The 576,716-nt window shown below is 41.7% G+C and overlaps 1 protein-coding gene, 1 long non-coding RNA gene and 1 pseudogene across 3 annotated transcripts; 1 reads left to right on the top strand and 2 right to left on the bottom strand.

The window, feature by feature from the left end:
* The first annotated feature begins 119,424 nt into the window (after positions 1 to 119,424).
* MED13L (mediator complex subunit 13L) lies at positions 119,425 to 572,046 on the top strand. 2 transcript variants are annotated; one of them, XM_048821992.2, is made up of 31 exons: positions 119,425 to 120,265; positions 173,050 to 173,287; positions 329,338 to 329,422; positions 341,803 to 341,886; positions 459,758 to 459,903; positions 461,199 to 461,393; positions 461,799 to 461,987; positions 472,075 to 472,237; positions 475,143 to 475,247; positions 478,606 to 479,334; positions 480,903 to 481,125; positions 482,788 to 482,893; positions 483,368 to 483,492; positions 486,822 to 486,921; positions 489,675 to 489,895; positions 499,453 to 499,658; positions 503,244 to 504,190; positions 504,934 to 505,113; positions 506,810 to 507,033; positions 518,991 to 519,183; positions 521,666 to 522,110; positions 525,760 to 525,979; positions 530,409 to 530,597; positions 534,131 to 534,354; positions 534,796 to 534,938; positions 538,680 to 538,838; positions 540,216 to 540,392; positions 559,933 to 560,087; positions 567,083 to 567,244; positions 569,519 to 569,631; positions 570,914 to 572,046. In XM_048821992.2, the coding sequence occupies exons 1-31, from the start codon at positions 120,194 to 120,196 to the stop codon at positions 571,044 to 571,046; spliced, it is 6,651 nt and encodes a 2,216-aa protein (XP_048677949.1). In that variant the 5' UTR covers positions 119,425 to 120,193; the 3' UTR covers positions 571,047 to 572,046. The 2 variants fall into 2 exon arrangements, with proteins under 2 accessions (XP_048677949.1, XP_048677952.1); XM_048821995.2 differs by lacking the exons at positions 119,425 to 120,265; positions 329,338 to 329,422; positions 341,803 to 341,886 and having other exon boundaries at positions 173,268 to 173,287.
* On the bottom strand, positions 218,826 to 219,950 carry LOC125623129 (actin, aortic smooth muscle-like; annotated as a pseudogene).
* LOC125623130 (uncharacterized) lies at positions 532,251 to 549,054 on the bottom strand. The gene is made up of 4 exons (XR_012665175.1): positions 548,671 to 549,054; positions 542,048 to 542,178; positions 532,673 to 532,736; positions 532,251 to 532,371 (listed from the first exon to the last, which is right to left on the bottom strand). It is a non-coding gene; the product is annotated as an uncharacterized LOC125623130 (long non-coding RNA).
* Positions 572,047 to 576,716: the final 4,670 nt, after the last annotated feature.

Genomic DNA, 576,716 nt, shown 5'->3' with positions numbered 1-576,716 from the left:
TACTACAAAATTTCGGACCATTCTTGTAGCATTTTTAATAATGGTTCCATTCTAGTGATATACCTACGGGAAGGAGACCAGGGTCTGGGAGCAGTTCAGCACTTTTATATTTTCGAGCTAGCAGAGGCTATTTGCATTATGGGGAGGGTGGAGGTGATAGGTGAAGTTACTGGTTTCTAGAGAGTTGTGTAAGGACAATGTTGCATCTTGAACTTTAAAAAGTAGAGAAATTTTGCCTCAGAATGGAAGGGATGGGGTGTTTTGCTGAATTCTACATCAATATCCTAAGCAATCAATAGAGTGTGGGTTTAGTTTTACTTCTTAAATGGAGCAAGTCAGCAGGGGTTAGAGGGTTAATGTATTTAACTAAAGCTGTGAGAATAATTTGCAACATTAATCTATCCAATTTGCTTTGCCTTTTTCTTTGCTCACAAAGTGTCATTGATCAAATCGCTATTTCCACACATTTGTTTGTTAATTCAAAAGTATTTGATTAAAACTTCTGTGAAATTTTGTAACTCTCTGATTTGATTGCAGGCAGTTTTCTGCAGTTATTTGATATTCAGAATTTGAGCTGTGCCGCTAAGTGGTGTTGAGCCACGTTATGGTTTGTGTTCGCTGATTGGACAAGTGCTCAAGAACTTATGCTACAGAATTTTGCACATGACAATTTAAAAGTCCTTTTCCACAAACACGTGGGCCAACAGAGCTCAGCTGCATGCATATTCACAGGAAACAAACAGAAAATGGATATGAACACAACTGATGCCAATTCATTTAAATATAAGCAGAGCAAAATTTTTAAAATTGTGAAAAAATGTCATTGAAATCTCAAAAATTTAAACCAGCTTTAATGTGAGCAGATATTCAAGCTCTCCCTGGCCTTTTTAAAAACACTGTTAATAAAGCTTTAGCACATAAGCCTGGGCTACACTAGGGGGGCGGTTCGAACTAAGATACGCAACTTCCGCTACGCTATTCGCGGAGCTGAAGTCGAAGTATCTTAGTTCGAGTTACCTGGCCGTCCTCACGGCGGCGAGTCGACCGCGGTGGTTCCCCTGTCGACTCCGCTTACTCCTCCTGCCAAGGTGGAATACAGGTGTCGATTTGGGGATCGATTTATTGTGTCTAGACGAGACGCGATAAATCGATCCCCAATAGATTGATCACTACCCACCGAGCCGGTGGGTAGTGAAGACGTACCCTTAGTCTCTTTCTAAGAAACAGGAAGGGTTAATTTGTTTCTACATGTTGGCTGAGATTTGGGGTGCCTCTAACTCAGTCTCCTCTTGCAAGGTAACATGTTTCATTTTGATCCGTCTTGCCTTTGCAAGAGATCAAAGAATCAATGGCTACATGTCCTTTGAATTCTTTAAAAGGAGTTTGTTTGATTTGAGCGTCCAAGGTTCAGCACAAGCAAAAGTGATGGAGACAGAAGCACAGTGTAAAGTATTAATCTGCAGTTAGGAACAAATCCTGCTGTCTCTGAATGGGACCTTTTGCAACGAACAACTATGTTCCCATTGTGCACTGGGAAGAACAGGATTTGGGAGTCCATGGTTGTATGTAAGCCCCTTGCCTGTTTGAAGGTGTCTGGTGGGTGGGGAAGGGGAAGGGGTCTTGTGGGCAGAGTAGGGTAGGGGGGTCTGCCACTACACAGATTCATTGGGCATTTTACCACACATAGGTTGAAGATGATGTGGAGTCTTCTCCAGACCAGAGGCCCAAGTAGCAGTTACAGAGAAGCTCTGCTCTGGTGCTCCCGTGGCCTGGCAGAATGAGGATTTACGTTGCCCTGGCAGTGCAGCACACAGCTCTGTTGCTAAAAGTGTACGCTGGGGTTAGGGTTTTGGCCTCACTGGAGGGCTAGAAATGGAGGGGGGGGGCAAGGGGGAATGGAAAAGCTTTGCTGCAAAACTGGATGAGTTCTGGGCAGTGTTCTCTCTCACTGCCCCCTGGACAGGTCGTCTACCTTCCTCTGCTCATTCACTCTCTGCAGGCAGCTCTAATTCCATGTTGCCAGACTGGGGCTGATCAAGAATTTACTTTGCAATCTTGTGGGATGTGGCCTTGATTTTCTGAGAGTTATTCTGGGAATCCAGAAGGGCATGGGGAAGGGGCAAGGGAAACAGAAAAGTGCGGGTTGGTTTTTAAAAGGACTTATCTATTAGGGGAAAGTGGAGGAAGGCTCAGTTTTAAGAAACTGTGAACAGTGCATGAGGCTTGAGTGTAAGTAACTGCTGCTGGCAGGGCAGAGGTTTATTTTGGCCCAGGACTGCCCTGGGAACAGCAGAGAAGCTAACACTCTTGGAATTCTCTCCCTTTACAATTCACTCAGCAACTTGGCTTCAAAAGACAATTGGGAGGGGGGGAAAAAAAAAAGGGAAATGTATCCAAATATCCAAGCCAAGGTTTGTATGTGAAACTGTGAGGAGGAGATTAAAGATCCAACAAGGCTAATCTCAGACTGAAGTGTTGGGGGAGGGGTGTGTGTCAACATTTGGGATATCAGCTTGGATTGTAGAGAGCCTGTTCAGTCCTGGGTAAAAGCTGTTTGTGATCTCTGGGAGGGGGCCACCTTCTCTCACCAAGCGCACACAAGGGTTGTAGTCTCTGTGGTGGGGGCGGGAATGGTCTGGGGGGGCAGTAGGGAACCAAGCTGCAGACCCTTTTTCTTTTTATGCTTCCAAGTTTGCAGGGTTTTGTGTTTTTGTTTTTAATTCTGCTGCTGTTTCCCCAGGGTCACCCTCTGGTTTCACTTCCCAGAAGCTCTGTTGCCCCTGGGTCTTAACGCTCCTCCCATGCATAGGCAGAGCAGAGTTACGACATGATGACAAGAAAAGAGATGAAGTTGAGTGGTGGCACCAAATGCAGCAGTTGTCTGATGAAAAGTCACAAAGCACATAATTAACAGAAAACAGGTTAGGGTTGTAACGCTATGCAACAATGCTTTTAAAAGGCTGTTTCTAACTCTGGGCAGCAATTCACATGGGATCTAGTTAAGTCCATGTGCATACAGTGGGATATTGTAACTGTTCAGTATTGCTATACATTGTTGTTTATGTGTTTTTCACAGAGAAGGTGGGTTGTAGTAATCTGTATAAGATGCCAGTTTAAACACGCAACCATGTAATTCACTAGAAACCTCTGACACTATTTTATGGTGGAACCATCAGGCTATGAGCAGGCCAGTCTGGCTGGTTCTTGCTACTGTAAGGGTGGTGTAAGGCCAACCCCAACCTCACAAATTTCTGCAAGCAACAATGCTATTTGCAGTCTAAGATTTTCATGCAAAAACAGCATTTTTGCTCATTGCTGTTTTTTTCCTTGGTCCCAATTTGGATGATCTGTCATCCTGGCCGTGTCTGTATTCTTCTCCACAAGATTATTTGTATTATAAACCAGGCTGAAAAGTCTGTGCTGCTTTAAGATATTTAATTTTTACTTGACCTTTATAAAAAGTCAATTTGTGCTTTGTTTGTTTCCCAAACATGAAATCTAAAATGCCCTCCAGTCACTTCTGCACAGTATTCATTTTTTACCATCAGCAAAACAATTCGGCTGTCGCTCTTTTCTGGAACAACTAATGCACAGGAGACAGACAAGCCCTTTTTTTCTCCCTTTCATTTGTTGGTTTAGGAGGAGAGTTCAGGTTTCAAAATTCTGGTGTCACCCCCATAATGCCATTCGTTTTGGAGTTATTCTGTACTTGGAAATGTTGATATGAACTCAAATTGAGTGCAGCATGGTATAACTAAGAAGGGACTGGAAGTTGTGAGTTCTCACCTTGGCTTTGCTGCAAACACTAGTGGGTGTCCATAGGCAACTTACTTAGCCCAAAGTGACCTCCAGTTTTGAGTGTGTCTATGTTTAAGATCCCCATTTGAGAAACCCTGGGTCTGATTTCTCAGAAGCACTAAGCACCCACAATTCCAGATGGAAGGCAGTGGGAGCTGCAAGTGAGCTGCAAAACTCCTTTGCTTCTGTGGAAGATTTGCCAGAGTAAGGAGTTCATGGACTGTAGTGTTTTGAGGATTAATTTGTAGAGGTTTTGAAAGCACCAACGGGGGGATATTTTCATGCTGTTTAGGTACCCAACTCCCATTGACTTTCAGTGGGAGTTGGATGTCTGTCTGCTCTTTGTGCCTTTAAAAATCTCCCTTTAAGTAATTATGATCAAATAATCTCGCTGGTTATTGGTGACTTCCAGTCATATGATTGGAATACAGCAATTAATCAGAAGATTGTAGGGATGCAGAATTATTTTTAAAAGTGTCTGCCTGTCTCTCTCTCTAGGGCTCAAAGGGGTGTACATTATTGCACCATACTCACACTTCCCAGTAGAAGGCAAGTTTTGAAGGCACATGTCCTTTGGCTTTGTTCTTTACACCACACCCAGGGCATGTATTTCTGGACACAAATATGCATGTCTTATCATGGCAGCTGTTGCTTAAGAATTCACACGAGACAATGTTTCCAAAATGAAGATGCTGGAGTTTGTGAGTGCTGATGAAGAAATGTAGGATTCCCGCCAATTGCAGTAATTCAGCCCACTGCCGAGTTTAATTTAATTTACTGTTATTTTTGTGGTATACGAGACTGCCTATGAAAGAGTTAAACTGCTGGAAACTGGATAATGCCCTGGCAGTATGATCAGCCAGAGGGAGTTTTCTCCCATTTTGCAGATGGGGAAACTGAGGTACAGAAAGGTTCAGTGACTTGGGCAAGGTCCTAGAGGAAGTCTGTGGCACAGCCAGGAATAGAAAGAATCCAGGTCTCTGAGGATCCTTTGCTTTTACCACATAATCTTCCTTCCTCACCTATGACTTTAAAAAAAGAAAAGAGATGTATTTTTCTTTGTAATTAGATGTAATAATTAGAATATAGAAACAAATCTGTGGCCTCCCAGTTGTCACAGATGTCACTCTATTGCCTATCATGGACATTTACAGTTTCAGGGCAACACTGGAGATAGAACTCAGATTGTCCTGCTGCAATAGCACAGGCTTTTGCTAAAGGAGAATCGTCACTAGCTGTTGTCCATACAGGGCCCATGACATTAATAACTGAGGAGTTCCAGTTCTATTCAGTAGAAAAAATGTTATGTGATCTTGTAATTTATGCGAACACATGAAGGATACAGAATTAAGGTTGCATGGGCAACATGAATTCTCACTTTTCCTTTTGAGTGCCTGACTTTGCAACCTTAATATTTTTTTAATGCAGCTGTATGTGAGCAATTATATGTATGTATGTTATATAGATTGTTTCTCCTTCATAGAGGCCTGTTGTCCTGGTTTGCTAGAGAGACCCTGTAAGTTTCCTCTGTGCGGTGGAATTGCAGGAATTGTTTTTTTCTCTTTCTGCTTTGGTTCCTGTTTTCAGCCGCCTGCCTGTCATGACTGCTGTCTGCTGTGCCAATGAACAGCTTTCCAATGGGCCTTTGCAAACTGGGTTATCCAATTCTTCTAATCTGTCAATCTCATCATTCCAGTCTCACACACCCACTGTGTCTGGGAGTTACCTATGTCTTATTTTTTTATACACTCTGCATGGATTAAAAACTTTAAAGATGACTTACAAATTGTTCTTAACTTGCACCCCTGCATTGGCTCAGTGCATAGAGTATATAATTACTAACATGGAAGGTTATACATATAATAATGTTATGTTATAAGGGTTTTATTGGCATGAGGTCAGAATGGCACATTATTCATAAATGGCAAAGCCGTGAGCGTATTATGCAGGTAATTCCAAATAAGTACTATTTAAAACTATAATCCACACAATTATCAGTTCCATTTATGCCACATATTTAAATATTTGAAAGTTTTAAATATTTTTATTGATTCTCTTTTTCGTATCTCTTTGTATCTGTAAATCCAGATTGCTTTATTTACCATGACAGATTTTCAAAGCAGTCTAGTCACATCTTCTATCTTTCATTAAAATTAATGGAAGACGTATCTAAATTGCCTAAACCGCTTTGAAAATCTCAATCCATGAGTCCAGCTGTGTAGGACAGGAAAATTATAACCAGTAATATTTAGAGTTGTTAAAAATGTATCGATAATAGGTTTTCCATAGTTAATGTAGAAACATTAAGGTTATATGTCATGATTTGCCAGGGCTTGAAGCAAACATTTTATATCTCGTTGGAAAGCAATGGATTTCTCTATGACAGCGTATGTGCCTTGTCCCTGTGGGGTCCGGGAAAGGGTTTAAAACCCTTCACTAGGCTGAAAGGCGTAAACTGAAACATTGCCTGGGCTTAGTCCTGGAGAGATGACCTGGCAACTGATAGGCTGCTGGGAGATGGAGCTGACAGCTGTGCCAGCCTTGTCTATACAAGGAAATTTACCTGCACAACTGTACTAATGTAATTATACCAATATAACTCCACATATAAAAGTGGCAGAGTCCTGTGGAACCTTATAGATTAACAGACGTATTGGAGCGTAAGCTTTTACAGATCCAGACTAACACAGTTACCCCTCTGATACTCCACATATAAATACTCTTATTCCAGAATAAGAATGTCTACCTGGGGAGTTAAACTGGTATAACCATAGCAGTGTAATTATACTGCTATAGTTATGCTGATAAATTTTCCTGTGTGGACAAGCCCTTTAAGTAGGGAAAGCCATAAAAGGGAAGCAGAGGTAGCTAGTGTAGAGGATTACGGGAGAGGTGTTCTTTTTCCCTAGGGATGCTTGGCTATCTCCCGTACTGGGTATTCCCTATGGGAATGAGTGCCTGGGGGTTGCCCCCTGCTTTGAACTCAAGAGGACTGTATTGCTGTGCAGAAACTGTAGCCACAATAAGAACTGGGTTTTTGTTATTTGTAGCGGAAAGAAGCAGCACTGTGTTAGTGGACCCTGGGATCAGATGGAAGATTTTTTTCCATGGGACCTGTGGCCACAGGAAGCTGCCATGGGGCTTGCTTTTGGTTTTGTTTTTTTCATTTGCTGATATTGACACCTCTTTCCCTCTCTTCAAGGGGCTGTGACTCGCAATGGGGAAGTTGCTGCATAGCACCCACTTCTAACCCTTGTGGATTTTGCAGTATTGGGCCTTTAAAATTGTGAATAGTGCAGGACTGAATGCTATCCATCTTACACCTCAGACCAATATAACTGTGGGGGAGAAAATAAAAAAATCTACCAGAGAAGTGTTTCTTCCTCCTCTCTTTGAAGTGGCAGCTGTTTGGAACTGCTCCCAAACTTTGGAATGTTAGGAGAAATCCTCAGGGAGATGGATTAGCATGTAGGGGGCAGGTGAGGTGGTCAGGGGTGAGTGATAAAATGCAACTTGTATCCTGGCTAGGCAATTTATCATATAGGTATTGCCACCACTTAATGTGTGTGAATTTTGTCTATATAAATGGTGTTTACTGACAAGTGTTGTATTATTGCTATTCATTTAACTGCTCAGCAAAGAGCTCACTATCTGTAGCTATCAAATAAATTTAAGTAACTTACTAAGCCTCCATTGTGGCTTTTGGTTGTTTTAAGCTGGCTCTGTTCCTGCCTCACTGACAGGTCTCAGAAGGTAGGCTGGGTGTCATTTGCATATTGCAGCCTGCACTGTTTCAGGCTCTCCTGATGGCCTCCTGTACGGGATGAGGGACAAGGGAAGTGATGAGCTCTTTCCCTCTTGGCATCCTCAGGGGAGAGCCTTTGGGGAAAAGGAGCAGCTCCCATCATGGACCCCTACGTAGACCCTATCTGTGATTGTAGCTAACAAAAAGCAAGAACATGATCACGAGAAAACAAAACACAGCAATAGTTAATACCCCACCAGACATACTTCTACCCAAGGTTATTCTGTGAGCACCTCTGGAGCCCCAGTCCTACTCCCACCAGCTTCAGTGAGAGCAGGCTTAAGTCCTAGGTATGCAGCTCTTCCCCAGTGGAACCTCTGAGTCTTCATATTTGCATAAGTCCTAGTTTTCTTCAAGAAACCTCTATGTCAGTGTAGCATATTCCAGGTACCAGTGTACCACTCAAAGGGCTTGCCGACACAGGAAGTTGGTGCACAGCAAGCTAGGGTATGAATTTACAGTGCACTAGGTACTCCATACTAACTCTCTGTGTGGACATTCTTACTGCACACTAGAAGTGTCCTTGGTCAGTTTAGCTTGGTACACTTTAAAATGTGTTAAGCTAACATGCACAAAGGCACTTTTAGCGTATGGAGTGTCCACATAGTAAGTGCAGAGTAGCAAGGGCACTGTAAATTCACAGCCTGCTGCACACTAACTTCCCTGTATAGACAAGCCCTAAGCTCCTGATCTCAGAAGTGGCCCTCTCATTTTAGAAGCCCACCCCAAATTTGAAACACCCTGGTTTATAAAAATGCAACCCCATCACCAGTTTTCCCCCATCCACTTACAGAAAAAAAGTGAGAAGGCTAGCCATCAAAGAGAGAAAGAAGCAGACACTCTGTTCACACAGAGTATTCCGTTTAGCGCTATGTTCCCAAATCAAGAGTTGTAGAAAAGAAACTGGCATAGCCTCTGAAACAATAGCTTTCTTTTGTTAACCACTGTAGGACCCTCAGGGAAAGACATGAAAAAGAGGAAGCCTCAACCTGTCCTCTTGCTCCACCTCCACTTTCAGGGAGCCACAGAAAAACAAAGTCTTCTGCATCAGTGGTTCTCAAACCAGGGCCGCCACTTGTTCAGGGAAAGCCCCTGGCAGGCAGGGCCCATTTGTTTACCTGCTGCGTCCGCAGGTTCGGCCGATTGCGGCTCCCAGTGGCCACGGTTCGCTGCTCCAGGCCAATGGGGGCTACGGGAAGTGGTGCAGGCCGAGGGATGTGCTGGCCACCCTTCCTGCAGCCCCCATTGGCCTGGAGCGGCGAACCGCGGCCAGTGGGAGCCGCGATCAGCTGAACCTGCGGATGCGGCAGGTAAACAAACCGGCCTGGCCTGCCAGGGGCTTTCCCTGAACAAGCAGAGTCCCTAGTTTGAGAACCACTGTTCTACATCATCAATAAATATGTTAGTACCTAGGCCACAAGATAATACTGAAATAGTCCTGAAAGACAGTTGTGATAAATGAAACGGGGGGGAGGTAGCTCCCTCTTATGGACTCAGCCAGCCAGTTAGCTATAAAATCCCTCTTAGTTGTTCTCTACTTGCTTTACCTGTAAAGGGTTAAAAAGTCTCCATGCATAGGTAAAAGGAAGGGAGTGGGCACCTGACCAAAAGAGCCAATGGGAAGGCTAGAACTTTTTAAAATTGGGAAAAAACTTCCCCTTTGTCTGTGTTGTTCTCCCAGAGAGAAGGGACAAAGCAGCTATGCTGTAAGAGCTTGGGCCAGGTATGAAAAATCATCAAATCATACCTAGAAACTACTCATTTGAAACCCCAGATATGTAAGTAGATCAGGGAATGTCTAGGAAGACACGATTAGGTTTATTTCTTTTTATTTCTTTGTCTTGTGGACTCCTCTGTGCTAACCCCAAATGCTTTGTTTTGCTTGTAACCTTTAAGCTGGACCTCAAGAAGGTTATTCTTGATGCTTAATTTTTGTAAGTGGGTTTTTTAAATCTAGCAATAGCCTGAGTTTTCAAATGTATTTTCTTTCTTTTTGTTTTTAATAAAATTTACCTTTTTTAAGAACAAGATTGGATTTTGTGTCCCTAAGAGGTTTGTGCACATGTTGTTTAATTAGCTGGTGGCAACAGCTGATTTCCTTTGTTTTTTTCTCAGCTCTTTCCTGGACAGGGGGATGAAAGGGCTTGAGAGTGCCCCACAGGAAGGAATTCCCAAGTGCGCCTTCCTGGGTTCTCAAAGGGGTTTTTGCACTTGGGGGGTGGCAGCATCTACCCATCCAAGGTCAGAGAAAAGCTGTAACCGTGGGAGTTTAATACAGGCCTGGAGTGGCCAGTATTAATTTTTAGAATCCTTGCGGGCCCTCACATTCTGCACTCAAAGTGCCAGAGTGGGGAATCAGCCTTGACAACAGCTCTACTCCTTGTCCTTTTCCATCTCACTAGGCAAGAGGCACATATCCCTTCACATTCTTCCATTTATATGATGGCGAGGATACGCCACCACCTGTGTAAAACACCGAGAGGTCCTTGGATGAAAGGTGAAAAGTATCACTGTTTTCCAAGAGTCTGCTTCTTTAAGAAGGTTATATGAAGTTAATTGCCCACTGAGTCTGGCAAATGTTTAATAAGCAGAGTTTCTTATTCCAGTACAGCTAAGTCACTTTTGTGTTAACAGAGACTGCTGCTTATTAGATACAGTGCCCAACTGGTCAATGCATCAGAGAATATTCTGATAGCCAGTTACAGTACCTCAACGCACTTGTAGTAGAGAGGCAATAGGAAATGTAGAGCGAGCCCGAGCGAGAATTAAATACATTGATCATTTGGGTGCATGACAGGCGTCATGGTGGCAGAGAAGTGACACCTCAAGGAGCAGGCTGCTTCCAAGTGCTATGCAGCGGTTCCTTGATGAGGGCATTCCGACTGGCACGGGCTGACAGCGCACCGGCTAGCTGCAGACGGTTCTGCCTCAGATTCTGGGAGAGTCCTTGGAGGGAAAGTAGTTTCATTTAAAGAAAGCTGTTGGTAATAAGCAGAATTGGGTTTTAATGGGGTTCGTACGGATAGAACTGAAATCAAATTAGGGTCTAATTGGCATGCACGAGTCGGTAGGAGAGGCAGAAAGCACAGAGCTGCAATGGCTGTCATGTGCTTATGCAACCAGTCTCCATTAAGTCTCTATCCATAATGTATGAGACTTGTAAACCCAGGGGATTTCCCAACAAAAGGAGGAGACTCCTCCAAACTACCCTTCAGAAGGTGATGGGCCTGCTGTCCCAGGAGGGGCTGTTCTGGAGAGCAGTTTTAGTAACTAATGGTTCACTTTGGCCGCAGAGGTAATAGAGCACTAATGCACTCCAAGCCAAGGACTGGCTTCTCCTCCACTGCACTCCTGCTATTCAAGGATCACTGCAAGGGGACAAGGCATTTCCCTCAAAATAAAATAAAAATGACAGCAATTATTATGAATGAGTGAGAAGAATTGCAGGAAGGTATTCTCTGGCCTGAAAGTGCTTCTGTTGGGAGTAGCAACTTCATCCTTCAGTTGCTCATTACTTACTCAGGGCTAGGACCCGGACCCAAGTCACCATGGGTCAAGCTGCAAAATTCAGATCTATATTTCAAACAACCGAAAGTTCTAAAGAATTCAGATCTGGGATTTTGGTTCAGCCCATGAATGTGGGTGGGCAAGAGGGGGCAGCTAGCTAAAACCCTGCATTTGGATTTTATTCTCTCTCTCCCCACTTCTTCTGTCCTTCCTCCCCCCCCCCAAATATAGAGGTGTTTGGTTTCAGAGTTCTAGTTCTGGCCCATCTCCACTATTAAATTTCTGGGTGCTGCTTTACATACCTGGCATGTAGAGCTACAATATTGTTCTATGTGCCAGTTAACGTCTCTTAGCCATATTACAAAATCATCTTTGCAGTTAGCACTGCTGACTATGGTTTCAGCACAGAATGCAACATGTGAATGGGCATGAGACACTGAACTCTCTCACCCTTATTGTTGGTCCTGCTGGGACAGTACTTTGGCATGTTGGCAGGGTAATGATGGGAGTTGTGGAGGTGAGGAACAGTTATTCTGCTGTTGGCCATGCTGTTCCTTTCTGTGGACTTCAGAGAAGAGGGGTTGTCAGTCTGCTGACAGTAAATTAATTTACAACAAGCTGAAGAGGCCTAGAGAACAGGAATCTGCATCCCAGGCTTTACAAAGACCCTGACTTTGCTTTACAGTTTGGCAGGCAGATTTCTGAGGAATGCAAATAAGGAAACAGCTAAAATATGTGAAAACTATGGAGGCCAAATTTGCACTCAGCTAAGCAGCCTCTGCTACACTGAAGTCAACAGGCTGTGTCGCAAAGGCTAACAGTGAATTTGTTCCTAGGGCATGAGGAGATGCCAGTTTCATCTCCAGTTTCATCACCAGCAATGCCTGCTGCAACCCAAGTGGGATTCACTGCAAGTGGTAGGCCAGGAGAGGATTCTCTTGGTGTGGGAGTGACAGAGTCTGTCCCAGAGTGAGGCAGAGAGAAGGCTCAGAGAATTATCTAAACTTTCAGATTCTTATCTGAACTTTTTGTGGCTCAGCCATTACTATCTGATATATAATGACAATTATTAGAATAGCATTTATAGAGCATTCTTCACTTCAAAGTGTCTTGCATTGATTAACTATACAATAGGCCCCCTAATGGCAGCATTAAAGTAATAAATAACTAATATTTATGTGATGACTACACCAGATAAAGATACAAACTTGTACTGTTAACAAAAAGAAAAGGAGTACTAGTGGCACCTTAGAGCCACGTGAGCACGAAAGCTCATGCTCAGATAAATTGGTTAGTCTCTAAGGTGCCACTAGTACTCCTTTTCTTTTTGCGAATACAGACTAACACGGCTGCTACTCTGAAACTTATACTGTTAACGTATTTTTTTAAAACTTATATTTTACTGTAGATGAACAATGTGAAACATTTTTTCTAGTCTGGTGTCAATGATCAGAAGAGGGTATTTTCCATTTTGGACAAATCCAGCAAACAGGAGAGAATCTGCAAATGGTATCCATCCTTTTCCTGCTGCAAAAGCACAGGATTCTATTCTTTGCCCAAGTCATTCATGCAGAGCTAGATCTTGCCTTTGGGCACATCCCTGGGCAAAGGGTGATGCATACTCTGCTCCCCTACCCCCCAGGATTATCCCTGGAAGGCTTGGTGTCGAACAGACATACCCAAGTCAAAATTCTCTCTCAATTTTCTCCTTGCTAAGGGAAATAGTAATTTGCTGCTGGCCTCCCCCCTCATACAGACTCAACTGCACTCGCAGGTTGTAAGGACAATTCATAATCAGGAGCCAAGGTTCTGCCCCTTCCCTGCTCACCTGCAATGGGGAGGGAATAAGAGGTTGTGCCAGCAGCTTACTACTGCAAATCTGAACCAGAGATCCAGGTAGCCAATGTGGGGATAAAGGGGGAGTTCTCACTCTCTTGCATAGATATGTGTTATAAGCAAATATCTAGACAGTGAAGCTGAACCACAACTCAATGGGACAAAACACCCTTAGGAAACCTGTTCTAGGTAAGTGTAATTACTAATCTGTTCAGACCACATGTTCGACTTGAGTTCTCCTAGCAGACATTCATCCCCATTTTGAGTGTGTTTCTGTCTGGATCCCCTGAATCCAAACTGAAGGCTAAACACTGCTTTCCCTGGCTTTAACGCAGCTGGAATGTGTGGGTGTCTTGGGTAGTTTTCTGTGGAACATCATCCATTCAAATGGCAGGATGTACAGGTAATTCCAGTTATACTGCAGGAGCCACTTGCTGGGTACACTTTATAAATCAGCAGTGGAGTAGTTAATTGTATGTCCTTTTAAATGTTTATACTGTATTTTTTTACATTAACACCCTATTAGGATGAATGGGGGAAGTTTACACCTGTCTTGGTGCTGTGATTTAAGACTGAAGATTCAATAATTTAGCAGTTGCATCATTTCATATTAGGGAGGCAGTCAGGAGTGCTGAGAATTCATTTTAAAAACTCATAGACCTTATATTTCAGAGAATGCATCATCCATGGGATGAACCACAGTGGGCAGAACTGATGGATTCCTTGTCCCTGTTTGTACTGCCTTATATGGAGTTACCTGGGGCTGCCCTTTTATGATATATCTTTCACCAGAAGGGGGCTGCATTTAGTGTATTCAAGGAGAAGCTTCCTCAATTCTTGCTAGTCAGCATTCTTGCCCTGTAATGACTTTATCAGATGTGCTGTTCAGCTGTGCTGAGGTTTTGTTACTTTCAGTAAACAGAGAAACAGAATGTTGTCTTGTAGCAGCATCCACGGGAGCCAGAGGACCTGCCATGTGACATGAGTGACCTTTTGTAAGGCCAGGTCACTGCTGCCAGAAAATAAAGACCAATCTTTAACCAACACTTCATGTCATACTGTTGTTACATACCTTCCTTTATCCATTTATCATACATTCATTTAACCCAACCCATGGGTCAACAGTAAGGATCATCATCTAAACTACCCCAATGCCTATAACAACTCACTACACAATGGAGATGACATGCCACCCACTGTATCATTAGCATAGCATCCATTCATACGCCGCCAGTGTTCCATTTTCTGGAGCCTCAGTGGGAAATCTTCCCTACCTCAATAATAATAATTAACAGTAAATAATTAATAATCCACCACCCGCAAATTCTGGTGGTGTATGTTAGGAGGCTGAAATGCCAGTTTTTATCCTAGCAGATTCCTTACAGCACTTCTCTTTAGCCATGTGAGACTTCTCCGTTTTTTAATAAGGCAAGGACTCCTCTTTACATGCTCACAAATGTCATGTGTGTCAGGCTTGCAGTCAGGGCACATTAGGTCTGTTGTTCATTATCATAATCATCCTCTCAAGGCAGCTTTGGCAAGCTCCCAACAAGACATCCACTGCCCTATTGTGGATTATCTTGCTCTACTTCCTGGTGGTGTCCATATGGCACTTGGGTCCTAAGCCAATGGGATCCTTAGTAATGCACAGCTCTAGCATCAATTTGCATGAGCTTGTGTGATGGGGTCTATCAGGCCGTCTGTGCCCCCTGCTGGAGGCATTAGCACCCTGACACTCCCCACCCAAGGAAAATCCATTTGGACTGGGTGACCAACAAGACAATCTTCCAAAGGCCTAGAAGGGTCAGGAGGAAATACTGACCAGTCAAGAACCAGCAGGCCAGTTAAGAAGGCTTGCCTGCTTTTGCTCAGGGGCAGAGCTGGGTGAGACTAAGGCAGGGGAGGAGTGAGTCAGGGCTAATGCAGAACCCGATGCCTTGCCCGAGCTCCGCAATGAAGCACTTGCATCTGAAAAAGTTTTTTTCTCTGTTTAAAGGTACGGACTGATGAATCCTGAGTTGCTATTTTGTTACATGGCTGTTTAGAGACTGATGCCAAACTTACAGCACTGGCTACCCTGCCCCCAACGGATGGCCAAACATTGCAGACTAAAGTGGGGAGTGCCTGCAGTACCCTATGTGACTCTGAAGGGGGCACAACAGAGAAGTCCCATCTCCCACAGCTTGCTTGCCCGACTTTCTGATGTCCTGCATTACTGAGTATTTCCATTTGACCTCCTCTTGGCCTTACTTGTTCTTCTCACTCTGCACCCTGTGACCTGCTTGTCTTCTACCACCACAAACGTTTGTCTCTAACAGTTCCATCCTTTGTTCCATTTGTCCTCTTGATCATCATGCTCTTGGCTGAGATCTTTCCCAAGCTTATTCTTTCCCTTGGTGAAAGTCTGACTGCACTAGTTGCTCAGATATCCCTATCACCATCACAATTATACAAGGATTGAATAACCTCTGCTTAGCTCTGAAGGAGTAGAATTTCATACTGTACCAAAGGCTTTCCTGTCTGGTGCTATTATGCTCTTTTTCTCTGCTCATGCAGCTGCGCTATGCAGCATATCCCCTCAATATCTTACTGAGATTATATACTCTTCAGGGCAAGGACCATCTTTTCACTATATGTATGTACAGTGCCTAGTACAATGCAGGCATGATCCCTGATTGGGGCTTTAAGGGCTACCGCAAAGTGTTGACAATCTCTGTTTTCAGTCCCACATGATGTGCAATTGCAGATATTATACTTCTGTGCACACAAACAGCAAAACATGCATTTTTAATCTAGATTACTTTTGTTTTTAGATTAAGGGAAAGCAACAAAAATGAATAAATATAAAGTTTCCATAAGAGGGCACACAGTGTGTTACCCAGTATAACATTATGCATCTGAACTGAAATTTAAATGGAAGCAGAAAGAGTGTGTGGAAAGGTGTAGTACTCAGAAAACAGAATGCCATCATTCACTGACATAGCTGCATATGCACTGCAACAGGGGAGCGAAGCATTGGTGATGATGCTGTTACAAGTGGACTGGAAATCCCTCAAGCCCAACCTACCTTAAAATTGTTATAATCTTGCCGGGAATTTCCTTCAGGCTCTATTAGTATTTTTAAAAATAGCTGTGCAGTTAGTCACCGAGAATAAAAATAATAAACACAACGGTTACAATTTGTATAGGACCTAAACAAAACAATATATTGTGCTTTACTGCCTCAGAACCAGCAGAGGGAGTGAAAGTTAACTAACAAACCATGTTCCCTAGTGCTGAGCTGAGATACCAAGGATAATGCTGGTGTACAAACCAAATAAACATCATATTAATTTCAAGTCCCATAAGAAATGAAGAAATAATCTGTCTGTGAAACAGAAAAAGATGATACTGGTAGCAAAAAACATTTTAATTCCATGCTTCTAAGTGGGTATTAGCAACAATAACATTAAACAAAATTAAACCATAAAAAAGTACTCAAGAGTGTCCTATTCATAGTCAGTGTATAGAATTTGATGAGGCTTTTGATAAATTCTCTCCATTAGAGACACTAGAGTGAAAGAAGTGAAAAATCTATTTGTTGCCCTTGGCTTGTTCAGCCTGTTGTTCAGTTCATTTCTGTAATATTTCTCTCTCTCTCTCTCTCTCTCTCTCTCTCATTCTCTCTCTCTCTTTAATAATTTGGGGGTTTCAAACACTGTTTTGCTCAGCCACGCTGGGAAATGTTTAATGAATCCTCATGAATATACATGAAATGCTGTTACTGTTATGTGGTGAGGTAGTAGCTGTGGCTTTCTTGTCTCAGGTCCCAGCGTGATCGCTCACTGTCTCTCTTTCTCTCTTTTAAAAAAGGTAAACCATCCTGTGTTGTAGCATGTGTGCTGTACATCCATAGGGCACTCAAAAGGAGGATTCACCTTTAATAGGGTGACAGGTAGGTGGCTGGAGGTGAGGTAGAAGAGCTCTGCTCCCTGGCTTCTAGGCCAAATCAAAACTGAGGCTTAAGAAGGTTTATCTTAGACCCATATACATCCACTTACAGGTGAGTACAGGGATCTAAGTCGGGGTATCTTGTATGCTGAAAGGGGTATTTGGAGTACTTATTTAACATTTATATTTAGGTAGCACCTAAAGGCCAGCTGCATCAGAGCCCTATTGTGTTACATGCTGTACAAACATATAGTACTGAAAAACAATTTACTTAAATGCATAGATTTTTTAGGCCAGAAGGGACCACTGTGATCATGTAGTTTGACCTGTTATATAACACAGGCCATAGGGCTTCCCTGAATTAATTCCGGTTTCAAGTCCAATAGCTGTTGTTGAACTAAAGCATAAATTTTGGAAAAACATCTAATTATGAGAATCCACCAGAAACCCTGGCAAGTTCTTCCAGTGGTTAATATTATCCATACTCTTTTAAACATGCCTTATTTCTAGGCTGAATTTGTCTAACTTCAGCTTCCGGAGTTATATCTTTGCTGGATTGAAGAGCCCCCTATTATCAGTGCCAAATATAATCTTACGACCCCCTACTCAATATTCCCCTGTTTCTTAAAGGAGAGGGAAGGGATATGATAACAGTTTGCAAGTATTTTAAAGGTACAAACACCAAGGAGGTGCTGCATTTCTATGGTGATGGATGGCAGTATAAAACCATAAGGATGGAAAGGAAGTGTTTGGGATGGTCCAAGGGGGGTAAATCTTGGCGTAATGGGATGAACTTGAGCAAAGGAAAATGTAGACCGAGTATCTGGAATAAGTTCCAACTGTGAGATCAGTGCACAGAGGAGTACATTCCTAAGGATGGTGGTAGAAACCCCATAATTTGATTAACTCAAGACTGCACAAAGTTCTTGAGAATACTGGCCAGGACTAGATTAGATGATCTTTTCCATCTCCAACTGTTGTGATCCTTTGAATTTGCTTACTGTTGCAATATAGTCTAGATAACAACACTTATAGAGCACCTTTCACCAAAGGCTTGCAAAGTGTTTTAATTAAACCTTACAATTCCCCTTTGAGATGAGCAAGTAGTAGTTTACCAGTTAAATACAGATTGGCAAAGTGAGGCACAGAGCATGGAATTCACCCCTTTGCACAGGGGCCTAAGATCTATGCATCACTTAAAGTCACCCCAAGCATTAAGTTAAATTAAAAACACAAGATCACCTGGCCCACATAACTAACTATCCCAACCTGCATTGTGAACAATAAACTGTCCACAAATGGTCAGAAGAATTCTGAATAACAAATACATTTAAGAATTTGGCAACCAATTGGAAAAGAAAGCAAAATGAATTGAAAAAATTATTCTTTGGGAATACTTTCCTCAGCTATAATAGGCAGGTTTACTCAGACACCCTGCTCTGGTTGGCATGGTCATTTAACCCATCATAAACATGTTTCTTAATCAGCGGCCTAAATTGTCACATTGGCCCAGAGTATCATCTCAGTTAGACCGGATAAAATCCAGAGTCACCCCAATGAAGAAAATGGAGATACTCTGGGTTTATGCTGAAGTAAATGAGATCAGAATCTGACTCAGTGTTTGAAAGAGATCAAAGACTGTTTTGTGTGCTTTGACACCTGGCACAGTATCCAGGAAAGGTTTCCACTTCCAGTGAATATACTGACCTAGGCCTTGTTTCTTACTTCAGCTATCCAGGGGAGTAAATCTCTCCAATTGCCCCAAACTGCACTGATATACAATATCAAATGGAATGTGCAGCAGAACGGACGGATATAATGTGAAAAATCTACTAGGCTGAACATAAAAACTAAATACCCCTCTGGTTTGCACGCGTAATCCCATGGTGCTGCTGACCCAGAATTGTAATGCAAATATTGTAGTTCAATCAGGCTATTTTAAGATAGGGTGGGAATGAGGCTTCTGCTTTCCCCAGAAGCAATGTACATCATTGCTGCTTCTTTAATTTCCCTTTGATTAAAAAAATATCAGACTGTCTGAAGAATATGTGGTATCTTTCCTGTGTGCTGTGTGAGAGGAGAAATCAAAAGGAATGAAAAATACAGGTGAACTTGTCAATTCAGGTTCAGTGGGAAAAGCTTAGAACTTTTTGCTAGATGCGTTTTATATGGTTTGGTGTGGCTGACTATGAAATTCAGAAGCTTTTTCTTTTTTTAAACCTAAAGTTCTGTGATGCATTGTAGGCAACCTAGACAAGGCATAGAGGAACAAGGCAGGCTGCATTAAGCTTTTGTGTATTTCTCATCTCTTTCCCTCACATTGTTTAGGATCTTATATGAAATGTGTAGCATATTCATCAATCTGTTAGCTAATGAGACGCATCTTTTGCTCTCTTTTAATGTATGTGGAAGCTAAAATACATTGTGGATTTATATTCTGGTGGATTCATTGGTTTGACTGATTCCTCTTTCCATTGCAGCTGGGCAAAATAAGTGGAGAAATGTTTTATTGTTGAATTTTGCCAGCTTTTCAGGTTTATGGAATGTTTGTGAAATTGAAGCAAGTCTTAGAAAATTTCAAAATAGGTCAGTAAAATTTTGTTCTTGGGGTCACTGAGGATGCAGTGGCAAATTTTCATGTGGCCTTTTCCATTTTGGAGCCATATTGGCTGGTTGGCTATGACTGGTCAAACATCGCATGATATTGGTTCTCGCTTCTATGGCTAAGCCCCAGGAGATTTAGCAGAAGCTGTTTTGACTCCTTTTCACATTTTGTGCATTCTGTCAGAGACAGTCCCTGATTTATGAAATGTGGTTGACAGGGAGCAGGCTTTGATGGGGGCAGTGGCCCTTCCTGGTAGCCCCATGAACTCATCAGAGGGTAGAACCAAAGGTGATGGGAGTGGGTGGCAGGCCTTCCTTACAAGAACTTAGCCCGAACATTCTCTAATTATATACGTTTTTTTCTCCTCTTGAATATATAATATTGTATGAATGTGTCTGCAACTTTCTACATGTTGTTCTATCACTCCCAGTCTTCCATCCTGAAGCCAAAATGGACAAAGATAGTCATTCTGGTACTTGAAAATGAAATTTTGAAAATGTGAAATGTCAACCTAGAAGTAGATTTCAGAAACTGATCTCCCCCTAACACCCACCCCTCAAAAAAGGTTCTTTAGATTTACCTAAAAAGTGAGAATTTTCAAGGTATTAAAAACTATGTGAAATTAAGGGGTGAGGGGAATTCATCCCCAGTTTTGCTCAGCCTTATCTATCTGTCTTGATGAATGGGTGGATGGATAGAATATTCTTTACTGCCATAAGTTTGTGTGTGCTTAGATGCTACAGTGATAGGCACATTAAAGCTGGTTAGAGAGACAGAATTTGTCTTTAGATGGCCAAGTGGCACCATCACGAGTGAGAAGTGTTGGTTGTTCCAAACAAGTAGCAATAAAAACTTTTCTGCACCCCACCCGTCATGTATTTTCTTTATGCTACTTATTTTGTTTGATCTTTGTCATTATTTTTTTTATTTTATTTTTTTAGCCTTCATCCCATTTTTCCCTTTTGAAATGCATTAGTTACTATAGAAACACTGCTGTGATTGGTATGAAAAGAGCTTAGACAGCCCCAGCAGTACATTTGAAGCCACTTTATGTAATGGCTTGAGATTTATACCATGGTTTTAAAAATAAAGGCGTTTCTGTGGTGGTTACCATGGCCACATATGTGGTATAAATATATATATATATAGCACTCTTAGATCATTGTTGGTAATTACCCTCTTCTGCCAACCTCCAAGGGGTGGTAACACCCCTGCCTGTAACTTTATTCCCTAGCTGTAGCATTTTGAATTATGCATCCAAGTGCTTCAGCAGCATCAGTTTTAACCCACTGAATGTGTTTAGCTGTTATGGAAAATGATCTGCACACGTATGTATGTACTCTGCATTTATAATTAATTAGGCTTAGATCTACAATAGATCATCAGTGAGAGTCAGATTTTTAAAGGTATTAGGCAATTACTCCCAGTTTATTAAAATTCCCAATGTTACTATATTACTTCCCACCAGTATGAAAGCTGTAGCACTTTGCGCTATGATCCTGTCAGGTCTCTCTCCTAAGCAGGGATGGTCGGGGTCAGTAATTTAATGGGTGAACTCCACGTGTTTCAGGAAGTGGTATTGGTGATTTTAGTAGGGAACACTCTTTTTCTCTCTGAGTCAGTACTGACCTCTTGCCTCGGCATGGCATTAAAAGACACTATGGAACAATGTGTCATCATTTGGATTCGATGTATTGAAAATCTAATATTCTTGTCTCTTGTGATCATCAAAGACCCCTTAACGCTTGTCACAAGAGTAGGCGTGTTTAACCCTTGTCCTGGATAAATTCCAACTTCAGTCATTGTATTCTATCTATTTACATTCTCCCAGAACTTTCAAATGAAAGCAGCGCTGTTCATTACTTCCTGTCCTAACTTCAGTGTCGCCAACTCTGTGATTTTACTGCAGGTCTCATGATAGTTGATGTGTTTTTTAAAGTTCCAGCTCCTGGAGTCATGCGAATAAATAAGAAGATCAACTTTCATTTTTAAAAAAGTATGTTTTTAGCCCTCATGTTTATAGAGGAAAAGGTTGAAAATACAAAAAGACCACACAGTAAAGACTCAAAATTCAAAAGGTAAATAAATTAGAAAAATCCAAATGTATTTTTTTAAAACTCTCATGACTTTTAAGTCAATGCTTTTTGAGGAGCCTAGCCCATGAGTTTTGAACACTTAGGTTTGTCTACTGACAATTTTTTAACTATTAGCTATTGTAATTTTTGTCTAGTTTTGCTATGCACTGTTAAATAGCGACCAAGTTGCACCCCTGAGATAGCCATATTCCAGTGGTGGGTAAAGTGATCCCTGACTCATCCTTACATACATACAGAGAGCTTTAATTAGATAACACCTGTAAAGTGCTTTGTGATCCTCGGATCAAAATGGCTGTAAAAGGCATTAGTAAAATAAGAGCAGTTAGAAAAAATAACCTTAAAATATACTCTAGTATGGAAAGCAAATTAAAAAGTGGGTTACTTTATTTTTCTAGGTACACTTTATTCTCCAGCATTTCTCTATAGGTGTGATGGCAGCAGTGTAGTGTATGCTGGAGCATCATAATGAAAAAGAGGAAACAGTCACAGGGGGAGGAAGGTCTAGGCTTTGCTGAGCCACAGAAAGGGAAAAGGACATATAATATAAATATGCAACACTTACAAAGCGCTTTGTTTCTTCAAGGCACTTCATTAATTGACCTCACAAAACCCCTGTGAGATTATTAATCTCATTTTTAAAGATTAAGAAAATGAGACACACAGAGAGGGGCACTTTCAAGACAATTGCAGAGCCAGGAACAGGACTCTAGGAAAGATCTAGCCTCCTGCGCCCACGCTTAGTCCATTGGACCATATGGCCTAAAGTTTAAGGCTAAAATTCGTCCCTATACAGAGGCACATAAGTAGTGTGTAGGCCTTGTGCTGACCTACTGCAAAGGGCAAATTGCACCTTAAGTGAAACAAATGTGATTAAATGCCCATTTTTCTCTTTGTGTGGGACATTCAGAATCTACTGCTAAATTTGCTTTGCTTTTCTCTGTTGTGCTGAGTCACTTTAAGTAGCTTTATCTCTGGCATGCCTCCTGTTGCTCTTTGATCGAACTAGTGCAACATGACTTTGCCAGTGCTCAGCATAAATTGTCTCAGTCTACAAGATGGGTAGTGTCAAGTTCACATTGGATAGCTGAACTACTGAGCATCCCTAGGTCTGCGTTAGGAAGCATAGGGCCAAATACAGATCATAAGCCAAACTGATCCTCCACCTCCACCAACTATGTGTGCTGCCTTGATTCCCCATTCCTTACTTACACTTATTCCATGATAATTTACCTGTTATTTGAAAAATGTGACTTTGTCATATTCCAACTACATCATTCAAGTTGATTAAAAAAGTGGATTGGGCAATTATATGGATAATAAGAATAACTAGCGTTATAATAATGATACAATTTTAAAAATAAAGTTTTAGAAGGGATATAAACCCTCTTGCTTCAGGCCATAAGCCAGTCTTTAACCCGGGGCTAGGAAGAAACTTAGCCAGTGAGCAGGTTACTGCATAATTAACTGCCTTCTGCAGGGTTTCTTGGCACCTCCTTCTGCAGCATTTAATACTGGCCACTATTGGAGACAAAATACCTCACGAGGCAGACCACCAATCTGAACCTGTGTGGTATTAGCAATGTCCAATATTCCTAAATTCCATAACAGCGTGGCAAATGCAGATTTGTACATCTTCCTAGGGAAGGGTGTTGTCTCGAGTGGGCAACATTCCTCACTCTGCTATAGCAAGATGTTTGTTTCAGTGGCATGAGTTGATGGATTCCTCTAATTTGGAGCCTGGAGAGAGGGGAAAAAAACTAAAATGTTTCCACACAAACCTCTGGGTACAAAGCCTGGTAACCTCTCCAAAGCTCTGTCATATTTCAGCCAAGTAACAGGGGAGATTTGGAAGCTTGCTTGAAGCAGACCCAGGAGGAACTTGCATTGTTCACATTATTGCTGGCATTCTCCACTTCCTGGACATCAGCCAACAGGAAATTCCTGGGATAAATCTTTCCACTCAGTCTTTTTATTATTATTATTTTTATTTTTAGAAAAAAAAAGAGAGTGAAATTGAGCTTGATAGAACAAAGAATTCAACTTTAACCCCAAAACTCATATATGTAATGTTTTATACAATTGTGCCCCTTTATCGTTGTATTCTTTTCTCTGAAGGATTTATGACCTCACACTCCTTGTTTCTGTGACATCACGTGGTGTTGCCATGGGCACCATTTTATTGTCAAAAACAAAGAGATTTTGCAGCGCTCTTTAGCAGCACAGGACACTAATTACAGAGCAAAAAAAGACCTTTCCCCCCCCAAAATGATCAATCTGTTTTATTAGGCCCATGGATATTTAAGAGCCTGTGGGTCCAATTCAGCGCTGCTATGAGCATACATAATTCTGGTGAAGTCAGAAAGTTGCACCTATTTATCCAAGGGGTGAATTTGTCCCTGCATCCCAAAACCTTGGGATTTTCCTTTCCAGTTCCAGGCCTCCTTCCTCCTCCCCTGCAAATGACTGATAGGTTCCAAACCTTTTATATATATTATTAAGTGGCAATTTCCTCATATTAGCTGTGAGGCAGGGAGGGAAGCTTTCTGGGCAAAAGTAAACCTTCTGTGCTCTGAGTTGTGAATGCTGGATGCTCTAATACAACAAAGTGCATCATCAAAAGGTGCACGTAGAATAAACCATTGAGCATGAATATATTTCTTATACAATTCCTATAAAGTTAGAGGAAATGGGAGTTCTGCAGCTCATGTCACTAAAAAGAGACTTCTCAGGTGGCTGATGGAATAGCATTGATGTGCTCTGAAGGAAGGTCCTACCCTTCCTCAGCTGGAATGATGGTGGTTCCACCACAGAGCACTGGGAGAGGGGTGTAAAATGGTGTGACTCAGAAGCATTGAAATATGGAAGGATGTTTATTCTATAAACCTCTGGCTGTGACTCGAGGCACAGCCAAGGGGAAGAGAGGAGGCAGACTTCCTAAAGGTTAATAGGCACACAGTCCAGGGGTTATATAAGTACACACTAATAACAAGAACTGATAAGCATCAAATGCAAATCCATATACCTACACACACACACACACACACACACACAATTTTATCATAAATTAACAGTGAGAGGGCATAGGTTTCCTGGACAAGAGTCAACACAGATCCCTAAAGAAAGTAGTTAAGAGAAAAAAATTAAATTTCCTTTCCACACATGTATACTTCTTCAGTTAAGGTTCTGCAGCTGCTAAATTCAGTGCCCCAGCTCTGTTATGAATTCCAAAAGACAAGTGATCTCCTGGCCATATATTTGCTAGAGCAAAAAAACACCAGGGGACAGGTAGGTTAAATGCCATATGGTTAACCCCAACATTTGTTTTAAATTATTCCTTGTATTTGAGTGTGTATCACCTTCTTGCTGAGTTTTGCTAATCTTTTACTTTGTAACAAGCTAATCTGGTGAAGTGGAAGGAAATGATAACTTTAACTAATATCTGTTTATATCTGTTATCTGTCCAATCCATCTTTTCAGAGGTTTCCTATAGACCTAACCAACTTAGAAGAAGATCCAAGAGAAAACCAAGAATGCAGAATCCCAGCATGGGAAGGAGAAGGAAAGTACTGTCTTAAAATCAACATACGGCCAGATGTAGTGCGTTTGAACATTGATATGGACTTGTTCACACTTGTCAAATCATACTGTGCTTGCTATTGTTGCATTTTTATCAAATACATTAGCCGTCTCTCGCTCTCTCTTTCCACTCTTTAGCAAACCTCTTCCCTTCATTTCTCCTCTTCTCATCCCTCCCTTCATTCTTTGTTCTTTTTCTGGCTATCTCTTCCCATCTGATTCTTTCTCTTCCCTTTCTCCCCGCCTTCCCCCCCCAAAAGTTCAATCCTACCTAATCTGCACTTTACAAAACATGTAGGTTAGAAGGTGCCTGCCTGGAGGAGTTTACAAACTAAATTTGATATACTCAGTACAGGCCATAAAGAGGCTGATAGCGAGAGTGGGGCAGCTCATTGTTAATCAGAAATGGGAGGATACATGAAACAAGTTGTTTTTTTTAAGGACAGATTTGCAGGAGAAAGTCGGGGGAGGGATGCTGCCCAGGGGTTAGCGGCTGGTGTTAAAAAAGGCATGGAGTCAAGACTAGAAGAAAATGATGACAAAGAGAGCAGCTTGGGTAGGGCATTAAGATGCAGGTGAGATGGCAGTAGGGGTGGTGATCTTCAAAGGTGAGGATGAGAAGCTGGTATTTGCTGTGGAAAGAGAGATGAGGCTAGTGAAAGGATTTGAAAGGGAATGGCTTGGTCAGAGTAATGGGACAATCCTATTCCTATCCCAGCTCTCTCTACTCCTCAAATCTATGTGACACAAGAAAGTGTATTGTTAATTCCTCTGCCCCCGCAGTGTCTCTTCCCCCTGTTACTGGAGGTTGAGATTGACACAGATGGATGGCAAGATTGGGCAGTGAACTGAGAGTGGCTGATGTGGATGGACGGCAGCAGCATGGAGGAGATCTTTGCTGAGGGCAGTTCTGTGGGCTGTGAATGGCTGACATGGCTGACTGACAAGGAGCTGTCCTGAAAGGCTTCCATCTAGCCGTAAACTGGGGATGGCTGACATGGCTGGGCAGACAGGCAGCCCCATTGCCCTGCAATGGGTTGAGAGCTCCTGCTATGGGGAGATTATCAAATGAATGTAAAATCTCTGGGAAGATGACCCTCCCCAGAACCTTGCTGTGAGAGCTGTGTTAATGTCATGTCTGTCTAGTTCGTATTGTAAGCTTTTAGGGGCAGGTATCTTGCTTTTATCTTTTTGTTTTTACCAGCTTGCAAAGTTCTCTGTGCACTCCTGGTGAAAAAGGGCTAATGGGTCAATCCCCAAGAAATCCTTAATAAGCCCTCACTCTCTTCACTCGGGCAGCCCTTCCCCTCCCATTAACCTCAAAGCATATGGCTATACTGCACAGTTAGCTCAGGTAATCAGTGCCCAGGTCTGAGCACCCAGGTTATCCCAGCCTAGGCATGAGGATGCCCACTGCAAAGCCTTACCCACATTGCTGTGTCCTCACTGTTTCTGTGCTCCCCCATATGTGTCTAGGGGCATATCCCATGGTTCTCTGTACTGAGATACTCTAAGATTCTTTCCCAGTCAATTGTGAGTTGTGGGAGAACTTGCTTGTCCTTCACCGGGAGCTGCGGGAAGGGCATTGGAAGAGTACCAGCACTCAGGTGATTTTGCCTGCATCCTCATTGAGAAGTTAATGGGTTCCAGCCCCAGTGAAAGTAGCACCTAGGCTCTAGTCTATACCCAGCTGGATAAACTAGGTTGGGCTTAAAACACCTCCAAACCTGGGGCAGAGGTTTCTCTGTGTGGATGGTAGAGGAATTTGGGCTAAAATGGGTTGGGACCCAGATTTATTATGCAGTCTGGACAGACCCCTGGGGAGTTTTGCACCTGGGCAAGGATTTCAGGATGTGGTCCCACTGTAATAGCTGACCTGTGTAACAGGACTACAGATTGCTAAGGAAGCAGGGCCAGACAGAAACAGCATCAGTTTAGTCTCCTTCACGCCCTGATCCTATCCACCAGCATGGATCACAAGACATGACTAGCGCCGTGGTCAGTTTCTCAGAATTTCTTTTTCTTTAGAAAGATCCATCTTTTAACTCCTTTTATTACTCACCTCATCACAATGCTCTTCATTCATGTCCACAGAGCATAGGGCTAGATTGACCCTTGGTTGGATGGGGGTCAGAGGGACATGGCTGCAGTGAAAGACCAGGAAGAATGCAGGCTGATTCAGCTCCACCATGGATGCTGCATGACGTTCTTCCTGTACCACAGCAGTGGGGAAAGGGCCAAGGCCCCACCCTAGCCTCACCTGCTCACCCTCGCCCTAGGAAGTCAAGTTCTGCCACTGGGCCTAGCATGGAGCAGTGACTTTGCTCCCAAGCCACATTTCCTGGCTCCTCTGTAGAGACCTAAGTGAGAAAGGAAGGCAAGTGTCTTTGCACCCCACCCCCCCATTCTTTTGTACGTCATACAGGGTCAGACACAATGTGGCCAGTGACATTTGGGGTCCTGCACATCCTATGTGCAGTACAAGATCCAAAGTAAACCGTTTCCCCCCCTCCATTTAGGAAGGGGATAGTTTTCAACTGTATCCTTACCACAAACCTAGAAATAAAGAGCCTAAGTCAAGGTCATGGCTTTTGGGGTGCCTGACTCATGATTTTTGTACACTGTGCCCTGGTCTACACTAGGACTTTAGATCGAATTTAGCAGCGTTAAATCGATTTAAACCTGCACCCGTCCACACAATGAAGCCCTTTATTTCGACTTAAAGGGCTCTTAAAATCGATTTCCTTACTCCACCCCTGACAAGTGGATTAGCGCTTAAATCGACGTTGCCGGCTCGAATTTGGGGTACTGTGGACACAATTCGATGGTATTGGCCTCCGGGAGCTATCCCAGAGTGCTCCATTCTGACCGCTCTGGACAGCGCTCTCAACTCAGATGCACTGGCCAGGTAGACAGGAAAAGAACCGCGAACTTTTGAATCTCATTTCCTGTTTGGCCAGCGTGGCAAGCTGCAGGTGACCATGCAGAGCTCATCAGCAGAGGTGACCATGATGGAGTCCCAGAATCGCAAAAGAGCTCCAGCATGGACTGAACGGGAGGTACGGGATCTGATCGCTGTTTGGGGAGAGGAATCCGTGCTATCAGAACTCCGTTCCAGTTTTCGAAATGCCAAAACCTTTCTGAAAATCTCCCAGGGCATGAAGGACAGAGGCCATAACAGGGACCCGAAGCAGTGCCGCGTGAAACTGAAGGAGCTGAGGCAAGCCTACCAGAAAACCAGAGAGGCGAACGGCCGCTCTGGGTCAGAGCCCCAAACATGCCGCTTCTATGATGAGCTGCATGCCATTTTAGGGGGTTCAGCCACCACTACCCCAGCCGTGTTGTTTGACTCCTTCAATGGAGATGGAGGCAATACAGAAGTAGGTTTTGGGGACGAAGAAGATGATGATGAGGAGGTTGTAGATAGCTCACAGCAAGCAAGCGGAGAAACCGGTTTTCCCGACAGCCAGGAACTGTTTCTCACCCTAGACCTGGAGCCAGTACCCCCCGAACCCACCCAAGGCTGCCTCCTGGACTCAGCAGGCGGAGAAGGGACCTCTGGTGAGTGTACCTTTTAAAATGCTATACATGGTTTAAAAGCAAGCATGTGAAAGGATTACTTTGCCCTGGCATTTGCGGTTCTGCCTTTGCAAAAGGTTTCTGGGGAGGGCAGCCTTATTTCGTCCTTCATGGTAGGACACTTTACCACTCCAGGCCAGCAACACGTACTGGGGAATCACTGTAGAACAAAGCATTGCAGTGTATGTTTGCTGGCATTCAACCAAAATCCGTTCACGCGGTGGGAGGAGGCAAAATGCGACCTTGTAACGAAAGCACATGTGCTATGTATGTAATGTTAACTTTCAAGGTTTACCCTGAAAGAGTGTAGCCACTGTTTTATAAAATGTGTCTTTTTAAATACCGCTGTCCCTTTTTTTTTCTCCACCAGCTGCATGTGTTTCAATGATCACAGGATCTTCTCCTTCCCAGAGGCTAGTGAAGCTTAGAAAGAAAAAAAAACGCACTCGCGATGAAATGTTCTCCGAGCTCATGCTGTCCTCCCACACTGACAGAGCACAGACGAATGCGTGGAGGCAAATAATGTCAGAGTGCAGGAAAGCACAAAATGACCGGGAGGAGAGGTGGAGGGCTGAAGAGAGTAAGTGGCGGGCTGAAGAGAGTAAGTGGCGGGCTGAAGACAGGGCTGAAGCTCAAAGGTGGCGGCAGCGTGATGAGAGGAGGCAGGATTCAATGCTGAGGCTGCTGCAGGACCAAACCAGTATGCTCCAGTGTATGGTTGAGCTGCAGCAAAGGCAGCTGGAGCACAGACTGCCACTGCAGCCCCTCTGTAACCAACCGCCCTCCTCCCCAAGTTCCATAGCCTCCACACCCAGACGCCCAAGAACACGGTGGGGAGGCCTCCGGCCAACCAGCCACTCCCCCACAGAGGATTGCCCAAAAAAAAGAAGGCTGTCATTCAATAAATTTTAAAGTTGTAAACTTTTAAAGTGCTGTGCTTAAAGTGCTGTGTGGCATTTTCCTTCCCTCCTCCACCACCCCTCCTGGGATACCTTGGTAGTCATCCCCCTATTTGTGTGATGAATGAATAATGAATGCATGACTGTGAAGCAGCAATGACTTTATTGGCTCTGCAAGCAATGATTAAAGGGAGGAGGGGAGGGTGGTTAGCTTACAGGGAAGTAGAGTGAACCAAGGGGCGGGGGGGTTCATCAAGGAGAAACAAACAGAACTTTCACACTGTAGCCTGGCCAGTCATGAAACTGTTTTTCAAAGCTTCTCTGATGCGTACCGCGCCCTCCTGTGCTCTTCTAACCGCCCTGGTGTCTGGCTGCGCGTAACCAGCAGCCAGGCGATTTGCCTCAACCTCCCACCCCGCCATAAACGTCTCCCCCTTACTCTCACAGATATTGTGGAGCACACAGCAAGCAGTAATAACAGTGGGAATATTGGTTTCGCTGAGGTCTAAGCGAGTCAATAAACTGCGCCAGCGCGCCTTTAAACGTCCAAATGCACATTCTACCACCATTCTGCACTTGCTCAGCCTGTAGTTGAACAGCTCCTGACCACTGTCCAGGCTGCCTGTGTACGGCTTCATGAGCCATGGCATTAAGGGGTAGGCTGGGTCCCCAAGGATACATATAGGCATTTCAACATCCCCAACAGTTATTTTCTGGTCTGGGAATAAAGTCCCTTCCTGCAGCTTTTGAAACAGACCAGAGTTCCTGAAGATGCGAGCATCATGCACCTTTCCCGGCCATCCCACGTTGATGTTGGTGAAACGTCCCTTGTGATCCACCAGAGCTTGCAGCACTATCGAAAAGTACCCCTTGCGGTTTATGTACTCGGCGGCTTGGTGCTCCGGTGCCAAGATAGGGATATGGGTTCCATCTATAGCCCCACCACAGTTAGGGAATCCCATTGCAGCAAAGCCATCCACTATGACCTGCACATTTCCCAGGGTCACTACCCTTGATATCAGCAGATCTTTGATTGCGTGGGCTACTTGCATCACAGCAGCCCCCACAGTAGATTTGCCCACTCCAAATTGATTCCCAACTGACCGGTAGCTGTCTGGCGTTGCAAGCTTCCACAGGGCTATCGCCACTCGCTTCTCAACTGTGAGGGCTGCTCTCATCTTGGTATTCATGCGCTTCAGGACAGGGGAAAGCAAGTCACAAAGTTCCATGAAAGTGCCCTTACGCATGCGAAAGTTTCGTAGCCACTGGGAATCGTCCCAGACCTGCAACACTATGCGGTCCCACCAGTCTGTGCTTGTTTCCCGAGCCCAGAATCGGCGTTCCACAGCATGAACCTGCCCCATTAGCACCATGATGCATGCATTGTCAGGGCCCATGCTTTCAGAGAAATCTGTGTCCATGTCCTGATCACTCACGGGACCGCGCTGACGTCGCCTCCTCGCCCGGTATCGCGTTGCCATGTTCTGGTGCTGCATATACTGCTGAATAATGCGTGTGGTGGTTAATGTGCTCCTAATTGCCAAAGTGAGCTGAGCGGGCTCCATGCTTGCCGTGGTATGGCGTCCGCACAGAAAAAAGGCGCGGAACGATTGTCTGCCGTTGCTCTGACGGAGGGAGGGGCGACTGACGACACGGCTTACAGGGTTGGCTTCAGGGAGCTAAAATCAACAAAGGGGGTGCCTGTACATCAAGGAGTATTTCAGGCAGGACTGCACGGAGGGTTCCAATAAGAAATGGTGCACCTAAGTTATCGTTGTTATTGGAACAAGGAGGTTAGCCTGGCCTCTGATTGATACATGGCTAGATTTACCTCGCTGCACCTTCTCTGTGAGTGACTGCAGTGTGACCTAGAGGAATGAGTCCCCTAGACAGGGGAGGAGGCAAATGAGTACAAAACAAATCTGGTCTATTTCTTGTTTTGACCCACTCCATCTATCTTTTACATCTTTGGCTGGCAGCAGACGGTGCAGAAGGACTGCATGCCATCCACATCTCATGGCTGCTCGGCAGAAGATGGTACAGTACGCCTGCTAGCCATCCCCATCTCTTGCCTGCCTGGCAGAAGATGGTGCAATACGACTGCTAGCAATCCTCATCTCTTGCCTGCCTGGCAGAAGATGGTACAGTACGACTGCTAGCAGTCCGTATCGCCTGCCTGCTCACCATAAGACGGTTCAATAGGACTGACTGCAGGACTAAAGAGAATGACCTGGTCAAGTCACTCCAAATGTAGTCCCTGCGCCCATGTCTGCCCAGGCGCTCCCAGCCGACGCGGCCAGGAGCACCTCGGACACGATGAGGACGACTACCAGTCGTATTGCACCGTCTGCTGCCAGAAGGCAAGGGGTTACTGCTACTGTGCAGCAAAGCCGTACCGCGTCTGCCAGCACCCAGGAGACATAGGGTGACGGTTACCTGAGCGGGCTCCATGCTTGCTGTGGTATGGCGTCTGCACAGGTAACTCAGGAAAAAAGGCGCGAAATGATTGTCTGCCCTTGCTTTCACGGGGGGAGGGAGGGAACGGGAGGCTGACGATATGTACCCAGAACCACCCGCGACAATGTTTTAGCCCCATCAGGCATTGGGATCTCAACCCAGAATTCCAATGGGCAGCGGAGACTGCGGGAACTGTGGGATAGCTACCCACAGTGCAACGCTCCGGAAGTCGACGCTTGCCTCGGTACTGTGGAAGCGCTCCGCCGAGTTAATGCACTTAATGCACTTAGAGCATTTTCTGTGGGGACACACACACTCGAATTTATAAAACCGATTTCTAAAAAACCGACTTCTATAAATTCGACCTTATTCCGTAGTGTAGACATACCCTGTGGATTGTCAAATACTGGGATAAAGAAAACTGAAGTCAATCGGAGTTACTCATACCCTTTAAAAGGTTGGGAGATGATTCACACCCAGAGAGTGGAAACACCAGTTTACTGGCTCTCTCCGGCAAAGGGTATGTTGATCCTGCCAGATGCTTAAGCACAGAGCTAGAATGCTTAGAGTCTTGCAGGATCAAGTTCTATGAACACAAGGGATCCCTCTAGCCTCTTCTCTCTGCCTCTTTCTCCTTTAAACAGTCACAGATGAGCAGCTAAAATCATCTCAGAATAAACATGGTCAATGCTAACATATTTTAATTACATTGCTGGTTACTTTTAAGATAACACATAACAACACCCAAACCAAGAAACTTTGGAAACCATGTATCTGAAGCACCAACATATTAACAAGCAAAACACAAAAAGAAAAGGAGTACTTGTGGCACCTTAGAGACTAACCAATTTATTTGAGCATGAGCTTTCGTGAGCAAAAGCTCACTTCATCGGAACACAATAAATGTTAAATTATTAACAAGAAAAACACAATAAATGTTAGATTTTTAGTACTCTCATAAAAAACATGCCATATAACAATAGCACCAGGAGGCAATAGTTCAGACTGGTTCACCACGAAATATCATCCGGCCAATGACAATAAAAGGATAATCTTGAAACCGCTGTCAGGGCTAATATTCAGTAAGGATTTCTTATTTGATTTTCACCCCAGATGAGATATTACAGAAAATCCCCATTCCGTAACTAGAGGAATTCTTTTGCTTTCAGTGGTACTTCTCCATGTGAATCAATTGCACCCCATCTCCCTCCTTTACTGAAGGATATCTATATCTGTCCCTAACCTTTTACTTTTGTACCCACAGACACAGTGGTTCTCCTTACGCCAACCAAAAATCCAATACAGAATCTGTGGGAGGCATATTAATGATAAAAAAACCTCAAGGTTGTGTTTGTATTGTTCACAAGGAAAGAGGAAATTACAAGCAGCCACAGGGTGCAGGAGTGTTTGAATCACCCCAGCTGTTTTCTAATTCTGAAAGGAAAGTTTTAAAACCTTTCTCCTTGTGAACTGGTGACATAAATGGTGTCATGCAGCCATGGGCTGAGGATTGCTTCCCCACCTGTTGCTTGTAGCCTGCACTATTACAGATCATCTGGAAACCATAAACCTCCCATTCCGTTCATTGTAAGTCTACACTGGTATTGTTAATTTTTTTCTACCTTTTTTCTTTTGGGATATTAACAGTAAAAGTTCTTTCAGCTTACCCCACACAGCCTTGCCTCTTAAAGAACAGGGAAAATCCATTTGCAGAATAATGCATTTAGGCCCCACATCTCCATTAATGATAACCCACCATGTTCAATTTCTCTGACTTTCTGATATGAAGTTTTTAGTTGCCTATCCTCAATCAATCTATTTTCATAGATCTTCCTCTGACATTCAAACTGTGCTATGGGGAGGGCCTTACCAATTTCATGGGCCATTTTGGTCAATTTCACAGTCATAGGATTTTTAAAATGGTAAATTTCATGATTTCAGTTATTTAAATCGGAAAGTTCACTGTGTTTTAATTGTAGGGGTCCTGACCCAACAAGAAGTTGGGGTGGGGGGGGGTCACAAGGCTATTGTAGGGGGGGGTTGCGGTACGGCTACCCGACTTCTGCGCTGCTGCTGGCGACAGTGCTCCCTTCAGAGCTGGGCAGCTGGAGAGCAGCGGCTGCTGGCCGGGAGCCCAGCTCTGAAGGCTGAGCCGCTGCCAGCAGCAGCGCAAAAGGAAGGGTGGCCTGGTAGGGTGTTGCCACCCTTCCTTCTGCGCTGCTGCCTGCAGAGCTGGGCGCTCGGTCAACAAGCGCCGCTCTCCGACCACCCAGCTCTGAAGGCAGCAGCGCAGAAGGAAGGGTGGCAATACCGTGACCCCACTAAAATAACCTTGTGACCCCCCCTGCAACTCTCTTTTGGGTCAGAACCCCCAATTTGAGAAATGTTGGTCTTCCCTGTGAAATCTGTATAGTATAGTGTAAAAGCACACAAAAGACCAGATTTCATGGTCCGTGACGTGTTTTTTTATGGCCAAGAATTTGCTAGGGCCCTAGCTACGGGCCGGCATGTCTATCTTGAGATATTAGGGCATGCTATAAAAGGGGGAAGAGCAGAGTCCCCTGTATTAGCAAAAGCATATCTGAAGGTGGGAGAGGGTAAAGCAGGGGCTACTGACAAGATAGACCACTGGGATGATTTGGCACTTTGGGGGTGGGAATGTTTTTTTGTTTCCCATGTTTCTCATCTTTACATTTAATTCTGACATCTAAAACCCATCCATCTCTTTGAGCAGAGAAGTAATCATTTATGAATAGGACTCTAAAGATGCATCTGAGTGGGATTCTGGTTGAGACTGCAGTGAATAGTTAATTATAATATTGAAGTTACTGCAGTAAATAACAGCAGCTCTACAGTTTGTAACATGCATCTATCCTCAATTAATTGAAATCTACAACAAATCTTTCACAAAGCACTGAACCCCCCCCAAATTATATATTGATTTAAAGCTCCAGGTTTGTGCTTTTTGGCAAAATAGTACGGTCACCCAAAAATTTTAAGGGGGCAGGGAAACTTCGCAAATTCGGGTCAAATTTAGCAAATAGTTTTGGCCGAAAAAAATCAGAAATGTTGAAACATTTCATTTTGATATTTTTGAAACAAACTTTTTTGACATTTCATTTGAAAATAACATTTTCATAATTAAATTTCAATTCAAATCAAATCAATATTCAAAATGTTTTGTTAGACCGGAATTAATTTTTTTTGGTTTTACGTTTCAACGAGAAAACCTGAAAAAAATCAATTTTAGGTTAAAATAAGTAAATACATTTTTTTATTTTATTTTTCAGTTTGGGCACCAAAACTGAAGTCTGGGGATGCTGCAGGTCCGGCCTGTGCTGCACTGGAAGAACTCTCTGTGGATCCTCTACTTGAACTCAAAGGTGCTGTAGGCCAGGGTCACCGTGCACCAGCATAGCTAGGTGTAAGAAGTTAGCTCATTACCTGCCTACTCTCTGCCTGGCTCTGTCAGCTTTTAATACAAGTGAGCTCTACATATTCGTCTAATCATTAAAAAGGAGAGGGACAAACCTCGCTCTGGGGAGGGAAATTAAATGAGAAAGCAATTAATAGAAGGTAGAGGAGTGAGACTGGCCTTATCACCTTAGTGCTGGCCTATCAGAGAGGGTGCTGACAGATTTACCACCACTGTGACATGCAGAGAATTCTCAGCTCCCAGTGCCAAGGGCTCCAAGTACAATACACACCCTTCTGTTTGGGCTCCAGCCCAGTTTGGCACCAAAACATTTCAGAGGATCCATTCTTTTCATTTTTAGGCCTCTGTCCACCTGCCAGACTTCAAGCCACCTCAATACAGCAGCCAGCTATTGCCTAGCTTGACAAGTCAGTTCTAGAAAAGGAACCATTTGACTCTATGTCCAGAACCTGTACCATAGTCCCACTTCTAACTACCTGTGAGCTTCCCTTGAGCCTGTGTATCTTTAGACATAGAGTTAAGTCGGGAGGAGTTTCCTTATGTTCTTGGTCTTCTTTCTGTTGCATCCAGTCTGCTGCACTACTTCCCTCCGGAAAAGTGACTTGTGGTTCCAGGTCACTTGTGTTGATTTCAAAAGGGGATCATAGTTTGACGCACACATACGCGCACACACTGTGCTTCGGGGGTTTCCGATTTGGGCTGCATGAGCCAACTCGGCTGCATACCTAGAACTGGAGACTTCCACTGCATCAGGTTCAGCTTGGGTACGAGGCTCAGCCAGCGGGACAGTATCAGGATTGCAGCTTAATCTCTGTGCCCCTCAGAGTTTATCATGGATCCCTCCCTTGGCTGGCTGGCACATACAAGGCATCTGCAGAAGAGCTTTCGCAGCAGTCAGTACTCGGTCTGAGTGAGGGGAGTCTCTGCAGAGCTGTCCTCCGCTTCTGTGCTGAGCACTGACCTCAGTCAGACATACCCTCCCCAACAGCTGTCCCCAACACTGTTACCTGAAATTAGGCCAGCTAGTAAGCTTAGGGAAGACTAATGACCCACCAGAGTTTGGCAGAAAGCAGCACATTTATTATTCTGATAGCTAAGCTCAAAAGAAAAGGCGGGGGGGGGGGGGGGGAGTGAGGGGAGCGGTCACACTTGCATACTCACGCTCCCAGGACAGGCACGGCACTGGAGATGTCAGATTCCTTCCAGATAAGTGTTCCACAGTGCAGCAATGGATGGTGCGATGAAGGTAAGTCTTCCCGGGGCATGATGGAATGCAACGCAGCGGACCACTGGCCAGGCGGTCCGGGAGAAGGGCCTTCATGGGAGGTACAAGCTTATGAGTGGATACTTGAGCACATGGCCACTTCCGCTTTTAAGGGCCTGCTCCTCATGGCCTGCGACTAGAGATGACTTGGTGGCATCTGGTTGGTCACACTCCACCTCAGGCAGTGTCCATGCATTGGGTGCGTGATCACTGCCTAATTAGAGTCCCAGACACCTTGTCTACCTTGGAGCTCTTCTGAAGCAGCCCATTCATCCCACAAGCATTCCAGGAGGGAGAGGGAGCGGGAAAGCCACTTCACAGGTATTCAAAGAGGGAGAGGAGACAAAAGGAGAAGTGGGGGGGAAAGTGTAACAGACCTTTTGAGCATACAGGTTATACATAGCATAGTCATACAGAGCATACAGATCATTGCTGATCCTACAACAAACACCACTCTTGATTCCTGCTTGCTCCACTGATGTAAATCAGGAGTGACTCCACACGGGTGATACACTGCTGTAAAACTGATGTGAGATGAGAATCGGGCCCGTTGTTTGCATCAGGCAGCTCCCCTCACATTCTTTAACAGGAATGGAGCTGACAGATAAATTCATTCATCCTGTAGACCTGGGGCTTAAATGGCTGGTTTCACACCCTCCCCTGCCCCCCATGTTGCCTTTTCTACAGCAGTTGCTCCACAAACAGCCCTGCGTGTCTCCTTAGTTGCAGGTTAGAGGAGAAAAATGGCCCCTTTTCTGCCAGAAAGTAGCACTCTGGAGTGTCTCTCAGCTGGTGCCTCCAGTCTCCTGCAGCACTTTTATCAATTTTGCACAACGCAAGAGGGTAATTTTTACCTCAGAGAGAGCAGGAGCCACATGGTGTACCTCAGGCTGGGAAAGCGCCAGCTGCACTTCAGATTCCAGGCTACTCTGCTCTTTCAAGGGATGCTGCCAACTAGGCTTCACAAGTGACTCGGATTCTTAACAGGTTTGTTGTTGGTTGTTAAATACAAATGAAGAGCTTTAACTTCTGGGGGGGTTCTTTCTAAAACAGATCCTTGCAGCCCAGAAGTGGAAACAGAGTAAACAAATACACCAGCTATCCTGTGGGCCATGGAGACTGTGTCTGCTGCACTCCTCTAGCCCTGTCAGAGCTCCTGACCGCCCTCCTGCACTGGCCATGTTGGAGATGGACTCTTCAATAAACTGCTTTTACTTGGAAACACCCTTCATGTCAATGGAATAAGCCAGGAGCTCTCAGCTGGCTTGCTAAAACCTTTGTAACAATCAGAGCCAAATCCTGCCTCCGGTTACACTTGCTTAATCCCAGGATTTCAAACTAAGACATCAAGAGGTAATTTTAGATGTAACTGAGGGCCATATCTGGTGCTTGGAGCTAAAAAACCAAAGAGATTTTGTTCCTGAAAACTTATAAAGCCTGTGGTCAAGTTTTGCCCCCTTCCTTGCAGCCCTTTCTGGAGTTTGACAGATGAGATGACTGGCGCATGGGTTAAATTGACTCTGAGGGACATCTGAATTCCTGCTCTCTGTGACAGCAGGCATCAGGCACTCTGGAGACCGAGTATGGAGCTTTTTTCCTGAGTTGTGTTAATATCCATCACATGAACAGATCTCAAAAGTGCTCTACAAGCACTAAGTAAGCCTTACAGCACCGATGTGACACAGATATTTATTGTTTCCATTTTACAAATGGGAAAACTGAGTGGCAGGGAGATTTGATTTCCCCATGGTCACACAGGAGATCAGAGGCAGACTTTCACTCTGCTGCTCTGACCATTAGAGCATCCTCCTTCCTGGTCACACAAGGGATCAGTAGAATCTCTCTCTTGTTCTGTCTCTCTGAAACTACTGGTAAAAGTGCCAAGACAGCAGTCCCCAACAAAAGAAGTTAGAGATGATGAAGGGAGGAGAGGGAAACAGCATTTAGTCCTAGAATGAAGAAGTGAACATTGTTCATGCTTGACTGGGCACCAGCCTTGCAAACAGAATGCTTAAAAACACAAGGAGCCTATAATTTAAAATGCTTCTGTTTGAAAGAAAGCTCACTTTGAAAGTCTTATTGAAAACATTACTACTTTTCTCTAATTATTCACAGATTGATTCAAATCCAGACTATGAGTCAGGATCTCCAAGTTAGATTCCAAGCTCTGCTACTGACTCACTAAGTAACCTCAGGCAAGCCACATCACGCCTACATTTTTGAAAACTCTACACTAATGTGAGGTATCTCAGCTTTCAGGTGACCAATCTGAGACACCCGGGACTTAATTTTCAGATATTTTGCAGCACTCAATGCCAGCTGAAGTCAATCAGAGCTGTGTGTGCTTAGCATCTCTGACAATCAGGCTCAAGGTGAAATAATTTGAGCACCAGAAAACTAAAACACAGAAAATTAGTGGATACTTTTTGAAAGTTTAGAGCTTCCCCTTTCTGTTTGGACATCTATAAAAGGGAGTTAATAAGCGTCTAGAGCTGACTGAATTGCAAATTAGTTACCCGACTGATTTAGCCCTTTTTTCTGTCACTCACTCAGGAACTGATCCTGGTTACTGCATACATGTCCATCCAATGGCTTGTGCCAACAAATTACAGCCTACGAGTGGTTTTGTGAACTGTTCCCTTTGACTGTTGATTTTTTGTGGTGTTTGTTTGGTTACTAAGTTACGTAGTATTGTTTCTGCTCCCTGATTGGATGGTGGGAACTTTTTAAACAGGAGAATGATGGACTCGGTTTGGGTACAATTTTTTTGCTCATTCTCACTTTCATAAAGAGTGAACATTATCACATGTAAACCAGCTCCAATATGGCCAACCCTGAGTATTCAAAACTCATGAACCAAGCTCCCCCAAATCAGGAGATTTAAAAAAATAACAAAACTACCTTTTTCTTTGCCTTTTGGTTTGTGAGTCTTTACAGTTTGCATTTTCCAGCTTTTCTCCACAGCCACAACAGCAACATATTTACTTTTTTTTTAGATGAAAGCTGAGTTTCTTTTGGCCTTTGAAATTGGGATTTTAAGAAAAATATGATGGTGAGACTCATGGTAAAACCATGAGCACTGGGAATGCTGCAATACTCATCAATAATAGGACACCGTGAATAATAGTGGAGTGAGCTTGCCATATTTTTCACAGATCACCTTGTTCAACCTACTTCCCAGTTCACTAATGTTTGCAAAGTGCTTTGAAATCCTCAGTGAAAAGGCAATACATTGTTATGCAGAGTAACATTCAGAGATTCCAGGGCAAACAAGCTTTGTTAACAATAATAATAATTAATAATCCAATGAAAAATTGCAGTGGTTACTGATCTGTCTCTTATTTCACTAAACTCTTGCTCATTTTTTTCAATGCCACTTCATGTCCCTATTTCCTTCGAAAGCTTAGACGTATTTGTCTGGATAAGTGTGCTGTGGCTCTCTAAGGATCTCAAAATTACTTGTTGCTATTTACTGGGGCAAAGAAGGTGTCTTTTCCACAGGCTATAACTGCAAAGGGCTTAGTCTGGTCCTGGCTTTAACAAGCCAGCACAGATTTCCAGAGGGTGTACATGCACTAACAAAGCATTTTGAGGCCTTTTGATTTCAGCTCCTGTCCTGTTAGCATTACTTAGGTAGGTGTGTGAGCATCATGCAGCTGCCAAAAGAACAGTCAAAGTTGCTTTTCACCAAAGACCCGAGCCTGGTTACATAAAACATAAAAACTTTCCAGGTTTGACTGCCATTGTCACCGCAGAGACTGTGGTGAAGCGGGGAGAAGAAGACAATCACTCTGTAAAGAACTGAGAATGTCAACCAGAGTTACATGGCAAAGAATTAGCAGCAAGTGCTATTAACCCATGATGTCCACTAGAGGAAGGCAAACAGAATGAACAGGGCATAAAGGAGGGCAGTAGCAAGCACCTGATTCTTTGAACAGACCCTGTCCAAGGGTTGAACAAAGAGTGCCGTGACCCCTTTGCTTGATGAAGCATTAGTTCTCCAAGTGATGGCCGTGAAGCACACTTTTCTTTTTAAAATAGGGGGAAGATGAATAAGTGTGAATGCCATCAGCGGTGTAACAGGAAGCAGTGGGCACCTCATGCGGAGGGGTGTGAGCAAAAGAGGGAAGGAGCGTGACTTTCATCCACTCCACCTTGAGTGATTCTCCCAGTTCTCTCAAGCTATGTCAGAGCATCACTGTCTCCAAGGCCTTGAGTTTTAAGAGTTACTCTGCTGGCAGAGCATTTACCAGACTCCCCTGGCCTTCCTCCCATCCTTGAACTCTAGTCAATATGCAGCACTGAGCAATACAGTTCACCTCATCTTTACTTCAGATTACAGAGCTCAGCTCTTGCACTGTTCCTTCATAAACACACCTGTTTCCCATTTGTGTCCATCCAGTACTCAATAGACATTACAGGGCACAGCTGTGGTGGCTCTGTCCTTTTGACCACTGCATCGTAATTGTTAACCCTCTAGTGCACCCCATCACATAAGCACTAAGTATTTTTATATGTTTAATCCACGTTCAGTAAAATCTATATAAGATCCATTCAAGGCAACCTCCTTTCTTAAGACCACCCCAAAGTACCCCTGAGCATCACACTGAAAATAAATCTATTCCATCTTTACTGGCAAATCACCTCCATTAATAACTGATTTTGTTGGTCCATTAGGTTTCTTTCTTTCTTTCTTTCTTTCTTTCTTTCTTTCTTTCTTTCTTTCTTTCTTTGTCTGTGATTTTCCTCTCCAAAATGAATTTGTTACTGTAGAATCAGGATGCAGCTGTATCATGGCATCCACAAGTGCAGGATAAAGTCAATGTACATAATAGTTTGGAATTTATATTATGTTCTGCAAATTGAAGGCATCCATCTGCTGGGCTTTGTGATCACGTGTCAGGTATAAATACTATGATTTTTTCTTGTCTGCAACTTTTTTAAATCTGTTAATGAAAAATAAATCTATTTGTGAGGTGCCCTCAGCCCTTTGGTAACCTTATCGAGCTAATAGCCAGCTGTTGACATTTGCCAGTAAGGTGCCAGGTACTTTGAAGGCAGAACTACAATGTCATTCTAAGGCTGCAGAATACAGTCTTGCCTCTGTCCTCACTCCTATGTCGTTTCCCCTTTTCTTCTCCCCACTTTCTCTTCTGTTTTGGGCTTTGGCAGGACTCATTCCTTAATTGATCAGGTGAGTAGGTGTCTAAATGGAGAGGAACGTGAGGGGGATGTCTGTGGCTGGAATCTGTTTTAGTTGGGTTTGAAAATCCACTACAGGATTTACCTGTGACAAATAGAGTGAAAAATGTTTGTTTACTTAGGACCTGATCATACCGAATGCTGAGTGCATCCTGTGAAGTGCTGAGCATCCTCAGATCCCAGTTGAGGGCACTTAATAGTTCACAGACAACCTGAGGATTCTTTTTGTCTGTTTATCCACTGTCACAAAGGAGAGGAAAAGCCTGAAATGGACCATTCCCCAGATTCCCTCTAAAATTCATCTATTAATTCACATGTTCTCTCTCTCTCTCTCTGTGTGTGTGTGTGTGTGTGTGAGAGAGAGAGAGAGAGAGAGAGAGCATGTAGCTTTTGTACCATGTGATATGGAAGTTGCTCCGGCAACTACGCAAGGCTTATTGAATGCCAAGGTAAATAATGGCAAACAACATGCATACATTATTATTCCCATAATTTCCTGCTGCCCCGAGGCTGTAATAACTTACACACCCTATTTTCCAAATGTTTCTAATTTAATTCTCATGAGCAGAATTATCTCATACGTAAGGCTCCTCCCTCTTTGCAGCTAGCCAGGCCTTATTTTTTTAGAATCTGCACAGTTGAGGAGACCAGCTGAGGGGAAAGACTATATCATGTTTACAGTTTCATTAGTGAAACAGAATGACTAGAGCCAGGTCTAAACGCCCCACACAATTCTGCTAGTTCATATGTGAGCTGCAGATTCCCTGTTATTCCAGCACTGGATCTCCGTTCAGTTCTGTAAATGTACTTAATAGCTGGCTTGCTGCATACATAATATTCCCGAATTACAATTCCATATAACTCCTGCTATTATATCTCAACCTGAAACTGCAAAACCCCTATTATTCCAGTCCTGAGCTCCGCCAATAGATCTGTCAGGGCACCTTGATCCTCATCGGCAACATGTCATGCATATCTGTTACTAAATTTCTTTTGAGCAAAGAGTGGCATAAGGAGACAAACTTGCCAGATAATCCCTATTATTCAATGAGACAATGACATACCTGCTGCCCTCCAACATCTCCTGTGTTCATAGCCACATAGATCTTTCCCGTGGATTTGTCCCCTTTGTTTCCTTCTGTATTTCTGGGTTTTGAGAAGGCAGCAAGGATGGCTTCCAAATCTTTGTAAGCATAATAGAACCCAAATCTGAAGATCAGACCTTGTGGGGAGAGAAAACAGTATAAAATAAAAACACAATTAATAAAAATACAACAGAAAACTAGTTCAATAGACACTTAGGTTAAAATGTCTTTTGAAAAAAAATTCCTAACCTGGTTTACAAATTTCACATTAAGGCTCCAATCCTGCAGTGAGATCCACTGACAGAGACTCCTGCATCTGTGAAGAGCATCACTGATTCATAGACTTTAAGGTCAGAGGGGGACCATCATGATCATCTCATCTGACTAGATGTTAGACTTTGTCGGGGCACAAAGAACAAATATCTACTCTCAAGGTAAAATTATTTTAATTTCAATTTAAGGTAATCCACAACAAGAAATAATGATGTTAATGTCTCTATGAGAGAGCACTGTGGGTATGTCTCCTCTGTAATAGTCTGAAGCAACTCTAGGAACAAATGTATATGTCTCTGCACATATACTTCATACTTTGTAGAAACTGAAAGGAGATGTATACAGAAATGAAGACACAAAAGTTTCATAGCTATATATGCCACACTTATCACTACTTATTGCCACTATTTATTTATTTGTATTACTGTCATGCCTAGGAGCCTTGTCATACATCAGTACCCCATTGTGCTATACTGTTTGCATTCACAGAGCTCAGACAGGGGAACTGGTAAGTTTCTAGCCATTTTCACTTTCTGATCCCAATGCACTAATAGAATGCCCTGGTAATTGGATTGCAACAGTTCTGAGGAGAGGCCTGAGAGGCAGTTCTCACAAGAGTGAGTGAAATGAGCAAGCTGTTTTTAGTAGCCTGGGGTCTGGGATGTAGTGGGAAGAGTATTGTGATTTTGCTATCTTCATGCTATTGTACTTCCCTCCCCAGTTCGCCTCCCTTTACCTTCCTGAGAGACATGCACTGGCCAGTTCTGCTGCCTCCTCCCTTCCCAACTTAACTAGTTCTTTTCCCTGCCAGCTGGCTAGCAAGCATGGGTGGTGATGGTGGCAGCTGTGGGAATGGAGCAGTGGGAAGGGAGGAGGAGAGTTTTCCATGGCTGGAGCGGCCCAAAGAAGTAACTGCAGAGGAAAACCAGTTCGCTTCCTGCAACTCTGCTGGATGCATGAGATTCCAGCAGAGCTGTGGGAATGGCTAGTGGACGGAGGAGAGGAGGAGGAAATGTGTGAAGGGATGCACTCAATCCGTGACACTGGGATGGGAATATTTTACATTTTTAAAACATCTTTCCATTTCTGCCAATATTAAGTTTATAAATCCTTTTTCTCCCCCCTTCAATGGCTGCATTTTCATTCTAAACTCTTTGAGTGTCCTTTTTAAAAGAACCTATTCACATGAGGATTTAATTTAGGTTTAAGACAGTTTCCTCTGTGCTAAATAAAACACCAATTAATTATTAATAACATACCTTTTGTGGCTGAGCCATCTCTCTTGTAGCTGTTAAACCCCAAGACAAGTTTTGCTTTTTAATAATTAATTTTTATTCATTTCATGAGCATACAGTAAGTGCCTTGTGGGAAAGTGGAGGAAGGATGGTCTTGTGGCTGATGCACAGGACAGGGGTTAGTAGACCTGGATTTTATTCCTGGTTGTGCCACAGATTTCCTGTATGGTAAGGGCCTGGTCTTTAGACAAGTCACTTAACCTCTGCCTCAGTTTCTGCCTCTGTAAAGTGGGGATAATACTGCCAGTCTATCAGAATTATTACTAATCATCTTAAGAACCTTCATTTAGAGGGACAGACAGACACTGCCCTTTGGTGAGTACATGGAACTAACTTTGAGATGAAAAATAGATTCTGAAATCAATAGTAAGTCCATCCATTGGTAAAGGGCACTATGTGGACCCTAATGCAAAATCCTGTGTATTCTACTTATCTGTCCCCAATGATAACTCACGAATCCTGGCAATAAAACCCCAAGATGTTTATATGAACTGAACCCCTTTAGCTTGCATCCGGAAAAACTGTTTCTTTTAGCCAGTTTATTTGCAAAGGTTTAACAGATATTTTTGAACTTTGGTAAAGGGGAAATTTTATCTTTGAACAAATCCTCATGCGCCAGGCTCTCTGTAAACAGGCACTGCCTCAAGCCCTTTTCTCCAATTATTCATCTGGTCTGTACAGAATGGAATCACCTTGGTGTATTCCGCCGGACAAACTGACTTTACATTCTACAGCTGTGCTTTTTAAATCTGGGCTTTGGTGCTAGAAACACAGCACGAACCAGTGAAGGGAAGAATTAGACTTAGCTGGTGCCAACAGTCTATGCTGCTACCATGTAGAAGTTACACTAGTAAAGCAAGAATATTAGGAGATGGATAGTGGGATTGGATAGGTGATGGTATTCTTCCCTTCTGCTGCATTAGGGGGCATTGCACTGCTGAAAATGCCATCTTCTTTTATGAGATATAAAAGTACACCCATCTAGACCACTCATGGTCTATTAGCAATTTTGGCAAGAAATGGGGTATTTGTTAGCCCCAGGTGGCCAGATTCCAGTCTGCACTAACTGCTTATATTCTCCCTACCTAAATTCCCTGTGTAATTTCAATTGGATTTGGTATTCTGTGCTCCTTACCCTAAACTGTTGTTTAACAGTGCATAGCAACTTTACACAGCTATTAGTCTCCATTCCAGATAGGACTACACTTAAGTGGTGAGTAAAGGGATTTCTCTGTGAGTACGTATGTATGTGTACCCATACAAAAAACACAGGAGAGGGGAAGTGGAAGGGGACAGGAGACAGAGAAAGAATGTGGGGTGAGGGGAAGAAGAAGTGTGGTGAGCCAAGGAAAGACAGAGACCAAGAATAAAGGAGCTGGGCAAAGCATGGCAAAGCAGAGAGTAGGAGGTGACAGAAGACAGGATTTTTCATAAGTCTAAAATATGTTGAAAACAATTGTTTTTTTTTTAAATATTGATGATGGGTTCAAAGACTAAGGCTGCATTTTTTAAAGATGCCTAGGAAATATGGGTGCTTATTTCCCATTAATTTTAGTGTGTCCATCTAAAGCTCTGGGCAAATGTACACAATATTAATAAAATCCACATAGTTTAGACCAGCGTCCCAAAACTTAACAAAGGTTTGGCAGCCCCCAAAACTCTCCTACCTTTTTCCCATCCATTCATCCCTCCCCTCCCACCTCTCCCAAAGAACCCTGGGAAGATAGATATGACATGAAGGAAGGTATCCATGCTCTGGTGGACCGAAGGTTGGCGAGCAGGGCAATTGTTCCACAAAGGAGAATCTTTCACTGAGAATGCCCTGCTGCCAGCCCCCAGGCATCTAAACCAGGGGTCTGTTAAACCAAGTGCCGCATCCTATTGCAGTCTGACACAGGGATTAGGTCAGTCTCTGAGGTAGCCAAGGCCCAAATCATCTGGGGACTGACTGCTAAAAAAATAAAATAATGGACACCTTAAATATCTTGAGGAAATATTCTGTAAATTAGGGAACTAGGAGTAGATAGGAAGAAGTACTTCACACAGAGGATATTAAATTACCAGTGAAGGCACTGAAGCAGACAAAGCAAGTAGGTGTCTCTTGAACATATTGTAGTTTTGTTTCTGGAGGGATGACATTTAGAAGGCCTAGTGAAAAACAAGGAAAGTGGAATTAAGGACAAGCAAAACCAAGAAGATATATTGGGTGAAATGGCCCTTTTCTGTTCCAAATATTTAATACAGTATTTTGTTACATTGTTGGTTAATAAGTGGTCGGGCTTTAATTAATCATGTTTATTACAGTAGTCCCTGCAGACCAAGATTAAGGCCCTGTTGTACAAACAGAATAGTAGACAACACTTCCTACCCAAAAGAGTTTACAATCTAACTAGAGAAGACAGACAAAGGGTAGGGGAAAGGGATATAACTTACAAGCAGAGAGATCAGTATGACAGCAGCAAAATCATGTTATTGCCATGATTTTGGGAGGCGCAGGGTGAGGGGAGGAGGGTAGTTAGGAGAGGATTAGCTAAATGGAAAGACAAGAAAAGGTAGACAGGTGAGGAACACAGAGCAGGTCAGAAGAGAGAGGGGAGGAGGAACAGGCGTGGAGTGACACTGAAGAGAACGTACAGTGAAACAAGGCATGTGGGATTTAGAATAAACAGCCAATCAGAACAAGGCAGAAAAAACCAGTCAAAACTGTAGTAAATATTATCAGTGTCCCTGCTTAAGCTGCTTCTGCAGCTGCTCTGGTGTCTTCATTCTCCAGCTGACTCCTCCCTGAAGTTTCTTTTTCCCAGCCCCACAAGGATAACCTATTCCTTATGGATTATGGGGAAGATGTGTGTTGTTTATTACACAATTCTCCGATCTCATCAGAACTCAAGAAAGGGAGGATTTCCCTCTGAAATACTTGCACACTCATGTGATCTTCAAAGGGAACCTCTCTTCCAACTCCCGCCCCACCGCCCTCCGGAATGCAATTAGGATATGGATTTCTTATTCTTCTTTGTTATTTTTATTTCTTAGAATAAGCAAGTGAATTTAGTGCTTGTAACAGTGAGGAATTATGGCAGCATGGGGCGAGTACGCAGGTGCACGCACGCATACGTGTGCATATGTGATATGTGTGATATCAGAGTTCAGGTCTCCAAGGCTGTGTCTACACTGCCGCTGGGGACGTGTCATTTCCAGCTCAGAAAGTTCTGTACTAGAATTGCAGTGTGGCCGTGATGGCACAGGCAGCAGATTGGGCTAGCCATCCAAGGGCGTACCAAGGATCTTGGATGGGGTTGTACTTGGGTGGCTAGCCTGAGCCGCCACCAGTGCCACTGTGGACATGCTGCCATTTTTAGTGAGCTAGCGCGATCAGAGCGAGCAGGCATACGTCTATCCAAGCTGGCAAATCACATCTCCCAGCTGCAATGCAGATGTATCGTGAGTCTATTTTCCTTGTGGAGAGCTGGCAGCTTTCTGAAGACAACAAGGCCAATCCCTTGTTCGAAGCAGCACTGTGCATAGTCATTAAATTGCCTCCCTGTCCATCTGAAGGAGCAGTGTTGATAAGACTCATGCTCAGTCGTCCTCACCAGAGGCCATATTGCATAGCCTTTGAGGAGCAGAGTGGCAGAGTGAAAAGGGGTGGAAATAGGGATCGGGGAAATTCAGGGATCATCTCTCTGTTACGTGTTTGTACAGCGCCTAGCACAGCGGTCCCCTGATCCATGTCGGGCACCACCATAGTGCAAATAAATAATAATAATTAATAATTCATACAGGGCCCCTAAAAATAAAATGAGGAACTGTTAGTTCTGACTTTTGGCAGGCATTTGTGCAAGTGTTTGCTGTGCAGGTTTTCCCACACAACTCTGCCAATGCATGTCACGTTTGACTTATAACAGCTGAGGGGCTGGATTTCAGCTTCCAGTCCTGGTCTTCTCTTGCACAAGAGGCTTTCATTCATGTAAACAGGTTACTTCTGTAATGTCCACAAATGGGGACTAGAGTGAGATTCTCACACCCAAGATTTTGACCTGGGGTTTCCAGCGGTGAAAGACTAATGCACAAATTCACCTCAGCACTTACTATTTATCATTTTATTTATTTCTGGTAGCACCCCCAGTGTACTCAGTACTTTCCAAAGAGAAGAGAAGGGATTGTCTCTGTCCTAAAGAGCTCCCAGGCCAGGCAGCTGTAGGGGAAAGGAGTACAGTAAATAAACTGAGTCATCAAAGGGGTGATTGGCTGCATCGTAGTCATTTAAGATTAAATAACCTGCATGCGTCACCTTGGAGCTAGGATTGTTGAATGGAGAACATGACCCCAGAGGAGTTAGGCATTTCAGAGAAATCTACCCAGTTCTTTGCCATCTCTTTCTTGTTATAGAATTATGGGGACTAATATGGTGAAAGTATTGGGATCTGAGGTACAGCAGGATAGTTTTTTGCAGCGGGGGAAGGGGCTAAGTTTACTTTTTTACAGAATATGCTAGCTACTAAATCTTTTCGGACAAGTGTGTGGTATCCCAAACCTCATTTTGGGAGCCAGTTCTGTAATAATTAATATGCATCTTCCCAGTGCCAGCTCTGCCCTCAGGTGCTGAATTCTCCCAATGCCAGCATTGTCCACTTGGGTATATTAGACTCTCCTCATGCCAGCTCTGTACTTGGTCTTCCCAATGCCAGCTCTGCCAATCAGAGACTGTGTCTTCCCGAAGACAGCTGAGGTTGGAGGGCTCTAGAGCGTCCCACGTATCATGCAATGCTGAGACACAGAATCACTTTGAATGCCTGCTCAACACAGTGCCACAGGATGACCCGTGCTTCCATTTTTTTTTTTTGAAGATGAAGTGTCTCTTGTATTTGCCTGATTTCCCTTCCCCCTACAATGCTAAAGGTCCTTCCTGCCCCTATTTATGCATGCACAAGACCTCCGTCGCATGGCTTGCTATCATTTGAACGGCCAGTCCAGAGAGGGCTTTATTTCATTTTTGTGTATGCATATTTTAATGCTTTTCTACTTGTGAAAACGAGCGCTATTTACATTGTTTGGAAAATGCTTGTAAATGTGGTTCTGGAGCGCAGTGGATATCTCTGAGCACTGAAGTTATGCTGTAATATCCACTCAGCAGCAGGGATGATACTTTCCAGGGGGGTGGGAGGGAAGAGGAGGCAAAGGAATTGGTTTTTAAAAATGCAGTGCATGACTGGAATGAAAGTGTGGGGTAACACTGGTCAGTGAACTCACAGGTGCAACATGTCTAGAATTTATATTATGGGGGTGGGGAAACAAGAATATTTCCTTCCTATGTTCAGCCCAATTTAATTAGCATTATGCAGTTTGAGAGGAGAACAAGGGCTGTAAGAATGGGGAGAGAGGAAAATGCCTCTCCATCTGCTATGTCTTTCAGCTTCCAAGCTTGCCTGCATACAGGGGTCTCCTCAAGAGACAGAAGTAGCTGTGTGCTGTTGAAGCAGTGAGAGGAGTAAGTTGTGAGGAATCACTGGCTAAAATCCAGCAGCATAACTGTTGCCAATTTCACCCATTTCTTCTAAGGGAATAGCCTGCCCTTCCAACTCTTTAAAAAATATATAATTATGATTTTATCTCATGGCTTAATCACTTGATGATTACCTGTTCTGCTCATTCCCCCTGGAGCACATGGAATGGGTCACTGTCAGAAGACAGGATACTGAGCTAGATGGACCTTTGGTCTGACCCAACATGACTGTTCTTATGCAAGCTGAATGTGGGGATAAGCTGAAACATCCTAAATCATGGCATTCTTCTCTTGATCTAACTGGAACATGTACTTTCATCAGAAAGAGGGATAGCATTTCCAGGCTTTCTGGCCCACAGAATGAAGGCAATCACAGGCATATAGAGAAATTTCTCCTTGGGAATCTGTTAGAATCATAGAATATCAGGGTTGGAAGGGACCTCAGGAGGTCATCTAGTCCAACCCCCTGCTCAAAGCAGGACCAATCCCCAATTTTTGCCCCAGATCCCTAATGGCCCCCTCAAGGATTGAACTCACAACCCTGGGTTTAGCAGGCCAATGAGCTATCCCTCCGCCCGTTCTATGCACTATGCAGAGTGTTCTATGCACTCTGCCGTCGCTAACCATAGTGAATGAGTGATGGATCAAAAATGCTCTGAAACATATGCAAGGCAGAGAACTGGCTACAGTAGTGATCTGGGAGGTGGTGTTCCAGCAATTTGGAAATAGTTGTTGAGAGTTAGAACATTTAGCTAAGGAAACACTTCCCTGAAATGAGATGTTAGGGCACACCACCTCCTCTTTCCCCTCACTGATTTTCCCTGGTGTATTCTATTAAATAATGTGGGAAGGAATAAAAGAAGTGAGGTCAGGTCAGACTGCATGGCAGAGAGGGTCAGACAGGGTTAAGCAGGTCAGGTCACTTTTCTCTTTCGTCCTTGGTTCCTCAAGGCTTGGGATCATTGCTTAGAAATTGTGCTATTTAATCAGCTGTTAGCAATTTGAGCATTACACCAGAATGAGTGAAATCAAAGACGCTTCCTAAAGGGGAAAGGAGGAAAATGATTATAAAGGAAGGAAAAGGAGGAATGAAGGAAAGCCATTATATTTTTTAAAAAAATACAGTAATCCTTAATTTTATTTCCATTTGAAATAAAGTTCTCATGATCAGTCAGAACAAGAAAAGCGGCTTCAGCTCTGTAACTGGAAACGCGTGAATTTACTGCCCTCCAAGAAAAAGAAGTGTTTTGTCCAGAGAGAGTTGTGTGTCAGAAAGGGGAGGATACAAGACTGAGATAGCTCCAGAGGGTGCCGTGCTGCTAGAGTTTGGCTAGTCACTTCAGAAGGAGCTGTTACGTCCAAGCTCAGAAGACAAGAATAAAATAATGATGATGGACTGATAAAATAACTTTTATTCAGTGTTCTCAAAATATTTTACAATTTATTTATTTTTAAAAGAACACCATCAAGTAATTTTATCTCCATTCTGCACATTGGTAACTTGAGACACACAGAGGTTAAATAACTTGCCTAAGGTCAAACAGCAGATCAATAGCAGAGCTGGGAGTAGAACCCAAGAATCCTGGTTCCAAGTCCCCCTGCTCTAATTACTAGACCACAAATAAATAAAACAGGGTGGATAAGTGAACTTCTTGAATGCTGAAGATGTCAGTAAAGTCAAGAAATGGGGAAAGAAACTGATAGCAGGAGCTCTGAGCCAGTATCTTTGGGACAGGTTGCTCTTTCCCATGAAAAAAAATCCATGGGATTAGTTCCATGGGAACTAATATAAAGTTCCCCTCTGGCTTTTCTCCAGATCATTGAGGGCTGTTTTGTGAGGCAGTTTGTAGAGCTGGACTTTTTTTTTTTTTTTCTTGGCAAATAGTTTACTCACTGAAAAATACAGTTTCAGGTCATCCAAAATTGTTCATGAATTCTGGTCAAGTTTGGTAAATAGTTTCAGGGGGAAAAAATAGGGAAAAAAATCTGATAAAGTTAAAATGTTTCATTTGGACATTTTTGAAATGAAACATTTAAACCTTTCATTTCAAAATTATGTTTTATTTAGAATTTAGCTAGATTTAACTTTTTTTAAAAGCACCCAAAAATTAAATGAAATTTTTTTTGGCTCAGTCACTGAACTGAAAAATCAATGATTCACCCAACTCTAGTCATTTGGACCTGTTTTCAGGGGCTCACCTCACTTTGTTGTGGCACGTTACACCTCCCATGATCTGGGCCAGAGCTCCCTCCACTGCTGCAGTATTAAATTATTTCCTTCTCCCCTCACCCATTTGATATTGTCCTTTCCCTCTGAGCAGTGCCCTTTGACCAGTGGCAGTTCATAAACAGAACACCAGCCTCACTGAGTTGATAGGCAATGATCACTCCATCAGTTCCATAAAGTCCAAGAGCACCTGTATTCATACAAACTCAGAAACATTCTTCATGTGCCTTTATGCAGACGTGGTTAGATCTGATCTTGTATCATAACTAGTACAAAGGAATGCGTAGCAAACACACAGAAATATAGTTATTAAAGCACGCAACTGACATATAATTAATATAAACTAACTGTAAATACCATAAAAATGCAATGCTACTATAGTATTACAGGAAAAAGCTCAATAAATATCCTAAAGAATAGCTCTGTGTAAGCTCAAAAGCTTGTCTCTCTCACTAATAGAAGATGGTCCAATTAAAAAATATTATTTCACCCACCTTGTCTTTCTAATAAGCCATAGAGACATTTAATTAAAAGCAAAGTTATCTAATTCTTGGTTATTGAGCATTCTACTGTAGTTAGGGAAGAATGAAGGGCCTTGGAACAGCAGAGAAGCTGCAGCTGCTAGAAAAATGTTGGCAAAAATGTCCATCACCTTTCATCCTTCTCCATAAAAGGGAAGGGAGTCTTATAGGCGCAGAGAAATTTGGTGGGCTAACCTCACTGTGTCTCCCCACATCCCAACAGTGCAAAAATGTTAAAAGCACCACTGGAATTATTAGACTTCCTTCAAGCAAGACAAAACACCACCTTGTCCTTCATGATACCATTCTCCTCTCGGGCAATATCAGTGTGGACGCTCTACCTATCATTCCACAGTGTATCAGCCTCTGCTTATCCTGTGTGGTCTTTCTTCACTCTGCTGCGCATGAATCAGGGATACAAAATTTGCTAGTGTAGACATGGCCCCTGTGAAGTAGTCTGTATTAATATCCTTATTTATAGACAGGGAAAAAGATGTACAGGGAAGTAAAGTGAAGTCTTCCTAGCTCACCCACACAATGAGCTAGTGACAGAGTCAGGATTACAATTTGGGAACCTTTGGCTCAAGTCCTGGGCTCAGACCACACTCTGGACTCCGGACGGCTCTTGTGAGTTCTGTCACTAAAGGAGTGGGGGAAGGGCAGCCCACATTTGGAAGTTGGGTTCTATTCCTATCTTTTACCAGGTGGCAGTAGAACAGCCATTTTAGTGTTTTCCTCTGAGCTATAATAGATAGATGCCTGAGACTCTTGTTCTCCAGGGCAGCTGGTTTTCCATGGTTTATGTAGTGTGTATGTTTGTTTCTCCTCCATGACAGTATCAAAAGCAGCTCCTTTAACAAACAAAACAAAACAAACTTACATTCTATAGCATCTCCAGTAGCGGGGGTGAGGGGGCAACAATAAAGATTAGGCCAAAAAATATCTTCATCACATTAGGTCAGTTGGGCCTCCTGCAGACTAGATGATACTGGTCTGGTGCCATCTAGGTTATCATGGTCTTAGTGATGTTGGATGTTTTAGACTGTTTGCTAGTATGTGTCTACTCTAGAGATATTACCATGCTAGAACTGTTTGTTTTTCCTGGCCTGTTTCCTTGTACTTTACAAAAGTGTTCCAAACTGCTTACAGTCATGCCTACTGCTACTAATTAGATTTGCTTTCAGCAGGGTTGAATGTCATTTCATCCTGTCCCACTTTAGAACTAGTGGGGATGCAGACTAGCTGAAACAACTGATCTAGCCCTCCCATGGTGCATCAGTGGCCTTGCAAAATCTCCCAGGATGCACTGCTTCTGGGGAATGTGCCAGGAACTGTGACATGAGTTTCCCGAGAGCATTGCAACTGAAATGTTTTAAAACAGCACTAGTAAGGATATGTGGCAAAGCTGCAAGGAATTCTGTGTGACGAGTGTGCATACACAGAATTCTTTGTGCTTAAGCCAGTGCAATATACAACAGATTAAATTACCCATGGTTCATTTTTTTTAGCTCAATAGTTCTGAAAACTTTCACACCTACCCTTTAGAGATACTGGCAGGAGGTCAGAATGACTAACAGTATTGTGGTAACCCTGGGTAAAATTCATTTTACCCTCATAAAGCATGAATAAACAGGTTTTATACAAGGGGACTGAAAAAACAAAATCCTTATCACCTAACCTGGAATCAGAGCGTAAGGTTGGAGCTTACAGTTCCTACAACCAGTGCTCCAGCAGATGAGCTGTTAGAAAGGGGGCTGCATTACTTACATCAGGCATTAGGGCCATTGGATCAACTTAGTGGTATGAATTCCAGCACCCCAGGTTTCAGTGGTGCAGAAAGCTTAATATGGGTCCTCTGCCCTGGGGTGAATTTCACCCATCAGAACAACTAGGTCATATCTGCTGTTATCATAATCGTGAAGGGTTTGGGGGAGGTGTTGTTTGTTTTTGCTTTATTCACATTTTTCCTGTGGAATGTCTTTCCTTCTTTTGAAGGATATTTCACACCATTTTACTTTTTCCCATAATTCTGTAGTGCCCCAAGCAATTATCCAATTTAAAACAGTAACGAAAAAAAATATTGCACATGCACAAAATATTTATAATCACTCATAAATTTGTTTTAAATTTAAATTTAAATTTAATTTAATTTTAAATCAACATGACATTTGAAGCTTTGGAGTTCAGGTGTTTTTAAGTCACCATTCAAAAAGCAGGCTTACATTTCTATTTTAAACAGAAAAACGTGTATTTTTTCCGGCTCACCTAACTTGAAAAGAACAAGGGGATTTTATACAAAGTTTAAAAAAATGCACCTTTGTGCTGAGACCAAGCAGGAAAGTTTTGTTACCAAAAGAAAGGTGCAAGAAAGTGAAAATGGGCTTAAGATGAGTTGTCTTGCAATCTTAACTGTAGAGTTGTGACTGCAAAATATTATTTCATATATAGCATGCATAGTAACTGAGGTTATGGATTGAGTGGAGATGTAAATAGAACTGGACAAATAACATATTTTTCACTTTGTTGGCAATTTTTAAATGTAAAAAAAATCATTTGGGGTCAGATTAAAAAAAATGTACAACATTTTTGGCAAATTGAGATGTTACAAAATGTGTTCAGGTACCAAACATTTTTAAAGGATTTTGAATTTCTTAAATAATATGAAAGGAAATTCTGAGACAAATAGCATTTTGAACCCCAAAATTAAATTGTTGTGTTAAAAATGTTAGTATTAATTTTTCATTTTTTTCAGATTTTTTTCAGAATGAACAATTCAGCAAAATCATCAGAAATTTGTGAAAAGTCTCAGTTTCATAGAGTATGTCTTTGTCACTGAGAAAAGTATTGGTCAAAAAATGTCACCCCACTCTCGATGTATGTGATGACACGTGGTGCAAAGCAATAGGTAATCGAGCCTGTGATGTCTGTCCCAAGGAGTTTACAATCTAGTTTTAGATACAGCACAGTGAGTGAGGGTAGCAACAGTAGGGAAGGGATATGTTGGAGGGGATGGGGTGAGGAAGGGCAAGGATTATAGCAATAAGAACACACAGTTACTCAGTATAAGCAAGTACCACTAAGATATGCATTTACCAGATTAACATTATTTAGTGAAAAGAACAGGAGGACTTGTGGCACCTTAGAGACTAACCAATTTATTTGAGCATAAGCTTTCGTGAGCTACAGCTCACTTCATCGGATGCATACAGTGGAAAATATAGTGGGGAGATTTTATATACACAGAGAACAGGAAACAATGGGTGTTACCATACAGACTGTAACAAGAGTGATCAGGAAAGGTGAGCTATTACTACCAGGAGAGTGCTGGGGGTGGGGGGTGAGCCCTTGAGGAATTCCACCATGATTTCAACAATTTCCATCCCACCATAAACCTCAGCCTGGACCAGTCCACACAAGAGATCCACTTCCTGGACACTACGGTGCTAATAAGCATTGGTCACATAAACACCACCCTATACCGGAAACCTACTGACCGCTATACTTACCTACATGCCTCCAGCTTTCATCCAGACCACACCATTCAATCCATTGTCTACAGCCAAATTCTACGATACAACCACATTTGCTCCAACCCCTCAGACAGAGACAAACACCTATAGGATCTCTATCAAGCTTTCTTACAACTACAAGACCCACCTGCTGAAGTGAAGAAACAGATTGACAGAGCCAGAAGAGTACCCAGAAGTCACCTACTACAGGACAGGCCCAACAAAGAAAATAACAGAATGCCATTAGCCGTCACCTTCAGCCCCCAACTAAAACCTCTCCAGCGCATCATCAAGGATCTACAACCTATCCTGAAGGACGATCCCTCACTCTCACAGATCCTGGGAGACAAGCAAGTCCTTGCTTACAGACAGCCCCCCAACCTGAAGCAAATACTCACCAGCAACCACACACCACACAACAAAAACACTAACCCAGGAACCTATCCTTGCAACAAAGCCCGTTGCCAACTGTGTCAACATATCTATTCAGGGGACACCATCATAGGGCCTAATCACATCAACCACACTATCAGAGGCTCATTCACCTGCGCATCTACCAATGTGATATATGCCATCATGTGCCAACAATGCCCCTCTGCCATGTACATTGGCCAAACTGGACAGTCTCTACGTAAAAGAATAAATGGACACAAATCAGACATCAAGAATTATAACATTCAAAAACCAGTCGGAGAACACTTCAATCTCTTTGGTCACTCGATTACAGACCTAAAAATGGCAATTCTTCAACAAAAAAACTTCAAAAACAGACTCTAACGAGAGACTGCTGAATTGGAATTAATTTGCAAACTGGATACAATTAACTTAGGCTTGAATAAAGACTGGGAGTGGATGTGTCATTACACAAAGTAAAACTATTTCCCCTTGTTTATTTCCCCTCCTACTATTCTTGTCAACTACTGGAAATGGCCCATCTTAATTATCACTACAAAAGGTGTCCCCATCCCCCCACACCCCGCTCTCCTGCTGGTAATAGCTCATCTTAAGTGATCACTCTCGTTACAGTGTGTACGGTAACACTCATTGTTTCATGTTCTCTGTGTATATAAAATCTCCCCACTGTATTTTCCACAGTATGCATCCAATGAAGTGAGCTGTAGCTCACGAAAGCTTATGCTCAAATAAATTTGTTAGTCTCTAAGGTGCCACAAGTCCTCCTTTTCTTTTTATGGATACAGACTAACACGGCTGCTACTCTGAAACCTGTCATTATTTAGTGATAATATTACTGATTCACTTGTGGGCATCACAAAGATCTGAGCCATAAGGAAGGATTTGAAAGAAGCAAGAGAGAGTGGCTTTTTGGACCAGAATTTGGAGATCATTCCAGATGCAGGGGGTGGCGTAAAGAAAGGCACAGATATTATTGTGGTTTACAGTTATGATAAACAGAGCAGCTCACAGCTTTCCCAGGGTGGAGAGAACAGAGATGTGCGTAGAGGGTACAGGGGGAGAGAATAGAAGGGTGGTACGCAGGCAGCATTAGTGAAAGGATTGAAGTTGCAGGGAACGAATGCATATGTTAGTGTGGTGAGGTGTCATGCCAGCAGAAGAGTATGGGTTAGAGGAGTGGTTCTTAACCAGGGGTACACAGAGGTACATCAACTCATCAAGATATTTACCAAGTTTTACAACAGGCTACATAAAAAGCACTAGCAAAGTCAGTACAAACTAAAATTTCATACAGACAATAGTTTGTTTATACTGCTCTATATACTATACACTGACGTAATACAATATTTATATTCCCATTTTTTTGTTTTATAATTATATGATAAAAATGAGAAAGTCAGCAAATGTCCAGTGATAGTGTGCTGTAACACTTTTGTATTTTTATGTCTGATTTTGTAAGCAAGTAGTTTTTAAGTGAGTTATAACTTGAGGTTATGCAAGACAAATCAGACTCCTGAAAGGGGTACAGCAGTCTGGAAAGGTTTAGAACCACTGGGTTAGAGGGATAAGGGGATGGAAAGAAGGCAGCAGAGGGATCAGGATGCTGGCAGAGGGACTGTGGAAAATGTAAGGGCATCACGGGAGTTGTGGAGTAGGTGGAAGAAGGGAAGAGAGAGGGTTCCAGGGGAGACAAGATGTACCATATAAAATAAGAAACAGAACTGTGACAATAAGAGGCTGGATAGAGTGAAGGGAGTTGCACCAATGAATTTTCAGTGTGCCCTGCACACACAGTATTTGTTTTTATTTCCCTCTGTTAATTATTGAAGCCAATGGCTGATAAGACAGCAGGACCTCCTGCTGCAGAAAGTCAGCTTTATCTCCAGTTTTATAGAACTGTCACACTCTAATAATGGAGATAAGCTGATGGGTGGAGGCTGATTGGACAGTAATTAAAAACTGTGCTGAGATTTATAAGCAAAAATTCAACTATATTGATATCAAACAGAAACAATGCAATAATTAAAAGAGACAAGATCAGCCTAGGTGGCCAGATGGCACTGCTCATCCACTCTGGGGGCTGCTTCTTCTTGTCTTACCTAGAGGTTTAGATAAATAAATAGTTAATGCTCTGGCAATCCTCAAGAAGAACCCCACTGATTGCACATTGTGATCAGAGCAGGTCTCCTTACTTCAGCGGAGCTACTCCCAGTTTATACCGGCATTGCTAAGAGGAGAATCATGCCTGTATACTTTAACAGATTTATTTACTCTCCATTCTGTATCAGAAGTAGCTCTTACTCTGGAAAGGAAGGCAATGGATTAGATTTCAAAAAGTTTCATCATTGTGCCTGAGGCGAACAAACCTTCCAGAATCACTTGATACCATCTGTTTGCAGCCTGCATTGGGATCTGGATTCAGGTGTTTGGAATCAGCAGAAGCAAAAGGATCTGGAATGGTGAAAATACCACCCTTACCACCAGCCTGCACAGAGTAGCTTTAGCCCAAGGTTTTAGAGGGAGTTAATCCATCAGCCTCACAGCTGGAAGTCACCACATGGCATGGCTACAACATATGGCACTGCTTTGTAGGCTGTTCTTGTTTGGCAACTCTGAATCCATAGCCTTCTGAAACTACAGTGATTCGGGGGGCTTTAGGGAAGGGGGTAGAACAGAGGCTATGTCAGCGTGGAGGTGAGGGAGAAGTCGTTATCTCTGAATAGTGTACGATGGAGGATGCACCGCTGCAGAAGTGAGCTTTCCCTCTGGCAGGAAGGGGGTAATATAAGGGCCGGGGTGGGGCATGGATTTGTGTCTGGAGGAAGGTACGGCAACACCAATCTACAAAACCGGCTGGTCAATTAAAAGAGCAGTGGGGAATATTCCCCTTTGGTGGCCTCATGCCTTGACTCATCCCGCTGAAGGGCCAAGGCCATAATGAGTCCATTCGTCCTGGGGAGTGAGAGCGATGCAAAAGATGTAACACAGAGATAGAAAGAACCTTTGCTCCAGTGCTTTGGGACCTTCCAACACTAAAGATTTTTAGAAACCTGTTCTGCTGAAATGAACAGACATATAGCTGTACAGAGGTCACATGCTCCATTCCATTACATGCAAGCTTAAATGTGATACTTCAACAGATCCTACCACATTAAAACTACAACATCAACTACTGCTGGCAGGACCATATCACTCTGCAGCAGCAAAAAATACTAGAAAGTAGGTCGTGGAATTAATCCTGCTGGTTCCCGTAATTAGAGTATACAATGGGGTCGAAAGTTCAGACTGAGTGGGGGAATGCAGCCGGAGAGACTCTTCTTCCTGAGTGCTGGACACAATGTGTTCTCTCTGTGCTGCTGCTGAAGGGAGGATTTCTTTTAATTGGGACATTGCCATCAGCTGGGCTCGATAAAAAATGTAAAGTGTACAGAGTTCTTTCTTTCCGGGAACCTTGTGTCTTCCTCCTTTGCGAAGGACGAAGGTCTCTGGAGCTGGAGAAGGGAAAAAACAATCTTTGTTAACTCTTAGTTTTCAAAACTGGGGTATCCCCTTGTTTAAGCTCCACAGATAAGAGGTATCCTCAGATTCTTGGGCAGATCAGAGATGATTTGCCAATACTCTGTCCAAAAGAGCCCATCAGGACAGAGGGCTGAAGGGAAGGAAGAGGAGGTATTGATTGGATCGGGATTAGGTTTTAGCTTGGGTCCGGGTTTGGGTTTGAAGCTTAATACGGGAAGGGGCTTAAACTCTGTACCCAAATGGTGGAATTGTCATAAGAAACTGTTCTTGTGGAATTTCTACTCTCTCACATCACAGTCTTGCAAGATCAGTTGTCATCATGAGATTTTGGTTGCATCTGAACCAGAACACAATGCCCTTCTAGTTGTGGATTGATCCACAACCTAAACCACATGAGCAGATTTGGATCTGGAGATCTGAATCCAAAATTACTACCTCACTTTGAATAAAAATTAGAGCATCTAATCAAAACCCCTTTAATTTCATAACAATCCTCAGCCATGTTTCTAAGGGTACATCAACACTGCAAGTGAAGATGTGATTGTAGATAACAATAATAGCCTAGATCTGGTGGCATGGGTTTCAGCATGGGCTAGTAATCAGAATACATACCCACGGTCCCCAAAGGCCTTGTATTCTGGTTGCTAGCGCATGACAGCATATGTACACTGCTGTCGTTACCTGTGGTAGATTGATTATGCCTACCTGTCTTACAAGCACACCTTCACTTCTAATGTACACATATCCTAAGTTTGAAAAACAATACTCTAGTGACTAAAAGCACAAGTCTTGTCACTGCTACAGAGTCTTTCTGTAACTGTATATAAATCATTATATCTCCTCACCTCAGTGTCTGCTTTTGTAAAATGGGAACACTTCCCTACCTCATCAGGTGATTAATCTTTTTAAAGTGCTTTGAGATCCTCTAGCAGAAGGTACAATAGGAGGGGTAGGTGTTACATCAGTATTTAAAATGTTGCATACAAAATCGTTTGCACTTGTGTATGCAAGTGACATGAAATTAGGTCATGCTCATTCACAAATACCTTTGCATGCAAAATTATGGTCATTGATTAAAAAAAGCATTTTTGGGGAAAAAATTGGTCTCCGCTAAAAAACATGTATGAAGACTGTTACATAAGAAACACATACTGGGAACCCATTGAAAACATGAACTGGTTTTAAATGAGAAAGGAAGTTTTTTTCCCCACATATTCATTGCATCCCCTGATGTATCTCATGTCATACAACATCATTATCATTCCTGGCCCAAATGAAAGATTAATTTAAAGTCCTATGCAAGTATTTAAATTTTAATTCATCTACTTTAAGTCTTTTTTCCCTCACTAAGTCTTTGAAAGAAAGATTAATATTATAAGTAAAGAGTTTAATTGGCCACTTTTTAGTCATATCATGTTCCTTTCTTACAGGTTTGGTCATTGCTGCTTTCTTAATCTTTGGAGCTTATTTTTCCATGCCTTGAAGAGACTTAAACTTGTCCATTCAGATCTTTTCATTTTACCTGATTCAAATATTCTAGCCAGTTTCAGAACAGAATAATGATGAATATGATTAGGATCAGAGCTTTATTAAGTGTTCTGAAAAGCTCCTTTATTTCAGCTAGGGAGCTATATCACCTCTCTAGCACATAGTGTCATGATGACAAAGAGAAATGTACTGTAACCTGATGGCAAAATAACATAATCTAACCATATTGACGCAGTAGGAAAGAAATACATACAACATTCAAAACAAATGTCGGAAGGAGGGGTTTGGTTTTGTTTTTATTCTTTTCTGAAGCAGGTAGTTGTGTCTGAGCATACCAAAGTATCTCTAGTGCCCAAATCTGGTAAATCCCATCCTCTGGTTTTCTCACTGATAGGCATTTTGGCCCACATGTAGCAATGACAGGCAAGGAGAGAATAGTGAAGAGCCAGATGAAGCAGAAAATATACCTGGATTCCGTTCTGCTGACTTGTACACACAAAAACTGTGAAAAATCTGTTTCTGCAGAGTAACAGATGGATTACTGTTTAAAGACAGAACATAAGATTAGTTCTCTAGCCTGATGAGATTATGGTCTAAGGCATTGGTCCCCAAACTTTTCAGGATCATTCCCCCCAACCCCTGTTGCCCCCTCACCCCCCTAAGCTGAGCCAGAAGTGGGGCCCTGGCTCCTGGGCAGGGGGAGAGGACACAGAGAGGCATAAGGGAGCCAAGGCTGAGGCTGCAGCTGGGGGCAGGTTTGGGGCCGGGCAAGGAGCCGCGACCAGGGGCCAAGGCTGGGGTGGGGCCAGGGCTGGGAGCGGTGCCACGGCTCTGCTGCAGTCGGGGGCTGAGGCTGGGTGCAGGGCTGGGACCCAGGGCCGAGAGCCAGGGCCGTGGCTGGGGCTGGAGCAGAGCTGGGAGCAGAGCAGGACTGAGTGGCGCTCCCTCCCCATCCCCCATAGGAGCTGGCCTGGGCCCTGCCGCACCCCCCCGAACTTTCCTCTGTGCACCGGTAGGGGGGCATGCCCCACAGTTTGGGAGCCTCTGGTCTAAGGGCCAAATTTTGCTGTGAGCTATATCAGTTTAAATCTGGACCGTCTTCATTGAAGTCAACAAAGACTGGATTTATACAGGGATAGCTGAGATGAGAATCTGACCACAGATCCAGAACACAGGTGCAGACAAAGAGGAGGGAAATGGAATGATGAAAGGCAATGTCTCTGAGCAGTGATGTGAAGCACAGGGCTTGTGGTTCCATGATCTTTGTTTGCTTGTTTTTGCCTGATACCCTTGGTTTGCCGAAACAGATCCTGGAATGAGTCACAGTTCACAGTCTGTTGGGCTGCCCATCTGAAAAGCAATGGGAATTGCCTGAGGCTGGGGAAGGGCCAGTGTTTGCAGGTGGTTTTGAATGTGCAGGGTTTGTCAGATACCTGTATAATTTCATCTACCAGGGGTGCATGTATCGGTTAGGCCCTCCCAGAAGAGTAACTGATAGAAGTAGAAGAACAGGCCTACTTGGATCATGTGTTATGAAATCCTGTGTGAGGTAGGAGAGGCTCTTCATTTTCATTTCTCTCAAAGATTTATTGAAGAAACAGGAGCAGAGTGTAAAGATTTTTCACTGAATTTAATTTTCTTTTTAGCTGTTGCCATATTACTTTCTTAAAACGAGTATTGTCTCTGCAAAAGCTAGCTCCGTAGAAATCCTACAACCACTGCTGCCAAAGAACCCTGCTGTTCTAAGCAGTGCGGCTGGTGATTCCATTAGTGCAGCTCTTCCCTTTAAGGCAGTATTGCTAGAAAGCACATTGCTACCAAAGGAGCCAAATTCCGGTTAAGATCATACCAAGCTTACATTGTAGCTATTTAGTAAGCATAAGTACCAGGTTTTCAGCCCGAGTACTAGGGGTATCAGCAAATGTACCTATTCCCGATCCTTAAGTGTGATTTCAAAATGGCAGGAAATTACATGTTAATTTAATAATCAAATGCTTGGGGGAAGGAGAAACATATAATACCCTCTTAGAGGCTAATGTTTGCTTACTTCCCCACCACCCATCTTTCAAATTCTGGAGGATGCAATAAAGCTGGAGTCAATATCCACAAACTGCTGTAGCTACTGCTACAAAGTTTAAGGTCCTAACCACTTGTGGTCTTTAAAGATCCCAATGCCATTTTTCACAATCTTGAGTTAAGATATTAGATCTGCAATTCTGGCCAAAATTTGAACGTGGGTAACTGAATTCTGCCTAGCTACATTCCAGCCTGTAATTTCAACACTTACATTTCTGCACAGTATTCTCCACTTCTTGTCCGAAACTGCTGTGTAATGTTGCTGTGCTTTTATCCATTCCCTGCGTCCATTAATGCCAATGGCAAAGCTTCCACTGACTTCACCTAGACCACTAGTTGGCCCTTGGTATTTTACCTTTCAGCCCAGATGTCAGCTGCATTTCACTGGGGACGAAGTAATCTTTGTCCATAGAATAAGTATGTAAAGTAGTTGTGCGCTATAAATGCAAAATATTTATTTCTCCCCATGTTATTATTGTAATCAACTCACATTTCACAGGGGTTTAGAAACATGCTCAAGAATGAAAGAGAACAGACAAAGGATTTTTTAAAACTGTTTTACAAAATGGGAGAAAAGTTGGGTTTTGCTACCTTTAATTACCATTGAGCTGGATAACAAATGATTTATCATTTTCCTCACTTATGTAACTCAAAATAGTTGTGCTTTTTAAAAAAATGAGATTTGGCATTCAGGGCAATATTCTCTTCTTGGATCTGCAATGCAGATGTCTTAGCTGCAGAGCAGATTTCTATTGCCTTTTCTGTACTCATTCCATGCGTAAAACTCCCATTGACATCAATGGAAGTTCCATGCATGGAATCAGTGAAGACTACACAACAAAACAGGCCATAGGGAGAATTTTCCCTTAATATACCATGAGCGTCTGGACTAAGGTTGAACCCATGCTGGCAACAATTGTATTTTAACACTTTGTTGCTCGAATGTTTTTCCTCTGCCCATTGTGGACAGAGATTTCTCTGAGAATCATATTATAACCATGTTGTAGGCTATCTAATAGGGAAATCTATAGCATGGTTTGTTTAGTGTGGTTCTGAGAAAAATATCCCTTTTCACATTGATTGAGGTAATAATACAACAAGCCTGCTTGCTACAACCAGTCATAGAGACAAATTCTCATTACAGTCCAGCTAAATGGGTCATGTGCGCTGGTGCTTCACGGTTGTGGTAGGGATTAATCTTCTCACAAGGCAGCCTCCAAGGTTGCACTGTCCCCCTTCCATAGGCAAGGAGGCTGTGGTGGTTTGCTAGCTGATCCATGTAATCACCAATCTTCCAGTCCTCCCTCCATCACCCTGCCATTCCTCTATGTGAAAACCCCATGAAGATGTGAGCTATAGAATGCAGTTAGTGCAGATCCTTGTGCTGGCATCCCCCTCCCCCCGGGGTGGTGATGCACCTTTCCAGTGTTGATTGTGCCTTCTGTGTCCCTAGAGAGTATGGAGGCAGGTTTTGCCCTTTACATTGTTGCTAATTAGCAAAAAATGAACACAGCAAAATAGCATTAGCAAACGTTCATTGAAATAAAAACCACCTAGACATATTTGCAACCCATTTGATTTGTTTTCTGTGAACAGTCATGCCAGTGATTTTTTTTTTATTTTTATTTTTTTGATGAGTGCATAAGAATGCTTGCTGTAAGTAAAAATCTTACAAAAGCTAGTGCAAATGTGTTTGTGTGAAAGTTTGTGCTGGACGCAATTATTCAGCCATCTTGAAATCTCACTGGTTCCCCCCCTCCTATATAGGACAGTTGCCTGCAAAGAGCAAAAAACGAAACATACAATTTAGTCGCCCAGTCCTATGCCCCAAATTATCAAAGACCTGAGTTAAATTTTCAAAAAAACCTAAGTGACATAGAAGCCCAAGTCACATTTTCAAAAGTGACTTAGGCTCTTAAGATTCTCAGTGAAAGTCAATGAGACTTAGGTGCCTCAGTGACTAGATCACTTTTGAAATGGGACTTAGGCACTTTTGAAACTCGTACTACTTCCAGTCATAGAAAATAGTTTATAGGCTAGAATCTGTCCAGAAAAAGTGTTCAAATAAATTCACAATAATCAATCTGTTCATGGATTGCAAATGGAAGGAAGGGCTAAATTCATCAAATAAATTGGCTGCTGCAAATAATTTGCCCAGCTCTACTGCTTGCACCTTTTCAACCATAGGCTCTAATTCTTCAATCAGACCAGTGCATGTGGATCTTATGCCTACTTGAGTCCACACTGATTTCACTGGGGCATTGCCTGGGCCCGAATGTCTGTCGGTGTGAATCCAGTTTCAGGATGAGGGCCAGAGCTGCTTTCAGTGTTCTAAAAAAAATAAAAAGGAAAAATACAGGTATTTGCATAGATCACACAGCCTAACTCCAGTAAAGGCAGGCTGTCCTTCCCACTGTAATCACACAGGAGGAGAATAAAGGGGAAAAATTCCTTTTCAATATTAGTGTCTGACACAAACCCATAGAAATCAGGGAATTTACTGACAAGGGTCTGTCCCTACCCTTGATCCTTGATTTCCTACTGAGAATTATTGTCCTTAATTTGCAGTGTTATGGGGGGGGGGGGCAGGAGGAAATATCACTGGCACCTTTAGCTGGAAATTTTCTGACCTTTCTTGGAAGGCAGTCTTAAATTTAGATTTTGTATTTAAAAGAAAAAAAAGGTCTTGGAGAGAGGGAGGATGGCCTTGTAGCGAAAGCAGCTAACCTGTTGTAGAGCCAAGAATAGAAACCAGAATTCCACGTGTGACCTTGAGCAAATCACTTTACAGTAGTGCCTCACTTTACCCATCTGTACAATGGGGATATTTATTTCATTCATGAGCACTTTGGTACAGTGACCTGTTTTCAGTAACCTTTGGGCACTATAATAAACAAGGATCTATGTGGCACTTCATTCATTAATAGTTAGTTGTACTTTGAGACTCGAGGTGGACCTTTGATCAGAGGTGTCATATAAGTACAAAGTATTAGAGGTTCAAGCCCCAAAATTTGATTTGACTTAATATGGTTTAACCCCCCCCCACCCATTTCAAGTATATTTCTCTGTTAAATAAATGTTTCTGATACTGAGAAATTAAAACCAAAACAGAAGCCAGTCAACATCTTTCTGTAAATCAAGCGGCAGCTTTAGGCATAGCCTGGAAAAGCAGCCACAATGCAAAGGGCACCTTGGAAACTCTGAGGATTGTTACATCTCAGGGTGAACTTTGACAGGCTGCACGCAGCCTGCAGCCCACAATGGTAGTGTCCAGCTGCAGGTCTTGAAAGAAATACTTCACACTTCTGAGCACGGGGCAGAAACATCTATAAACAACCACTAAGAGCCCTGGGGAGTAGAAGGAAACACTCAGAAAGGTGTTTAAGAAATAGAGGTACAGTGGGAGGGGAGAAGGACTGCATGGAAACCAGAGGAAAACGAAAGAGATGCAGAAGAGGAAGGGCAAAAAAAGAGAGGGGAGACTCAGATGGAAAAAGAATATGAAGATTAGATTAATTAGGATGTGGGACTCAGGAGAAGAGAGGAAGAAAAAAAAAGAATAGGGTAGAGTAGAGGAGGTGAAAGAAAAGAAAAAAAACTGAATGCAGGAAAAAATAAATAAGGAAATGAGATAAGTTTCTATTGATGTTTCCTCCGTTAGCCCTGCTGAGCCATTACAGCCAAGAGAAAGCAAACTAGACTCTCTCTTCTTGTGCTTCCCCAATAGAATTATCAACTGCCTGTCAGATAAACCTGTGGAAGCTCACTAGAGGTGTCAATGAGGGCCTATCTTGGCCTCTATGACCTTTATTACAGATGATGATGCGCTAGAATAAACTATCATAGCTTGACTCTGAGTCAAGTTGTTTGCAGGAGTCCTAGCTAGGAGAAAGGTATGGGTTTTTTACTTGTACATATATACATAGAATATCAGGGTTGGAAGGGACCTCAGGAGATCATCTAGTCCAACGTGCTGCTCAAAGCAGGGCCAATCCCCAATTTTTGCCCCAGATCCCTAAATGACCCCCTCAAGGATTGAACTCACAAGCCTGGGTTTAGCAGGCCAATGCTCAAACCACTGAGCTATCCATCCTCCCCTAAACAGAGCATATTGGATCATTGCAAGACAATAAAACTAGAACACACATTTTGAGTTTTAAAAACCTTTATCGCACCTGTACATGGCTCAGCCTCATACCACAAAACTGCAAAGGTTATGAGTTAGTTACTGGAGTCCCACAGGTACTCCTCTGACTTCACTCCCAGCATTTCACTTATTCAGATCCCAGCCCCTATTTAACATACTCAGTGACTTAGTTGCTTACAGAAGTTGATCACACAAAGTACTGAAAAGGAGTTAAGATGATCTTTTCCTTCCTCCACCGTAGTATTATAACCTCTTCCTAATTTGGAGCAGCTCCAGGAGCTGCCCAGAGGTGGAACCTGCCTGTTAACCCTGCCCCCTCCTTAGGCTTTGGAAAGAGTTTCCTGGAGTGTGTGTGTGCTGTTTTCAAGGAAGCAGAAGGAGAACTTTCATCAATCACATATTGTAGACTAGAATGCAGCGCTAATAATTCACGCTGCTCTTTCAAGGAAAGAACCTACCACACCATGCACCTGTCCTTATAGTACAAGGTAAATTATAAAATAACAATGGCCTTACATCTCACCCCAGGCAAATTCTAAGAAAGAGGCGGCTTTTTAAAGATGGGACATAGGATATAAAACTGAGAAATGGGATTAAATTAAGAAAAGAGCAAGGTAAATTAAATATCAGGAATGACTCTGATGTCTAGTAGCCCCTATAAGAGTCATAGGAAGCCATCATCTGCAACTCTTAAAACTACATCCAGTTGCATTGGAGAATATATTGTAGGGGAAAAATCTTGTGCTGGTCCCAGGGAGCTGGACTAAAGGGGACCTAAGAGGCATAGGGGTAGCTCTTGTGGAAGTGATTTATGCAGTGGTTTTGATATTAATCTTTTTGTTTCAGAAAGGAAGGGACTATCAAAATATCCTTTGGCTAAGGCACCAATATTCTTAAATATGGAACTGGTCTAAGAAGAAAAGAGCTTTCTCTTCTGACAGTGTAATCAACATTTAGCTAAAAACCACTTCCCAGAACTGTCCACACACAAGTTTATATGATTACTGATTTTGATGTGCAAACGAGCAATCCAAACAGAGCCATGTTGGCCACTATTCCAGTGCAATCTGTATACAGCATAACAAGTTATACTGGAAGCTCTTATGATCAGTTTTTCTACTGGAGCATGTTTTCGTATTCCTAGCACATTACTATATTACTCAAGGAATCTCCACCCCAGCCAATAATCCTGGCAAGCATTACTTGGCCAGAGTGAAAGGATAGTGATACAGTCCAAGTTAAAAGGGGGAGAGGAGGAGGATGAGGAGAGAGATTAGCCAGCTGCTTTTAAAGCCCATCAATGTAGACTGTATTTACTGAGATGGGAAGTAAAGCCAAACTTCGGTTCCATTGTTTTCTTTCTGGATAAGGCCTGTGTTGTGTTTACGCATGTAGGTCACCTTGTCTTGCATTTGTGTGCTATGATTGGCGTATTGTTTAAAGACTACGAGGGATGATCTTGTGCTCTAGAGGAAGTTGGCAATAAAGTTTTGCTCTATAAAAAGAAACATGTGGTTAGGATACAGGTTCCTATTCTGCGTCAAAGCGGAGAGGATAGTCAGAAATTCTGACCCAGAGAGTCAGGAAGGATTCCAGGACTTCTTGAATCACAACTGAAACATGTAGCCATTCCCTACCCCCAAACCCTGCAACCGCCCGGCCTCTATTCTACTGGTCTTACTACTCAGAATTATTTAGTTCACTTCATCATATGGGTGGTTCTTACTATGAACATATGCCTTATTTTCCCCAGGCTATATCCTCTCCCATGTTCATATGGGCACCTCCTTCTCCTATTAGGACCAGAGTTCTTTTAAAAAAAAACAAAAAACACTCTGGGCACACAATCAAATGCTTTATCTGACTTGGGAGTCCCTTTTCTTACCAGAGGTATGGTAGCCATTGGAACGTAACCTAAGTTTATTAAGATGCCAGTTTTGAAAAGACCCAAATGTCTTTACTGACAATGTTTCATGCACAAAATAAAAAGCAATAATACAGTGATAATCTATTTATAGCATATTGGATTTATTCCCAAGCTTGTTTCTTCTTTAAAACAACTTTGTAAAGAAATGTTCAGCTCTTTTATTCAAAGCAACTTGTTTTTCTTTAACCAAGATATGAACAGCCTAAGAAACAGAAGGCATTTGATTTTCATAGTTTTTAGCTCATTTATGACAAAGGCAGAAAATAGTGCAGCATTATCCAGGTTTGTAAAATATTTGCTTATGGTCTAAATTCATTGCATTTTACAGACAACATTTTATGACTAACGGATGATTTTCCCCATTTCCTTCTCCTTCCACCATATACCACCCTGATACATATGGAAGTTTGGCAATCCTGACCTGAGCATGGGAGAAATCTCTCAACCTGCCACAGCCTAAAATTAGGGTAACAAAAGTAGTTTAGGAAAGTTTGCAGGAGCCGGTATTAATCACTTCAGCAGAAATAGCTGCATACTCCTACCTTCTGATGGTTTCATACTCCTACCTTCTGATGTAAATAATTATAGAGGTGAGAACTCCAAATTTACTTGAAACAAAGGCAAATTAGGTATAAAATGGGGGAATCCCTCATGAGGAGGGGCAACTGAGAGGGATGTTGGATGAGGTGGAGATAGGGAGGGCTTACTCACCTGGATGGGTCTGCAGAGTTTATGATATGCGGTCATGTCAGTGTTCACCTTTCTAGATAGCGTAATTGGGCACACACGAGGTAAGTATATTCTTCTCCACCACCGTTCAAATGGCAGCCGGAGTGGTGGAATGTTCAAATCTGAAGATTCCATGGCAGTTGGACACCTGCAAGGAAAAGGGAAAAAAGTCATCATAAGTGCAGTGTGAGAACAGCTGGAAAGGGGATAAACAGGGAAGCAGACAGCGGAAGGGAAGCTAACAGGAAATCCAGTGACGTGTGTGAATGGAACAGATTCAGGGAAGGGTTATCAGCCGCCCTGGCCCAGGAATCATGCCTTCTTTTCTTAGAAAATGTCTAATGCATTGTAATAAAGTGAGATGAAGAGAGGCAAAGGAACTGAAGAAGAAAGACTGGAGGGCCAGACTGAACTTCCATCTGCTGCTCTGACTGCCATATATTGGGTCAACAGATAGAAAATGAACAGAGGCCCTCAGTTCCCAGGCATGGACAATACAGGAGGACTGTGATACCAGACTGTGATGCAATATTTCTGAGCCACACAGTTGTGCCTGGGCCCTAAAGTTCTCCCGCAGTTGGTCCAACTTGCCTGACTAGCACAATAGGAAAGGATGGGTGCTGAGCTCTTCTGAAAATTGGACCCTCTGTAGCTGAGGACCAGAGAATGGAGAGACCACACCTGTAGATATACAGCAGTTTAGCAAAGTTTTCTCTAGGGGGGTGCTTTTCATGCCAGGTGAGCAACCTGACAGCTCTCTGAGTTTTGCCTAGCTAAAGAGGATGGTGAATTTCTGCCATAATCACAAACTTCTGATCGCTCTCTGCTTTTAGGAGGTTGGAGGGGAGGCATTAAATTTTTAGGACCTGATTCTCTATGGCCTTGCAGCTTGTCATCATTTACACCTGTCCAACGTAGGCAGAAGATGCTACTGAATCAGAGTGCTGGCATCTTACACTCACGTTGTGCAGGTTTAAATGATTGTGCAAGGCAGTGGAGAATCAGGCCCTTACTGTCCTTCCAGAAAAGCCTTGGCCCCAAAATTACCATGGCATGCTACAGAGGTCATCTAAACTTTCCCATTTAAAACCATTAAAGCATGCGGACCTTTCTTGCTTATTTTCCCCTTTGCCATGCAATAGCCCACAAATGAATCTATGCTTCACAAGATTTACAGCTGTGAGGATACACCTGGGCATGCAAGGAGTGGCAGTCTTTTTCCCACCTCTGCTATTCAAGAAGCTGCAGGTGGTTTTGGATAATGAACCTTTGGCATTAGAAGGGATGGAATGTTTGAACCAAAAGGTTCCTTGAGAGTTGGGAACTACAGTTTGGTAACTAATGAGACTAGACAAACATTAGAGAAAGTGGAGTGACAGCAGAAGAGAAAAGAGAGAGACATGGGATGGAAGGTAACAAGATGCTGAGTAAAGAATAGGAGTACTTGTGGCACCTTAGAGACTAACCAATTTATTTGAGCATGAGCTTTCGTGAGCTACAGCTCACTTCATCGGATGCATACCGTGGAAACTGCAGCAGACTTTACATATACACAGAGAATATGAAACAATACCTCCTCCCACCCCACTGTCCTGCTGGTAATAGCTTATCTAAAGTGATCATCAGGTTGGGCCATTTCCAGCACAAATCCAGGTTTTCTCACCCTCCACCCCCCCACACAAATTCACTCTCCTGCTGGTGATAGCCCATCCAAAGTGACAACTCTTTACACAATGTGCATGATAATCAAGTTGGGCTATTTCCTGCACAAATCCAGGTTTTCTCACATCCCCCCCACCCCCATACACACACATGGGGGTGTATGGGGGTGGGGGGGATGTGAGAAAACCTGGATTTGTGCTGGAAATGGCCCAACCTGATGATCACTTTAGATAAGCTATTACCAGCAGGACAGTGGGGTGGGAGGAGGTATTGTTTCATATTCTCTGTGTATATATAAAGTCTGCTGCAGTTTCCACGGTATGCATCCGATGAAGTGAGCTGTAGCTCACGAAAGCTCATGCTCAAATAAATTGGTTAGTCTCTAAGGTGCCACAAGGACTCCTTTTCTTTTTGCGAATACAGACTAACACGGCTGTTACTCTGAAACCTGAGTAAAGAATGTGAGCTGAGTTGGGAAAAGTGAAGTGAAAGAAACAGTGAGAGAAAGAGTCTGAGAAATTCACCTGGAAAGGTAAGTAAGCCACTGGTTATTGCATTTCATTGCAGGGGAGGAGGGAAGGTTTAAATTGCTGCCTGACCTCTTCTGCTTAAATATAAACATCTTTCTTCATTCAATCAACTTCTATTTCCAAGCTGGTAACTAGGCTTAGGCACTGATACTACGAGCAATGAGACTTGTGAGGTTTCGGTATTGCAGCTGTAACTGCCAGGATAACAGAGGGCTTTGTGTCCTCCCAGCTCCTTGTGATGGGGATACTGGTCTTTTGTGCTCCTACCAGGGCCCTGCAGCCATGATGCACTCTCTCTCCCCTGGAGGGCCCTTAGGAGCCAAGCAGTATTATGAAGATTTTAGGATTGAATCCTGAGGGGAGAGGGTGTTGGCTGTGACTCCCTAGGCTGAGGTAATCAGCTGCAGGCAAGTCTGGCTGGGCTACTTTTAGGTAGGAAAAAGAAGAGGTTCTGCTATCTAGAAGCCAAGGCAAAGAGAGGTTAAATTTGCATTGGTTGGTGTTCATATATGATTTGTTTTAGGAGTTCAAGAATTTAAGGGAATGTGGTGGTTTGTGTTTTGATTGCACAAATTGAAACTCTGGAGAGGTTTTTCTGCCTAGCCTGGAACTCCTGAACTTTCTCTCCAATTTACATGCATTGAGACTCCTCCACACATCCAGTAAAAGATTTACGGCTAAATGTGGCCTGGAAAGACAAATATTGCAAAACCCCAAACCCACTTGCATATTTCCAGAAAGTGGAGAGGGAAGTCTCTGAACTCGTAGGCCTATTTTTGTCATGTGCTCCTCTGGTGAATAATCAGATGATGACATTCACTCCACAACTGATACTAGTACATACCTTTACTGCCACTTTTCATATCTTGACCTGAATTTGAGTGCTCCTCTCCCTCACCCTTCCTTGAAATCACATTTGCCTCTTCTTTGTCAGTGGCTGGGGCACAAATTGTCTGCATGTGCAGTTGCTTCAGAGGATAACCAGTTCACTTTCTCCTTAGAACTTGAAAGCATAATGTAGTACATGCCACAGCCAGATCCTTACATGGATACTTGCTATGTGAAATGTGCTCCTATGCAATTTGCCCTTGTGCCCAAAGTATGCACTTACTTGGGTAACCGTAAACCACAGATCTTTCATCACTCTGAGATTCCCCTCCTCCTAGTTCCATATCTAAATCACTCCACAACATGACAAGCTATATTGTGTGGTGTCATCTCAGACTCTGATGATGAATGTAAATGGCATAAAGAGCATGAGGAACAGATGGAATGAGACACATATAAAGAAATAAAGTATTTGCAAGGGAAGTTGGCAGGGACGTTGGAATGCTTCAAGCATTGTGCGGGGGTGGGAGGAGTGAGGCCAGGATGAGTCGTGTGTAACTGCACTCTAGCAATCCATTTCTTCCAGCAGCAATGAATGACCTGTTTCTTTATTTAAACTAAACACAGCATCAAAAATCCCTTTTATACCACCTCCTAGTACCTTCTCAATGTAGTGTGGAACTTCACTACTGCTTCTGGTTGGAGAAATATTTCTTTGATTAAGAGTGAAGTGACATTGTCTTTTCTCTTGTCATTATCTGAGTGGCTCAGGGATGGGGAGTGAGCACACATTCAAGTGTAAATGGAAATAGGATAATGCTCTACATTCAGCAATAGGGTTCTTATTTTTATTATTACCAAAAGCAAAGCACCAGGACTGTTGTTGTTTATTTCTGGCAACTAATTGAGTTCAACTACCTGACCATCAGGGCAGAGCTCATGCTCAAATAAATTGGTTAGTCTCTAAGGTGCCACAAGTCCTCTTTTCTGTCTGGTGTGTGTAGACCACCATGTGTGTAGTGCTGTAGGAAGGCGGGGCAAGGGGAGGAGGAGAAGTGAGCTGTAGCTAATTAACATGGTCTAATATTGGGACGTCATTCTGAAACAGGGAGGCACTAATGGTGGATTATTATTTCATAGCATCCAAGATCCTATGAGGGTGGCACTTCACTAAAGACATGGTCAAGGTTTTAAGAAGTAGCTAGTTATTTTGGGTGCTGTAGTTCTTGGGTGCCCAACTTGAGACATCTCAAAGGGGCCTGATTTTCAGAGGGTATGTGTCTATTATTTTCTGAAAATAGGTCCCTTTTGAGGTGTGTCACATTGTGTACCCCAGATCCCTAGTCATTTCTGAGCATCTTTGTCATTGATCCCTGCCTGAAATCTTAGATATTACTCAGTGAAGGAGGTTGACACAGGGTGAGAGAAGTGGAAGAAGGGGGTTACAACACTATGGTAATGTGGCTATTTCATTTGGTTGTATGCACACCTGTAGATTCATTTTTATTTGTTTTTAAATATAAAAATACCACTGAATATGAATTCATTTATTATGAGTATTGCAGGCATTGCAATGGTAAAATGTTAGGGGGGAGAGATGTAAGACGGCTATTGGCTTGCCAGACCAGAGAGAAATAAGGAGGACATGCCATATGTAGGGATGGCATGGAAAAAAGCCAGAGGAAGATTTAGTGAATGTAAATTGTCTGTCTTGTAAGACAATTGTAAGCATCCTTTAATCTCGTGTTGTCTGTGAGCAGGCTGGGGTCCAGCATTTTTGGTCAGTCCATGTCATATGGCCTTAATCTGTCTCTGGCACTGCTGACTTGCTTAGAATGTAGTTGGTAGGTAGTATATTTGATCTACTTTATGCCATCAATTACACATGATCTCAGATATAGAGCTGTGCAAATAACTGATTTTTTATTTTTTTTTGGTTTTCTGGAAGATTAAAAGAAAAATTTTGTGGGGGTGGGATGGAGAGAGGTCAAAAAACTGGAAAACTGAATTTTGGGTCCAATCAAACATTTCACTTGACCTGGATCTAAAACTGAAAAATTTCAGTGTACATGTTCAGGCTCCGGCTCCCCCTGTGAGGGTGGAGGGTCCCATTCAGGCTCCGGTCTGAGCCCAAGCATCTGCACAGGAACTGTTAGCTCCATGTCCCGAGCTGCATGAGCCAGTGTCAGCTGACCTGAGCCAGCCATTCCATGGGGCTTTTATCCCCATGTAGATGTACCCTCAGTACTAGGGAAAGGCAGCAGCTAATGCTGCTCTCTAGAAGCCCCCTTGCTGATTTAGTCATGTTGCTGGACTCTAAAGGGCACAGCATCAAGTCACCCTCACCCAAACAGAGAACCTGAAACAATGATGAGGACAGAGGCGACAAATGAGGGCTCCCTTGAGAGCCATGGAGAGCTCAAATTACCCTCCCTTCCATCCTTAAGGAGAATATAAATACCCGTTATGACTGTGCATGACTCTGTGCATGACTAATCTACTTCTAGTCGCTAATTGTAATGACTAACACACCTTACAACAAATCAAATATTAACTTGCAATACCTGAACAAGTAGATTTGTAAGTGTTAAGTAAAAGTACAAATAATTAACAAATGCTAACTGGTGTTATCTCCTAATTAACTGTAAAGACACTTCTTACTTCAGAGAAAAATAGACTCTTTTTTAGCCAAGTCTGGAAATAATTGGCCCACAATAGCTGGATCTCTTGAAAAAAGGCTACAGTGAGATGAAATGTAATTTTCACAAGATTAATTTAATCATACTTCCCCTGATGACATCAGTCCAAAAAAAGTACTTTGTGCCTGTTCTATCTGCTGGGTCCATATGTCCACTGGGAAGAATTTGGCAGGGGTCTCGGAATAGAAGTAATTGTCAGAGTCAGGAGGAGCTATGCTGATAGCACAGGGAATTGTTTCATTCTACACTGTCTAGTGTACTTGACCCCTACTAACAAAATTTGGTCTGAAAGGATGTTGACACGAGAGAAAATGCTTAACTGACATGCAAAGCATTTTGCATTGTTGGTCATGGGTTTCATTTAAACAAACAATTAAAGGGCTGCAGTGATTTTTTTTTTAATGTGGTTTATTAAGGGATTCAGATGGTGTGGGAGAAAAAATCAGGTCACCAGAATCCTGAAACCGAATTCTGTTTAACTCATCACAGCACAGTTGTATTTTCAACATTTAGATTTAACAATCTTCATTTTAAAATGGAATGTAACCAAACCATTAACTGCTGATATATCTTTAGAAATGTTGCAAACTACTGCAAGTTACTAGATGAGTAAACATTAGGGTTGCCACCTTTCTAATTGCTGGTAACAGGACCCCTGAGGCCCCGCCCCCTGCTCTACCTCTTCCTCCCCAAAAGCCCCCTTCGCTCACTCACCCCCCCCCCCATCACTTGCTGGATCATCTCAAGGAGCCTGCCTACAGGTAGGAGGCAGGCCCCAGATGAGCAGGGACTGATGCAGGTTAATGACCCAGAGTCTCCTCCCACCCCACAGTAACCAGACTTTTGGTTTGGGTGCCATTTTGGGTTGCCAGCTCCCCTTATCAACCAGACTTTCCAGTCAAAAACTGGACACCTGGCAAACCTAACTGGCAGCAGGACACAGAAGCCAAAAAACAGACTGTCTGGGTAAAACCTCAACTGGGGCAGCCCTAGTAAACATAATGAGACTTGAATATGACTTCGTTTATTTGAACCACAGTTCAGAGTTGATTTAGTTCACTTGAATCCCAGTTTTCAAAATACCAATGTAACAGAAATCTATCTGCTAGATTATTCAAACATTAAATTTGTTGAGTGGGGTACAATTCTCAGAAGCAACTAGGTCCTATTTTCAAAAGTTACTTAAGAGCCTAAGACTCCTTGTCTTTCACTATGAATTAGGTTCCTAACTGCCTAAGTCACTCAAGTAGTTTTGAAAACATTACTTTAGAATAACAACTAATATAGCACTTCTCATCTTCTTCAGGCCTGAAAGTGCAATAAAAAATATTAAACGTATCTTACGGAAACTAATTCACCAAGAGGCTAAATGACTAGCCCAAAGTCACACACTGAGTCGGGTTAATGTTGGGAATATTACTCAGATCTCCTATGCCCAGTCCTCTTCTCTAACTACAATGCCTTCCTATATTTTGTTGTATAGCCTCAGAAATGAACATGGTGCTGTACATTAGGGAGAATATGCATGAAACAGGATAGCAGGACTCTTCTGTTAGAACCCTATATAAAACTGCTGACTTTTTGCTGACTTGTTTGGCCGGTGTGACTTAATTCCACCTGGGATATAAAGGACCTAGTGGCTCTCTAGGGAGAAGGAAATAGGGAGCTAGAACAGAGGAGGTCCTGGAAGGAAACACTATGGAAGGCCATGCTCAGGAAAGAGGCTTAGATTGATGTTTGTCTTATTTTTGAGTTACCAATAAAGTCAAACCCCAGGAAGGGATTGAGTTTGGATAGTAACTCAGGGCTGTGCATTCTGTTACTGTGCAGGGACACTGCACTTTCTGTACTAGACAAAAATATAGTTTATTTTATTATTCATTCATTACATCATAGCTGCTTAAGGTAAAAAAACTGGTGAACTAGAGATGCAAATGACATTCTTACTATGAATATTCCCCCATTCCTGACACACCCATTACCAAGTCGGGAAAAACTAAACAACTAGGATTTTAGTTTAGATTTAAACAAATATTTCTTAGATATCTGAACTTGGAGTGCAAAATGTGTTCTGGCAATTAAGACATTGTTTTGGATTCCTAGAACAGAATTTGGACATCTAAATGCTTGTGGCCTTGAATGGTTCAGACATTTCTTTTTTAAAACCTCATCAGAAATGCACAGCCTATCCCTGATGATCAACCTTTCAAAATCAGGTTTTGTGGTGGTGGGAAATGTAAAATAATCAGCAAGCACAAATCCTATTCATTTTCTTGCATGAGGGGAAGAGTTTATTGAATCGAGACTCAACCTTTGCCCAGGTTAGATTAGGACCAGGCTAACAACTAGCCAGAAAGCGGAAGGTTGTACCTAACTTATATAAAACAGAACTGATTGCAGACACTCTTCTCTTTAATATACAGATATAGCCTTCCGGGACCACAATGCCCAACATGCAATGCTCCATTTTGAGCCAAATAGGCACTGAAAGGTGAACCAGAAGAAGACCACTCTTATTTGCTTTGAACCAGAAAGCGTGTTGCTTAATGTGACCAGGTGTTCTACAAACCCTCCCATATAGCTCTGCCAATTCACTAAAATCCTGACCTGTTGTTGCACCTGATATCCTAATCCAGGGACTTGATTTAACAAAGATTATTAGATGAGCTGATAACACTTGTGTGCTGATTTTGTGATGTGGCTTAGATGAAACTAAGAGACCTAAGTACAATGGGGTAAATACTTTAACCTACTAGAGGCCATTTAGTTGATCATTTCACTCTTTAAACAGCAAAAAGCACCACATTGATTTCTTCCTGGGATCAGTGGCTCTTGCTGGAATCAAACCTAAGAAAAATCAACATTTACTGAGCTAGTGCTGAAAAAAACTGGAGGATGATCAGATATCCTTCAGTAGGCCTAGCAGGCTGAATGCTTGGTCTCCTTTTTAACAAATATTTCAAGCCATTATTGGGATTTTATTATTATTATTTTTATTTTATTTTTATTTTTTTTAAAGAAATTGAATCATAAGCAGTTGAAATATTTTATCCATTATAATTCCTCATCAGGCTAATATTTTAAATTGTCAGTAGCAGCAAGTGGTAATAAAATAGGATTTCCTGGCTAATCCCTTTTTAAAGTTAGAGTTTATGAAGGCTTGAAGTCACAGGGAAAGAAGTTGTTTCATTTACTGGAACTGGAAAATTGGGGTGCCAACACAGGGAGTTGATGGAATCTTTTCTTCCCCATTCTGTATGTCTTGAATTCTTTTCTTTTCTCTCTCCTAATCCCAGCAAAAGCTCGCAGCATAAGTTTATCAACACTTGATTAATCACTGCATGCTTTATAAACAAAGAAAATGTACTTCAAAGCTATCCAGTCAATTCTTTTAATAGCTGGAACTTGCACAAAGTACGGCATTACCTTCTTATGTTTTGTTTTCTATACAAACGAAATTTATATGTATTTCTAATACAGCTTTTAGCTGTGAAATAACATTGCCTTTTATTCTTAATATTCATTATAACTGAGCTGTAAGTGAATATGACAGCTTTGTAGCTGAAGAGAAGTGCAATACTTTATGTATCAAGAACCCTGAGAATCAAGATCCAGAGCAAAGGGCCTTCATGAGGCCTTAATGAGGCCAGAGCAGTAATAGAATATAAAGCAGAACATTTCTTTTTGAATATCTCCATTATGAGTGGGTCTCAGGTAGGTCTGTTCCAACTGTTCTCTTTCTCATTTTAGGGAAAGACCGGACCAAACTGTGCAATTGTCAGATAATATAGGAATTGTATCAGCTATCTAAACATCTGTGCCTGTCCCTTTCACCACACACAAATGTATGACCATAACCCTTTGAAATCTCTGCTTTGCATCTTTGGGGAAACACCTACGGGTAACTAGACTGTTTAGTTTATGGATGTGTTTTATTTCCAGAGATATGAGTTTGAACCTTAATCTCTCTCTAAGTGGTGAAGTCTTTCTTCAAACTCGTTCCCCTTCAACTCATAAATTTTCAGTGACTGCTTGTTTTAGTCTGACTTTAGCAGGAGCAGCCCCACTCTCCTTTGCAGATACAAAGCTTGTTGTGTGTTCTCTGCCCACATGGGTTTGTCACAGGCTCTTTAACCTCTCAGAAATCTTGAAGTACAAAATGCCAAAGTGCCACAATAAAAAGTTCACTTCATGAGAGAGGGAAAAAATCTTAAAGAGAGGAGAAGGGGAAAAAAAATTAGGGAATCATGTTTAATGGAGCCCGTAAAGACTTGGATATAAGTTACATAGATGTACAGCAAAATCTCAAATGTGTCCTGACTGCACACTGCTATTAAATACCTGAAGTTCCGAGTACTGTTGTCAAGAATTAGCATTTTGTACATCATAAATTTTGTAAGGATTGAAATACATACAGCTTTTAGCTCTAAAGACAAGCTTCAGCTTATGTGGATAACCTCTTTTTCAGTTTTCTAGAGGATCTTGTTTTTATGAGGTTTTTTATCAGTGTAACATTACCTGGTAATGCACCCTACTGTCTGAGAGCAATTACCAGAACACAATCCAAATATCCCTTTACCAATTACAAGGATTTATTGGGACCAAACCCTCATTGAACTGTTTTTCAGTTATAACTGCATAATCAAGTCCCTAATGTGATGTCATTACACCAGTATAAGATCAAAACATCCCAAAAGCTGAGATTTACCAGTTCCTTCTCATGGAGTTTAATAGGAACACCATCATTCCATTAGGGGCTTTTGAGTCCCTTCATAGTACTGCACGATGGACCTTGCAGACGGGCTGTTGTATTCATTAGATGTACTTACTGCCATAACATGGGATATAAATAGTCTGAAATAAAGAGAACACAAGCAGTCCAGGAAAAGGAAGTGTATATGTATATTTAAGTGGGGGAGGAGGCAGATAATAAAAATAGGCAAAAAGAAAGCAGAAGTATGCTGCAACTTCTTCAACACCAGCTCTGATGTGGTCAAAGTGATCTCAGTCCATGAAGCTCATTTTTCATTTGTCTCTACTATAAAGTAGCTTATATCAACTGCACAGATATGATGTTAAAAGGATCTGCGTGGTAACTGAAATATTATATGTTCTTCAAGTAATAGTATACATATTCTACTGTTGGTGGCTCTTCTCGTCAGCAGTGTCCTTTGGGGTAGTGCATCTATTCCTCACGTCCGTATGTGGCCAGTTGAGGGCATAAAGGGTGGAGCAGTCTGGACAGCACCCCCGTTCCTTCTCACTGCCTATGGTTACAAGTTAGAGAATGTCACTTCTCTGAGTCTTCTTGCAGCAGTGTGTGTGTATAAATAGATTTAGTATAAATAGTTAGTGATAGCATTTCCATTTATTTTATCATCAAGGTAGGGAACACTTTTTAATTTTTTCTTTTTGAGTTACACTTGGACTGGTCTAGCCATAATTATGTACAATAAATCAGTAGGCTTCAAACACTGCCCATCTTCTGAGGCGGTAATGCTTTTAAATGAGGGCCACACATGATGTTTATTCTGCCTCAGGGAGTTTCACATCCATAACTGATGTAACATTTTGCAGATTGTTTTCAAAGTGGACTCTATGAGCTGAGTCATGAGTCTTGTCTGGGGGCTTTCCTCCTCAACTCAGCCCCTCACTTCCCAACTTCAGAGGTCACTAAAATCAGAGATCTTCAAAGTCCAGCCCCTGTAGCTTCATCATCCCTATTTGCTGACTTACCTGGCAAGGAAACACCTCCAGTTAAGCCGAAGGACAAATCTCACAGGGAGCATAAAGAAAAACTGCATAGATGTCCTACTCTTGGTCCTGCTGTTAGTTCTCACAAAACTTCCTGGTCTTCTGACACTGAGTGCATCAAAACTTTGAAAGAGTTCCCTGAGCTGGTACTGGTCAAGTTGAATCAGACTTGCCTTGGATTTCTCCTTTAGCCATACTGACTTCATCCGTACCAAGGTCTTCTGAATGAGCCTTGGGAACACCATGCCTTCTGTACTAGTACCTAAGTCACTTTTGAAAATAGGATTTTGACTTCCAAATCACCTCAGTAGCACAAACCTCAGGAAGTTCTTATGGCAGGGGTGCATAGAAATATACACCCTGGAGACTGAGAGGAGCATGCCAAACCTTTATGTTTAGGGATGTGATGATTGAAGTTAGACATACCATTCTGAATTTGAACTTCTTGGTGTAAACATCAAGCTCTCTGGGATCTAGAATAGGCTGAAGTCCCCCTTTTTTCTTTGGAATGAGAGAGTACCTCAAATAGAACCCGCTCCCTCTCAGATGTTGCAGTACCACCTCCATTGTACTAAGTGTTAAAAGAGACTGTGCCTCTTGGTCTAACGTGCTCTTCTGAGACAAGTCCCTGAATAGGGATGGGGAAGGAGAGGGGGATATGGAGAGGAGATCAGTCAGTGTCAGATGCATTTCTCTCCCATGGACTCTCCCATGGACTGTGTTTGTGCATTTGCCCATATTCTCCTTCTTTCAAAGTAAATAATAATGATCAAGCAAGAAAGAGCCAAGCTAATCTTAATACTCCATAGTCAAGGCATATAAGATATGTGGACCTTCAGAGCCTTTCAATACAACTACCAATAACATTACCTGTCTCCAGAGCTGCTTTTTCAGGACTTCAGAATGTCTGTTCACTCTGTCTAACAGCATGGATACTCAGTAGCTGACTCTTGCAGAAAGCCTATTCAACTGTGGTGCAAGGCATACTCACAGTGAAAAGACTCTACCAGATCCGCTTACCAATCAAAGTGGAAGAGATTTTCCATTAGGTCTCATCAGCAACATACAGCTCCATTACAACTACAGATCCAAAATATTTTGGACTACCTGTTGCACTTTAAGTAATCTGCTCTATATCTTAGTTTATTATTTGTGCATTTAGCTTCTGTATCTGTCCTATCTATTCAAGGATCTTCAACCTTTCCTCACCTGATGGTGAAAAAATATCTAAAGTTTTCCCTGATTAAAGAGTCAACCACAACATGAGATTTAAATCTCATGCTATCAAAGCTGGTGGATGCTCCATTTGACCATACAGTTATGTAGCCTTTTCCATATCTTTCTATGAGATTCAAACATGTTTCAGGTGGTTCTTCGAACGATTTGTAACACATGGATCCAAGACCTAAGGACTTAAGACCTCTGGCTAATTCAAAGTATATGGACCCAAAAAAGAGGTAATTGGATTCGAGCACATCAGCTGAACTGCATACTATCCAGTTACAGCGCATATTCATCCAGACCCGCATCACATACAGGATCCAGCTACATCCCAGTGTTCTTCAGCTAAGAGACTAAGATGGGACACTGATTGGAAGAGATCTCCAGAGTCCATATTTTCACCACTTAAGACTCCAGTTGCTCTCTGAGAGGCCATATCACTACTCTTCATATTTCAGATCCCTACTGTGGTTATCTCTCCTATTGTTTCAGTATCTGATCCAGGATCAGATCTGCAAACATGTTGAGCTTCATCTGACACTTGTATTTAAGACTCAACCTCTTCCTCTGAAACAGAATTTTGCTCCTCAAACAAACACTGCTGGATAGCCTATGTATCAAACGAATGATAAGATTAGGGTAATTATGCCACTCGGGATGCCCTGGCCATATTGGCCAACCCCTACATACCAATACCACTCAAGAAAATTGATTCTCTCATTCTGAAACAACTTCCGCATGAATCTATGGATCCAAGTTGTCCAAAAATGAGATGCCCAATCCAACAGGTAGGGAACATTCCCCTACCTTAGTGCAAGACAGACACTCTGAAGAGTACCAGGAAAGAGAGACCTCCTAAGTCATGGTTAATCTCCTTTCATGAGCTAGTGAATGGGATGGCATACTGTATTAATTTAGATGGACCATGTGGAATCATAGTATTAACATAACCCAGTCATTGTCCAACATTATATAATGTTTAAACGAGATTCGAGGTTTGCTATTCGGAGACCTCAGCCTGCTTAATATCTAGAGCCCTGCGCGGATACAAAATTTGTATCTGCATCCGATCCACAAAAATAATCTGCAGATATCTGCATTCAGTAGATTTGCAGGGCTCTATTAATATCATGGCAAAGACACCATTAAAAATCCTTTTAGCCTTTTATTAAAGAAAAGAGGGGAAAACAGTTCTAGCATTTGAAATGTAAAGCATTAAATAAAACTTTCATTTTAACAACATCCTTTGTTCCCTTTCCTTTTAGCTGGAGAGAGCTTTTAGAAGGAATTCCCCTTCCCTCTGTCTGCCAGTTTCTTAGGGTATGGCTATACTTGTAGATGTAGAGTGCTTTGAGTTAAACCAGCCTTTGTAGAACGCAGTAGGGAAAGTGCTGCAATCTGTCCACACTGACAGCTGGAAGCGCACTGGCGTGGCCACATTAGCAGCTCTTGCAACAGCCACAGAGAGCAGTGCATTGTGTTAACTATCCCAGCATGCAAGTGGCTGCAACGTGCTTTTCAAATAGGGGGGGTGGGGGTGGAGTGTGACAGGGAGTGTGTTGTGTGTATGTGGGGGGAGAGTGGGTTTTTGGGGGGCTGAAAGCATGTCAGCATGCTGTCTTGTAAGTTCAGACAGCAGCAGACCCCTCCTTGCCCCCCAGCCCCTCTCTCTCTCTCTCTCTCTCTCACACACACACACACAGCCTTCCACACTAATGGTTGCTGAGCAGATAAGCAGCCGGCTGTCAGAAACAGAGCTTTCAAAGGGCATTTCCACATTCCTAGGCGAGTTCAAAACAATGAGAAGAGTGGCCACTTGACTTAAGGGGATTGTGGGATGTTTTTGGAGGCTGATCAGAGCGCAGTAATGCAACACCTCATTCACACGGACGCCCCGGTGTTTCAGCCACTACGCAACAAGCGTTAATCTTCTCGCGAGGTGGAGCACCAGCAGCTCTGTAGCCGTGGAGTCAGAGCACTCTAGGTGCCTTGCAATGTGGACGGGGAGTGAGCTAGGGTTCCCGGGGCTGCTTTATTGCGCTGTATCTCACAAGTGTAGCCAAACCCTTAGATGGTATCAAAGATGGTACTAACTGTCCTTTTGGGGAAAAGAGAAGTTAGTTAAGATGGGCTGGAGCTGTCTTTGTTACTGGTGGTGTTAAAGTCCAATCCCATTTCATCTCAGATGGTGTTTGGGATTCAGCTGGAGCCAGTAGAGGTGGTGATGTCCCTTTGGTCCCCCTCCCTGCCCTGGTCTGGTTAGGACATCTCTCAGGATCAGGATGATGAGAACCCAGGGTCCCAGGAGATGGTGGGGACGGCAGCCATGACAATGAAGCTTGCTCCAAAAGCCAATTTTTCTCCCCAAAGCCTCCTCCTTTAAGAATCCAGAAAGGGAACAGTGGGTGGAATAGTCCATCACCTTGCTATTTTGTCCATCAGTTAGGCTTAGTTTCTGACGCACCAATTTTGGTTCATTGATTCTAGTTCCACGCTTTTCTTGTTTACCAAGTATGATCTTAACACAGTCCTTGAATTATATCAGTAGGCCTTTTTTGTTTAGACTAATTCAATCTTTCTGTCTCCCTTTCATACCATGTCCCATGAACATTTGTTGTGGGTTATTGTGACATCTTATAAACTTAGTTCAACTGTAAGAAAGGAACATAACAGTTAAGATAAGGTTGTAGCCCAAATTATCACAACAGGCATCAACTTTAAAATTACCATCAGTAGCTATGGAAGAAGCCAGGCATCCAGTTTTTGACATTTCAGTTCTATTGCAAAGAGTAAAGTCTCTTTGTGTATGTTACAAGGTCTTTGAGCAGCAAAATCTCTGCCCCCAAATCATCTTCACGTCAACTGGTTTGAAAAAAGACTGACATTGTATCAGATTCTATATGAAAATTTTCCTGCTTTCATGTATGCCCTCAGCCTGACTCTCTTGTTTATCACCATTAGTTCAAAGATCTAGGTCAGGTCTTGAACATTCTACCCTTTACTACAAAGAGGGGGAAATACTGGATTTTCTAGAGAGAAAATTGTTTTCAGCTTCCTTAAATGTATGTGGGCAATTATCAAGTGATCATGGCCAGGTATAATTTTCACTTGTGGGAGAAGATAATCCTCACCAAGAATCTTCCAGAGAATCAGAGAAAGTTAATAGTTCTTATCAAAAAGGGCCAAAATGTGGCTAAGCATGCCCTCTGGGCATCATTTGATGTCTCAGTACTGCCTCAAGATCTGTAGCATCAGCAATAGCTCTCCTTAGGCATGCATAGCTACAATCAACTTCTCTACCAATGGTAATAAAATCTAAAATAGTCCATCCCCTTCAAAGATTCTCTATTTAGTGAGAGAACTGATGAGGTATTGGAAAAGATGGAGACATGCTCCACTAAAAGATCTCTGGGGTTACTGCCTCATTATAGAAGGAGAGCACCTATGCCTGTGTTCAGGTTTCACGAGCAATACTTTCCACCTTCATCCACTTTTACTAAGAGACAGCAATACTATCAGCCGGAGTACCACCAACAAATATCCTCTCAATCACAGGAGAGGAAGAAATCCTACAAGCCTTGGACAAGAACAAAGAACCTGCCTAATGACAGGCCACAGGTTTGACATGAAGATCAAGAGCTTCGAACTCAATTTCAGAAAATCCTATCCAGATTTCTAGAGGCCATCTGTCCCATTTCTATGATTTCATAGACAAATGTCACCTTAGAAGACAGATGGGCTTTAGACACTGTAAAGGAAGGTTATACTATCCAGTTCAAATCCCTTCCTCCATGGAAATAGTTACACAGATGTGTCCAAGATTGGGTTGGTGAGCACATTTCTGCAACCTTTTCACTCAGTCTTTGGAGCAGCAGAGAATCCCAACTGCACATAAATGTGTTAGACCTGAGGGTCATCCATCTGGCTCTCAAACCATTTCTTCTGCAGGGCAGAAAATAGTAATTCAGTGTGGCTACAGCCAACATGTCTATTTAAACCAATAGGAAGGCACTCAACTGTGCAATGAGGCAATCCTGAGAGATGTCCTGACCAGACCAAGGTAGGGAGGGGGACAAAGGGGACTAGTGTATCCTATACAACTTGTACGCAATTGGCTTACATGTAGCAGTAGAACACAACAACACTGAGGATCGACTGAGCAGGGAGATGAGTGGCCTCTAAAGGACTCAGTGGTTCAGAACATTTTTGAGCATAGATCTATTTGCCACCAGATCCAATACAAAATGCCCCTGTTTCTCTTCAGTCAGTCAATCACTGACTGATGCATTCCTCCTCAGTTAGGAAATGGGTCTAATGTATGCATTTCCCGCATTCCCTCTGATCCTAAAAGTCCTAAACAAAATGATAGGATTCATCCAGGGTAATTTCTAGTTCGTCCTGCATAGAATCATAGAATATCAAGGTTGGAAGGGACCTCAGGAGGTCATCTAGTCCAACCCACTGCTCAAAGCAGGACCAATCCCCAATTAAATCATCCCAGCCAGGGCTTTGTCAAGCCTGACCTTAAAAACTTCTAAGGAAGGAGATTCTACCACCTCCCTAGGTAACTCATTCCAGTGTTTCACCACCCTCCTGGTGAAAAAGTTTTTCCTAATATCCAACCTAAACCTCCCCCACTGCAACTTGAGACCATTACTCCTTGTCCTGTCCTGTTCTACCACTGAGAATAGTCTAGAACCATCCTCTCTGGAACCCCCTCTCAGGTAGTTGAAAGCAGCTATCAAATCTCCCCTCATTCTTCTCTTCTGCAGACAAAACAATCCCAGTTCCCTCAGCCTCTCCTCATAAGTCATGTGTTCCAGACCCCTAACCATTTTTGTTGCCCTTCGCTGGACTCTCTCCAATTTATCCACATCCTTCTTGTAGTGTGGGGCCCAAAATTGGACACAGTACTCCAGATGAGGCCTCACCAATGTCGAATAGAGGGGGACGATCACATCCCTCGATCTGCTCGCTATGCCCCTACTTATACATTGGTCTTCTTGGCAACAAGGGCACACTGCTGACTCATATCCAGCTTCTCGTCCACTGTCACCCCTAGGTCCTTTTCCACAGAACTGCTGCCTAGCCATTCGGTCCCTAGTCTGTAGCGGTGCATTGGGTTCTTCCGTCCTAAGTGCAGGACCCTGCACTTATCCTTGTTGAACCTCATCAGATTTCTTTTGGCCCAATCCTCCAATTTGTCTAGGTCCCTCTGAATCCTATCCCTGCCCTCCAGCGTATCTACCACTCCTCCTAGTTTAGTATCATCTGCAAATTTGCTGAGAGTGCAATCCACACCATCCTCCAGATCATTTATGAAGATATTGAACAAAACCGGCCCCAGGACCAACCCCTGGGGCACTCCACTTGACACCGGCTGCCAACTAGACACGGAGCCATTGATCACTACCCGTTGAGCCCGACAATCTAGCCAACTTTCTACCCACCTTATAGTGCATTCATCCAGCCCATACTTCTTTAACTTGCTGACAAGAATACTGTGGGAGACCGTGTCAAAAGCTTTGCTAAAGTCAAGAAACAATACATCCACTGCTTTCCCTTCATCCACAGAACCAGTAATCTCATCATAGAAGGCGATTAGATTAGTCAGTCATGACCTTAGAATCGTAGAATCATAGAATATCAGGGTTGGAAGGGACCTCAGTAGGTCATCTAGTCCAACCCCCTGCTCAAAAGCAGGACCCATCCCCAATTAAATCATCCCAGCCAGGGCTTTGTCAAGCCTGACCTTAAAAACTTCTAAGGAAGGAGATTCCACCACCTCCCTAGGCAACGCATTCCAGTGTTTCACCACTCTCCCAGTGAAAAAGTTTTTCCTAATATCCAACCTATTCACCTTCCCTTGGTGAATCCATGCTGACTGTTCCTGATCACTTTCCTCTCATGTAAGTGCTTCAGGATTGATTCTTTGAGGACCTGCTCCATGATTTTTCCGGGGACTGGCCAAGGCAATAGTGGTACATTGAGTTATTCCATGTATCCAACAACAAATACAAAATGCTCTTGTTAACAATGGAGTCATTGTTCCAGCAGGAGGGGAATGTCTTTCACCCAGATTCGCAATCATTACATTTGATAGCTTGGGTGACGGGCCTTTGACAGACCTAGAAAAATCACACTCTGCTCAGGTGCAGCAAGTTCTGATTAGGAACATAGAAAACTATCTACTATAAAAAATTACAATTCAAAATGGAAAAGATTTGTTCTATGTGTGGCTGATATGAATGTTGACCCAGTTTCAGCTTGTAGGTAACTCATTTTTGAATATTTATTATGCTTAAAAGCAATGGAATTATCTTTTTTCTTCATGAAGGTCCACTTAGCAGCAACAGCAGAGTTCCATACTCAAATTAATGGAAAAACCAGTTTTTCACATATGCTGACAAAAAAAACTTTTTAAAAGGCTTTTTTACCCCCTATCTGCTAATATGGGACCCTGTGACTCCATGGAATTTGAACTTAATTTTAACGCAACTTAGTCTCCCACATTTGAACTTCTAGTGAGCTGTTCTTTGTTTCATCTTTCTATAAAGACAGCTTTTATAATTGCAGTCACTTCCACCAAAAGAATTAGTGAGCTTCATACCTTGATGGCAGATCTCCACCATATATTACTTTTATAAGGACAAGGTTGTCCTTAAACTGCATTCTAAATTTCTTCTATAGTGATTTCCTAGTTTCATGTAAATAAAAGTATTAATTTACTGGTATTCTTTCCAAAATCTGAAACACACAAAAGAGAATCTAGGTTATGTTCCTTAGATTTAAAGAGAGCACACTCATATTATCTGAACTAAAAACTTCAGATCCTCACCTGCATAGAAGATAAATAGCCTGACCTTTAAAGTTTCCTAAGTTATTTCCGCACAGTCCCTGCCTCGATAGGTTAGACAGTGTACTGAAGAGTGCTATAGAGGAGCTTCGTGTCCTCTTAGAGACTGTTTCACAAAAGCGGTTGCTGTAGCCGTAGCATACTCTAAAGATGTATCTCTTGTTGAAATATGCAAAGCTGCTACATGGACTTTGAGTCACACTTTTGTGAAACATGATGTATTAGATCTGGCAACCGGGTCTGATGCAATTTGGCAGATTGGTGCTCCAGTCATTGTTCAATGAGAACTCCACCTTCATCTAACTGTACTGCTTACCCAACTATCCCAAGTGGGAATATGCAGAGGGACACTCAAAGAAAAAATGAAGGTTACTTACTTGTAACTGGAATTATTTGAGAAGGACTCTGCATAAACACACTCCTTCAGAGTCCTAATTTTGGTATTACTCGATATTCTGCTTTAGTGAGGGAAGGAACTTAAGTGGCAACAGGCACCATGCCTCCTTCATCACACCTTCTGAACACACTCAAATACATACGGTGAGGGTGGGAGGGGCTCATGATCACTCCAACAGGCATTGCTATCAGGAGGTTGCACCAGTCGGCACATCCCAAGAGTGTGAACATGCAGACTCCATCTCAAAGAACTTCAGGTACAAGTAAGTAACCTTTATTCTTTGGCATGTATCTGTATACATGTTCCATGACTCACCCTCCATTCCTGTTAGTTTGAGGACTCCAAAGTATGTTCTCTTGATGTCACGAGGGAACTGGAGTATGATTGGTGTGGCTCCATGCTTTACACCAGGGGTGGGCAAACTTTTTGGCCCGAGGGCCACATCGGGGTTGCAGAACGGTATGAAGGGCCGGGTAGGGAAGGCTGTACCCCCTAAACAGCCTGGTCCCCGCCCCCTATCCACCCCCTCCCACTGCCTGCCCCCTGACTGCCCCCCTCCCAGGACCCCCCACCCCTACCCACCCCTCAGGACCCCATCCCCTATCTAAGCCCCCCTGCTCCTTGTCCCCGGACTGCCCCCCTCCCCGAACCTCCACCCCATCCGACTGCCCCCCTCCCCGAACCTCCACCCCATCCGACTGTCCCCTGACTGCCCCCGGGACTTCCTGCTCCCCCCTCCCCCGCCCCCTTACCAGGCCGCTCAGAGCGGCAGGACAGGCTTGCTGGGAAGCCTGGGAGGTGGGTGGGCACAAGCCGCGCAGCCTGAGCGGTGGTGTGGCTGCAGGGGAGGGCAGACAGCGGGGGAGGGGCCAGGGGCGAGCCTCCCTGGCTGGGAACTCAGGGGCTGGGCAGGACGGTCCCACGGGCCGTAGTTTGCCCACCTCTGCTTTACACCCTTGGCTGGACACCTGAGAACATGAAGAGTGCATGTGCCATCCCAATGGATGCTGCTGCATAGAAAAGTTTCTGTCTTGAGAACACTGGAAGGCCACCCAACCAACTGTGGAATATGTATACAGAGTACACAGCTTAAACATCAATTATTGTATGGTCATTCCTAAGATCTCAGGAGTCCTGACCAACTTTAAGGGTGCGGGTGAAAGAAATCTAAAAGAAAATTTACAATAGAAAAGAAAAAAAATTTCTGTTGGCCTCTAGAGTTATTTTATTTACCAGTTGCTATAGTCTGCCTGCACTTTATCTAGAAATAGCCATACCAGTTCTAATAGAATTTAAAAAGTCTGGGCTCCAAAATAAACCTTGCATGCCAGCAGGATAAATCCATATATATTCCAGGGCTATATTTTTCAATTCTTTTTTTATCTACCATAAACACCGTATAATGGCAAAGGAAAAGAGGATTTTAATCCAGATAAAATAAGATTTTTTAAACCCTGAAAACGGCACTTAGATTTATGGGCGAACTTTAACATCTAGCCAAAAGCTGCACATTCACATATGCAGTATGGGGTGTTGCCTGACTTTGAGGAACATAGCACACCAAGTTACAGAGATCCCTCATAATCTAATGAGAAAATAACTTGGGTTCATGTTTTCAAAATGTGTTCATCAACTGATATTTCCATACTATTTACTTTTGCCCTTAAATCAAAACTTTCTGATCCCACCTCTTCCCATTGCAGTCATATTAGGCTGAATCTTATTCAACATCTTTTTATTAAAACTGAATTCTTACCAAGCAAGTACAACAAATTTGAAAGATCAGATCTATCCTTTTGATGATGTGTGTGTTGGGTCATGGTTTCATACCATCTGCCTAGAGGGCTAATAGCAACTTCATACTACATTATTAAATCCGTCAGAAACTCAGGTAGGGTTATTTGTAGCTATAGTGGGGTATCTGACTGATAGCATGGTTGTCTTAGTCAAATTCACTGAAGTGCAAAAATAACTTACTATTAAAACTTTTAAAGATACCTGTGGGGTTGTTCTGTCAAAGTTACCTTTCCTCTTTATTCCCTTGGTAGTTTAAGTTGCCATTTTCTTTCTCTCTAGCATTCTCTAACTCGTATATAAAAATTGTTCCACTGAGGATTTACAGCTGTGTCCCATATTAACCAGCAGGGCATGTTGGTGCACAAAACTCTTCTTTGCCTCAGACTAAGAGTGAACCTAACCCTTCTGTCTCCCTCTGGTAGTGAGTGGCCTTTATTCTTGGAACTGTGAGGATCACACGGCTCAGCCCACCCTTACCATGAAAGTCCTGTTGCTCACATTCTGTTTCCCCAAGAGAACCCCATGGCTCAGACCTAGTCTATTTTCTTTTATAAAAAGCAAACTAACTTTTAGTGCTTTACTACCAGCGTTTTGACTGCCAAAGGGGCACCATATGCAACCCATAACTGTATAATTGGTCAATACCTAGCACCAACTTTAATCTTTTGTGTTATTTTGGACAGTTTTTAAAAATCAGTTATATCACTAACTGAACCCTATCATTTCTATGCTTTATTAATTAAACCATTATCTGAGTATAAAACTGTTTTTTTCCCCGGGAAATGTGTGTAGTTACCTATCATAGGTTCATCTGTCTCCAGAGAAATGGGTTAGAATTTGCATTCTGTTATAGTTTTCTTCTGCCCTGAAAGAGAGAAATCCCTTCATTTTGTAGCTGGAATGTGTAAGTATTACCATGATGTGGGGAAGAGACTTAACAAATCATTTCTATGATGATCACTTAGAAATCTACCTCTTTACTCCTGAACAGTCTCCCTCCTTCTATCTAAAGGTATGTTTTAGACAGCCTCACTGACCTCTCATCGAGGATGGTTTTTCAGCAATTTAAATTTCACAGGGCAAAACTATGCTCTGGGGTTTTCCATTGAATCCTTCCCCACTTTCTGTCACAAAGTACCACCACTATCAAGTTATCATCACAGATGAGTGCAGCCATACCAGTCCAGAAGTAGGTTGCTATTGTTATCTGGAAGCTGGCTACTCCAGACTACTATAGGCCCATGGCTAACAAGTTGAGGTTGGCAAGTCAACTGTCAGTGCTGTGGTTGTGTGATATTTGAGGCTATTAATCCTGCAGTTTACCCATGCATGGTGGGCATAACTAATGTGCCTGAAATAATAGTTAGGTTTCAGAGAATGGGCTTCCCAAGCTGGACTAGACACATTGCAGTTCCTGGGCTCATTCATAGCCCATCCACACCGAGTTTTCTAATGGCTGCCCTGTCAGCAGGATGTACTAGTGGTGAGGGTAGACTCTGGTTATTGGTGATGGTGCTGAAGCCAGTGTTGGAGTTGGTGGTAGGAGGCTGTGACTGGAGCTGATGGTGGAGGGTTGCATCCCTATGGCTATCAAGGTGATCCATCACCCTAACAGTCTGGTCAAAGAAACTGGCCACCATTCTTTCCTCTCGCTTCCTCTCCAATTCCTCCTCCTTTGCTTTTCTGGAACTTCAGGAGGCTGCCCTAATCTCCCCTTGTCTTGTAGCAGGTCATCTCAGACCCTCTCCCTTTTCTCGGGCTTGTTGAAGCTCCTATCCCCAGGTGTCATAAATGGTGCAGCTGAGGTGGAAGAGCCTGCCAATAAAATTAAATAGCATATTTTTCCCCCTGGGGATGGAGGAGTAAAAAATTCCTCCATTTCACATTGTGCATCAAGACAAGAACACAGTTTGATACATTTATCAACCTGGTATGTTTTTAATTTTCTCTCTCCAGGCTGGTCTATTCCAAAGCTCCTTCCAGCAACATACCCAGACCAAAAAATTACCATGGTAAGAATTTCAGATTGAATTCATTTAAAAAAAATGGTGGGGGTGGGGGGGGGAGATGTTAGGGAAGTCAGATCAGGAACCTGTTACCAGTATTGGTTTCAACATTTAGTTCAGTCCAGCAAAGCCCTGAAGGACATTATTGTTCTGGACATCCCAGTATGTAAGAAGGACCAAATTTTCCAGGCTATAGCTGGCATTCCATCAGTCTGTGCAAAGGAGATTTTTGTCTAATTTCTCCTGCATGAAAAATTCTCAAGCATCACCAGCCGAAAATGGGAGAAAATGTGTGGGGAACATTTAAGAGGATGATGAACTAAGATTCAGACGCTTGCTAACAGCAGAACTCAGTTCCGCTAGCCTGGACAGGGTGCTGTGAGTGGACAGCCAAGAGGTCCTCAAGGGACTCTTCCACTTAATACAGCTACTGGGATTTATAATCCATACTGTCTGGGACAGTGCTTTAATGGTAGTAAGACTATAATTCTAAGTCTTTCTACCAGTGTAGCAGAATTACAAGCACAATGGTATATACCGAGAGATGCACTCATGCTTGCTAAGTCTCATTTTTTGAAAAATAAGTGCAAAGATAGTAAAACTAAATCACTAGTTGCATGTTCAGTTCCCCCCCCCACACACACACACACTTCAAATTAATCTCTGATTACACCTGGTGGGGAAGGAAGGGGGGAGGAGAAGTCAAGGTAAAGTAGTGGCTTTCACCCTCAATTGAAACTAAATGCATGCCATTGCATGTAATATCATCCATAACAATAATTTTATTGGTTATAACCCAGAAATCTCTCCCACTTACACTACATTTTCCCCCATGATAATTAAGAGGGTGGGTACCACTTAGTCAGCTGCATATCCAGTTCCTTCTTCTGTGCTGCTCCCTCAGTACGTTGTTTCCCAGGTCCATACCCAAACAAGTCCTTCAAAAATTCATCCACAATGCTCACTAGCCCATCAGGTTGTAAGACCTGATCCTTGGCTTCCAGCACTACTGTCTGGTTCTGGGATTCCCCCCATCCCTTTTGTCATGGACTCCTCCAGTGCCCTCTTCCTCCAATCTAATGTCAGTTGCTGCTTAGAAGAATGTTAGGACTGCTTGGGGCATTAGCAATCACCCAGTTGAACTCCTCATAAAGAGGGTAGGTAGGAAGAGTTGACAGGTCTTCTGTTGCCATCCTTAGCCTTGTGTGAAGAGTGTCTTTAAGTGTGTGATGTGCTTCCTGTAGAGTTGTTATCAATCTCTACCAGCTTCTTTGAGGTTGACTAATTCTAGCAACAGATTTTGGGTGCTTCTCCCAAAATCATGCTCTTTGCTGTACTCACACCACATCAGGCCAGCTGGCAGCATGCTGGATGGTGGGCATTTTGTAATGCTGTTAGACAGAGCTGGACTGAGTTGTGAAGAAAATGCAGTCGGCTCCATAGAAATGAAGTTACATTGACTGAGGGTACAGCAACTGGCAGGTAGCTTCTGGTGCAGAGGGGCAAGGTGGAAGTCAGTAAATAGAAGGGCAAGAACAAGTGCGCCAGGAATTGTAGGATGGCACTGGAGGACTATTGCAACACATGCTTTAGCTGTCTCCATGCAGTAAAAGAGGCGAGGTATTTTGAGCTTTGAGTGATGTTTCCCGGGGTACCCAGGCTTGTGAGGCACCACACTACCACTTGCCCTTAGCACGAGGAAGCCTTGTCTGTCCCTTCCATGGGTCAGCTCCCCAACTCCACTGGCCATGGGCAGCACAAGTGCTCCTCTCTAGGCTTTGCTGTTACTCTACTGGTTAGTGATCGGCATGCTCCAAGCCTCTCCCTGAACTGTCCAGCCCCATGTCCACTGGACACAGTATTCATAGATTTGCTGCTTCCAGAGAGATGGTATATACCCCTGCTTATCAGCTTCACCTCAGATCAAGCTCTGCTTAACCTGCAGCACTTTGAAATGTTTATAGTGAAACTTATTTAACAAAGCACAGAGACTCAAGTAATACCAATAGAAGTATTGGAAACAAATGGTTACCAGGGCTGTCAAGAGATTAAAAAAAATTAATTGTGCAATCAATAATAGAATACCATTTATTTAAATATTTTTGGATGTTTTCTACATTTTCAAATATATTGATTTCAATTACAACACAATACAAGGTGTACAGTGCTCATTTAATATTTATTTTTGATTACAAGTATTTGCACTGTATGAAAACAAGAAATATTATTTTGCAATTCACCTGATACAAGTACTGTAATGCAATCTCTCTCATGAGTTAAACTTACAAATGTAGAATTATGTACAAAATAAACTGCATTCAAAAATAAAACAATGTAAAATTTTAGAGCCTGCAAGTTCTCTCAGTCCTACTTCTTGTTCAGCCAATCGCTCAGACAAACAAGTTTGTTTACATTTGCTGGAGATAATGCTGCCCACTTCTTGTTTACAGTGTCACTGAAAGTGAGAGCAGGCATTCTCATGGCACTGTTGTGGACCTTTCTTGCAACGCTGCCTACATCCTTTCTGTTGTGCTGGGCCCAAAACGGGACGCAATACTCCAAATGTGGCCTCACCAGTGCTGAATAGAGAGAAATAATCTCTTCTCTCGATCTGCTGGCAATGCTCCCACTTTTGTAGACAGTGTTGCAAGGTATTTACGTGCCAGATGTGTTCAAGATTCATGTGTCCCTTGATGCTTCAACCACCATTCCAGGGCACATGCATCCATGCTGATGATGGGTTCTACTCAATAACAATCCAAAGCAGTGTGGACCGACGCATGTTCATTTTCATTATCTGAGTCAGATACCACCAGCAGAAGGTTGATTTTCTTTTTTGGTGTTCGGGTTCTGTAGTTTCCGCATTGGAGTGTTGCTCTTTTAAGGCTTCTGAAAGCATGCTCCACCCCATCCCGATCAGATTTTGGAAGGCACTTGAGATTCTTAAATCTTGGGTTGAGTGCTGTAGCTTTCTTTAGAAATTTCACATTGGTACCACCTTTGCATTTTGTCAAATCTGTAGTGAAAGTGTTCTTAAAATGAACCACATGCGCTGGGTCATCCTCTGAGCCTACTATAACATGAAATATATGGCAGAATGCTGGTAGAACAGAGCAGGGGACATACAATTGTCCCCCAAGGAGTTCAGTCACAAATTTAATTAATGCCTTTTTTTTTTAATGAGCATCATCAGCATGGAAGCATGTCCTCTGGAATGGTGGCTGAAGCAAAAAGGGGCAAACGAATATTTAGCATATCTAGCACATAAATACCTTGCAATGCCGGCTAAAAAAGTGGGAGCGTTGCCAGCAGATCGAGAGAAGTGATTATTTCCCTCTATTCAGCACTGGTGAGGCCACATTTGGAGTATTGCATCCCATTTTGCGCCCAGCGCAACAGAAAGGATGTGGACAAATTGGAGAGTCCAGTGGAGGGCAACAAAAATGATTAGGGTGCTGGAACACATGACTTATGAGGAGAGGCTGAGGGAACTGGGCTTATTTAGTCTGCAGCAGAGAAGAGTGAGGAGGGATTTGATAGCAGCCTTCAACTCCTGAAGGGGGGGTTCCAAAGAGGATGGAGCTAGGCTGTTCTCAGTGGTGGCAGACGACAGAACAAGGAGCAATGGTCTCAAGTTACAGTGGGGGAGGTCTAGGTTGGATATTAGGAAAAAACTATTTCACGAGGAGGGTGGTGAAGCACTGGAATGTGCTACCTAGGGAGGTGGTGGAATTTCTATCCTTAAAGGTTTTAAAGGTCAGGCTTGACAAAGCCCTGGCTGGGATGATTTAGTTGGGGATGGTCCTGCTTTGAGCAGGGGGTTGGACTAGATGACCTCCTGAGGTCTCTTCCAACCCTAATCTTCTATGATTCTAAGAAAAGAGCAGCATTATCTCCTGTAAATGTAAATACAAAAAAGAAGCTTACAAGAAGTGGAAGATTGGACAAATGACCAGGGATGAGTATAAAAATATTGCTCGGGCTTGCAGGAGTGAAATCAGGAAGGCCAAATCACACCTGGAGTTGCAGCTAGCAAGAGATGTTAAGAGTAACAAGATGGGTTTCTTCAGGTATGTTACCAACAAGAAGAAAGCCAAGGAAAGTGTGGGCCCCTTACTCAATGGGGGAGGCAACCTAGTGACAGAGGATGTGGAAAAAGCTAATGTACTCAATGCTTTTTTTGCCTCTGTCTTCACGAACAAGACGGAAGAATCCAATGCACCGCTACAGACTAGGGACCGAATGGCTCGGCAGCAGTTGTGCAGAAAAGGACCTAGGGGTGACAGTGGACGAGAAGCTGGATATGAGTCAACAGTGTGCCCTTGTTGCCAAGAAAGCCAATGGCATTTCGGGATGTATACGTAGGGGCATTGCCAGCAGATAGAGGGACATGATTGTTCCCCTCTATTCGACATTGGTGAGGCCTTATCTGGAGTACTGTGTCCAGTTTTGGGCCCCACACTACAAGAAAGATGTGGAAAAATTGGAAAGAGTCCAGCGGAGGGCAACAAAAATGATTAGGGGACTGGAACACATGAGTTATGAGGAGAGGCTGAGGGAACTGGGGATGTTTAGTCTTCGGAAGAGAAGAATGAGGGGGGATTTGATAGCTGCTTTCAACTACCTGAAAGGGGGTTCCAAAGAGGATGACTCTAGACTGTTCTTAGTGGTAGCAGATGACAGAACAAGGAGTAATGGTCTCAAGTTGCAGTGGGGGAGATTTAGGCTGGATATTAGGAAAAAAATTTTCACTACGAGGGTGGTGAAACACTGGAATGCATTACCTAGGCAGGTGGTGGAATCTCCTTCCCTAGAAGTTTTTAAGGTCAGGCTTGACAAAGCCCTGGCTGGGATGATTTTAGTTGGGGATTGGTCCTGCTTTGAGCAGGGGGTTGGACTAGATGACCTCCTGAGGTCCCTTCCAACCCTGATATTCTATGATTCTATACAAACTTGTTTGTCTTGGCGATTTGCTGAAGAAGGAGGACTGAGTGGACTTGTAAAACTTCAGAGCCTACATTGTTTTGTTTTTGTACATTTTTTTATTTCAGGTACAATACAAAATACAATATATATGAAAGTATAGAAAAACATCCAAAATATTTAATAAATTTGAATTGGTATTTTATTTTTAACAGTGGAATTAAAACTGTGATTAATTCAGATTCATTTTTTTAATTGCGATTACTTTTTTTGAGTTAATCGCATGAGTTAACTGCGATTAATTGACAGCCCTAATGGTTACATACAAAATAAAATAATAATACACCTTCTAGAGCTAAGATTTAATTAATAAGATACTTTCTTGTCTAGCCAAGTATTGCTCACCCAAAATCCTTGCAGCACTTTACAGCCAGGCTGGCTATGACCCCAGGAGACGTGCTCGCTGTCAGCTTGCCTCCTCAGTGATGGACCCCATGTGCTTCCTTGCATCCCAAGATATACCAGAACAATCCTTTTTCTTTATTCAGAAACAGGAACCCCTGTGCTGTTTGTGTCCTCCTCTAGATTTTGCAATCCCATTTTGCCTGTGACTCAATATGCAAATAGGCATACATTGTGAGGCGTACAATACACAAATGACCACAAAAGGGGAGAGGCGTCTGTTATTTCTTGCCTGAAAAGAACATTTTTGAGATGTCGCCTCCTGATGATGTGCCATACTCCAAGACATTAAGAACATAATTTTTAGTATAGATATATAACTCCTTAATTATTATCTGTACATACATTTCACAATGATGATGATAACCAGTGGGCTACTGTCTCTGATTAGAGACATCACATGTCATCCTTCAATGAACTATTATGCAGATACCCAAGCCAAGGGATCCCTGTAAAAATCCTATGTGCCCTCTGCCAGTTGGCATGAAGAGGTTCCTGGGTCACACCTACACAACACGTTTTACTCCATACCAGAAGCTGAGCCTGGATTTCACATGCCCATGAGCATGTGCTTTACAGGTTTTATGTGTGCATGATAGGGGAGTTTGAGCAGAAACATATGTCATAACACATGGCAAACCTGCAATGTAGAGATACCCTTAGTGGAAGCAGGATCAAGCCCATATGTCTGCCAAGAAAGGAAACAGTCTCCCCCATTCTAGAAACTTAATTAGGTTGCTAGCCTAATATGCAGTATCCTGCAATCTTTTATTTTAGTATTTCCTATAGCACCTATCACCATAGTATTTGGAAAGCACTTAGATGTTTTTAACCTCTGTGATGAAACTAGTACTTTTACTATGTAGCCAGTAGCAGATCTGAATAGAAACTGGAGGACATAACTAGTCAGTTTCACTAGTTAACTTCATTTGCAGGTTCTAATTTACTAATCTAGCACTGTACTGTTCGGTTGCATATACTAAACTTTCTTAAAGTTTTTGATTTAATGGAAACATTTACATACATCTTAAATTCTGTAAAATCTTTTTTAAAAACTAAAAATTTTCAGTCTACTATCTTTGGGACTCTATTAGATTTCTGTGTGTTTGTGGTAGTAAATAGGGAAAGGGATTTGCTTTGAAAAATGTAACAACTGGAAGATTTTTATGCATCTTTATTTTGAACAAAATATTTTTGTTTTAGTTTAAATATTTACCTGACGTTGCTGTGAACCCAAACAATTTGCTAGTCCACAAGAAGCAGCCTAACAAATATGAAACAACTCAGTTTAGTTTTATTGTCCAAGCTGAGCAAAATGAGAAAATAAACTGTATAAATGGTGAAAAAGAAATTAGACTTCTATTTTTTCTTTTCAATTCTAGAATCCTAGATGAAATTATGAACTGGGATAAAGTTTATTTAAAAGTGACTTACAAAGAAAAAAACAGCTTGCCCTCTTTTGTTGCTTTATAATGTATAAAGAAAACAGGATTTCCTCCTCTGTTTTTACATTACTCTGAAACCTTTTTTTACATTAGTAATTCAAGTCTGTTTTTTCTATAAGATACTGTGGACAACTGGAAAACTTGTGAGTTTGGCTATGACCCCATATGTCACAAACTATGCATGTGACATTTATCTAAGTGAGAGGGAAGGTGATCTTTATTCACACTGCAAACATGAGAATTTGTTTTTCATCACCATAGTAATTAACTCAAATCTCTGAAAAACATTTAGGAGAAATGTCTTTGAATATTCACTATCCTGCCCCTTCAGCTAAGCGCTGAAAATGCTCACAAATCACATGAGACCTCCAACAAGTTCTCTAGCAAAGCCAAGCAAGTTCCGACTTTTACTGACATTTCTAAAGGTTTTAAAAAAAGCAGCAGGAGGAGGAGGGGAAAAGGCCCTCTAACATCAATGAAACAAGAGCACAAACCTATGTTTTTCTTTTGGAGGTTACTCTTGAAATACAAGTTAGGTTTGTAACATCCCTTTAAATCAATCTGAATTTATCTATAACCAATAAACAAAATTTGAATGATCTATTTTTTTGTTGTCATCTTTGAAGTAATTTGGATTTGATTGTGCCTTTGTGAAATCAGATGTCAAAAACATGTCTAATTTCTATGAATTCTCTAACCTGTACATATATTGAGATGCAGAATCATAAAGTCTGTGGCATAACCATCATTTCTGCCTTGAAAGATACTGTATTTCAATTAGATCTTGGACACGATCTTATATGAAATGTGGGCTTCTGACTGACAGTATTCATTTTTCTGGGAATGACAATTTGCAAGGGGAAAGTGTTCATTTCAGTCTAGCCTTCTCACCCTCTGTCCTCATTAAAAAATGAGTTGTATCTGACACGGTATGTCAAAGACTGTTTCCATTAGCACATACTCAATCCAGGTTGAATAGTTTGGGTGCTGGTATAAAGAAGGGCCAAAATAAGTTGAAGTAGTAGAAAGGAGCCACGTTTGATATTTAGTGCCAAACACAGCTACATTCCTAGTGTAGACACTGAAAAGGCCTAGGCTCTCGTTTTCAGAAAATCGGATGTATTGCAAACTGTTGGAGAGTTGACAGTCTTTAAGGCCAAATAAAACCAACAAAACTAATTGAAATTTTCTTCAGAAAATGTTTAAATTTTAGTTCTGCTTTAGACTTTATCCTCCTAGCGACCTGTGTTTCTGCCGCACTTAAGTTTGAAGAATAAGCAACACTTACCGGTGGAAACCAGGGCTGTGATATGCTCAGACCATCCTTCTGATGGTACAGGCTTGATCATTACTATAAGCTTTGGATAAATTGTTCTGGACTGAAGCAGTCTTGCCCATGATACCATGACTGTTTGGAATCTAATTTTCAAATTTGTCTGGAAGGGCAAGCAACTGGCTCCTTCTCAGAGTACTTATCAGTTCTGCATGGTGAAGACTAGTGTGACACAGCTGATCTCCAGGAGCCTGGGAGCTCCATTCCACTCCTGAACTTAGGTCTGGTAATTGGCAGTGTAATATGTCGGCCTAAGGAATTAAAATGTTCATAAATGTTGCTTTTATGGAAAAAACCCCACACATGAGATTAAAGCAGGAAATCTGATGCTATTGTTTATGCTTCTTGATCAGGGTTTAAAGCAAAGGAAGAAAACAGGGAATCAAACTCCCTGGGATAGACTGAGTTGGGAAACACGTTCCACCACATACCATCTAGGATGATTATGCACTTGCAAATGTCAATGGAGTTTACATTTGATATCTGTACATGGACCAATTTTGGTTTAAACAATGCTACTATTAGAAAAATTGCAAGGGAATTTTCCTTTTGTTTGGTATTGAGAAGTGAGTGATTAGATTATAATGAACTTGCTTGTCAATGAGGGACACAATGTGTAAATAATTGACCTCCTTGTAAAACCACAAATAAAGCACAACTCAAAATGTGCTTTGAATTATCTGACTACGAACATAATATAAATCTGGTCACTGGCAAGTCATCTATGGGCTGCTATATTTTCCAATTTAAAAACCAGCTGAGTTTGGCAATGCAGAGCATTGCAACATATTTTATGACCAATAGCCATCATGAGCTGCCAGTAGCAACTCCTCATAACTTTTGAATATTTAGCTACTGTGTTTAAATAATTACCAAAAACTCAGCACAAATAAATTCAAGGAAATAGATTTAACCTTTCACTAGTTTAAATTTTTAACTTAATTGCTAAGAGGTGATCAATATGATTGAAAATTTGAATAAATTCTCTAGTCAAATACTTTCCTAAAGAGTTTATACTATTTTTTTTTTTTTTTAGTTGAGACTCATGTTTATTTTTACATGGACAAGAAAATTTGAACATTGAATTCTGGCTGTCTCCAAATTTCAGCCTGAGGCCTAACCTATGCTAAAAAGTTATGTTGACATAGCTGCATTGGTCAGGGATGTGAAAAGTACACACCCCTGAATGCAGTAGCTATGCCAGCCTAACACCTCCCGTATATACAGCTATGTCGACAGATGAATGCTTCTGTTGATGTAGCTATCATTGCTCAGGGAGCTGGTGTTCCTACACTGATGGGGAAAACCTCTTCCCCCAGCGTACGCTTCATCTACATTATGGGATTATGCTGCCATGGCTATGGTGACCTAGCTGTGCCAATATAGTCTCTGTAGTGTAGACAAACACTCAACACCAAATCAATAATTTGCCTCTCACTGCTTTTGTCTTTGTGAAATGAATTAGATGGATAGGTGTTACCACTGAATCAGCAAATTGCTCTTCTATATGGAATAACTTGTCCACAATACAGTGGAGGCTGGACACTAAGAGTGATTTGCTGTGTGATGATGCTTAGATAAATATATGTTGTGTGGCCTGTGAGTGGTGATGGACCAATTCATTATGCCCTATAGAAAGCTGTCCACTGTGCCCTTCCACTGAAATAAGGTGTAATTTAATCTTTAAATGTAGTGAGACATTTTTAGTGGAATGGGGCTATTTATTTTTATGTGTGGAAAAGAGGGTTTAAGCAGCACAGCGTACAAGTAAACTAGCATTTGCCTTCTTGAAAACTGGTTTCATATAAGCATTTGTCATGCTAAAAATCTTGCATGATAAGCAATCTCTGCTTGAGAGGTCTAGAAGAGGAATTCTGAGAGGTGAACATGTGGTGCATTGGGTGAGTAGTAAGTGGAAGAAGCTTGAACACCAGCCTATATTCAATCTAACTCTACTCAACATGATTCTTTTAAGCATCAAACTGTCACTTGCATCTGATTTAAAAATGGTTCTAAAGTAAGAAAATGTTCATAATTCTATACTAAAAGTGCTCAACATACTCCTGATTCAGGGATGGTTAAAGGTGCTGGAGAGACCCATGGCATAATTTTGGCAGAGTGGGCTGTCTAAGTTTTAGAGAACAGGGTAGCCTGCAAATGTCATTAATTAGTTTGTGGGGTGGAGTGGCAATTCTTACCTGGCTGTATCTGGGGTCTTTAGAGCCCCTGTATGCCACTCTGACCTTTTTTACCTGGGGTAAAGCAGCTGGAGCAGGTGACAGTTCCATCCCCTCACTTAGTGCAGACATGGCAGTTCCAATTTTTTAATCCCTCTTAGAATCATAGAATATCAGGGTTGGAAGGGACCTCAGGAGGTCATCTAGTCCAACCCCCTGCTCAAAGCAGGACCGATCCCCAATTTTTGTCCCCCAGTCCCTAAATGGGCCCCCTCAAGGATTGAACTCACAACCCTGGGTTTAGCAGGCCAATGCTCAAACCCCGAGCTATCCCTCCCCCCTGAGTGAGGTAGATCGAAGGTTTGCTCCTGGGGTTTACCTCTACCAGTCACAGGTGTTAAAATTGTAACTTTCATGTCTATATTAGGATTTTAACACCTGCTAATATGCTAAAAACCATCATTTCTTAATGTAGACATGGTCTCTCTGAGAGAAGTTATATTGGACATGATGGTCCAGGTATTCTCTACTCTTTTGAGGTTGTCATATAGTGCACTGGTTAGAATGCTTCATCAATGGCCCCTATGGATAGAATGTCAGTAATACTTGGAGTGATGTCCCTGTAGGTGCTCCATGTTAGGTGTTTGTGTGCCCCTGTGCTCGTAGTGCCAGGTTGGGTTGCACATGCGTGGTGTCCATCTCGCGCTGCTTCAGGCAGTTAACTGGCACTGTGAGACCAAATCCCGCTCCATCCCCCCAGTTCCTTCTCTACCGCTTTTGGCTTTGAGTCGGAGCACTTAGCAGCAGCTCGCTACTTAGTTCTTTTAGCCTATTTACTACTGTTGTTTATTTAGGATAGTACGTTGATTAGTTTCTCTTTGTCCCTGTCGCCTCACTTAAAAAAAATTGTTTTATTATTCTCCTCATTAGAAGCTAGATTTCAGTTGAACCTTTAGGATAGTCAGCCTCTCTGGGGACAAAATCCTTCCCTGACAGGAATGCTCAGTTCCCAGGGTTTTAAATATTGCCTTACCTGCAGTCTCTCCATACCAGTTTCGGACGGACACGCTCAGTGTGTTTGCTGCCCAGGCAAAACACACAACACAGTAGTGTCCTCATTGCCACAAGTTAATTGCCGAAACAAGAAAAGCTAGAGACTTCCAACTAAAACTCCTCTCAGACTGAGCCCAAAGCCTGGGTGGTGAAGGGGGGACCCTTATTAGAAGCCATCATTGGCTAGGCTTGTCCAGCTAAAGTCATCTCAGTCTTTCACCGCAATCAACCCATTTACCTACCAATGTTCTACCCCAAGTCCCACGAGGATAGAAGGCAGTCCACACTTCATACTCTCGACGTAAGGAGGGCAATGGCCTTTTAAATAGATGGAACAAGACCATTTCGTAAATCACCCAAACTGTTTGTCTCCGTCACTGAATGCTCCAAAGGGAATGCCATATCCAAACAGAGGCTTTTCAAGTGGATCTCTGATTGCATAAAACTATGCTACCATCAATGTGACTGACAACTCCCCATGGGGATTTGCACACATTCCACCCGAGCTCTATCGACCTCCATTGCTTTATGCAGCATTATGCATCAGAGCAACAGGCAACATCTGATGCCTTTTTCAGACTCTCTCTGTACTGTCTTCGGAGTTGAAGTCATGACAGAAGTTGCCTCCTTCCCCTGGAGGGCACTGCTCTGAAGTCACCTAAAGTGGAGCACCCACAGGGACAGCACTCGAAGAAGAGAAAGTTACTCACTTTGTGCAAAAAGAAAAGGAGTACTTGTGGCACCTTAGAGACTAACCAATTTATTTGAGCATGAGCTTTCGTGAGCTACAGCTCACTTCATCAGATGTTTACCGTGGAAACTGCAGCAGACTTTATATACACACAGAGAATATGAAACAATACCTCCTCCCACCCCACTGTCCTGCTGGTAATAGCTTATCTAAAGTGATCAACAGGTGGGCCATTTCCAGCACAAATCCAGGTTTTCTCACCCTCCACCCCCATACACACACAAACTCACTCTCCTGCTGGTAATAGCTCATCTAAACTGACCACTCTTCAGGTTTAAATCCAAGTTAAACCAGAACATCTGGGGGGGGGGGGGGGTAGGAAAAAACAAGAGGAAACAGGCTACCTTGCATAATGACTTAGCCACTCCCAGTCTCTATTTAAGCCTAAATTAATAGTATCCAATTTGCAAATGAATTCCAATTCAGCAGTTTCTCGCTGGAGTCTGGATTTGAAGTTTTTTTGTTTTAAGATAGCGACCTTCATGTCTGTGATTGTGTGACCAGAGAGATTGAAGTGTTCTCCGACTGGTTTATGAATGTTATAATTCTTGACATCTGATTTGTGTCCATTTATTCTTTTATGTAGAGACTGTCCCGTTTGACCAATGTACATGGCAGAGGGGCATTGCTGGCACATGATGGCATATATCCCATTGGTGGATGTGCAGGTGAACGAGCCTCTGATAGGTTTCAGAGGAACAGCCGTGTTAGTCTGTATTCGCAAAAAGAAAAGGAGTACTTGTGGCACCTTAGAGACTAACCAATTTATTTGAGCATGAGCTTTCGTGAGCTACAGCTCACTTCAGCTGTAGCTCACGAAAGCTCATGCTCAAATAAATTGGTTAGTCTCTAAGGTGCCACAAGTACTCCTTTTCTTTTTGCGAGCCTCTGATAGTGTGGCTGATGTTATTAGGCCCTGTGATGGTGTCCCCTGAATAGATATGTGGGCACAATTGGCAACGGGCTTTGTTGCAAGGATAAGTTCCTGGGTTAGTGGTTCTGTTGTGTGGTATGTGGTTGTTGGTGAGTATTTGCTTCAGGTTGCGGGGCTGTCTGTAGGCAAGGACTGGCCTGTCTCCCAAGACTTGTGAGAGTGTTGGGTCATCCTTTAGGATAGGTTGTAGATCCTTAATAATGCATTGGAGGGGTTTTAGTTGGGGGCTGAAGGTGACCGCTAGTGGCGTTCTGTTATTTTCTTTGTTAGGCCTGTCCTGTAGTAGGTAACTTCTGGGAACTCTTCTGGCTCTATCAATCTGTTTCTTTACTTCTGCAGGTGGGTATTGTAGTTGTAAGAAAGCTTGACAGAGATCTTGTAGGTGTTTGTCTCTGTCTGAGGGGTTGGAGCAAATGCGGTTGTATCGCAGAGCTTGGCTGTAGACGATGGATCGTGTGGTGTGGTCAGGGTGAAAGCTGGAAGCATGCAGGTAGGAATAGCGGTCAGTAGGTTTCCGGTATAGGGTGGTGTTTATGTGGCCATTGTTAATTAGCACTGTAGTGTCCAGGAAGTGGATCTCTTGTGTGGAGTGGACCAGGCTGAGGTTGGTGGTGGGATGGAAATTGTTGAAATCATGGTGGAATTCCTCAAGGGCTTCTTTTCCATGGGTCCAGATGATGAAGATGTCATCAATATAGCGCAAGTAGAGTAGGGGCTTTAGGGGACGAGAGCTGAGGAAGCGTTGTTCTAAATCAGCCATAAAAATGTTGGCATACTGTGGGGCCATGCGGGTACCCATAGCAGTGCCGCTGATCTGAAGGTATACATTGTCCCCAAATGTGAAATAGTTATGGGTAAGGACAAAGTCACAAAGTTCAGCCACCAGGTTAGCCGTGACATTATCGGGGATAGTGTTCTTGACGGCTTGTAGTCCATCTTTGTGTGGAATGTTGGTGTAGAGGGCTTCTACATCCATAGTAGCCAGGATGGTGTTATCTTTGTGCAGTAAGAGAGGTTCTTCAAGATGTGTGTCCCTGTGGATGCTCCACAACCCTCCCTCCTCCCCTCTAACTCGGAGTTTTATCACTTTTTTCTGCCGTAGAGAAGGAACGGGGGGTGGGGGTGGGTTGGTCGCACAGTGCCAGTTAACTGCCTGATGCGGCACGAGACTGGGACCGTGCATGTGTAACCTAACCAGGCAGAGCTACCAGCAATCTCTGATTATGAGTGCAGGGGCACATGAACACCTAAAATGGGGCATCCATAGGGACACAAATGACAAAACCCACATTAGTGCACAAGGTGAGTAACTTTCTCATCTGTGCAGGTGAAAATGTCACCTTCTAATAACTGCAACCTACAGAAGATGCAAGCTGTAATATTGTATATGACATTATATATTAATGTATACAATACATACTTATATAGTGTGTGTGTGTGTATATATATTATATAACACAATATATATTAAAATGTATACACTTGGACTGAGACTGAGATGGAAATAGGACATAGACTTGTTGAAAGTCTCTGAGTAAGGATAAAAGGAGTAAAAAACAAGGGTGATGTGATGGTAGGGGTCTACTACAGACCACATAACCAGGAAGAAGAGGTGGATGAGGCTTTTTTTAAACAGCTAAAAAAATCATCCAAAGCACAGGACTTGGTGCTGATGGGGGACTTGAACTACCCAGACATCTGTTGGGAAAATAACACCACAGGACACAGATTATCCAATAAGTTCTAGGAATGGATTGGAGACAATTTTTTATTTCAGAAGGTGGAGACAGCTTCCAGGGGAGAGGCTGTTCTAGATTTGATTTTGACAAATAGTGAGGAACTGGTTGAGAATTTGAAAGTGGAAGGCAGCTTGGATGGAAGTGATCATGAAACGGTAGAGTTCATGATTCTAAGGAATGGTAGGAGGGAGAACAGCAAAATAAAGACAGTGATAAATATCAAGAAGGCAGATTTTAGCAAACTCAGGGTATGTCTACACTACGAAATTAGGTCGAATCTATAGAAGTCATTTTTTTAGAAGTCAGTTTTATATTTTCGACTGTGTGTGTCCCCACAGAAAATGCTCTAAGTGCATTAACTCAGCAGAGTGCTTCCGCAGTACCGAGGCTAGAGTCGACTTCCGGAGTGTTTCACTGTGGGTAGCTATCCCACAGTTCCCGCAGTCTCCGCCGCCCATTGGAATTCTGGGTTGAGATCCCAATGCCTGATGGGGCTAAAACATTGTCGCGCGTGGTTCTGGGTACATATCGTCAGGCCCCCGTTCCCTCCCTCCCTCCCTCCATGAAAGCAAGGGCAGACAATCGTTTCGCGCCTTTTTTTCTGAGTTACCTGTGCAGACGCCATACCACTGCAAGCATGGAGCCCACTCAGGTAACCGTCACCGTATGTCTCCTGGGTGCTGGCAGACGCGGTACGGCATTGCTACACAGCAGCATCAACCCATTGCCTTGTGGCAGCAGACAGTACAGTACGACTGGTAGCCGTCATAGTCATGTCCGAGGTGCTCCTGGCCGCGTTGGCTGGGAGCGCCTGGGCAGACATGTGCGCAGGGACTAAATTTGGAGTGACTTGACCAGGTCATTCTCTTTAGTCCTGCAATCAGTCCTATTGAACCATCTTATGGTGAGCAGGCAGGCGATACGGATTGCTAGCAGTCCTACTGTACCATCTTCTGCCAGGCAGGCAAGAGATGAGGATGGCTAGCAATCCTATTGTACCATCTTCTGCTGAGCAGCCATGAGATGTGGATGGCTTGCAGTCCTTCTGCACCGTCTGCTGCCAGCCAAAGATGTAAAAGATAGATGGAGTGGATCAAAACAAGAAATAGACCAGATTTGTTTTGTACTCATTTGCTTTCCCCCCTCCCCCCGTCTAGGGGACTCATTCCTCTAGGTCACACTGCAGTCGCTCACAGAGAAGGTGCAGTGAGGTGAATCTAGCCATGTATCAATCAGAGGCCAGACCAACCTGCTTGTTCCAATAAGAACAATTACTTAGGTGCACCATTTCTTATTGGAACCCTCCGTGAAGTCCTGCCTGAAATACTCCTTGATGTAAAGCCACCCCCTTTGTTGATTTTAATTCCCTGTAAGCCAACCCTGTAAGCCATGTCGTCAGTCGCCCCTCCCTCTGTCAGAGCAATGGCAGACAATCGTTCCGCGCCTTTTTTCTGTGCGGACGCCATACCAAGGTGAGCATGGAGGCCGCTCAGCTCACTTTGGCAATTAGGAGCACATTAAACACCACATGCATTATCCAGCAGTATATGCAGCACCAGAACCTGGCAGAGTGATACCAGGCGAGGAGGCGACGTCAGCGCGGTCACGTGAGTGATCAGGTCATGGACACAGATTTCTCTGAAAGCATGGACCCTGCCAATGCATGCATCATGGTGCTAATGGGGCAGGTTCATGCTGTGGAACGCCAATTCTGGGCTTGGGAAACAAGCACAGACTGGTGGGACCGCATATGTTGCAGGTCTGGGACGATTCCCAGTGGCTGCGAAACTTTTGCATGCGTAAGGGCACTTTCATGGAACTTTGTGACTTGCTTTCCCCTGCCCTGAAGCGCATGAATACCAAGATGAGAGCAGCCCTCACAGTTGAGAAGCAAGTGGCGATAGCCCTGTGGAAGCTTGCAACGCCAGCCAGCTACCGGTCAGTTGGGAATCAATTTGGAGTGGGCAAATCTACTGTGGGGGCTGCTGTGATGCAAGTAGCCCACGCAATCAAAGATCTGCTGATATCAAGGGTAGTGACCCTGGGAAATGTGCAGGTCATAGTGGATGGCTTTGCTGCAATGGGATTCCCTAACTGTGGTGGGGCCATAGATGGAACCCATATCCCTATCTTGGCACTGGAGCACCAAGCCGGCGAGTACATAAACCGCAAGGGGTACTTTTCAATAGTGCTGCAAGCCCTGGTGGATCACAAGGGACGTTTCACCAACAACAACGTGGGATGGCCGGGAAAGGTACATGATGCTCGCATCTTCAGGAACTCTGGTCTGTTTCAAAAGCTGCAGGAAGGGACTTTATTCCCAGACCAGAAAATAACTGTTGGGGATGTTGAAATGCCTATAGTTATCCTTAGGGACCCAGCCTACCCCTTAATGCCATGGCTCATGAAGCCATACACAGGCAGCCTGGACAGTAGTCAGGAGCTGTTCAACTACAGGCTGAGCAAGTGCAGAATGGTGGTAGAATGTGCATTTGGATGTTTAAAGGCACGCTGGCGCAGTTTACTGACTTGCTTAGACCTCAGCGAAACCAGTATTCCCACTGTTATTACTGCTTGCTGTGTGCTCCACAATATCTGTGAGAGTAAGGGGGAGACGTTTATGGCGGGGTGGGAGGTTGAGGCAAATCGCCTGGCTGCTGGTTACGCGCAGCCAGACACCAGAGCGGTTAGAAGAGCACAGGAGGGCGCGGTATGCATCAGAGAAGCTTTGAAAACCAGTTTCATGACTGGACAGCCTACTGTGTGAAATTTCTCTTTGTTTCTCCTTGATGAAACCCCCCGCCCCTTGGTTCACTCTACTTCCCTGTAAGCTAACCACCCTCCCCTCCTCCCTTCGATCACTGCTTGCAGAGGCAATAAAGTCATTGTTGCTTCACATTCATGCATTCTTTATTCATTCATCACACAAATGGGGGATGACTACCAAGGTAGCCCAGGAGGGGTGGTGGAGGAGGGAAAGAAAATGCCACACAGCACTTTTAAAGTTTACAACTTTAAAATTTATTGAATGCCAGCCTTCTGTTTTTTGGGCAAGCCTCTGTGGTGGAGTGGCTGGTTGGCCGGAGGCCCCCCCACCGGCGTTCTTGGGCGTCTGGGTGTGGAGGCTATGGAACTTGGGGAGGAGGGCGGTTGGTTACACAGGGGCTGTAGTGGCAGTCTGTGCTCCAGCTGCCTTTGCTGCAGCTCAACCATACACTGGAGCACACTGGTTTGATCCTCCAGCAGCCTCAGCATTGAATCCTGCCTCCTCTCATCACGCTGCCGCCACATTTGAGCTTCAGCCCTCTCTTCAGCCCGCCACCTCTCCTCCCGGTCATTTTGTGCTTTCCTGCACTCTGACATTATTTGCCTCCACGCATTCGTCTGTGCTCTGTCAGTGTGGGAGGACAGCATGAGCTCGGAGAACATTTCATCTCGAGTGCATTTTTTTTTCTTTCTAATCTTCACTAGCCTCTGGGAAGGAGAAGATCCTGTTATCATTGAAACACATGCAGCTGGTGGAGAAAAAAAAAGGGACAGCGGTATTTAAAAAGACACATTTTATAAAACAGTGGCTACACTCTGTCAGGGTAAACCTTGCTGTTAACATTACATACATAGCACATGTGCTTTCGTTACAAGGTCGCATTTTGCCTCCCCCCACCGCGTGGCTACCCCCTCAACCCTCCCCCCTCCCCGTGGCTAACAGTGGGGAACATTTCTGTTCAGCCACAGGCAAACAGCCCAGCAGGAACGGGCACCTCTGAGTGTCCCCTGAAGAAAAGCACCCTATTTCAACCAGGTGACCATGAATGATATCTCACTCTCCTGAGATAACACAGAGAGATAAAGAACGGATGTTGTTTGAACGCCAGCAAACATACACTGCAATGCTTTGTTGTACAATGATTCCCGAATATGTGTTACTGGCCTGGAGCGGTAAAGTGTCCTGCCATGGAGGACGCAATAAGGCTGCCCTCCCCAGAAACCTTTTGCAAAGGCTTTGGGAGTACATCCAGGAGAGCAGTGAATGCCAGCGCAAATTAATCCTTTCACATGCTTGCTTTTAAACCATGTATAGTATTTTAAAAGGTCCCTTCTCTGCCTGCCGGGTCCAGGAGGCAGCCTTGGGTGGGTTCAGGGGGTACTGGCTCCAGGTCCAGGGTGAGAAACAGTTCCTGGCTGTTGGGGAAAGCTGGTTTCTCCGCTTGCTTGCTGTGAGCTATCTACAACCTCATCATCATCTTCTTCTTCGTCCCCAAAACCTGCTTCCGTGTTGCCTCCATCTCCATTGAAGGAGTCAAACAACACAGCTGGGGTAGTGGTGGCTGAACCCCCTAAAATGGTATGCAGCTCATCATAGAAGCGGCATGTTTGGGGCTTTGACCTGGAGTGGCCGTTCGCCTCTCTCTGGTTTTCTGGTAGGCTTGCCTCAGCTCCTGAAGTTTCACGCGGCACTGCTTCGGGTTCCTGTTATGGCCTCTGTCCTTTATGCCCTGGTAGATTTTGACAAATATTTTGGCATTTCGAAAACTGGAACGGAGCTCTGATAGCAAAGATTCCTCTCCCCATACAGCAATCAGATCCTGTACCTCCCGTTCAGTCCATGCTGGAACTCTTTTGCGATTCTGGGACTCCATCATGGTCACCTCTGCTGATGAGCTCTGCATGGTCACCTCTGCTGATGAGCTCTGCATGGTCACCTGCAGCTTGCCATACTGGCCAAACAGGAAATGAGATTCAAAAGTTCGCGGTTTTTTTCCTGTCTACCTGGCCAGTGCATCTGAGTTGAGAGTGCTGTCCAGAGCGGTCACAATGGAGCACTCTGGGATAGCTCCCAGAGGCCAATACCGTCAAATTGTGTCCACAGTACCCCAAATTCGACCCGGCAAGGCCGATTTAAGTGCTAATCCACTTGTCAGGGGTGGAGTAAGGAAATTGATTTTAAGAGCCCTTTAAGTCGAAATAAAGGGCTTCAACGTGTGGATGGGTGCAGGTTTACATCCATTTAACGCTGCTAAATTCGACCTAAAGTCCTAGTGTAGACCAGGGCTCAGGGAGCTGATAGGTAAGATCCCATGGGAAGCAAGTCTAAGGGTAAAAACAACTGAAGACATTGTTAAGGGCACAAGAGGAAACTATCGCACTGTGTAAGAAAGATAGGAAGTATGGCAAGAGACCACCCTGGCTTAACCAGGAGATCTTCAATGACCTACAAATAAAGAGTCCTACAAAAATGGAAACTAGGTCAAATTATAAAGGATGAATATAAACAATAACACAAGTATGTAGGGACAAAACTAGAAAGGCCAAGGCACAAAACGAGATCAAACTAGCTGGAGACCTAAAGGGTAACAAAAAAAAAATTCTACAAATATATTAGAAGTAAGAGAAGACCAAGGACAAGGTAGGCCTGTTACTCAATGACAGGGCCGTATTAAGACCTTTAGAGTCCCTAAGCACTGAAAAGATTATGGTGCCCCCCATATGTAATTCAAAATAAAAACAATACTATACCATAAAATTTTATTTTTTGAAATGACACAACTTACATGTATACTGAAATTAAAATAGCTTATTTCTAGATTTTCTGATTGCAAAATTCTGGATAAGTTCCTCAGAGCTGACTCGAGGAAGCATGTCCGCTTCCATACACAATAGGGAAAGTGAATCAAGTCTGTCCTGACACATTGTTGTTCTCTGAGGGTTTTTTATGCTTTTCAGTTGAGAAAAAGAGTGTTCTGCGGAGCAGTTGGTAATCATCAATGTTAGAAAAATACGTAGTGTGATCTCTACATTTGGAAATATACATTGTATTCCATCTTTCACTATTGTGTCATGAAGATCAATGTGACTGAATTTCATTTTTCCTGTTTCATTAAACTTTGCGCACATATAACAGTAGAACTGCCGTACTTCTCCACAGAGATTCATGTTCAAGTCTACAGGGTATGAGTCAACTAGCTTTTGGGAACCTTGTGAATATCGTTCGTCAGATAAGTCCATATCGTTTAGAAAAGAAAATCTACTTGATACTACTTTGTACACTTCACCTCTCCTCTTCATATGAGCTTCAAGTGTATCAATTATAGCGCAGTAAGTAGATACACAAAATTTGTCTCTAGGATTCAATATTGTTTCTGTTGCACTGCTATCATTTGCTTGTTTTTTCATGATTCACTTGTGGGACTGGCTTCTTTGTAGTTAGTATCAGGCAAGATATCTTTTGATATGTCTTCAAATCTTTCGAAATCATTCCTCAAAGTGTGTAAGTTGTCTGCTAATGATTGACAGAGGTCTGCACATGTTTTCAAATCCAATTCTTTTTCTTGAAGAGCTTGACTTGTGTGGTAAAAGTGTTGTAAAATTTCATTCCACATGGTCAACATGAATACAAACTCTAGTTCTTGCATCTTGTTTGCAATGTTTTCTGCCTCTCGTATAGTTTCTCCCTTTTGTGTTTGGTCTTCAGCTATACTTTCTAATGCATCCACAATCTTTGAGTAGGACTCCAGAATTGCACTTGTTGCCATTGCATGTGCCTCTCAGCGAGTATTAGAAAGAGATTTCAACACACGATCATTGCCCAAATATGTTTTAAGAACTGCCCATTGGTTTGTTGAGGCAGAGAAAAATGTATAAAGTAACTGGACTTTTGAGAAAAAACTTACTGCCACCGGACAACAATCAACAGCACTGCGGCCAACAAGATTGAAAGAGTGGGCAGCACATGGTGTGAATATGGCATATTTGTTCTGTTCTAAAAGCTTCTTCTGCATTCCTCGATAACGCCCTGACATGTTGGCAGCGTTGTCATAAGATTGATCTCTGCACTTTGAGAAATCTATTTTGCAAACTTGGCACAGATAATGCAGTACTTGATTTGCCATTTCTTCAAATTGAGGAATATTATAAATAGTTCAATTGGTTTTCCATCTGTGGGAGACGCATATCTTAATACAATATTCAATTGATCAATATGTGAAAGAGCAGGTGTAGAGTCAACAGATAAACTGAAGTACCCAGCAGTACTTATTTCATCCACAATAGCTGAACTAACTTTGTCACTCATTAGACCAATGAGTTCATCACATATTGTCTTGGATAAGTATGATGGGTTACCTTTGCCAGCATTCCCATATTTTGAGATATGGCCTGCTAAAAATGGGTCAAACTGAGCCACAATACATGACAGGATCTGATTTCCTTGCATTATTTCGATCTACGTTAGTAGGATGCCCCTCTGGTTTAGGTGGGGATAAGTAATAAAAAGAGAACAGAAAAACGGGGGAAGAGTTTGTAGTGGAGTGTAAGGAAGTCTAACGAAGTTCTGATTTTTCCTATGATGACTACTTCTATGCTTTTTAAAAAATATCAAATATCAACCCCCCACCCCTTTTTTTTTTTTGGTGCCCTAAGCATGTGCTTAGTCTACCTGTCGGATAATCCAGCCCTGCTAAATGAGGTGGGAAAAATAACAGAAAATGTGGAAATGAGACAGGTGCTTAATGACATTTGTTTCGGTTTTCACCACAGTTGGTGATGACTGGACATCTAACATAGTGAATACCAGTGAAAATGAGGTAGGATCAGAAGACGCTAAAATAGGGAAAAAACAAATTAAAAATAACTTGGACAAATTAGATGTGTTCAAGTCACCAGGGCCTAATGAAATGCATCCTAGAATACTCAAGGAGCTGATTGAGGAAATATCTGAGCCATTAGCGATTATCTTTGAGAAGTCATGGAAGACTGAAGAGATACCAGAAGATGGGAAAGGGGCAAATATAGTGCTCATCTATAAAAAGGGAAATAAGGACAACCTAGGGAATTTCAGACCAGTCAGCTTAACTTCTGTACCCAGAAAGATAATGGAGCAAATAATCAAGCAATCAATTTGCAAAGATCTAAAAGATAATAAGGTGATAAGTAACAGTCAGCACGGATTTGTCAAAAACAAATCCTGTCAAACCAACCATCTCCATCACTGGAGACTTTTAAGAGCAGGTTATACAAACACCTGTCAGGAATAGTCTAGATAATTAATCCTGCCATGAATGGAGGGGAGTGGACTAGATGACCTCTCACAGTCCCTTCCAGTTCTATGATTATTACTGTTAGTGGAGTTTGTCCTTTGTTGCTGGAGACCAAGAGTCTAAGTTCCATCCCAAGCGTTGCATGTGTGCAGTTTAGATAGTAGCTGTGTGGCCTGTATGTGGCTATGGATTTGTTACACAAGTTTTCTTCCAAACAAACATTCTTGACCTACACTCAGTTCTTCTCTGTTAGTGTTATAAGATAGATGCTAATCGTTACAACAAATTAAAAGAGTAAATTTGCTTAAAAAAAAAAAGTGTGATGTAGAAAGCTTCCATCTTGACACTTTGATACAAAGCAAGACTGAGAAAAATCTCTTTTCTTACTGAAAAACAGATCATTTAAAATTGTGGTACATTCAATACTTTTAAGCTGTAATGTGGGTTGCTAAGTGAATGTAAATTAATCACACATATTAAACACTAACACCACCACTCCTGATACCTTCTGGTAGCCAATGAGAAATCCAATTAGTACAGTCCTATTCTGCCTGGACAAATAAGGCTTCTACGGTAGTATCAAAGGGTCATTGTGAACTTGAGAAATGTTTATAAACTGAAAAAATATTTAAGTTGAAACATCAAATATTCACATCTGGCTATTTATGCTGTTTGTTTTTGTATTTTTTTTTATCCTAGGTCCTGAATTCCCTTGCAGTCCGTTGTTTATAGTCAGTTTAACTTTCAGGTATACTCAAGTTCAGTGGAATGTTTAGTGTAAACAATACAGACAAATGTTTGCTATAAAAACTTTCCAACAGCACAAACCTAAACATGCAACATTGGGCCTGGACTTTTGTAAGAATTGCTGTTTAAAAATATAGTAAAAATGGCATTTCTTAGAGCTGGTAGTTCTCATTTTATTGAATGTAGATACTCAGAATAGCTTGTATTTTTAAAATAACTTTGGAGTTTCTTTATATACGCACATCATGTGACAAATATTTATTTCTCTCTAAATATGAAAATTTCCTTCACGTTACAGGTTTAAAGGGGAGAAGCAATGCACCTTGCCCTCTCAGTGCTAGTTCCCTCCTACCATAGAGAATCTCATATGTGAAATTTGTGTGTGGGCAGGTGCTCTGTAGCCACTCACTCGTTAAAAAAAAATGCTACTTTTGTCTACACCACTCAGTATTATCATAGACAATGACTTCGGACTATTTCTGTTATTATAAGCCCTCACTGTAAGAGACTGTATTAAAAAGTCTGAAAATATGAATTTGAGATAATAAGGTGAAATATTTATGGAGCATGGACTGGCTGTTCTAAAACATATTATCCCCATTTTATGGATGAGGAAGGAGAGGTTCAGGGAGGCTGTTTGCTAACTGCTTTCCCTGCTGCTATTGAGTGTGGGTAATGGGAAGGACTAAATTACAGGTGACCTATGTCTGGCTATAGCCATTAGTTCCTGAAGCAGAGCTTCAGAGTAGCCGTGTTAGACAGTATTCGCAAGAAGAAAAAGAGGACTTGGGGCGCCTTAGAGACTAACCAGTTTATTTGAGCATAAGCTTTCATAAGCTAACCAGTTTATTTGAGCATAAGCTTTCGTGAGCTTTTGCTCATGAAAGCTTATGCTCAAATAAACTGGTTAGGCTCTAAGGCGCCCCAAGTCCTCTTTTTCTTGAAGCAGAGCTGTAACATAGGTGTCCGCACCAGCAGTACCCTAACTAAGGACTAGAGGGGGAGATAAGGGCTCTATCGCAGCTCTTGGCACTCTTGCCTAGTAGCTGCACTGGCTTTGCAGCTCTGGGCCTTACTCCCAAGCCCTAGCTGAAGTACTGAATCTTGGCCCTGCTCTTCTGTAGGAGGTGGGTGTGGAACCACCTGCTGCATGGGAAGCGGGCCCTTAGGTGCTGGGGGCCCACCCAGTGCAGCAGAAGGCGGCGTATTCCTTGCTCTACAGCGCCCCCAGTGGAACGTCTCGGAGGCAGCGGGCGGGGGGAGACGGAGGAGGGAGCTGAGCGGTCGCTTCCCCCTCCGCTCAGAACGGCTCACGTGGTACGGCGGCGGCCAATGGCGAGGCGCACTGTGCCTGGCGGCCGCCATTGCTGTCAGAGTGGAGAGGCAGAGGCGAGTGTGTGAGGAGGAGCTGGCGAGCGGGGCCGCCGGGCGGGCAGGGCCAAGCCGAGGGCGGCGAGGACGGGCAGGGACAGCGCGCGCGCTCTGGTCCGCGGCTGCCGCCGGTCGCCCCCAGCACCGGGAGCCCCGCGCGGAGCGTAAACAAGGCGGTGGCGGCGGCAGCAGGAAAACACCATCCACCCACCGCCAGCGGCGGCAGCAGCGAGGGGCGGCCGGGCCGGGCGGGGAGGGGAGGAGACACGGCCGCAGCCGAGACAGCGCCCCCCGTCAGCAGCCGCCGCCACTGCCTGCGGCCCGGACCAGGCCCCCCCGCTTGAGCTGCCCCCTGCAGGGGCCGCAGCTGGGCCGCGGGAAGAGACCCCCTGAGGCGAGCCCCGCACCGGGGGCCGAAGCGGCGCGCGGAGGAGCGGGGCGGCCGGGGCTGGGAGCGCCGGGCCGGAGGGCGGCCGGAGCCCCTTGGCGGCGGGCCTCGGGCCGGTCGGCTCGGCTTGCCGTGGATTATTTGGCAGGGGGCGGGTAGGCGGATCGAGGCCCCAGTCTGTGGAGCGCCCCCTGCCGGTCACTGCCCCGTCCTCGGGCTGGTGCTTGTGCTGGGGACACAGCGAGGGGCAGGACTGCGGCGGCGGCGGCCCCTGTGACAGGCGGAGCGGGCTGACCCAGGGAGCCCCGGGCGCTTCTTCCTTCCTGCCGGGCCCGTCTCCTCAGACATGCCCCGCTCTGGTGGCCGGGCTCGCCGAGGATCATGACTGCAGCGGCGAACTGGGTGGCGAACGGGGCCAGCCTGGAGGACTGTCACTCCAACCTCTTCTCGCTGGTAAGTGCCCGGAGGGGGGTGTGAGCGCGAAGGCCGAAGTCCGGCTGGTCGGGGCTCACACAGGGACCCTGCTGCTCCTTCGAGCAGCGGCGCAGCAACTTTGTCTGTTCGGTGCAGCTGCCAGGGGCTTTATAGCCTGGGCCCGTGGGGCTGCTCCCTCCCGCTGGGCCCGTGGGGCTGCTCCGCCGCTAGCCCCTCCCCGCGGCTCAGCTCCGTGTTTATTTTGCTCTTTAACATCGTTTGTTGCAAGCGTGCGTTCCCCACACAGCTGCATTGATCTGAATACGAGATGTCAAGGCAACGGATTGGGTGTCCCCTGCCTGTGCTGCCTGCATGTGTGACCATCTCCTGGGGTAAACAGTCTTCTCTCCCCGCCCCTGCCTGCTTTGGCACTTCATGCCCTTGTGCTTTGTGCCTCTTCAACTGCGTGTGGGTTTTTTCCCCTCATCTTTCGTAATGACAAACGCCATTTCAGCAGCAAACAGTTCATGCAATGTGGTTATCTGTAGGACTTGCACTCCGGGCTCTTGTGTCTGAACGTCAGCTGTCTTTATGGTTTTACAGCCGTTCCCCCGCTGCACCGATCGGGGGGGGAGGGCGGCGGAGACTTTTTCTGGCCTTGCAAGAAAAGCATTAGCTGAAAATGCAACATGCTGGGTGGCTTGATAACATAGATGATATCTTCCCATCTCACTGGTAGCTGACAACTTTCACTTTGTACTTAGATTGCATGGTTTAATCTTACAACACTTAAGGTATCAATTGTTCAGATTGAACAGTTGCAACTAACTACAGATTTTTAATCTTAATTAAATATGAATAGAAAGAACAATTACTTGCTGTCTGTATTAATGACATTTTATTTGAAATGCCTTTTTGCTTTATTGTACGCTATAGCTGCAGGGACGTTAGTGGAGTGAAGGGGAGAACTCTTGGGTCCACAATAGCTACCCAAGGGGGAGGAGGGGTAGAGTATAGGATGTTTATTGGTGAAATGGTAACTCATAAGATAAGGTGGAAAGCAACTGGGTATAGCCTGTATTCCAGGTGGTGTGGGAGAGGAAATAAAAAAAACAAATACACCCTCTTCCCCCGACACCCCCCCCCACCAAAATAATAGAGTTCAGGTTTACTTTTCTCAAGAGGTGGAAAAAAGAATGTGAATTGTTGAGTAGGAAATTTTTAAAAACGCTGATGTTAAAATATGGTTAACTCAGAACCTTCTAGTTATGCATATTGCTAGCCTCTGTAGCCACATGATGATATTCTTTCTTTAATTATTGTTAACCTCAGTCTTTCTTCCATGCACAATCCTCAATATCTTCCTTTGGATTGTTTGTTCCTGACATGTTGTGCCTTGTCTTTAATGAGAATATAATTCTTTTGGGGAAGAGGTTTTATTTTGCTATGTGTTTGTACAGTGGGATCCTGATCCTCCTGACGAGGCTTTTGGGTGTCTGTTAATAACAAATACCATCCTTTTTGGCTTTTTATTGAGTTATAACCACTTTCAGAGCTATGTAACATTATTGAAACTTGCACTTATGCTAATGTTTGCAATGCTTTTGTACCCCTAGTATATGCCTGCAGATACAGCAATGGTAAAAAGTGGTTTGTGCACACCAGTCTTGCATTCTAAGAAAAGCTAACCAGTGAATACAAGAGAATCAACTGTATCAGGAAAGATTGTCACCAGTAAATTAAAGAACAGTTAATATTAGTTTAAAAAACCTACCAAACAAAAAAAAACCCCAAAACCATAACAACTTCATTCACCTCTTTTGTTTAGGAAATTGATTAATAAGTTTTGGGAGGTATTTTCGTGGTATAGTTGTTGTCCCATTGACAGTCCATCACAGGTAAAATAATTCTTGGTATATGGTAGCATGAATTACAAAGCTTAGATTTTCAGATTTTTTTTTTTCCAGAGCTTATACTAACTAACTTCTATAGAGCAGCAACTTTTTTTAATTGTATGCATAATGTCAGTGAAAGAAAAATACAAACATTTATGGAGTTTGCTTTTAAAAGTGCTCTTGCATTCAGACTGATGTATAAAAGCCTCTATACAATCAGATTATGCGAAGGTTATTCCACTTCAAATTTGGGCTTTTAAAACCACCTTATCAGTTTCCCAAACATTTTTTCTGTAATATCTACAAACAGTTGTTTAAATGTTATTTGATATGTTTTTATTTAACACAAAGTAGTTTGCAAGGCATAATTTGGCTTAAAATTTGTAGGTGTGGGCAGTACCTAACCGTTTTTAAATGGGTCACTTAACCAAGGTAGAGTCATTTTCATGCTTTAGACTTTAAACATGTTGTAACGGGATCAGAGGACAGCTGTGTTGTAATTGTTTTGTATTTTGCCTAGCACAATGGGGCCCCAACATGGTTTGCCTCTAGCTATTACTTGAGCGTAAGTGTGTGTGTGTGTATATATATATCTCCTAGTTTAGTGGTATTTTTTTTGTAATATGTCTGATTCTGCAGACCCTTACACATGTAAGTAATTATTGGAGATATGTACGAAATAAGGTGTTGCAAAGTATAGTCCTTAAATAGTAACTTTATAAGTGACAGTAGCATTTTATAGAGCATAGCTTGCAGTATAATCAGCAAACTCAAATATTAATGTGATGTTCCATTTTTTCAGTTGCATTACTAATTATTAGAACTTTATTGATAAATGTACCATTAAAGAGTATTGACAAGGAGAATATTAATTAAAAATGTTTGGTCACAGGCATTGACATTTTACCCTCAAACTGTTAAATTTGTCAGAATTTATGAAGTATTAAAACTACAGTAGACCAGATTATAAACTACAGGAGCTCTTGCTGGTAGATTATCTTCTGAATACAACAGAACAAAATATACAGAATTGTTGTGTATTGGTTTGGTTCTTGTGAAGCAGTGTAGTTCTTAGGAACAAGACTAGTGCAATATTGATTTAAGACTACCCAGTTATTAGAAGAAGTGTAATTTAGCTGTACCATGTTCATTTTTACCTTAGTCTTGCATTAATCTTTGCCTTAAACAGAACATGGAATTCTTGATGGAATAATTACAATAGTGAAGTAGCTACAGAAGCTTTACAATATTCAAAAAACCTTCAGCCTCTTTTTTTTTAATCCCATAATTAGCATGTGACTTGTTAACTTAGTGTTTTTGTTGTTTGATATAAAATTAGCTTTTTGAACCTTTGTTTATCATGTGTAGATTATTTTTAAGGAGATTGATAGGCATGATGATTTACTTTGAATCCTTGTACTTGAAATTATTGTTTTTTAAATAGAGATTTTCTGATAGTTCGTGGTTTTGCATAATGAGCTCAAGGATGGAACACAGTGTTTTTCCTATGTGGTGATGCTATAGAAATGACATTTCATTCAAGATCACTGAAATTAGGACATAGTAATATTTATCTTGAATTATACTTTTTCTTAATCTCGATGCAGAATGGTTATCCAGAGCTTGGTTGTGATCTCAAACATACCATAGCTAATGTTGCATGAAACTTGTCCATAATAGTGGTATGAAGGACTGTTATTTGTGTGTGTGTGTGTATTATGTTATATATATCTTAACTAACACACACAGGCACGCAATCATATTATTGCTGAACTTAAGCAGAAATTCACAGTGCCACAATGTTAGCATTCATATTGCCTATCAAGTGAAAAACAAAACGCCCCACAAAGTCCACCATTTTTATGTGTTTTTCCTGAGAACTTAGTAGCTCTGCTCCCAGTGTAGGCAGATATTACAATAAAAACAACGTTTTATACATTTGTCTTCAGAATGCTGATAAAAGTGTGGATTTTTTTAGTATTTACAGTATAATCTGTTCTGTGTGAAAATAGTTTAGCTTACTGAAACATGTTTTTGTTTAGAATCCTCTTGTTTATAGCACATGGTGTTAGAGATTTTATTTTATTAATAACAGTGCCACACAATGACTGCGATATCTGACTCTTGCAAGGAAACATGTCTATGTAGGTAGTAATATATCTATGTGGAATAATGTATGAGTTTAGTATGTTATTGTTATAGCTGGCTAATACTTTTTTGAAAGAGCAAATATTCTGAATACAGTATACCAAAATGCTACAAATGTGGGCTCAGTTCTGCAGCCCTTCCTCACATGCGTAAACCTTACTCATGCAAATAGTCTTTGAAGTTAATTGACTGTGAAAATGACTAAGGATTACTTATGTGGGAGTAAGGGTTTTTAGGATCTACTCTCTATATGACTAAAATGCAATAGTTATTGATGTTCTTTTAACATAAAATATCTTTTGTGGACAAACAAAAAAACCCCCCCAAGATACAGATCTTGTTTACTAGTGAAATGAAGTAATAAGAAGTATTTATTTTAGGTCTAAAATTCACCTTTCTTAACTTCATTGCACACATAGCAAAATAATTTAATCATTTGAAAACAAAAAATAACTTTATGCAGCATCATGTGATTCAGAGATGAACAAAAAAAGATTGTCCCCTACCCTGTTTCCCTTACACTTCTTTTTTGTTTTTCTCTCCCTTTTCCTATGATTGTTTTATAAAGGGTGGGTCTTTTATTGAGCCCTGAAGTCTAGTAAGGTAAGTCTTTGTTGCTCTAGTATTAGAAGCAAGATTCAGAGTTTAGGAAACTTGAGCTAGCAGCAAGGAGTTTACCGAAGTGCTTCTGCTATGGGCCATTGCCTCATAGGAGGAGAGACTAGAGTCACCAGTGGGAGAGGTGCTGTGAGCTGTTACTGGATGTTGCTAGTGGGAGATGAGTGATTATTCGCCAGTGGTACTGGATCTACTATATGAAAGGTATGTTCAGAAGAGCAGTGGAAGAGGGGCAGTAGTGTGTATAGGACACTAGGCAACTGTGGAGCACCTGAAGAGGCAGACTGAATGAAAATCCAAAACAGTTTGATTATTCAAAAACGATAAAACCGTATAATTAGAGAAGTTAAAATACTTCTGTGCTTTTACTTTTTTGAGTAATCAGTTATTGGAGCTGCTGCAGGGATATTGTGAAATAATTAACAGACTCATGATAGGAAGTGGGAGATAGTCCACCAGACTATTTCTCTATTGAAACTTGGTCTGTGTCATGCAAATACGGTTCACCTTTGCAATAATCCATTCTGGCTGTGACAAAGGCAGAGGTTATTGTAGTGAAATCTGGGTCCATGAGAAAACATTGCAAACAGCTTATAGGATGCAGATTTAAAAAAAGGCAGATGGCAAAGAGCTGGCAGGGGAAAATCTAATTTACCAACTTCTTGAGCAAAAAGTGGATAATCCCCTCTAAGCATCGATGATGAAGGCAAGACTCACACCTGCTATATTTTCAAGATCTTTTCCCAATGTTTTCTGCTCCAAATGGAGTTTCAGCCAATTTGTTCTCACCTAAGTTTCAGTTTTATTGGGAATTCTGACTTAATAAAGGACCTGAGTGTTTTGCCCTGAGAAAGCATAGATGATAAACATAGGATTGCATTTGATGAAAACAAAACATAAAGCTGATTATGACCACAGTGCAAATCATATTGCAGACCTTATGCACGTTTAGGAGATCAGATGGAACTTCATAGAACCTTGCAGGAAAGATATTACATTGTTTTGGACATGAGTAGTTGCCCAAAAGGATTCTTTGAGAGATCCTCTGCAGGAAAGAGCAGAATAGTTGGAGTGATATCACTCACTCCAGTCAGAGTTCACAAGCAAACCAGCAAACTCTCATGGTCATTGGTATCAAAGAATACTAATTGACTGACTGAAAAATATCAACAGGGATCACCTACCATTATCATCATTAGAAGGAGATCAGCCAATGTGCGCAGTCTCAGTTAACATTCTGACACTAAAAACCAGACTTGTTAGGGATCAAGGAAATCGAAGAAGTTCAGATGGTGGCAGATTACTCAAAACAGGCTTCTCAGTAGTTTTTCCTTCAAAAAGGGAAGATAAGAAATAAGGTGATAGCTGATGGAGATACTCAGGAAGTCATTTCTTGACACTGACTAGAGGTCAAATGACCACTTGCTGAAGGTCATTTGATGCCCTACCCACTCATAAGGAGTTGCTAACAATTTAACCAATACAACACCCTACTTGTAGCTGTTTACCATAAATGCAGTGATTCAGATTCCATATTGTTGGCCAGCATAGTGCTATCTCCACAACATTTAGTGAGTTATATCTACCATTCAGTGATGGCGTGCTTCGTAGGTGTTACAGTATGCTTTATTATGTGTCTAAAGTTCCATCTAAATTTAGTCAAGATGATTTTATATTATCTAAAAAATCTTCTAGTTTTCTACGCTAATTTAGGACATACAATATAAATAGTAAGGTATAATGAGCTAGAAATGGAAGTAGTTTTATTAGTTACCTTGATCATTCTCTGCAAAGGAAAGATTGTTTCCAGTTTTAAGTAACTCTGATGATGGGCTTCCACAATTTCCCATGGAGCTAATTCCACAGTCTAATGGATCTCTGTTAAGGGTATGAGTTTTAAAAACTTGGTGAATGACCAGTGGTAGAAATGTTTGCTTAGTGCTTCCATTATTGTAATTATAAATCTAATACGTCACAGGCTTATGAACTAACCTATGCCTATAGAATTATTCCATGTTGTAAATAGTTTCAGGAAAATGTTAAAAACCTTAAAAGCAAGATTTAAAAACATACAGTAGTTGTGAGTTTGCCATTGATTTCATTAGGAGCAGGATTGGGCACATGATTTTAGTTTGTTATATCCACTTTTTAACAATGAAAGATATAAAATGTCTATTTGCAATACTTTTAAAAATACACTTAATAGTGTATAACTCCATTTCCTTTATACTGTAACTCCAAGTTGGATTTTAAAATTTGGAGTTGTTAATTTTGGCCAAGATTTTGTGATTTTGTTTTAAAAATATTTTTGGGAAATTAAGCTATTGCATATAAGAATGTGATTATTACATAGTTTAAAATAGAATTTTAGGAGATTACTAGAATACAGGTATCCATTTCTTTCACTGAAGCAGATTTTTAGTTTAATCTGAATCTCTAACATTTTCTTAAAATAAAAATGCGTTCCATTTGGGAAAAGCAAATGCAATTTTTGGTTGCATTAACAGAGGCATAGCATGCAAGTCATGGGAGGTGATACTGCCACTCACTTCGTGCTGGTTAGGCCTCATCGAGAATACTGTGTCCAGTTTTGGTCACCTCTGTATAGAAAGGATGTAGAAAAAATGGAATGGATACAGAGGCGAATGACAAAGATGATCAAGGGGATGGAATGCAAGCTGTATGAGCAAAGGCTGAAGGAACTGGGTAGATTTAGTTTGGAAAAGAGTAGATTGAGGGGGAATGTGATAGCGGTCTTCAAATACTTGAAAGGCTGCCATAAAAAAGATGGACAAAAAGTGTTCTCTCTTGCCACAGAGGGCAGGGCAAGAGGCAGTGGGTTCAAACTACAGCATAGCAGATGTAGATAACATTTTAGGAAAAGCCTAATTGGAAGAACAGTAGGACAATGAAATAAATTGCATAGGGAAGTTGTGGAAGCTTCTTCTCTGGAGGTTTTCAAAGAGAGGCTGGATAGCCATGTGTCTTGGATGGTTTATACCAGTGGTTCTCAACCAGGGATGCATGTACGCCTGGAGGTATGCAGAGGTATTCCAGGGCGTACATCAACTCATCTAGATATTGGCCTAGTTTTACAACAGGCTACATAAAAAGTAGTAGTGAAGTCAGTACAAACTAAAATTTCATACAGGCAGAGTCCTGGGGGAGCAGCGACCGCCAGGGGTGCCCTCTGCTGGGACATAGCCCCTAGCTATCCCTCTCCCTGCACCCTGAGTTACCCCCCTGTCTGCACACAGCTGCCTGCACCCTGAGTGGGGTTCAGACTTTTTGAGCTGAGTGCCCCCCCCCTTTGAGTTACGAGTTTTGGTTGTGTCCCCTCCCCTTCTCCCTCCCCCCCCAACCCAGACAGGCTAGGGGGTGGGCTGCTGAAGGTGAGTCAGGGGTAGAGGTGGTGCTCTGTCCCTGGGCACTGCTGTGCGGCACTGGCCCCCTCAAATAGAAGTCAGACTACACCTATGGAGGGCCCCACCCCCTGCCTGGTGCCCCATGGGGCTAAAGCCCTCATCCTCCTTCTGTCTGGTGACTGAAGCCCAGAGCCCTGAGGCATCCCCCGCCCTCTGGGTCTTGGCATTTTTTTACCCTTTTGGAGGTGGGGGTATCTCAGGAAAAGGTTGAGAACCCGATGGTTCTAGGAAAATTTATTTCGTTATATTGAAGAGTCAGTTGTGAGAGATGTTGGCATTCAAGCTGTTTCTTTGGTACTTTCAAGAATGTTTATTAGAATGATCTGAAGTTCTGTCATCTTGCACTGATGGATGAATTCACTTCATTACATTGAGGAGATACTTAGTTTTTTCCAATATTAACAAAATAAAAAATAATTTGTATCTATGAAATGTGCATTTTCTAGGATCGAATCTCACCAAGGGACCTCTACATTATTTTGTAGGTATCAGTTTCTTCACTTGCTGCACTTACTATATACAAGGATGTAGAAATATTTTATGTTGGGAGTTCATGTTGTAGTCACAATCCTGACTGGACGTGGAGTGATGATTTATTATGTGGGCTTTTTTCATTCAGTGAAGTAAGATTAAAAAAATGTATTTATTACCCAATGATAATTAAAGAAATGCCCCAAATATTCCAGGTTATATTCTGTGAATATACCAGTGAGATACTATGAATCTTTTCACTGAAAAATATGCTATATAATACATTGTGCTTCTATGTCCTCCCTCTTACCAACTTGCATATGCTTCTTTTGGTATATCTTAATCTTTTGAATAGTCAGGCTATATACGATTGGAACAAATGTACTTTGCAATAAACACATAACTAAACACTCATCTTTTATATGAAAGAGCATTCCTTTGTTTACTAGATTACATGAGGTTGTAACTCTTTTTTTATTGTAGTTATCATTTTGGTATTACAATCCTGCCAGTTCTGTGTTGCATCCTAGTCCCCCATGGTTTCTCCTTCTGCAGTCCTCCATCCCTAAAATAAATATTCTCCTGTCACTTTCCCTCTGGAGTTACTAGCTACTGACAGGGAAGGGGGAAAACCATTTTTTAAAAATGAGCTTCAGACCAGGTGGAGACAGATAAACTAATACAAGTAGCCTGCTGTACTGTAGCTATTTCATTTACCACATCACCAAAATGACATTGAAGCTTTGTGGTACATTCCGTCTGCATACAGACAATCAGAAAATAAGCACCAGAGGCATGAAAGGCATGTGATACTAATAATGACAGCTAGTATCATGTTTCTATTGTGACTTCAGTTACTTACATCATCTTACATTAGCATGAGTCCTATGCTGTGGGATATCTGAAAATAAGCTTTCTGACACCTTCTGGTAAGTGTTTGGTTTTTCAGTGCAAGGATTTCAGTTTAGCTTTTTATTTGTTAAGCCAGACATCATTTAAGTTTCACACAAATCTAAAACAGTTTAGGCAAACTTTCCTTGGGATTGCTGCCATATTTATGACAATATTTAAATTTGAATTGTTTTGGTATGACTGTAGATTATTACAGTTTGAGGGAAATACCATGTTTGCAATCCAGAAATCTTCATTGTTATTTGTATGATCTTTTTATACAGCTGGAATCACATGAATGACTTGACTATTAATTCTGAAAGAACCCACTTAAGAAAGTATCTGTGGGTTGTTCTGTTGAATAATTGGTGGTGTGGCACTGATGTAGCAATTATACTTCAGGTCTGGACACAGTTATACTGACCTAACTCCCGGTGTAGACAGCACTATGTTAATGGGAGGGCTTCTCCCATCAGTGTAGCTGCTGCCTCTCAGGGGGTTGGAGTACCTACGTATATGGGAGAAGCTCTCCCATTGGTGTAGTCCTCTTCACTAAAGTGCTACAGTGGTGCAGCTGCAGTGCTGTAAGTGTAGACAAGCTCTAAGTAACTTAGTTTTAACAAGCTTCTCCCTCCCCCTCAAATCAGTGCTAGTATCTCCACAGGCTCTTCTTATCAGGTTCTGTCATAAAAATAAAGGGAAGGGTAATCACCTTTATGTATACAGTGCTATAAAATCTCTCCTGGCCCGAGGCAAAGTCCTTTTACTTGTAAAGGGTTAAGAAGCTCAGGTATCCTGGCTGGCAGCTGACCCAAAATGACAAACGAGGAAACAAGACACTTTCAAATCTGGAGGGAGGGAAAAGGCTTTTGTCTGTCTGTGTGATACCTTTGCCAGGAACAGATAAAGGATGCAAGCCGTCCAACTCCTGTAAAGTTAGTAAGTAATCTAGCTAGAAAATGCATTAAGTTTTCTTTGTTTTGGCTTGTGAAATTCGCTGTGCTGGAGGAAATGTGTATTTTTTTTTTTTTATAACTTAAGGTTTTACCTAGAGGGATTCTCTGTTTTGACTCTAACTGCCTGTAAGATTATCTTCCAATCTGATCTTAGAGTTGTTCTATTATCTTTTTTTGTTTAAGACTCTAATTTGGTTTTTTGGATGTTAAAAATCCAAGGCTGGTCTGTGCTCATCTTATTTATTCTCAGGCCTCCCTAGGAAAGAGGTTGTAAGGGCTTGGGAGGGGAGAGTTTGGGGAATTAGGAACTCCAAGTGGTCCTTCCCTGACTGGTGGTTAAATCACTTGGTGGTGGCAGCCTTTAACTAATCTAAGGACAAAACCTTTGTGCCTTGGGGAAGTTTTAACCTAAGCTGGTAAAAATAAGCTTAGGGAGTCTTTCATGCAGGTCCCCACATCTGTACCCTACAGTTCAGAGTGGGGAAGGAACCCTGACTTGGTGGTAGCGTGGTGGGATCATTTTGAACCAGAAGCACAGACCTGAAGTGGTTTTTTGCTTTAGTTTTTTTTTTAACTGAGAGCAGCTAGAGGGTTTTCTGTCTTTGTTTGGAGGCAGAGGTTTTAGTTTTTTAATAAAAGGATTTTTCTGTAGGCTGAGAACAGCTATCAGAGGCAAAGGTTTCAGGTTACAGCACAGCGAATTGGGAATTCACAATTCAAGGTTTTTTTTCTTTCTTTCTAACTCTCGGGTATGGCTAGTTTAATCACGAAGCTAGGAGGACAGAAAGCAATGTCCAACGGAAACTGGAATTAGCCAGATTGGAAGCTGAGGAAAGACAAAAGGAACATGAAAGATGGGTAGAACTCAGACAGATGGAGATTGATGCACAAAGCAGCCAAAGAAGAAGCCAGGGTGAAGGCAGAAGCTGCCCACAAGAGAGCTATGGCAGCAAAAGAAAAAGGGCAAAGACAGAGGAGTCTGCCCAAGAGTCTACCCACAGGAGAGCTATGGAGGCAAAAGAAAAAGAAATGGAGGAGAGGGAAAAAGAGAGGAAGCATGCACTGAAGATAGAGAAGGCAAGGGCTCAGCAGAATATACCGAATAACCCTAACAGTCCTTCCCAACAATCCACAAAATGGGAGGGACTATGTCCATAGTATGATGAATCCAGTGATATTGCTGAATATTTTCTCACCTTTGAGAGACTGTGCACACTCCATAAAATTCCTGACGCTCACAAGATGACCACATTGGTCGCAAAATTGACTGGAAGAGCTCTGGAAATATTCAACAAGATGCCTATTGTTATTGATGAGGCTTCTGACTATGATAAAGTCAAGGATTTGGTTTTAAAACAATTTAAAGTTATACCTGAAACGTAAAGTAAAATTTCGAACCCTTAAGAGAAGGCCTGGACTAAGTAATGTGGCTTATGTAAACCAGATGAGGGATCTGTTTGATAAGTGGCTCAAAGGACGGGATGTAACTAGCTTTGGAGGAATGCGGGATTTAATGATACAGGAGGAATTCCTGAATATGTCCAAGGATGATATAAAACAGTGTTTATGGGATAAGAAAATGGACTCAGCAGAAAATCTTGCTTCTTATGCTGATCAATACGAGCAGTCCTAGACCGCCAGAGAGGTGGGGCAAACCGGAACAAAACAGGTGGAGGGAGGAGAAAGGAACAACCCTGGTGGCAGTTTGAGCGGATACCAAAAGGGACACCCTCAGACCATACGCTACTCCCGGGGGCAGCCCAAGGCCCCAATTACACCCCAAGGAACACTCCAGACACCTTATCATCCCGCCACACTGTTCTCCAGCAACCCACCTCGCCCCAGTGACCAGTCAGCTGGGCGATGTTTTAAATGTAATGAGCTAGGGCATGTAAAGGCCAACTGCCCGAAGAACCCCAACAGATTACGGTTCATTGCACCAGAATCACACCAGAGGTCCTCAGGCCCAGATGCCTCCCAGATACCCTCAGAGCGGAGGGAAACTAAGTGTGGGCAGGAAGAAGGTTACAGCTTGGAGGGACACTGGAGCACAAGTGTCGGCTATCCACCAATCCTTAGTGGACCCCAGCTTCATTGACCCAGAGGTCCAAGTGACTGTTCTATCATTCAAGTCAAACTCTTTTGGGAAGAGCATCTTCGCAAGCAGGCTGGCTAACCTAGTTTGGAGGGCTTTAAACTAGGTTCACCGGGGGAAGGAGACCAAAGCCCTGAGGTATGTGGGGACGTGGGATACCAGGAGGAAGCACAAGCAGGAGAGCGCGAAAGGGGAGGGTTCCTGCCTCATACTAAGAAAGCAGGACAAACAACAAGTTATCTCAGGTGCCTATACACAAATGCAAGAAGCCTGGGAAACAAGCAGGGAGAACTGGAGGTCCTGGCAGTCAAGCAATTATGATGTGATTGGAATAACAGACTTGGTGGGATAACTCAGATAAATGGAGTACTATCATGGATGGATATAAACTGTTTAGGAAGGACAGGCAGGGCAGAAGAGGTGGGGGAAGTTGCACTGTATGTAAGAGAGCAGTATGACTGCTCAGAGCTCCGATATGAAACTGCAGAAAAACCTGAGTGTCTCTGGATTAAGTTTAGAAGTGTGAGCAACAAGGGTGATGTCGTGATGGGAGTCTGCTATAGACCACCGGGCCAGGGGGGTGAGGTGGACGAGGCTTTCTTCTGGCAACTAACGGAAGTTACTAGATCGCACGCCCTGGTTCTCATGGGAGACTTCAATCACCCTGATATCTACTAGGAGAGCAATACAGCAGTGCACAGACAATCCAGGAAGTTTTTGGAAAGGGTAGAGGACAATTTCCTGGTGCAGTGCTGGAGGAACCAATTAGGGGCAGAGCTCTTCTTGACCTGCTGCTCACAAACTGGGAAGAATTAGTAGGGGAAGCAAAAGTGGAGGGGAACCTGGGAGGCAGTGACCATGAGATGGTCAAGTTCAGGATCCTGACACAAGGAAGAAAGGAGAGCAGCAGAATACGGACCCTGGACTTCACAAAAGCAGACTTTGACCCCCTCAGGGAACTGATGGTCAGGATTCCCTGGGAGAATAACTAACATGAGGGGGAAAGGAGTCCAGGAGAGCTGGTTGTATTTTAAAGAATCCTTATTGAGGTTACAGGGACAAACCATCCCGATGTGTAGAAAGAATAGTAAATATGGCAGGCGACCAGCTTGGCTTAATAGTGAAATCCTTGCTGCTCTTAAAGACAAAAAAGAAGCTTACAAGAAGTGGAAGATTGGACAAATGACCAGGGAAGAGTATAAAAATATTGCCTAGGTATGCAGGAGTGAAATCAGGAAGGCCAAATCACACCTGGAGTTGCAGCTAGCAAAAAATGTTAAGAGAAACAAGAAGGGTTTCTTCAGGTATGTTAGCAACAAGAAGAAAGTCAAGGAAAGTGTGGGCCCCTTACTCAATGAGGGAGGCAACCTAGTGACAGAGGATGTGGAAAAAGCTAATGTACTCTCAATGCTTTTTTTGCCTCTGTCTTCACGAACAAGGTCAGCTCCCGGACTACTGCAGTGGGCAGCACAGCATGGTGAGCAGGTGACCAGCCCTCTGTGGAGAAAGAAGTGGTTCGGGACTATTTAGAAAAGCTGGACGAGCACAAGTCCATGGGGCCGGATGCTCTGCATCCGAGAATGCTAAAGGAGTTGGCAGATGTGATTGCAGAGCTATTGGCCATGATCTTTGAAAACTCATGGCGATCGGGGAGGTACTGGACGACTGGGAAAAGGCTAATGTAGTGCCCATCTTTAAAAAGGGGAAGGAGGATCCTGGGAACTATAGGCCAGTCAGCCTCACCTCAGTCCCTGGAAAAATCATGGAGCAGGTCCTCAAGGAATCAGTTCTGAAGCACTTAGAGGAGAGGAAAGTGATCAGGAACAGTCAGCATGGATTCACCAAAGGAAAGTCATGCCTGACTAATCTAATTGCCTTCTATGACGAGATAACTGGCTCTGTGGAAGAGGGGAAAGCGGTGGACGTGTTGTTCCTTGACTTTAGCAAAGCTTTTGACATGGTCTCCCACAGTATTCTTGCCAGTAAGTTAAAGAAGTATGGGCTGGATGAATGGACTATAAGGTGGCTAGAAAGCTGGCTAGACTGTCGGGCTCAACAGGTAGTGATCAATGGCTCCATGTCTAGTTGGCAGCCGGTATCAAGTGGAGTGCCCCAAGGGTCGGTCCTGGGACCGGTTTTGTTCAATATCTTTATTAATGATCTGGAGGATGGTGTGGATTGCACCCTCAGCAAGTTTGCAGATGACACTAAACTGGGAGGAGAGGTAGATACGCTGGAGGGTAGGGATAGGATACAGTGGGCCCTAGACAAATGAGAGGATTGGGCCAAAAGAAATCTGATGAGGTTCAACAAGGACAAGTGCAGAGTCCTGCACTTAGGATGGAAGAATCCCATGCACCGCTACAGACTAAGGACCGAATGGCTCGGCAGCAGTTCTGCAGAAAAGGACTAGGGGTTACAGTGGATGAGAAGCTGGATATAAGTCAACAGTATGCCCTTGTTGCCAGGAAGACCAATGGCATTTTGGGATGTATAAGTAGGGGCATAGCCAGCAGATCGAGGGATGTGATCGTTCCCCTCTATTCGACATTGGTGAGGCCTCATCTGGAGTACTGTGTCCAGTTTTGGGCCCCACACCACAAGAAGGATGTGGAAAATTTGGAAAGAGTCCAGCGGAGGGCAACAAAAATGATTAAGGGACTGGAACACATGACTTATGAGGAGAGGCTGAGGGACCTGGGATTGTTTAGTCTCGGAAGAGAAGAATGAGGGGGGATTTGATAGCTGCTTTCAACTACCTGAAAGGGGGTTCCAAAGAGGATGGCTCTAGACTGTTCAGTGGTAGCAGATGACAGAACGAGGAGTAATGGTCTCAAGTTGCAGTGGGGGAGGTTTACGTTGGAAATTAGGAAAAACTTCTTCACTAGGAGGGTAGTGAAACACTGGAATGCGTTACCTAGGGAGGTGGTGGAATTTCCTTCCTTAGAAGTTTTTAAGGTCAGGCTTGACAAAGCCCTTACTGGGATGCTTTAGTTGGGGATTATTCTTGCTTTGAGCAGGGGGTTGGGCTAGATGACGTCCTGAGGTCCCTTCTAACCCTGCTATTCTATGATTCTATGCCTACTGCCAAGTTGCCGGTCCAGTACAAGGGTTGGTCAGGAATGTGGATCTTTGCAGTCTGTGATGATTATCCCATCCCCATGCTGCTGGGGGAAAACTTGGCCAACCATGTAAAGCTGGCTAAGAGGGTGGGAATGGTCAGGCTAAGCAAGTTGTCACACCCAGCTCTGTTCCTGAGACTTCTACCAGGGCCCAGTCCATGTTACCAGAGACCCAGACAGAGGTGACGGAACCGGACCCCATGCCAATGTCTGCGACAGCAGTAGTGGATCCAGTCACAGAGACCCAGACAGAGCCAGTCTCAGAACCTTAACCGGCGGAACAACCAGCACCAGAACCATTGCCAGCACTGAATCCAGTGTTTGCAACACCAACACCAGAGGGCCCCACCGAACATGCACTGGCAGCAGCAGATAACCCTGCACAAGAGGCTCAGCCGGAGCCTGAACCCCAACATAGTGCACCAGCGGAGAGCGGGTCACAGTCAGCGGAAACAGCCCCGTCCCCTGCATCGCTTCCAGAGGGATCAAGCCCAGGTCCACAATCCAATGGGGAACTGACATCTCCAGCATCAAGGGAACAGTTCCAGACCGAACGGGAAGCAGATAAAAGCCTCCAGAGAGCTTGGACGGCGGCACGAAGCAACCCACTGGCTCTCAGCTCTTCTAATAGATCCAGGTTTGTTGTAGAAAGAGGACTTTTATACAAGAGAGAGAGCTCTTTCTGGTGGACGCCAGGAAGACTGGCATCCGCAGAGGCAGTTGGTAATTCCAACTAAGTACCAGGTAAAGCTCTTAAGCTTAGTCCACGATCATCCTAGTGGCCATGCTAGGGTGAACAGAACCAAAGACCATTTGGAAAAGTCGTTCTACTGGAAGGGAATGGCAAGGATGTTTCCACCTATGTCTGGTCTTGTGAGGTGTGCCAAAAGGTGGAAAACCCTCAAGACCAGGTCAAAGCCCCTGTGCAGCCACTCCCCGTCATTGAGGTTCTGGGTCCTTTTCCAAAAAAGACACCCAGAGGAAAGCAGTACGTACTGACTTTCATGGATTTTGCCACCTGATGGCCAGAAGCAGTAGCTCTAAGCAACAGCAGGGCTAAAAGTGTGTGCCAGGCACTAACAGACATTTTTGATAGGTTGGCCCCCCGACATCCTTACAGATGCATGAACTAATTTCCTGGCAGGAACATGGAAAGCCTTTGGGAAGCTCCATGGGGTGAGTCACTTGGTTGCCACCCCTTACCACTATCAAACAAATGGCCTGGTGGAAAAGTTTAATGGAACTTTGGGGGCCATGATACGTAAATTCATAAATGAGCACTCCAGTGATTGGGACCTAGTGTTGCAGCAGTTGCTCTTTGCGTACAGAGCTGTACCACATCCCAGTTTAGGACTTTCACCATTTGAACTTGTATATGGCCGCGAGGTTAAGGGACCATTACAGTTGGTGAAGCAGCAATGGGAGGGATTTACACCTTCTCCAGGAACTAACATTCTGGACTTTGTAACCAACCTACAAAACACCCTCCAAACCTCTTTAGCCCTTGCTAAAGAAAACCTAAAAGATGCTCAAAAATAGTAAAAAGCCTGGTATGATAAACATGCCAGAGAGCGGTCCTTCAAGGTTGGGGCCAGGTCATGGTCTTAAAGGCATTCCAGTCCCATAAAATGGAAGTGTCGTGGAAAGGGCCATTCACGGTCCAAGAGCACCTTGGAGCTGTTAATTATTTCATAGCATTCCCCACCTCAAACCGAAAGCATAAGGTGTACCATATTAATTCTCCAAAGCCCTTTTATTCCAGAGAATTAAACGTTTGTCAGTTTACAGCCCAGGGAGGATATGATGCCAAGTGGCCTAAAGGTATTTACTGTGAAGGGAAAAGTGATGGTGGCATGGAAAAGGTAAACCTCTCCATGACCCTTGGGCGTATGCAGTGACAGCAGATCAAGGAGCTGTGCGTTAGCTACGCGCCGATGTTCTCAGCCGCCCCAGGACTGACTGAATGGGCATACCACTCCATTGACACAGGTAATGCTCACCCAGTTAGAGCCCAACCTTATCAGGTGTCTCCTCAAACTAAAACTGCTGTAAAACGGGAGGTCCAGGATATGTTATAGATGGGTGTAATCCACCCCTCTGGCAGTGCACGGGCATCTCCAGTGGTTCTAGTTCCCAAACCAGATGGGGAGATACGTTTTTGCGCAGACTACCGTAAGCTAACTCGCCCAGACAACTATCCAATGCCATGCACGCATGAACTATTGGAGAAGCTGGGACGGGCCCAGTTCATCTCTACCTTGGACTTAACCAAGGGGTACTGGCAGGTACCGCTAGATGAATCCGCCAAGGAAAGGTCAGTCTTCATCACACATGTCTGGCTGTATGAATTTAATGTGCTCCCTTTCGAGCTACGAAATGCAACCTGCCACCTTCCAAAAACTTGTAGATAGTCTCCTAGCAGGATTGGGAACATATGCAGTCGCCTACCTTGATGATGTGGCCATATTTTCAGATTCCTGTGTAAAACACCGGGAACATCTACAAAAAGTCTTTGAGCACATAAGAGGCAAGACTAACTGTTAAGGCTAAAAAGTATCTCATAGGCCTAAACAGAGTGACTTACCTTGGACACCAGGTGAGTCAAGGAACAATCAACCCTTTACAGGCCAAAGTGGATGCTATTGAAAAGTGGCCTGTCCCAAAGTCAAAGAAACAGGTCCAATCCTTCTTAGCCTTGGCCGGATATTACAGGTAATTTGTACTGCAATACAGCAAAATCGCCGCCCCACTGACAGACCTAACCAAAAAAGCCAGCCAAATGCAGTTCAGTGAACTGAAGAGTGTCAGAAGGCCTTTAACCAGCCTAAAGTGACACTCATGTCTTATCCTGTGCTAAGGGCCCCAGACTTTGACAAACCGTTCCTAGTAACCACAGATGCGTCTGAGCCTGGTGTGGGAGCAGTTTTAATGCAGGAAGAACCGGATCAAGAATTCCATCCTGTCGCGTTTTCTCAGCAAAAAACTGTCTGAGAGGGAAAGCCACTGGTCAATCAGCGAAAAGGAATGCTATGCCATTGTCTATACACTGGAAAAGCTACGCCCATACGTTTGGGGATGGTGTTTTCAACTACAAACCGACCATGCTGTGCTGAAGTGGCTTCACGCCGTCAAGGACAATAATAAAAAACTTCTTCGATGGAGTTTAGCTCTCCAAGATTTTTATTTTGAAATACAACACATTACAGGAACTTCTAACAGAGTGGCTGATGCACTCTCCCTTGACGGTTTCCTAAAATCAACTGGTTAAAATCGTCCTTGAAATGTGGGAAATATTGTTAGTTTTTATATAGTCAATAGTATATCTAAAGGTGTATGTGTCTTATTAACTCTGTTTTCTCCTAGAGCTCCAGGAAGAAATCACAGCCACTGTGGAACTGGCTGTCCGACACTATCTGTGATTTGAGGAGCGTGTCATAAAAATAAAAAATATATACAGTGCTATAAAATCCCTCCTGGCCAAAGGATAAGTCCTTTTACCTGTAAAGGGTTAAGAAGTTCAGGTAACCTGGCTGGCAGCTGACCCAAAATGACAAATGAGGAAACAAGATACTTTCAAATCTGGAGGGAGGGAAAAGGCTTTTGTCTGTCTGTGTGATACCTTTGCCGGGAACAAATAAAGGATGCAAGCTCTCCAACTCCTGTAAAGTTAGTAAGTAATCTAGCTAGAAAATGCATTAAGTTTTCTTTGTTTTGGCTTGTGAAATTCGCCGTGCTGGAGGAAATGTGTATTCCTGTTTGTGTCTTTTTGTAACTCAAGGTTTTGCCTAGAGGGATTCTCTGTGTTTTGACTCTAACTGCCTGTAAGATTATCTTCCATTCTGATCTTAGAGTTGTTCTCTTATCTTTTTTTGTTCTTCTAATAAAGTTATTTAAAAAAAAAATCTAATTTGGTTTTTTGGATGTTAAAAATCCAAGGCTGGTCTGTGCTTATCTAGTTTATTCTCAAGCCTCTCGAGGAAAGGGGGTGTATGGGCTTGGGAGGGGATAGTTTGGGGAAATAGGAACTCCAAGTGGTCCTTCCCTGATTGGTTGTTAAATCACTTGGTGGTAGCAGTGTTTAACTAAACCAAGGGCAAAAACTTTGTGCCTTGGGGAAATTTTAAACCTAAGCTGGTAAAAATAAGCTTAGGGAGTCTTTCATGCAGGTCCCCACATCTGTACCCTACAGTTCAGAGTGGGGAAGGAATCCTAACAGGTTCTTACAAGGCTGAACATCTCAAACTCCTGCAATAAAGCCTGCAGCCCTATGTAGTTTGTACAGAGTTCTAAATAAGCTATATGAAAACCATTGCAGAATTATTTTGAACTGGTCATTTAAATCTCCTTTTATGGAAAATCTTTTCTCTGCTAGCAGAATAATTTAGCTTGTGTAATGAGTTCACTTTAGGTTTATTGCCTATTTCAACTTTAGACCATCTTTTCTGGTAAAAGTTGATGAGTTGGGATCTTCCAAGGTCCCTTCCATGGGGGATTTTGGGTCTGTCATGCCACCCTCCTTTCCACATCTATGTGCCTAATCAGGTGGGGATTTATTTGCTTCTATCTGAAGGGAGTCTTGAGAAAGTTTATATGTATCACACTAAGGCCCTTTGTCAAACCATCTAACTCTTCTTTGATGCCAGTGTTCTAGACAGCGTTGATGCTAAATGACTGCGTCTGATTGCATTTCTGCGCTTTATGGCCTTGCTAGCTTGAAGCTAGGAGTCCATGTCAGGGCCTATTTGGTCTCAACGTACTTCAGTGATGGACACATTTATAGTGACTGATTACATGGGCTGCACTCTATTCCCTAAGTGCTTTGGCTTGGTGTGTGTGGGAGTGTTCTTGCCTTGATTTCCTAGACACACAGCTCTGTGTCAAAGGAAGAGAAATTTAAACTTCTTCCTCCCTGCAGTTTTGTTTGTTTGGGATGTCCCAATTTTCAGTTGGCTAATGTTGGATCAGTTTCTTTAGGAAGTGTCTGATAGGTCATTGAGTGGCTACCCCTTATGTTCGGGGAGATATCCTTCCTCAGTTTAACTCCCCTCTCCCCCCTCCCCCAAGGTTAAGGAAATTCTTGCTTTCTATTCAAGGGAATTGGATGGAACATTTTGAGAACCTTGTGGCACCTGCAACTGAAGCCCACTCAGTATGGCAGTGGCTGAGACCTGGCTTATAGAGGGTCAAAAATCTAAGAGCTGGGCAGGTTTGCCACATGTCTTGCTCAGGAGCATGATCCCCACAACAGAGAATTTTGCAAGATACTTTCATGAAAGTAACAATCCCTTACCTGAGATCAGGGTTTGTAAAATATCCGTGATACATACTAGTCTGAGAGAAAAATAGCTGTATTACCATGCCCTGTATTTATTTTTTATTTTGGCAGTTCTTCACTTCTCCCTCCCTCAAGTGAATCAGCTCTGTTCCTCTGTCAATTCTTTCCCAATTTTACCCACTCCAACTAAAAATGTGTCCTCCTTCACATTTTTCTATGAATCCCACTTATGGTGCTTGTGTGCCCAGGACTGGAATTTTTGACTAGTAGCGTTCACTGGGGCTATGCCGCCACCGTGAATATCCTTGTTGTATTTCCTTTTCACCTCCAACCAAGAACATGTATGTCATAGTGGCCCCATCTGCCTCTCAGTTCTTACTTGGTACCCAGAGCAGTACTATATTGTGGTTTCTGCCTGCTACCCCATATTGCCTTTTTTGGACATAGTCCTGTAGTCAATTGTATGTGTATATATGTATATATATCTGTATATCTAAACCAGTTAGTTTAGAATATTTCTCTGTCCTCTTTGCAGCCTAATTTTTTGTGCGGTTTTAAATGCTCCTTAAATTTCATACCTTGAGTACACTTGAGGTGAAAGCACTTTCTCATCCAGTGGTTGACCCTGAACCCTTTGGTTTCAAGCTGTACCTGTTATGTGGTGATCTTATCCCTCTAACTGATGGAGATAGTCTGTGTCCTCTCTTGGTGAGAGCCATGTCCTGGACTGATGCTTATTATGTTGGTCTTCTTCCATCACGATTTGCTGATCCAGAGGTACCTGAATAAAGCTGTGCCTGCTGGACCAGTCCTTGAGGGGAGCCTCAGACTCAGGAAGCTGCTTACCTTACTCCAGAAAAGGAATTCTCTTCTCAGAGATCCCACTTCTTTAGTGTCCCTGTAAGGAGAAAATCGACAAGAGTTCCTGATGCTGGTCCCAAGAAGGGACCTGTAATTTCCTTAGCCATTCTAGGCCTTCCAATCTGAGATTGATATTGAGTATGAACATAGTGCAGAAACTTGGTACTGTCTCCACTGGGTGGAGCCAGTGCAAATATGAGCACCGCTGCAAGGGTGAGCCACAGTACCAACTGTCCTCTCTTGAACCGAAAGAGTAAAGAAGCTAAAGAAAAGTCATGGACTCTTCCAAGCCAAAAGCACAGAGTTCTTACTCCCTAAGGAATCTAGTAGGGCTGTCACCCCCTCTCCTGCTCCTCCTGGCCATCCTGCTCAGAGCAGATCTTGCTTCTTCACTGAACTGAAACTTGGTGTCAGTAAAATCTTTCAGATCTGTCACTGACCTTCACCTTTGAGCCCATAGCCGCGGTCATGATATTGATACCTCTGGTTCTTATCTCTATGGCACTAGAGAGAGTTGAACCTTCAGTATTGATTGTCTCACATTCTATTTCTGAGATGTCAGTATCACTCCTAGGTCAAATCCACTCCTCTAAAACACTTCTTCCTCTGCCTGTTCCTTCTTTCCAGAATTCTAGCATGTTCCTTTCCCCAGAACCAAGGCATTCTCATAAGGAGTAACTCATTGACTTTAACAACAGAAGGGACCATTGTGATCATCTAGTCTGACTTCCAGCACATGGCAGGCCACAGAACCTTGTCCATCTACTCCTGTGATAGACCCATAACCTCTGGTTGAGTTACCGAAGTCCCCAAATCATGATTTAAAGACTTCAAGTTACAGAGAATCCACCAATTACCTTAATTCAAATCTGCAAGTGACCCATGCCCTATGCTGCAGAGGGAGGCAGTCCCCCTCCCCCACCAGTGTGTCTCCCACTCATACCCTGGGGAAAATTCCTTCCTAACGCCAAATATGGCAATGAGCAAGACCCACCAGCCAGACACCTGGGAAAGAATTCACTGTAGTAACTCGGAGCCCTTCTCATCTAGTTTCCTGTCACTGGCCATTGCAGATATTTGCTGCTGGCAGTCGCAGATCGGCTTCATGCCATTGTAGGCAGTCTCATCATACCACCCCCTACACAAACTTATCAAGCTCAGTCTTGAAGCCAGTTAGGTTTTTTGCCCCCACTATTCCTCTTGGGAGACTGTTCCAGAACTTCACTCTTCTGATGGTTAGAAATCTTTGTCTAATTTTAAGTCTAAACTTGTTGAAGGCCAGTTTATATCTATTTGTTCTTGTGTCAACACTGGTGCTTAACTACTCTCCCTCTCTGGTATTTATCCCTTTGATGTATTTATAGAGAGCAGTCTTATCTCCCCATAGTCTTCTTTTGGATAGGCCACACAAGCCAAGCTCTTTGAGTCTCCTCTCATAGAGTAGGTTTTCCATTCCTCTGATCATCCCAGGAGCCCTTCTCTGCACCTGTTCTAGTTTGAATTCATCTTTCTTAAACATGGGAGGTCAGAATTACACACAGTGTTTCTGATGAGGTCTCACCAGTGCCTGGTATAATGGTATTAATACTTCCCTGTCTCTACTGGAAATACCGTGCCTGATGCATATTAGGACTGCACTCGCCTTTTTCGTAGCCACATCACATTGGTGGCTCATAGTCATCTTGTGATCAACCAGTGTAACCAGTTCTTTCTCCTCCCCTGTCACTTCCAACTGTAAGGTCCCCAGCTTATAGCAAAAATTCTTACATTTACCTCTGTGTCTTTGTAACAGGGCATGACTCACCACTGCGGCACCTCCTGCTGGCTGTCCTGGCAGTTAGCTCACGGCCCTTCCAGTCCGCCATCAGCTAGTGGCGTCACGCCTGCTGTCCCTGCTGTCTCCACTCTTCGGACCAACCTTGCTCCCTGGACCTCAGCGTTCTTTTCTGGGCACGGTCCTCCAGCTGTGCCCCCACTCTGGTATTTTCCCCCCTCCTGGGGGACTGGCAGTCGCTAGTCCCGCCACTTGCCTCAGCAGCCAACTGCAGTCCAAGGTCCCGCACCTTGCCTCAGGGGCAAAGTGCAGTCTGGATACCGGCCACTCTCCTCATTGGCAAAACCTTACAGGAGGTACAAGAGGGGGAGGGACCCAGGCCCCATCACTACTCTGGATCCCTATAGCTGGCAGCCACCTACTGCCCTCCTCCAACCTGTGACCTGTTTTCCCTGGGCCATATCCCCTGTAGCCCTAGCACCCTCTCAGCCCTTGTAGCAAAGCCCCAGCCTGGCAGTGGTCAGCCAGCAGCTCATCCTCACACTCTGCTGCCCCTGTCCAACACTGGTCTATCTATGGCGCTTCTTCAGGCAGCCAGTCCTCCTCCCTTGCCTTCTAGGGAGAGACTCCATTCTGCTCTGCTGAGCAGTCCTTTATATATGGCCCTTGCCAGCCCTGATTGGTGGCTCCAGCAAGCTTTCCCCTGATTGGTGAGCTCAATAAGCCCTTTTCTAATTTAGTTGGGTTCTGCACAGCCTCCCCAAGGCTGCTTTAACCCTTCTTCTGCCTGTGTAGGGCAGCTGCCCCACCACAGTCCTTAACTACTTTCTCTTTCAAAATTTGTTCCAAGGCCATACATGCAATTGAGGTCAAACTAATAGGCCTGTAGTTTCCTGGATCAGAGGATGTTGTGAAGGCCAGGACTCTAACAGGGTTGAAAAAAAGAACTAGATACATTCATTAAGGATAGGTCCATCAATGTCTATTAGCCAGGATGAGCAGGGATGGTGACCCTAGCTTCTGTTTGCCGGAAGTTGGGAATGAGTGGCAGGGAATGGATCACTTCATGATTACCTGTTCTGTTCATTCCCTCTGGGGTACCTGTCATTGGCCACTGTTGGAAGACAGGATATGGGGCTAGATGGAGCTTTGGTCTGACCCAGTATGGCTATTCTTATGTTCTTATAATTTTTTACCCTTTCTTAAAAATAAAGACTGTGTTAGCAATTCTCCAGTCAAAGGGTACAACCAGTGGTGAGCTGGAGCGGGTTCGCTGGAACCGGTTGTTAAATTTAGAAGCCCTTTTTGGGACAACTGGTTCTAAAGGGGCTTCTAAATGTAACAACCAGCCAAAAGTGGCGCCTTAGGCACTGACTCCGTGGGTGCACTGGGGCTGGAGCACCCACGGGGAAAATTTGGTGGGTGCAGAGCACCCATCGGCAGCTCCCCTTCCCGCCCCGCCCCTGGCCCCAGCTCACCTCCGCTCCTCCTCTGCCCCAGAGTTATGCTCCATCCCGCTCTGCTTCTCCATCCCCCCACCCCCCTCTGGCTTCCTGCAAATCAGCTGTTCATGCAGGAAGCCTGGGAGGACCGAGAAGCAAGCAGCGGCTTCGCGCTCAGGCCCAAGGAGGTGGAGCGGAGGTGAGCTGGGGCAGGGGGGGTGGTGCAAGGAGGGCCACCTGCGCCTCAGCAGGTAACCCAGGGAGGGGGGTGTAGGGGAACCGCTCCCCGCTGCAGCTCGTCTCCGTCTCCCTGGGCCTGAGTGCGAAGCTGCTGCTTGCTTCTCAGCCCTCCCAGGCTTCCTGTGTAAACAGCTGATTCGCAGGAAGCTGGGAGGTGGAGAAGCCAAACCGGGGCGGCACGTTCAGTGGAGGTGAGCTGGGGCCGGGCGGGGAGCTGCCGGTGGGTGCTCTGCACCCACCAAATTTTCCCCGTGGGTGCTCCAACCGCAGAGCACCCACGGAATCATAGAATCATAGAATATCAGGGTTGGAAGGGACCTCAAGAGGTCATCTACTCCAACCCCCTGCTCAAAAGCAGGACCCATCCCCAATTAAATCATCCCAGCCAGGGCTTTGTCAAGCCTGACCTTAAAAACTTCTAAGGAAGGAGATTCCACCACCTCCCTAGGCAACGCATTCCAGTGTTTCACCACCCTCCTAGTGAAAAAGTTTTTTTTCCTAATATCCAACCTAAACCTCCCCCACTGCAACTTGAGACCATTACTCCTTGTCCTGTCCTCTTCCACCACTGAGAATAGTCTAGAACCATCCTCTCTGGAACTACCTCTCAGGTAGTTGAAAGCAGCTATCAAATCCCCCCTCATTCTTCTCTTCTGCAGACTAAACAATCCCAGTTCCCTCAGCCTCTCCTCATAAGTCATGTGTTCCAGACCCCTAATCATTTTTGTTGCCCTCGCTGGACTCTTTCCAATTTATCCACATCCTTCTTGTAGTGTGGGGCCCAAAACTGGACACAGTACTCCAGCTGAGGCCTCACCAATGTTGAATAGAGGGGGACGATCACGTCCCTCGATCTGCTCGCTATGCCCCTACTTATACATCCCAAAATGCCATTGGCCTTCTTGGCAACAAGGGCACACTGCTGGCTCATATCCAGCTTCTCGTCCACTGTCACCCCTAGGTCCTTTTCCGCAGAACTGCTGCCTAGCCATTCGGTCCCTAGTCTGTAGCTGTGCGTTGGGTTCTTCCGTCCTAAGTGCAGGACCCTGCACTTATCCTTATTGAACCTCATCAGATTTCTTTTGGTCCAATCCTCCAATTTGTCTAGGTCCCTCTGTATCCTATCCCTGCCCTCCAGCGTATCTACCACTGCTCCCAGTTTAGTATCATCCGCAAATTTGCTGAGAGTGCAATCCACACCATCCTCCAGATCATTTATGAAGATATTGAACAAAACCGGCCCCAGGACCGACCCCTGGGGCACTCCACTTGACACCGGCTGCCAACTAGACACGGAGCCATTGATCACTACCCGTTGAGCCCGACAATCTAGCCAACTTTCTACCCACCTTTCTACCCACCTTATGGTGCATTCATCCAGCCCATACTTCCTTAACTTGCTGACAAGAATACTGTGGGAGACCGTGTCAAAAGCTTTGCTAAAGTCAAGATACAATACATCCACTGCTTTCCCTTCATCCACAGAACCAGTAATCTCATCATAGAAGGTGATTAGATTAGTCAGGCATGACCTTCCCTTGGTGAATCCATGCTGACTGTTCCTGATCACTTTCCTCTCATGTAAGTGCTTCAGGATTGATTCTTTGAGGACCTGCTGCATGATTTTTCCGGGGACTGAAGTGTGGCTGACTGGCCTGTAGTTCCCAGGATCATCCTCCTTCCCTTTTTTAAAGATGGGCACTACATTAGCCTTTTTCCAGTCATCCGGGACTTCCCCCGTTCGCCACGAGTTTTCAAAGATAATGGCCAATGGCTCTGCAATCACAGCCGCCAGTTCCTTTAGCACTCTCGGATGCAACTCATCCGGCCCCATGGACTTGTGCACGTCCAGTTTTTCTAAATAGTCCCTAACCACCTCTTTCTTCACAGAGGGCTGGCCATCTATTCCCCATGTTGTGATGCCCAGCGCAGCAGTCTGGGAGCTGACCTTGTTCGTGAAGACAGAGGCAAAAAAAGCATTGAGTACATTAGCTTTTTCCACATCCTCCGTCACTAGGTTGCCTCCCTCATTCATTAAGGGGCCCACACTTTCCTTGACTTTCTTCTTGTTGCCAACATACCTGAAGAAACCCTTCTTGTTACTCTTAACATCTCTCGCTAGCTGCAGCTCTAGGTGCGATTTGGCCCTCCTAATTTCATTCCTACATGCCCGAGCAATATTTTTATACTCTTCCCTGGTCATATGTCCAACCTTCCACTTCTTGTAAGCTTCTTTTTTATGCTTAAGATCTGCTAGGATTTCACCGTTAAGCCAAGCTGGTCGCCTGCCATATTTACTATTCTTTCGACACATCGGGATGGTTTGTCCCTGTAACCTCAACAGGGATTCCTTGAAATACAGCCAGCTCTCCTGGACTCCTTTCCCCTTCATGTTAGTCCCCTAGGGGATCCTGGCCATCCGTTCCCTGAGGGAGTCAAAGTCTGCTTTCCTGAAGTCCAGGGTCCGTATCCTGCTGCTTACCTTTCTTCCCCGTGTCAGGATCCTGAACTCAACCAACTCATGGTCACTGCCTCCCAGATTCCCATCCACTTTTGCTTCCCCTACTAATTCTTCCCGGTTTGTGAGCAGCATGTCAAGAAAAGCTCCCCCCCTAGTTGGCTCCTCTAGCACTTGCACCAGGAAATTGTCCCCTACACTTTCCAAAAACTTCCTGGATTGTCTATGCACTGCTGTACTGCTCTCCCAGTGGCGCCTAAGGCGCCACTTTTGATGTGATCAGTGGGGGGAGCAGCCGCTACCCCCCAGCTACGCTACCCCACCCCTAGGAGCCAGAGGGACCTGCTGGATGCTTCCCGGGAGCCACCCCAGGTAAGCACCCCTGGGACTCCCCACCTTGCCACCTGGCTCTTAGGGGCTGGGCGAGGTGGGCACCCACTACCGTGGCCCACGAGACCCTTCTGCCCGGTTCCGGGGGCAGTCAGAGGACGGGGAGGGGGGTGGATGGGGCAGGGGTCCCCGGGGGGCGGGTCAAGGAACGTGGGGGGTTGGATGGGGCAAGAGTCCCAGGTCCCAGATTTTGGCAGCTCATCACTGGGTGCAACCCCCGAATTTACAGATTCATTAAAAATCCTTGCTATTGGGCTTGCAATTTCATGAGCCAGTTCCTGTAATATTCTTGGATGGAAATTATCCAGCCTCTTCATTTAGTCCCATTGAGCAGTTTGAGTTTGACTTCCACCTCAGATGTGGTAATTTCTACTTCATATCCTCATTTTTTATTCGTCACCCTGCCACTATCCCTAAACTGCTTATTGCCCTTATTAAAAACTGAAGCAAAGTATTTGTTTAGGTGTCAGGCCATGTCTAGATTATCTCTAATCTCCATCCATCCTCAGTGGTTAGCGGTCCCAATTCTTCTTTTCATTTATATGGCTCCTGAATTATCACCCTAATCTATGCAGTCTGACTCTAAGGGCTTCCCTCATATTTCTTGTCCTAGAACAACTAAATCTCTTCTTGGTCCTGACATGCCTTGGCAGTCTTTTCCTTGGATCTCAGGACTCTTGCATCCATACCTCTTTTTAATTTTCCACACTGACCTTACTACACATACTTGGGTTGCCCATATAGACCTTTTAGGAACTGTTTTCCTTCTCATTCCTCCCATAGATGACCTAGGTCTCCACCAGTTTAGGTCCCTGACTAGATCACCCAGTGGAATAGATTGCCTTGAAGAATGAGAGAGGGTGTGAAGAGAAATCGTGAGTCTCAGGAGATAGAGAGCTGATATAATCTGATTCTGAGTTCCACAAGAGGCTGCTATTAATCCCTCCCAGTAGATTGTACTGAAGGATTTGTTGTCATTCTCGCCTGATTAGACAGTGACTTGTGCTCAAATACTATCTCCTAATGACTTCAAAACCTTACAGGATTTATTGGAAAGAACTGCAAACAGTTTAGATATTGAACCATCTGTAGTGCAGGAGAAAGCTCGTAAATACGTTGACATCCTATATGCTCTTTTCCCAGCTGATTGATGATGCCTAATGAGGTGTCTTGGAGCCTGTAAGAGAGATGTAACAGTCCTGCCTTTGCTTACTTGGCCATAGGAGGAAAAAAGAAGTTTCTCAAATGCTTCTGATTCTGTGGTGGTTTCAGCAGCACAGGAAAAGCCCAAATAAGTAGGGCCATCAAAAACTACTCCCTAGGATAAAGATCCTGGGATACTTGAACTTTAGGATAGGAAGACCTGCTCCTCAGCATCTGCAATTATGAATAGTAAATTATCATTCTATTTGTAAAATATGACTAATTTGGGGCAGAATATCATCCATTATTGAAAATCTCCCGCAGAAATATAGGACTGACTCAAAATCTATTATCTTGGAGAGGCAATTGATAGCCAGGATTTTGCTTCAAGAAGGTTTGATGTTCATATTGAGAGCCATATTATCAGTCCCTCCAGAGCTTCCTTCTCCCCTGTTTTCAGTTGTCATCTTTATTATTTCCCCTTGTATGGACTGGGATTACCTCATACCAATGGGTACTGGAGATAATTTCCAAAGACGACGACTCACTTTCAATTTGTTTTGCTCTTTAAAACTAAGGGTGAATTATGAGTCATTCCTCACTTCCACTCAGTTCAGTCTGCAAAGAAATTCCTAACGCTAGACAGATTTCAGATGATAATGTCCTTGATTTCCACCTCAGGGAAAACCTTGCAAGAACAGCAAGAATCTGTGTCAAATTATTGTCACATAGTGTCGTGCACGAATGTAGTGCCTCTTGAAAGATGTCACCTCTGCCACCTTCAGGACTGGCTGAGATCTGTCAACCAACTTGTCAGGCACTGTATGGATGCTCCTCCCTAGTCTCAATTCAAATTCTAGGCATGTGATTCTGAAAAGAGACCTTGCTCCATATCTTTGTGCTGGAACTTAGGCTATGTAGGCTTGTCACGGTGGCTATTCTACCACAGTGAAGATCTTGACAGACAACACCTCCTCAGTGTATTATATTAATAGGCTGGGGTTTCCTGTTCATGCCCCTCTGTCATGAAGCACTTAAGCTGTGGAAATGGTGACATATTCGTGAGAGAACTATTCTGGGTCTTTATGAATCTACTAGAAATATGCAATGAATTGACAGATTACCTCAGTAGACAGTACTCAGCCAACCATGAGTCACTGAAGGACTCTATCCTAACTCCTGTATTCAACAAATAGGGTTTTCCTGTGGTAAACATCAGAAACAACAAATCCTCTCACTTTTGCTCCAGGGCAGACATCGGTCCAGGGTCCATACATGATGCTTTCTTCTTTTCTCTCATCTCAAGATCTTCATGTCTTTCCTCCCATTCCTATAATACTAAAAATCATAAGATCAAGATCTAACCACACTGATACTCTCGGCTCCTTATTGGCCTGGACCAGTGGTAGGTAACCTGTGGCCCCTCAGAGTAATCTGCTGGCGGGCTGCCAGACAGTTTGTTTACATTTGCCTGGCTGCCCACAGCTCCGAATTGCCGCGGTTTGCTGTTTCTGGCCAATGGGAGCTGTGGAAAGAGGCGCGGGTTGCAGCTCCCATTGACTGGGAATGGCGAACCATGGCCACTGGGAGCTGCGGGCGGCTGTGCAAATGTAAACAAACTGGCAGCCTGCCAGCAAATTGCCCTGGTGGGCCGCAAGTTCCCCACCACTGGCCTAGACAGAGTTGCCTGAGGATATGTCTACACTGCATCTCGGAGCATACCTGCCAGCTTAGGTAGAGAGACATGTGATAGCTCGAGCAAAGCTTGTGCTCTAAAAATAGCCATGTGGATGTTGTGGCATGGGCTAGCTACCTGAGCTTAGACCCATGGGGATGGGCAGGTTTGTACTTGGCTGGCTAACCCATGCTGCTGTTCTTACCACAGCATCCATTCTGTTATTTTTAGTGCACTGGCTCTGCTTGAGCTAGTGTATGTCAGTCTACCCGGGTTGGAAGGTATGCTCCCAGCTGCAGTATAGACATACACTCATAATCCCACAGCACTATCAATACAGTAGCCAATCTGCTAGATTTGATCTCCCAAGATCGAGGGCAAACTTTTCACGCAGATCTCATATCTCTATACTTGATTGCATGAAAGTTGATTGGTTGAGCATGAGGAAAGAGTACTCTTTCACAAAAGGCCAGGAGATTGTGATATGGAGGAGACAGTTTCAGGTACACTGTTACAGAGCACAACACAGGGTTATTCTTTCAATTATTTATGGATTGATTGATTGCAAGAGGTTAAGTATTTGCCCTTCTGATCACAGGAAGGTGCATAGTCAGTGCCTGGGGAGATAAGAAGAAGATAAAGCACAGTTCACTTGAATAAACCTGGTGGAAAAACCCCAGAGGTTGAAAATAAGACTGTCAAATTCTTCTGACAGCTGCACATTCAAGCTTGTAATGAGAAAAATGGTACAGAGCTCAGTTGTACTTATTTACAGATGTTGTAGTAGATTCATTGTTAGCTACGGTGCAGTTTTTCAATTGGCCATGTGAGGGCCATGTCATTATTGAAATTTCAATATGTTCTTGTTCTCCCTTTTGTTGTTGTCCTTTAAAAAAGAAAAGTCATTTTGATGTATGTGTTTTGGCTGTGCAATTCTTTAAGGATTTGTTTAGACAGTGTGCTTGAGATGGCTAGCAGAAACCTTGTTATGAACTTTAAACACAGCTGTTTCATTTTATGATGTGGACATTTTTTCATTGCTATACAATTTCTCCTTGTAGTAGGAAAGAAGAGTCCTGGGAAAAAGGACCACAAACCATGGACTTCATCATAATAAGGATGGAGTGGGCTATGTCTGTTCTTATTCTAGTAAGATACATAATTTGAGAGGGTTGAGCTGTGCCAAAGTATTTTTATTTTTGAAAATTAAGGCAATTACAATTGATCCAGAAATAAGATGCGTATGTCTAGCAACTTACAGATCCTTGGCTCTTTGCCAGTCCTACTAGGAAACTTGTGCCACAGGAGGGCGGGCAGACACGCACGCACCTTTCTGTGGTTTCAGGAATAAACTGACTTGTATGTTTATAGCTACTTTTAACATGCAACAAAATATAATTTTTCCCTTGTTACACAACTTCACAGATCTCTGTGCAGTTCTGCATTCACTGTTAAATATTTAATTTCTGAAAAATGAGATCTTAGTGTTTGTTTCCAAAAGCATATGCATGTTTTTCAAAGCATATTTTATACCTCCTTTACTTGTTTACTTGAAGAATCTGAAGAGATAGTGCTATGAACCCAACTAGACAAAATTAATCCATTGTATGTACATTACTTGAGTGGATGTTTGAAAATGATACTTTGTTGCTCTGTGAAGATGAAGTAGTGAAACTGAGCACTGCAGATAAAACAGATGTTGCTAATTTTGTGTCTGCAGGATTTTATAACATTTAATTAAATGGTGGTGTAATTCCCATGACACCTTACTTTAACTAAAGTTTACATTTTTGGACTATGAACTAAGGGCCCACCTTTTGAAAACCTTTACTCGTGTGAGTAATCCTTGTAGAAGTAATCCAAATGACTTCAATGCAGTTTAACTGAGTAAGGGTTTTCAAGATTGCCCCCTAAATTGAAATGCTGTATACACTTACTGTTTTCATATCTTTTATGTTCAGATTTGAAAAGAAAAGCAAAGATAGAGGTACATAGTTACTATGCTCCACACACATCCTAGGTTAGAACAATATTATTTAGGTAGTAAAGTTAACTGACTCAGAAGCTAGTGAATAGAAAAGTTTGTCACCTGTGCAACCTTATTTTGGCCCCTTGTGTGCACGCATTATGATAGTTTGTAATTATATGGTTGTATGCTATTTTTTTCCCCATGGGACTGCTGGCTCATTCAGTGCACAGAAAGGACTATGTTTAGGGAAAGAAGTAGCTATTTAATGTTTCTCTTTATCCTCATTCAGTGTGTGGCCCTGTATTTTGTTTACTGCATGCTATCCAAACTCTCCTTTGATATGGAATTTTTACGTGGGCTTTTCTGTTGGTGCTTAACACAGTCATGTCTCAGCATTTTGAACACCAGTGAATTTATTCTCACAACTTCCCTGTGAGACAGCAGAGTATTATCACAATTTTACAGATGGAGAACTGAGTTACGGGGAGAAATACAATCAAACTTTGAAATGTCTCCACTACTTTTGTGTGCCTCAGTGATTGCACCTCAAATTTAGAGACCTAGGGACCTAATATTTCAGAGTACCCTTTTTATCATAGTACCTTTATATGTTTAAAGCACCGCTCAACATTAACTAATCTACACAAACCCTTTGGCAGGTAGGTGGATATTTTAATCCCCGTTTTGCTGATGGGGAAACTGAGAAAGACAGACTAACTTGTACAGAATCACATAGGAAGTCTGTGGCAGGGGCAGGGATAGAAATGATATCTACTGGGTGATATTCACTTGTCTTATGCAGGAGATCACACTAGTTCTTACTCAGTTCTCTGTCTCATTTTGTGCACACTTTTCGTCTTCAGCACAAAGGGAATGAGGCAGTGGTTCTACATATAACAAGGCTCATTCACTGTGTGGGTCTGAATCTTTCACTGGCCACCGTCTATCCTGTGCACTAAATGAGGCAGGAAAAATAGTATGTGATCATACTAAAACTGTGACCAAAATTGAATGGAGGAGTAAAATTCTAAGAAAAGGAAGGAGTGACAGCAGCAGAATAAGGACAATGAACTTCAAAAAAGCAGACGTGAACAGATTTAGAGATCTGGTTGGTAAGATGCCATGGGAAGAAAATCTAAGGGATAAAGGAGTTTTCTGAGTGATAGTCCCTATTGTATTCCTGAGGGTTATGCATGTACAACATGTATCTGGTGCCAGAGAATTTGCATGTAGTAGTATCAGTTGGCTTGCGCATGCGCCCTTGCTTCACCTCATTGTTTTGTCCGAGTTGATAAAGGATGGGGTGGACAGACTACATCTCTAGTTTCTTCTCACTATCACATGGTATCACTTGGAGCTCCTAGTGTCCTCTCATGTGTGATGCACCTTAAAAAGTGTAGAGTTCTATATAATTTATTTTTTTAGTAGTATTTGGAGTAGAACTGAGATTTTTGGGGAATCTGTTTGTGGGTTACTCCCACCCCCATAGCCACATATGAATGCTGGACTATGCTGAAGATGCCAGGATTTAAAATCTGCGCCTCCTGCCTGCATTCCTTCTCGATCAGTGATGAACATCAATGCTGTCTCTGCTGCTTGGGAGAAGCCCACATTTTGTCCAGGGGCAGTATCTGCCAGCCTTTCCAAAGCTGCACCTGAGAAGACTGGGCTCTCTGCCGTAACAAGCACCTCAGTCGGACCCAGGCTAGGGAACTCCCTCTCCCCACCCCTGTACAGGAGCCTGAGACAGCCAGGAGTGCACATCCAGTTACGGAGCTCAAGTCTGGCTCTGGTAGTACCACTGCTACGGACCCCATTCTGCGGCTTAGTCGGGAGGTTAGGAAGCATGTACAGAATCATGGCAATAAGTCTTCCTCCAAATTGAAGAAAGGTGTTGCACCTTCCACGAGTTCCAGCCACGGGAGTGCACTCCAAGATGCACAAGCGTGACCAAAAAAAAACCCCCGCACAAACTGGCAGATCCACCTGTACTGGGTACTGAGTCGCGCACACCGTCAACGTTGGCTTTCATTAAGACAAGGAATCCATTGGTTACGGGAAAATCCTCTGCTCTGGCACTGGTTCTGGCTACGGAACGAGTACCATTAACACAGAGGAGATCGGAAAAAGCACCAGAGCCACATGAACTGTTTGCCCTGGGAGAGCCATGCCTTCCACTAGCATCCAGATCTAGGGAGGCCAGATCTCCCATTCAGGACATACCATAGTCAAGACATGCTTCACCACAACCTTCAGTGGTTTACACACTTCCACTGGCTCTGATGGTATTGCCATTTGAACTGGGGCCTTGTCCTTGGAGGATTTGGATGGAGTGCAGGGGCCACCCACCCCCTACTGTCACTACCAATAACCAAAAAGTCCATGGCAGTATCCTCCTCTCCAACCGCAGAGGAGCCCACTGGTTTCCCATGTCCTGGGGCCTTCTGCAGTACCTGCTGGATCTATTCTGCTGATCCTACTGGGGATCCTTGCCCCAGTGCTCACTCTCAGAACCTGCCAAGTCTGCAAGAGAGGCTTTGCCTCTCTCCCCGTGTTGAGCACCCTTGAGAAGACGCTCTGAACTGGCTATAGAGAGAGAACTGCTCAGTCCAGTTCTGATTGTACCACTGGAGCAAGACCATTTTCCATTGTCCTCTCCAGATGCTTCAGTGAGTTCGGCTTTCCCCCTCACCTCCAGATGGCTTTTGGCAGTTCCAAGATCTTCTGTGAAGGGTAGTGGGCAAATTTCATATCCCCCTGGAGGAAGTACAAGACAAGCAAAATCAGCGCTTGGACATCCTTCTTTCCTTGGTACTGAGTAGGGTTGCTCTACCGATCAACAATGCCATTCTGCATCCAGCTTGAATAGTTTGTCATACCCCAGCCACTTGCCCAAGGGGACAGAAAAAGATGCTGTTTACTGGCAAGGGATCTGAGTTTCTTTTCTCATCCTTTGCACCCAATTCCCTTGTGATACAAGCAGCAACTGAATGGTGCAGACAGCAACACCTGTGCTCCACCCTGGCTGATAAGAAGGGCAAATGATTGGACCTTCTGGGACACAAGGTCTTCTTTCCATCTAGCCTCCAGTTTTGGATTTTGAACTACCAACCGTTGTTGGGCAAATATGACTTCCTAAACTATGGCAAACTGGAGGACTTTACTGAAAAGTTGCTGCAACAAGATTGAGCTGGGTTCCAGTCTATCCTGGAGGAAGGGAAACTGGTGGCAAGGACAGCGCTTCAGTCCGCTGCAGATGCAGCAGACCCCTCATGGCGATCATCATCTGTGTTCCCTCTAAGTTATGTGATGGGGTGGCCGCCCAGGAGAGATTCAAGTGCTGCGCAGTTGATTAGCAGAGCATGCACATTCGGCAGTGTGTGTTCAGGTGCTCCTCCCCCCACTGCTTTGCAGTAGCGTTGCTCCTGCAGCTGCTGCTGGGACCCTCTGGCTGGCTCTGCAGAGCAGAATGGGGGAGGGGGTGCTGATGTCAGGGTGTCCCGCTTATCCTGCCTCTGTACCCCATCTCTGCAGAGCAGGACTCGGAGCTGCTGAGGTCTGAATTACTCCAACTTCCAGGCAGTGAGTGAGTGCCTTTCTTAAAGAGACATTGCACAGTCTTTGAGACTTCCCCAGCAGCCAGCTGTCTCTGGGTCACACACACACTGTCTCTTTCACACTCACCTCCCAACACATACTTGTATTGTTGTTGTTTGTTACTTGTTAGTGCTTCCTGCAATGCTCATATATTCTCTCTAATTTTATTCTTTCAAAGTGTGTTATTTTAGTCTTCTGACTGGTTTATGCATTTCATAGTCTTTATTTCTCTTACACTTTTTAAATTTAATTCTTTGAGTAGTGAGAACTAAAATGCCTAACCTGTCCTGGCTGGAGTAATTATCTCTATGGTAAATTTTAAAAAATATATGTTATATCTAGGTTTTTTGTTTCTACTGGTGGCGCACATCTGCACATACCTCGGTGCACATAACAAAATTTATTCTGCACATGGATGGAAGAAAATAGAGGGAACATTGATTGTCATATGGAGGGAATCGTAGCTTCATTCATCTGGTTTCCCCCAGAGAGGTACAATACACCATTTGATGAAACACATCTTTTTAAGCAGAAAACCGATTCCCTCCACACTCTCAAGGATTCAAGAGCCATACTTTGGTCGCTGGGTATCTACACACTTGCACTCAAGTGGAAATTCTGCCGCCCGCCACCTACACAGTGATTCCACCAAAGACCGTACGAACCACCATGCAAGCGCCAGAAGTCCCTTCACAGCTTTCATCCTCACACATACAACCCTCTTAGAAAAGGTATTTCTGAGGTCCACTAGAGAGCTGTCAACCACTGTGCCTAATGCCATACAGCCACCCCACCTCCTTCAGGGGCCGTCTAGCACTTTTTTTTCTGTCAGCTTGGAGTTCAGTGACAATGGACAAGTGGGTGCCAGATGTCATCCGCTATGGCTATACAATTGAGTTCACCATGCTACCTCATCATGCTACCTCTGCCCTGATCCCTCTTCAGGGACCTCTCTCACGGCAGCACCCTCTCCCTGGAGGTAGACTCCTTACAAAGAGGGGTGATTAGAGCAGGGTCCTCCAAACTATCAAGGGATGGGGCTCTATTCAACTTACTTCCTGATATCCCAAAATAAGTGTGGTTAGAGACCAATTTTGGATCTCTGTCGTCTCAATCGCTTCATCCGCAAACCCAAGTTTGTATGGTTTCTTTAGCAGCCATCATACTGTCACTAGAGGAAGGCATGTGGTTTACAGCTCGCAATATGCAGGATGCCTAGTTTCACATAGACATCCATTCAACTCACAGACAATTCCTGAGGTTCATGGTGGGTCCTCAGGACTTTCAATACAGGGTCCTGCCATTTGGACTCTATGGCTTCTAAGGTCTTCACCCAAGTTTTTTTCTGTCGTAGCAGCCAACCACAGGCATTATGAGGTCCTTATATTCCCCATCTCGATGAGTGGTTCCTAACAATGTGATCCAGAGACAAAGCTCTGATTTCAACCTCCATGTTGCTCAGACTCCTTTCCACCCTAGAACTCAGAGTCAATGTTGAAAAATCAACTTTGGTTCCCACAAGGTGCCTAGACTTCAGAGGGGTTTCCATCAGTTCAGTTACAGCATAAGCTTACCTTCCAAGGGACAGATTCCAGACTCTGCAAGAACTCGCCACCAAGTAGTCAACAGTCCATCTGTCCTGGTCAGAAGTTGCCTATCCCTGCTTGGCCACAGGGCAGCCTGCACGTACATCACCACTTCTGCTGCTTCCAGATGTGGCTCCAGAGAGTTTACATGCTCATGTGGCAAGCCACAGACCTTCTGCTGACAGTCCACACCCTCCCCCTGAGGGTGCTCTCTTCCCTCTAGTGGTGGATGGACCTGCGACACATCTGTGTGGAGATTCCCATCCTCCCTGGACAGGACAGACATATCAGATGTGTCCCATATAGAATAGGGAGCACATATGGGAGACCACATGACACAAGGCACATGGACCCCTTGGGCATCCTGGATACACATCAATATCTGGGCAGGATGGAGAGCATGTCAAGCTTATCTCCCAACCATCCACTCCCATCATGTTCTCATCATATTGGACAACACCTCCACCATTTATTACATTAACAAACAAGGGGGCACAAAATTGACTGCTCTGAGTATGGAGGTGGTCCATTTGTGGGATTGGTGCGTTGCCCACAAAATCCTGTTATTGGCAGCCTATCTTCCGAGGACTCAGAACATGATTGCGGACTCTCTTAGCAGAAGATTCGTGGCCAATCACAAGTGGGAACTCCACAACACCGTAGTAAGCAACATCTTCAACCAGTGGGGGACTCCAACCAGAGACTTCTTCTTTGCCTCCTGTGTTACCCCCTCCTCCTCTGGAGCAATTTGTGCTCCATTTGTGGTTATCGGTCCCCACTCTCAGGGCAGTGCTCTCGTGCTCTACTGGTTGGATCAGATCAACTAGGCCTCCCTTCCTCTACTACTCCTGCCACATGTACTCCATGAGATCAAGCGGGAAAGAGCTACAGTCATCCTGATAGCCCCATTCTGCCCAAGACAGTTCTGGTTTACCAGTCTTCTCCGCATGTCAGCCCATCCCCTTCCCATTCTCACTTTTCCCGAGCTGCTAATGCAACACAGTGGCAAGATCAGACGTTCTGATCCTCATATGCTTTACCTCAGAGCATGGTATTTGGATGGACATTTTCTCTAGAATGAGAGTGCTCGTCAGAAGCACAAGACATCCTATTGAGCAGTAGGAAAGAGTCCACTAAGCGTTCAAGTGGAAACACTTTGTCTCCTAGGCCCAACAGGAAGGGCTTTCCCCAGAGAAATTGCAGATTCCCCTCTTTTGGATTACTACTTGTCCTTAAAGATGTCAGTGCTCATCCTAAACTCTTTCAAGGTCCACATAATAGCACTCTGCGCCTTCCTCCCTCCTGTGGAAGGCCACTCTGTATTTACATATCGGTTGACTATTTGGTTTTGGAAAAGCCTCCTGAGTACTTTTCCACCCATACAACCTATTGCTCCCCAGTGGGATATTAACCTGTCGACACTAATGAAAAACTCCTTTGAGCTGCTGGCTTCATGCTTTGTGTCCCTTCTTTCCATGAAAGTCACCTTCCTTGTGGCTATCACTTCAGTGAGAAGGATAGGGGAACTTGGGGTCATGGGGGTAGGACACCCTTCCACCCCTCCCCCTTCACCACTTTCCATAAAGACAATCTCCTGGTGCCTACATACTAAGCTTCTACAAAGGTCATCTCTGTTTGGTCTCAAACAACCCATCCACCTACCTACTTTCTTCCCAAAGCCTCATGCCTTGGAAGAGGAGCAATGATTTCACTCCTTTGATGTCCGGTGGGCCTTGGCCTTCTACATGCAGAGGACAAGATCAATCAGAAAGTCTCCTAGATGGTTTATTGCAATAGTGGAGAGAGTTAAGGGTAAGCAATTTCCACACAGAGAATCTCCAAATGGATTTCCTGGTGCATTACACTATGCTATCAATTGTTGCGACTATCACCATCCCTTGGGGTGAAGGCTCACTCCATGAGAGCCCAGGCATCTGCTACAACCACCCTCCACAATGTGCTGCTTAGGGACACATGTAGGGTAGCCACATAGTTTGGCATATGCCTTCACTACACATTACACCTTGGTGCAGAACTTCATAACGGATGTCTCATTTGGCACGTCTGTCCTCCACTCAACCATTCCATTCTCATCCTTGTACCCTCTTCCGAATTAGTACTGACAGTTAATCACCCTCAGTGGAATACAATAGGGACCATCACTTGAAGAGCAGGTTACTTACTTGTAACTGAAGGTTCTTCAAGGTGTGTGGGTGAAGCAGCAGAGGTGAAGAAGGACAGGAAGTGGAATACAGACAGGGGTCTGTATTCCACTTCCTGTCCTCCTTCACCTCTGCTGCGGATCTGTCGGATTTGGGGTGGAGAAGGAACCGGACATGCGTATGGTCCGCCCTGCCCTTTATCACATCAGATGAAACCATGAGGCGAAACAAGGGCACCTGTGTGGACCAATGGACACTACTACTTTCAAATCTCTGGCTCCAGATACATGGTGTGCATGCGTAAACCCTCAATGGTATACAGATGGGGACCACACATCTCAAAGAACCTCCTGTTCATGAGAGCTGGCAGTTTCTCAGGGACAGTATTAAAGACACTACTGCAAACTATCCTGATGTGAAGGAAAGATAGAAAGAATAGTAGGAGGCCAATATGGCATCATAAGAGGTCTTTAATGACCTGAAAATCAAAAAAGAGTCCTATAAAAAGGTGGAAATGTGGACACATTGCTAAGGAGGAGTACAAAAGAATCGCATGAGTATGTATAATCGTATGAGTATGTAGGGACAAAATCAGAAAGGCACAAAATGATCTACACCTTGCAAGGGACATAGAAGGCAATAAGATGAGGTTCTTTAAATACATTAGGAGCAAAAGAAAGATGAAGGAAAGTGTAGATCCTCAAGTTAGCAGGGAAGGAGAGCTAATATCTGATGAGATTAAGACGGTTGAGGTGTTTAATGCCTATTTTGCTTCAATCTTCAATAAAAAGATTAATGGTGACCTGATACTCAACACAATTAATATAAGCAACAAGAGGGAAGAGAACACAAGCCAAAATAGGGGAAAAAACAGCTTAAAGAATATTTAGGTCAGATAGATACCTTCAAGTTGGCAGGGCCTGATGAAATTCATTGTAGGGTACTTAAGGAATTAGCTAAAGTAATGTCAGAAGTGTTAGCTATTATCTTTTGAGTTCTCATGGAGGACGGGTAAGGTCCCAGAAGATTGGAGAGGGGAGACATAATACTGATCTAAAAAGGGGAACAAAGCTGGCCCAGGGAATTATAGACCAGTCAGCATAATTTCAATACCTGAAAAGAGACTGGAACCAATTATTAGACAATCAGTTTGTAATCGGCCTGAGAATAACAGAATTATAGGTAAGGCTACCATTATGTCATGGAGGTCACGGAATCTGAGATTTCCATTGACCTCTGTGACATTTTCTGCTCCAACCCTGCAGTTCCCAACCTCTGCCCTCGTGGGGGGAACCCTGCAGCTGCCCAGCTACGGTGGGGGGCTGGTGGACCCTGCAGCTGCCCAGCTGCTATGTGGGGCGGCCAGGGGACCCTGTTGTTGCCCAGCCGAAGCGGGTGGCAGGGACTCCCCGTAGCTGCCCAGCTACAGCAGGCGGCAGGGGGACCCTGGGGTGAGGAGACCCCGCAGCAGTCGAGCCCCATGGGCAGGGGAATCCTGGAGCTCCCACACATTGCAGCAGTGGGTGCTGAACCCGCCTCTACCCTTTTCATCAGGGATATTTTTAGTGAATGTCAGGACAGGTCATGGGCTTCTGTAAAAATATCAGTGACAAAAACGTAGCCTTAATTATAAGGAATAGCTAGCATGGATTTTTTTAGGTTGATCTGGCATAATTTGTTCTTAATTTCCTTCTTTGACAGGGTTACTGGCCTATTAGATGTGGGGAAGCAATAGACGTGATATATCTTGATTTTAGTAAGGTTTTTGACACAGTCCCACATGATGTTCTCATAAGCAGACTAGGGAAATGTGGCCTATATTAAATTACTATGAAGTGAGTGCACAACTGGTTTAAAGACTCAATAAGTATTTATCAGTGGTTTCCTGTCAGAATGAGAGGGCATATCTAGTGGGGTCCCACTGGGGTCATTCCTGGGTCTGGTACTAGTAAGTGTTTTCATTAATGACTTGGGTAATGGAGTGGAGAGTGTATTTATAAAATGTGCAGCTGACACCAAGCTGGGAGAGGTTGTAAGCACTTTGGAGGACAAGATTAGAATTCAAAACAGTCTTGATGAATTGGTCTGAATTCAGCAAGATGAAATTCAATAATGACAACTACAAAATACTTCCCTTAGGAAGGAAAAAACAAATGCACAGCAACAAAATGAGGAATAACTGGCTAGGTGTTAGTACTGCTGAAAAAGATCTGGGGGTCAACAATGATGCAGTTGCCAAAAAAGGCTGCTAATATTCTGCGGTATATTAACGGATGTACAGTAACTCCTCACTTAAAGTTGTCCCAGTTAATGTTGTTTCCTTGTTATGCTGCTGAACAGTTAGGGAACATGCTTGTTTAAAGTTGCGCAATGCTCCCTGTTAACGTTGTTTGGCAGCCACCTGCTTTGTCCACCTTTTGCAGGAAGATCAGCCCATTGGAACTAGCTGGAGGGGGCTTAGAACCAGCGTGGACTGGCAGCCCCCGCCATCAGCTCCCTGCTCCCCTAAGTTCCCTGTGCGGCAGCCGCCCAGCAGGCTATCAATTGCCAGCAGTTCAGCTGTCCCTCCCCCCCCCGCCATGTGCTGCTCCTGCCCTCTGCCTTGGAGCTGCTCCCAGGAGCTTGCTGTGCAGGGGGGGAAAGAGAGGGGCTAATGTCAGGATGTCCCCTTCCCTCCCTGCTCCTGCCCCCCACTTACCCCATCTCTATAGAGCAGCGGGGGATATGACAGGGCTCAGGACGGAGGGAGCTTGCTGGTAGCAGCTGCTGTTTCAACTTGCTGGCCTACTTAAAAAGGCAATGTACTTAGAATGGTGGTCAGCGTACTTAAAGGGGCAATGCATCACACACGCGCACACACACACACAAATATGGTGTGTGTCTCTGTCTGCCATGCTGCCTTCCGTCCCTCCATTTTTGCTGCGTTCTAGAGTGTGAGGCTACATTAGCAACAATGTGTTAACCCTTGAGGGCTCAGCCAAGTGCTAGTTCATCATTTAGCAGTAAGGCATTCCGTGGGAAATATCTCACCCTCTTCAACCCTTTAACTCCATCACCTCAACCAATCAAGCCAGCTCTACATTTCTGTGATTATTTTGCAGGACTCCATTTTACAGATAGCATAGTCAGGTACAAGACACTCTTTCTGACAGGCACTACAGATAAGTGGCTGTGACTTGGGTCTGTCATATTAGGGATTCAGATTCTGTTCCTAGCTTGTGTGATGTCCCAGTGAGGCATGAAGCCTGGGTTGTGAATAGTACAGAATTATTAAATAAATTGGAAAAGTTAGTTTAGAATTGCTAATCTCTGGGTTCCCAGTGCAGTGCCGTGCAGTGTCCTATAATCCAAAGAATATTTTGATGGTGGGTAGCCGGAAGAGGAGGTTGAGGATCTGTTTTGTACGTGTCCCATCTATCTAGATTGCAGAAGTGAGGGATTGTGGTGGTGCCTGCACAGTGCTAATTGAATCTTCAGGGTTTCTGGTCATCAGCCAAAAGTAAGATGTGCTGCGTGAAACCTTAATGGGGAGTTGTGATTTTTTTCAGCAGCCAGTAGCTCTGCCAAATCTGAATGGATTTTTATGAGGCCAGTGAAAAGGATGCTTTGTGACCCCAAGACTATCTCCCAGCCAAATACTAAAGTCTTGCAGCAAATCAAGAAGGTGTAAGATTTTAAAAAAGTCAAACTTTTTTGTAACAAAAAATACTGGGAATACAGGGATTGCTGTCATTCCCCTTACAATGTGCTCGTAGTAATTTTATACAAAATGTCAAGGGAGGCACGTTATACTGGATAAGTGTTGTTCTCAGCAGTGTGTCTGCAGTTAGCTGTTTGTTTATTACTTCTGTTTCAAACCTCTGTTTTGTAGTATTGAGCTGGTTTTAATTTAGAAATTGGCACAAAAACACTCAGTTCTCAGAGTTCATTGTTTGCTGTAGTGGCAAGCAGAAAAATAATTGTTTCAGTTTACACATCAAATAAAAGAAATGCATGTATACTATGCTATAAGTGCTTTTCACAAATGCAAGCTATATAAACATCACTAAATCCAACAACTCATCCTTATCCATGCTGACAGAATTAACTAATCAGAAAACTAGTAATACAAAAGTACCTATTCCTCCCACAAGCCCCCACCCTCGCTGTGCTGCCCTTCCCAAAGAGCTGCAAAAATCGGTGCCTTTATTTACTCATGTTAATGTAGCATATTTTAGATTCTTCTAATTTGAACATTGTTTAAAAATTAATATGGAATAATATGATGTTACTTTGAAGACATTGGATTTTCTACATCATATTCCATAGTGTGATGACAGGGTAATTATGGTTTTGTATGGAGGCCTTAATTGTTAAAGTGTATTCTTGATATGCAGAACATTGGGAGTTTTTCATATGGGTAGAGTAATAATGGCGTATTAACCTTCATAAATCTGCAAATCAGTATCTTCTTGTGGGAATGAGGCATAATGGAACATAGAGTGCTTTAAGGAAGGATGTTGAAGTTTACAATTAAGTCAGGGAAAGTGTTAACACATAACCCCAAGTACATGTGATATCTGTCCATCCTCAAACCCTGTTTTCAGATTGTTATGGAGAAGTGTGTTGCCTTGAAATGACTTTTGAAAGATGAAACACCACTGTTACCGGAGATTCATAATGCCCTTGATGAGATGGTAGCACTAGGCATGTTGCCAATTTTTTTTTGTACATGGGGTGGGTTTAGTTGTATTGTTAGAACTAGATTATCCAGTCCCCTCTTGCAAATATATAGCTCAAACAATAATTCAACAAGTGTGAATGTTGCTGCAAACATCATTTATATCATTTACTGCTCATCTGTGGATCCAAAGTACCTGTAATGATCCGAGGCTGTGGGTCCTCTCTTTCAGTGGGTCTAGACCCAGGGCTGTGGGGGCTCTGGGTCTTGGACAATCCCTCGTTGCTACTGAGCAGGTTAGAGGGAGCAGTACCTCATAAATCCTGGATGGTCAGGACCCACAGGAAATTCTGTCGGAAAGTCTAAGGTGCAGTTGTCTGGTAGCACCTACTACTTGAGCCAGGAGGTGATTTGAGGTGGACTGTACAAGCAACTGTGCAGACTCTGTTGTGCCATATCAAACGCTGCCGTTGCTTGTGTCCTACGATTTCCAATCCCTATTCCCAGTTCCTGCTCCACTTCCATTCTGGTCGTGTTCTAGATTCCTGTGCCACTCCTGCCGTTGTCCTAATTTCTTGCCTTGCTCCATGCTTGATCCTTGTCTCTTCTCTGACTCCTGTCTCTGCCTCTGGTCCTGATCATTGGCTAATTAGCCCTAGCTCTAACCCCAGCTCATCTTCTGGGTAGTGACTCTGACTTGTGTCCCAATTCTGACTCATAACTCTGGCTCCTGCGCTGACCACTAGGTAGGTATGACTCCCTGTCCCCCTGTTCCTTAACAGTATCTTTGCAGTCCTCCTTGCCATAGTGTAGAGACAATTTACTAAATCCAGTAATAGTTTATGTAAATCCAGCTACTCACTAGATTAGCATGAATTTTATAGATGGGCTGCAGTGCTATGGTATGAGAGTTTGAGGAAAACATAAGATTTCAATTGTTCCAGCATTCACAGAAGGCTGATTGTCCAAAAAAAAGTTTTGAGGGAGTAAGGAGACTCCCATGCTAAATAGATACTGGCAATGGAACACTTTTCAGTGGATGAAGTATTTGGAAATGCGTTAGAGAATGCAGTTGCTGAACTTGTTGGAAAGAAGCATTATGATGTTCTAGCCCAGAGATTCAATGGAAGGAAATACTCATCCTTTCCCAGGAGAAATAGGTCCTGGATGCACCAGCACAGATCAATGAGGGTTGTGCTTCATTGCCCAAATAAGGGGAAGGAAGGAAGGAATACATGATCTCTAAGCTTTTCAGGACCAAAGCCTAGCCCTCTCCTGGCTCATTCTTTTCATTTTGTTTCCTGTCTTTTCCGTGTAAATGAACAGGAAACCCAGTTTTGTTGCTAGTTGCTGTTTACTTCCTTCTTTACCTCTTTGTTTGTTTTAAGAGAGCTTCTCAAGCTCGCTTGACTCTGAAAAGATGAAGCTAAAAAAAATTCACATACTATGTTTGCAAAGATTTTGCAGCCTTCTGCTCCTATACAATACAAAGACCTTAGACAAGCACACTGAGGCCTGGGCTACACTGGTTGTGTATAGCGTAAGTTTTTTCCAGACGCCTACCTTCAGCCCATGCCATAAGAAGCTGAAGAATTGCCAGATATCTAATTTCTTGCTTTTCCCTTACTTGTATTTGAGACCTTTTGGCAGTTCTTCTCTATATCCCTTCAACTGCTGCAGGCAAGCTCTTTGAAATCAAGTTCATTGGCTATCAGTTAACTTGGGTTAGCCAACCTGTTTGTACATTCTAATCTGGACACTCCTCAAATGTGTTGGCTAATTTAAGTTAATTGGCAATTGATTAACTTGATTTAGAAGAAGAAAAAAACCTCCATTGTAGATATACATTCAATTTTTCTGACAAAATATGTGACAGAGCGAGTGCTGGATGTGTAGAGATTGCAGAACCAGAAGTGTCCTTGGCTTCCAAGATGCTGTCTCTAGAAGAATGGGAGAGTAATTAATCAGATGGTTGATATCCTTAAAATTAAATAGATGGTAGAGTGAATTGAGATCACTGGTGCCTCTGTTTTTAATGGAAGATCCAGAAGAGAGAAATCCTTGCCTTTCTAGTATTGGAGTGGACTGTTGCTACACCATAGCTGATTATATGGTGCCTTGCTCATCAAGTGCACAAATAGGGATACTCAGTGGGAGGGTGGAGGTTGTTGACCCCTCTCTCTTGGGAGGCTTTTGTACTAAATCTTCACTGATCCTTATCAAAACACACATTACCCCGAAAGACATTATGAAATAGATCTTATCAAAGGAGCTTTATACAGGAATTGCAAATTCTAAAGTCCTGTTGTGTAAACCATAGCTCCTGAATAATTCTCGGGGTTAAGATTAGCTCCGATCCATAATAGACAGCTATGCACTGTCTTCATCTGCTGCCAGAATAAGGAGTATCCTGGTGGTAAGAAGTGTCAGACATATCTTTGTAGAAAAGAAATGAGCAGGTAATTCCTCATTTTCCTTCAGTGCAGAAGAAAACATCTACACTGATCGCTACGATGCATACACTGATCACTACTACATACTTGTCCCTGAAAAAACTGAAAGGCTTGGAGTCTGCCCATAATAAATTTCAAATATTATCCAACAGTATGCTTTCTGTAATAATAAACAATCTTGTATTTATATTGAGACCATGATAGTGTTAATATTGTCTCTTTTATTTTTCTGTTTTAATAATAGTGTACGTAATCACATTCACAGCACACATTGGTTTTTAATTTAAACATCACTTTGAAACAAGTTACATTCTTAAAGCAATATTTGTGTTTTAATTTAGTAAATGTCTCTAAAATAACCTTAACTACCTAAAAAAAGAACAGGAGTACTTGTGGCACCTTAGAGACTAACAAATTTATTAGAGCATAAGCTTTCGAGGGCTACAACCCACTTCATCGGATGCATAGAATGGAACATATAGTAAGAAGATATATATACACACACACATACAGAGAAGGTGGAAGTTGCCATACAAACTGTAAGAGACTAATTAATGAAGATGAGCTATTTATTATCAGCAGGAGAAAAAAACTTTTGTAGTGATAATCTGCCTCTTACAGTTTGTATGGCAACTTCCACCTTCTCTGTATGTGTGTGTATATATATATCTTCTTACTATATGTTCCATTCTATGCATCCGATGAAGTGGGTTGTAGCCCTCGAAAGCTTATGCTCTAATAAATTTGTTAGTCTCTAAGGTGCCACAAGTACTCCTGTTCTTTTTGCGGATACAGACTAACATGGCTGCTACTCTGAAACTTGACTACCTAATAAATACTGTAAATGCACCTGAATTTGTAATTTGTATTTTGCTTAAAAAAAAAGTTTATATTTTACATGTTTTGCTTCTCTCTTTGTATCCAGTTTTTGATGAGTAAGAATCTACTTTCCATGTTTGAGTGAACACCCAAAAAAGTGGAATTGTCATATCCTTAATAATGTAATATTTTGAATAAGCAACGTTCCATCTGAAGGTTGACCTTAGAAACTCATATTGAAACTTTAACTCAGCTTCCATTATATATCTAAAATATCAAGTGTGAATGTAAAAATATACATAAATGTTTTTTATACCCCCTTGTTGCATCTTGTTTTAATACAGAGGGCAAAGGCCTCTGACCACTACTGTAATACAGATAATAACAAGTAAGTCTAACTAGAGTTTGAGTTAAACCTTCCTAAATATGCCTCTGTCAACAGGTGAAATAAAACTTGTGTTTTAAAGGAACTTTAATTTAATTTTGTACTAGTCTCTTAATTTTTTAATAAACCTTACAAAAAAATTCATTAGTCCTAGCATGCACATTTGTTTTTTATACCCCTGGAACCAGTGTTGATTCTGCTGTTTTCAATCAATCCTCTCCTTTTTGTAGAATGTATTTCTTTACATTTGACAATAGGTGAGGTGATTACCAAGTGTTGATTACACTTTTATCATGTGAACAGGGTGTCCAATAATGTTGCAAAAATTTGATTTATTTTGGCAACAGCTACAGGGTATTTTGGGGGATTTACGGAGATGCAATGGAAATGTTGCATATCAATAGCTTTGCTGATTTTAAACATGATTTAAAGTGTAATTTCTGAAGGGGAAGAACTACATAAAAGTGAACTGAAAGCAAAACTTTTTTAAAGTTCAGAATGTTAGTTTTTCATCTCTAGTGTCATTAATACTATAATTCGTCATTGTGGAAACTTCTATAATACAGAAATGATGTTTGAGAAAAATGTACTTGTATATTACTATATATAATTAAAATTTATAGTAATTACTAACTTGACCTGGTCTCTATCAAGCACTACTACTTCTCTGACCTCTCTGTTGCTGAGTTTTCTATCTCAGATTTCCATCTGCAACAGTACACACCTGCTGCCCCCATCACCTTGCGTTGCCATTCAATTTTTCTGTGACTTCAGTCCATCAGTATCTTTTGTTCTTGGTCTCCTCCTCTCTGTCCTCTGTTCCTTTTCTGTCATTGACTGAGGCCTTGTATATGCTCAAAAGATTTGCCAGTATAGTTATACTTGGAAACCCTCCTGGTGTAGATGCAATTATGACTGCTTGTACACTAGGAGGTTTTGATAGCATATCTATGTTGGCAAAAAATCATACTCCATCTAACATAATTATGGTGGCAAAACTTTTAGTGTAGCTAAGATCTTAGTTGTTGCTTTCCTCCACTCCCATGTCCCCACCACCCTTAACTCCTTTGCTGCTTTCTCTTGTTACAAGGTCAGCCCTGTTGGCAGCCAGCTTACTCCCAACATCTACTTTTTTCTGTTCTTGAACTCATTTTGCTGAACATCTCTGGCAAAAGTTCTGAGGCCATGCTAACTTCCTACAAATTCACTGTTTTTGTTGTTTTCTGTTAGCTGCTTAGCTAAATAGCAATACTTCTTTGCCCTCATTAACTCCTTCACTGTCAACGCAAGCCACCTTTCCCCATCACCTTTGATTCTCTTTTCAAACACAAGCCTCCTTCCTGCTCTTTTTTGTCTTTGCAGGATTTTGCAGATTACTTCCTAGGAAAAAATTTAATATCTGGCATGGCCTCCCTATTCCTTGCTCTGCACTTTTCCTATTCTCTTCCACACCTGTAGTCAACACTGAGACTATCCTCAAGCTGTTGTCCAAATTCTTTTCTCTTCATCTTCAAATGCTTTGAATGTGCGGTCTGCAACTGCTTTCCTCCACTTCCATCTTTGACCCACCCCAATTCCAGCTTTCACCCTTGGCTTCCCACTGAAACTGCTCTCACCAAAGTCTAAAGACTCCTTTTTGGTCAATCTCCATGCTGGATTCTATCCTTATTCTCCACAACCTCTCTCTAGTTTTTGTCAGCCACTCCCTACTTCCTGAAATCATTTCCTGCACTGGTTTTGTGGCTTCATCCTGTCGCCTTTATTGCTCTTTTAGTGTCTTTAGTGGGTCGTCATTCTCTTCTATCCTCGCTTTCTTTTCCTCTTGTTTATCTTTAGGCCCTATATCTAAGTGATTTTTTTTTTAAATGTGGACCTGACTTTGACTTCCATTTTACGGCAATGACTCATAATTCTGGCTCTCTACTGTCATACTATATGTTCCTCACTTCAATCCAGCATCACAGACTGTCTTACATCCATTTGTGGATATGCATTTGTCATCTTAAACGCAACATGGCGAAAACAGTCTCTTGTTCTCTTCTTCCCCTGCTTTCTCTGTCATTGTGAGCAGCACCATTGTCCTTAATTCAGCCTTCTCTGAAAGCCACATATTTTAGACAGTGCATGCATCTTGCCTCTTCTTCCTATACAGTATTTCTAAAATCTGTCCTTTCTTTGCCAGCACAGCATAAACTCTTGTTCATGTGTTCATTGTTTCATGTATTGACTACTGCCATCTCCTCCTCCTTTCTGGGTTGGACTACTGCAGCCTTACTCTTCTCAATTTGATTAAAAATACTGTTGTTACAATCAACACTCCTACCATATCAGCATCTTATTTAGTTTCTGTGTTACCTTCCCTTTCCCCTTTATATCGAGGTTATGGCCCCATATCCATTATTTTTGCCTTAATCACTTTTACCCTTTCTTCTAGACCATCTCCTCTCCATAGAAAAAGACACCCCAAAACACATTTTCAGTTACTACTCTATTCTCCTTCATATCCCTTCTTAAGTAGGGTTGCCAGGTGTCGGGTGTCCAACCGGAACGCCAGGTTGAAAAGGGACCCTGGCGGCTCCGGTCAGCACTACTGACCAGGCTGTGAAAAGTCCGGTCAATGGCGCAGCAGGGCTAAGGCAGGCTCCCTACCTGCTCTGGCTGACTGCGGCTCCCAGAAGGAGCCAGCGGAGAGGCCAGGGGGCTCTGTGCGCAGCCCGTGCCCGCGAGTGCGGCCCCTGCAGCTCCCATTGGCTGGTTGCGGAGCCGGTGCTCAGGGCGGGGACAATGTGCAGAGCCCCCTGGCCCCTCCGCCTAGGAGCCAGACATGCGGGCTGCTTCTTGGACTCGCGGAAGGGAACCTGCCTTAGCCCCACTGCACTGTGGACCAGGAGCCGCCTGAGGTAAGGGCCGCCTGGCTGGAGCCCGCACCCTGAACCTCCTCCTGTACCCCAGCCCAAGGTCGGAACCCCCTCATACACCCAAACTGCCTCCTGGAGCCTGCACCCCCTCCTGCACCCCAGCCCTGAGCCCCCTCCTGCATCCCAACCCCTCATCCCTGGCTGCACTCTGAACCCCTTGGCCCAAACCCGGAGCCGCCTCCTGCACCCCCGACCCGTCATCTCCAGCCCCACCCCAAAGCCTGCATCCCAACCCCCAGCCCAGAGCTTCTTCCCATACCGTGAACCCCTCATTTCTGGCCCTCACCCCCAGCCGGAGCCCTCGCCTCTTCCTGCGCCCCAATCCCCTGCCCTAGCCTGGTGAAAGTGGGAGAGAGTGAGTGGAAGGGCAGAGCCTCTGAGAAGGGGGGCGGCAGGGGTGGGGCCAGGATGTTCAGTTTTGTGCTGTTAGAAAGTTGGCAACCCTGTTCTTAAGACTCATCTTTGACATGAGGCTTACAAAATTCTGCCTGGTTAGGCAGGTGATGAGGTGTGACTTTGCTTTTTCCATTTCTTATTCACTTGCTCTTACTAATTCCTTTGTAACTGCCATTCTTTGCTTTACATATACCCCTAATTAAAAGTTTAAAACCTATAATCAGCAAGCCCTGTAACTAACAAAGCTGTTCCAGTTCTTCAGTTTTCATTTTCATTGCATGTTTCATCCCTATTCCATACCCTTTCCCCGTTTGTGATTTTTAGGGCTTGTCTTTACTGCGGACTAACTTGGCACTGCTGCAGTTGATGCAGTGGCATTGATTTAGCGGGTCTGGTGAAGATGGAATAAGTCAATGGGAGAGTACTTTCCCATCGACCTCAGTATTTCACCTCAACAAGAGGTGGAAACTATGTCAACGGGAGAGCGTCTCCCTCTGACATAGCACGATGTAGACACATGGTAAGTCGATGTAAACTACGTCGAGGTAAGTTACGTAACTTACATCAACTTACCCTGCAGTGTAGGTAAGGCCTTGGATTGTAAACTCTTTAGGACAGGGATTGTGTCCATTTGTACAGTACCTAGCACAGTGGGGACCGTAACGGAGACTTCAGTAAATGTTTTGGGAAATGCAGTGAACCAGCTCGACATGATGACAACCTGGTTGTTGTGAAACAATGAAGGGTTTTACTATGTTTTGCTCCTAAAAATGTTTTATTCGCTCTAAAAGCTTGTTTGTTCCTTGTTTTGTTAGAACAATGGGGAAGCGGGGCTGCCCGTTGACGTGTTTAGCCACAGTGGCAGTAATTTTACCATTGTCAATTGAGAAATGAAACACAGGAATTAAAGTACAAAATCAGAAAGAAATAATATAAAACCATGAATATAAATTACATTTAAAGCAAAATAACTTAATGATTTTTTTTTTCCTTCATCAGGCTGAACTCACAGGCATCAAATGGCGTAGGTACAATTTTGAAGGTCATGGGGATTGTGGCCCCATCATTTCAGCCCCAGCCCAGGATGATCCAATTCTGCTCAGCTTCATCCGCTGCCTGCAGGCCAATTTGCTGTGTGTGTGGCGTCGTGATGTCAAACCGGATTGTAAAGAGTTATGGATATTCTGGTGGGGAGATGAACCAAACCTAGTAGATGTGATACATCGTGAACTACATAGTAAGTTGTTTTATTCCTTGTAAATCTCTAACTCTACAGTGGAAGGTTTTAAAGTAACTTTTGCATTTGACTTAGTTACAGTTTATGTATTCTGAATTCTGAAAAGCATGTAAATTCAACATTGCAGGTAGTACTCATTTGCAAATGAACCACAAGACAAGAATTGAAATGGACTTGGGATACTTGTAGTTTGGCTTGTGAATGGTTATGTTTTAGTGCAAACTCAAATGTGCTTGTAAAGTTAATGTAAGTACAGGTTTAAATAATTTAAAATATAGTATAAGGTAATTAGAAATTAGCTGATAGAACAAAGACACCTGCCCTGTAGAGTCAACTCAAGCCCATGGCATCTCATTTAAATCAGTGGGGTTCTTCATGGTTGCCTAGTCTGCCATGTTGATATCATTACACATTTAGAGCCTAAATGGAGAAAAGATGCAACAGGTGAGTATGACAGACAAAAGGAAGGAAAGAGATAGGGAGGAGAGAAGGGTAACAAAGATCCCACCTCTATTATTTAGGTATTGGACGCCTTGATGATTCTTGGTGGTTCCCAGTGTTTTGTTTAGTTTTTAAAGAATAAAATTGGCTATTCCTGCCTGATGCACATACATGGATCAGAAAAACCCATTGTGATATTTAAATCCCAAGTCTAAATTGCAGGGCTATCAAGTAGAAAAAAATATCATATGGTCTTTTTAGTTTAAGTTAAAAGAAAAGGAGTACTTGTGGCACCTTAGAGACTAACCAATTTATTTGAGCATGAGCTTTCGTGAGCTACAGCTCACTTCATCAGATGCATACCGTGGAAACTGCCATCTGATGAAGTGAGCTGTAGCTCACGAAAGCTCGTGCTCAAATAAATTGGTTAGTCTCTAAGGTGCCACAAGTACTCCTTTTCTTTTTGCGAATACAGACTAACACGGCTGTTCCTCTGATACCTTAGTTTAAGTTGAAGCTTTAACTTACATCCTTTTAATTATACACCACAACCAAATATGCTTTCCCAGCTTCTTGTCCTCAAAGAATGCAAACCTGGTTTCTTAAGAAATATAGTTGAGATTTTTATAGTTGACTACTCCCATTAATTTCAATGGAATTTATATGGTTAAATCTCTAGTCAGCTTTGAAAATCTCAGTGTAAGGTTTTTGCATTCCTTTACTATTAGGGGACACTTTTTAGCTGTTCCTTAATTTTCTCCTTAATTTTTTCTACATTGTGTTTTTTCTCCTATTTAACTATTATCCATTTTTCCTGTCAGAGATGGACTTTTACTCTTTATATACCTAATTTCCCTAGTTCCATCAACTGTTTAAAAAAAATTGTTCACATTTTCAGGGTGCTCAGTTGCCTAATTCTGTAAACCTTGTTTGAAGGATTTTCAGACCATTTTGGAATCAAAAACGTACAGTAAGGAGGAACTTGCCTCTTGCCATAAGTTCCTCTGTCTGTAGTCTTTGCCACCAAAACAACTATAAGGCAGTAAACCTTGCAGACTAGTGCAAATGTACACTTTGCTGTGTTTGTCCACTGTGCATAGTTGTCCTGTCCCCCCGCATGTAATTTTTGGGGCGTGGCCTATTGTATTGCTGTACTACTTTTATCCTGTTTTGTAACATACTAACATTGTCATACTCACGTCTTTACAGAATTCATGTTTTCATGAATACCAGATTGTTTACTTGGCAATGTAACCCGTGAAATCTCAAAACTGAGGTGCCTTCTGTGTGTCTCTAGCTCTAGGCCTGTTTCATGCAGGTAGCAATGAAGTCATGTATAATTAAAGAGATGGCTCAGAAGTGCTGCATCAAGCTATTCCACTAATGTTAATTTTTTATGAGGCACCTGTTCGGAGTGAAGGCACGCGTGACATTCCTACTTACCCAGCTAAGCTTTAATAATATATACTTATTCCCTTTATGAAATGTCATTTATTTAATATTTCAAATGCAGTGTGGGACTTAAGTGAGTTAAGTGATCTTTTTATTAGAAGGAAATTGCAGCTTGCATTTTCCATTTTTATTGTAAAAGGGTATAGCTGATTTACACATCATGTTATAGGTAACAACATTATAGTAGTTACTGCTTCCAGAGATAACAGTACCTTGAGACATGTAATTTCTGATGAGCTTGTTTGATATGGTTTGGAATAGCATATAGCAAAAAGAAAATATTATCACTTTGTTGTGGATTTAAATTTGGCACAGGATCAAGGGAACTGTGTTGTCCAGCATTTTATGAAGCGACCAAGAATAAAAATTTTTAAGCGTGATCTAGTCTGTGAATTCTGTACAGTGGCACCTTTCCAGCAGCAGTGTCATACTGACTAAGATTGTATGTATGTAGTCATTTTCACACTGCCAGCATTACTAGGAAAGTGCAGTTGTACTGGAGTACAGCCACTATCACTTTGGGTGATCGTTCTTCTTTACTGCTAAAGATGCCTCAAACAAAAGGGAAAGAAAGGAAGCCTCTGAAACAAAATGATTGTAGGGAGAGATGTGTGGAAAGAGAAGGATGTTGAGGTTAGTGAAGGGGAAAGTAGGAGCAGTTCATGCATTTTCAGTGGAGGAACTACATGGAGACTGAATATGGAAGAGAAGAGAGACCCTGAGAAGAGGGGACAGAAGTACTTCCACTGATTGGATGGGTAGTTGCAAGAAACTGAGAAGTTACACCCACTGCCACATTTAAAAAAAAAAAAATTTATACCAGTCCCTCGCTAGAACACGGGATTTGGGATCCATGCGCTGTACCGTGTTAAAATGAATTCCAATTAAAGTAATTACATTTGGGATTCATGGCCATGACCGCATTATATGCAAATTCGTGTTATATAGACGCGTGTTCTAGCGAGGGTCTGGTGTATTTATTTATTTGGAATCTTCATCTCCATTTGTAAGAGTATGAAATCACTGCTGTTGGGATTTTGTGGTTCCCAATAGCTTTAATGTGCTTTTCATACATCACAAGCAAGTTTATTACATTCTGCTACTAATTGTCCTTAATTATACTTATGCTGCTTTAATTGTTCAAAAAATACAATATATTGCTATTGTAGTGTGCCATTTAACTACAGTGATTGCATGGTGACTGTTCATCACCTGTCTGGAATTGCAACATCCATTACAGAAAGGAGTCATTTCTGGGGTGGAATACCTGCAATTGTTTAAGAACACACACTAGAACTACAAAATAATTTAAGACAAAAGTAAAGAATCTTATCAACACTGCAGGAGAATTTGCATAGAATGCAATTTCCCAAATTAAAATTGAGACAAGACACTGAGATTAGCATACTGCTGACGAAAGTTCCACTGGATCTTTATTACTAAGTGATCAGCTTTGTACATATCACCTAAAAGATAGCAACTCTGGAAGCACATAGACCCTTAACAGCAAGGTAGGCCACTGGTTCATTATCGACTCTGATAGAGTCATACAGATTTTAACATAAGACCATTGATTGTAATCATTTAGTTTTTTTTAATTAGCCAGACATTGCATATTGTTTTAAAGAGAATGGAGTGATTTTAAATCATGATCTAAAAATTGCATATTAAAAATAATCCTGTGCAGGTTTTGTAAAAATGAATTTGAGAGTTTGTGCTACTGCAACTTTAGATAAAAATTTATAATTAACCAAATGATACTTTTTTAAAACCCACATCAGTTAGATCTTCTTTGAATTTTACAAAACTGCTGTATGAACACATTTTTGTTCAAAAACATTTTTTTTTTTTTTTAGAATTAGAGCCCTAATCCTGAAAACCATTAAGCAGGTGTGTAACTTCAGTCACATGAGTAGTCTCATTGACTTCAATGGACTATGCATATGCTTAAATTGCTTGGATCATCGGGGTTTAAAATTGTATTTTCATTAAATATTCTTCTCTTAGTGGACTAATATCTTTGTCACGTTATAACAAAATCATTTTAGTAGTAACAATGAAAAGTTATGTAGACTTTCAATATGTTAATAGAGTTAGTTATTGTGAATTTTTAGTATACACTGACTGAATTGTCAATGGAAAGTTAAAGTTAAGTTCCTAAACTCTAGTTAGGCAACTAAGGGTGGGATTTGCAAAGGCACTTAAGTGATTTGGGAGCACAGTTCCCATCAACTTCAAACTGCAGACCCTGTATGGAAAAATATAATCTGGTTGAAGTATTTTAGTTTTCTTGACTTGTGGAAGTTCAGTATATCAGAAACTGGTATTGGTTGGAGTAATGGTGCACGCCATTTATCAGTTTTGAGTTTTTCTCCCCACAGTAAGGGTATTCGTGAGGTCCTGGGGATTTTTATTTTTCAGAGTAGAACGAACATTTTCAGTATGAAATTTCTTAGCAGAAAATCTTTGTGTAAAGTCTGAAATTCTACTAACAGGAAACCAATTAAAGAAACAAGAACAAAATATCTACTCTATCAATTTAGGGCTATAAAATAAAAAGTAAAGAACTAGCAACATCTAAATAAAATTGATGTAAATAAATATGTGATTTAATAGAAAAACTCCCCCCCCCCCCATGGTTTTTATCCATCCTGGTTTGAAACAGAGGAGTTAATTTTATAGAACATTGTATTATTGATGCCACAATCATGCTTCTAATTATAATAGTTAGTAGAAAGCTTACATGAGGAACTCTTTTTTAAAAGAGCTTTTAAAATAGTGAAGACATGCTTAATATATCCTTGCAGGAGGGAATCCGGTTTTGTTGAAAATTTTCTCTTGATTTATGAGTTTGTTTTTGTAATGTAAGTGCTCTTCTTTGCTTTCACTTATTTTTGGAAAACTGGTGGATGAACATGTAGATAGTTAAATGCTGCCATCAAATAAATAGTAAAGTTGTTGCTTTTAAACTTTATGCAATGTTTTTATGGATTATGGAGTAGCAGTTGTGACTTTTTTCCCTATAAGTTTGTTTGCACACACCCCGACCTCCTCTATACCAAACTGTTTTTTAAACATTGCAGTCAGACTATAGATACGTATCTGTGGGGAGGAAGGGAAGATAACTTTTTTTCTAACCCTGTCTTTAAAACAAAACAAATTAACTGACATTTTGGGTGGGTGGGAGGAAATTAGATGTCATTGCAAGTTTGAAAACTTTCAAATTCTTTTTTGTCATTGGATATCTTCAGAAAGAAAGAGGGTCTGAAAGTTCCAGTTTAATTTATGGATTCCATTTTATGTGTTTGTGTCTTTTGACACTGTAAATCCAATAAAAAGAAAAGGAGTACTTGTGGCACCTTAGAGACTAACCAGTTTATTTGAGCATGAGCTTTCATGAGCTACAGCACAGACTAACACGGCTGTTACTCTGAAACCTGTAAATCCAATGTTAATTAAAAAAAATGTTCTGAAATAAGACCTTAAAGTTCCTTCAGCATCTGGCAGATCTCTCAGGAACATAGTGTGTGGCAGCCTCTGTGTATCTTAAAAAGCATGTAGAAGTCCATAAACAACTTATTTGCTATCTGTTGCATAGGTCCTGTGCACTTTTTAACCCCATATTACCTCCTCCTCACCTTAGGAAATAGGTATAAAGTTCACAAATGAGCATGTTAATAGTCTGTAGTAAAGCAAAACTTTTAAGATTTAATGATTTGTGAAAGGGTTAACTCCCCTGGAATGTCTTGTGGCTTTGTCTATGTACTTTTAAGTGTGCAGCCTACTGATGTGGGCATCTTAAACCTTGTCCCCCACTGTTTATGTGGTATAGCACTTATATGAACCATGGGAGCATACAGGGTTTATGGTGTGCATAGTCACATAGAATAGAAACAATGCTGCTGGATAGGTCCTTGATATCTATATGAAGTTTAAGAGTAGGTATTTTGTATTGCTGTTCGAAGATGAATTGGAAGGTACGTGTCTGTTTTTGTACATTTTATTATGAGTAGATGATGCATACACTGATTGTACTGTGCAGTAGTGATATGCTACACACATCATGGTTGAAGCTGTGTGGTGTAAAGTGTGTGTAGGGAAAGGGGGTCAGAGTTAAGTTTGGGTTTGATACTTCAGTGGTGCTTGATCATAGGTGCACTTAGCTTCTAATTTGGTGGTTTAATTTATATTACTGTGCCTTTTTATACAAAGCTGTGTAAAACTGTTAATTACCTATATGCAGTATGGGCTTCCATAGCGTTACCACAAAAGCTGTATGGCTAGATTCATGGTCAAGAGACCTTACTGTTAAGATTAGGCTGGCTGCTCTTATTTCTTGAGGTCTGATTTGTGGGAATTCTGAAAGTGAATTTAAAACAATCACCCAACACAACAGTGGGTTTGTTTCTTTAACTTAAAAATCCCATCTGGTGGTTCTTTGGAAAATTCTCCCTCCTGTTAAAAGTAGACAGTGCAAATAAGATCCAAAAGAAGATTGGAATGTTCATTGAGGGGGACATGTGCCAAGTGTTTTTGGCCCACTGATGTCTGAGCTAGAGGTTTGCAGACAAAAGGTATAAATGTTTAAGAAGAGTCTTATGCTTGCTACTAATTACCAGTTCTGTTGCTTGAAATTGTAGTTGGCTTTCTTGGGTGCTTCAATAACAACAGAATTTCCTATTCCCATTAGCTCAGTGAGGGTGTGAAATCTAATCCATTGCTTCCTTTTCGTATCAGATTGCCCTCTTAAATACCATAGATATCTCCCAGAGAGGATCTAATCTGCAGTACCTAATGTCAGGTTTTAGAGTAGGAGTTTGGTTAGTCTGTATCCGCAAAAAGAAAAGGAGTACTTGTGGCACCGTAGAGACTAACAAATTTATTTGAGCATAAGCTTTTGTGAGCTACAGCTCACTTCATCGGATGCATTAATAAAATGGTCCTTCCATTGGTGATAGAAACGCATGCATGAAATCTGCCAAATTTCTAATTTTACCATTGCATCTGGGGGATTTCCTTGCACTCATTAAATGTTCACACTCTTTGTATTATATTCCTGTTGATCCTAGTCCCCATTAGTTAATAGGGGGCGTCCTCTCTGATTTACATTGTCCACTTTGGCTTTGAATAAGCGTTGCAAGTGTTCATGGAAAATGATGGAAGTCATCCCAACTGTGTTGACGAAGGAAAAGGCTTAGGTATGATTCTCTATCTCTGTACTGATTCATCAAGAATTCTACTTCTGATTCCACAAATGATGTGGACATATTTGTTCATATGTTCCAGGAATTAAAGTTTATAGTAAACTGTAATGAAAAGTTTCTTATCTGTAGCGCAAGAGCTGGTTTATCTAAGAATCCATTGTCAGATTCTTCCTTTCCTAAACATAATTGATCAAGTTTGCCCTATAATCCTGTATGTCAAACCCTTTGTTTCCTGTGGTTTTAGTCTTTTCTTTCGCTATTGTACTCAGTGTCTGATTCTTGAGACAGACCCTTGCTTTTACATCCAGTCCAGTAGTGTTGCACTTCCATGAATCCTTTGAAGATATTCTCTCAAACTGAGGATACTGATAATTGTACAATATTGGTTGCAGGATGTTAGTGTTTTGAAGGAAATTCCGTTACAAAAACCAAAATGGCTTATTCTTTGCAGGTAAATCTTTAGGGGTAGAGAGCTTATCTGTGGTTACTCAGTACTTTTACTTGAATTGGCGATACAGTTAAAATCCTGCCTATGTTGAAAGATGGAACTGTGGTTTAGTCCTGCCCACAGGCAATTGTGTTGTAATGAAGTGTGCTTACACGAGAAGGAATAAAATCTAGCTAGAAACAGAATTTTGTATATCTTTTGAAAGCTTTTCAGCTTAAAAAGCAGATGTCAGTATCAACTAAATAATGATTACTATTTAATGTAAAAAATACTAAGGTATAGCTGAAAATAGTGGTAATTTAGAAGGTTTGAATTGTGAGGGTAGAAGTTACAAGGACCTTTGTAGTACAAAATTAAACAAATCTCACTACTGGAAAGCCATTAGTTATTGAAAAATCTGTCTCTTTGCTCATTACTGATGATAAGAACTTTTAAGAGATTTGTTTTCTTAATTCTCCAGAACACACATTGTTTTAATAGCTTTGAGATCATTAAATTTTTACTTCTTTCAGTTAACTAAATGAGAATTCAATTTTTTTTAAGTTGCAAAATTGTGCTGTCACCCTTGGATTCTACAGTCCATTAATTGGAGTGTAATCACTGCTAGTTAAGGTTTGGATTAGACAAAATAAACTTTTTTGTAAGAAGGCATATTAAATGAGGCTATTGTGTCCTCATTTGGGATTAAGAAATTGCTTCATGGGAAAGTGCCAGCTCCTCTTACACACATGAGATTGACAAGAGCTTTACTATGTCTGTGCAAGATGTCTTCATTTTGTTTTGTTTCCCCTTTTAAACAAGTCTCCCCCCCACCTCCCAAACTCTTTAGAACTGGTTTTATGTTACATGCAGCCAGTGTATAGTTCATTTTAATGAATCCATCTCATTTCTAAATGGGAGAATCGTTGAGAATTTTGTTTCTGGTTTTCATATAGGCACTTGGATATTCTTTTTTCATATTAACAAAAATATTGGAGGTTTATAGTTGTCATGTAAGGGAATATATATACTCCCACATCAACAGCTTGTAGTTAATGATGCATCTTTCTGAACTGATTGAAGAAACCACTGACTACATTGATGTTTTCTCCCCACATAATTTGTAGTATGTGGTACTTCAGATTGCTTTAATTTCTGTTGTTAGTCAAGGCCCACGTGTCAGGTACTGTAATCTTTTTTTAGTATTGCACTTTTAATCTTTTCATATTTGAAGTTTTCTTTTGAAACCGTTACAAAGTGTATTATAACTATAAAAGGGAAATTTCAGAAGAAAAACTATTCGTAATTAAAGGTACCTTTAGAGACTACAAAAGTAAACTCTTCCCTCTCTGTTCCTCCTCCTTCAAAGAGGCTAAGTTTCAAGCAGAGAGTGCGAGGTATTCAAGGATCTTAACTATTGCAGAAGTTTTATTAATCTCACAAGAACTACATTAACTACTGTTTTCCTGCTACTTTTTTTTTTTTTTTTTTGGAAAAAGTGAGATTGTATCTGTTGTAAAATAGTAACTTCCATTGTGCACTGGTTATCTAAATGATTTTTGCGCATAGCTATTTCAATAATATTAGATTTAATAGGTGGTTATATATATCTAGGAAGGAAAGTAAAATACAGGATTCTGAATTTGATAAGCGATAGATGTTAACTTTTGTAAAAATATGGCAAGATCATCTTGAAAATCTTTTAAAAGCTAGAAAGAAGTACTACTACTAAATTAGAAAGAACTATTAAACAAAAAGTGCTTGGAATTAACTAGAGTGTTGAGTTGAAGTTGAAGTCCAACTTTTGAATGTAAATAAAAATCTATGTTTTACCACAGGCAGCTCAGTGAACCAAGTAATTAGTTTTTTCCATGAAAAATTAGACATTATGCTGAGGCTTCAGCAGAGCAGTATGTAAAGGATTTATATGCTAGTTATATTAAAATTAAACAATCATTAAAAGATTGTATTTTAAAAGTGCTGCTTGAGGGGAAAACGAAGAAATCTAATCAGAATTTATGTTTTTGCTATGCATTGTGCAAATTTAAGCAATATCATCTACAGTAGTTGATGTTTTTTGCTTCAGGGAATCCTTTTTCCAGTGAAATGAAGTCACTTAACTGTGTAAAGTAAATCTAGGTTAGCTTCAAGTGAAATCTGCATTTATAGAATTCATTACTAATGTCTGTATTTTCATGTACCAAGTCATCCTGTGAACAAAGGCACAGGTTGGGTGTTAAATTAATCTTTAAAACTAGATGAACTGTTACCTTTGAATACATATAGATTCATATTTTTCTAATATCATATAAATAATGAATGCTTGTACATAAGCCATATGATACTGTGTAACAAATATGAAATAGAAGCAAGACTGTTTTGAAGTTCTCCTAGTTTCTCTTTTAAAGGAAAAATTTTCCATTACATAAATCATTTGCTCTTTTGTTCTTTATAATCTTATCACTGCTCATTATAGTTTTACATGAAAATTTTTGTCCCTAAAACAATAAGATTATTGCATCTTTTAATTAGGCTCTTAGTTATCTTCTTAGCTATATTTTGTGAGCATTATTATCTGAAGATCTGACTGTATTTCCATTTTTTGCATAATATATATATACACACTTTTGCATATAGGATAATAATTTATCCTTTGTTTTCTATGCAGTTGCAGTCTTCAATGAAGTGTGAGCCACAGTACAATAAATTAAGAAATGTTTCTGAACGTAAATGTGCTCTGCTAAATAATAGAACTTGTTGTATGGGATCTAATACATTTTTAGCTGAAATAATAATCCATAAATTTGCATAGAGAAGAATATCCTTGCACAGAACTGTAAAAAAATCACAGGTAGTAAAGCAGTATGTGAAATGCAGAGGCTAGTAGGAACTTTGTTCAAAAAATGAAATAAGACTCTCCTCTCTGTTCATTCCCTATGAGTATTGCTTGAAAAAATCTTTTGCAGTTAAAAAAACAGCCATATTGTCAGAAGATGTCACATATAGCAATCATTCATGTAATGAAAAGTAAAATCTGTTCACAGTCCAATACTTCGTTGGAATGGAATTAATGTTTTAAATACATACTAACACCTTTATAAGGAAAAGAGGCAGGGAGACCCTTACTAGCATGTTGTCCTTTTTAAAATAACAACAGATCCCTTCAAAAAACATACGGGGATTTGAAAGCCAGGAAGTGACAGTGTAAACTTAATAGTAATTCTATATGAAAATATTATACCTACTATTGTTACTTAGATTCATAGATACTAGGGTCAGAAGGGACCATTATGATCATCTAGTCTGACCTCCTGCACAACGCAGGCCACAGAATTTCACCCACCCACTCCTGCGCAAAACCTCTCACCTATGTCTGAGCTATTGAAGTCCTCAAATCGTGATTTAAAGACTTCAAGGAGCAGAGAATCCTCTAGCAAGTGACCCGTGCCCCATGCTACAGAGGAAGGCGAAAAACCTCCAGGGCCTCTTCCCTGGAGGAAAATTCCTTCCCGACCCCAAATATGGTGATCAGCTAAACCCTGAGCATATGGGCAAGATTCATCAGCCAGCTACTACAGAAAATTTTTTCCTGGGTAACTCGGATCCCACCCCATCTAACATCCCATCACAGGCCATTAGGCCTATTTACCATGAATATTTAACTACCAAAACCATGTTATCCCATCATACCATCTCCTCCGTAAACTTATCGAGTTTAGTCTTAAAACCAGATAGATCTTTTGCCCCCACTGCTTCCCTTGGAAGGCTATTCCAAAACTTGACTCCTCTGATGGTTAGAAACCTTCGTCTAATTTCAAGTCTGAACTTCCTGGTGGCCAGTTGATATCCATTTGTTCTTGTGTCCACATTGGTACTGAACTTAAATAATTCCTCCCCCCCTCCGGTATTTATCCCTCTGATATATTTATAGAGAGCAATCATATCTCCGCTCAACCTTCTTTTAGTTAGGCTAAACAAGCCAAGCTCCTTGAGTCTCCTTTCATAAGACAAGTTTTCCATTCCTCGGATCATCCTAGTAGCCCTTGTCTGTACCTGTTCCAGTTTGAATTCATCCTTCTTAAACATGGGAGACCAGAACTGCACACAGTATTCTAGGTGAGGTCTCACCAGTGCCTTGTATAATGGTACTAAAACCTCCTTATCCCTACTGGAAAATACCTCTCCTGATGCATCCCAAGACCGCATTGGCTTTTTTCACAGCCATATCACATTGGCGGCTCACAGTCATCCTATGATCAACCAATACTCAAAGGTCCTTCTCCTCCTCTGTTACTTCTAATTGATGCGTCCCCAGCTTATAACTAAAATTCTTGTTATTAATCCCTAAATGCATGACCTTACGCTTCTCACTATTAAATTTCATCCTATTACCATTACTGCAGTTTACAAGGTCATCCAGATCCTCCTGTATGATATCCCCGTCCTTCTCTAAATTGGCAATATCTCCCAGCTTTGTATAATCCGCATACTTTATTAGCACACTCCCACTTTTTGTGCTGAGGTCAGTAATAAAAAGATTGGTCCCCAAACTGATCCTTGAGGAACTCCACTGGTAACCTCCCTCCAGCCTGACAGTTCACCCTTCAGTAGGACCCATTGTAGTCTCCCGTTTAACCAATTCCTTATCCACCTTTCAATTTTCATATTGATCCCCATCTTTTCTAATTTAACTAATAATTCCCCATGTGGCATGGTATCAAACGTCTTACTGAAATCCAGGTAAATTAGATCCACTGCGTTTCCTTTGTCTAAAAAATCTGTTACTTTCTCAAAGAAGGAGATCAGGTTGGTTTGGCACGATCTACCTTTTGTAAAACCATGTTGTATTTTGTACCATTTACCATTGACTTCAATGTCCTTAACGACTTTCTCCTTCAAATTTTTTTCCAAGACCTTGCATACTACAGATGTCAAACTAACAGGCCTATAGTTACCCGGATCACTTTTTTCCCCTTTCTTAAAAATAGGAACTATGTTAGCAATTCTCCAATCATACGGTACAACCCCTGAGTTTACAGATTCATTAAAAATTCTTGCTAATGGGCTTGCAATTTCAGGTGCCAGTTCCTTTAATATTCTTGGATGAAGATTATCGGGCCCCTCCAGTTTAGTCCCATTAAGCTGTTTGAGTTTCGCTTCTACCTCAGATACGGTAATATCTACCTCCATATCCTCATTCCCATTTGTCATGCTACCATTATCCCTAAGATCCTCTTTAGCCTTATTAAAGACTGAGGCAAAGTATTTGTTTACATATTGGGCCATGCCTAGATTATCCTTGACCTCCACTCCATACTTGGAGGGTTGTAGACTTATTATATGGAACTAATCAGCCTTTAGGTTAACTGGCTGGCATCCAACATCTCTGGCTGTTAAAGGTTTTGTAACTCACATTGCTTATTTAAGTACATAATAAATATATGTCAACTTTCTGTGAAAAGTTGTGTTCCTGTTTGAGTACCAGTTATGGAAAGACTATAGGGACAATACTTTCGACCACAATTAGGTGGATCACAGAGTTGCTTCTCTTATTTACCTCGGGATTCCTCAGGTTCAGAACCCTGACATCTAGACCTCACAGGTTTCCAGTTGTATAGGATTTTAATTAACTAAACTAAGCATAAGCAAAAGCAGAATATATATAAACACAAATCAAATGTAGATGAATGTAATCTGTTGTCTCAGGTTTGCACATACACACAACTCATACAACTCCTAACCTATGAAATATGTGTGCATGAGATCCTTTAGACAAGAAGGTGGTTTAACCTAGGGCTGTTTTAGGTATTTGAGGAATAATTCTGTAGGTGCCATTCTCATAAATTCTGTGAGTTCTGTCCACACACACTCCAGTGTGGGCATGTACATGCACGCACTCATTGTCAGCTATCAGCTGCAGTTTTTTTTTTTAAGTTAAGTACACAAATGCAAAAGTAGAAGCATCCCTCTATTAATAAAATTTAAAAAAACCCTAAACCTAAAAGGTTCTAACCATACGAAACAGTCCCTACTCAAAAATAATTAAGATGCAATGCTAACAAAAAGTTGGAACTGAAATTATAGGAAAACACCAATCATATATTCCCTCAGCCATACACAAAGAGGGACAGTTCTCATTCTTATGATAACTTCCCCTTTATATGTTTACGGTCAGTGTTTCAACTTTGAACAGCATTACTTTGTCACACAACATATGGGTGAAAGGTTTAACTCAGTCCAAGTAAAAAGTCTTTTCCTCCTAAAATCACAGTTTTGGGGCTCAGTTTTTATATGTGGGCCTATCTGCCTCACACTACTTACTATAACTGACAATTAGAGGGTAAAAAAGTTGTTTGATTTTTTTTTTAAATAAAAATAAAATCCCTTGTCAAACAGTGGAAAGCATGGAAATCCAAGGTTTACATAAACCAAACAATCTTAAATCTATCCATGTTTCAGAGTAACAGCCATGTTAGTCTGTATTCGCAAAAAGAAAAGGAGTACTTGTGGCACCTTAGAGACTAACCAATTTATTTGAGCATGAGCTTTCGTGAGCTACAGCTCACTTCATCAGATGCATACCGTGGAAACTGCAGCAGACTTTATATATACACAGAGAATATGAAACAATACCTCCTCCCACCCCACTGTCCTGCTGGTAATAGCTTATCTAAAGTGATCATCAGGTGGGCCATTTCCAGCACAAATCCAGGTTTTCTCACCCTCCACCCCCCCACACAAATTCACTCTCCTGCTGGTGCTAGCCCATCCAAAGTGACAACTCTTTACATAATCAAGTCGGGCTATTTCCTGCACAAATCCAGGTTTTCTCACATCCCCCCCACCCCCATACACACACAAACTCACTCTCCTGCTGGTAATAGCTCATCTAAATTGACCACTCTCCAAGTTTAAATCCAAGTTAAACCAGAACATCTGGGGGGGGGGGGGGTAGGAAAAAACAAGAGGAAACAGGCTACCTTGCATAATGACTTAGCCACTCCCAGTCTCTATTTAAGCCTAAATTAATAGTATCCAATTTGCAAATGAATTCCAATTCAGCAGTTTCTCGCTGGAGTCTGGATTTAAAGTTTTTTTGTTTTAAGATAGCGACCTTCATGTCTGTGATTGCGTGACCAGAGAGATTGAAGAGTTCTCCGACTGGTTTATGAATGTTATAATTCTTGACATCTGATTTGTGTCCATTTATTCTTTTACGTAGAGACTGTCCAGTTTGACCAATGTACATGGCAGAGGGGCATTGCTGGCACATGATGGCATATATCACATTGGTGGATGTGCAGGTGAACGAGCCTCTGATAGTGTGGCTGATGTTATTAGGCCCTGTGATGGTGTCCCCTGAATAGATATGTGGGCACAATTGGCAACGGGCTTTGTTGCAAGGATAAGTTCCTGGGTTAGTGGTTCTGTTGTGTGGTATGTGGTTGTTGGTGAGTATTTGCTTCAGGTTGCGGGGCTGTCTGTAGGCAAGGACTGGCCTGTCTCCCAAGACTTGTGAGAGTGTAGGGTCATCCTTTAGGATAGGTTGTAGATCCTTAATAATGCGTTGGAGGGGTTTTAGTTGGGGGCTGAAGGTGACCGCTAGTGGCGTTCTGTTATTTTCTTTGTTAGGCCTGTCCTGTAGTAGGTAACTTCTGGGAACTCTTCTGGCTCTATCAATCTGTTTCTTTACTTCTGCAGGTGGGTATTGTAGTTGTAAGAAAGCTTGACAGAGATCTTGTAAAAACTTGTACAGATACAGACAGACATCATCTTCCTTTCCAAATGCAAACAGATGGACATCGTACCAAAAGGACTGAAGGTAAAAAATCCATTACAATCTACATACCACACAGACTATGCTGACAGCTTGTGCCACACGCTCTCAAAGAAACTGCGGAATCACCTGATCAACATCCTCTACAGCAAACAGGGAAAGATTAAGAATGAGCTCTCAAAAATGGATACTCTCATAAAAAACCAACCTTCCACACAAACTTCCTCGTGGCTGGATTTTACTAAAACTAGACAAGCCATTTACAACGCACACTTTGCTTCTCTACAAAAGAAAAAGGACACTAAACTTTCTAAACTACTACATGCTACAAGGGGCCACAGCAATGGTTCCCTCAACCCACCTAGCAATATTGTTAACCTATTCAACTATACTCTCAGCCCAGCAGAAGCAGCTGTTCTATCTCGGGGCCTCTCCTTCTGCCCCTCCACCCCCACGAATATGATACAGTTCTGTGGTGACCTAGAATCCTATTTTCGACGTCTCCGACTCAAGGAATATTTCCAAAATACCTCTGAACAACATACTAATCCACAGAGGTCTCCCTAGCAACACTACAGAAAGAGGGATTCTAGATGGACTCCTCCTGAAGGTCGAAACAGCAGACTGGACTTCTACATAGAGTGCTTCCGCCGACGTGTACGGGCTGAAATTGTGGAAAAGCAGCATCACTTGCCCCATAACCTCAGCCATGCGGAACGCAATGCCATCCACAGCCTCAGAAACAACTCTGACATTATAATCAAAAAGGCTGACAAAGGAGGTGCTGTTGTCATCATGAATAGGTCGGAATATGAACAAGAGGCTGCTCGGCAGCTCTCCAACACGAGTTTCTACAAGCCATTACCCTATGATCCCACTGAGAGTTACCAAAAGCAACTACAGCATTTGCTCAAGAAACTTCCTGAAAAAGCACAAGATCAAATCCGCACAGACACACCCCTGGAACCCCGACCTGGGATATTCTATCTATTACCCAAGATCCATAAACCTGGAAATCCTGGGCGCCCCATCATCTCAGGCATTGGCACCCTGACAGCAGGATTGTCTGGCTATGTAGACTCCCTCCTCAGGCCCTACGCTACCAGCACTCCCAGCTACCTTCGAGACACCACTGACTTCCTGAGGAAACTTCAATCCATCGGTGATCTTCCTGATAACACCATCCTGGCTACTATGGATGTAGAAGCCCTCTACACCAACATTCCACACAAAGATGGACTACAAGCCGTCAAGAACACTATTCCCGATAATGTCACAGCTAACCTGGTGGCTGAACTTTGTGACTTTGTCCTTACCCATAACTATTTCACATTTGGGGACAATGTATACCTTCAGATCAGCGGCACTGCTATGGGTACCCGCATGGCCCCACAGTATGCCAACATTTTTATGGCTGATTTAGAACAACGCTTCCTCAGCTCTCGTCCCCTAAAGCCCCTACTCTACTTGCGCTATATTGATGACATCTTCATCATCTGGACCCATGGAAAAGAAGCCCTTGAGGAATTCCACCATGATTTCAACAATTTCCATCCCACCACCAACCTCAGCCTGGTCCAGTCCACACAAGAGATCCACTTCCTGGACACTACAGTGCTAATAAACAATGGCCACATAAACACCACCCTATACCGGAAACCTACTGACCGCTATTCCTACCTGCATGCCTCCAGCTTTCACCCTGACCACACCACACGATCCATCGTCTACAGCCAAGCTCTGCGATACAACCGCATTTGCTCCAACCCCTCAGACAGAGACAAACACCTACAAGATCTCTGTCAAGCTTTCTTACAACTACAATACCCACCTGCAGAAGTAAAGAAACAGATTGATAGAGCCAGAAGAGTTCCCAGAAGTTACCTACTACAGGACAGGCCTAACAAAGAAAATAACAGAACGCCACTAGCGGTCACCTTCAGCCCCCAACTAAAACCCCTCCAACGCATTATTAAGGATCTACAACCTATCCTAAAGGATGACCCTACACTCTCACAAGTCTTGGGAGACAGGCCAGTCCTTGCCTACAGACAGCCCCGCAACCTGAAGCAAATACTCACCAACAACCACATACCACACAACAGAACCACTAACCCAGGAACTTATCCTTGCAACAAAGCCCGTTGCCAACTGTGCCCACATATCTATTCAGGGGACACCATCACAGGGCCTAATAACATCAGCCACACTATCAGAGGCTCGTTCACCTGCACATCCACCAATGGGATATATGCCATCATGTGCCAGCAATGCCCCTCTGCCATGTACATTGGTCAAACTGGACAGTCTCTACGTAAAAGAATAAATGGACACAAATCAGATGTCAAGAATTATAACATTCATAAACCAGTCGGAGAACACTTCAATCTCTCTGGTCACGCAATCACAGACATGAAGGTCGCTATCTTAAAACAAAAAAACTTCAAATCCAGACTCCAGCGAGAAACTGCTGAATTGGAATTCATTTGCAAATTGGATACTATTAATTTAGGCTTAAATAGAGACTGGGAGTGGCTAAGTCATTATGCAAGGTAGCCTGTTTCCTCTTGTTTTTTCCTACCCCCCCCCCCAGATGTTCTGGTTTAACTTGGATTTAAACTTGGAGAGTGGTCAGTTTAGATGAGCTATTACCAGCAGGAGAGTGAGTTTGTGTGTGTATGGGGGTGGGGGGGATGTGAGAAAACCTGGATTTGTGCAGGAAATAGCCCGACTTGATTATGTAAAGAGTTGTCACTTTGGATGGGCTATCACCAGCAGGAGAGTGAATTTGTGTGGGGCGGTGGAGGGTGAGAAAACCTGGATTTGTGCTGGAAATGGCCCACCTGATGATCACTTTAGATAAGCTATTACCAGCAGGACAGTGGGGTGGGAGGAGGTATTGTTTCATATTCTCTGTGTATATATAAAGTCTGCTGCAGTTTCCACGGTATGCATCTGACGAAGTGAGCTGTAGCTCACGAAAGCTCATGCTCAGATAAATTGGTTAGTCTCTAAGGTGCCACAAGTACTCCTTTTCTTTTTGCAAATCTATCCATGTATTCCTGCCATTTTATGTACTCTCCAGGTAAGGCAGATCTATGTCGGAAAAATGTAGTAGTGTAGTGGTTTACATATTACCTCTAGATATATTCCTGACTTATCCAAAACCTAGCAACAGCTGCCTGTCTTAAATCCTAGTTACTTCACTGTACCTTAGTGTTTTCTCAAGGGCTCTGGATATCTTAAGCTATGTCCTAAGTTTACAAAGCAGAGTGTATGTAGTATAACTTTTATAGAGGTACTTGGGTTTTTGATGTCTGCTGTGTAGAAGCTTAAAATCTATGGTTAAGTATTGTAAAGTTTTCAGTGACTGAAATGAAGCAAATACATTAGTAAGGTGAGATCAGGAATTGGAAAGGTCTTGTGTATATATGAATACTTTGAGTTTACATGGTGACTTCTACCTAAGGATTTTGACATCTTCACAAACACTAGTTAATTTAGCCTCACAACATTCCTGTTAGATAGATGCTATTATCCCCATTTTACAGATGAAGAGGTGAATCAGAGGATTAATTGATTTGCCCAAGGTAACAGAAGATGTGTGCAGAGTCAGGCATAGAATCTAGATCAGTCATAGAATCATAGAATATCAGGGTTGGAAGGGACCCCAGAAGGTCATCTAGTCCAACCCCCTGCTCGAAGCAGGACCAATTCCCAGTTAAATCATCCCAGCCAGGGCTTTGTCAAGCCTGACCTTAAAAACCTCTAAGGAAGGAGATTCTACCACCTCCCTAGGTAACGCATTCCAGTGTTTCACCACCCTCTTAGTGAAAAAGTTTTTCCTAATATCCAATCTAAACCTCCCCCCTGCAACTTGAGACCATTACTCCTCGTTCTGTCATCTGCTACCATTGAGAACAGTCTAGAGCCCTGGACTCCTAGTGCTGTCTCTCAACCATCTGCCCACTTCCCAGAGGCAAGCAGTTGATGATGTCTTATTAAAGGATGGTGTGTTGGAGATTGACTTCTGGTCAAGTAAATGGCATGTGTCATTCAGTGGGGTGGTACATATGTTTGTATTTTTGAGCATGCATCCTTGTAGTGAAGTTACGTGACTCATATTGCTGGTGTTGAAATTGCTGGTGATGTGCACAGGATTATGGTGGTTCTTGGATTTGATGTGTAGGGTGGGCAGGTTAAAGAGATGTAGGATATAAAAAAGCTTCCCCGGGAAGCTGATACAGACTTCCTAAAGCAAACGTAGTAAAAATATATTTTAGGGCATCCTGCGTTTGCTGATTTATTGTAACAAATTTATGGGCAGTAACTTCCGTTAGAAAAATTCTTTCTATTCACTACTATTTTTACTATAGCTTTAGGGACTGGGATTTTATAAATTGTTACGCTATTGATTGAAATACAGGTTACAGTAGATTAAAATGTATATTTGTCTCATGTATATAAAGATTCTTTCTTTGCAAGGGAAATCCCTTTTTCGTTGGGCTCTTGTCTTTCTTAGCTCAGGGAGGTAGCCCAATTTCAAGTCACTGAGAACTTGACTTAATATTGGAAGTATACATACACATGCACTAATGGCAATGTTTCTTAGCCAAGCATTTGCCCTAGAAGTTTATTAAATCTTAATTTAATTGAATGGCTAAACAGGGCATTCGTTGACTTACCAAATGCATCCTCAGGTTTGCCATCCAGGGCAATTTAATCACAAAACTAAGTGTATAGAGCCTTCCACCACAGGCATTTGGGAAATAAATAAATAAATCTATGAATGGATTTTGGCCTATTATTTTCCCCCCATCTGCCTAAAAGTAGAATTTCTTGTTCATTAAGTGAATTATCGGGATCCCTCACGAAATCTTAATTTAATGACAAAATTACAGTTTCTTTCTCAGAAGGTATCAAAAGATGTTTTTCCTCTACGTAAGCTGCGGATTTTAACTAATTCTCTGTTATACAAAAATTCTGGAGAGAAGCAATTGCAGGAGTCCTGGTATGCTCCTAATATCCACAATTCATTCCCCAAATCTTTTCAAGCTATACAGGTGATCAAAATTGAATTTCAAGGCCTGTTGATTGGTCCCTTAGTGGGACGGAGGTATGACATATCAGAAATTTACTTCTCTTTTGTAAAATAAATTGTTTAAAGGAAACTATTGACATAAATTGATTTTTGCCTGCAGAAAAAGGTATTAAACCTCAGAGCATACAGAATCTCGGTTTACTTGTCCTGTGCCTCTCAGGCCATCAGTAGTTTTGAGACTGACTGCCAAATTTTATCTTTGGTTACTACAGTAATCCAAATTACTTCAGTAGGATTGCACAAATACAACTAACGACAAAATGTGACCCAAAATCTAAAGAAAAGTAAGCAAGAAAAATAGTTTTGCATGTAATTGGAGGGATGCCTCAATAGAACAATATATTTTTTGCAAAATTTAGCATAAAATACCAAGAATTGTCTAAGGGTTAGTAGATCTGTAATGGAAAGCCTGTTTGGGAGATTTTGCCTTTTAATGTAGGGCTCACTGCTCTTCCTTATAAAAGTTAGAGCTTTTGGAGAAAATAGAGATGCTGCAGCAAAGGGCAAGAACAGCAGAGAAAAAAATCTAGTTTTTTTTTTCCAAACCTCCCCCCCCCCCCCCCCCCCCCGATTCTAAAACAAATTCCTGGATCACTTGAAATCCAAGAATAGATATACAGTCAGATATCTCTAGTTCACTTATCTCAATCATCCTCAATCTGAACATAGGAATTCAGATGTTTTCTTCACTAATAGCCTTTTGGACACCATGATTCCTACTTTTTCAGTTCTATCTTAGGAGGTGGGCACTTTATTGTGGAAGGTCCTCACCCATTTGGGAACTGTATTGTGTCTACTGGCTATAAAAGAAATCTTTTGTGTTCCATCGGAACATATACTCCTGCGAGATAAACTGGAGAATGTTGCTTTGAAGGGGTCACAGTAATCTGGCTTGGTTAATGAGCGGGGCCCATTCAGACAAAATGTATTTTAATACAACCAAATGTAAGATTATATATGTATATATTGGAGAGGGTGCAGAAAAGAGCCACAAGAATGATAGGAGGGCTGAAAACAATGAATTACAGTGAAGGACTGAGGGAGTCCTTCAAAATGGCTCAATCTGTTTAAATTAATAAATCTGATGAATTACACTATGATCAAGTCACCTCTTGAAATAACTTCATGGAGAGAAGATATTAGGTACTTAAGTGCTCTTTAATTTTGCAGAAAAAGACATAACGAGAGCCACACATCTTTAATAGTGAGGGTGATTTACCGTTGGAACAAACTACCAAGGAAGTGGTAGTTTCTCCATCTCTTGATCTCTTCAAATCAAGACTGTGTGTCTTTCTGGATGGAGAGATATATATATCCTCCCCCGCCACCGTTTTCTTTTGAAAAGTTTTACACTAAAAATACAGATAATGAAAAACAGAAGTCTAGGACCAGTTAACATCCTCAACTGTAAAAACAATGCAAACTGAAACACAAAATTGATAAGCAGATATCCTGAGCTATATTTGCAACCATTGATATGTTCTTAAACCTTTTATTAAGGCAAAGCTACAAAGAAAAAATTAACATACCACATCTTACATTACTTGTTACTTATTCAGCATCAGGTTACTATTCAAAGAATTAGGTTAAAGATTCTAGCTTGCTGGTGGGGGAGCCCCCTTTCTCTGAGTATGCTAAAAAGGGTGACCAGATTTCTAAATACCTATCATTTGTGGCACTTCTTTTGTATATGTACTTGGTGTGAAATCTTTTCCATTACGAGGATAGTCCATATTTTACTACACCACAGTTCCATAAGAATTTTCACTACATTTTTCCAGTAATATGCAATACTAAGACTAGCTGTTAACAAAAATGAAATTACATTTTCATTCTGTTCAAAATGTAGATCACTTACAGGTCAGGGGATCTTTGGGAAGCTGGTATTTTGTCATAAGATGAATCTCTTTAATAACTTCCTCTCAAAATAGTTCCTGGACAAAACCACCATGTTACCCTTTCCCCACCCCTAACAGAGCACTTCCCTAATAGCACAAATATGATGGATTTTAACTGGAGTTGAATGCCATCAATACAGTAATTTATAGTAATTTTCTTTGAGCTACATAAATTGAAGATATATATCCACTTTCCCATATAGAGACTCACTCATTCAGATAATTTTCTTTGTCTAAATCCCTCCCCCATCTTTTCATCTGTTTGTTTTGATATCAAGACCTTTCAGTCAAAAATTGTATACATCTTAGAAACTAAACGTGGTGTTCCAGCATTCTCATGGATCAACTTCGGAAATGTGGTTAAAAGTCCAGATAGAGCTGCTTTGTATCCAAATTTCCCAATAAAACATTTGACTTGTAAATATTGAAAATACAGAATCTTAATATTATTTGCATTATTACATCTTTTGGCATGATTTCAAGTCAGGATCCAGGAATAGCTGTCCGTATTGAGTATTCTCAACCCTTACCCATAATGAATAGTCATTTTGATATTTCCTGGGGAGAAATTCCTGATTATTAACGCAAGTAGCTAGGACAGAGGGCCTCGGCTAAAGGAATTTTAAAAACTTGTCTAGAGCTGCTAAAGTGGTCTGGATGACCTTTATTTTTGGTGCCCTAAATTACTTTTAAACGAATAATTATTATGAATAGCTATATTTGGGCTCCAGTCTTGTTAGAGAGTTATCCAGTATTTGAATGTTTTTTCTTAACCTAATTGACCACACCTTTTAATTCTGATGCATAATAATAATAAGCCAAATTAGAGGCTGCCAGCCTACCCCACGTTGTAGGCTTATACAGAATTTTAGAATTCACCCTTTGTTTTTATGTTTCCATGTGAATTTTAATAGGGCATCCCGCCATGTTTTTAATGTCAGGGATATCAACAGAGATGCACTGCAACAAATATAGCAACTTTGGAAGGATGTTAATCTTTGCCGAGGTTACCCTACCTCGCCAAGAAATTTCATTTGTTCCATTCCTCTGAGTCTTATTGTTTTATTTCACATTGGAGGGTAATTTGCCTTAAAACTATTTTTATGGTTCTCCACAATATTTACTCCTAAATAGTTTGAAGATTCCTTTATCCATTTAAATTTATGTAGTGACAGCAGTTGGTTTTGACTGTTTTGGAATATTGCTTCCTAAAATTTCAAATTTATTATAGTTTATTGTGAAGTCTGATAAATGCCCAAATTCCAATAATTTGTTCTATAACTTTTAATTGGGGGTTCTGGGTCCTGCAAATACAACAAGATGCTGTCAGCATACAAAGTTATCTTATGTTCTAATCCAGAAGGTGTTTTGAAGCCTGTTACCAAAGGTTTGTTTTTCACATTTATTGCAAATGGCTCCATTGCCGAAGCAAATGGGGCATAATGGACAAACAATCTCCAAACTGGCTCAAATGGTAGCTCAAAACAGACATGGATGGAACCTTGTTCTTACACAACCTTGGTGTTTGGGAAAAGGAGATGATATGAATGAGAAGAAACCATATTTATAGTAAGGGTGATTTTTGTAGTTTCCTGAAAAGTATCAATAGTATATTTTATGGCACCTTCATAGTAAAGCTGCAGCACTATACATTATTGGTGGTTAAGTTAAATTAATTGAATATGTCTATAGCTATAGCTGCCAAATTCATGGGACATTTTGGTCAATTTCACCGTCATAGGATTTATAAAATTGTAAATTTCATGATTTCAGCTATTTAAATCTGAAATTTCACAGGGTTGTAATTGTAGAGGTCCTGACCCAACAAGGAGTTGTGTGTTTGTGGGGGGTTTGTGCTACTGCTACCCTTACTTCTGCACTGCTGCTGGCAGCGACGCTGCCTTCAGAGTTGGGCAGCTGGAGAGCATTGACTGCTGTCCGGGAGTCCAGCTTTGAAGGCAGAGCTGCCGTCAGTAGCAGCGCAGAAGTAAGGATGACATATTGTGGGATTGCCACTTACTGCTGTGCTGCTGCCTGCAGAGCTGGGCCTTCAGTCAGCAGCTGCCACTCTCCAGCTCTGAAGGCAGCAGCACAGAAGTAAGAGTGGCACGGTATGCTATTGCCACACTTCTGCGCTGCTGCTGTCAGGGCACTGCCTCTAGAGCTGGGCGCCAGGCCAACAGCTGCTGTTCTCTGGCTGTCCAGCTCTGAAGACAGTGCCAGAAGTAAGGGTGGCAATACCGCAACCCCCCTAAAATAACCTTGTGACCCCCCTGCAACTCCCTTTTGGGTCAGAATCCCCAATTTGAGATACGCTGGTCTCCCCAGTGAAATCTGTATAGTATAGAGTAAAAGCACACAAAAGTCCAGATTTCACCGTCCGTGATGTGTTTTTCATGGCCATGAATTTGGTAGAGCTCTGTCTATAGCTGTATTGTTTTAAGAGCAAAGGGGGGCATTATGAAGTTAGTCGTTCTAGTGCCTGACTTGAGACCTAATTATATTGAAATGTTGTTACTGATTTTACTGTCTTGTTTTGATGAAGTAAACAAAAACATTTTTTGGAGAAAGCATTTTTATTTTTCAGTTGCTGAGGACTCTAAATATGCATTTGCCCACTTGTTAGTGGCAAGTCATATTAGTGAATGGCTAAGTACAGGGTTTGAATTGGTCTACTATATCTAGTATGGATCATTGGCACTTCCCCTGAGTAGCTGAGCCAGTAGTATGGGAGTAATGCTCCTACATCGCTAGTTCCTGTTGATCAGCACTCCATTTATTTTGACTGCTGTCAATCAGAGAAAGGGGAGTATTAGTCATGAGTGTTTTATGCTGTGTCCGATACATGCATAGCTGGTAGAATGGGAAGAGCAGTGTTGCTCTTTTTGAGAGGCAATGAAGGATACTCTTTCTTCCCGTTTCTGGAAGAAGCCATTTGGAATCCTCTTTGGAGATGGGCTGGGGGGAAGACAAAGCCAACCTTCCTAAAATCCAGTCAGTCGTAATGTGTGAGGAGAAAATGGAGTTGTCTGTCTCTTTCCAGTAGCCTGAGGAAGCAGAACAAATATGAGCCTGTTCTTAGATAAAAACGTTGGCCTTCACATTCAGTTCTAGATGGTGATATTTTAAGTACAGAGTAATACAATTGGGCTGAAATACTCACTTTTACTCAAGTAATACTTTGCACTTGCAGAGCTTTTTATGTGGAAAAACTTAAAGCATTTTCCTAAGGTTGGTAAGAAACATGATTCTCTTGAAGCCCATACAGGGCAAACCAAGGGTTTTTGCAATATGCATGCAATTAGTTTTAGTATTTTTTTTTCTTCAGTTCAGTTTAAAATTAAAACAGACAGTTGCTAGGGTATTGTGGTGAGATAATACCCTGGAGTCTATAGTCAATCATGCAATAGAATTGTTTTGATTTTTATAATTAAAGCAGTGAATTATAAATGGAAGAATTATTGCAAACATCTTTCTATTGAAAGAGCACTTCAGTCGTTTGTTTGGGGACAATTTTTAAAATACAGGAGAATATTGTAACAAAAATGTATCAGAAGCCTCTTTATGAAATCTTGCTATGGTATCATCAGTAGTCCTTTCTTTCAACATTAACTCTTACAAATTTAAAGCCCTTTTATTTTTTGATTTGTATGAACAAAATATTTGTACTTTATTAATAAGTTGGTTTGTTGCTTGACATTTGCTCAATTTTACTTTAAAATGTATGTTGTCACATTTTGTTGTACCTTCTTTCAGCCAAGGAGAACCCTCTCTAAGTCCATAAACACTGTATCATGGAATAATAGTATTTTACAGGTCTATTACACCATGTATTGAAATTCTCAAAGAACTTTACAGACATTAATTCTTCAACACTCTTTGCAAAAAAGAGGTAAGTAGGAATTATTGCTTCCACTTTGTAAATGGAGGAACTGAAGGGCATATGTTACTTGTTTAAAATTAGTGAGTCAGTAGCAGATCAGGGTGTAGAAGCCATATCTCCAGGTTCCTTGTCCCTTGTTCAGTCTACTAGAACACATTACATGTAATACTTTGCAACATTCCTGTCTGATGGATGGGCCTAGAATGTCTTCTGTCCTTTAGGGCAAGTAGATGGGAAATATGTATTCCCTTCATCATATTCTGTTTCTCATGTAAGAAGGGAAAATAGCTTCTTTCCTACATGCAGGGTGACTGTGTGGTATGAATACCATCCGTTCCTCTTGATTGGCGGTCCCTACTCTGTCTGAGCTCTGGTAGCAGTCCTGTGATCACCACTATAGCATATTGACAGGTTACAGAGTAGCAGCTGTGTTAGTCTGTATCCACAAAAAGAACAGGAGTACTTGTGGCACCTTAGAGACTAACAAATTTATTTGAGCATAAACTTTTGTGGGCTAAAACCCACTTCATCGGATGCATGCAGTGGAAAATACAGTAGGAAGATTTTATATACACAGAAAACATGAAACAATGGGTGTTACCAGAAACACTATAACGAGAGGGATCAGTTAAGGTGAGCTATTACTAGCAGGCGAGGAAAAAACAAACAAACCCCTTTTGTAGTGATAATCAAGGTGGGCCATTTCTAGCAGTTGACAAGAACGTGTGAGGAACAGTAGGAGGTTTTTGAAAGTTATAACGATTTCCCCATGTTTATTTTTCCCCCCTACTGTTCCTCACATGTTCTTGTTAACTGCTGGAAATGGCCCATCTTGATTATCATTACAAAAGGGTTCCCCCCGCCCCTCCCCTCTGCTGGTAATAGAATTAAATAGAAATTTTTTTAACAGTGAGGTTGATTAATCCTTGTAATTAACTACCAACTGGTGGGTTCTCCATCTCTTGATATCTTCAGAGCAAGACTGGTTGTCTTTCTGGAAGATATACCTTACCCAAACACAAATTATTGGGTTCAATACAGGAGTAACAGGTTGAAATTATAATGGCCTGTGACATACATACTGTTCTGATTCTAGTTTTTATTTGTTTAAAAAAAAATTCTGGGAAACTTTTGGTGTTTATTTTCTAAACATTAAAACTGGGATGACATCAGGTTAAAATAGTTTAAAAAAATTTGGGAAAAATCAAGGGAAAAGGAAAAATGAAAAAGCCGTTCATAATATGCACATTTTACGATAGTGTAATTGAAACTTTTTGGTTTATGTACAAAGGTATTTTTTCTGTCTCTTCAGAGCAAGTAGGTTTTCTAGTAATTCTGGTTTGCCTACGCTTGCATAATTTTCTTCAAAGAATCCTCACTCATGTTGAGCCTCTTGCTGTCTTGGAGGTGGTCCAGCTTTGAAAATAAGTGCTCTGCATCAATAGATCCAGGGAGTAAATAAACTCAAAGCTTGCTGTGCAACTTTGCTGAAGTTGGGAAGTGTGTCTTGATGACTCTTCCAAAAAGCCAGAGTGTCCAGTTTCACATTTTCAGGGCTAGGCATGTTTATGTAAGTAGTAAATTCTCCTTTCAGATTTGAAATTTCATTTTTAGTGGCAAACGATTGAACCACTCTGGCATAACGGTCGTAGTTTGCCACAAAATTCACCTTGAGGAAGAGGTGCAACACCTGGATGACATTCCAAAAAGAATCTTTGGTACCAAACACTTTGGGGTTCAGATTACAGGCCATGGTTGTCTCCCATTTCTCACTGAGCCTTATGTTGAAGGTATTGAATGCTTTTTGGTTGTCTTGTGTTCCAGGGTTGGAAAGATTTCCAAAACCAGCTGTGTTTTCTCGCCGTATGTTTTTCCTGCAGCCTTTGTGCTCAATGCAGTTGAGATTTTGGTTGTCAGGATTTGGTAAACATCTATGTTGGCAAACGTGTTGGCGGTAATCAGAGAAAACATCAGTGTTAAAAATAAATATTACGTTGGTACACAGAATCTGGTAGTCATTTTGGTTATTTGCCAGTCTCTTCGGTGTTTCTGCTTTAGAACCAACAGATTCTGGATGATCTAGAAGACTCATTTCATTAGAACAGACCACGTGTTATTTACTGGACAGGCAGTGAAGTACAAGCTCGTCCACGGATGTTGCACAGTATGGGTAGGTAATCGGCAGTCAGCTCTACACTTGTCTCGCACTGCGTAAAACAAAGCCTTCAACTTGTTTGCATGCTTGAAAATGGCCCCGAATCCAATGATGCAAGATATAAGATTTCACATCTTTCATTTATTCTGTAGTAGTAGCTGCTGACAGCACATCATTAATCAGATGTGCAGAACAGCTAATACACTGAGGCTTTGGTTTCTGATTGAGTTTAGCCATGTAGGAAGCAGAATCTGTGTTAGGTGTGGCCACATTTTTCCCAAGTTAGTTGGTACATCTCAAGCATGTCCATTATTGCTGTGTTGACAAAATGGGGTGTCAGCAGAGGGGATGAATGTCACAACAGCAGAAGACAATGCTGGTTTATTCAGTTAGAAATTAAAAAACAAAAACAAAAGGCCAATAACCGTATGGTCCAAAGCATCTGGAGACTTGTCAAAAATCAGAGAAGACACTACATTTCCATCCGTTAGCATCTAAACTGATGGAACAAAAATATCATCATTTTCTTTCAGATACTTATGAGTGAGGTTGTCTACATTAGGAAGGGTTTTTGCTGTTGTACAGTATTGTCACACAAAGTCACCAATAGGCCCCTCTGTAATTAACAGTAGTTGTGTGGCAAAACAAAGAGCACGCACAAATTCATTGACACAGTTGTGCTGTGTCCTCTTTCATTAAAGCCCTGGTGAAAGCGTCTTATATTGACTGTTTATACTGAAGCTCACTTTCTTCGTTAAGCTTCTTATGTTGTTTGTTTTCAGTGTGCTCTTTTATTCTGTCAGCGTGAGCACTGACCTTAGTTCTGCAGCACTTGTTGTGCAATGCATCTTCTTCACTCCCATCTTTACTTTCCTTTAAAATTTCTAAGCACTGATTTTCTTGTTGGCATTCAGGCATAGATTTGTGTGTTTACCTCATGTTTACCTGTTTACTTCATCTGTGGAAGATTGATTGTTTAAATTTAATGCTGCACTAAATGGACATAAAGAAGCAGCTGGGCAATGTCTCCTTGGGAGCCGATCATAATGTGATATTAAAGTTGTTTGATTTTTCCGACCTCCATTGTGTGTGTGTTCTGTGTTTTACACTGCAGAACTGCTTTAAAGGTGCAGGACACAACAATTGTGTAAAACATTAGTTTTTTAACAAAAATAAGTACCTGAAAATAATACTGATTGGATTTATAAATGGGTGTAAATCCATAAAATCTGAACTTCCTTAACAAAAAAAAACCCAACGAATCCACAATAATTTTTTAGATAAAATTAACCATTTGCAATAGCAAGAAATACAGAAAACATATAATATAAAGCAATTGTTCATGGCTAAAAGAGAGTGAAAAAATGGATTTAAGATTGTTGTTGGTGACTCTTACCAGAACAGTTAAACAGCAAGGGAGTGTAAATTAGCTAATGCAACATTTTAATAACACTTTAAAATGAAAAAATCACACTGATTCATTTATTGAAGAAATACTGTAAGAATGTTTGATTTTTAGTCAATTTTTTATTTAAGCCATTCTGAAAAATAAAGTTATTTATTTAGTTTAGATTTTTTTCTACACTATTTATACAGAGCTAAATTAATAGATTCTCAAATGATGGAGACATTGTCATATTTTGTAGAATTGCCCTTGTTTTCAACTCTTGGGAGAAAGTGGCCGTTTAGACTGCTTTCGTTTATCAGTTCTCCTAATCCACGGATGTTTCTCTTTTTTGAGGGCAATTTTGGGTCGTTCTTTGAGTAATGGTCTCTATATGGATTCCAGACATGGGGAGCACATGCATGCCATGTGCTGCAACTGTTTGTAGTAGTGTTTGTTAACCTGCACGTGCATTGGCTGCGTAGTATGTGAGAGGCTTTAAGAGGCTGTACAGGTCAATGCTGCCCTAGTTTCCTCTTATCGCCACGTGGCCAGACTTGGAACCCCTCTTTCTCCTTGTTCTTAGCCTGCTAAGAGAATCTTGTCCTTTCCTTTTGAAATTCTGTAAATAGTTTTTCTAGTTGTCTACTGGTTTTTAGTTAGCTAGATCTCCCTGGTGGACTTTTTTTCCCCGTTGCAGGACACTCCCCCCCGTCCCAGGGACTATGCCCTGGCAAGCAGCTTCAAAAACTGCTTCGTATCTGCGCTCCTTCTGTGTGATTAACGAGCACCAGTGCTGTCTCTGTTGTCTGTGAAGCCCACATCATTGCCTGCTGCTCCATCTGCTGCTTGTTCCCACCTGAAACTCGGGATGCTAGGGAACTTCGCCTCCACAGATAGCCCCCTCCGTCAGGTATGTGCCATCAGATCTGGCACCAACGTATCGGCCGGACAATGCACATCACCAACAGTCAGCGCTTCTCCGGGCCCTTCCTGAGCGGCACCAGTGGTATCAACACAACCACCGAAGCCCCACTGTGAACATAAGAAAGATGGACATGTGCATAAGGGCGGTTCCCCAACGGGGACCACCTCTAAATGCAGCATTGCCTCCCTGAGCTGCGCCAGGTTAGGTGAGAAGTTGCGCATCGACATGGCTACTCCACCTCCTAAGAAATCTTGTACGGAGAATAAGTCCAAACACCGCCATGAGCTGCCAGTGCTGCCTCTAGCCACAGTAAGTGGGCTGCCACCTTCACCTCCGGCACTGTAGACGCCTGTGATCGAGCTTATGCTGCCATACACTGGCTCTCCTCTGTGGTCTGGGTCTCCGACTGGCTTGAGGTTTCCATCTCCAGTGGATGAACTGTTCTTGCTCCAGCAGCACCCTGTTGTGCTCCGCCTCGCACTGCAAGTATCACCAGCAGCTGAACCTCTCCTGCTACAGGAGCACCCTGTTCTGCCCCATCCCTTGGCAGTGGCACTGATGGGACTGATGGCCCTGTCTCTACCGGACCCATCCTACTGAGTGGGCCTCTGAGCTTGGCCCCACATTCTCTCCTGCGCACTCCTATAGCCCAAACCCTTGGTGCTAGCCTTTTCCGTTGGCTTACGGCCCTTCCACCGAGGCATGGTTTCATTATTCCTGGGGGCCGCTGATGCTCAATGACCTGTACGCCTGGCCTGCTTGGGATCCTTACTGGGACCTCAGGAGACCTCTGCTGCCACATCACCGGCCATCCTGTGCTCGCACCACCCCTTCTGCTATCTACGACAAACTCCACATGTCACCGCACCACTGCCACTGCAGTCCTTTCTGTAGCTTAATTGTCCCGGACGATGTGCTCATCCCACTTTCCCTTTCCCCCACCCGACAACCATAGTCAGTACCAGGACCTGCTTTGCCGCATGTCTTTGGCTCTCAACCTTCCAGTGCAAGATGTTCAGGACCCACAGAACAAGTTCCTGAACTTCCTGCAACCTTTTTGGGCTTCTTGCATTGCTTTCTATATCCACGAAGCCATCTTACAACCAGCCCAAGTGGTCTGGCACACCCCGGCTTCCTGTGCCCCTACCCCGAAGCAGGCAAAATGCCTTAACTTCATGCCATCTAAGGGTATGGATTTCCTCTTTTCCCGCTGGCCCCCAACTCACTCGTGGTTCACGCAGCGACCAAATGTGCCTGACAGCAGTACTTCAAGGCCACCACTCCTAATCTGGCTGTGAAGAAATTTGACCTTCTGGGATGCGATGTTTACTCCTCCACGGGACTCCAGTTTCGCATTGCCAACTACCAGGCCATCCTGGTAAAGTATGACTTCCTCTCTTACTCCAAATTGGCAGAGTTCCAGGCCTTTCTTCTGACAAACAGCAGGATTGTCAGGCCCTGCTAGATGAGGACAAAGTAGTTGCTATGGTTGCCCTCCAAGTCAAAGTTGACGCTGCTGACACAATGTTGTGCTCTGTGGCATCCCAAGTAGTGCTTTGCTGGCTTCAATCCTCCAGCTTTCCCAAATAGGTCCAGACCACCCTGGAGAATCTTCCCTTTGACGACCACAAATTTTTCAGCAATAAAACGGTAGAGTTCCTCCACTCTCTTAAGGACTCCTGTGCCTCTCTCCAGTCGCTCAGCATCTACATCCCAGCCCCAACCTGCAGGGATCAGTGGTGGTTCTTCTGACCCTGTCTTCACATTGCCTACCAGCCGTACCGTCAACGCTTTGGAGAGCCATCTCGCTGACATCCATGCACACAGCGACTTCGCTAATCTGTCTCTGCCACCTCCACCTTCTTGCAATGTCCATCCAAACAGTCCTTTTGACTCTTCCCCTGAGATCTGCGAACCTCACTCCACCCCCTCTGGCAGTGCCTCAGATAATTTTTGGTGGGCCATCTTGCTCTGTTTGTCTGCAATTGGGACAAAATCAGCGACCTCTGGGTGCTGGACATTGTTCACCAGGGGTACCTGATAGAGTTCCTCTCATTCCCTTCTCATCGCGTGCCACTGGTCGGCCTGTGGAGTCTTCCCAATGTGATCTTCTCTGATAAGTAAGCGGACATCTTCCTCCAGAAGGGTGCGATAGAATGCAATGCAATGCCTTATTTCCTTGTGCTGAAGAACGGGGTGGCTACTGTCCCATTCTGGCTCTCTGGTCCCGGAACAAATTCATATGCAAGTTCCGCTTCTGGATTGTCACACTCCCCCTCATTATCCCGTACCTTCCCCATTGAGCCTGCTCTAGATATGAAGGATGCATTTTTTTCATATAGACATCCACCCTGCTCATTGCAAGTTCCTCTGTTTCATGGTGGGACAGTCCTACTACCAGTTCTGGGTCCTCCTCCTTGGGATCGCCACTCCTCCCTGCTTCTTCATAAAGGTCTTTGTGGTCGTTGTGACCTGTATTCACTGTCTAGGCCATTCCCTATTCCCCAACTGGACGACTGGCTCCTCGTTGCACTGTCTCATGACCGCCTCATAACCACTATCCAGACCCTCCACAACTTCCTCATGAGCCTGGGGATCTGCATCAATGAGGACAAGTTAGTTCTTATCCCTATCAGCACGCTCACCTTCATAGGGTCATGTCTGGACTCTAGTGCAGCCTGAGCCTTTCTCTGATCAAACCTATTCGCCACCATCACCTCGCTCATCTTGCAACTATGTCATCATCTGCGTACGTGCATCCGGCAGTGTCTCTCCCTCCTTGGCCACACTGTATGCCCACCTGCATATTCGCTGCCTCAAACTGTGGTTCTAGTTGGTCTCCAACCTCTGGTTGGACCCCCCTGGGCAACCTGGTCCTGCTCCCCACCTCCGTCCTGGCTTCCCTCATGTGGTGGTGCAACCCATCCAAGGTCCTGGCTGGCACCTCATACCGTTCTCACCATGGACGCCTCGCTCGTGGGTTGGGCTCCCATTTGAAGGGCCATACCGCTGAGGGCCTCTGGTTACCCAGGGAATTAGAAGCATATCAACATCAGGGAACTGCAGGCCGCCCGCCTTGTTTACCAGGCATTCCTTCACCTTATCAGATTTTGACACATTCAACAGCTCTCCAACAATATGACTGTGTGTGTGTGTGTGTGTGTGTATACACATGCACACGCGCGCACACACACACACAGCCCCCCCTCTGGAATTGGTGCCTCAGGCACAGAGTCACCCTCCATGATGTGTTATTCCCGGACACCAACAACTGCTTAGCAGACACCCTCAGCCGCTTCTTCCGTGCCAACCATGAATGGGAGCTGCACAACCCTGTCCGCTGCTTGGTCGTTTGCCAGTGGGGCATGCTACATTGGGACCTCTTTGAGAGTGCCGCGAACCACAAACTTTCCCGCTTCTGCTCAAGAGGAGCCATCGGGGCGGGCTCTTAGGGCGACACACTTCTTCTACCTTGGATCATAGAATCACAGAATATCAGGGTTGGAAGGGACCTCAGGAGGTCATCTAGTCCAACCCCCTGCTCAAAGCAGGACCAATCCCCAACTAAATCATCCCAGCCAGGGCTTTGTCAAGCCTGACCGTAAAGACTCCTAAGGAAGGAGATTCCACCACCTCCCTAGGTAACGCATTCCAGTGTTTCACCACCCTCCTAGTGAAAAAGTTTTTCCTAATATCCAACCTGAACCTCCCCCACTGCAATTTGAGACCGTTACTCCTTGTTCTGTCATCAGCTACCACTGAGAACAGTCTAGATCCATCCTTTTTGGAACCCCCTTTCAGGTAGTTGAAAGCAGCTATCAAATCCCCCCTCATTCTTCTCTTCCACAGACTAAACAATCCCAGTTCCCTCAGCCTCTCCTCATAAGTCATGCATGACGTCCTGACAAACAGCAGGTGTCCATCTACCAGGGCCTGCTACCAGGCAGAATGGCAATGCCTCACAGCTTGGGCACATGGCCATCACTACCCTTTGGACTCTTATCTCCATTCCTGCTCTCCTTGACCACCTTCTCTATCTTAAGCTCCCGGGCCTTGCTCATTCCTCCATCCACGTCTATCTAGCAGTGCTCAGCGCCTTCCTCCCTCCTGTAGATGGTTTCTCCGCCTTTAGTTACCTGACCACCATCCGCTTCCTTTGTGGTCTCCTCAATGCTGTCCTACAGTCTGGAAGCCTGCCCCCTTTTGGGACCTGAACCTCATCCTCTCTGCCCCCACTAAGCCACCTTCAAGCCCCTTGCGCCCTGCTTTCTTGCCCACCTCTCTATGAAGGTGAGCTACTTGGTGGCCATCACCTCGGTGAGGCGGGTTAGCGAGCTGGCAGCTATCGTGGCCAACCCACCCTTTACTGTCTTCCACAAAAACAGTCTCTCTGACTCTACCCTAAATTTCTCCTCTCTGTTTTGCCTCAACCAATTTATCTACCCTCTAGTTTTCTACCCCAACTAGACATCTCTCCCAGGGCGCGAATGTTACATTCCCTCGATGTCCACCATGTGTTGACCTTCTATCTCCAATGCACATGCACCTTCCGGGCCTCGCCTAGACTCTTCCTGACCATTGTGGAGATGCGCCCTCTCCTCACAGCACCTCTGTAAATGGATCTCCCATTTCACCATGGAATCTATGCGCTTCCTCATGTTTCTCCACCCCCTGGAGTCACGGACCATTCCATGTGGGCGCATGCCACCACTTCCGTCTTCCTTACAGGCGTACTGTGACAGGACATTTGTAGAGTGGCCATGTAGTCCTCTGTCAACTATACCATCGCCCCACCAGCTGTGACAGATGCGGGTTGGCCGTACCGTCCTACAGAGTCTAACTTCCAATGAGCCCTCGTGCCCATGTCCACACTGAACACTGCTCGCTGTGCAAACCATGTCTGGAATCCATAAAGGGAGCATCACTCGAAGAAAAGGAGGTTATTTACTGTAACTGGAGGTTCTTCAAGATGTGTGGTCCCTATTTGGATTCCAGTACCCGCCCTCAGTCCCCCTGCTGCAGGCTCATTTGCTTGCCTGTAAGAGGGACTCGAAGCAGCGTTGATCTGCACAGCCTCTTAAAACCTTGGATGCACCATGCAGGTAAGACGCGCAGGTCAATGGATACTACCAGATAGTTCCGGCACATGGCACACATGTGTACCACTCTGTAATCCAGATAGGGATCACACATCTTGAAGAACCTCCAGTTACAGTAAGTAACCTTCTTTTTCATATGCTGACATTTTTGCAAAGGGTGTGGTGCAGTGTTGGTGTGCAAGTGGAAGAGCTGGAGAAATATGGATGTAATTTCTTGTGGAGTTAGAAGCCAAGCTTTCTGCAAGGTGTACAAAACGTGAAGCCTGGAGATAGAAGAGGCATAATTGTTTTATATCCATAGGCTCTCAGAGCAGCAGAGAGAGGTTAATTCCCTATCTGTTCTCTACAAGTGACACTTTGGGTCTATGAACTCAAAATCTAGGTTCATAATGTTATTCAGTAATACAATTGTATAATTTCCCTATTTCATCATTTGGTTGTAGAGGATTGCAGTAATGTTATGCAGTGTGTACCGTTTTAAAAATTTAAACAAAATATTACTCTGTAAACTTGTGTGTTAAATGATTACTAGTAATTTATTTTAAATTATTTGAGTAAAACTGTCAAGGGAGGAGTGGTAGATATGCTGGAGGGGAGGGATAGGATACAGAAAGACCTAGACAAATTGGAGGATTGGGCCAAAAGAAATCTGATGAGGTTCAATAAGGATAAGTGCAGGGTCCTGCACTTAGGACGGAAGAACCCAATGCACCGCTACAGACTAGGGACCGAATGGCTAGGCAGCAGTTCTGCGGAAAAGGACCTAGGGGTGACAGTGGACGAGAAGCTGGATATGAGTCAGCAGTGTGCCCTTGTTGCCAAGAAGGCCAATGGCATTTTGGGATGTATAAGTAGGGGCATAGCGAGCAGATCGAGGGACGTGATCGTTCCCCTCTATTCGACATTGGTGAGGCCTCATCTGGAGTACTGTGTCCAGTTTTGGGCCCCACACTTCAAGAAGGATGTGGATAAATTGGAGAGAGTCCAGCGAAGGGCAACAAAAATGATTAGGGGTCTGGAACACATGAGTTATGAGGAGAGGCTGAGGGAGCTGGGATTGTATAGCCTGCAGAAGAGAAGAATGAGGGGGGATTTGATAGCTGCTTTCAACTACCTGAAAGGGGGTTCCAAAGAGGATGGCTCTAGACTGTTCTCAATGGTAGCAGATGACGGAACGAGGAGTAATGGTCTCAAGTTGCAGTGGGGGAGGTTTAGATTGGATATTAGGAAAAACTTTTTCACTAAGAGGGTGGTGAAACACTGGAATGCGTTACCTAGGGAGGTGGTAGAATCTCCTTCCTTAGAGGTTTTTAAGGTCAGGCTTGACAAAGCCCTGGCTGGGATGATTTAACTGGGAATTGGTCCTGCTTTGAGCAGGGGGTTGGACTAGATGACCTTCTGGGGTCCCTTCCAACCCTGATATTCTATGATTCTATGATCTGGTCCATATTTGGCTTTGATCTCTTGTAATAGCAGAATTGTATTTTAAAACAATTCTTTTTGGTTTTTGATTTCTAAAGATATGTTTGATGTAGCTAGTAGATTGTCTGTAATTATGTTTTTGTAATGAAGTTGAGTAAAAAAGGTTATCCAAATTAACAAGCATTAACTGAGTCTTCAGTTTTACCATAAATGGCCATGGAAGATGGAATGATGCCTTTTTTTTGGTGCAAAATAAAGTTTGACAGTATTCATGAAAAATGCTCGTATAGAGATTTACTATTACCTCATAGGTTGAATGACCTTGGCTGTCCTAACATACATTATAAATTGCAAGTGCAACACAGTACAGCTATACTGAAATGATTAGCTAGAGTTTGCTTGACTGAAACTGTCTCAATGTGAAGGCCATGAATGTTCACTGTAGATTCAGATTGACAGATTGCTTTCATTGAGCTTTGGATCTTCTACCTGGAAGTCCTGAATGAATTACCGGCTACTTTCAGTAACATGTTAACAGACTAAATGGTAAAATGAAATTACGTTATTTTGATAACATTTTCACTTCCATCCCTCTATATATATATATATATATAAAAATTATAATTATATATATTTATTTTGCTTTTGGCAGGCATCTAATTTTCTTTGATACAGGTGTCCATGTGTGCTTTTATTAGGAAATAAAATTAATCTAATTTTTAAATCTTTGGAATATAAATTATTAGTGTTTTTGCTTGTGTAGTAGCGACACATGGAATAAAATATCTGTTTTGTTTGTAAAAAGAAAAGGAGGACTTGTGGCACCTTAGAGACTAACAGATTTATTAGAGCATAAGCTTTCGTGAGCTACAGCTCACTTCATGGGATGCATTCTGTGGAAAATACAGTGGGGAGATTTATATACATAGAGAACATGAAACAGTGGGTGTTACCATACACACTGTAACCAGAGTGATCACTTAAGGTGAGCTATTACCAGCAGGAGAGTGGGGGGGGGGGTGTCACCTTTTGTAGTGATACTCAAGGTGGGCCATTTCCAGCAGTTGACAAGAACGTCTGAGGAGGGTGTGTGTGTGGGGGGGTTAAGAATAAACATGGGGAAGTAGTTTTACTTTGTGTAATGACACATCCACTCCCAATCTCTATTCAAGCCTAAGTTAATTGTATCCAGTTTGCAAATTAATTCCAATTCAGCAGTCTCTCGTTGGAGTCTGTTTTTGAAGTTCTTTGTTGAAGTATTGCCACTTTTAGGTCTGTAATCGAGTGGCCAGAGACATTGAAGTGTTCTCCAACTGGTTTTTGAATGTTATAATTCTTGATGTCTGATTTGTGTCCATCTATTCTTTTATGTAGAGACTGTCCAGTTTGACCAATGTACATGGCAGAGGGGCATTGCTGGCACATGATGGCATATATCACATTGGTAGATGTGCAGGTGAACGAGCCTCTGATATTGTGGCTGATGTGATTAGGCCCTATGACAGTGTCCCCTGAATAGATATGTTGACACAGTTGGCAATGGGCTTTGTTGCAAGGACAGGTTCCTGGGTTAGTGGTTCTGTTCTGTGGTGACCTAGAATCCTATTTTCTACGCCTCTGACTCAAGGAATATTTCCAACACACCTCTGAACAACATACTAACCCACAGAGAGCTTCCTACCAAGACTACAAAAAGGATTCTGGGTGGACTCCTCCTGAAGGTCGAAACAACAGACTGGACTTCCTTCCTTAGAAGTTTTTAAGGTCAGGCTTGACAAAGCCCTGGCTGGGATGATTTAGTTGGGGATTAGTCCTGCTTTGAGCCGAGGGTTGGACTAGATGACCTCCAGAGGTCCCGTCCAACTCTGATATTCTATGATTCTATGATCGCAGTCCCACTACAGGGCTCTATTGTGAAGCTCTCCTGTGTTGCTTTTTCTCTCCAAGCCTCCCTGCCTTTAAACTTTCATGTCATGTATTTTTTTTTAGAGTAGCAGCCATGTTAGTCCGTATTCGCAAAAAGAAAAGGAGGACTTGTGGCACCTTAGAGACTAACAAATTTATTTGAGCATAAGCTTTCTTGAGCTACAGCTCACTTCATCGGATGCATGTATTGTATTTCTCTGAGTTAGGTTGTAAATTTTTCAGGGAAGGGATTTTGTCTTTTAATGTAATTTGTACTTAATATATTGATATATTATGCTATGTAGGGTTGGTGTAAGCGGTCTGGTGGAGAGTCTTCCTCAGCAATGTGAAAAAGGATTAAGATACATTTTAAAAAAATCATAAGGTGGAAAGTTTAAACAAGCATCCCAAACAGACTAAAAATCTAAAACTGTGTGTTGTTGTTGTCTTTACCTTAAGGCATGCTAGTCTTCATTTTGCCCGTTTCAGATTACTATTTTCTTAATTTTTGTCATGAAGTCTAGCGCTCTCAGTTGAGATTTGGGCTTCTTTATGTTAGACTCTCTACAAACACCTGAAAGCCTTTGCCCAGAAGAGTTTATAATCTGAATAGACAAGACATAGGATAGGAAGGGAAACTAAGGCATAGAGAAGTGAAAAACTTGTCCAAGGTCACTCAGCAGGTCAGTGACAGAGATGGGAATAGAACTCAATATTTCTGTGTCCCAGGTTGTACTCTTTTCACTGGACCATAGTACTGCCTGTTAGTCATTTCTTGAGATGTTTTGTTTCTAAAAAGAAGAATTGACTGAGGTGAGCATCTTTGAAGGAAAAAAAAAGTTTTTGTCTGAAAAGCTGAATAAAATTTAAATGATCATTCATGCTTAAATCTCCCTCTCTGATTTTGGAGAGATTCAGAAAATACTTTACTGGATATTTTTAATTAGCTTTTACTAAGGGCTAGGATTGGAGGGTGAGTGGGAGAGAGGCGTGGCAATTAGGAAGAAAAATTCCTTGCCTGCCTGATAATTACCACTTCTCACTTTCAAAATGAACAAGCCTTGAAATGCTGACTGTGTCAGTCTTATTTCCCTGTAATAGATGGGTGCCTGACTCCTCTCCTCTGGATGCGTCAAATATTTAATAGTATGAGAATTCTTGTCTGGTTTTGTCCTGGAATCATGGACTTGAGTAGTGAGGCATTGAGAGAGAGATCCTAAGAAAACAAGAGATATTTTTATACTTGGCCTCATTGCCATTGGGAGATTTTCCTCTGCCTGATGTATTTTATTGATTTCTCTCTGGCTACTTCTAAGCAATCATTTTCAGGGTTGATTTTTATCCTGTAACTGAAAGATAATCCAGAGAAGCAAACTTTGATGTTGGAATGTAACGATAGCCAAATGGCAGATGTTACCAAAAACACTTGGGAGATTCCTTCTCGACAGCCTTGTGAAATTACTCAGTTGGATACTGTGCTATTTTCTCAATATGCTTCTTGGAAACCAAGGTTAAAGATTTCCATCAGGTATACATAATGTAAGTTTTTAAAAAAAGATACTGCTCTCTATACCCTATTGAGACAGTGTTTTGGATCAAAAGGGAAAATAATTAATGCAGTCTTCAGTCTTTCACCACTACATGCAGTCACACTTCTGGTATATGGGGTTTATCAGTGAATATATTTGGTTTTCCTTTCCGAATCAAAATGTTGGCAAGTCTGTGATTATAGTTTCTTTGAAAGATTTTTATTAAGTTTTCTTTTAGTGAATCAGTACAGTTAACTTTTTATTTTTACTTGTACTATATAGTGAACATAATGCACTGAACAAAAGTTGGAAATAAATTCCTGAATTTAAAAAAGGGGAAAATATAAGATCTGAAGGAGAGTTATACTACTTACAAATGAGACAATCAGACTGAAAAAATAGGGTCTTACACTGAAGTATTGTATTTAAAAGATATATTGGAAGAAATAGCTGTTTTTATTTTAGATTTTCACCTACATTTAGTTGATTTGACTTAATTAACTCATTATTAGTTGACTGAAAGCCAGAGACCTGAGTTGTTGATGCAGGAAGTAATTATGGTGGCTATTTATTATTTAGGATGGGTAGCTTTTTATAAATCTCAGTGAAACATGATGCTGCTTTAGCTGGGTAAACAATACAGTCCCTACGTGAAAGGATAAATGGACACAAATCAGATATTAGGAATGGCAGTATACAAAAACCTGTAGGAGAACACTTCAACCTCCCTGAACACACAATAGCAGATTTAAAGGTAGCCATCCTGCAGCAAAAAAACTTCAGGACCAGACTTCAAAGAGAAACTGCTGAGCTTCAGTTCATTTGCAAATTTGACGCCATCAACTCAGGATTAAACAAAGCCAACTACAAAAGCAGTTTCTCCTCCCTTGGTGTTCACACCTGAGCTGCTAGAAGAAGGCCTCATCCTTCCTGATGGAACTAACCTCTTTATCCCTAGCCTGACGCTTGCTTGCATATTTATACCTGCCTCTGGAAATTTCCAGTACATGCATCCGACGAAGTGGGTATTCACCCACGAAAGCTTATGCTCCAGTACGTCTGTTAGCCTATAAGGTGCCACAGGACTCTTTGCCGCTTTTACAGATCCAGACTAACATGGCTACCCTCCTGATACAATACAGGAATGTAGAAGTACCTTCCAACTGATCAAGATTGCATGATTCATTATTACGTTAGTTTAGAATCTATTGTTCAGATTGCTGAGCTGTGCAGTTTTCTGTCATCATTTCTTTTTTTAATGGGATTAAGTAATTATGCCTACAGTTTCTCACTGGTAACTGATTTGATAAAAGCAGTTTGTAAACGCTAACCTTTGCTATTCTAGGAAAACAGTGCTTTGATTGTGTTGCAGTTTTCAAATATCAGTTCATATATTTAGATGGTCTGCTGAGGGAAGTGGGAATATGAAAGCAAATTATAAATACTGAGCTTAGAGCTTTCCCTTGGGAATGTATGTAGAATTTAGATTGAAGCAGAAAAAGAAATGTTGAAACAGCTACCTAGACCAGTGGCTCCCAAACTTGTTCCGCTGCTTGTGCAGGGGAAGCCCCTGGCGGGCTGGGCCGGTTTGTTTACCTGCTGTGTCTGCAGGTTCGGCCGATCATGACTCCCAGCGGCTGCGGTTTGCTGCTCCAGGCCAATGGGGGCTTCTGGAAGCAGTGCGGGCCGAGGGACATACTGGCCGCCGCTTCCAGCAGCTCCCATTGGCCTGGAGCAGCGAACTGCGGCCACTGGGAGCCACGATTGGCCAAATCTGCGGATGCGGCAGATAAACAAACTGGCCCGCCAGGGGCTTTCCCCGCACAAGTGGCGGAACAAGTTTGGGAACCACTGACCCAGACAGATTATTTTATAGCAAAATTAAGTATATATTAAGTAATGTTAAATTTACACTGATGTAATATTGGCCTCACGTCTTTTAGCATGTTAATTTAAAGGCATCAATTGAGGATTACTAAATATTGTTTTGAAGCTTAGTTACTGTGGACTTTGCAGTGCTGAATATATTTAAGCTTTTTCAAATGTTACACTATGAAGGCCTATTGATACTTTTAACTTGGTTACTAATATTTTTGTTACAAGGCACAGTTTTGTAATATTTAAAAATGAAAGTGGGACGCTGGAGGTTGTAACCTATTTTTTTTTTATAGAAAATGTGTAGATTGTCCAATACAGGGACTATAATTTTTTCCCTTTTATCAAGGGAATCTGCTGGACTCTCAGGCTTGAAAATGCTTTGCTTTCCTGCTGTTTCCTAATATGAGGCTGGCAAGGAGTTCTTTTAATTGTTTCCTGCACTGCTCGCTGAAATTAAATGCTGTTTCTTGCTATTTAACATAGTATAATTTTGAATATGGCATCTCCTCAGTGTTGCAGCAGGCTATCCTATCATGGCAGTGTACTAAACTTTCTCACTACCTAGATGTGGATGATTCTGCATGTGGTGATAGCAGATATTTTGGTAAATATGAACTAAGTATTTGACAGGCCTGGATACATGACCCTCATAGTGTACTGCAATGTTATGAGGCCAAGATGTAATGGGTATATAAGATAAGGGCACAGTCATTTTAAGCACATACTAGGGGAGCATTTATAAGATTCACAAAAACATTTAGCATTTTACACCTCCTAAAAGCACTCTCATAGATTGCTCTGACAAATGAATTTCATGCATTTAAGAGGGCACAATGTGGTGGAACCTGTTGTTGCTGCTTTGCTGCCTAGGCATCTTTATTTTTTGGCTGACCTTTCCTGTCCTCTGCTCTTCCACCCAACCCACCTTGCAGGAGGAACCTTGTGACTCTTTTGCTTTTAACTTTTTTTCTGTAGTTTTGTGCCTATGTTGTCTTTGCTTCTGTCCTGGAAAATACCCCTGAAGCCCAAAATTGGGATTGCAAGGGCTGTGATAACCAGGTAGTGTTTGCAGAGTGGGTGGGTTTCTGGCCTTACAAAGGCCAGGGGCAGGAGCCTCTGGATATACTTATTCTTGAATTCAGTGGCTCTGGCATACCATATAAATACTGTAAAAAGAAAAGGAGTACTTGTGGCACCTTAGAGACTAACCAATTTATTTGAGCATGAGCTTTCGTGAGCTACAGCTCACTTCATCTGATGAAGTGAGCTGTAGCTCACGAAAGCTCATGCTCAAATAAATTGGTTAGTCTCTAAGGTGCCACAAGTACTCCTTTTCTTTTTGCGAATACAGACTAACACGGCTGTTCCTCTGAAACCTGTCATATAAATACTGTAAAGAGTTTCTGGATGCTATTCCATCATGTAAGATGGAGTAGCCACAGTGAAGACAAGAGGCCTGTACTACTGGCCTTTAGATGAGGAAGGTGAAATCTGTCTCCCCTGCATTTAATTCACTAAAAACACAGTTATGGCAGGCTTTATGCTGGTGAAGTGTCACTTATATTGATTTATCGCTGGTGGGTGGAGACCATCTTTATTAAACATTTGTGAAGAGAACATTAAAGTATTCTGACAGTTCTTATATCTTGAAAAAATAAAGTTAACAGTTAGGAAAATACGTTGAGTACTGAATTTTTGGCAAGTACCAGAAAGCACAGAGTGTACTGGACTGTAAATATTGCAGAGTTAGCACAAATTACCTGATGTAAAAAGCATGTTTTTGTTGTAAACATTGGTTGGTTCAGCAGGTTGTTGTTTTTACAGAAGTGCACTAAACAGTACCTATTGCACTAGAGTAATATTAAATATTTGTCTTTCAATGTGTGTTGTCTCCAAAAAAAAAAAAAAAATTGAAGTTGTTGAATGTAGGTAACAAATGAACTGAACTGCTTTATTTCTGTGTTGAAAAGACAAACAGACCTCCTAGTTTTTATATATCCTGGTTTGGATTCGTATGTTTTTTGTTTATAACTGTTCTCTAATATTATTCCTTGAATAAAATAAAGTGTGCTTCTGTAAATTTCTTTTGATTTGTTTTTAAATGAGCTATAATTTCTCTTCAGTTTAAATGTTAGGTTCATTTTAGCACTGGCACTCTGCTGTGTATGATATTGAAGTGTTTCAGGTGGCTGTAATCACAACAGTAATAGGAAAAGGAGCAACTTAAGTAAACATTTTCCAGAAATTTAAAGCAGTGTGTAAAGTTTAAATATTTCCAAAATTTAAACTTGAAATTTTTTTATACAGAACACTTTTAATCCACTGAATGAGAGGATTGTATTTTTGCAATATATTGTTTTACAGTCATAATTTTGTGATTGTACTTTAATGTCTTAGATATGTGGATATATAATAATGCACACAAATATAGATATTTGTGAATAGACCCATAATATATTATGTCATAATCAGAATTTACAATGTTCTCACTATGTAATATGATTCATATATTTTTTATTTGTTTTAAACCTTGTCTGTCCCTTCCCTAGCCCTTCCTTTGTCTGTTATCTTCATTTTCTGTACTTGTCTGATGTACAATACAAACTCTTTTGGGGCATCTTTTTTTTTTTTTGAGTGCCTCTTTTTATCTTGTAGCATGCCATGCTAAATTATGACACTATACACATAACATCTGATCTAATATGTGCTTTTATATATACATGTGTGATGAGTAACCATATTTCTGTAATGCATTTTGGTTAATTTAGTGTTAGGGTGATAGTATCTGAGCTCTCTATGTGATATATAAATGTATGGAATACCACATTACATTAATATGATGTAAATGCTGATGTCTATCGGTTGAAAAGGAAAGTATAATTGTTATTCTTAATGAATATATATATATAATGAATATTATAAATGTCTTGTAATTAAAAAAAATCAGAAAATACACAGCCTCTGTTAATTTTGCGTTTTGCATGAAAAACTATTTTTTGGGGAAAAGTAGCTTGTAATAAGTATAGGCTTTATGTCTTTATATAATATTACACAATTAAAAGCATTTGTGGACTATATATGATCCAGCTTCATCATATTCTTGTTTGCAGAACCATGTCTGGTGGAAAGTAAATAAGGAAGCCGGAGCATTAAAGTTCTGGTGGAGCAGTAGTTTTAATTTTCATTCTGCTGGGATATATAGCAGTAATCTTTTTTCATTTTGTCCACTATGTCAAGATACACGGTAGTTCCTCTAGAAAGGACATTAAGACAGACCTGTATGCCAATAATGTCAATATCTCATTTCATTATGCTGTTGTAGGTTGTTTCGTGAATTCAGTCAGATTTCATCTCATACCAGTAAAAGAGAGCTGGAAGAATTTCGGGGGGAGGGAGAATGCTCATTACCAGTAAAGTCCATCTGATGACATGTAACTCTTTCTGAGGGAAGATGAAGTGGCAGCTGTAGCCATTTTGTTCTCAAAGTCCTATGCCATGTAGCATAGCTTTTCCTTGATATCATGTACACTTTCTCTTTCGGCTGTAGTGACAAAGGAGTCACTATGTTTAGTGAGAATCTTCATAGATAGGCACATTGGGACAGTTTTTAAAGATATTTAGGCACCTAAAGAAGCAGATAAACATCTAGTGGGATTTTCAAAAATGCAATTTTGAAAATACCGCTATGTGTCTAAATACCTTAAAATCTGGCCAGTTATAACACCATCTCGTGAATCCAATACAGTACAAGTAATACAGCCTGAAGCATACAAAGTACTGCTTGAATTGCAACATAGAAAGCTGGGAGTTTAAAAGTTTCAAACATTAATTGTGTCATGGTCTCCCTTTTCATGGTCTGCCTTGGAATTCTGAGGAGAGTCAGCTAACAAAGGGGGCTATTCCTCAGATGCAACATGAAGCTCATTGTAGAAAGTGTGATACTGTTTTTCCCCCATGTCATCCCAGTGTATAAAAATGCCATCTTCAATAGGGTATTATAAAGTGAGAGTACCTGTTTTTGGTCTGGGCTTCATCACTTACATAGGAATCCTTATGCCCTATACCAACCAGGATACCATAGTCATTTGGGAGTTCTACAGTAGATGGGGATACTGCCCTTGGAGCATCATCACCAGCAAAGCTTGCATTCACAAGGCCCGGAACCATTATTGCAGCCTAGAGAAGCAGTTTATCTTCACACATGGTAGCTATTTCTTCTTTTAGACTTAGAAAGAGATGGCTGCTTAGATATGTGAGAGGTGGCTGCTACTTCTCTTGGGTGTTTAGTTTAGTGAATTATTGTACTTGTTGTCCTCTCCCTTCTTCGAGTGCTTGCTCATGTCCATTCCATTGTAAGTGTGTGTGCTCTCCACATGCACCAGTGCTGGAAGTTTTTCCCTCAGTGATATCCATAGGGGGCAGGCTCTGGCGCCCTCTGGAGTGGCGTGCATATGCACCGGTGTAAGGGGCACCACTGCCTCCCCCCTCCCTCAGTTCCTTCTTACTGTGAGTGGCCATGCTGGAACGTCTCCTTGCCTTGACAAGCTTTCCTATCTCAACTGTGCCTAGTAGCGAATTTGTTGTATATAGTTGTTAAAAGTTATATAGTTAATAGTTCCCTTAGTGTTAAGTTTGAATTAGTTAGTCCCGTACGGGACTTAGCCTAGGGCAGGACATGCCCCCGTCCCTGGGCTTCAAGTTTTGTGACTGCTGCAAAAAAACTATGCCAGTCAGTGATCCCCAGAGAAGCTGCCTGAACTGTTTAGGAGAAATCCATGTGAGTGACAAGTGTCACATTTTCAAGAGCTTCAGGCTGTGGACCCAAAAGTAGCGGGACACTTGTCTTTGAGTGCTCCTTATGGAGTCTGCCCTTGCACCGGTGTCGGAGCTGATGAGATTGGATTCTGCTCCAAGCACTGTGGCTTTGGTATGAAGTGCGCCGCCTGCACTGACCTCCATCCCCGATACTGGCTATAAAGCAAAGAAAGGCCGAGAGAAGACATTCTCCTACGTCCCGTAAAGGGATAGAGAGAGTCAGACGAGAGCAAAGATCTGCACGGGGCAGCTCTTCCCCTCTGGACAGTGGCCAGGCTTCAGCTCCCATTGAGCTGTCGAGTCCACTTCCAGACCCGCCTGCCATCCCAGGAAACGGCAGAGGCAGTCTGCACCTGGAGGTGCCATCCACGCCGGAGGCCTTTTAGGCCACTACGGACTTACTGTTCCTTCCCGTGAAGCACATGCTGGCCAGTGAGGTGCCCCATTTGAGGGGTAAACTTGCCTGGGACCCTTCCAGCGGTCTTCATCAATGTGGCACTACTGCCCGCTGCAGAGGATGCCCCGCCAGCACTTGCCTGAACAGTGGCACCAGCCCCTGGATACCGGTTGGCTTATCTGCCAGAGTTCCCGGCATCGGTCCCCAGACTCTAGGCAGCATTCCTCAGGGTTCCGCTGTCGATTTCCGGTGGTCTGGCGCAGACTTGCAGAGGCGAGGCACCAGAGCCCTGATGCTGGGAGCATCTGAGTCGGTCTCCCGGTCCGTGGCATTGTTCCGGAGGAGTGAGACGCCCGTCACTGGTCTCCGGATCATGGATATGGATCACCACAGGCATGCTGATGGTCTCCAAGACGTCAATCCTCTTGCTCTCGTTCCCGGTCTACAGAGCAGCACTGCTCTCTTAGTGTGGGGTGTCGATTGCTGGGGTACCCTCACTGATCCGCCGAATGCCGCCGCCGGTCATCGGAGTTGTGGCATTGAGAGCCATTTTCTCAGTACTGGTCCCCAATGGAGGTCTGCGGAGACAGCCGATAGGAATGTGGTAGACAAGCGGCCTCGGTACCATCCAGGTCCCTCAGACAAGTCTCTCCCTCCTTGGGCTCTGACAGCAAGGAGGAAGGCCTGCTCGCAAGCCCAGGCAACTCACCAGGGACATCAGCATTCCCCTCTGGGCCACCAGTGACTGCATGGCCCCATCCTCGCCTCTCTCCACCTCACAGCTTGGATGCTGCATGGTTGAATCCAGAGGAACAAGCCTGCTCTAGTCAGGTACAGCAGGCTCTCTTGGAGAGCAGGAAGCCTTCCACCAGAGCAACTTATCTGGCAAAGTGGAAGCGTTTCTCCTGCTGGGCAGCGGAGCGGAGTATCTCCCTGACCCAGTCGTCTCTAGTCCTTTTTGGATAACCTGCTTCACTTAAAGCAGCAGGCCCTCACCTTCTGTTCGACCATGATGGCGGCCTATATCAGCCTTCCACCTTTGCATTTAGGGTAGATAGGTGTTCTCTCATGACGATTAGGTTCCTGAAAGGCTTTGAAAAACTCTTTCCGCCAGTCCGGGACCTGGTCCCCCCATGGGACCTCAACCTGGCCCTCTCCAGGCTCACGGGCTCGCGCTTTGAGCTTTTTGGGTTCTTGTTCCTGTAACTGTCTTTTTTTCACCAAAGCTTGAGAAAGTTGAGTAAATCTCCATCAATTTATTATTTTTTCCAATACTTGGTGCTCTAGGCCAGTGATACTCAATTAGACCTACCTGCGGGTCAATTTGAGAATTTTATGACCAGGCCATTTGTGCAGAAGGCTGACAAATTTTTTTAAAAAAACTTCAGCTGCCAATAAAGAAAGACCTTGCTTGCAATATAAGTGTTAGTGGTTCTATCTTTTAACAAAGTTTATAAATATTATTACCTGTGTTTTTGGCAATCCTGGCAAACTTTGTGAAGAGTGGTTTGTAGGAGGTCAGGGCAAGGGGTATTCACTGGTGAAGATGCTCATCTGTTAGGCGATTGTGGTGTTGGTTTTTTTATAATGTTCATGATATAAAATCCAGATTCACAGAGAGATGTGGATCCGAACTTCATTAAAAGATCGATGGCTAGATTCTGGATATTCTGAAACTGGTCAACGTATTGAGTCCAGAAATCACAAATTCCCACTTCTCTGAATTTTGCCTTCAAGACATCTAAGCTCTGGAGCCTTACAGTTTCTAATTGAAAGGCACCTTCATCAATTGAATAAAGAATGTTCTTTGCTTCAGAAGGGCAAGGTCCATTGACTGAGACAACAAACAGATCATGATCAAATAAAAGCAAATTCTCTGGAATTTTAAAATTCTCAAATCACACTTAAAATTTTCAGTCAGATTGTTTAGGAATTCTTGTATTGTCTTAATCAAAGTTTCATATGTAGCAGCAACACAATGTGGGAAAGTATAACCTCTTTCCTGTTAAGTCTGTCTGAAGGATTTAAAGATTTCACTGAAAGGCACACGCTTTTTCAGACAGATCCCTGACACTGCTTGCCCGGCCTTGGAGCTGCAACCTGAGGAAATTCAAGCGACCAGTAATATTGCACAGAAAAGCTACCTGTAACAAAGAGGGGACACCATTATTACATTCCAGGATCTCTCAACCCTTGTTGGTCTTGTGGTTTGAAAGAAATTCTCTTGTTTCTTTTTGAAGCGCACAAAACCTCTTTAACACATGCCGGCTACTTAACCAGTGACATTGTTGTGCTGGGCTAAACTTGGATTTAAACTTGGAGAGTGGTCAGTTTGGATGAGCTATTGCCAGCAGGAGAGTGAGTTTATGTGTGTGTGTGTATGTTCCCAGGGGGCGGGGGGAGAAAGCCTGGATCTGTGCTGGAAATGACCCACCTTGATTACCATGCACATTGTAGGGAGAGTGGTCACTTTGGATGAGCTATTACCAGCAGGAGATTGAGTTTGTGTGTGTGGTTTTTGGAGGGGGGTGAGGGGGTGAGAGAATCTGGATTTGTGCAGGAAATGGCCCACTTTGATTATCATACACACTGTGAAGAGAGTGGTCACTTTGGATGGGCTATTACCAGCAGGAGAGTGAGTTTGTGTGTGGGGGGGCGGAGGGTGAGAAAACCTGGATTTGTGCTGGAAATGGCCCAACTTGATGATCACTTTAGATAAGCTATTACCAGCAGGAGAGTGAGTTTATGTGTGTATGGGGGTGGGGGGGGGGTGAGAAAACCTGGATTTGTGCTGGAAATGACCCACCTTGATTATCATACACATTGTGAAGAGAGTGGTCACTTTGGATGGGCTATTACCAGCAGGAGAGTGAGTTTGTGTGGGGGGGGGCGGAGGGTGAGAAAACCTGGATTTGTGCTGGAAATGGCCCAACTTGATGATCACTTTAGATAAGCTATTACCAGCAGGACAGTGGGGTGGGAGGGGGTATTGTTTCATGGTCTCTGTGTGTATATAATGTCTACTGCAGTTTCCACGGTATGCATCCGATGAAGTGAGCTGTAGCTCACGAAAGCTCATGCTCAAATAAATTGGTTAGTCTCTAAGGTGCCACAAGTACTCCTTTTCTATATTCAGCTGAAACGTCTTGTTGAAGAGTTATAAAAAGACGATAAAAGCTAGAAATTGAGCATATGTAGTTCGCTAATCTCATCACAATACCCACTGGTTTTTTTTTTAAAGTCCCCAGACAACTTTCTACACAGGACAGTCTGGTGAATGATGCAATGAAGTGTATTTAATGAAGTGTGTCTCGCTGCTCTGGAGGGACCTCTGTCTGTAACATGAAAGTTTACTTTAAGCAGATCTATACAATTTTTTTCAAAAAAGGCTTTTATCTTTTCAAAAATGATCTCTCCTGTGGTATACAGGGACAAAACCTGTTTGTCTCCTGAGGTTACAGGGACAAACCATCCCGATGAGTCGAAAGAATAGTAAATATGGCAGGCGACCAGCTTGGCTTAATGGTGAAATCTTAGCGGATCTTAAACATAAAAAAGAAGCTTACAAGAAGTGGAAGGTTGGACATATGACCAGGGAAGAGTATAAAAATATTGCTAGGGCATGTAGGAATGTTATCAGGAGGGCCAAATCGCACCTGGAGCTGCAGCTAGCCAGAGATGTCAAGAGTAACAAGAAGGGTTTCTTCAGGTATGTTGGCAACAAGAAGAAAGCCAAGGAATGTGTGGGCCCCTTACTGAATGAGGGAGGCAAACTAGTGACAGAGGATGTGGAAAAAGCTAATGTACTCAATGCTTTTTTTGCCTCTGTTTTCACTAACAAGGTCAGCTCCCAGACTGCTACGCTGGGCATCACAAAATGGGGAAGAGATGGCCAGCCCTCTGTGGAGATAGAGGTGGTTAGGGACTATTTAGAAAAGCTGGACGTGCACAAGTCCATGGGGCCGGACGAGTTGCATCCGAGAGTGCTGAAGGAACTGGCGGCTGTGATTGCAGAGCCTTTGGCCATTATCTTTGAAAACTCGTGGCGAACCGGGGAAGTCCCGGATGACTGGAAAAAGGCTAATGTAGTGCCAATCTTTAAAAAAGGGAAGAAGGAGGATCCTGGGAACTACAGGCCAGTCAGCCTCACTTCAGTCCCTGGAAAAATCATGGAGCAGGTCCTCAAAGAATCAATCCTGAAGCACTTGCATGAGAGGAAAGTGATCAGGAACAGCCAGCATGGATTCACCAAGGGAAGGTCATGCCTGACTAATCTAATCGCCTTCTATGATGAGATTACTGGTTCTGTGGATGAAGGGAAAGCAGTGGATGTATTGTTTCTTGACTTTAGCAAAGCTTTTGACACGGTCTCCCACAGTATTCTTGTCAGCAAGTTAAGGAAGTATGGGCTGGATGAATGCACTACAAGGTGGGTAGAAAGCTGGCTAGATTGTCGGGCTCAACGGGTAGTGATCAATGGCTCCATGTCTAGTTGGCAGCCGGTATCAAGTGGAGTGCCCCAAGGGTCGGTCCTGGGGCCGGTTTTGTTCAATATCTTCATAAATGATCTGGAGGATGGTGTGGATTGCACTCTCAGCAAATTTGCGGATGATACTAAACTGGGAGGAGTGGTAGATACGCTGGAGGGGAGGGATAGGATACAGAAGGACCTAGACAAATTGGAGGATTGGGCCAAAAGAAATCTGATGAGGTTCAATAAGGATAAGTGCAGGGTCCTGCACTTAGGACGGAAGAACCCAATGCACAGCTACAGACTAGGGACCGAATGGCTAGGCAGCAGTTCTGCGGAAAAGGACCTAGGGGTGACAGTGGACGAGAAGCTGGATATGAGTCAGCAGTGTGCCCTTGTTGCCAAGAAGGCCAATGGCATTTTGGGATGTATAAGTAGGGGCATAGCGAGCAGATCGAGGGACGTGATCGTTCCCCTCTATTCGACATTGGTGAGGCCTCATCTGGAGTACTGTGTCCAGTTTTGGGCCCCACACTTCAAGAAGGATGTGGATAAATTGGAGAGAGTCCAGCGAAGGGCAACAAAAATGATTAGGGGTCTGGAACACATGAGTTATGAGGAGAGGCTGAGGGAGCTGGGATTGTTTAGCCTGCAGAAGAGAAGAATGAGGGGGGATTTGATAGCTGTTTTCAACTACCTGAAAGGGGGTTCCAAAGAGGATGGCTCTAGACTGTTCTCAATGGTATCAGATGACAGAACGAGGAGTAATGGTCTCAAGCTGCAGTGGGGGAGGTTTAGATTGGATATTAGGAAAAACTTTTTCACTAAGAGGGTGGTGAAACACTGGAATGAGTTACCTAGGGAGGTGGTAGAATCTCCTTCCTTAGAGGTTTTTAAGGTCAGGCTTGACAAAGCCCTGGCTGGGATGATTTAACTGGGAATTGGTCCTGCTTCAAGCAGGGGGTTGGACTAGATGACCTTCTGGGGTCCCTTCCAACCCTTATATTCTATGATTCTATAGGTTTCTAATGGTATTTAGTACAAAAATTCTTCCCTGAAAATTTCACCATCATAAAATCTAACAAACAGTGTTATTGGGCGGCATCCCTTAAATCACTTGATTCATCCACTGCAAGAGAGACACATTTGGCATTTTTAAAATCAGAAGGCAGTGCTGACAAATGATCCTCGTAAATTACCTCCAGTCTTCGCACTGCTGTGAAATCGGACAGAGGAACTTGCTTCACACTGTTCACAGTGTCATCTTTGTTTTTATTTTTTGCAAAAAGTTCTTCCAGCATTTCCAGCGTGCGCTCCTTCACAAGCTCAGCATCCAGGAAAGCCATTTTCTTTTTAACTAGTACCAACATTATCCAAAGAGAAGCAGCTATTGCTTTTTCCTGTACAGTCGCTATTATTAGAATGATATTTGAAGTGTGATATCAAGACGTTGGATTTTCAGTTTTGTCACATCTTGCAACGCTGTCAGGAGGATAGGCCGCATTGAAGTTACTGTGCTTTGATTCAAAGTGGCGTCTCATGTTGATGACCTTAGGGATGGATGCGGTGGTTAGGTATATTAAACACAAAGGTTTTCCTTTTAAATGAGGTGGCATAATAAAAAGAAAATCTGCTGTCCAATTTGGGTTAAAAGCTCAGTTTTCGCTGTTGACTTTGGAATGTTTACTCCCACTCACTTTCATTTGGTTCCATTTCCAAAAAATTTGGCTGAGTCCTAGCTGAATTGTAGCCCATGCTATTGCAGGAACTTATGATCTAGTAAGCTTAATTTGTGCTGTGGCTTACCAGGGCTGAGCCCCAGAACCTCTTTCATTACAAATTAAGCACTGCCAGTAAGTTACTTAATAAGGAAGTCATAGGCAAATGATGGGCAGTGCATCACTGTTTGTGAATTTAATTATAAATATTTTTTAAAATTGAGCTGGTGGGCCACACATGAAGTCTTGCTGGGCCACATTTGGCCCGCAGGCCTCCTATTGAGTATATCTGCTCTAGGCTCTTCCTAATTCATGCAAATAGATTCTTGGTTGTTTCTGTTCCCTTTCTAACCTTTAAAGGCAAGCTCAATTTCAGTACAATGAAGTCAGTCAGATCTGTATATAGAGTGAATGATGGTGACAGATTTTCCTGTAAGACAGCTGAGGAAGAGGAACATGTAATATCCATGCCCATTATCATGTGTGAGTAAAATTAACACACATTCGCTTTCTGAAGCAAGCATTAATCTTGTAATGCCCATCTGTGGCATCAATTTTTTTTTTTTTTTTTGGTGGGTGAAGGAAATTAATTAATTTTTTTAACAGCAGCCCTTCAATGATCAAACAGTTTTTCTCCTTTCCTCTCCAAATGAGAGCCAATGGTTTTGGTTAGTGTTTTAAAATAAATGTTTCCTTTTAGTAAGTATGCATGCATTTATTTAAGTATTTGAAAGATTGTGCAAGTTTTAACATACTAAGTAAACACTGTGTGATGCTAGAAGAAATGAGGTAATAATTGTACTTTAATTATGATAAAACATTACTTTGCAGTTCATTCTAGTGGTTTAAGAGTGACACCCTGCACAGTTATGCAGGAAACTGAAGTTCTGTGTCTGTCACCAGTCCTTGCTCCCTGGGTTGGGATGCTGTGAAGGTAGAATGCTCTGAAAACAGAGGGGTTGAGAGTAGAGAAGGAAGCTCCTTGTGGATCTTACCAGTTTTTTTTTTTGTTTGTTTTTGTTTTTTAGCAGAGAAAAATGTAAACTCTTCAGCCCTTCCATAGATCTTCTTCCCTTATGGCTTGATTTCTCTTGCATACTTATTTTCTTCAGCATGTGATATACTTATAAATGAACTTGCACTCTCCTTGGGAAAATGTTTAAAACAAGAAATACTTTGAGATGTTAATTGTGTGTTAAGTCTAATTATTTCCTTTTTAAATGAACTTCGACAACACAATCTAGGATTCTGCTCAGGATAAAAAATAAAAACCTCTCTGGAGCATTGAACAATGTTAGGGGCATCTGGGGATGTGGATATACTGTGAACATGACAACTTTTTTTTTTTTTTTTTTTTTTTTGCGCAGGTATTGCAAACTCATTTTGGAGTGTTTTATTTTTTTTAAGCACATATTGTGACAACTGCTGTCTGGGCAGTCTATGAATCAGTGCATTTTTGCACAGAATTGGTTTTTAACTGGGTCCTCGCTATAAGAGCACATTGAAACGAGAAACAGACTAATTTTTTGTTGTTGTAGACATAAGAACTTATTGGCAGCAGTTTATGCTGTAGTTATTATTGAAGCTGGATCATTGGTATTTTTAAGTTTTAGAACTTTGTACCCAGTAGTGTTGCTGACGTCAGTAAGGAGTCTTAAAGCTGTATGATTTAAATTCCTTAATTCTTTGTCAGTTTTTTATTGACTTTGATATACTGAGTAAAAAATGAAATGTTACATTTTGGTTACCTTTTAAACACAAATTTTGATTATATTTGTTGTTATAGCTTACATGAAAACGCTTAAATAAATAAAAGAAATAACAGGTAGTATGAAAGGGTTTGGAAGCAAAAGCGCATAAGGTAGTTTCGTGCTCGGGAAAACATTCTGAGAGCCAAACAGCAGGAAATATGCAAAATATGGATATTTTTGCTACAGAATACTCCTTCATGTTTTGATACTGTTAGTGTCATTTGAGTGTCTGGTTTGCTGGTCTAAAGTCTGTATATAGAAATACTGTACTCAGAGCTGTGGCAAATCCAAAGAGCCTGTGATTCTGCAAAATAGCTGGGCTGTTCAACTTGTATTGCTGCAAATGTCTTGACAAAACTGAGAAGAATAGAATTTTTTTTCTCTTATTTAAGGGAGGTAGGATCTGAAGTTCATACTAGCCTGTAAAAGTCATTGGGCCATGGAAATTATAGACAAGTATGTAGAGGAATAGGATGTTTTTCACTTCCCCACTTTTCAACTTTTTTCTAAGCATTATTTAGTGTATAATGAGGATGTAGCAGGATGCCTTTATTTTTCAGGTTAGCTGTCCTAATTGCCATAGCAACAGTTCTGAAGAGAAATTGCTTAGATTTAATGGCACATCAAGTAGTTGTTTCAGAGAGCAAATCTTCTGATTTTGAGATTGCAAATAGATTTTGATTTCAGAATGAAAATAATTTCCTTCATATGCACCCCTTTATTGATATGAGTGTTTTTCATAAGGCACTTGCAGTTTTAAGAATTACATTACACTCCTATCATTTTAGGTACACCTCTACCCTGATATAACACAGTCCTCGGGAGCCAAAAATGTTACCGTGTTATAGGTGAAATGGCATTATATCAAACTTGCTTTGGCCTCGAGCATTTCTGTTATTAATAGTCACTTCCCGCACCCTGACTGACCTCTCAGAACCCCCGTGCCATCCAACCCCCGTCGCTCCCTGTCCCCTGACTGCACCGACCCCTTATCCACACCCCTGCCCCTTGACAAGCCCCCCGGACTCCCACACCCTATCCAATGCCCCTGACTGCCCTGACCCCAGAACCTCCGAACCATCCAACCCACCCTGTCCCCTAACCGCCCTCTGAGACCTGCTGCCCCTTATCCAATCCCTCGGTCCTGGCCCGGTACCATTAACGTGCCGCTCAGAGCAGCCAGCGTGTCTGAGCCTGACACACTGATCCGCTGGAGCACGCAGCCCCGCCCCCCCAGAGTGCTGCTTTACCGCGTTATATCTGAATTCGTGTTATATCGGGTCGTGTTATAACAGGGGAAAGGGGTATTTTGCTTTTTGCATGTATGTGCAACTGTACATATATAAATTAGTGTACACTACACCAGGACTTAAACCCTTCAGTCCTTTCATTGAGAGTTATGGCTAAGAAAGGACTGCAGGATTTTTACCCAGATTTGTTTTGATGCTTACTTTTTGTGTTACACAAAATGAACAGATGATATTGGGTCACAGAAACAGAAAAAGTGTGTGATCTTACTTGCAGACAGATGCTGTATTTATAGAGCCCTTATAAATATTTAGTTTTTTCCTGTTTCTCTTCTGCTATTGAACATCATAGCCAAGAGTACTACTCTGAAGGTACAAACAGAAAGACGGGGTCCATTAGCTGCAGCAAGTAGAAGCACTGAGAGACTGGCTGGTGGTAGTCTTTAATTTTTGTTGTCCTGTCTCACATTCATAAAAGCTTCTGATAAATACTTTGAAGTAGAGTCTGTTTTTGTGCTTTCTTAGACCTTTCTCAGCTATAAAAGCATAAATACTATCTCTGATGTTTTCAGTGCATCTTTTGCTAAAGGTTTTATCGCCATCATGATTTACCCACAACTGCCTGTGTAGTTCTGTTGAATTGCAAATCTGTTTAGGTTATGCAGTAAGTGGCAGTTTCAGTCTTTTCAAAGAGAACTGATTTGGATAAAAATAAATCTAAATCTTAAAGATCTGATGAACGGGGAGGAATTGAAACTTCACAAAAGAATGAAACAGAAGCAGTCTCCTCTATAGAGTAGAGAAACAGGCATGGGAATCCTAAAAACTGGAATCAGAGACAAAGTGATGAGATAAATGAGAATAAGCTTTTGTAACATGAGCATGTTGTGACTTTGTGAATGTTTATGTATGTACACATATGTATGAAAGAAAATACATAAATGTGGTGTATTAAATTTCAGGTGTCCATGCTAAAATAGCTCTTACAAAATATGCAGATGCAACTGATGCTGTTAGAGTTACCGTGAAAGCTTTATAACTCTTTATTAGGCAGGAATCTGCCCTTTTGGAAGGATCTGTCTTTCAGAGGAAATTATTTTAAACCTTCCAGAGATGCTATTGCTACATCCAAGTTTGTTTTCTTTCTGAATTGCATAATAGCTTCAGATATAGTTGTTCTGTGTCTAACCTTATGTGTGTAATCTATGTAGAAGTGTGTATAAAATTGTATTTTAAATTAGCATAATAAAAGATTGCTTTAGAGTAGCTCTCTTTTATATGAAACTTCCTAATACACTCTTTAAGATTTCCAGCCAGGTCCATGGCAATCAGTTCAATAGCCAGAAGACCTCTGCGAATACATATTTGGAAAGTAGATTTCCAGCCAGATCCTCATGTGACTTCATTCATGTATTCAGAATTTAAAAATAACCGGTAACCGAAGTCTCTCGGGGAAAAAAAATTAAATTTCTACCTTATATAGAAAACCAAATTAGAGAGTTTTATGCCTTACAGCAAAGAGAAATTTCTTTTGTGGCCTTCATTCTTCCACACAACCAAGAAGAGATTCTAGATTTGGAAGGGGGAAAATGGAACCATAATTGTAAAGGAGAAAAACATAGAAGTGACTGTTCCAATCAGTCTTTCCACTAACAAAGCTTAAGGTGCTTCCTTGAATTCTGTGAAAGACAAGAACATGGCACATGTTCCTATCATCTCTAAATTCAAGGGTAATTTACAATATAAAGATTAAGGTGAAAATTCCACATATGACCTCTTCATTTTGAAACAAGAAACAAAGAAGTTTGCACAATATCAACACATTGTAAGGCTGGACAGAACATTGATGATGTGAGTCGGTATTAGTGAGGTAGTCTCATTTAGCTTATGTGATAATCCAAGGGAAATGCTCTGTCAGAGAGAATTAAGGTCATATTGATTGACACTCACCTGAAGGACTTGGTGCACAACAATGTATCTTCTTAATAGTGGACAACACAATGGTATACATAAATAGAAGAATAAGGCCTTCTGGTCTGCACACAGACCTTAATTTTCACACAACAGGCAGAGGAAAACATGCACCTCAAGGGTACACAAAACTTTACCATAATATTTGGCATTTTCCAATAATTAACAATCACCATAGAAAAGCCAATAAGTAAATTATTAGGGCATATTAATTGGGCAGAAAGGAAATGCATCAGCTAGATAACTTGGTCTGTCAAATTCATATACACAGGATTTGAGCACGTAGATATATTTGCATCCAAACATAATTGCAAGAAATAGCTCTTTTAAAGACAAAATTAATATGTCAGAGTTATCAGTGGATGCATTATAGCAAGCATGTTCAGAACTAGAATTTACTTTAATTTGGACCCATCATTTCACTGGTAGCAAAAGGTATCCAGAAGAAAGAGTGGGGGGAAAAAAGTAACAAGTTCTTCAAGTAATGTCACTCTGGGTGCTCCACTTCAGGTGTGCACGCTCCCCATGCACCTCTGGTGGATTTTGGTAGCAAAATCTGTTTGGCCCATGCATGTACTCCAGATATGATCCATCCTCAGTTCCTTCTCAGCTGTATTTCAGCCTGAGACAGAGTGTCAAGTGTGGCCACTTTATTTCTAGGCATAATTAGCTTCAGATATAGTTGTTCTATTTCTTTAGTTTTGTTTGTAGTGTTTAGTTTTTTACTTTCCCTGCTTGAGGGGTTATTCTGGACATCAACACCTCTGGGCTATGCCAGACTTTAAGCTCTGTTTATCCTTCTAGGAAGCTACCCTCCTCAGAAGGGAAAACTCTCAATGCCTTCGTTGCTTGGAAGACATCCATACGCAGCCCAAGTGTAAGATCTGCATCTCCTTTAAAAGCAGATCTCGGGGGAAAAAAAGAAAAATAAATTTTAGATTGATGATAGAGTGAGTCCTGAAAGTGGCCTCTGACCCAAGCTCAGATAACACCCCTGTACACTGACCAAGCACATATATTGCCCCGTCTATCTCCAGGTCTTGGTCACTAAGCCTCAAGGGACATAGCTGCAGGTACCCCGTCTGCTTCCACGTCTCAGTCACTGAGCCCCTACAGGGATACAACATCTACCTCTGCATCCACAGTACTGAGAGCCTTGCACAGCAATACTATGGATACTGACAAGGGTAGCAGGAGTGTTAAGTCTACAACTAAGACAGTTTGGTCACCGATAGAAACAAATGTTCTGTAAACTTCAGGTCCCAAAGAGAATGTTATGGAGGCTCTGAGTGGCTCCAGTACCATGAGGTCATCTAAGAGCCATTTTGCTGCTAAACTGGATTCAATACTGAAACCCACTTTGACATTCTGTGGTCATGTCCATTCTAGCAGATGTTCCACTTCAAACAAATCTACTCCATCGATGCTTCTGTATCTTTGGTGTCCCTGACTACTATGTCAGTACTGTCTGAGCCTGGACATACTTATTTAAAATGTTCAGTGTCTGCAGCACTAATACACTGTAAACAGGCACATTTCTTGATACTGACTGTTTCCACAGAATCTCGTTCAACTTCTGCTCACATACCATCGATACTGTAGGAGTTTATATTCAAGGGATCTCTTTGTTTTGGATGAGCCAGAGTCTCCATTACCTACAAGTATAATCAAGTACATCTGGGTGACTATTCAGAGTGAACAATTATCATTTTCTCTAGAGTATGTTGAGAATGATTCTTCTGGCTCAAAGACTTCTGTTCAGGGATCCCCAGCTACTTTACAGGACACTACTCTCCTACCTAAACTGAGAGAGAGACTGTTTGGGACAGATGACCTTGACCCCCATACCACTGATGTGACCAACGATGGAGCCTTCCTTCTATGCCCTATATTTCCTCCCCACCCTCAGCAGCCTTATTGGGATCCCTGCTCTCTTTATTGTCAACAATTCCTAAGAGCCTTGAGCCTCTCTCATAGGAAGAATAGGGAGAGCCATTCACCCAAACCATTGTTCCCTCCATATCAACCTGAGCCATTAGAGGAGACTTTTGCAGAGCAGAAGGCAAGGGCAGTCAAAGAGGTAACCTCTCACAGGAACATTTTTTCATCGCCAGATAAGGCTGTAATGCTTCCATCAGCATCCATAGCAGATTATTTTAGACAATTTCAGGATCTAATGGAGCTCCTTGTAGATATGCTTCAAATTCCTTTAGAGAGGTTCAGGACTCTGATCCTAAACTCCTGGGAGTTTACACTCTAGAGCTTCTGTATGTGTGGCCCTCCTGTGAATGATGCTTTATTGAAGCCTACTAATACTATCTGGCAGACTCCAGCTATGGCACTCTATCTGTCAGCATGCTGACAAAAAATACTATGTTCCAGTTATTTTCATACTCCTCACTGAATTTCTTAGTGATAGTAACAGTTAATGAGTATGGTAGACAATATCATTCAAAGTCTACCTCTTATAACAAGGACCAGAAGCAACTCAATATCTTCAGTAGCAAGAGTTATTCCTCAGTGACTTTATAATTCAGAATAGCTAATTACCAAGCGCTGATGTAAAAATATGGATATACTAATTACAATAAACTTAATAGCTTTTAACAGAAGTGCACTGTGAACAATTTAAGGCCATCATAACTGAAGGTCAGTTTTTGGCAAGAACATCATTACAGGCTTCCTTAGATGCAGCTGATACTGTTGTACACTCCATTTTCACTGTGGTCGTGATGTGATGAGCATCTTGGTTCCAGTTGTCGGGTTTCTCTGAGGAAGTACAGAGTACTGTTGAAGACTTTCCTTTTGATGGTCTCAAGCAATTCTGAGTCTACTGATGAGTCTCTTTATACTTTGAAAGATTCAAAAGCCATGCTTAGGGATTCTCTCTCTTCCCCGTCCCACCCCCCCATGTGCAAATAAAAGAAAATTTAGCAAGTCTGAAATGGCTCAGAGATCTCACCGGGTTCATTTTTATGATTTCTGAGGGCCTCCCATTTCCAACTGCATGGGAAAGAAAAACATCTGACCAATGGGTTTTGGGGGGCATAATCTTTGGTTATTCAGTCTATTTTACCTTCATTTCTCCCTCCTACCCGACTTCCCTGTTCCTTTTCAGGGACCCGGTCTCACGATCAGTTGCTGAGAATGGAAGTCCTCTCTTCTATGCATAGGAGCTATAGAACCAGTTCCAGTCCAGCACATGGGCAAAGGGTTTCTATTTCAATTCTGGTCCCCTCCCCGTTCTCCCTCCCCCTAAAAAAAAGGGGGATGGAGACCAGAATTAGATCTCAAATGTCTAAACAACTCTGTGAAACCACTGAAATTCAGGATGGTGACTCTTGCAGCTGTAATTCCTTTGTTAGATTCCGGGATTGATTTATGGCTCTCAACCTTTTGGACACACGTTTTCATGTTGCAGTTCCCCCTCCTCACAGGAGGCTTCTTCATTTTATGATTGACTGAGTTCACATCCAGTGTCGTGTGCCTCCATTTAGCCTTTCCTCTCCCTAAAGGATATTCTCAAAGATCGTGACAGTCTTAGCTGCCCACCTATATCGATTCCCTTTTCTTTACAATTGCCTGCTTGTGGGCCGATCTTACCATGATATTTTTTCTGCAGTACAAACAACAACGTGTTTGTTCTACAGATTAAGCCTTCAGCTCAACCTAGAAAGGTCACTTTGACCTCAGTAAAATGAAAAGATTTCATGGGGGCTTCTCTGGATGCCTTGAAACAGGGCTTACTCAGCTGTGGACAGGTTCACGATGCAAAAAAATAAAATAAACATCTTATTTCAGAGATTCAAATAAGTCCTTAAATATCAGCAAAAAATTATCTCCAACTATTAGGACATATGGCAGCCTTTACCTTAGTAACTCAATGCACTAAGAAAAGGAGTACTTGTGGCACCTTAGAGACTAACAGATTTATTTGAGCATAAGCTTTCGTGAGCTACAGCTCACTTCCGATGAAGTGAGCTGTAGCTCACGAAAGCTTATGCTCAAATAAATTTGTTAGTCTCTAAGGTGCCACAAGTACTCCTTTTCTTTTTGCGGATACAGACTAACACGGCTGCTACTCTGAAACCTGTCAATGCACTAAGTTACTTCTTCGGTGCTTCCAGGGATGGCTTGGGACAGTTTATATACTGAATACATTCTGGATTCACTCACTTGGTGGAAGGACGCCACAAAGTCTGTGTGGGAGTCCCTTTTGTTCAGCCTCCTCCTTCCATCATTATAACATCAGACACATCCCTTTTGGACGGAGATGGGGGATCATATCTAGGGTCAGAAGCTATCCAGGGCAAATGGTGTCCCATGAGTATCATCTGGAAGACTTCTGAGTACTCCCAGGAGTACATATACCTCTGGTTGAGAACCACTGTTCTAAAAGATTGACATGAGCAGTCAGAAATATGACTCCACTTCCTTCCACTGGTCAGAGCCAGATCCACCATGGTCACGACAGATGTGGCCTGTATCTTTTACATTAGTCATCAGGGTCAGTCACACTCTCCTGTGCTTTGTGCCAAAGCAGTAAAGTTGTGGAATTGGTGTATAGCCAACAAGATATTCCTTTCAACTTCTTACCTCCCAGATGGCTGACAACCTCAGGAGCAGGGTGGATTTGATTTAAATCATGATTTAAATCACTAGTCAGGAAGACTCGATTTAATCATGGTTTTCTACATAAAAGTGCATTCTTGTCGGTTTTTATAACCGTAATACATATTCTTCACAACTCAGAGATAGATGTAGGTTTCATTTTTAGAAGGTACACACTATGCATTTTTAAACAGTGATTTATTTTGTAAACTTTTCAGATGAGTTTTACAGCTATATCAGAAAATGAATCATTGTTTGGTTATTTCATTTACCAAAGGTAATTGAAGCAGATATTTATGAAGTCATTGGAAGGTGAACGATCTCCAATTCAACAGGTTAATCATTAATATTTGGAGGATTTTCTTGCCATGCTGTATTAGGGGGAGAACATCACCAGCCAGACATTTAGATTGTTTTATTTAACTAAAACAACAATGTTAAGTATTTTGGATTTTTTTCTTCAACAGCATACATATAATATTGACACTGTATTTGCAGAAGGACAATAGAGTTGAGGTCTGTTATTTCTCACCTCTATATGTTTATTTATTTAAAAACATTTTTGCTGTTAACAAGCATGTTACCTCTGGAGACACAAATCCACAGTGTGAGAACTGCAAAACTAAGCATCTCTGATGGTATCTTCTAGGCTTTCCACCATCCTGGACTAGCTGTTGGAATTAAAAAGATCAGATCTTACTGTGAGTTCTGTCACAATGAACATGACAGCTGTCCTAGTCTTTCATTCATCTGTGGAAGGTTTTTAAGTTTTTTTTTGGCTAACCCCGCCAAGTCAGGGTTCCTCAGAGGGCTGATTAATCTTTTTCCACAGTTTAAAGAACCTGTCCTGAAATGGTATTTGAACATCACCCTCATTGCTTTATGAAATGCCCCTTTGAGCCTTTTGCTTATGAGTTCTTTGCTTCACCTATCCATGAAGACAGCTTTCTGGGTGTCCATCACTTCTCCCTGGAGGGTCAGAGAATTGGGGGCTTTAATGGCAGATCCTGCCATTTCAGTGTTTTCCAGAGAAAAAGTTTTGTTCCAGTCACATCCTAAGTTTCTTCCTAAAATGTTTTCTGAATTTTCATAATAACCAGATCACTCATCTTCCAGTTTTTTTTCCTGAATCTGCGTTAGACTAAGTGGGAAACTGCCTTCCATACCTTGGATGACAGAGGGATGTTGTCTTTCTATCTGGACAGATCCAAGCCATTTAGAAAGTTTCCATTGCGAACAAATACAAAGGATTCACAATCTCTACCAAAGACTCTCAGGTGGATCTCTGGGTGTATTATCTCATGGTTATCAATCTGCCAAAATCAATCTTCCTTTTAGAGATCTCACTCATTCTGCAAAGTCTCAGTCTACCTCTGTGGCATTACTCAAGGATGTTCCAAGAGTTGAACAGTTGCAACTTGGACTTCAGTACATACTTCCTCCAAATGCTGTGCATTGGTTCATGCCTCTAGATCATATGCTTCACTTGGAAATGCAATTCCGGTCTTCAGTATTAGACTTGACTCCAAAGCTCCCTCCTCCCTATGTGGGTATTACTTGGGGGTTACCTGAAGTGCAGCACCTATAGGGATGCTACTTGAACAAGGAGAGGTTTTTCATCTTGTGCTGTAACTTGGAGTTCTTTGAGATTTGTGTCCTTGTGGGTGCTTCACAGCCTTCCCTCCTTCCCTCTGCTTTGGAGTTTCTTTTCACAGAACTGTGGAGTAGAGGAGGATCGCCCATGTAGCTGTGTAGATGCTGGGTACGAGGCACAAGGATGTCTGGAGCATGTGGTGGGCCAAACAGGTACTGCAATCCCATCTTCCATATTAGACCTGACTCCAAAGCTCCAATCAAAGGCACATGGGGAGTGTGCACACCTGAGTGGAGCACACATAGGGACACACATCTTGATCTCCAGTTACTACACAAGGTGATTAACCTCTCCTTTTAATTCCATGTTAGACCTGGCCTTGAAAAACCTCCTTCATTCCTATCACAAAGAATAGACTTACTGAATCAGGGCTTGTATTAATGGATGCAGACCTCTGTGAGACAGTATCTGATTCAGTAGTCAAGTAGGTTGACATTGAGCAGGAGCAGCTAAGTAAAAGAGGACATTTTAGTTGATCTCTGTACTGCTGATCTCAAGAAAATTTCCTACAAAAATCTTAGTTATGGGTTGGTACCTACTTGATTCCAAACCTCCCCTGTGAGGACTGAAGTATATTCTGCATATATTAGAGTACAGTTAGCTTTCTGAACAAAATTAAAAACCTTTGCAGAGGAAAGTGTTTCTAGCCTGAACGCTTGAGGAATGTGTATGCTGGGGAAATTTTAACAAATAGATTAAAACCAGCTCTAACTGTAGTTCATCTGAAGCTGCATATAGATTAGACTCCAGTGTCTGGAATTGTTTTTACATATATTTTTAGGGAAACCTGTTGAAAATTGAGCCTAAGCAAAGTGTTTGTAAAAGTGGCTCTGGCCACTGAAGCTTTTTCTACTTTGTGACCCTGACCAATTTTAACAACGGTTCAGCTGAACAGGTATTATGAACCAGTTTCAATTTGTTTGTGCACTTTCCTAGTTAAAGACAAGACTTCATAGTTTTGTAGCAATCTTTTTGTCTCCCTAAACCCAAAGCCTCTAATAAACAATGAAAGTAGAAATGCTTCTAGATTGAAGTAGCTGTCTGTCTCCTTAATAGCGAGACTAAACTCTCTTCCAGCTCATCCACTAGCCAGTGCTTGATAGTGAATGTTTGGGTTTCAGGTAAGAAACGGGTACTGTTGGAGGAGATATGGAATCAGAGGAAGCATCACTAGGTCTTCATGCCACATAGAATCTCTAGAATAGAATATCAGGGTTGGAAGGAACCTCTGGAGGTCATCTAGTCCAATCCCATGCTCAAAGCAGGACCAATCCCCAACTAAATCATCCCAGCCAGGGCTTTGTCAAGCCTGACCATAAAGACTCCTGAGGAAGGAGATTCCACCACCTCCCTAGGTAACGCATTCCAGTGTTTCACCCCCCTCCTAGTGAAAAAGTTTTTCCTAATATCCATCTTGTTGGGTAAGTCTGGAAATACTGGAATTGTCTCAGCATTGGCATTTTTCCATTTCAGTACAGTCTGGTGAGAAGGCAGTACATGGAAATCTTGTCCCATAGAATAAAGAATGTGTCCATATTATATTATTCTGGGATCTTTGTACCTCCTATTGAGACTGGAATGTGGTAATTACTTTTAGAAGTAAACAGATACATGCATGACTGTCTTCATCTGCTGATATTCAGGAGAGCAGATGGGAATTATAGTTTCCATTATAGCTCCTTGTTTTTAGTTCATAACTTTCTGACGCTTTCATCTGTGGGGTTGAAATTTGCCAGACATTATGTCTGCCCAAAAATGCTTTCTATTTTTGTATGGAAAGTTTGTGCAAAGCCTTCTCAACGCTATAAAACAAAGTTTTTTACCTTCCATGTGATAGACATATGCAAACTACACAAGCCTTTCTACCCATGTCATCGGGGCTTGAGCCTTCTATGCCCATTCTGGTGTCCCTCTGCTTGCTCACAGAAGGTAATATAGTAGAGTTGTCCAATTAAATTAGTACTGCATACTGGGATGAAAAAAAGGTCAAATACTATAAGGGCCTTTGCTGTCTGTCTTCTCTCAAGAATGTTGACATGGTGGTAGAGGTTTTTCAAAACAGGCCTCTTCCCTTTAAACAGATTAGGACAGAGAGGTACAATCCAGCCTGACAGTACTCTCACAGAGATTACCTGCAGCAGACTTTTTTGGCCCAAAATTGTGTATAGATGTTACCAGTGGTTCAGCTCAATCAATGGTAGGCGTGATAGTGTAGTCAAAACTCGATCCAGGCTGTTGAAGGCAGCAGCATGTCATCTAGCCCTGTACAGAGCAGAATTACATCACACAGGGCTTACAGTGTCAGTGGCTGCTGGTGTCATGTCTACATGAGTGGATTTGCACCACTGCTGTCAGTGAAGGGAAAATTTGGGCAAAAAAGCCTAGAGTAGCTTCATCATAGAGAAGTACATCATCACAACCATCCAATTTGAAACCTGAAATTTGTGAATTCTGGAAGTTTATTAATCGCTTGTAAATTTTATTATATATGTTTCATGAAGTACCTTGAATTTTAAATTCAACCTTGTGTTTCATTTTATCTTCAAATAATTTTGACTTCAAGAGAATAGATTCTTAGAATTTACCTTTTCTGTGTACAGTATCAAACTAAAGTAGTGCTATTGAAATGTGAATATCTTAATAAAGAAATGCCTTTGAGCATAGATATTGTTTATTCACAAGAAGTATTTTAATTTTTTTAAAAAAAGTTTGAGACATGGCTCCATCAATTTCTTGTAATCCAAAGTGATGAGTCCTATGGGTTGCTGCAATATCATACAGTTTGTCTCATAGATTTGTAGACCTTTTAGATTGATGACATTATAATTTCTTTTGGGGAATCAAACTCTAAAGTCAGTCCTTTAGTTAATACATATTTAACAAACTGTACAATCACTCAAAATTTGTAATTTTTGAATAAAACACATCTGTAACATAAACATATTTTAAATGGTGAAATTACTGTGTCGACAGCTAGAGCTCTCCAAAAAGATGCAACGTAATTATTCCTTTGTGTATGTATATTTCACAGAGGCATGCTTGTGCATGCATATACATGCGCACCCATACATGGTCTACATTTAATCGTGTAATACTCATAAAACACTTATTCCTACTATGACAGTCTGAAACTGTTGATCTTACTCATTTTATGTGTTACAAAAAACACAGCTAAATTATGGAAAATGTATATGTTGCTTTTAGGAACATGACTTTTTGATTCTTTCTGACCCATGAATTTGCACAGAGCCAAAGAGGAGTAAACTAACCCAACTGCTTTAAATTACAGTCAGCATGTTGTCTCATAGGATTGGATTAAACCTAGTTTAAGCAGCTTTAGTGCCAGCGTTGGAATAATAATTGTGACATGACCTGGCATTTGAAAAGCCATTCTAAAGAAATTTCACCTACATTAACTTTGGTTCATTGATACCACCTTGAACTGACATCTTTAATAAACATGCTTGTTTATGCAAAAAGAAAAGGAGTACTTGTGGCACCTTAGAGACTAACAAATTTATTTGAGCATAAGCTTTCGTGAGCTACATCTCGCTTCATCGGATGAGGCAGGAGGGGAACAATGGAGGTTGGAATAATTAAAGCCATGGATAACAGAATTTTGAGAAATAGGGATTTGATAATAGTGTGAAAAGCCACTAAGTGAAGAGAGAGTGGAGAGGAGCAAAGAATGGTAATGAGTGCTGACTTTTTTTAAAAATAAAAAATGAAAAAACCTGATATAGTACAGAACTTTTGGTTCTTGTGTTCTTTCTTTGCCAGGTATTTCTTTAAGTTTCAGACTTTGTAATTATAACCTTCACAGAGTATCTGTTTTCTGTTACAATCCCCTTGAATTCCAAGTCCGAGTAACCAGATAAACCTATATCTACAAGAAAATAATACCATGGTACTGAAGCCGTGAGAAGAACTGCCATGTTTTGTTATAAGGGATGCTAGCTAGACTCAGGTGTAGGAACCTGTACAGAATGTTTTATTCTCAGGAAAATGAAGGACTCAGTGATGTTTCTGATTCTGTAAACGTCCTGAAGATTAAAGCTAGCCATTAGATGCTTCTGGCACTATACCATCGTTTTAAAGGAGCAAGTGTCCAGATCAGAACAGAACGGGGAAAACAAAACAAAACAAAAAAAACCCCCAGCACTTGAGGTGATTAAAGTAGGTGGCACAAAAGTGGTTTCAATGAAGAAATAACAGTTTTGCATTTGGGCAAACAGATATCCATTGATCTGCAAATCAACATTCTTGTAGACACCAATGTAAAAAAAAATTGGTGCAGTCGTTTATTATGATTTTTATTAGAGAGTGGGAACTGAATCTTGAGGTCTGTTAATCATACTGTATAATAACATGGTGCTTGACCCCAGCTGCAGATCTGAGGAAACAGTTTTCAGCAAGAACGCTCTACATTGTTGTTTCACAGACAGCTCTCATAAGAAAAATGGATGAATTTTCTGTTCTTGACATCCAGAGGTTTTCTTATGCCTGTGTGATGAAGTAGTCTGCTCCCGTGAGAGCAGTGGTGGCTAGGGGTCAGCCCATCCCTGTCACATGACATGGCCTTTTGATTTTGAAAGGTCTGATTTATACAAGGACCTACAAAATACTGGTAGAGAGTAAGCGATCCTGGGAATAAATGGTGGTTGGGAGGACATCCTGTTACTGTTTCTTTAAGGGTCCGGGACCAGGAGCCTTGCAGAGTGGATGGGACAAGGTATCCCTCTCACTCGACGAATTGGGATGAGATTTAAGGAAGGGGACCAGCATGTACGTTGCTTCTCCCTCAGAGCAGGAAAGACACCAGCAGGCTTGTCTGCTGAACCCCCCTCTCAGTCTGGGGACTAATTGCAGAGAGGAGCCAGTTGAAGAAGAAGATGGCTAAGGCCCAACAACTGACCTAAATTATAATCTAGCTCCAAGGAGGAGAGCTGGAGACTTCTGACTTAAGGACAAAGACTGTTAGAAGTATTACCCAGCTCCCTGAGGCAAGTGGGGGGCTCCTGTTTTGAGAGACTGATTGTCCAAAATACAGCCAGCTCCAGAAGGAGGAATTGGGGCCTCTTGAACAAGTGATGAGAGAACCTATCAGGTGTCTTTTGTGGATCCACAGTGGGTGTGAACTTGCGTGACTAAGAAGCAAGTTACATTTGGTAGAAAGAGTTAATAAACTAGACACCATGAGGGGGATATGTATTTTGAACTAATCTGGTCTGGGTGATTGATTTTCCAGGCCAGAACCCAAGCAGGCACTGAGGGCAATGCTGTCTGCAGGACCATGAGGGACCACAATGGGATGTGCTTGAGGGCAGTGCCCTATGAGAGCCTGTCTTCTAATTCTGGAGCTGATGGTTTATCTAAAAAGATCACTTTGGATTTCTTAAATGCTTTTTATCTGATGATCTCAAAGTATTAATCAGGGGAGAACTGTGTTTTTTCTATTATCACTAGTACTATAACGCTGTTATCCTGCAGAAGCTTCTTTATTTTATGGTCCAGCATGTAGTTGAAGCACAGTATTGAATTTACTGTTGGAACTGATCTCTTCCAAAGTAGATGCACAGAAATTCAACTTAAAATAGGGAGAGAAATGTACAGCATCCTATTTTTTCCAAGGAAGTTGCACAGGTTCAAAGAAAGACACCCTTGTTTTAGTGGACAATAACTATATTCTACTCAAATGTTATTTATTAAGAGTCCCCATGTGTCTGATTATAGTATATCAATAAAATATTTAATATATCCTGCAAATCTAGGTGGCTGCAATCTCAGCATTTAATTTTCCAAATAGAATAAATATTTGGATAATGCAAATATTTTGGCATAAGACCCTTGTTCATGGGTCCTACATTTGACTATTTAAAGTGTGATTCATGTGTCTTTAAAACATTGGAAACTACTTCCTTTTTGTTTTTGCCCTGCCAAAGTTTGTTTTTAGTAACGTCAGCAAACAGAAATAGTCTTGTAAGAGCACTAGTGTGTTATTTCTTCTTGCATTGCAAGGTTGTCCTAAGAGCAACTTCAGAACTCATTTTTTTAGGGAGTAGTTTTAATACAGTTCATAATTACTGTTATGTTGCATTACATTTATCTCAGTTGAGGAACAGTAGAACACCAAAACGCTATCTAATGTTTATAAAAACCATAAATACTCACATAGAAAGGATTCAGACCTGCAGAAATTTTAACTCCCCTGCTACCTAATGGTTCAGATATAAAAGAGAACTAAACATCCAGCTCCCTATGTCCATATGGTAAAATTTGACATCACTGTGTTGTCTTGGTGTAAGTCACACAAGAAATCTGAGTCACTCGCAGAAGTCTAAATACTGTTAAAATTGATAACTGCAGAGCAGCTTGTTGGGTGTGAATCTATACTTTTTTTTAAAATAATGTAATATAAAAGTGACATAGCCACTTGGTGAAAATAGAATAATAGAATATCAAGGTTGGAACGGACCTCAGGAGGTCATCTAGTCCAATCCCCTGCTCAAAGCAGGACCAATCCCCAACTAAATCATCCCAGTAAGGGCTTTGTCAAGCCTGACCTTAAAAACCTCAAAGGATGGAGATGCCACCACCTCCCTAGGTAACACATTCCAGTGCTTCACCACCCTCCTAGTGAAAAAGTTTTTCCTAATATCCAACCTAAACCTCCCCCACTGCAACTTGAGACCATTACTCCTTGTTCTGTCATCTGCTACCACTGAGAACAGTTTAGATCCGTTCTCTTTGGAGCCCACCTTTCAGATAGTTGAAAGCAGCTATCAAATCCCCCCATATTCTTCTCTTCTGCAGACTGAACAATCCCAGTTCCCTCAGCCCCTCCTCGTAACTCATGTGTTCCAGTCCCCTAATCATTTTTGTTGCCCTCTGCTGGATGCTTTCCAATTTTTCCACATCCTTCTTGTAGTGTGGGGCCCAAAACTGGACACAGTACTCCAGATGAGGCCGCACCAATGTCAAATAGAGGGGAACGATCACGTCCCTCGATCTGCTGGCAGTGCCCCTACTTATACAGCCCCAAGTGCCGTTAGCCTTCTTGGCAACAAGGGCACACTGTTGACTCATATCCAGCTTCTTGTCCACTGTAACCCCAAAGTCCTTTTCTGCAGAACTGTCGCCTAGCCATTCGGTCCCTAATCTGTAGCGGTGCATTGGATTCTTCCGTCCAAAGTGCAGGACTCTGCACTTGTCCTTGTTGAACCTCATCAGATTTCTTTTGGCCCAATCCTCTCATTTGTCTAGGGCCCTCTGTATCCTATCCCTACCCTCCAGCATATCTACCTCTCCTCCCAGTTTAGTGTCATCTGCAAACTTTCCTCTCCTCTAAGTGCTTTAGAATTGCTTCCTTGAGGACCTGCTCCATGATTTTTCCAGGGACTGAGGTGAGGCTGACTGACCTGTAGTTCCCCGGATCCTCCTCCTTCCCCTTTTTAAACATGGGCACTACATTAGCCTTTTTCCAGTCGTCCAGGACCTCCCCCGATCACCATGAGTTTTCAAAGATAATGGTCAATGGCTCTGCAATCACATCCGCCAACTCCTTTAGCATTCTCGGATGCAGAGCATCTGGCCCCATGGACTTGTGCTCATCCAGCTTTCCTAAATAGTCCCGAACCACTTCTTTCTCCACAGAGGGCTGGTCACCTGCTCACCATGCTGTGCTGCCCACTGCAGCAGTCTGGAAGCTGACCTTGTTCGTGAAGACAGAGGCAAAAAAAGCATTGAGAGTACATTAGCTTTTTCCACATCCTCTGTCACTAGGTTGCCTCCCTCATTGAGTAAGGGGCCCACACTTTCCTTGACTTTCTTCTTGTTGCTAACATACCTGAAGAAGCCCTTCTTGTTACTCGTAACATCTTTCGCTAGCTGCAACTCTAGGTGTGATTTGGCCTTCCTGATTTCACTCCTGCATACCTAAGCAATATTTTTATACTCCTCCCTGGTCATTTGTCCAATCTTCCACTACTTGTAAGCTTATTTTTTGTGTTTAAGATCAGCAAGGATTTCCCTGTTAAGCCAAGCTGTCGCCTGCCATATTTACTATTCTTTCTACACATTGGGATGGTTTGTCCCTGTAACCTCAATAAGGATTCTTTAAAATACAGCCAGCTCTCCTGGACTCCTTTCCCCCGCATGTTAGTTATCCTCCCAGGGAATCCTGACCATCAGTTCCCTGAGGGGGTCAAAGTCTGCTTTTGTGAAGTCCAGGGTCCGTATTCTGCTGCTCTCCTTTCTTCCTTGTGTCAGGATCCTGAACTCGACCATCTCATGGTCACTGCCTCCCAGATTCCCATCCACTTTTGCTTCCCCTACTAATTGTTCCCGGTTTGTGAGCAGCAGGTCAAGAAGAGCTCTGCCCCTAATTGGTTCCTCCAGCACTTGCACCAGGAAATTGTTCCCTATACTTTCCAAAAACTTCCTGGATTGTCTGTGCACCGCTGTATTGCTCTCCCAGTAGATATCAGGGTGATTGAAGTCTCCCATGAGAACCAGGGCCTGCAATCTAGTAATTTCCGTTAGTTGCCGGAAGAAAGCGTCGTCCACCTCATCCCCCTGGTCCGGTGGTCTATAGCAGACTCCCACCACGACATCACCCTTGTTGCTCACACTTCTAAACTTAGTCCAGAGACTCTCAGGTTTTTCTGCAGTTTCATACCGGAGCTCTGAGCAATCATACTGCTCTCTTACATACAGTGCAACTCCCCCACCTCCTCTGCTCTGCCTGTCCTTCATGAACAGTTTATATCCATCCATGACAGTACTCCAGTCATGTGAGTTATCCCACCAAGTCTCTGTTATTCCAATCATATTATAATTCCTTGACTGTGCCAGGACTTCCAGTTCTCCCTGCTTGTTTCCCAGGCTTCTTGCATTTGTGTACAGGCACCTAAGATAACACCCTGATCGTCCTGCTTTCTCAGTACGAGGCAGGAGCCCTCCCGTCTTGTGCTCTCCTGCTCGTGCTTCCTCCTGGTATCCTACTTCCCCTCTTACCTCAGGGCTTTGGTCTCCTTTCCCCGGTGAACCTAGTTTAAAGACCTCCTCACTAGGTTAGCCAGCCAGCTTGCGAAGATGCTCTTCCCTCTCTTCGTTAGGTGGAGCCCCTCTCTGCCTCGCACTCCTCCTTCTTGGAACACCATCGCATGGTCAAAGAATCCAAAGCCTTCTCTCCGACACCACCTGCATAGCCATTCATTGACTTCCATGATTTGACGGTCTCTACCCGGTCCTTTTCCTTCTGAAGGAGGATGGACAAGAACACCACTTGCGCCTCCAACTCCTTTATCCTTCTTCCCAGATACTTTATTGGAAAGAATTTTCCAGGCTATTCAGTTAATTGTATTATCCAGTCCTGTGCCCAATTTTTTACATTTCATTTTTTTCTTTGATGATAGTCTGAAAGTTTTTGCCTACTTTTAACTGGAGTCCACTCCAGACAGTGTAAAGACCTGATAGAAAAAGGAAATAAACATATTTATTTTGCAAGTATCTCATTTACTAATTTCAGAGCAATGTTAAAATTGATATTAGATTAATCAAGAGGCTGCCATCTAAGTGTTTGTTTTCAAGGCAAATTGAAAAGTGGGTGCCTTTTTCCCCCCAAAACATCTATTTGCAATACAGTTTTTATGGCATATTTATATTTTGTAGTGCTCAAACTTGATACCAGATGGGTTTAGAAAATTATAGCAACACTCATTTTACTGCGTGGATCACTTTATAACTGGTGTCATGGATTAATCTCCATTTAATACATTAAATATGAAGGAAACGCTCAATACCAGACTTGTAAATTATAAAAGCCTGATGGCTAGTAGCTCTTGGTATTTACAAATGTTGCTGTAGCTTTAAAGTGTGGCTTTTGAAAATGATTAAAAAAGCAAAATCTTACACTGAAGTGTTTCAAGAAAGATGAAGCTTTAGCAGACAATGTAGTTTCATAGCAGTGGTGGGCAACCTGCGGCCCGCGGGTTGTACGTAGCCCATCAGGGTAATCCTCTGGCATGCCGTGAGACAGTGTTTACATTGACCGTCCGTGGGCACGGCTGCCCGCAGCTCCCAGTGGCTGCGGTTTGCTGTTCCTGGCCAATGGGAGCTGCGGGAAGCTCCACCCCTCCCCTATTTACCCCCTGTATGTCATCCAGTCAGATTGTCATATCTAATATGTAATATTTACATTATTCAAAATTCCTACACAGGAACCTGTAGAAGTCCTTTGCAGTTCTGCTGGGTTGTACCAGAGTGATGGAGGCTGTTAGAGCGCTCCATGGGCCACTTTTCTAATTACCCAGATAGGGTACAGATGGAAACAAGTGCCGACACCTTGGCTCATTTGTACATCTTCAGCAAGCCAAAATAGGTTTGTCACTTCTTGTGCCAAGGCATGATGTTCTTGCAGGCTTCTTGACAAGCCAGAATGTCACATTTCCCATTTTTCTGTTTTACTAATACGTTGTTATGAAGTAAGCACATGATTTTAGATGAGTAGAACCTTTGTCTCTTCAGAAGTAACTTTCAGTATACTTCGCTGAATGTATTAAAATGGGGAGGTCAACAGACATTCAGTGAGCTTCATTTGCACCTCTTTGAAGTGCATTAAACAGCTGGAGCAGTGTTTCTTTTCATTTTAGAAAGTAGTGTAAAAAGCCAAAGGAGCAGTGTTTTGTGGTTTTTTTATCACTGTTCTCAGATTTTAATAGAACTTTCTGATTTAAATATAGCATTGTCAAATTTGTATCTCCTCTTATCAGTCAAACTGAATACAAATCCTGCAAAGTAGAGGTATTCAGTTTTTAGCTATGAAGGGTATGTATGTTATTTTTTGTAAATTCTGTTGTGTCGACTGGGTTTATTTCTGTGAAACTGAACTTACCAGGAGGCTGCGTTTGTCTTCCGTAAATGTGACTTGTATTTGATAAATGGCACACAGTCCCTTAACACTTGTTTTTCAAAGCTAACTTGGCTTTTTAAAACTTTTTTCAAATTCTCATCTTTCAACTGATTTTTAAAGCCATTTATATTAGTTCCTCTTTTAAAAGTGTTTGACTCTATTTCTGGAAAAAGATAAAGTATTAATGCATACATGCTAATTCATGTACATTTGTATAATGTTAATTTCCCCCATATTTTCAGTAAATTTGTAGAAGAGATCATGGATAGTGTAAAACACCAGTGTTTGCTGTCAAACTAGTTATTCTTTTACCAACTTCTGGTATGTACATGAAAACCAGATCCTAGAACACTAACCTGCTAATTCTCAAATATTAGAATCTCCATTAAACAATAACTAAGGTAAGATTTTGGCATGGATATTTGTAGTAAAAGTCATGGACAGGATGCTGGCAATAAACAATAAATCACGGAAATGTACACACAGTAATGCAGTCTTCGCTACATTAGTACTGAAGCCCTGCAGCCAAAGCCCGAGCCCTGCCCCCTGGGCAGAATTATTGGAATTTTCAAGAAGTCGTGGAGGTCTTGTAAAATCACGGACTCCTTGACAGATTCGTAGCCTTAACAATAACTAATGTGTGTTAATTTAGTAAAATAACAACACATGATAGAATGCTGACAGTTATAGGGTAATTACGGTATATTTTTTACTTTGTGGAATGATTGGGGTAAATCATAAGATCATATATTTTCTTCTTTGGTGTACGTACGCACACTTAATTTGCATCTTTTGAGGCTTTCAGTAATTACTCACCTTAGGGAAATTAAATGTATTGGAACAGCATGATTCACGCTGCTATGGTAAGAGTTGTCAGACTTGCTGTTGTGAAACACTAGTTCCTTATTTTCAAGCGTTTGTAGAGTGGCTGTTAAAATTTGCTGACGTGCAAGTGGCCACAGATTTCAGTGTAGGATTTTTTTTTTTAAAATGAGAAGAAAAATATATTGGTCTGTTGTTTCAGTGAAATAGAAGATTTATTTCTAGAACACTTGCACTTCTAACTCACACTTGTGTTTAAATCCCTTCACTATAGAAACATAATTTACAGGAATGGATTTGGAGGGAGGGAGACAAAATGTGAAAGGCAAAATGAGCCTCCCTGTTTTAAGCCTAGGTCATCCTTTGATCAAAGAAAGGGGAAATGCAGCTGCATAAACTGGTAAGGAGATGCCTTCATGTGTGGACTTTGTCTTGGACTCTGTATTTCTTTCCATCATTGGGTGCTGTTACTTTTCTTTCCTGGGTTGGTCTGTTTTTATTGCTTGCTGGGCAACACAGTAGTGTTTCTACCCTAATGGCTGTAAAAGGTGGTGACGATGGTCTTAAATAAATGTTTGTTTCTGCAAAATGTGGTTTTCTTGTATGCATGCTTGTACTGCCTTTTTATTTATTTTTTTTTGTAGTTTGAGGTTTCTCTATATGTGTTTTGTAGTAATGGTTTCGTTTCTGCATAGCTCACAATTGGCTTGCTGATGAAGTCCTTACGCAAACTAAATTTCCACTGAACTCGATGACAGTTCATAATGTGAATAAGGATTTAAGGATTGGGCCCATTGTCTATATCACAGAGAGATGTAGTCCTGGAGAGACTCCTTCACAGAGTGAATTATAGCTCAGCTGTTGGCATTATTTCTGTGCTTTTGGTAGCAGTTTCTAATAATAGAATTGCTTGGAATTGTTTGATCACTTCAGTTCTCTGAGGAGTACTCTCAATTTTAGGGACTTATTCACTTTGGGGAGATTTTTAAGACTAGAAAGTGATAATATCAAGCCAAATTCAGGGCTTTCTAAGAATTTTCTATTTCTGTTCTCTCATTTTTTTAAAAAGCAGATGCTATACTTACTGTCTTTTTTTATGACTGGCTTCTGTCCTCCCCCTTCCACTGCTAGACTCATATGGCTCCTGCTGTATAACTCTTAATTTTAAGGTTTCAGCGTAACAGCCGTGTTAGTCTGTATTCGCAAAAAGAAAAGGAGTACTTGTGGATGTATCCGGTGAAGTGAGCTGTAGCTCACGAAAGCTTATGCTCAAATAAATTGGTTCGTCTCTAAGGTGCCACAAGTACTCCTTTTCTTAATTTTAAGTGAACTGTTACTCATTATATACACATCTACAGTTCAGGGGCGGCGAGTTATATACACTCATGGTGCCCGGGCTCCAACAGTATTCAGGGCCTGGGGGCCTGGCTCCACCAATGTTTGGGGCTGGGTCTCTCCCCCAGCCCCAGAGCCAGCAGCTCACGCTGACTCTGCGGCTCCCCGCATCAACTGCTGCTGCAGGGTCCTAGTGCTCCCCATTCACTAATGGCTGGGCAGGTTGCCCTTTCGCCCTAGCCCTGAGCCTCTCCAATGCCCCAAATCCCTCAGCCCCAGACAGAGCCCTCATCCCCCCACACCCTAATCCTCCGTCCCAGCCCTAAGCCCCTCCCAAACCCCTCATCCCCAGCCCCAGCCAGAGCCCTTATCCCCCCGCACCCTAATCCTCTGCCCGCCCTGAGCCCCCTCCCACACCCCAAACCTCTCATCCTCAGCCCTACAGCCCTCACCCCTGCACCCCCTCCTATCCCCAAACTCCCTCCCAGAGCCTGCATCCCTCACCCCTTCTACACCCCTAGCCCAGAGCCTGCACCCAAACACCATCCCAGAGCCTGCACCCCTCATCCCCTCCTGCACCCCCACCCCCTGCCCCAGCCCGGAGCCTGCACCCAGCACCCAAACTCCATCCCAGAGCCTGCACCCCAGACCCACTCATCCACTCCTGCACCCCCACCCCCTGCCCCAGCCCGGAGCCTACACCCAGCACCCAAACTCCATCCCAAAGCCTGCATCCCAGACCCCCTCCCCCACCCAAACTCCCTCCCAGAGCCTTAGGCAGGTGAGGTGCGGGTTCTGGGCACCACCAAAATTTCTACAAACCTGCCACCCCTGCTACAGTTGGCCTTTGTTGAAAGCTGGACATGTAATCAGGAGGGCATAACAGAGAGGGAGCCTCAGACAAGTCCTCAGCTTGTAAACAGGACTGGCTGATGCTATACATTTTGGGGATAAAAAACCCCCATTAACTGTAACTTTATCATGCAGATTAGAAATAAAACATTTTAAATTACAGTGAGTGCTAAATTCTTTCCTCAGTCCAAATCAATGCAACTCAATTCCATGGGTATAATAAGTGAGGGCTGTATTTGGACTAATGTTGTTGCGGCTTTTTATAAAAATATTATCGTTTAACATTTATATTGTGATAGTGCCTAAGATCCCAAGTCATAGACCAGGACCCCATTGTGCAAGGACTGTACAAACACCTAATAAAAAGACAGTCCCTGCATGAAAGGTTACAGTCTCTGTAAATTACAGTCTGTGTAAATTACTTTTTAATTATATTACATTACATTAAATGTATGTAAATCATAGGAGTAAAAATTAAGGACTTACTGTGTGTAAGTAATAAAAGCAATTAAGAACATCCTATAAGTTACTTAAAGGGGTTCACTCAAAATAACCAAAACTTTTGTCCTTGTGGAAGTGGGAAGGAGCTATCTGCACATTGCAAACCCACCCTCACCATTTGCAGGAGTGGCTCCACAGGGGTTTGGGATGGAGATGTAAGGGGGACTGGAGAAAGAAAATGACTGCACTCTTCAGCACAATCTGCTGTGTGCTTCTCACTCACCACCATTCTGGCTTTCCACAAGAAATCTGAGGATATCAGTGCAGTTCAGAGCTATATTAGCTCCTTCTGGGTCTCTCTTGTGGCTGCTACTGAACAGTTGCAGGGGGATTCAGCCAGTGACAATACAGCTTTTGCTGTTGCCAGGATAAATAGGAAGTGTAGCAGTATTCATGCAGGAGCCGTCCAGGTGGATGACCCCCAACTACAGATCTGAAAGATTCTTGTCCCTTGTTGATTTGTGAGTTTGGAGGACAGTGAACTCTAAACTCTGTAGACCCCAAACTTATCTCCTTGATGAGATGCTGTTCAGTAGACTCCAGGAAGAGAACATCTAAGTAAATACGTATACCTGCGCATGCAGCATCCCAGATATACTATCTTTTCCTTTTCCTCTTTGTGTAGAAAGCCCTTTTTGGCTTTAACCAACTCAAGTTTGAAATGCAATTAAAAGGTGAGTCTGAAGGAACTTTGTGTTCCCAAGTGTTAGCCAACTTATATTGCTGATTTAAAATAATCACTGAAATATTGTGCTATGTTCTTATTTTACAAATAGATGTACTGTGGATAATTTGTCGTCTATTACTGAGTATCCTAAAAGTCCTGTGTAATTTGAGTAAATGGTGGACTTAGCTTCTGCAAAGGGAACATACCAACTGTAACCTGCACATGGAATAGGATTGTAACGCTAACTGTGGCAAATATGATGTGTGGGGGACCGAATGTGGTATAAGCAATCAACTCTAAAATGTGCCAACATCTAATTGGGCAGAAAAGCATTTAGGGAAAGGTAGCTTTTGCCCTAAGATCAGGAAATGGCTCTCAGAATCAGGTGGGTCAGGCTTGGAAGCTTTGACAGCAGCTGATCTAGTAGAATATAAACTCTGAATGAAAACCTCTGCAGAGTCAGCAAAGTGGGGCTATGCAAGCAGGCGACTTAACGCCTAGGTTCTTTTTATATCATGGATTCTTTGTGAAAGATAAGGAGAGCTTTAGAAATCAACTGGCAGAGTTGGTGGTTATGGTTAGGATTAACATCTTGTTAGTGGTCGGTGGTGAGTTAAACTGTCAGATTGGTGAAGGGAGCCTAGTTAAAAGAATGGTGGGTAAATTTGGCTTTGGTAAAAAGTGCAGAAGGAGAGAAGTATGGTGTTTTGTGTAAAACGTTTTCAGTGGTGAATAAAATGGTTTGAAAAGGAGAATCCCATATGGTTACATACTACAGTGAAAAAAGTAAAGCCCAGGTGGATTATACTTTGATAGGAAGAGAATATATGAAAATGGTGTAAGATTTAAAGGTTATACTGAGTGAATATGTGGAAGAAGAACATAAGGTATTAATAGCTAAAATCTGGCTGCAACCTGAGAAAACAGGAAAGAGATGAAATTGAGGAAGAAATTGTGCTGGTGATTATGTGGGGGGGTGGGGGGTAAGAGTTCTGCCAAAAAGTCAAGGAAGGTTTTCATGTGTGAAGACAGTGGAGGAAGAATGGAGGGAGTTTAAAGCATATTTTTTTAAGACAGTGGAGGTAACGTGGCAGAACAAGTGGTAAGACAGGATGCTTTCAAAGAGCAAGCTGGTGATAGAATTCTGATGTTCAAGAGAAGCTAAAAAAAGAATTATACAGAGTTTAAGAAGCAGGTCATGATAATCAGACAAGCAAAAATGCATACAAACTGGCAAAAAAAAAAAGGAGGCTAAAAAGGCAGTTGCTAATCAAGATTGGAGACTAAATAGGAATAATACAGAAAGCGGAATGAAGATGATGGAAAGAAATTGTTTTTTGGATTGGCAAAAAAGAGGTACAGTGAAACACAAGATATGATGGAAATCTTTGTGTGAAGGGTGGGAACTGTGTGATGACTAACCCTAAAGAGATGGAAGAGGTATGGAAAAAATATTTCTTAAGGCTGTTAAATGAGAAGAGACAGTTGCAAGTGCAAGCATTGCCAACAATTATAGGGAAGTCTCAAATGCTGTCAACCTCTGTAGGTGGAAGAAGCACTGAATAAGATGAAGATTGGCAAAGCAACAGGTGGAGATGAGATAACTGTTGATATGATCAAGGCAGATGGAAGTACTGGAGTAAAGTGGCTTCATAGATTACTGTATATTTGCTGGAATCCAGTTTGAATGCCAGGTGACTGGAGAACAGGATTGATTGTGCCTCTTTGGAAGGGCAAGGGTGATGCAAATGATCCAAACATCACCCTGGGGCATCATCCTGTTAAGTCACCCTCTCAAATGTCTTTGAGAGAGTTTTGGAGGCAAAGTTGAGGTACAAGGTGGAAGAAAATATAGGTGAGGGGCATCATGGCTTTAAGAAGGGGAAGGAGTAGGAAAGATGCAATATTTGCAATGAGACACATGCTTGAAAGAATTATAAATAGAGGCTGTGACATTGTGTGGAATATGAGTGACCATTTATAATATTATTGATGCCAGTATTACAAAATTGCAGTGAATTTTACAAGATATGCCATGTAAAGTATCAGTGAAAGTTAAAAATATAAAATTTGGTAAGTACGATAATTTTGTTTACATGTCTGTATCATCTCTGTATTGTGAGATATAAATATGTATGATCTATTTGTATCTGAAACTCCTGCTGTGTTTCTGGTGACACCATCAGACAGATTGCATCAGCACTATCCAGCCTGCTTAATGGCCCACCAAAGGCAATCAGCTGTACAATGAGCCCATTGAGAGAAGGCAGGGGCTATGCCTATGAGTCAGCGGGACATGCCTGTGAACAGGGGACTCCCAAGTACTTTTCCATGCCCATGTTTTGTGAGCTTGTGTTTGGGACAAAGAACATACAATCCACATGGTAAAGGATATAAAAAGCAGCTGTATCTTCTCCATTTTGTCTTCAATCCTGCTTCTCACCTCTGGAGTAACTTCTCTACAAACTAAAGCTTTAAAGAAAGAGAACTGATAGACCCTTCCAAGCTTTGGATATGTTCCAGAGGGACTTTACAAGCCAGCAAACTCACCAGTGCTGCTAAGAACCTGAGATATGGACTCTGAAGTCATATGTATGTATCTGGTTGCTTTGACCATTTAACAGCTCTCTTCTCTTTCTTTTCTTTTATAATAAAACCTTTAGTTTTAGATACTAAAGGATTGGCTGGCAGCATGGTATTTTGAGTAAGATCCAAACTAGTATCGATCTGGTAATATGGCTGGCCCTTTGGGGATCAGAAAAACATTTTGTATAGTGAATAGAATTTTAAATAACTTCTCACTTTATTGGGCCTATTTGCTGGTTGGGAGCCAGAGGCTGGGATGCAATAAAGGGGGCTGTGTGATTTCTCTTTTTTAGCTTCTTGATAACCAGTGCAGGGGATCAGGAACACAGTTTGTGACTGGTTGGTGAATGTAACGACAGTGTTAGCCACCAGTTTTGGGAGAATCTGTGCTTCTTTTTGCAGGGTGTCTAAACCATAGTGTTTTCATTGTGGGCTACCATAGGCACCTTGGATCACAGAGGGCATAACTGTTATGTAGCATTTATTGATCTTGAGAAAGTATATCACTTAGTTCCATGAGAGTGGATGTTTGGAGTATTGAGATGGTTGGCAGGGGGACTTCAAGAAGTGGAGATGATAGAGGAGCTGTATTGCTGGTCAAGAGTTAATGTAGTAAGAATGCATGTTGTTTTGAGCTGACCGTGGGATTGAGACAAGGCAGTCTGCTGAGTCCATTTCTCTTAATCAAAGATATGGAGTTAATTAGCAGGAGAACCAAGCGGGAGATGGAGAAATGCTGATGATCTGGCCCATTTTGACCGCAAAATGGAATTGGTAAATATGGTATCAGAATGGGTCTGTGTTTGAAGACCATGGTTTAAAGATAAACACAAAGAAAACTGAAGTTATGCAGTTTGGGAAGGTGAAAGAAGATCTCTTGATTGAGAATTCAGGAGATGCTGAATTATGAGAGAGAATTTGTGTTCTTTGAAAGTACACTTAGTGTAATTGGAAAGAGATATCTGTAGAATTGAAAAGAAGAACCCAGTGTGCATAGGCAGCCATGAAAAAAGGGGCAGGAGTACTGTGGGACAAGCAATAGAGTAACAAACTGAAAGGAGAAGTGTATGTTGCACGTGTTTGTCCCTGCCTCTTTTGTGGTTTGGAAACAGTGGGTCTTGCGGAGATGGAAGAAAAAGATACTGGTAGTAGAAAATAATATACTAAAGAGAATGGCAGGAAAGTGGAGGGTAGACAGTGTGTTCATGGAAGGAATTAAAGAAGATGAACTTGGGACCCTCAGTGATAGGCTGGCGAACACACATTTGAGATGGGCTTGAATATACAATAAGAATGGGAGAAGAATGACCAGCAGAGAAAGCATGGGAGGAAGAAGGCAGAAAGAAAAGGTGTGAAAGACCAAAGATACAATGGAAAGAGAAGGACTGGAACTCCAAGATATCAGAACTAGTGCCATGGACTGGAAGGAGTGGTGAAGAATTGTGGACACCACCTACCCTCTGTAAAAGGGAAAAGGATTTGAGAAGTGAAATGAAGGGTAATGAGTATCATATTAAATTTTGGGATGCTGTAGCATCAGATTAGAATAGCAAAACAAGTAGCAGAAAAGGCAGTGGGCTAAATTCATCTTTGGTTCCTCTTCATTGACTAAAATGAGTTACACAATTTGCTGAGGGATGAATTTGGCCCAGGATTTTAAATATAATGACTGAAAATCGGAATGTTTTAGTGAAGGGCAGTGATATGATTTGGATTATCACACCTGTTCAGGGGCTTATCTTGCAGACAATAAGCATTTGTTCATTTTAGCGGGACCTGTTTGCTACAGAGAACAGTAAGGGCAAACATATGAAACTTACTCCTTTGACAGGCCATGCCAGGTTTATTTGTATACATAATGACCTGTGCTTAACTTTTGAATTGCTTGCAATGCAACACCAGTACTGTGACTTATTTGGTTTTGTTTTGTATTTTACTCTGGGCCAGATGTGTGTTTAGATGTACCTTTTTTTTCTTGAGCAATCTAAATTATGTGAAATTTTTATGTATTAATGTATCTAAAAAGCCCATAAAACTGAGGCTGTTTGTTGATCACGTGAAATTCCATGCTTTCCGTACACTAAATATTGTTGTATGTCTTTCCATTCAGGCCTAGCGCTAGGCATTAGGGATAATTTGAAGGTTTACACATTTCTGTAAATCCTAAGAAGAAATATATAAAGTGCAATACAGTCTGTTTATTTTTAACTTAGTTGCAAGATTTTCCTGTCCTCTTGCACTAAAGACATGATGATACGCTCCTTTTTGATATCCAGAATATTTCATATTCTGCCTTGTAATTGTCCTGGCAGTTGCTTCTTGCACTAAAAAAATCATCTTTTCTCCTATAAGCGAATATTTCCTTGTGGAACTATCTGCATAGAATGATGGATAGAAGGGCAGTTAGAACTTTGTGCTGCTTTATTGGTCTGTGCTTAGTATATTTCCAGGGTTGTGATTGAATGGGCAAGTGGGGTTCACTTGAATGACCAGCTGTTAGGCTTGCTTCCAAGCAGAAGCAGTTGTTTCTGTCCAGGAACCACATTGCTAGACGATCATTGCCTAACGTGCCATTAGTATGGCCACCAGTGCCATGGGTTTTTCTTTGAGTGCTTGCTCATGTCGATTCCATTCTAGGTGTCTGCGCGCTGGGCCAGCTGTGGTGCTCTCTGGAGTGCTGTGTTCATGCCGTGGTAGATCAAGCGCTGGCAGCCCTATGCCTTCTCAGTTCCTTCTTACTGCCAGTGGTGGTCAGTCGGAGCGCCTTTCTTGCTTAGCAAGTTAGCAGTTGTCTACCATTCTGAACTTCGTGCCTTAAAGCCGTTATAAATAGTTTGCTTTTGCTAGTCTTAAGTAATTGTTAAGTAGTTGTTAGTAGTTAGGGTGAGAGTGGGACTTTGCCCCAGGTGGGGCATGCTCCAGTCTTCCGGGTTCAGGCCCTGCTCAGACTGCAGCCTATACCTGTGAGTGACCTCCAAGGTAGCTGCCTTAAGTGACTGGGGGAGTCACACGTTAAGGAGCAGTGCTGGATCTACAAAAACTTTTGGCCCTGCACTCAGAAGGAGCAGGACACTCCTGATGGAGTCTGCCCTCCACCTGGCTTCCAAGCCGTCCAGGCAGGTCGCGCCGAGAGTCTTAGAGCTCTGCCAGCACCTGACTCCTTCTGGCACCGTTCGGCATGCTGGTGCTGAAGAAGAAGGCCAAGTGCTCCCCAGCACTGAGCCTGCCCACCAGACTGCTCCGGAGCCACGCGATTGGGCCTCCCTGGTTGGGGCGCCCAGCCCCCTTAAAGGTCTGCCACTGACTCCTGGGAGCGGTGTGGGACCTGCACTCCTGCCTGCACCGTCATCATTTCAGGCTCCCTCAGTGCAGAGAGAGCACAGGTCTCCTTCTGCTCTGATGATGAGCCCAGTGCCGTAGGACCCAGCAAAGGCTCCTCAAGAGGGCAAGCCCCGCCGTTAAGACCCTTCAGGGCACAGGGGAACAATGCTGGTCATTGGACAGAAGGTGTCGATCTTCCCTGCTGCATTGGGAATCCTGGGGCCTATCCCAATTGCATTGCCAGTCATCCAGACGAACTTCCAGATCCCCAGAGTGCTACTCTCTGGTACCAGAGGAACAGCCGTGTTAGTCTGTATTCGCAAAAAGAAAAGGAGTACTTGTGGCACCTTAGAGACTAACCAATTTATTTGAGCATGAGCTTTCGTGAGCTACAGCTCACTTCATCAGATGCATACCGTGGAAACTGCAGCAGACTTTATATACACACAGAGAATATGAAACAATACCTCCTCCCACCCCACTGTCCTGCTGGTAATAGCTTATCTAAAGTGATCAACAGGTGGGCCATTTCCAGCACAAATCCAGGTTTTCTCACCCTCCACCCCCCCACACAAATTCACTCGCCTGCTGGTGCTAGCCCATCCAAAGTGACAACTCTTTACATAATCAAGTCGGGCTATTTCCTGCATAGATCCAGGTTTTCTCACATCCCCCCCACCCCCATACACACACAAACTCACTCTCCTGCTGGTAATAGCTCATCCAAACTGACCACTCTCCAAGTTTAAATCCAAGTTAAACCAGAACATCTCTGGTACGGGGCCAATGCTCCCCATGCTATTCCTGGCACTGCTCACTTTCTCAGTGATTGTCCTCTAGGTGTTGGTCCCGATCACCAGCATGGTGGGAATGTTCCCTGTCCCGGTACCAGTCTCCTTGGCACTGGTACCATTCTCCATGCTACATTTACCGTTCAGTTACGCCTGGGCAACGGGCACCTGTAGCCATGACCAGCAAACAAACACAGGCTTTGATGGCTCCTTCCTGGTCGCTGGAAGGAGGTTCTGGTACGGAGGGCCAGTTCAGCCCATTGCCACGGTCCCTTCAGCATGACTGGGCACCGGAGCCCACTCCCTGGTTGGCAGCACCACAATTGGCAGCACGGCCAGTGGCCAGTGCAGCGGTCTTATTGGAGCATGTGGGGTGTACTGGTTGTGACGATGTCTCCTTCACAGTACTCCTCGGTGGCCGTGGCGGAACATCGGGTGGAGGCCCAGCTGGCATCGGGCCTGGTACTGGAAGCCCATTCTGAGATTGGGGCGGAGGAGCCTGTGCCACCCCAAAGCCTCTTTCTCTGATGGTTGTCAAGACCCCAGCACCCCCTCAAGCGGTCCAGTCTTCCTCATCATCCCCAGATGAGGCTGTCATGGGATCTTCTAGAGCTAGCCTGCTGGATAACTTTAGAGAACATCGAGCCCTTCTCCGGTGGATGGCTGAGAACTTGGGGCTCGAGGTACAAGAGATGGCAGAGCAGGTGGACACCCTCTTCAGTGTTGTCTTGGCCTCTACGTCCACCCTTGTCGCCATGCCTGTGTATGAGGGGTCCTCAAGATAGCTAAGGCCTTGTGGCAGACCCCCTCCTCCATCCCACCCACTTCGAAACAGGCTGAGAAAAAATACTTTGTGCTGCCCAAAGGTTTTGAATACCTTTATACCCACTGTGACAGGTTGGAACCCCCCCACTCCCCCCCCACCACCCGGGATGCCACCTGAAGTGCTAGGGTTTCCCCTGAGCCTGCCTGCTCCACTAGCCTGTTGTGCTGAATCAGTCTCTCTGGGCAATGTCAGCACACACACAGATAGGGACGCACCACCTGTAGAATCACACAGAGTCTGCAAGCAGCTCTCTATAGGAAGATTCAACTAGGAAATTGCCCAGCAGTCGAGTGCACACCCCCTTTGGGGAGTAAACCCCCAAATAATATTGTCTTACGCCGTATAGAAAGATCTGCACAGCGCAAGCTCATAAAATTTGCCCTCTCCCTCAGTGTGGAGAGATATATGTACAGCTTCTCGCCTCGCCTCGCCCGCCTCCCCTCCCCCCCGCACGATGTGAATTGCATAAACTGGGTTTTGGAATGAACTAAAAACAAATAAATATATTAACTATAAAAGGTAAATTTTAAGTTATTATAATGGTTAGCAAACAGAACAAAGCAGATTACTAAGCAAATAAAACAAAACACACATACTAAAGCTGAAGATCTTAGAGACTGGTTTCAAGAATAATTTCTCACTCTAAATATTGCTTTTGGGGCAGGTTGCAGAAATTCTTGAAGGTTTGCTACCCTGCTTGAAGCTTAAATCTTCAGGTATCTTATTCACAGACCAGATCCCTTTTCCAGTCTGGGTTCAGTTCTCCTCCCTCTTTCCCTTTGTCCTTGTTCTTTAGGTGTTTCCAGCAGTCATTATGGGTGCGGATTCAGTGAAGAGTGAACCCATATCAACTTACTCCCCACCCTTAAACAAGATTTACATAAGGTGGGAATCTTTTTTTCCCAGTCTTGAACTCCCCTTCGTTTGACTGGAAAATTACTACAAGTCCAAGATGGCGTTTAGTACCAGGTGACATAACCTAGTAGTGTCACAGCAATGTCCCAGAACTCCTCTCAGGAAGGAGAGAAATTAGTATCTTCAGAGTCATATTGTTTCTTCTTAATGGCCCATCAAGGTTGATGGCCTGTTGTCTGGTGGGTGTTTCCCAAGTCCACACCTAGTTGTAATTGTTACATAGTCAATTATTTTTGTCTTAACTTTAGATACAGAAATGATACATGCATACAAATTTGATAATAACATTCAGTAAATTATAACCTTTCCAATGATACCTTACAAGACCCATCTTGCATAAAATGTATCTGTTATGCCATATCCATATCCTAATTATATTTCCGTAAAGAATATGGGGTGTAACGTCACAGCCATCCACCTCCTGGGCTCGCTAGTTTTATCTGCGGCCAACAAAAAAGACAAGCAGGCTCCCACCTCCTTGTCTCCCAAAAACAAAGATGCTAAGAAACTTGATTTATTTGGGAGAAAGATTTATTCTACCACCCGTCTGCAGTTTCAGGTGGCGAATCATCTGGCCTTGCTGGGCTGGTACAATTTTGATCTCTGGGACGGTCTCAAAAAGTTCCAGGAATCCCTCCCTCAGGGTTTGGTCCAAGAGTTTGGCATTCTGGTGGAGGAGGACATGGTGGCGGCCAGATTCTCCCTGCAAACGGCATGGGATGCAGCAGACTCGGCGGCATGGGTGGTTTCCTCAGCAGTGATCATGCAACATAATTCCTGGCTCCAGATGGCAGGCCTCGATCCAGGAGCTCCCCTTTGACGGAGTTGGTCCGTTTTCGGATCAAACGGATGCCAGGCTGCATGGGTTGAAGGAAACTAGTGCTACCCTTCGCTCGTTTGGCATGCATACGCCACAGTCAGCGAGGAAGCCCTTCCAACCACCGCCACCCCCAAGACCGTGGCAGCCTAGTCAGAGACCTACAAGGAGAATGGATGCTAGTTTTAGTTGTCGTCGCCCTTCTTCCTCCCGCTCGCCAGCCCAGCTGGAGCAGCCAAACACCCAGAGGGCCAGCAATGATCATTTTGAGGGTGTGCCTGAGAGTGACACCCCAGTCAGTCAACCAGCTCCTACCCGCCTTTTCCTCAACTGCCTTTCCTCCTACCACTTGGCCTGGTTGCGGGTTACATCAGACCGCTGGGTCCTGGACATAGTGGCTTGGAGCTAAACCCTGCAGTTCTTGCCCGTCCCTCTTTCCTTCCCTTCTCCCTCCCCCCCATTTTCGCATCCCTCTTCAGGGGCCCTTCTCACGAGCAGCTCCTTGTTCAGGAGGTATAGAAGCTCCTTGGCCTCCATCATCCCTTCCCTGGATCTGGGGGATGGGTACGCCGCTCTCGACTTAAAGGACAAGTACTTTCATGTCTCCATATTCCTGGGCCACAGGCACTTCCTGCGTTTCATAGTGGCTGGGCGTCACTTCCAGTTCACAGTGTTACCCTTTGGCCTGTCTTCAGCCCCCAGGGTTTTCACAAAATGCATGGCAGTGGTAGCAGCTTACCTGAGACTTTGGGGGGGTCCAGATGTTCCCACATCTTGACGACTGGCTCATCAAAGGCAGGTCTCTGAAGCAGGTCCAACAGAGCCTCGAGCTGGTGCGATCCATCTGCGACGACCTGGGCCTGTTAATAATCACAGAAAAGTCTGTGTTAACGCTGGTGCAATGCATAGAGTTTATCGGCGTTGTCCTCGACTCCATGCGAGCCAGGGCTTTCCTTCCAGAAGCGTGCTTCCAGGCCATGTCGGACTTGATTGCCGATGTGCAGAGCCACGGCTTACTACCGCCCACATGTGCCTGTGTCTGATGGGTCACATGGCCGCATGCACGTATGTGGTCAGCCACGCCCGTCTTCATCTACGACCTCTGCAGGCATGTCTGGCCTCGGTCTATATCCCCAGCACGCTCACGCCCTGAAATGAGTGGTCACAGTGCCGGGCTGCCTCCTCTTGTCCTTGGACTGGTGGTTGGATCCAGAGTCAGTGCTACAGGGGATTCCCTTCATGACCCCGTTTCTGACACTTACCCTGGTTTCAGACACATTGAAACTGGGCTGGGGAGCCCATCTGGGTGAGCTCAACATCCAGGGCTATTGGCAACACAGTAATCTGGCCCTTCATATCAACATCAGGAGCTCAAAGTGGTTTGCCTGGCCTGCCAGGTGTTCTTGCCCCACTTGAAGGGCAGGGTCGTGTAGATCCTGACGGAGAATATAGCTGCGATGTTCTACATCAACAGGGATGGCAGAGCCAGATCTTCGGCCCTTTTTCGGGAAGCGCTCCGCCTCTGGGACTTTTGTGTGTGACATGCCATTCATCTTGTAGCTGCCTACTTGCCTGGAGCCAAGAACATGTTGGCAGATCTCCTCAGCAGGACCTTCTCGTCTCACCATTAATAGTTGCTCCGTGCAGAGGTGATCTTCCTCAGGTAGACCTGTTCGCATCCAGACAGAATAGGAAGTGCCACGTGTTCTGTTCTCTGCAGGCAGGGACAAGGGCTCCCTGTTGGATGCCTTCCTGATTCTGTGTTCGGGAGCGCTGACCTACACCTTCCCGCCAGGGCTGCTAATCCATGGAGTCCTACTCACGATAAAGCAATGATAAAGCAAGATAAAGCAAGACAAAGCATAGCGTTTGCGTGGCCTCGTCAACACTGGTTCGGCATGCTGCTGAGTCTCTCGGCAGCGACCCCGCTGCAGCTACCTCTTTGGTTGGATCTGCTGTTCCAGAACCATGGCAATCTGCTGCACCCGAATCTGGAGTTGCTGCACTTGGCAGTGTGGCTGCTGCATGGCTGAGTGTGGACGAATGGGGGTGTTCCGCTGGTGTGCTGCAAGTCCTGCTGGGCAGCAGAAAACTGTCCACCAGGGCTACGTATGTGGTAAAGTGGAAGTGGTTCACGTGTTGGGCTGTGGACCGACACACGTGTGTGGATGAGGCCCTGCTGCAGGACATCCAGGACTGTTTACTACACCTTAAGCACCAGGGTCTGTTGCTATCTTTATTCAAGGTACACTTGGCGGTCACTTCGGCGTTCCACCCTCGGCTTCAAGGCCGGTCGGTCTTCACCCATCCCATGACTGGGTGCTTCCTGAAAGGTTTGTAGCACCTTTACCCGGATGTGTGGGAACTGGTCCCCCCTTGGGACCTGAATCTTGTGGTCTCCAGGCTCATGGGTCCCCCCTTCGAACCCTTGGTTTCCTGCTCCCTTCTGCTTCTCTCCTGGAAGGTCTCCTTCTTGGTTGCTCTAACTTAGGCCAGTAGGGTATCCGATACCAGGGCGCTCACATTGGAGCCGCCCTATACGGTCTTCTATAAGGATAAGGTCCAGCTGTGTTTGCACCTGGCCTTTTTGCCCAAGGTCATTTCCCAGTTTCACGCTGGTCAAGACATTTACTTACCAGTCCTTTGTCCAAAGCCTCATGCGATGGATGAGGAGTGCAGGCTGTGTACCCTGGACATCAGACGGGTGCTGGCCTTCTACATTGATAGAACAAAGCCATTCTGTAAGTCAGCACAGTTGTTGGTTGCTACTGCTGACAGGATGAAAGGCTGCCCAGTGTCAGCCCAGAGAATCTTGTCTTGGATCACAGCCTGATTCCGCTACTGCTACGAGCTGGCAAAGGTGCCCCACCGGCGATTGTGACGGCTCATTCGACTAGGGCACAGACATCATCAGCCTTCCTGATGCAGGTGCCGATCCAAGAGATCTGTCGGGCTGTGGCCTGGTCGTTTGTCCACAAATTTGCATTGCACTACGTGCTGACCCAGGAGGCTCGAGATGATGCGGGCTTTGGCAGAGCAGAGACTGTGAACTCCGAGTCCACCTCTGTTGATTCTGCTTGTGAGTCACCTAGAATGGATTCGACATGAGCAAGCACTCGAAGAAAAAACAGTTACCTGCCTTTCATAACTTGTTCTCAAGATGTTGCTTATGTCCATTCTGTTACCCACTCTCCTGCCCCTGTGTCGGAGTTGTTGGCAAGAAGGAACAGAGAAGGTGTGGGGCTGGCGGTACCTGATACACTGTGGCATGAACGTGGCACTCCAGAGGGCACCACAGCCAGCCCTATGGGTACCGTTAACACAAAAATCTCTGATGGCCGCGCATATGGGTGTGCACACACCTAGAATGGAATTGGTATGAGCGACAAATCTCGAAGAACAACAGTTACGAAAGGTCAGTAACCATTTTTTCTTCATTCGTGGCAAGAAAAGTTTTCTGGGTACAATCTTGGCTGGTTGACATTTCAGATAAATTGAAGTTAATGACAGTTCTCAGAGATTCAGGTCTCTCGGGCAACAGTAGATGTTGGTGGCAAAGACATTACAACAGGAGCAGTTCACAGTCAACAAACCTAATGAACCTTTAAGGTTTGTTGGACTCTAGTTATTTGGTTGGCGCTAGAAGTGAAATTGCATCTAAGATATCTCCAATAGTTTCTAGTCTCTGACATCATAACTGCAGAAAACCAGTAGGTAATATCTCCCATTTCGTAAGCTAAAAAGTATGTCTTTTGGTGGTGAAGAAGGGAAGACATTCCCCAAGGTCTGCCTCTTTCAGGAATTGGCATAGTTTAAGTCACTGGAGATACAAATTTGATCTTAGAGGGGTGGGAGAGACCATGTTGGGGATTAAAGTATACAGGGTCTTTGGCCTGACATGAAGAAGGAACTTCACCTCAATCTTCATGAGCTAAGGATGGTCAGAAAAGCCTTATTAGTTCTGTAACATCTCTGGTAGATCCACGGTGACCTGCATCCTATTTGGCTTTATCAGTGCTAGTAAGTCTAATTTTCCTCACAGACATAAACCTTCCAAAGACATAAACCTTCCTTCCATCAAAGTCCTTCACGTGCTGGGTCTAGAGAATTCCAGCGGGCTTTCTAAGGATAGGGGGCATCCACCTGGCAGTAGTCTTCCATCAAGCAAGCCTTCTACAGTATAGTTACTTGATCTGCAGATCCATAGATGATTCTCCAACAAAAAGAAAGGAGAGTTTGAATGCTGAATGTCTTCACAGTAACATGGGATTTTCAACTGTCTTAGAACTTTCTTCTATTCCCATTCATCTGGGTGATGATAAAGGCATGATGACGCCTACCTTCCACATCAGTGATATTGGTGACCTCAGGCTGGCCCAACAGAACGTTGTTTGAAGAACTCTTGGAAATGGCTCAAGGTTTTAATTTTCTTTTTCCTTCAACGCAAACTTCTGTTCCAAGACCCTTATCTAGTTGCCAGCCTATTCAGAACTTCTACTACATTGTATCACATCTGGACAAAATTTCCTGGTTGATTAAAAATAAAAATCTGTAGCCTTGTATTTGAGGTAGCCTCTATCCCTTCTACTTTGAATTTCCTACATCATGTATTTAATAACTGCATTATAGTTAGAATTTTGAGAATTCACAAAGAAAAGGAGTACTTGTGGCACTTTAGAGACTAACCAGTTTATTTGAGCATAAGCTTTTGTGAGCTGCAGCTCACTTCATCAGATGCATTGGTTAGACTCTAAGGTGCCACAAGTACTCCTTTTTTTTTTTTTTTTTTTTTTTTTGGCAAATACAGACTAACACGACTGCTACTCTGAAACCTGAGAATTCACAGTTTAGCAACTAGCTTCCTAGATGAAGTCTAGTGCAGGGCACTGCCCCTTCCTTAAGACAGCCTTTTGCAAGTGCTGTCTGTTACCCTGTTGAGCTTTGATTTCATTTTCCAACAGCCATGCAGGCCTCCTGATCTAACTCTAGCTACTCTTGTACTGTATATTTTTTTTTAATGAAAAATAGTCTTACTATATGCTGGGGGCTGAAGTAGGTAGTTAGCAAATGGGTGATTTTATTTATTTATCAACCTTTCATTATTTTTCATGAGAACAAAGTTTTTACATACCTGTCTTACATTCCTCCTCACAGCTTTCTTTGTTTCACATCAATCATGTAATCTTTCTTCCAAGTTCTTATAGCTAATTTAAATGCTCTAAAGAGTTGCTGTGACTTTTTCTTGAGGTTCATAGGCCTTGGATTGTCTAAGTAAAATGACTAGGGTCATTATTGGTCTAGGGTCACAAATTGGGGTTATAGTCTCTTGTTTTGTCATCGCCAAATGGCATTTTGGAAGCCAAGCGCCAGAAAGCTTTCCCTGTATGACCAAATAAAGCTCAGACTCCTGGAACAGTGTCCCCATCTTAGGAAACTTCAGTGAAGGAATTTGGTAAGACTGGCATTTGGTAGCTGACATGTATTTGAGACGTTAAAGGTTAGACATAATATCCTATTTGTATGCAGCCTTTGGAGATGGCTACTGTACCTTCATGATCTAATTGAGTTGATACTTTTTGTAGGCAGTAATAGGTCTGATTAGCATGGCAAATTGCCTTCCTGTCTTATGAATCATAGTTGTGGGAATTGCTACTGAGATCACAGTCTGAGCTTCCAGACCCTGCAGATACCCCTCATGACAAGGTCTGATGCTGTTCTCCCAACTGCAAAAATCCCGACATCCCCAAATGACACAATGCTTCATGCAACCTCTCTTACAAGTTGCCATACTATTTTGACCCAGTTCTACAATACCCAAGAGCTGTAAAAACATTGCATAAATGGCCAGTGACAGTACCATTGTCTATTTTTATTTAGAATAATAAGTGAAAATAATACAAATCATTTTAATGTTATGATTTAGATCATGCATGTACAAACTTGATGAAATTCTAAAACAGTGTAGTCTGGATAAGGTCATACATTAGCTCACCAGACTTTACGTGAAGTGAGCTGTAGCTCACGAAAGCTTATGCTCAAATAAATTAGTTAGTCTCTAAGGTGCCACAAGTACTCCTTTTCTTTTTGCGGATACAGACTAAAACATCTATTGTTGCTTCTAGTCTCTCCTTTCACTAGCTATAGCAGTTACCATGGTGGCAAAGACCATATCAAGAGAAGGATAAAGATGACACCAAAAATCTTAAGCCTATTGGTGGCTGCTACCTATGAGTTTGAAGACAGGAATGTCTGTCAATTCAGAATTGGTGAAATGGTGATGCAAAAGTCATAGGAACAAATAATAATTCCCACATCTCACTACAGAGAGCCCCTTTGTAAACCATATCATTTAATGGTTTCTCCACAGCAACAGACTTACGGTGAGAGTATCTGAGAAGACTGTAAAAACACACAAGGAATAGAAACAGCAATAAAGTAAAACAAGAAGAAAGGTTGAGTGTTTCATCTAACAGTGGTAATTTTATGAACATCTCATCTACTGTGCTTAGCTCCACATATAGGAGTGCCATCTAGTGGCACACCACAGCTTAGATATTTTACCTAGATCTAGATACCATGGAAAAGATCTGACAGAATAATGGCTGACCTAAAAGTTCCCTGTGCCTGTTGTGATTGTTACCTGACAGAAAGCAAAAGGGAGTGCATGCAAATTTGGAATGAGTAGATGTAAAACAAATAACAAAAGCTCCTGATTATAGTACCATTTTAACATTTACTAGTTAAGCAAATAATAAAACAGAAAAGATCAGCTATTTATAACAGACTTAATTTTCTCTCTGGAATATATATGTGTAATGAACTTGACTAATGATTACATATGGCTGCTTTTCAGAATTAACCAGTACTTGACAGTACAGTATCTTACAGTAGCAATTAAAAATATATTTAAAGTTAGTTTGGTTCAGTATCCTTCTGATCACATTAAAATGGAGAATTGCAAATCACAGGAAGCAAAAAGCCCTCCCTGATATGAAGGGCTGGCTAAGGGAAAAAAGCAATAATAACAAAAGGCTTTACCCTTGTTATAATTAGGCTTGGCAGAATTCAGTGTTTGTGTTTTATAATTTTGACAGACATCCATGTTTATTTTAAAGCATTTTAAAATGTATCGACTTAAATTTTCACAGTTGTGCAAAATTGTATTTTAAGCATTTTTTCCATTTTTTGTCAATTTAAATTTTCACAGTTGTGGGAAATTATGGGGGATGTTTTTGAGAATGGGGAAGTTGGACAAATATTTCATGACAGTAGACCTTGAGATTAAAAAAATTAAAGCTTATAACTGTTAAAACACAAATCATCAACATCACATGTCAAAATATACAAAACAAATATCTTTAAATCAAACTCTAGTAAGTTCTCAAGCAGCAGTTCTTTATATTGCCTATCTGTAAATTTCAATTATCAGTGGAAATATTTTTGTATGTGTACAGTAAAAATGATTACCGATATTCACCAATAAAAATCTAGTTCTTCCAAGCCTTATTGTAACCCATGTTCCTAAAATGCACTCAAAATTCTTGTCTTTTGATTGTATTTCAGAGTTGTATTACAGTGACAGTTGAAATCTAGTACGATAGGGAATCCATATGTGCAGCTAATTCTTTTGGAGGCTGGGAAGGTACAAAAGCAATTTTACATCTGAATCAGTGAACAAGCACATTATGGAATGTGTTCATTCTTAAGAAAAGTAAAGCATTGCACTGATAAATCTGTAGTTGGGAAATTACACTGCGACCAGAAGGAGTTTGCATTTCATGGTGAAGACTGTTTAATTGTGCAATTTTCTGCTGCCTCTAGAAGCACAAAATCTCAAAGCTTTAAGGTATAGCACTAAACATTTTATTAGACTGACTTAGAATTAGATGATTATTACTGTCATCACATCTGAGTCAATGCTTTTAAACCAAATTTGCTTGCTTCCACAGTGGTTCAGCACAGCTTTTTGGGAGGGGAAGAATGTTTGCTAACATATAAAACCGGCTGCTGTTAGTCACCGGAGTTTTTAAAAAATCAGTGTCATTGGTTGGGTCAGAAATTGTAAATGTGCTATAATTTTCAGTTTGCCATAAAAATACTCTTGAAATCCTCTTCACCTGGTGCTAAGCAGTAAACCAGAAATTCCTGTTTGCTGACACGCATAAGTCACAATTTCAATTTTAACATGCTGAGCAGTGGAATTGAAGCACTCTTAAATTTAAGCCGTGAGGGGATGGGAGCACAGGGCTGTGCTGAGTGATCAGCTTTGTTGCTTTACATTAATTAATAAAAACCTACTGCATTTTTCAGTGCCCTCCTTCACAATGTTTAAAATAAGATATTTTACATGGCTTGCCTTTGAAGGATTTTTGGGTAATAATGTAACAGGAAATATTTATATGGATAACATTTTGTGATAGAAAACAAAGTCATAGTACTGTGTATTTTTCAATAATGACAGGTTTCAGAGTAACAGCCGTGTTAGTCTGTATTCGCAAAAAGAAAAGGAGTACTTGTGGCACCTTAGAGACTAACCAATTTATTTGAACATGAGCTTTCGTGAGCTACGGTATGCGTCCGATGAAGTGAGCTGTAGCTCACGAAAGCTCATGCTCAAATAAATTGGTTAGTCTCTAAGGTGCCACAAGTCCTCCTTTTCTTTTTACATTTTTCAAGCTTCCGTACGGTGACACATCTGAGTTCACCATTGATTTCCATTTATAAAAACCTATTTTCAGGGATGCATACCTTGTCAGTATTAAATTACATTGTGCTAAGACTTGTGTATATTGTCTTAGATTAAACGTTGCATTTTAAAATTAATTTTAAATAAATTATGAGAATTTTAACCCTTTCCTAGATATACAGAGTCAAAATATATTTATTTAGACATTGATGGAAGACTTTCTTGCATGCTATGTAACAAAAGCCTGTTTCTTCCAAGTGGTATTTTGGGTGATTGTTCTCCAAAACACATTTTGAAACAGACAAGGTTATTTACAGTTCAGAAATATCTGCTGAACATGCACATGTGGTTACTTCTCATAATATTTTTGCAATCTAATTTATTTGTCAATCCCTTTATGAGGATTTAAGTCAGGGATTTTTAAAGAAGCATGTGGAAGACAGGTGCCCACATTGCTTTGAAAGTCAGTGGCAGCTGAGTGCCTAACTCTTAGGTTCCTTTGAAAAATCTTAGCCTAAAATCCTATCAGTGATCTCTGTTTAAAGTCTGAAGAGAATAATAATAAACCAAAATAAAAATACTACATTTATGCAGTGCCTCCCATTTCAAAGGACTTCACAGTTTGATCAGAACCTAATCTGGCGTTTCAATTTCTTATATTTGTGAGGCAGTACTTGGAAGGGATACCTCTAAGGAAAATCTGTTATGAGGGAAAAGGTTGCCTGTACCAGCGTGGTAGTAGTATTTATTACTCTTGTATGATAGTGCCCACAGTGTATACTTGGTGCTTTCCAGTCAGTCAGGAAGGCAAGGTCCCTATGTTAAGGAGCTCATTTTTACTGACATAGAAAACCAAGATTCTTCATTTCATCAACAGCATGGCACTGGGAGAAATGGATGAGTTGTGTTCATGTGCAGAGGGACATTTAATTTTATTAATTATAGTACTAGAAGAAAGCTCATTGAATAGGTTACAGTTTGAGTTAGCTGTTTGTAGGTATAAAGGGTAAACTGTTTCAGCATATTGTAACTTAAGGCAATAAGCTATTACAACTGCTAAAATGTAGGCAGGAAAATCATATCCAGTTTTAATACCACTTTAGTTTAATAAGTATGGCATTGTTTGTTTAATATTGCAACTGGTCTGAGCAGTCGTCGGAATAAGTTGTCTGATTCTAAATTACTATGAAATTATGAACTGCTACATTATCTATAATATTGAATATCCCTTTCAGATTCATCTCTCCTCAGGTATCCTGCAGTTTCTCTGTATTTGGAAGTTAACCTTTCCCTCCTTGTCTGTAAAGTGTGTTGTAAAGAGCAAAGCTGAACACTTCTTCAAAGCAGTGTTCCATTACAGATATCTTAAGAAATGAAATGTGCTTCTATTTCACTGGAAACAAAAACTATAGGAACACTTTTTCCATTTTATACATAAATTCATTTGTTACTTTGATTTTTTTCTGATCATGCAATATTAATTTCTCTGGTAGTCATTAGGTATCCACACTATTTTTTGATCAGATAGGTTATTCTTTTAAAAACTGGGCTATGATTATTGCTTTATACTATAGTTTCTTAATAAGTTACAAAATTTGTAGTATTAATTTTCCATTAATTGCTGACAAAAGTAAACACAAATGTTCTACCATTTAGAAAATAAAAAATAGTCTTATTGGCTGTGATATTAATTTCTCCTTTCGTGATTTTAATACATCCCATGTATGGAACAACAGTAGCTGTGGGAGGTTTCATTAGCTTTCTGCGAAGATGTGCTTTTGTAAGCTGTTAAGTATGTTGTGTAAAAGGTAATACATTGGAGGTAAAAGTGTTGCACAGATTATCGTGAGCATGAAAAAACTCTAATAAATCCCGTGAATGAGTGAGAAATGTGACTCTATTGTTGGCACTCTGCTGTTTTGCAGAGACTTAAGTTGTAGGCAGAGCCAACTCTCTCTTCTTGCTGTGTTGAAGAGGCCATTCATTGATTTCTGTCAAAAAGAAAAGCTTTTTTTGCCTTTTTTTAAAAAAAATTATTTTAAAGCAGAAGCTCTCCAGGCCCTGTGGATTATTAAGATCTGTTAGCAGCCAGTTGCTCTTTCTTTGGGAAATTGGCTGTCAGAGGCAGAGAGAGGACTCTTACCACTTCTTTTGGCTTTTGATTAAGTGAAACAGTTGGATCAGTAACAGATTCAAAATTTAATGTGACAGATAATTCTCCTTGACACAACCCCCATGATTAGCACAAATTCCTAGAGTTTATATACCTCGCAGCATAGTTTAGATTTAATATAATAGGTGTTTTTCCTGGAGCACAAAATGCATCAAAATTGGTATATTGACAGTTTTATGGTGCAAAACAAGCATGGCTGCAAGAGGCTGATTGGTTTAATGTTGACAGTTTTATTTAATAAGAAGATTGTCAATGGTCTGAATAAAATAAGTTGTTTGTCGTGTAGCACAGTTTATATTTACTATCTGGAAGGTAAGGATGTTGTGCAAAGTTCCCTTAAATTTTTTGAATCATACTATGTCTCTGGCTTCTGTAAAAAAAAAAAAAAAAAAAAAAAATTGCGTTAATCAAAGTAGACTTTCCTATCTCTTCTGTCCTGAGATGGATCTGCTGTAGCATAAATGTAGTGTCCAGACATTCTTCCTTTTTCTGTCTCTCTGGTAGGAGAAACAGATCTGTCCTTGGAACTATTATACTATGTTATATTTTCTAGTATGATTTGTAATTATTAGGTCACAGGGCCAGTGTTTAACATACAATATGCTAATGAATGTGAAGGTAACTATGGTATATTGGTATGTTCTAATTGTTGTGGAGGTTTCCTTTATCTTTTATAATCCCAGCAATGCCCTCGTGCTTCAAGCGTGACTGTCTTGTCATCATACTGCTCTGTGAATCAAGAAAATGGGAGATTGCTTCATGCAATTGTATTCCAGCCCTTTTTTCTCTAGTTATGGGTCTTGTAACAATAGGAACAGGGAGAAAAACTTCAGATGTTGACGAATGTTCAAGAAAAACCTTATGCACGCCTCTGTGCCTTTTGACAGTTGGCATCAAGTGGTCCCTGGGATACACTTAGATGTAACAGTCAAAGCAGAATTCAGCTTAAATTGAACAAAATAAATATATAACAGCAGATTATAGAAAGTAACACAGAGATTAAAAGATGGTAAGTATTGTAATGGCTGAATAGGAGATGGCAAGCTTCCCTCCAAACTACAGAAGCACTAAACTTTCAATTTCAGAATATTTTGTAGGATACATGGCAGGAAAATGTTTAGCTTTGCCTGTCGGAGCTCAGTGAGAATGTGCACTTTGATTAGTAACCCATTCGGTTATATTCCAGCTAGCCCTTTTATAAAGATATTACTAACTACAAGAAGTTCTTTAGAGTGTTTCAAAATACATATTAGCTTTTGTTAAACTGTCCTGTCTCCTCAAATTTACTCTGTACAACTTCTTTCTTTCCTGTTGCAAAATATGTGAAAAGAAATCACTGGTAGTCATAAGTCATGGATAGCTTATGTTCATTTCAGATAGGTTCTTCCAGTTCCTCCTGTCAATCCATGTGAGAATACAAAATAACACAAAAAAACTTTTTTTTTCTATTAGCAAACCTTTTGTTTTGCGATGTGATCCTGTGCAAAATGACTTTGTATTAGAATGCTATGAAAATTTAAAGAAAGTGACCCCTGAACAAGTTACACTTCAGGATTCTTGGTATAGTCATAGTTCATGGGTGATGTACAGGATATATAATTAAGGCTCGTTGATACAGACACTGCAAGTAGGATATAAAATGTACAAAGTTTGTTATAACTTGTCACTTAATAATATTTTTAAATAAGTTTATCATATTTTTTATGGAAGAAAAAGGCACCACTTCATATGCAGTAGCAGCGAACTACTGTCTTTCCTAATTTAATTTAACTTCTAGTTTTGTCTGTCTCCAACACAAGCAAACCGGGGGGGAGGTGGAAGGGGAAGAAAAAAGCTGACCTTATTTACCTGATTATATAGCACTGTTGTAAATGTGCTATCAAAAGATGAATCCATGACATAGATCCTGATTTAAGCACAGGCCAATATGGTGAAGTCATCCATTATTTTTGTAATATAAAGTGTGACTCTTGTGATCTTTTGATTCATTTAGAAACTAATTGTTTTAGGACAGATTATACCATTGACATACTAGTTGGAATGTTTTTCTTTTAATTTCTTGGGCCAGATTTTGGTTCTTAACAATGTGAAAGTTCAATCTCTTGTCAGTGAATGTTCTTGGAAATGCTGGCATGAAATGATGAAGCAAAATGGGACTTTCATACTGAATTGGATTTAACAGGCCTGACTTCTACAATATGTTACTGTCTCTCTTTGCAGAATGAGCATCAGGACATCCTTTAACTTTATGAGAAACTATTTTAATATGTAACTTTAAGTAGTAGGGCTATCTAATCTTGCATGTATAAGAAACTTTTATGAAAGAATCAGAAAATACTTTAGAATGAAATATTAAGAATGGCTTTCCCTAATAATTATAAGAATGTGATTCTTGATAGTCCTTCCACAGTTTGTTTGAAGCAGCTTACTGACTCTATTTTTGTATAAATTGAATGGAATTTATTTTAAAAAGGTGATTCCTCTAAAGTTGACTTTATTGTTGTGATAGGATAACCATGTGTATTTCTATTGCCTTGTGAGGCTGCCAGTATCAGATTCCACTTGGCTGGTGTTCAAGAAAATGCACTCTCCGTGCTGGAAAATTGAAGAGCAACTTGCTAGAAGCGAGTGAATTATGTGATGTACGTAGAGTTTTTTCTTTAGCTCCTGGCTTCCCTCTCTGATACAGCAGGCTCCCTTTTTTAGGAATCTCTGCTCCCAGGCTATCATCCTGTAACATATTGTCACCTGACCCACAGACCAGCCCAACCCGTCATCTGGAACATGAATAATTAGGCATAGGTAGAGCTGAATCCAGCTCCCTTTAAAAGGCCAGCTCACCCTTTGATACTTGCAATGTCTAGATTTCAGAGGAACAGCCGTGTTAGTCTGTATTCGCAAAAAGAAAAGGAGTACTTGTGGCACCTTAGAGACTAACCAATTTATTTGAGCATGAGCTTTCGTGAGCTACAGCTCACTTCATCAGATGTCTAGATGTTGCAACATACAACCATTATCTCATAACACACAGAGTCTTATCACTTTGGATAAGCTATTACCAGCAGGACAGTGAGTTTGTGTGTGTGGTTTTTGGAGGGGGGTGAGGGAGTGAGAGAACCTGGATTTGTGCAGGACATGGCCCACCTTGATTATCATACACATTGTGAAGAGTGGTCACTTTGGATGGGCTATTACCAGCAGGAGAGTGAGTTTGTGTGGGGGGGGGCGGAGGGTGAGAAAACCTGGATTTGTACTGGAAATGGCCCAACTTGATGATCACTTTAGATAAGCTATTACCAGCAGGACAGTGGGGTGGGAGGAAGTATTGTTTCATGGTCTCTGTGTGTATATAATGTCTTCTGCAGTTTCCACGGTATGCATCCGATGAAGTGAGCTGTAGCTCACGAAAGCTTATGCTCAAATAAATTGGTTAGTCTGTAAGGTGCCACAAGTACTCCTTTTCTTTTTGCGAATACAGACTAACATGGCTGTTACTCTGAAACACACAGAGTGAAATTCTGCCCTCACTGAAGTCACTGGCAAAACTTCCATTTGCTTTGGTGTTACTCACAATGTCTGGTAAGCTTTTTAATACCGGAGAGAAAATAGAGTTAATTTGAGTTGGTGTTTCATCCTGAATACTTGTTGATTTTTTTTTTTTTTGTCTGTGCTGGTAGTGTGTCTTAACAATAGTACAAATTATGTGTCAATTCATAATACATTATTTTCAGCTGAGTTTGTTGTTCTTTTGACTCTCTCACAGCAACTTTTTTCTTCATTTTTAAGTCCTACATCTCATTGGTTATCTAGTTCTGTGCCTCCACCAAAACCTGAACATTTCTCTTCTTCTGGAGCTAAATGAAATAGGAACAGACTTCTAATGAAGAGCAACCTGCATCTGAAAAAAAGGATTAGCAAATTACATCAAAACACAAGAAGAAAACAAAAAAGGATGAGTTACCAGTTTCTAGACAGATACTGTAACTTTGGGTGTGTGGGCCTTGCAGGTTTCATCAGCTACAGATATAAAGCCAAAAACATAAGAAACAATGGTTGCACCAACTAACACCACATCGGGTGCTATGAGGAACAAGATAACAAAGGTAAAATATTACTACAAAATAAAAGGTAAAGGAATATCTAAAAGGAAAGACAAAATGTGTAGCTTAGACTTGTTAAGAATAAAAATGTCTCCAATTTGGAAAACAAGTTCAGAAGTTCTAAGTTAACTGTTCGTCCAATTTCTGAGTCAGTGAAAGCCTGAGACATGGTTATATTTATGATAGCCTTTTTCTCAAGAACACTCCAGACTAATGGTTAAGTGAATGGAGCACTTGAGAGGGCTCACAGAACCCTTCAACCAGTCCTTATTGGAGAGGAGCAATCTTAGACTATTGTTGCATTTTTAAGCGTCAAAGATTGTGAGTCTTTAAAATGATCCAGAAATGTGAGGCAAATACAATACGATGGATACAATGGAACAGTGGTGGGCAACCTGCGGGCCGCACGCGGCCCATCAGGGTAATCTGCTGCCGGGCAGCCAGACTGTTTGTTTACATTTGCATGGGCACTTGCAGCTCCCAGTGGCTGTGATTCACCATTCCCAGCCAATGGGAGCTGCTGGAAGTGGCAGCCAGCATGTCCCTGCAGCTCATGCTGCTACCCACAGCTCCCATTGGCTGGGAACGGCGAACGGCGGCCACTGGGAACTGTGGGCAGCTGTGCAAATGTAAACAAACTGTCTGACAGCCCTCCAGCAGATTACCCTGGTGGGCCACAGGTTACCCATAACTGCTGTAGACTTAATTCCTAGATTTCTGTGAGAAAACACAGAGGGTCAGGGTTCATTATAATAATGCAAACAGCCACCTACCACAGAACAGAGATTTAATTTGTTTTCCTTTAGCTAAATGAGAATATATTGCAGCAATCAGTGGAAAACTTATGACCTGCCTCAAGTGGCCTGTAAAGATATCTATTTTTGTTCACAGTCAAGCTGGAAGGGCATACAGAGTGGGGTCCTGCAGGGATTGGTTCAGGTTCTGTTCAATATCTTCATCGATGGTTTAGATAATGGTATACAGAGTATGCTTATAAGGTTTGCAGACAATGACAAGCTGGGAGGGATTGCAAGTGCTTTGGAGGATAGGATTCAAATTCAAAATAGTCTGGACAGACTGGAGAAATGGTCTGAAGTAAATATGATGAAACTCAACAAGGACAAATGAAAAGTACACCACTCTAATGTATTAGCATGTTTGGGAAGGAAGGAGTGGGCAAGACCAATCGAATGGCATCCTTCTACTCAGGAAATGTGTGAAGCATGACCTTGTGATCACAAACACAATCTTCAGACAAAGGAACAGGTTCAAAACAACTTGGCAACAGCACCGCTCAAAACAGTGGCTCCTCCTAGACTATGTCATTGTAAGAACACAGACTCTAAGAGATGTTCAAATCACTCATCTTATGAGAGGAGCCAATGATTTCTGGATTGACCACGGCCTGGTGAAGTCAGTCATGTACATCAGGGTTGCACTAAAACATAGAAAGCAATCCAAATCACACAGATGGCAGTACAACATCCAAAGACTTCAATCCTCAGTGCACCAAGAGAACTTCCAAACACTCCTCAGTGAAAAACTTACAATATGCACACCTGGAAATCACAACACAAGTGTCGAAGACTGGGAAGCCCTACAACAGAGCATCCATAATGCATGTGAGGAAACCATCGGCCTTGCTACCCGCTGCCATTAGGGCTGGTTTGAGAACAACAACATTGAGATTACAGTCCTTTTGGACCAGGAAAGAGAGGCTTTCTGCGACTGGCAAAACCACCGATCATCCAGTCAGAAGCAGAGGTCTTTCCATCAGCTCAAACTGAAGTTCAGAGGAGGATCTGAAAAATTAAAAACAAATGGTGGGAGGACAAAGCAAAAGGAATCCAAACTTTCACTGACAGACATGATATGCGAAGTTTTTTTTTGGTGAGACAAAGACCCTGTACGGACCAAGCTCATGTGGCCTCACACCTCTGGGATCTGAAGATGGTAGTACCCTTTTTAAAGATAACGAATCCATTGAAGTGTACTAGAAGGAACACTACCATAAGCTTCCAAATTGAGAATTGACTGACTGATGACACCATTGACTCCATCCCTCAGTACACAGTCTGGGAAACTTGTGCCAACCCACCAACACCTGAGGAGGTCTTCGAAGCAATTAAACAAATAAAGAACAATAAAGCGCTAGGTCCTGATGGCATACCAGCTGAAGTACTGAAAGTGGGGGGAGAAACACTGACTAACGAGCTTCATTTTCTCCTCCTCAAAATCTGGTGCTGTCTTATGGAATGCTAGCATTGTCACCATTTTCAAAAAGGGAGATGCCCAACTATGGCAACTATCAAGGCATTGCCCTCCTCTCCATGCCATGAAAGATTCCAGCTAAAACCTTATGGAAACGCCTGCTCCCGCTTGCAGTGTGGCTTCAGACCATCACAAGGCACCACTGACATGATTTTTGCAGCTAGGCAGATCCAGGAAAAATGTCAACAACAACATCAGGAGCTGTATATCTCCTTTATCGATCTGACCAAAGCCTTCAGCTCTGTCAACCATGAGGCTCTCTGGAAAATCATGTCAACATTTGGCTGCCTAAGCTAATTTACCACCATTGTAAGACTTCTCCATGACCAGATGACTGTGTCCGTCCTGTGCAGTGGCTCTACCTCTGAGACCTTTGTCGTCCAAACTGGCATAAAACAAGGTTCTGTACTGGCACCCACCCTTTTCTCCATCTTCTTAGCTGCCATGAAAACATTAACCCAGGACTGTCTACCACAGAGTATTGGCATCCAATATCAGACTGGCAGCAACCTTTTCAACCTTTCTCGTCTCTGTGCCAGAACTAAAGTAATATCGGCAACAATAACCCACCGAACTCCAGTGTGCAGATGATTGTGATGTAGTTGCACACTCAAAGGAGGATCTACAAACAACCCTTAATTTCTTCTCTGAAGCTTACAAAAGCCTAGGGTTAACTCTGAACATGGCAAAACAAAAGTTCTCCACCAGCCAGTACCTAGCAAGGAAGACCAACATCGACAAAGAAGAACTGGAAATGTAGAATACTTGGCCTGTCTTGGCAGCCATTTCTCACAGGGGGCAGACATAGACATCGAGAATCAGCAGAAACTCTGCTGTGCCAGCCTTGCCTTTGGCAGACTGTCTCACTGGGTGTTCAACAATCACAACATCAGAACACACACTAGACTTTTAGTTTATAAAGTGGTGGTAATCCCAACTCTTGTTTGCGGCGGTGAGACTTGGGTGACCTATAGAAAACACCTGAAAAACCTGGAACGCCAATACTAGCAGTTTTTTTGGAAGATTCTCAACATAAAGTGGGAGGATTGGCACACTAATGTCAGTGTCCTCACAGAGGCCAACATTCTCAGTGTTGAGGCCCTGATTATCCAGCACTATCTGAGATGGAGCGGGCACTGTGTGCGCATGCCTGATGTATGCTTACCAGAACTGCTGTACCCACAACTCACCAAAGGAGAAAGGAAGCAGGGAGGCCAAAATAAATGCTTTAAAGACATCCTCAAGATAAACATCAAGAAATGTGGCATTGACACCAGACCCTGCGAGACAGTAGCCCAGGATAGGGATAACTGGCAAAGACTTTGTCAGAGAGGGAATGTCCACTTTTGAGGAAAATTGCCTTACCCTGGTCACAGAAAAACACCAGAAAAGAAAGGAAAGATAACGTTCATGCAGCAGTTGTGGCCCAACCCTGACTTCAGAAACCACCTGCAATGTCTGCCAACCAGCCTGTGTGGCTCAGGGATCAGATTCCTCAGTCACCAAAGGACCCATAAAAACAAAAAACCTGTGAAAGAGATCATCCTCGACCTCAAGGGGTCACCAATGATGACTCCACTTAGGAAGGAACAATCAATTGAACAAATACAAAATTGGAAATGACTGCCTAGTAAGGAATACTGCAGAAAGAGATCTGGGGTTTATACTGGATCAGAAGCTAAATATGAGTCAACAGTGTAACACTGTTGTAAACAAAAGAAAAAAACCCAACAAAAACCCGAACATCATTCTGGGATGTATTAGCAGGAGTGTTGTAAGCAAGATACAAGAAGTAATTTTTCCACTCTACTCCATGCTGTTAAGGCCTCAGCTGTAGTATTGTGTCCAGTTCTGGGTGCTACATTTCAGGAAAGATGTGGGCAAATTGGAGCAAGTCCAGAGGAAAGCAACAAAAATGATTCAAGGTCTAGATCTGTGAAGAAAGATTTAAAAAATTGAGTTTATTTTGTCTGGAGAAGAGAAATCTGAGAAGGGACATAACAGTTTTCAAACACATAAAAGGTTGTTCCAAGGAGGAGGGAGAAAAATTGTTCTCCTTAACCTCTTAGGATAGCACAAGAAGCAATGGGCTAAAATTGCAGCAAAGTGGGTTTAGGTTGAACATTAGGAAAATCTTCCTAACTGTCAGGGTGGCTAAGCACTGGAATAAATTGCCTAGAGAGGTGGTGGAATCTCCATCATTGGATGTTTTTAAGAGCAGGTTAGACAAACACCTGTCAGGGATGGTCTAGATAATACTTAGCCCTGCTTCGAGTGCAGGAGACTGGACTAGATGACTCTCGAGTTCCCTTCCAGCCCTACACTTCTATGATTCTATTCCTTGCCTGAACTGAGACATTCTTTAGGAATTCAACTGTTTTGGCGTAGTTTTCCACAGGATAAGACTCCAGAAAGAAAAAAGCCTACAGTTGATCAAAACCATTATATTCTGAAAAAGCTCTACAAAAGAGAAAGTAGATCGTCTGTTAGATGTTTCAAAGGTTTTATGTTCCTAGTCTACACAAAGAAAATTTAGAACTGAGATGTTACTTACTTCGCAAAACAAATGATGAGATACAGAAACAGAAAAGGCACTGTAAAATATGAATTGTGATGTTCCTTTTTCTGTAGTGATTTGAATTATTCTGATGGCAAAATATCTACCTTAGGTTGATTCTACTATACTGTGTGTTTTTTTAAAATAAGCAAAAAAACCAAAACAAAACAGAATAAGAATTCTGTTTAAACCCAGTGCTCTGACAATTAATTTGATACAACCGTTTAAGAGGATTTTTGTTACAATCTGTTTGATATCCTGTGTGCCTTGCAGAAAGTTGTAATGGTCTTTTGGCTAAAGTACTGGACTGGAAGTCAAAAGACCTGGATTCTATTTTTGATTCTACCACAGACTTCCTGTGGAACTTGGAGCAAGTCACTTAACTTTCTGTGCATGTTTTCCCTTCTGTCTAATAGATAATGCGTGCTTACTTCACAGGGGTATTGTGGTCTAATTCACTAATGTGTTGTAAAGTGATTTGAGATCGTTGGGTGGAAGGGGCTTTAAAGTGCACAGTGCTGTGATTATTTTAAAATTATTGGCATCTATATAAAAATACATTGTTAGAACACAATTATACATTTTACTCACATAGGCATGGTTTCTACTTGAGACTAGACTACATTTAAATAGGCCCTATAGAGTAACAGAATACAATACAATGTGAACTGGAATAGTAATCTCTAATCTTATTCTTCTCCATATAAAATACAGAGAACGTCCTCAAGCAGGCTCTACTGAAGTATGCAACGTTAATGATATGTTTAAAAACTACATGATTTTAACGAAATTAGAAAGGGAGCCTTCAACAGTAAAATATGAAATGCTGTTTACCTTATCAGTATGCATTGAATACTTCCAAAAAGCAGTCTGAGGGTCACTGAGTGAATCAGCTAAAACTGAGTTGTTGTTCCAGAAAGTATTACATGCAATATTTTTTTAAAGATATATGTTATATAAGAACTTACCTCATCTGCCCACAACCCAATCCTCCCCATGTTCTCTGTCCTTGAATCAGATTTGCATAGAATCTGTGATGCCTCACCATGGTACACGCTGCAGCATTATAACAAAACTGGATTGTGGTAGGGAACCTGAAGGACAAAAACAACAACTAAGCTTAGGTAATAATATTTCTGAGCCTCCCTCTTAGAAGACATTTGGAGGTACTCAGCAGAACAAGATGAAGTTAGTGAATTTTTTTGACCTTACCTTTGCAGATGATAGAGGCATTTGTTGCAATCTGCATGTTGTTTTATTACCACCATGGCAGCATCTTAGTCTCCTCTTCTTCTGATTGATGGAGGTTTGAAAATATCTGTAATTTAGAAAAAGATGTGGCTAACATAAAAGTCTAACAAAATAGAAATGTAGAGATAATTCCTCTTGGGGAAAAATTAACAGGACTGTGTGGAGAATTATTGACTGAATTCCAACTTCAACCCAATTAGAGGGAAATATGGCTGATAAAATTTAGCAGATCAACTCACAAAGAGTCAGATAATAAATGATGAGGAGACTAAAATAAGATACCGAAATCCAAGCAAAATTCCAGAAACTATACATTGGTCTGTCTTCCTCTCCACTCTAAATAAAGATCAAATTAGCATTTTTCTAGGTCATCTAAAATTGCCCACTCTATGAGAACAGTCCATGAGACATTATTGATAATCAGCCAATAAAATATGACTGCAGAATCATTTGAAAAGGTTACGCTATCAGTATCTTTATATTATACACTGTTTGTTTTTTTCAAACCATGGAGGCTAGCTCCCAAAGTGCTGTCAGATTAGATGAGGCTTTAAATAAAATTCTACATAAATACCAAATGGACTTTCAGGGAAGATGTTCATCAGATAATGAAAGAAGGGTCATACATTTAATCTTGGTCCTCTAAAAGTCAGTCATTCATGCTTTCTTAAGATGCTAAGAAAACATTTAAGTGAATTGAAGGGGGATTTATTATTTTCTGTTATGGAAAGGTTTGGACTTTTAGCCTCAAATTTGTGTCCTATATTACACTACCTTATAGTCCCCATCAGCTGAGATAAAAATTGGTCCAGTAATATCCACTTGAAACATCACATGCTTCTTCATTGTACTGTTCGTTATTTCGTTTTTTGCTTTAATTATTGAGCTTTGGCAGCCAACATATATGATATGCACCTGATATCGAAAGGACAGAAAAAATGAAATTAATAAAAAACATCATATTCTGGCCTCAGTCCTATGGCAGACTGCTGTGCCTGGGAAAGCTGCATTGTGCTATACGTTGCAGGATCAGAGAATTAGTTTCTAAGTTTGCCTTTTTTGTTTATTTCCAGAACAGAAGAATATATTCTACATATAAAAGATCCAGGGGTTTTAGTAAATTTGCAAGGATCTTCCTTTATGACAGTCTAATTGGAAAAAAAAATTGACTTTTTTGGCTAGTCTGTAGAATACATTATTAAATGTTTCTGTCTGTCTCTGTAGTGAACACAATTAAATCTGCTTCTGATTCCAGAATTCTCTACATATTTTTGAATTTTCCAAAACATGGAACTTTTTGGAACCTTTTGAAAATACAGTACTAAACTTCATATAATTCTAGCTGAATTTCAGGCAAGTTGTGAAATTCCTAGCCTTATTGATAGATCATTGTTAGAGGAACTGTGGAGAAAACTGATCAGTATATCACATTTATTGATGTTCCTAGTAAGTGATTATTACCAGAAAAATGTTCTCATATACAGCACAGTAAGGGGCAAATTCATTACTGGTGCAAGTGAGCATAGCACCATTAACATCAGTGTAGTTGTGCTTGCATTTGGCTAAAAAATGAGAAGTAAGTGAATAATGTGATCAGAAATTTCCTTGGACAAATAAAGTGCAATAGAAGTATTGAACAAAAAACTATGATTCAGATTCTTGTACTTTATGGACTCTTCATAATAATACCTAAATGTGATATGACATTTTTCATCGGTTGATCTCAAAAACACTTTACAAATGAGGGAAGTATCAATATCTCCATTTTACAGCTGGGGAAGCTAAGATACAGAGAGGTGAAGTGACTATTAACAGTGAAAATATTTCTCAGTTATAACTATTTATAAGAATTCTAATGATTACTTCATCATCAAGCCTGTTTTTTTTTTTTAAAAAGCATCTAATTCTATTGGTGTGTTTACGTTACATGACTATACATTAGTAAATGGTCCACTCAACTCTCACATCTACATTTTTACAAAAAGACTATTTTAACCTCCCTTTAAAAAGAAAATATCTGTTAGCACATTTGAGTTAATTTTGTATAATTGCGTAATTTCTTGTTATATGGTTACACTGGTATCAAGAACATGACCTGTTGTGGATTTTTGCTTGTTCTTGTGATTTATCTGGAGTTTTATCTGCTTTATAATCTATCTTATCTATCTTTCAATCTTTTTTCATTTGTGGACACGTAACAAATTTCAAATGGAGGTGCAGACCCTTTTGGAAATCTTAGACATAGTCTGCTTGTTGAAGGCCACTGTTTTATGGTGGTAACAACTTCCATGGACTCCTGAGATAGTCTGTGGACCCCAGGGGTCTGTGGACCACAGGTTGAAAACCACTGTTCTGGTAAATATGGGGGGGTACAATAATTTGTCACAAAACATTTGAGCTACATAAAAGAACTGGAAATAGAAAAAATGAGGGTTTGATCTGTGTTACTATAGGAGAAATGCAAAATTACATCATGTGGTCTCCTTGATGCAAATTTTAATATGGTATAGAAAAGATGTAGAAAATTATTGCTGCCTGATGCGACAGTAACTTGCTGTCAACAGCTGGTATGCATTTTGGTGGTGAATTACTAATATTCCAGTTGATTTCTAAGGCTTTGGGGGATTGAAAATACTCAGTGTGTACTTGCATACATCTTATCTCCTACTAGAACTGCAGGTACACACAAAGCAGTGGAGTGTACAAACCAGCCTTCTTGGGGTTTTGGTTCATATGGAATGTTGTCTTAGTCATGTTGCCTTTGGTTTGCGCAACATGGTTTTCAAAAGGTACACATGGTATGTTTACAGTGTCTCTTCTTTGGCTCCTTCTGGCTTTATGTTAAAGAAGATCAAATGGCTGTTAGTCCTTAATTCATCCTGTTATGCTGAAGGGACAACACTGGTTTAGGAGTTGCCACCTGCTCTGATATAGTTAAAGAATAAAGAAGTTTGGTATTTGATCAAGAGAAGGATGGCTGAAGATTTAAAAAATGCATAGGTAAAGCCCATGAAAGCTGGTATTTTGGTTCTAACTCATTTATTTGTCCTTAAATTGTGTGAGTTTTGTAACATTGTGGAGGGGGTTTAATAACATTGCATGTCCTCAAATGCTATAATAGTCTTCTCCCTTTTTGTCTTATTTTTAAGAATTTTAGATTTAAGAATCTATGAATATAAAGATAAGGCTTAATTCATACCTTTCTTCTCACTAAATATTTGACATTAGATATGGATTTGTCAGCTTTACCTAAGAAATTTCTGACATTTTTATTATTTATTTATATATGTAATTTATATTACCGTAGTTCCTAGGAGCCATAGTAATGGATCAGGACCTCATTGTGCTAGTCGCTGTACAAACACAGAATTGTAAGATGGTCCCTGCCCCAAAGAGCTTACAATCTAAGTATAAGTGAAGAGACAACAGATAGATATTAACAGACATATGGGGAGACATAACGAGGCAGAATTGGTCAGCATGATGGGCAGAGGTGTCAGCATACCTGTACCCTTAATGTTTGTCAAGATTTTTGTAGGCATCATGGAAAAAGAGTTTTAAGGAGGATGATGAGTTAGTTTTGCAGAGGTTTACAAGGAGCTCTTCCAAAGTGTGAGGGGCCAGGATGGGAGAAAACATAGTGCTTGTCTGGAAATTTTAACAAGTGATGATGGAAGCTGGCATCATGGGCTGATCAGAGGCAGGCATCGACATCTTGTTAGTGAATGAGATCATAGTCAATCCCCAACCTATCTGTCAAGGGCCTTGAAAGTGAAGACAGCTAGCTTATGTTTACTACAATAGAGAAGGGGGAGCCAGTAAATGTTGGCAAAGAGAGGGATGACATAGTCAAAGTGACAGCTAGCAAAATTATCTTTGGAGCTGCATTCTGAATGGGTGTGAGCAGGACAAGATGGCATTTGTCAAGTCCAGAGAGAAGGATGTTGCATTAATCAAGCTGTGAGATGAGAGCCTGGATAGGAATTATAGCTATATGGATGGATAAGAAAAGCCGTATCTTAGAGATAATTATGCAGAAAGAATCTGCAAGGTTTAGACACAGTCTGGATGCGAGGAGCTAGAGAGAAATCTGAGTGAGTAAAAGGTGACGCCCAGGTTATGGACCTGAGTGACAGGCAGAATGTGGTGATGTCCACAGCAATCAATAAAGTACATAACAGGGAGGGCTTGTGGGGGATAATTGAGTGCTCTGTTTTAGCTATGTTGAGCTTGAGCTAATAGGTAGAACTCCATGAGGAAATGTCAGAGAGACAGAACAAGTTTTTACTTTGGACAGAAAAAGACAAGTCTGGAGTAGAGAAGTAGATCTAAAAGTCCTCAGTGTAGGGATGGTAGTTGAATTTGTTTGTGGATGAGATTACTCAGAGATACATGTAGAGAAAGGGCTCAAGGATGGAGACCTGTGGAACCCACATAGAAAGTTGTAGTGGGGATGAGGGGGATTCTCTGAAGGACATGTAGAGGGAGCGATTAGAAAGGTAGGAGGAGAACCAGGAGAGGATGGAATCAGAGGGAAAACAAAGCCTTAAGAAGGAGGACATGGTCAGTGTTGTCAATGCACCTGACAGGTCAAGGAGGATGAGGATGGAGTACTGGTTCTGCACTTGGCTAGGAAGAGGTCATTAGACTTTGGCAAGTGTATTTTCAGTGACGTGCAAGGAGTGGAATTGGATTGAAGTGGATCTAGGATGGAATTGGAGGAGAAGGATTCCTCCAGACAGCAGTTGTAAATAGCTTGTTCAATCGTTTTAGAGATGAAATACAGATGGAAGATGGGGTGTTAGTTAGAGAGGCAAGTGGGGTCAAGGGTGGGTTTTTTTTTTAAGATGAGACGGACTAAAATATGCTTGTATTGTGAGGGGAAAGAGCTGGAGGAGATTGAGGAATTAAGGAGAAAAGTAAGGGAGAGGGTGAGAGAGGGTACTAGGGAGATCAGGAGATGGGATTGGGGTAATGGAGGCAAGTGGAGAGATTAGAGGAGGGGAGCAAACAAGAAACTTCTGCACCTGTGACTGGAAGAAGGAAGAGAGAGTTGTAGGAGGGGACAAGAAGCCAAGGTAAGGCAGTTGCGGGGAAGAATGTCATATTTTGTCAATTTTCTCTTGAAAGAAATTGGGAAGATCTTGTGTGGAGATGGAAGTGAAAGCAGGAGTGTGGAAGGGTTTGACAAGTCAATCAAAGGTGGTGAAAAGAAAACTGAGATTGTGGGCATGGGATTCAATTAAATTGGCAAAATAGCGTTTAGCTAGGAATATGGCAGAACTGAAAAAGTAGAGAGAAGATTTGTAGTGGAGGAAGGCAGCTTGGTCATAGGATTTTCTTCCAAAGGCTCTCCACAGTTTGAGAGTAGGAGCGGAGGAATCAGATGGTGTGAGCCAGAGCTAAGGGTTGGCATTATGGACTCTGTGATGGGACAGAAAGGTATTAATTCCACCCTTGATGACATCAGAAGCGTAGGGCTTGTTGTGTATATTAGAAGAGTTGCATTTGGTAACTGAAGCAACTTCAAATAAGTTTATGTAAATTGGTGCAACTTCTGTACCTTAGACCAAGTGTACATCTGATGAGTCTGCAACATTATTATTCTGCACTGGCTACAGCTTTATCTTTGCAGGAGTTTGTTTGTTCGTTTTCTAATTAATATGGACATTTTAGGGTGGTATTTTGAAGTTAAAAATAAGTGAGACAAGATTTTTAAAAATGGGTGCCCAAGTGTAAGCTTCTAATTCCATGTTAAGTATTTGAATAAGTGACTGGATTTTTAAAAAGTGCCAAGCACCTAATACCTCCTAGTAATGCCAATTTACTAGTTATTTACACTATGTATACGTTTTTTACTAGCTAGTTATTTACTAGTTACAACAATAGCTTTTATTGTTTCACCGAGGTAGAAACCGATGCAGACATTAAGTGACTTGCCAAACTCTACAGAGAGATTTTGTGTATGAGAGTTTGGAATTCAGCTTTAGAAGATCCAGGCCACAGTCGCTAGGCCAGGCTCCTTGTCTGAATTTATCAACACATTTGAGGGGAGGAAAAGTACCCAATACACCACTTAAAAGTTCCGAAGATATGTCATAGGGGTTCTTGTAGAGCCTTTAGCTCTAAGAGTGTTTGGATGTTTTCTCCTCTCCTGTTAGTTAAACTATTAATGGTGCTTTCTTATAAATATGAGTGTGAAATATTTTAAAATACTGATTTCAACCCTCCCCGCCCCTCAATTTGTCCTTGTAAGCTTACACTAATATACTTGGAGGAGGAGGAGTTGTGGTGAATTGTAGTACATTAGTGAATGCATAGACATAGACTACATAAACACTGTAATTTTTATACATAATATATTTTAGTATAGCATACTAACTATAATTCTTTATACAATTTTATTTGTCTAATGGTTTTTAATAACTGTTTCACACATTGCCTTTACAAAATTAAGCATATTTTGTGAATGTAAACTAGATTGCCACACACTTGAATAATGACCTTCTAATTCAGATTATTAATTTAATTCATTTTACAGCCAAAAGAATTAGTCCGTTCCAAGCTATTGTAAAGTTCAAAGATGTTCTGTTTTTCCGGAGTTTGTGATTTTGATGGTGGGAGTTTATATTTATTCCCTTTCCTTCCTTTTTAATTTACAGATTCAAATGTTGATTAAATGACAACTTGGCCATGTTTTACTTATGATTGATTTGTAATTTATTGCAATTTTTCTTGAAAACAAATATTTTGAAAGGGAGAAATAGACATTCATACAGTTATTCCTATAAAAAACATGGAGAAATCTCAACATGGCATAAAAGATATTGCTTATTTCCCGAAGAATTATTTTTCACTGTATCAACAAATTCACTGTGTTAGTGGTTTTTTTTTTTTTTACCATTTCTGAGGGAGATCAAGTTTTTATGTCACTTTTTAAAAACCAAAAACAAGGTTAACTCTTTTTTAGATTAGATTATCTAGAAATAAATAGAAGTGAAAGGTTAGGTGTGTGTTTGCACTCCTACAGCTCAGAAGAAGTTTATATAAATAAGAAACTTCATAAGAATAAACCATTAATATGTTAACTAATAAATAATTTATGATTTTTCAATCAGATATTTCCACAGGAGATGATATAATATGCCTGATGAGTGGTGGCACAAGTGTGGAGTTAATAGTGTTAGACAAGCTGATGTCTTATTTTCTTAGTAAATTTTATAAATGAGTTTGTAATTCTAATAAAATGTCATACCAAATGTACATTAAAAATCTGAGTTGCTTAATTTTGAGCTTTTAGTTAACTTTTCCATTAATAAAACAATAAATATGGCTAAGAGATGGTACTAACCAGTATAGGGTGTTTTTATTATTTTAATATTCCACCTAAGAGTTATTACCATTCCAGTTATCACTGCCTTTTATAAAAGCTAGATTACAGATTTAAAGCATAGTGTTTTGTAATTTAGTTTCAGGTTTACACAAAGTTGTAAACTAGCATCTGTTTGTGTTTCTGCTTTCTACTGAGTATACAGTATTCTTCTATTATATTCCTTGCTATGCACAAAAGAGGGAGGTAAAGTACCGATCAATTCTTCTTCTTAAATTGAAAATTAATATAAATTAATTTCAGAAAACATTAGCATCTTGGGGAAGTATTGCTACAATAGATGATTTTTTTTTGTCTTTAGTGCTTCTGTCCAAATAGGTATTAGCACATTGCATACTCTTTGAGTAGTGGAAGATGAGAAGATAAGGGAGTGAACTCTCCATTATTTAGTGTTTTATTGTCTCTCTGTTGTGTGTCTGAAAACATCCAAAAGGTTGATTGGTGACAGATCTCTCAGCCCAGATAAAGGTATCAGTTTCAAGTGTATATCATATTCTACAGTCTTGAATAGGTTTATCACATAACTTAACATTAGGAATGAAAAGATTGATTGACTGATTGAGGAGGAGCTCCAAAAAATCTCTAGCCAGAGTAAGCAGTTTGATACAGTAACAAATAATATTTGCAATGTTAAGTCATAATTAATTCAGCAATCAAAATAACAGTTAACTAGAACACTCTGGCCAGTAATCATTCTGAGAGCAGCTTTCCTGCTCAATGTGGCAAGTTTGGTTGAGAGAGAAACATGTCTAAAGACAGTATGATTGACTCTCTTACTTAACTTTATCCTACTAGTAATTCAGTCAGTATGAGGATCATTCTCTGCAATCATTTTAGCACTTATATATTAAAAATGTCTTCATTTGATTCCTCTGGCTGCTATGTGAGAGAAAAATTGTTGATGCACTTAAGCTTTAAACACTGGAACAAAAGAGGCTTCATTGTAGTATCCTTTGATGCTCCTAATTAGTATCTTGAAATGTCTAAAAAGTCAGTTATTTCATGAAGCTTTCTGGCTTTACAGACAACACTGTACTGTCTGTTTTGTACTACACTGCATTGTACTGTGCACACATTCAGACTGCTAGATCTTTGAGAGAGGGACTTGTTATTTGTTGACAAAGTAAGTCTATTATACAACACTATGCACATCAATGGTGCCATTTAAAGATGCTGAAATTAGGAAACTTGTGTAATTTACTTATGATTTTCAAAAAACGATTTTCTTTTAAACTATTTCATCACAAGGATCCCTCTGTATGTTGTTGGAAATTCTCATGCACTTTCAGTTCCTATAGGAAGCGCTACTGGGAATTAGCAAATAGTAGCAGAAGGTAAAATAAAATGGAATGGAGGGATAGCTCAGTGGTTTGAGCATTGGCCTGCTAAACCCAGGGTTGTGAGTTCAATCCTTGAGGGGGCCATTTAGGGATCTGGGGCAAAAATTGAGGATTGGTCCTGCTTTGAGCAGGGGGTTGGACAAGATGATCTCCTGAGGTCCCTTCCAACTCTGAGATTCTATGATTCTAACATGGTAGGAAGAAAGGGCAGCCTGTAGAAACCAAGGAGCAAATGCCACATTAGCTGTTGAATACACATTGAGCATATATTGTGACATGCTGTTGAACTGTAAAGTTTTTAAGATCTCTGTATACCCTGTGACCCCTCCCGTGCAGCCACCTCTACATTGAAGGGAGCTGAGACTGAGATGTTTGAACAAAACAGCAAGCAGGAAATCTTGGCAGTTATTCTTCAGTGCTATGTCTGGATCTGCTTCCAGTAAATTACACCACTGAATGAAAGCTCCTCATGCTCTATGCTCATTTCTAGTCCCAGAATCTCTCTTAGCTGTGAGTTGCTGTAGCTCTGTCCTGATGCTGTTTGTAGTAAAGTACTGAGCCTCATTCCAACGTTATTTAGCTCTAACTTATCCAAGAGTTCCAATGGTGGGCAACCTGCGGCCACGAAATATTTTGCTGACATTGACCGTCCACAGGCACAGCCCCCCACAGCTCCCAGTGCCTGTAGTTCGCCACTAGGTCAAGAGCATATTTGCCTATCTACACATTTGTGTGTTCTTAAATTATACTTTTATTTTCCAGGACACTTGCATAACAGATATTAAGAAAAACTTTTTCACTAGGAGGGTGGTGAAACACTGGAATGCGTTACCTAGGGAGGTGGTGGAATCTCCTTCCTTAGAAGTTTTTAAGGTCAGGCTTGACAAAGCCCTGGCTGGGATGATTTAGTTGGGGATTGGTCCTGCTTTGAGCAGGGGGTTGGACTAGATGACCTCCTGAGGTCCCTTCCAACCCTGATATTCTATGATTCTGTGTTCCTGTATAGGAAGAGGAATAAGCTGTACTGATATAAGACACCTTTATACTGATATAACTGCATCCTTAGTATTCTTTTAAACCAAAACAGGATAATTGCAACTGGAAATTCTAATTTGACATTTCCCTTTTCTTCTCTCTTCTTCCTCATCCCAATTCCCTTTTTGGTATATATAAAATTTTACCTGTGGGATTGTTCCTGCTACTTCAATAGATTTGAATGAGAAATGTTTATCATTGCTGTAGTACAGGGGAACAGTAGTGCTATGTAACATAGTAATGTCAAGGATCTTGCTCTTATGCACTTTGAATTACATTTCCTTGTGCCACATAGGCTTTCTTGCCAGTTTTCCCTATGCACTAACATATTTGCATGTGTAAACACAGTTTCCTTCTTTGAGACTTGGATCCAATATTTTATTAGGTCTAATTCTACACTGCATACAGATAAACTCAATAGGGGTTTATAATCTGCACCTAACATACAACCTGTAATGCTGCTTGTTCTTGCCAGGGCTTTGAATAGCAACCATTGTCAGATCAGGCTGGGTGCACTCATTAATATGTGAACCATGTCTCCTGACTAGGAATTTCTCTGAATTGCTCTTGGTCCAAAAGGGTCTGTGTTGTGGCTTTTCTGCTGATTTTGGAGGGGAGCCAGAAAAGAGGTGACCCACATTCCACTATGATCCTACAGCTGAGCATTGGGTTCTTCTCTAATCTGGCTGATGAGCAGCTAGCTATGTTCAGTGTATGTCAGAATTTGGCCCAAGATATTTAGAACAAATAAAAGTAATCCGTTTCAACAGATGCCCCTGTCTAGGAGGCAAAATGGGAACAATCTACTGTCAAGGTATGAGACAAAGATCTTATAACATTTTTTTTATTTTACATTACTATTTTATCAAATGTTTGATTTAAATTTCTCCACTGGAATTCTGTGTAGAAGAATGACAGTTACTTTAGGTCTACTGGATTTCGACAATCAAATTGGATGAGAGAGTTCTGCATTGCAGTCTTTTTGTATTTTGTGTTTCTGGCTTACAGATGTCTTTAAAATTGGACACCTGAAGTGTGGTGATTAAAAAACCACTCAGAATAATTCAGTTGAAATTTTATTTTCTATTCACAAATATTTTAATAATTAATTATGTATTCATGCCCTTTTCCAGAAATTGATATGTTGAAGCTCAACAGATACAATCACTTCTTCTAAATAAATCTCATTGTCAGTTTCTGTAAAGCTGGGTTGAAAAGTCTTGCTTTGAAAAGCCAAACCAATCCAGATCAGTTTTAACCTAGATATTTCAAATGTGATTTGTGTTTGAGAGAAAAAGTTCTGTGAATGCTCACTAGAAAATATATCATCCTTCTGGGCAGATTTCATTAAATAAATGTGTTTGCTACTAAACAAGTTTTGTTTTTTTAATGAGGCGCAGAAGACCATGTTATACTGACAAAAGAAGAACTCGGTATAAGCTTGAAAGACTTGTCTTTTTCACCAATAATAGTTGGGCCAATAAAAGATATTGCCTTACCCACCTTGTCTCTAAAATATTCTATATAGATAAGCATTTATCTTCTTTTAAACCAGTTTTTGCATAAAATGTATATGAAAGCTTGTTTTTCTGCGTCAGTTTATTTTCTTTAGCTTTTATATATCTATCATAATCTCAAGATCTTGAATACAAGAATAATAGGCCACAGACGAATAGAGCAAAACTAAAGCCTCATTAGAGGATGCTTTTTTTGGGTAGAAATACAGTTTTCTAAATTCTGTGGCAATAAAAGAATTGAAACTATTAGTATCAATCCGAGTTAATTCGTTTGATTTTTATTGAATAATGTGTGAGGTTTAGAAAACATGGACGAGCACAAGTCCATGGGGTAGGATGTGCTGCATCCGAGTGTGCTAAAGGAGTTGGCAGATGTGATTGCAGCGCCATTGGCCATTAACTTTGAAAATTCATAGCGATCGGGGGAGGTCCCGGACGACTGGAAAAAGGCTAATGTAGTGGCCATCTTTAAAAAAGGGAAGAAGGAGGATCCTGGGAACTACAGGCCAGTCAGCCTCACCTCAGTCCATGGAAAAATCATGGAGCAGGTCCTCAAGGAATCAATTCTGAAGCACTTAGAGGAGAGGAAAGTGATCAGGAACAGTCAGCATGGATTCACCAAGAGCAAGTCATGCCTGACTAATCTAATTGCCTTCTATGACAAGATAACTGGCTCTGTGAATGAGGGGGAAGCGGTGGACATGTTGTTCCTTGCCTTTAGCAAAGCTTTTGACCCGGTCTCCCACAGTATTCTTGCCAGCAAGTTAAAGAAGTATGGGCTGGATGAATGGACGATAAGGTGACTAGAAAGCTGGCTAGATTGTCGGGCTCCACAGGTAGTGATCAATGGCTCCATGTCTAGTTGGTAGCCAGTATCAAGTGGAGTGCCCCAAGGGTCGGTCCTGGGGCCGGTTTTGTTCAATATCTTCATAAATGATCTGGAGGATGGTGTGGATTGCACCCTCAGCAAGTTTGCAGATGACACTAAACTGGGAGGAGAGGTAGATACGCTGGAGGGTGGGTATAGGATACAGAGGGCCCTAGACAAATGAGAGGATTGGGCCAAAAGAACTCTGAAGAGGTTCAACAAGGACAAGTGTAGAGTCCTGCACTTAGGACGGAAGAATCCCATGCACCGCTACAGACTAGGGACCGAATGACTCGGCAGCAGTTCTGCAGAAAAGGACCTAGGGGTTACAGTGGACGAGAAGCTGGATCTGAGTCAACGGTGTGCCCTTGTTTCCAAGAAGGCCAATGGCATTTTGGGATGTATACGTAGGGGCATTGCCAGCAGATCGAGGGACGTGATCTTTCCCCTCTATTCGACATTGGTGAGGCCTCATCTGGAGTAGCGTGTCCAGTTTGGGGCCCCACACTTCAAGAAGGATGTGGAAAAATTGGAAAGAGTCCAGCGGAAGGCAACAAAAATGATTAAGGGACTGGAACACATGGCTTATGAGGAGAGGCTGAGGGAATTGGGATTGTTTAGTCTTCGGAAGAGAAGAATGAGGGGGGATTTGATAGCTGCTTTCAACTACCTGAAAGGGGGTTCCAAAGAGGATGGCTCTAGACTGTTCTCAGTGGTGGTAGATGACAGAACAAGGAGTAATGGTCTCAAGTTGCAGTGGGGGAGGTTTATGTTGGATATTAGGAAAATCTTTTTCACTCGGAAGGTGGTGAAACACTGGAATGCCTAGGGAGGTGGTGGAATCTCCTTCCTGAGAAGTTTTTAAGGTCAGGCTTGAGATAGCCCTGGCTGGGATGCTTTAGTTGGGGATTGGTCCTGCTTTGAGCAGGGGTTAGACTAGATGACCTCCTGAGGTCCCTTCCAACCTTGATATTCTATGATTCTAGGTCTTTATCCAAGACAGCTATTCGACTAGAATAAGAAAAGTGAATTATATAAATACCCCCCTAACCCCCAAAAGTGAAATGACAAATTGTATCACATCTAAGAAAATGTAAATTCATTTGAAATTATCCTTCCTGAAACTCGTTCAGTTGTCTATGGCAACACATAATAATTGTATTTGACTTCATATGGATTAAGTTCAGAAGACCATTCCTTTTGGAATGAGTGATATTCAGATTTCTTCATTATTATGCTCTTCCTTGCACAGATTAAACATAAAATACATCTTACTCTGGGTATTAGGACAGCTACTGTTCCAATACCAAATCCAAAATTACTTCAGTGGGCCGTAATTATCCATTTATTTTCCAAATATTAAAACCGTGGAAAATGCCAGATCAACAACCTGCCCAAGAATAGGTAATGCAAGAAAGCCTCCTAATCAGTTTTACAGTCTGGGAAACCTAGTTGATGCTGGATTACATATGAAGAGGGTTACATTGGGCTATTGTAAAATCCAAGAATATTGCATTACAGTATATGATGATGTGCATGATTTAGTATAAATGCACTCTTTGTATAAATGTTTTAATGTTTAAGAGTTGTGGAATTTTTTTTTAATTACACTTTCAAAATTACATAAAGGGAGATAAAGGAAAAAGTTTGTTACCTATCTGCAGTTGTCCACATGAGTATGGGCAGTTAATTTGTTCCTTCTCTCTTGTTGTGTGTACTCTCCCTGTCCCCGTTGGAGTGGTCTTTGTTTTTTAAATACTAAAAGTAAAAAAAAACATTACCCTTATATAGATTTTAATTCCTTTTCTCCTAGAAGGGTCTGTGGAACACATAGGAAGATTTGAGTTTGATGTGTCTGACTAAGTGTCAGCATTCTTTTCTTTGAGCATTATTAGGATAATTAACTGAGTTTTTAAAAACTAGTTTCTTTCACTTGTATCTCAAAGTCTACAAGTAATGGAAAAACAAGTAACTTAAATTAACTTGAGGCAATTTAACTGTGCTTGTATACTCTCAGAGGCAGTGTAGACTATTGGATGTGAAAGGGTAGAGCGAATGCTTGATCCTCTCCAAAGCACATGCTATCCATAGTGCCACTAGGAGGAAGCAAAGTCTGTTGTGTTCTGGTCAGCCTCGGCATGGGGGCAAGTTGGGGTAGGGGTGGGGTAAAGCATCTGTTGCTTTGTAGCTTTATTAACCGCTCAGTACGAAATAAAAATAATGAGGGAGCAGGGGGAGGAGAAGGTGGAAATGGAGGAAATATACCATGAAAGCAAACATACAAAAACAAATACTGAGGAAATTGTCTAAGGAAGCTCACAGTTTTAGATTTTTTCAAAGAGTTAAATATTACACTGTGGGTTGACAAATTACTCACTTGTGGGCACTGTTCCCTCTAAGCTGTGCACGTGTGCGCACACACACAGATCCTAAACCTCGCGCACACAGCGAAACACCATGCGCACAAAAATTTGCACAGAAGCACAACAGTTTGCACAGAAGAAATTTTTTGCACACATGGCCTGTCAAAAATTAGAGGGAACATAGCTTGTGGGCAATAATAGAGTGCGGAAAGATGTTCTGGGAAGAGGGCTTTATATATCTCTTCCTGTGTGTAGATTATTCTTCCCCGTGGGCAGGCCAAATCTGTAAGGATAAGGGAGAAGCTGTCTGAAAAGCCTCTGCCAGCCAGAACATAGATTTACCTGTGTGTTACATATTTGCAGCATGTGCATACACAGTGGGGTTGATTCACTGAGGCCTCTTAGTGGCAGAAAGTCTACTAGAGCAGTGATACTCGGGCTCTTGGGCCGAAAGTGGCTCTTTAATGTGTCTCCTGCAGCTCTTTGCAGCATTAAAACAATATTGAGCAGGGGGTTGGACTAGATGACCTTCTGGGGTCCCTTCCAACCCTTATATTCTATGATTCTATGATTCTATGATTTGATTTAATTATTAAGCAGTCTACGTTATTAACAACCAATCAGGATGCTTTTCCTATGTTATTAACAAATTGTTGTTGATACAATAATATTTGGTCAGTAATTTTGCTGTGAGAATATATATATAAATTGCACTTTGAAAATTACATATAGTGAGATAAACAAGTCTCTTAGAATCATAGAATCATAGAATATCAGGGTTGGAAGGGACCCCAGAAGGTCATCTAGTCCAACCCCCTGCTCGAAGCAGGACCAATTCCCAGTTAAATCATCCCAGCCAGGGCTTTGTCAAGCCTGACCTTAAAAACCTCTAAGGAAGGAATCATAGAATCATAGAATCATAGAATATAAGGGTTGGAAGGGACCCCAGAAGGTCATCTAGTCCAACCCCCTGCTCAAAGCAGGACCAATTCCCAGTTAAATCATCCCAGCCAGGGCTTTGTCAAGCCTGACCTTAAAAACCTCTAAGGAAGGAGATTCTACCACCTCCCTAGGTAACGCATTCCAGTGTTTCACCACCCTCATAGTGAAAAAGTTTTTCCTAATATCCAATCTAAACCTCCCCGACTGCAGCTTGAGACCATTACTCCTCGTTCTGTCATCTGCTACCATTGAGAACAGTCTAGAGCCATCCTCTTTGGAACCCCCTTTCAGGTAGTTGAAAGCAGCTATCAAATCCCCCCTCATTCTTCTCTTCTGCAGGCTAAACAATCCCAGCTCCCTCAGCCTCTCCTCATAACTCATGTGTTCCAGTCCCCTAATCATTTTTGTTGCCCTCCGCTGGACTCTCTCCAATTTATCCACATCCTTCTTGAAGTGTGGGGCCCAAAACTGGACACAGTACTCCAGATGAGGCCTCACCAATGTCGAATAGAGGGGAACGATCACGTCCCTCGATCTGCTCGCTATGCCCCTACTTATACATCCCAAAATGCCATTGGCCTTCTTGGCAACAAGGGCACACTGCTGACTCATATCCAGCTTCTCGTCCACTGTCACCCCTAGGTCCTTTTCCGCAGAACTGCTGCCTAGCCATTCGGTCCCTAGTCTGTAGCTGTGCATTGGGTTCTTCCGTCCTAAGTGCAGGACCCTGCACTTATCCTTATTGAACCTCATCAGATTTCTTTTGGCCCAATCCTCCAATTTGTCTAGGTCCTTCTGTATCCTATCCCTCCCCTCCAGCGTATCTACCACTCCTCCCAGTTTAGTATCATCCGCAAATTTGCTGAGAGTGCAATCCACACCATCCTCCAGATCATTTATGAAGATATTGAACAAAACCGGCCCCAGGACCGACCCTTGGGGCACTCCACTTGATACCGGCTGCCAACTAGACATGGAGCCATTGATAACTACCCGTTGAGCCCGACAATCTAGCCAACTTTCTATCCACCTTATAGTCCATTCATCCAGCCCATACTTCCTTAACTTGCTGACAAGAATACTGTGGGAGACCGTGTCAAAAGCTTTGCTAAAGTCAAGAAACAATACATCCACTGCTTTCCCTTCATCCACAGAACCAGTAGAGATTCTACCACCTCCCTAGGTAACGCATTCCAGTGTTTCACCACCCTCTTAGTGAAAAAGTTTTTCCTAATATCCAATCTAAACCTCCCCCACTGTAAGTATATTCTTATACTACTTGAATATATATATTATTCTCACAGTAAAATGACTGACCAAGTATTATTATTTTATCAACTACAGTTGGTTAATAACATAGTTAATTGTATATGTATATAATTAAATAGTTCCTTTGTCATACTGTTTAAATATGAATATATAGTACTAGAGTGAATAAAACAATGAATTCACAGTACTGTGGCTCTTTTGGGTAATGATTGCTAATTTGGCTCCTGAACCACTGAGGTCTGAGTATCACTGGTCTAGAGGATAGCCCACAACCCCTGCCTGGAGTTGGTTGCCCATTTTTGTGGGTATGCCAGGGTTGGCTATGATGTGAGCAGGGCCAGAGACCCGAAGGGGAGCACATCATCTTCTGTGTAGAACTGACCATATTAAAGCTATTCTGTCCCGGCAAAATCCCTTGGGGAGAAATTTGCCCTCCCTGCTCTGCAGTACAGGGTGGTTTACTTTGCAGCCCCTGACCCTTGGGGGTGTGTGGGTGTGTGTGTAATGAAACCAAATGATCATTTTAAAAATGCTTACAATAAATTTAAACATTTATTAAAGCATTAATAATTTTTTTAGTTTCTTAGCAACCTACCCCCCAAATGGTAAACAAACATTAATTAATTAATAGATATATTTGGACAGTTAAAATAACCCTAAAGTGATACATGCCTGTGTAGCCTTGGGGAAAATAAATTAAGTTGTCTCTGAACCTGATGTTCATGCTGATGCATGTCTGTGTGATGAAATTCATGGTTTTGGGTAATATATTTTCTCCCTGGATTAGTTTGTAAATCCATCGCAAATGTGATTTTTATGATTTACCTCATGTTAAAATGGGGAAAAAACCAAGAAGTGTATTTTCTGTTTCACATTCTGTCCCTTATTAGGTTTGCTCCATCTTCGTATGGATCAGCCATATGTCGTCTATAAGAACAGTTTGGATACCATTTTTTTGAGGAAATAATAGTGTGTTTTAAAAAAACAAAAAACAAAAAAACAACCGAAAGTGTAGTCCTGCATTGCTGATGGAACTGACAGTCTCAAGTTGTAGAGTCTTCAGTGTCTCTTACATCTAACTAGCCTCATTTGAAATTTTTGAATTAAAGTTACCTTAAGTAAATCGAATAAAGAAACAATGGAATTTTGTGGAATGTGGAAGATAAATGCTAACCTAAAGGGGGCTGGTAGTGGGATATTGCACTTTTAAACTGAAGGCAAGTGAAATTAGCTGGGCCACAAACTAGTCTTTAATTTCACATTTGTCCATATTACAAAGCCACCCGTGTAATTTGGTACAACTCAGCTTTTTGTACAGGAGCAAGGCAACAAATGGAATAGCAAGTGTGTTGAAGGTCATAATTAAGGTGATTTGGCAGGAACTCGTGGGTAACTGTGCACAATAGTTACAAGCAGTATTTTAGATTCTAGGCAAGACTACTCGTTTCCCATTTAAAAGCATCCAAAAACGCACTACATTTATTCAGAAATGAAGTGGAAAGGTAAATAAAATAAACTGCAGTCATATTAGTGTTCTGTTTGCTGTGACTCCAGCCCATGATGATGATGGCATGTTTTGATAAGCTTTGAAAATGAAGGATATGATTTTTTTTTTTGAGATGCCAGGTGTGGTTTGTAATTTTTAAAATTTTAAAATGAAACTTGAAAAACATAATTTGAAGCATGATGTTAATATTAATAGTTCACATGATTGCTGGTACTGTATACATGCTGTAGTGTTTACTAAGGGCCTACTTAACTGACACCATATGGCCAAAAGCATGTAGTCAGCTTTTTAAGTGGGACAAAGAGAGATGAAATCTTAATGAAATATGCACTAATCATCAGAGCCATGGTAGTTCTTTTATATTATTTCACACTGCTACTCCAAAATAAAAAACAGGATGTGGAACATTTATAATGCTTTACCCTCGAGAATCAGTCAGTGTGAAGTTCAAGATTTAATTTAAAAGGCCAAGGAAACTGTTGTTATGGAATTAAATATGTGGATGCTGCCCAGCTGATCTATAAATAACTGATGCACAGACACAACATCACCTCACTGAGCCTTTCCAGAAAGACACATGCACATCTTCACAACTGTGAAGTCATCTTAAATGTTTCATGTTTTTTAAATTGAACCTTAGTACTGTGTAATTAACTTTAAAAAAAGTTAAAAATTAGATTAAATTGAAAGATATAGCTAATAAAGGTATATTGTAAATCTAGATCTGATAGATAGTTGCCGTTGCAATAATTACAGTGTAAATTTTCATTGTTCTTCTTTAAGTATGTGTCGATGTGGATTCCACTATAGGTATGCTTCATGCACATGAGATCTGAGACTCTTGAATAACAGAGTCCATCATGGCAAGGTATGCACCTTGTGCTTTCTCGTGCTCCTGCGCAAGAGCATAAAGGGCGGAGTGGCTACAACTCTTCCTCAGTTCCTTCTGAGATATAACCCAGTGAATATCCAACCCCTACTCATACTGAGTTTTAAACTCATCCTTTTCCAAACTATTTGGAAAAAAATCTATTTTATCCTTCCTTTTTTTTTTTATACTTTATTTTGGATGTTTTCCTCCCTGTAACAGGGCAGCTGGCTTCTAAAATGACAATGGGCGCAGATCTCCAATTCAGTTAAGATGCTTCATCGTTTGCATAATAAGGAAGGCGGGGCCCCTGGGTTTTATAAGTGAGAGACAGCCCAAAGAGAAGATGAGTCTTGAGAGAAAGAGTTCAAAGTTCAGAGCCTAGAGTCCAGAAAGGAAGAGAGAGTCCAGAGTGCTGAGAGTAGAGAGAGCTCTGAGGAGGAGCAGTGCTGGGCTGAGAACTTCAGGGAGGGCATGCCCTGAAGGAGGGAGCAGTAAGAGTTCCTTAGTGATTAGTGGAACCAGATCAGTCTGGTGAAAGCAGAAGACAGGAAGGCAGTCAAAGAGTGACCTATAAACTTCCCCAGGCCAGAAAACTCTGGGCAGAGAAGGAGATGCCTGCTGGCTCTCTGCACTGGAGTCTGAAGCCAAAGGGACAAAGAGGTGGAGCCGTACCTGGCAAGGAAGAGGTGGAGAAGCACCTCAAGTCAGAAGGACTAGGGTGAGGTGTGGTGAAAGATGCTGGAGTTGTACTTTGTTGATGATTGTTGCAACTTGAAAGAATTAATGTACTGTTTGGACTGTGCTGGAGAATTATGCTTGTCAGACTTCTTTAAAGAATGAACCCAGCAAAAAGCTGTTTATATTTGGAAGGTATGGTGTGAAGTTACTTGGGATGCCAGAAGAAAGGGGAAACTGAGGCAGACCCACCAGTCATGCTGTGGCCTGCTGCAGTAGGATGCCTCCTGAAGAAGCTGACTTCTTACATCCCTATCCCTCCCCACAAAAGACTTTCTCCTCCACTCCTCCCTCGAATAGCTGTGCCAGGCACCCTGTACCTGCCGCTGAGGTGGACTGCAAACCCTCAGAGTTTAAACCCTGCCTGATCTGCAACATATTAATCCCCTTGATTGACTGGCATAGTCCGTGCTTATTCTGTCTGGGTGGAAAGTCACATCTGTGATGAATGTGTCGTGTGAATCTTCAAGAAGTCTCAAATTGAGGAACATGCTCCTGAAACTGCATCTACTTGAACAATTGATACATATCACCTCAGACCCAGAGGAAACTCCCACCTCCAGAGAACAAAAAGGGCATCTTCAGCAAATGCTTCATCAAGTAGACACCACACCCTGGGATTGAGGTCACCCCTTCTTTTTCTTTCTGTAGCCAGGTGTTCTAAAGTTCAAGATATCTCATCTCAAAGAATATTGAAATGGATTACACACTGCATCCCTTTGTTTTACCAGCTGGTCGGTGAACTTCTCCCACGGAACATCAAGGCTCACTATACCAGAGCACAAGCAATTTCCTCCACCTGCTTTAGGAATGTGCCAGTATCAGAAATCGGTAAGGCAGCAACATGGAGTAACTCACTGAACTTTGTTAAATGCTCTGCCTTGAACTTAGTTGCTAGGTCAGGTGCCCAATTGGGAGGGCAGTATTACAATCACTGTTCGATGGATGCAGCTGGCATTCTTCATCCCCACCATCTTTGAGGGGATACTGCTTGCCAGTCACCTACAGTGGAATGCACACTGACACATAATCGAAGAAGAAAGAGTGGTTACTTACCCAGCAGTTACTGTGGTTCTTCAAGATGATGTCAGTGTGGATCCAACAATCTGCCCTCTGTCCTTGTTTTTTGGAGTCGTCAGCTACCAAGGGCTTCGAATTGCAAGGGAACTGAGGGAGGGTTGTGATTGCTCTGTCCTTTGAAGAATCACACTTACTGCAGGGTAACTAACTGTTCTTTTTCTGGTGTACCTCCCTAACTGAAGCAATGTGAAAGATATTGTATTGTGGTAATATTTCAACCTCGATAGATTTAAAATTGCTTTTGAGCCTCCTCCCTTCCATTTTCTTTCCTTTGGGTTAAAATGTATTCTGGCATTCACTGGGAAGAAAGCCAACATTAAATTAACAACTTCCAGTGAAATAGTTTCTGTAATGCCAACATGTGTTCCAAGGCTTCAGTCAGTGTTTGGTGGACACAACCATCTCACATCCACTCAATTTTGAAGGTACAATGCCTAAACATTGGAATGCATAATTTATTTTTATATGGTATCTAAAATTACTTCTATTTAAGTAACTAAATTGCCTTTGACCTTTGGATAGCTTTTCTTAGACAGCAGATCTGTTTGTTTGAAACTTTATTTGATGTTTTTAAAACATGAAAAAAAGAATAAACATTTTTCCTGCTATGCTTTGGAAAGCTTTTTTTTTTTTTTAAAGTGGTCTGACAGTGTACTCTTGTTTTCTTGTACCAAGAGAGTATGAAAAAAAGCTGCAGGCTGAGATCTGTCATTTCTGTGTACCATTCCGGGTTTATAGTTGGCTATAAATATTTTAAAGGATAAAAAAAAAATCTACCGAGTGCTGTACAGATGAGCTTTACTGACCACTCCTCCCCCTTGTAGTAGCATGGATTGCATTAAAGCTTGACATCTTGTCAGTAGTAGAAATTGCCTCTCATTTTCAAATGCCTCTCTCATGGATGTACTCTCTTGAGGATTCCTGGTTCTTTGCGCTTTGAGTTTGTTCTCCCCTTTCAGTGTTGGGGAAAAAATAATGTGGAACTACTTTGTAGTCTTTGTTTTCCCTTGGATTAATTTGTGTTTATTTTCATCCACATTTGACCCAAATGTGATAAATGCCCATATCTGCTTCCATGCACAGCTCCTAGCATAATTTGCAATTTTTCCTCTTCCACTTCTGAAGTGTACCTTCCCGCTGATTGGCCCAGTTCAGCAAAGCACTTAAGCATGTAATTCCATTCCTATTCAGCATAACTCTTAAGCACATACTTAAAATTAAGCATCTGCTTTACTGCTATGCCGGATAAGGATGGGATTACTCATAGTGGAAATGCTTTGCTCGTTTGGGGGTCACAGTGCTGAGAATTTCATAAGGGAAAAGTTTTTTGTCAAAAAGAATTGCCTTTACCATAATGTAGACAATATTTAGTTATAATTGCTATTAGCTTTTAAAAACACATTATGCTGTTTTTCTCAGCAGTCTTTGAAAATGGAGGTGGATAGGATTAAATTAAGAATCCAGTGAGTGTGAAATAAATAAATTGCTAACACTTGTAAGCATTTTTCTCCAGCATGTTTTTTAACAATCAATTGTAATCTGAGGTAACGATCATTACTAGTGGAAGCTGTCTCATGGACTAATGTGCTGAATAATAACTTGGCTTTCTGCTTAGTGTGTGTTGAACGCAGAGTAAATTGAAAGTTGTTGTTTTTTTTACCAAAAAGTGCAAAGCCAGTATTTATTTTGTATCCACATACATGTACTTCTTTTCTTTGATGTGCTCCTCAACATTACTTTTAAATATAGTTTAGATTATTTGCATTTAAAAATTGAGTTAAAATACTTTCTCTGAATGAAACAATTTATGCTGTATATTTTATATTGCTATCTATTTAACATTTTGATTCTTTCCAGTACAAATTAGTGTCTATAACTTCGTCTTGTTGATGGAAGCTTTTGAGACTGGCACATTCTTGGAATGAGGAACAGATGGAGGGAATAGAAGAACACAGTCAGTTGATGATTTACTCCTGGTGGAATGCTATGCACAATATTTTAAAATTTTGCAAAATTCTGTATATTTTATTTGTCAAAATAACACAGTATAGTCACAACAGTTTCAATTATTTTTTGTCATTTATTTCAAAATACCTGTCAGCAAGTATGTCTGTAACAATACAGACAACAAAAAAAGATTCAGGAAATCTTTTTTGACAAATAGATTCCTTCCTAGACATATTAATACAGAACTCTGAGTAATAATGCATTTAAACTACAATACAAAACCGTATTTTCCACACCCCTCAGAAGCACAGTGAAAGGCTTGGGGGAGTCGAGGGTAACATAGGAGCTGAGGGAGAGGGAAGTAAATTGGTGGGAAGGAGCCTGGATGTGAACTTGGAGGGCTGTTGGGTATGGGTGGGAAAAGTATTGAACAGGGCTTTTGGGGGGGGGAGGGGGTGGCGGGGCAGGAAGGGATTGTTAGGGAGCTTCCCCCATGCAGACCCTGGCTGCCCCAGCCTCTCTCATTCAGTCAGGCACATCTGTAACTGTCTCCACATGTCTGTGTGCCCTCACCCAGCCACTCCCCTGTCCCTATGTAGCTCTGCCCCCCTCTCCCTGTCCCCATGTGTGTCTGCACCTCCCGTGGCCCTGTGCCTCCACTCTCATTCAGCCCCTCCCAAATCTGTCCTCCCCCACTAGTCCTTATGAGTCCCTGTCTGACCTCCCTGCCCACACACTCCAAAGCCCCTGTCTCCTGATTGGGCCTGACAAGCGCTGCAAAGGCAGCTCACTCTCCCTCGCTGCGGGGAGCTGCAACTTTGTTCTGTCGCCACAGCGCCCTCTCGTGGGCAAAAGGCAGAACTAGAGAACTGGACTATAAAGTAGATAGAAAGCTGGCTAGATCGTCGGGCTCAATGGGTAGTGACCAACAGCTCCATGTCTAGTTGGCAGCTGGTATCAAGTGGAGTGCCCCAAGGGTCGGTCCTGTGGCCAGTTTTGTTCAATATCTTCATTAATGCTCTGGAGGATGGTGTGGACTGCACCCTCAGCAGATTTGCAGATGACACTAAACTGGGGCTGGAGGGTAGGGATAGGATACAGAGGGCCCTAGACAAATGAGAGGATTGGGCCAAAAGAACTCTGAAGAGGTTCAACAAGGACAAGTGCAGAGTCCTGCACTTAGGACGGAAGAATCCCATGCACCGCTACAGACTAGGGACCGAATGACTCGGCAGCAGTTCTGCAGAAAAGGACCTAGGGGTTACAGTGGATGAGAAGCTGGATATGAGTCAACAGTGTGCCCTTGTTGCCAAGAAGGTTAATGGCATTTTGGGCTGTATAAATAGGGGCATTGCCAGCAGATCGAGGGATGTGATCGTTCCCCTCTATTCGACGTTGGTCATCCTCATCTGGAGTAGTGTGTCCAGTTTTGGGCCCCACACTACAAGAAGGATGTGGAAAAATTGGAAAATGTCCAGCGGAGGCTAACAAAAATGATTAGGGGACTGGAGCACATGAGTTATGAGGAGAGGCTGAGGGAACTGGGATTGTTTAGTCTGCAGAAGAGAAGAATGAGGGGGGATTTGATAGCTGCTTTCAACTACCTGAAAGGGGGTTCCAAAGAGGATGGCTCTAGACTGTTCTCAGTGGTAGCAGATGACAGAACGAGGAGTAATGGTCTCAAGTTGCAATGGGGGAGATTTAGTTTGGATATTAGGAAAAACTTTTTCACTAGGAGGGTGGTGAAACACTGGAATGCATTACCTAGGGAGGTGGTGGAATTTCCTTCCTGAGAAGTTTTTAAGGTCAGGCTTGAGACAGCCCTGGCTGGGATGCTTTAGTTGGGGATTGGTCCTGCTTTGAGCAGGGGGTTGGACTAGATGACCTCCTGAGGTCCCTTCCAACCCTGATATTCTATGATTCTGTGAAGTTATTTTCTGCTGGGAGCTGCTGCTCTCTTGCACCACAGCATCCTTTGGTGGGCAACAGGCAGAACTGCAACAACATTTTGGCAGAAGCTTTTTTCTGCACAAAAAATTAGAAATCTGCTGGACTCATTAAATATGCATGCACGAAGTAGCACTGAATTCCCCCAGGAGTAGTGTTTGGATGTTTTTGTAGTGGCTGAAGAAGGGAAGAAGAATCAAGTAATATAATCAAAACAAGGAGCTTAGTAGTTCCAAGAGTAGTAAAATTTGTATAAATGGGTACATTATAATGGTGCTTATCTTGATGCTATTCATTTGTATATACTAAGAAATAGTCCTTATATTTTGTGTGGCAAGGTGCTGGCTGCACCAGCTTAAATGGACCATACAGGGGCTCAGAGTGTTTGATATGTTCAGGTCAAACGTCTGTGCTTTTCCCTGAATTGTCATGCACATATCCATGAGCTAATGGTGACAATGTACAACACACATGATCTGCTGATATAGTATCTTTCAGGTAATGGGTCTTTGCCTATGTTAATATGTGGTAGTGTGGTTCTAAAAAGGTATTTAAAAATGTACATAAACCAGTAACAAATTGTTTTGTATGCAACAGAATAAAAATGATGTTCCAGTTGTGACAACTCAACAAAAGCTAAAAAATTCAAAGCTGAAGCTGACAATTGTAGCTCCTTTGAAAAGGAAGACAGGCACAGTATAGGAAAGTAGTGACAGAATGTCAGCCTAACTTTGAGTTTTCTGGCATTTGTCATTTCTCCCCATAACCTTACAGACTTGCTGACATTTCATCCAAAACTTTCTGGAGGGTGGGAGAGAAGTTCTCTTTAGAAAAAATTCTGTTATATCTTGGATTTTATTTTTTGTAATATTCCTCACACTTTTTCTTCATTAGGAAGGTCAGGTACATAAAATTGGCTCTTTCCTTAAGAGTGCATTTGTAGTTTCTGTGGCTTCCCAACCTGAAAGTTGTTGTCATTAATAAGGCAGTTACTAATAAATACCACATTGTGTTACCAGAAATACTACAACATTTCCCTCTACTTAGTTGAGTAAATACTATGATATATCAAATAGCACAGGGTATAATTGCAGGTAATATTGACTTTTCAATGGTGACTCGTGTGATGGATATCAAATATAGTGAATGCCAGTGAAAATGAGGTATGATCAGAGTCTAAAATAGGGAAAGAAAAAGTCAAAAATTAGTTAAACAAGTTAGATGTCTTCAAATCACCAGAGCCAGATGAAATGCATCCTAGAATACTCAAGGAGCTGACTGAGCAATTAGCAATTATCTTTGAAAAGTTATGAAAGACAGGAGACATTCCAGAAGACTGGAAAAGGGCAAACATAGTACCCATCTATAAAAAGGGAAATAAGGACAACCCGGGGAATTACAGACCAGTCAGCTTAACTTCTGTACCTGGAAAGATAATGGAGCAAATAATTAAGCAATCAATTTACAAACACCTAAAAGATAATAAGGTGATAAATAACAGTAGCATGGATTTGTCAAGAACAAATTGTGTCAAACCAATCTGATACCTTTCTTTTGACAGAGTAACAAGCCTTGTGGATAGGGAGGAAGCGGTAGATGTGGAATATCTTGACTTTAGTGAGGCTTTTGATACTGTCTCGCATGACCTTCTCATAAACAAACTAGGGAAATACAACTTAGATGGAGCTACTATAAGGTGGGTGCATAACTGGTTGGAAAATCGTTCCCAGATTGTAGTTGGAAAATCGTTCCCAGATTGTAGTTATCAGTGGTTCACAGTCATGCTGGAAGGGCATAATGAGTGGGATCCCGCAGGGAGTGATTCTGTGTGTGGTTCCTTTCAATATCTTCATCAGTGATTTAGATAATGGCATAGAGAGTACACTTAAAAAGTTTGCAGATGATACCAAGCTGAGAGGGGTTGCAAGTGCTTTGGAGGATAGGATTAAAATTCAGAATGATCTGGAGAAATGGTTTGAAGTAAATTGGATGAAATTCAGTAATGACAAATGCAAAGTACTCCACTTAGGAAGGAACAATTAGTTGCACACGTACAAAATGGGAAATGGCTGCTTAGGAAGGAGTACTGCGGAAAGGGATCTGAGAGTCATAGTGGATCAGAAGCTAAATATGAGTCAACAGTGTAATGCTGTTGCAAAAAAAGCAAACATCATTCTGGGATGTATTAGCAGGAGTATTGTAAGCAAGACACAAGAAGTAATTCTTCCGCTCTACTCCAGTTCTGGGCACCACATTTCAGGAAAGATGTGGACAAATTGGAGAAAGTCCAGAGAAGAGCAACAAAAATGATTAAAGATCTAGAAAACGTGACCAATGAAGGAAGATTGAAAAAAATTGGGTTTGTTTAGTCTGGAGAAGAGAAGACTGAGAGGGGACATAACAGTTTTCAAGTACATAAAAGGTTGTTACAAGGAGGAGGGAGAAAAAATGTTCTTAACCTCTGAAGATAGGACAAGAAGCAATGGGCTTAAATTGCAGGAAGGGCGGTTTAGGTTGGACATTAGGAAAAACTTCCTAACTGTCAGGGTGGTTAAGCACTGGAATAAATTGCCTAGGGAGGTTGTGGAATCTTCATCATTGGGGATTTTTAAGAGCAGGTTGGACAAACACCTGTCAGGTATGGTCTAGATAATACTTAGTCCTGCCTTGAGTGCAGGAGACTGGACTAGCTGACCTCTCGAGGCCCCCTTCCAGTTCTATGATTCTGTGTTAAAACTTTGTTTATGGTATCTCATACAGTTGCTGTATCAGTTATTATGATGTTGCACTCAAGGAATGTGACTTCTGGAGCAGTTGAAACAGCAAGAGCAGATGATCTCAATAAATCATATTTTTATGTTCATGTTTTAAAAACATTTTTTAAAAAGGGAATATGAACTTCAGACAGCATTGTTTCTAAATGCAACATTTTACCAAAGTTTTTTGAAAGTTGTCATGACTCCCTTGCAGCTTGTGACCTTTCACTTGAGAAGTCCTGCACTAGGTTAGATATCAAAATACAAACTTCTTTGTCTTCCAAAGCTTATTTTAATAATAATTACTTGGTAAAATAGCTATAGGGTGTTGATTATATCACTTCGATTTTATTTACCTTTTTTTCACAGACACTAGATGACAACATTTTTAGCTTTTTCTTCTCTTTTTTTCTCTCTCCTCTCATCTCAAAAGTCCTTGTCAGTTACCTTCTCTGATGTGTGTCGAGAGCTTAGGGAGATTTTCTATGTCCGGTGCTGAGCACATCAAGGCATTCCTATTCTCTTGTTGCCTCACTACCTTTCAGTATGGGCTCCCTTTGTTTTCAACAGGCAGGTCACCTTTTTATTGTATTTTGAATGACTCTAAATGACTCCTTGGCTTGCTTATTAATGTAAATTTATACTTCTTAATAATGAAAAATGATATGGAAGGCAGAAATCATTTAACAACAACAGTACACTAGAAGATCTAGATTTTGCTGACAATGTAACTCTTCTCAGTGATCGGTCAACCAACATGCAAGTACTGTCCAACATTACAAAAAAGATGGGGTTAATAATCAATTATCAATAAACAAATCTAGTAAGAATCCCTGCAATTCCCAACACAAGCATTGCTTTTGAAGGCCAAGGAATACAAGAAGTGAGTTGATGCTGGGGTGTAAGAAATGCTGGAGCTGCTGAGGTTCTGGGAGCAGGGAACTCCTGATTGGTAGGTGGGTGCTTGGAAGCAAGGCAGCTTCTGTGTGGAGTAGGAGGTACTTGGGGTTAGGTGGCTGCTGGGATTATGGAGGGCGGGAGGATGGTCATGTGGCTGTGGGGAACTTGATAACCTGACTAGAGGGTGTTGGAGAGGGAGTCTGCAGCAGATGTTGGGCTCCTCACCACCTTCTACTCCCAACCCAAGCACTAGTGCCTCGCAGATGATTGCTCCTGGTCTGGAACCAGCAGGGGGTAGTGAGAGGATGTGCCTGGTGGACAGCTCAGCAGGGGCTACAGCAGCCTGTAGTGGCCAGAAGGTGCCACTGCAGGTAAAGGACTGTGGCCTTGCCCACAGCTCAGCTGGATGGGGGACAGTCCCCTGCTGAGACTTGGGAGTGTGGACAGGGCTACCAAATGCATGGCTGCCATGCAAAATGTTTGACACTTTGTTGCCCTGATTATTGAATTTCCTGTTTAATTACTGAAAATCTTGCTTTTTACAATTTAAATGAAACTGACACCGAATTTCCAGTATGTGACATCAGTTCCACAGAATCCAGAGATGTTGCTGAAGAGTTTGTCCGTTATGGTGTGAAGCACATGGGGATTTGGTTATAAACCAATAGACTTGTAACCTTACAAATTATTATTTAAATCTTTTATTTTAAAAAGGTTTACCCATTATTTAATTCATTGGACTTTCTTAAATTATTGCTTTCTTGCCATCCTCAATATATTTTGATTAAAGAAAGAGGTAGGAATGGAATGGTGATAGATTCTTAACTAAAGTTCCTTATTATTACACACCTGATTTAGATAGTCCATTTCAAGGTCTACACAGAGCTGTGCACTTAATTTGCAGAAAAGGTTTGCTATGTTAATTTTCAGCTGTTGTCTGCTGCTACACTTAAAGATGCTCCCTTAAATCTGGAACTTTAAAGAGGAAATTTAAGGCTCCTCATTTTGGATGTGCACTAGTAATTCATCCATTTGTCTGTGGCCCTGAGCTACATGCCCGGGATAGGTAGTATAATTTCGACTATTCTATCCATAGAGATTAAGCCAGAGATTTTATGTAGTCATCAGTAGTTTAACAGAGCTATCTTGAGCTTACTAATTTGTGATAATTTTTATGTTTTTTTTTTTTATTTTTGTTTAGTATGTTGAGATTTGGGGGCAAATTAATTCTTTTTATGATTCCATTGTTAATGTCGGTTGAGTTGTACCAGGCATACATTTGACCCTTTCTCTCTGTTTCAAAGGAAAACCCTTTTACAGATGGTAAATTCATTAAAGGGTTCTTTTCCCCCTAAGTCCAACCAAGAATAAATGACAATTAAAAATATTTGTTAACAAAAATCACCAATCTGTTAATTATATTTGATAACTACTTTTGATAAGGCTGTATTGTGAACATTAAAATTCTAACGAACTAATAGGATATAGTTCTAATTTTTTTAGATATGCCACTTCAGAAGGTTTTGTTAAAAGGAATTTTGAATTATCGGCCTCTGTGATTTTGACAGTCTGTCAACAAGATCTTGATTAAATCAAAAGTCTTAAAATATTACAAAATAGCTAAATTCTTCCACCAGGAATGCAAAAGATCGAGTTGTTGACAGACAGACTTTGTCATTTCAGCAGAGGAATTTTTTATTGTTAGTTTATATTGAAACACTAAGTGATATTTTAAATTTTTATATTTAGCGCTATTAAAAAAAAGTATGTGGTTTGCAACTGGCAATAAGAGTCACTTCTTATATCTGTAGGAGAACAGATTTGTTCAGCATGGCTCTGTAGTGCTCTCATTCTAAGAGTTAGAGTTGTGTAATATAAATATACCTGTAAATATATAATATGTGTAGATAGATATGGAATATTTTTAAAAGGATGAGCTAATTTGTTCTATTAGATGAAAACCAGCAGCAACCCTTGCAAAGAAGATCTTTCGATACTTCATTTGTATGTGTTTATAATTTTTTAACAGTAAAATCTTTGAGAAAATTTTTTTGTTGACCAGTATAGTATCTAGATGTCAGTAGAAAGGTACAGACAAATGTGTTTTCTGTGTAGTTGATAATGATCCCAAGGATCCCCTGTCATAGTAAGTCAGTTTCTGAACCTCGTTGAAAAAGTTTAGGAGTGCCGAATGAAGTTGGCTTGACTGTAAGTGAAAGAAGGCTTTGGCCTTAGGCAAGCACAAAAGGACGAGACACTTCATTGCTGGCAGAGTGTTATCTGAAGCTAATGCATGGTGACATGGGCTGCATGGTCAGCCAGAACAAGAGTTTCAGCTTAGGGCCATACTAAGATTGGAGGGATCACAGTGTCAGCTCTGATTTCAATTAAGTCTTTGCAAAGATTTCTGCAGATAGGTCCTTCTGCTTGACAGCTAAGGTCTTTCTTTTGTATACATGCAGGATGCACATATTAGTATACAATTATTAGTTTAAAATATGCAATGTGTAATTAAATAGGTTAATAATCATATATTTTAAAAATGTCTGTTTCTTAACCTGTGTAACCAATAAGATTTATATTACAACAGACAACATTTTCAAGATCTAATCAGCTTTTTCAGTTTATTCTACGGGGTTACTGTTTCATTTATCTTGGACAATAAAGAGACCTCATCCGTTTCAGTTTTGTTCATAACTAAGGCTAAGATTTTGTCACAGATATTTTTAGTAAAAGTCATGGAGAGGTCACAGGCAATAATGAAAAATTCACGGAAGTCTGTGACATGTCCCTTGATTTTTACTAACAATATCCATGATAAAATGAGAAGCCTGGGCAGCTGCAGGTGGGCTGGGACCTCCAGGGTCCTCCTCCGCTAGAAGCTCCAAACTCTGGGTTCCCATCTATCACCCGCGGAGGCAGAGAGCTATTGGGGCCCCCCCGCCGCCCTTGATAGCCGGGAGCGGCAGTGGATCCACCTGCTGCTGGTTCTCCCAGCTGGGACTGACTGAAGTCACGGAGATCTTTGGAAATCATGGAATCCATGACTTCCCTGACCTCCGTGACTAAATCACAGCCTTATTTATAGTTAGTTTTTAATTTCTGTTTCTCATGTATTAGCACAATGCTGCAGTGATTAAGGTTTTTAAATTTTTTTTCCATGCTCCTCTCCACCCCTAAATCTATCATTTTGACACCTGACCTACCTGACAATATCCCTTTACAGTCCAAACTGAAAATGGAATTTTAAATATGAAAAATGTCTAGGTGTCAGTCTGAGAATGAGAATTTTATACGTTGTTTTAGAATGAAATGTCATGAAATGTTTAGTGGTTTTCTGAGAAATGGATGCTTTCAAAAAAAACCCCTCTGTGCATGCCTGGGACCGAGCATCAGGCTGATTCTCTCTGGATCCATGGGCTCTGGGGAGGGGGGAGGGAAGTGGGTGTCTGTCTGCGTGGGCCATAGCTGGGCGCTGGGGGAGGAGGGAGTGCGGGTATCTGAGTGGGGAAGGAAGGAAGTGCAGGTATCTGGGCAAGGGGGCCCCGCAGCTGGGTTCTGGGAGGGGAAGGGGTGCAGGTGTCTGAGCAAGGGAGACCCCGCAACTTGGCTTTGGGGTGTGTGCGCGGGTATCTGGCCCCTGGGGGCCCCGTGGCTGGGCTCTAGGGGAGAGAGGATTCGGGTCTATTGGTGGAGGTGTGGGGGCACATCTGGGCTCTGGGGGGGAAAGGGGGCAGAGAAACAGGAATTGGGGTGTTGTAGGGGTTTCTTTAACTCTCTAATCCTAGGAGAATTTTTGTGTGTGTCTGTATTCGCAAAAAGAAAAGGAGTACTTGTGGCACCTTAGAGACTAACCAATTTATTTGAGCATAAGCTTTCGTGAGCTAGAGCTGTAGCTCACGAAAGCTTGTGCTCAAATAAATTGGTTAGTCTCTAAGGTGCCACAAGTCCTCCTTTTCTTTTTGCGAATACAGACTAACACGGCTGTTACTCTGAAACCTGTATTGTTACAGACATACTTGCTAACAGGTATTTTGAAATAAATTACCAAAATAATTGAAACTGATGTGATTATATAGTGTTATTTTGTCACACAAAATTTGCAGAATTTTAAAATATTGTATGCAGAATTTTTAATTTTTTGATGCAGAATGCCCCCAGGAGTACATGATTGCATAATAAACAGTAAGAGATCCCTCAGTGGACACAGATTCTCGTCTGTATGGGATCATGGAAAAATCCATGGAAAAAAAAACCCTGGAAAAAACCCTGGAAAAATCATGGAGCAGGTCCTCAAAGTATCAATCCTGAAGCACTTGCATGAGAGGAAAGTGATCAGGAACAGCCAGCATGGATTCACCAAGGGAAGGTCATGCCTGACTAATCTAATCGCCTTTTATGATGAGATTACTGGTTCTGTGGATGAAGGGAAAGCAGTGGATGTATTGTTTCTTGACTTTAGCAAAGCTTTTGACACGGTCTCCCACAGTATTCTTGTCAGCAAGTTAAGGAAGTATGGGCTGGATGAATGCACTACAAGGTGGGTAGAAAGCTGGCTAGATTGTCGGGCTCAACGGGTAGTGATCAATGGCTCCATGTCTAGTTGGCAGCCGGTATCAAGTGGAGTACCCCAAGGGTCGGTCCTGGGGCCGGTTTTGTTCAATATCTTCATAAATGATCTGGAGGATGGTGTGGATTGCACTCTCAGCAAATTTGCGGATGATACTAAACTGGGAGGAGTGGTAGATACGCTGGAGGGGAGGGATAGGATACAGAAAGACCTAGACAAATTGGAGGATTGGGCCAAAAGAAATCTGATGAGGTTCAATAAGGATAAGTGCAGGGTCCTGCACTTAGGACGGAAGAACCCAATGCACCTCTACAGACTAGGGACCGAATGGCTAGGCAGCAGTTCTGCGGAAAAGGACCTAGGGGTGACAGTGGACGAGAAGCTGGATATGAGTCAGCAGTGTGCCCTTGTTGCCAAGAAGGCCAATGGCATTTTGGGATGTATAAGTAGGGGCATAGCGAGCAGATCGAGGGACGTGATCGTTCCCCTCTATTCGACATTGGTGAGGCCTCATCTGGAGTACTGTGTCCAGTTTTGGGCCCCACACTTCAAGGAGGATGTGGATAAATTGGATAGAGTCCAGCGAAGGGCAACAAAAATGATTAGGGGACTGGAACACATGAGTTATGAGGAGAGGCTGAGGGAGCTGGGATTGTTTAGCCTGCAGAAGAGAAGAATGAGGGGGGATTTGATAGCTGCTTTCAACTACCTGAAAGGGGGTTCCAAAGAGGATGGCTCTAGACTGTTCTCAATGGTATCAGATGACAGAACGAGGAGTAATGGTCTCAAGTTGCAGTGGGGGAGGTTTAGATTGGATATTAGGAAAAACTTTTTCACTAAGAGGGTGGTGAAACACTGGAATGCGTTACCTAGGGAGGTGGTAGAATCTCCTTCCTTAGAGGTTTTTAAGGTCAGGCTTGACAAAGCCCTGGCTGGGATGATTTAACTGGGAATTGGTCCTGCTTTGAGCAGGGGGTTGGACTAGATGACCTTCTGGGGTCCCTTCCAACCCTGATATTCTATGATTCTATGGTTTAACATGAGATTGGAGACTCAATAGGTGCTCAGTAAAGGTAGGAAATTAAGAATGCAAATTTGTGAAATAGGATCCCAAAGTCAGAAATTATTGGATAGATATTTCTCTACTTTCAAGGTTCAGTTTGCTTCCAAAGTCGTCTACTCTACCTTGCATTTTCTAGCCCTCTTTTTGAGCAGTCATTCTATGAATTGAATATTGGACACTTTTTCTGAATAGTCTACCCTTTCAGAAGTCATTACTGCTTATTGATAAAAATATTTGTTACAGTGGGTAAACTTGTATTTAAAAAGATACAGTTGAGGTTTTCATGTTTCCAATTTGGCCTATCTTTAATGCATTTATAATTGAATATGGAAAGTCTTCTGATATTTACTTTTATTTTTAAAATCTACAGCCCTATATGACACTTTTTAAAAACCAACAAAAATCACTTTCTTCCATAGTGTCACAAAAACAATTATTTATAGCTCCCTCTGTTGGTTCTGCAGCAGTAATTAACCAAAATACTCTCAGAGATGTCTTTTTATTGGTAAAAGCATAGTATATGTTGTTGTTAAACAACAACAATTATTTCACTTTCAATGGCATTCAAGTACAGGCAAACTAAAATCAAGATGTGCCAAAAGTAAAAACACAAAATAGTCTTTTTCCTGCTTCTCAGGGAGGTATAGCATACAATAAAGAACTAAAAACAATAAAATAAAAATAAAAAAGGATGTATCTAAAGCAAAAGCCTTCACTTTTCTGTAATAGTGGTTGTGTATGTCCGCTGTAGCCTCAGAGGGGATGCATATGCAAAGATGGAGGTCATAGCACTGTAGCCAAATTGTCACAGGTTTAAAAAACAATCTTTTGTAAAATAATCAGTTTTTATTTTCCATTATTTCAGCTGTTTGTAAACAAAAAAATAAAAGTACGTTTGAAATTTTTCAGTAATATAGGAGCAAAACTGCAAGTCCAAAATATACTGTTGTTTTTGGAACACAGTATACTTCAAAGGCAAACTATCTGTTTGACCTTGAGAACACTTCAGTGATGGTGTAGCATTATAGTTGATCCTAATAAAATGTTTTAAAAGCATGACATTAAAACTTAATTTTATAAAGTTTATTGGTTAACTTTGTCAATCAAAACAAAACAGTTTTTAACAGCAAGGTTTGAGTCAAATTTTAGTTATAGTTAACCTTTCCACTCCTATGTTGATCTTATATCTGGAGTTGTTTTTAATGTTTTAGTAAATCTTGCTGTGAGCAGATTGCTGCAACTACATTTGTAACTCATTCTTTATGTAAACTACTACAGTAAATTCCTACAGTGAGATAGAGAAAAAGCCAATAAAATTTTGGAACTGATTGCTTTTCATGCTAATTATGTGGACATTGTGGTCCTTCCATAGTACTAATGAAAACAGTAACATTTTGGAAATTTATTTCATTTTTGTATCAGTTGAAAATAACGAAATCAGTTATTTTACCAATTCTTGTCTGAGATTGCAACATTTCAAAAGAGTAACCAAAAGAAAACTGATCTAGAATGTTGTCTGTGTAGTCAGATTTATGGTTTGGTTTCAAATTTAAACCCTCTAGAGTTGATACTAACCTAAACTTTACCAATTGCAGTGGGTAAAGAGATTTTGTTGAAATGGAAGTCTGGTATAAAACAATTATTTTTCTACTTTTCTGTTTTTAATCAAAATTATATTTTCTCAGGGTATAACATTTCAAATAATTTAAAATAGAAAGCAGGTTTTCTGCTCAAAACTGTAATTTTATAATTCTGAAAACATTATTTTGCAGTAAAAATGGATAAAGAAGAGAAAAGGCCAAATGAACACTACAGAGTAGAGTGGGAAATGTAGATTGCAGAATGGTTATGACAAAAGACAAGTGACAGGAGGAGAAATAAAAGAAGTCAGGTTCTTTATGGTCACAAAACAAAACAAAAAATAACCTTCAATGTTTAGCGAGATGAAAACCAATAACAATTATATGACAAAAACGTTGGATTAAATAAGCATAAAAATAGATTCTGAGATTGGTGGATTTTATGTAAATACAACATCTACAATTTTAACATGTCAATTAAAAAAATGGTGGCCCACAAGTATCTTATAGAGTAAAAATGTTCTCTCTCAATCAAAGGTGATTACAGTTTTTTCCTGTCTACAAATGTGCTTGTTGTGTAACGAGAATGCATTAGTCTCAGTGCAATGTAAAAAATGAAAGGCAGCAAGAAACAGCTCTATTGTTATCACTCCAGGCGTGTCTAATGAATCGTGTTTCCATGTTCTCTCGGTCATGCCGCAGAGTGCCCTTAGCCAGGGCTAAGCCTCCTGTAAAATGCTCTTTAAGATTATTGTAGCAAGCATAGAAATGCTGGATGAGTGGGGGGTGGGGAGGGAATGCTAATGAGACAGCTGCATTTCAACCAGTACAGCTGCAGGGATTACTCACCATTGCTGCAGTAGTAGTGACAGACAACTGTTTGAGTTGAGAGTAAAAGGCTTTTCAGGGGCTTGTCTTGTCAGAATTTCAGTTTAAAATTGGTTGGTTTTTTTGTTTTTGTTTTAAAACAAACTTGTGTCTGAAAAGTGAAGAGAAGAAAAAGAATATACCAACATAGGCTGCCAAAATAACCTGTTGGTATTAAAACCGATAACAAAGAAGTCTTACGTACTATGCATACAGTGTAGTTGTAGCTGTGTCAGTCGCAGGACATTAGAGAAATAAGGTGAGTGAGGACCAACTTCTGTTGGTGAGAGATAGAAGACCTGAAGAAGAACTCTGTGTGACTCGAAAGCTTCTCTCTCTCACCAACAGAAGTTGATCCAATAAAAGCTATTACCTTACTCGCCAGGTCTCTCTTACATACTTAGTAAGAGAGACAAGGTATGTGAAATAATTTATTTTTTTGGATCAACTTCTGTTGGTGGAAGGTACAAAAGTACCTGAAGAAGAGCTCTGTGTGTCTTGAAAGCTCTTGTACCTTCCACCAACAGAAGCTGGTCCAATAAAAAGATATTACTTCACCTGTCTTGTGTCTCTCACATCTTGGTACCGTCATGGCTGTAACAACGCTGCAAACTACAAGTGAAGTAAATGATTACAATTTATTTTGCTTTCCTAATGTGGGTTAATGTGGATACCTACTTTTTTCAGAGAGTAATTCTTCTTTGCTTGCCTCTGATGATGTCTGAATTTGCTGTTAGAAGGACATCGTTCCATAATCTGTAACATCAGAAATTTACCATCGAAAGCTTATATGTCTCATAGGTTTTATGGGGAAAATATGCAATTCAGCATTCTCACTCTTTTTTCATTCACTGTGCATGTACAGATCAAAGCTATAGTGATGGGGATGTGATTGAGTAATTGATCTCTCTGAGATATGAAGAAAATAAAGGAGGCAGGAATTGGGGACTTTGCTGCAGCCACTTGGTCTACTCAGAGGCTTGAATAGAGGCTACTTAGAGCCTGAAGCCAACTTACTGAAAATATCAAAGAAAAACATGGAAGGTTGGGGAAAAGGAATCAAACAAACTTTTAAAGAATAGAATGTTTTTTCCCTTCCAAATTCTTGTTTTCTTTTACTTTCTTGGCTGCTGCTTTCAATATTCTAGTTTATAGGTTGTAGTCTGCTTGTATCAGCTACTTGAGGAGGGCTAAACCCTCCAGAAGTGAGAGAGAGAGAAGCTAAAAATTTAGGAAAAGTGTGCTACCCCTGAGAACTCTATAGAGAAAATTATAAAAAAGTACTCGTTTCAGAGGAGAGAGGGATCCCTGTTCCTCTACATTCTATAGGTTTTTAAATCCCCCCCCCCTCCCTTGCTTTTTAATGGTGTAGTCCAGTCTACCTTAGGGCAGGCTGACTCTGGCGATTCCCTACAGGTACTGCCACTGTCAATAAGCAATAAAATAACTTTTAAAAAGAAAGTTATTGTAAATAAAATAGTGAGGCAGAAAAACTAGATACTAAATTAGGAAATTTCTGCCAAATTTCAGTCGCCACAATATAAAAACAGAATGTTTTTGGAGTCTGATACTGTTGTTTCACAGTACATGGGATATTCCAGATGGTCATAAAATAACTTTAAGTGGTTGCCATTAGAAACCTCATATTCCTTCTACTCCATACTGAAAAGAAGAGAGAGCGAGCTTAGTTTTTTATTTTACTTTTTAGCATGGAAAATTTTTTTAGCTATAAAAGTGTTTGGCACAAATGCAATACGTTCCACCAAATAAAATAGTTAAAGTATTTATATATGCCAATAAGACACTCATTGTTCTGGATTACCTAACATTGTATAACTCCATGGAAAGTAAACTTAAAGCTCTTCTTTTCCACAAAACTTGTGTTTAAACTGATTTTATAGACATTTATTTTGTTTTTGGATATGTACACAAGTTATCCTTCAAGCTTTGGAATTTTTCAAAGTAAAAAATCCGAGTTAAAAATTGAGTGGACGTGTTCATCGGAAACATTTCTAGAATCTTTTAATGCATTGTTTAGTTAACCATAGCCATTAAAGTGTTTTTGAAATTTAATATAGCTCTGTAAAATTGGTTATTTTGCTTAATGAAAAATGGTGTGCGCGCGTGCTCAGGGGTATGCCAAGTAGAATTTTGTCAGTGTTACTTTCGGTATATAGAGATTGTGAAGACACTATAACAGTAATATTTTACACAATGTCAATAATACAAATGCCAGTTAAGTGCAAATACTTTAGGATGGTCTGTTTCTCAAGTCAACAGCTATTATGCTGATTTCTGTGTCAATGCACAACAATTAAGGTAGCAATATTCAGCAGCTGTTGCCTTTTGACTGCCTTATTTGATTTATCCAATGGTGTGACCCTTTTGGTTTTATAGTCTCCTTTATTTGAAAGTTTACAGGCTTTGGGTAGAAAATTGTGTTCTGTTGAAATGCTAACTCAGGTCATGTGTGAACAGCAATACTGTGCAGAAGACTTAATTAAAATTCCGATTTCCCTGGAACTGGTGCAGGACTCATGCTGTTAAAGATACCTTAGGAAGACATTACACGGTTAAAATTGTGAAATGTTACTATGTGTGCACTGTATATTCTCAGTGCCTCACGTCACCTCTATTTGCAAATAGGTCAGAACGACTAGAGCATTTTGGTAAATATTTTTTCTGTCATGGCTCCTACTTGACTCATGAGCTGACTGGGGATGAAGGAGAGTTAAAATATGTTCTCGGTACTGTGAAGGTATGCAAACCAAAATTTCCTTATAACCACAAGCAGTGCAAGGAAATTAGAGCTCTAAGTGAGCTGAATCTGACATATGTAATAAGTCCATTTAGTCACTAATGACTTAAAACACAGATTTTACAAGGTGATCGATGGCAGCATAATAGTGATCAATCAGTACCATTGCATTTAATTTGATTTTTTATGGCTATGATACAGAATTTCAGAATTAATGTAGCATTACACTGCTTTTTCTCTTTTTTTTCAAGTCAATCTTTAGGAAAAGTTGATAATTCATAAGGATCCATTTATCTTTGAAATATTGTTTCATAAATTGGCACATTTCATAAAAAATAAAATGAAAAATTAAATGCTTACTTTTCCAGTAGAACTGATCAGTCAACCACACACCTCATTTGGAACAAGAAGTACACAATCAGGCAGCAGCAGAGACCAAAAAAAAAAAAAAAGCAGAGTACTGTATTAAACATAAACTACTAAAAAAAATAAAGGGAAAGCAGCATTTTTTCTTTTGCATAGTTAATTTTCAAAGCTGTATTAAGTCAATAGTTGTAAACTTTTGAAAGAACAACTGTAACATTTTGTTCAGATTTACGAACATTTCAGAGTTACGAACTACCTCCATTCTTGTGGTGTTTGTAACTGAGGTTCTACTATAGTAATTGAATTTCTGATTTTTGTTGTGTGAAGTCATTTGATTTTTTTTTTAAAATGTAGCTACATTTTAAAATAACGTTCCTCATCATACGTGGTAAAAGAGGAGGCTGGATATCAAAGGGTAAAAAGGAACATACACTATAGTACATATGAACCCTAGTTGCAAAATAACCCACTCTTTAGCAGTTTGACGTAGTAATCTTCTCTGGAAATAATCTTCTTGTCCCATGTGCCCTGCTTTAATCTATCAGTATTTCTACAGTGTGCAGCAAGAAATTGATTTTCAGTAATTTTAATGGTTGAATAACTAGTCCTGTCCCAGAGAGTTTTTTCATAGTTGCAGTGGCCAATGTGGTTACTGAACTCAGTGTTCTGGATAATAGGTTTCATTAGTTTTGATGCCTGAGGTGAAAAAGCAGTAGGTGGGTGTAAAGACTGTTTTTGATGTCTAGACGTTCATTTGAGCTGTTGCTGAAATATGATACATTAAAAGGAAATATGTAACATAGCTCTGAGGAAATATGTGTTCTTTGAAAGTAATTCCACTTTTAAACTGCATAAGGCAGTATGACTTGAATTATTAAAACGTGGGTGGTTGAACTACTTAAAGGTATCACTACCCTTACAATCCACACACAGGCACAACTTCCTTTCTCCATCGCCTACTCACTCCTTTCTTTTTAGTAGAGTATGTCAGTTTGGTTGTTGAGAAAGAACAGATACTTTGTCTTTCCAAAATCTGTGCTGAGAAACATAGAATTACTGAAGTATTTGCTTCGTTGATATTTTACCATGTTGATTTTTTCTCTGAAGCTTTTAGATCATTTTATTTTAAACAAGGGTTGCTTTTTCAGAGAGTTACTGAGATATACAAACTTGAAAGAAATTAGTATTTTAGGTTAAAAAATAAAACATACTAGCATATTAAATAATAAACTTACCATTTAAATCCATATCACATAAATCTGATGCTTTAAATCATTTATTTAAACAGTCCTAACTTTAACATCTGATCTTACAAAGTGACTAAAAAGCAGTACATTTTTAATACATTTTCCAAGCTGTTGAAAATAGAATGGGTTTTTAATATAAATATTTGATTTATGAGAAAATTACCAATTAATGCCTGGATTCTGCATTGAGGATCACATGGCATAGGTCCACACAGTTCCAAGCAGTGTTGAAAGGCAGATGGAGACTTGAGTGCTAAACTTATTGCAAATAATTGTGTAGACAGAAATACTATAATGATTATTTTCAACTTCCCAGACTTATAAATTATCTCATACAGAAGGCACCACGAATTTAAATTCTGAATTAATTTAGTTTTGTAATATACCTGAAATCTTGGTACACTGTTATAGCAAAGAATACTTTGTAGTTCAAGCTTGGACAAGCTTCACAAACTGCATTTTACCAAGGAGCTGCACAATGCTGGCATGCTGTTATAACTTCAAGATGTCATCCCATTTATGTAGATTAAAATGTTATGATGGTTATAGTGTAAGGTGTCAGAAGATTAGAGTCAGAAGTGAAATTCTGCTGTAGGATTTTAACTTTCCATTTTTATTACCATAATTGTGTGCATATATTCACTTTCCTCTCATTGTTCCATCCATCGGAGATGAAAATTTTGAGGAGTATAAGCAGATATTAGAACAAAGATAATTACAATGGCATTAAATGTAGTTGGGAAACAGAAAAAGCAGTCTTATCAGGGAATAGTTGTAAGGGTGAAGGATGTCATGGATATAGGAAAAACGCAAAACAGAAGAATGGTTTTATTTAGATGTTTTTGTATAATATTAATGTGACTGTAAGGAAAATAAGAATTTTATTAAGAAATACATTGGTTAGTTGAAAGCATTTGGTCGTGATATTGCTTCTCCTGAAGTAAATGACAAAACGCCCATTGACTTCAATAAGGAGTTACAACTGAAAGTATCAAAACCAGTTATAAGAGTGTTCCCATTCAGAAAATATAGTCCAAAATTCTTGTTTTTGGTAATTAGCCCAAGATTGGTACTGTGTCCATATGAAGGAATTCATATGAAAAGATGTTCTAATATGACCTGGCATTCATCTTGAAATCCTAGAGAAGCCAAATAGCGCTATATTATGTTTCTTTGGGTATTAATTTCTCCCTAAATTCTGTCAGGATTAACACCTAAAATTTTGAATTGCTGCTTTTATTTAAATGTGGGTTCTAATATGTTGGTGATCTTGCCTTTCTGGAAAGAGTGAAGTCAAATATAGTAATAATACATAGCTCTTGTACAGCACCTTTTCATCAGTAGATCTCAAAGTGCTTTACAATCTTTTATGTATTTATCCTCATAATACCCATGTGAGATGGGGAGCTAAGCAATGGAGAGGCTAATGACTTGCACAAGGTCTTCAAGTAAATCTGTGTTGGAGCAGGGATTGAACCTGGGTGTTCCAACATCTATGCTACTGCCCTAATCACTGGCCATCCTTTCCCTCTTGGTGTGACAGTTATGTTAAATATGTTATATATAAATATGTTAAATAGAATATAATTTCAAATGTGTTTGAGTCACATGGAGCATTTAACAAAACAGTAGTAAGCTTGGATACATCAAAATATAGTGATATAATTCGGTGGTATAATGTTGTAAATGATTAATTTGTATTGTTTTGGTTTGTAGTATTGTATCTGTTTTGGTTAGTTTCATTTTAAGTCTCTATCAGGTGAATTAACATCATCCTTTGTTACCTACTTAATTTGTTACAATATTATATTGATGTTAGAAAAATAGCATTAACTTCAGTGGCCACAATTTGCAAGGTTACATAATATGTTCTATTGATTTGAGACTCTCTTCTAGCTCGATCGTAATACTTAAAATTGATCTGAAAATTAAAGTTGAACATAAAATACGAACTCTCTAACAAGAACAATTTAATCATTTTCTCTAAGTAGATATATGTACGTTGTAAAAGTTGGATAGGATAAGTTCCAGTAGTTTCATGTTTTTATTTTATGCTATTTGTTTGTTTGTTTATTTAAAGTCACTTTTGGTGGGCCAGATTTGATAAATATATCTTCCCTTTAAGAATTTTCTGCGAATTGAAACATCAAGCCAAATTCTGATCCCATTTACTTCTGGGGTCACATATAAGGTATATATGAATGTTCAGACTTCTAAGTTTACTTATGCTCTGAGTTCCCATCTCCTCAGATTGGATCTTGTGATACACCAAGAGTGAAATATATATTGGACAAGCATTTGAAGAAGAAAGGAGAGTTCTTCAAGATGTGTTGTCCATATCTGTGATTCCATAGTGCACCCTCCTTCTCCTTTTCTCCAGAGTCCTATAACTTTGGGATTCTGCGGTTGAGAAGGATCTGAGTGGTGGCTGAGTCAGTCTGCCTTATATGCCCTTGCTTTGGGAGCACGAGGACATTCAGGGAGCATGTGCGGTCCCAACAGACACTGCTGGCCAAAAGATTATGACCTTGAGCATATGAGGTGCATGCGTCCCAGAAGTGGAATATCTGTCCACCCACCCACATCTTGAAGAACTCCATTTAAAGTAGGTAATAGCCATATGGAAAGGCGTTTGTCATATTTTCTAACTCCTCTTCCCCATAAGAGGATGCTCGTTCTTACAGGAATGTATTTTTCCCTATTAAATTTCTTTCCCTATTGCATGTCAGAGGATAAGGAGTAGATGGCTCTATAAGATGCTTCCTCTCCAAAACCTAAAAGGGAGCTCTAACTAAAATGAGAAACCTGTGTCTAAAACTCAAAAGAAAAGAAAAATAGTCAAAAAGGGCTCAAAGAAAAGGAGGGAGGGAGGGAAAAAACAAACAAACAGATCCTCATTTTCTTTGAGCTTCTGTTCCCGAAGAATGGGGGCCCTGGACTTTGGAATTTTTTAACCCTGATCTGGAGACGCTGGAGAGGTTTTTTCCTTGATGTGTTTTGAAATTTTAGGGGGAGGTATGTGGTATTTACTATCAAGATCCAGCCAGTGAGTGAAAGAGCAAATCAAATGGAGGTGTAGATATCTCCCTTTCAAAACAACCATTCTTCTACATTTTTACTTCATGTGAGTCTTAATAGAAAACTGAGAAACTCCTGTTGAAGAAGGTCTCGTTTGGCAGCCCTGAATTCACGGAGTGTGACAATTCAGAGATTCTACCTTCCTAAGGTTGATGCAATCGTGGCATCCTGGCAAAGGACATGCAATTCCTGTTGAGGATGATTTCTTCCCAAAATACTGTCCAGAAAGGAACATTGTGGACGCCATCACAAAGGACTTTAAGGCTTCTCTGTCTGCCCTGAGAGCTTCACTGACAATCTTGGTGTCCTAAACCACAGTGTCCACAACCACAAGGACCTAAAAAGTACATTTCTCAGAAATATAAAATCGTTAATTTATTAATCAGCTGTGGGTTTTAAATCTGCCTGTACATCAAAACAGGTCTGCAGAGTATATTGCTGTTAAATAGGGCTTAGAACAATGGTAGAGTTTAAAGCAAATTAGCCAGTGCTTATTCTCTAGCAGGCAGTTATTACTCATTGGTGACCTTTTAGTCACTTTCAAAGAATGAAAATTAGATTTTACACAAATGGCAGTTGTATATTAAAATCCTTTGTATTTTTTTTTACAAGGGTAAACCATTTGGGCACAGATATACAAATAAGCCTGCAGCTGCAAAGCTTCTGCATCTTAATGCTACAAAACATATCTAGCTGATGGGGAAATTTCTATAATGTACAGATGCATTATTTAATCTCTGTAATTTCAGTTTAATTTTTGGAATTAAAAACAAGATGTCTGGTAATATTTCATTTCTAAAGAGAAGAATGTGGGAAAACAAATCCATGTGAGAATGTATCAACTCCATTAAAGGGGAACTGAAAATCTTTTAAGCTGCCAAAGACCTGTAGGAGACACACAAAATCTTCAACATTGCTTGATTACCTTGCTAGGACAGAAAACAGAATAGAGAGACCTGTTTCCTACTGTGCCTTATGTATGGGTGATGGCATCAGTGTCTTCATTTTGTGACTGCAGTGTGACAGTCTAGTTATGTTTTATCATTTGATTGTGTACTTAGTAGTGTCGGTGCTATAGCACAAAGTATTGAAGCAAGTAAAGCAGGGGTGAATTGTAGAATAAGACAATTTTTTTGATAATTTAAGTAAATTGATTGGTAATTAACCTGAGTTTACTGACATAATTGTAACTGCTAAGATGCATACTCCATAACCATTTGTTCCAGGGACACTCTCTCTGTCTGGACATGTTTGAAGAAGGTATGAAACAACGATGCCAAAGAGAAATAAAGATTCATGCTGTAATATTAGTTATATATTGTTTATAAATATTTGGTTAATACATTTTCCCTAACTTCTTATTTTCTGTCAGTATCTACAAAGCTATAAAGATTGAACCTAAGCTATGTTTATTAATGTATATGGTAATGCATATAGTTTCAAGAAATGAACTACTCTTTAAAAATTCTGATTGCTGGAGTAATATGTTTGTTTGAATAGTCTAAACCTCCCCCAACATGGATAACATTCTGACATTTTGCATATTTTTACAGTGGTGGAGGAAGGACTGTGGGAGAATGGGCTTTCCTATGAGTGTAGGACATTGCTCTTCAAAGCAATCCACAACCTGCTGGAAAGGTAAGAGAAAGTGTTTTCCATTCAGGTGTTTCATTCAGCTACATAAAGCTACACTAAGGATGTTAAGGAACCATTTAGAAAAATTTGCAAAAATCCTTATCCTAAAACATCTCTTTTGGGGGCCAAACCTGTCTTGAGAACTGAGCTGAGCACTAGGGAACTGTGCATGGGCAAGCATCCTCAGTTTAGGGCTAAGAATGACAGTGGATCCACTGTCTGACCACTACTTCAGTCTTTGCTATTTGATCCTACTGCCTGTACAACTGTGAGAGGGGAAAAAGGTGGGAATGGCTGGTGGAATTACTTGTCCTGTCTCCTGCTCTTCCTTAAAGAGAGACCAAGTGTGAAACAGAGAACCCCTGTGAACCTGCATTTTTGAAAATCTGCCCTCTTCACAGTGGAACCAGGCCAGCTCTGATGCATCTGGGAACCTCCACACCTGTGTGGGGCAGGATTTACCTAATACTGTAGAAACCTGGAACGTCTAAATCTTTCAACATTAAGAAAGCAAGAACTATAAGGGTATGGCTACACTACAAGCGCTACAGTAGCATAGCTGCACTGCTGCAGTGTAGACATTGGTACAGTGATGGGAAGGGTGTTTCTGATGTTGTAGTAAATCTGCCCCACCCAAGACACGGTATCTAGGTCTTCCGTTGGCCTAGTGGAGTCTATCCTGGGGCTTATGTTGGCTTAACTACGTATCTCAGGGGTGTGAATTTTTCACAGCCCTGACTGATGACCTAGGTTGACCTAGTTTTAGGTGTAAATCAAGCCTAAGTATTTGTATGTTATATTGTATTTCTGTCAAAATCCAGCTCTTTAAATCTGACCCAGTATATTTCACAGCAGATAAGCCACATCAAAACACAACAAAACAATTTAGCTGTAGAGAGAGAGGATGGGTGAGGTAATAACTTTTATTAGACCAACTTCTGTTGGTGAGGGAGATGAGCTTTTAAGCTTACACAGAGCTGTTCTTCAGGTTTAGCTGTAGAAACGTGATATATGAGAGAGTTATGTGCAGGGTGTGTGTAGTATTTGTGTTGGTATTTTGAGTTATTTTTACTTTTGGTTATCTTTTATGTGCTTTAAAATGATTCAGAAAGATCTTTAAGGGTCTGAAAAATTCCAGATCTGGTCGTCTTGTGGTATTTTAGTACCTAGATAATGGAAATACCAAGAGATGACCTGATATTACATTACTTTGGCCCCATAAATGGCTCCCCAAGTCATTAAAAGACATGCAAAAAAACCTCATGAATCCAAACAGTAAAGTACTTGACTTTGTTCAAGTTTATCCTCACATCACTTTCAGCTTTATTTCGGTTTCACAGGAACCTCCTTACACAGCTGTAGTATATGTAAAAGAAGCCATGCTTGGGGCAGGGGGGGAAGGAATCATTTTGTGCCAGCAGTAGCAATACAACCATGGTCCATTATTGTAGCTAGCAATATTTAGAAGTTCAAACAAACACTTCGTCTTTGCTTTTCTTCCCCATCTCATTGCTGCTGCTTTCATTTCTCTAGAACAGTACAGATCAATCTTCCCTTGATTTGTGGACTGGCATACAAACTACTGAATTTCCATGGTCCTCTGCTAAATTGAAAGGACTTTTTTCATTACTTGTGATATAATAATACACGGCATTTAAAACAATAAAAAACCCAATTAACTTTTAATTGTTTGTGCTATTTGTTTACTTCTTAAGATGTACCTTACTTCTTTTTTTTTTACTTCTCTATACCTGGACAATGAAAATAGACAAATTAGTTTCATTTCTATTTCTAATCAGTTTCTAGTCAATTTCTCATGCTCTTGCCCAGCATTGCTATATTTGAATTGTTAACACTACAGGAGAATATTTATTTCCTTTTAAAAAACAATAACCTGTTCTATTGGAATTAAAAGGGGAAATCTCTCCCACCTGTCTTTTTAATATAAAACCTAAATTTTGGCCACAGTTTGACCTGTTGTCACTTTAAAACTGCCTGTGGCTACTTATTTGTCTAAAAATGCCTGTGTTAGATCTCAGTCCTGCAAATATTTATGCACTTGCTTAACTTCATGTGGAAGAAAAGTTTAGCCTGTGTGTAAGTGTTTGCAGGATAAGGGCCGAAACAATTTTTCCCCGTGTAATGTTAGTGATTTGCTTCTGTTATAAAGCCACTAAAATAAAGCTCTACTGCTTGGGTACACTTAAGGCTGGATTACACTTGAAAGTTAGGTTGACCTTGCTAGAGCCCTAGTGTAGAGAGTGCTACGTCAACAGGCAAATCTTGGCGGGTGTAATGCCTACACTACAGCCCTATAGTGGCGCAGCTGCAGCATTTCTAGGTTAGACATACTCTCAGATTAGTATCTGAGACTTTCCCATAAATTAGGTCCTGTGTTACAGAGATGTGATAGCAGTCCAAAATTAAAGGTGTGGTTTGAATTTGAAAAAGAAAATACACATTTGCCTGATATTTTTTTTAATCTGTCATTGTAAGTAATACCTAGGATTACTGTAGCTGAAATTTTTTTGAAGGAAATCTAATCAACTTGAAAAACAGTTATGGGGTTTTAAATACTTTATTGACTTCTCCATCTGCCATTTTTTGTGGCTTTACAACTACAGGCTCCTATTTTTAAAATATTTTTTTTTCTGTTCTGTGTTATCATGTGAAGGACCCTTGCAAAGAACAAAGGAAACTCACTATGCAGGAAAAACAGAGAAATGGAGTATACTTTTCACAGTTTACAGAAATTTGTATCAGCATATTTGGGGCTCAGGGAGGAGGAGAGCTTTTTTTCCCCAATCTCATTCAATTACACTAAAATTACAATTTTAGGTGTTACTTGTAACGTTTATAGGTAAAATATTTTCAGTTGGAATGCCAACTCTCACGAATTGATCACAAGAGTCACGATTTCTGAGTAAATTTAGGCCTCATTCATGATCGTGCCTTTGAATTCTCAAATGTAGGATTATTTTTTTCAGCCCTGGCACAAATGTGTTTCTAGTCCAACAGGAGTTACCCCATCCTAAACAAAGGAATGTGGTTTCTCCACCAGGCAGTTGATTCCAAAGTACTTAAAAAGACAATGAGAATTCATTTACATATCAGATAAATAAAGCTATCAAACTAACAAGTGGGGGAAAGAGACAGCATGGTTACTCCCCAATAGGGTAGAGAAACTTCATCTGAGATATGAAAAAGGGGAGAGCCAACCCTCAAATAAGCAATTGAATCAACTTGGGGGGGAAAAATCTGAAATTTGAGAGCTCTAAAAGTGAGGCTTAATTTTATTGAGAAATCCTGTCAGCTAGCCCAGGCGTGGCCGGAGTTCCAGCCAGGGCTGGATTTCCAGTGAGGCACAGTAGGCATAATGCTAGGGGCATCAGCATTCTAGGGGTGCCTTACCTCTCTCATACTGTGTGCAACGTGAAGGTCAGCTGTTGGTGGGGGAGGGGGACGCTGAAGATGCTGTGCCTAGGAGGGCATAAGGTGTAAATCCGGCCCTGGTTCCAGCTGTCAGTCCTGGGCGGTTGCTCCCCTGCCAGCCTGGGAAGTAGGAGAGGGTGAAGAACCCCTAAGCAGAGGTGAGGCTGGGGACTACAAAGAGGCTGAAGTGAGGAGGGTGAGCGCTGATGGGATGGGGGGACTATATTGATGGTGGATTCTGAACGGATGGGGTAAGTACTGGGAGGGTGAACTGAGGGCAGTGGGGGTCGATGCAGTGTGGGGGTTGAATTGATGGGGCTGAACTGAGTGGGGGCTGAATTGAGGAGGGTTGAACAGGGACAGAACTGATGGGGGGCTGGAGAAAAGGCTTAATTGCTGGGCAGGAGCCAGGCAAATGTGGGGATGAGAGCTCCTGCAGCAGGGCCCAAAAATCACCTTATCGGGTATGTGGGAGAGTGGGCAACACTAATAGTCACATGCACACACCCTGGGGATGGGCTGTTCAAAAATCAAGAGTCTGACCTGAAAAACAGAATATAATCTTTTTTTAAGAAAGTCATGATTTTTGGGCCAATCTCATGGGGGTGTCTGACTCATGATTTTTGATATTTTGAAGTTGGCAATACTGGAAGCTTGACTTTTAATTTGACAATGTCCCTTTAATAAGTTACATGATAGTGTTATAGCTACCATATTAAGTCTTGTCTATACTAGAGAAGTTTGACAAAAATGTCTGCATCAGTTCAGTTGCACAGCTGTTGGCAGTGTGGAATCCTAATGCAGGCAGTTCTCCTGCACTCTCAGCTGTTTTTGTCAGTATGTTAATTAGACTTGCTCTGAGCAAGTTTAATTGACACACTGCTGAAAATAGTTGCCAGAGCAAGAGAGCTGTCCACACTTGGGCTCCTAATGGTACTAACACAGATGTGGCTGAACTGTTGTTAGCAACAGCAGGAACTATTTGTAAAAATTCCCTAATGTAGGGAAGGCTTTACTTTCTGCCTTTCCCTCTTATCCCAATCTTCCCAAAAACTCTCTTTTCTACGTGCCAGGCTAGGTGATTAATTTGTTCTGTTCCATTTATTAAAATTCATACATTAAAAATGTTAGTAGCTGTTCACTGATGCACCTCTGTGGATCTTTAATTTTACTGCAGACACTTCAGAATTTTCAACACAAAAAGTTAATTTAATACAGAATAAAATCATTCCATTTTGTTTCCCGTATTGATTGATGTTATAGTAATTTTGCAGCATGTGGTCGTGCAGAATATTTAAATTTCTTCCAGGGAGTGACTTGCGAGAAAATGTTCTTATCTGTCATTTAGTTATTTTTTTCTTCCGTGTAGTAGATCTAATACTAATTTCATTTTCATATGCTCTTGAGGTAGTGTTGGCATGCATGCATTCAGCCCTCCAGTTACTATACAATTACTAGTGCTAGTTAGCCAGTTCAGAGTCCGTTGATTGACAAGATATATAAATAGAACTGAACTAAGAATTTTTTCAATTGGCATTTTGTATTTCATCATTCTGCTTATAATAATTTTACACATAGAACTGGATTCTGTTCAGACAAGAGCTAGAAAATTCAAATGTAAAACTTTTCATTGTACCCCCCACTAGTTCTGTTTTGTCTGTGGATAACAGCTAATATGATAATGTGTAGGATCCTGCACTGTTTTAAGGCAACTTGCAATATCTAGCACAACTTCATTAGTTAACTAAGAAGCTAAATTGGATTCTCTAAGTTTTAAATCTGACTCCTACTGATATTTTTACATAGTCTGTAACTTGTTAGTATAAGTTAATGTATGAGAAATTGATTTAAAAAGTGTAACTTCTTTTGAATTAATTGACAGAATCAGTGAAATCATTTTCTTCAACTGAAACTGTAATGACTCCTCTTGGGACTTTTTTCCCCCTCAGAAGACCTTAAAATACATTTTATTTATTTATTTATTTACAGTTTATTGATACAGTAACTCCTCACTTAAAGTTTTCCCATTTAACGTTGTTTCATTGTTATGTTGCTGATCCCGCAGTGGTCTCCAAACTGGGGTGCGTGCACCCCAGGGGGTGTGTGAGATGATCCCAGGGGGTGCGCGGCAGCAAGAGCACCGCCGGATGGCACTCCGCCGTTTTTTTTCTTCGGCGGCAGCTCTGCACGTCCATGGCTGGTGTTCCCCTCCAGCGGCCCGCCTGCGGTGAGTCTTCCATTCTTCTTCCGTTGGCGGCGCATCTACGGCAGGTCTTCTGGTATTCCTCCGGCGGCGGTGCCACGTGTGCGGCAGATCTTCCGCTCTTCATCCTGGGGGTGCACGAGCCAAAAAGTTTGGAGACCACTGAATTAGAGAACATGCTTGTTTAAAGTTGCACAATGCTCCCTTATAACGTCTTTTGGTAGTCACCTGCTTTGTCCACTGCTTTCAGGAAGAGCAGCCTGTTGGAGCTAGCTGGTGGGGGCTTACAACCAGGGTGGACCGGCAGCCCCCCTAACTGTTCCCCACTCCCCTAAGTTCCCTGTGCGGCAGCCGCCCAGCAGGCTATCAATTGCCTGCAGTTCAGCAGTCCTTCCCCCCATTGCCATGTGCTACTCCTGCCCTCTGCCTTCGAGCTGCTCTCCGGAGTCTCCTGCTTGCTGTGCAAAGGGGGTAGGAAGAGGATGGCTAATATCAGGGCCCCCCCCTGCTCCTGCACCCTGCTTACCCCATCTCCATAGAGCAGGGGGGGACATGACAGGGCTCAGGATAGATGGAGCTTGCTGTCAGGAGCTGCTGTCTCAACTTGCTGATCTATTTAAAAAGGCAGTGTACTTAGAGCGCGGTCAGCGTACTTAAAGGGGCAATGCGCAGCTCTCTCTCTCACACATGGTGTGTGTCTCTGTCTGCCATGCTGTCTCCCTTCCCTCCACTTGTGCTGCCTTGTAGAGTCTGAGGCTATATTAACAACAATGTGTTAACCCTTGAGGGCTCAGCTAATTGCTAGTTCATCATTTAGCAGTAAGGCATTCCCTGGGAAATATCCCACCCTCTGACTTCACCACCTCAACCAAGCTTCACAATCGTCAGTGCTGTGTACCACTATTAAATTGTTTAAAACTTATACTGTGTGTGAGTATATATACTTTTGGCTGGTGAAAAAAATTTCCCTGGAACCTAACCTCTCCTATTTACATTAGTTCTTATGGGGAAATTGGATTAGCTTAACATCGTTTTCATAGAATCATAGAATATAAGGGTTGGAAGGGACCCCAGAAGGTCATCTAGTCCAACCCCCTGCTCGAAGCAGGACCAATTCCCAGTTAAATCATCCCAGCCAGGGCTTTGTCAAGCCTGACCTTAAAAACCTCTAAGGAAGGAGATTCTACCACCTCCCTAGGTAACGCATTCCAGTGTTTCACCACCCTCTTAGTGAAAAAGTTTTTCCTAATATCCAATCTAAACCTCCCCCACTGCAGCTTGAGACCATTACTCCTCGTTCTGTCATCTGATACCATTGAGAACAGTCTAGATCCATCCTCTTTGGAACCCCCTTTCAGGTAGTTGAAAGCAGCTATCAAATCCCCCCTCATTCTTCTCTTCTGCAGGCTAAACAATCCCAGCTCCCTCAGCCTCTCCTCATAACTCATGTGTTCCAGACCCCTAATCATTTTTGTTGCCCTTCGCTATTGCTTAAAGTCGCATTTTTCAAGAACATAACTACAACGTTAAGCGAGGAGTTACTGTACTTTATAACTGCTCTTTCAATGCTAGGATAATTTATTGTCAGTTTTTACTTCGGGAGTCTTTAATCTATGGGTCTTTCACGTGGTAGGATGTAAGGCGGGGTGGGCAAACTACGGCCAATGGGAGCTTCGGGGAATTGTGGCCAGTGGGAGCTTCGGGGGAGGAACCTGCAGAGGAGGGCAGCGCGCGGAGCCCTCTGTCCCCCCACTCCCCTAGGGGCCTCAGGGACGTGGTGCCGGCTGCTTCCAGGAGTGGCATTGGGGCAGGGCAGTCAGGGAGCCTGCCTTAGCCCCACTGAGCACCACTGCCACCCCAGAGCTGCTCCAGGTAAGCAGCGCCGAGCCGGAGTCCACAACCTGAACCTCTTCTGCACCCCAACTCCCTGCCCTGAGCCCCCTCCTGCACTCCACACCCCTCCCTGCACCCCAACCCTCTGCCCTGAGCCCCTTACTGCACACCACACCCCCTCCCTCATCCCACACTCCCTACTGCACCCCAACCTCCTGCCCCAACCCTACATTCATGGCCCTGCATGCAATTTTTCCACCCAGATGTGGCCCTCGGGCCAAAAAGTTTGCCCTCCTCTGATGTAAGGTCTCCTCCTCAAAATGACCATCTAGTGCTGCTTTACTAAAGGACTGTCAGACCAGACATTGTTTCTATACTTTTATATTTCAACTCTTTAAAAAATAATCTCTCCAATCTGAATTTTGTTTGCAGTGTTGTTGTAGCCATGTTGGTCCCAGCATATGAGAGAGACAAGGTAGGTAAGGTCATATCTTCTATTGGACCAGTCTACTGATGGAAGGTACAAACTTTTGAGCTACACAGAGCTCTTCTTCAGCACCAGTAGATGGTGGTCTAATAGAAGATATCGTCTCATCTACCTTGTCTCTCTCAGTCTGAATTTTGGCATATGAAGTCTCGTTGCTTGGACCACAATTATTTCCTGGGGGGCAGGAACCCAATGGAAATAAATCTGTAAATTTTCTGTTAGGAGAATGAAATAAAAAAAATTCTGATTGTATAAAAGGAAAAGGTCTAATTTTTTTATGGGAATTATGGGGGTATTGTCCAAGTTTTGACCCTGTATAGAATCCTTTGGATTCTAGGGATCAGATCTTCAGTCCCATTAACAGTATGTCCAAACTGCAAATCTGTATAATAAATGGTGGACACATATCCTCGAACACAGGAGGAGGCATATAATCCTCATCATATCTTCTCTTTGCCCGCCCCATTGTACCAGCATTACCTCCATTTGTATGGATTGAGCTCCATCGAGCTAATTCTCATGCATGTCCCAATCTCTTCCACACACTAGAAAGCCTTCAACAGCAGTAGTTCATTTGGGTGAAATGGGGATGTACATGCATAGCTATACCAGCAAAACTTCTCTAGCATAAACCCTGGCTTAAGTGTACAGTTTTTGCCATAAGCATGACAGAAATGCTTTGCGGTCTGTGCTTGATTAGTTGCCATGTTAAATTTAAGGTGTTGATATCGACCTGATATCTGCCTATTTGTGAAGCAGCCCATCTCCCCATGTCACAGTGCTTGAGCTGCAGTCTCTTTGGTTTAAAAGAGAAGGAAGGAACTGTTGTCAGTATGTTCTCCAAGTAGAACCCTAAAGATACACTTTTGGCTTATGGATCACGCAGCTATTCTAAATTAATTGTCTGTGCTTCAGCTGCCTCCTTTTGCTTATGTATTATGCAGCCTAGAGTCGCTAACTATTTGCTCAGACACTTATTTTAGATTTTCTGCTATTCTCTGTTTGCCTTGGTTGTTCCTTTGTGCCATGGAGGCTGTGCAGAGTGTATTCTCATATGGTAGTATTGCATGAGCCCATGTTAGATGCACTGGAGGAACAGTATGTTACTTTTGGGGGAATTCTGCACCAAAAAAAAAATAATGCAAAATTCTGCGCCAAAAATTGCAAATTTCTGTGTATTTAATTTGTCAAAATAAAGCAATATAATCATTTCATTTATTTTGGTAATTTATTTTCAGTTTCATTTATTTTGGTAATTTATTTAAACTACTGTACAGAAAAAAAAATCCATAACTGTTCAGCATTTCCTAAAGACATGAAAGTTAAGTTACAAATACTTGGTAACCAGTACCCTGCATTCCAGTTACAATCCTGGATTTTTATTTAAACTACATTACTTTTATTTTGGTGTTTGGTGTTCTGTAAAGTAGAATGTCGCTTTAAATTGCTCAGACTTTCACACATGAAAGTCATACAGTCTTCCTAATCATTGTCCTTCATTTTTTTTTAAGTGGATAAGTAAAATAGACTCTGAGCTGTAATCTAACCCCATTGTGCTTCTCTGGCACAGGAAAAAAAGCAAGAAAGCACATAGTTACCGAATCCTCAGCTAGGAAGGTCTGTGATTTACAACAAGGCTCCTTTACACCACTCTGGCAAGGTAAAGGAGCCTTAATTGATTAAGAATGGGAAGAATTAAATAACAGTGGGAACATTAGCAGCCTGCCTTCTTAGGCCTGGTCTACACTGCCGATTTACAGCGCTGCAACTTTCTTGCTCCGGGATGTGAAAAAACACCCCCTGAGCGCTGCAAGTTTCAGCGCTGTAACGTGGCAGTGTAGACAGTGCTGGTAGCTACTCCCCTCATGGAGGTGGGTTTTTTTATAGCACTGGGCACTCTCCCAGCACTGGTGCTGCAACTACACAGCCACGTTAAAGTGCTGCCGCGGCAGCGCTTTAACATTGCTAGTAAAGACATGCCCTTAGTTGTTACTTTTCTGCTCTGCCTCAGGGATAGTAGAGGCTGCTTCACACAGCCCCACGCCTCTAAGCCCAGGATGCAGCAACAACGAGCCAGAGGGACAGTGTGTCTGTGTGTGTGTGTGTGTGTGTCTCTCTTGTTCACACAGAGGCGTGGGCCCAGCCCCACACCCGTAAGGTCTCTCCAGGGAGGCACGCACAGCCTCTCACCTCCCTCCCTGTGATGATCTGCTCCCTGCTGCCCGCTGCTCCCAGCAGATGCACCTGGGCTGACAGGAAAGGGGCGTGTGTTCCCCACAGATTTCTTGGCTCCCCCATTTTGCTGTGGGGGAGCCAAGAAATCTGCAGAAGATATTAATTCCATGCCGCCACAGGGGCACAGAATTCCCCAGGAGTAATATGTAGTTTGGGTACTCTTTAGCCACCATTGTAGAAGAAAATTAGTGAAAAACTTAAAGTGAAGGAGAGTATAAGACCAGATTTTCCATCTAGCAAATAAAACATGGGTTAGCTATGGAGTGAATTGGGGAAACCCATCTGCTTCTTGCTTGGAGGTTGGGAGAGTCATATTTGTTCTCAAAACTTCTCTTGTCCTTAAGCCTTCTCCATACTGTAGTTTAAACTCTGCTAGCAACAGTTGTGTTTAGACAAATCTCTTCTGAAAAGGCATAACCATTTTTCAGATCTCACCTGAAAAGATATGTTTTCTTCCTTTAAAAATAAATATTGATAGCAGATTTCTATCACATTTCCTTTGGCCAATGTGTCGAGGGACTTTGTTTCTTCCCCCTGCAAACCGTGTTTGAACAGTATAATAAAGCTGCATAGACTCCTAGGGACATGGTGATAAATTAGCAGGGTTCCGAGGAGGAGGAGGAGGAGGAAGAAAACATATACACACCGATTGGGAAAACTGTGCTAATAAGAAACCGTTGTTACTGGCATGGTTTCAACTGTACTGTATATAGTCCCTTAGGGTACATCTACACTGCAAAAAACAACCAAACCAAACCTGAAGCAGCAAATCTCAGAGCCTGGGTCAACAGACTTGGGCTTGCGCTACAGGGGTAAAAATAGCAGTGAAGATGTTCCTGCTTGGGCTCTGGGACCCACCCCTTTTCCTGGATTTCACGCCTTCTTCTGATCTGTTCCCTAAGAACTCCCAACCTTCTAATTCAGAGGTCCCTAAACTGTGGGATGTGACCCCCTAGGAGGGCATGGAAGAACGTTCAGGGGGACGTGGCTTGGGCCCGGGCCAGCCCCCATAGGGGGTGGGGAGGGAGTGCCACCCAGCTCCGCTCCTAGCCCCGGCTGCCCCTCCCAGTCCCAGCTGCTAGCCCTGCACCTGGGGCTCTGCGCCTGGAGTCCCAGCTGCCAGCCTCAGCTCTGCTCCCAGACCCCGCCCCCAACTTTGGCCCCAGCCTCAGCCCCCTTATCCCTGTCCACATCCCCAACTCCCAGAGCCACAGCCCTGCTCTTGTCCCAGCTTGGGTGGGAGGCAGGGCGTATAGGGGTAAGGGGGGGTGTGAGGCCAAAAGTTTGGGGACCACTGTTCTAATTTGTTAGAGAGCACTGCATGCTTCCTACATTGAGCTTTAAGAGCCTCAGTCTATGGATTCTGTAGGGAGATAGTGTGCATCTGTTGTGAGCAGAGAAAAGCAGGTAATTCAGGGAACTGTTCTTACTTTAGTGAGCTAGGAAAATTCCTGAAGAAACCTGCCATTGTGGAAAGAAAGAGTGTCTTGTTGAGAGAGACCCATTGTTTCGGCCATGCACATTGGTCAAAACAGTAATTATTATATTGTTAGAAATGTAAATATTGGTAGCAACTAACAATATTGTATATTAGACAATAAATATCATTTGCTTTTAAATTCATGAGTGATATGTCATCATAAGTTTCAGAACCATAATTCATAATAACATGAGTCATGTGAAGGAAAACTGATGCATTAGTAAATTGTCATCACTATTTATTTGTATTCCATTAGTGTTCACACTGTGATAAGCACATTCCAAACATGTGGGAAGGCACAGTCCCTACCCTGAAGAATTTACAGTTTAATGAGAGAAGTAATATAAAAAGGAAGTGGGAGAGGGATATAATCATATAACGTTTTCTGTAAATATCAGCTATCTCTGACTCTGACTTTCTATGAAGTTAGTCTTATAAGCATTATGGTACAAGAGGGGCTTCAAGAAGAGAATGGTGGATCAGTTCAGGGAGTGTAGAAGCAGTTAAATACAGAATCAAGACTGGCATTACTGGTGACACAAAGGAGGTAGATTGTGATATGTAGAGACCGAAGCAGGTAAATTGGAAGGGGCAGAGTTGTGGAGAGCTTTGAAGGTGAATGCTAAGAACTTGAATTGAATTTAATGTCTTACGAATTTACTGAATTAACATTTAAATTGTAATAAGTAATTGATGTTTTAATTATTTTGTAGATGCCTGATGGATAAAAACTTCATAAGGATTGGAAAATGGTTCATCAGGCCTTATGAGACGGACGAGAAGCCTGTTAACAAAAGGTAAGGGAATGCCTTTTAGCAAGTACTATGAGGTCTCTGGAATAACGTCAGTGTTATTGTTCAAGTTCCGATAGTTTGCTCATTTTCTTTAGGTTGTGGTTCCTTCCCTTTGCTCTGCCCGCAATCTCTTTTTTTGGTAAAAGAAGCTTTTTTTTCTTTCAAGTAGCTGCAGTAATGCATGGCAATATTTTAATAGATTTTGAGGTCATGTTAGTTCTGCTAATTTGGGCTGGAAGGTGATGTTTATATAATCTTTCATTTCCACAGATTTTCTCTGTAACAGGCTCTGTATTTTGTTGCCTGTTATAAAGTAGATTTTAGATAGCCATGAACAGGTATTGTTTCCAAAGATTTACTCTAATCCCAAATTTACAGTGATGAAGTAAGGTATAGATTTTTAAGTGTATCTGCTTTGAAGAATTGTAGCTTTTGTAACTACTTCAAGATTTGATTTCCACATGGTTTTCATGCAAAAGCCAATTGGCAAGGCTTTACTAGAAATGTATGATTAATTTGTTGCACATGATATATTTGTTTTGTTAGTTTGTTCAAGGTATTTTACCCTCTTACAGTATTGCTTTGCAACCAATGATCTTTTACATTCTGATTACAGCATATTATTGCAGCTGGATGTTTTTGCAAAGGACAGTATGTTAACAAGGTAGTTTAAAACAATAGTGTTTTGTACCATCTTGTAAGATTAGCACAATAATTAAAAATATATTTATCTACTTTCCTAAAATGAAAACATTTTGTTGTTGTTGTGGCTTGTGAATTTCTGTCTGAACAGAGAGAAGCACAATATTTGGATTCAGAGTAACAGCCCTGTTAGTCTGTATTCGCAAAAAGAAAAGGAGTACTTGTGGCACCTTAGAGACTAACCAATTTATTTGAGCATAAGCTTTTGTGAGCTACAGCTCACTTCATCAGATGCATCAGTATGAATCTGATGAAGTGAGCTGTAGCTCACAAAAGCTTATGCTCAAATAAATTGGTTAGTCTCTAAGGTGCCACAAGTACTCCTTTTCTTTCTCCTTACAATGTGTATGATAATCAAGGTGGGCCATTTCCAGCACAAATCCAGGTTTTAACAAGAACATCTGGGGGAGGGAGGAGTAGGAAAAAACAAGGGGAAATAGGTTACCTTGCATAATGATTTAGCCACTCCCAGTCTCTATTCAAGCCTAAGTTAATTGTATCCAATTTACAAATGAATTCCAATTCAACAGTTTCTCGCTGGAGTCTGGATTTGAAGTTTTTTTGTTGTAATATCGCAACTTCCATGTCTGTAATCGCGTGACCAGAGAGATTGAAGTGTTCTCCGGCTGGTTTATGAATGTTATAATTCTTGACATCTGATTTGTGTCCATTTATTCTTTTACGTAGAGACTGTCCAGTTTGACCAATGTACATGGCAGAGGGGCATTGCTGGCACATGATGGCATATATCACATTGGTGGATGTGCAGGTGAACGAGCCTCTGATAGTGTGGTTGATGTTATTAGGCCCTATGATGGTGTCCCCTGAATAGATATGTGGGCACAGTTGGCAACGGGCTTTGTTGCAAGGATAGGTTCCTGGGTTACTGGTTCTGTTGTGTGGTATGTGGTTGCTGTTGAGTATTTGCTTCAGGTTGGGGGGCTTTCTGTAGGCAAGGACTGGCCTGTCTCCCAACATTTGTGAGAGTGTTGGGTCATCCTTCAGGATAGGTTGTAGATCCTTAATAATGTGTTGGAGGGGTTTTAGTTGGGGGCTGAAGGTGACGGCTAGTGGCGTTCTGTTATTTTCTTTGTTAGGCCTGTCCTGTAGTAGGTGACTTCTGGGAACTCTTCTGGCTCTATCAGTCTGTTTCTTCACTTCCGCAGTCTGTTTCTTCACTTCTTGTTAAACCCTGGATTTGTGCTGGAAATGGCCCACCTTGATTATCATACACATTGTAAGGAGAGTGGTCACTTTAGATAAGCTATTACCAGCAGGAGAGTGGGGTGGGAGGAGGTATTTTTTTATGCTTTATGTGTATAAAAAGATCTTCTACACTTTCCACAGTATGGATCCGATGAAGTGAGCTGTAGCTCACGAAAGTTTATGCTCAAATCAATTGGTTAGTCTCTAAGGTGCCACAAGTACTCCTTTACTTTTTGAGAAGAAAGTTTGCAGACGTTGTGTCCCTTTTGTTTTTCCCATAACGTATTTCTTTCTGTCTGAAAAAAACCTCATAAATATTGCATCCAACATGGGGTATTCTATATTAGACCTTGTCTTGACAAGGAGGAATAGATCACAGAACTAAAAATTTATGGTAGCTTAGAAACAAGGGATCATGACTTGATCACATTTATAATGTCCAAACAGAATTAAGTCCAGATCATACTTGGTGCTTTAAAATGGCCAGGTTCACAAAGCTGAAAACAATTATGAGCCAAATCAGCTGGGATAAAGAATTAAATCATAAAATGTGAATGGTAATTGGGAATTGTTTAAGTGCACTTTACTATATGCCCCCAAAAGCCAAAATCAAGGAGGAAGTTGGTTAAAAACTGATGCGATTTAACAAATGTAAGGAAGGGGAAGTTGGTAGTGATGAATATAAATCAGAAGCTAGGAACTGTAGAAAATTGATAAGGGAAGCAGAGGGACCCAAGGAAAAATCTGTTGCTGGCTGAGTTAAGGACAATAAGACGGTTTTAAAGAATATTAGGAGCAAAAAGAGTCTTAACAGTAGTATTGGTCCATTACTAGATGTAAACGGTGGAATTATCAATAATAATGCAGAAAAGGCACATACAGGCAAATAAATATTTTTGTTCTGTTTTTTGGGGAAAAAACAGATGATGTAGTCATATCATATGATAACACTTTTTCCATTCCAGTAGTATCTCAGGTATTAAACAGCAGAACATTAGCTATTAAAGTTAAACATTTTAAAATCAGCAGGTCTGTATAACTTGCATACAAGAGTTTTAAAAAAGCTGATAAAGGAGCTTGCTGGACCATTAATGTTGATTGTCAGTAAGTCTTGGAACACTGGGGAAGTTCCAGAAGTCTGGAAGAAGGGGGACAAAGAGGACCCAGGGAATTATAAACCAGTCAATACCTGGAAAGATACTGGAACAAATTATTAAACAATCATTTTGTAAGTACCTAGAGGATAATAAGAGTTATAAGGAATAGCTTACATGGATTTGTCAAGAACAAATCATGCCAAACCAACCTAATTTCCTTTGGGATGATTACTGGCCTCGTGGTTAATGGGGAAGCAGTAGACATGATATATCTTGATTTTAGTAAGGCTTCTTACACAGCTGCACATGACATTCTGATAAGCAAACTAGGGAAATGTGGTCTAGATGTAATTACTATAAGGTGGGTGCACAACTGGTTGAAAGACTGTATTGAAAAAGAAGTTATCAATGGTTCGCTGTCACACTAGGAGGGTATATCTAGTGGGATCCTTCAGGGATCACTCTGGGTCTGGTACTATTCAATATTTTCATTAATGACTTGGATAATGAAGTGGAGAATATGCTTATAAAATTAAGGATGACACCATGCTGGGAAGGGTTCCAAGCACTTTGGAGGACAGTATTAGAATTCAAAATGACCTTGACAATTTGGAGACTTGGTCTGAAATCAACAAGATGAAATTCAGTAAACATAAGTGCCAGATATTGCACTTAGGAAAGAAAAATCAAATGCACAACTACAAAACGAGAAATAAATGGCTGAGCAGGAGTACTACTAAAAAGACATGGAGGTTATAGCAGGATCACAAACTGAATATGACTCAACAATATGATGCTGTTGCAAACAAGTGTAATATTCTGGGATGTATTAATAGGAGTGTTGTATGTAAAACACAGGGGGTAATTCTCCCACTCTACTCGGCATGTGTGAGACCTCAACTGGAGTACTGTGTCCAGTTCTGGGCACAGTAGAAAATCTGACGTATGAGGAAAGGTTAAAAAAACTGGGCATGTTTAGTTTTGAGAAAAGAGGACTTATGAGGGTAACAGTCTTCAGATATGTTAAGGGCTGTTATAAAGAGGACTATGATCAATTGTTCTCCATGTTCACTTAAGGTATGACAAAAAGTAATGTGTTTAGTCTGCAGCAAGGGAGATTTAGGTTAGATATTAGGCAAAACTTTCTAACTCTAAGGGTAGATAAATTCAGGAATAGGCTTCCAAAGGAGATTGTGGAATCCCTATAGTAGGTTTTTAAGAACCCGTTGAATAAACAACTGTTAGGGATGGTCAGGGTTTAAGTTTAGGTTTTTACAAGGAGGCTGGACTTGGTGACTTTTCGAGGTCCTTTCCTGCCGTACGTATATATGTTTCTATAAAAAAAGCGAATGCTATGCTAATATTTTAAAAGGGTAAATGGGATGGCGTGGGTAACCATAGGCCTGTCAGTCTGACATCGATCCTGGGTAAGATAATGGAGTGGCTGATATGGGACTCAATTAATAAAGAATTAAAGGATGGTAATATAATTAATGCCAATCAACATGGGTTTCTGGAAATAGATCCTGTCAAACCAACTTGATATCTTTTTTTTGATGAGATTACAAATTTGGTTGATAAAGGTAATAGTGTTGAATTAACATACTTAGCCTTCAGTAAGGCATTTGGCTTGGTACCATGTGACTTTTTGATTAAAAAACTAGAATGATATAAAATTAACATAGCACACATTAAATGGATTAAAATCTGGCTAATTGATTGGTCTCAAAATTTAATTGTAAATGGGGAATAATTATTGAGTGGGTGTGTTTCTAGTGGGGCCCTTAAGGGATTGGTTCTTGCCCCTATACTATTTATTATTTTTCTGAATTACCTTGAAGAAAATATAAAATCACCACTGATAAAGTCTGCAGATAACACAAAAATTCGGGGGAGTATTAAATAATGAAGAGGACAGGTCACTGATTTAGAGTGATCTGGATCACTTGGTTAACTGTGTGCAAGCAAATAATGCGCCTTTGAAAATGACTGCATGTAAATATATACATCTAGGAACAAATAATGTAGGCCATACTTACACAATGGGGGTCTCTATCTTGGGACACCTTGACTCTAAAAAGGTTTGGGGGTTATGGTGAATAATCATCAGAACGTGAGCTCCCTATGTGACACTGTGGCCAAAAGAGCTGATGTGCTCCTTGATGCATAAACAGGGGAATCTCAAGTAGGAATGGAGAGGTTATTTTAGCTCTGATTTTGGTGCTGGTACAACCGCTGCTGGAGTACAATATCTAGTTCTGATGTCCACTATTCAAGAAAGATGTTGATAAATTGGAGAGGGTTCAGAAAAGAGCCATGAAAATGATTAAAGGATTAGAAAACCTGCCGTACAGCGATAGCCTCAAGAAGCTCAATCTATTTAGCTTAACAAAGAGAAGGTTAACGGTTGACTTCATTACAGTCTATAAGTACCTACATGGGGAATAAGTATTTAATAATGTGCTCTTTAATCTATCAGAGGAAGGTATATGGGAAACCAATGGCTGGAAGTTGAGGCTGGACAAATTTAGACTGGAAATCAGGCTTCAATTTTAAACAGTGAGAGTAATTGACGATTGGAACAATTTACCAAGGACTGTGGTGGATTCTCCATCACTGGCAATTTTTAAATCAAGACTGGATGTTTTTCTCAAAGATACCCTAGGAATTATGTTGGGGAGGTTCTATGGCCTCTGCAGTGCCTCCTCCTGCAGATGCCACCCTCACAGCTCCCATTGGCTGTAGGTAAGGAGCCTGTCGGCCCCGTGCCAACCAAACTTTTAATGGATATCAGAAATGCCGGTTTCTAGAGCTTTCCAGTTGGTAAAGTGCTGGATAACACAGCTTTTACTGTATATTGATTTCAGTTACAACAGAGAATACAAAGTGTACAGTGCTCACTTTATATAATTATTTTCGGTTACAAATATTTGCACTGCACAAAAGATAAACAAACGAAATAGTATTTTTCAATTCATCTCCTACAAGTACTGTAGTACAATCTATTGTGAAAGTGCAATTTACAAACATAGAATTACTTGTTTTTTACATAACTGCACTCCAAAACTATGTAAAACTTTAGAGCCTATAAATCCACATTTATAAATTGCATTTTCACAATAAGGAGATTGCACTACAGTACTTGTATGAGGTGAATTGAAAAATACTATTTCTTTTGTTTATCTTTTTTACAGTCAAATATTTGTTATAAAAATAATATAAAGTGAGCACTGTACACTTTTTATTCTGTGTTGTAATTGAAATTATAATAAACTAATGGAATACTAACTTAAATGTAACAGTATGATGAAAACTACAATTAATCACATTTTTTTAAATTGAGTTAATTTGTTTTGAGTTAATTGCTTGAGTTAACTGTGATTAATTGACAGCCCTAATTTTCTCTAGTGAGAATTTTTGAAAAGGGAGCAAAAGGGAGAGTGTGTAACACAGCCTGGTGGATACTGTATTGAAGAGGGCCCAAGGTTAAATATTTTATTGTCCCATTCTGGGCAGTCATAGAAGTATTGTCTGAGGTCAGAAGATAGTAGAGAAGATAGAGAAACTGAAAGAGATGGGGAAAAATCTGTAGACTAATTGGTTCTTCTGTTTGTCATTTATGAAGAAAGGAGTATTTAATCAATTACAAATACCGTTCAGAGATGTAGAAGGCCAGTCAGTGGATCAGAATTTCTGTTTCTTCATATATAGGGGCCACCATTGAAAAGTCAGTTTTTAATCAGATTATCACTCCACAGTACTTGAGATAGCACAGTTATTTCCTAGTTCAAGTATAGGGAAATATTTTGATAGCTCAGGTACCACAGGTTGGCAACTGTTGGCAAATATTGACTTTTTAAAAATGGCCAATGTGAAATATGAGACAGAAACTGCAAAAAACTGTTGACATTTCCTTGTACAAAAAGAGCGAACAAAAATGATTATCCACTTAAAATTGCATTTAATTTTGAAAGTTTGTTAAAAGTACAACTATGTGAAAGAGCTAAATCTTCAGTATTACAGGAACATGTCTTCGTGGACATGATCTGGATTTTTACGTTTGTCTAATGCAGGCCAATTATGGGTAAAAGGACTGGGCGGAGGGGAAAAATTAATGTAATTTTAAAATCAGTCATTTTAAATCTGAAGAAATGCTTATTTTAATCCCTGCCATTCCTGGATCGTCAAAACAAATGTGACAGAAATATCCTGTAATACTGAGAGAGAATCAGAATGTTTAAATCATGGATTTTTTTTCTTCACAAAATTATGGTTCTGTATTTAGGTTTAGAAGGAGACTATGTTCCCAGCCAGATGTTTTGTTAACTTTGAGGTTTGGGATTCTGAAAAGCTAGGTCCCTCTTGAGGCTTATTTTCAACAAATTTAGCTGCCACTCTGAATGGCTGCTACAGTACCCAGCATAGGCTTACTCTGTGGTTTTAACTTCGTAAACTCTAATGGGCTAAAGGTGAAGGGCTCTTTTTTTAAAATTCCCTTTTTTACTACCCTTTAGACAGCTCCCTGGAAATTAATTATATAACTTCCCTATTTACTTTGATCTTCTAACTATTCAGGACTCCTAACCAGCATAATGCTGTAGTAATAATTTGAATCCATGCTCTGCTCCGTGACCTTAATACTAGAAGATGTCTGAGGGGACCCCAGATTGAAGTCTCAGCACAGTTGCAGGTCTGTGTACACCAAGTAGCAGAATCAGAGTCTATACAGTTATAAGTTCAAAAGTCTGTTCTCCCCCAACAGAATATAAATGGAAAGAGAACTAGAATATGTAACGTGCTGTTTGATCAAGTTGTTCTATTTACTGTGATCTTGTGTCATTTTGTAATTCTAGATGGCTTAGAAAACTGTGAGACAGTAGAAAAAAACAAAGAAAAAATAAAAACCAAATTGGTTTTATAATGTCTAATGCATGCTGTTAAGGTTTGTGTTTTTTATTTAAAATGTTTTGTTTTTTAATTACTGTCACCGTGATTAATTTAATTTGGAATTTGAACATTGGCATTTACTTAAAATACCAATTTTTCATGTAAAGCCACACTTTCAGATAGTTTAGACCCAAGACTTGGCCTTCCTTAAAACTCATTTTGAACTGAAAGGGAACATGCTTTGGATAATACATATTATTTATTGAACTATAAAGTTTATGTTGAGAGCAATAATCTACAGTTCCATTAGAAATACAGAAAAAATGTAATTGTTTGCCAAATAGACAAAGACAAAATTGACAACAGTAAGAAGTTATTATTTGCAGACATTGAGCATTATAAACAGTGATGACAGTTAACTCAAACCTGTTTTATTTGAATAGTGTATTTTTAAAAAATGATTTAGACTAGCAGTTTTATGTGAATGTACGTTGTCTTAATTTTAAAAAATCCTATAAACAGAACCCTATTTTTAAATTGTCAGCTTCGTGATTGAAATTATCAGTGTTATATGTCTTCTGCTCTTCCTTGTGTCCCCGGATAGCTAAAGGTTTATATTTATTCAGGCCTCAGCAATTCTCCTATTTCAGTGCTTATTCTGTATATAGTTTGCTTTGCTTGAAAGCCTACACTATACCCAAGAGAATACAGTTTGTTCTCTGCACTATTGGATCATGAATTGCAACTCTTGTAGCAGAAGCAGCAGCAACACATTTTGTGATCTTAACATGTCACATTGAAAGAGGAAGGACTTTCCGACTGGTTGCACATAATAGGCGGGGAAGCCTGAAGGGAAGTGTTTCAAGCACCGTTGAGCAGATTCATTCCTCTGGAATATTGGATAATGTGGCTAGAAGAATGCAGTCAGCATTTAATATTTTGACATAAGAAATAAAACAAAATATAAGTGACATCAGACTTTGACATCAGCAAAAGCGGATGTCGTAGATATTGACATATTTACTGTGGTGAAAGGAAGTTCTCTTCAGATTATTTGGAAATACTCTTTATTAGTTAATAGGTATTTTCCCCCACAATCTTTTAACAATTTCAGATCCAGCTAATCAATAGTCTTTGGTTGCTCTGTTCACATTAAGTTTCAGAAATCTCTGTATAGAACTCCAGTTGAAGTAGATAGGATTTTTGTGCAAAAAATCATGATGGAATATGGATGCAAATATTTAAATTTGTAATATTAATATTTTTTTCTGATTTAAATGGTTGATTAAATCCAAAAAGATTTGCTTTCTGAAAAGTATCTTTTCTTGTTAGTTAAATGAAAAATGGTTGTTTCAAAAATATTAACATAGCAAAGAGACCCTACTATAGTACTTCCATTTATTTAAAAAACAAAAAGAAAGAACAAACCAACCCCAAACCCCCAAGACGTATCCAGGTGCATTTGATATATTAAACTTAAACAAAGCTTGGATATGGTATCAATACTAGTAACATAAACATCCGTATAGACTTATCTTCAAAAGATAATCATCATATCTATCTTTTATATAGCATTTTCATTAGTATACTTTCAGATACCTATACTGCCATGTCGACATCTGAGTGAGTAGGACTGATCTTTTGTGCTCAGCTGTTGCTACAATGACCCCTAGGATCCCTTTTCCCTTGTTTGATCTACACAGGTTACTGTGATTTATTGAATGGCCTGCAACAACTGAAGCAAGTGAAATTATGTTGGAGTAACCAGTAATGACTCTCATTGAGGTCCTAGAAATGTTGGAAATACTTTGTGCCACAGCCTGTGACTAGATCTGGATTCTGACTGACTGGTGAAGGCTGGTGGGAGAGAGGGGGAAGAACTAAATCTACTGTTGGCAGAAATTGTCAGTGCCTGCCTCGCATGGTGCTTTCATCTGTAAAGGAAGCTATTTTGACGCCATTGCTTAAAATAATATTATTATTATTTATTATTTATTATTAGTTGGTCAGATTGAGAACATCTATCACCTAGTCTTTTATCTTCCATTTTTGGTTAAGAGTGTTGAGAAGATTATGGGAAGACAACTCCAATAGTATCAAGATGCCTCAGATCTCCTTTATCCTTGCCAACCTGGCTACAGATCTGAGTACAGCACAGAGACTGCACCTGTTGCTTTTGTAGAAGATCTTCTCCTGCTGATCAAGTGTCTGGTGATATTGTTGAATCTATCAACGGCCTTTAATACCATTGGGCACAGGGTGATGAGTCTGTTGTTAACCTTAGCAAAAGTATAAGAGTACTTCCATTCAATGGGTTTGATCCTGTCTTTCAAAGAGGTCTGAAGTAGTGCTGGGCAGAAAACAAAAGTTCAGTTTTGTGCAAAATTTCAAAGTTTTAACATTTGTTTTTATTCCACATCTAGAACTAGATCTTTAGAATTTTTCTGTGGAAAAAAAAAAAAAACATGGCAGGGGGAGAGAGAGAGACCCATCTCAGAAAAGCTCCTAATCAGTAGAGCAGGGACTTGAGTCTAGATTCTCCCACAGCCTAGGTGAGTACCCTGACCATTGGACTATAGAGTCAGTCTTCCTTTCTATTTAGCCCAGTATTTAATTGTTTATATAAAGTGGAACAGCTCTAATAAAGACATCGAGAGAAAAAAAGACTGACTCTGTAGCCTGATGGTTAGAGCACTCATCTGGGTTGTGAGAGGCCCCAGCCTCCAATTCCAGGTGATTGCTTCTGGTCTGTTGGCTATTCTGGGGTAGGTCTCTCTCCCTGTCCCTTTGTTTTTGACCAAAAATTCCATCTTGGATCTGAGAAACCTTAACAAAATTTTTGGTTTCAATTAATTAGTGTTTTCTGGAGGAGGAAAAAAAAAAGTGTCTTTGAAAAATCTGTCTAGTCTTAAGAGTACTTTGGAGAAATTGCTCTTTGACCTCTAGGGTTCTTCCTATTTTGTTGCCCATCTTGTTTGCGTATATGGGGTAAGATGGCATAGAGATGCAGTGTTTTCAATGTGCTGTATATTTCCATTTTATCTGATCCACAAGTGTCAGCTGGCTAAAGCTCAGTTCAGATAAAACAGAAATGAGGGTTACAGGATGGGCACAAAACCTACTATTTCTTACTCAATTTAGTGATCTTGGGCATACTTTTGGATCCTTGCTGCTGTTAGAGATTGCAGCAGCAATGACCAGGACACTTCCCCCACCTCCTCCATTGGCTAATGGATATGAGATTTTGGATGTGAGCTTTGCTAATATAATTTGTGCATTTGTAACTTTGATACTAGACTATTGCAATACATTCTGCATGATGCTACATCTTAAACTTGGAAGCTGGTGACTTAATTGTTAAATGGAATTTCTTTTTTGCATCATGATGTGCGATGGGGTTACCTGTAGATTTCTGAGGGGAGTTTAAGGTGCCAATTTTGACCTACAAAGTCCAAAATGGCTTTAGGGTATGGCTGTTTGAGAAACTGCCTCTTTTCTCTGTGCCGTACTGCTGCATCTCAAGTTAGTGGAGGTATTCAAGTTTAATGGAATTGGTTTAATAGAAAAGGAGCTGCTGGCAGATTGTTTTACGTGAGGTGCCTTGTTCTGAAACGGTCTAAATCCATCTATAGGGCATTCTGTAAATCCCATCTCTTTTCCACGGTTTTGTAGAGGCAAGAGGGAACTGAATGTTGGGGTGGGTGTATTTTGAGCTGCGATCAGTGTTTAGAATGGACTGTCGTTCTCACACATTTCTATGTGGGGGAAGTGACTGCTTTTACTCTTGTTGGTTTGTATTTTTAATATATGTCAGAAGTTCTATTGTGTTTGGATAGGCACCTTTTTGTATTTCCCACAATCTAAATAAACATGACACATTTCCTTTGATTTTTTGGATTGTTTTTAAACAGTCTCTCATAATTGTGTGTTTTTATTCAGTGACACCAGCAATGCTTGTACGTAGAAAATATACAGCCATTTATAGCCAATCATATATATATAATTTATATATAATTGTTTACCCTTATGCATAGGCCATAGTATGCATAGACCATAAACACAAGTATTAAAATTATTGTAAAAATATGAACATTTTAATAAATGAAACCATTTAAAACATAAAATAATTATCTCAAAACTTATCTAGGATATTTAAATAGCAAGTCGTTTAAAAGAAGGCATTGTTATAAATTTCTATAGCTATTCTATGGATCCATAGTCTTTTTTATTTCATTGTGTTGCTTGACTAATTTTTTTCTTTTACATGGTTATTTCAACACGAATGTCCATATTTTAAATGGTTTCTTGATACAAACATGTCAAACATCTGAACTTAAATCATTATATATGATGGTTGGGTTAACCAGGACTTTGTGACCTATTAGTGAAGTCCCAGTAATGTTTAAGCTCCTTTTCTCATTACACGCTCATTGTTGGCATAGTATATAAAGGATAAGCTGAGTTCCCCTTATGTGCCATTAATTAGATTTGTCAGGACTCCCAGTTGCACATCCTGCCAAGCATAGTGTTATCACTTACTGTATCATTAATTAATTAATTGACTTAAGGGTGTTTGTAAATGTTTAGAAGTCCTTGAAGTTTTGAACACTTAAAAGCTGATGCCGCTATTGTTGTGTGACAACTTTCACCAAGCATCGGAAGGCAACAACTGAATTCATTTAAATCTGAAAATATTAATAGATAGATGTTACATAAATTTATCCTCTAGGAACAATGTTTGTTAGTCCTACAGCCTACTTTCTGATTATTGAGATAGATACATAACATCATTTTATTCCCAGGGTTTACTTATCTACTGCCCTTTCTGGTTTGGCAGGGTTTTGTTGTTAAACTTGAAACGAAGTAATTTGCAAAACATGAGTTAAAAGTAGTGTCAGTAGATTCTTGAATATTCCCTGCCAAATCTTGTAGTTTAACAACCAAGTTTTCCTAGTTATAACAATTATTTTCTCTCCCCGTTTCATCTGTGAAAGATCCACACAAGTAACAGGAGAAATCGACTGACTATACAGGGGAAACACAAATTGAAATAGAATATACACAAAATTGCTATCATATATACCAAGTATGCAAACGGAAAAAAAACAGAAAATATTTGTTTTTCTGAGAGTGGTGTCCCTATGGGTGCTGCACTCCAGGTGTGCTAGCGTCCCTTGTGCCTTTGACTGGAGATTTCACATAGCAGTGCCAAAAATTTGGCCCACGCATGCTTCCTACTCAGTCCTGTGGGTCGCACCATGGTTATATATTGCTGCGGGGTGAACCACTCAGTTTCTTCTTTACTGCAAAGCTCTATAGAAGATAACTCCAAGTAGAGGGAAAGGAGGATAGGTAGTGGAACACCCATAGAGGGACACATCTCAAAGAACCACAAGTATCAGAGGGGTAGCCGTGTTAGTCTGGATCTGTAAAAGCGGCAAAGAGTCCTGTGGCACCTTATAGACGAACAGACGTACTGGAGCATAAGCTTTCGTGGGTGAATACCCACTTCTTCAGATGCATGTAGTGGAAATTTCCAGAGGCAGGTATAAATATGCAAGCAAGAATCAGGCTAGGGATAACGAGGTTAGTTCCATCAGGGAGGATGAGGCCCTCTTCTGGCAGTTGAGTTGTGAACACCAAGGGTGGAGAAACTGCTTTTGTCGTTGGTGAGCCAGTCACAGTCTTTGTTTAATCCTGAGCTGATGGTGTGAAATTTGCAAATGAACTGAAGCTCTGCAGTTTCTCTTTGACTGTACTTGTGCAAGTTTCTTCATGAGGTTGATGGATTTCCACTCCATATGTCTAATGCAGTGCCTTGCATGGTGTCAGGTATCAGAGGGGTAGCCGTGTTAGTCTGGATCTGTAAAAGCGGCAAATAGTCCTGTGGCACCTTATAGACTAACAGACGTACTGGAGCATAAGCTTTTGTGGCTATTCTCTGGGATGATCCCTTCACCCCTCCCCCTGCCGCATGGCTATTCTTAGGGATGATCCCTTTTAGTTAGGAGCAAACAACCCAGCATGAACGGGTCCTTTTACTGTTCCCTTACAAAAATTCCCCTATTTCAACCAGGTGACCATGGATGATCTATCTCTCCTGAGGCTAACACAGAAAGATAAAGACCGAATATGGCTTGAATGTGACCAAAACCCAGGACCATTCACTGCTATGCTTTGTGCTGCAGTGATTCCAGACTGCTTGCTACTGGCTTGGCGTGGTAATGTGTCCTACCATGGAGGATGAAATAAGGCAGCCCTCCCCAGAAACCTTCTGCTTCATGGAGATGTCCCTGGAGGATTCCCACTCCATCCCCAGACACATTAACAGACTTTTCCAGTAGCTGTACTGGCCGCAAATGCATCCCAATTCTTCAGGGCAAATCAAACATTAAACACAATCACTTTTAACCCCTGTAGTGTAGTTGCAAATGTGCACTCACCAGAGGTGCCTTCTCCGGCTTCAGGGTCGGGGATCCTGCCTTGGGAGGATATTGGCTCCAGGGTGATGAAAAGGTCCTGGCTGCTGGGGAGAAAAAATTCACTGCTTGCCTGCTGCGCATTGTCCTCCTCCTCATCCACAAAATCCTCCTCCCTGTTGTGTGAGACTCCCCCTTTGCAGGTGTCCATAGACAGTGGTGGAGTAGTGGTGCCATGCAGCTGATCATAGAAGCGGCATGTATGGGGCTCTGATCCGGAGTGACTGTTTGCCTCCTTTGTCTTTTGGTAGGCTTGCCTGAGCTCCTTAACTTTCACGCAGCACTGCTGTGTGTCCCTGTTATAGCCTCTCTCCACCATGCCCTGTGCGATTTTGGCATATATATTAGCATTTCTTCTTTTTGATCGTAGTTCGGCCTGCACAGATTCTTCTTCCCATACATCAATCAGATCCAGTGTCTCCCTTTCAGTCCATGCTGGAGCTCGTTTGCAATTCTGAGCGTGTCACATAAACCAATCAGGAAATGAAATTCAAAATTTCCCTGGGCTTTTCCTGTGTACCTGGCTAGTGCATCGGAATTCAAAGTGCTGTCCAGAGCGGTCACATTGGAGCACTTTGGGATAGCTCCCGGAGGCCAATACCATTGAATTTTGTCTGCACTACCCCAAGTTTGACCCAGCAAGGTCGATTTTAGCGCTACTCCCCTTGCCGGGGAGGAGTACAGAAGTCGATTTTAAGAGCCCTTTAGGTCGACGGAATGGGGTTGGTTGTGTAGATGCATTCACTTTAAAATAGACCTAACGTGGCTAAATTTGACCTAACCCTATAGTGAAGACCAGGGCTAAGTGTGGGAGGCTGCAGCAGGCAGTCGCTGTCTCCATACTCTACATACTACCTTCTGTTTATGTGCAGGTTCACTGCACAGATGGAGTCACTCAAGGTGTCACTGCTGATACTGGGCTGGGGACATCTGTAATACCTGTCCATCTCTGCTAGCAGCTCTGCATGCTAACACATGTAAAAGATAAAACAGGTCATTTAAAATACTTGAAAATAACTTTTTGCACATCATAGTAGTATCAGGTGTATCCTGCATCATCAGGTTGCTTGCTTAGAGAATTATTTAAGCATATAATCAAAATCAGCCATAGCCTGATCAACGTTAAATAAAATAAGTTGTGGAAGATGTAAATGCCTGCAATTAGTTGCCTGAAGTAAAGTGAGCCATTTCTAAAGGTGATGTGAACACTGAATTACTGTATCATTTGAGTGCTTTTAGTGCTTTGGCTGATTTGATTTACAGATTCAAGATACTAATAACACACTATGTTAAGGTGGCTAGTCTTTTAGTACTAAATATTAATTGCTGCTAGTTTAGAAGATAGGGAACTCAGAATAAACATTGGCTGTCTCATAAATTAGAGTTAAATAAGACCATATAAACAATCCTTCCATGTGGTATTAGTAATATAAATAAATAAAGCTATGCTCTTCCTTTTAATAATGAACCATTGAGCCAGAGACGGACCATTTCATGACTAAACTGAGTATCGCATAGAACAGCATTTCTCAAATGCCACCACCGTGGCCACATGGGGCCACCAGGGGCTTTTCTTGCAGCCACAGCCTCCTGGGCAGTGATTGGGAGAGGAAGGGGCAGCAAGGAGGGGTTGGTCTCTGCCTTTCTCGAGCCACAAACATTCGAGTCGCAGACAGCCCGTGTGAGTTCCCCACCTTCCTGGGAGCGGTGGGGCTCAGGCTTCCGGCTTCAGCTTGGTGTGGCAGGCAGCAGGCTCTGGCCATACGGCGGCAGGATCTGGCCATGAGCTCTGGGCTTTCGCTGCACAGCGGCGGGCTCTGTCCCCCAGATGCTGGGCTTCAGGCTCCAGCCGCTGGGCTTTGGGTTCACCCTCCCCCACTTATCGCTCTGGCCCCTCACCCATTCACTCCATCACCGCTGGCCCCCATTGCCTCCCTACCAACCTCCCCATCCAAGGCTTAATTTGTCCCCCCAGCTTGCTGAGTAAGTCTGCTGTGAAAAGTGATATTTGTGTGTTTGTTAATATCACATTTCACTGCCTCCCAGCTAGCTAACAAGTCTCTGCTGTGAAAAGTCATATTAACATACATACAAATATCACTTTTCACCGAAACAGACTTACTAGACAGCAAGTCTAAAAAAAGCCCCACAACCAAAAAAGTAAAAGAAACAACAACAAAAAAGACAAGAACATGTAAAGCACCTTATTTTTTTTTCTATTCTGTTTAGGTCCAGTAAACAATAGAGACAACTGTATGTCTCCAAATTATTGAGTCTGCAAAAACACCCCTACATGAATAAATTACTATGATTGGACATGGATATGTGCATATGTATTTGTTTTTCCTAAAGTAAATTAAGTATTTTAGGGGCAGTGGTCAAAACGGCCACCAGCAAGAGTTGGTGGCCACACTTTGAGGTCACCAAAAAATTTGTTGTGAAAACCCCGGCATGGAATCTGTCTGCTGATGCAGAGTAATTACTATGTGGCTGCATATTAAAATACAGCCATGCAAAATAAACACTGTTGGCCTCAATTTATTTGGTAAGTCGATAAAGCCAAATCAGTTTAAAGCATGACTGTAGTCATTGTTCTAACTTTGGAAATAATTCCATGCTACGGTTAAGTTCAATAAACAAAACAATGACTTCCTCTCCCTCCCCCACTCCTTTACACTTAGGGATGAATTCTCCTCGCCTGTGCAAATGAACTTACATGACACAAAATTCTCATAGGAATGTTTAACATTTCTGGCACATAAATACCTTGCAACACAGCTACAAAAGTGCCATGCGAATGCCTGTTCTCACTTTCTGATGACATTGTAAATAGTAAGCAGGCCTCAGTATGTCCCATAAATGTAAACAAACTTGTTTGTCTTAGTGATTGGCTGAACAAGAAGTAGGACTGGGTAGACTTGTAGGCTCTTAAGTTTTACATTGTTTTGTTTTTGAGTGCAGGTATATAGATTTTTTTTTGTTACATTTGTAAGTTGTGCTTTCATGATAAAGAGATTGCACTACAGTACTTACATGAGGTGAATTGAAAAATACTATTTCTTTAGTTTATCATTTTTATAGTGCAAATATTTGTAATAAAATAGTAATATAAAGTGAACACTGTACTCTTTGTATTCTGTGCTGTAATAGAAATCAATATATTTGAAAATGTAGAAAAACATCCAAAATATTTAATAAATTTCAGTTGGTATTCTATTGTTTACAGTGTTATTAATCGCGATTACTTTTTTTAATCACGATTAATTTTTTTGAATTAATCGCTTGAGTTAACTGCGATTAATCGACAGCCCTAGTACAAACAACTGAACCACTCTCTTTGCTCCCCATCTGTGTTCTCTTTCCTCCCTTACCTCCTGTCCCCACTCCCCCGTGTCTCCCCCCCCGCCCCGCTTCTGTGAGTACTAGGGCTGGGGAGTCGTAATTGGGTAAGAAAATTTCTGTCCCATGCTCCGACGAGAAGGAAGTCAACGAGGGTTGAGCTTGTCCCAGTAGTTGCACACACAAGTTTACAAGACTTCCCTCTACCACCTCAGGTTGATATTGTACCGCCAAGTGTGTACTATACTACAGTTCAAAGGAGGGAGAGGGGAGATATATAAAAACTGGTGTTAGATCCAAAATCTTCTGTTAAGTATTGCACTGGCTCCTGTAATTAGAGGATTTTGCAGTATACGATTCTGTAGAAAAGGTCTCTACCTCCATTGCAGACGCTTGCAAGAAACTGCAAGCAGACTTGCTGACAACAATTTAGCCATGAGAAAAATATGCTTATCTCCATGGTGGAACTAAAGGTACTGCCCTGTGGAGGAAAAATCCAGTGCTTTATTCCTTTTTTAAATCCAAGATTTGCCTTTTACTTAAATTCAGTGTCACATTTCCCAAGTTCCAGCAGTAATGCATCTGGGAAAGAGAAACTTAAATGTAGGTAAAAATTCAATGTTTTTATTTTAACTCCTTATCAAGTTGCATTCATTAGCAAAGGCAATGATTTATAAATAACAATTTAATAATAATTTAAATTGCTCATTGGCAATATGTTTTTTAAAAACAAATGTTTCCTTGTAAAGGGATGTTAACTATAATTAATTTAGTTTGTTATGAAATAGCAATGTATGTAGGTTAAATTTTCAACACTGTTTTCAGTGTTTAAAGGAAGAAGCAGTCATCAGCTGAAAATTTAATATCGCATTATGGTGGAAAATAAAAAAGAGAAATCTGCACTTTAGTTCCTCATGAATTCTGAGATAAAAGTACACTGTTTAGGGTGTGTTCTTAATATATATTTTAATTGCTTTGTTCTTAATGTCAGTTGTTAAGAGCTTATACAACCAGAACATTAATTGTTGTTAGTTTTGGTGTGAGATTTACTTTGTAGCGTTGAGGGAGAATCAGAGTTTTGAGTGTAGGTTGACAATATGATTTAAAAGCACACTAACATTCCCCTTTTCTCTGTTCCGTTCCTAGAACAGGAATATATAAATCAAATGCCTTTGGTAAGCAAAGTCTGCTGCTGAGATTTATATTTTGTAACCCATTGGGTACTGTAGCTTAGGTAGTTCAAGTGCAACTAAAGAAGTGAATTTGGCTATCTTCATATTTTATTTGTAATTAACGAGTTGTATTTTCCTGATATTGCTAGAAAAGATAATTGTTTGTTGTAATAACTGTTAATTGTATAAACAATTACAGTTTCTGTTATGATGTCTTCCTTGTTTTGTGAATAATAATTTGATAAATAAATACTTTGGCTGCACTGAAATCAATGGCAAAACTTCCACTGACTTCAGTGTGTTTAGGATTTTAACCTTCATGCTTCCAAGTCAAGAGCTTGATGCTGGAACTCTTACACATTTGTGAAGTTATTGTTCGAGTAGTCCCATTGACTTCAGTGAAGCTGCTTACATGAGTAAGGTTGCAGAACTGGCTTCAGTTTTGGTAGTATCTAATATTTCTGTTGTAGCTTATATTTTGTTGAATAGGAGTTTGCCTTTAAACTTAATGTATTCCTTTATTATATATTTCCTTAAGCAATTTTTATTTATATGATTGGGTGTACATAATGACTAGTCATCCCCCCCCCCCCGAGAATTTTGAATGAGGATTGTAATTCTTCCCCTTTATCTGTTTTTCTTCCTTTTAATCAGTTTATCTAATTTTCCTGTTTCTTATTTACCTCCTATGTTGTATCAGATCTGCCTTTCCCTTGCTCCTTTAATTGAGGCCATGCTACTTTGTTTCCAGTAATCTCTGTGGTCAAGGATTACAGTCTACTGGTATGTTTGTATGGTGCCTAGGTTAACAGGAACTTTGTACACGACCTCAGTAGAAACAATAAATATTTGATAAATAAATTAGTGTCCAAATAATTTATCTTTGTTTGTTAGAGTGCAAAAATAATTTTAAATTGCGTATCATGTGGTAATATGCAGAATGCTAACAAATTTTAAAAATATATCACATCAAATTATTACACAAATACACCAAATGTATTCAGAAAAAGCTCATTTTTAGTTAAGAACCAGAGAAAATATTCAATCTGCTCATAAATTAATTATCTATGCCACTGTTCTCCACAAGGTTAAATTTCAGTGTCCAATAAACTGAATTTCATAATAATAATGGTGACCAATTTTTTTAGATTGCAAATTATCAGTACTTATATATCAAATAATATTTTAATAAATTCAGATCCACCTAGATTTGTCATCATGTTGCACATTGTGGTCATTTGGAACTTTACAGCATCAGCAAAGCTGGTACTCACATTCTCCTGCTCATAAAAATACTAACCACTTTATTACTATATTTGTATTCCAAAGGTAAGGCTTCAGAAATGTTACCTAAATTTTGGGGAGGAAGCAGTTATGAAAGAAGCACTTGGCTTAATAATCATAAAAAATAGTGGTATATAATCTCTTCCTTCTCTTGAACTATTCATATTATATTTCAGTGTAGTTCCTCCCAGCCAAAAGATAGAGACTTTGCAGTTAAATCTTTTAATGATGTTATTCATATAGAATTGGCTTTATGGCAGATTTAAGTTGCTTTCAGAGTCAGTAGATGCTCTTATCAGATGGACACCACCCAGGCAAGTATCACAAGCTCCATTTGCCTGAACTCAGAATGATCCCTAAAGAGAAATGGTGGAGATGAGCAGAAGCTCTCCAACTTGGTGCCTTCTGCACTCTTAGTAGAGAGTTCAGCTCTGAAGGATGCCAAGCAAATCCTCTCCTTTACCAAGAATCTGCTTAATGCTGTCATTCAGCCCTGAGCTCCTGCCACTGATGTCAGACACTGACAGCACAATGGAGGATCAGATCAGGCAATATTGTGGATGGGCACAGGCTCATGGCATATCTACACAGGGAAATTTACTGGCATAGCTATAATGATATAATTACACTGCTGTCACTCTGCTGGTCAAAAGCCCCAAGTGGACAAGAGCGGACACCCTTTTTTAGGATTTGGAATGTCTTTAGCTTATGTTTCTTTCGAAGTGGTTTAAACTAAAGTGTAAAAAAAGGCACTCTAAATACTGAAAAAGAGTGACCACACGGGGTGTTATACTGGTTTAGCTATTGCAATATGATTATATCTGTATAACTGCCAGTAAATTTCTTTGTATCAGCAAGCCCTGACCATCCAAGCAGACTCAGGCTTTCTCACGACATTCTGGTAGCAACACCTCTGGCCCTTCTCCCTTTTCTCTCCTTGTAAAATGGCTCCTAAGAGAGAGCAGGAGTTCCTCACACATCTTGTTGCAACACCCCTTCAGCTTGTGTATTGTCAAAGGCACTAACTCAACCGCCATGTAAACTGTCTCAGTCTGAACCTCTTGTGCTCATCAGCAATTTTTGTTTTCCTCGGGCTGCAAGAGTGAGAATAGATAGGTTTTGGTCTGTTCAGAATATCCAAGAATTTCTGCAGACTAATCTAGATTTGGGTAATAGTTCTGTTAAGGTGTATTCCACAACTATTGCAGCATTAACTGCTGCAGTGGGTTACTTTTCCATTAATCATGAGTTAAATAAGCCTGGGACCCTGGAAGCTATGAAAAGGCTGAAATTTACAGAGGAGACCACTTACTGCCCCCTTCTTATTACTTAAATTATTCTTTGAATGCTCTTGTGACAATTTCCTTCAAATGTCTCAAGAGGAATTTCATTCAACTTTTTCCCTCTAAGAAAGGATCATTCCATAGGAGGGTAATAATTGTGACTCGGGAGCAGCTGTATGTATCATTTAGGCAGTGCCTAGTCTTATCTTCTACTTCATAAGATCAAGAAAAGCAAAGGAGTCACACTGACAGCTGCTAACAGAAAGCACCCAGGTTCTTCTCTGTGTACTGTCCTTATGGATAGTTCTCTTTAGGTGTACATGTTGCATCAGAGGTTTTTGGTAGCAGTGACTGTTGGGCCTATGCATTCACTGCAGAAATCCTTGCACCTAATACTCAGGATATATAGAGTTGCTCAAGAAAACTGCCCTTGGTTCCTTCTCAAATGACTGATGACATGAGACAGAGTCTGGGGTGCCCACTCCAGCTTTGCTCTAGCTTAACCTCAATTTCTTAGTTCTAGTTTTAGTTTGGTTTAGTTTATTTAGTTCTTCTGATGATTGTCCCTCTTCAGATTATTTGGAGATTTCTGTTTAATACCTCTCTCTTCTCCTCCCCCATCCCTTCCTGAGGAGTTTGCTTGAGGGGTCATTCTGGTCTGCTGAGCTCTTCGAGATTCAAGCACTGCCTTACCTGCTGGGAATCTGTCGCAGTCAATGATGGACATTCCTGGTGTATCTGCTGTCTGTGAGTCATCCCAGCCAAGTGCAAGATGTCAGTTTTTAAAAGGATATCTAAAAAGGGGGGGGGTGGGATTAAACTTCAGCTCCTTATGATAGAGTGCTCCCCCTGAGGAACCTTGGATCTAGGTTCAGCTACTCCCCCAACATTGGCATCCAAGTGAGCACAGTGCCCCATCAACCTCTGTACTTCGGTTGCTGTGGGATAAAAACATGAGATACTGACTGATAAAGTTCCCAAGAAAAGGTGTTCTGAATCTCCTTATAGAGAGCCTGCTTCAAAAAAGCCTCAGTCGCCTTCAAGATCAACTGTTTTGGAGGCCTCATGTTCCAGGAATGGTACTGCTGAAGTTCCAGGTTTCTCCAGTATTGGGAGCTCATCAGTGCATACCTCAGTACCATCCAAGCATGACCGCTCCTGCAGAGACTCTAAACACTCTGCCTCCAGAAAGTATGTAACATCATCAGACTTCTAATTATCACCTCCGTTACTTAACTAGGTGACCCAGACTGCAACATTGGTACCTCCGAGTTTCACCTGGTATCACTGGAGTTTAGACTCTCCAAGGACTTACTTGTTGGTGTCTGATGACCCAGGGTCTCCTTTATCAATGGATACTGAACATTTTGGCCAAGCAGGTCTGGTACCCTTACCTGATTTGCCTTGCTTCCTGATCAGCATTGTAGCTTCTGACCTGTCGAGGTTCCTTCCCCACTCTGAACTCTAGGGTACAGATGTGGGGACCTCCATGAAAAAACCCCTAAGCTTATTTTTACCAGCTTAGGTTAAAACTTCCTCAAGGTACAAACTATTTTACCTTTTGCGCTTGGACTTTATTGCTGCCACTAGCAAGCATCTAACAAATATATAACAGGGAAAGAGCCCGCTTGGAAACGTCTTTCCCCCCAAAATCCTCCCAAACCCTATACCCCCTTTCCTGGGGAAGGCTTGATAAAAATCCTCACCAATTTGCATAGGTGAACACAGACCCAAACCTTTGGATCTTAAGAACAATGAAAAAACAATCAGGTTCTTGAAAGAAGAATTTTAATTGAAGAAAAAGTAAAAGAATCACCTCTGTAAAATCAGGATAAATACCTTACAGGGTAATCAGATTCAAAACATAGAGAATCCCTGTAGGCAAAACCTTAAGTTACAAAAAGACACAAAAACAGGAATATACATTCCACTCAGCACAGCTTATTTTATCAGCCATGTAAAGAAAACAGAATCTAACGCATATCTAGCTAGATTACTTACTAAGTTCTAAGACTCCATTCCTTTTCTGTTCCTGGCAAGAACAACACACAGACAGAGAGAACCTTTGTTTATCCCCCCCTCCAGCTTTGAAAGTATCTTGTCTCCTCATTGGTCATTTTGGTCAGGTGCCAGCGAGGTTATCCTAGCTTCTTAACCCTTTACAGGTGAAAGGGTTTTTCCTCTGGCCAGGAGGGATTTTAAAGGTGTTTACCCTTCCCTTTATATTTATGACATGACCACTTGCCATCTGCAGTCTCAGGATTCCGGTCAGAGTCTCCCTCCCAATGGCCACCCTCTGACTCAGAGCTTGGCTCCTCGATGGTTCTCTGGAATATAAGTTTCCTGTTAACAGAGGTACAACGGGTGCTATTAAATAGCAGAAAGATCTGTACTTGAAATTCTTACCTCAAAAAATGGGAGAGATTTCACCATTGGTATAACCAGCAACAGTTTTCACCTATTCATTCTTCCCTCTCCACTATTCTTGATTACCTTCTGAATTTGAAGAACTCCGAGCTTCCCACATGTTCCATTAGAGTTAATTTGGCAGCTATTACAGCCTTTCATTCCTCCATGCATGGATTCTCAGTCTTTGCTCTTCCCACAATGGCAAGATTCGTCTAGAAGTTGCTTAACCCTTTCCCACAATTCAGAAAGTCTAATCCTGGATGGGATTTGAGTTTATCCTTAATAGTTTTATGAAACCTTCCTTTGAGCTGCTGGCTAAGTATTCTGTGCTGCAGTTACCTACGAAAACAGCATTCTTAGTGGCCATCACTTCTGTTTGCAGAGTCAGGGAAGTAGGAGCATTAATAGTTTAAAGGAGCCCTCCCCTTTATTGTTGTCTTCAAGGATAAGCTATTGTTATGACCACATCCCAAGTTCATGCCTAAAATATCCTCTGATTTCCACATTAATCAAATTATTCACGTTTCTGGGTTTTCGCCAAAGCCACACCAGAATAGAAATGAGGAGACCCTCAATATCTTGGAGATTAGAAGGGCATATGCCTTCTGCTTGGACAGAACAAAACCATTTACATTTTAGAAAGTTTTCTGGGCTGTTTATCTCACTTGCAGATAGATCTAAAGGATCCACAGTTTCCACCCAAAAACTTTCAAAGTGGGTTTCCAGTTGTGGTGTTGCTTGTTACCAGGCTGCTAATGTTCAGTCCCCTTTGTGAATAATAGCCCATTATACAAGATCCCAAGCTACCTTCATGGCACTATTTAAAAAAACAACCCTCAACAATTGCTGAAATTTGAAAAGTGGCAACCTTGGCATCAGTACACATTTTTTTTCCCAATCACTACTTACTGGTACGTTCTTCTAGATCATATTTTGCTGTTGGCATGGTAGTTCTTTTTTCAGTATTGAATCAAGTTCTGAAGCTCCCATCTACTTCAGTGGAGCACCCAAAGGGATACTACTCAAAGAAGGAGAAATTTGCTCACCTTTTGCAGTAACTGGAGTTCTTTGAGATGTGTGTCACTATGGGTGCTTTACTACTTGCCCTCTTTCCTTTCTGCTTTGGAGTTGCATCTTGTAGGACTTTGCGGTAAAGAAGGAACTAAGGGTGGTTCGCTTGCGCAGCTCTACTTGGTATGTGGCATGAGGATGCCTGGAGCTCATGAATGGGCTGAATGGTCATTGCTACCAAAAATCTCTGATCAAAGGCTCATGGGATGCATTCACACCTGAAGTGGAAGACCCAAAAGGACAGACATCTCAAAGACCTCCAGTTACTGCGCATGGTGAGTAACCTCTCCTCCTTATTAATTGGATTAGAAGGATGACCGTATTGTGAGATGAATCTTCCACAGGAAGGAGGAAGAAGAAAATCTAGACGATGGGCAATATGGATTTCCACTTGCATATAGAACACACACGCATGCACATATCTAATTAAAACAAGAAATGTTTCATATCATTTTCTCCAAGAACAAATCACAATTACTAGAGGATAGAATGGAAATACTTATTGTCCTATCCAACTCTTAGAAAAAGAAAATCAGAACTTAATTTAGAAATACCAGAGATGTTGCCTAAAATGTGACAGACCTTACTTACTACTGAAGTGTGGTACAATAGTGGCAAAATGGGATTAGATGTTTTCTTGGATATTTTCAGTTCCAACTTGGCATGTAACAGAGTAAGATGCAACGATGATGCACTGTAGTCACTTAGGATGTTTCACTGAACTATTTACTGTTACACACTCAGACTTAATTAAAAAGATGTCCTCAGGGTGCCGTTCCTAGGTACTGTCCTTATAGGATTTCTTCTTCCTGTTGCTGTGTCCTAGCCCAGGTAAGAAATTGCTGCATTTATCCCAAGTGCACAGTTTAAGCGTAGACTCAGGTATTAACAGTACATATTTCAATATTGTGAAAAATGAAGGTTAACTAGGTGATCCTTGGGAGAGGTGACTTTGTTGCAAATATAAATGAGAGGACTATAAGAACTGAGTAAACCAGGCATAGATAATGTGCAAGCTTCTTACTCAGTGCTGTTTACTACTACAGCTTAATCTTGACCTGCAGAAGCCTTGTTGTTCTAATCCTCTGTTTCTCAATGTGGGTGGGGGTGAGTATGTTAGTTTTGTGAGGGTCATGATGCATAATCTGTATTTTGAAACAAGATGAGATTTTAATGCAAATTATAGGCTCTGATAATTAATTTCACTATCCATTTGGCTTCATCTTTCAGTCAAATATTAATACATCTCCATTTATTCTTATTTGTAGTGGAAGTAAGTATAACATATTTGTAATGGGATTTGTCTCCTTTTTCTATTATATTTTGATGTTTCCTTGGATGATTTGGGGTATAAATTATGATGTAATTAACATGCTGCGGTACTGCAGTATTTCACTTGTAGGTTATGTTTTCTTCATTATGGCCTTTGTATTGATCATATTATATAGTCTATATTTGGTAATTTGTCATTCTACCTTAATGTAGTAATAATGGGATTAGAAAGTTTATTTGACATGTAATTTACTAATTCAAGATTATAAAAATGCATTTAATGCTTCCAATTTGAAAGGTTGTTTCCCCTCTGTGGAGACAAAATTTAGTTTCCTTGAGTTGGGAATAAACTGGTCTATCCTCGTCCAATATTCAGTAACAAGAGGCCAAAAAATACATGTATGGACCAATGACGACATTGTCTTGTTTAAATGAACACTGTATGCCATTTTGTTCCAAGACTGGGTTGTAGTGGTTTTATTTAGTGGAATGTTTGAGATTGTTCTGAATAATAGCCTGGATGTTTTTGTTTTTAGAGCAGTTTTTTAAACACTGTAGCTTTGTCAATAGTGTAATATTCTCGAGAAAATCCAATGCAATCCGGTAGAACAGATGGACTAATAAACTGTTGACTAAATCTCTGTACTTATGTTAGAAGCTATTTTAAACACATTGCCTGCAAATCTCTTTCTTTCTTTCTTTCTTTCTTTCTTTCTTTCTTTCTTTCTTTCTTTCTTTCTTTCTTTCTTTCTTTCAGTGTTGCTCTGTTTTAGAGAGCACACTGTTTCTGTTGTTGACAGTATGTTTTATATTAGTTGTACTCTACCATGACTGTGATCAACTATTGAAAGAGTGTAGTTTTATTTATTTTTTTCATCTGATTGTGCCAAGCAAAGCTAGTTTTGTGATGGTCTTTGTTTAAAGAACCGTACAGTCAGTTTCCCTGAGGTAAACTGAAACCTTTAAAATTAGAGCTTGTCTACACGGGAAGTGTAATTCACAGTGAATTAAGATAAAGCGAACAAAGTCCACTTAACTTCTGAATGATAGGGTCCCACACAGGAGTTTTTTAACTAATGCATTTTAAATTCAATTTGGCTTAAATTTCTGTTTAGACAAGTCTCTAGTCTGTCTTAGTAAACAATCAATTTACTGAATATTAGTATGGCTTTATTTAAACTTTGTTTTAATTTAGTCTGTGAATGTAAATTTTTATCATCATTCGTGCTGCAATCATTCATTTTCCTCCTATATAGAACAAATATATTCAGCTTTTAACTCAGTATGAAACCCTTTGGCTGACCTTTAAAACTAAGAAACTTATTCTTCTTTCCCCTTTGGTATCGTGCTACTATCTGATATGAAAAAAAGAAGGGAAACAAAATGAAATACTTGCCAGACTATCAGAGTAATTAATAATGAGGATAAACTATCTAAGCAAGAGTGATGGGACTGGAGCTAAACTTAATCTTCTCTACAGTCTCCTTTTTTCTTTCATCATCTCCTCATCTTGAGCTAAGACTCAAAAACATTCTAAAGGGTAGATCAGGTCAGCGTTTGAAAAGTAGGAAACTACTTACACAGTGGAAGGCCATTAGTTTCTGCTGAATTTAAGATTTAATTTAAAAGAAAAAGTTTCTAGCCCTTAAGGTTTTGAAAATGAACTTTGAAATGTCAATCAGTGCAGTCCTGTTCTCCTGAGCCTGCAAGACACAGCTTCTATGAGAAGCAGCAGCAGGATAAAATTATCAGGACAAGAATAATGAATAATCTCTTTCTCACTTCCAAAAGTAGAAAGTTATAGGATTTTCAGATTTATCAGATCAGATCTACTACCCAGAAACTGACATGAAAGGTGAACAGACCTAAGCAAAGCCCAGGTGTTGCACCCTTCATTTTCCCAGTGTTTGAAGGGCTGGGCTTTCCCCTTGGCTATTGTTTCTGGACCTTGCTTTTGAGCCTTTCAACCCAACCAGCTTTCAACTAGTAAGTTTAGTTCTTTAGCTAGTAGATGTTTGGTAAACTTTTCAAGCCTTGTGTCAGGTTCATCCAAAATACAATCAGCAAGGAAAGCAGATGTGATTTCAAGCGGTTTTAATTTACCATGAAAATAGTTCCTGTCTGTTTTATCATTTCTTACAAGTAGGTCTTTTCATAGACCAAAAGGATTAATTTCTCCTAAGGTTAAATGCACCCATCAGATTTAATACTTCCTTTGAAGGAAAGTGTTTTTTCTTGTCTTAATCAGAGATTTTTGTAATACTGTAGTCTTCAGCAACTCCTTTAGTGGGCCCTCTGTTAAGTAATCATTTTCTTACAGTTCCCCACTGTATAATACAATCAAAGTATAGTAGATTAACTTTATTTTATTTTTTTAATTCTTCTTCAAGTGATGGTCCCTGTTGTATTCCACTGAGGGTTATTATGATGCAGTTTCAGACTTTCTCTGAAAAACTGTTTTATTCTTGTATATAGTTAGCGTTTTATTCTTGTATATAGTTAGCATTTTGTATATAGTTAGCTATATACTATATATATATATATATACACACACAATATATATATACTATATATATTCTTGTATATAGTTAGCATTTTGTATATAGTTAGTTATAGATAGCATTTTATTCTTGTATATAGTTAGCATTTTATTGTTTTTAGTAGTTTTTTAGTAGTAGCAGTAGTTTTCTTAGGATTTAAGGACTTTGGGATGCTGCTTTAGTGTTTTCCTAGCTAACCCCCTCCCTCACACCCATGCCTGGGTACTGGATTATGCTGGAGATGCTGGGATTCAAGATTTGGACTTCCTGCCCTCTCTTGTTTTCATCAGCAATGAGAAACAACTCTGCCTTTACTGCTTGGGGGAAGCCCATGTCATACCCAGGTGCAGTATTTGCATCTCCTTTCCTGCCCGCACTTCTGTGGCCATGGGGTAAGTCGCACCCTCTCCTGCAGAAGTCATGGAGTTCCCAGAAAGTCGTGAACGTGATTTCCATGACCTCCATGATAGATGCGTAGCCTTAGCCATTAGTGCTTTCCACCCCCCACTCCTCTATGGAGGGGTATTCAGTTTTCACTCACTTGTTGACAGTGCGATTCTGGAAGGGCTTCAGGCTGACACATTCGCCTGTTCAACCCATCACTTCCCAGTGGGGCCACTTTTCTGCTAGCTATTACCTCTGTGAAAAGGGTGGGCAAACTGGGGACCATATGACAGATTCCCTTTTCACCACATTCCATAAGGACAAAGTTTCCCTGCGTTTGCATCCCAAGTTTCTGCTGAAAGTGGTTTCCTGCTTTCACCTCAACCAACCCATAAACTTACCTGCCTTCTTTCCGAAGCCGCAGACGTCAGAGGAGGAACGGCACCGTCACTCCGTCAATGTCTGTAGGCCCCTGGCCTTTTACCTGCAGAGGACAAAGTCATTCAGGTAGTCTCCTAGACTATTTGTTGCTAGAGGAGACCATCACCACTCAGACGATGTTTAAGTGGGTTTTGGGGTGCTTTACACTCTGTTATCAATTATTGGGATGGTCTCCTCCCCTTGGGGTACGCGCCCATTCGACAACTGTGCAAGCATCAACTATCGCCGTGCTTCATGATGTACTGCTCATGGACACGTGTCAGGCGGCGATGTGGAGTTCGGTACACACCTTGTCTTCCCATTATGCCCTGGTGCAAGACTCTGTGATGGATGCTTCATTTCGTGTAGCTGTCCTCTGTTCCACAATTCCATCATCTTCCTCATATCTTCCTCCTGACTAGGTATTGCTTGTCAGTCACCCTCAGTGGAATACAAAAAGGGACCTCACTCGAAGAAGAAGAAGAGATTATTCTTACCTGTAACTGGAAGTTCTTTGAGATGTGTGTCTACCCTATCTGTATTCCAGTCCCACCCCCTTTCCCCTCTGCTGCGGATCTGATTGATTTGTGGTGGAGAGGGAACTGGGGAGGTGGTCAGACTGCCCCACCCTTTATCGCCTCGGTCGAAACCATGAGGTGGATCAAGGGTGCATGCGCAGATCAACGGACACTACTTTAAAAGCTGCAGCTCCGGGCACATGTGCACAACCCTGAGTGGAATACAGATAGGGACCACACCTCTCTATGAACCTCCAGTTACAGGTAAGTAACCCCCTTTTCTGTACTTTCTCCCACGTACTATATTATATAATAGTTCCAAAGAATCTTCACATTGTATTGTTTGAGGCTGCTGCTGAAAATGCTGTAGCTAAACTTCCTTGTATATGTACTGCTGAAACGTGCAGAAGCAGAATAGTATTTGCACTGCATAACTTAGTTACTCTCCAGTTTATATTAGTATTGTTCAGTGGTGATCAAATGCTGACAAGTTAAATGCGCGCACAGCGTTTTTGTGTAGAAAACTAATACACATGTGCATAGTCCATATGACTTAAGGGGTTTGGTGGAGTAACTTTTTTACAAGAGCTCAGTAGAATTAAAAGAAGTGAGTTCACCTTGTAGGGTAGGAAAAACCCATGAAGGGCTGATAGATTTTTAAGTGGCATGAATAGCAAATATGTCTTTCCATCTGTTTATAAATGTCAGTCTAAATACCTTTGGGGAAAAAAAATAAAACTGTTAAATGTACCTAAAGCATGGCAGGGCAGTTTTTTCAAATGTAGGTTAAATGCCTAAAGTTAAATGCCTAAATCCGTCCGTCACCTAAGTAAGCAGCCTGATTTTTAGAAGTACAGAACATCCTCAACTGCCATTTAAATTATAATTTTTACTGATGTTATTCTTTTTCTATCCACTTTGCTTCTAAAACGACTTTGTCTAAGGTAGTATAGTGTAGAGGCCTCATGGTAACATAACAATTAGTACTGATTGCCTCTCTCTCTCTGTGTGTGTTTGCTTTTAAAAAGGCAAAACAGTTTTTGCTATAAACTATAATGTCACAGTTGAATTTCTGATAGCTCATGGCTGGCTAGGGCTAGAAAACAAAAGGGTTATGTCACTGGCTACTTCAGCCTCCATCTCTCCAATTATAGTAATATGTAGCAGTTATATAGTGTATTTCATGTCCAAAGCACTTTATAGCTATTATTTAATTAACCCTTACCACGCCCATATGAGTTTGGTATGTGATTTGAACACATCCAGTGTTATAAAGAAATCACTTGGGATCTTGAAACCAAAAAGTTTTGCACAAGTATGGAATCAAGAATTAAGTCTGTGTACAGAGTTGACCACGGGGGATAAAGATGAGAGATTGAAGGTAAAGCTTTATTGCTATCTGAGGGAAAAGGATGAGAAATGAATAAGACTCTATTGCCAGGAATAATGCCTGACTCTGGAACAGTTGATAAGTGGTTGATGAGTAGTATGACCCTTCACAGAACGAGACTGTAGAGAGAGGGTGTTTTTTTTTTTTTAAATCTGAAACTAAAAAGTAGAAAAGGAGGGGATAGATACATTATGAATCAAAGAACTTTTTGGCATCCATGTATAACTTAGGAGACATAACAGATTCCCTAATTAGAAACATAATTGTTTATGGGATACCTGATTCCAGTTTACAGGAGAGATTGTTGAGAAAAACAGATTTAACCCTAGAGAAATATATCCAAATAGCAAGGACAGCTGAATTGTCCGGGGAAAGAATGAAAACAATGACAGCTGCTCATACAGAACAAGTACGAAGGCTGCTGTTAAAGGAACCCAGGAAGCAGTTAAGAGTTGCCAAGGTAGGCAAACCTCACATTACCACAAAGGATTCAGAACCTGTGGATGCTGTGCACATGTGAGCAGGTCAGGGTCCAGCCATCATAGGCCCACAATATAATGGTAAAAGGGCAAAACAAAAAGAACAAAATCCCACCCTCCAAAAAACAGGCAAACAGTCTAACTACAGTGGAACATAGGTCATATAAAGTAGTTACAGACTCAGTACATTGGTGGAGTTGCAACTGCAGACAGTTGTGGAGTAGTGTCAGACAGATGGCATACCTGTATAGATGGGGCCAATCCCAGGACAAGAAAGACTTACACAGAGTTTCAGTCATCAGCTGGTCTGACATAGGAGAGTCAGAAGAAACAAGGCATATGAACAACACAGAGGACGAACAGGACTCCACCCAACAGAATGAAGGAAGCAGCAGTGTGGAAGCAAATCCCCCATCAGTAGCAATAATAGAAGCAAGAAGTGGGAGACATGTTCAGAGATACCAGTATACTGGAAGAAACTATGAGGCCTAACAGGCTGGTGGTAAAGGCCATGATCCTAAGGTAGGCTATGCACTAGTAATTTCAGGCCCCAGTAAATCAGAAAATCCTTGCACAAAGGATAGTAACAACAAAAGTTGCTGAAAGATGTAGCAAACTTGAATGGAGGAGCACAGGTTGCAGATGGGGGAAGATTTTGGAGATAGGACCAGTAAGGCAATTTGTGTGCACACAGCAGGAAAGCTAGCTGCAGTTGCAGCACCTCTGCAAATAGTTCTCTTAATAAAGAGCCAATTTAAGTTTTAGGAAATAGAGCCCTCATGTTATTACACAATATGCGGTACATGAAACAACCTGAAACAATCTGTGGTGAAAAAGGTTGAATACGGTAAGTGTATATTTATATCTCTTTTTTTAACTGATTCATACTTGGTAGGAGAGCAATGAAGATTTATTTGTGCTAGGTTCTTTTGATTTAAAAGTGGCAGCTATTTAAAATCTGCTGTGCTCTAATTTTGGGTCGTTAGATGTACACCCAGTAAAAATGAATTGTTGGCAGGCGGAATGAAGATGTGGAGGCCAAAGATAAAGAGATACAGTTTATTTGGTGGCTGCCAAAACAAAGTAATTTATTTTGTAGCTGATATCACCACATATGAGGGGTAGGTAAATATAGATATGAGGAAGATGGTCTCTTATGAAAACTCTGAAAATGAAACGCTGGGCCTCTGATATCTGCTTGGATTTGGCTCCCTGTCGAGCTCCTCTCCCCTCGCACAGAATAGCAGCATAACTATATTGTCAAATGTATTAATGAGAATGTGTTGTTGACTTGTATGACCTGCAGAGTTGATGGGAGATGACACACAATGTTAAGGGTGATGGCTGCTGGCCCAACTGGCTGGCTGAAATATACTCAGACTGACAGCTCCTGATAATTGTCACACACATTTGGAGTTCAGTCCCTGTAGTGGAAAAATAGTTTAAACCTACACAGTGGCTGAATTGCATTGTTTAACTCATTTGAGTAGGTTACATTTCAGAAATTTTTACAGATATGCTATATAAAAGATTCTTGAGATACAAGTTAGTATCCTATAAATATTTTCTTTCTTACTATAAGGCAATACAGTTGAAAAGAGTTTGCAAAGATTTATTGTTCTATAAAATAGTGGGTATTCTCTTCTGTGGCTTTGCTCATTGTTTGCGTGTAAGCTAAGCACTCACTAAACTAGCACCTGATCTTTTCTAGTATGGGTTCATGGTTGATCTATTTTTTTTTTTTTTTTGAAGCACTTGAAGTCCCATCTCTTGGACAGACTCCCTGTGTGACCTTGGGCAAAATGAGGTTAACAGTACTGAGGGCCGTTTAGTGTGCAGCAAGCTGGTGTGTAAATTTACAGCATACTAGCTTTGCTGTGCAGTTGCTGATCGTGTGGGTCTTGACACCACATACTTAAAATTCCATAGTGCACTTTGATGTAGACCAAAGCGCAGTCCGGAACTTTTAGTGCATGGTAGTAAAGTGCACATGGCCAGTTAGTGCATAGCAGGTTAGTGCACTGTAGATTTATACCCCAGCTTGCCACTCACTAACTGACCAAGTCAACAAACCTTAATTTTCTCATATCCTTTGTCTGTCTTATCAATTTATATTGTAAGGTCTTCGGGGCAGGAGCTGGCAGTTACTATCCGTTTGCACAGTTCTTAGCACAATGAGGCCCTGGTGTTAATTGAATCCTCTAGGTTCTACTGGTGTATCAATAATTGATGCTAATAAAGTAGTCAAAAATTACCCTCTAGAATTTTGCTGTGATAAAGAAACTAATCGTCCAAGAGACACGAGAACAACTCTGATAATATTAAAACATGTCATGATAATAAAATAAATTGTTGGAGCTGAATTCTGTTCTTAGATACTCCAGATGCGCATCAGTGTAACTCCATTGATTTCCAGGTAATAATTTCTGATTTACATTATTGTACTTGAGAGCAGAATTTGGCTATATATATATATATATATAAGATTGCGACATAATGAAATAACACATGTACATGCCGATATTTGCATGGTTTATTTTTCTTTTTTAAAGATGTGGGTTTTACTGGTGATTTCCTCTCTACCCTCCACTTTTAAAGGCAAGATACAGCAGACAGGAGCACATTTATGTGGCTCAAGTAGTAAGTAGCAGTGTGTTCGGGGATTTTATGTTCCTGGAGGTGTAGTTTACCATGGAATTCACATGCTATTCAGTTCAACATATTTAGTCATACTGGCCTACATAACAGGAGAAGTCTTGAGGTTTTATTTAATATGTGTAAAATGCTTTGAAGATGAAAAGCGCTGTCCTGAGGTTGGGGGTTCCACGACCACCACTCCCAAGAGAAGGAGGCGGGTGGTGGTGGTCGGGGACTCTCTCCTCAGGGGGACTGAGTCATCTATCTGCTGTCCTGACCCGGAAAAAAGAGAAGTCTGCTGCTTGCCAGGAGCTAAGATTCGCGATGTGATGGAGAGACTGCCGAGACTCATCAAGCCCTCGGATCGCTACCCCTTCCTGCTTCTTCACGTGGGCACCAATGATATTGCCAAGAATGACCTTGAGCGGATCACTGCGGACTACGTGGCTCTGGGAAGAAGGATAAAGGAGTTTGAGGCGCAAGTGGTGTTCTCGTCCATCCTCCCCGTGGAAGGAAAAGGCTGGGGTAGGGACCGTCGAATCGTGGAAGTCAATAAATGGCTACGCAGGTGGTGTCGGAGAGAAGGCTTTGGATTCTTTGAGCATGGGATGGTGTTCCATGAAGGAGGAGTGCTGGGCAGAGACGGGCTCCACCTAACAAAGAGAGGAAAGAGCATCTTTGCGAGCAGGCTGGCTAACCTAGTGAGGAGGGCTTTAAACTAGGTTCACTGGGGGAAGGAGACCAAAGCCCTGAGGTAAGTGGGCAAGCAGGATACCGGGAGGAAGCACAGGCAGGAATGTCTGTGAGGGGAGGGCTCCTACCTCATACTGAGAATGGGGGGTGATCAGCAGGTTATCTCAAGTGCCTATATACAAATGCACAAAGCCTTGGAAACAAGCAGGGAGAACTGGAGGTCCTGGTGAAGTCAAGGAATTATGACGTGATTGAAATAACAGAGACTTGGTGGGATAACTCACATGACTGGAGTACTGTCATGGATGGTTATAAACTGTTCAGGAAGGACAGGAAGGGCAGAAAAGGTGGGGGAGTAGCACTGTATGTAAGGGAGCAGTATGACTGCTCAGAGCTCCGGTATGAAACTGCAGAAAAACCTGAGTGTCTCTGGATTAAGTTTAGAAGTGTGAGCAACAAGAGTGATGTAGTGGTGGGAGTCTGCTATAGACCACCGGACCAGGTGGATGAGGCTTTCTTCCGGCAACTCGCAGAAGTTACTAGATCTCATGGTTCTCATGGGCGACTTTAATCATCTTGATATCTGCTGGGAGAGCACTACAGCAGTGCACAGACAATCCAGGAAGCTTTTGGAAAATGTAGGGGACAATTTCCTGGTGCAAGTGCTGGAGGAGCAAACTAGGGGAAGAGCTTTTCTTGACATGCTGCTCACAAACCAGGAAGAATTAGTAGGGGAAGCAAAAGTGGATGGGAATCTGGGAGACAGTGACCATGAGTTGGTCGAGTTCAGGATCCTGACACAGGGAAGAAAGGTAAGCAGCAGAATATGGACCCTGGATTTCAGGAAAGCGGACTTCGACTCCCTCAGGGAACTGATGGGTAGGATCCCCTGGGAGAATAACATGAGGGGGAAAGGAGTCCAGGAGAGCTGGCTGTATTTCAAAGAATCCCTATTGAGGTTACAGGGACAAACCATCCCGATGTGTAGAAAGAATAGTAAATATGGCAGGCGACCAGCTTGGCTTAACAGTGAAATCCTTGCTGATCTTAAACATAAAAAAGAAGCTTACAAGAAGTGGAAGATTGGACAAATGACCAGGGAAGAGTACAAAAATATTCCTCAGGCATGTAGAATGAAATCAGGAGGGCCAAATCGCACCTGGAGCTGCAGCTAGCAAGAGATATTAAGAGTAACAAGAAGGGTTTCTTCAGGTATGTTGGCAACAAGAAGAAAGCCATGGAAAGTGTTGGCCCCTTACTGAATGAGGGAGGCAACCTAGTGACAGAGGATGTGGAAAAAGCTAATTACTCAATGCTTTTTTTGCCTCTGTCTTCACGAACAAGGTCAGCTCCCAGACTGCTGCGCTGGGCAGCACAGCATGGGGAGTAGGTGGCCAGCCCTCTGTGGAGAAAGAAGTGGTTCGGGACTATTTAGAAAAGTTGGACGTGCACAAGTCCACAGGGCCGGATGCGTTGCATCCGAGAGTGCTAAAGGAGTTGGCGGCTGTGATTGCAGAGCCATTGGCCATTATCTTTGAAAACTCATGGCGATCGGGGAAGTCCCGGATGACTGGAAAAAGGCTAATGTAGTGCCCATCTTTAAAAAAGGGAAGAAGGAGGATCCTGGGAACTACAGGCCAGTCAGCCTCACCTCAGTCCCTGGAAAAATCATGGAACAGGTCCTCAAGGAATCAATCCTGAAGCACTTAGAGGAGAGGAAAGTGATCAGGAACAGTCAGCATGGATTCACCAAGGGAAGGTCATGCCTGACTAATCTAATCACCTTCTATGATGAGATTACTGGTTCTGTGGATGAAGGGAAAGCAGTGGATGTATTGTTTCTTGGCTTTAGCAAAGCTTTTGACCCGGTCTCCCACAGTATTCTTGTCAGCAAGTTAAAGTAGTATGGGCTGGATGAATGCACTGTAAGGTGGGTAGAAAGTTGGCTAGATTGTCGGGCTCAACTGGTAGTGATCAATGGCTCCATGTCTAGTTGGCAGCAAGTATCAAGTGGAGAGCCCCAAGGGTCGGTCCTGGGGCCGGTTTTGTTCAATATCTTCATAAATGATCTGGAGGATGGTGTGGATTGCACTCTCAGCAAATTTGCGGATGATACTAAACTGGGAGGAGTGGTAGATATGGTGGCAGGTAGGGTTAGGATACAGAGGGACCTAGACAAATTGGAGGATTGGGCCAAAAGAAATCTGATGATAACAGGATAAGTGCAGGGTCCTGCATTTAGGATGAAAGAATCCAATGCACTGCTACAGATTAGGGACCGAATGGCTAGGCAGCAGTTCTGCGGAAAAGGACCTAGGGGTGACAGTGGACGAGAAGCTGGATCTGAGTCAACAGTGTGCCCTTGTTGCCAAGAAGGCCAATGGCATTTTGGGATGTATATGTAGGGGCATAGCCAGCAGATCGAGGGACGTGATCGTTCCCCTCTATTTGACATTGGTGAGGCCTCATCTGGAGTACTGTGTCCAGTTTTGGGCCCCATACTACAAGAAGGATGTGGAAAAATTGGAGAGAGTCCAGCGGAGGGCAACAAAAATGATTAGGGGTCTGGAACACATGACTTATGAAGAGAGGCTGAGGGAACTGAGATTGTTTAGTCTGCGGAAGAGAAGAATGAGGGGGGATTTGATAGCTGCTTTCAACTACCTGAGAGGTGGTTCCAAAGAGGATGGTTCTAGACTGTTCTCAGTGGTAGAAGATGACAGGACAAGGAGTAATGGTCTCAAGTTCGAGTGGGGGAGGTTTAGGTTGGATATTAGGAAAAACTTTTTCACTAGGAAGGTGGTGAAACACTGGAATGTGTTACCTAGGGAGGTGGTAGAATCTCCTTCCTTAGAAGTTTTTAAGGTCAGGCTTGACAAAGCCATGGCTGGGATGATTTAGTTGGGGATTGGTCCTGCTTTGAGCAGGGGGTTGGAGTAGATGACCTTCTGAGGTCCCTTCCAACCCTGATAGTCTATGATTCTATGATATAATTTCTATGTATTAGTAGTATTAGTAATTCTAAAATAAACTCTGCAATTTAAGATCAATGTATAATACATGTAATCTAACTAAATTAATGTGCATCAGTTTATCAGTGGAGAGTACCAAAAATAATGAACTTTTGAATCTAACAGTCTTCTAAGTATTTTTTAACAGACACAATGAAGGTGTGATCTTATAGGATAGTATTTAGATGATCAGAATCAAATACTGCCTCTTTGATGTGCATTCAGTTTTCATTGGCTTTGTCTGCATTGAATAAATTTCGCAAAACATTTCTACCAATCCCACCACTGGTTCAGCTGCACTGGTTGAAGCCCTAGTACAGGCAAGCCAATAGTGGCTGGTGAATTTGTACCTCCCTGTCGGTAAAACTCACTGTTTAGTAATATTGTTGAATAATACACGATATAATGCTAACATTCTTATTACAACAAATAGGATCAAGAACACATTTCAAAACAATGTAGGGCATACTTTCATGGTACTTGAAAGCGTTTAACTTTGTGTCTTACAATGCAGTGAAAGTATGCTGGTATCTGGTATAACTGCAGACCTTGTTTTGTGCATATGCACATGGAAGTAATGTGCTCTTAAAATATTGCCAAACATTTGTGGTTCTTTTTAAGGGTTTTAATGAGTTTCCACGGTATGCATCTGATGAAGTGAGCTGTAGCTCACGAAAGCTCATGCTCAAATAAATTGGTTAGTCTCTAAGGTGCCACAAGTACTCCTTTTCTTTTTGCGAATACAGACTAACACGGCTGTTACTCTGAAACCTGTCATTAATGAGTTTTGTATTTCTGCTTCAAAGTTTTACCTATGTCCAAAATGGCTATTATCTCTCATTACTGTCAGCAAGATGGCTGACATGTCTCTTTAGCCCTTGCAGGAGAAAGTGAGTCTTGAGGAATGTGGTGTGATAGAGAGGAAGAATGTGATTGGGAGCAGATGATGAAGGGGGAAAAGAGGGAAAACAGCAGGGAGTAACCTGAAGGGAGAAACTGCAAGAGTAACTGCCTAGACTGTGTAGAAAGTGGGGAAGATAGAGGAGATAAATGTGGGTATATTGAATCCCCTCTGAGGAGCAAACAGGGAGGCCTACATTTTAGTGTGTGTATTGAATGTTGAACTTTGAACGTGAGATAATCATATATAAAATGGAGGTGGGCAGCTTCCCCGATATGTGAAAAGATCAGGAAGGTGATATGTGTGAGGAAGGGGACAGTGGTGGTGGCTGCTATATATATTGAGTTTTAAGACAAACTTTTAATTTTTGAGGTTTGACTCATGAGTTTTGAAAATTTGATATTGACAATGCTGGTTTTATCTACTAATGTAATAAACAATCGTTGCAGAACAAATTTTTGGAGGTTGGTGAATAATAAAAAAGGATAAAGTCTTTTGATGTTCAGTATTATAGCAGACCAGAGTGATCATAGAATCATAGAATATCAGGGTTGGAAGGGACCTCAGGAGGTCATCTAGTCCAACCCCCTGCTCAAAGCAGGGCCAATCCCCAATTTTTGCCCCAGATCCCTAAATGGCCCCCTCAAGGATTGAATTCACAACCCTGGGTTTAGCAGGCCAATGCTCAAACCACTGAGCTATCCCTCCCCCCATAAAACATGAATAGAACTGGGGAAGTAAAACTGTTGCCCACTGTGGATGAAATCATCCACCTATATGTAGATGTCCTGAACCCGTCCAACATGATAATTTACATCATAGAATATCAGGGTAGGAAGTGACCTCAGGAGGTCATCTAGTCCAACACCCTGCTCAAAGCAGGACCAATTCCCAATTTTTGGCCTAAATGCCCCCCTCAAGGAATGAACTCACAACCCTGGGGTTTGCCGGCCAATGCTCAAACCACTGAGCTATCCTTTCCCCTATATATATCTTGGAACTCTGACTCTATGACTAATTTGCTATATGATCTTGGGCAATCACTTAACTGCTGTTTGTTTTCCCATTTTTAAAATAGGAACAGTAATACCTCCCTTCTCTGTTCCCCACCTGCCTCACAGGAGTGTTAAAGGATTAAATTAGTTCATGTCTTGAAGATATCAAACATTATGTAAAAGGCTAAGTATGACTTTTTAAATGGTAAAAAAGTATGATTAGAAGTGAAAATCTTCCAGACTGAATTTATTTTTGAAAGATATAAACTTTTTGTAGGTTTCAGAGTAACAGCCGTGTTAGTCTGTATTCGCAAAAAGAAAAGGAGTACTTGTGGCACCTTAGAGCCTAACCAATTTATTTGAGCATAAGCTTTCGTGAGCTACAGCTCACTTCATCGGATGCATACTGTGGAAACTGCAGAAGACATTATATACACAGAGACCATGACACAATACCTCCTCCCACCCCACTCTCCTGCTGGTAATAGCTTATCTAAAGTGATCACTCTCCTTACAATGTGTATGATAATCAAGTTGGGCCATTTCCAGCACAAATCCAGGTGTTCTCACCCTCCGCGCCCCCCCCCCCGCCCCCCCCCCCACACACAAACTCACTCTCCTGCTGGTAATAGCCCATCCAAAGTGACCACTCTCCCTACAATGTGCATGATAATCAAGGTGGGCCATTGTAATTTTTGGTGAATACTGGAATCACATCTGAAATCAAGTACTTTCACAAATTCGTAAAGCTCTGGTAATTTTAAGTCCTTTCACACTTCATAAATCAAAACTCCCTCATCACTTTTAGAGAGAAGTGATTGCTTAAAAAACACTTTATTGCTATGATATTTGTAGTGTTAAGCTATTTAATATTATTATCCTCTTTTTATATAAATGGCTCAATGCTGAAGTGAATCAAGTAGAATTCTTGCATACTGCATCATGGCACACTAAGCAGATTAAAGAAATTAATTTCCAGGAAAAAAGTAAATTAAAAAGTAAACAAAGTTTACTAAGCAGGAATAAGGATGCGTGTCCAATTACACACACTCAAAAGCTAGAAAATCAGAAACTCAGTCAGTCAGTCTTGCTACACAACATGAAGTTGTTGCAAAAATAACTACTAGGTGAACACCATTCTGTCAACAGTAAGCAAGCAGGTTTCCTGTGCTGCCTACTAAGCTGTTTAAAAGAATCCTTGTTCATTTTCCCCATATCTCAAAAAATGTTTCTTTTTTTTAAAATACTGCTTTCATCTTGACTGGAAATCTAAAAAAAATATTGAAAAGTGCCCAAGGCACAGATTGTTAAAATGTATCCAGCACCTTAAGATGCAAATAGATACCTAGTGGGATTTCTAAACACATCTAGATACCTAACTCCCTTTTATTTGAATTGGAGTTAGGCACCTGGGTGCTTTTTTGAAAATCCTTCTGGGTACGTAAATGTGCTCAAGCCACATATCATCAGTGTAGAAACAAACATGAATAAGAGGTGTTTTTTATTATTATTATTATTACACTGTTCCTTTTAGTTGGGTACCTAAATACCCTAAATACAGATCTGGTTCCAAGTAACATAAGAGCCTAAATCCCATTTTCAAACGAGACTTAGGCACTAAGGGCCAGATTTTTTAAGGTAGTTAGGTGCCTAAATGCCTTTGAAAATGTGGCTCTTAGTATCCAAAGTCCTATTGACTTTCAGTAAGATTTAGGGCCTATGTGTTTTAGACACTTCTGAAAATGTTACCTCTAGTCTCTGATTTTCTTCCTTCCTCTGCTTTAAATAATCTCTCTCTCTCTGAGATAGGTAGATATATATATAGAGAGAAACACATACACTGTTTTTCTCTCTCAGTATATTCACATATAACAGTTTCCATTCACATGCTAGAGACTGCAGCTAATGGGCAGAAATAGCTCAATTGATACACTGCTCTTCTCTGCTGCGTAGTACTGAAACAGCACTGGAACAGCTGTCATTGTTTTGCACAATTCTGTTTTTCCCGTAGAGCTGCTTGTGGCAATTCTGCTCATTCTTCATTACCCAGGGGCTTCACTAGCTATAAAATAAGTATCTGACTGCTTAGTAGTATAATGTACTTTATTTCCTAGAAAAGTAGAATAGTGGGGAACTTCTCTTTTGCTGACCATGAAAACCTGGCCCCATTGAGGCAGGCTCTTAACACTGTGGTCAGTAGGAATGTAATGGTGGTTTGTCTAGATCCCTGATAATACCTTGTAAAACATAGCGCTGGTCAGAAATAGTATTCAAGTACTGCAGATGTCACCAAACTCGATAGGAAAATTACTTATAACCCTCTTTTTTGTACTTGAAAGTCATGCCAACCACTTGGAATTCACACTGAACTTTGGATAAGGGGCCAGTCATACAGAAAGAAATACTTGTGGCACCTTAGAGACTAACCAATTGATTTGAGCATAAGCTTTCGTGAGCTACAGCTCACTTCATCGGATGCATACTGTGGAAAGTGTAGAAGATCTTTTTATATACACACAAAGCATGAAAAAATACCTCCTCCCACCTCACTCTCCTGCTGCTAATAGCTTATCTAAAGTGACCACTCTCCTTACAATGTGTATGATAATCAAGGTGGGCCATTTCCAGCACAAATCCAGGGTTTAACAAGAACGTCTGAGGAGGGCAGGGGGGTAGGAAAAAACAAGGGGAAATAGGTTACCTTGCATAATGACTTAGCCACTCCCAGCCTCTATTCAAGCCTAAGTTAATTGTAACCAATTTGCAAATGAATTCCAATTCAACAGTTTCTCGCTGGAGTCTGGATTTGAAGTTTTTTTTGTTGTAATATCACAACTTTCATGTCTGTAATTGCGAGACCAGAGAGATTGAAGTGTTCTCCGACTGGTTTATTATGAATGTTATAATTCTTGACATCTGATTTGTGTCCATTTATTCTTTTACTTAGAGACTGTCCAGTTTGACTAATGTACATGGCAGAGGGGCATTGCTGGCACATGATGGCATATATCATATTGGTGGATGTGCAGGTGAACGAGCCTCTGATAGTGTGGCTGATGTTATTAGGCCCTATGATGGTGTCCCCTGAATAGATATGTGGGCACAGTTGGCAACGGGCTTTGTTGCAAGGATAGGTTCTTGGGTTAGTGGTTCTGTTGTGTGGTATGTGGTTGCTGTTGAGTATTTGCTTCAGGTTGGGGGGCTGTCTGTAGGCAAGGACTGGCCTGTCTCCCAAGGTTTGTGAGTCATCCTTCAGGATAGGTTGTAGATCTTTAATAATGCGTTGGAGGGGTTTTAGTTGGGGGCTGAAGGTGACGGCTAGTGGCGTTCTGTTATTTTCTTGGTTAGGCCTGTCCTGTAGTAGGTGACTTCTGGGAACTCTTCTGGCTCTATCAGTCTGTTTCTTCACTTCTGCAGGTGGGTATTATAGTTGTAAGAATGCTTGATAGATCTCTTGTAGGTGTTTGTCTCTGTCTGAGGGGTTGGAGCAAATGCGGTTGTATCACAGAGCTTGGCAGTAGACAATGGATCGTGTGGTGTGGTCAGGGTGAAAGCTGGAGGCATGTAGGTAGGAATAGCGGTCAGTAGGTTTCCGGTATAGGGTGGTGTTTATGTGAGATCCAGGTTTATGAGAAATCCAGGTTTACACACACACACACACACACACACACACACACACACACACACACACACACACACACACACACACACACACACACACACACATTTGTGCTGGAAATGGCCCAACTTGATTATCATACACATTGTAAGGAGAGTGATCACTTTAGATAAGCTATTACCAGCAAGAGACTGGGGTGGGAGAAGGTATTTTTTCATGCTTTATGTGTATAAAAAGATCTTCTACACTTTCCACAGTATGCATCATATGAAGTGAGCTATAGCTCACGAAAGCTTATGCTCAAATAAATTGGTTAGTCTCTAAGGTGCCACAAGTATTCCTTTTCTTTTTGCGAATACAGACCAACACGGCTGTTACTCTGAAACTTTCTTCTGTGGTTCCTCAAGCCACATATCATCAGTGTAGAAACAAACATGAATAAGATGTGGGTTTTTATTATTATTATTATATTTATTATTACACTGTTCCTTTTAGTTGTGTATTTGACTCACTGATATTTTTTAAAAAAATGGTTTGTGGATAGTTTTCAGACAAAAACTATAAAATGAGCAAACAGAGCTAGTTCTGTAATGTATAATTAAATAAATTGCAAATAGTTTTATTTTACTGTTAAAAGATTTCTTTTTTTGTAAAACATAAAGGGCATACAATTAGAAAGCAAATGACATATTTTATAACAGACTTTACCTATCTAAGAACAAGATCCTGGAAACACTTATACATGTACATTAATTTACTTACATGAAAGTTCCAGTGACTGCAGTGGGACTACTCATGAAAATACAGTTATGTACATACATAAGTATTTGCAGGATTATTAGTATGTTTTTATATTCAATTAGTGCCTCGGAATCCCAGTTTTAGACCCAGGGTCACATTCTGTGGGCACTGTTTAAATATAAAAATCATACAAATAAATAAAAAGGTAACAAAAATGGTTTCTGCCTTAAAGAACTAACAATCTTAAGTATGAGGCATGAGACAACAGATGGATACCATAGACCAAGAAGGGAACATAAGGAAACAATCAAACATTTTAACAGCTTTTCTTAGAATTAGTTATTTTCTAATTTAATATGTTGTTACATAATAAACTGTAAGAGAATGATACTTCTGGAATAATGAAGTGAAAATGAAATAAAGTATAAGAACGCTGTAACACAATAGTAAAATTGTTAGAAAAAATAATTTTGTCCATGAGTTTTGCTGTCACAAAGCACAACCTTGATACGACGATTCTATTTGTGATTATTGAAAATGGAACCATACTAACTCATTAGTGGTAACTCATTATGCATACACACACGCATGCACACAAATATTGTAAGAAGATTGCAAATTGCTGTCAGGTAGATTTTCATGTGTTTAGAATTCACACCATGAAGAAAATGCCAGTAGAATCTGAATCAGAAGATAGATAGTAATAATGGGGTTTTTTTGAATAGTTTCTCTAAGTGATAGAAACTTTATAAAGAGATTCTTTTGTTTTGAGAAAACCTGTCCTAGTACATCATCATAATATCAATATTGCTTTGATATGGTGTGTCTGTCCCTAGGTCTTTCTTGAGTCGAATGTTTGTGGTGTTAATCTTTCCCTGTTACATTTACTATCATTAATAATTTCTTTTTTAAAATTAATTTTGTTTTACACTTGTTTTATACCAGCTATGCAGTGTTGATTCAAGGGAGATGCTGAAAAACTGTGATTAAAATGAATTGTGGTTTTAGTTTCTCAGTCTTTTGTGTATTTGAAAATGTTTATGAAAGGCTGTGGAGAGATGTATCGTGTTTAAAGTATACCTTTGTGCTGATGCAATACAGCTGCTAGGTGGTAAGGTTTTCTTAAGCTGCCCTCTGTTTTTATTACTGTTTTATTAAAACCTTGGGCACCATGTATTTGAGCTCACACTAGGGCATTGCACCTTCCCACAACCCCAAACATAGTGATTTTAAAACCACTGTCTCCACTGCCAAAAAAGTTAATGAATTGAGAGAACTCATGTAGAAAGTCATACCTTAATTTTACTACTGGAAAGTGGTGCTGAGAAATATTCCTGTCAACTATGAAGTAGTAATAATTTTCCATTTAAGCCAAAGTTTATAGGATGGTCAATAATCAATTGTGGTAAGGAGCCTTAAGATTAAATGTATTTATTTTCATTAGAGAGGCAGTAATAACTTCATCGTAGTTACAGTATAGTTATCATGTAGTTAATGTACCAGGATTCTGAATAAAAACATGTTAAGTATGAGACTAAAAGGATCATACTAAGTAATTCAGGGATTAAGTACATCTCCTGGTTCTCTGATTTAATGATAACTGCATATAACAAAAACTAGAAGTATACTGCTGCTACTCTGTAGTTACAGTGTAACTACACTATAGTTAATGTATCTGTGTTATAAACTGTATCTGAATTATTAAATGCACCTCTCTAAGACCTTGTGTGCAATAGTTGCTTTGGGGAAATAGTCCATTGTTGCATTACCACTGTTGTAGATCCACCAACAGTAATAGTAGTGTAGACCGGGCATAGGCAAATCAACAACAGATGGTTAAAACTCAGAATCCCTGTTTATATTTGACTTCCAAAGTTGTTCCTGTCAGGTCAGCTGCAACTGTGGTAGGGTAATGGTGGGCAATTTCTCCAGAATTACTAGCATAGATACGATCCTTTATTCTAGGTATGTACAATATGCACTGAATTTTCACTATCCACTGACTCTGAACTTAATAGATAATAGCAGTCTAGATATCACAATGGAAAAAAAAACACCAGCAGTAGATGACACCTTATATTCTCTGGAGCTTCCACTCTTACTACCAGGTCTGATACCAAGTTTGGGAGAGCAGTGCTTCAATCTTTATTTGATTAATGCAGTTTCAACTCCTCATTTCCACAGTCCACAGAGGGTACTGCATGCTTGTCACCTACAGTGGGGTCCACACTGACACATACTCAAAGAAGAAAGACAGTCACTTTACCCTACAGTATCTATGGTTCTTTGAGATGATGTTCTCAGTGTGGATCTCATGACTCATCTTCCATCTCCCCTTTTGGAGTCCTCAGCAACAAGGGCTTTGAATTGCAAGGGAATTAAGGGAGGGTTGTGAACACTCCACCCATTATGACTTCTCAAGGGAGCATAAAGAGGCACAGGATGTGTGTGTGGCACTGACAGACGCTGCTATTCAAAAGACACCAATTTTGTACTCATAGCGTGCATGTGCAGCTTTAGTGGGATCCATAGTGACAATAACATCTCGAAGAACCACATTTACTATAGAGAAAGTGGCTGTTCTCTGTGCTGTCTCGCTGTTCTGTTTTAACAAAGGAGAGAATGCTTGTCGGAGCCTATAAATTCCGGATAGATAAAATCTGAGATGACAAAAACCATATCTCCAGGAATCTGGAACCGCTGTGCCAGTTTTTAAAGTCTGTTCGGTAAATTAATCTGTTTGTTGAACTGTTCATGAATTTATTTTCTATTTTATGTTTAATGTTGCATGTGGAATGAGTCATCTTGCAGATCGTTATTTGAGCATAGTCTGCTGTGCTGATTGGGAATGCTGAGGAAGGTTCTAAAAGCTATGAATCATTATCTCTTTCTTGTCACTGTTTAGAGGGAAGGAAGCAATTTATAATTTCCAGGTTATTGGGTATGGGCAACTCAAAACAAATTGTTTTAAAAATACCTTAACTAATTAGCAAAGCTTTATCATAGTTTCAGGATAAAGAGAATACAATAAGTAGTACATTCTTAATCTTCTTCTTCTTGGATGTGGAGCTCGTGAAGACAATTTGTGGCAGTCACATCGTGAAATGCAGAGTCCTCAGACCACTGTCAAATCTGGTCAGAGGACACTCATGAGTGATGTGTGACATTTTCTGTCTTTGACCACAGTGGTATATGGGATCCTCTCATTGACCCCAGGTGTGAAGGCTGGTTGCACATTGACCCTGGTCTGTTTAAAATCGGTTCAAAAGGACCCATGAGCAGTGTGGCTGTATCATCCTCACAGTGGGTGTTTGGAGCAGTGATGTTTAACACAGGGATCCCTTGTTCTGGTGAGGGTCCAATCATCCCAGTTATGATGTGTGTGTTGAATGTAGTTGTGTGTCAATCAATTTGATGTGAGATGGAATGGAGCCAGACCAGAGTACAGTATTCTGGAGCAGAGTAACAGAGGGCTAAACCAGATGATAGGAAAGTTTGATCATTTGCTGTCCAAGAAGTGCTGACCAATTTGCTTAGCCTCAGTTTTCCTCAGGTGATTGATACGCCAGAGATCTGTCTAAGGTTATTCCAAGGTAGATAGGGTAGGATTCTTATTTCAAGTGATGTCCACTGAGAAAGATAGTCAGTTCTTGGTCTCTCTGGCATTGTGATGGAACACACTCAAAACTGTATTGGTCACACTTGGTTGTAAATGCAACCAGCACCGCTCTTCATCCATCTTACTCATTGGTATTAGGGTTTCTTCATGTTGTGAGAATGACAATACTTGGACACATAAGCAAATGTCATCTGCATACATGAAGTTGCAGGACCGGGTGAGTGGAAGGTCATTTGTGTACAGGTTGAAAAGTGTTGGTTCCAGCACAGAGCCTGGGGTAGATCATTGGTTTGTCTTTTCCATGAGCTAACTCTGTCTCCCACATGCACTTGAAAACATCTATTGTGGAGGAGAAGGTCAATGATGTTGACTACCCATGCTGCTAGTACTCTTGACAAATTGACTAAAAGTTCCATGTGCCAGATCATTCCATATACTGCTGTCAGGTCCAGAAATACAGCTCCTATCTTCAGATTTTTCTGAAAACCATTTTTAATGAATACTGTCAAAGCTTGCACTTGAGTGCAAGTGTTCTGACCTCTCTGAAAGCCTGCCTGCTCAATGCTGAGTATTGACTCCATTTCTGGGGAGATGTGCTGAAGATGCTACATTCTTAATAGACAAGTGTGTGTGGAGTTATAACTTGTCCAGTTTTATAGATTAGCATATTGTGATGGTACATTCGGGAGGGTGGAGGTGTACTAGCATATTTTCACTGTAGAAGGGTGTAAGAGTAGTGTGAAGAAACCGATGCTGAGATTAATCTTCATTTCGAATGAATACATTATATATTTATAATAATACCACATACATGATGGTGAATTTCATGTACTGTATCAGTTAGTGCTACAAATGATCATACTTTTTAGTGTCTCACAGGCACTTTGCCTACAAATGCTTAAGTGTGACTTTGAGTACAAGTGGTGCTGTTGAAGTCAGCGGAACCACTCATTTGCTGAAAGTTATACCTGTGCTTCAGTGCCTTGCTGAATCAGGACTTAATCTTCCTTCTAACATTCCAAAACCACAAGCAACTTCAAATCAGTGAAATGTTTCCATCTTTCTGTTCTGAATTGTGGGATCCAAACCTCATGTTAAATGGTCGTTTCGGAGAAATGTTTCTTAAAACACACAGTATGCTGTGTATGGAATACATCGTGGTGTGGCGAAATATCTTACTTAATGGGTTGGTTTTCATGCCATGGTGCATGTACACATGTATGTAGGAATTATTTTCTCTTTCTTGAAGCTTTGAATTAAACACACAGGCGGTACTACAGAATTTGCATAGTAAAATATTAACCACAAATTTCTGATTTGGGTGTTTAAAGTTGTGCTTCTAAATAAAAGTGACTGTTACTGAGCACTTGTAATTCCTACTGAACATCAGGGCTGTTTTATTTAGGGGCATAAACACTGATTTAGCAGTGTAATATAAAAGCATCTAGGTTTCAAATTTTGTTGCTATTTGGCCTTTTTGAATTTTTCGTTTCCATTTTTCTTGTTTGCAGTTTGATCTTTCTTGATGTTTACTGCAATTACTGTCAGTTTAAAGATGATGTTTCCAGAATGACTGTGACTGAGATAGAGTCCTTCCATAAAGGTTCCCCTTCCAACCACTTGCATTACAAGGATGTTTGCTAACAGTTGATAAATATTAGCTGAGCTGTTCAACCCAGAGATCTGTAATATTTGGCTTGAGTTTGTTGACAAAAGTAAGAATGAGTGCACATTGGCTGGTCTCTTACGAAGGGAAGAAATTGTTCTAAGATGCAGGGATTTGGAGCAATTAAATTTTTGAATTTCTCCACTCCAGCTCCGCTCCGGCACCAACAGTGACTGCTCTAGCTCTGCTCCGACTCTGCTCCATGCTCCAACTCAAATTAATTTTTAACTAAATAAAAAAGTACATACTGTAATTTTGAAAAAAAACATTATTTTTATTCAGACTTTTAAAACAATTTAGATGTCATCAACAATTATACAAACTAGAATCATTCATAATTCATTCTGTAAAAAAATTATTGCAGCAATCAAGTTGTCTTCCCTAGCTTGCCGCAAATCATTTAAAATTAACTTTAAGGCAGAAAACAGTCGCTGCACACTAGCTTGAGTTGTTGGCATGCTTGAAGCAATTCTACAGGCAGCCTGAATGTGGTGTGGGAAGCTCTGAATGGCCTCAAAAACAGACTTAACTTTTAGCCTACCAATAGACTCCATCGCCTCACAATCTTCCCAAAAGTTTCTCCCAAATAATGCTTCATTACAGTTATGAATCGCAGAAACTCACCGGCGTCTTGTTTATCCAATTGTTTCTTGTTTATCCAATTCCTTTTCGAAGGCGTCATCTTCTGAAGAATTGGTGCTTGAATTCCTCGTGGCTGGATTTTACTAAAACTAGACAAGCCATTTACAACGCACACTTTGCTTCTCTACAAAAGAAAAAAGACACTAAACTTTCTAAACTACTACATGCTACAAGGGGCCACAGCAATGGTTCCCTCACCCCACCTAGCAATATTGTTAACCTATCCAACTATACTCTCAGCCCAGCAGAAGCAGCTGTTCTATCTCGGGGCCTCTCCTTCTGCCCCTCCACCCCCACGAACATGATACAGTTCTGTGGTGACCTAGAATCCTATTTTCGACGTCTCCGTCTCAAGGAATATTTCCAAAATACCTCTGAACAACATACTAATCCACAGAGGTCTCCCTGCCAACACTACAGAAAGAGGGATTCTAGATGGACTCCTCCTGAAGGTCGAAACAGCAGACTGGACTTCTACATAGAGTGCTTCCGCCGACGTGCACGGGCTGAAATTGTGGAAAAGCAGCATCACTTGCCCCATAACCTCAGCCATGCGGAACGCAATGCCATCCACAGCCTCAGAAACAACTCTGACATCATAATCAAAAAGGCTGACAAAGGAGGTGCTGTTGTCATCATGAATAGGTCGGAATATGAACAAGAGGCTGCTCGGCAGCTCTCCAACACGAGTTTCTACAAGCCATTACCCTATGATCCCACTGAGAGTTACCAAAAGCAACTACAGCATTTGCTCAAGAAACTTCCTGAAAAAGCACAAGATCAAATCCGCACAGACACACCCCTGGAACCCCGACCTGGGATATTCTATCTACTACCCAAGATCCATAAACCTGGAAATCCTGGGCGCCCCATCATCTCAGGCATTGGCACCCTGACAGCAGGATTGTCTGGCTATATAGACTCCCTCCTCAGGCCCTACGCTACCAGCACTCCCAGCTACCTTCGAGACACCACTGACTTCCTGAGGAAACTTCAATCCATCGGTGATCTTCCTGATAACACCATCCTGGCTACTATGGATGTAGAAGCCCTCTACACCAACATTCCACACAAAGATGGACTACAAGCCGTCAAGAACACTATCCCCGATAATGTCACGGCTAACTTGGTGGCTGAACTTTGTGACTTTGTCCTTACCCATAACTATTTCACATTTGGGGACAATGTATACCTTCAGATCAGCGGCACTGCTATGGGTACCCGCATGGCCCCACAGTATGCCAACATTTTTATGGCTGATTTAGAACAACGCTTCCTCAGCTCTCGTCCCCTAAAGCCCCTACTCTACTTGCGCTATATTGATGACATCTTCATCATCTGGACCCATGGAAAAGAAGCCCTTGAGGAATTCCACCATGATTTCAACAATTTCCATCCCACCACCAACCTCAGCCTGGTCCAGTCCACACAAGAGATCCACTTCCTGGACACTACAGTGCTAATAAACAATGGCCACATAAACACCACCCTATACCGGAAACCTACTGACCGCTATTCCTACCTGCATGCCTCCAGCTTTCACCCTGACCACACCACACGATCCATCGTCTACAGCCAAGCTCTGCGATACAACCGCATTTGCTCCAACCCCTCAGACAGAGACAAACACCTACAAGATCTCTGTCAAGCTTTCTTACAACTACAATACCCACCTGCAGAAGTAAAGAAACAGATTGATAGAGCCAGAAGAGTTCCCAGAAGTTACCTACTACAGGACAGGCCTAACAAAGAAAATAACAGAACGCCACTAGCGGTCACCTTCAGCCCCCAACTAAAACCCCTCCAACGCATTATTAAGGATCTACAACCTATCCTAAAGGATGACCCAACACTCTCACAAGTCTTGGGAGACAGGCCAGTCCTTGCCTACAGACAGCCCCGCAATCTGAAGCAAATACTCACCAACAACCACATACCACACAACAGAACCACTAACCCAGGAACTTATCCTTGCAACAAAGCCCGTTGCCAATTGTGCCCACATATCTATTCAGGGGACACCATCACAGGGCCTAATAACATCAGCCACACTATCAGAGGCTCGTTCACCTGCACATCCACCAATGTGATATATGCCATCATGTGCCAGCAATGCCCCTCTGCCATGTACATTGGTCAAACTGGACAGTCTCTACGTAAAAGAATAAATGGACACAAATCAGATGTCAAGAATTATAACATTCATAAACCAGTCGGAGAACACTTCAATCTCTCTGGTCACGCAATCACAGACATGAAGGTCGCTATCTTAAAACAAAAAAACTTCAAATCCAGACTCCAGCGAGAAACTGTTGAATTGGAATTCATTTGCAAATTGGATACTATTAATTTAGGCTTAAATAGAGACTGGGAGTGGCTAAGTCATTATGCAAGGTAGCCTGTTTCCTCTTGTTTTTTCCTACCCCCCCCCCCCCAGATGTTCTGGTTTAACTTGGATTTAAACTTGGAGAGTGGTCAGTTTAGATGAGCTATTAGCAGCAGGAGAGTGAGTTTGTGTGTGTATGGGGGTGGGGGGGATGTGAGAAAACCTGGATCTATGCAGGAAATAGCCCGACTTGACTATGTAAAGAGTTGTCACTTTGGATGGGCTATCACCAGCAGGAGAGTGAATTTGTGGGGGGGGGTGGAGGGTGAGAAAACCTGGATTTGTGCTGGAAATGGCCCACCTGTTGATCACTTTAGATAAGCTATTACCAGCAGGACAGTGGGGTGGGAGGAGGTATTGTTTCATATCTCTGTGTGTATATAAAGTCTGCTGCAGTTTCCACGGTAAACATCTGATGAAGTGAGCTGTAGCTCACGAAAGCTCATGCTCAAATAAATTGGTTAGTCTCTAAGGTGCCACAAGTACTCCTTTTCTTTCTCCATTTCCCTGTGATGGTTGAAGACGTCTCAGGGATGGATGCTCAAAGAAGTTCAGAGTGGAGATGGAAGTTTGAGAACAGCCTGCTATTTCTGAAGGATGTGAACTTTCCAAAACCACAGATTTGATTATTGATGACTCCTTTTGTTGTGTTTCATTTTCTTCAACCTCTTTCGCCGAGTTCAAATGTAGCAACAGATTTTGTTTTTCGAGTCATCGAGCAATATCAAGGAGCCCTTCCTTTGCCTTTGGTATTTCTCTTGAGGTAAGCAGAATCCGATACCGTGGGTCAACATAAACTCCAGCAAGGAAATGAATATTGTCAAAAAGCTTCTCTTCACGTTTCTGCATGGAGGATAGAATTCCTTCTGCAATGTGTCCACCATTTTCTTGCAAGAATTTTGACAGTTTTCGCCGTTTCTTCATTAATACTCCCGGGGTTACATCGACAGCTTGAAGATTCATGGTTGTTTGGTTTGGCTTTGCCAAGAGGTCTCGCAGGTTCTTCACTTCGTCCCATTCAGCTTTTGTTAACTTGAGTTCTCTTGTTCCAGCAGTAGCCACTTGTTCACAGTAAGACTGAAAAACGAGAAGCCGATCAATCATCGCAAATGTTGAACCCCAGTGAGTCACAGTATCCAATGATTGAGTTACCCCATGTAGATCAAGCAGAATACTTGGGGTTCGTAGTTTGACAACGACTTGTCGAATTTTTGCCAGAAATTTCTTCACATGTTCTTTGTTCAATCCATCCCAGATTGCCATCAGAAAAGTGTGAGTACCACACCTCATCGGTTGGACTTTTGAGTCATCCTCATGAAGCCATGTTGGAAGTATGAGGCTAAGGTCATTAACCCATTGCACAGCAGCATCCATGTTAAGTTTGATTTCATCCATTTCTTTAGTTCCTTCATCAGGCAAAATAGCTTCAGTTCTGTCCACATCCCTGTATTCAGAGGTAGAAATGGTTTCATTGTCCTCGCTAAAATTTTTGATGGCACACGTCATGTTTGCCGCATCGTCAATGAAGATACTCAGCACTTGCATTTCACTGATCCCAAATTTTTCTAAAATAGCTTTTACTTGACTTTTCATGTACGAAGAATTGTGATGCTCTTTAGTGTCGATTATGTCCAAGGTTTTTACCACAGCTTTATCTTTTCCTTCTTCGTAGTACTGATCATTGATTGCAAGGAAATTTCTGTTTCCACGGGTTGCTACATCCATTTTCAGGTAGCACAATTTTTGCTCCAAAGCTTTTTTGAGCTCTTTGTGACCAGACTCATCTGTGCTGTCAACTAAATGACAAACCACATTGTGCCCCGTTGAAACACCAAGCTGCTGACCCATTTCTCCTGCAATTTTTTGGAATCCTTTGTTCTTTAGCCTTAAGGTAGTGAGCGGTGTTGAACTCAAGCAAACCATTTCCATCAGTCCTTCACAGAAAGTATTGGCAGCCTTGGTGACTGTAACCTTGGAGGACTTCAAATATGAGTCAAGTTTGTTTGCTCAATTTTGGGTTTCTTTTCATTTGAAGCTCTGCAAAAAACTTTTCTCCAGGAGTTGTCAAAGAGCCAGATGAACGTCGTTTAGCCGCGCCAGCTTTCTGTTTTGCTTCATCTTCCTGGTCCTTTTTAGTAACCAGAACCGCATCATTTTCAGGATGGTTACATTTTACATGCCGCCAAAGGTTGAAACTTTTCATCGCACTTGCTTCCCTTGTCTTGAAGCTACATGGTTTGAGCTTGCCATTCACTTCCCTTTCCACCTTGCACATTGCCGATTTCTTCTTTGCTTTTCCCAAAAGCCCAAATTTGGCTTTTTAAATTCAAAAGATGTCGTTGAGATCCTCTTCAGTAAATCGGCTATCAATCATGGGGGACAGATTTGATTTTTTTGTTGAAGCCATGGCCAAATCTTCTTGTGCTGCTACTGCATCCAAATGTTTCTTGTTATGATCTTCGAAAAGCAATGAACAAAAGCATTACATTTTTTTATAATGTACCTGCTTGTCCTATCTTAACCACTTAAGGTACTTTGAATTTATTTGGGATTTTCTGGACAAAAATTATCGCGTTTTCTTGTTACACAAAATTATTATTAAAGTGTATTTTAATATTTTAACATGTTTCTTGCAGTTTTAATGAAGTAAGAAGTATTTTAATGTACATAATTAATATAAATTTTATTTATAAATTGCAAGTTTTTCTTATGGAATTTTGCAGTAAAAATATTTGAAATATTTTCCCAGTTTTTAATTACTATCTCAAAAATGGTTTGATATAGATATATCCATGAAATTTGGTATGTGCTGCAGCGTTAGTCCGTGCTATCGCTGTTCTGCAACATTAATCGTTGGGAAGTAACAGGCTACATGTTACAAGGTTGAAAATAAACTTTAACGGGAAAGCGGATTCAAATTGCAAGCACAGTCCTTTTAGTAAAGAGAGCAAATTTTTGGAAATATGTTTTTGCTTCATCAGTCTGAATCGATTATACAAGATAGAGCAAATAACAGGCTCTATCTTCTATAACGTTTCCAGCTGCTAGAAGTACCGCAGCCCATTTTTGTGGGGGAAAGGAAATTCTGTGCGCACATTAATTTCTCCAAAATTGTGCATTGGCGCAGAATTCCCCCAGGAGTAAATAAAAGATATTACGTCACCCATCTTGTCTTTTCAAAGATAAATGATATATTCAGAGCATCTGTTTATTGTAAACAGGCTAATCGGTCTTAACCTGAAAACCAAGAGGGAAATGTAGACACACAACGTTAATAAGAAAATTTATACTCTAATCCCTTCTTTTATTTTTTACTGCATTTTCTAGTCTGCTTCTGTAACAGTTCACTCCATGTGACATCTAAAAGCCTGCACTGTGAGCTGCTGCAATAGTAAGTAGCTGGCACTAGTTGGTTTAGTTGACTGATTAATAGAGCTAGTGCTGTATTCTGTTGACAAAATGTATTTTATTACAAGACTTTCCCCTGTAAATAAGAGACTGTTATAGGGTACTTGGTTAAAAGAAAATAACAGCCCCCGTCATTTTATTCCATTGCTGAAAGAAAACCTCTGTTCTGTAATAGGGGGTCAGGAACTCCAACCCGACAGAGGAATGCTATTCTGTTGACCCACCTTGTTAACAGAAATTAGAACACTGTATGGAGCTGAAGAAGTTCTGCTGACTCATTGAGTATGTCTGCACTCAGTTGGAGGCATAGATGTACTTGGGCTAGGTTTGATTGAATCACGGCAGCCATGCTTCTTTTTTTTTAACCATGCTAGCTTAATGAAAGCTAGTGTGTACATATCCACCCAAATTGGAAATTACACCTCCAGACTGAGTGTAGACGTACCCAAAATGACAGATGCTTCTTGTTAACTTCACTAACTTCAGTTGTCACCCTCTATTAGAGAGAAGTAGCATTGGAAAAATGGAGGACCTGCAAGAAACCCTAGGACAGCCATCCTGAATTGGGGAAAACATTTAGATTAAGGTTCATGTTTTGTTTTGTTTGAGTTACAAATGAAGTCAAAGTCCAGAAAGACAGTAAGTTTGACCTGTATACAGCATGTAGAAAAGGAGGACTTGTGGCACCTTAGAGACTAACAAATTTATTTGAGCATAAGCTTTCGTGAGCTACAGGTCACTTCATTGGATGCATCCGATGAAGTGAGCTGTAGCTCACAAAAGCTTATGCTCAGATAAATTTGTTAGTCTCGGAGGTGCCACAAGTCCTCCTTTTCTTTTTGTGGATACAGAGTAACAGGGCTGCTACTCTGAAACCTATACAGCATGTGTACATTTTAAACCCCACCTTCTCAGAGTTCCTAATCACTTTGTGCTGTACAAAAATATGTTTACATACTCTGAAATTGGATTTAGAAACTGACTAAAAGATGATAGAATAATTGTGTATAATCTTTGTGCAGACCCATCAAGTGTCATGAAACTCACATAACACTCACAATTTGCATGTGTTTACCATTTCTTCATAAGCGGTAAAATTTCACAGGTTTGGAGAGAGAAAAACCCAACCCACTCCCCTTGTAGTGTAGTGGAAGATGCACTGAACTACAAGCCAGGAAACTGTGAATTCTAATCCCAGCTCTTCTTCTGAGTGCTCTTAACCTGTCTCTGTTATTTTACAGCCCTCATTAATGAAGGTCTCATAGCCCAGCCTTAGGGGAAGGTAACTGTGTTTCACCCATGTTTTACAGATAAGAGAACTGGGAGATTGGAGAAAGTCACTGCAAGCCGATCTGGGAATAGAGCTGTCGGTTTGTAATATAACAGGGCCAAGTCATCCATTTTGCCACACTGCCTTCCAGAAGAAATAGGCAAAATGATGTATTTGTGTAACTCATACTAACACATTATGGCTCTTTGTCTCTCTTTAGTGGCTAAATAACATATAGAGTTTTATAATTCTGTTTCTGTCTCCATGATGATCAACATAGACCTTGAGCTCTGATGGTAGAGATTCATGCTTGTAGAACCAGAGAAATCCCAGATCCAGTACCTGCAAATGACCCAAACAGTTATCAATATACTTGGCTATGCTGTCGGTAACCTGTAGACTATACTTCGCTCCCATAACCATGAACAGAACCCAGGAATCCTAATGCTGAACATTTTAGAACTATTTCACAATTAGCTGTATAGTCCCTTGGTAAAGTATGTGTTATGCCATCCTTTCTCGTTGATCTTCACAGAGGATAACAGCAAGCTTCCTCCATCTGTTTACTCCTGTATCTGATGTGGAGATGGTCTCTGGCTTGGATCTGAAGGGTATTGGTTCAAACCCTGCTGAATAACCCATGTGAGAGGGGTTTGTGTTAGTCTGAGGATCCTTGAATAATTATAATAATTAAAATTATTTTATATTGCAGAATACTGTATTTAGAAGTGAATTCAGAGACCTCCTGACCTATAGGTCACAGTATGAATCCAACGCATCTCAGTAGGAATATTGCCATCTAAAGATTATTTTGTGGCCCATATATGTGATGAGTTTGGTGGTTCTCAGTTCCAGCTCCCATGTCACAAATTCACCACCGTGTTTTGTATTAATTATCAGACTCAGAAGAGAGTCCAAGAACTTCATGGGCCATGGAGACTGAAGTATCCCTTTTACACTTTAAGGAAGTCTTCTCCCTACGTAAGAGTGGAGGCTTGCCAGCAGAGAAACTTACCTTCCTGCTGCCCTGTAGATAAAGAGAGTGCATCGTTCAACAGGGCTATCAAGGCAGTTCCTTTCACCAGCACTAAATCTGCAGTCTTTTTTTTAAAATCAGATTATAAATATATTTGCAAATTATGTGCAATTATGCACATTGTCTCATTAAACTGTTTGCATAAAATATTAGAAAAAGAGCAGCACAAAACTTGGCGGCTGTTTATGTATATTTATTTTTTCTTGACCTTCTGTAGCCTCAGGAAGAAACGTCCCTTTCTACTTTATGGAGAGAGGTTCAGAATGGAAAGGATACAAACTCTTTGAAAAGCATTAGCCTTGCCAGATAAATCATACTATTAATGATTTACGGATTAGTCTTTGTTATAATATTAAGGGGCAATACCTTTGGTTATGTCAAAGGTACAACTACAATCCCAATAATTGCCATTATTTGATAGTTAGATATGATTATTTGTCAGTTAAGGCATAAGCAGGGAAAACCCCTAGCCCTAGTCTTAATAGGGTTTACTACACCTGGAAATCATAGCTCATTGCTCCATGCTGTTCCAGAGGTTAATACACATCTTCTACATGTGCATACGTACATAATCTTGAGGTAGTAGTTGTATTTGTTCTACTGATTCTTGTTTGGAAGAAGTTGCTTTTTTGGGTAAAAAATGGGTGAAATAGGAGAAGCAGAAATGATTATGCACCTTAAATTAAATGGACAGTTTCTGCTTTTCTTATCTCTAGTCAAGATGTGCTCCAACTGTAGCATGTTAAATGGAAACCATTCTTTCCAGTGCTGCTTTAAGTTTGATGGCAGATTATATTTGTGCTGAAGATGGAAGAATACTATATTTCATCACTCTAACTTTCCTGTGTTAGACTGTGCATAACCCCTTTGGTTGCTGACAGTTACTAATTATTATGTTGCCAAGCTCTGGAGAGGTTTATCCTGAATACTTGTACCAGAATAAACTGATGATAGATATATTCAAGTCTCTTGAAACTGTTCTAGTTTTGAAGCTCTAACTGTTCTATGGATGTATCACTGTAGATCTCCCAGTAGATTTTATTATACTTGCTGGACCTAATAGTTATCAAATATACAAATATGTAACCTATACTTATGTATATAGTTTCAGAGTAACAGCCGTGTTAGTCTGTATTCGCAAAAAGAAAAGGAGTACTTGTGGCACCTTAGAGACTAACCAATTTATTTGCGCATAAGCTTTCGTGAGCTACAGCTCACTTCATCCGATGAAGTGAGCTATAGCTCACGAAAGCTTGTGCTCAAATAAATTGGTTAGTCTCTAAGGTGCCACAAGTACTCCTTTTCTTTTTATGTATATAGTATATATCATATTATTTAATATAACATACGCACTGCTGGAATAAGTTTCTCCCCTCTCATTCAGTGCAGGTCACTGGTTGTGTGAGTGTGCAAGAGTTAAGAATCTCACACTGTGAGCACGATTGCATTGTGCATTAAGCAAACTGAACAATTTCCACATCACTAAATTGCTCAGGTGATTTCCACAAAGTGATTGTGTGGAAAAAAAATTTCCATCGGAGCATTTATTTTCTCCTCTCCCAAAAAAGCCTTTTATAAATATATTTGCAAGATATGGGGGATGGCAGTGGCAAGAAGGCTTAAAAATCAGACTCCGAACAGGTGAGGAATGATGACATTTGGTTCCTTGTAGAGTAGTGGTCCCCCAACTGTGGGGCACAATGCCCCTAAGGGGCATGGAGGAACGTTCGGGGCGCTGGCCAGCGCATGGCGGGGCGCTGGCCAGCCCCCACAGGAAGCAGAGAGGGAGTGCCACCCAGCTCAGCTCTCTCCCTAGCCTCAGCTTCGCCCCCAGCTGCAGCTCTGGTCCACCCCCAGTTTAGCTCTGTCATGAGCCAGAGCTCCGTTCTACCTCCAGTCCAGGTCTGCCCTCATTCCATCTCTGCCCCTAGGCCAGCTCCGCCTCTAGGCCCGTTTCCTTCTCCATCCCCAGTTCAGCCCTCATCTTTGCCTTCAGCCCAAGCTCTTCTGTTGAGCCAACTGTAAAGTAATGGAGGCTGGAAGCGGACAGATTCCATAACTGGTAAGTTGGGCCACCACAGGAAAAGTTCGGGCACCACTGTTGTAGACTAATACAATACCAATCTGAAGAGACTGAGGAATTAAACAGTTACGTCTTGTTACAACAGCAGTTAATTTGCTGAAGTAACTTGGAAAATATTTAGAAATATGAGTGAGTCCAATTGGGTTTTGTGATATTGCTTCTCATTAAAGCATAATTATCAGCAAAAACCTAAATGGGCCACTTCAGAATGTCAGTTTGGTGGTGTGAGTTTTAGCATGGTTCATTGCTCTTTTGCATCCTATAGAACAGAGATCCCCAAAGTGTGGGGCATGCCCCTCTGAGGGGGCACAGAGGAATGTCCAGAGGGCATGGCAGGGCCCAGGCTACCCCCACAGGGACAGGGAGTGCCACCCAGCCCCTTCGTGCTATCTGCCTTGCGCTTGACCCTGTCCCTAGCCTTGGTGCAGCTCTGCTGGTGGCCCAGTGCCAGCCCCCAGCTTTGCTGCTGGCTGCAGCTCTGTTCCCAGTCTCGGCCCCTGGCCACAGCCCCGCTCCCAGCTGCTGCCTCAGCCTTGGCCCACTTATCCCTGTCTGTCCCCACCCCGGCCCCCCAGAGCTGTGGCCCTGCTAGCCTGGGGACGGGGGCGGGGGGTGGCCCGGGGGCGGGAGGGGGGGAGAAAGGGACGATCCTCAAAAGTTTGGGGACCACTGTTATAGAACATAACATTTGCACTTCAGTATAGTGTCTTTCATCTGAGCTCTCAAAGGGCATTACAAAGGTGGTCAAATATCATTACCCATATTTCACAAATAGGGAATGTGAGGTTAAGTGACTTGGCTAAGGTCACTTAAAGCTGCATTGATGAGAGGAGAATATAACTCAGGAGTCCCAACTACCTGTCTACTATTCTAACTATTAGATCAGATTATCATCCAGTATGCTATTAATGCCAGCTTCTTTCTTTTTCACCACAGCTATCGATTCTCTTCTTCCTCTGAAATAAATGTAGGTGTCCCTTAAATGTGTTTGTATCCCCCATAGTAATTTAGTCTATGTGTTGATTACACTGTAGGTGAAACAGTTTTAAATTTCCTTCCTCCACGCTTCTCCTCTTAGATTTTGGATTTTTAGATCACTTCTAGTTTTTGAGCAGACATATAGTGTTAGTCCTGGCACTTTTGGGGAAAGTCTACAAATGATTATGTGTAGCAGTCTGTGGGTTTTAGTGCTTTATTGATTTTTATTGTACAGTAATTTTGTTTCTATTTGTGGATCAAACTTTTGATTCCCATGACACCTTTATGTTAATTAAAAGTCCACTGTATGTTAAAAATCATTGCCTTTTTTTGCAGCACAGGGTTCCAAGTGGTATTTGCAGTGAAGGAGCTAAACCCATGCATGCAGACAGTGCTAATTTGGCTTTTCTTCAGTGAGCAACACCAAACTGTAACAGTATTTGTCACAGTTCCAGCTATACCTTAGACAGCAGGGTCTTCTGTGGTTCTGTTTCAGTTCATTCCAAAACTGGCATGCTGTCCAAACTAGGAATGGAGGGAGTGATTCTTAAATTGTCGAAGGGAGGAAGCTAAGAGGGCAAGTGTCCTGGAAAAACAAAAGTAAAGTCAGACTAAAATCTGGTACACAGAAGTTGGAGCAAGAATCTGTACTAATTGCTCTGTCCTAAAGAAATCTCTGAAATAACGCTCACATTTTTGCCCGGTGTGAAAAAGAACAAATGAAAATAGTTTTGTGAATGTGTCTGAACAAGAATCTTTGCCAGGTCTGCTTTTTATTTATGTTAATGAAGCAGACAGAATACAGTGGGGAAAAGGAAACCACATGTGAATTGACAGTTATTTGTTCGATCACCTACTATATTTAATGGCTTACTGTTCTGCGTAGCATCTTTGTCTAACTTGCACCTTAAGGGGTTTATTCTGTTTGTTTTCTCAACCTTAATTTTCCATATTTGCTTATATAGTTGTTTTGTATTTATTTTTAGCTATAGTATCTGTGTCTGGCATACAAAAATTAAGGTCCTTAACTGTGTGCAGACATCTAAAGTACAACTTACAGAATACCTCTGTGTAGCAAAATATATAATTGTCTAATAATGGTGTGAGGTCTGTATCTGTTAATAAGGATACTGTGGTGGCATCTATACTAGCAGTTCTTTTTAAACCTTCCCCTTGTACTCCCACAGGTCCTGCTCCATTAAAAACTCATGTGTTTTTAATCAATGTGTCATATAAGTCTGCTGAATGTAGGTCTAGATAACACAATAGTAAAAACAACTGAGTCCTCCTTACACAAATCAACTGCTATCAGTTGTGGAGCAGGTTTCCTGAAAATTGCTAGTAGACAGTAAAGGCTGTAGATAGGCACTTTTAATCATTCTAACTGAATAAAACTAAATTGTTAACATAGACTAAGCTTACATGGGTAACCATTTTAAAACTGCAGCGTACATTTTGAAAAATGACTAGAAATTTTGGGTGTCTCAATTTTTGCATGACTAATTTGAGACTCCTAAAAAGGAGATTGATTTCTGATTGACTGTGTACGTTCCGAAAATCTGGTTCATTATGTTTGAAATTGGACACCCAAAAATTGTGACACCCAAAATCAACAGTTACTTTTGAATAAGTACTCCTGCAAGTCCAAAAAAGTAATTATTGTTTGTGATGTCATCCAGGAGATATAGCTCATAGGAGTGATATCGCATGCATGAAATACGGCATTTTGGCAAGGAGAATAAAGAGCTATTGGATTCTGCTGCTGCTGTAACTCAGCCAGTGAGGGGCTTCTGTGTTCTGTTCAAGTTCACAGAAGTATTAACAAGGAGGGGAAAAAATAAATTTTTGTTTAAGGTTGCAGCATTAGCAAAGACACGATTATTGATGCTCTGACAGGATGGTTTTGTTGAGTATATAGCTGATGCTGAACTAACCATTTAAGTGAAAAGAAAAGGAGTACTTGTGGCACCTTAGAGACTAACCAATTTATTTGAGCATGAGCTGAAGTGAGCTGTAGCTCACGAAAGCTCATGCTCAAATAAATTGGTTAGTCTCTAAGGTGCCACAAGTACTCCTTTTCTTTTTGCGAATACAGACTAACATGGCTGTTACTCTGAAACCATTTAAGTGAGAAATCTTAATTACAGAATTGTTTTATAACATATTTCACTCAGTCAGCTCTGCTCAGTTTTACTTTTTTTCCCCCTGAGATATGGCACAATGCTCAAAGGGCAAGTGCAGCCCGAGTAAAAGGACTGTACGTGTGTGACACTGAGCATACTATGGAACTGGGGGATGTAGTTTTATAGGGCCAAAGCAAAAGAAAGATCATGCCACTCCAGCACCATATGCCTTCTGTTAGTGCAGTAGTGAATGGAAGACCGAGCCTGCTTTGGATTTGGGCTGTAAAAAGCACTGGACACACAAAACCTGACACCATACTGTACCATACCATGCCGCCCTTAGTTCTCCGCTGTTGCTGGTGGCAGTACTGTCTTCAGAGCTGGGCGCCCAGCCAGCAGCTGCCACTCTCTGGCTGTCCAGCTCTAAAGGCAGAGTGGAAAGCAGCAACTGCTGGCCAGGCACCCAGCTCTGAACGGAATAAGAAAATGTGGTCACTGATTGCAGATGACAGGTGTTCGCTAGGGTAAAAAGTTCTGTGGCCTCTTGCAATTAGTCGCTCATGACAGGTGGTCTCTAAATCAGTTTTACTGTACTTGTAAGTAGTAATTCTGTAATAGTCCATAAACACAACACAGTTCTTTCTTCATATGTAAATCCGTCTAACCTTTGAATTATTTTTGCTGTTCTACTCTGAACTCTGTCTAATCTCTGATATTGATAACCTGTAAATAATTGCAGTTTTGGGGCTACAGGCTATCCAGGCAAAGAGGGAATGCTCTCTCTGTAGTTTGTGATGTAATTCATCTGTGTGTATAATCCAAAATTGCATTAGCTGTTTTTGTAGTACCATGTTGCATTGCAATTACATATCTAATTTACAGTGGATTTTATTTCTGTATTTCTTTCAACATTAATGTATTCCAGGTTGAATCTAATTTTATTTTTTTCTTGCTTATACATTTGGCCTCACTAGGTTGCTTTGCCCCATTTGTGATACTCTGCACCTCCCTGTTTAGTGCCATCTATAAATTTAATAAACTGTTAATCCTCTTTGTCTTCATCATTAATAAAGATGCATTAGCACCAATCCCTGTGATACCTCTCGATATACATTGCCAAAACTAGATACATTGATATTTATCATTTTCTTGGGGTTTTTTGTCCAACTTTTCAACCTATATGAGATTGCTTATATGCAAACCAATCTAAGTGAATTTTTCAGGTAAGATTTTAAGATGAACTGATACTGTATTTGTGGTATCGGTGGTGGGGTTTACACTGAAATGGTAGGCAAATAAGATTTGGTCTCATCCTTATACTAATTTAAAGAAAAATCAGATTTTGCATTTTTGTAATCCTATTTTGGTGTTCTAGTGTATAGAGTAGTCAGTAAAACACACAGGCTCTGAAACGTCGTCGTTTTTTTTTTTAAAAAAAAATCATCCAACCCTCCTATGGAATCATAAGTCAAGCACTAGAAATTGTGTTTGTTAACTCTGATCCATCTGTGGTACACACATGTGCGCATGCACACACACACACTGATTGCAAATATACAGGCACATAATTTTATTGCACACACCATTTTATTTTGCCTTATGTGGTTATAGAAATTGTCAGTTGCATACCAGTAGATTGTACTGTGTATTTTTTTTCCTTGAATATACTGGTTGAAGATCAGAAAGAATTAAAAAAAACAAAAAGTTATTCCTTTATTTGTGTTAATCTTTTAAAGTTGCATTGTTACACTAATATTTACCACAGTGATTTAAATGGTATATAGAGAGAAACATCAACTCTCTTCCTCCCCTAAATAGGACATGTTGTTTATCTGAAAATAAATCCTCACCTGTTGTTCAGTTGCTTTTGTTCAAGGCATGTTTGTCCTTGTGTTGCTTGCTGTTAAGAAGCTGCAGAGTTTTATTATTCCTTAGTTTTTCTGTTCAGTGAATGTTTTGCGGGCAGGAAATTTGAAAGTATTAGTGACTGTAAACTGATTCGGTTATCTGTTCTCCATATATATGTGAGAAGAGCTTGTAAACGTGAATTGGGAATTTTTAAATCTTGAAATACCGCAGGAGAGAAACTTGTTTCACTGCTAAATGTTGATTCAGAACACTATAAAACACATTTTTGTTGAAAAATAATCAAGTTGTTTAAAAAAATTAAGGGTGGCTAAGATGAGTCTTTTTCTCCCCCCTCCACCCGCAAAGAAAGATACAGAAAACACATTTGCTGAGAGATACTTATTAAATCTATACAGCTTAAAACACACTCTGCATAGAATAAAAAAAGTGCCATTACTCAGTACACACTTACTTCAGTCTCTTCATATTATAAAGGTAACCAAATAAGTGTTGTACGGAGGGCATGAATAAAATGTTTATGTTCCTGGGTTCTCAGCAGGAATGCAGCAAAAGCTTTTATAGCTTCTGACATCTTCTCTGTTCCCTACTCTTGGACATAATAAAATGTCCATATATATTAGCTTTTCAGGCATGTTACCAGCAAACAATTGATTTACTTTGAATCTGCATGTATATTATTCATGGTTCAAAATATTACCCAGAAACATGTCTGCCAACAACATTTGCCAGTTGTGATACAGGAGGGCTAGGGAGCGGTGGGAGAGTGCTAGATATATAAGCTCAAGGCTAATTAAGGCGTGGTTCCCTGTAGACTAGGGAAGGTGGCTGCAGGTTAATTGGAGCACCTGCAGTCAATTAGGGCCCTGTTAGGAACCTAATAAAACCCCCTGCGTCAGGCAGACGGAGGAGGAGGAAGGATTGGAGCTTGGAGGTGTGTTGAGAGATTTGGAAGACCTGAGAATTGGAGTAAGGGAGACTCTGCCCAGCAGGACAGGGAGACTCCCTTCCCCTCCAGCATCTAAGGACTAAGGGTAACCCCACCTAAGGGGGACAAGGGTAAGAAACGCACAGGGGTTGAGAGGGGCTGGGACTCAGAGTGAGGAGCAAACCCAGACCCCTCCCCCGCTTCCCTCCTCTATCAGCTTCCCAGGCTAGTAGCAGGGCCCTCAGCACCCAAGAGCAGGGGCAAAGGGTGGCATCGTAGCTCCCCGCCAAGAAAAGCACAGGACCCACCAAACTAAAATTGGCCATCTTGCCACACAATATACACTTACATCACATTTGCCCATCTGACAGTCCCATATTAATTAACTGTGCACCTAGCACCCCCAAATCAGTCTGTTATGCATCCTCCACCCCCACATCAATCAGTTTTGCATTGCCCATCCACTGTTGTCCTCCCGCCACAACCCCTGCATACCTCTGCATGGCAAAGGTTTGTTATCCTCCCTCCTTAGCCTGGGAAAGGGGCAGCTTTATATGTTCTTCCCTTTCCCCCCATCCTGCAGGATGTGGGGCAGCTCCAGCAGGTCCTCCCCTTTATGGGCCTGGTGTTCCAGGGGTAGGGGAGGAGGAAGGAGCAGAGAGGAGCCAACCTATTTCTTACAAAGGGAGAAGGGAAGGGGAAAGAGGGAGCAGAGCCAGCCTGAGGAGCTACCCTGTTTCTGCTTTCTCTTCCCCATCTCTTGTGAAAATGGTTTGACTTTTCTCTCCCCTCCTTGAAAACTTCTTTTCATTCTTGAGGTGGTGGTGGGAGAGTTAGGGGGAGGAGCAATGATTGCCAACTGTAGGAGATCTGATTGGTTGTCCTTCTCAGGAGACAGGGGAATGGGGAAGACCAACCAATCAGAAGGGCTTTTCTCCATAGACTGATGGATTTTCCTTACAAACCTGTAAGAGGGTCTCAAACCCCTTAATCTGTAGGGAAAACCCATAGTTGGCAGCTCTGTCAAAAGTGAAATAGGGTTTGTTATTCTGAGCAATAGGAGAAAAATAGCTACTTTATAAAAAGCAGAAATAATAATAGTTCTTGTTTTTATCTGAGCCATTTACAAACAGTTGTTTAAGCCTAGCAAAACCTTTCTGCGCCCTTTCATTCCATGACAAGTGTGAAATTAAAACTTTCTGATTTTACTTAAAGTGAAATTGGAGCCAACATGGGGACCATGAACCACTTACATCCCACTTAAATTCTATATTTTAGGGTATATGTGGATGTGTAAGCCTTTTTCTAGTCCTCTGCACAGTGGTGTATTTCACCCTTACTGCACATGCACAGAGAAATGCAATGTGATCATGTTGTTGAATTTGCTGGGGTAGGGATGAGGCCTTGGCTAGAGCCATTTGGCCTGCTCTTGTGCTCTGTTAGGTTGAGTTTGCAGTCTGGTCAGAGCTGTGGAAGAGGGGTAAATAAAACAAAAAGGATTCTTAGGGGAAAGAGGACATGACCGTCCGAAAGGAAAGATGTTTTTTCCTCCAGAGGAGAGAAGGGAGAAGGCTTTCCTAACTTCTTGTATTTCTTTTCCTTCCTCCTCTGTACACTCTCTGCAGGGCACACTCCTTCCACTTGCCTGAAGAGACTCTACCCGCCCCCCTCACTAACGAAACACGATTTTTTAAAAATAATCTCTGATGGAAAAACAATTCCTTCATGTGTCAATCCAACAGCAGAATGTTTTAAAATTAAAAAAAAAATGTTATAATTTGTTTTGAATACTTAAGTTTTTTCAGTGACTGGAGATCAAGGATAGTGGTATAGAACAGAGTCACAACCTTTTTCTTTCTGACCACCCCCCCGCCACCCCACACACACACTGTATGGCCCACCAGTGCTACAATAACTGGTTTTCTGCATATAAAAGCCAGGGGCAGCAAGCAGGGCAATTGTCTGGGGCCCCATGCCACAGGGCCCCCCGTGAAGCTACATTGCTCAGGCTTCAGTTTCCTCCCTGGGTGGCAGGATTCAGGGCCCAGAGTTTCAGACCCATATGGTGGGGCATCGGCTTTCTGCCCTGGGCTCCAGTAAGTCTAATGCTGGCCCTTCTTGGCAGAGTCCCTGAAACCTGCTTGGGGCTTCCCAGGGGGCCCCAGGCCCATGGTTGAGAACCATTGGTATAGAATATTCTTTTCTCTGTGTGCATGCATGGATCACATTAAATTCCTGGGAATGATGCACGTATATCCAGGGAGCAATTGTATCCTTTGCATTTGTCCTAAAAAATGAGCAATAAGAGCAGTTTTGTCTCAAAAAAACACCAGTATCTCAGAGCTTTTGTACACATGACAATTTCTCATCTCCCAAAGATCTAAAAACATTGCATGTGAACAGCTCTTTGCTGCTGCTCTGTAAGAATGCTTTCAAAGCTTAGGATCTTCCAAAAGCAGCAATAGACGCCCTGATTAAACATAAAGATGCTCTCATCTGTGAATAGTCTGTTCTTCTAGAGTAGAATGTAACACTGCATCTTTATAGCCTGTTGGATTTATAGCGCTCTCTTTTTGGTATATATTAACAAAATAAAAACATTAGATTTATATGGAGTAAAGGGTTTTGTTTAATGCCCAGGTGAAATAAGGCTATTTTCCTGTCTCTGACTACGTAAGTGTTCTGATTGTGGCACATTTCGTTTTCAGTCAGTAATTATGCGTGGTGTGACATTGAGACATTAGCTGTTGCTATGGTAACAAGCTTTAAGTAGCAAAAATGCAGCCATGATGTCACTAGAACAGCATTGCCTCTCTTTCCCCCTTGAGTTGTGAACAAAGTGGATATACAAATATGCTTTTTAAAGCAGCAGTACTGTTACCGTATCTCACCCTATTTTCTAATTTAGTTGGCGTGAGGTTCCCCTCCCCTCATTCTGATATTGGTGCTGACCTGAGCAGTTTGAGCTGTTTTTCAATATTGGTTTCAATTATTTCTTTTAGGTACCAAACTGAACTGTACTGTTAGATATATTCTGTTCACGGTATAATGGTTAGCCCCTATTTGAATATGGTTTCTTTATGACTCAAAAGAGCCAACCAGCATTCTTTCACTGTTGACCATTTTAATACCCTGTTGAGACCTTTATCAACACTTTCTTGTGAAGGGTCAGGTTTTTCATTAACAGTGGTGGTTGCAGACTTACCTGGCTTCCTTCAGTTCTTGGAATTTTCAAATCACAGTAAGTGAATTTCTAAGTTTTTAAAACCTGAAATAAAAGAAAAATACAGACTTTTTTCCCCCTTAATAAGGAATCTTCTGCTGACTCACTCCATCATTTACACAAGAATAAGTACAAGAAAGTCATAAAGATAAACCATCTTTGTAGAATGTATGTATTTTCACCCCAAAATGATATTATTTATGATTCTTAGGACTGTTTATAAATGTTGAAAGCAATCTTACTTTACCATGAAGTTTAGATTTCACTTACAATAAAAATCTGTTTCAGCCAGCCAGTGAAATTAGGTGGGTAGTCAGTCTGGGTGTTGAATAAAGTCATAATGAGAAAGGAAAGAAAGGTTAAGGCCAACTCACGGTACATACCTTCTATTCCTTTCTCCACAAGCACACACCTTACCATTACAACTACCGTACCCTACAGACCACACATTACAACCTTCACTCTTACTCCCCTCTCACCCTTCTTCAGGCCTTTCTTTGGCCTGGTCTAAACTACGAGTTTGTCGGATTTAGTAGCGTTAAATCGAATTAACCCTGCACCCGTCTACACAACAAAGCCATTTTTTTCTGACATAAAGGGCTCTTAAAACTGATTTCTGCACTCCTCCCCAACGGGGGGATTAGTGCTGAAATCGACATTGTCGTTTCGAATTAGGGTTAGTGTGGACCCAATTCGAAGGTATTGGCCTCTGGGAGCTATCCCACTGTGCACCATTGTGACCGCTCTGGACAGCACTCTGAACTCGGATGCACTGGCCAGGTGTACAGGAAAAGCCCCGGGAACTTTTGAATCTCATTTCCTGTTTGGCCAGGTGAGCTCATCAGCATAGGTGACCATGCAGTCACAGAATCGAAAAAGAGCTCCAGCATGGACCAAACGGGAGGTACTGGATCTGATCGCTGTATGGGGAGAGGAATCCGTGCTATCAGAACTACATTCCAAAAGACGAAATGCCAAAACATTTCAAAAAATCTCCAAGGCCATGAGGGACAGAGGCTACAGCAGGGACGCAACACAGTGCTGCGTGAAACTTCAGGAGCTCAGATGAGCATATCAGAAAACCAAAGAATCAAACGGACGCTCCGGGACAGAGCTCCAGACATGCCGCTTCTACGGTGAGCTGCATGCAATTCTAGGGGGGGCCGCCACCACTACCCCACCCCTGTCTGTAGACTCCAATGATGGGGTATTCTCCGCCAGGCCTGAGGATTTTGTGGACAGGGAAGATGAGGAGGATGAGCTTGAGGAGAGCACACAGCACACCGTTCTCCCCGACAGCAAGGATCTTTTTATCACCCTGACTGAAATACCCTCCCAACCCAACCAAGCTGGAGTAGGGACCTCTGGTGACTGTACCTTTTAAAATATTATTATTCCGTCCTCCATGGTAGGACACTTTACTACGCCGTGCTAGTACCAAGTAATCTGGTATCATTGCCTGGCAAAGCCTGGCAGCATATGGTCCCGGTGTTTGCTGGCATTCAAGCAACATCCTTTTTTTCTCTCTCTGTTATCCTCAGGAGAGTGATATCGTTCATGGTAAGCTGGTTGAAATAGGGGAATTTAATTAAGGGGACATTCAGAGGCGGCCATTCCTATTGGGCTGTTTGCCTATGGCTGAAAAGAAATCCTCCCTGCAGTTAGCCACGCGGTGGGGGAGGGGGGGCATTGGTGCTGAGCTGTTCGCATTTGGCTAGCAGGGATCTTCCCTGATACCAGCCACGCGGTGGGGTGAGGGGTAAAGCAATCATCCCAGAGAATTGGATGTGGGAGGGGTTAGTTTGGTTTCTGCTGCTGCACATTAACAGGAAAACCACAGCACTAAATAGCCAACTCAGCGTGCTTTGCTTGGTATGGGAGAGGAGGGCGCTGCTGTTATTAAGGTTGCAGAAGCCGAAAGTCTATGGCTTACCATGGCCGCCTGCAAGCTGAATTCTGTTGCCCAGAACTGCATGTGTGATCTCTAACACCAAAGCCTCAGGCACTCAATATAAGATGCAAAATGCGACCTTGGTACCAAAATGGTACCAAAATCACATGTCCTATGTAATGTGAATAGTGTTGTTCACTGTGAAAGGGTATAGCCATTGTTCTGCGAAATATGTCTTTTTAAATACTTCACTCCCTTTTTTTCCTCCAGCAGCTGCAAATGTTTCAAGCCTTCCTCCTCCGTCTCAAAGGCTATCTCAGATAAGGCAGCAAAAAAAACACACGCACGATGAAATGTTCTCTGAGCTCATGCAGTCGTCCGGCACTGACAGAGCTCAGCAGAATGTGTGGAGGGACACAATAGCAGAGTACAGGAAAGTGGCCAATGAACATGAGGCGAGGTGGTGGCAGGAAGATCAGAGGAGGCATGATGCAACACTGGGGCTACTGTGGGATCAAACGGACGTGCTCCAGCGTCTGGTGGAGGTTCATGAACGGCAGCAGGATTACAGACTGTCGCTGCAGCCCCTGTTTAACCGCCCTCCCTGCTCCCCAAGTTCCATTGCCTCCTCACCCAGACGCCCAAGAATGCGGGTGGGGGAGGCTCCGGGCGCCCAAGGACTCCACCCCAGTGGACAGCCCAAGCAACAGAAGGCTGTCATTCAACAAGTTTTGAAGTGGCCTTTTCCTTCCCTCCTACCCTCCTCCCACACTCCACCTGGGCTACCTTTTGAGTTATCTCCCTATTTTTATAATCAATTAATAAAGAATACATGTTTTTTAAATGATAGTGACTTTATTTCCTTTGCAAGCAAGCTGTGATCGAAGGGGGGAGGGTGGGTGGCTTACAGGGAATTTAGAGGCAACCAAGGGGGTGGGTTTTCACCAAGGAGAAACAAACAGAAGTGTCACACAGTACCCTGGCCAGTCATGAAAGTGGTTTTCAAAGCTTCTCTGATGCGTAGCATTTCCTGCTGTGCTCTTCTAACCGCCTTGGTGTCTGGCTGTGCATATTCAGTGGCCAGGTGATTTGCCTCAACCTCCCACCCCGCCATAAACGTCTCCCCCTTACTCTCACAGAGATTGTGGAGCACACAGCAAGCAGCAATAACAATGAGAATATTGGTTTCGCTGAGGTCAGAGCGAGTCAGCTCCTTACTACTGTCCAAGGTGCTTGTGTATGGCTTCATGAGCCAGCGCATTAAGGGGTAGGCTGGGTCCCCAAGGATAACTATAGGCATTTCAACATCCCCAACAGTTATTTTCTGGTCTGGGAAGTAAATCGCTTCCTGCAGCCATTTAAACAGACCAGAGTTCCTGAAGACGCGAGCGTCATGAACCTTTCCCGGCCATCCCACGTTGATATTGGTGAAACATCCCTTGTGATCCACCAGTGCTTGCAGCACCATTGAAAAGTGCCCCTTGCGGTTTATGTACTGGCTGCGCTGGTGGTCCAGTCCCAAGACAGGGATATGCGTTCCGTCTATATCCCCACCACATTTAGGGAATCCCATTGCAGCAAAGCCATCTAGTATGACCTGCACATTTCCCAGAGTCACTATCTTTGATAGCAGCAGCTCAGTGATTGCATTGGCTACTTGCATCACAGCAACCCCCACAGTAGATTTACCCACTCCAAACTGATTCCTGACTGACCAGTAGCTGTCTGGCGTTGCAAGCTTCCACAGGGCTATTGCCACTCGCTTTTGAACTGTGAGGGCTGCTCTCATCTTGGTATTCTTGCACCTCAGGGCAGGGGAAAGCAAGTCACAAAGTTCCATGAAAGTGCCCTTACGCATGTGAAAGTTTCGGAGCCACTGGGAATCATCCCAAACCCGCAACACTATGCGGTCCCACCAGTCTGTGCTTGTTTCTCGGGGCCAGAATTGGCGTTCCACGGCATGAGCCTGCCCCAGTAACACCATGATCTCCAAATTGTTGGGGACCACGGTTTTAGAGAAATCTGTGTTCATGTCCTCATCACCGCGCTGCTGTCGCCTCCTCGCCTGGTTTTTCAGGTGCTGGTTCTGCATAAAATGCACAATAATGTGCGAGGTGTTTACAATGGTCAAAACTGCTGTGGTGAGTTGAACGGGCTCCATGCTTGCTGTGCTATGGCATCTGCTCAGGCAATCCAGGGAGAAGGGTGCGAAATGATTTTCTGCTGTTGCTTTCATGGAGGGAGGTAGGTTCACTGACAACATTTACCCATAACCATCCGTGACAAATTTTTGGCCCCATCAGACATTGGGAGCTCAGCCCAGAATTCCAGTGGGCAGCAGGAACTGTGGGATAGCTACCCGCAGTGCACCGCTTGGAATGTCGATGCTTGCTACGGTACTGTGGATGCACACCGCCGAATTAATGTGCTTAGTGTGGACGCATGCACTCGACTTTGTACAATCTGTTCCCAAAAATCGACTTCCGTAAAATCGGAGTACTTTCATAGTTTAGACATGGCCTTTATCAGAATTCTCCCCTCCCAACACCAGTAGTTGTGAATATCTGGTGCAGTAGTCAGTTTTGATGGGAGGGAGTAGTTTCTGGCATCCCTAACAGAGTTAAGATTATGGTAGTGGCCACACCTTCTGCAATCCGGCTTGCATGTGCCTGCATGTATCTCTCATGCTCCACGCTCCAGTATCAAATGTACATTACCCATGGGGGAATTCTGTGGGACTACGAACTCTCAGAAAATGCGCCCCCTCACAGAATTCCTGTGCTTCCCTGCAGAAAGTGGCAGGGAAGCAAAGAGAAGCCATGCGGGGGGACAACCATGAGTGCCATTCTTGAGGAGGAGGGGAAGGGATTGGCCCCCCAAACAAAAGCAAGGCATGGGGGCGGGTCACATGGGGTTATGTGCCTCTGCCTCCCCCCCTCATTTCTGGAAGTACAGAGCTGCCCAGCTGAAGGAGGCTCAGCTGACTCTGCAGCTGAACACTGCCTCCTTGGTCCTAGTGTCAGTCGTGCTCCCCTTCTGTGTTCTGGGAGCCATCCTGTTTTTCTGTGCAACAGTGGGGCTGGGTAAGTGGGGGCAGGGAACATGAGGGAAGTGGGGGTGGACTAGGGCAGGGAGAGGGGCATGGGGCAGTGGGGGATAGGGATGAGATGAGGAAGAAAATGGGATAGGGGAATTGTGGATGGATGGGTGGGGGGAGTGGGAGCCCAGCATGTGGCATCCTCTCGGCAATACCTGGGGCTCCCTGTTAAGCAGATCCATCAAACCCTCACCATGAGAAGCCCTGCCTCTCCCCCCCATCCGAGTCACCCAGACCCCCACCCTACTGAGCCCCAACCATCTGCACCTGGACCCTCACCCAACAAGTCCCACTCCCTCAGAACCCGGACACTCCCACTGAGCACCCCATATCCAGACCTCCCATGCCAAGCCCCATCTCCTCACATTCAGACCCCCATGCTAAGTGCCAACCATCTTCACCTAGATCCCCTGCAGAGTTCCATGGCCCCTGCACTCAGAACCCCCCAACCAGCCCCTGTGCATCCAGATCTCCCACTGAGCCACCTGCACCCAGATTGTCCCACACAGAAACCTCTCACCCAAAACTTGGATTCCTCCACACTAAGCCCCGTCCACACTTGGATCCTGCTGGGCTGAGTCTGCCCACCCACACCTGGTGCTCCTGGCACAGAGGGGCCGGGCCCCGGGCTGTTTCTGGGGCAGGTCTGGCCTAGGCACTGTGTCAGGCTTGGGTTCAGCCTCACTGCCAAGTCCCTGTACCGGGGAAGGTGGGGAGTTTTGGGTGATCTCCCACCTCAATGCAGTCAGTGGCCTTTGTTCCCCTCTGACATACTGGAGCCACATTTTAAAATGACAGGTTTCAGAGTAACAGCCGTGTTAGTCTGTATTCGCAAAAAGAAAAGGAATACTTGTGGCACCTTAGAGACTAACCAATTTATTTGAGCATAAGCTTTTGTGAGCTACAGCTCACTTCATCGGATGCATACTGTGGAAAGTGTAGAAGATCTTTTTATACACACAAAGCATGAAAAAATACCTCCCCCCCACCGCACTCTCCTGCTGGTAATAGCTTATCTAAACACATCAATCTCTCTGGTCACGCGATTACAAACATGAAAGTTGCGATATTACAACAGAAAAACTTCAAATCCAGACTCCAGCGAGAAACTGTTGAATTGGAATTAATTTGCAAATTGGATACAATTAACTTAGGCTTGAATAGAGACTGGGAGTGGCTAAGTCATTATGCAAGGTAACCTATTTCCCCTTGTTTTTTCCTACCCCCCTGCCCTCCTCAGACGTTCTTGTTAAACCCTGGATTTGTGCTGGAAATGGCCCACCTTGATTATCATACACATTGTAAGGAGAGTGGTCACTTTAGATAAGCTATTACCAGCAGGAGAGTGGGTTTGTGTGGGGGGGGGGGTGAGAAAACCTGGATTTGTGCTGGAAATGGCCCAACTTGATTATCATACACATTGTAAGGAGAGTGATCACTTTAGATAAGCTATTACCAGCAGGAGAGTGGGGTGGGAGGAGGTATTTTTTCATGCTTTGTGTGTATAAAAAGATCTTCTACACTTTCCACAGTATGCATCCGATGAAGTGAGCTGTAGCTCACGAAAGCTTATGCTCAAATAAATTGGTTAGTCTCTAAGGTGCCACAAGTACTCCTTTTCTTTTTACATTTTGAAATGTGTGCAGAATTTTAAATTTTTTGGTGCAGAATTCCCTCAGGAGTACATGTGCCCACCCCTTCTTCTTCGAGTGCTGTCCCTGTGAGTGTTCCACTCCAGGTGATGGTGCGTCCCAGCGCCATTGATCGGAGATCTTCGGTAGCAGTGCCTGGTCAGGACGCACACGCTCAGCTGCTGTCTTGCAGCAGCGTTAGGGTCTGCCTGACCGCACGCGTCCTGCACCCCCCTTAGTTCCTTCACAACGGTCCTTGGTTGAAGATGGGACTCGGGGCAGTGCTCCTCTCTTCACTCGTTACTGTAGGAAATAAGTAGAGAAAAATAGAAATAGCTAGCCATCTGTTTTGCTCCAGAGCAGGACTCGGAAACGCATCTCTAGGGGATGCATTCCTTGGAACAACTCCATCACGTACGCTTTTCCACTGATTCCACTGATACACAGGGTTCTATGCCAGATCACGGAGGACAAGGCCAGGGTCATACTTATTGCCCCAGCTTGGCTCAGACAGACATGGTATCCTTACCTGCTAGGCATGTCCATCCGTCCTCCCCGGACTCTCCCCGACAGACCAGATCTCCTCTCCGAGAACTGCGGTTGGCTTCTTCATCCACAGCTCCGGAAACTCCATCTGACGGCATGGTTCCTTCATGGTTTCAATCCCACCAATTAGCCTGCTTGGAACAAGTCCAACACATCCTCTTGCACAGTGGAAGGGACTCCACTCGTAAGACTTACCAGCAAAAGTGGAAACGCTTCTCCATCTGGTGCTTCTACAGACGCCTGACACCCCAGATTGCAACCCTCCCTGACATCTTAGACTATCTTTTCGAACTAAAACAGACAGGCTTTTGCTCAGTTCTATCAGAGTACACCTTGTGGCCCTTACCACCTTCCATGACACTCTGGACGGCTATTCACTTTTTGCCCACCCCACCATGAAACGCTTCCTCACGGGCCTGCAAAATCTCTACCCTGAGATTCATTCACCAGTAGCCTCCTGGAGTCTCAACCTAGTTCTCCGTGCTCTTATGGAACCCCGCTTCGAGCCCCTGGCCACCTCACCCCTGCTCCACATGTCCATGAAAGTGGCTTTCTTGGTTGTCATAATGTCAATGAGAAGTGAAATAAGGGTGAAATAAGCGCCCTGATGGCCTACCCTCCTTACACCATTCTCTCGAAAGACAAGGTTACTATGCGACCCCACCCCAAATTCCTCCTCAAGGTGGTGTCTACCTTCCTCCTTAACCAGCCAATACACTTACCTGTATTTCATCCCAAGCCTCACACGACTCCACAGGAAGCAGCGTTACATACCCTCGAAGTCCGATGGGCTCTTGCATTCTATCTTGACAGAACTAAACCATTTCGTAAATGCCCTAGGTTATTTGTGTCTACTACCGAGAGATCAAAGGGTGAGGCTAGCTCTAAGCAAAGACTCTCCAAGCGGATCTCTGACTGCATCAGATCCTGCTACCAGACCCAGAATGTTCAACCACCAGTGTGTGTTAAGACTCATTCTACTAGAGCAATGTCAGCATCCATTGCCTTCCTCCACAACATCTGACCACACATTTGCCAAACATTATGCTATCACACGGGATACCACGGCAGACACCATAGTCGACCATACGGTACTGTGTACTGTTGTCCCTCACGCAACTCCAAAATCCCATCAACCAAAGTGGGTACTGCTTCACATTCACCTGGAGTGGAGCACCCACAGGGACAGCACTCGAAAAAGAAGAGAAAGTTACTCCACCTTGAAGTAACTGAGGTTCTTTGAGATGTGTGTCCCTGTGGGTGCTCCACTACCCACCCTCCACCCCTCTACTCTGGAGTACTAATCAGACAACTCTATGGTAGAGAAGGAAGTGAGGGGGATGCGGGAAGTGCGCGCTTAGGCAGAACCTAACGACGCTGTGAGACAGCAGCTGAGTGCGTGCGTCCCAACCAGGCACTGCTACCGAAGATCTCTGATCAATGGCACTGGGATGCACCGTCACCTGGAGTGGAGCACCCACAGGGACACACATTTCAAAGAACCTCAGTTACTGCAAGGTGAGTAACTTTCTCTTCCAAAGCACTCTGTCAGGTATGGAGCCCTCTGTGCACATGTCAGAAGCAATGCTGTGAAGGCTGCCCTGCAACCCTGACTGGTTAGTGGAGGGGCAAAGAGGCACCTGCATTTCCATCAGAGCTCGTGTCTACTGAGCTGGCAGGCAATCTTTCCTATTTCCTTCCTCCAAGTCTCCTCCCATTGGAGGATGGGGATGCCGTTTGAGAAGAGACATGGGCTGCAGGAGAGAGCACATGCTCTAGCTGCAAGGATATACAGCAAGCCCAAACAGAGTCTGAGTTTAGGGCTGGGAGTTTAGGCACAGGGAGCATTCCACATACAAGAATTATCCATTGCCCAGAGGAAAGGAGGTTCTTTAATTTGGGACTAAAGGACAAAGGTTAGAGGGGTAGTGGAGATTGTCCCCCCCAAAGGTTGTAGGAGTTTGGAATAACCTGTTAAAGAGGGAAGCTCCTACCACAGGCTTGCATGAGCCCATCTACCCCCTGTCCCACCTGCCCATGACTTGCATTTTCCTGGCCTCGGTAAACCAATCAGCCACTAGAGGAGGAGGAGGAGAACACACAAAGACAGTAGGCTACCTATGCATGAGTAGTCCCATTTAAACAAACCACATAATCATAAACATGGCAGATTCTTTCTGAGGGGCAATCTGGCTGAGTGGATGAGATTTGGATCTGTCATATTAGACAACTGGGTTTTAATCCCAATATATGTACCCTCTCAGTGGCATATGAGACTTTACTTAATAATGAGTTGCAAAAATTACAGAATTATTAACAGCAATCAGTAGAGGAAATGTATCTAGAATTCATGTTCTCTTGGCTCCCAGTTATTTTTATTGACTCAGCTCCATGGGTCTTAGGTAGTCCCACATTGGTTCCCCAGAGGGGAGGATAGGATGCTGGGAAATGGTCAGTGGGAGTTCAATCTGGTACACTTTCCACCCTGTTCCACTACGTCAGTGGCCAGTCTGTCTCTGCACTCAGGGGCTCCCAGTATAGTATACTTGGTAGTGGTGGCAGGAACCCAGACTTTGAATGTTCAGGGATTTGACATGCTGCCAAATTATGTTGACTAGTACAAGCTAGATATGGGAAATGGTGATTTTTCAACACCTTATAGCTCAGCTAAATCTTAGTAGGATTTCATTGGATGAGCAAAGGGCACATCCCTGGCACATGCTGAATTTCAATGGCTTGACATAAAAAATTGAGGTGTTGGAGCTTCTTAAAAAAGGTTGCACGAATCTTGAATAGCCTAAATTCAGGGGTTGCTGCCAGCTACCCCTATAATATAATACGTGGTTTATGAAGTTTTACTTTTCGTCATACTTGGATAATGTCTCAAGGTTTTGCTAGCTGTGACTATTTTTAGCATCAGAGAGAAGCAATGTTTGTTGTTTTTTCCTCTTACTGATCAAATATGGGTAAGTATTGTTGGTTTAAGCTCAAAGGTTGTGCAAGTTTGTATGCAGGGAAATGTGCTTTCGTTGTGGTAATTAATGCACTCGGCCAGCTGTTAGAGGTCTATTCTTCAATTTTGTTTCGATTTTAGATTGCAGTCAGCTAAAATGGCTTAAGATTCCCACCTGCAAACACACATACTATCACAGCAGCTAGTGTCACAGGATTGACCTTAAACTTCAGCCATTTCGTTTCTCTGTATGAGTGAAAATTCAATACACAGCTAACTGCACATTCTTTCCAATGGAATTGTTTGAATTGGCAGATATCCTGAGTCGGCAATGCATTTATATGTGCCAGGACACAAACTCTGTTTTTACAGTGGCTGAGCCTACTTAGGATCTGCTGAAGGTTTTCATACTTTTACAGAACTGTAGGATTCAGTAATTGTTCGAATTAGTTTATTTTTGGAGCAACAGAACTAGCTGTAGATTAAATATGAGCAAATAATGTAGATTTTCCCTTCTCCAATGGGCATGTTATTTCTAAATGCCACTTTCTGAAGCAATCGTATTTTCTATCATTAGAAAAGAAAATAAACTAGCTTTCTTTTGGGTCAGGAGTGCTTGATTCCTAATATTGCTTGTAGCTGCATTTTCCTAAAAAGCACTTTTGCTTATGCCAAACTTTTTTTTTTAAAGATTTCTCAACACAAAAATGTGTGTCACCTGTCCTTTGATTAGGCATCAGAATGAAGGAATGCTTTATGCTTTAACATAATGGGGGGGTGGGAGGAACTTAGAGCTTGTCTACACTACCACTTGAGTGATGTAACGTACATCGACTTAGGGGTGTGAAAAAGCCACCCCGCTGAGCAACATAAGTTACATTGACTTAAAGTGGTGTCCACACTGCACTATGTCGGCAGGATTACTCCACCTAAACGAGAGGCAGAAGCTGTTATGCCGACGGGAGAGGGTTCTCCCATCGGCATAGTGCATCTTCACTAGACCGGTTACAGCAAGACAACTGCACTGGTGCAGCTGCGCCAATGTAGCACAGTTGTGTAATTAGGCCTTAGAAAGTTATTTCTGCTGTTACAATGAGAATTGGTGAAATAGAATGCAAAATACTTGGATTTTATACAATAAAATCAATGCTTTTTCGTACCTCGCATGCTGCTTTCTTGAATCCTCTTCTTCAAGTATATGCAGCATAGATTTTGAAGAATCTGCTTCTCCTCTCCACATCTATATACATTTTCAGGTTAGAATAGTTAGATTTTGGATTGGTTGAAGGAAAGGTCTTTCCTTTATGATCTATATATCATATCTAAGTTCTTAGCAAAGGTGCCCTTTTCAAAGTTGGTTGGTTTACTTTAAAAAAGTGACAGGTTTCAGAGTAACAGCCGTGTTAGTCTGTATTCGCAAAAAGAAAAGAAGTACTTGTGGCACCTTAGAGACTAACCAATTTATTTGAGCATGAGCTTTCGTGAACTACAGCTCACTTCATCGGATGCATACCGTGGAAACTGCAGCAGACTTTATATATACACAGAGAATATGAAACAATACCTCCTCCCACCCCACTGTCCTGCTGGTAATAGCTTATCTAAAGTGATCATCAGGTGGGCCATTTCCAGCACAAATCCAGGTTTTCTCACCCTCCACCCCCCCCACACAAATTCACTCTCCTGCTGGTGATAGCCCATCCAAAGTGACAACTCTTTACACAATGTGCATGATAATCAAGTCAGGCTATTTCCTGCACAAATCCAGGTTTTCTCACATCCCCCCCACCCCCATACACACACAAACTCACCCTCCTGCTGGTAATAGCTCATCTAAACTGACCACTCTCCAAGTTTAAATCCAAGTTAAACCAGAACATCTGGGGGGGGGGGGTAGGAAAAAACAAGAGGAAACAGGCTACCTTGCATAATGACTTAGCCACTCCCAGTCTCTATTTAAGCCTAAATTAATAGTATCCAATTTGCAAATGAATTCCAATTCAGCAGTTTCTCGCTGGAGTCTGGATTTGAAGTTTTTTTGTTTTAAGATAGCGACCTTCATGTCTGTGATTGCGTGACAAGAGAGATCGAAGTGTTCTCCAACTGGTTTATGAATGTTATAATTCTTGACATCTGATTTGTGTCCATTTATTCTTTTACGTAGAGACTGTCCAGTTTGACCAATGTACATGGCAGAGGGGCATTGCTGGCACATGATGGCATATATCACATTGGTGGATGTGCAGGTGAACGAGCCTCTGATAGTGTGGCTGATGTTATTAGGCCCTGTGATGGTGTCCCCTGAATAGATATGTGGGCACAATTGGCAACGGGCTTTGTTGCAAGGATAAGTTCCTGGGTTAGTGGTTCTGTTGTGTGGTATGTGGTTGTTGGTGAGTATTTGCTTCAGGTTGCGGGGCTGTCTGTAGGCAAGGACTGGCCTGTCTCCCAAGACTTGTGAGAGTGTTGGGTCATCCTTTAGGATAGGTTGTAGATCCTTAATAATGCGTTGGAGGGGTTTTAGTTGGGGGCTGAAGGTGACGGCTAGTGGCGTTCTGTTATTTTCTTTGTTAGGCCTGTCCTGTAGTAGGTAACTTCTGGAAACTCTTCTGGCTCTATCAATCTGTTTCTTTACTTCTGCAGGTGGGTATTGTAGTTGTAAGAAAGCTTGACAGAGATCTTGTAGGTGTTTGTCTCTGTCTGAGGGGTTGGAGCAAATGCGGTTGTATCGCAGAGCTTGGCTGTAGACGATGGATCGTGTGGTGTGGTCAGGGTGAAAGCTGGAGGCATGCAGGTAGGAATAGCGGTCAGTAGGTTTCCGGTATAGGGTGGTGTTTATGTGGCCATTGTTTATTAGCACTGTAGTGTCCAGGAAGTGGATCTCTTGTGTGGACTGGACCAGGCTGAGGTTGGTGGTGGGATGGAAATTGTTGAAATCATGGTGGAATTCCTCAAGGGCTTCTTTTCCATGGGTCCAGATGATGAAGATGTCATCAATATAGCGCAAGTAGAGTAGGGGCTTTAGGGGACGAGAGCTGAGGAAGCGTTGTTCTAAATCAGCCATAAAAATGTTGGCATACTGTGGGGCCATGCGGGTACCCATAGCAGTGCCGCTGATCTGAAGGTATACATTGTCCCCAAATGTGAAATAGTTGAAGTCTATTTTAATAAGGGCACAGTCCATATATCATTGGGTCACCAGATATCTTATTTTGAGGGAAAGTATTGGTGACCACTCCAGTATTATTGATGGTGAGATGTTGGTGAGATGTGCTAGTTTCAGTAGAGCACCACAACACATAGAGTGAAATCCTGGTTCCTGATCACGTACAATATTTGCATTGTCCACCTGTGTACACAGTAGCATCTTACTTGGCTAACAGGTAACAGCAGCTTTGTCCACCAACCTCCACCCTCCCTTGTCAGCATGTGATAAGAAGTGGAAGTGACCTCCTCTCCCTTAGAATCATAGAATATCAGGGTTGGAAGGGACCTCAGGAGGTCATCTAGTCCAACCCCCTGCTCAAAGCAGGACCAATCCCCAACTAAATCATCCCAGCCAGGCCTTTGTCAAGCCTGACCTTAAAAATATCTAAGGAAGGAGATTCCACCACCTCCCTAGGTAACACATTCCAGTGTTTCACCACCCTCCTAGTGAAGAAGTTTTTCCTAATATCCAGCCTAAACCTCCCCCACTGCAACTTGAGACCATTACTCCTTGTTCTGTCATCAGCTACCACTGAGAACAGTCTAGATCCATCCTCTTTGGAACCCCCTTTCAGGTAGTTGAAAGCAGCTATCAAATGCCCCCTCATTCTTCTCTTCCGCAGACTAAACAATTCCAGTTCCCTCAGCCTCTTCTCATAAGTCATGTGTTCCAGTCCCCTAATCATTTTTGTTGCCCTCCGCTGGACTCTTTCCAATTTTTCCACATCCTTCTTGTAGTGTGGGGCCCAAAACTGGACACAGTACTCCAGATGAGGCCTTACCAATGTTGAATAGAGGGGAACGATCACGTCCCTCGATCTGCTGGCAATGCCCCTACATATACCATGGCCTTCTTACATATACCAATGCCATTGGCCTTCTTGGCAACAAGGGCACACTGTTGACTCACATCCAGCTTCTCATCCACTGTAACCCCTAGGTCCTTTTCTGCAGAACTGCTGCCGAGCCATTCGGTCCCTAGTCTGTAGCGGTGCATGGGATTCTTCCGTCCTAAGTGCAGGACTCTGCACTTGTCTTTGTTGAACCTCATCAGATTTCTTTTGGCCCAATCCTCTAATTTGTCTAGGTCCCTCTGTATCCTATCCCTACCCTCCAGCATATCTACCTCTCCTCCCAGTTTAGTGTCATCTGCAAACTTGCTGAGAGTGCAATCCACACCGTCCTCCAGATCATTTATGAAGATATTGAACAAAACCGGCCCAAGGACTGACCCTTGGGGCACTCCACTTGATACCGGCTGCCAACTAGACATGGAGCCATTGATCTCTACCTGTTGAGCCCGACAATCTAGCCAACTTTCCATCCACCTTATACTCCATTCATCCAGCCCATACTTCTTTAACTTGCTGGCAAGAATACTGTGGGAGACCGTGTCAAAAGCTTTGCTAAAGTCAAGGAACAACACGTCCACCGCTTTCCCCTCATCCACAGAGCCAGTTATCTTGTCATAGAAGGCAATTAGATTAGTCAAGCATGACTTGTCCTTGGTGAATCCATGCTGACTGTTCCTGACACTTTCCTCTCTTCTAAGTGCTTCAGAATTGATTCCTTGAGGACCTGCTCCATGATTTTTCCAAGGACTGAGGTGAGGCTGACTGGCCTGTAGTTCCCAGGATCCTCCTTCTTCCCTTTTTTAAAGATGGGCACTACATTAGCCTTTTTCCAGTCGTCCGGGACTTCCCCCGATCGCCATGAGTTTTCAAAGATAATGGCCAATGGGTCTGCGGTCACATCCGCCAACTCCTTTAGCACTCGCGGATGCAGCGCATCTGGCCCCATGGACTTGTGCTCGTCCAGCTTTTCTAAATAGTCCCGAACCACTTCTTTCTCCACAGAGGGCTGGTCACCTCCTCCGTATGCTGTGCTGCCCAGTGCAGTAGTCTGGGAACATAGTGAAGTGTTGTGAAGGAATACAGTGCAAGGAAGATCTAGCTAGTCATGGTCCCTTGGCCAGAGGAAAGGAGGTCTGGAAGAGGGAAGAGGAGTGCTAATGTGAAAGTGGTCATGACAGGAGCTAGATTTTGGGGGATGACAGGTGAAGAAGTGGGAGGGCAAACAGCACATACCACCTTTCAAAATTTTTTGAGGCCAGGCAAGCATTAGATTAGAGTGATATAGAAAAGGATGAGGAGCAGAAGACCAGGTCAGAAAGAGAGGAAACAGAAGAACAGATAAGCCAATAGGAGAACAGTATTCAGATAGGAGAACAATAAATAAGACGGGGCTTGGAGGTGAATGAAGAAGAAAATGCATGGGACCTACAAGGTGAGAGGGTCAAAGAAGAAAACACATTGGAAATTTAGGTTTAAATACAGTATGATGTGGGAGCTTGGACAGGAGAAAATAGAGTTATACTGGTTTTTCAGCAAGGACGTATGGTTACTCTAATCACATGCTTTGGTTTGGTATTAGATTTCTCTGATAACACAGATCCTTTTCTATTACTTAACATGATTAATGTGCCACATGTTTTAACTGTGCTCAGTCCCAAGGACATGAAATGGGAGTCAGCATGCAGAAGCTGGAGAGGAGCCAGTGATTGATTTAAATATAAAAGGATTAATTGGTCCCTGAATCAGCCTATTAAACTTTACTCTGATTTTGTCTGAAAGTGGAAGAATCTCAAATGCATGGCATTGACTAAATTAATACATTTTTCATGACATTAATCCTTTTCTCTATATGTTGCTTATTAGGGTTTTGTGTCATGCGGTGTATTGTAATCTTAATTGATATATAAGGGGTACAGTGTATAAATAAACAAACAATTTGGATGGTTGGGGGAACATGGCAAATGATGTTGCACACTAGATATTTTCCAATTGAATAATACACATTCAACTCAGAAAAATATAATGGAGTCAACCATGTGCTCACCAAATGAAAATTACTTGTATTATAAGAAATTCAGATCGATAATCCTTCTTTAAGAGTGTTATCACGCTCTTGATTAGTAGTGAATTGGCCCATCAGGCTTCAAATATGGTTAATCATCTTTATAACAATCTCACAAACTGAACAGTTTTCCTCACTGTTTTAATAATTTTTTCTGTATGAATATAGTTTTCCTTTTCAGCTTTCCAGCTAATGCTTCTGGTTGACTGGGTGCTTCTGTTTGGGGCTGACAACCTCCCAGTCTACTTTTTTGGAATTTAAGTTTGTCTTCTCCTCTCCATGATGTGTTCAGCTTCTTACAATCAAATGATTATGAACTTCAACTTTCAAATAAATAATATTCTGCAAATGGCACAAGAGAAGCACAAGTCCCGAGAATGTCTTTGGATCTACTTTTAAGAACCCATTAATGTTTTTCAGTATATTGAACTTACTACATAAGGCAATGAAAATCACCACAAAATCCCCAGCAACAACCCATGATAAACAAAAGTTATTTAGATTGCATTACTTTAAATGTAGAAATTACCAGGTTTAAGGTTCCTTGTGTGATCTTAATTCTACATTCCTCTGGTATGATTTCACACTGTTTTTGCTGTGGACCATCCTCTACAGGAGGACACAACTCACGAGAACAGTGGTTTACATATGCATGAGTAGCTTCATTTTTCAGACAACATGGCTAAGGACAAAGTATGGCAGTGTAACTAAGTGGTTTGGATTTGGATCTGTCATACTAGAAAACTGTTTATGTAACCAGTGAAGACTTAAGTAATAATGGTGTGAAGGGTACAGAAGTATTAACATAGACTCATAGACTATCAGAGTTGGAAGGGACCTCAGGAGATCATCTAGTCCAACCCCCTGCTCAAACATCTATTGGTAAAAGAAGTCTTGAACTCACGGTTTCCTGGTTCCCAGCACAGTGTATCTTCATCTAGAGTATTTTTGGTGGGGAAAGCAGTAGTGGTGGTGATGGTGTTTTAGCTGTGTGTGTGAACTGCTAAAGTGAGGTGCCAAGACAGTGAACACACTGGAATGTTGAGGGATTTTGGTGTACTGCCAAAAACATTTTGTGCTGTCTGAAGCACAGACAGGCAATGACATTTTTCAGCAATTTATAACCCAGTCAAATCTTACCTGATTTTAATGGGGCCAACAAAAGACTTGTTCTGACTCTAAGACTGACCCCCTGACAAACTTCAAAGTTCTGCTGCAAACCATGGAGATACTAGAGCTCTTTAAAAAGGTTCCAATATTTTTTTATACTGGAAAGTGTTAAGTACTAAATATAGGAGTAGCTGCCATTCTACCTATCATCAAGTAAAATGTGAGAACTTCTTTTGAAAAGTAGGGAACAAGAAGCAGAATCAACACTTATTTCCATCATCTGCAAATCACTGCATCTTTTCTATTGTAATTTCTAAAATGGTTGGCGGTAGAGTCAGCAATTACCTGTCCACATGTTCCAGAGATACAGTAAGTCATCTTTTGATTTGAAGAGTACCCCTGTTTGGAGACCTTGCCAGAGAGTTACTGCTGCCCTTGTCTGTTGCCCGCTTCCTGGCTTTATAGGCCCCACCTCTACCTGCCCAGCTGAGCCTGTTCTAATCAATTCCCTGTTCCCTGGTTCCTCCTCCAGATGTGGCTTGGGCAGTCAATTGGTCCACTTAGCTATCTTAACCCTTCCAAGGCTTGTGTGGGGTGAACACCCATCACATACCCTCCCCCTCAAGCCTGCAACCCTTGGGGGCATGGATGCCTCCTGCCCTACATTTGTCGTAATTGGAGCTGCAGGTTATCCCTTTCTTGTTCCACCTCACCCACGATGAGGTGCATATTTTTCTGGTCCTCCACAGTATACCTGAACCTTTACTTTTCGAATTCCAGATCTCCTTCTGCTATTTTCAGGACCTGCTTAGTAGCTACCAGTTTCTCCTGCAACTCCTTTACTTGCCCTCCAGAGTCTCCCGGCTAGCTTTCCCACAAAGTCTGAGTGCCCAGCGCAGTCCGATTCACTTCAATATTCATGCCTCTGTCTGCCTGGGCATTCTCTGTCCCAGCCATTTTATCTGCTAGCTCCTCCCTAGCCACTATTGGGTACATGGATTGACCCCATCAGGTCCATAGTCATCACCGCCACATTTACCCTAACAGTCTCTGGTGTACTCTGGTCTCAGACTCCCCCTCCTTTTTTCCTCTCTCTTTCTGGAGTCCGTGTCTTCCCCTTTACTATCCTCCAACTTCTTAAGAGGGCAGTGTCTTTTTATATGGCTGGTCTCACAGCATCTCTAAAATAAACCCTTTGCCTTGCCTTGTGAATAGGCTATGCTGCAGCCTTCTCTTGTCTAGTCCTTTCCTCTGGGTTGGCCTTCACTTCACAGCTCATATATGGATATCCCCTTCATAGGTGCCCCTGCTGGCCACAGACAAAACACACCCCTTTCTTTCCTGTTCTCCCCACAGGTTAGACTCTTTTGAGCTTTCTCCCCTTCCTGCCTTCAAAATAAGGCTTCTCTCTCCCACATCCTAGTTGGGGCACTCCTTTTTCAGGTGTCCGCATCACCCGCAGGCATAACAGTGCCTTGGCCTGGCCTCCTGGCCCTAGTACCTCTTTTCCAGTCTCACTCCCTGCAGCCTCTGCTAACGTCTTCCCGCAGGAGCTTAAATAAATACAGCTGCTAGTCAGCCAGCTGTGCCAAATAATTTTGCAGGTACAACCTGGGCCTCTCTCAGTCTCTGCTGGTTCGCCAGCACCTGCCTCAGCAGGGCGTGGATCCATCCCTGTTTGTTTGTTTGTTCGTTCCCTTCTGCAGGGGTGGTGACTCTGCAGTCCAGCCACGAGGGTATAAGTGCCCTCTGTGAAAAAAGCTTCCCCATACTGTGGTTCCATAGTCGCTTTCCCTTTTTCTGCTATGGCTCTCCACACTCCCCTCGTATCAGGGGTGACCGTGTGACCACATTCTCCGCCAACTGTTATGGGGTCCACTTGCTGCACATGGCACCTCCTCCTGGTGGCTCTGGGGTTTAGCGCTTGCTCGGCACTGTCCTCAGTCTTTTTGCCCTGTGGCCCCTTTCGCTGCAGGAAATGCAGCCTCCTCTTCGTGACTCAGCCCTCAAGCCTGGTCACTACATGGTTTCCCCTTCCAGGGGTTTACCCAGAGTCCTTCTACACAGTCTCAGGCAGTCCTCTCCAGCACTGCCCTGATGGTGCCACTTCTACAGGGGCCAGTAGGGGAACCTGAGCCCACCCTCTACTTCAGGTTTCAGTCCAGGAACCCTCAGCTCAGCAGTTCTGGGCTTTTCTCTCCCAACCCTCACTGCTCTTTCCCTGGACTGCTTTCTATTCTTCTGGTTCCCCCCACTTTCTTGGGGAGTAACAGCTCCAAACCTTCCTTCCCTTTCTCAGGGAGCGATTACTTCCCTTGACTGTTGCCAGCTTCCTGGCTACCTGCCCAGCTGAACCTGTTCTAATCAATTCCCTGTTCCCTGGCTCCTCCTCCAGGTCGGCCTGGGTAGTTAATTCACTCACTAGCCATCTTAACCCTTGCAGGCCTTGTGTGAACTGAACATCCCATCACAACTAGAGATATAGAAAACATAAAAGAAATTCACATTTCAGAACTGTAACTGGTTCCCTGTGGTTGAGATCTGGAAGATGGGCACAGCTAGTTAGTATCTTGTGGCTTTTGTATTTCTTGAGAAGAATTTGTGCATCATTGATCCATGGAATGTATTTGGCTTGCTTCTACTTATTACTTTTAAACTGGAGACGCACACATCAAAAGGTTATGTTGTAATTTACTGTTTGAAAGCAGAAACCGAAAGTGCAGTAGATTTAGATTCTCACAATGGCTCCCCCCCTCCCTTTTTTTTGGGTGGGGGGGTAGGGGGTTACTGTACTAACATATAGTAACCATTGGGATCCATATTTCCCTGTGCTGATGAACTTTTTTGTGATTAAAAAGAGATTAATTAAACTTTTAAGTGTTGCATAAAATTGTAATTATAACATTGTGTGGGGTTATTTGTTAAGGACATATAGTTTCTTAGTGGTCTTGATCTAATAGAATGCTACTTAGAATAATAGCACTGAGCTTTCATAAGGGAAAAAAGTATACATAAACTGTTTTGGAACATAGGAAAAGTAAATGTGTATTCAGACACCTTGAAGAAGAGGAGTGATCTTTGATCTGTTCCTCTGTTATTTCTTCTAAATTTGATTTGAGGAATATTGTTCGTATTTTGTTTGCTTTGTGCTAGCTTATGCTCTACCAGTTTTATGTATGTGTGTATGAAAGCATTTTTGTGACCTACTGCTTGAAAAACATAATGTAAACTGACAAGTAGCATATTACTCCTGGTGGCTATTGGCTTCTGAAAAAACATGGATTGCTTATTCCTTACCGATATATTTAAAAAAAAAATTAAGTAAAGAAGTAACTGGGAAAAAAACAAATGAAGCAACAGCATATTTCCTTCTTTGTGGCAATTGGTTTTGATTAAAAAGTATTATGTTTGGTTCACCTCTTTCTCTTCAAGCATTCAAATTTCCCACTGCAAAGCCTACTCTTAGAATCATAAATCTCAATGTTATGATCTTGGAGGAATTTAGTAAACAGTATCATTAAGGCTGCAGGCATTTCCTCTGTGTTTTTAAACACTTCATGCAGTGGATACCTAAGGGACAATGTAACTCTACCCATGTCAGTTTCTTCCCTGTTGCCATAGGCAGGTTCCTTTGTTACTCATTTCTGCCATACTTTATTCTTTCTAGCTAGTTTTAGTAGAGAGTAGTTGACAGGCTTGTTTTGTTTTCATGGGTAATAATATGGCAAGTCTGTGCTGTCGCATGGTACCAGAACATTTTCTTTCCATTCTGTTCTAGCCTGCCTTTCCAATCTATTTTTGGTATTTCTGAAAACTTGTCTCTCTACAAATTTTTATACCAATTTAACTATATATGTTTAGAAACTGTGTTACAATTATATTGGAGTAGTTCCCTATTGTGAAAGTAGTTGTAATAATACAAGTGCTTGTATCAGTATAACTTTTTTTTTTTGGTAATAAGTTATACCAGCATAATCATATCAGCATAACTGGGTCCACACTAGGGGATTACATTGATTTAATTATGTCACTTTCAAAAGTCAGTACAAAATCTGTACGTAGACTAGGTCTCAGCTGCCTAGCATCTTGGCATCCAGGTGTTGTTCAGTGGTAGCTAAACCAGCATCTGATGAACTTTGCAAAGAAATGCGAACACCCCAACAAACTTTCTGAGCACCCAGTAATCTTTAGCTCACTTTGTTCTGATGTTCGTAATTCAGAAGTGAATAACTTTTTAATATGCTTTTCTGTGACTCATCCTTGGCCATTTACACTAAATCTCACTAAAGCCTTTCAAGTAAACTTCATTTGAAGTTGTGGCAAAAGAGCATTGGAAGGATTTTCAAACTATGATTAAAACCTACTGTATTTCTTTTATGACTTGTGTCTTTAAAAAGCTTCCATAAACAACCTCAAATTTAGTGAAAAAATGTTGTCTGGTCAGAAACTACATATACCATGTGGAAAGCTGAAGGGACGTTTAGTGGGGATTTTATGGTATGTGGAGGTGAAGGGGAAATTAGATTCATAATTGAAAGTAAGGTTCAACTTTGACTGTGAAGTTCTACTGTTCTGTGGTCCCAGACTGGTTCCTAGGTGTGTGATTCCCCAGTTCCAGTTAGTCCACTTTCTGTGATTTGTTTGGTTCTGCACCTGTTACTGTCCATCTACTCATTTCTCTGTAGGATGGATCTGGATAAAAATAATCTGGTTTAAAGATTTCACATCATGTGGCAAGAAGATGAGGCCTACAAACCCTCCAGCTGCTTGGGAATGGGACATTCCCAAAAGGATTCCCAGATTGCACTGCCTTTACCAGTCATGTCTCCTTCAAGTAGAAGGAGTTTTGTGGCAAGACCAAAAGTGATCTGTTTTCTGTCAAAATCAAAAGTAATCATGAAATGGTAGAGTTCATGATTCTAAGGAATGGTAGGAAGGAGAACAGCAAAATAAAGACAATGGATTTCAAGAAGGCAGACTTTAGCAAACTCAGGGAGTTGGTAGGTAAGATCCCATGAGAAGCAAGTCTAAGGGGAAAAAAAATTGAAGACGGTTGGGAGTTTTCCAAAGAGACACTATTAAAGGCACAAGAGCAAACTATCCCACTGTGTAGGAAAGATAGGAAGTATGGCAAGAGACCACCCTGGCTTAACCAGGAGATCTTCAATGATCTAAAAATCAAAAAAATTGTCCTACAAAAAGTGGAAACTAGGTCAGGTTACAAAGGATGAATATAAACAAATAACACAAGTATGTAGGGACAAAATTAGAAAGGCCAAGGCACAAAATGAGATCAGACTAGCTAGAGACACAGAGGGTAACAAGAAAACACTCTACAAATACATTAGAAGCAAGAGGAAGACCAAGGACTGGGTAGGTCCATTACTCAATGTGGCAGGGAGAAACAATAACAGAAAATGTGGAAATGGTAGAGGTGCTCAATGACTTCTTTTTTTTGGTTTTCACCAAGAAGGTTGGTGATGATTGGATGTCTAACTTAGTGAATTCCAGTGAAAATGAGGAAGATCAGAGGCTAAAATAGGGAAAGAACAAGTTACAAATTACTTAGACAAGTTAGATGTCTTCAAATCACCAGGGCCTTATGAAATGTATCCTAGAATACTCAAGGAGCTGACTGAGGAGATATCTGAGCCATTAGCGATTATCTTTGAGAAATCATAGAAGACAGGAGAGATTCCAGAAGACTGGAAAAGGGCAAATATAGTGCTCATCTATAAAAAGGGAAATAAGGACAACTTGAGGAATTGCAGACCAGTCAGCTTAACTTCTCTACCCGGAAAGATAATGGAGCAAATAATTAAGCAATCAATTTGCAAACATCTAGAAGATAACAAGGTTATAAGTTTCAGAGTAACAGCCGTATTAGTCTGTATTCGCAAAAAGAGTATGCATCCGATGAAGTGAGCTGTAGCTCACGAAAGCTTGTGCTCAAATAAATTGGTTAGTCTCTAAGGTGCCACAAGTACTCCTTTTCTTTTTAAGGTGATAAGTAACAGTCAGCATGGATTTATCAAGAACAAATCATGTCAGACCAACCTGATAGCTTTATTTGATAGGGTAACTAGCCTTGTGGATGGGGGAAGGGGTAGACGTGGTATATCTTGACTTTAGTAAAGCTTTTGATACTGTCTCGCATGACCTTCTCATAAATAAACTAAGGAAATGCAGCCTAGATGGAGCTACTATACGGTGGGTGCAAAACTGGTTGGAAAACCGTTCCCAGAGAGTAATTATCAGTGGTTCACAGTAATGCTGGAAGGGCATGAGTGGGGTCCCACAGGGATCAGTCTGGGTCCAGTTCTGTTCAATATCTTCGTCAGTGATTTACATAATGGCATAGAGTGTACACTTATAAAGTCTGCGGACGATACCAAGCCGGGAGAGGTTGCAAGTGCTTTGGAGGATAGGATTAAAATTCTAAATGATCTGGACAAACTGGAGAAATAGTCTGAAGTAAATACTGTAGGATGAAATTCAATAAGGACAAATGCAAAGTACTCCACTAAGGAAGGAACAATTCGTTGCACTCATACAAAATGGGAAATGACTGCCTAGGAAGGAGTATTGCGGAAAGGGATCTGGGAGTCACAGTGGCCCACAAGCTAAATATGAGTCAACACTGTTGCAAAAAAAAAAAAAAAAAAGAGAAGCAGTGAACATCATTCTGGGAGTGTTGTAAGCAAGACCTGAGAAGTAATTCTTCCTCTCTACTCCATGCTGATTAGGCCTCAGCTGGAGTATTGTGTACAGTTCTGAGCACCACATTTCAGGAAGGATGTGGGCAAACTGGAGAGAGTCCAGAGAAGAGCAACAAAAACGATTAAAGGTCTAGAAAACATGACCTATGAGGGAAGATTGAAAAAATTGGGTTTGTTTAGTCTGGAAAAGAGAAGACATGACAACAGTTTTCAAGTACATAAAAGGTGGTTGCAAGGAGGAGAGAGAAGAATTGTTCTTCTTAACGTCTGAGGATAGGACAAGAAGCAATGGGCTTAATTTGCAGCAAGGGAGGTTTAGGTTGGACATTAGGAAAAACTTCCTAATTGTCAGGTGGTTAAGCACTGGAATAAATTGCCTAGGGAGGTTGTGGAATCTCCATCATTGGGGATTTTTAAGAGCAGGTTAGACAAACACCTGTCAGGAATGGTCTCGATAATACTGCAACGAGTGCAGGGGACCTCTAGAGGTCCCTTGCAGTTCTGTGATATGTGCAAACAAATGTTACACTCCTAACTTAAACTAGTCAAATGTCTTTGAACTTTTTCCTTTCAAACAAAGCTTTGGAAATAGTATAAAGAAGTGTTGAGGCAGCAATAATGTTATTATGACCATAGATGGCATAATACTGAATTATAATAGTACATAACAATGCAGAATAAGAAACTACCCTCTTCCACGTCTGTGGGAACTGTCCATTTCATAATCAGTCCTCAGGATCCTCCCCATTTCTTACATACACAAGCTGTGGCAATTAGTCTCCAGTTAAGGAAGAGTGGGCGTGATGTCCTTTGGCAAGCAGTCAGTATTGCTCCTTGGAACGTAAGGTAGGAAAGTGTTGAGACGTGCACATCTTACTCAAATAACCAGGACTGGGCATGCTTCCACAGAACTTACAATTTGAAGTCCTTGTAGTTAGGTCTATGAGCGGAACTCCAGTCATCTTCTGCCTGGTACCATAGAGTGTTAGCATTACTTATCTGTTGGCTATATATTTACTGGGTGCTCCACTACTTACATGTGTGTTTTTTCCTTAGCTTTCAATATCAGACTGTGATCATGATCTCTTTGGAGACTCCTTTGATACCTCTTGATTATAAATGAAATTCTGCATTGCTCTTCATAGAAATATTTTGGTGCTGATTTCTACAATCGGAATTTGTTTATTACATATTTTCTGGATCATGAGCTCTGTAGTGGAGATTCAGAGCAGAGGTTGCTCTGGTGTTGATGGAAAAATCATTTTATGTTCTGGTATGAATTTATCTAGACTATGAAAAAGGTGCTTTTACAAAAATAAATTAGCTGACGTGATTTTCAACAGTCCTTTAATACTTGCGGACTGATTTTGCTTTCAGGTTTCTTTTCCTGGTACAAAGGGACCTCTGTGTAAATCAAATAAAGCCCCTAAATGTACACAATTTAACATCTTGAAACTTATTAGCTCTTTGTGATATAGCTTAGGTTACTTGTAGTTCACAACAAGAGCAGCCACCTTGATTTTAATGGTGTAAAATTGTATCTACGCTAGTTGTTAAAGGGTGTTTGAAATCATGTTTAACTTGATATTTTAAAAAGCACCTTTTTCATCATCTAGACAGATCCCAAGGGGTATACTCTTGTCTGTCCAGTGCATCCCAATAACAATGATTTACCAAATGGACATTAATTCCCAGTTGGAGGGGGGAGGGGTATGTGGAAAACATTGATCTTCCTCTTTTGATGGGTGAGAAGTTCTGCTGAATATAGATGGCACTGCTCATTGGCAGGATGGTGGCAAATTCTGGCTAGCAAAGTAGTCTGCCAAACCACAGCAAGTGACAGCTGCTAGTCCTGGAACAGTGTGATTCATATATGAAAGAAAATAATTGCATTTTTTGTACTTCGGGACTGGTGAAGGCAATACCTGTTTAAATAAAGTTACCTTTTCAAAGCTTTGACTGTCCAGTTCTCGATGACCACAGGTGAATCAATACACAATCATGCTATTGAAGGAGTCAGACAAAGGCCACATTTCTGAAACAAAAACAGTAATTGATAGCTGTAAGATTCATGATAAAATTATTACAAAATGCCTAATTTGAGAAGACACAGAGTTTAAACTTTGGGCTAGTGAGCTGTTAAGAAAAAGTTAGTTTATGCCTTAGGCTTAAGACTAGAATAGTAGGTTGGTGATCCCCATCAGTGTTAGGTTTATTCTTGACTTTTAGGTTATTAATATTCAAAAGGATTTTTTAAGGCGAGTTTCTGGAGAGAAATTGTTCATGACAATTCCATAGTGAATTTGTTCCTATGTAGTATCTCGTAAACCACTAAGATACCAGTACAAGGAGAGGGCTTTTTCTTTTTGGAAACATAATGTGCAACTCAGCTGTAAAATAAAAGTTCTTCCATGTTCCGTGAATAATATAAATGTCACTTTAAATGTATGCTCTGATTTGGCTGCATTTTCATTTGAGAGAGTTCTTCCATTGAAACGAGTTTTTAAAAGGAGTCCATTTGAAACACTGTATCCAAAGGCCAGGAATTAGACAGAGAGAAATTTCAGAATGGGACTATCAGCAGTGATTTTCAAGGTTATCAGTATGTTCTCCTTTTTATTTCTTTTTTATACTGCTATGGACATGCTACATAATGTATGTTTATAACGGTATTCTACACTTTCCACAGTATGCATCTTCTGCATCTTCTGTGATCTTCTACACTTTCCACAGTATGCATCTGATGAAGTGAGCTGTAGCTCACGAAAGCTTATGCTCAAATAAATTGGTTAGTCTCTAAGGTGCCACAAGTACTCCTTTTCTTTTTGCAAATACAAACTAACACGGCTGTTACTCTGAAATGGTATTGTAGTTTACTCTATAATATTAATACTTGGTGTACAATGGTATTGACTGTCATTGGTAAATACTGGTATAAATATGAATGAGTTCCTATCTTTGCATTAGGGTAATTTTTTTATTTTTATTTTTATTTGAAGGCTCTTAGAATTTCCAATGAGAAAAACACATTGATTTTAATCACAGACTAAACACTGACTATACTTTCAATAAACTTCACTCTGTTTTTTTTTTCCCCTCAGTGATAACTACTCTGCTACTTGTAACACAGGATAGTTGTTCATAGTGAAATGTAATAGAAATGTAGTAATAAGTTTTTGGGTCATTACATAGGCAGGATCCAGCATCCTAAAGTGTGAATTTATATTCATAATGAATACAGTGAACTTGCCTGATCTTTCAATTTTATTGCAGTTCTGTATCAGCATTATTCTCAATGTGGTAATAAAAATAAAAAAGACCCACATTCAAAAATCATTAATACTTCCAACCTCATATTGTAAAATTTTGTATGTGGTGTTGCTGCGATGTTGTTGGTCCCAGGATATTAGGGAGACAAGATGGGTGAGGTAATATCTTGTGTTGGACCAACTTCTGTTGGTAAGAGAGACAAGCTTTTGAGCTTACAGAGCTCTTCTTCAGATCCTGAATAATGTATGGGCTTGTAAGCTTCTCTCTTTCTTCAGTAGAAGTTGGTTCAATAAAATATATTATCTCATTGTAATATTTTGAGATTCCAAAAATATAATCCTGACCCATTGCTCTGGGGGAAAAGATTCTCAGATGTGATTCCCATTGCTGAAATTTTATTTCATAGATGGAACAAGATAATTAACTAAATAAAAAGTAATAATATCTGGAATTGATTAGTCTGTTACTAGCTAAGATGTAGAAATAAACAGCAGTGTAACCAGATTTGAGAAAAGAATCACCATTTTTAGTACTCTGTAATTTTTCCACTACACCAAAAATGTCTGGCTGATTGAATAAACACAAAAACAACCAATCTTCATTGTGTGCTGGGAGACGCCACTGTGATTTGGAGTTCCTGGAAACACTTTCTTAAAAATTCGTATGCTGTAATGTGATGTAATGTAATGTGAACAGTCAGGCCGAACGGCTGCAAGAGGATGGTCATGTTGGGTTCTGGGAACTGGGTGGGCTTTTAGGCTCCTCCCCCAGCCTAAAGGGAGGAGCCACTGAGCCCAGGACTCAAATAAGTACAGGGGACAACAAAAGAGAAAATAAGGGCAGGTGTGAAGGTCAAAGGGTCAAAAGTGGGGAACATGAAGGGGACACCAAACAGAGAGTCCCAGACAGCACCCACTGCTCCTTAAAGGTGTCAAGGGAGCCAGCAGACACGGCCCAAAGGAACTCTGCCCAGATACATGAAAGGATTGAGAAATGGAAATAGGCCCCATAGTTGCAGAGCAACCCGTCAGCCAACATCCTTTCCCTGGTGTTATAGATGGCCATTTTGGCCATCACTAGGAAGAGGTTGACGAAGAGATCTCACGACTTCATGGCACCACGAATGGGGTGTGCATAGATGAGAAGGTACGGGAAGAAGTGCAGCCAGAACCATAAAAGTAGGTCCAGGAGGAGCTGGAAAAGGGGCTGCAAGAGGACACACTCAAGGTAGGCTTGTGCCAGGGTCTCCCTCATGCAGCAAAAGGAATGGGTCGGGGATAGGGTGAACCACGCCAGGTACAAGCCCATGCTCATGGCTCCATAAAAGAGCCGCCAACTAATATCCCCGGCAGGCCATGGGACCAAGGTGGAATACAGACTGGCCCTCTGGGTCCCTCACTGTCCAGGAGATGACGAAAGGTTCCACCACTTAGTATCAGGGCGGGACGCAAGGATGAGGTTATGGAATGTATGGAGCATGAACGTATACAGGTGTGCCTTGGCACGCTTCAGAAGTGAACCGGATGTAGATCGCACAGCCAGCTCGAGATGTGCATGGGGACAACTGAGGGGGCTCATGGGGCATGGGCATATCAATCATTACTTACAGGCTGTTTGGAGCGTTCTCAGGAAGGCTCATCTGGTGGAGGATAAGCTTCACCTAAGCCTGTTGTTTTCCCTAATGACCCATTACCTTGAATCGGCCCTTCACAGCCGGCTGTCTAGACTGGAAGCATTTTGCCTAGTGGGTGCCACCTGGGTTTGCCTACATGTGAAATACAGTACATAGTCAATATTCATAACTTCAGATACAAAAAGGATACTCATATTCAGTAAATCATAAATTTCCAATTACACCTGACATTACCTGTCTTGTATGAAATGCATCATAATTATGCTATAGTCATATCATAATAATATCACTATGAAGAATATGGGGTGCACTCTCATAGGCCCTTTTTCCAACAAGCTGAGAAGGGGCTACCTCAAGTCAATTAGGGACACCTGAGTCCAACTAAGGGCTCCTCTGGTGAGAGAGGTGGGTGGCAGAGACAAGCTCCTGCAAGGCTACTGGAAGCAGGGAAATAAGCTTCTTTAGGAAGAGAGGCTGCTCTCCTCTCCACAGGGGAAACAGCCAAACCCGAGTGCTTGTTTAGAGGAAGAACTGATACCCTGAGGCTTACCTTGAATATACTGAGAAGTAAACACCAATGGGAAAGACAAACACTCTCCAGAGTGGGGCTGATTTATCCCAGGTCTCATTACTGCCAGAGGGGGAAGTGCTAAGTCTGGGGAGGCGGAGGAGATGCCTTGCCGCAATAAATAACCATTGTTATTGTCTTAAACATCAATAGGAAGCTGCACACAATCCTAGTTTAGTTAGTAGTGCTGTCTGAACTCCCTGGAGCTTGGTTTATAACTGTCATCCTATTAAAAAGATAGGTCATTCTGGGCATATATGTGTGTTTGTCAGGACCTCAGCTGTTCCAGATAGCTCCTGCCTTCTCCCATTCAGTTGTGTGCTCTAACTTTGAGTGGTCTTGAGATTCTCATGCTGACAAGAGTTTGCAGTGGTGCATGCTATATGGATGGATATAGGATGCATTATGAAACAGGAGACACTTGTATTACACTGGGGCCCAGCATGGGGACTCATTAAGAATCAACTTCTGCACCCTCTGCTAAGGAATCTTCCTCTTTGGCCATGAAGTACCAACCTCAGTGCTGCTGTAGGCTATATATGCTGTGCTGCCACACAGTTATAGGGGAAGGATATTTGGCTGTTGAATCTGCATGCTTGCAGATACATAGACCAGGCCCCAACCCCATAATATTTTTCTATTTTACTGCATATGGAGTCCCATGGAGCACAGTTCATTTAGGGAGGCAGACCTCCTCCCCACCCATAGGCTTTCTGTTTTCTGTCTTCCTCCTTCCTTTCCCCTAACTCTCCATAGGCCCCTGGTAGTATCTACTGCCCTTGGCACCCAGTGGAGCAGGAAGCAGCATTTGTCTCTGAACTAGGGAGGAGGAGTATAAAATACCACACACTGAAGCATGATATGTTGTTTAATAGTTGAGAATCACTACATTAGATTATCAGGATGTTTTCCGTAGTAACTATCACTAAGACAGTCAAACACTCAGTGTCAGTTGGTGTTCCAAGAATTTAAATTTCAGATTGCAACAGTATATTTTGACAGCCCACATGGTGTACATATGAAAAGTTAATAACAGATTTACACATTTCCATCTCCTTACTCTATAAACATGTGGATTTTGTAAAAACTGTGGAAGATCAAAAATTTTAGTGTGACGATGTAGAGGATCTACAGTAGGTGAAATCTTCCCACAAGGTTTATTTGTCTGACTTAAGTACAACCTCACAGCAAAAGCATAAAGCAGATGTTACCATTTTAATTGTAAACATGCTGACTCCCAGTGTGCCAAGGGACTTGGGGAAGCTGCACAGCCAATTAAAATGCAATAATAAGCAATAGTTTAACACTCCCTCATTCCCTCCCCCCAATAAAAAGCAAGCAAAATATTCTAACGTAATCTCAACAGATTATTAAAAGTATGCACTGAGGAATGAGATGAGATGGATGTTCCTGCAGGAACAAGTTGCACACTTCAGAGCTGCACAACAAAAGCTCAGACACCTGCTGCCTTCAGGCAAAAAGGTGGAACCCCCACACCTGAAATATGGATAGTGTCACATTGTAAGAAATGGTGATAAGGCTCAGTGAAGTTGTCTTGGATGATAATTAGATCCATCTCAATTAAGGACTTTTAAAACCAATAGGATCATCTTAAATTTCATAGAATCGTAGAACTGGAAGGGACCTCTAGAGCTCATCTAGTCCAGTCCCCTGCACTCATGGCAGGACTAATTATCGAGACCGTTCTTGACAGGTGTTTGTCTAACCTGCTCTTAAAAATCCCCAATGATGGAGATTCCACAACCTCCCTAGGCAATTTATTCCAGTGCTTAACCACCTGACAATTAGGAAGTTTTTCCTAATGTCCAACCTAAACCTCCCTTGCTGCAAATTAAGCCCATTGCTTCTTGTCCTATCCTCAGACGTTAAGAAGAACAATTCTTCTCTCTCCTCCTTGCAACCACCTTTTATGTACTTGAAAACTGTTGTCATGTCTTCTCTTTTCCAGACTAAACAAACCCAATTTTTTCAATCTTCCCTCATAGGTCATGTTTTCTAGACCTTTAATCGTTTTTGTTGCTCTTCTCTGGACTCTCTCCAGTTTGCCCACATCCTTCCTGAAATGTGGTGCTCAGAACTGTACACAATACTCCAGCTGAGGCCTAATCAGCATGGAGTAGAGAGGAAGAATTACTTCTCAGGTCTTGCTTACAACACTCCCAGAATGATGTTCACTGCTTCTCTTTTTTTTTTTTTTTTTTGCAACAGTGTTGACTCATATTTAGCTTGTGGGCCACTGTGACTCCCAGATCCCTTTCCGCAATACTCCTTCCTAGGCAGTCATTTCCCATTTTGTATGAGTGCAACTGATTGTTCCTTCCTTAGTGGAGTACTTTGCATTTGTCCTTATTGAATTTCATCCTACAGTATTTACTTCAGACTATTTCTCCAGTTTGTCCAGATCATTTAGAATTTTAATCCTATCCTCCAAAGCACTTGCAACCTCTCCCGGCTTGGTATCGTCCGCAGACTTTATAAGTGTACACTCTATGCCATTATGTAAATCACTGACGAAGATATTGAACAGAACTGGACCCAGACTGATCCCTGTGGGACCCCACTCATGCCCTTCCAGCATTACTGTGAACCACTGATAATTACTCTCTGGGAAAGGTTTTCCAACCAGTTTTGCACCCACCATATAGTAGCTCCATCTAGGCTGCATTTTCCTAGTTTATTTATGAGAAGGTCATGCGAGACAGTATCAAAAGCTTTACGAAAATCAAGATAAAATTTGTCCAGGCAGCCAGTGTAGAGAATAAAAAGCAGTATGTAATATGTTCACATTAAAGGTCACATGTTGTAGGGGATCTTTCCTACAGCAAAGACTGAAAGTAGAACCTGTAACTTACAATCTACAGTATAAAACACTGCTCAAATGTTACTTAAAGAGGGAAGAACATGAGGCATTCCCCCTACCATCTTACAGGTGTTCATATTGTCAACAAAGCTGTCCTAGCCATGTGAACCTTGGGGAAGGGGTGATAAATATACAGGTGGGACCCAAACTTTGGTCTCCCTTACTGCCTACTGGATGTTCCAATGCATCCATTTTGAGTGGGAAAAAAATGGAGAGTGTTAGAGATAGGATCAGTAAGTAAGAGCAACTCTAGAGAGAGGCAGATTAGTTTTGGCAAGAGGGTTGGTTAGTGACAACTTAAAAAGTGTTGAGATAATAGGTTCATAACATTATCTAAACACTTTCTGTGTTATCTAAACACTTTCTGCATTGTGAATCTGTTATCTCAACACTTTCCCCACCATTGAAAAAAACAAGAGTTAGTTAATATTCATAGTGTGTTTCTGTACATGCATCTCATATATGGTTTTAGAGAATGTCAACAGAATTTGGAAGGCATTCTTGATATGTATAAAAGAAAACTAGTATATTACAAAATAATGTAATGATAATGAAAAGGGCTAGACCGACAATTATGGAAGCTGAAGTTCTCTCCCCAGAACGAAAGGAAGTATAGTTTAGTGGTTAGGGTGCTAGCCCAGGACTCAAGAGGCCTGGGTTAAATTACCAGCTGTACTAGACTTCCTGTGTGACTTTGGGCAAATCACTTAGGGCTAGTCTACATTGGCAACGTTAAAGCGCTGCCGCGGCTTGTGTAGTTGCAGCAGAGCGCTGGGAGAGAGCTCTCCCAGCACTCTAAAAAAGCCCACCTCCATGAGGGGCGAAGCTACCAGCGCTGGGAGCACACCTCCCAGCACTGGTGCACTGTCTCCAGTGGCGCTTTTTCACACCCCCTGAGCACTAAAGTTGCAGTGGTGTAAAGTGCCATTAGAGACAAGCCCTTAGTCTCTCTGTACCTCAGTTCCCCATCTCTAAAATGAGCATAACAGTACTGCCCTACCTCACAGCAGTGCTGGGAGGATAAATATATTAAAGATTGTGAGGCATTCATATACTACGGTAGTGTGGGGCCAGATAAGTACCTAAGATAAATAAGATAGCAGCGCAGTATTAGTAATGCTTTCCCCCACTGCACAGTCTGTGGAGGCATACTGCATCACCCATACTCTAAAATGACATTCTTTGCATGAAAATTGAGTATGAAAAATACCTAAATGTGTGTGCGTGTGTGTGTGTATGTATGTATAGTTTTGGGTATTTCTCATACTTCAGAAGTGACACATAATGTATCATCTGTACATATTGGTTTGAATCCTGCCCACCCAGGCTGAAATAAGATGAAATGAAGTAGCTGGTAGTTCCAGTTCAATCATCCTTACAGTTTTTTAAGACCCGGCTTGACAAAGCCTTGGCTGGGATGATTTAGTTGGTGTTGGTCCTGCTTTGAGCAGGGGATTGGACTGAGGTCTCTTCCAACCCTAATATTCTAGTATTCTGTTCTAAGGTACTATTACAGTTGGCACAATTATTAGTAGCTTTTGCAGAGGAAAGAAATTAAATTGATATGGAATGCAAATAGTTTCTTATTAGAGTATGGCTGATGCAGTATACATGAAATAAAATATATTTTGTATACATTGTGACAAAGTTCCTCCTCTACCTTGGTGGGTCTTGTGCTTATTGGTGGATTTGCTCGCCTTGGAGATTCACGGCAGCCCTCAGTTTGGCCATTTTCGTGAACCCACAGTCCAGGTCAGCTCCTCTGGTATCAAGTAGGGAGTTATGGGGGATGGAGGGATTGGGGGAACCCGGGCCCACCCTCTACTCCAGGTTCCAGCCCAGGGCCCTGTGGATTGCAGCTGTCTACAGTGGCTCCTGTAACAGCTGAGTGACAGCTACAACTCCCTGGGCTACTTCCCCATGTCCTTCTCCCAACACCTTCTTTATTCTCCCCACAAGACCTTCCTCCTGATGACTGATAATGCTTGTACTTCTCAGTCTTCCAGTAGTACGCTTTCTCACTCTCAGCTTTTTGCGCCTCTTGCTCCCAGCTCCTCGCACGCACATCAGAAACTGAAGTGAGCTCCTTTTTAAACCCAGGTGCGCTGATTAGCCTGCCTTAATTGATTCTAGCAGCTTCTAGATGGGCTGCAGGTGTTCTTATCAGCCTGTCTGCCTCAAATGTTTCCAGAAAGTTCCTGATTGTTCTAGAACCTTCCCTCTCACCTTACCAAGGGAAAAGGGACCTACTTAACCTGGGGCTAATATATCTGCCTTCTATCATTCTCCTGTAGCCATCTGGCCTGACCCTGTCACAACATGAGAACCCTGTGATTTATGAACAGTCACTCATAAACTGAAGAGAAAAAGAGAAGAAGAAGGAGTGAGTCTGTGGCTTGTTGGGAAGAAAGTGAGCTCAGCTGAAGGAATGATCTCCATAAAAACTATATAGACCTAGGGTGACAGTTTTTGATATTATAGTTAGCTTAGATGACACACAAAAAGAGAAATAATAATGTTTGGGGAACTTCTTGATTTGTTCCTTGAATCCATCTTCAGTTGATGCCTTTTTTCTCCACCTTTTATACTACCTTGTTTCCAGATTTACAAGTATTTTTCTCCAGTGTGGTTTCAGAGGCTCGTCCAGACCAGAGAACTTCTCTCACCACTGATTCCTCCTGGTTAATTCAAACTCTGTGATTAGAAGAGAAAGCATGATCTAACACCCCTTACATGCAAATCACTAGGATCAGGAGAAACATTTACAGAGGCAAAACGTCAAGAGGTCCAATACATTTTCCAAAGTAACCTCTAATCACTTTCTTTATTCTTCACCCCTTTGGAGTTTTTTAATTTACTGTTGATTTAAGCAAGGTATTACAAGGTTCTGCCAAAAAAAAAAAAACACCACCCAAACAGAAGAAAACAAATAAACCACCACAACAAGTAGCTTAGAAACACCATCTTGTGCAGCTGCAAGTGCTTTGCAAAAATTAAAATGCTTTCTAACAAGTAATCTTCAAATGAATAAAAGCACTTAAAATATGACTCCTCTGATATGACTTATGGAACATCACTCTAAGAAGAAAATATTAAATTATAGAAAAACAACTTAAGCATATCTTAATAAAATGTCTCAGAAGTAATTGCAGGAGTTTCTTGCTGAGTTGTAGCGTGATGGCTTTTAGGTCTAACAACTAAATGATAGCAAATTTTAAAACATCTATTCACTATAAAACTACCAAATAAGGCCCTGATCCTGCAAACACTAACACACATGCTTACCTTTATACATGTAAGTAGTTCCACTGACATCAAAATGTGTAAGTATGTAAAGTTAAGCACATACATAAGTGTTCACAGGATTAGAGCCTCAGTCTTTTGTGATGCGCTGTTACGGAGATAATCTTGAATTAAACATTTTTATTAACTCTTCTGTTTTCTGTCACATTACATGATTGTTTTTCATCACCATAAGTCATGCTTGATGTTGGGATTGATCCTCATTATTTATCAGATACTTGAGAGAAATGGATTAATATATTTTACTGTTTGCAATTTCTGCAATATTAAAAACAGAGTCTGTTTCTTCTTGCATCACAAAATGAATTTAGCTACTTTAAAGATGCCTCACATTTTACCGGTGTTATAAAACATTCTTAGTATAGATACATGAAGATCTCTTAGTATTGGAGGTTTCAGAGTAGCAGCCGTGTTAGTCTGTATTCGCAAAAAGAAAAGGAGTAATTGTGGCACCTTAGAGACTAACAAATTTATTTGAGCATAAGCTTTCGTGAGCTACAGCTCACTTCATCGGATGGAGGTGATTACTGAAGAACAACTGTTCTTTTTACAATTGCATTCTTTAGAAATCCATTTCGGGAATATCAAAGTTGTAATCAAAGCCTTGATATCTAGGAATCTCCTTCTAGAGTTTAGGGTTATAAAATAGTTGGGTGTGATAGTGAACAAAACTTGGCTTTGATTGCACACAGACTGACATTTGGCACATGCATTCAGAGCTTGACTTTGAAATGTAATCCTTTGATAGCTTCTTTCACTTAGCATAATTCTGGGAAAATAGCCTCTTTTAAGTTTGACTAGCACAGAATAACACATGTTCCATCAGGTATTTGAGTAGTTCTAGCAAACTAAGGCTATTTCTACTGTAGGAGTGCTTTGTTGGTATAGGTATACCACTGTACTTTACAGGTAAAGTGCTTCTAGTGTGGGCACAATTTATACTGGCAAAACTGCACTTTTGCTGGTATAAATTATTCCAGACCCACCGAGCGAAATATGCAATACCAGCAGAAGTGCAGTTTTGCCACAATGACTGCACTTAAACTAGGGGCTTTTGCTAGCACAACTATGGCAATCAGGGATCATACCCCTTCACACCCTTGGCCAGCACTATGCTGGCAGAAGTCTAGTGTAGGCTCAGCTTAACATATGTAACAAAAAGAAGAGAAACCAAACCCCCAAAATATACAAAATTCCCAATTTATAGTGCATATTTAACTCTAAACATGTTTTCATGGTCATCGTATTAAACACATATTCACTCAATATATGTGGAGATATTTCCTTGTAATATTTTTTCCTACTTTAACACACATTGCTAATAGTTACTTTTTTTTTAAAGTTCATAGAGACTTTGGACATGCCTTGATATTACACAAAGAGGCACCTTAAAAATCTAAATAGATTTGTTTGTTAAATAGCTCACAGGTTATTTAAGGTAATAGAGAGCGTGGTGGAAGCACCTATATGGAAGTGATCTGTGGGTGATTAAACATCAAAATGAGTCTGAGGCATTTGATCAATTACAAAAGCCATTTATTGGGGCATACTCTTGTTCTGTGAACAGTATTCTGTGGGCATGTCAAGAATATATAGCATCTGAGAAAAGAACATAAAGATTTTCATCATATTACAAAGATTTAAAATGTCTTTGGTGCTTCTTTTTAGTATTTTCTGTTTATAATATATTTAAAGCAGGACTCCAAATAATTTTCCAAGGGCAGAATCAAAATAAACTATCTGAAGCATGACATGTAGAAAAGGAAGGATGTGACAGAACCCAAAATAAAAATTTCTGTGTATTTGGTGAGACGATGTTTGTTCTTTTCCTGGACCTTCATTAATGGAAGTCTTTAACTTATGCAATAAAAGTTTAATCGTGTTCAGTACCTTTTATTATTTCATTCCCTGTTTCCGAGCCCTTGTAACTTGCAACAACCATTCTTGAAGGGTTTGATTCAGCTAGGTGCAGAACACTCTCACCCTGAGCCAGTAAGGTGAATGCATAACTTTAAGCTCATGAGTAGTCACAATGAAATTAATAGGAATATTCATGTAATTAAAGTTAAGTATGTGTTTGAATGTTCTTCTGGATCGAGGCCACAGTGCTCAGTACTTCGCAGTAGTGAGTCCAAAAGCAGCTTCAGTACCAAGGGAAGAAAAAAAAATTATATAGATAAATAGTTGATAGATATTATTGTTCAATCTAAAATGTAATTCTTGGAAGCCCAAATTTTACTAAATTAATCTTTGCTAATGAGAATAGACAGAATAACTTACGTTATATTTGACCTCCTACTCAACCCCCACTCATGAAGATATATGTCATAACTGAGATCAACCATATATCCTCCATGAAGAAAGGAAAGGATACCACACAGGTAACTATGAAAATGGGGTTAGGGTCATGTGCAGTGTAGGCAGACTACAAAGATACATGTATCATCTTTGAGGTTTTCCTGTGGTGCTTCTTATTTTGTATTTTATACCACAAGAAGAACTATCTCATTAAAATCATATAGGAAATGTGTCTGCATAATGTTTTGTAAGATTGTCTAAATAAAGAAAGAAACAAAGGAGAACATGGATATAAGTTTTAGGTTTCTCTTACGCTCTGTTCGATTTCAGCACACTTTCTCTTTATTGAGGGGAAGAGTACAATGTGACATGAGACATTCATCATACAACTGAACTAATTTAATTTGTAAACAGCAGTTCTGTTTATTTTAAAAGATTAAACTGAGATGAAAAATACTCTAGTGAAATATATCCCTGTAATGACATCATAAGACAACTTTGCATTTTCACTACCTAGCAGCTAGAAATTTTGTGTGTTTGTATGTGTGCACGCACGTGTGCATGCATGTGTTTTTTATATGAAAGAAAGATCTTCAAATATAAAATAAGCCCATATGCAGTACAGGTGCATATTGGGCTTTTAATGACATCACCAAATACTTAGAAAACTTTCCCTTCTCATCAAGATGTCATAAGTCTGTGGAAGAGTGCAGTAGACTTACAACTCACATTAGACATAAATCATTGATTTATTTTGTGTATATTTATCAATTTATCATCTGTCACATACAGTAAATAGATTTAATGTCCCAAACTGCGTATTTTTTGTGTATATTTCTCTGTGTAAATATTTCAGTCATCTGATTTTGAGCATTTCTTCTTCAAGTGCTTGCTTATGTTGATTCCAGTCTAGGTGTGTGCATGCCCACGTGCACAGTCATCAGAGAATTTTGCCTTAGTGGTATCTGTAGGGTCGACTGTGGCGCCCCCCTTGAGTGCTGTGCCCATGTGCTTGGATATAGGCGCCGCCAACCCTACGCCCTCTCAGTTCCTTCTTACTGCCTGTGACTTGGTCAGAGCACCTTGTCTTGCAATTGTAAGAGCATTAGCGGTTCTTCAACAGCCCATTGTCTGTCTTTTTTTGTGTATAGTTAGGTACTTAGTTAGCCTTTAAGGTAAGTGTTAGGTAGTTTGGTAGTTAGAGTTAGGATGACCAGACAGCAAGTGTGAAAAATCGGTTCGGGGATGGGGGGTAATAGGAGCCTATATAAGAAAAAGACCCAAAAATCAGGACTGTCCCTATAAAATCAGGACATCTCGTCACCCTAGTTAGAGTCCCAACTGGGACTTCACCCCAGAACAGTCTTCAAACATTGCTCGTCATGCAACAGGCCAATGCCTATTATTGACCCCCATGACAGTTGTCTGAAGTGTTTGGGGGAGTCCCATAGGAAAGACAAGTGCAGAATCTGTAAGAACTTTCGCCCTAGAACCCAAAAGGAATGGGATATCCACTTGAGGGCCCTCCTCATGGGGGCTGCACTTCTTCCTGCATCAGAGCCCTCCTAGTTGGATCCCACACTGAGCACCTTGGCATCAGTATGGAGTGCATTGCTGGCACCGGGCTCCACCCAGCACTGGAAGGGAGAGGGACCTTGGGCAAAGGACCTATGTCAGGCCATGTGCCCACCCCAGGGCTTCACAGGGGTACCTCTGAGGTCAGACCGGCCCCCCGCCCCCAGCCCAGCCAGGGATCTGCCTCCAACTCCCGAGAGTGGCAGGGGACCCAGCTTGTTCTACAGCCCTCGCTGCCTGAAGCAGCCTCGGTGGCTAAAGAAGAAGCAGACCAACCGGCACTGCAGACACCACACCGGGCGCTGGACTCGGCTAAGGCTTCAGCGCTTAAGGGCAAGCTGGTCATGGGACTGCCTCATAGGGCACTGGAGCTCCCTTGACCTCTGGACCGCAGGCGTAGATCCCTGCAGCCTAGGACCCTTGCACCGCATTCGCGGTCTCCGGTCAGGGATCCTTCTCACGAGCAACTCCTCTTCCAAGAGGTTGAGAACCTCCTGCGCTTGGGGGCAGTGGAGGAGGTCCCTCAAGACATGAAAGGAAAGGGGTTCTACTTCCGCTACTTCCTGATCCCAAAAGCAAAAGGAGGCCTCAGACTCATCGTGGACCTGTGTCATCTCAACAGGTCTCTCAAAAAGTTGAAGTTTCGCATGGTCTCCCTGACCCCCATCATTCCCTCCCTGGATCCAGGAGGCTGGTACACTGCCCTTAATTTGAAGGACGCATATTTCCACATTTCCATTTTCCCGGTGCTGCCTTCATTTTACGCTGGGCCAGTGCCATTTCAAATTCACGGCATTGCCATTCAGTCTCTCGTCAGCCCCAAGAGTGTTCACGAAGTGCATCGCACCAGTGGCTACTTATCTGAGGCGCCAGGGTGTTAAAATTTACCCCTACCTTGACGACTGGCTAATAAAGGGTCGGTCCTGGGATCAGGTGCGGCAGCATCTTGATCTGGTTTGTTCCACCAATTGTGACCTGGGGCTGTTAATAAATGAGAAAAAGTCGACCTTAAGTCCAGTATAACGCCCAGAGTTCATTGGAGCAGTCCTCGACTCTACTTAGGCCAGAGCCTTTCTCCCCAAGGCTTGATTCCAAGCCATAGTGGACCTCATCTCATGCATGCAAGCCCACCCACTCATACGTGCCTGTGATTGTTGGGCCATATCGTGGCCTGCATTTACGTGGTCCAACATGTGCAGCTCTGTCTCAGACCCCTGCGGGCTTGGCTGGTGTCGGTTTACGTTCCCAACAGACACAGGATGGATTGGGTGTTAGGGTCCCAGACCACGTACTGTTGTCACTTACCTGGTTGCAGAATCCTGCATCAGTGTTGGAGTGGGTTTCCTTCGCAGCTCCATCCCCATCGTTGACCTTCGTCTCCTGTGCCTTCGACCTGGGTGATCTCAGCATGCAAGGCCATTGATTTGAGTCACAATTGCTCCCTACACATCAACATCAGGGAGCTAAGACTGGTGCGCCTGCCTGCCAAGCCTTCCTACCTCACATGAAAACCAGGGTGGTCCAGGTCTTGACAGACAATACGGCAGCTGTGTTCTATATTAACAAGCAAGGTGGAAGCCAGATAGTCTGCCCTTTACCAAGAAGTTCTCAGGGTTTTGGATTTCTATATACAACACAGTATCCATCTCGTAGCCACACATCTCCCTAGGACCAGGAACGCTTCAGCAGATTGCCTCAGCAGGAACTTCTCATCTTGCCATGAGTGTTCCTTCCATCTGGAAGTGGTAAGCACCATCTTCCAGAGGTGGGGGACTCCCTCGGTGGATCTGTTCGTGTCCAGGCAGAACAGGAAATGCCACTTTTTCTGCTCGATTTGGGGATCGACAGAGGATCCCTGTCAGACGCTTTCCTACTCCCATGTTCAGGGGCTCTGTTGTACGCCTTCCCCCCAGTGCCATTAATTCACAGTGTCCTCATGAAGATCAAGCAGGACAAGGCAAAGGTGATCCTCATAGCACTGGCTTGGCTGTGCCAGTACTGGTTCGGCACACTGCTGGACCTCTTGGTGGCTGCTCCGTTATGGCTACTGCTCAGGCCAGACCTGCTGTCCCAAAACCACAGCAGTCTTCTGTATCCAAACCTGGCAGCGCTGCACCTGATGGCTTGGCTGCTGCATGGTTAAATATGGAGGAGCAGGAGTGCTCAGCTGGAGTCCAACAGGTCCTATTGGGCAGCAGAGAGCCCTCCTACCTGGCCAAATGGAAACGGCTCGCTTCTTGGTCTTTGGATAAAGGCATTCGGCCCGAGCGGGCCTCGCTGCACTTAATCCTAGACTACTTTCTTCTTCTCAAGCGCCAAGGCCTGTCCCTTTCATCTATCGAGGTCCACTTGGCCACTATCTTGGCCTTCCATCCTCTGCTTGAGGGTAGGTTGGTTTTCACCCAGGCCATGAATGCCCGGTTCCTCAAAGGTCTCAAGCGCCCCTACCCTCACCTCAGGAGATCTGGCCCTATGGGATCTGAATTTTGTGCTGTCGCGGCTCACAGGTTCCCCCTGGAAGGTCGCATTCTTGGCTGCAATAACATCTGCCTCTCGGCATCTGAGATTAAGGCGCTTACCTCAGAACTGCCCTATACGGTCTTTTACAAAGACAAGGTCCAGCAGCAGCCTCACCCAGCTTTCCTGCCCAAGATGGTCTCACGGTTTCATATGGGCCAGGATATTTACTTACCTGTCTTTTTTCCAAAGCCGCATAAGTTGGAGCAGGAGTATAGGCTGCATTCCCTGGATGTCAGGGGGGCGCTAGCCTTCTACATTGAAAGGACCAAGCTATTCCACAAGTCAATGCAATTGTTTGTCGCGGTGGCTGACAGGATAAAAAGTCGTCCAGTGTTCACTCAAAGAATTTCTTCTTTGATCACTGCCTGTATTTGCCACTGCTGCGATTGGGCACAGGTGCCACCTCGGGCAATTGTCACCGCCCACTCAACCAGGGCGCAAGCCTCTTCTCCAGCTTCCCTAGCCCAAGTGCCTATCCGGGACATTTGTAGGGGGGCCACGTGGTCGTCTGTCCACATGTTCACGTCCCATTGCACACTTACCCAGCACGCCCGGGATGATACTGGCTTCAGTAGGGCAGTACTACAAGCCACTGAACTGTGAACTCCGAGCCCACCTCCATTGATACTGCTTGTGAGTCACCTAGGATTGAATCAACATGAACAAGCACTCAAAGAAGAAAAAACGATTACCTACCTTTCATAACTGTTGTTCTTCAAGATGTGTTGCTCATGTCCATTCCATTACCCGCCCTCCTACCCCTCTGTCGGAGTTGCCAGCAAGAAGGAACTGAGAGGGCATGGGGTCGGTGGTGCCTGTATACCAGCTCATGGGCGCAGCACTCAAGGGGACCCCACAGCCAATCCTACGGATACCACTAAGGCAAAATTGTACTGTGCACGTGAGTGCGTGCACACCTAGAATGGAATGGACATGAGCAACACATCTTGAGGAATAACTGTTACAAAATGTAGGTAACCGTTTTTTCTTCACACAACTCCATTTAGGGCAGAAATTGTATACCCCTTACATTCCACAGGCAGCAGTTAGTACTGTCTGCTTGTTCAGTGGGGTACAGTCAGCATGCATTCACACTCACCATCATTTGCTGCCACTTCTTTTCATCATATAATCTCTGTACCCTTTCCTCTGAGCAGCTGCGAGTACTATGCACCCAATAAAAACATCCAGGGCTTGATTCTATACTAACTTTGCACCTTTGAACACTCGCTACTGTGCAAAGTGAGTGTAAAAAGGCAGCCATTCAGATTTGGTAAGCTTTTACACTCGCGTTGCACTCTTTTTGCTCAGGTGTAAATGATAACACAATGCAGTGAAGTATCAGGCTTGTAGCCTTCTCATAGTGACTAGGGGAGTAGCTGGAAGACTATTCACATGCATTGTGGTTTCTGGCATCCTGAAGAATGTCGGAGAGACAAGAAAAATACAAAAAAAGTAAGATAACATAAAAAATACGTTTACGGTGTGGCCCAGATTTTCCAGGGTTCATTATCCACAACTGGGACCAGATATTTTAAAGAGCTCAGCACCCAATGTGCTGAGCTCTTCTGAAAATCTGGCACTGACAGAGGATGCTGAGCACTTTTGTAAGTTTAGTCCTGTGTGTGTTCTGTTGTACTTACGTAGTTTCTTACAGAGGAATGTCTCATGTACATAACTATAAGAATTGTATGAAAAATATTCTTTGTGGAGTCTTCGTAGTTTAGAGAGAGTGTAACTGGGACTGTTAGTCATCATTAAGAAAACTGGATGTTGATAAAGTGCTACTGAAGATTTGTTATGTAAAATACAGACAAGAAAGTTTCTTGCAATCTTATTTCTTGTTCATTACAGACTAGCCCTAAATATGCAATCTGTAGTTACAGTACTCTACAAAGACCTTTGCTTTTATCAATATTTGGAGATGTAGGTTGTAAATGATTACAAAAATAAATAAATAAAAGTCTTATATCTGTTCCTGAAAGGTTTCTGAGTAGCAGCCATGTTAGTCTGTATCTGCAAAAAGAACAGGAGGACTTGTGGCACCTCAGAGACTAACAAATTTACTTGAGCATAAGCTTTTGTGAGCTACAGCTCACTTCATCGGATGCATTCAGTGGAAAATACAGTGGGGAGACTTATATACATAGAGAACATGAAACAATGGGTGTTACCATATACACTGTAACAAGAGTGATCAGGTAAGGTGAGCTATTACCAGCAGGAGAGCGTGGCGGGGGGGGGGAGGGGGGGAGGAGAAAAACTTTTGTAGTGATCATCAAGGTGGGCCATTTCCAGCAGTTGACAAGAACATCTGAGGAACAGTTGGGGGGAGGGGGGATAAACTTTGGGAAATAGTTTTACTTTGTGTAATGACCCATCCACTTCCAGTCTTTATTCAAGCCTAAGTTAATTTTATCCAGTTTGCAAATTAATTCCAAATCAGCAGTCTCTCGTTGGAGTCTGTTTTTGAAGTGTTGTTGTTGAAGAAATGCAACTTTTAGGTCTGTAATCGAGTGACCAGAGAGATTGAAGTGTTCTCCGACTGGTTTTTGAATGTTATAATTCCTGACATCGGATTTTGTGTCCATTTATTCTTTTACGTAGAGACTGCCCAGTTTGACCAGTGTACATGGCAGAGGGGCATTGCTGGCATGTGATGGCATATATCACATTGGTAGATGTGCACATGAACGAGCCTCTGATAGTGTGGCTGATGTAATTAGGCCCAATGATGGTGTCCCCTGAATAGATATGTGGACACAGTTGGCAAGGGGCTTTGTTGCAAGGATAGGTTCCTGGGTTAGTGGTTCTGTTGTGTGGTTGCTGGTGAGTATTTGCTTCAGGTTGTGGGGCTGTCTTTAAGCAAGGACTGGCCTGTCTCCCAAGATCTGAAAGCTGACTTTTTCAGCAAGTTAATTTCTTCCCCTTCCCATTGTATTTTATTTGTAGATCCGTCTTACACTTTGTAGCAGGATTGATTTCTGCAGCTTGGTATTTAACAAATTATATGAAATGTCCTGAAGACAAGAATGTCAGTGTGCTGGGATCTGCATGCCTAAGAAGAACCCATCACACTGTGCACTGCTGTTTTCTTGGAATAAAACTCATGTTTGGTCCAAAGTAAATATTTTATACAAAACCTGCCAGAAACTTACCAAAAGTGTGTAGAGTCCCCAAACCTTGATCTTTATTGTTTTTGGTCTTTAAAAGCTGTGCTTAAAACAGTGAGTCTGTTGCCAGAGGGAACATTCACTTTATGTAACTGTTTATTCTCTTGCAAAGTTTCACAATACAGCCCCCTGGAGTAGGACTTAATAACAGTAAAAGGGGAGAAGCCTGATACTATACACATATGGATAAATGTTACTTTCCCTGGACACATTTGCTCAGCAGAGGAAGAGTTCTGCCTTTAGGAATTCATTAGCTCTGGTCAAGACTGGCTACAGAGAACGAAAACGTGACTAAGCAAGATTTTCCATTTTTCTCTCTTGCCTATATATCTCAGGCAGATTTACTTGGATCTAGTAAATGATCTATAAATGATCCTGATTTCACTAATCAAACTTGACAGGTTTCAGAGTAGCAGCCGTGTTAGTCTGTATTCGCAAAAAGAAAGAGAGTACTTGTGGCACCTTAGAGACTAACAAATTTATATGAGCATAAATTTGTTAGTCTCTAAGGTGCCACAAGTACTCCTTTTCTTTTAATCAAACTTGTAACTGTCTGCTAGGGTATAATATATGAATAATGGGCTAGTTATCTTAGAATGTTACGTTTCCAGAAACTTGAAATGGAATCCTTCCTATATTTTCACTCTCCCTGTAATTCATCTTCCATATGTTATTTCTTTGAGTTATCTGAAGTTATGCTTATTTAGTCTGTTGATGTTAATGCTTAGTTTATTTTGATGTCATCTGGTTCACTGATGACAAAAGGTGCAATGTACTATATTCTCTCCACTGTGGAAACATATGTATCTTTATCCTAGAATCATAGAATATCAGGGTTGGAAGGGACCTCAGGAGGTCATCTACTCCAACCCCCTGCTCAAAGCAGGACCAGTCCCCAACTAAATCATCCCAGCCAGGGCTTTGTGAAGCCAATATCTTACTAAATTTCCATTTTGTCTATTTCTTACTCTGACAATGTTTATAGAAGGCCGTGAATGTTGTGTGAGATGAATATGACTTGTTCATGTCTGACTGCTTTGCAAGAGGCTTGAAAGAGTCAGTATCTGGTCCCAGATGGCTATTTTTCCTGCACTTCAATGGAAGGCAAGCAGGACTTTCACAGGCAAAACTGTAGGAAGCTTGTAGAATCAGAAGGATTCCTGTGTAATATCCTAAAGACCAGAGTTCAAAATGATTTCTTCATAAATAGCTTTTCTAGCTACTTTAGAAAGTCTGACCTGTTGCTTGCTGAACTCTTTGCTGAGACTATCTCCACTTGATCTTAGACCAGACTTTTCATCATTTTGCAATTAAAGCCTATGTATATAAAAGGGCATCATCCTTTGTCCAGAGACTAATATTATTTTTGATTACATGTTTTGGGTTCTGTTTATGATTTTATTTGTTATATGAGCGGAGAGTTTGATTTTGTTTTGGGGTTTTCTCTCCTCCCTCCCCCACCCCCCCAGCAGAGTAACTGAATAGAAATACCATGAATCTATGACCCATTTCCTTTCCCCTTTACAGCTTGCTGTAAAAATTTAGTGGCTAGTTTAAATCTACTGTACAAGTGGTAGAGCAGTAAACTTAAAATGTCTTTTCTGTTGCCATATGGAAATCAAGTAAAACTTACTAGTTCCCATTGCTGAATGATACAGAGTGCTACTAAACACAGGGTGTGCAATGCTGAGGACATTGAATAGAAGTTTAGCCTCCTTCCATTTTGATAGCTTCTTAAAATAACCTGCCCCCAGATTTTCTAGAGTGAACTTTTTCCTTTTTTATGGCATCAGTTGTGAACCTTTAAACAGAAGCATAACTTTTATTTAAGGACAAATACTTGTTTTACAAAAAGTACAGAATGACTTAGAGATGTAGGGAGCTTAAACAGCATCCTGTTCCAGACTATCAGTTCAACTATTCAAAAAGAGTTTACTGCAATGCTGCAGTTAGTTGATTTAAACTGTGAAGTGAAATTGTTACAGTTGCTGGTGTTATTTCCTTAGTTGAAGGTAGTTATGTTGTGGCTGGCTTAGTGCCAAAGCCAACAACTGTTAAAGAATGCCTTGCCACTGTAGTCCTACAATAATTTATCTGAACAATACAAATTCAGCTCTGTACATTTTCAGCTGATTGTATTGAAGACAAAAAATGCAAAATTGTATGGGTTTTTTTGTTGTTGTTTGGCTGGCTGGTTTTTGTTTGTTTAAAAAGTGTGGCATTACAATTAGCAACATTTAAGCAAATGATTAGCTGTAACATAATGCAAAGCAATTCTATGTGGTGGATTAAGTGGGAAAATTTTATTTTCATTATTATTTACTGAGCATTATTCTTGATGATGTATGGCAGTGTCATGGATGGCCTGGACCATGAGTTTATTGAGATCGTTGCCTTCTGAGCAAGTCTCTGTGCCTTTTAAAAAAAACAGTATTCCCTCGGCATATAAGTAATGGTTCTTCCTCCCTATTCCTGTTCTCAGTTGAAGTTCATTTCTGGTCCTAAGAGTTCTCTTTCCTTTTCATCCTGAAGACCGTATTTTGACTTCTTGAAGCCTTCTGCTTGCAGACAGCTGTTTGTAGTGAGCTTTCTTTAATTGAAATGGGTAGGAAAATGAGTCTCTGAAGTTGATGTCAATACTGTTCCATCATTAGCCAGAAGTTGGTAATTGTCATCTTCAGTGGTTCTGAGTTCAGTTTACTTAAGTGAAACAGCAGAACTGGGTTTTCAACCCAATCTGGCTCCCTTCTGCTACAAAATCTGTCCTCTCTTCCCCCACATTCATTGATATGCTAGTGAACCAGTTTTTTATTTCTTTTTATCCAGTGAACATTTGTCTTGCGCCTTCACGTTCTTCCTTCATGGGGAAAGCAACGTGTGCACAAGCGTGGAGATTGCCCAGCACCAGCCAATCTACCTGATCAATGAGGAGCATATCCACATGGCCCAGTCCTCACCTGCACCATTCCAAGGTAAGTGCACTTTTGACTGTGGCAGCTCTGGAAATATAAAGACTTGCAGAACATGTGGTTTATGTGCCTATTTTAATGCCTATATATCAAAACTCCCTAATTTGGCCCCAGTGATGGTGTCAGGAAACAGATCCAGAAATGAATAAGAAACAAAACTCAGTAATTTTTAAAATAGAATTAAAGTTCCCCTCAGGAAACTGGGGGCATGGGGTAAAATCCTGTTAAGATTTTTAATACGATAGCTAGCTGTAAATAAATGTTAGGTCATGTTTTCCAGGTTTTTCTAGTCATTAACTTCATCAGCTTCAAATATTTTCTGAAATAAGTACAACAAAACAAACTGTAATTTTTGTTGTAAGATCTGTTATTGAAAAGGTGTATATGAACATTTTATATCATGGCACAGTGTCACAAGGTCCAGTGGGCTCTGGTCTATGGGTAGTGTTCTTAAATGCTATTGCAGTACAAATAATTGATTATGATAACATAGATTATTTGATTGAACTGGAGTTTTTTTGTCTGAGTGACAGTCCCTCATTTTATTTTTCCTTCATTGTGCTATTTGTGGTGCAACACATTTGTCAAAATGCAGATTTTTTAGAAAGAAAGGTGAAAAGACAGAGCATAACCAAAGAGAAGAACGAGCATTTAAAATATATAAAAAGAGACATACCTGATATAGTCTTAAAGTTACAGATTTCTAGGTTACAGTGTAGTGTTGTAAGCCATAAAAATGCCCTGTCCAATTTGGAAAAGAAAACATTGCACTTACATTAAATTTTTTTTAAAAGTATTACATAGTGTATTACAGGATAAAAAGAAAAGGTGCCACAAGTACTCCTTTTCTTTTTGTGGATACAGACTAACACGGCTGCTACTCTGAAACCTGTATTACAGGATGTCTTCAGAAGTACACTGGACCCTCACTATAGCCCGGGGTTCTGGATCCATGCGTGGTCCCTTGTTAATGTGGGGGACGTGTTGCCATGGATCCCAATTTAAATATTTTAATTTGGGATCCATCGCCTTGACCGCGCTATACACAAACCCGCGCTATAGCGATGGTCCAGTGTGTGTCTTCTGTTATTCCATTGATGTAGAGTTATTTTTATCCCTCTTAATATTTATTCCATTATTTTACGAAGTGAAGTTGTGTGCACTATATTTGGAAAATAAACAAAATGCAAAGAGCTATCTAAAATCACAGTTCAAACAAGACTGGGAATGAATGTAGGGGAAGTGGGATGTGGTTGCTCTGTAGTTGAAATCCACATATTGTATGTTTTATTTTTCAGTTCTGTTGAGTCCTTATGGTTTAAATGGTACATTGACGGGCCAAGCATACAAGATGTCAGACCCAGCAACCCGTAAATTGATTGAGGAATGGCAGTATTTCTACCCCATGGTGCTGAAGAAGAAGGAGGGGCTGAAAGAGGAAGAGGAATTGGGATATGATGACGATTTCCCTGTGGCAGTTGAAATCATTGTTGGTGAGATTTAGTATTTTGCCTAAAGAACATTTCCACCTCATAATTTAAAAAAAAAATCTAATTAATCAGAAACAACCTTTATAATTTCCCTATCTGGTTTTGTGGCTCTCTTGACACTGGAGCATTCTGACTATTTATCTTGCCTCAAGGTTCTTACTCCCTGTATCCCTGATGCTATTATCACAATATCAAGCTTCTTATTTCTGCTCCCTAGTAGTCATAAAGGGATGGATGAATATGTAGGAATGAATATGCAGGCTGAAAACTTCTTTAGATCTTTTATATTTTGACTAGTAAGGTTTGTCTAGTGCATGTTGAAACCAATCAAGGCCAGCCTGGGTAGCTGAATAATCAATGGAGAATTTAAAAGACTTATTTTCTTTTCCCTGTTCTTATTCTTTATAGGCGGTGTACGTATGGTGTATCCTTCAGCTTTTGTTCTCATCTCTCAGAATGACATCCCCCTGTCTCACAGTGCTGCCAGTGCTGGAGGGCACATCAGTGTGGGTCAGCAGGGACTTGGCAGCATGAAAGATTCCAGTAATTGTGGGATGCCGCTCACTCCACCCACTTCCCCAGAGCAGGCCATCATAGGTAAGCAATAAACCTAGCAAAGAGACCTGAATCATCCTATTGAAAACTCATTTTAAATATTCTTTAACTGATTCAGTGAATTGCAGTGTTCCATAATCTCTTGTCTATTTAATCTTTGAACCATCTGAGGTGTTACTTACTAAGCTGTATTCCAGCATAGTGTGCTTTCATTTTTGCATAGATTATGGTTGCTGGGGGATAAATGTGTGAACAGCAGCAGAAAAAAGAGAGAGAATACGCTAATGAGTAGAACACAGGGACTTTCACATGAGTTCACAGAACAGAAGAGTTACCAGTTTTGTGAGAGTTAATTTCAGCCCAGTTTATTGGAAATCTATTGCATTTATGAGACTGTGGACACCTGAGACTGTAGAAGGGATTAGGCCTTGTCAGAGTTCTTAATTGGATACTTGCTTAAGGGGGATGTAGGGATTAATTAGTTAATCATTGTAAAGTATTACAAACATGAAAAACATCATATAATTTATTAAGCATTAATACTGGAACAATGCCAGTATCTGAATGATGGTCATTTTATTGACCAACATAGTGGGTATTGAACCAAGGACCTCCAGGAAAAAAAAGAATGAGTCTGCAGCTTAAGGTAAAAGGTCAGGCTCTGTAGCTGGAGGATGTAATGAACTCTCATGGGATGTGGATGGGACAAAGAAGGGGACATGTAAAACTTGCTGACCAGTGGAGTTGCGTGTTTCTTCTGAATGAGGGAAACTCATCCCGAGCATCTGAGGCTCATAACAGTTTGAATCCCAGCAGCGTCCACACTTATGTGACAGCTGACACCAAGGATTGTACTTGACTTCAGTAGAGCTAAGTAATTTACACTAGTTGAGGTTCTGGCCTTCCATTTTGTTATTATGCTACATATTTTATATACTTCCATTATCCAGTATACTCTACTGCAGACAGTTGCATGTAAACTACATCTTTATGTCCAAGAAGTTCATCTATCTCTTTTTGATCCTCATGCAGGTCATGATACTACATGACTGTACACTTAGTTGCCACAAAGGTTACTATGAAGTCACAAAAAGTTTTTGTGTAGATCAGTTCTGGATTATGCTCTTTGCATCATTTGACTTTAGAGATTTTCCAGTCACCAAAATTTATTTATTAATACATTCCCTGATTTCAGAAGTACTGGCATGCTTTTTAATTTAAACCTCAGTGTAGGAATTACGGTTTGGATTCATAGAAGATGCTCTGAATGGAGTCATGCATGCAGGATCGTTACAGTATGCAGGATCGTTACAGTATGCTAAGCAATGAAATTTTGGACAACTTTCATCTGTTAGCAGCTTGTCTTGGAACAGTTCATGTTTATTATCTCAGTGGATTCTTAAAATCACATCCGTCTATAATGTCCCTTCCAGTTACGCAGATTGAATATTGACTTTAAACATTCTGCTTAAAAGAACCCAAGTCAGTTGCAAACTAAACACACTAGGGCTTAGTGACAAGGGCATTGGACAATCATGCAGAAACAATATAAATTACAATGCAAACTAGTCATTTGAATAACATAGAATCATAGAAATGTAGGGCTGGAAGGGACGTTGAGTAGTCATCAAGTCCAGCCCCCAGTGCTGAGGCAGGACCAAAAACACACAGACGATATCCAACTTTTCTTAAAAAGCTGCAATGATGGGGATTCCGTAACTTCCCTTGGAAACGTATTTCAGAACTTAACTGCCCTTATAGTTAGGTTTTTCCTAATATCTAACATATATCTCCCTTGCTGCAGATTAAGTCCATTACGTCTTCTCCAACCTTCAGTGTCTATGGGAACAATTAAATAGAATATTAGAATTGGAAGGGACCTCAGGAGATCATCTAGTCCAACCCCCTGCTCAAAGCAGGACCAATCCCCAATTTTTGCCCCAGATCCCTAAATGGCCCCCTCAAGGATTGAGCTCACAACCCTGGGTTTAGCAGGCCAATGCCCAAACCACTGAGCTATCCCTCCTGATCACTGTCCTCTTTATAACAGCCTGTAGCATATTTCAAGCTTGTTATCAAGTCCCCCCTCAGTCTTCTTTTCTCAAGACTAAACAGGCCCAGTTTTTTTAACCTTTCCTTAGATAACAGCTTTTCTAAACTTTTTATCATTTCTGTTGCTTTCCTCTGTACTCTCTCCAATTTGTCCACATCTTTCCTAGCCACCTAAAGTGTGGTTCACAGTACTCCATCTGAGGCCTCACCAATGCCAAATAGAGTGGGACAATTACCTCTTGTCCCTTATATTCAGCACTCCTGTTGATACATCCAAGAATGACATTAGCCTTTTTTTGCAACCGTGTCACAATTGATATTCAATTTGTGATCCACTATAACCCCCAGATCCTTTACAGCAGTAATACCGCCTAGCCAGTTATTCCCCATTTTGTAGTTGTGCATGTAGTTTTTCCTTCCTAAGTGAAGGACCTTGCACTTGTTGTTACTGAATTTTATCTTGTTGATTCCAGACCGTTCTCTAATTTCTCAAGGTTGTTTTGCATTCTAATCTTGCCCTCCAAAGTGCTTGCAACTCCTCCAATTTGGTGTCATCCACAGATTTTATAAGTATGTTCTCTGTTCCATTATCCAAGTCTTTAATGAAAATATTGAACAGTACCAGACCCAGGACTTACCCCAGTGGGACCACTAGATACTTCCTTGCAGTTTGACAGGAAAGTAGTGTTAACTAGTGGTTGAATATGGTATTTCAACCAGTTGGGGAGCCACCTTATAATTATTTCATTCAGATTGTGTTTTCCTAGTTGTCTTAAGAGAATGTCATGTGGCACTGTGTCAAAAGCCTTAGTGAAATCAAGATATGTCACATCTATTGCTTCTTCCCTTTCCCCTGCAACCAGTAAGCCTGTCAAAGAAGGAAATTAGGTTGCTTTGGCACGATTTGTTCTTGACAATCCCATGCTGGCTATTCCTTTTAACCCTACTATCATCTAGGTTCTTACAAACAGATTGTTTAATAATTGTTGCCATATCTTTTCAGGTGTTGAAATTAGGCTGATTGGTCTATAACTCCCTGGATCCTCTTTGTTCCTCTGTTTAAAGCTAGCTACTAAGTTTGCCCTTCTCCCGTCCTCTGGGACATCACCCATCCTCCATGAGTTCTCAAAGATAATTGATAATAGTTCTGAGATTGTTTCAGAGTACCCAAGGATGAATTTCATCAAGCTCTGCAGACTTGAATATATCTAACTCATCTAAATATTCTTTAACCATTTCTTTCCCTATTTTGGCTTGCATTCCTTCATTCTGGTTGTTCATATTAATTTTATTGCGTATATGGTCACCATTAACCTTCCTAATGAACATTGAAGCAAAATAGGCTTAGCCTTCTTGATCTCATCTGTTATTGGCGCTCCTTCCCTGCTAAATTGAGGATCTATGCTTTCCTTCATCTTTCTCTGGCTCCTAGTGTATTTAAAGAACTTCTTCTTGTTGCCTTTTATATTCCTTGCTAGGTATAGCTCATTTTGTGCCTTAGCCTTTCTGGTTTTATCCCTAGCTTGTGCTATTCTTTTGAACTCCTCCTTAGCAAGTCTTCCGCGTTTCCACTTTTTATACAATTCCTTTTGGATTTTCAGGTCATTATAGAGCTCTTGATGGAGCCATATCAGCCTCGTACTATTCTTCCTGACTTTCCTTGGAATTGGAATAGTTTGCAGTTGTGTCTTTAATATTGTCTCCTTGAGAAACTGCCTGATCGCTTTTATCCCATAGATTTTCTTGTCATGTGACCTTACCTACCAGTTCTCTGACTTTGTTAAAGTCTGCTTTTCTGAAGTCCAGTCACATGCTGAATGTGAGCTGTATGACAAATACAAAAAGTATAAATCTATGAATTTTTATTGTGAAGTCGTTCAGGGCTTAAAGTTTCACAGCACGGTATAGCTAAAGTTCTTACTCTATATATCATAGAATCATAGAAGATTAGGGTTGGAAGAGACCTTGGGAGGTCATCTAGTACAACCCCCTGCTTAAAGCAGTATCAACACCAACTAAATCGTCCCAGCCAGGGCTTTGTCAAGCCGGGCCTTAAAAACCTTTAAGGATGGAGATTCCACTACCTCCCTAGGTAACCCATTCCAGTTCTTCACCACCCTCCTAGTGAAATAGTTTTTCCTAATATCCAACCTTGACCTCCCCCACTGCAACTTGAGACCATTGCTTCTTGTTCTGTTATCTGCCACCACTAAGAACAGCCTAGCTCCATCCTCTTTGGAACCCTCCCCCCCCTTCAGGTAGTTGAAGGCTGCTATCAAATCCCCCCTCACTCTTCTCTTCTGCAGACGGAATAACCACAGTTCCCTCAACCTCTCCTCGTAAGTCACATGTCTCAGCCCCCTAACCATTTTCCTTGCCCTCCTCTGGACTCTCTCCAATTTCTCCAAATCCTTTCTGTGGGGGGGAGGGGGACAAAACTGGACACAGTACTCTAAATGTGGCCTCACCGGTGCTAAATAGAGGGGAATAATCACTTCCCTTGATCTACTGGCAACGCTCCTACTAATGCAGCCCAATATACCATTAGCCTTCTTGGTAACAAGGGCACACTGTTGACTCATGTCCACTGTAATCCCCAGGTCCTTTTCTGCAGAACTGTCACTTAGCCAGTTAGTCCCCAGCTGGTAGCAGTGCATGGGATTCTTCCGTCCTAAGTGCAGGACTCTGCACTTGTCCTTGTTAAACCACATCAGATTTCTTTTGGCCCAATCCTCCAATTTGTCTAGTCACTCTGGACCCTATCCCTACCCTCCAGCGTATCTACTTCTCCCACCAGCTTAGTGTCACACGCAAACTTGCTAAGATTCAATCCATCCCATCCTCCAGATCATTAATGAAGATGTTGAACAAAACTGGCCTCAGGACCGACCCCTGGGGCACTCTGACCAGCTGCCAGCTAGACATTGAGCCGTTGATTGTTACCCGTTGAGCCTGATGATCTAGCCAGCTTTCGATCCACCTTATAGTCCATTCATCCAGTCCATACTTTTTTAACTTGCTGGCAAGAATACTGTTGGAGACCATATCAAAAGCTTTGATAAAGTCAAGATATATCACGTCCACCGCTTTCCCCATATCCACAGAGCCAGTTATCTCATCATAGAAGGCAGTCAGGTTGGGAAAGCATGACTTGTTCGTGGTGAATCCATGTTGACTGTTCCTGATCACCTTCCTCTCCTTCATGTGCTTCAAAATTGATTCCTTGAGGACCTGCTCCATGATTTTTCCAGGGACTGAGGTGAGGCTGACTGATCTGTAGTTCCCCAGATTCTCCTTCTTCCCTTTTTTAAAGATGGGAACTATATCTGCCTTTTTCCAATCATCCAGGACCTCCCTCAATTGCCACGAGTTTTCAAAATAATGGCCAATGGCTCTGCAATCACATCAGCCAACTCCCTCAGCACCCTCAAATCCATTAGATCTGGACCCATGGACTTGTGCATGTCCAGCTTTTCTAAATAGTCCTTAACTTGTTCTTTCACCACTGAGGGCTGCTCACCTCCTCCCCATACTGTGCTGCCCAGAGCAGCAGTCTGGGAACTGACCTTGTCTGCGAAGATCGAGGGGGAAAAAAGCATTAAGTACTTCAACTTTTTCCACATCATCTGTCACTAGGTTGCCTCCCCCATTCGGTAAGGGTCCCACACTTTCCCTGATCTCCTTCTTGTTAACATACCTGTAGAAATTCTTCTTGTTACCCTTCACATCCCTTGCTAGCTGCAACTCCAATTGTGCTTTGGCCTTCCTGATTACACCCCTGCATGCTCGAACAATATTTTTATACTCCTCTCTAGTCATCTGTCCAAATTTCCACTTCTTATAAATTTCCTTTTTGTGTTTAAGCTCACTGAAGATTTTTCTGTTAAGCCAAGCTGGTTGCCTGCTGTATTTGCTATTCTTTCTGCACATTGGGATGGTTTGTCCCTGTAACCTCAATAAGGCTTCTTTAAAATACAGCCAGCTCTCCTGGACTCCTTTCCCCCTCATATTAGCCTCACAGGGGATCCTGCTCATCACTTCCCTGAGGGAGTCAGTCTGCTTCTCTGAAGTCCAGGGTCTGTATTCTGCTGATCTCCTTTCTTCCTTTTGTCAAGATCCTGAACTCGACCATCTCATATGAGTACTGTGTATCTTTATACCGTGTATATGTGCATGTTTATAGGTGTGTTTATGTGCTCTTCTGAACCTATATGCATATACACACATATCACTAAGTAGTTTAAATAGTTTGGGGTTGGGGGGTATATGGTATAACCTCATATCTCAATTAACTGTAATATCCTGTTTATATATATATATATCTTACCATATATATGAGTCAATTTTCTGACTCTTCATTTGAATCTCTGTGTGGCAAACAGTGTCTACATTTTTGGATCCAAATTTTGCTGTGCACAGATTCAAAAGTAGAAACAGATAATAGACTCTGATATACAGTAAGATACAAGTATAGTCTTTTGAGTTGGGTGTTTTTGTAGGTGATGTGCCATCTAAAAATAGAGCTAAAGTTTGGTTTAATTTTTAAAAAGTTAAGTATTCTAAAATAGTAAGATACAATGCAAATGAACTAGGAGATGAAGGAGATGATTGGCTGAGTTAGCTGAGATGTCACAAGTAATCTCACTAGCTAAAAATGAGCTGTTCATAGGCAACAGCCAAAAGAAATGGAAGTAAGAATGAGGGAGCAGTATAGTGATACTTTGGGCTTTGCATAAGGCAAGAGAGAGAGGAAGGAGTTGAGGAAGGCAGAAAAAAAGAGAAAGATAGATAGATAGATAGATAGATAGATGAAGATCGCCTACCGGCCTAGAGTGTGAGTATGTGTCTCATGGTAAAAAAATCTACAAAGTAAACAAACTAAGTTTTGACTGGCTAGCTGTTGACTGAAACAGGACCACAGCCGTAAATAGATGCACCTCATCACAGGGTATCTCTGATGGTACAGTATATTTAGAAAGAAAGGATTTGTAAGATAGGGAGTACATTAGTGTCATGTAATAGGAGAGAGAGAGAGATTTGCAGCATGTGGGAAATAATGAAGTAAAAAAAGGCATAAAGAATAAAGTAAATAAATAATATTAAAGTAAAAGAAAAGCCTTCTAAGTATATATTTATAACTCTTTAAGATCCTAAATTATAATCAGGGTAGTTAGACTTATTTATATGCAGTCTTAAAACACAACAGTGGAAAATCATTTTCTCTTTCCTTACGTGCCAGAACTTGAGTTCAGGATTCTGTGCTTCTTGTGAGAGAGTTAATGCCACCCCAGATGCTAAAAATTGAGTAAAAAATACAGCTACCTGCTCTGGTTATTTTTAAGGGTTTGATGAATGGCCTGTTTTTCCAAGAAGTACACAGAATTCAGATGTAGATGAAAATACCTTTAAATGTATTTTTAAAATATATATTTGATATGTTACAATGTGCCCAGGTTCTCTTAATGCTTTAAAATGTTGAACAATTACTGTATCTTTTAAGCATTGAAGTTCCCCGTTAAACACAGAGTATCTCAGGAGTTCTAAGCATGTTTTGCATAACAATTAAATTGATAAGTGAATGTGAGGGGCAGAAGCCGTAAAAATTAAGGAAAATTTTAATTTAGTCCAAGCTGTCAACGGTGGTTACTGCTGGAGCTCTGAGAGTAAATATGACTCTGCAAACGATGATAGCGATGCTTCAGCAAATGGAAGCAACATCGCATTATTAAAAAATGTTTAAATCATACCGTAAAACAAGTGCTAAAGGATATAGAGAATGGGATTTTAAGTTCATAGGAAGAAGTTACCCTTGGGATTGCAAAGTGACCTCTAGTAACTTTTGGCATTTACTCCATTATCTGTCAGGTTTTTATAATATTTTTCAACCCTTTAGGCAGTAATTTTCCACTATAAATTTCAGTTTCAGTGAATGAAACAAATCAGTTTTGATTATTTACGTATAGGCACTAATATATATATCCTATCTAGGCACACACCATATAGTCAACAATATGCAACAGGCCTCTAAAAATGCACTGCAAAATGTTGGAGCATATCAAGTCATACGCTCAAGTGTAGAGTTTGTGTACTGATAACCTGGCCACTAGTGCCTCATAATAGTTGTAACTGTGTAATTTTTGGATCTTGTTGGTATTATGACAGAGTATACCAGTACCAGAGTGTGGTTTATGAAAATGTATTCTGACAACAGCGGCAGAATGAATTTGCTAACCTTGAAGGGTTAATCCAGTTTAATTCAGTCAAGATACTTTTCATCACAGATCTGTCAAGTTCAAAAACAACATTATGATGTATTCCAAACAAGCAAAATACATTATTACAGCCACGAACTTTAGTGCAGGGGTGGGCAAACTGCAGCATGCGGGCATTTTAATCCGACCATTGAGCTCCTCCTGGGGACCAGGGTCTGGAGCTTGCCCCGCTCCAGTGCTCCAGCCGGGGAGCAGGATCGGGGGCTGCTTTGTGCGGCTCCCGGAAGCAGCGGCATGTCCCCCCTTCGGTTCCTATGCATAAGGGCAGTCAGGGGGCTGTGCTCCGCATGCTGCCCCTGCCCCAAGCACCACCCCCGCAGCTCCCTTTGGAGGGGCGGCACCTGCGGATGGGCAGCACACAGCAAAGCCACCTGGCCGCACCTCCGGATAGGAGCTGGAGGGGGGACATGTCGCTGCTTCTGGGAGCTGCTTGAGGTAAGTGCCGCCCGGAGCCTGCACCCCCGAGCCACACACCCCTGCCCCAGCCCTCTGAACCCCTCAGTCCCAGCCTGGAGCATCCTCCCGCACCCTGAACTCCTCATTTCTGGCCCCACCCCAGAGTCTTCACCCCCTCCTGCACCGCAACCCCAATTTTGTGAGCATTCATGGCCTGCCATACAATTTCTATACCCAGATGTGGCCATTGGGCCAAAAAGTTTGCCCACCCCTGCTTTAGTGAGTCAGGGAATGCTTTGATTTTAATGATTGCTGCTGTTCCAGTCACTTCCTTTAAGAATAGAGAAACAAAAAACAATATCTGAACTTACTAGAGAGACATGCAATTACCAGGAATCGTACAGGAAACTGAGTTAAAAAACCTGTAGACAAAGTAGCACTGTAACTTGCAAACCAAATTATAGAGAGAAACCGGTAGATTTCTTTCTTTTGATATAGTGAAGTGGTGACTATTTTCAGTGTTTTATTGCTAAGGCTTCTTAAATTGTGTCAGACATAAGGACAGACAGTTCTGTACGAGATTTGACCTTGTTAAAAGCTTCCTATCATTACCTTCTTTGCTAGCCTGAACATAGAGGGTAGTGTTATGCATCTAACAGGCTAAATGAACTTACAGCTCCCTCTGCTGTTCCCGTCTGTGTTTTAAAGCTGACTATATTAGGGTCTCAGACTATCCAAACAGCTCTCTCAATGAACAACAGAAACATTTGCTCATACTGTGAGTAACAAGGTTTTACTCCACTGGTGAAAAGAAATGAAGTGCAAAATAAAAATCATAATCCTTCAGTGGTGGTGATTGCAAATCAAGCACAGAAAGTGAAGTGAGAGTGAAAATTCCATCCCCAAATGTGAGCAAGTATTATCACGTAATAATTCATTCATGTCTTTGCCTCTTGTGTTAAAACTTGCTTCTTCTCTTTGTATCAATGCATGTTTAGTACACATGGTGCAAATAAACAGTCTGGTGTATTTTAATACTGTAGATGCCTTTTCTTATAAAACCATGTATCTTCTGACGAGTTGTTGTTTTAATAAGACCACGAAAGATTCTGTACGTTAAACTTAATAGCCAGCAACAGTGAAAAACTACATCCCACAGTTCCACTCTCTAGTGCCATCTCTGCTATGCTGGCACAAATTTTGCTTGTAGCTATAGTTTACTGATCTGTTCATAGCTGGTGACACTCTTAAACTGCCCGAAGCTTTTATTAGTGAACACAAGCATTTGTAAACTCATCAACCTATAAGTTGAAAAGCCCTTTCAGAACAATCTAATGTTATAGCTGCTGTTACTCTTGTCTACAATACTGTTTGATTTTTTTCATTTACATGTTATTATTTTTTTGCAGGTGAAAGTGGAGGTACTCAGAGCTCTGTCAGCCATTCAGCTTCACAGGAGGGGGCAGTCACTCTGCACAGTCCAAAGAAATCAGGGAAGATTCCTCCAAAATTCCACAATCATATGGTCCACAGAGTCTGGAAGGAATGCATTCTCAACAGGTCACAGTCCAAGTAAGGGAGTAATTCTGCTCATGTTCTTTATTAATAATAGTACAGCTGTCACACTTAAAAACTTGCTAGTTTTGCCGTAGATGCTACCTCATTATTTCCTGTACCTTGCTATTTAAAGTGACTCATGCAAGGTAATGTTATCTCAGACAATTTCCAATTGTTTTAGCTTGAGAACAAGTAATAGTGACAATAATGGTGTCTATTCACTTGTTTAGCTCATTTCACCTCTGGCTGTCTGAGCTTTATACATGTAGCCAAATTCTGCTCTTGGTTACTCACGCGCTACTACATTACTTCACATTAGAAATACAAAATTACTAGGTCTGGAGGGTAGATGACCAAAGGACAAATAGCCTGCTAAAGTTTGTATTTTTAACATTATATATATATTTATAGATGTAAACATTTGGAAGGATATATTTGTGTTTGGCAGGATATAACTCAGACTTGCATGGTGCATGGTGGAGCATTGCTATTAGTGGACTAGCTTTTCATTTCTGGAGGTTTAAAATATCTCACAATGGGATGATGTACAAATGTTCCAACAAGTTTTACCTCTGTTATTTCCATGTAATTTCCTCACTGCATTCAGAAACGTTGTTCAATGGGCCAATTTTAATTGTTACATGTATTGCCTGCCCTTTGATTTTTTTTGCTCAAACTCCAGATATAGGCTATGTGATACCCCTTTGTGGATCAAGCATAAATTTTCATATTTGGCTGAGGTAAAGACTGTTATATGCAAAATTCTGAGGCATAGGTGAAGGCATAGGGCGTGGCATAGATTTCATAGAATCATAGAATATCAGGGTTGGAAGGGACCTCAGGAGGTTATCTAGTCCAACCCCCTGCTCAAAGCAGGACCAATCCCCAACTAAATCATACCAGCCAGGGCTTTGTCAAGCCTGACCTTAAAGACTTCTAAGGAAGGAGATTCCACCACCTCCGTAGGTAATGCATTCCAGTGTTTCACCACCCTCCTAGTGAAAAAGTTTTTCCTAATATTCAACCTAAACCTCCCCCACTGCAACTTGAGACCATTACTCCTTCTGTCATCAGCTACCACTGAGAACAGTCTAGAGCCATCCTCTTTGGAACCCCCTTTCAGGTAGTTGAAAGCAGCTATCAAATCCCCCCTCATTCTTCTCTTCCGCAGACTAAACAATCCTAGTTCCCTCAGCCTCTCCTCATAAGTCATGTGTTCCAGTCCCCTAATCATTTTTGTTGCCCTCCGCTGGACATTTTCCAATTTTTCCACATCCTTCTTGTAGTGTGGGGCCCCAAACTGGACACAGTACTCCAGATGAGGCCTCACCAATGTCGAATAGAGGGGAACGATCACGTCCCTCGATCTGCTGGCAATGCCCCTACGTATACATTCCAAAATGCCATTGGCCTTCTTGGCAACAAGAGCACACTGTTGACTCATATCCAACTTCTCATCCACTGTAACCCCTAGGTCCTTTTCTGCAGAACTGCTGCCGAGCCATTCGGTCCCTAGTCTGTAGTGGTGCATGGGATTCTTCCATCCTAAGTGCAGGACTCTGCACTTGTCCTTGTTGAACCTCATCAGATTTCTTTTGGCCCGGTCCTCTAATTTGTCTAGGGCCCTCTGTATCCTATCCCTACCCTCCAGCATATCTACCTCTCCTCCCAGTTTAGTGTCCTCTGCAAACTTGCTGAGGGTGCAATCCACACCATCCTCCAGATCATTTATGAAGATATTGAATAAAACCGGCCCGAGGACTGACCCTTGGGGCACTCCACTTGATAATGGCTGCCAACTGTACAAGGAGCCATTGGTCAGTACCCGTTGACCCCGACAACCTGGCCAGCTTTCTATCCACCTTATAGTCCCTTCATCCAGCCCATACTACTTTAATTTATTGGCAAGAATACTGTGGTAGACGGTGTCAAAAGCTTTGCTAAAGTCAAGGAACAACACGTCCACCGCTTTCCCCTCATCCACAGAGCCAGTTATCTCGTCATAGAAGGTAATTAGATTAGTGAGGCATGACTTGCCCTTGGTGAATCCATGCTGACTTTTCCTGATCACTTTCCTCTCCTCTAAGTGCTTCAAAATTGATTCCTTGAGGACCTGCTCCATGATTTTTCCAGGGACTGAGGTGAGGCTAACTGGCCAGTAGTTCTCAGGATCCTCCTTCTTCCCTTTTTTAAAAATGAGCACTACATTAGCCTTTTTCCAGTTGTCCAGGACCTCCCCCGATCACCATGATTTTTCAAAGATAATGGCCAATGGCTCTGCAATCTCATCCACCAACTCCTTTAGCACTCTCGGATGCAGCACATCTGGCCCCATGGACTTGTGCTCGTCCAGCTTTTCTAAATAGTCCCGAACCACTTCTTTCTTCACAGAGGGCTGGTCACCTCCTCCCAATGCTGTGCTGCCCAGTGCAGCAGTCTGGGAGCTGACCTTGTTCGTGAAGACAGAGGCAAAAAAAGCATTGAGTACATTAGCTTTTTCCACATCCTCTGTCACTAGGTTGCCTCCCTCATTCAGTAAGGGGCCCACACTTTCCTTGACTTTCTTCTTGTTGCTAACATACCTGAAGAAACCCTTCTTGTTACTCTTAACATCTCTTGCTTGCTGCAATTCCAGGTGTGATTTGGCCTTCCTGATTTCACTCCTGCATGCCCGAGCAATATTTTTATACTCTTCCCTGGTCATTTGTCCAATCTTCCACTTCTTGTAAGCTTCTTTTTTGTGTTTAAGGTCAGCAAGGATTTCACTGTTAAGCCAAGCTGGTTGCCTGCCATATTTACTATTCTTTCTACACATTTGTTTGAGAAATATACAAATGTCAACAAGATCTACAGTTTATTAATAAAATGACATTATGTATGAGGTGATAATTTCCATAATATTTATTTTTATTCCCATTAGGAGGAGTCAGATTACTACTTCAAATCTGGAGGAAGAAGTCCCAAGCAACACTGTTTCTTGGAATTTTGTGGATCCGGTCCAAAGAGTCAGTTGTTCTTGTTCCAGGTAAGTAGAAAAGAGAAGAATTATTGTGTCAGGTTGAATGAGGCCTGCAAAGTTCATGCACAATATAAAATTATATGTAGAGTCACTACACAACAAGCAGGCATGCTTTATAGAAAATAAAAGGCAAGATCGTCAGCTGGTGGAAATCACTCTCGTTGCATCAATTTACACCAGCTGAGGATCTGGCCTGCTATCTTCTAATGATTTGTAGGGAAGTGACAGGAATGTAATTTACTCTTGTCACCACTGTACGGTACCTGAGCTGTTTTATTCTAACTCAGCTGTATCTCTTTAATAAATTCAGTTGATGTTTTTAAAATCAGGGTTTGTCTTATTTTCTGGAGCTTTTTTCCTGTGCAAACTATTATATTTAAATATTAAAAATCTAAGAAATTATTAATTGGTTGCTCAGATGTACAGTATTTAGTGTCTTTTCTTCTACTGTCTAGCTGTTTTTCAGAATTTAAAAATAGATGATATAATAGAAGTGATTACAAAACCGTACTTAGCAAATCTGTTTTAAATCTTGACATAACTAGTATAGTTTAATTAAAGTAAAATGTGATGGAAAAAAGCGCATCAAGCAAAATATATTTCAGGATTTTGTTTGGAAGCGATTTAGTTTGAATCAAGTGAAAATCAGCAGGTCTAAAGTTTAAAAAATTCCATGCATCTCAGAACATGACTAGAGCAGTGCTTCCAATAGAATGGGCGAGGACACACAGGGACTTTTGCAGAGTTCCATACGGTCTGCATAAAGTCTTCATTCAAAAATGCATATGAGATGGCTCCTACATATGCCCACAGTCTTTTAAAACTATTCTGTGTTAAATTAAAGAGAGCAAGATCTAACACTGGCAATCCTGTAACTTTCAGGTAGAACATCATTGACTCCTCCATTTTGCAGCATTGAAAAATGTGGAGGAGAGAGGAAAGAGCATATATGAATTTAGACACCTAACTTATCTTCAGATTTTCTTTCTTCCAAGTTACTGCTTTTAAGATTTAGTGGAGTTGTTTCCATCGTCATGGAAAGTGTGCTATGCAATGCTGTCTCTTAGCTTTTGAGGTGGAATGCCATAGTCCACCACGTTTTTGAGCGATAGGGTTATCATAAGCAAAATAATCTGTTTAAATTTACTAGTGCTGCTTATGAAATCAATGAAGTGATTAGCTCAGGAATTCAGAGCACCTGGAAGCATTGTGGCAGGAAATTTTTGCACAAGTTTATATAGTTTGGAGAGAAAGTGTGGAAAGTACAAATAGAATAATCTGGCTGTTACATGGTAGTAGCACACTGAGTGTGAGGAGTTCTGTGTTTCAGTAGGAACATAGGCACATAACCAGGATAGGTTCATTACTTATTAAAAGTTAGCTTCACAGTCTGTAATCTTGGGAATGGTAGAGGATCATGGTGGTAAACCTTTAGAAACAAAAAGGAAAGACCTACGTATAAAGACTCCATTGTAAGGAGCAAAAATGTAAGAACATCCCTTTTATAAGTGTAGACATGAGTAAAAAGAAAAGGAGTACTTGTGGCACCTTAGAGACTAACCAATTTATTTGAGCATGAGCTTTCGTGAGCTACAGCTCACTTCATCAGATGCATACCGTGGAAACTGCAGCAGACTTTATATATACACAGAGAATATGAAACAATACCTCCTCCCACCCCACTGTCCTGCTGGATTTGTGCTGGAAATGGCCCACCTGTTGATCACTTTAGATAAGCTATTACCAGCAGGACAGTGGGGTGGGAGGAGGTATTGTTTCATATTCTCTGTGTATATATAAAGTCTGCTGCAGTTTCCACGGTATGCATCTGATGAAGTGAGCTGTAGCTCACGAAAGCTCATGCTCAAATAAATTGGTTAGTCTCTAAGGTGCCACAAGTACTCCTTTTCTTTTTGCGAATACAGACTAACACGGCTGTTCCTCTGAAACCTGACATGAGTAAAGTTGACCTGTCAGTAAGGTTGCCTGTTTGAGTTAGTTGTAGTTGGTTTGTTTTGTCTCTATGATAACAAACATTTTGAAATGTTGCTACTCCAAGTTTTCTGGTCTGTAAATGACAGTTGTGTAATCTCTGTGCAATATGATTTGTACTTCATTGCCTACTAGCACTCTTCCAGTAATGGAGAATACTTGTGCCCTCTTATCTCAATCAGGATTTTTTTTTTGCAGTTTGTTTATAATCTTTCGTTGTCTTTTAATCTTTTATGAAATATAATATCTACAGAGATATTTACATTTTTGGATGAATTTCCTGAACTTTAGTTCCCATGAAAGCTGTCAGCTCATAGTACAAACTAGATCCACATGCAGTGTGGGCAAGTAATCTGCAATTTTGCATGCACAACTAATTCAGTGCATTTCCCTCCTAATTTTCAATGTTTGTAATGCCCCAGCCCTGAACTTCTTCTAAGGTGAGATAGTCAATTGTACCAAATGTTTATAATAATTTTGTAATGAAATATGTACTAGTGCCAGCCAGAAATCTTCAGCCCCTCCAGCCTTTATTTTAAATTTGATTTGAATCTCCTTTAACCAAAGTGTACAGTGCATTAACCCAGTGTACTACCTACCAGCCATGTAACTATGTTATCAGAAAGGTTATCATGTAATGCAGAGGAAGCTATCACAAGGTCTTCACAGACTGTCTCAGAGACAATGAAAACACCATTTAATGGCTGCAACATCTAGGATATTGAATTTCTTTCCTGTGCTTCCAATGTTAAAAGATATTGGATTGCTGTAGCACAAGATGTCTTAGAGTTTAAAGCCACTATCAATACAAAAATTCATAGTTGCGGGGGGGGAGGTTTTGGACTGTGTAAAATATTCAGCAATTGATGAGTATGGCACAAACACCTCTTATTTGGCATGAGTGCCTGCTCCCTCTCCCAGTCTGGAGGAAAAATGGCATGAAAGCAGCCTGCTGTGCATTGCATCTGTGAGCACAGCTAAAACACACAATATGGTATCATTCCCGACACATGCTCCAGAATGTACAGGGAGAGTAGTCGTGCTTCAGTATTGTTGTGAAGAAAAGCAGCTCTTCAGTGGTGAAGACAATAATACTTGGTATTTCTATCTTGTCTTCCACCTGAGAACGTCAAACAAATGTTAATTCTTTCTCCTAGAATACTGCATGTGTGAGAAAGATGTCATTATCCCCATTTTGCAGACAGGGACACTGAAGCAGAGAGAGGCTAAGTAACCCTTCCAAGATCACTTTACAGTTTGCAACAGAGGCAGGAATAGAATTAATATTTCTTGGCTCTGTGCTTTTGTTCTAACCATCAGATCATGTATCCTCACAGTTCACATGATGACTTGTTTCTAACTCCTGTTACAGGCACAAGCTTTTCAAACAGCGCTGTGCTATTGGCCCCAGCCGTCCCACAACGATATCACAGCCAGGGTTCAGTGTCGGATCATCATCCTCTTCTTCCTTGCCACCACCTGCCTCTTCTAAGCACAAAACAACAGAAAGACAGGAAAAAGGAGAGAAACTGCAAAAAAGGCCTATGATGCCATTTCACCATCGGCCCTCTGTCACTGAAGAGCTATGCATGGAACAGGACACATCAGGGCAGAAGTTGGGGTTGGTAGGGATGGAGCCCTCTTTGGAAGTCTCTAACTCCAGGAAATATGAGAAGCAGCTATCCATACCCTCCAGAAACCCAAGCAAACAAATTAATCTGAATCCCATGGATTCACCCCATTCCCCCACCTCCCCTCTGCCTCCCACACTTAGCCCCCAGCCAAGAGGTCAGGAAGCAGAACATTTGGACCCACCATCAGTTGCTGTGAACCCAGCACTTTATGGTAATGGGTTAGAACTCCAACCATTGCCCAGTCTAGATGATAGGACAGTTCTTGTTGGACAGAGGCTGCCGTTGATGGCAGAGGTCAGTGAGACAGCTTTATATTGTGGGATCATTCAAAACAATGAGTCATCAGATAAGTGGCAGAGCTATGTTCTCCCAGCAAGTGATGATCCAGAGTTCAAGCCGCCAGAGCTCCGGTATGACAGATATGATGCCAAGATGGAGGTAAATTCAGACAGCACTGCACTGAAAAGGTAAATACAATTTTGAGTGACCACTGTCTTTATCAAATTACAATCAGAAAGCCAAATTCTACACTCAATTACAGCAATGCAGTTCCATTAGGTATGAAAGCTTTTGGGATTGCATTGGTGTAAACAATAGCAGAAATTTAGTCAAGAGACTAAAGATGTGGCAAAGATTTTATATGGTAGGAAAATACCTATAAACAGACATTTTAAATGACAATTCCTCACTTATTGTTCATTAAACCTGCACAATAAATATAAGAAATCAATATGTAGCATCAGTGACTCCTTCAGTTGGCACTACCATTAAAAATATAGATAGAAATGTGGAAATTTGGTATGTTTTGTCTTTGTCATTTGTGTTTTTTGTGTTGGGCAATGTAAGAGACATAATAGATTTTAAAACCTACATTAATGCAACTGTGGCAGAATTAAGATTACCTCTTACCTCTTTCATAGATACTAAGGTCAGAAGGGACCATTATGATCATCTAGTCCGACCTCCTGCACAACGCAGGCCACAGAATCTCACCCACCCTCTCCTGTGAAAACCTATGTCTGAGCTATTGAAGTCCTCAAATCGTGGTTTAAAGACTTCTTGTATTTAGTGGAGGGTTTTATTGTAGCTGTTCAAGATTGCAACCATAAAGTTGCATGCTTGTTGGGCTTTAACAAGAAAAAGAAAGAAAACCCCTGTTTGTGGCACTGGGGAAATTGTGGCTTGTCTAGCTCTGTAAGTTATAAAACCTCACTACTCCATATACTATATTCATAAAATCTAGTCACTGTACAACACTTTAGTAATGAAATCAGTTGTCACTAAGTACTTGATCTTGCATCACTGAAGTCAATGGGAGCATTACCATTGATTTTAATGTGTATAGCAACAAGACCTAAAACACTAACAGATTTTTTTCCCATATATGCATAAGAGAAAATATGTAATCGCTTAGATTTATTACTTTAAAAAAGGTAAATTTAACAAATTACTTTCTCAGTGAAGAATATGTGATGTATATGTAGTTTTGTCTTCAACAAAAGTTGACTTTTTTTTTAAATGGGAAAAGTGTCTTTTCCCCCACTTATGTAGCCTAAGTCTAAATGGAATTTGCACAAACTTAAAATAAAACAAAACAACACATTTTGGCTTTGAGTAAGTGGTAAGTGGTAGCCCAGAAGGATAATTCAAGTGTTAAGTTTATATAAAATATAATTATCGGGGAGTTTTAATGTTACTTCAAACTTAACTCTAGTAGTCATTACTACAAATGATATGACAGTCTGAAATGTTACAGGTGCTTCAGGGAATTTTGATTTATCTATTTTCTACCTAAAAGATTCATTCTCTTTCATTGGCCCAACATGGAAGTTGACAATACAGTGAGCAGCTGTTTAACATTAGCAGAAGGAAATACATGCTCCAATGGACAAAAAAAAAATGAATTTCAGCCCGACAGAGAGAGGCGTAGTACTGACTGGACTTGTTAGAGAAAAATCTATGAATCTGCAGTGTTGTTATTTTTGCCTTGTATGGAATATTTGTTTTTATAATGGCTTTTTTTCCCCTCCCACAGACTCTTAGCACAACCCAACAAGCGGTTTAAAATTTTGGAAGACAACAAACCAGTGCAGACACTGAACTATCTTGATGCCTTGCCTCTAATACAGCAGCCTGGAGAAGGCCTGGGAGATGTTAGTGATCCTTATACTTTTGAAGATGGTGACATAAAATACAGTTTCACTGGCAATAAAAAATGCAAACTGGGGACTGAGAAAGATCCTCTGAAAAAGAATAAGGTACCATATCAGATCAGGGACATGATGTTGTTATTGCATTTATTATATTCTAATAGCACCCTCCGTGCTGTACAAACATAAGACACAATGTCTTCCCCAAAGAGTGCACTAACAGGATATATCTTTGAGCACAAATTCAGTTCATACCTACCTATTCACAGAGAAAAATATTGTGTCAGTGTGACATGTCCGAGTTAGTGGTTGCTGGCTTAACCCCTTAGATTGCATTTAAACTACAAAGATATGTTTCATACTTACATACCTTCGTTTTGGCCATCACCAGAACCCAGAGTCAAACTAAGGAATAAAATCTTTCATTATGTTATATTTCTGAGGTTCCAGTGTATAGAGAAGAAGGAATTGGCTGCAATTTTTTTAGGTTCTCATCTGCAACAATCAACATATTCAGCTCACAGCAGAGCATATCTCTCTATCCTGAATTCATCTTTCTTGCCTTGAGTATGACTCATTCAGTCTTCTACTGCATGGCTTAGTAACATCAATGCTGTGTTGGTTTTGACATCTCCTCGCACCCTTCCCTCCACATAAGAGAGATCCGTTTGATCACCATTCTAGGCCATCTGCTTTTAGACCTTTAGGATATTTCTCCTTCCCAGTGCTATCTCACTCCCTGTAGTGCTATCTCAGTGTCTGGCAGTTCACTTCAGTTATTTGTCTCTCTAGATAATTCCTCCACTGCAGTTCATTGGGAGGCATATGTTCTCAGCAAATTAAGCAGTCTGCTTATCTATTTTGGCTACTCAGATAAACTGATGTATGTAGATGGGAGCCTTTGTAAATGATGGAATATCATTTCATGTTGTTCTTGATATGTAAGATAAATTATGAATGTCCGTGTTCTCTCTTTCTCCCTTTAAAGATTTTTTGAGCTCGTCAAGGTGAAGTCCTGATAGCACTAAGTAAGGTTGGGAATATAAAAGACAGTTCTGGGGCAAGCTTTCTCTTTTACCTCTCATGCCCTTCAGTCATGGCTTATAGCATGCCTGTTGTTCCAATTCGTGGACCACCCATGCCAAATTATGCAGTGGGTTTGTGATTTGGCCAGTTGGCCATTGGCACTAAGATGAGACCAACAAGCACCTTTTACCTTGTAATCAAAGTCAGGAATTGTACGAAAGTTTCCAGAGAAGGAGATATATCTTGTTAGTTAACAAGCTCAGATATGGACAAAAGACCTCAAAAGTGTTTGTTTGTACAGGATGTCTGTGAGAAATTTTTATAAATCTGATAAGGTCTTTTGGGAGCACAGCTTTAAATTTCAGAGAACATCTCTCTGCCAAACTGAACAAAACAAGTTTTGCAAAAAGTAAAATTTAATAATATCATGTTGACGTTTTTTGAAGTTCATTGTAAGTGGTAGGGGTCTGAATTAATGTATGAAAGTAAATTAAACGGTAATTAGCAGCTGAGCAGTTTAACTAGCTTGTGTTAGGTATGAATCAGGGCAGTGTTGAGCTTGCTTTAAAGCATTTTGCTGGAGTTTGTTGCTGCTTGGCTATTGATAAAAATAGAAAGCAGCAGTGGACTGGAAAGTCTCACATTTCATTCATTCTTTCTAATTTTTACTTTCGCCTGTGTTTCCCCACTCTTTTTACATTTAAATGATAAAATTTTCTCTGTGATTGAATTCTTTATGTATAGTCAGAAGATGGAATAGGTACCAAGGAGATCCCCACAACAGGTCATTCTACACCGGTGCCTGATGGGAAAGATGCCATGTCTATTTTCAGTTCTGCTCCTAAAGCTGGTGAGTACAAGCTTGTATGATCACTCTGTTGAAAAGAAAAGCTTCTTTTTACCTAACAGATTAAATCTCAGATCAGAATTATATTCTGAAAGTTTTCATGTAACATGAAAAATATACCTGGCTATCTATTATGAAACAAACAAAAGAATAAAAACCAGTTCAAGAGTTAATATAATTTCATATTTAGTTTGGGGTTTTTTCTGTTTATTTTACAGTAACACCAAACATTTTGGAATTTAATAAAGTTGATTAGCATCTAATTTTATTATTTTATGGTTGAGCTTCAGCATTTGACCTGAAATTTTAGTTGAAACACTAGAAGGTTATTTCTGAGGTACATTTCAAAACATGAGAACGGTTTGTAGTGATTCTTGCCTGTTTTTGAAATGATGAGTGATGACAAAGACCGTGGTTTTATGTCTTTCACGTGCTCTCTCCTATTTCTTAAGCCTTTATTTCCATTGTTTTCCACAGATACCCGGCAGGATTGTGCTGCAGGCCGAGTTGGCTCTAGCAGCCTCACACAGGTGACAGATCTGGCTCCATCACTTCATGATTTAGATAATATCTTTGATAATTCTGATGAAGATGAGCTTGGCGTAAGTCTGTGCAGAGTTACACTGAGTAGCTTCTAGACAGGACTCCAGCAACCAAGGAATGATGCTTTTGGAAGCTGGGGAGGGAGCAATCATTACATGGGAATGAGAGAGATGTCAGGTAGACAGATCTACATTTATGACCAGGTAGAGTTGAGAGCAACTGGAGAAGCTGTTCAAGGATCTCCACTGGGGAGGGGAAAAGTCAGTGCGTGAAATTCTGGGATATATGGGAGGATCACACAGATAGCAGTACAGCAAATATTGTCAAAGTGGCAGAATCACAGATGATGTCCATGTGCTGTTGGGGGGAAAGGCCACTGTCAGTCACAGTATTATTATTATTTGGTGTATGCAATCTGGTCAAGCCAAGCCACAGCATTCTTATCAATGATGTTCAAGTCACAAAGACCTCCAGGAAGTTGAGTCATTTTGCATTCCTCAACAGTATTTGTCATGATTTGTGGCTGCCCACAATGGCATCATGTACTGTCTCTAAAGCACACTGAAATTCTGCTGCAACACAAATTCAGTATTTTGCCTGAGAACATTTTTTTTGTAATCTGTCAGTTACAGTCATTACAGAGACAGATTACCAAAAATCTTCTCAAGCAACATACTCTAGTTGGACTGAAAAAAGAAAAGGAGGACTTGTGGCACCTTAGAGACTAACAAATTTATTTGAGCATAAGCTTTCGTGAGCTACAACTCACTTCATCGGATGCATGGCGGGGGGGGGGGGGGGGATTTGCGGATACAGACTAACACGGCTGCTACTCTGAACCCTGTAATTATGCAAGTAGTTGGACTGAGTATATCTAGTTTAGGAGACTCTTTAGCTTTGCATTAAAGGTTTGTGTTCGTGAGTTTTAAGGGAGATCTTGGTTTCCTTTGTAAATATCAGCTGAGAATCTAGTCCTCTCTCATGTTTGAGAAGCAACCCAAAGGAGAAAATACAATAAATCACAATATATTTCAGTAGTTCCCCGAAACAAGACTTTTTCCATTCTTTGTGCAAAAGTGAAGTGGTTATAAGAAGAATAAGTTCACCATGTACATTATATTGCTATAAAAGATAAAAGAAAGTGCAGCCCTCTACCAATTACTTGGGGGAGGGAATAGCTCGGTGGTTTGAACATTGGCCTGCGAAACCCAGGGTTGTGAGTTCAATCCTTGAGGGGGGATTTGGGGCAAAAATTGGGGATTGATCCTGCTTTGAGCAGGGGTTTGGACTAGATGACCTCTTGAGGTCCCTTCCAACCCTGATATTCTATGATTCTATGAAAGTCAAGGTTCCAAAAAAAGGCAAAGCTTAGAATAAACACCAATTGCTGCTTTAAAGCTTAATCAAATTCAGTTACAATGACACAGAAGCTGATCCTGAAGTGACTGGAGATAGATGAGGTAGTTTAAAAAGCCCATGCCCCCTTTCTGAAAGTCTTTTCAAATAGCACAAATTATTTGCCACCTCCTTTTCTCATTTCACTCCTTTACTTCACCCATAAAGGACATAGTTGAGAATGCAGATAAAAATGATTGCTCTCTTTCCTGGTTGTTGGCACGCCTGTTCTGCCATGTCACGTTGGCATTTTCAGAAGCATTGCTTACAGAGATGCAAGTGTGTGCTGTGCAGAGATAAAATAGCAGCAGTCTTCAAAAGCCATGCAAACTTTTGAAGTTAAAGCATCTGCTTCCTCAAATATTTAAAGCTTTGTTTCAGGCCTAGTTGGATATGAAAAGCTAGAGAATGGGTCCTTTACATTTATTTTGGTTGCTGCCTGCCATGTTTCTGCCGGCGGTTGCTAAGTGAAGTTAACTTTAATGAGTGCTGAGTTGCATTTATTTCACATTTGTGTTACAGAATTACTGGGCTGACACCCACTACACTTCAGCTACAGTAGCTCCTAAGCAAATCAATTATAGAAGGCTGTGCTGCCAAACGTAAACCAATATTTATGCCATCTTCCTTAAAGTTACACTGTTGGGTGATGTTGATGTAACATTTTGCCTGCCTTAATATTGCTATATGTTGAGCAGTGTCCTATATGTGCCACTGTCGAATGCATAGTGTTCTGTGCTCTGCTGCAACAGAGACAGCACAAGATAAATAGAGGACTTCATTCCCAGTGCTTTTATTTTCCCTTATAGTAATCCAAATATGGACACAAATAGAAAAGCATTGTTAATTTCAAGTTGAGTGTATGATTGTATTTTTCAGGGCTTTGGAGCTGTGCTCTGGCTCCACTCCAGCTCCAGGCAAAAACCTACAGCTCCACTGCTCCGGAGCTGCTCCGTGCTCCGCTCCAAAGTCCTGGTATTTTTAGTACCGTATATACTTGTTCATAAGCCAAATTTTTTTAGTAAAAAAGGGAAGCATCATAGAAGGGGGTCAGCTTATGAATGGGTATAGAGAGGGAGAGGTGGGACACAGCGCCCCCCCCCCCCCCCCCACAGTAGAGGGAGCAAGGAGAGGCAGCAGAGCCAGAAGGGAAGAGGTGGGGCCAGAGTCTCTCGGCTTCTGGCATACTGCTCTCCCCCCAGCCTCTGAAGCAGCTGTAGCTCCACAGCTGGCAGGCTGCAGCCGTGCCGCCCAGGCCCGCCCACCAGAGCATGCTGCGACCGCGCCGCCCGGCCCTGCCCACTAGAGCACGCTGCGGCCGCGCCGCCCGGTCTGGCCTGCCGGAGCAGGCTGCAGCCGCGCTGCCCAGCCTGCCGGAGCAGCTCTGGCCAGGCCAGAGACATCCTCCCCTGGCCCTCCCCAGATAAGGTGGGAAGGGATGGGATGGGGAGACTGTGGGGGTCCCGGGCTAGGGGTGGGATCATGTGGGGGGTGGTCACAGGGGTTATTCCTCTGACCCCCAGCTTCTCCCCCGCAAAAAATTTCCCCACCAGTTGCTGTCCTGGCCCGTCAAGGTAAACAGCTGCACGCCAGGACACTTTGTTTACTTAGGTTTACCTCCGTGCCTGCAGACGCTCAAGGTAAACAAACCATCTTGGCCTGCCAGTGGCTTATCCTGATGGCCCTGGAGCCAAAGTTTGCTGAACCCTGAATTATAGGGTTGGCTTATGAATGGGTCATCAACGAACTGGCTTATGATCGAGTATATTCAGTATAATTTAAAGGCACCTAGAATCTATCTACTAAAGTTGAAAGAAAGGGTTAAATAAAGTCAAATTGCAGAAAAAAATAATTAGTTTAAAAAAACACAATGAAAAGCTCTTAACTAAAAGCCTTATTAAGACTAGGTGATTTTCTGAATGTTTAAAATAACTCAATAATTTTAATGTTTTTTATTCTGATTGTAATATATCATGTAAATACCTGTGTTTAGGCTGTATCACCAGCTCTGCGGTCATCAAAAATGCCTCCAGCAGGAGCTGAGGAACGCCCTCTGGGGAAGGATGGAAGAACAGCAGTACCTTATCCACCAAGTAAGAAAGTGACAGCAGCTTTGTTCAGAGCTGAAGTATTTCTATAAGAAGTTTGTAATATTGGTTTCAGGGTTAAGACCAAATACGTTCCAGTTCTTCTATAAGTACTAGAGGCTAATATTAAACCAGGGCAGTGAATTGCCCCATAAGAAAATCTTTGTGAAAAGTATTTCTAAAATTGGTCTACAGAGCTCTGAGATGTCATTTATTTGATATTTCTGCCTTTGTTGTGAGGATTAAAGGAAGTTATGTATCTTCCTTTAGAAGTCATCCCAATATTGTCAATTAATATTTACACTCAGTTAGTAGCTGCACTGTTATCAAATCATTCATATATATTTATATGTCTGCAGTGTTGTGATAGCCATATTAATCCCAAAATATTAGAGAGGTAAGGTGATATCTTTTAGTGGACCAATGCTTGTTGGCAAAAGAGACAAGCTTTCAGGCTTACACAGAGATCTTCTTTAGGCTGGTCTTCAATAGACATTTAGATTAGGGGAAATGCTGCTTGTGCAGCTCAGGCCAGTATATCTTTATACTGTTTATTTAGAGCTCGATATTACATGTGAAATCAATGGGAGGAATTAACTATTGGCACTTGGTATACTGAAAATGTAATATGAACATTAAAATCAGAATAGCTTTTTCATAAGGATTGTGCCAGCAACTACAGGAAATTGTAGTTTTCACTGCTGTGAGGTCTAACGATGTTTTTGTGCTTCATTCACGTAAATAGCACCCCTTTTGAATTATTCTTTTGTGTATGTGTGCATGGAGTGGGACGGAATAATTTTTGTGTGAAGCTAACAAACCAGACTGTGAACTACAAATTACTTGTCTTAAAAGAGAAAAAAAATGTGAGTGAGTGAGTGTGTGGCTACTTTAAGAGAAATCAAATTCCATTGCAAATCATTCTTTAATGCCTTCTCATTAACTTCAGCTAGTAATGAGAACAAATTGAGGGGAAAAACCACAGTGTCAGAGGGATGAGTCAGAGAGTTTTATGGACCCATAAAAGCAATGCTGATTTACTCAAATGTAGAAGTATGAAGTATACAGAGATTGGATTTTGACAGCTTTAGTAGATCCATAGCTTTCTAAAATATGCAAAGCTTTCTCAAGCATGACACATATGAAAATGAATAATGCTTGACAGCCAGTTGCTGTAGTTTTTCTTTTTAATTAAACATTTTAGGATTTTTTTAATGAATCTGCACTGCAGAATTTTGCAAAGTGGAACTAAAAGATATAAGAAAATGGCATAATACAGAGCAGTATAGAATAGGTTAAATGGATACACTGTACCCCTTGTGCTTTCCCCTCTTAATCCTCTCTCTATTTCCTTGTGACACTAGCTAGTGATGCATGACAACATCTGTGAGGAACTGAAATGCCTGATACACCATAGCAAAGCCCTGCTGACTAAATGTCATTCTAGCACCACTGCTCACCAAATGATGCTAAAGCACTCCTCTCTTCTTCCATTACTTGAAAAGCAGAGAGGATCAGCTGATCCAAATCAGACCCACGGAAAAATTTTACTACTTAGTAGCAATTTTAAATCAAACATAACTGTCATCTTTGGACTGCACAAAATGTATAATAGCTATGGAGTACAAATTTAAAGAATATATCCTGTCAAATAAGTCTGGGGATTTGTAGTGCTTTACTGGACAGAAAAAAGTGTGGAAATGAAATGAAGCATTTAGTCTGTCAGAAACACTGGTTCAGTGTATGGGTTTTTTGTAGGAGAAGGTGATATGGGAATTTATTCTTATATGATCTCAGTATTTTTAACAATGAATTCATCAGATTGTAACATTATGTCAAAAGGATACCTGAGCTACTTAAAATTGAAAAAGCAATATGTTCTGAATTTTATGAAAAATAAACCCATTATGGCAGGAAATGGAAAGAAGGTAATGGGGAAAAGTGTAATAGTTTACAGTGATTTCCATTTGGGTTTATACAATACATTTCACTATATTAAGCATTTCAGTATTTTTTCTCATTTAAAATTAATGGGAAATATAGGATGAATTATTACACTGTGTTGATTTATTTAGAAATAATTAAATGCTCTATGATTTTTCCTGTCTTGGTGGCTGTGGTGCAAAATACATATTGCAGCATCCTCTGGGACTTGCCTGTTATTTTTTTAGATGCCTTGAGGCAGAATTTCTAATCAGGATGTTCCAAGATGGCAGTAGCTATAGTCTCAGATCTGCTTTCATCGGATTATGACAACATGGACCAAAATGGGTTCACATACTGTTAGTCAGTGCAAAAGTTTTCCGCACTTCATAAGAAGTTTAGCCAGTTTTGATTTTAGGATTTTGTGTCATGAAACACTAGAAAGGAAAGAAAAATATTCTGGATCCCACTTAGTTATTAACTGTAACTGTGGTCAGATCCCCAGTACTGTTCTTTAATCTATTTTCTTAAAGCTTTCTTTATTATTATCACAGCATATTTGAATATTGAACATCCTCAAATGTATGTGTTTCAATTGAACAATAAACTTTAAAAGTGTCCATAGGACACAGTACTCTGTATAAATTATATTAATAGAGTTAGTCTAGATTACATTGGTGTGAAAGCAGGAAAGGATCTGCAGTCTGTTTGCTTGACTTTAACAATCCAAAAAAGCCAGTGCTGAGTTGGAGTCCTTCTCTTTATGGGGTCTCATTGAAGAGTTATGCAGAATTTATTTTTTAATGGTTAACAGGAGGTTATTTTGTGATGCTTAGCTGTGGCAGATTTGCAAAGGATGTTCCCAACACCCCCTTCCTTGGAGCAACACCCTGCCTTTTCCCCGGTGATGAACTATAAAGATGGAATAAGTTCAGAGACTGTGACAGCATTGGGGATGATGGAAAGTCCTATGGTCAACATGGTTCCTACACAGCTCACAGAATTTAAAATGGAGGTGGAAGAAGGGTTAGGGAGCCCTAAACCTGAAGAAATCAAGGTAATACCCCAAAGATACCATTAGTGTTACTTCATCTGTGTAAGATTTTTTCTTTAATAAAACACATACAAATAGATTGCTATAGAGTTGGGTGGAAAATTGCTTGCACAATTTTGAACCAGATCCATATAAAGCAGAGGTCCCCAAACTTTTGAGGGTTGCGGGCCCTCCCCCCCCCTTACTCCTGTCCCTGCCCTCTCCCTGAGCTGGGGCCAGGAGTGGTGATGCGGCCAGGGGTGGGGGTGGAAGGTGGCACAGACAGAGATAAGGGGGCTGCGACTAGGGCCACAGCTGGGGTTGGGTCTGGGGCCAGGAGTGGAGCTGAGGCTGGGGACTGAGGTAGAAGTGGGGCTGGCAGACGGGCCCATGAGCAGGTGTGGCTCCACTCCCGGCCTTGCTCCCAGGGAACAGTTGCTGGCTGTGGCCGGGAACAGAGCCACAGCCAGCAACTGAGGCTGCGGACTGGCTTGGGGCTGGGACCAGAACCATGCTGCAGCTGGGGCCGGAAGCCAGGTACATGGCTGGGAGCGGGACTGGAGCAGAGGTGGGGGCGGGGATGGGCTGGGTGTGACACTTTGGGGACCTCTGATATAAAGGGATTGGTAATCTTTCAGTGGAAACGAATCCTTTTTTATTGGACAAGTTTCCAGTTGTTTAATGCGAGCAGAGAAATTGCACAAAAATAGATGTATTAGTTACACATTGACTTTAATTGTTTTGAGGCACTCTTCTCAAAAAAAGAACCTATGATAGCTGTTTGTTGTCTGTGTGAAATGAGTTTTGTTTCAGGCTAATCCCTAGCACAGGGGTCGGCAACCTTTCAGAGGCGGTGTGCCGAGTCTTCATTGATTCACTCTAATTTAAGGTTTTGCGAGCCAGTAATACATTTTAATGTTTTTAGAAGGTCTCTTTCTATAAGTCTATAATGTATAACTAAATTATTGTCGTATGTAAAGTAAATAAGGCTTTTAAAATGTTTAAGAAGCTTCATTTAAAATTAAATTAAAATGCAGAGCCCCCCGGACCGGTGGCCAGGACCCGGGCAGTGTGCGTGCCCCTGAAAACTAGCTTGCATGCTGCCTTTGGCACGCGTGCCATAGGTTGCCTACCCCTGCCCTAGTGGACATCTGTCCACACTACAGAAAACACCGTTGCGGTTGACACTAATTGATACCTGCTTGTTTGCCAAAGGTTTTCTGTAGCACCCATCACTGTAGAGTTTATGCACTAAAACTTAGTTAGCAGTCTCAAAAGAGAGAACCAGGATGGAATTGGCTAATTCCATTCCTAGCCCCGCAGAGGTTGTCCCTATTGATAAGGATTGAGACTCCTACTGGTCTTGTAATTTGTGGGGAAAAGTTGTTCTGCTGCTTCCTGTGTTGTATTTTTTCATAGTTACATAGTATTTAAGGCCAGAAGGGACCATTAGACCATCTAGTCTGAACTCCTGAATAACACAGGCCATAGAATTTCACTATTACCCCTTGACGGAGCCCAGTAACTTGTGTTTGACTAAAGAATAGTGTCCAGAAAAGCATCATCCAGTCTTAATTTGAAGACATAGTGATGGAGAATTCACCATTTCCAGTGAAAAGAAAAGGAGTACTTGTGGCACCTTAGAGACTAACCAATTTATTTGAGCATGAGCTTTTGTGAGCTACAGCTCACTTCATGCTCAAATAAATTGGTTAGTGCCACAAGTACTCCTTTTCTTTTTGCGAATACAGACTAACACGGCTGTTACTCTGAAACCATTTCCAGTGGTTAATCACCCTCACTGTTAAAAATGGTGCCTTAGTTTTATTTGAATTTGTCTGGCTTTAACTTTGAGTCTCTGGTTCTTGTTATGCCGTTCTCTGCTAGATTAAAGAGCTTGGTATTTTTCACCCCATAAAGGTACTTCTGCACAGTGATCAAGTCACCTCTTATTCTTCTTTGCGATAAACTGAACAGATTGAGCTCCTTCAGTCCACAGTAAAGCACTCCAGCCCTCAGATAATTTTTATGGCTCTTTCCTGTACCGTCTCCAGTTTTTCAGCATCCTTTTTAAAATGTGGCACCAGAATTGGAGTGTTCCAATATCAATCTTGCAAGGCTATATACAGAGGCAAAATCACCTCTTTATACATACAAGGATTATTAGTCTTGTCTGGCACATAATCACACTGGGAGCTCATGTTGAATTGTTTGTCCACTGTGACTCTTAAATTTTATTTCAGAATCACCGCTTTCCAGGATACAATCCCCTGTCTGAAGGTCTGGCCTGCATTTTTTGTTCCTTGTATTTGACTGCATTAAAATGCATTTGTTTGAACAGGCCCCAGGTGATCCATTTCACTCCACTTGACTTCCCTTTCCTCATCATTGTGTACCACTCTGGCAATGTTTGTGTCATCTCAAAATTTTATTAACAGTGCTTTTATAATTACTTGTACATCACTGATAGAAATATTTGTGATGGACAAGAAATGACTATGTATTAATCTGTTAATACTATTATGTAATAATGGTATGACTGTTGTAAGTGACCATGTCAGTAAAGAAAAGTTTCTGTATATCTATGATGGGTTAGTAGTATTTTCTGTATGATTGTATTGATCTAACTTAATAGGGGGCTGTGGGAGGAGCAAATAGGAAAGTGACAGAATGGCTTCCCAGGTAAGAATTCCCAAGCACACTCTTGAAAGACAGTAGGGCAAGCTGTTATCTTCAAGAACCCTGGCTCCATTGAGTTGCAAATCTTGTTTTGCCAGAGTTGGGAGTTAACAGATGAAAGGGTAAACAGTTAAAACTGTGGCTTGATTTCTTCAAAGGACAATAAGTTGCCAGCGGCTGTTCAAGAAGTTGTCAGTGAGCGCTGACAGGGAGGGGGTCTGTAGAAGAGTCTGTAGACCTAGCATGGTCCACATGTGGAAAATGCTTTTATGCATATCTAGAATCATAGAATCATAGAATATCAGGGTTGGAAGGGACCCCAGAAGGTCATCTAGTCCAACTCCCTACTCGAAGCAGGACCAATTTCCAGTTAAATCATCCCAGCCAGGGCTTTGTCAAGCCTGACCTTAAAAACCTCTAAGGAAGGAGATTCTACCACCTCCCTAGGTAACGCATTCCAGTGTTTCACCACCCTCTTAGTGAAAAAGTTTTTCCTAATATCCAATCTAAACCTCCCCCACTGCAACTTGAGACCATTACTCCTCGTTCTGTCATCTGCTACCATTGAGAACAGTCTAGAGCCATCCTCTTTGGAACCCCCTTTCAGGTAGTTGAAAGCAGCTATCAAATCCCCCCTCATTCTTCTCTTCTGCAGGCTAAACAATCCCAGCTCCCTCAGCCTCTCCTCATAACTCATGTGTTCCAGACCCCTAATCATTTTTGTTGCCCTTCGCTGGACTCTCTCCAATTTATCCACATCCTTCTTGTAGTGTGAGGCCCAAAACTGGACACAGTACTCCAGATGAGGCCTCACCAATGTCGAATAGAGGGGAACGATCACGTCCCTCGATCTGCTCGCTATGCCCCTACTTATACATCCCAAAATGCCATTGGCCTTCTTGGCAACAAGGGCACACTGCTGACTCATATCCAGCTTCTCGTCCACTGTCACCCCTAGGTCCTTTTCTGCAGAACTGCTGCCTAGCCATTCGGTCCCTAGTCTGTAGCGGTGCATTGGATTCTTCCATCCTAAGTGCAGGACCCTGTACTTATCCTTATTGAACCTCATCAAATTTCTTTTGGCCCAATCCTCCAATTTGTCTAGGTCCTTCTGTATCCTATCCCTCCCCTCCAGCGTATCTACCACTCCTCCCAGTTTAGTATCATCCGCAAATTTGCTGAGAGTGCAATCCACACCATCCTCCAGATCATTTATGAAGATATTGAACAAAACCGGCCCCAGGACCGACCCTTGGGGCACTCCACTTGATACCGGCTGCCAACTAGACATGGAGCCATTGATCACTACCCGTTGAGCCCGACAATCTAGCCAGCTTTCTACCCACCTTATAGTGCATTCATCCAGCCCATACTTCCTTAACTTGCTGGCAAGAATACTGTGGGAGACCGTGTCAAAAGCTTTGCTAAAGTCAAGAAACAATACATCCACTGCTTTCCCTTCATCCACAGAACCAGTAATCTCATCATAAAAGGCGATTAGATTAGTCAGGCATGACCTTCCCTTGGTGAATCCATGCTGGCTGTTCCTGATCACTTTCCTCTCATGCAAGTGCTTCAGGATTGATTCTTTGAGGACCTGCTCCATGATTTTTCCAGGGACTGAGGTGAGGCTGACTGGCCTGTAGTTCCCAGGATCCTCCTTCTTCCCTTTTTTAAAGATTGGCACTACATTAGCCTTTTTCCAGTCATCCGGGACTTCCCCCGTTCGCCACGAGTTTTCAAAGATAATGGCCAATGGCTCTGCAATCACAGCCGCCAATTCCTTCAGCACTCTCGGTTGCAACTTGTCCGGCCCCATGGACTTGTGCACGTCCAGCTTTTCTAAATAGTCCCTAACCACCTCTATCTCCACAGAGGGCTGGCCATCTCTTCCCCATTTAGACCCCCCATCTAGGTCTGCCAGGTGTTTAACCTTTTTCCACATGGGGACTTTCCCTTAACGAGGCAGGTTGGTCACTGCTTGCCCTGTCATTGCTCCCAGAGAAGAGAAGAGAACTGCAGATATTGGGTATAAATCAGACCTGCTGAAATCACAGTTAGTACCAGGAGACTGCAATTCAGGGCCTAGTTTGAAAGTGGGAGAGTTGCATGATTCCACCTGGAGACAGGTGACAGCTAAAGACCTGAGATGCAAGTGGAACGCACTCAACAAGAGCAGGAGAGGTCAGAGGGGCAGTTGATCTGGGAACTGTGACAATATTGGGTAGCGTATTTGTTTTTGGCTGAATAGAGGGCTTCAATCTCCAGGGTCATTAATTCCCTGTCTTTCACTAGCAGTAAATTCATACTAGAGAGGATCCTAAGTTAATTTAAGAAAGGAGGACTTGTGGCACCTTAGAGACTAACAAATTTATTTGAGCATAAGCTTTCGTGAGCTACAGCTCACTTCATCAGATACTGAATGCATCGAATGAAGTGAGCTGTAGCTCACAAAAGTTTATGCTCAAATAAATTTGTTAGTCTCTAAGGTGCCACAAGTCCTCCTTTTGTTTTTGCGGATACAGACTAATACGGCTGCTACTCTGAAACCTAAGTTAATTAAGGAATTTTTTAAAAAATCCTGCTGCTGCTTAATTTATTTATTTGAAGAAATTCAGACAATTTCCATAACAAAATAACTGTAACAGGTAAATTACCTATTTATTGAACATACCCTCCCCCAATAACAGCTCAAAATTGTGTAAAAGAAAACCCAACAGAATTACTCGGCAACTGCTGCTAAAATAATATAAGATATAAATGGGCAGTCTGTCTCTGAGAGTTGCTCCCAGTTGCCCAGTCACAACTGAATGAACTTTTTGCAGAATACATAATGTAGGCCCAGTCCCAGTTCAGGAAAGTACTTAAGTATATGCTTAAGTCTCAGTGAAGACAATGGGGCTTAAGAACATGCTTAAAGCTAAGCAAATGCTTATGTGCTTTAATGAACAGAAATGGACTTAAGCACATATTTAACTGCTTTCCTTTATGACCAGGGATGGTGCTTCTCAGTAAAATCAGCCATTTACCTTTAACAGGTAAAGTTTATATGCTTTTTAGCCTAATTTACAGACTTTCAGTCATATTGAATTTAATTCCACTCTCAAAGAAGTGTATAAGAGTAGCAGTCTTTTTTTCCAGTCTGAAGACCAAAATTGTATTGAGGGAACAACCTGGTAAGAATTTTACTAAAGAGATAGAAGAATGCCCAGTCTCAGGGGAAAAAGGAGAAAGCAAAAATAGCACAGCTATTTACTCAGAGCTAAGATGGCCTCTTACATTGGGGAAAAAAAATTGCACTGATGCTACCACTAGTTGAGCTGTCTTAATAGTAGCACCAGCAGGAGCCATACTGGAGGTTCCAATGGGTTCTGGAGATGTTGTCCCCATGCCAATTAAAGATCAGCTTCCAACATTAGATTTAATTGCTATGGTGATAAAAACCTTGGAAACTGCTGCAGTTTTGTCTGCACTAGGATTCCCACTGGTGCTCTCCCCAAGGCAACTAAAACAGTGGATTTTTTTTTTTTAATTTCCTTATGAAAAAATTATCTTAGACAGTAAACCCATCAACTCTCTAGGGAGCAGATCTCCAGGCAGCCACACCTTTTACCATTGGCAATCCTTCTGACATTCCCAGGGTCACTTCCCCTCCTGTTCCTAAACAGCATTAATTACCAACAGGCAATAGCGAGGAGAAGGGGAAAATAGTATGCCCAGCTTTGTACATAGTCCCTGCTTTCAGAGAATCCTTAATAGATGGTAAATTGCCAAAGAAACTTGCCCTTGGCCTAATCTAAACACATGCTTTTTGGGAGTGAATTGCTCTTTCCAGCATACAGTATCACTTTACCTGACTTAATGGGAAAAACAAATACTACCCTAACCTGATGGGACTTGTTGCCCTCACAGTGTGGGTGTAATAGAAAAGGCATGTTTGTACTAGGTGCCCGTGTTCTACTAATGTATAATTATACAGTTCTCAATCTCTCTCCTATCAGTTTTAGCAGCATTTTAGAAACTGGAAAGACATGTATTCCAGTATAATGGTTATTAATTAGGTGTGCTGCATACAAATAATGAAAAGCTATTTCTTCCAGTTGTCACAGACCTTATTTGTTTTTTCCTCCACTTCAGATATTTTTCTGTATGTCAAAACAAAGTTAGTTAATCTTGGGACAGGAAGGAAATCTGGGTCAAGATTATAGTTTGATGAGCTAAAAGAGAGATTAGAAAAAAATATATATTTTAGGGACTTATTCATACTGAAGATATTTTAGATATCTCTAACAAAGATTTAAAGAGTATTGAAACATATCTTTTTAAGTGTGCATAGAGTTCTGCATTTGAGCAGCTGCTGCTCATACACATTAATAGGAATCTAGCACCTAACCCCAACATAACTCATGTTTACAAAAATGTAAGTAGGTTTTGTGTGCTGATTATTGAGTGTCAAAGGTAGGAATCCTGTTATGCTTCATCTTCTGACACTTTAAGGAGGCACTGGGAAGGGAAGCAAAAGGACACGGAGAAATCTATGGCTGGCAGAGTTAAGGAAAGTAAGTAGAACTGTTTTAAGTACATGAGGTACACAGAAAATCCTAACAATAGTAGTGGTCCATTACTAGATGGAAATGGTAGAATTATCAATAATCAGAGAAAAGCAGAAGTGTTCAATAAATATTTCTGTTCTGTATTTGGGGGGAAATGGTTGATGTACTCAGATCATATAATGATGATAATTCCACTAGTATGTCAGGAGGATGTTAAACAATAGCTACTAAAGTTAGACAGTTTAAAATCAGCAGGTCCAGATAACGTGCATCCAAGAGTTTTAACAGAAAAGGCAGAAGAGCTCACTGCAGTGTTAATGTTGATTTTCAGTGAGTCTTGGAACACTGGAGAAGTTCCGGAAGACTGGAAAAAAGCTAATGTTATGCCAATATTTAAAAGGGTAAAGAGGATGACCCAAGTAATTATAGGCCTGTCAGTCTAACATTGATCTGGGCAAGATAATGGAGCGTGTGATATGGGATTTGATTAATAAAGAATTAATTGAGGGTAATATAATTAGTGCCAGTCAACATGGGTTTATGGAAAATAGATCCCGTCAAACTAACCTGATATCTTTTTTGGGGGTGAATTAAAAATTTGATAAAGATAATTATGTTGGTATAATATACGTAGATTTTTGTTGAGGATTTTACTTGGTGCTGCATAACATTTTAATTAAAAAATTAGAACAAAATAAAATTAACATGGCACATGTTAAATGAGTTAAAAGTTGGCTAACTGATAAGTCTCAAAATGTTGTTAATGGGGAATCATCATCAAGCAGGTGTGTTTCTAGTGGGGTCCTGCATGAAACAGTTCTTGGCTTTACACTATATAATAAATTTATCAATGACCTGGAAGAAAACATAAAATCATCACTGGTAAAGTCTGAAGATGATACAAAAGTTGGGGGAGTTATAAACAATGAAGAGGACAGAGCACTGATACAGAGCAGTCTGGATCACTTGGTAAGCTGGCCACAAGCAAACACTATGCGTTTTAATACGGCTATATGTAAAAGTATACAGATAGGAACAAAGAATGTAGGCCATACTTATAGGATGGAGGAATCTATCCTGAGAAGCAATGACTTTGAAAAAGATTTGGGGGTTGTGGTGGATAATCAACTGAACTTGAACTCCCAGTGTAATGCTGTGGCCAGATGGCTAATGTAATCCTTGGATACATAACAGTGGAATATTGAGTAGGAGGAGGAATGCTATTTTACATTCTGTATTTGGCACTCATGCAACTGCTGCTGGAATAGTATGTACAGTTCTGGTGTCCACAATTCAAGAAGGATGTTAATAAACTGAAGAGGGGTCAAAGAAGAGCCATGAGAATGATTGAAGGATTTGAAAACCTGCCTTATAGTGGTAAATACAAAGAGCTCAGTCTATTTATCATAACACAGAGAAGGTTAAGGGATGTCTTGGTTACAGTCTATAAGTATTTATATGGGGAACAAATGTTTGATAATGGGCTGTTCAGTCTAGCAGAGAAAGTTATAACACAACTTGATGGCTGGAAGTTGAAGCTAGACAAATTCAGACTGGAAATAAAGCAATACACTTTTAACAGTGACAGTAATTCACCATTTGAACAATTTACCAATGGTTGTGGTGGATTCTCCATTACTGGCAAGTTTCAGATCAAGACTGGATGTTCTTTCTAAAAGATCTGCCCTAGGAATTAGTTTGGGGAAGTTTTCTGGCTTGTGTTGTACGGGACATCCGACTAGATTATCACAGTGGCCCTTCTGGCCTTGGAATTATGAGGATGCTGGGACTGTGGTAAGACATTAAAAACGAAGTTTTCTAGAATTTCTACTATATATACTGCAGTAGTTTCCCCCAGATGCTAGATATTTTCCAATCACAGAGGAAGACAGTCTCTGTCTCAAGGAGATCTGGAATAACTTTGGCTGAAGTCCTAGTTATTGTTCCCTTTACCCAAAACAAAAGTGTAATGGTTGCTAGTGAGCCCAAGGTGGCTGGACTATGAATTTGGTATGGTGCCAGTGGTTAATGGTTACTCTGTTCACCATTATTATTATTGTTTGGATTATGATAGTGCCCAGAATGGGTGTTCACTTTCTAACCATGTAGTATAAAGTCCTTCCCTAAAGCAATCACAATCGGCTCTAGAAGCCTAATCTTTTTACAGTCATTACAATTTTGGGTGTATGTCCCTAAATGTTTATAAAGTGAGTAGATATTTCAGTATGAGAAAAAGTGCAGCTATATTTGCTTCAAATTAGTATAATTAGTATTACCTGAATATATTTTCAATATAAAGATTGACTTTTCTATGTAGCTCTAAACACTAAAATCACTTTGGTTTTACAGGATTTTTCGTATGTGCACAAAGTTCCATCATTTCAACCTTTTGTGGGCTCTTCTATGTTTGCTCCATTGAAGATACTGCCAAGCCAGTGCCTGCTACCTCTGAAGATACCGGATGCCTGCATGTTCAGGCCTTCTTGGGCGATTCCTCCTAAAATTGAACAACTCCCCATGCCACCTGCAGCCACTTTCATCAGAGATGGCTACAAGTAAGTACAAGCATTGCAACAAACGATGACATTCATTATGTCTGTATCTAGGTATATAATAAATGGACACTCAGAGTGCTGATGATTTTTCCATGTTTTAATCCATATGATAAAATTATGAGCAAGCCTAATTATGGACTTATTTTAAACCTGCAAAACTTCCATTGCTTTATAAAGTCAGAAACATTTTTGATAACTGGAGCAGGAATAAATGACATTTGAGTTGATCAATTTTAAATAATTATCCAGGCAAAAACATTGTAATTCAACATAAAGTAGAAATGTTAAAGAAGAAGGCTCATACAGTTAATCTCCAAGTATTAGGTTTAATGATGGATTTTAATGGTGAATATTTAGTCATTACTTCACATTTTTGCTGGAGGAAATGGTAGATGTCAAACGTGATTTGCCTTTAATTGTAAAAAGGCATATCATCTGCTTCTCCTTTGAGTTTTAGTTAATACCAAAGAAGGAGCCAGACAAAAAAGTTGTATACTTGTAATGGCTGTGTGCTGTGTGAGTAATAGAGAGAAAATATCTGCCTGTATAAAATATAAACAAAAGCAGTATTTCATAGGGAAGGTACGCATGTTCATTTGTACTGCAAAGGAAATACCAGGTCATTGAATGATATGTAAACTTTAGGGGACGGTTTTATAAAATTGGGTGCTGAAATTGCATGGTGCTTTCTAGTAAAACTATGATAAATTGTAGATGGAAAGAAGTACTTACCTTCTGATTTTGATAATACAAAAATGTGTCCTCCAGTCCATCTGCAGTGCATGATTTAGAAGATCAAAATGTTAGTTCTGATGGATATTTTGAGCTGACAATGAACTCCTATCTTCAGGATTTTTAATACTTAAATTGTTCTTGGTAGTTATTCCTTTTAATTTATTCAGCTCATTGAAATATATGTATCCAAATTCTGTTAGTGTCTGTGGCTGTTTTTTTGTAAAGTTCCTTTTAAAATAAAAATGAAAAAGTAAAGCGGGGAGGGTGTACCTACGGACACCCAACTAGTCAGCTAAGGATCTGGCCCTTCATCTCATGGAGTAGAATGGATCTTGAAGTGTAATGGACCATTCCATCATTTACAGTGGTAGAGCTTGTATATTTAATTTATTTCTGCCCTAAAGACACACTTTTCAGTATTCACTTTGTACTTCATTCACTGTGGTTACATTCACTTCTGTGAAGATGGCCAACATAAATGATATACACCTATTGATGGCTGAGTGTGACTTATGTGGTGTGTAGGCCTCTGATGTCCCTTTGTACAGGGATGAATTTCACCCCATTTCAGTTTTGTGGGGACACACAACTCTTCTTTGGGATCCTCTTGTTTCTTCAGAACTGTTCATATAAGTTGCCAGTTTAATGTGTTCGGTGATTCCTATTCCTATATAGTCTGAAATTGCTGGGCTTCTCTCCACTCTAAGGTGTAGTGGCACTGTGCCACAGGTCCAAGTTTGCCATTATATTAAATTAAATGAGAAATTTGCATCCCCAGCATATTTTTCAAAAGTTATCACTGTTTATGAAAAAAATCCATTGCTGCAGATCTTGAAACCTAGCAAGAATTTAAACCATTTAATACACAAAACCTCTCAGAAGCCGTAATATATATAGTTGAAGAGTCTCCTGCTGCAGTGAATGAATTTACAGAGGAAGCGGCTTGTATCTTTAAATCAATCCTTAAATCAGGCCTTCTCCAGCTCCAAAGGATCTTCCAGTGCTCTCAAAAGAAGTGCAAAAAAGAAATTACAAACCCTCGATACCACCTAAGGAGCAAATGACTTCTCAGGTTTTCTCTAATAGTAACTGCTTCTAATAGTAACCAGGACTGAGCTGATTATTAATTGCAGGTATTTGTTGAAAAAAAAATCTTTTATTTTCAATGTAATCCAATTAGAGTGAAGATAATTACTGCACCCTGATTACTGCAGGCTTTTAGTAAAGTGGTGATTGCTGATCAAGATTTCTAGGTCACACTTTGTCATTTGTCTAAGGTATTCACTGTGCCTCAGATTCACAACTCTTATCAACCTTTGTCCATTTTTTCCTACCTTTGACTTGGGCACAGGTCAGTTAAAGATAACAAAATGATTCTAAAGGATCAGGTCTTTACTACAGTTTCTTTTCAGGTTGCTAATGAAATGTGATCCTTAAAATAATATTCATTTTAAAATAACACATAAAACACACAGTAAGAACACACAAATATAAAAAATCCATATGTTTCTGCTCCTTCATCAAGAGACTGATTGTGTTCTTATGTTTTATGTGCTGCCCTTAAGGAATACATTTCAAGAAAAATGTTTTATTAGCTCTCGGGAAGAAAAATGTTATAAAGACCTTGTTTGTTTGAGCAATTATGTTGTCCTTAATATGAAGCATAATGACAAAATTATCTGTTTCTTACTGTAATATGTCATTCCAAAGAAAAGAGATCTCTTGTGGGAATATATGACCACTTTCTGGTCCCTGAAATTTAGCAGATAATGGCAAAACTGTTACTAATAGGAAGTGTGATGACAAATGGTGACCTAGAAATACCACTTTCAGCTCTTGTGGACCAGGAGTCTGCAATAGCAATTGTTATTTTTGTACCATAAGCTATGTAGGGCTACATAAAGGCTCCCTTTACTGTATGTGAAACACTTTTGTCAGCTGGGTACCACCAAGGAAACATTAAAATTTCACCAAGAAGAATCAGATAAATTATTTGTATCAAGGAGTACCGAAGTTAATTATTTACTACAGACATTTTAAAACATATAGACCGGGGTAGACAACCTACGGCAAGCTGATTTCCAGTGACACTCACACTGCGCAGGTCCTGACCACCTTTCCAGGGGGCTCTGCATTTTAATTTAATTTTAAATGAAGCTTCTTAAACATTTTAAAAACCTTATTTACTTTACATACAACAATAGTTTAGTTATATATTATAGACTTATAGAAAGAGACCTTCTAAAAACGTTAAAATGTATTACTCGCACGCAAAACCTTAAATTAGAGTGAATAAATGAAGACTTGGCACACCACTTCTGGAAGGTTGCTGACCCTTGATATAGACAGTAAAGCAAATTATTTCTAAATGGAGTTTATGATGCTGTACAACTATATGAAATTTCATGCCCCTAATTTTTACACATTGGACCGTAGATTTCTTTAGAGACAGTTGCATAGGGATTTCACTGAAATAATTCCTTCCCCCCCCAAGTGCTGAAAATATTGAAGTCACATCAATTATTTAATTTCAGGTCATTCTAAATAAGCACCTGAGATTTCAGGTCATAACAGGCTCTTAGCTTGTAATCTTTAAAACAGCATGAGGGGATGTTTTCTGTTTTGTTTTGTTTTTTTCCTTTTCACTACACTCTCAGCAACTCTTAGCTATGTTTGCTGATGAGATCTTGAAAGTTTAGATAGAAAGAAGAGAGACTCTTGAATATAATGATATGAGAGGAATGTCTGAAGGTGCTGTCCCTTTATTGTGGTCATTGTGGAGCTATTGCATCTGAGTCCTGTCTACAGTGAACCTTTTGAATATTCATCTTCTTCCTGTATTTTTTACAGCAATGTGCCTAGTGTTGGGAGCCTCGCAGATCAAGACTATCTTCAGATGAACACTCCCCAAATGAATACACCAGTGACATTAAACAGTGCTGCCCCAGCCAGCAACAGTGGAGCAGGAGTACTGCCATCCCCAGCAACTCCCCGCTTCTCCGTCCCTACGCCACGCACACCCAGAACCCCAAGGACTCCTAGAGGTGGGGGCACTGCCAGCGGGCAAGGATCTGTAAAATATGACAGCACAGATCAAGGTTCACCAGCTTCTACCCCTTCTACAACACGACCGCTTAATTCTGTGGAGCCACCCACTGTCCAGCCAATCCCAGAAGCCCACAGCCTGTATGTCACCCTGATTCTTTCAGACTCCGTGCTGAACATCTTTAAAGATCGCAACTTTGATAGCTGTTGTATATGCGCGTGTAATATGAATATTAAAGGTGCAGATGTAGGGCTGTACATCCCAGATTCATCCAACGAGGACCAGTACCGCTGCACGTGTGGATTTAGTGCAATTATGAACCGCAAACTAGGTTACAACTCTGGGCTTTTTATTGAGGATGAATTGGATATTTTTGGCAAGACCTCAGACATTGGCCAGGCTGCAGAGAGGAGGTTGATGATGTGTCAGACCACTTTACTTCCTCAGATGGGAGAGGGAGCCAGGAGGGGCCAGGAACCCCCTATGAGCCTCCTCCTCCTTCTCCAGAATCAGCACACACAGCCTTTCACCTCTCTGAGCTGCTTGGACTACATGTCCTCCAATAACCGGCAGACACTTCCCTTTATGAACTGGAGTTATGACAGAGTGCAAGCAGATAGTAATGATTCCTGGATAGAGTGCTTCAATGCCCTGGAGCAAGGAAGGCAGTATGTGGATAACCCCACTGGTGGAAAAGTGGATGAAGCCCTAGTAAGAAGTGCTACTGTACACTCTTGGCCTCACAGCAATGGTATGGTTCACAGAAGAGGTTTTGGTTTTTTTTCATTCAAAAAACTTAGTTATCTTTGTAATTTTATTTTAAACTTGCCAGTGCAAGACAGTATCATTTAAACGTTATGGGGGAAAATGCACTCTTGAGGAACAGGAGTAGATAAGAAATTTGGAGAGCTTTCTAAAACCAAAGGTAGAATACTGGTAAATTTCCTTCTTCCTTCCAGCATGCTGTAGGACTTTTCAGTGTCACAAATTCACCACAATTTTTTAGGTTTTTTGGTTTGGTTTGTTTTCTGGGGTGAGGGTCAAACTTTGCTCTAGCTTTCTTTGGTGAGACTGTGGCATATCTTTTTGGAGCATAAGTATGCAATCATCAAATCTTTGTGAAACAATGCCAACTAGAAATAATGTAAATTTGTAAATGAAATATAATGTGTTTATTTACAATTCTTTATGGGCTTGACTTAAAGAACAATATTTTTTAGCCTTTAAGCAGCTTTACACCTTTAAATAAACTTACAGCAAATCACTACAGTCTAGATAACATTTTGCAAAAGGATATTTTGAAAAGAACTTCATAGAAAGCTTAGTCTAACAACCTTTGATAAAGAAGCAGTTTAAATTCTATTTTACTAATTACAGTGGAGCACAGGCTATATGGGCACCATGAGAGGCAAGATAAAGGAATCACAGGCCAAAAAAATATTATGTCCCTTCTCCTCAACAGAAATATGATTCATACCTCTTTGTCATTTGTAGTACTGGATATCAGCATGCTGTCCTCCCAGGATGTGGTGCGCATGCTACTGTCCCTACAGCCCTTTCTCCAAGATGCCATCCAGAAGAAGCGGACAGGCAGGACCTGGGAGAATATCCAACATGTGCAGGGACCCCTCACCTGGCAGCAGTTCCATAAGATGGCAGGACGGGGAACATATGGTACAGTTTTTTGTGGAACAGCAGTGTTTAGATGAAGGCTATGTTTCCTTACATGTGGGCATTTAAATGTGTTCTTTGCTGGAAAGTTCATAAGAACAAAAGTCTCCTCAGACGGCTTTTCGCTGTGTTTAATGTTCGAAAGCTATTCTTGAGTAATATAGTGGAGGTTCTACCTTCCAAGATTACTGATGTTGGAGATGGGTTTGAACACCTCAAAAGCTTTGGTGAGGTTCAAAATCCCTGTGTAGATTTGATTTTGGTTTGAACCCATAGCTAGTACAATGAATAACCAATAATGTAAAACATAGAAACTGTTAAATAAAATTAGAGCCCTAGTTTTAAGATTTTAAATATGTTTTAAAATGTCATATTGCTGATATGTTTGGAATTAAACACCTCCTGGTTTCAAGTGAGACTTTTAATTGGAAATATATTTGACAGAATATGTACTAAGTGAGAACAAACTAATGAGTGACCTTTAAACATCATTTTTACTCTTCATGCGTTTTGCCTGCATTTTATGTGAAATTCCCTACTGATCTGTTTTTTTACAGTCTTATTCTATTTTGCCACAGTGCCTCAATTCTCTACTTTCCCTGCTCTGACACTTGACATAATGCTGATTTCCCTTTTGGCTATGACAGGCTGCAGTAACTACCATCACATTCCAATGCCACTGTGCCATATGACAAGTACCTCCAGCCATTTTTCAACATTTGTAACTACAGTGTAGCATTGAACAGTCAGGATTTTCCAACAGTTACCACACATTGTAACTGAAATGACCACATTTTCTCATATGCGTTAGAACAGTAGATATCTGTGGTGAGTATGTGGTAATGGTTGGTGAATGCTGACTTTTTAGTCATTTATATTTCTCTGGAAATTGCCAGGATATATTTGGGCTCACATTCTCCAAGCAACAGCAGGCTACTCTAGTATTTCTTTTTAGCTAGCGTAATCCCTAACAACACAGTTTGTGTGAGATCTCAGATTTGTTGTTATGATAATCCTCTCATTTGTGATGGTGACTCTTTTGGGTTTTTTTAATTTGTATTAACTCTAGCCACTTTGCTTAGAAATCAGCACTATCCATTTTGGGAGCTACAGTTTTCTTCAGTTGGTCATTTTGCACAACCAGCAGGAGCTAAAGCAAGAAACATTAATTTAGTATCCATGAATTCGTGTCATCGCTTTTCTTTAGGTTCAAAGGACACATGTGAAATGTTGTTATATCATCATTTAGATAGAGTGAAACCACTTCTTTCAAGACCACAAGTTCAGTCCTCAAGAAGGCCCTGAAATTCTGGCAGAATGTGGACTTATAGTACACCAGAAGATATTTTATTGCAATCTTTTAGGGGAATTACAGTAGTGATGCTTGGATTGGCTTCTTCTGCTTTGACTGACTGACCTCTGATTTTATGACACTTCATAAGTATGATCTAAATCTTTCTGCCCTGTAATTAAGGACCGTTCCATTACCTGAGGAAAAGGACTGTGGAAGGACATTGTTAATATGTATTGTGGCTGCATCCTGCCTGCACAGAGGAGGTTCAGGCTTTCTGAAAACTCACCATGACAAGAGATTACTGATTTACACCATTTGGCTAGAAAGAGCTCATTTGCTATTGTACCAGACACTCCTTTCCAATTAAAGTGGTTCTGTAATAATACCCTCTTCTTTTCATATCAGGTTCTGAGGAGTCTCCTGAGCCTCTTCCAATCCCCACTTTACTAGTGGGTTATGACAAGGACTTCCTGACAATCTCTCCATTCTCCTTGCCGTTCTGGGAGAGGCTGTTGCTAGACCCATATGGGGGCCATCGGGATGTCGCTTATATTGTGCTGTGTCCAGAAAATGAGGCCTTGCTCGACGGAGCCAAAACTTTCTTCAGGGACTTGAGTGCTGTATATGAGGTAGGAAAGAGCGACTCTTATGAATTGTTTAGTCATAATTGTTATCCCTGTTTTAGCAGCATGTTCGGTTAAGTTCATGTTCTTTCCTTTTTAAGCTCTCTTAAACTGTTTAAAACTTAAGTGTTTTAAATAATAATTTGTTACATTATTTTCTTCAGTTTAGGAGGACTTTCTCCACTTTCAGAATACAGGAAAAATATCATCTAATAGAGCTGCACTTACTCTTTTGCATGTTAGCTCCATTTAAGACAAAATTCAGCCCTAAGATACAGCTCTTAAGTGCAGCTGGTGTTTAAGTCGAAGGAAACAAGGCATATGCAGATGAAGGCTGAAAATATCTGAGCAGTAGGAACAGTCTCATAGCAAGATGCACTAAAATGCAGAAGTACAAGGAGACAGGGTAGAGATATAAATAACTCTGAAATATAGGAAAATCTGAAAAGTAGCATTTTCTGTAAAATTTATCCAGGAACCTCCTGCATAGGCAAGCAGTACCTGCATGAGACGCTTCTCACGTGTCTGGCAGCGAAGTGAGACGTCTACACTTCTTCCACTCTGTGGCAATGAAGGGGGAGTAGCCAAACCAGAGTGGGAGGAGTAAGGGATGACTCATGCTAAATGACATGTTCCTAAATCAAAGCAGCAGAGCTTTTACCACTGTATTTAAGACTGATTCATTCGCTTGCACACACTTTGATCCTCATGAGGAGTGACATGAGTACAGTTGTGATCTATGAACCAGTGGTGGCAGTACAACTAAGCCCAGTTGTGTAGTCTGCAGACGGAGGATCTTGTTGCTTCACAGATACAAAGGTCCTATGAATGGGATTTCTAAAAGCACTCAGCATTGGCCTAACCCAACACTGAATGCATTTGAAAATAACAGCCATGTGCAAAAAGCCAAGGTCCCAACCACAGATCTTTCACCTTGTTCATGTAAGGGATATCCACACAGTCCGCCCTCTCTGTCTCACCACCTTTGCAGCATAATCATTAGGTAGACAGAGATGGAACATATTTTTGAGAAATCTGAGCTGGCAGATTTTCCATGTCTTTACACAGGGAATGTATGGCCCAAAGTAAGCAGTCAGCTAGAAGATCACTCAAATAAAAAAATTAATGTTAATGTAGTGCTGTAGAAGCTGTGATTGTGCTATTTCAAAAAGCCCGATTAGTCCTTTTTATTTCAGGGGAAGAAAGTGAAAACCATTAGAAAGCATGGTCTTCTAAACACAGAGATTTCTATTTTAATTTTTGTAATGTCAAAATGTAAGATAGGAATTCACAGTGAGAGTTCACGGTGATTTCTTGCTCTATTTTGAATGGACATGATATTCATACTAAGAGTTGAGTCCTATATTCTGAATCATTGCTTGCATCTTAAAGTATGCTACTGTTTTAGAAGGAGAATGGGGTCAAGCCCTTAAGCAGTCCAAAGCAAGGGTAGATCTTGTGAACAACACTAAAAGAAGAAGTACTGTAATTGGTATTAATTACAATTCCAAAGAAATGCTCCTCTAGAAAATGGAACTGCTCCCATTGTATGAAGAAATTCAACATTTCCTCCACAAGCTACAGCAGATATATCCGCTAAAAACCTGTGAAAAAAATGCTCCTTCAAACAATTCTACTTTACTACATTATCAGGAAAGAATGCTAGCATTGAGATATGTTCATTGAGAGTAATCGAGGGTAATGATAAAAGCCCCATCACACAGGCTGTTTCAAATAGACTGGACAAAGAAAAGGCGTATACTGTGAGAAACAGTCCTTCACTGGTCACTAGTTGTATATAAGATGATCAAATACCTCTTTTCCGTTGCTAATTTCTGTGGTAAGAGCAAAGGAATCTAAAATATGAGTTGCCTTAGATCAAAGAAACCCAAAATAACTTTTAGGAAACTCACTTTTTTTTCAGATTGAATGATGATGCCAGAATAGCCAGCCTAGAGCAGTAACACACAAGAACTGCGGTAACGCTGTTGTGTCAACAAGAATTCATCCCTGTGTATCATGTATCAAAAGCTTTCCTGGAGATGGTCACCTGGGCTCTGCTAGACCTTTGCACCAACAGAGTCAGTTGTGTGGCTAATAAGAGTTTTAAATGTATCAATCTCCTACTTTCTGCGGAAGTGAAATTAATCCTTTTACTCACCTGGGTATGGTTCTTTTTTAGACCTGAGTGCACAGCAGAACCCCATTTATCCAAACCTCCGTTATCTGGCTCTCTGTACCACAGATATGGTCCCATATGGTCATCTCAAAAAAGATATACTAGCATTAGAAAAAGTTCAGAAAAGGGCAACTAAAATGATTAGGGGTTTGGAACAGGTCCCATATGAGGAGAGATTAAAGAGGCTAGGACTTTTCACCTTGGAAAAGAGGAGACTAAGGGGGAATATGATAGAGGTATATAAAATCATGAGTGGTGTGGAGAAAGTGAATAAGGAAAAGTTATTTACTTGTTCCCATAATATAAGAACTAGGGGCCACCAAATGAAATTAATGGGTAGCAGGTTTAAAACAAATAAAAGGAAGTTCTTCACTCAGCGCACAGTCAACCTGTGGCACTCCTTGCCTGAGGAGGTTGTGAAGGCTAGGACTATAACAGGATTTAAAAGACAACTGGATACATTCATGGAGGTTAAGTCCATTAATGGCTATTAGCCAGGATGGGTAAGGAATGGTGTCCCTAGCCTCTGTTTGTCAGAGGGGGGAGATGGATGGCAGGAGAGAGATCACTAGATCATTACCTGTTAGGTTCACTCCCTCCGGGGCACCTGGCATTGGCCACTGTCAGTAGACATGATACTGGGCTGGATGGACCTTTGGTCTGACCCAGTATGGCCATTCTTATGTTCTTATTAACCAAACAACCAGTGCGCACAGGTCCAGCAGCAGGCAATCTCTCCCGTGGCCGCTAGATAGGTCTGCAACCTCGCACTTCCCATTCTCCAGATTATCCATTTTTTGATTATTTGATCTGGCCCCAGTCCCTATTAGATTGGATATATGGGGTTCTGCTATATTTAATTGGAGTACAACTGCTTGTTTTCCAATCTAAAGCAGTAGCAATTCTTTCATTATCCACTAGGATGCAGTACTGCTTAGCAGTCAGAGCTCATGCAGTAGATGACCTTTAGTTAAATAAACTGGTGCTGCTTCTAGTGATGTCCCTGTGGGTACTCCACCTTAGGTGTCCGTGCGCTCCTGTGTTCATAATTGGAGAATTGTGGTAGCAGTGCCCGGTTGGATCGCACATGCGTGGTCCCCGTCTCACGCTGCTTCAGGTGGCTAACTGATGCTATGCGACCAAGCTCCCCTCACTTCCTTCTCCACTGCCATTGGCTCAAGTCGCAGCAATTAGCAGCGCCTTGCAGCTTTCTGAGTAGCACAGTTTCCCTTAGTTTTAGTTTTCAGTTAGAATAGTTAGGGTTAGTACTTTATCCCCGTCCTCTTGTTTCTCCAAAAAAAAAGAAATATATATTTTCTCCTCATAGGGCTGTAGGTTTCCATTTTTTTCATGCTGCAGCATGGTATTTATCTCCCCACCCCCCATGGGGAGAGTACACTCCCTGAGGGGCTTGCCTGGCTCCCCAGGTTTCAAAAGTTGCATTACCTGCAGGCTTTCTGTACCTCTCTGTGTGTCTGGTGTCTCAGCAAGACATACACCACAGAAGTGCTCGCACTGTCACAATCTGAAAGCCCACACCAGAAAGGCGAGAGATCTCCAACTTAAACTTCTCAAGAAGAAGTGTCTCTGTCTGGCATCTGAACCTGAGGGTACACACCCCATCTGGCCAGAAATCACCAACTGCAGCCTCTGATGGGCCCGTCTTCCATGGCCTGGGCTCCCGATCAGCCCACCAAGAAGGCTACAAAGAGACCCAAGGTACCACATCCCCAATCTTGGAGTTGGCCAAGAAAAGGCATGCCACTAATGGGCAAACACTCCCAGTACTGACCACACCAGCCATGTCAATGGCCAAAACAGTGGGACCCTCCGGAACTGTTGGTACCAGGAAAACGAAAGTCTCCAAGGAGCTGAGCTCGGACACAGGAACCAAGGGGAAAATGAAACCCTATGCCGCTGTACCGCCAGACATGACTAAACAGTTGGTACTGGGCACCTCAGCACCCCCACTGCTAATGATGCCACCTAGTGTGGACATTGTGCACTCCAATACCAACAGGCAGTTTTCAGCATACAGTACCAATGCCATACGCTTTGCAGCAATTCCTGCGCCAAAAAGACCTCACTGTCTCTTCTGTACTGGAGTCTCCCATCCTCGGCACCAATGGTACCTTGGTCCTTGCGGTAGCTAGTCAACCCAGCTCTCCACCTCTTTACGCTTCACAATTCTTACGTGAGGATGAAGATGTAGACGAGGATGTCGGGGACTCTCCACAACATTCCTCCCCTGTGGCTACTCCTATCACGCATGCTGCTCTGTGCAAGAGCTACCCAGCAAACCCTCCAAACCAACTCTGATACGGGCACCCCTGGATGCCCACTATGCTCTTCCCGCCACAATGGTCATTTTGGAGACCATGAGCAGCATATCCACAACAACAGCAGCAGTGTGTATCTGACAGTCTTCCCAGAGCTGGCCCATATCAGTTCATAGAATCATAGAATCATAGAATATAAGGGTTGGAAGGGACCCCAGAAGGTCATCTAGTCCAACCCCCTGCTCAAAGCAGGACCAATTCCCAGTTAAATCATCCCAGCCAGGGCTTTGTCAAGCCTGACCTTAAAAACCTCTAAGGAAGGAGATTCTACCACCTCCCTAGGTAACGCATTCCAGTGTTTCACCACCCTCTTAGTGAAAAAGTTTTTCCTAATATCCAATCTAAACCTCCCCCACTGCAGCTTGAGACCATTACTCCTCGTTCTGTCATCTGATACCATTGAGAACAGTCTAGAGCCATCCTCTTTGGAACCCCCTTTCAGGTAGTTGAAAGCAGCTATCAAATCCCCCCTCATTCTTCTCTTCTGCAGGCTAAACAATCCCAGCTCCCTCAGCCTCTCCTCATAACTCATGTGTTCCAGACCCCTAATCATTTTTGTTGCCCTTCGCTGGACTCTCTCCAATTTATCCACATCCTTCTTGAAGTGTGGGGCCCAAAACTGGACACAGTACTCCAGATGAGGCCTCACCAATGTTGAATAGAGGGGAATGATCACGTCCCTCGATCTGCTCGCTATGCCCCTACTTATACATCCCAAAATGCCATTGGCCTTCTTGGCAACAAGGGCACACTGCTGACTCATATCCAGCTTCTCGTCCACTGTCACCCCTAGGTCCTTTTCCGCAGAACTGCTGCCGAGCCATTCGGTCCTTAGTCTGTAGCGGTGCATGGGGTTCTTCCGTCCTAAGTGCAGGACCCTGCACTTATCCTTATTGAACCTCATCAGATTTCTTTTGGCCCAATCCTCCAATTTGTCTAGGTCCTTCTGTATCCTATCCCTCCCCTCCAGCGTATCTACCACTCCTCCCAGTTTAGTATCATCCGCAAATTTGCTGAGAGTGCAATCCACACCATCCTCCAGATCATTTATGAAGATATTGAACAAAACCGGCCCCAGGACCGACCCTTGGGGCACTCCACTTGATACCGGCTGCCAACTAGACATGGAGCCATTGATAACTACCCGTTGAGCCTGACAATCTAGCCAACTTTCTATCCACCTTATAGTCCATTCATCCAGCCCATACTTCCTTAACTTGCTGACAAGAATACTGTGGGAGACCATGTCAAAAGCTTTGCTAAAGTCAAGAAACAATACATCCACTGCTTTCCCTTCATCCACAGAACCAGTAATCTCATCATAGAAGGCGATTAGATTAGTCAGGCATGACCTTCCCTTGGTGAATCCATGCTGGCTGTTCCTGATCACTTTCCTCTCATGCAAGTGCTTCAGGATTGATTCTTTGAGGACCTGCTCCATGATTTTTCCAGGGACTGAAGTGAGGCTGACTGGCCTGTAGTTCCCAGGATCCTCCTTCTTCCCTTTTTTAAAGATTGGCACTACATTAGCCTTTTTCCAGTCATCCGGGACTTCCCCGGTTCGCCACGAGTTTTCAAAGATAATGGCCAATGGCTCTGCAATCACAGCCGCCAGTTCCTTCAGCACTCTCGGATGCAACTCGTCCGGCCCCATGGACTTGTGCACGTCCAGCTTTTCTAAATAGTCCCTAACCACCTCTGTCTCCACAGAGGGCTGTCCATCTCTTCCCCATTTTGTGATGCCCAGCGTAGCAGTCTGGGAGCTGACCTTGTTAGTGAAAACAGAGGCAAAAAAAGCATTGAGTACATTAGCTTTTTCCACATCCTCTGTCACTAGTTTGCCTCCCTCATTCAGTAAGGGGCCCACACATTCCTTGGCTTTCTTCTTGTTGCCAACATACCTGAAGAAACCCTTCTTGTTACTCTTGACATCTCTGGCTAGCTGCAGCTCCAGGTGCGATTTGGCCCTCCTGATAACATTCCTACATGCCCGAGCAATATTTTTATACTCTTCCCTGGTCATATGTCCAACCTTCCACTTCTTGTAAGCTTCTTTTTTATGTTTAAGATCTGCTAAGATTTCACCATTAAGCCAAGCTGGTCGCCTGCCATATTTACTATTCTTTCGACTCATTGGGATGGTTTGTCCCTGTAACCTCAACAGGGATTCCTTGAAATACAGCCAGCTCTCCTGGACTCCTTTCCCCTTCAAGTTAGTCCCCCAGGGGATCCTGGCCATCCGTTCCCTGAGGGAGTCGAAGTCTGCTTTCCTGAAGTCCAGGGTCCGTATCGTGCTGCTTACCTTTCTTCCCTGTGTCAGGATCCTGAACTCAACCAACTCATGGTCACTGCCTCCCAGATTCCCATCCACTTTTGCTTCCCCCACTAATTCTACCCGGTTTGTGAGAAGCAGGTCAAGAAAAGCGCCCCCCCTAGTTGGCTCCTCTAGCACTTGCGCCAGGAAATTGTCCCCTACGCTTTCCAAAAACTTCCTGGATTGTCTATGCACCGCTGTATTGCTCTCCCAGCAGATATCAGGAAAATTAAAGTCTCCCATGAGAATCAGGGCATGCGATCCAGTAGCTTCCGTTACCTTTATTAACACCACAGGGACCGCTTGACACCTCAGAACAGGGGGCTGAAGAGGAGGAGATACTCTCTGACCAGGACAATCCACCTGAAGTCCACTTCTCTTCATCCTCACCTGATGACACTGTTATGCCCCCACCTCCCAACACAGATGATGATTTCAAACAATTCCAAAACTTCCATAAGAGAGTTGCCACCTCACTGGACATTTCTCTGGAAGAAGTCCAGGAGTCTCAACATAAATTAGTAGATATACTGCACACATCGACCTCATCTAAAATCATCCTTCCAATGAATGATGTGATTATGGACCATGTAAAGTTGCTTTGGCAAACCCCTGCAACAATTCCACCTATCTGTAAGAGGTCTGATAAAAAGTACTACGTGCCTGCAAAGGGCACTGAATTTCTCTTTTCGTATCCAGGGCTGAACTCACTGGTGATTGACGCAGTCAATGAATGGGGTAGACAGCAATACCCCAGAAACACCCCTTATGACAAAGACTGGAAATGGCTCAACCTTTTCAGCTGCAAAGCATACTCTGCTGCAACCTTACAATTAAGATTAGCCAACTGTGAAGCCGTACTGGCAAAGTATGACCACAGTAACTACACAAGTATGAGTTTATTCCGGATGACAAAAAAGAACAGTACAAATCTATCATCACAGAAGGTCAGCTTATAACCAGAACAGTATTACAGGCCGCTCTTGACTTGGCAGATTAAACAGTGAGATCCATAGCAACAATGGTTGTTTCAGAGGGCTTCCTGGCTCCATCTGTCATGATTCCCACAGCCAGTACAGTTGACTGTAGAAGACTTACCATTCAAGGGATCCAAACTCTTTGCGGACAAAACAGACGAGTCGATACACACACTCAAGTGTTCAAGGGTGACATTGCAATCTCAAGGCATTTACACACCTAAGATCAAAAGAAGACAGGGACGTTATCAAGCCCCTCAAAGATCCCGACCCCCTCCATTGCACAACGCCATAGATACTATGGCCATCAGGAGCAGAAACAGAAAAACTCAAGAAGATGACAGTCTGCTCCCTCAAATACTACGTCTCAGTCATCAACTTCCAGACAACAAATTTGAATCCCTGGCCGAGGGCCCGAGAACCCCATCTCTTTCAGTGCTGGAACCTCTGCCACTTGCGAGACCTTTGGAGATCGTCTGATTCCATTTTACCCAATCTGGCAGAGTATTAAAACAGACAGATGGATATTAGAAATTATCAAAACTGGTTAATCCATCCCCTTTACCTCTAAACTCCCTACTCACCCCCTTCCCTGTCCCTCTTCAGGGACCCCGCTCACGAGCATCTACTGTAAGAAGAGAGAATTCACCTCATATCTCTAGGAGCAGTAGAAACTACCATCCGATTACATAGAGAAGGGATTCTTTTCCCCTATTTTCTCACAGGGAAAAAAATAGGAGGCTGGAGACATATCCTCGATCTACGGCGACTCAACAAATATGTGAAAACACAGTGATTCAAAATGGTCACACTAGGCACCATAATCTCAGCGTTAGAAAAGGGGGACTGGTTCTCAGCCCTCAACCTCCAGGACGCATATTTTCATATATCCATGCATCACATCGAAAATTTCTATGATTTGCAATAGGACAAGATGATTTCCAATACAAAGTTCTACCCTTCGGCCTTTCCATTGCACCTGGGGTGTTCTCAAAGGTACTAGCCGTAGTAGCTGCCTACCCATGCAGGGAGGGAATTGTGATATTTCCCTACTTGGACGATTGTCTGCTGAAAGCACCAACGCTGCAGGTAACGATAGAGCCCACCGAAAACACTAGAACTCTATTTACAAGGGTAGTGTACAAAAACCGACACCTGGAATTAATTGGGTCAGACCTCAACTCTCTTTTTTAGGGGGGGGAGGGATAGCTCAGTGGTTTGAGCATTGGCCTGCTAAACCCAAGGTTTTGAGTTCAATCCTTGAGGGGGCCATTTAGGGATCTGGGGCAAAAATTGGGGATTGGTCCTGCTTTGAGCAGGGGGTTGGACTAGATGACCTCCTGAGGTCCCTTCCCACCCTGATATTCTAACTGCTTCCCCACCAGCAAAACGATTTCTGACTTTAATCAACTTGATCTCCATGGCGCAAAACAGCCCCAAGCGTCTGCCATACCTTGCCTACAAATTCTAAGCCACATGGCCACGGTGATCTTCATCATCAGACACACAAGACTACATATGCAATGTCTACAAACCTGGCTCTGGGCAAATTATATCCCATATAGTCACAGTATAAACAAGTGCCTCACCATGCCAGATAAAATAAAAGACTCCCTTTTGTGGTGGACCAATCCAGACAACGTGCCCTTCCTACAGAATCCACTGTTGCTCACCATCACCACGGAGACATCCCTTCTAGGTTGGGGAGCACACCTGAAACCACACTCTATACAGGGCCAATGGTCCATGACAGAGTCCCATCTTCATATAGAGCTGCTAGAACTGCGAGCGGTTCAGAACGTTTGCTCCCTCTTCTTAGTGATAATCAAAGACAAGACAGTGCAGATCCTTATCAACAATATGCCTTGTATGTTTTACATAGGTAAGGGGGAGCGCGATCACACTCTCTCTGTGTAGAAGCAATGTGACTCTGGCAATGGTGCATCAAGCACAATGTCCATATTACAGCATCATATCTACCTGGTTGTCAGAATACCACAGAAGATACCCTGAACAGAACTTCTATCAGGAGCACAAGTGGGGGTTGAATACACATGTACTCTTAAACATTTTTCGGACGTGGGGGTTTTCAACAATAGATCTATTTGCAACCACACAAAATACCAAATGCCCCCAGTTTTGTTCCAGGGCTGGACTCAGTCCACATTCTCTGGGTGATGCCTTCCTCATCAAGTGGGACGCTCCCTTCCCACCCCCCTCCTAGCCCGTGTGCTTCACAAGGTCAGACAAGACAGATCCACAGTGATCTTAATATCCCTCACATAGTCACGACAAACATGGTATGCTTATCTTCTCCATATGGCAGTCTGTCCCTAATGCACACTCCCACTTCTACCTTGGCTGCTATCTCAGGATGCACCATCCATCCAGATCCCTAAAGACTCCATCTCAAAGCATGGTTACTGCATGGCTCTCAGATCTGAAATGACATGTTCCACAGACATTCAAAACATCTTGTTAAACAGTCGTCGGACAGCTACCCGACTCACATACATGCATAAGTGGAGGCGATTCGACTCATGGTGCCAACACAAACAGGCCGCACCTTTGGCAGCCCCCTTACCTCTCATTCTAGACTACGTGCTAGAACTAAAACAGATGGGCCTTTCCATGAGTTCAATACGAGTGCATCTATCAGCCATCATGGTGTTCCATCACAAAGTAGATGGATATTCTACTTTTACACACCCACTTACTAAATGCTTTCTTAAGGGCCTCTCCAGTTCCTAACCAGATGTTTACAATCCTAACCCACCATGGGACTCAATTTAGTTCTCCATGACCTCACCAGCTCTCCATCTGAGCTCATGGCAACAAGCTCCCTGCTACCCCTTTCTATGAAAGTTGCATTGCGAGTGGCCATTACATCCACCAGGAGGGTGGGAGAACTGGGAGCTGTCATGGCTGACCCACCTTGCACAATCTTTTTCAAAGATAAAGTATCACTCAGGCCACATTCCAAGTTTCTACCTAAAGTTGCCTTATCCTTTCACTTCAACCAACCAATCCACTTACTGACATTTTTTCCCAAACCACATGGATAGAAGATAGTCCAGATTACACTCCTTGGATGTCCGCAGGGCTATAGCCTTCTACATTGATAAAACAAAATCTCAAGTCTCCAAAACTGTTCATCACCTTTGCTGAATGATCAAAATGCAACAGCATATCCAAACAACAGCTATCCAAATGGATATCAGACTGCACAAAACTTTGTTATCGCCAACATGGCCGACAACCCCCTACAGGGATCCGCACACATTCTATCAGAGCGCTATCGGCCTCCATAGCGTTTCTTAACAATGTGCCCATCACGGATATCTGTAGGGCTGCAACCTGGGCCTCACCCCACACATTTATTCATCATTACACTTTGCAACAACACGCATCTTCCGATACCCTGTTCAGTTACGCTGTACTCTCATCTGGTACGACTTCAATTCCAAAGCCCCCTCCTTCCACCGGAGGGCACTGCTTTTAAGTCACCTAAAGTGGAGCACCCACAGGGACATCACTCGAAGAAGAGAAAGTTACTCACCTTGTGCAGTAACGGAGGTTCTTCAAGGTGTGTGTCCCTGTGGGTGCTCCACTACCCTCCCCCACCCCTCTACTTTGCAGTTTAGTACTAGGCTCTGCAGTAGAAAAGGAACAGGGAGGCGGGTGGTCACACAGTGACAATTAACTGCTTGAAGCGGTGCGAGATGGGGACTGTGCATGTGCAACCCAACCAGGCACTGCTACCATAAAGCTCCGATTACAAGCGCGGGGTGGACGGACACTTAAAGTGGAACACCCACAGGGACACACATCTTGAAGAACCTCCGTTACTGCACAAGGTGAGTAACTTTCTCTTTCTTCCACCTGGAGATTTCAAACATAAAACCAGAGTCTCTTGTCAACCTCAGTGTACACTGTAGAATTTATAGGACAAACCGTACTTTATAACGCAAGCTTGACTGTAAATGTAAGTTAAGTCAGCCAGAGATAAAGAACAAAGTAGCCTTTCATTTTTACAATTATTTGTAGTATATGGGGCTGCCATTGGAGAGAGGGCATGAGACTGTTTATCAAGTTACTGTTTATGTTCTATGGACATGGCATCTTGTTGCAAATATTCCTTCTTGTGCCACCAGATGTGTAGGCTTGGCCAACACAAACCAATCTGCAAAGTGTTACGTGATGGAATCATGCGGGTGGGAAAGACCATGGCGCAAAAGGTGACAGATGAGCTAGTGAGCGAATGGTTTAACCAGTCTTGGGGCAGTGAGGAGTGTGACAATCATTCCAGACTCAAACTTTATGCGCAAGTTTGCCGGCATCACCTGGGTAAGTGAAGTTGGGTTAGGATGAAAATAAGATTGTTTTGTTTTGGGTTATGGGGGAGGGGGAAACAGCTTTCCCTTTGAATGCATTTATGATCTGTAAAATGGTTATAAAAATAGCTTTGTTGGGCTCCATTTTAATGGTCTCTCCGTGATTTCCATATTACATTTATTCACTTGACAAGTAAAAAGATGTATTTTTTCTAACTGCCAGCCCTGTAAACTCCTCTTGAGATCCAAATGCCAATTTCTGTTTCCTGCTGAGAAATCAGTGTACTACTGGACACTTGCTCATCTATCCCAAAGGCCCTCTTGTGCAGGTGTAAACATACATATTGAGCTATTCGGGGTTAATGAGCACATCTGGGATGTAGTGTCACGTCATTGTGATTGAATGGTTTATCTGATGAGCTAGTGAGCGAATGGTTACACAGATTAGGACTAGCTGACTGAAATTCAACTCAGCAAGACTAAGTTAATAGGTATGGGTTGACTGAATCAACTGGAAGAATTTGTAGTGGCTATTTCATTTCCCTTGGCAAGCAGAGTATGCCCACTCTTTGTTCTAACTGGCTTGGGCCTTGGCTGAGAGAGGACCCATCTTCCTATGTGATCCCTTGGCAATTTATTATTTATATTAGTGTTGAGGGATGAAGGCTCGTAACCCTATTGTCCTACGCACTATACAATCACAGAACAGAAAGATGGTGCCTGCCTAAAAGGGCTTACAGTATAAGTAAGACAAAAGACATCAGGAAGATATAGACAATTGATGGAGCACAAGAAAACAATGAGACAATGCCAGTCTGCATGATAGGTAATTGTCTCCAAACATCAGCTGCTGAACTGTTGATGAATTTAGATCACTGTGGTGTGCAAGTTGAGAGTCCTCTGATGTAATGGTAGTGGGGAGGACGCTAGGTTGTTTTCAGTGAAGTCCTGAAATTACTGTGTCCTGACCCTTTTTGGTGTCTCAGAGGTTGACAGTACTTGAGTACTTGCCTTTGCTGACCATGAGGGATGACTTCACAGAAGGGGAAGTTCAGGATAGTGTTTGAGGGTTTGGGTAGGTAGGTGAGTAATGGTAGTTGTAATAGGTTAATTAGTAAAGGAATGATTTAATTATTTTGTTTAAAAAGTCATAAAATAAGAAGCTGGAGCATGGGCAGGAGCTCTGTACCAATTAGACTTAAATAATAATTAGCATTCAATAAATAATAATAATACCTAGCTCCTATGGCACTTCTCTTCAGTAAATTTCAAAGTGCTTTTCAAAGAAGTAAATACTATTATCCCCATTTTAAAGACGTGGTGGGCTCATTTTAGCGAGACCCCCTAGATCCAGCTGAGCTATTCTTGGTGCAGAACCTTTAGTAGTGGATGGGGATGGGGAAGGTAGCACTAAGCCATCTTTCTTCTTCCTCACTCTTTGGTCCAAACTGACCCTTAGCATTCAAACTCAGAATGGCATTAGGGCTCAAGTAACACCAGCTACAACAGACCTGAAAGTAAGTCTACACTGTGAAAACAAATCCTGTGGCAGTGAATCTCAGAACTCCAGTTAATTGACTCAGGGTTGTGCTAAAAGGCTAAAAATAGCAGTGGATTTCAGATCCCAGGCTCCAGCCCAAGCGGGAATGCCTACTCCGCTATTTTTAGCTCCATAATGCGAGCCCCATGAGCCCAAGTCAGTTGGCCCAGGCTCTGAAACTCATTGCTATGGCGGGTCTCATTGTCATAGCAGATATATATAGTGCAGACACACCCTAAGTGCTCTGAGACTGCTTGCTGGCTGGGCGTTGTGCCATCCATTAACGATTCCTATGCTTGGGAGAAGCACAGAGGTCAGAATCGAGCACATTTATCTGTAACAATTGCCAGTATCCCACTACTTATTTCAGTTTGCTTTTAGTTTTCATTTACCACATATCTGGGTAAAACCATTACCATACAGATTAATATGATAAGTACTCCATGCTCACACCCAGAAGTGCTCAGTCCATGAAGTTGCATAAGGCACAACCATAATTAAATTAAATCTCCCAGAATAGTAGTTCATGTAAAAAGGGCTTGGACTGACAAAGGTAAAGTTGCTCTGTTAAATGGTCATTGTGAACTCTAATTCAGTTAGCTGTATGTGAAGTTGAATGCCATCTACAGCCACAAATACAGCATTATCACATCACAATCGAACCAGAAGTAATGACATGTCAGTAGTAATGTTTATTCACTTCCCCTTCTCTTCATATTGTAGTAACTCTGCAAAGCCAAGCCTGTACTTAGAGATAGTAGAATCACATTATTAAAATGGACTGATTGCAGAATTGATTCTACAATTAAATATTTATAACGGAAATTATACTCTCAACATTTTCCTTCTCCCTCAAATGTTCTGAAAGCCTAGTACTGTATGACTTGACAGTGCTTTGTTTGGTGAGATCTGATACACTATCATTAATCTACCTTGTGTTTATGCACTCTTTCAGCACCTTACTTAGCCACTCTGCAGCTTGACAGCAGCCTGTTGATACCACCTAAATACCAAACCTCAGCGCCAGCAAGTCAAGGGCAAGCAATGCCTGGGAACACTGGACCTGTACCCCCAAATTCAACATGTCTGTCAGCTCCTGGGGCACCACCAACAGGCAGTTCCTTTAATTCCACGCCCAATGGTGGGACCACTAACCTTGTAGCAGGAAGTAGTTCAGCATCTGGATCCTCTGTGCCACAGTTGTCAGCAACTTCCTCGACACCCAGCATTAACCAGATGAGCACTACCTCTTCTTCAGGGTTTAGTGGAATTGTAGGTCCAGGGCAGAACACCAGCACTGGGGGAAATTCTACGGACAGACCGCCAGGGAGCACAGGTTCTGGAGGAGACACAGAACCTGGACAGAACTCATCACAGCAACAGCAAGAAGGACAGGAAAGGTAAGTTACTAAATAAGTGAATGAGCCCATGTATTACCAGTTCAGTTCCTCATTAGGGTGTGTCTATGCTGCAGCTAAACACCTGCAGCTGGCCTGTGTCAGTTGAATCATAGAATCATAGAATATCAGGGTTGGAAGGGACCTCAGGAGGTCATCTAGTCCAACCCCCTGCTCAAAGCAGGACTGATCCCCAATTAAATCATCCCAGCCAGGGCTTTGTCAAGCCTGACCTTAAAAACTTCTAAGGAAGGAGATTCCACCACCTCCCTAGGTAACGCATTCCAGTGTTTCACCACCCTCCTAGTGAAAAAGTTTTTCCTAATTTCCAACCTAAATCTCCCCCACTGCAACTTGAGACCATTACTCCTTGTTCTGTCATCTGCTACCACTGAGAACAGTCTAGAGCCATCCTCTTTGGAAGCCCCTTTCGGGTAGTTGAAAGCAGCTATCAAATCCCCCCTCATTCTTCTCTTCCGTAGACTAAACATCACCAGTTCCCTCAGCCTCTCCTCATAACTCATGTGCTCCAATCCCCTAATCATTTTTGTTGCCCTCCGCTGGACTCTCTCCAATTTTTCCACATCCTTCTTGTAGTGTGGAGCCCCAAACTGGACACAGTACTCCAGATGAGGCCTCACCAGTGTCGAACAGAAGGGGACGATCACATCCCTCAATCTGCTGGCAATGCCCCTACGTATACATCCCAAAATGCCATTGGCCTTCTTGGCAACAAGGGCACACTGTTGACTCAGATCCAGCTTCTCGTCCACTGTAACCCCAGGTCCTTTTCTGCAGAACTGCTGCCAAGCCATTCAGTCCCTAGTCTGTAGCGGTGCATTGGATTCTTCCGTCCTAAGTGCAGGACTCTGCACTTGTCCTTGTTGAACCTCATCAGATTTCTTTTGGCCCAATCCTCCAATTTGTCTAGGGCCCTCTGTATCCTATCCCTACCCTCCAGCGTATCTACCTCTCCTCCCAGTTTAGTGTCATCTACAAACCATCCTCCAGATCATTTATGAAGATATTGAACAAAACCGGCCCGAGGACCCACTCTTGGGGCACTCCACTTGATACCGGCTGCCAACTAGACATGGAGCCATTGATCACTACCCGTTGAGCCCGACAATCTAGCCAGCTTTCTGTCCACCTTATAGTCCATTCATCCAGCCCATACTTCTTTAACTTGCTGGCAAGAATACTGTGGGAGACCGTGTCAAAAGCTTTGCTAAAGTCAAGGAACAACACGTCCACTGTTTTCCCTTCATCCACAGAGCCAGTTATCTCATCATAGAAGGCAATTAGATTAGTCAGGCATGACTTGCCCTTGGCGAATCCATGCTGATTGTTCCTGATCATTTTCCTCTCCTCTAAGTGCTTCAGAATTGATTTCTTGAGGACCTGCTCCATGATTTTTCCAGGGACTGAGGTGAGGCTGACTGGCCTGTAGTTCCCAGGATCCTCCTCCTTCCCTTTTTTTAAAGATGAGCACTACATTAGCTTTTTTCCAGTCGTCCGGGACTTCCCCGATCGCCATGAGTTTTCAAAGATAATGGCCAATGGCTCTGCAATCACATCTGCCAACTCCTTTAGCACTCTCGGATGCAACACATCCGGCCCCGTGGACTTGTGCACGTCCAGCTTTTGTAAGTAGTCCCGAACCACTTCTTACTCCAGAGAGAGCTGGTCACCTCCTCCCCATGCTGTGCTGCCCAGGGCAGCAGTCTGGGAGCTGACCTTGTTCGTGAAGACAGAGGCAAAAAAAGCATTGAGAGTACATTAGCTTTTTCCACATCCTCTGTCACTAGGTTGCCTCCCTCATTGAGTAAGGGGCCCACACTTTCCTTGACTTTCTTCTTGTTGCTAACATACCTGAAGAAACCCTTCTTGTTACTCTTAACATCTCTTGCTAGCTGCAACTCCAGGTGTGATTTGGCCTTCCTGATTTCACTCCTGCAAGCCCGAGCAATATTTTTGTACTCATCCCTGGTCATTTGTCCGATCTTCCACTTCTTGTAAGCTTCTTTTTTGTATTTAAGGGCAGCAAGGATTTCACTGTTAAGCCAAGCTGTCGCCTGCCATATTTACTATTATTTCTACGCATCGAGATGGTTTGTCCCTGTAACCTCAATAAGGATTCTTTAAAATACAGCCAAATACAGTTGACTCAAGCTTGCAGGGCTTGGGGCTGTAAAACTGCAGTATAGATGTTCAGACTCAAGCTACAGCCAGGGTTCTGGGACCCCACGAGAGTGGAGCATCCCAGAGGCTAGGCTCCAGCCTGAGCCCGAACATCTACATCGCACTTTTACAACCCCGCAGCCGAAGCCCCACGAGCCTGAGTCAGTTGACATGGGCCAGCTGCAGGTGTTTAATTGCAATGTAGACATATTCTTATCTTCTTGCGTTCATGACTCCTTCCCTTAAGCCACATGGACATTCCTGAAAGCGCAGGAGATCCTTGCTTCCTGCACAGCCATTCAGAGCTGCTGCTGTGGCAGTTGTGATTGCAACAGCTGTCTCTGATATATAGTGGGTGAACTTTATTCATCCTTTGTAGTCATTGAAATGAGGTTTATTATTATTTCATATTGTTTAGTTAAAGACGACACTGTTATTGTTGATAGGCGCAAAATTTGACCCACAATTTTTTTCTTATCTATTTGCAAACTAGGTGGTGTTCTATGTATAATGCTGCCTTGCTGCTATTTCTTAAATCCATTTTGGCATTGCAGCATTTCTAAATACCCCCCCAATAAGGAACCAGTGTGTGATTTTACGATGTCAGGGAATGGATTTCGGGGATAAGCCGATTTCAGCTTGGGGCTGCTAAAGAGTCCTCATAAACAGGAGTGTGTAAAACATTATTTTAAAAATTAGAAAAATACGTTGCCACCATTTAAAAATTCTACTTGCCTGAGGCAGATCCTTCTTGATGGGTAATTTTTTTCCCTGTCACTTTTGCAGTAATGTATATTAGCAAGTAGATGTTATGTTGATAAATTGTCATAACATAATGGGTTAATGAGCTCTCGTCCTTTAAGTAAAAAATTCAGATAGAGTCCTGTTTGAAGTTTTTGTTATACTTCTGTTCAGTGGCCTATGCAAAATCTACCACTACAATTAGCACTAGTTGCCAGCCTCAGCAGAGTATGTAAACTGAACGCCTTTCTCACCTCTGCATGTTTGTCCCTCCTATTCAGAGTTGAGACACTTTCACAGGGGGCAGTGTGGGGAAACCTTGACTGCAAGTGCTTACCTCTTCTGTGAATAAACAGAGGCCTTCAGTCTCCTGTCATTCTTCCAGCTTTCTCCAGGACTAAAACAATTTGTATTGAATGACCACAAGCAGAAAATAGTATACTGTCATTCACTGATTCAGTCCTAATAATCTTTTTTGTACACATTCTTCAGAGCTAGACTGTTCTGGGTGTTTCAGATAAGGGTGTGTCACTCTTTTAAAAAACACCTTTAACAAATTATTAACAGGTACTTTGATTTGATGTAATCCTTTGGATAGATGTAACATTTTCTCAATGTAAAAAGCAGTCCTCCCCTTCAGACTCTTTCCCTACCCACCCTAACTCTTAGAACAAAACAATAATTAGACTTTGTAATTTGCTTATGTACTTAACAATACATGTGTCTCTAGTGTTACAGAGAGGGAGAGAATAGGGATTCCCACTGACCCAGAATCTGCAGACAGCCATGCCTATCCTCCAGCAGTTGTCATCTATATGGTGGATCCTTTTACCTACACTGCAGATGAGGAATCTGCCTCAGCCAACTACTGGCTGTTAAGTTTGATGCGATGTTACACAGAAATGTTGGATAACTTACCCGACAATATGAGGAATTCTTTCATTCTCCAGGTAATATTTTTAATCTTTTTCTTTAGAGATTCATTCTACCACATCAAACGTTTGCTAACTGCAAGATACAGAAAGATGTAAAATAGAGGCTGGGATACTGCGTCTGAACATAGTGCCAAGTGCTGTTATAGACAACATTTAGATGATATTTACAATATGTGTTTTATTAAATGGACAAGTAATATGTTAAAATAATACCTTGGTTGTGACATAATGCAAGAAGGAGCCACAGTACTCTTAAATCATTTCCTTTGTGCATGTTTCAGAACATGTGTTCTTTATTAGGTGATTTCCAAACAGTGGGTAACATTCCATAGCGCACACAGTGTGATGACATTGTCCTGGCAAAGCAGTGTTGTAGCTGTGTTTATTATGAATCTCTTTACTTAGTGTATATTCTGTGACTTAGCCGGTAATTATATTCACTTTTAAGGTGTTTTGTTTAATGCAAAAAGATGTGAATGTGAAAAGATGCAAAATGTGTACTACTGTATTACTACCTGCTTGTTAAAATATATCCTCATATAATCTTGAGTAAATAGCAGTAGTTACTTACCGTGGAGTTATGCAAGGATTAAACTGATGTCACCAGGAGCAGAACTTGGCCCTTTGTGCAGCCCACTTGCACTTTATGTCCTTGCCTCCTTCCCAGAGACGAGTGATTTTGGGTACATAGGCACCGACTCCGTTGGTGCTCCAGGGGTGGAGAACCCATGAAAAAATATTAGTGGATGCTTAGCACCCAACAGCAGCCAGCTCCTTCTTCCCTCCACTCACTCCCCCCTACGGCTCCACCAATCAACTCCTCCTCCTCCCTCCCAGCACCTCCCAGCTGTTCACCAGTGTGCAGGAGGTGCTAGGAGGGAGGGGGAGGAGCAGGCAAGGGGCACGCTCAGGGGAGGGGCAGAAAGAGGTGTGGGAGGGCCTTGGGGGAAGGGGTGGAGTTGTGGTGGGGCCTGGGACTGAGCGGGGTTTGAGCACCTCCGGGGAAAATTAGAAGTGGGCACCGGTGTTTGGGTACCTTGTTTCTTAGGCGCTCAACTTGACCAGGTAAAGGCCTCTGATTTTTCAGACAGAGGCACTCGTCTTTTGTCTGAAAATCAGGCCCTCCTAAGGCATATCAAGTTGGGTGACTAAAGACATCTGTCACTTTTAATAATCTTGGCCTTTTACTGTACTCCAGAACTGCTGCCCCCTAAAGTATTTCTATCACCAAACATTATTTATTACAGTTTTGGTGTAAAATGTAATATTAGTATCCCAGCTGAATATTTTAGCTTGGCTCATTCCAAGAGATTGAACAGAAGATATTAAAAATAAAATAACCATCATCATTTCAATGGCTGAAATAGAATACGTGTAAATCCGGCACTACTTGAGATCAATAGTACACTTAGATCTCAGGTTGTGTAAAACAATTAATAGGCTTGCCAGTTCTCAATTCATCATGTTTATTTTCTGCATACCTGTAGTTTGGTTTTTGATGTATGGCATTTTGCCAAGTTAAAAAAACGTTTATAAGCTTAGTATGATCCAGAAATATAAAGAGTCCTGCTACTGAAACCGTGATAAACAGATTATGCAATTAAACACTATGGTACTTAAATTTAGTGGACAGTATACACCACAGATAATGTCCTTTATTGTTAGTTATTGTTATTATTTAGTATTTAGATTGAGGTAGCGCCTAAAGGCCACAACAGGTTAGCCGTCATTGTGCTAGGCACTGTATCAAACATAATAAATGATAGACTAAGTCCCAATGAGCTTACCACCTAAAAGACAAGATATATGTTTCCAGATTCACCTGTAGTATACTGTGTTTCTCAATGGTACTTACAGAAGGTGTTGAAGACAAGGCAGAGTACAGTGAACTTAATTCTCAATTAAAAAGGGATTTGCACTGAAAAGATTCTTCTTGTATCATTTGTTCTGTTTCTGAAAGAACATTTATTTTATTTATTTTCTTTCTTGTTTTTCCTGTTTTCATCCATGAGGATAGGCTCTGGCCACCAGACTTCTCATTTTTCATAGGGTAATCTTTATATTGTGGGCCTGTCTCTTCCATGGAGAAACATTTATGTTTTGGGGGAATACATCTAATTTTGCTTTATGAATGTAATTGTATTGCAACAGTTAGTCATACTATTGTGTGTAATGTGACACTGTGACACAATTCACCATCAGAGAGGTAGTGTTGGCCCACAGAACAAACCAACAAAAGTGGCATAAAAGAGGAGGTGCAGGTACAGTGGTCACTAATAAAAGTTAACCTGTTTAATAACAGTAACCATATAGTTCCTGAGATTGCCACCGTTTTCTTCCTATATTAAGAAAAGGAGAACCACAGCTATATATATTAGAGGATTGGTCCAAAAGAAATCTGATGAGGTTCAACAAGGACAAGTGCAGAGTCCTGCACTAAGGACGGAAGAATCCCATGCACCGCTACAGACTAGGGACCGAATGGCTTGGCAGCAGTTCTGCAGAAAAGGACCTAGGGGCTACAGTGGACGAGAAGCTGGATCTGAGTCAACAGTGTGCCCTTGTTGCCAAGAAGGCCAATGGCATTTTGGGATGTATACGTAGGGGCATTGCCAGCAGATCGAGGGACGTGGTCGTTCCCCTCTATTCGACACTGGTGAGGCCTCATCTGGAGTACTGTGTCCAGTTTTGGGCCCCACACTACAAGAAGGATGTGGAAAAATTGGAAAGAGTCCAGCGGAGGGCAACAAAAATGATTAGGGGACTGGAGCACATGAGTTACGAGGCGAGGCTGAGGGAACTGGTGATGTTTAGTCTACGGAAGAGAAGAATGAGGGGGGATTTGATAGCTGCTTTCAGCTACCCGAAAGGGGCTTCCAAAGAGGATGGCTCTAGACTGTTCTCAGTGGTAGCAGATGACAGAACAAGGAGTAATGGTCTCAAGTTGCAGTGGGGGAGATTTAGGTTGGAAATTAGGAAAATCTTTTTCACTAGGAGGGTGGTGAAACACTGGAATGCGTTACCTAGGGAGGTGGTGGAATCTCCTTCCTTAGAAGTTTTTAAGGTCAGGCTTGACAAAGCCCTGGCTGGGATGATTTAGTTGGGGATTGGTCCTGCTTTGAGCAGGGGGTTGGACTAGATGACCTCCTGAGGTCCCTTCCAACCCTGATATTCTATGATTCTATATGAGAGCTCAGCTTGAAATGCGAAGTTCAGGGTGTTTAGCCCCAAAGTTTCAGTAAGGCCATCTGAGAAATTCAGACCTGGGTTAAAAAACATGCTCAAGTTTCAGGAATGTTTGGGTATAGGGTTTTGCTCTGCATCCACCTTCAGTCTCATATGTATGCTCCATGTCCTCTATCATAGACAAGCTGGTGATCTGACCTGACCTCCACTTACGAGATTCTGGTTTCATTGAGGTTAAACATAAAAACTGCCCCACAGTATTAGGGTATTTCTTTTAAACTCAAACAGTTCCTCTCCATAGTGCACTCCAGTAGGATGTATATACATAACTAGGTATTTTCCCTTCCTAAACTGCAGTATGAAGCCAAAAGGTTGGAGTGGAGCCAGAGGAGGAGTTTAGCAATGTAGAGGACATAGGTGGGCAAATCATCTCTCTCTTCTTCAGTTCAGTGGTATTTACAACGAAATTGACATAGGAAGCCAGTTTTCACTTTAAGAAAAGGAGTACTTGTGGCATCTTAGAGACTAACCAATTTATTTGAGCATAAGCTTTCGTGAGCTACAGCTCACTTCATCGGATGGATACTGTGGAAAGTACAGAAGATCTTTTTATACACACAAAGCATGAAAAAATGGGTGTTTACCACTACAAAAGATTTTCTCTCCCCCCCACCCTACTCTCCTGCTGGTAATAGCTTATCTAAAGTGATCACTCTCCTTACAAAGTGTATGATAATCAAGGTGGGCCATTTCCAGCACAAATCAGGGTTTAACAAGAATGTCTGGGGGCGGGGGGGAGGAAACAACAAGGGGAAATCACTTTGAGCCTCTAGTAGGTCAGTCAGCGTACCCCAAATTATTAACTGCAGTTCAGTATCTTGTACAGGGGACAAGAAGTAATTATATTTCACTGAGTTTTGGGTGGTCCTGGGCTGCTGGAAAATAGGATTTTTTTCTAGCTTGCTCTGAGATATAATCAGGTAAAATAAACTGTGGTTCAATATAGCATTGTTCATACTCAGAAATACTTACGGCACCCAACACTATGGGGCCCCAGTCCTGACTGAACCTTGTGGGCATTGTCGTCATACAAGTACAGCACTGGTATGCAAAGTGTCTGTAGTTGCTGAATGAAGAATGAATGCCAGGTCTAAATAAACCTGAATTTGATTGGTTTTATTTCATGTTGTTGGGGTGGGAAATAAGCCCTTTCAGTATTTCTAATCCTGGTTTTTATTGTTTATACGTAAATGTATAGATCGTGCCTTGCCAGTACATGCTGCAGACAATGAAGGATGAACAGGTTTTCTACATTCAGCACTTGAAGTCTTTGGCATTTTCCGTGTACTGCCAATGCAGGCGACCATTGCCCACACAGATCCACATTAAGTCTCTGACTGGCTTTGGGCCAGCTGCCAGCATTGAGATGACCCTCAAGAACCCTGAGGTTAGTACTCCTGCCAGGACAGCAAGGAGTCTGATTCAGGAACTGATCTCATTTCTCAGGACCCAGAAAGAATGAGTATGGGAAATACTTTGAGTCGCTAGTCGCTTTCTTCTTTTCAAGGTATTGGAGATGATGAGGTAGGGGAAAGGAAAGACAGGTGAATATGTGCATAGCCTAATGTGTCCATATATGAAATGGGTAGTTGTGCACATTCAGGTCTAATGTTCAGCTACCTATGGCAAAGAGTAAATGGAGAAATCCCCTCTGGATTCTGTCACTTCTCATGAAATGACTATAATGGTCTGTAGGCTGTTAAGTGATTCTGTCTTTCATCTGATCCTAACTTTGCAAAGATTCAAGCTCTGTTTTCTGCATTTCAGAAGTCTCAAGTGAAGAATAATCCTTCCTGTTTCCCAGGAATGTTCATCCTTTGGGAAATACCATGGGACTTACCTTTATTTAGATTTAACTAAACAAATATAAAAAACACTTAGTAAGGACATCTGGAGCCCAGGATATTAATTAAAAATGCAGTTCCAAAATCATTATGAAGCCAAAATATCAGCACGTTTGCTCACATACATACACCCAACAGGAATCAAAAACAGATTACCATCCAAATCAGAATCTCTACACTTCTCAAAATTCCCAAAAGAAATCTCGTCCTCAGTCCTCCTGTCCCCCCAGAAAAACAGAATGTCTCTTCAAACCAATGGACTCTGCAACATGCCCGTAGGTCAGTGATATTAGGTTAGTTTTGACCAAGGGGAACAGTGAATTCCAAAATCTAAGGACTCTCACAGAAAACACTCTGCCAGCAGCTCCCTGTCTTACTCTAATGGAGGCCCAGCATAAGAGCCTGCACCATTGTTTAGGTGTTGTATTTTGTAATAGTGCCATGACAGTATGGCATTATTTTATAATGCAACACCTGAGCTTCTCCAGTTTATGTGCAGACAGCACAGTGGTCCATGTGGTGCAGAACAGACAAGAACAGAGGGAGGAGGGGTGGGGGAGAGGAAAGGAGGCTGAACAAGAGTGGAAAGGATCACCACGAGAGAGGAAGGGATAATAGATCTGAATGGGCAAATAGGTAGAGAGGAGAAGGGAAAGAAACGGATGAGTATTGGTAAGGAAAGGGAAAGAAAGAGAGCAGCAGTGGGATGGTGCGCCAACCTGTATAAGAACCCAAAACATTACTTTTCATTCTTTCTCCTCAAACTGATTTATTTATTCTTTCTTTGCCACCTTTTTAATTTTTCAAAGAGACAAAAGAAGACAAAATTAACAGGACAAGAAAAGTAACATTTTCACATGTAATTGTTTGTATTTAGTATACCACAGATGGGCAGAAGACTGCACTCTCCATTGTACGTGCACTTCTCATCCATCCCCACCCAAAATGTATTCTCAGTTAACTAAAAAGTTAGACATGATAGCCTATCAGTTCCTAGATCATTTACTCTAGACCACCTATCCAGTAACCTCCTTTGCTTTATAATTCCTTTAGGGATACAACACAATGTTTGAGAAGGAGGTGGTTTAGTAAGGTGATGACTGATTACTGGGTATGCATTGTTTCAGGAGTGATTGAAAGTATTTACACAAAGAGGCAGAATTGTATTAATACTTTAATTACAAACTGGGTGCTGAATAATACTAGGGGGCGTCCTTCAAAATCTGGTAGTTTTTTTACCTGAGTTAGTGATTACTGTAGAACTGATTAGCAGCAGGCCTGCTGTTCAGCTCTGACACTGAGACCTCCAAAATAGCTCTAGAAAAAGAAAAACAATAGAAAAACAAAGGTTTGTACTTTGCAGGATTTCAGATACTTTGTATTCATATTATGATTGCCATTCCTGTCCCTTGCTACATGAGGTTATATCAGCACTGTCTACATAGAAGCCCCTATTTTAAAAGGTTTATAACTTGTGACTCTGTCACTCCATTACTCATGAGTTATCAACTCATCACTAACACATACAGATATTTCTTAGATCAAATTGTCAGTAGCCTGTATATATTTAGCATGTTTAGCAATTAAAACACAAGAAAATCGGGGTTTAAATTTCTACCTCTGCCACTGACTTGCTGCGCGGCTTTGGGCAAGTCACAGCCTCTGTGCCTTAGTTTCCTTATCTGTAAAAGGAAAATAAAAGTTCAGCATCTTTATAAATACATTTTAGTGCCCATGACTTTTTTAAAAAAATTTACTCCTGAGGGCATTCTGCATCAAAACATTAAAATTCTGCACACGATATTTTAAAATTCTGCAAATTTTATTTGTCAAATAAATATGGAGGCTCCAGCATGGTATTGGGGAGCACAGGCCATTAGCTGCACAGAGGTGGGAGATCACTGTGTAGCTCTCACCCTCCCCCCGGGACATGGACTCAGTGATGAGGTTGCATCCAACCCTGACACAGTGCAAGGACCGGCCTGCCCTCAGAAACACCCCAGGTGTGGGAGGCAGGCTCAGCAAGGCAGGATCCAAATGTGGAAGGGCTTAATGTGGGAGGATCCAGGTGTGGGGGATCTGGATGCACAGGGGCTTGGGGGGTTCTGGGTGCAATGGTAACGGGACTCTGCAAGGGGGTCCAGGTGAAGGTGGTTGGGGCTCAGCGGGGGGAGGGGTGTGGGGGAGTGGGGCTCAGTGGGGTGGTGATCCAGGTGCAGCTGGTTGGGGCTCGGTGGGGTGGGAATCTGGGTGTGGGTGGCTTGTTGGGGTGGTCTAAGAGCAGGGAAGTGGGGCTCATCATGGGGCATTCTGCGTGTGGAGGAGTGAGGCTTGGCAGGAGGGTCTGGGTATGAGGGGGTCTGGATGCATGAGGTTGGGCGGATGTGGGAGCAACTCCCTGTACAGAGATCCCTCCCCCTGCAGATGAGGAGAAATGGGTGCAGGAAGTGGGGGAGGGCAGTTTGCAGAGCTTCTTGCAGCCAGGGGAGAAATCTGGAGGTGTGTCTGACCCGGACCCAGATGCCATGCAGGGAAAGAGGAAGTTCCATCCTCCCCAGCCCAGCCTGGACTAGCAGCTGAGCTCAGTACAGGGTAGGAACCACCAGCCGGGTCTTCGCCAGTCCTGCCTCCGGCCCCAGAGTCATTTACCTCTCTGCCGGCAGTCCTGGGCACCCGAAACGTACTGCTGAGGAGGGGGGTTGCATGATCGATCTTGTGGCTTCCTTTTGCTTCCCCATCAGAAAGTCATTTTTCTGCAGGGAAGCAAAGAAATATGCAGGGGACATAAATTCTGTACATGTGCAATGGTGCAGAATTCCTCCAGGAGTAAAAAATTTCTAAGTGCATGAGACTGTCTGAATTAGGTGACATTTATTAATGGTGATGAATTCCTTTATGTTCATCTCTTTCCAGGATATATTAGTTTTGAGTGTGAATTCCTTGGCTTCTACCTGTTTGTTTCATAACTTTCATATTTCTTCATGTGTATATCACTGTTCCATGTTATGCATTTCTTATACAAGCACTGCTTTAGATAACTCTGTACTAATGATGACGATGCTGACTTTAATTACAGCGCCCCAGTCCAATTCAGCTCTACTCTCCTCCTTTCATACTGGCACCCATCAAAGACAAACAAACAGAGCTTGGGGAGACATTTGGAGAGGCCAGTCAGAAATACAATGTACTCTTTGTTGGATATTGTTTGTCTCATGATCAGCGCTGGCTCCTGGCATCCTGCACTGACCTCCATGGCGAGCTGTTGGAAACCTGCATTGTAAATATTGATTTGCCAAACAGGTAGAAACCTTCAGTTTTATGTTAAGTTTGGGTCGACATTTCTCTGTGTTCACTTTATCTGGCCGTTTGCACATCCCTTTCTAGTTCCCTGTTACTGGGGTGATAACATTTCTTTGTATTGATGGTTTGTGTCATAGCTTACCAAGTATGGAGTAAGAAAGTGGTTGCTTTATAAATGCCAACTGAGTGCATCTCTCAAGTACAGCTGGTACAGTGCTCAGCACAGTGGTGCTTATTTTGTGACTGGGGCCTTTGGGCACTACTGCAATGCCTATAATGGAGGGAAAGACTCCTTTTCTACTTTTTGGTATTTGAATGTAAATGAGACACTCAGCTCTTACAGTTCTGGGGGCAGTATAAGAGTTCAGTTAGATAGGAAAAAGTGAAATAGTGAAATGGAATAGAAATCTGAAATTCTTGCTTCATTTCTCTTATCTCCAGATCAAGGAGGAGCAAAGTGTCTGCACGTAAAATTGGTCTTCAAAAGCTGTGGGAATGGTGTGTTGGGATTGTACAGATGACATCACTGCCCTGGAGAGTTGTAATTGGGCGACTTGGAAGACTGGGCCACGGGGAGTTAAAAGGTAAGGACAGCTAAGGATGCCATGTGCTGAGGAGTAGAGCTACACGTAGGGTGACCAGATGTCCCGATTTTATAGGGACAGGCCCGATTTTTGGGTCTTTTTCTTACATAGGCTCCTATTACCCCCTGTCCCAATTTGTCACACTTGCTCTCTGGTCACCCTAGCTACATGCTAGTTTCGTGGTTAGATAGGATGGTTTAATATATTGATCATGATGCTGCAAACCAGACACTACAACCGGGAGTTATAATTCGACCTCTGATACTAAGTCATTATGTGGCCTGTATAAGTCATCTTATCTCTGTCTCTTTCCCTGTCTGTACAGTGAGGATAACTATATTCACTTGCTCACCTGCTGCCCACAGGTGTGTGGATTAGCTAGTTACTATTTGCACAGTACTTCGAAAATGTACATTGCTATATGGTAAATATTGTTACTGCTTTTGCGAAATGCTTACACAACACGTACATGTTAGTAGCTAAGGAAGAACCCCAAAAAGGAACAAGAGGTTGGTTCGGTTTGTTTTTTAAAGTGTTACAATCAGCTATATCCAGTTTTACACAGTCTCAGTTTAGTACTGAGTACTCAGGTATTCGCTGTAGCACACAAGGCAGTTGATGTAATTTAGTGCAGTTTGGTCTGATGGGCCCTATTAGTGTTGAGCAATAACAAAAGCATAAGGATAGTAACCATAGGGAGACTAGTAAGCCAAAAGTGAAGTACAGCCTGGCATTATTGAGTGGTTTAATACAGTAGCATACTATGTATAATTTTAACCCTGGAAATGTGAAGCCCTGTCCTGGTCACAGTCTAGCATAAGCTTAGGGTAACTGAGGAGCTGGCCCATATGGATCCTGTCAGGGTATAGTGTTCACAGGAAAGTAGCAGATACACGGTTAAGATCTGATTTTAAAACTTCAAATGGAAGCAACTCTACTGAATACAGTGACGATACTGAGCAATGTGTCAAAATTACATCAATTGCAAAGTAACTAAAAATGAACTGGTCACTAGGGTTTACTTAATATTAGGGTGTACCTTGTGGCCTGCAAGGAATGTCCAACAATTGGCATCCCCATTAGGGGATTGTGGACATTGACAGGGCACTATGGAGAATTTTACTTAGGCTACACTGAAAGAAAAAACAGTGTGCAGAGAACTTCATTTTCCAAAGCTGATCCAAATTCAAAAACAAGATAAAATATTGAACAGGGTTAAAAAAATCAGTAATTGAATAACCTGGTATGGTATATGTTGAGGTAAGGTTGTAGGTCACCTCATTATAAAGACTGTAGAACTGATTTACAATAACATTTAGTAGATAGTGATTTATACATTATTCTTCCTTAAAATCAGATGAATATGTGAGCTAACAGAAGTTACTTTTGGTAGCCTATGCATTCTAATCACTTGGATGAATACTTTCTTTGGCAGACCACTGAATGACTATGCTATAAAATTCCTTTTTCTGTCCCATACAGTAAAGCTGCAACCAGCCTGTGCTTGCACTGAAATAAGTTTCTACTTGCATGTCTGCAGTACTCTGATTACCAGAAACAGTATTACAAACAAGATTTTGAGTTTAGCAATATGGTGGCACTCTGGTGCTGCCATGTAGTTGACCTCAGTTCAGTTTCTTGAGGTGGTATGAGACGTCTCATCGTGGCTGGAGTTATGCAGTTAGTACATAGATTGGAAGAGGAGTGCCTTGCTTCACTCAGGGAATGATCCCTCCTAATTTAAAGATCAGCACGTACAGGCCCTGAAAGGAGTTCCACCTGTCTTCAGCCAGAAGGATGGAGGCTCTTATGCAGGTCTGGGTGGATGATTCTACACTGAAAAATGGAGCAAATCTTAGGGCTGGGATAGGGATATAGGTAAGACATTTAGTGCGTTTTGTTGTTTGAATTGGAGCATGAAAGGTAATGTAGGCTGGAGGATAAAGATGTGCATTCTCACATTAATCACCTAAGGTGTTGTAGTGACTTATTCAAAGCAATCCCAGATTCATGGGTTTGGGGCTAATTAAAATAAATCAGATAAGCAGCGTGTATCATTTTTCTATACCAGCACTCAGGCTAGCCTTAGGGAGCTGCTGCTTCAGTCAGTGTAGGAAAAGAAGCAGAAATCACACTACCTTCAATTCAGCTAGTACACACAAAGGAGGAGCTTAAATTGGCTTTAGGAAGAAGCAGTTATCTATCCCTTGGTTGGGGAATGAGGTGCCAACCACAGGGCTGTCAGTTAAAGTGGAGAGGGTGAAAGGGAACAGAGATTGAGAACTTAATTTAAAATCAGCAGATCCTTTTCCCTGGCTCTATTGTGAGTCTGTCTGCTTAGTTGGGGTTCCTGGTAGCTGTTTTCAGAAGATTGACCTCAGTGTCTTAAACTGCTTTTGTTCTATCAGAGGAGATCCTCTGCCACAGTTTTACAGTGCATCTGAGTGCTCCTTTGAAGAAATACTCACCTTCACAGCTCTTTCTTTCTTTTTAATTATAGCGCTATGGCATTTTCTGGTGTTGTGCGTGGGGATTCATGTTGACCGAGCACTCAGATTTCAAGCACTCCAGTTTGCAGCATGTTAGTCAGATGAAAACAATTGTATTTCTACTTCTTCTGTAGAAAAAGAAACAGTTCAACTGAGAGATGATCTCATGTAAAGAATGCTCACACTGGAGTGACATTAAAGTAATAGGATGAGGCAGGCAGTGCATTTCTGAGGGATTATTGCATGCTCTGGGTGCATTGTTAAGTAAGAGGCTAAAGGCCAAGTCCAATTTCAGTAATCCCTCAGTTATGTACTGCCTAGAGTGTCTTATTGCTAAAAATTAAGAGGAAAAATAGTGTCTGTTTGTTTGAATGATTCACATTAGAAGGCAGTTCAGAACGTGTCATTTGGATCCAGAGCTCTGATCCCATTTGTAATTATAAATCAGGTTCCTTTTAGAAGGACATTTCTTCTGAACATTACCATCTTTCACAACATTCAAGTGTTAGGGCAAACCACATTGCGTGTCAGTAACATAATGTGTGTGGCGAAGGACCTGTGAAATAGGAGGAAAGTCTCATGCTTACTGAGCAGCTGATCTTCAGCGCTACATAAGGGTAATAGCTGAGATTTAGATTACAATTAAGGGAAGAGGATTTTTGAATCCCACACTAACAGTTAAGGAATACCATGATCTGTTACTGCCACCACCACTCAGATACAGTGGATCTTCTTAAGATAACGTATTTGACTTGAATGGTTGTGTAAGAAATGATTAACAGAACCAATGCAAAACTAATATTGCCAGAACTGTTACTGGAAGACATTCTGAGTGAAGCTCTCCTGAACCAGAAAACAGTATTTGCCGTCTAACAAACAGAACGTACTTTACAGTAACTGTTTCATTCCTTGTTCGTATCTCCTGGGCTGCTTTTCATTACCAATAGAAGGAAAGCTATTCCAGTGGTTAAAGCAGAAGAAACAGTAGAACGTGGCTTTATCCCAACTTTAACATGGAATCGTTTTAAGTGACTTGCTCAAGTTCACAGTCTCTCTGTGCCTATCTCCATCTGTAAGATAGGGATTGTACTTCTCTATCTCAAAGGGATGTTTGTTTGAGATGCCATAGAAGCACAAAGTGTTGTTAATATTTATTTTCAGCCAACACCACCATATTACAGAAGGTAGAAATAACATTACTGAGATATTTCCAGAGTTTTGTTACATTCTCTTGAAACTAACTGCATTTCAGACTGGAGTATCCTCCTTGGGGAATGTTCCCTGCAGACAATCAGCAAACAGCTGAAGGAAGTGTGCCGCATGTGTGGGATCTCAACAGCAGACTCTCCTTCTATCCTCAGTGCCTGCTTGGTTGCCATGGAGCCCCAGGGGTCCTTTGTAGTGATGCCAGGTAACTACAGAAATGCATGTTACTAAAACTTTTCCTTGGCCTAAAGTCCACATTGGACGTTCTTCAAAGTGGGTGGTTTCTGGTCACAAAAGTGAGACCTCACTAGGATAGATGAATGAAAGAAGAGCAAGAAAAGTTATAATTTGGGACAGCCCAGTGGACTATAGTAGTACTTGGAATTGCAGTGCTGCGGGAGTTTACTTCCAGGAAGGAGATTTCTTTATGCCCTGTCAAGATGATGGGGTCTCCTGGTATCTTTATTTGGAAAGTCATGCCCTGGAGGAAGACTGGTTTCATATATTCAGCTTGAATAAATATATCACTATTGTATGGGCCCTGATGCAGAGGGGTCTGCAAAAATTCTTGCTGTGGGAACTCTTCTGTGTGAAGGATCAAAAAGTGTGTTTGTGTGTGTCTTTGTGGGGAGGATGGGATGGTGGAGGGGGAGATTGGAATTGTGACTCACATTGAAAGTGAGGCTAAAACCACGGCCCCCGTAATATCCATTTGTTCTTGAAGAGGCCCTGTTATGTACAGAAATCCACAAGGGAGAACCAAATTAAAGTTAGGTTCATGAGGCTCCTCAGTAGGAAGTGGAAGTTACTGTGACAACAAGAGATGCTGTTGAGTATATCATGGAACAATTTTCTGGCTTTAAGATTACCTGGATTGTCTAATTTTAAAAATATGTTTCCTCCTCCACCTCCTCTGTTTCTCATTTGTTGTATTTGTTTGAATTGTAGGTATTTGTTGTTTCTTTTTGTTGGCTTTTTTGTGCTTGAATTTATACTCCCGCTTCATCTCAGGGAGTGCTACATTTTATGTAGCTTTTTGTGAATTTGGGGAATTATTTTTTTTCATTTACAATCACTGTTCAGTTCTTAGGTTAGGTCAGACTTTGATTAGCATTATGGATTGTAAATAAGGCTTCCAGTTTTCAACGAACGAAAATTCACAGGTATTTTTGGCTATAAATGTCTTGCTTTAAAATCTGGTGGTTTTTTGGTTTTTTTTTGGTTGTTGCGGTTTTTTAGACAGATTTTTAAACCTTTCCCTTCTCTTCTGTCAGTTTTATGCTACTTTTAAGTGTGGGATGGACTAAGGAGCAGCATGAGATGACAGAAGGAAAGATAGAGAGAACTGCAGTATGAGATCAGGTGGCTAGAGGTTCCATTTATACGTATAGTGTTGTTACCTTAAAGTCATCAGGCTTTACCAGTAAAAAGGCTTTTAGAGTTAAAGCAAGAAACCTCAGAAAACATTTTTATTAGCATGCCATTCCAGATTACGTGTCTAGTAATTTTATTGGACTAAACACAAACATACAACATGCAAGACTGAGGATTCATGATTCTGCCTTTGTTTCTGTCCTGAAAGATGCTGTCACTATGGGATCCGTGTTTGGCCGCAGTACTGCACTGAATCTGCAGTCATCTCAACTGAATACCCCTCAGGATGCCTCTTGTACGCACATCCTGGTATTTCCAACCTCTGCAACCATCCAGGTAGCTCCAGCAAATTATCCCAATGAGGATGGATTTAGCCCCAACAATGGTAAGTTAACTCTGGAGATAGTGTGGTGGGTAAAGTATCCCTGTCTGCACTGTGCCTTACAGATGATACTACTCTAGATCAGGCCTGTGCCAGAGAGCACCAAAACTCTGAAGGGTCTGATTCTCCCCTCGCAGATTCCAAGTAGGCTTTGTTAAGGTTCCATTTTTATCATTAGAAGTCGGTAAACATCAATTTAATGGTAAAAAGAAATATTTCCATCAATAATAATTGAAATGTAGAAATAGGCAAAGTCAGAAAAATGCTGCTTGAGAACTTATTATTGTTTTATTTAAGGATATTTATTTTATATATGTTGACATGTGATGTTGATAATTTGTGTTTTAATGGTTAGAAGGCTTTAATTTTTGAATGTCAACCAATATTCCCTTTAAGCTGTGCAGCCGTATAGCAGTCTGTTATCGACAGTGCATCTCTAGTGGCTGGGAGTACAACTAGTAAAAAATAGAATGAATAGAAACTGGACTTTCTGAAATGGCGTTTAGTTCAGAAAGCTCATGGTGATGCAGTAAAAATTCTTCACAACTGGAAACATGGCTTTAGAATTAAGCATTTAATACATGGAGTCTACTGAAAGCGGACAGAAAAGGGGAAACGTCAGTGAGCAAATTGAGATGAAGTAAAAATACTGATTGATAATGTACTTCTTGCTATATAAATAAATTTATCCATATTGTCCATGCAGCACATTCACAACCATGCAGTGAAATAGGTTAATCTTCGTACCAGCTGGAGGAGCAAGAACTATGCATTTGAATTTCTACAATCTATTAATGTAGGAGACCAAAATGAGATCTTGGCTGCTGTATGCAATTCACAATTTCATACGCTGGTAATTGACAAGAGCATCAACATTGCAGTGAACAAAATGTCAATCCTCTACATCAAGCTTTGAGCTCAGAATGATGTCAGGCACAAGACTGTGTGTGCTGGTATTGTCCAGTCAGCTGTATGAGGTGCTCGGCATATTAAAGATGCCATAAAACAATTCTACACAGATCACAATCTGGATACACAGTGAATGTTCACTTCAGATGGTGTCTCCATCATGCTAGGTAATCATGACTGTGTAGCTGCACTACTTAGAAAATGTGTGCTACACTTACTAGAACAACACGGTGTTGCCCATAGAAAGGACCTAGCCTTGTACGATGCCTGGAAAAGTATGACAGTGATGAAAGAAGTGGAAACGCTACTATGAACTGTATATACAATATTTAGCAGATAAAAAATGTAAGTGAGGAGTGGGCCAGTGTATCAGAAGTGGATGTGTTATCTTTCAGGCCTTTGGCCACCAATGGAGCAAGCAGCAGTCCCTTCCTTATCTGCATCATTAGCATAAGTAGTAGCTGATTTTGTTTTTTTTATTCTCCTTCATAGTGTTTCCTTTTTACATAAGTCACCAAGAGGGTGCCAGATCTCGCTCCATAGGTATGGAAGCACTCAAACTTTGGAATTGATGCATCCATCACAATTTGCTTATCTCAGGTGTCTATCTACCAGGGATACAGAACGTGACAGCCGACAATCTCAGTAGAAATTTTTCTCACAGGCACGAATGAGAACTGAACTTAGATCTGCTCCAAGATACATTCACCCTTTGGGGAACCCTGACTACAGATCTCTTTGGTACTTACCGGAACAAAAAATGTCCTTGTTACTGCTACAGGGCCGGTCTGGGGAAACATTCATTGGGAGACACCCTTATCCTTCCATGGGATGGGGACCTCTTGTATACCTTTTCCCGTTTCCTCTTCTACCCAAGGTCCTGTTGAAAATTGAACAAGACAAAGCAAGAGTTATTCTGATAGCCTCTCCTGGCCAAGACAAGTCTGGTTCCCTTACCTGATATCCGCTCCAACCTGGGATCTTAACCTAGTTCTCATGGCTTTGACTAGATCTCCCTTTGAGACCATGGTAGCTTGCTCTTTCTTACACCTGTCCATGAAGAAAGCATTTCTAACAGCCATCACTTCAGCTAGTCGCATAGGAGAACTAGCAACCTTCATGGCACACCCACCATGCTCGGTCTTTTTTAAAAACAAAGTAACTCTGAGGCCGTATCCCACGTTTCTCCCTAAAGTTGCCTCCACTTTCCATATAAATCAACAGATCCATCTTCCTGTTTTTTCCCCAAACCCAGATAGTGACATCAGTGAGGCAATTCTGCGTATGCAAGAAGTAGAAGAGCACTATCATTCTACTTGGACAGGACTAAGGACTTCAGGAAGTCCCCTGACCTCTTCCTTTTGCTCGAGCAAAGATTCAAACGCTGGGCAATATTGGCTCAAACACTATCCAAATGGGTCTCTGCTGCATTAATCACTTATCAAGGGGACAACCTGCTGCCTTCATCCAGAATCCGTACACACTCCATGAGGTCAATTTCTACCTCAGTCACATTCCTTAAAAATGACCCTGTCTTGCAAATCTGCAGAGCAGTGACTTGGGCTCTGCCCACACTTTCGCAGAACATTATGTGATCACTGGAAATTCAGCCTCTGATGCTATCTTCGACTCCACAGTACTCTCTGTAGTAACAGACTCCACTCCGAAGTCCCAGCCTCCAGTGGTGGGAACTGCTCAGCAGTCACCTACAATGGAGCACCCATAGGGATACCCACTCGAAGAAGAACAGGAAGTTACTCACTGTCAAGAGGTGTCCCTATGGGTGCTCCACAGCCTGCCCTCCTCCACTCCATAGGGTTCTGCGGTAGAGAAGGAACTGTGGGGGAGGTTTGCCTGTGCAGTGCTAGATAGCCTCAAGGCAGACCACGAGGGAGGGAGAGCACATGTGCAGGCTCAAGGGACGCTACTACCAAAAATCTCTGATTAGAGGCGCAGGGGCACAGATACACTTACTATGGAGCATCCATAGGGACACAACTCGAAGAACCATTGTTACTGCACAAGGTGAGTAACTTCCTCTTGTTGGACCAACTTCTGTTGATGAGTCAGACAAGCTTTTGAGCTTACACAGAGATCTTCTTCAGGTCAGGACCAATAAAAGATATTGTCTAATCTGTCTTCCCCATAATTTCCTACAAGTGAAAATTTAAATTGACCCATAAGTTTTCACAACTATGAACATTTGTTGATAAATCAATTTGAAACATTTTTCAGTTTTTATCTATTGAAATATAATTTAAAAAATGAATTCTTCCAAGCCTTTTTACAAGTAATTGTCATTGACTTTTAATGGCAGTAACTCATTGCGGTGGGAGAACAGTGTACCAGGGAGTCTGACTAGCCTTTTTAGGTATCCTGACCAACAACCACATCCTCTGCTGGCTTGTTTGGAAGCAAATGAACAGCGTAAACAGCACGCTTCATAAATTAGTCTGAATGTAGACAATCCTGTTGCTCAGCACCAGTAGAACGTTCTGTACATGGGGAAGAAAAAAGAATCCAGATAGCTTTGTATCAGTAGCATGTTCTTTCCTGTTGTGACTAGTCACATATAGGTACATATGTTAGTTGCATGTGTCTATTGAATTGATCAGGCCATTCTTTTAATTGGAAGATCCCGTTATTTAAGCAACAGTCATGTATATAAAGTTGCATGGAATGATCTTGTTTCAAAAAATACAATCTTGTATAGGTTAGGCTAGGCTGTTGGTCTAGCAGGTGTATTCTTTTATACGATTAACTGTATAAGCTTAATCAGTAGGATTGCTGTTATTTAATACTTTTATCAGATATGATTTTTCTAGTTTATTATTTTGCAAAGGATCTTTAAAAATGGCTTTAAAACCATTTAAAGTGGTAGTTACAAAAAATATAAAATAAAATGCTTCAAGAGGGAAGTTGCAATAAGAAGTAGGAAAAAAATCTATTTTTAATGAAAGAGTCTTTGATCTGCTCCTCGTGGAATTTCAGTGGGCCTCACAAGGGGGAAGCTATTCTTAATACATACGCAGCTGCCTTTCAAGGCCCTAGAATCCTGACTGAATGCAGTGTGTACAAATATTTAACCTGCATTAACCTGGACTTTAGTGCTTCAGATGCTAATTAGAATCATGTACAAGGACTGGCGTTTTCCAAAATGGTGTTAAATTTAATTTTCTTAACTCTGTTCTGTGTTTAATAATTAAACTGCCTTCTACGCTATTAGTCATCTCATTTGTGTTTTGGAGGCTAAACAGAGCATGGCATTACTTCTGTTTTGTGCAGCAGGGTTGTAGGAAGGAAGTTAATAAACTAGGTTAATTCAGTGCTTTAGCCATCCATTGCTCTCTTCAGAATATGAAGGGAAACAACCAGCCTGTGTAGGTTTAAACACACTTAGCAACCCAGCTTGAAATTACTGTAAGTAGTTCAAGACAAAAAGTCTCCCCTTTGCAATTAAATCCCTTACATTCAGATCAAATGGAATCAGCCTATTCAGCCACCACAAGTTTAGAAATGGAGTTTAGCAAGTTATATCCCTGCTATTAATTGTATACTATTAAGCAAACTTAAGCTACCTAGAAATGTGTACTATTACACTGTGTTTTAAAACAAAACTGGCTGTTCTTCTAATTAATCTTTATTTTGGCTTCCTCTGTTCTCCCTGACCTGCCACCCCCCCACCCCCGAAAACAGAGGATTTTAGTGGAAGTTTTAAGCATGTAGTAATGATCGTCATTATGTTTGTCAATGTCTCTGCTTCCTGCAAAATCTGGATAAGAAAAATATCGTGAAAATATATTGCCACATTGAAAGTAACATTTTGCTTTGTGTTTTAAACTGGTAACTTTCCATCATCTGAACAAGCCTTGGCCTCATAACTTGTGTTTCAAATGACTGAGCAATGAGAATGTACTTTTTGTACAGAGTTAACTTGTTTTCTCTCCATTATCTTTTTAGTCACTTCCCACATATTAACATAAACAAACTGAATTAAAATAAGTCAATCCTGTTTTGAGACCTGTAAGCAAAACTAATGTTTCAATCTCTCTAAAACCTTTAAGTATTATTAGCACTTCGCTTTAAAGGTAGAAAGAGCAGAAGAACACACAAACTCAATTGAATTTAGCAAACAACCAGCAATTATTATTTAAAACGAGACAGATTGCCATTTGTCATAGGATTTTAAGCAAAAGCAATTTAGAACCCATAATCCACAGAAGTTTCTACAGAGCAAGCAAACCTGGCCTGGCAGAGCTCCACCCAAGTATGTGCTCCAGAGAATACCCTTAATGTGGCTCATCAGTCAGCCACTTTTCCCGTCCTTATGGATGACCTGTCTTGACAATGCCAGGTCCAGGCTGACAAGGTGGTTCCAAGAATTAGGAGTAACAGTAGTAGTAGTAGTAACAGTTTTCCAAAGAAGTTAATGTTCTACTTCGGTCCACACACGTGCTCTTAGCCATCCTCATGCCTTGTACAGAGAGCAATGTGGACGAACTGCCGTCAACTGCCTCAGTCTGAGGCAGAGTGTACTGCGCTCCCCACTTCTAGATTGCTCTAGGAATAGCTTCTTGGTTTGTTTAGTTTTAGGTGTAGCTCTACTTTTAGTTCAATCTCGATTTAGAATTTTTCTTTTTATCTATGGGGTTTATTTCCTTAGACAACCCTCCCATGCCCCATTTTTGAAGGGGTCCTCTTCTCAATAGTTATTTACCCAGGGTAAACCTGTTTCCCTGGGATTCAAACATTGCCAGGAATCTGTCCTGGTCAGTGATGGTCTTCCTTGTATTTGTTGTTTGGGAGACATGCATATCCCAACTAAGTGCAACATCTGTTGGATGTTCAAGAGTAGATCCAGGATAAACTGGAAGAATAAGTTTAGGCATGCATGCCTGTAGAGAGGTACATTGCATTGACCAAACCAGTGATGTCTGTCACTTGCTTAAAAGCAGTGCCACATCATAAAGGCCAAAAATGCCTAGATCTCTTTGGTCACAAGAGCTACTCATTCACAATGTTAACAGTTTAGGACCACTAATTATCAAGCTCTGATTACTCAATATAAACACACAAACTATAGCAAATGCAATTTGTTTATTGAACATCTCCCTCTAGAAAATAGGGAACAGTTTCAGATGATCATCACAGAGGTTCAGCTCTTAGCAGTGACCTTGATGGAGAGGACATAGCAGCCTGATCTATTTCTACAGCAGTTGTCATGCATCATGCATCTTGGTGGCAAACATCAAGATTCCCAAGGGAAATCTAGAACACTGTAGAAGGCCTTCTTTTTGATTGACTTAAGCTCTTGAGTGAGTTCACTGTTGAATCCTTGCACATTCTCAAGGAGTTGAAGGCCACACATCTCTTGGGCTCTACACATCTATGAACAACAGAAAATTTAGCAGGTCACAGACAGATCAAAGATTCTACCCAGTCAGTTCCCTAGTCTTCTGAACCATCTAAGAAGAGGCCTGGGTTTCAGAAAAGAAAACATTTGTTGTATCTTCCAGTACTATCAAATCTTCCTTGTCATCTAAATGTCAATGTTGATGTTTTGGTTGATGGTCAAGAACAGCCCCCAACTCAGAATCTAGAACTGCACTATTCTTTCTACCTTCTCCCAACTGTTGCAGACTCTCTTCCCTGGTTTCGGCCTTCATGGGAGCAGATTACATCTGGCAGATGAGTTTTGGGGGTTGTAGCATCAGGTTATTCATCTACTTTATTTCCATTCCCCCCACCCCGACCCCTTCTTATCCTGTTTCAGAAACCCATCTCACAAACGCTTATTGAGACAAAAAGAAAAGGAGTACTTGTGGCACCTTAGAGACTAACCAATTTATTTGAGCATAAGCTTTCGTGAGCTACAGCTCACTTCATCGGATGCATACTGTGGAAACTGTATGCATCCGATGAAGTGAGCTGTAGCTCACGAAAGCTTATGCTCAAATAAATTGGTTAGTCTCTAAGGTGCCACAAGAACTCCTTTTCTTTTTGCGAATACAGACTAACACGGCTGTTACTCTGAAACTTATTGAGACACAAATCCTCTCCCTCCTCTACAGAGCCATAGAACTGGTTTCTGCCAACAGAGAGGTAAGGGGTTTCATTCCAAGTACTTTCTGGTTCCCAAAAAGAACAGGAGATGGAGACTGCTCTTAGATCTCAGGGTGCTGAATACTTTCATCAAAGTGCAAAAGTTCAGGATGGTAACTTTCGCAACTATAATTCCATCATTTAGATTCAACTTTCAGAATGCCTGTTTTCACCTTGTGGTACATCCATCTCACAAAAGATTCCTCTGTTTCATGGTCAGCCAGAATCACTTCCAGTATCGGGTGCTCCCATTTGGTTAATTCATCCACGAGGGTCTTTTAGAAGATCCTGGCAGTGGAGGCTGCTCACCTATGTTAGTGTGGAATAATGGTGTTTCCTTACCTCAACAGTTGGCTCCTTATGGGCTAATCATACAATGAAGTCTCTGCAGTAAGGAAATCTATGACCCTATTCAACAGGTTAGGACTCCAACTCAATGTGGAAAAGTCCACTTTGACAGCAGTTCAGTATAAACCGTTTATATGGGCATCTCTGGATGTCGTAACATCCAGGGCTTACCTACTGTCGGATTTACAGTACTGACAAATCTGACTTCCAGTGTTCAACAAAGCCCACAAACAATGGTGTCAAGGTTCCTCCCCCACTCTGAACTCTAGGGTACAGATGTGGGGACCTGCATGAAAAAACCCCCTAAGCTTATCTTTACCAGCTTAGGTCAAAACTTCCCCAAGGTACAAAATATTACACCCGTTATCCTTGGAATGGCCGCTACCACCACCAAACTAATACTGGTTACTGGGGAAGAGCTGTTTGGACGCGTCTTCCCCCCCAAAATACTACCCAAAACCTTGCACCCCACTTCCTGGACAAGGTTTGGTAAAAGCCTCACCAATTTGCCTAGGTGACTACAGACCCAGACCCTTGGATCTGAAGAACAATGAACAATCCTCCCAACACTTGCACCCCCCCTTTCCTGGGAAATGTTGGATAAAAAGCCTCACCAATTTGCATAGGTGACCACAGACCCAAACCCTTGGATCTGAGAACAATGAAAAAGCATTCAGTGTTTTACAAGAAGACTTTTAATAAAAATAGCAGTAAATAGAAATAAAGAAATCCCCCCTGTAAAATCAGGATGGTAGATATCTTACAGGGTAATTAGATTCAAAAACATAGAGAACCCCTCTAGGCAAAACCTTAAGTTACAAAAAAGATACACAGACAGAAATAGTTATTCTATTCAGCACAATTCTTTTCTCAGCCATTTAAAGAAATCATAATCTAACACATACCTAGCTAGATTACTTACTAAAAGTTCTAAGACTCCATTCCTGTTCTGTCTCTGGCAAGAGCAGCACACAGACAGACACAAACCCTTTGTTTGTCTCCCTCCTCCCAGCTTTTGAAAGTATCTTGTCTCCTCATTGGTCATTTTGGTCAGGTGCCAGCGAGGTTACCTTTAGCTTCTTAACCCTTTACAGGTGAGAGGAGCTTTCCCCTGGCCAGGAGGGATTTCAAAGGGGTTTACCCTTCCCTTTATATTTATGACACGCCCCCCAAATCTCAGCTAGGGTGAAACACTGGCTGGGATTTCTTCCTGGAGCTCTAGGAAAACAGAGTTAATAAGACACATGCATCTCTAAATATACTACCAAGTACATAAAGACTAACAATATTTTCCACATCTCAAGGACGATTTTAACCAGTTGACTCTGGGAAACTTTCACGGGAGAGTGCATCAGCCACTTTGTTAGAAGCTCCTGAGATGTGTTGGATGTCGAAATCAAAATCTTGGAGAGCTAAACTCCACCGAAGAAGTTTTTTGTTAGTTTCTTTGACGGTGTGAAGCCACTTCAGTGCAGCATGGTCGGTTTGCAGGTGGAAACGCCGTCCCCAAACATATGGGCGTAGCTTTTCCAGAGCGTAGACAATGGCGTAACATTCTTTTTCAGTGACTGACCAGTTGCTTTCCCTCTCAGACAGTTTTTTGCTGAGAAACACTACAGGGTGGAATTCTTGATCAGGTCCTTTCTGCATTAAAACTGCTCCCACACCATGCTCGGACGCATCTGTGGTTACTAGGAACGGTTTGTGAAAGTCTGGGGCCCTTAGTACAGGGTCAGACATGAGTGTCGCTTTAAGCTTGTTAAAGGCCTTCTGACACTTTCCGGTCCACTGAACAGCATTTGGCTGTTTCTTTTTGGTTAGGTCTGTCAGTGGGGCAGCGATTTGGCTGTAGTGCGGTACAAATCGTCTGTAACAACCGGCCAAGCCTAAGAAGGATTGAACCTGTTTCTTTGACTTTGGGACAGGCCACTTTTGGATAGCATCCACTTTGGCCTGTAGGGGGCTGATAGTTCCTTGACCCACCTGGTGTCCAAGGTAAGTCACTCTGTTTAGGCCTATTTGACACTTCTTAGCCTTAACAGTTAGTCCTGCCTCCCTTATGCGCTCAAGGACTTTTTGTAGATGTTCCAGGTGGTCTGCCCAGGAATCCGAAAATATGGCCACGTCGTCAAGGTAGGCGACTGCATATTCTCCTAATCCCGCTAGGAGACCATCTACAAGTCTTTGGAAAGTGGCGGGTGCATTTCGCAGCCCGAAAGGGAGTACATTAAATTCATACAGCCCGAGATGTGTGATGAAGGCTGACCTTTCCTTGGCAGATTCATCTAGCGGTACCTGCCAGTACCCCTTGGTTAAGTCCAAGGTAGAGATGAACTGGGCCCGTCCCAGTTTCTCTAATAGTTCATCTGTGCGTGGCATTGGATAGTTGTCTGGGCGAGTTACAGCATTTAGCTTACGGTAGTCCACGCAAAAACATATTTCCCCATCTGGTTTGGGAACTAGAACCACTGGAGATGCCCATGCACTTTCAGAGGGGCGGATTACCCCCATCTGTAACATATCCTGGATCTCCCGTTCTATAGCAGTTTTAGCTTGAGGAGACACCCGGTAAGGTTGGACCCTAATTGGGTGAGCATTACCTGTGTCAATGGAGTGGTATGCCCGTTCAGTCAGTCCTGGGGTGGCTGAGAACGTTGGCGCGTAGCTAGTGCACAGCTCCTGGATCTGCTGTCGCTGCATACGCCCAAGGGTCATGGAGAGGTTCACCTCTTCCACATCACCAGCACATTTCCCTTCGTAGTAAACACCTTCAGGCCATTCAGCGTCGTCTCCTCCCTGGGCTGTAAACTGACAAACCTTTAATTCTCTGGAATAAAAGGGCTTTAGAGAATTAATATGGTACACCTTAGGCTTTCGGTTGGAGGTGGGGAATGCTATGAGATAATTAACAGCTCCCAGGCGCTCCTGGACCATGAATGGCCCTTCCCACGATGCTTCCATTTTATGGGCCTGGAGCACCTTTAAGACCATTACCTGGTCTCCTACTTTGAAGGAACGCTCTCTGGCATGTTTATCATACCAGGCTTTTTGCTCTTTTTGAGCATCCTGTAAGTTTTCTCTAGCAAGGGCTAAAGAGGTTCGGAGGGTGTTTTGTAGGTTGGTTACAAAGTCCAGAATGCTAGTTCCTGGAGAAGGTGTAAATCCCTCCCATTGCTGCTTCACCAACTGCAATGGCCCCTTAACCTCATGGCCATATACAAGTTCAAATGGGGAAAACCCTAAACTGGGATGTGGTACAGCTCTGTAGGCAAAGAGCAACTGCTGCAATACTAGGTCCCAATCATTGGAGTGCTCATTTACGAATTTACGTATCATGGCCCCCAAAGTTCCATTAAACTTCTCCACCATGCCATTTGTTTGATGGTGGTAAGGAGTGGCAACCAAGTGATTTACCCCATGAGCTTCCCAAAGGTTTTTCATAGTTCCTGCCAGGAAATTAGTCCCTGCATCTGTGAGGATGTCGGAGGGCCAACCTACCCTGGCAAAAATGTCTGCTAGTGCCTGGCACACACTTTTAGCCCTGGTGTTGCTTAGAGCTACTGCTTCTGGCCATCGGGTGGCAAAATCCATGAAAGTCAGTATGTACTGCTTTCCTCTGGGTGTCTTTTTCGGAAAAGGACCCAGAATATCCACAGCTACTCGCTGAAATGGAACTTCAATGATGGGGAGGGGTTGTAGAGGGGCTTTGACCTGGTCTTGGGGTTTTCCCACTCTTTGGCACACCTCACAAGACTGGACATAGGTAGAAACATCCTTGCCCATTCCTTCCCAGTGGAATGACCCCCCCAAACGGTCTTTGGTCCTGTTCACCCCAGCATGGCCACTAGGGTGATCATGGGCTAAGCTCAAGAGCTTGGCCCAGTATTTAGTTGGAACTACCAACTGTCTCTGAGGATGCCAGTCTTCCTGGTGTCCACCAGAAAGAGTTTCCTTGTATAAAAGTCCTCTTTCTACAACAAACCTGGATCGATTAGAAGAGCTGAGAGGCGGTGGGTTGCTCCGTGCCGCCGTCCAAGCTCTCTGGAGGCTTTCATCTGCTTCCTGTTCGGTCTGGAACTGTTCCCTTGATGCTGGAGACATCAGTTCCTCATGGGATTGTGGACCTAGGCTTGGTCCCTCTGGAAGCGATATAGGGGATGGAGCTGTTTCTGTTGACTGTGAACCGCTCTCCGCTGGTGCACTATGTTGGGATTCAGGCTCCGGCTGAGCCTCTTGGGTCGGGTTATCGGCTGCTGCCAGTTCAGGTTCGGTGGGGCCCTCTGTTGTTGAGGTTGCAAGTACTGGATTCAGTGCTGACACGGGGTCTGGTGTTGGTTGTTCGGCTGGTTCCGGTTCTGGGACTGGTTCCGTCTGGGTCTCTGGGACTGGATCCACTACTGCTGTTGCAGACATTGGCCTGGGGTCCAGGTCCATCACCTCTGACTGGGTCCTGATAGAAGTTTCCGGAACAGAGCTAGGCCTCACGGCTTGTTTAGCCTGGCTGCGGGTGACCATTCCCACCCTCTTGGCCTGCTTCACATGATTGGCCAAGTCTTCCCCCAACAGCATGGGGATGGGATAATCATCATAGACTGCAAAAGTCCACATTCCTGACCAGCCCTTGTACTGGACAGGCAACTTGGCTGTAGGCAAATTGAAAGAGTTGGACTTGAAGGGTTGAATCGTCACTTGGATCTCTGGGTTGATTAAATTGGGGTCCACTAAGGAAGCATGGATAGCTGACACTTGTGCTCCGGTGTCCCTCCACGCGGTGACCTTCTTCCCGCCCACACTCACAGTTTCCCTCCGCTCCAAGGGTATCTGGGAGGTATCTGGGCCTGTGGACCTCTGGTGTGATTCCGGTGCAATGAACTGTAATCTGTTGGGGTTCTTGGGGCAGTTGGCTTTTACATGCCCCAGCTCGTTACATTTAAAACATCGTCCAGCTGATGGGTCACTGGGGCGAGGAGGGTTGCTGGAGAACGGGGTGGTGGGACGATAAGGGGTCTGGAGGGTTCTTTGGGAGGTAGGTGGGGCTTTGGGCGGCCCCCGGTAATAGGGTGTGGTCTGGGGTGGTCCCTTCTGGTCTCCACTCCAACTGCGACCAGTTTTCTTCTTCTCTGCCACCTCCACCCATCTGGCTCCAATCTCTCCTGCCTCGATTACAGTTTTGGGCTTCCCGTCTAGGATGTATCTTTCTATTTCCTCAGGAACACCCTCTAAGAATTGTTCCATTTGCATTAGGAAGGGCAAATTTACTGGAGATTCAACACTTGCTCCTGATATCCAGGCATCCCAATGTTTCACAATGTGGTAGGCATGTCGGGTAAATGACATGTCTGGTTTCCACCTTAGAGCTCTGAACCTCCGACGAGACTGCTCGGGTGTTATCCCCATTCTGACTCTCGCCTTGGATTTAAACAGTTCATACTTGTTCATGTGTTCTTTAGGCATTTCAGCTGCCACCTCAGCTAAGGGTCCACTGAGCTGCGGCCTCAGCTCTACCATGTATTGGTCAGTAGAGATGTTGTACCCAAGGCAGGCCCTTTCAAAGTTTTCTAAGAAGGCCTCAGTATCATCACCTGCCTTGTAGGTGGGGAACTTTCTGGGATGGGAAGTGGTACCTGGAGAAGGATTGCTAGGGTTTGTTGGTATATTCTGCTGGGCCTTTATCCTCTCCACCTCCTCCACATGCTTCCTCTCTTTTTCCTTCTCCTCCTCCACATGCTTCCTCTCTTTTTCCTTCTCCTCCTCCACATGCTTCCTTGCCTCCATTTCCCTCTTGTGGGCAGCCTCCTGTACCTCCTTCTCCAGCCGCATGAGTTCTATCTGTCTTTCATGTTCCCTTTGTCTTTCCTCAGCCTGAAATTTGGCTAATTCCAGCTGTAGTCGAGCTGAGGATTTGGTCATTCTAACCTCTCTGTTTTTAACTAACTTTACACCCGAGGTTTAGAAATAAACAAACAAAACTTGGCTGTAAAATTTTGCTGTGCTGGAATAGAATACCTATTCTCTGATAGTGATTGTCAGCCTACAGAAAAAGACAATTCCCTTGTCTCTGCTCTGGGCCCAAATTAAAGCAAAAAACCTCCAACTGCTTGGAAACCTGCTTACCCAGCCCAAAGAAAAAGCAAATGGGTAGAACACACACCCCCTATTTACTTTTAGGAAGAAAAGAAAAAAAAAAAACAATGGGTTGGAAGACTGTGAATTTCCCTGCAGGAGTTAAGTACCCTGCCTCCAGGCAAAAAAACCTGCAATTCACAAGATAATCCCCTTGTCTCTGCTTGGCCACAAAGCAGAGAGAAACCAAGCTGCTTTCAGTTTCAAAGCTGCTTTCTGGACTTTCTTTCCAAAGAAAAAAAAATTTCCTTTTTAAAATCTGTATTTCTAGTTCAAAAAATCTCAACTGGATCTCAAATGATTTCAGGTTAATCCCACCACTGTGCCACCATGTCAAGGTTCCTCCCCCACTCTGAACTCTAGGGTACAGATGTGGGGACCTGCATGAAAAAACCCCCTAAGCTTATCTTTACCAGCTTAGGTCAAAACTTCCCCAAGGTACAAAATATTACACCTGTTATCCTTGGAATGGCCGCTACCACCACCAAACTAATACTGGTTACTGGGGAAGAGCTGTTTGGACGCGTCTTCCCCCCCAAAATACTACCCAAAACCTTGCACCCCACTTCCTGGACAAGGTTTGGTAAAAGCCTCACCAATTTGCCTAGGTGACTACAGACCCAGACCCTTGGATCTGAAGAACAATGAACAATCCTCCCAACACTTGCACCCCCCCTTTCCTGGGAAATGTTGGATAAAAAGCCTCACCAATTTGCATAGGTGACCACAGACCCAAACCCTTGGATCTGAGAACAATGAAAAAGCATTCAGTGTTTTACAAGAAGACTTTTAATAAAAATAGCAGTAAATAGAAATAAAGAAATCCCCCCTGTAAAATCAGGATGGTAGATATCTTACAGGGTAATTAGATTCAAAAACATAGAGAACCCCTCTAGGCAAAACCTTAAGTTACAAAAAAGATACACAGACAGAAATAGTTATTCTATTCAGCACAATTCTTTTCTCAGCCATTTAAAGAAATCATAATCTAACACATACCTAGCTAGATTACTTACTAAAAGTTCTAAGACTCCATTCCTGTTCTGTCTCTGGCAAGAGCAGCACACAGACAGACACAAACCCTTTGTTTGTCTCCCTCCTCCCAGCTTTTGAAAGTATCTTGTCTCCTCATTGGTCATTTTGGTCAGGTGCCAGCGAGGTTACCTTTAGCTTCTTAACCCTTTACAGGTGAGAGGAGCTTTCCCCTGGCCAGGAGGGATTTCAAAGGGGTTTACCCTTCCCTTTATATTTATGACAAATGGTCAAATGTTGTCTTCAACATGTAGGTCCTATGGCAGCTTGCATTTTTGCCACACTACACACCAGGTTGCACCTACACTGCTTCCAAAGCTGAGAATCGTCTACAGTCCAAACAAACTGAGTCTTGACAAATTGGTGTCCTTTCCTTATCGAGTTCTGCACTCACTCAGTTGGTGGGAGAACCCATCCAAGGTCTGTGCAGGAGTTTCCTTTATTGAACTTCCCACTACAGTCCCTATAACCTCAGATGCATCCCTCAAGCGATAGGTAGCTCATCTCCATACAGACTGTCTCAGGCAAAAGGTCTGCCCAGGAGACCTCTCTCTACATCAGTCTCCTGGAGCTCATAGTGGTCAGGTGTGCCTGCATTCACTTCTTTCCAATAATCAAGGGTCTATCCATCAAGATCATAGCAGCCAACATAGATAGATATACTACAAAAATCACCAAGGAGGTGGGAGATCTCTTTCTCTTTGTGCTGGAACAATAAAGCTATGGACCTAGTGCATAGCCAATCATGTTTTCATTTCAGCCTCTTAGCTTCTAGGCAATAAAAACACCATGGCTGATTATTTGAGCAGGCACTTCTCCCAAGATTATGAGTGGGCATCAGGCAGCCTGATCCTCAAACATATTTTCCTAACGTGTAGAGTCATTATCACCACCATAAACAGAAAGTGCAAGAAACTTTGCTTTAAAGGATGCATAAGCCATCAATCCATGAGGCAAGCCTTCCTCCTTTATGCCTGTCACCTGTTACCATTGATATTCAAGGTACTAAACAAGATCAAGAAAAACAGAGCAAAGGTTATACCAACTTGGCCAAGACAAGTTTGGTTTCCTTCGGTGATTCACCTCACTTCTGACCCAGCCTTACAGCTTCCAGTTATTTTCCACTTGCTAACTCAAGAGTTGAGTTCGTCCAGTTCTTCACCCCGATTTGAACATTCTATGGCTCAGGGCTTGGTTCCTTGATGGTTCTCTAGGGTAGAAGTCTCTTGTTTGAGAGAGGTGCAATAAGTTTTATTAAACAGCAGAAAAGACTCAACTAGGAAGACTTACCAGCAAAAATGGAAGAGATTTCATCATTAGTGTATCCAGTGACCGTTGTCACCTGTCCATTCTTCCCTCTCAGCTGTTCTGGATTACCTGTTGGACTTGAAGAAGTCAAGACTTCCCCTGAATTCTGTTCAAGTTCATTTAGAGGCTATTAGTGCCTTCCATTCCCATGTGGAGGGATTTTCAAAGGGTTGATTAACTGTTTCCCAGATACCAGAGAGCTCACTGTGGTGTGGGATTTAAATTTGGTCCTCCAGTTGTTTGATGAAACTTTCCTTTGCCACCAATATTCCAGTGCATTAATGATAGATCCCCCTTTCAGTTTTCTACAAGGAGAAAATATCCCTTCTGTCACATCACAAGTTTTTACCTCAGGTATCCTCAGACTGCCATGCCAACCAGCTTATTCAATATGCAGTTTTCTTCTCTAAGCCACATAAGACCAAGGAGGAAGCTGTCCTCCATATATTATGTGTTAGAAGGGTATTAGCCTTATGTCTGGATAGAACCCAACCATTCAGAAAGTCTCTGACTGTTTCTTTTGCAGATAGGGCTGAGGGATCCATGATTTTCACCCAAAGAATTTCAAAGTGAGTTTTGGATTGCATCCTCTCTTGTTTTGAGGCTGTTAATTTTCAGCCCCTCCTAAAATAATAGCCATTTCTACCAGATGTCAGTGTACTTCCATGACACGGTTAAAAATATACCAGTTGCGGAAATTTGCAGAGCTGCCACTTGGGCTTCCGTTCACAGTTTCTCCAAACGTGATGCTTTAGTGCACACATCTAGGGCAGATGTTGCCTTTGGTATTACAGTTCTGTTATCAGCCTTAAATCTGGTTCCGAAGCTTCTACCTCCTGCAGGGTGTACTGGTAAGGAGTCACCTGAAGTGGAGTGGCCATATGGATATAAAGAAGGAGGGGTTAACTACCTTGTATAGGAACTGGAGTTCATTTAAGGTGTTTGTCACTGTGGGTGCTCCACTACCCACCTTCCTTACCCTCTGCATTGGAATCTTGTCTCGCGGGACTTTGTGGTACAGACGGAACTGAGGGTAGTTTTACCATGCTGCCCTATGTACACTTGGTATGGAGGACAAGGGTGTCTAGAGCACAGGTGCAGATCAAGCGGGTACTGCTACCAAAAATCTCTGATCAAAGGCATGTGGAGGGCATACACACCTGAAATGGAGCACCCATCAGGACAAACATCTCGAAGAACTCTAGTTACTGTACAAGTAACCTCTTCTTTTTCCTCTACCTGTCCCTTGTACCAGGAAGTCGTAAGTGCCGAGATAACTATATGATGCCACTTATCAGAGCTATAACAGTAATTGGGCATAATAAAGTTATCTAAACTTGGATTTAAACTGGCTGTTCTTTTAAAATATTTTTATTAGCTAATAAGTCTGGAGCCCAAAAATAACAACTATTCAGGTGTCTTTATTTAAAAAATAAATTAAGCAAAATAATAAAATGGATTGACAGTCCAGGGAAGTGAACTTTCTTTAGCAACAGAACAGATGGAACATGATCAGCTGGAGTTCAAGTTTTCTCATCTCGCTAATGTGACTTAATTCTGTTTTGGAGGGACTTCTCTAGGAGAAAGAGCAAATTGTCTCAGTGTCCATTCAGTCCTAAGACTGACAGGAAAAGCTGCAACTCGTGGTGGTTGTGTGATGTGGATGTCAGTCCACTAAGAACTGGACTGAGGCCATCACTTAAATTTCATTTAAGCCATTGAACCAACATAATATAACAACTTTTGGTCACAACCTAATCAAATCATTGATTTGCAGGTGAAAGGCTGTATATACCAATGCAAACCTCTAGAGTTGGTTGAAACTTTTTGATTAAAAAAGGGATACATTTTTCATAAAAATGTTGACCTATTTTTTTGAACCAATTCTAAAATCCTCTAAGCTTGGCATTTGTCAGCTTTCATTGCTTGGACCACATCTTAAGAGTATGTTTCATGGACCAGCTCCCCTCCTTTTTATGATTATATGGGTCATCTCATTCCATTTGCTGTCTAGCCACTGTCATAGAATCATAGAATATAAGGGTTGGAAGGGACCCCAGAAGGTCATCTAGTCCAACCCCCTGCTCAAAGCAGGACCAATTCCCAGTTAAATCATCCCAGCCAGGGCTTATGTATCTACAGTAAATGCATAAATGGCAAAGTATTATGGAAGTATTTAGGTATTTTAACTGTCTGTTGCACTAAGTCATGCTTTTTGGAGGTGTGTGCCGGGAGTTGGGAGGCATAATGAACAAGAACATAAGAATGGTCATACTGGGTCAGACCAAAGGTCCATCCAGCCCAGTATCCTGTCTGCTGACAGTGACCAATGCCAGGTGCCCCAGAGGGAGTGAACCTAACAGGTTGACTGTGCGCTGCGTGAAGAAGAGCTTCCTTTTATTTGTTTTAAACCTGCTACCCATTAATTTCATTTGGTGGCTCCTAGTTCTTATATTATGGGAACAAGTAAATAACTTTTCCTTATTCCCTTTCTCCACTCCACTCATGATTGTATAGACCTCTATCATATCCCCCCTTAGTCTCCTCTTTTCCAAGCTGAAAAGTCCTAGCCTCTTTAATCTCTCCTCATATGGTGAGATTATTATTAGAATGATTTATCACTGGCAACTTCTGACTCAGCTCTGGCTTCTCTAGCTGCTCCAGGTACATGGGGGAGAACCTGTGTCCTCCCTTGGAGTCAGCTAACATAGCTTCTCCACATTTTCAGTTGCTTTAACATAAGTTGATGCTTTTTAAAAACAAAAAAACAAAACCATGGATGACTGTAGAAGCAGTGAGAATCAAGGTCCCAGCTTTCTGTGAACTACAGTATGAGAACCTCTGTTCTAAGCTATCCTATATTCCAGGCCTCCATTGGGCTCTCACAGATATTATTTAGATTAATCCAGGGTACAGTAATGATATGAATTGATGAGTTTTCATGAGATAAAATGGCAATTCATCAGGCTTTGTTTTCATTATTGGGCCAATGGGAAAATGAAAGTTTCATATAAAAATCAGAGACTTAGCAAAATAATATGCAGTATTTTGAAGTAATTATGAAATTAATTTCTAACCTCGTATTTCACTAAAGGCCAGATTCTGCTATCCTTACATTGAGTAGTACTTCACTCTCTGAGCAGTTCTCTTGAAGTCAATGAGACTACTCACAGAATAAGATGACGTGAGTGAGGCTGCCAGAATCTGGCCTGTAGCACTAAAAGCTTAAAGTACAGCACCTGCTAAAGGCTAACTTAAATACATTTTAGTTTTTAATGCGTTTCAAATATTTTGTTGACAATTAGATTGCTGAGAGCAGCTATGACCAACTGCTGTGAGAGTTAATTCAGTCTAACCTAACAATTATTTCCATTTGGACTGCTAGCAAGCTGATTTGACATGAAAATCTTTTGTTCAGTATATGACCATCTCTAAAATTCAGGATTGTCAGAGATGTCAGCCAATCTGTCAACCTTATTTTTGTTTTTAAATCTGCTGCTGGGATCAAAAGTGCTGACTAAGTGGGTATAAAATAATAAAAGATGTACTGCTTGCCTTCAGCAGCCTTTTCAGTGTACAGATCAAGGCCGTCGCAATAGGAGCATTCTGGAAAAGGGAATTGGTGTCTAATGTACAGTAGATCAGTGAACAGGACTTTATTTATTTTAACTGGATCACAGGCTAGACAAGGGACTTATCTTTTTCTCTCCCTTTCTTTCAGATGACATGTTTGACCTCCCATTCCCAGATGACATGGACAATGACATTGGAATTTTAATCACGGGGAATCTCCACTCTTCTCCAAATTCCTCTCCAGTTCCTTCCCCTGGTTCCCCTTCTGGGATTGGCGTGGGATCTCACTTTCAGCACAGTAGGGTAAGGATCTGTAAGACACATACATATTAAGTAATCCTCCAACAAAGCATTTTCTGTAGTTTCTGAAAATTAACCAGCTGACTGCAGACAGAAATTAATGGAGAAAGAAGCCTTGAAGTTAACAGTAAAAAGTTGAAGATGTTAGCTAGCTACTGTCAGAGAAGATGAAAGGTGCTCCAGTTACACCTTTATTTATATCACCCACTCCAAAGTTAGTGATAGCTAATTGTCATTGTGGAACTTGATTCGTATAGGAGCTTTTGCTTCTTGTGCCAGAGCCGTATTCTACATCCTTGAATGGATGTCCATCTGTATTCATGAAAAGCAAAGATTATGATGATTTGGAACAATGCATAGAATCATAGAATATCAGGGTTGGAAGGGACCTCAGGAGGTCATCTAGTCCAACCCCCTGCTCAAAGCAGGACCAATCCCCAACTAAATCATCCCAGCCAGGGCTTTGTCAAGCCTGACCTTAAAAACTTCTAAGGAAGGAGATTCCACCACCTCCCTAGGTAACGCATTCCAGTGTTTCACCACCCTCCTAGTGAAGAAGTTCTTCCTAATTTCCAACGTAAACCTTCCCCACTGCAACTTGAGACCATTACTCCTTGTTCTGTCATCAGCTACCCCTGAGAACAGTCTAGATCCATCCTCTTTGGAACCCCCTTTCAGGTAGTTGAAAGCAGCTATCAAATCCCCCCTCATTCTTCTCTTCCGCAGACTAAACAATCCCAGTTCCCTCAGCCTTTCCTCATAAGTCATGTGTTCCAGTCCCCAATCATGTTTGTTGCCCTCCGCTGGACGTTTTCCAATTTTTCCACATCCTCCTTCTAGTGTGGGGCCCAAAACAGGACACAGTACTCCAAATGAGGCCTCACCAATGTTGAATAGAGGGGAATGATCACGTCCCTCAATCTGCTGGCAATGCCCCTACGTATATATCCCAAAATGCCATTGGCCTTCTTGGCAACAAGGGCACACTGTTGACTCATATCCAGCTTCTCGTCCACTGTAACCCCTAGGTCCTTTTCTGCAGAACTGCTGCCGAGCCATTCGGTCCTTAGTCTGTAGCGGTGCATGGGGTTCTTCCGTCCTAAGTGCAGGACTCTGCACTTGTCCTTGTTGAACCTCATCAGATTTCTTTTGGCCCAATCCTCTCATTTGTCTAGGGCCCTCTGTATCCTATCTCTACCCTCCAGCGTATCTACCTCTCCTCCCAAATTAGTGTCATCTGCGAACTTGCTGAGGGTGCAATCCACACCATCCTCCAGATCATTAATGAAGATATTGAACAAAACCGGCCCAAGGACCGACCCTTGGTGCACTCCACTTGATACCGGCTGCCAACTAGACATGGAGCCATTGATCACTACCCGTTGAGCCCAACAATCTAGCCAACTTTCTACCCACCTTATAGTGCATTCATCCAGCCCATACTTCTTTAACTTGCTGGCAAGAATACTGTGGGAGACCGTGTCAAAAGCTTTGCTAAAGTCAAGGAACAACACGTCCACCACTTTCCCCTCATCCACAGAGCCAGTTATCTCGTCATAGAAGGCAATTAGATTAGTCAGGCATGACTTGCCCTTGGTGAATCCATCCTGACTGTTCCTGATCACTTTCCTCTCCTCTAAGAGGTTCAGAATTGATTCCTTGAGATCCTGCTCCATGATTTTTCCAGGGACTGAGGTGAGGCTGACAGGCCTGTAGTTCCCAGGATCCTCCTCCTTCCCTTTTTTAAAGATAGGCACTACATTAGCCTTTTTCCAGTCGTCCGGGACTTCCCCCGATCGCCATGAGTTTTCAAAGATAGTGGCCAATGGCTCTGCAATCACATCCGCCAACTCCTTTAGCGCTCTCGGATGCAGCGCATCCGGCCCCATGGACTTGTGCTCATCCAGCTTTTCTAAATAGTCCCGAACCACTTCTTTCTCCAGAGAGGGCTGGTCACCTCCTCCCCATGCTGTGCTGCCAAGTGCAGCAGTCTGGGAGCTGACCTTGTTCGTGAAGACAGAGGCAAAAAAAGCATTGAGAGTACATTAGCTTTTTCCACATCCTCTGTTACTAGGTTGCCTCCCTCATTGAGTAAGGGCCCCACACTTTCCTTGACTTTCTTCTTGTTGCTAACATACCTGAAGAAACCCTTCTTGTTACTCTTAACATCTCTTGCTAGCTGCAACTCCAGGTGTGATTTGGCCTTCCTGATTTCACTCCTGCATGCCCGAGCAATATTTTTATACTCTTCCCTGGTCATTTGTCCAATCTTCCACTTCTTGTAAGCTTCTTTTTTGTGTTCAAGATCAGCAAGGATTTCACCGTTAAGAGGAGCTGGTCGCCTGCCATATTTACTATTCTTTCTACACATTGGGATGGTTTGTCCCTGTAACCTCAATAAAGATTCTTTAAAATACAGCAAGCTCTCCTGGACTCCTTTCACCCTCATGTTAGTTATCCTCCCAGGGGATCCTGCCCATCAGTTCCCTGAGGGAGTCAAAGTCTGCTTTTCTGAAGTCCAGGGTCCGTATTCTGCTGCTCTCCCTTCTTCCCTGTGTCAGGATCCTGAATTCAACCATCTCATGGTCACTGCCTCCAGGTTCCCATCCACTTTAGCTTCCCCAACTAATTCATAGGGTTAGAAGGGACCATCAGAGTGATCTAGTCTAGCCCCCTGCCAAGATGCAGGATTTGCTGTGTCTAAACCATCCAAGACTTGGCTGTTCAGCCTCCTTTTAAACTTCCAGTCAAGAATCTTCCACAGACTCCCTAGGGCAGTCTATTCCATTGTCCTATTGTTCTTAGATTTAATCTAATTCTGCGGTGATGTAATTCGAACCCATTGCCTCTTGTCCTGCCCTCTGTGGCAAGAGAAAACAAGTTCCTGCTTCTGGCATCAGAGCAGGATTTGAGAAGATGGTTTTAGATATTGGCCTAGTTTCAAAGTCTTCATAAATGATTTTCCAGAAAAAGGAATTGGTTTCTGAGCGGACTATTTTTCCTCACGATAAAACCCAGTGTCAGAACATAAGCTCTGCAGGTGCTGGAGTTTTATGCTAATTTTGTTTTCTCTGGAAAAAAAATAGCCCTGGGTGCATGCTCTTTCTAAGTTGTTTCTGTTTAAAGTGGCTTCTGAGACATTGGTTCCAGCATCAATGGTGATTTAAAATGCAAATTTTGTTAATTTGAGAAAGAATTGTTGAATCAAATTTAGCATAATTTTGAAGCAAGTCTGGCAGGGTTGTCTTACACATACACATTCTCTCAGTTGTGTAAGAGACTGCATGGTGCTTTTATTTATGCCCATCATAATCCTTTCCATGATAAACATGCAAAAACTGCAGGCACTGCATTTATAATGTGGCAGCAGGGAGGCTTTTATTAGGGAAGTGTTGAAGTTAAAGCTGAAACATGCTTCACAACAATTATTTAAAAAAATCAGAGATTGAATTTTACTTTATAAATAAATCTAATATAATGGGGATGAATTTGCTGTTGCTTTTGTAATCCACTATTTATATTTTTTATAACTACGCAATGTCCTTGCATCTCCCAGCTACTGGCGGTACATTTTTGTTGTTTTTAAACAGTGAAATTGTAAATCTGGTATGATTTGAAGTCCAGAATACACTCCTTAAGATCTTAACTGCAGACCCTTTATTGAGTGTGGATGATGCTAACAATTCATCGTGACACAACAGCACTATGCTCAAACAATGAATAGTTTCTTTTATTAAAAACCCTCTGGCCACACAAAATTCAGTGATTTTTCAAGCTGGAGAAATGTGCCAGGTTAACAGCTCTGAAGAATAAAGCCCTTTATTTCATCACAGAACAGGCACAGCAGTAGCATAAGCTTGCCACATTGCCCTGCTGCCAGTGTGCCTCAACTGTCACCTTATGGGGCTATCTTGCTGAGACTTCCAAGAAGGTCAATTGGGGGGGGGGGGGGAGTGTTCTGTGATCTGGACATATGTCCATTAGACACTAATAATTCAACTCACTTCTCAAAGGCCATCAAGTAGTTATAAATTATACTCCATAAATTGTTTTCAAACTGGCAACCCTAAAGATGAAAAGTTCCATATTCTATTACCAAACCCTTGAGCCGTCCATTCCCACCACTGAGCATCAGTTAACAAGTTTCTCTCTCTGACTTACTGAGTTGTTCAGTTTCTATTATCGTTTTTTTGCATTTTTAAAGAATTACTTTATACAATTGACTCTCAGTGAAAACTCAATCCAACTGGCTTAAAAGCAGCACAAAAAGGTTATTGACCAAAGAGCCTGGAGACCTGGACAGGTCTTCTCTGGGTGAACCTGTTATAGTAATTCAGTTTAACCATTAACAAGGGCCTGGTAATTGAGGTGTAATTTTTGTTTTTAAAAAAGCACAGCGTGTGATCATTACCTTCTGGGTCAGGGAAGGTCAAGCCTTCATCCATGTAACATGTAATTGATTGTTGTAGTTTACCAGTGTGGGCCCTGATTGCTCAACAGCCAGTTTCAAGGTCTGCTGTTGGATTTTCCAAATGCCCGCAGCCAGGTGAGCTGCAGCCCTTTCGAAGCATAACCACTTTATGGGCTGTTTAACTTTCTTTGATGCCTGATTAAGATATTACTGATAGAGAAAGAGCTGCTTCAAGGACTAGCCCTGGAAGGTTTCATGATGAAACCAATTTGGGTGTAGTGGGATCAGATGGGTGTGTTTCCCCCCCACTGAATCAAAAAGTGGGTGGATTAAATGAATTGCCAATCCAGGTTCTTCTGAGACAGGGCTCAGTCTAGAATATTTTCCAACTTTCTAGGTCATGATGTTTGCATCTATTAAAGGAATAAAAAGATGGGAAAGAACATTTGCTAAAAACAAATGTACCCCTAAAAATGCAGTTACAGTTTAAAATATGAAATTAACCTCTCTTGAGCAGAACACACATCACTCCTCTCATCAGCTTTAGAAAACTTCCTGTATATTCATTAGCATGGCAGGTGATGTAAAGAACTTTAAAAGAGGGTGAGGGAAACTGAGATGTGTCAGAGTATCATTTTATAATTCAGTGTATAACCAAATAGTCAGATATTCCCTTTATCTCCTGCATCCCGCCACAGTGAGACCAGCTACAGATGGAAGCATGCCAAACTTGCTTTACATCTAGATGGACTTATTATTCTAGTGAGAACAGTTGATATAGCTCTTCAGAAAACTTACACAGAAACCAATTAATAACTTTTATTAGCTTATCAAAGGAAGGAGCTTTGTCCAGTACATGGGGGAGTCTGATTCGGGAAAATGCATGATTTTTGTAATATTGTTCCATACCACACTACTTTTTCCTGATCAAACTGATTCTTCAGCAGAGTGTGAATACCTCTACCCACTCAAACTTAAACATAAACATAGTTCACATCAGCCTTAAGACGAGAAAAGTTTTCCTAGGAATAGTGCCTATAAAAGCAAAAAGAATACAGAAAATGGTGTCTGTTTATCCAGTTTAAATGCATTTTCTTCACTTCAGTATCAGTTATGGGCTAACTTTATTTTTCTCCCTTAAAATGCCTGAAAATCTGAGCTTAGTTCCTAATGCTGCTTGTTGCAATTTGTCCAGCATTGGGCACTCCCAATGCCACCCACTTTCTCTCCACACCATGGCCTTAACAGCTGAAGAACCCAGAGCCTGAGGAGCTGAGGGTTCTAAGCCTTATTCATAATCCTCCAGAAAATGGCAGTATGTGAATACTTAGGATTGATAGCTCGGACAGTGTTCATCAAATAGTGTTCTAGTAAGAGCTGCAAGCATGGGGTCTCCATGCCAAGACATCCTAGCTAATGGACCAGAAGGCTGAGGTTTTCACTCATCTCAAGTTTGTTCTGTAAAAGTAAAAATTCTTGAGTTGAAATGTCTGCACTGACATCATGTTGTCTTATAAAATCTTGTCTAATGGGATTTTTTAGCCTTTTTTAAAATTAACCAATGAAATAAATGTAAATATGTCTGGTTAGTGTGAGAGAACATAACAGTATCTCATATGTGACTCAATTTATATCAGATAAATACTCTACCACAGAAATTAACTATTGATTGTCATAACTAGCACAGGAAGGAATGGAACAGAGGAGGTATGTCTCCTATTGAATTATATATAGGTAGGTACAGTACTTGATACTTGTATCATTAATATCATATAGTACGTGTTGTTTTTCCTAATGTGAGAGTAATGTGAACAGTCAGTACAATTTCTGTCATACCCATACGATAACAAATGTACCTGAAAGAGCAAATACAGTTTCAAACTTGAAAGACTGAATTATTCTCTCTCTGAACTCACGCAGCTTCGACAAAAACCAGCCATTTCTAAATTACTTTTACAGAACCAAAAGGAAGTCTCTTAGAATTCTCTCACATTAGCCAAAGAGACAGGATGACTGGAATTTGCAATATGCTGAAAGTGTATTCTGCTGGATGTGGGAAAGCTCATGAAATTTGGGGAAAGTAGAAACCATACAATTTCTCCAGCCACTGCTGCTCTATAAATCATCCAGATGCCTGCAAACAGCTGTCCTTTCCTTTGGAGCGCCCCTATCTTCTGCCAGTTTAGAGAGGACAATTCCCTCCAGGATCAAATCCCATTTCCCTGCATATAGCCTTAATTTCATGCCATTAGGCCCTGGAACAGACTCACTTCAACCTGTCATGTTCTGTTGTTCTTTAGGGACCTGAGGTGCTCCTGGATTGTTAATCTGGAGAACCCCACTACCAGAGATTAGGGCTAAATAGTGTGGTCTGAAAAACTCTGTGACTAGCTAGAGGGAATGTGTTGCACAGTCTGAGATTACCTTGATAACTGGCAACAAGTCAAAACTGGATTCAGAGTTGAGGGGTATGTAAACAAGGGGTGAGTATCTGTGGGTGCTGACAGAAAAGGGATTGGGACAGTGAAACAAGGATTGAACTGATTGATTTTCATGCTGCTGATGCTTTTCCTTTTTTTCCCTCTAGAGTCAAGGAGAACGTCTTCTTTCCAGAGAAGCCCCTGAAGAGCTGAAGCAACAGCCTCTTGCTCTAGGATACTTTGTATCAACTGCCAAAGCTGAGAATCTTCCACAGTGGTTCTGGTCATCCTGTCCACAGGCACAAAACCAGTGTCCCCTCTTCCTCAAGGTTTGTCTAGTATGCTGTCCCTAGAGGGGGATAATGGCAGGGTAAACAGACACCCCCCGTTTTCCTGGAAAGTACTGCCTTTCAGGGGTGTCAACTGATTATATTTAAAACTAAAGTTATGTTTGAGTTTCAATGTAATCAGTTGGCTGCTGCATTCCCATTTATGCTTCCTCTTCCCTCTCAGGTCCTTGCCTCCATCTGCAGTCATTTGAGCATCCCTTCCCCCACTTACAGACACTCAAGGTTGGGGCTCCCTCTATGCTGGGATTTGGTGTGTGCCAGCTGCCTGCTTTCCTACTGAATTGGTCTTCACAAGCACACAGTGGATTCTGACCATTTCCAAACGCTAAAGCACACTCACATTAAGTAATATTAGAGGAAGGTGCCCTGGCTTTCAGTTCCCAAGGCCTAGTCATCCTGAGGAAGAAGAAACCGTAGTTCTCATTCTTCCATGCTACAGCTGTGGCACAAAGACCAAAAATGAGACGCTCAAGCAAAACAGCAGTTCCAGAAACTTAGCTTACTTGATGTACAGTGATGGACACAGTATAAGAACCTGAATAGGATAGATATAGAATCAGTATCTTTCGTTTCTTTTCTGTGATTACCTTTTTGGAGATTTTCATAATGAAACAGGCAATGAAAAGTACAAAAAGGTAAATGACTTACAGCTTGTATATGTTTCCAAATACTGCACACTTCACAGGATTGCCAATAGAACTATGTAATTGCACAATTTTACAGCTTGTCAAAGCTGCAAGACCAAACAATACAAAACTACACAAATATTATATAGACATAACATGTTAGGGAGGGGATAAGAGTAATAAAATAGGAGAAGACATGCCTGAACAGGGAGAAGAGGTGGATTAGTGTCTTTAGTGTATATTCTTATTATCCTACAAAATCTTTACTTAAGATGTAATATCTTCAGTGTATATAATGCTTCCCATTACAAAGGATCACAAAGCACTTTATAAAACATACACCGATATACACTGGAATTGCTTCAACTACTCGAAAAATGTAGTCACCTGTTGGGTCGCATGCAGCAGTTTCTTAACCCCACATTGTGCAAAACTACACATTTGTGAATGAGGAAAATAATATACCCCTAATACAATCCCAAAGTAATTAAGTAAGCAAGATGTAGAGTAATAAGACAGTCTTGTTGTGCTTGCCCATTTCCAATTTAACTAATATCTTGAACTCTTTCCTTAAGTACCCTGGGTCTTTCTGTCTACACAGGTTCTTATGTTGGTGTCCATCATTCTACTATAACAGACCAGTCTTTCACTCTTTCCCCTGACAGGAAAAGACAGGTTTAAAGTGGTAGTGGTGATTGTTGAATATAGAAAAGTGAGTGTTGGTTAGTATCAGTAAGGGTACCTTTGTGGGAAAACTTGGCTGAGGAAATAGATTTTGTATTAAGCTTTGATGATTACAAGTGACTCAGATTTATAAGCTGAAAGGCGGCTCCTCCAGCACCACAACATCCCTATACAAGAGATGTTGGCTCAGCGCTGACCAAAGGAAAAGGGCAACTCAGTGAGTCATCAAGCCAGCTCCTGTAGCACTTCTGGTTTTCCAGGGAGACCTTCTATCTAAGTACATGCTTGGCTCAACTCTGCTTTGCTTGCTAAATTTGAGATCACAACCCAAGCAGATATGAAAGCAGGGATCAAAGATCAGGTTTTTTGCTCATTTTAAACCTCAATTTTTGAGGTTTAAGAATGCATAATAGAACTATTAAGATTCAGTTCCAGCAGTAAAAACACAGCTCAGACAAGACAGAAACTTTCTGGATTCCTTCCTGAAACCATTTAGTAGGTTTAGACTTTCTGCTGCTAGATTCATTAGTGCATTGGGTGCAATAAGTCCTGTTGCTAACACATTACATAATCTGTTTGGCTTTCAGTGCTTGAAATAGCTGTTTTGCATATATGGTGGCTATGGACTGTGGACCATAGTTCAGTGTGATTTTCAGAGACATCTGACCCCCAGTAATAAAAATTTGGGGTCAGTTCAGATGAGCATTCGAGAATGAAATTGCAGAGATACAGAACGTATATGGACACAGTAGGATTCAGCAGAGAACAAACAGCATGTCCAGCTCTAGAGTCTAAACCTAGTTAACCAAAATTTCAAGTTGTCCTGGGAAGTGGGCGGGATCTGCTTATTTAAAAATTCTCAGAGATATTGCTGCTGGTCCTTGTGAAATCTGCTGACACACCTGTTACGCAAATGGCTATGTTTGTCGCTTTCCTTCCATAGGCCTCACTGCATCACCATATCTCCGTAGCACAGACTGATGAACTTCTCTCTGTAAGGAACTCTCAACGGGTTCCCCACCCCCTCGACTCTAAAACTACATCAGATGTTTTGAGGTAACATCTTCCAGGCTGTGCATTCCCCACCCTCCCAAGGCTATGAGAACAGTTGGCTGAACATCACTGAGGGATCCATTGCTTTGAACCTCAGAATCTCTCCCCTGCTTTAACAGTTCCAGTGTGCATTGTGCTCAGCTCTCTGTGGGTGCACAAGAGAGCCACCCTCCGTACATCCCTCCTGAGGGGATGGGAAAATTTTGTTGGAGTAAGGTACTGCCACCACTAGTTGAAAGTGAGTGGGGGGAAGAGCAGGAGCATAGTGGCCATTTCTCATATTCTCTGCACCAGTCAACAAGCTGGCAGGGACTTTGTTGGGAGTACATTCTCCCATCCAGAGAAATAGGGTTGGTGGGTTTTTTTGTTTGTGTTTTAAGTAGAAGCTAATGCACTCTCTCAATTTCCCTTCTCCTAAAGATAGAGTAGAAAGTAAACAAGCAAGCCTGTGTACAAGTCAATAGAGCTGGCCAAAACACCTTGTTTTTGATGAGCAAGATATCTGGGGGTTTTGAAATTTGGGTTCATGCCGCATCAGAATGAAACCAAATTTGCCAAAATGTCTCTGTGAATCAAAAAAATTAGCTTCAAAAACACAGCACTTCTGAAACAAAATGTGAAACTGACTGTCAGTTATGCTGAGCCTTTGCAGGTCCAGAGCAGCCCCATCGTACAGACTGTTGGGGCCAGTAACCTCAGGGCATCCAGACTCCTAACAAGCAACCTTAGGGTCCCCAGCCCTGGGGTGGGGCCGCTGACCATGTATGTCATCCTAGGACTTCCGGGCTCCCAGCTCCAAAGAAAGTCGCTTTGGAGTTGTGGGTGGCATGCAGGCACTCGGTTCCAAGCTGGGAGCTGGAAGCCCTAGCATGGCCCCACGCTGGAACTGGGATTTTTAGGACATCTGTAGTTCCTGCTCTGCATCAGGGAGCCTGGCCAGATCCAAGAGACCCAGCTCCAGCCAGGGTTCTGAAGGCTGCCAATCTCTCTGCCCTGGAGCTGGCAACCTAGCCGCTCCCAGGGCTCAGCTGCGGAGCAGTCAATCCTGGAACAGCAGCAGGTTTCCGATGGAAATCTACCTGGTTTTTAGCAACATTTTGTTGACTCTGCAATAGATTTTGCTCCAGCAAATCGATACTGTCTAACAAAACTAAGTTTTGTCAGACATTCCTGACTTGTAGAGCTGGTTGGAAATTTTCCAAGTAAATGTTTTAGAAAAGACAGCATGAAGAGCAGGTCCGTAATTTACCAATGCCATCACTCAGTCTCTCTCTCTCTCTTACAGGTTTGTTTTGGAGCAGTACAATGCACTGTCCTGGCTCACGTGTAACCCTGCCACTCAGGATCGCAGCTCCTGCCTTCCTGTTCACTTTGTGGTGCTCACTCAGCTGTACAACGCCATCATGAATATACTTTAATAAAAAAGCACTTGTTCCTCTGGCTCATTCCCCCCTTTACCTGAGAAATGTGCCACAGTCTGCAAAAATCAAAACTTTGCTTCTCTTCAGACCAGGCCCGAGGTCCTGTGCTGTGCTTCAGTTCCTCCATAAGCACACGTGATCTCTGCAGTGTTCAAAACTAATCGACCCATTGACACATCTCTGGCAGCTTCTATCAAAAATCTGGGCCCATCCAGAAACAGTGAATATACAGTATCCTCAATCCAGTGTTATTTTAGAGGCCCAGTAATTACTGGTCAGTGTGAAATAAAGAAAAGGAAGAATCTGAAGACGATGTCCTTTTGCAAGGGGAACTGATTTACAATTAAGGGCAATTTCAGCCCTGCACGTAAAGTCTTGTAGTGACCAGTTTGGGTTGCCTAAAGGTTACTTTGTTTGAACAGCATAAGCTGGGATTTTGCAGAAAAGGAGAACCAGTTATATTCTATTATAAATAATGGAGTTTTCTGTCTACCTGGAGTTCCTATCAGAGTGGATTGGGATGAATGCATGCATTTGTTTCCTGTCCATGTAGATGTGAAAGGTCTGGAGATATTTTAATTTTATTTATTTTTAGGTTTTGTTGTTTAAATTATAGAGGACCAGGTACAGTAGATGATCCTAAAGACCCAGCTCCGTTCCAGCGGAGGATTATTTATCTACATACCTCTTACTCTTCTGACCTAGAAATCAGAAATGGAGCTAAAAAACAGTAACAATCAAAATACAAATTAGGAAGACCATGTGCGAAAGGGGAGCACATTCAGAACTCTAATAGTGTCAGCATTTTCTGATAAGAACATGCTCTGCTTTAAAGAATTCAGCTGTATTTAGCCTGGTTAAAGCAAGAAGTGGCCAGTGTTTAATGAAGGATAACACTACCATATGGAAGAAAAGAGAGAGGGGTGGGGAGGGAAAACATTTTAAAGCCCAAAATAAAGGCAAATTGAAAGGGGTAAGTTAATCTATTGTAGAGCAGTGACTGAGATATATTTCCAATGAATTTAATGATGTTAGAAAACTATTACTGAAACCTGAGTCACCCATAGCTCGGGGCAGACTAGTCCATGTACATATCCAAAAGTATGTTTTTTGTTTACAATGAATCAGTTACAAATCTGGTGTATTTTTTCTGACTATAGGAATATTATTTCAAAGAAATAATTTTTAAAAATTATATCATTAAATTAGTACTTGAAGCTATGCCACTGTGGTGGAAAAGTTACTTTGTTTAGTAAAACAATTGCCATTTTTAAAGGTTAATGGTGAATTGAAGTATTTTTATGACTCCTTCATTCCAGGCTTCAAGGGGTTTATATTTAAACTCCATTTTCTAATGTTTGTTGTTGCACTGTGCAGCAGGCATGGATTGCCTTATGTGAGGGGTCAGGGCACTTGGATCAGGCTGTGAGATCTAGTTATCTATGGAGAAAATCCTACAAATTTAAAGTTCTTCCAAAAGACTTTCATGTTCTGGTTAAAAAAAAATTAAATTCTATGATTTTAAAAAGTATTTTTCTTGAGATAATGTAACATTTAAAACAAATTATATTAAAAAATTGCTTTTGTGATGGGAAGGTGAAAGCAGAGGAGTAACCTGTAAATGGATAATTTCAGTCTCTGCTCCAAGCCACCCATGTGGGTGTCTCTTTGCAATGTATAGGTAAAAAAAAAAAATTAGATATCAAAACCATTTGTATCTAATGTGTACAGTGTAAAATTGACTTTAAAAATATTGCAGTACTATTTTTTCTTAATCAGAAAAGAAAATTCTCAAGGCCTTTTGAAGAGCATAAAAAATGAAGATTGTAAACTTGTATAAAAAAAATTTAACTTGGGGAGGAAAAAAATGTAAAGTAGACATTTGTAATCTTTTACCACTTTGGGGTTATTTGTTCCCAGGATTCATCTGAACTTTGAATTATTGTTTTGTTTGGGGCTTTTTTTTTTAAATGGGCTGTTTTTATCCAGGGGCTTTTCTTCCCCAGAAACCCAGTTCTAAGCAAAAATTTAAAAAGGGCAGCAAGGAGTAGTTTTCATCTGGTGTCATTTTTATTTAATTTTTTTTTAAGTTAAGAGAAGTTGTTGACATATTTATATGTTTTTGTGCAAAATAAATGAATGGCAATAGATTTTAAAGAAAAAATCTTATGTACTTCAGTGTGAAAAAGTCTGTATAATATTTCCCTTAAATATGCATTATTTTACTTGTGAGTTTTTTACTGAATTAATCTGAAATGTACAAGCCCTGGCTTTCCTACAGCGTGAAGAAGTTTTTTTTTTTTTTCTTAATTTCTAACTTTGGAAATCATGCTGAAATCAAAATTATTATTACAGTTGTTTGAGCTAGAGGGAGAGGGTGGGGGGAGGAGGGAATGTCCAGCATGCTTGTATGTATATTTCAGAACCTTTTTTAAATGTAAAAGCTGTACATTTCGGGGGAGTTCTGAATTTCTTTGTTTTTTTTTTCTCTGAGCATTTTGCAGTGAGCTTCTTTTATATATAGCCAACAATTTGAAAGAAAACAAAAAAAAAATGTGAAGTTCATTTTAAATCTACAGTATATCGCTGGTACAGTACACTAAAAAGACTTTGATAAAAAGAAGAAACAATAATAATAAAGACCTCCATTTTAAATGTCATTCATATATACCTTGTGGATGAGAGCTATATACTTTTACACACTTTTTTAGATGAATAAATTATTGAATTACTGAAACTTCTGGGTGGAGTTTTATTCTCTGTGGTATATTCTTTGACTACTGCTGAATTATTAGCAAAGCCGTCCTAGAGAGTAAAGGTTTTGTGTTTATATGTAACCGTACTATCTATACAGCATGCACAGAAATGAGGTCCATTATGTGCATTTTGTCGTATTCATTTCTTCAGGAGCAAATCTAATCCCTAGGGAAGGTAACTTAGAACTAAGACACCTTGGCTGTTAAAATGCATTTAAAAATCCATAGCTTCCTCCTAGGATGATGTGACTTGTTATGATTGGCACTGGCATGACTTCACACTGCAAAGAAATGAAAATTATATTAAAAAGAGCTCAATATAACAATTGTTACTGTTAGAGGTGGCAGTAGTGTAAAAGCAAATACAGCAACCAAACTGTAAATAGTACGGGTTGTGAATCTAGAGATACTCTTTGTAAAGCACTTTTAATTCCAAGAGCTTTATCTACTATGGATGAAATGTATCCCTATGTACCTATGTTTTTAATGTGAAAGTTAAATTACTCTCCCTCCTTCCCCCACACTGGGGTCAGCCTATATGTGTAAAACTGAAATGCAGTTGCTTCCATGGTAGAGAGGACCACTAGTGCACTATGGGTGGAGTAGTGAGGAACTTTCAGCTAAACCTCTGTTCTTACAAAACGCACCATGGGATCTTCAGTGCAGGGCAGACAACACACTGGTTTTTAAGATCTCATCTAAAAGACATGACACACAGTAACTTGCATGGGAATTCAGTTTATTTCAAAGCCTTAGCTGGCTGTGCTATGATTTGAAACCATAGTTGAAGAGTACAGGTTTTTGCACTCAGAGGCCTATTGCTCCTCAAGGGCTGAGAATCTTCCTCTTCAAGAGGCTCTAAATGAACTCCTAGGATTTGGTCCTTGATGGTTCCATAGCACTAAGAACTTTGCCCTTATTTAGACCATTACTAGAAATCCTCCATAAAATTATGTTGATGGGCCCAGTTCAGATGTGAATGGATTTGTATTGACCTGCATGACCTATATATTTGCTTAATCATTTTCTCTTCCGCAGTGCAATTACTATTGAAAAATGACTGCGCAACTATGAAGTTTATTCTCCTATACAACAGCTGCATGTTGGAGGTCTGGTGAATTTTCATTGAGCTACATGGAAGTTTTGGCCACGTAAAAACCAGGTTAGAACCAATGCAGTGGGGGAAGTAAATTTGATTAGCTGTATCTGACCAAACCAGTTTCCAGTGTTGCATTTAAAAGACTGCCATACCAACCCAAATGGAGGTATATTGAGGGTTTTGTTGAACTTGCTCAGGAAAGGTTCTTGGAAAATGTAGCAAAAATAAGCTCTTCATCATACAGAAAATTCAGTTGAACACAGTAATTTTTCCTGAGATTTCATTATTGCCAAGTCAGTCAATCCCAAATCATTGCAAAAATTGACAGTCCTTTGGTTTTATTGGTTAAAACACCTCACCACTTTGTAGCAAGTTCTAACACCACCTTCACCTATCTGGCTGGCCTGCATCCTGACAGAAGCCATCCATTTACAACAGCTGTGTCCCTTCAAAACAGACAGGATTTGTGTTGGGTCTGCAGAGTGTAGACAACACTGGAAGACTGACCTTCATAGATCTCTTTCTTGTAAGTTATGGTTCAACACCTCACTCATTTTCCATTTGAAGAGAGATAAAGCCCATCTCCACATGCAGTTACAGCCTTGGACAGATGGGACTGCCACTCAATATTTGCTGCTGTATAACCTCCAACTGGGACTTTCTAACTCACTGCTGAGCTCATGAAATTGGCTTTGCATATAAAATTTTTAAATTTAGAAATAATCATAGACTAAGGTAATTGCAAGAGAAGTCCCCAACCTTCTCATTCGAGATTTCTTTAATCTTAAAATCCATATGACAAAAATTGTTGTGTTTATAGTTTATTTTATTTAACTAATGCTTGTAAATCCTATACAAATTATAAAATAATATTGCTTAGAAGTTCTTAGGAAAACAGGGCCCCATGAAAATGGAACCAATTCTCTGGTAAATATTTTAATTTTTGTCTTATACTTGTGAGTGTTAAGGTCAGATTTCATTGCTGCTGTCCAGGATTCCTAAAAAGATACATTTCATAACTCATTGGTTGGGGGGAAATCGAATAAAAAATTTACTCTGAACTAATTGCTTGTAAACTATATTTGTGTAGTTGTGGTAATAATCATGACAAACTAGGACTTATAGAGGTGAGTCTTACGGTTAAGATAATTTATCAAGTTCTTCTTAATCGAGCTGATTGGAAAATGAGGGGAAAACTTTTCAATATGTGTTTATAGTGTCAATTCTATTTTTGTCTAAATGTTATGATCCGCTAAAAATAAAAACAGATTTAAGCACAGTTGTATGAAGCATCTGCTATCTGAAATCATGTGGGAATATACTGCACACACTGAAAGAAATTTAGCATAAAACTAATGTTTATCTCTCACCATTTACAATAGAAACAGAAACACCATTGACATCCCAAAACAGGAAACCTTTGGTCTCTCACAGCAAAGCTATATTTATAAAATTACACTGCTACCATTTCCCTGTTTTGAAACTGAATCTTAACACTTTGACTAATGTTTACATGGGACAGACTATTTTATGTTTCTAGACAAGACCAGATTGTTGCATTTCAGCTATCAGCAATCAAGGCAAAAGCGCTTTATGGTTTACTGTGGAACAACAATGTGCATACGACTCCTGTAATATCGAATATGCTCACCCAAGAACCCCAGCTGCAGTCACACCAACTTTTCCAGTGTGACCAATCCTGTGAGCTGCACAGCCCCTTGATTCTCATACAGTTTAATGGCCTAAGAGAAATAGATGCATAACAGAAAATTGTAAAAAAATCTTGTTTTTTCCTCAAAGGAAGTAAGGTGC

This window comes from Caretta caretta, chromosome 15 (assembly GCF_965140235.1).
Source record: "Caretta caretta isolate rCarCar2 chromosome 15, rCarCar1.hap1, whole genome shotgun sequence".
NCBI lineage: Eukaryota > Metazoa > Chordata > Testudines > Cheloniidae > Caretta > Caretta caretta.
This window is presented reverse-complemented; position numbering and strand designations above follow the sequence as displayed.

Bases quoted from the DNA above. Each gene is read 5' to 3' on its own strand.
- MED13L (XM_048821992.2), top strand. From the start codon at position 120,194: ATGACTGCAGCGGCGAACTGGGTGGCGAACGGGGCCAGCCTGGAGGAC. The intron at 472,238-475,142 runs GTAAGGGAGTAA...TATTCCCATTAG, and splicing joins CTCAACAGGTCACAGTCCAA to GAGGAGTCAGATTACTACTT. The intron at 475,248-478,605 runs GTAAGTAGAAAA...CTCCTGTTACAG, and splicing joins GTCAGTTGTTCTTGTTCCAG to GCACAAGCTTTTCAAACAGC.